The 415,664-nt window shown below is 39.7% G+C and overlaps 1 protein-coding gene across 1 annotated transcript; it reads right to left on the bottom strand.

Moving 5' to 3' along the window:
• Positions 1-64,228: 64,228 nt before the first annotated feature.
• On the bottom strand, positions 64,229-349,903 carry LOC124594109 (cilia- and flagella-associated protein 52-like). Its single transcript, XM_047132461.1, has 13 exons — positions 349,754-349,903; positions 349,480-349,645; positions 296,321-296,520; positions 296,064-296,241; positions 248,720-248,907; positions 218,363-218,543; positions 215,758-215,912; positions 203,023-203,192; positions 202,741-202,889; positions 126,450-126,595; positions 109,613-109,764; positions 88,015-88,252; positions 64,229-64,745 (listed from the first exon to the last, which is right to left on the bottom strand). Exons 1-13 carry the CDS (start codon positions 349,901-349,903, stop codon positions 64,254-64,256), a joined length of 2,565 nt encoding a protein of 854 aa, XP_046988417.1. The 3' UTR covers positions 64,229-64,253.
• Positions 349,904-415,664: the final 65,761 nt, after the last annotated feature.

The following is a 415,664-nucleotide window of genomic DNA, read 5'->3' as shown; positions in this document are numbered from 1 at the left end:
CTTGAACTTTTTCCATAAACACTCAACATTGTCAGTGTCGGAGCAGAAATTTTCATTTTGATCTGTTAGGTAGTCTGAAATCTGCCTTCTATTACTCTTGCTAAACAGATAAACCTTCCTCCCTTTTTTTATATTCCTATTAACTTCCATATTCAGGGATGCTGCAACGGCCTTATGATCACTGATTCCCTGTTCTGCACGTACAGAGTCGAAAAGTTCGGGTCTGTTTGTCATCAGTAGGTCCAACATGTTATCTCCACGAGTCAGTTCTCTGTTTAATTGCTCGAGGTAATTTTCGGATAGTGCACTCAGTATAATGTCACTCGATGCTCTGTCCCTACCACCCATCCTAAACATCTGAGTGTCCCAGTCTATATCTGGTAAATTGAAATTTCCACCTAAGACTATAACATGCTGAGAAAATTTATGTGAAATGTATTCCAAATTTTGTCTCAGTTGTTCTGCCACTAATGCTGCTGAGTCGGGAGGTCAGTAAAAGGAGCCAATTATTAACCTAGCTCGGTTGTTGAGTGTAACCTCCACCCATAATAATTCACAGGAACTATCCACTTCTACTTCACTACAGGATAAACTACTACTAACAGCGACGAACACTCCACCACCGGTTGCATGCAGTCTATCCTTTCTAAACACCGTCTGTACCTTTGTAAAAATTTTGGCAGAAATTATCTCTGGCTTCAGCCAGCTTTCTGTACCTATAACGATTTCAGCTTCGGTGCTTTCTATCAGCGCTTGAAGTTCCGGTACTTTACCAACGCAGCTTCGACAGTTTACAATTACAATACCGATTGCTGCTTGGTCGATGCATGTCCTGACTTTGCCCCGCACCCGTTGAGGCTGTTGCCCTTTCTGTACTTGCCCAAGGCCATCTAACCTAAAAAACCGCCCATACCACGCCACACAACCCCTGCTACCCGTGTAGCCACTTGTTGCGAGTAGTGGACTCCTAACCTATCCAGCAGAACCCGAAACCCCACCACCCTATGGCGCAAGTCGAGGAATCTGCAGCCCACACGGTCGCAGAACCGTCTCAGCCTCTGATTCAGACCTTCCACTCAGCTCTGTACCAAAGGTCCGCAGTCAGTCCTGTCGACGATGCTGCAGATGGTGAGCTCTGCTTTCATCCCGCTAGCGAGACTGGCAGTCTTCACCAAATCAGATAGCCTCCGGAAGCCAGAGAGGATTTTCTCCGATCCATAGCGACACACATCATTGGTGCCGACATGAGCGACCACCTGCAGATGGGTGCACCCTGTACCCTTCATGGCATCCGAAGGACACTTTCCACATCTGGAATGACCCTTTCCACATCTGGAATGACTGCCCCCGGTATGCACACGGAGTGCACATTGGTTTTCTTCCCCTCTCTTGCTGCCATATCCCTAAGGGGCCCCATTATGCGCCTGATGTTGGAGCTCCCAACTACCAGTAAGCCCACCCTCTGCGACCACCCGGATCTTGCATACTGAGGGGCAACCTCTGGAACAGGAAAAGCAGCCATGTCAGGCTGAAGATCAGTATCAGCCTGAGACAGAGCCTGAAACTGGTTCGTCAGACAAACTGGAGAGGCCTTCCGTTCAGCCCTCCGGAATGTCTTTCGCCCCCTGCCACACCTTGAGACGATCTCCCACTCTACCACAGGTGAGGGATCAGCCTCAATGCGGGCAGTATCCCGGGCAGCCACAGTCGTAGTTCATGTTTGACTCAACTGAGTATTGATGAAAGTGGGCAAAGTGGTACATAGAATCATATGAGCTTCAACTAACACTGTAAAGTGTGCACTCTTAAACCTAATTTGCTCTGTTGTTATCATTTTGTTGCTGCCTTTTAGGTGTTTTCCAGAGCTTCAGTGTGAATGAGGATGTGTTGGTGATTGAACTGGTTGCCTTATAAATTTACAAAAATTTAATAAGTCGTGTGTGGCTGGCATGAAATAAAATGCTTTTTGATAATTGATGTAGGTGGTATGTTGTATATTTTCATCTGTTGTATGGTGTAGAAAGACAGCATTTGTGACACACTGCTCTTCATTACCCTGAAATTTCTTCATGCAATCTTTCTTCTTTTGCTGCCTATATATCATATTGCTTGTACACGATGGGGACACTTTATACATTGAGCATAAGCATGTGGTGGGGCAGTATTTGGAGGTTTGTTACCAATTATGTTATTTTGCTTGTTAGGTATTTTGTTACAATATTGGCTTGTTGAATAACACTATTGAAATGCTAGGTGAAGGAGACAAGAGCTGAGCTGAAGCTTTTAAACCAGAAATTTTGGGTTTGGTCTGTGTGTGGCCCTTTTACTGATGATGGGGTTTTCAATTTATTGAGTGTGTTTCTTTTTTTGATCCTTATTTTTCATTTAGGGTTTATTCATGTTATTGTTTGACTCTTGTGTCCTCATGTGAGACCAGACACATTAAATATTTTATACGTTGAACTGCCCATGGATGTACATCTGCTCCATACTTGTAGTGTCTAATGGGCACATTATTTTAATGATCAGATATATCACCCTCATCAGGTCCAGTGATGAACTGAGCTATGAGGGCCATGTGGCTGACTTATAGCTCCTTCCCCTGCGAGCCAGTCCCTCCACGGTCAGAGAGAAGCATATTGGTAACCATGGAGGTGACATGTGTTGATGTCTGTGGTAGCTCTGTCCACCTTGGCTACCAGATTATTATGTGTGCTGAGTGTTTTCTTAATTAGACCCATTGCTTGTTCCAGGGTGTATATGACCTGGGACAACCAGGAGATCCAGGAAAAACATGGGAATTTTTTCATCCAGGAGAAAACTGGGAAAAGCTTAGTAAATTCAGCTGGGTATGTGGATAAATTAACAGAAACCTAAAAAACAAAACCAGGAAAGACATTCAAAGCAAATTTTACAAAACTGTTGCAGTTCCCACAGTGCTCTATGGAAGTGAGACATTGGTGATTACCAAGAAGCAAGAAAGCCAGATTCAGGCACAAGAAATGAAATTCCTTAGAGGTATTAAAGGTTGCACAAGAGAAGACAGGCTAAGAAATCAAGATATTAGAGAAGAACTGGAAATCCTTAGACTCAATGCTAAAATTCGAGATTACAGGAGAAAATGGAATGAACATCTACAAAGAATGTGGAGAGTGAGAGACTTCCCTTAAAGGCAAGAAATTATAAGAGCCATTGGAGAAGAGACAGAGGAAGACCCTGACAGAGATGGGGTACCGGAACAGGCAATTCGTGCCTAATACCTGAAGAGAAGATGAAGACCTGGGAATGTTTTAGAATTCTGGGATATTTTTTTAGTTTTAATTTTCAGTTAAATTTTTGTAATTTTGACTAGTAAGAAATAATAATCTAACAAAGGATATTACTGCATCCCACTACTACAGAATGATACTGCAGCAATAAAGCATGAATGAGAGAAAAAAACTAAAATAAAACTTAAGTTGCAAAGGAAATGCACCATGTACAAATGGTTCAAATGGCTCTGGGCACTTAACTTCTGAGTTCATCAGTCCCCTGCACCATGTACACAACAAAACGCAGTGCTCATAAAAGTGTCTGCCAGTAGCAAAATGTGTCAAAGGCTTTAGGAAGACTATGCAATGCTTCATAATAACAAATTGCCTCCGATGATCATGACGTCATAACTGTTTACATTAGGTTCATGTGAGTAGTTGCGAGCAGGGCCCATACGCATGCGCAGTTGAGCCACGCATGTACCTTCTCCTGCTTCTGGCTACAAAAGTGTGGCTGTTAGCTGTATAAGCAAGCAGCAAGATGCTACCTGGAAAAATTTTACTAGCATGCTCAAGCTGCCATATTCACTGAGAGCAAACCAGGTTATCTGCCCCGGGTAGCAGTTTCAGTCAAGCATTAATTGCCTTGCAGAATAATGAAGTATTTTTGTCGGTTTGCTTTATTAATTTTTCCCACTGAGGCAATCAATTTATTTGAAATGAAGTGTTTAATTCCACACTATTGGCTAGTTTAAACTGTTCGCTGCATTTTAAAAGAGCATGTTTTCATCTTCTAGCACGTATGGCATTATGCCATAATAAAGAACCAAAAATGAGATAATACAGTACTGATACTGCAAGAAAATTTGCAACCGAATCTGGATGTACAAATGTGAACTTTAAGCCGAATTATGTATTTTAGTAAGGTTCACAAAATTCCTCTGATGTCTTGTTTCTTTTATGACATAATGTAAGATCTTTTAATGTTTTACACGTATGAACATACGGGCTTCCTGTGTCATTGTAGCTGTGCAAGCGCAGTGACGCCTGTTATCTGGCGCTCTCTGGCAACTGCTGAAACGAACCTCTTTCTAACAGCTCGTGGGAAAATATTGCAAATGATTGATTGAAAAGTCTCACTTTCAAAGTAAATTTCCTTTTACGGAAGATGAACTAAGTGGGAGAATGTGCAATGAATTTCTGAAACAACAGAGCATTTGACTCTCATTTAAAAAATCAACTATTTGAGGATGACCATTTAGAAAAAATTTTGAACCCAGAAGATCAGACATTTATGTACTGGCACATCTGTGTGATGAATCTTAAAGTGTAACATGCACAAAAAAGATCAACATTATACGTGAAAGTTAACTTCTCTTGCAGCTTATTAATTGTCAAGACCAATATGATACGTGAAACCTTTGCTTTTCTTGTAGCAACACTATGTATATTAATTTATACCATTAACTTTTCCTATTTATGATAATGCTGTTGGCTGATTACATCACATGTCCTAATCTCTGAACATCTGCTGTGTCGGCTGGTGAGATCACGTGACATGAGTTATGAGTGGCTTACAAAAGCGCATCGCAATGTCTGGAAAGTAACATGCGGTGTTTGGTGAAATTCGAATTTATACTTTCATAATATGAAAGTATGCAGCGTACATGGTCTTTTTTCTGAGTTTCGTTTTCTAAAGGGCTGAGAAATTCTACGCCGGTGTATAAAACCATAACCATTCAAAGGATAGATAAGTTTTACAGTTCCGAGGAAAAGTATAATGTCACTTAACATGGAAAAACTGGATTTTCACCCAGGAGAAAGTGTGTTTTTAACTGGGAAATCCGGGAAAAAACTGGGAATTTCACAAGTGTTGCTGATTATAGCCACAGTCCCAGTTGATAAGATTGTGCCTGGTGTGAATTTCAATGGCTTTTAGAAACAACATTGTCTACGTTAAATTTCGATGTTTGATATCCTGTGTATTCCTATAGGTTGAATCGACTGCCACCCAGGTAACACCATCAATCCAGTCACAAGTTGAGAAGTTTAAATGATTTGCCAGTTGCAAATGTAGTTTAAAAATTTCCTTGTACTCAAGATTCCAGCAGGTAAAGTGAGCAATCATACGCTATGTGATCAAAAGTATCTGAATACCTGGCTGAAAATGTCTTACAAGTTCGTGGCGCCCTCCATCAGTAATGCTGGAATTCAGTATGGTGTTGGCCCACCCTTTGCCTTCCACTCTCATAGACGTATGTCCAATCAGGTGCTGAATGGCAGCCCATTCTTCACAGAGTGCTCCACTGAGCAGAAGTATTGGTGTCGGTCGGTGAGGCCTGGCATGAAGTCGGCATTCCAAAACATCCCAGATGTGTTCTATAGGATTCAGGTCAGCACTCTGTGCAGGCCAGTCCATTGCAGGGATGTTGTTGTTGTGTAACCACTCCACCACAGGCTGTGCATTATGAACAGATGCTTGATCATGCTGAAAGATGCAGGCACAATTCCAGAATTGCTCTTCAACAGTGTGAAGAAAGAAGGTGCTTAAAACATCAATGTAGGCCAGTGCTGTGATAGTGCCACGCAAGACAACTGGGGGTGCAGGCCCCCTCCATGAAAAATACAACCACACCATAACACCACCGTCTCTGAATTTTACTGTTGGCACTACACACATTGGCAGCTGACATTCACCAGGCATTCACCATACTCACACCCTGTGATTGGATTGCCACACAGTGTGCTGTGATTCATCACGCCACACAATGTTTTTCCACTGTTCAGTCATCCAATATTTATGCTCCTTACACCAAGCAAGGCATCGTTTTGCATTTACCGGCATGATGTGTGGCTTATGAGCAGCTGCTCGATCATGAAATCCAAGTTTTCTCACCTCCCACATAACTGTTACAGTACTTGCAGTGGATCCTGATGCAGTTTGGAATTCCTGTGTGATGATCTGGATAGATGCCTGCCTATTACACATTACAACCCTCTTCAACTGTCAGCGGTCTCTGTCAATCAACAGATGAGGTCAGTCTATATGCTTTTGTGCTGTACGTGTCCCTTTATGTTTCCATTTCACTATCACGTCAGAAACAGTGGACCTAAAGATGTTTAGGAGTGTGTAAATCTCGCATACAGATGTATAGACAAGTGACACCAAATCATCTGACCATGTTTGAAGTCCGTGAGTTCTGCGGAGCGCCCCATTGTGCTCTCTCATGATTTCTAATGACTTCTGAGGTTGCTGATATGGAATGCTTGGCAGTAGGTGACAGCAGAATGCACCTAATATGAAAAACAGAATGTATGTTTTTGGGGTGTTCGGATACTTTTGACCACACAGTGTATGTAGCAAGTCAGGACTGGTCCATTTCTAAATTCTTCTGTTTGTCACAGAGTTGATGTGATGCATGGCCTTAGTACAGTTTATCACAAAATGCTCTGCATGCACTCTGTTCAGAAATGCAAGAATGCTCTGCAAAAGGCATCTTCGGTGGCTTAGCTTGATGAATTTCTTCATGCTGTGCACTCCTCTTCCCTGTAAATTTATGTGATGTGATTCTTCAGTTTCTCCAACTGTATTTGTTGATCAAACAGTCTATGAGTGTACTGCTGGTTCACAGGATCCAGTGACTTGCTGCCATCATCAGATGAACTGACAAAGTGAACTGCTAGGATCGCATGGCCCACTTATATCCCCTCCTGCTATGAGGCATTTCCTCCATTTTCTGCACCTGAGGGCATGCATGGATGGATGCAGAGGGCTATTGTGTCAGAATTTATGGAAGTGTCATTGTAGTTGCTGTGTTGGCCCTGGCCACCAGATTGTTGTGTTTGCTGAGTGTCTTTTTGATTAGTCCTGGTATTGATTTCCAAACCTTGCTGAGAATACAGCTGCAGTCCCTTTTGATAAGGTTGTCCCTGGTGAGAATTTTGATGATTCTCTAACATCACTGTCCCAGAATTTCAGAGTCTGTGCTAAAATCCTGGCATGTTCATATTCCATTGCATGATTCTCTGATAAATAGTGCTTTGTGACTGCTGACTTGTTGGAATATATTAGTTAAATGTGCAAATAATAACTACCTTTTGCCCACCATATAAAACATGGGTGTTTTTGGGAGTGTGAAAGATGACCTTGATTTGATGAGGGCCAGCATGTATCAGATTCTGGGCCAATGTAGCAAGAGATATACTGATCAAACAGTGAACACCATCAAAGATTGATGCCTAGAACACCACTGGCACACTCAATTAATGTATCCTAATAAGTCGACAGGCTCAGAGCCCTTTTATTCAGAGAAATATGATTGAATACAAACATACCAGGATTTTAGTATATACTTCAAAATACTGGAACAGTGTCATTAGGGAAGACATCAAAATTCGAATCAGTGACAATGTCATCAAGCACGACTGTAACTGTAATATCAGCAATGCATGGGAACCAGCACTGGATCTAATTAAGAAGACAGTCAGCAAATACAATGATCTGGTGGTCAGAGCAACTATGATGACACTACCATGGATGTCAATGCATTTGCTGCATGGTTGCCATACACACTTCCCTGGATGTGGACTGTGGAGGGAATGGCTTATGGGGGGAGGGCTACAAGTCAGCCATGTGCCCCTAGCAGCTAGTTAAGTCAATGCTCCTGATGATGGTGACATATCTGATCATCGAAATCCTATGCTTGTTGGACGCCTTGAACAGGCAGTACACCCATGGACTGTTCAATCAATCTGGAGAAATTGAAGAATCACATCACATACCTGTACAGGTTGGAAAGGTATTGTAGCATATAGAAATTCATCAATCTGCACCACAAAAGATGCTGTTTGCTGAGTACTCCTGCATTTCTGAAGAGATGATGTGCTGAGCATATTGTGCTGAGCTATGCTGAGGGCACACATCACGCCTATTCTGTGGTAGCCAGGAGGATCAGGAAGTGGGTCAGCCTTGCCTTGGTATATGAGAGGGTGCATTTTATCTGCAAGAGTGTTGGGCACAATTCCCAGGAACTCCTCGACCTGGTGGTGTTACCTGTGTGGTAACTGGTTCTACCCATATGAAAGCTGCAGGATGTCAAACATAAAAAATTATGTCTCATTGGCATTTGCAACAGGCAAATCATTTAACTCCTTGACCTGTGACTTGAATGATGGTGTTACCTGGGTAGTAACTGGTTCCACCCATATGAAGGCTTCAGGACATCAAACAAGAAAATTTTTATGTCTCATTTACAAACCATCATTGGAGACCCCATGCAAGACTGTTATCAACCTGGCAAACATACTGATGAGCTGTGATGTGGTTTCAGTATCTGACAGTGGATTTGGCTTTGCTCCCACTCTTAAGTTTTGGTGGACGTCATCAGCACAGTTGAACAGGTTGCAGTGCAACCACCACTTGAAGCATATGAAGACATATGTCATGAAACTTGTCATGCTTTGACAATAACTAAGACTATAAAATCAAACATAACCAGCAGAGAGAGAGTGGCCATTCAGGATCTGACAGAATGACCTGAGATTATTATCTTACCTGCTGACAAAGGCAACACTGTTATTGCCCTTTTGCACAAAGACTATACTGAGAAGATGCAGAGCCTGCTAGATGCTGACTCCTACAGGAAGATCAATGCTGACCCCACCAAGAAGGTGGCGAACAAGATTAGGGCACTTCTCAAGGACTCAGAGCTACCAGAGGGGGACTTCAAGAAATTTTACTACAAAAATGTGTACCACCAAGAGCTTATGGACTCCCCAAGGTCCACAAAGATGGGGTGCTGTCACATTCTATTGTCAGCAACATCAGGGCTCCCAAATACCTACTGGCAAAATACTTAATAGAAATACTAAGCCCTTATGTGACTAAATGCCTGCATCATTCCACAAGGCTGAAAGACAGAGGTATCATTGTGAGCTTTGATGTCATTTCATTATTCAGAAATGGACCTCTGTAACAATTACTAGAACTCATTGGTCAGATGGGAAGACTGCCAACCTTCCAGGCATGTCCTAACCTCCACTTATTTCCTATTTATAGGAGAACATTATGAACAATTGGACAGCAATGGACATCCAATTGCTTTTTCTGTTATTTGGATGACACATTCACCATCTGGGCCCATGGATGGGATAAACTCCTTGACTTCCTTGCACATCTGAACTCCTTACATTACAACATGAAATCCTTTGTGGAGTCTGAAGAAGGAGAGAGACTACCATTCCTGTGTAACATTACGAGTCAAGATAGATGTAATGGAACTTGAATAGCGTATTTGCCTCTATTGGTTACGGTAGAGAGATCGATCTTTCGGTCCTGTCTGTATATTTATATATAATATTGCCTGAATAAAGGCTGGGCGAGTGTAAAGCTATCGTTAAAAACGCACGCCGCGTGATTTGTTGCGATTTGGTCAGTCATAATAATAATAATAACATGCTTTTAAATACAATTAAAATATAACGGTGATACCTGTTTAGTGTTATTGGAAATAATATGTGCTAAATTAATGAGTAAGGTAGCCGATCCTATAAGAAGAGGTAAAATTGGGCATATTAAGGTGTTTTGCTTTATATCGGTGAAGCCGATGATACGGCGTCTTTTCTTTTCTGTTTACTCTTAGAAATAAACAAGTAAAGAAGTGCTAATTGTGCATTGTGAAAAAATATAGGGGCGAGTTTTAAATAGCTACGGTATGCAATCAGACTAACAAATGGACATTTAGTTACACGAAATCGCGGATAGTGAAGGGTGGTCATTAAATTGAGTACACCTACAGGGCGGTCAATTCCAGGATAAATCTATTCGCATCTCAGGAGGGACGCGGTATTGAGACCAGTTTTTTTTTAAAATTATATCACGGAGAGCGGGCTTCAATTTATGGAAAGGAGAAAAACTGTATCATTATCGTTGACTGTTGGTGTCAAGCAACCAAAACTGTTCATCAAAGGGTTTCCGTGAATGAGTGGTGAATGTGAAATAAAACTGTGAACGAAGTTATGTTAAATAAAACAGAAGAGACAAGACACTTTGGTCATATCTGTTATTATTCCATAAACTGTAACATTTCTTGTCGTTGTACAAAGCCTTTATAGACGATCGTTATGACAATTTGCTTTGAAGGGATCTCGTTACGAGTTAAGTTTTGGGGACCTGGTCAAGAGGGGATAGTTCGTGATCCTAACTACTTCAGCTGTTCTGGAATCAGGTGCTACCGTGACCGTTGTGTGTTGTCAATGGCTTAAGGTCATCATATCTCATGCTCTAAGATCGACGCGCCTTTCCTCTTGGTATAACGGTGCCTCACGGTAACAACAACAACGCCAACGACGAAGGAAAATACGGTAGACGTGGATCTCATGAACATGAGAAGAGCTGATGGTACCGTAGGGCATGGTGTTTATTGGAAGAAAATGCACAGGGGCTGACCTGTATTTGCAGACTGACAGCTACCACCATCCTGCACCAAAGAATAGGGTACTAAAACAATAACACACAGGGTGTGTACCATCTCAGACCCAGTGTGACCCAGGTATGGAAACACCTCACAAAAAAAAAAAAAAAAAAAAAAAAAAAAAAAAAAAAAAAAAAAAAAAAAAAAAAAAAAAAAAAAAAAGAAGAAGAAGAAGAAGAAGAAGAAGAAGAAGAAGAAGAAGAAGTCTTGAAGGAAGAGGTAGCCATTGCCTTCATTTTGTACACCAGCACACTATCAGGAAAAGAAGGGCATGTACCAAAATATCACTGAGTAAGAACTTTCTTTTGCCCATCCAGTAAAACATGGGCATTATTGGAAAGCATGAAATATGACCTTGATTTGTGGAAGGCCAGGCACCTGCAGCAAGACGTACAGTGCCGGAAAAAATAAAAATTACTATACCTTTATGAGCTTTCCAATACACTCAAGATTTATTGATGCAACAGTGCATATGGAGTACATGAAATGATTGTGTTAACAGATAAACAGTGGAAGGGCTTCTGAGCTACTAAGTATCAACAAATGCTGAAACACCCATATTAGTACACAGTGCAGCCACCAGGGGTGGCAATGCAGGCACTGACTACAGCATCCAGTTGATCGTAAAGTGTTCTGGGATATGTCATGGCACATCTGCTTGATCTGTTCATGTAGTTCTGTAAGAATTGTTGATTGATGAGACATGCAAGTCAGTTTTCATCCCATCATATTCCATACATGCTCAATTGGAGACAAGTCTGGAGATCATGCTGGCTTGGGAAGTTGCTGTACATCTTGCAGAGCACATTGAGTTTCAGCGGAAGTAGGAAAAACACATCACATTCTTGTTGCTAAAATGGTAAAAGAATGGGACTAACAACATTTTGCATGTACTGAGCACTGGTTAGCATCCTCTCCAGAAACACCAAAGGTGAATGAGTTGTAGACGGTTTGTGTTTACACATCTGGGCTCACAAGCTCTCTTATCTTAGCTGTGGTAGCTGTACAATCTGTCACTTCTGTCCTTACAGTACAATGATTGTAGCACGAGTTTGAGCTGTGTGCACATGCAGAGCCTTGTCTACAGGTGTGAGATGTTCACAAGACCACTGATACCAGCATCATTGCACAACTGATGCAGCACATCTAACTTGTGGGGCAAACTTCTGAAAGGACCACAACTTGACCCTGTTCAAACTCACTCAGTTGTCTGTAGAAAACAAGAGGGCATCTTTGTGGCATGATTGCCTGTTTGCTTCACATGCTTGGACCACACTGAGCCTTCTGGCTCTGAGTATTCCCTTTTAAAGGTTAGACACAGATGGTGCTCTGGCAACTATGCCACTATGCTATCTGTTGGTGGATAACAATGAAACCATTATCAGTCCATCTACTATCATCCATATGGCATATGTCATCATCAGATCAAAATTGATGTTGTCTTTTCAGGTGTGCTACTAACTTTTTTCAGTGCATAATATTGTACAAACAGTGCACACCATAAAAAATTGATGCCAAGAACACAAGCAGCACACGCAGTTAATGTACTGAAATGTATTTTGTAAAAGATGTATTATTTTCTGTTTTTTAATTCTTATAATGAAATAATTAAACTGCAAGAGATCCATGTCATAAAATATGTATATAACATCAAAGAGTGGGAAATGAATGTTTACTCCAATTCAAAGACTGTGTACGTAAGAAATGATAAAGAAAATCTTTAAAACTCACACAATATTTTTATAAAATAAAAGATTTGGAAGCAAGGCCTTACCCTTCTTGTAACTTCTTCACATGTTGCCTAAGAAGCTGTGGAAGATGTGTCTGATTGGGCTCTGTAATTTATTTCATTTATTGTGTGATAATTGTCATATTGACAGTAAGTGTATCTGCATTGATTGTATAAAACTTTTAGTAAAGACACATTCATTTTATTGTATGAGTTTCATGTTGCAGAAGAATCTGTCAGGAATTATGCACACATTGTTTGAAGGCAGAATTGCATCATGTAATTTAAATACTACTTTCTTAAAAAGCTGAACCTGTGTATTATTTTCCGTGAAGTCCAGACTAATACTTACTACCACTTTTTATGGGGAAAACAGTTATCATTTTCATGACCAAATGCTTTCAAACTATGCTGATGTACAGTATCCACTGGGGCCTGATTTTTTAATAAAAAAAATAATAAAAAAATAAAAAAAATAAAAAAAAATGATGGTCTGCGAAATACAATGAAGATGATACGACATAACTGTTATAATAGCTACCACATCGGGCTGTCACATTTGCTTCTTTCCCAAGGAAAACCTTTATTCATGCAGTGCATAATTTTTCCTCAATTTAATTATTTTTATCACTTTATTATCTGCCAGGAAGGAAGATTATGTTACAGTATTCCAACAAGTCCATGGTTGCAGAGCTCTGTTTGTCAAAGAATTGTGCAATGGAATATGAATGTACCAGGATTTTGGCACTGACTTCAAAATACTGGGACAGTGTCATTAGAGAAGTCATTGAAATTTGCACCAGTGTCACTATCATCAACCAGGACTGCAGCTATAAGCTCAGCAATGCTTGGGAATGAGCATTGATGCTCATTAAGAAGTCACTCAGTAAACACAACACTCTGACAGCCCGGGCAGCAGAGTAACTATGACCAAATCAGTCACTTCTGTGGCTGCAGACACGAGTCCTCACACAAACTGGTGATGGCTCACGTGGTATGACCCTCAGCATCTCAGTTCGTCAGCATGCCTGATGATGTTGACATGTCTGACAGAACACTGTTGAACATAAGGAGAACACCTATGGACTATCTAATCAGCAAATTTGCTGGGAGAAAGTGAAGAATCAAATATTTTATTACTTGTCAATTATTTGCCTCGTCACTTGTAATATAGATTCGTGTTGATGTCAAAAAACTTGTTCTGTTATTGTTTTTGTTTGGATCCATTATGTCTTGTCAATCTGTTGGATTGAATGCTACAATATTGTTTGATTTAACTTAGAATATGAGATATATGTTGATTGTCTGGGCTGTGTCTTTGGATGTTTTCTTGCATTGCCCTTTATTCTCACAATATGTTTTGTAGTAACATGCACAAATAAATACAAATGGAGTAACTCAGTCACTTTAATGAGAACAAACTAAGTTCCATACAGAGTCCATGTGTATCGTAAGGCTGAGTCAAAACAAGTAACAAACAACCTGAGAGCGAAATCAAGTGAACACACAAATGAACCATTACACAATGAGGGAAAAAGTCCTCCACTCCAGTATTACAATTGGTAGGTTGCTAGTCCAACTTGCAAGGTGGCTATGTCTTTGGGCTGCATGCGCTGCCCCTGCTGCATTGTTGTTCAATCTTGTTATTGCCTGGCAATCAGACCTGAGCCACCAGGGATGGGAAAGTTGAATTGTGACAAGATGAGCCAGCAACAAACATCTTATTATGGTCATGGCCAGTGTGGTACTGATGTGATAACATAGGACTACAACAGTCTTCTCCTCTTGGTGGAGTGACTGTGAGACATTGCACCTCTGATATCCCTTCCCTGCTGCATAAGACGGCACACGGCACCCAGAAAAGTGATGTCCTTGTTGCCTGGGGTATCATTGGTGGACGCCATTGTTGGAGCCAAAAGTTACATGTCAGTTACCACTAGAGAGAGGAGCCAGGCAGAGATGGCTCCCTTACAGGTGGACATCTATTGGTGTGATGACAAATGTGGATGGTGCCAACTTCGGAGCTGGATACATGGGGCATCAATGGCACATCAATGGCAGGTGCAAGAATTAACTGGTATGGCACCTACTGACCATTGGTAGTTGCTGTTATCCCTGATGCTCATGTGAAGGGCTAGAAGAAACATCAGAGGAGGGTGAGGTAGCGAAAATTACATTTGGCAGACTAAGAGGAGGCAAAAACTGAGAAAAGTGCTCGAAGGATGGTGGAGAGGAGAGGACCCTGACCCTTGGAAGGAGTTGTGTATAGGGATGGTGGAGGCCAGTATCCCACTCATGGGTGGAGCTGGTTTCCATGGCTGGTCACCAGCCTGTTATCCATCTGCAGATTGAAGATTCAGTGACAGTGAATACAAAAGCTGTGAAAGCATCCAAGCCGAACAAATTTTCCTTAAAGGCTCTGTCCACCACTAGGAATGTCAGTGAGCACACCACAGCCTTGTATGTTATCTCTACCACAAACTATCCAAGAATAGGAATTTGTTCACGGCCAGTGTGGCACCAGTCAGTAGACGTAGTAACATAGTGTTAACACATATTTTATGAAGATTTGTTCTTTTTCAGCAGTCTCAACACTATCTTACACACATTGATATCTTCATAATAAATTATTCATCTGAAAAGTACTCTACAAATCATTCTCATTATTACCACTGGTAGAATAACACTAATCATAATTTGTTGTTAGTATACTTGACAGTAGTTGCCTGAAGTGGCTATGTGTGCCAGTGTATAGGGTGGCTCACTCACATACCTGATGGCTCTACTTCTTTGGTGTGGTTTACAAAACATGATGTGTATTTGATTGTGAATGGGTACTTTTTCTGTTATTTTCATTGATAAACTGTTGTACCTGCTGTGTATTCTGCCTCAGTTCTATATTATTAATATTGCATCTTGCCCATGGTGATGAGCTGCATAAATAGATTTGTTGTTCATATACTGACAATGTTTTCCAGCATTCTGCTTAAATATTTGAAGCTCATCAAAATTATGTGATTTTAATGACATGTTAGAATGATTTTGTTAAGATAAAAAAAAAAAAACTCTTCTTTGAGCAATGTCACTTAAAGAGGCAAAAATGAGATAGATACAGGAAATAGAGCTTTATGTAAATGGAACAGTATAGGCCTATTTTGAATTTTGAATACCTCATCCAGGATGATTTTGGGCATTTGAGGTTAGCGTACATATTCATTCATTCACTGTTTTCCTTAGATTCCCTCAATAAGGAGAATCTTCAGGGATGTGAAACAAGTAAAGGTTTACATTAACATGAACAAAGACATCGTAATAACTTAATCTGTATACTGTATTAACAATAAGTTATCATTACACTGCTTACTGCAATTCATGCCTATCCCATCTAAATTTAAATGAATAAATTTGTAAGAAAGCAGCTACCTAAAAAAAGGTTCTGCCTCTTCAATTTTATTATGTAGCTGTATTTTATCTTTATTAGCAGCTTAATATTTACTACTCGATTACAATCGTATTTTCTACAGCAAATATTTTAACATCAACAAGTACTGAGTCCAGTTTATAGTATGTAAATTATTACTTATAACAAACACTGCTACATTCACTGTAGCTAACAGAAATTTTCAGCTCCCCAATTGGGGCTACCAGGTTTTCAAACTGAAAAGGGGGGAGATTATGAAAATTGCTAACATGTTATACGATGTAGGATGTAACACTACACTACCAACATTTTCTACAGTATTTCAAGTTAGCACTGATGAGTCAAATGGAATCTTTATTCTCACACAGAGAAACACATAAAACACTTGAATGCACAAACGTGGTTACAAATATTTATGATTTGAGTTGCATTCAGAAAGAAATTTACCACCATCTTCCACATATTTGAAAAATTATTTACAGCTTAAATAGATAATTGTTCCACATTTCAGTTCAGGTGTAACAAGTTCAACAAAGCTTCTGTTTCTCACATCAGTTCACTTATTATTCATAGTTGAAAATACTTTTCCTATTTGGGCACTAAATCTTGGGATACACAAAACAAAATGCAGGATTTTTTCATATTCAGTGCACTAATTTCTTTACATTGTAAACACAGATTGGTATTTCTTACAAGCATTATGTTCTATGATGTAGGATGTAACACTATGATGATAGGTGCTTATCAATGTTTTCTATAGCATTCCAATTTAGCTTTGATTAGTACAATGGAGTTTTTAGTCAGACATACTAAAAATACATAAAACATTTGAATGCATAAACATGGTTACAAATGTTTACAATTGACTTTATCATTTAAAATTTCCCTGACACTACAGACGCCATCATACAGTTCATCTTCATCCAATTCAAAATATTTTAATATGTCTTGTACCTTACTGAAATGAATGTCTTCGGTTAGACAAAGACAAAGAAGATAATTAATCAGAATATTCTGTGAAATACTGAATTTTTAAATAAGTATGAATGTAATGTGCAATAGAAACCTGTGAAATTTTTTCAGATTTTTTTTTAAAAACATTTGTTTCTATGAAGTTCAAAACTTCACTTGTCACACTTAAAAAAATTTTTTTGTTCTTTCTCTGGCATATTATCTCAAGAAGATCCTTTAAGGTAATTTAAGTTTTCATAATACTATTGTTCGCATATTCTATATAATTTGAACACTTGAGGAGAATATTGCTAATGTTGGAAGAAAGGCTAAAGTACTGCTGAAGAATCAAGTCCTTTGTAGATTCATCATTACTAAAAATGCTAGTTGAAGAAGTGAGTACACAGGGTAAATATTAATAAAACTGACAAACTGCAGGGATGGATTCCTGACTGGACATGAATGAAAAAAGGTCCTATGAACATATATTCGGAAATGCATCATTGCCACGGTAGATGGTGCTGACAGATGAAAGTTTCTCTGACCACATGCCTTGTGTTACTTGTGTGTTGCAAGCTGTGTAATTGATGCAACACACTATAAACAGCAGAATGGTCCTGTATTCATGTTGGAAACAAACAAAATGGCGTTTGTGCATGGCCAAGTACCCCCAAGAGAATAACCACATCACAGAAAATTTCAAGCCCTTTTTGGGCATTTGTGTGATCATAGGTGCTGTTGTACAGATGAATGTGCAGACAGGTGGCAGACTGTGCATACCAGAATTGGAGGATCGGGTTCTACAAGATATTGAGACAAAACCTAATACAAGCTCCGGGCAAGTGGCCCACCAACATGGTGTAAGCTTAAGTATGATTATGTTTCTCCTGCATGACAACCAATACTATCCCTATCACCTGCCATGAGCTCAAAGATTTTGCAGCAGAGCTTTCTCTCAATGGGAAAGATTTTTTTAATAATTTTTGCACCAAACCACTACAATTATGGGACTTCTTTCATCAGTCTTCCTTACCAATGAAGCAACAATCTGTACTGAACTGGCATCATCAATCTACATGTCATGGAGGCCGCTTTGAACATCTGTTGTGACATGGATGCGATGCAGCTCTTTACTGTTTTCCAGGTCAATTTGTTGTCATTCCACACACACCGACCGTTTCCAGACACTTGTTCATAGGACCCTTTTTGCTCCATTTCTAGTCAGGAACCTGTTCCTGCACTTTGTTGGTTTTATTACTGTTCACACTGTATAATTTTAAGAAAATTACTTTAACATCTAAAGCTAATGAATTATAAACATGTTTACAATCACTGTGTAAAATATGATTACAGAAATTGGCACTCATTATGCTACAGGGTGTATACGACTCGGGACAACTGGGAGATCCGGGAAAAACCTGGAAATTTTTTCATCCAGGAGAAAACTGGGAAAAACCCGGGAATTTTTTTAGAATTCCATGAATTTTTCATCGTTTTAGTTTTCAGGTAATTTTTTGTGATTTTGGCTGGTAAGAACCAATACCTTAACAAAGGATATTACTGTATCCTGGTTCTGCAGAATAATACTGCAGCAACAAATACAAGCATCTGACAACACCAAAGTGTGTCATAGGCTTTAGGAAGACTATGCAATTGCCTCCGATGAGCGTGACGTGACAGCTGTGTACATTAGATTCATTTGAGCAGGTGCAGGCAGGCTTTTGTGCATGCGCAGTTGAGTCGCGTATGAGTAGTACCTTCTCCCACTTCTGGCTACAGATGTGTGGCTGGGTGCCACTATCTAGTATTGCCTCAATTCTGAAATATTGTAGATCTGGGGCTGATGCACAGAGCAGTCTGAGTTGTAGTGGGGAGCTGGGGAGTCTCCACATGACCTGTGTTTACGTTTAGTAACTTTGCTGTTTCCTCTTCAATTATTGCTCTCACATTAAATGAAAACAAAATGGATTTCTGTGGCCGGGAGCTATCAAATGAGTTAAAATACTTTCACATAATTACGGAAGGCTAAAATATGTTATTAGTTTCAGGTTTTATTTCCACCTTTCTGACAGTCAAGCATTAATCGCCTTGCAGAACAATGAAGTTATTTTTGTCGGTTTGCTAAAGAGATTTGGCTTTTATTAATCTTAGCAGTCAATTTATTTGAAACAAAGTGTTTAATTTCACACTGTTGGCTAGTTTCAACTGTTTGCTGCATTTCAAGTGCATTTTTTCCATCTTCTAGCCCGTATGGCATTATGACATAATAAAGAACCAAACATGAGATAATACAGTACTGATACATCTGATCCTGGATATATGAATGTGCACTTTAAGCCGAATTATGCATTTTAGTATTTTTCCCGAAATTCCGATGCTCTTGAAGTATTCTCTGATGTCTTGTTTCTTTTATGACATAATGCAAGATCTTTTAATGTTTTACATGTACGAACATGCGGGCTTCCTGCATCATCCTAGCTGCACAAGCACAGTGTCGCCTGTTATCTGACGCTCTCTGGCATCTGCTGAAACGAACCAATTTCTAACAGGTCACAGGAAAATATAGCAAATGGTGGTTTTAAAAGCGTTACTTTCAAAGGAAATTTCCTGTTATGCAAGATGAACTAGGTGCGAGAATGTACGATGAATTTCTTAGAGCGTTTGACTCTCATTTAAAAATCACCTCTTTGAGGATGACCATCTAGAAGAATTTCGAGCCTAGAAGATCAGACATTTACGTCATTATTAAAAAATTTACTGCACATTTGTGTGATGTATCTTAAAGTGTAACAAGTGCAAAAAAGATCAACATTATATGTGGAAGCTTAGCTTCTCTAGCAACTTATTAATCTTAGAGATCAATATTATATGTGAAAGCTTTGTTTTTCTTGTAGCAACATTATGTATATTAATTTAAACCATTAACTTCTCTTATTTCTGTGTTTGCGCTACTTAAGAGTGGTGTTGCTGTTGGCTGACTACATCACATGTCCTACGCTGTCATCAACTGGCGAGATCACATGACTTGAGTCATGAGCTATGATGGGCTTACAAAAGCTTGTTGCAATCTCGATTTCTATGCTTTGGAAAGTAACGTGGTGTTTGGTGGAATTCGAATATACACCTTCATAACACAAAAATTTGCAGGGTACACGTTGCTGCACATCAAAGATCTTTCCAAAACATGTTTTTTCCCCCCCTGAGTTTCATTTTCTAAAGCGCACGGAAATTCTACGTCGCTGCATAAAACCATAAACATTCAAAGTATTGATCAGTTTTTGCCGAGGAAAAGTATACTGTCACTTAACATGGAAAAAGTGTATTTTCACCCAAGAGAAAGTGTATTTTCAACCGGGAGATCCAGGAAAAACCTGGGAATTTTTTTTCCTCATCCATGTATACACCCTGTGCTACCATTATCATCATTTAAGAGCTTCATTACAGAACGATGTTTTCCAAAATTTACGTTGGCACTGTTGTTGTTGTTGTTTGTTATGGTCTTCAGTCCTGAGACTGGTTTGATGCAGCTCTCCATGCTACTCTATCCTGTGCAAGCTTCTTCATCTCCCAGTACCTGCTGCAACCTACATCCTTCTGAATCTGTTTGGTGTATTCATCTCTTGGTCTCCCTCTATGATTTTTACCCTCCACGCTGCCCTCCAATACTAAATTAGTGATCCCTTGATGCCTCAGAATATGTTCTACCAACCGACCCCTTCTTCTAGTCAAGTTGTGCCACAAACTTCTCTTCTCCCCAATCCTATTCAATACCTCCTCATTAGTTATATGATCTACCCATCTAATCTTCAGCATTCTTCTGTAGCACCACATTCCGAAAGCTTCTATTCTCTTCTTGTCCAAACTATTTATCGTCCATGTTTCACTTCCATACATGGCTACACTCCATACAAATACTTTCAGAAATGACTTCCTGACACTTAAATTTATACTCGATGTTAACAAATTCCTCTTCTTCAGAAACGCTTTCCTTGCAATTGCCAGTCTACATTTTATATCTTCTCTACTTTGACTATCATCAGTTATTTTGCTCCCCAAATAGCAAAACTCATTTACTACTTTAAGTGTCTCATTTCCTAATCTAATTCCCTCAGCATCACCCGACTTAATTCGACTACATTCCATTATCCTCGTTTTGCTTTTGTTGATGTTCATCTTATACCCTCCTTTCATGACACTGTTCATTCTGTTCAACTGCTCTTCCAAGTCCTTTGCTGTCTCTGACAGAAATACAATGTCATCGGCGAACCTCAAAGTTTTTATTTCTTCTCCATGGATTTTAATACCTACTCCGAATTTTTCTTTTGTTTCCTTCACTGCTTACTCAATATACAGATTGAATAACATCAGAGATAGGCTACAACCCTGTCTCACTCCCTTCCCAACCACTGCTTCCCTTTCATGCCCCTCGATACTTATAACTGCCATCTGGTTTCTGTACAAATTGTAAATAGCCTTTCGCTCCCTGTATTTTACCCCTGCCACCTTTAGAATTTGAAAGAGAGTATTCCAGTCAACATTGTCAAAAGCTTTCTCTAACTCTACAAATGCAAGAATCGTAGGTTTGCCTTTCTTTAATCTAGCTTCTAAGATAAGTCGTAGGGTCGGTATTGCCTCACATGTTCCAATATTTCTACGGAATCTAAACTGATCTTCCCCGAGGTCGGCTTCTACCAGTTTTTCCATACGTCTGTAAAGAATTCGCATTAGTATTTTGCAGCTGTGACTTGTTAAACTGATAGTTCGGTAATTTTCACATCTGTCAGCACCTGCTTTCTTTGGAACTGGAATTATTATATTCTTCTTGAAGTCTGATGGTATTTCGCTTGTCTCATACATCTTGCTCACCAGATGGCAGAGTTTTGTCAGTACTGGCTCTCCCAAGGCCGTCAGTAGTTCCAATGGAATGTTGTCTACCCCCGGGGCCTTGTTTCAACTCAGGTCTTTCAGTGCTCTGTCAAACTCTTCACGCAGTATCGTATCTCCCATTTCATCTTCATCTACATCCTCTTCCATTTCCATAATATTGTCCTCAAGTACATTGCCCTTGTGTAGACCCTCTATATACTCCTTCCACCTTTCTGCTTTCCCTTCTTTGCTTAGAACTGGTTTTCCATCTGAGCTCTTGATATTCATACAAGTGGTTCTCTTTTCTCCAAAGGTCTCTTTACTTTTCCTGTAGGCAGTATCTATCTTACCCCTAGTGAGATAAGCCTCTACATCCTCACATTTGTCCTCTAGCCATCCCTGCTTAGCCATTTTGCACTTCCTGTCGATCTCATTTTTGAGACATTTGTATTCCTTTTTGCCCGCTTAATTTACTGCAGGGCCGGCCAAATGCTGCACAGTGTGCAGATATGCGGTAGTGCTGCACATGTGCGCACGTGTGCGACAGCGAGTGACAGTGACGTCTGTTATTAGACATGTGTCCTAAATGAACGACGGCGTCTCCACTTCCCTGTGATACAAGCAAGAGTGCAACATGTCCAGTCTCGTTTACCCCTGGTGACCGTAACCTTAACAGAGAAGTACTGAGAAATGGCAAGTACTGTGACAAAGCAAAGGACGGGAGATCTATGTTCTCAGTTGTTTAAAAATGACTGGGAACTGCAATTCTTTTTTGTAGCCATTAGCGAAAACTCAGTGTTTGCTGTGCTGCAGAATAATAGGCGGCCAGCATAAGTTTTCAATTGAAATACGCTGCAATACATATCACAAAGATGAGTGTAGTGTACTCAACAGTGAAGAACGGCAAGCAAAATTAAAAGTCCTTAAGAAAATGGATGAGACACATCAACTCGATTTTACTGTACATCAAAGTAACTGATACTTTTTGAACTCTTAGTTTTTTGTGTTACATTTATGTCTGTTTCACTGTACGCTGTACAATGTACTGTTTTCAATTTTCCAGAATGGTTCAAAATGGTTCAAATGGCTCTGAGCACTATGCGACTTAACTTCTGAGGTCATGAGTCGCCTAGAACTTAGAACTAATTAAACCTAACTAACCCCAAGGACATCACACACATCCATGCCCGAGGCAGGATTTGAACCTGCGACCGTAGCGGTCACTCGGCTCCAGACTGTAGCACCTAGAACCACACGACCACTCCGGCCGGCTTTCCAGAATGACAACCACACTAAATCTTCACTGCGAGCAAGTTTTAAAATCGCATTAAGAATTGCACAATCTGGGAAACTCTTTTCCGAAGGGGAGTTTGTGAAGGGGTGTCTGATTGATGCTACAGAACTTGTGTGTCCCATGAACGTTAGCAGGTTTCAAGAAATCAGTCTATCCAAACAAACAGTGACAAAACGTATCAGTGCTATGGCCGGCGATCTGTACAGGCAGCTAATAAATAAGGCTAAATACTTTGTTGCTTTCTCTGTTACGCTCGATGAAGCAACACATCTTACAGGTACAGCCCAGGTTGTGATATACATACGAGGTGTCGATAACGCACTTTGTGTAACAGAGGAGCGACATCTGTGCGTAGAAACATGCACTACATGAACGCTGACGGCTGCGGCGTGTACGCTGTGACCCAGAAGTTACACATGTGCAGGAGCGCCGCACGCGTGCAGAATTTCTGGCCGGCCCTGATTTACTGCATTTTTATATTTTCTTCTTTCATCAATAAAATTCAATATTTCTTCTGTTACCCAAGGATTTCTACCAGCTCTCAAAGCTACCCATTCTTCTTCTACTGTATTTCTTTCCCCCATTCCTGTCAATTGTTCCCTTATGTTCTCCTTGAAACTCTGTACAACCTCTGGTTTAGTCAGTTTATCCAGGTCCCATCTCCTTAAATTCCCACCTTTTTGCAGTTTCTTCAGTTTTAATCTACAGCTCATAACCAATAGATTGTGGTCAGAGTCCACATCTCCCCCTGGGAATGTCTTACAATTTAAAACCTGGTTCCAAAATCTCTGTCTTACCATTATATAATCTGTCTGAAACCTGTCCGTATCTCCAGGCTTCTTCCACGTATACAACCTTCTTTTATGATTCTTGAACCAAGTGTTAGCTATGATTAAGTTGTGCTATGTGCAAAATTCTATCAGGCAGCTTCCTCTTTCATTTCGTAGCCCCAATTCATATTCACCAACTACGTTTCCTTCTCTCCCTTTTCCTGCTACCAAATTACAGTCACCCATGACTATTAAATTTTCATCTCCCTTCACTATCTGAATAATTTCTTTTATTTCATCATACATTTCTTCAATTTCTTCGTCATCTGCAGAGCTAGTTGGAATATAAACTTGTACTACTGTAGTAGGCATGGGCTTCGTGTCTATCTTGGCCACAATAATGCGTTCACTATGCTGTTTGTAGTAGCTTACCCACACTCCCATTTTTTTATTCATTATTAAACCTATTCCTGCATTACCTCTATTAGATTTTGTATTTATAACCCTGTATTCGTCTGACCAAACGTCTTTTTCCTCCTGCCAGCAAACTTCACTAATTCCTACTATATCTAACTTTAACCTATCCATTTCTCTTTTTAAATTTTATAACCTACCTGCTCGATTAAGGGATCTGACATTCCACGCTCCGATCCGTAGAACACCAGTTTTCTTTCTCCTGTTAACGACATCCTCCTGAGTAGTCCCCACCCGGAGATCCGAATGGGGGACTATTTTACCTCCGGAATATTTTACCCAAGAGGACGCCATCATCATTTAACCATACAGTAAAGCCGCATGCCTTCGGGAAAAATTACGGCTGTAGTTTCCCCTTGCTTTCAGCTGTTCGCAGTATCAGCACAGCAAGGCTGATTTGGTTATTGTTACAAGGCCAGATCAGTCAATCATTCAGACTGTTGCCCCTGCAACTACTGAAAAGGCTGCTGCCCCTCCTCAGGGACCACATGTTTGTCTGGCCTCTCAACAGATACCCCTCCATTGTGGTTGTGGTTGGCGCTATCTGTGCAAAATAACATATTTGTCAAACTGAAACCATGTTTTCCAATTGTGAATTTAAGCAGACTATAAATCCCACATCCACTGTCGTCTGCATGTTCAAAAAGTTATTTTTAATATGCTAACCACTATGGGGAACATTTTTTTATTTTTGAAATTTGAAGTATCTGTGGCAACTGAAACCATTTGTGACTTACATGTCTTTGACACTTTTTGTAGCTAAAATATTTTTCTCTATTGTTTGTACCTTTGTGCACCCACAGGACACTTTTTCTACTACACCATTGTCACTGAATAGTTCTCTTAACAGTTTATTGCCATAATCGAAACTCTTATATCTTTCACTGTGCTTCACTATATGGAATATTGTAGCTACTTCAGCAGCCAAAGATTTGCCATCAGTTGTTGTTGCTTAACTTTTAGGCCTGTTGAAGAAGGTGGAGTTTTAGGAATTTTGTTTTGTTTCCTGCTCCTTACTTTTATGAACTATGAATTTAAACTACTGGCCATTAAAATTGCTACACCACGAAGATGACGTGCTACAGATGCAAAATTTAACAGACGGGAAGAAGATGCTGTGATATGCAAATGATAAGCTTTTCAGAGCATTCACACAAGGTTGGCGCCGGTGGCAACACCTACAACGTGCTGACATGAGGAAAGTTTCCAACCGATTTCTCATACACAAACAGCAGTTGACCGGCATTGCCTGGTGAAACATTGTTGTGATGTCTCATGTAAGGAGGAGAAATGCGTACCATCACGTTTCCGACTTTGATAAAGGTTGGACTGTAGCCTATCCCGATTGCGGTTTATCGTATTGCGACATTGCTGCTTGCGTTGGTCGAGATCCAATGACTGTTAGCAGAATATGGAATTTTCAGGAGGGTAATATGGAACACCGTGCTGGATCCCAACAGCCCCATATCACTAGCAGTTGAGGTGACAGGCATCTTATCTGCATGGCTGTAATGGATCGTCCAGCCACATCTCGATCTCTGAGTCAACAGATGGGGACGTTTGCAAGACAACAACCATCTGCACGAACAGTTTGACGACGTTTGCAGCAGCATGGACTATCAGCTCAGAGACCATGGTTGCGGTTACCCTTGATTCTGCATCACAGACAGGAGTGCCTGCGATGATGTACTCAACAACGAACCTGGGTGCATGAATGGCAAAACGCCATTTTTTCGGATTAATCCAGGTTCTGTTTACAGCATCATGATGGTCACTTCCGTGTTTGGCGACATTGCGGTGAACGCACATTGGAAACGTGTATTCATCATCGCCATACTGGCGTAACACCTGGAGTGATGGTATGGGGTGCCATTGATTACACGTCTCGGTCACCTCTTGTTCGCATTGATGGCACTTTGAACAGTGGACATTACATTTCAAATGTGTTACGACCTGTGGCTCTACCCTTCATTCGATCCCTGTGAAACCCAACATTTCAGCTGGATAATGCACGACTGCATGTTGCAGGTCCTGTACGGGCCTTTCTGGATACAGAAAATGTTCGACTACTGCCCTGGCCAGCACACTCTCCAGATGTCTCAACAATTGAAAACGTCTGGTCCATGGTGGCCGAGCAACTGGCTCATCACAATATGCCAGTCACTACTCTTGATGAACTGTGGTATCGTGTTGAAGCTGCATGGGCAGCTGTACCTGTACACGCCATCCAAGCTCTGTTTGACTCAATGCCCAGGCGTATCAAGGCCGTTATTACGGTCAGTGGTGGTTGTTCTGGGTACTGATTTCTCAGGATCTATGCACCCAAATTGTGTGAAAATGTAATCACATGTCAGTTCTAGTATAATATATTTGTCCAATGAATACCCGTTTATCATCTGCATTTCTTCTTGGTGTAGCAATTTTAATGGCCATTAGTGTATAAATGTATAATTACTACACTGTTTTAAAGTTTCATATCACATTTTATTTCAGTTTAACATAAAAACACACTGGATGGAATGACCCAACAAAACGTAATTACACTCTGCCAAACATATTAAATTATTAACTGCCTGCAGTAGATTCATGTTATAGGCAGCCATTGTTCCATCCAGGTGTGATAATATATTCTTTAATGGACAAGGAAGGATATGTTTTACATTTGTTTTCACTGGACCAATCCAAAAACAATTTTTTTGCCAGTTTGAAAGATAAGCACACACACAACAAGGTTCTTTGTTATTGATGTTTTATGGTACTCCTTATACTGTAGCAGATGTACTGTAGTTGCACAAAAGAGAAGAGACAAAGACTTAGTGACCCAACTGCCACAAAAACACAGCTTGTAGTTACTAGATCAACCATCCAGCCATCACAACAATGCAGCATCTCTTAACTTCTGGCATCTTAATGTTATAAAACATGAAGTAAAATCATTTTTATTCTTTGTACACCATACTATCTGTACCAGTTAACAGAAGAACATAAAAATAAAAGTGCTACATAAGGACATATCCATCTCTAATTAAATGCTTTCACTCTGTTCTTGTCAGCTCCTTTGATAACATTTCACCTTGTTGTCAGACTTAAAAAATCAACACTGAAAGGAGGGAGACAGCGTTACAGTGTCTAAAAAATGAGTTGACAAAAGTGCAAAATGGTTAAACAGAAATGGCTAGTGGACAAATACAAGGCTGTTAAATGAGGTTGGCAAAAGTGCAAAATGGCTAAACAGAAATGGCTAGAGGACAAATACAAGGCTGTTGAAGGATGTCTAACTAGGGGAAGGATGGATATGGACTTAAGAAAAATTAAAGAGTATACTGCAGAAATGAGAATCAGCTGTATGAATATCAAGAGCTCCAATGGAAATCCAGCAATAAGCAAGGAATGGAGAGCTGAAAGGTGGAGGAAGTATATAGAGGAGCTAAAAGGAAAATTAACTTGAAAGCAATATTATAGAAAGGATAGAGGAAGTTGATGAAGGTGAGATGGGAGATATGATGACACTGTGAAAAAAATTTAACAGGACACTGAAAGACCTAAGTCGATTTGACACTGTGAAAAAATTTAACAGAACACTGAAAGACATAAGTCAAAAGAGGTCTTCTGGAGAACACAACATTCCCTCCCAAAGAAAGCAGGTGTTGACAGATGTGAATATTACTGAATTATTAGTTTAATAAGTCATATTTGCAAATACTGACATGAATTATTTCCAGAAGAAAGGAGAATCCAATATTTGTTGACTTTGGGAAAGATCAGTTTCACTCCTGGAGAAATGTAACGACATTCAAGACAATATTGATCCTACACCTTGTAGTAGAAGATAGATTTAGGAAAGACAAACCTATGTTTACGACATTTTTAGACTTGAATACACCCTTTGAAATTTTGAAGGTAACAGGTGTGAAATATAGGGAACAAAAGATTATTTATAACTTGTACGGAATACAGACAGTAGTTACATGAGTGAAAGAAAAACAGTGAGTAAGAAGGCAATGAGACAGGGTTGTAGTTTATCCCTGATATTACTCAGTCTGTGCATTGAGCAAGCAGTAAAGTAAACCAAAGGTAAATTTGGAGATGGAACTGAAGTTCAAGGAGAACAAATTAAAACTTTGTGGTTTGCCAATGACATTGTAATTCCATCAGAGACAGCAAATGACTTGGAAGAGTAGTTGAATGGAATTGATGGTGTCTTCAATGGAGGATATAAGATGAAGATCAACAAAAGAAAAACAAGGGCAATGGAAAGTAATGGGTTTAAATCAGAAAATGCTGAGGGAATTAAAGTTGGAACTCTTGTTTTTCTTTTTTAGAACACATGCATAGTCATCTCGAACAGGATAGCATCACATTATTTCTACTAAACTACAAGACTCAGAGCAACTTCTTGTCCAGAACATATACCTCGTGGAGTACCACAACAATTCGCCTTCATTATCATAGTTTACATCCATACGGGATACACATTAAAGCTAAAATATCTCTCTGTTTTGCATCTCTAATAGCTAATATTTACATTTATACATTCAGTTAGTCTATATTTTTCAATGCGATTGGGTCTGAAGCTGTGATGAATTCTTTGAATGATTTCTTGAAGCCTTCAGCTGCCATTTTCTTCATTTCCTGTATGATTGTACAATTTCGGCCATAGGCCATTTTCAAGTATCTAAAACGGAAGTTTCATACATTGGATACATTAGTGACACTTGTGATTTTGATGTAGGAACAAGTCATATCTGTAGATATACTAGCTGCATTATAACTTACTTTTTGGATGATTTTTTGGTAACAGATTATATCATATCGAGGTGTTCACACTATTTTAGGAGCATGTTACTTTCGTGCAGTTGTTGCGAAGCTCTTATGTATAACATACGTAACACTAGGAAGATTATAATTATTTTACAGCATTCTGCTGCTTAACCTGCGTATGGTTTTGTTCTCAGTTATATTTAATTATCATTCATCATTGGTGTAAATATGACTGTATGTAATTTACTTGTAAATATTTGTTCTGTTATTGTAGGAGCATGTCATTTTTGATTAGTTGGTACAAAGATCTTATATATCACGCTTGTCACAGTAGTCTAATGAGATAGTACTGAGAACCATGAGAGTCTAGTAAAAACTGCTTTATATTTGCTTGATGTTTCACATTACAGTCATATTTATTAATGAGTGTAGCAATAATTTTACATTCTATGCTTCTGTAACGCTTCGCCCTAGAACAGGTAGAAAGTTGTCTAGGAATTTCCCATTTCGCAGGTCTTTGTCTGACAGATATTTCAGATCTTTTAAATTTCTACCAGTTCTAGGGTGAAGTGTAGAAATGTAAGACCAAATAAATTAATGTAAAGTAAGGTCAGATCGGTGGTGACATGTAACACCAGTTCTCACCTATGGATTTCTGAGAAAATGGTATCTTGGGAAAGAATCAAGATGGCACTTTTGGTGAAACAGGGACCAAGGACACAACTCTCATGTTGTAGAGCATTCTCTGCAACAGGATATTGTGTGTTGCCAGTATACACTCTCTACTTATGCCCATTCATCCTAAATGGTGACTTGATGGTAGTCATGCTGATGTAAAAGACCAAACAGTGTTAATGTTCAGGTGGTATGTGACATGTGTCATTTCATAGGCAGCTTTTTCCTTTTGGCAGTAAATGTATTGTTCCTTGCAGGGCTGGTATAGGTGGTGCTAGGAGGGTGCATAGGGCAAAATTTCAGTGAGGATGACTGCAGGGGTAGGAGTCACAGGGTAGAGAAATGGTTGTAAAAGGAAGATAGGGTCAGACAACGAAATTGAGGGGATTGGGAGGGCAACGAAAGGCTGTTCTAGGTCTGGTGAGAAAAATGTCGGACAGGATTGACTCGATTTCAGGGCATGATTTTAGGAAGTTGTAACCTTATTGAAGTAGCTGATTAATACAATGAAGACCAGAAAAATACTGAATGATGAAAGGTGTGCTCATAGGTTGTTTCTTGGAGGGATCAGCAGTACCAGGATTCAATATGATGGCCCAGGAAATCTGATTTTGTACTAAGCTGGGGGAGTAATTACATCCAATGGAGGCAGAGGGGAGAACTGTAGTGCACTGCTGTAAAGAGTCTGCTGTATAGAGTCCACTGCAAAGAATCTATTCGCAGATTATACTTCTGTCTTGCTTGAAAATCGGTAATCAGAAAAAATTCCCAAATCTTTGCTCAATACCCTTCAGTACCTTAAAAACTTGGTTTCAGCTAAATGGGTTGAGTCTACACATACCTGAGACTCACATGACGCAATTCATAACCAAACAGTCAAAATGTGAGCAGATTAAAATTGTTCACAACACCCAACATATAAAAAAAGTTTATTTAGTCAGATTCTTAGGTTTAAATGTGGATAAAAATTGAGCTGGCAGGCACACAACAGTACCCAGCAAACAAAATGAGCAGCTTTGCATGTGCAGTGCAAATATTATTAACTGCACCTGACATGGACTCACTAAAGTAGCATATACAAGCTACTTTGAATCCATTATTAGGTACTTATAGGGGTAACTTGAGGAACATAGTGAATATACATAAAAAAAATCATTTGAAATATGTGAACTCTACATCCTAAAGAACCATGTCATCCATTATTTAGAAAACTTAAAACTTTGCCATCCCCATATATGCACTTACACTGAAATATTATTACTCAGTGGATGAATTGTGCAGAATTAACTGGAAATTTGAGCTGGATACAATGTGTTACATATCAAAAGAAACATCATCATAATGTTATTATTTATTCCAGTCCTACAATTTACTAGTGTAAAAATCATTTTAACTGTATTATAAATTTTTGACCTGTCTCCTGTACACAAACCAAAGGGATTGCAAATGTACATCTTGAGATGAATAAATGACAATTCCATCTGAACAAATACATTTGCTTTGAACACCAAGGCTGTATGTGAGAGAACATTTGACAGAGAGGATGGCAACTGTCAAACTGGAAGTACTGTTATTTGTTGGTAAGCTTAATGTGAACAGACATGCATAGCTGAGTAAGGATAAGGTCAACATCAAGGAAAGTGGCGTGGGATCTGGAATAGGATCATGTGAAATTTAATTGGGAGAATATATCTAAATATTTCAAGAATTTTAACTGGTCAGCCTTATTGTAAGTCAATACAACAAAGATATCATCAATGTGTGTAAACCAAACCAGGGGCTGAAGGCTTATGGATCCCAGGGAAGCCCCCTCCAAGAAATGCATGAAAAGGTTGTCATAGGAAGGAACCATCATGGTTCTCATGGCTGTGCCCCTGATCTCTTTATATGTCTACTATTAAAATGTAAAGTACACACATCAAAAAAAGTTTTGCATCACCTTGGTTCCAAGAGTTCCGGAATGTGTACAGAAAATTGGAATAGAGATCAACATAAACATGATTTCCGCCATTTTTATTGCTCATGAAAACCACACTTTGCATGTTGTATCACCATACAGTAAGACCTTCAGAGGTGGTGGTCCACATTGCTGTACACACTGGTATCTCTAATACCCAGTAGGACATTCTCTTGCATTGATGCATGCCTGTATTCATCGTGGCATACTATCCACAAGTTCATCAAGGCACTGTTGGTCCAATTTGTCCCACTCCTCAATGGCAATTGGCATAGATCCCTCAGAGTGGTTGAAGGGTCACGTCGTCAATAAACAGCCCTTTAAAATCTATCCCAGGCATGTGCGATAGGGTTCATGTCTGGAGAACATGCTGGTTACTCTAGTCGAGTGATGTCGTTATCCTGAAGGAAGTCATTCACAAGATGTGTGAATTGTTGTCCACGAAGCTGAATGTCTCACCAATATGCTGCCAATATGGTTGCACTATCGGTCGAAGGATGGCATTCACGTAACGTACAGCCATTTTGGCGCCTTCCATTACCATTAGTGGCGTACATCGGCCCCACATAATGCCACCCCTAAACAGCAGGGAACCTCCACCTTGCTCGCTGGACAGTGTGTCTAAGGCGTCCAGTCTGACAAGATTGCCTCCAAACATGTCTCCGATGATTGTCTGGTTGAAGGCATATGCAACAGTCATCGGTGAAGACAAGATTTTGCCAATCCTGAGTGGTGCATTCGGCATGTTGTTGGGCCCATCTGTACCATGCTGTGTGGTGTCGTGGTTACAAATATGGACTTCACCATGGATGAAGGGACTGAAGTTGCACATCGTGTAGCCTATTGTGCATAGTTTGAATCATAACATGCATAACATGACATCCTGTGGCTGCATGAAAAGCATTATTCAACATGGTGGCATTGCTGTCAGGATTCTCCTGAGCCACAATCCATAGGTAGCAGTCATCCACTGCAGTAGTAGGCTTTGGGTGGCCTGAGCGAGGCATGTCATCAAAAGTTCCTGTTTCTCTGTTTCTCTCCATGTCCAAAAGCATTGCTTTGGTTCACTCTGAGATGCTTGGACACCTCCCTTGTAGAGAGCCCTTCCTTGCACAAAGTAACAATTTGGATGCGATCAAACCACAGTATTTACCGTCTAGGCATGGTTGAACTGCAGACAACATAAGCCGTGAAGCTCCTTCCTGGTGGAATGACTGGAACTGATCAGCTGTCAGACCCCCTCTGTCTAATAGGTGCTGCTCATGTATGGTTTTTTTACATCTTTGGGCAGGTTTAGTGACATCTCTGAACAGTCAAAGGGACTGTGTCTGTGATACAATATCCACAGTCAACATCTATCTGAGAACTGGGGTGGTGCAAAACTTTTTTTGATATGTGTAGTTGTTGGTAAGCATAAAATTTATTAAGGTGAGCAAGAAGGATGTCAGAGGTTGGGAATCAGGTGGACACTGACTGAGGAAATGTTCATCAGCAGACATACTATGTGTGTGGGGAATGTTGGTATAGACAGAGGAGGCATCAATGGTGACAAGCAAGTTGTGTGGAGGGGGTGGGACAGGCATTGATTTCAGACAATCCAGGAAATGGTTGGTGTCTTTAATACAGAAAGAAAGTCTTTGTACTGTAGGTTATAGGTGTTGATCAACTAAGACAGGTATGTTCAGTGGGTGGTTTGAAGCCAGCAAGCATGGGATGGCCAGGGTGATTGGATTTGTAGATCTCACCAAGAATGTAAAAGGTGGGGATGCATGGTTTGGGTGGGGGTAAGAAGTTCGATGGATTAAGGTTTTAGTTCTCGTGAGGGGCCTAGGATTTAAGGAGGGACTGAAGGTCATTTTGTCTCGCAAGGATGGTATCTGGATGGCAAGTGGAGTCAGACAGCTCGTGGAGACTTTTGCTTACTTGCTTCCATTGGGCAAGTACCACAGTGATAGATCACTTATCTGCTGGGAGGATAATGATGGGGACATCAATTTTGAGGGAACAAAGAGCCTGGAGTTATGCAGGAACAGATTATGGTCATGTTCTAGGGATCTGAGGGAGGGTTTTGAAGCAATGCCTGATGTGGGAATTTCTTGGAAGGATTATAAGGGATTATTTGGAGATAGTTGTGGTAGGTCAGGTTGGGATCATGGTCAGAAATGTTCAAAGCAGGGTTCACTGTCAGCTTGACTATTGGAAAGATTTTGGGATTGGGTTGCAAAGTGATATTTCCAGTTGACATTAAGTGTGAAGAAAAGTAGGTTCTTCACCAAAACAACATGATTAAATGCAGATTTAGGGCTGAAAATTAGACCCTTTGATAATACAGATAATTCAGGAAGGGAGAGAACGCTATACTGTTATGACTGGTTATTGTCATCATGTGTTATCATTGCTCTGGGAAGCAGTGGTAAATGCTGGAGAATGTTAAGAAGATTGGCCCAGCTTGGTTTGTGGGAGAGGAGTGGTGGTTGATGGTGTGGCCGTTTAGGGAGCTGCAGAGGGACAGGAAGGGAAACACTTCTGTTGGGGTAGTTAAGAAGATACTGGGATAACATTTTAAGGTGAAGTTTGGCATGTTATGGCTGTTTGAATTTGGCTTGGTGGATGGTACCATCCAAGGAAACATGAGGGGCAGATACCTAGGATTTTATAGAATGAGGGAAGTCTGGTGGACTGGAAATTAATTGGCAGATGAGGCATGTAGCCGGATAAGTGCAAGAGATTACTGTATTTGAAACTGTAAAAGGGGCTAGTGTAGAGTAGTATTGTATCCAGAAACAAGGACTTTCAATGTTAGGCCTCTGGGAGTAAACATGACAGTCATGACCTTGGCACCTGCTTCATCACACATGTCATCTGGATTCTTCCCCCAGACACCACTCTCTCAGAACTGTGCAGGTGGAATCTGGTGTTACATCATGTCCTTGGATCTTTCCAACCGCCCAATTTCTTCAGTGTCAGCATCTCTTTACAGTAACTATCCCTTCCTTCACTTCCTTTTAGTTCTTCTACAACTTTCATTTTCTGATCTGTCTATTTGTCTCCCCCACCCCCACTTTCAGCACTACTACATACAATGCACATAGCTGTCCACTCTTCCACTCTTATTAACTCATGCATGATATTTTTTCAGTAATCCCTGTGTCGCGTATTACTCTGCTTACACCTCTAAGCTCCCAGGTTTTCAAATCTCATCTGATACAGTCCTCAACAATTAGTCTTTCCTTCTCAGCCCAAACTCTAAGTCTCCCCTAATTCGGGGTCCAGGACAATTTTTCTGAACTCTCCCCATTTTCTAAACTTCACCAGTTGACTCCTGTTCCTTCCCCTTCAACCCTTCTGGCAGAAGAAGAAGGCACTGGCTCCAAAAGCTTGCAAATTTTAATACCATTTATATGTGTGTTCTCCTGCTGCTGCTTGCTGAGAGCATTTTTATCTATACAAATACATTATATTGTCAATAATGGATTATTTTCAATTTTAGATTCAATATTTTCTGTGATATCCAAGGATTTCTACTAGACCTTTTCTTTTACCTATTTCACGCTTTGCTGCCTTTAGTATTTCATCTTGCATCTGTTGGACTTTCACTGTTTCAGTCAGTCATTGCCTAATAATCCCACTGAAAATCTTAACAATTTCCACCTCTTTCAACTTAACCAGATCCCATTGCAATGTCTTCAGTTTGTAACAGGACATCCTCCTATAGCACTACTTTTTCTCAACAGTAGTTGTTGATACCAGTATTATTTTTCGACTTTTTGACAGGTCACTATTATCTCAGTTGCTTTTCTGAAAACTTTCATATAACTCCATACACAGTATGGTATATTTCAAGCTAAAATTTATGAAAATGAATTACTTTTTACAATATTTCAGTCTCAGTGTTATAATTCATAAGTGCTATTTCTGAATGTACCATTAAAATTATTTTTTTAGAAACATTTGAAATTACATATTACGGGTACACTTAAGATTTATATTATTAATTACCCAATCCTGTACTGTTTACTATGTTTATGTCTGGATTCATTTATGAAATAATAATCAAAATTAATAATGGAATGAGAATTAATAGAAATTCATTTGGTAAGAGAAATTGTAAGCCCTTTGAAATATTGTTATTTCCACAGAGTGTGGGAGTCATAAGCGTGCCTCTGATGTGACCGGACATATTTTCCTGCAAACAATGTAGTTTCAGCTTTGTTAATGTGAAAAATCAAAATGCTATATGATATAGTAAATTTGTGAGGAAATATATTTATGTAAAAAAATGCTGCAACAACAAATGTCAAATTTATTTAGTTCGAAGCAACCATGAGGACATGATGTGAGATTTTCAGCTTCAAGAATAAGACCCCTAGAAAAGAACAACTGGGCCATCTCAATACGACAAGCTAAGTAAACTAGAAAGTTTATTGTAATCTTCGCTCCTCTCAGATCTTCATAAAAGGAAGGAAGGGGGAGATTAAAAGTGTTGGCATCATTCCGTGATTAATTGACTAATAATGAAGTTTTGTCTGTTATAGAAATTGTTTTATGTAATTGATTTTTGAAATTTATGTACAAATACATTTTTGATCACATGGAGCAAAACTGAAGGTTGCCCAACAAATGACCTTTATACCAACAGTGATGATGCACTACCAATAATGATGGACTGGATCTGATGGAAGTGAGGAAGACTTTACAACTACAACCAGGGACATCAAAAAGGAAAGATAAGTACAAATTATTTGTGAAGTTAATTTGTTTGTGGAGTCACATGCTTGTTAACAAAATGAATAGGCATGAAAGTAAAATGAAGTAGAAATGAAAGCTGCAGGATCCAGTCAGAACATGTTTGAGCTGAGTGAAATGGTAGACAGTAAAGAAACAGTAAAGACTGATGTTTTGCAGTTAATTTTGGCAAGACTAGAGGAAGTGAAGGCAGATAACAATAGCAAATTTAGTCCAGTTAATGGTCAGTTAACTGAAATAAGAACAGATAATGATAGCAAATTTGTTTCACTACAAGGACAATTACATGACCTGAAATTGAAAACAATAGTAAAACGCACAAGGTACAAGATCAGATAGGTCAACTTAGTAATCAAGTTTCAGAGTTAAAAAATGTGAATGAATAAGTTGGTGTTTTAGAAAACAAATTTATTGTTTTAGAAAATGAGTTTGTAGCTGAGTCAGCCAAACAACAAAAAATTGTTGATGACGTCAGAGTTGAACAGAAGGCCATAGTGGAAAAACTGTGTGACTTGGGAGCTACCACCCAACAAAATGTTGCCAATAAAAACCAAAAAATTTTAAATGTAGAAAAACTTATGTAAACTAATGTAACTGTTTTAGATCAAAAACTTTCATTAGTTCAGGAAAGTTGTCTTATCAAAATGTCTGTGTGCAAACAATGATTTTGCATTGTCCAACACTCCTATCAAATGTTTTCCTTCAGATAATTGACATCCTGTGTGTTTTCTGCACCACTGCACAGAGATAGCTTTGTGTTAGGCATGAATTAAATCAAAAAATTAAATTTGTTAAAAGATTTCCTGAAGACAAAGCTCTGTCATGGGTAAATTAAAATTTAAGCAACTGGGAAACATATCAGAGTTGTGAGAAAAGTTTTTAAAATAAATTTTGGTTGCAAGCAGAACAGGGGAGATTCGAAAGTGAATTTTTGAATGGTCCTAATTATAGGAATAGGGACAGTACTTTGAAAAAGTTTTTTGTAAGAACTAACATGATAAATTAGGACATCTTGGCAAACCGTTCAACGAAATGACCTAAATTGATGCACTTAAAAGGAGGTTATCAGATAGATTGCAATGGAATTTGGTACATGTACCTGATGATTGTTTTGAATCGCTTTTACAATATGTTGATAGGCTGTGTAGGGCAGTAGAAAGAAGTATGTACCATAATAATAGGAATGATAAAAATCACAATGGGAGGAATCACAGAAACAAAGATAATGGTAACTTCCATCATGGAAACAGAGATAATGGTAACTTCCATCACGATCAAAGTGTCAATAGAGAGAGAAATTCTTAACAGCAGCAGGATAGGAATAATGGGAATAACCATGGGCATTGTAATAGAAGAAACAATCATAGAAGTAACTACTCATGATACAGCAGTTCAGCCCCAATGAAGGTCCACAGTTTTGGGATGAGGAAACATAACAAGCACGGGACCCCTAAGGTACACTTGGAATTAGTCAGTAGCAGCAGTGTTAATGATATGGCACATGTAGCTGAAATCTGACAGAAGGAATATCAGATTTCTCATTTATGTTTTGATCAAAAGTTTTGGGTTACTACAAGTATGTTTAATTATGGTGATGTAAGTGCTAATCACAAACCAGAATGTGAGAGTAGCGAGTTAATTATGGTGATGTAAGTGCTAATCACAAACCAGAATGTGAGAGTAGTGAGAATTCTGGTGTAGTAAGTACTAATAATTTCTTCTCTTGGGTGGAAAACAGTGTTGTTGATGTATGTAAATCAAGTGATGACTGTATTGGATCTGAACTAGGTGGTATTTTTTATGTAGATGTGAATGAGAGCTGTGAAGAAACTGAGTTTGATAAGTCTGAGACTGGTAGCTTATTGCAAATGAATGTAGGTGAAGTAAGTGACTTTTGTGGAGTGAGACTTGTATTGTCAGCGATGTTGTTAATGTAGTAATTTTGGAGGAATATGACAATGATGTGTATCAGGTATTTGTGGAGTTTAAGAATAATGAAGTTTCGGAGCTATTTGTAAATGATGTTGACAATACAAGTAAGGTAAGTGATGTACATGATATTGCAAGTGGGGTCATGCAATATCAGACCAGTCAAAAGAGTTTTTCATTAATGTCATACAGAGTAATGATCCAGTGAATGTGAGGTATCTGTGAGCCTGGAGAATGAAGGCAAAAACGTTTTGAAGTTTGTTTGGGACCAGATTGATGATAACTTAGATAAAGATGCATTCTGGAATACGTTAGGTGCGATTAGTCAGAATTTGTACCCCAATTGGTAGAATGAAGTGAAAGAGATAAGCAGGAAGTGTAATTTTGACAGTAATGTGTTTTTTTTTTCTTCTGTAACAAGCGGTGTTAGATGTGCCTTGGAATCTATTCATTGTGCTCAATTTTTACCTGACAACATGAATAATCAGAGTACTGTTATGATACCTGTAAAGTTGTGAAGACAGTGTGGATATGGCATTTGATTAAATTGAAAGTGATCTTCTGAATGAAGTGTCTTGAAAACAGGGAGGATGATTCAGATGTTGGGCATTCTAACATTAAAATTCAGATTGATCAGTGGAAAGGCAACTGTTTGATTGATACAGGTAGCCCAATTTGTGGTATATCTGAACAATTTAGAGACAAGATCAAGTATAGTAAGAATTTTGTGGAAATGCCCATTGTAAAGATAAGAGGAGCTACAGGTAAGCAAAGCAAATTGGTAAAATCCCAGGTACTTCTAACTTTTAGTATAGAAGACAAGACCTTTGAACACAGATGCTTATGATCCCTAGTCTGGAAGATAACGTAATTCTTGGTATGCACTGGACAGTGAAAGTTGAGGCTTCTTTTGGATGGAGTGCAAAAGAGTTGTTTATTTTGGAACCAAAAGTAATAATTATGTGAAAACTAATTTCTGTATTTTAAACTGTGAGAAAGGTTGTAACTACTTGCAAAAAATTGTGAACCAAGGTGAGTACCAGATGTTTTATCACAATAAAAATTTTGATGAGACTGAGAATTGGTATTTTGAAAGTCTACTATATTCTAAAGTTAGACAAGCTGAAACTCTTAATGACCAACAAAAAGAACAACTTAGGAATTTATTATTGGAGTTTAGGAATGTGTTCAATGAAAGACCAGGGAAAGTGAAAGGCTATCAGTGCATGCTTTACCTTAAAGATCATCAACGTTTCTTTCTCAAGCTATAAAACTTTTCAGAAAGGAAAGATGTAGAGAAGGAAATTCAGAAAATGCAAATGTGGGAAGTAATTGAGAGAAGTAGGAGTGCTTACAATAATTCTTTGATTGTGGTAAGAGAAATGATGGAGTGAGAATTGTTTTGGACTCTTAGACATCTTAATTAGCTTCTTATCGCAGAGAATGGCCATCCTGAGAATGTGGACAAGCTGTTACACAAATTGATTATGTAAAATTCATGATTTCACCAGATGGTTGAAATGGCTCTGAGCACTATGGGACTTAACATCTGAGGTTATCAGTCCTCTAGAACTTAGAACTAATTAAACCTAACTAAACTAAGGACAACGCACACATCCATGTCCAAAGGAGGATTCGAACCTGTGACCGTAGAGGTTGCACGGCTCCAGACTGAAGTGCCTAGACCCATTTGGCCACTGTGGCTGGCGATTCCACCAGATTCCACTGGAAATTAATTTTAGTAAGTATACTGCATTTTTTTATGGAGGTAAGTGTTTTCAGTACTTGCGCTAAATGCATCTGTAGCTGAATTCATAAGAGCTCTGGATTCTGTCTTGGGAAGTGAAGTGAGTTCAAAATTAACTGTGTATGTTGATGACATTTTGGTCACTGAAAGGACTTGGGAACATAATTTGGATCTGTAAAGATATGTTTTCAAAATTGGAAGCGGGAGGTATGACTTTGAAAATAGGTAAGTGTAAATTTGATGTGGAAGACGTTAAATTTTTAGGACATGTTATATCTTAGTAAGGAATTGCACCTTATAATGAGAAACTTGGTGCTATTGCTATATTTTCCAGCTTCTCACAACAAAAAACAGCTTAAATCATGTTTTTGGGTTAACAGGATTTTGTGGCAGCCATGCTTTGAATACTTCATTCCTGTGTGAACTTTTTAACAAGAATACTGTTTGGGATTGGAATCAGGAATGTGAGGATGCTTTTGATGAGATCAAAGGACATTTGTGTCAAAGTAGTGATGTTGGTTTCAGGAGGTTGAAGTTTATGGTGTTACTGAGTATAATCTCTTGCATTTGATAATAGAATATTGCATAAACATGAAAAGACATGCACTGTAACTGGAAAGAACTTTTCACTGTACATTGGGTGTTCAACAAGTTTAAAAATTATTTACTAGGTCACAAAGTCATCATCTATACTGGTCACAACGCATTATGTTATCTCCAGGTATGTAAGCTGTACCATAACAGAATTACTCATTGGGCCTTAATTTACAGCAGTACAATTATGAAATCAGATACATTAATGGCACAGACAGTGTAGTTGCTGATGCTTTGTCTCGGCTACCTTTAGAAAGTGACTCATCTAACAGCTTTGGAGAAGGAGAGAAAGAGCTTAAAATTATGTTTTTGGGAGGTGTGAAAGATGAAAAAGGGATCTTGAATATTTGCAAAGACATCTGCAGATATCAAAATCATGATCGAAATTGGAAATTGGTTAAGAGCATTCTGGGTAAGAAAGGAGGAGAAAAGACTGAACAGTATTATAAGGTACGCAAGGGTGTTTTTACAATGTATTTATACTTTAATTACTTGCACACATGAGAGTTTTGGTCATTGTGGATCAAACAAGTGTACATGAAAGATTAAGGAAAACATCTGTTTTTCTAACATAGGAAGGAGAGTCAAGAAGAAGCGCAGCTGTGACGGGTGTCAAAGAGTGAAGTAAGTAACCAAACAAGTAGATGTCAAATGCAGAACATAGTGCCTAAAGTTTGAAAACGCATATTTTCATTAGGTGGGCACACCTAAGACAATTTTATCTGACAATGGTTCTCAGTTTACATCACAAGCTTGGAAAGATTTTATTGGTCATGCAAAAATAAGGCATACTCTAACCTCTGTGTTCCATCTGTTGAGTAATCCTGCAAAAAAGATATACGAGAGAAAGTGGAAGAGTGTTTATAACATATTGTAGTAAGAGTCATACCAGTTGGATGGATTATGTCAGTAATTTTGAGGATATTATGAACAGCTTACAACATTCTTCAACAGGTTTTTAACCATCTGAAATCATGTTTAATCGCAGACCAGCTAACTTTATTTCTAAGAATGTTGAGTTTCCACCATGTAAAATTCTGTCACTGCAAGAGAAAGAAGAGTATGTTATGGAGGGAGATAGGAGAAAGCAGAGACTTGATGGTAAAGGCAGATATTCTAAGTTAGACATGCTCCATGAGTGTATAATTTTTTTCTTTCTCCTTTGTTAGGAATGTAGTATGTAAGATGATGTGATTTGTAAAGTTCTGTCTTATCTATTGACTGAATTAAAGTCTATGCCACACCATATTTGCAGGTGCATGCAACTGTATACTCTGATTTGTACCTTAGACTTTGATACATATATACCATGTGGCTAAATGGGCAGATCCTTTTACAAATTTGAAATGTGATAATGTCATTAAATATCCAGTGATATATTTCTAATTTTAGAATGTGATTAGTGTTAAATATTATTATTATTCTTGTGTACTCTGCATAAAATGATTTAATTCCATTGTCATGAACTCTTTTTGGTAAGGTCATGAGTGTTGTGGTAAACTGAGTGAAAATTTGTTTTATTCATGTGTACTGTAAGTATGAATAGCATCTTGAAATTTCATATGTGCAATATGTCAAACACAGAATTCTTATGTTAGTACCTCATGGACTTCATCTTGTAGGCATTCGTCAGATGCTGCATCACTGCAATCCAACTTGTCTTGCCTGTGTACATAATTTCTTTTAATCTGCTAGTTGCCAGCTGAGTGTTACTTAGAGATATCTTTAGCATATATGTTATATTACCTTACTAGTTCATTTTTCATTGCATTTACCTCTGTTTATTAATGTACCATATGTGTGAACACTTTTTAATCCATTCTGATGTAAACCCTAAATACTTATTTTTTTTAGTGTAGATAAGAAAAACATATGCCGTGTGATATGAGGGAGGTATTGAGCAGTGTGCTTAGTACATAAAACAATGTTTCAGTATTTGATGTGAAAGCTGGACAGGAAGTTACCTATCTGTTGGAGTGTGTGATGAGAAATCTAGGGAGGAAACTGAAAGATGTGGGTGGGGTCGACTCGCACATTCCTGTATGGCTTCACCCTTGTATTTCCAGTTGACTTTCAAGAGATCATAGATGCTGGGTAATGTACTCAAGCATCTGTCAATGATATCAGTCTTGTGACTGAAATTTTAAATTGTCAGCCAAGAAATTATCCTATATGCAAAATTCTTGTATTTATATAAATTTTAAGGAACCATTTGTTAAAAGAAGTCACTGGTCTGGACAGTGTTATTCCACAAAAATATACGTTCTTTCGAGTAGGGAAATTAACTTCCCAATACATTATGTAACTTTAAATCTTGTTTGACTTGGGTATAATGCTGTGGAAGGTTGATGTACTATGACTGATCATGTCATGTTCAACACAGATTGTGAAAACTTAAAAAGTTCAGCAGTATGTTCTTTGAACCATGTTGTCAATAATTATCAGAATCTGATAAAATTAGGCACTATTAGGTTAGTAGTCATACATTTCAATGATGAAGATGTATATATTTCTGATTTCACACACTGATTTTGGTCCTCATGCTACTCTATAATGTCATCATTGCAAGCTATTAAAGACTCTGATTACCTGTATTTATCCTGAGTACTGCATTATTATATCTCATTGGAACTTGATTTGTGTGCAAACTCATGCTTAACTCTGTTTGGGTTCCCCTAGTCATCAAGACTGTGTGTGTGTACTCAAGGAAAGTGTACAACTACTGATTGAGGCTAGATGGTTCTTACAATTACTCTTTGTATATTATTGAACTTATTAATATGATTATGAACTTTATTCATTTTGTTGTGGCGAAACATTTCTGCTGCTGTGTACCCATTGTGGTCTGGATTAATGGACTGGTCCTCACATTTTAAGCATAGGCCCTAATATTTTTTCATTATTTTCTCTTTTTGAGAGTTAACATATCCTTACATACTCTGGTTTATGTGGCTGACTGATGTGCTCTATTCCCACTTGTGATTGAATGTATTCTTCTGGACTGTAACCATCATTGTGAGTTTTTCGAGTTGGCTCACTCGTTGTACACTTAGGCTCTGAAAATATTTTTCTTCTCTCTTGATGAATTTGAAGGTATGACTTTATAGATGTAAACTTTCAATTTGTAATTCTGGTACTTTACATTGCCTCTGCACTTATTTCTACAGTTCAGTGTTGTAATGTTGTAACTTTGACTGTGAATCATTTGTCTTGGGACAGAATGTCCACAGATCTGAATGCATGTCCTCATATATGTACAGATTATGACTTCAATAGCAGATATTTTTCTTACATTTTCTGTAATATGTTATGAATCAGATACTTCTATACATCTGGATTCTACTTTATCATGTTTAATATGCTTATACTTGTGGTATTTACTATGTTTGTTGGCCCAGTATTTCACTTTTGTATTATGTTCATTTACATTAGGTTATTATGGTAACATTTTTCTATAATATTTTATTATTAATTTTTATGTAACATTAACAGACACTTAAACCTCATTCATTGAAATGCTGAAAGACTCTTAAAGATTACACTAGATTAGACCATTCTGTATGAAGCTAGATATGTTAGAGCATGTGAATTTTGCCCATAATTTTGGAAGTTGTCACCCTATGTTAATTTTGCCATTTCACTACTTAGGTTTTACACTTATTTGGAATATAAACAAATTATAAGCAAGGAGAACTCTGTTTCTTGTAATCAGAAATTTATCAGATGCTATGTATTTCTTTCTACATCTTTTGCAGTTTTTTGTGGGCTAACCCATACTTATGTTCACAGAGAAGTGATGATCATACAACCTAAAAGTTTCTTGTAATTGTGGAACTTAACTTCGACAGTCTGTATTCTGTCTTTTGACATCATTTTGTGCATCATATGTCAAACCTTATTGCAGGTCACAAAATATTGTAAACACATTGTTTCCATATTATGTGAGGGGAATGTCATAACAGGATATTCTCCTATAGCATTACTTTTCTTCAACAGTAGTTGCCAATATCAGCATTATTTTTGAATTTTGGACATGTCAGTATTATCACAGTTGCTTTTCTAAAAACTTTCATGTTATTTTATGCACAATATGCTATGTTTCAAGCTAAAATTTATGACAATGAATTATTTTATACAATATTTTAGTCTCCATGTTATAATTCGTAAGTGCTAGTTCCGAATGTACAGTTAAAATATTTTTTTTAGAGCATTTGATATTACTAATTACTGCCACACTTAAGATTACCCAATCCTGTACTGTTTACTATGTTTATTTCTGGATTCATTTATGAAATAATAATCGAAATTAATAATGGAATGAAAACTAATAGCAATTCATTTGATAAGAAAAATTGTGAAACATATGGAATATTGTTATTTCCACAGAGTCTGGGAAATGTAAGCATGCCTCTGAAGTGGTCAGACATATTTTTCTGCAAACAATGTAAATCCGGCATTGATATACTAAAATGTGAGAAAATATATTTATTTAAAAAAATGCTACAACAACAAACTTCAAATCTATTTTGTTCAAAGCGACCATGAGGACATGATGTGAGATTTTCAGCTTCAAGAATAAGACCCATATACAAGAACAACTGGAGCCACCTCAACATGACAAGCTAAGTAAACTAGAAAGTTTATTGTAATCCTTCCTTCTGTCAAATCTTCACATAAGACTTTGCTTTTTAATTACTTGGACTGGACATTGTTTAATATGGACAATAAATGGAAGGAGGAAGGAGGAGAGAGATTACCAGCTTTTATCTGCACATTATAACCAATAAATTGTAGTCATTTTTCACATCTACTTGTAGAAATATCTTACAATTAAAATGTGCTTCCAGAATCTCTTATCTTATTGTTATACAATCAATATGAAACCAAACAGTCTCTCCAGGTCTCTGCCATGAATACAACCTTGTTTCATTCTTTTAAACCAAGTATTTGTGGTGATTAAATCTGCTCTTTGATAAATTGTACCAGACAGCTTCCTTTTTCATTCCTTTCATCCATTCCATATTCTCCTACTATATTTCCTTCTCTTCCTTTCAAGACTATCAAATTCCAGTCCCACGTGCAATTAAATTTTGTTCTCAACTAATCATCTTAACAATTTCTTGTGTCTTATCATATACTTTACAACCTTTTCATCTACTGTGATGCTAGTTGGCATTTAAGGTTTTACTACTGTGGTGGATGTTGGCATAGTGTCTGTCTTGGCTGTAATAATGTATTCACTATGCTGTTCAAAGTAGCTTACCTGAAAACCTATTTTTATATTCATTGTTAGACCTACTCCTTCATTACTCATATTTCATTTTATATTTATAACCTTGTATTCATCTTATCAAGAATCCTGTTTCTAATGCCACTGAACTTCATTAATTCCCACTATAACTCCAAATTTTCTAACCTACCTGCCCAAAATCTGACTTACCATATTCCAACCTGTAGAGTGCAATTTTTGTTTTCCCAGATGATATCCTCCTGAGTAGTCTCTACCTTGAGATCCAAATGGGACCATTTTACCCTTGGAATAGCAACATACCCTCGGGAGGGGGGGGGGGGGGGGGGGGGGGTGAACCAGCCATAGTTTCCCATTGCTTTCAGCCATTCACAGTACCAGCACAGCAAGGCCATGTTGATTGACCACACCAAGTACAAACCAGCTAAAACTCTTTCGACACAACAAAATGAATAAAGTTTATAATCATATCAATAAGTTCAATCATATGTAAAGAGTAATTAAAAGAAGCGTTATTGTAATCAATATTTAAATAATGCTGTTGGAAAAACAGTAGTGTATTGCTCAAATAACTATACAAGTTTGACAAGATATTAGGTATACATGCTGCATTCAGTTACTGTGTTATTGTGTTGAATAAGATAGTCTGACAGACATTTTCATAGTTAAAAAGATATTAGAAATGTAATAAATCACTAAATGAAATACATACAAATATGTTGCTTTCAGGGATGACAGTCATAGTGCAAAGCTATCATCTGAGATATCATTTGGTGAAACTGCAAGAAACATTTAAAAGTTGTTAATACTGAGATTCATTGTAAAATGTTTAGTCACTGTAAAATACTAACTTGAGTTTTAAAGATATTGAAAGTATTATTGTTTCACTGGACGTGTCTCATTTTTCTGAGAGCTCTGATGTATTCAGATATGCTTTATTATGTAACTGAGATTTGTTGTACAGTTTCTAAGAATTGTAAGAAGCTATATTCCAGGCTGTCTCATACTCCACCATTTCTAGTGCATCTCCTACACACAGGCCATGCAAGCAATCACCATCCAAATGGCCAGCTTTGGGATTTAAACATTTTTGGCTATTCAGTGACTGCTTTTTTATGCAGGTTGACCAACAACATTCGCTCCAGCTGGCCCGGCAGCATTGCACTCAGGGCCCTGGGGACACCAGTTAACATTCAGCTGCACAAACAAACTCACCTTACCTCTTATCAATTTTAGGTGTGTGAATAATTTGCCTACATATGCTAAACATGTATCAGCCTTTGAATTTACATAATTGTATATACATATTTGACTTGGTTGAGATTCCCACTTTCCCATTTTATGTTAGATGGGAGCTTGTTAAATCCTTTCCCCCAGAGTAAATAACTGCACAGTGAATCCTGGTCAAGGAGGCAAAATCAAAACTGTAATGCTAAAAATCATAGGTTTTACGTGTAAAAGATCTGGAGTGGAACAGGCAGTTTGGTAGACCTGGAAATACCACTTTACATTAGGAATCAGTAAATGGGAGTGGTAGCATCTGGAACCTTTGCCATTGACCATGATATCAATATTCAGTCAAGATGGGTTGTGGTTTTGTGAACAATGCACTGTTGCTGTGAAGACAATTTACAAACGCTGTCAAAATCTGGGTACAGGACTTTCATCAAACTGGTGATACGGTGGAAAAGACTGGTGGAAGTGCAAAATGCTTGTGCACACCAGAGACTGTTCTGAGAGTTGAAGAAGCTTTCAGCTGAAGTCCCATGTGTTCTGCACGCAAGCATGAGCTGCAAATTGACATATCAAATTGCAGTGTATGCCAAATGTTGCACAAGGAACTTCAATACCATCCATACAAAATTTAGTTAGTGCAAAAACAATGTGGACAACCTTTCAAAGAGACTATGCTTTTTCTGGGAACTGTTGATGCTCATCATTGACAAGCCACACCTGTTTGACCACCCGATCATGAATGGTGATGCCAATTTTTATGTGTCAGGCTTTGTTAACAAGCAAAACTCTAGATACTGGTCATATGAAAATCCTTAAATCCTTCACAAAATGCCACTTAAAAGTTAGTAAGACAAGCACAGAAATGCTGTTACTGTGAATACAGGAAGTCTTGTTCAGATGCTGGTTGGACAACAACTCTGGAAAATGGCGACAGGAAGGATGTCTTGCCACCCCTTAAAATTAACATGCCAAGCCCGTTTAAGCGTAACAGCAGACCCCCCAAGTCAGGATTACTGCTTGGAAAGAGAGAGAGAGTTTCCAAGCTATTGATACAACTTCTGTGTACTGAACAACAACATTCTTTATTGTGCATGTATCAATCTCTGAACATCAAATTTATTTCCATTATCAAAAGCAAGATATTGTCGAACTTCCTGGCAGATAAAAATTGAGTGCCACACTGAGTCTCAAACTTGGAACCTTTGTCTTTCGTGGGCAGGTACTCTACTGACTGAGCTACCCAATTATGACTGACGACCTGTCCTCACAACTTTACTTCCACCAGTACCTCATCTCCTACCTCCCAGACTTCACAGAAGCTCTCCTTTGAAATTTGCTAGATGAGCACGCCTGGAAGAAATGATATTGAGGAAACATGGCTTGATATTGAGGAGACACGGCTTAGTCACAGCCTGGTTGATGTTTCCAGAATGAAATTTTCACTCTGCAGCAGAGTGTGTACTGATGTGAAACTTCCTGGCACATTAAAACTGATAGCCGGACCAAGACTCAAACTCAGGACCTTTGGCTTTACCATGCAAGTGCTCTACTAACTAAGCTATCAAAGCATGACTCCATGACCCTTTCTCACAGCTTTAGTTTCAGCAGCACCTGGTCTCCTAGCTTCCAGCAGGAGAACTTCTGTGAAGTCTGGAAGGTAGGAGATTAGGTGCTGATGGAAGTAAAGTGGCGAGGGTGGGTCAGATAATAGAGCTCTTGCCTGCATAAGGTAGAGGTCCCAAGTTTGAGTTTCGGTCCAACACACAGTTTTAATCTGCCAGCAAGTTTCATATCAGTTCACAATCCACTGCAGAGTGAAAGTTTCATTCTGGAAACATGTTATCAGTTTGGAAACAACATCAATTGTGAACTAATTGCAACATTTTACACAGAAACTTCCATCTATTCATTGACTGGAAGCCCCTTGGCAAAGAACTTCTCCAGAAAGGTTCCATGGCATGGCGCATAGCGTTGAAGACTCTAAGGAAGCACTTTATATCATGGAGGCACATCATAAGGATGCCCCATGCCACTGCACAATGCTCCAGGATACCTCAGACATACAAATTCCCACCAAATGAAAATATCATCATGCTAACGTCAAATATCATGAATACCTCTTTCAAGATAGAACATTTACAAACCAGCTGAAACTTGCTAAAATTATGCCTTTCTACAAGAAGGGAGAGAAAACTAAACTGCAAGCCTTTTGCTATACTATCTGCTTTCTCAAAAATATTGGAACACTGTATGTCAATAACACAGGAATTATTTTTAAATTGTAGCAACATAATCTCATTCTCCCAATATGGATTTTGGAAAATACGTCCACCACACATGCTTTGTACACACTTTTGGAAAAGTGCACAAGCTTTGTTGAGCGTAAACAACCTACTATAGGTATATTGCTTAATCAGTCGAAGGCATTTGACATGGTCGACCACTAGCTGCTCCTTAAGAAACTCCAAAAGTATGGGATTAGAGTTGTAGCCCACAATTGGTTCTGTAGACACCTCAGTGAAAGAAAGCTATTTGTAGAAATAAGGAATTCTAAGACATCCAGTTATTGCAGGTCAGATACACTACAATCATAAAATGATGTTCCTCAGGGGTCCATTCTTGGCCCTGTCCTTTTCATACTGTTTAACAATCCCAGCTCCTTTCTGTATGCCAATGACATAAATATTTCTATAACCAGGTGAGGTGACATATTGCAAGATGCAATCAATGAAACTACTTGTCAATTACAATCTCGGTTTGAAGCAAATATACAACTCATAAATACACAGAAAATCTTACCCCCTTCAATGCAGTTATAGTTATTGGTGAAAATAACATTCTAAATAGGCAGGATACCAAATTTCTTGGACTTGCCATCAGCAACACTCTAAAACTGGAAACCACATATTGAGGGTGTACTGCGCCCTGTTCGAGTCTCTCTTAAGGTACGGCCTGATCTTCTGGGGAAATAGCTCTGGATCTTTTATAATTTTCAATCTACAAAAACAAGTGATAAGAATAATAACATTAAAAAAAAGAACTGTACACTGTTAACTGCTGCCTATACAGTTAAAAATCCTGACACTGCCATGCCTCTGTATAATGGAATTGGCTTGTTTCACAGTACACCATTTGGAGTCCCTCTACAGAAATGTAGACTGCCACACATATGACACCAGAAATAAAACCAAATTACAAATTATAGCTCACAACACAAAATTATTTGTGAATGGCATTACATTTATGGGCATTGAAATATATAGCCACCTCCTATCAAACATCAAACAAGCAAAAATCAAAAAATAATGAGGATTAAATTAAAGGAATTACTCTTAAGTCAATGTTTCTAGTCTGTATATGATTTTTTTTCAAACATAATTTTAATTACTTATAATAATCTGGATTCTGTTTTAATTGTAATGTAAAGCCTGTAATTCTTATCTGTGTGTGCACTATGTGAACAAAATACAAATAGAATCTCCAATAAGGACCCATCTGTAAGGAATATTCTATGCAAAATATGTGGATTATTTCTTAGTAGTGTAATCACAGTTGTCTTACTCTGGAGGGATTGTTGACTTGGTGTGAGACATGCATGAAGTTGACTGTGGGATGCTGGGCGAAGCTGGCAGCACCCAAATGCTTTTTACTGCTCTATGGTGACTTTGGTCAGCTTTCACTGGAAGAGGATGTCCACTATGTGTATGTCTTGTTGTAGTGCTTGGTATGGGCCAGTGCAGTGTGGCTTCAGAAGAAGTCATACCAGATCTGTGCAAAGCATGACTTATGAACAATTATCGAGAGCATTGTGTATGAAAACCAGGTGTGTGCTACATTGTGACATCAGAGTCACACGAAGGGTCTCTGCTTGCTTTCTGGTTTGTTGCAAGATAGTACCTCATTAGATAGTGGTGCAGGCTTGAGAAATTTGGCTGGGACGTATACTGGTTCACTAACTCCGACAATGAACAGCCAGCCATGTCATCTTTTAAGAAAGTCCATAAACCCAACAAAATCAGTGACAACGCTTGAGTCCAAGAGTCTTCATGGCATATCAGGGTAGCCCTGTAGGTGTGGTGTTACATTTGTACCAAACCGTTGCTGGCTGCGTCATAGCTGGTTGCCTGGTTACGCTGGAAACCACAAATTTGTGACAATTGCTGGAACAGTGTGGATTCAAATTGACACCTGTAGTCAGTGGTAATGAAAAATAGACACCTGAAATGGGCCACCCAATTTTCCCTGAACGCTCCTGCAGTAGCCTCCATGGAAACATCTCTGACCAGAATGGTCTCTGGCCACCTTGTGCAATTATCCAGTGCCATATATAAATACCTATTGACTTTGGAAGAGGAGAGTCATCCAAACAAATCAATGTAGACATGCCTCAAATGAATGGTAGAAGTCGGGAATTGTCCTGTTTTCCCACCTCCTTAACATGCTTCTCATGTTCCTTATCATTTTCGGAGGATACCAAAATATTGTCTAGTTAGGCAAAACAATAAGATAACCCTCTCTATACACTGTCCAAACACCTCTGCCAAGTTAAGGCAACGTTTTTGAGATCAAATGGCTTTACCAAAAATTCCAAAAGCCCAGAATGGGGTCGCCACTGCTGTTTTAGATATTCCTGGTTTGGCCATGGGAATCTGGTTATAAGCCTTACAGCAATTCAACACACTGCATATGGTCAACCTGGCCAGTGAATGAGTAGTCTTGTGTGTACAGCATGGGGTCACTGTTTCATCATGGATGCCACAAACCATTTTTCTTACAGGGGCGAGGTGTACCAGGGAGGATCATGGATCATCAGATGGCCAGGTGATTCCTTCCTGTAATGTTTCATCAAAAACAGCCCTCACATCATGTATGCAATCAGGTCTGGGTCTACAAACATGAAATGAAACCACTGGGCTTGGTGTCATCTGAGTGTGGTGCACCATCTTGTGCCTAACCATGCACCATTTTGTTCTGTGTCACTATTGTTTGGGTGCTTCCACTGCAGGGGAACTGGTGATGGGCTGTTGCTGTGCCTTTAACTGTTTTACAGTTGTCTGAGCCATCTGCAGGTCAGACTCCTTCTTAAGCATGATTGTCTTCAGCTGGCCATTTTCTGAATGTAACTTGTCGGACACGTCTCTGTTTGCACTATCCTCCTCCTCCAAACTATGGATGGTCACTTGCAGATTGTGGTGACAATGTTACCCCCAGCTTCTGTCATCATCTAGTGCAGGTGTGCAGAGATTTTCCACCCTTAGGCTATCCCTGTATTTCATGGATAATGTGGCCATCAGCAGAATTTACAAAGTACGCACTGTGTAATTCCACAGCCAATGCATGTTTCATCAAGAAATCAGTGCCCAGTACAGGTTGGTCAACATCATTCAGCACAAAGGGCCAGTTGCATTTCTTTGCAAGTCCAGTGTCAACCACCAATGTTTCTCATCCACATGTTTGAATGGCCAAGTCATTGACTGATTTCAATTGATCCTTGTCTGTCTGTCTATGGGAAAGGAATTAACAGGTAGGGTGCTGACATGCAATACAGTGTCAACCAAAAACATCCATGTTGTAGAGCAATCGGGAATGAACAGCCTTTGTGAAGATACACATCTGACAGCTGTTAAAGTCAATCTGCATAATATAGACTTACACTGAAACAGGTATGCCTTGCTCTGTTGTGAGTTTAGGCACATGTGGTGCTCGTCAAGGTCAGCTGCACCTAAGGCAGGCCATGAGAGGCATTTGAGTGTGAACATGGCACCTCACATTTGATAGCTTGTGGGCCAAAACGCTTGAAGAACCAGCAACAACCAGTTTCATAGTTTATATGTTGTGGGGCTGCATCAAATGGCATGATCATGCTCATGTGCCCCCTATCACGAAATTATTTTTTGTGTAAGTGCTGCAGTTGGCTTGTCAGTTGATCAGTAGTGGCATGGAGGAAGAAGAGATCTTTGTTCACTTCCAGTGGTCATTGGCCAGCTGTGACAGTGCAGGCTGGGGCAACCATGTTGACTGGATTCATCCAAGCTCAGGGGGATTTGATACTCGTGGTGGTTGTGGGGGCACCTATCATGGCATATAAGTTGAGCAGGGCACGTGCACCATCAGCCAATTGCAGCAGCTCACTTAATGGCTGACGCTTGTGTGCTATCAAGGTTAACTCTGCCTGCAGAGATAACTGTTGTTGCCAAATGCACGAAAGTAAGGTGTCCGATAGCACACAAGGATTCACTACAGCACGTAAGTGCCTCCTAAAGTCTGAAGGCAACCTGATGCCATGCTTCTCGTGGTATAGTACTTGTGATAGTCACTGATTTATAGATTTTGTGCAGCAAGAGATTAATGCTGTCTTGAGCGTGATGTAAGCTTGCTGTGGAGGGGGGTGTAAAATGATGCCCAACACCACCGACAAAGCACGTTGGTCAAGGTTGCAGATCACCAAGATCTCCAGGTGTTTGGGCATGAATGGTGGGGTCCAAATTTGTAATTGTGACGTGGGTGTGTCACAAGAATTAGTGAGTTTGAAGCACCAGCCCAGGTGACAGAAAAGTGAACATGTTCACATTTGGCTTATTTCACTGTGTTCTGTAGGTTGACTATGCGAGGCCATATCTTGTGGAACTGTCATGGGAAATGACATGACCAGTGTGATTGGAAACATATTGGGGATGGATTCAGTTTGAGACATAGGGTCCCATGACATCATGAACTGGGGAGTTTATTGTATCATGTCTGTTTCCTTCTTAATGTTGTGGATGGCACCATCGAAGTCATGGAGGAGGTTTTGTGTGTAAGACGTGATGGTATGTGATGGCGCAGAATTCATGTAAAGAAAAACTGTCCACTGCAACACCAATGTAGTTTCAAGGTCATCACTAATATAGGGACACTCACACTACATAAAAGAACATGTATGGATATTTGTGCTAATGTACACTTAGTTTTATTACACAGCAAGACTGAGCAACAATTAACATCAAATGGGAAATGAAACACAAGACAAAAAAGTAATTGAAAGAAACTGGCCACCAAGATAATACACATGGAGTCCTGTTGTCTATCAATAGTCATTCCCACAGGGCCATTACCATTGTAGCAATTCACTGTGGTGTATAACATTTGCAGTGGGTCAACTTACACTATGTTTCTGCGTGTCTAATTAATCCCTTTCTTTATGGTACCTGACCATAACTAAATATTTACATGTGCATTCCCATATACTTTTACTTCAATTTTCAATACAGGAGAAAAGTTTCGTCCCTTAATAGGAGGGAGGACCTAAGAACTAACTTACATTAAAGTGATCATGAGTTTGCTAAGGCTCCCACTGCCTCTGACAGTAGTATTATTTTACTGGAAATCTTTCGATCCAACTGGTGCCATGTGTAGGTTCATAAATTATTCTATCTCATTGATCAAAATCTGTAATCAGAACCAACTAGTCTACTTATAACCACTTCACCCAAGAAAACTATACAAAACCACACACAAAAATCATTTCTCCAAAAAAGTAGAGTCTTCCTACCCAATAAAAAGGATTGTTTATATGGTCATAGATTATTAACCTACATGTCATAATTATAGTTTTGTTTCAAAGTTTTGTGAAATTTTGAAAGGTGACTGTTAATTAAAGACCAAGCATGCCATTTACTGTGGATATTCTTTACAGTGCAACAAAACTTAGGAACTCATAGAATCATAAGTATTAATAACGTCAATCATTCCAGTGCCCTACATTAACTAAGGAAGAGATAATTTTCATTTTAATGAACAACTTTGTACCTACTCTTCACATAAAGCAAAGAAATAATACTCTTATACAACAGCCATTGCACAAGTAATACTTTATATGTACCACTGCATATACTTCAACTACCCCACAGTTTCTATAGAGACTGCTGTCTGCATCAGCCTCTCATCTCTACTCTTTACCCTCATCACCTCCTTCCTTACAACAATTGATTTCAAATGCCACCAGTCAGCTTACACACCTGGATTGTCAGACCCTAAAATACATTGTATACTATCAACACCATCCAGTCACCAGCATTCACCTAAAAGCTATATGAAAATTAATGGAATTTTCAGTTCATTTGGTGTGTCTTTGTTTGTTTGCATATTTGTGTATGTATGTATGCGTGTATGCATGTGTTTACCAGTGAGAGTGTCTTACAGTCTCCATGACCACATGGCAGTGGGCCAGCGTGGTTCACCTTGAATACTGACATTATCTATAAGTACTCAATTATAATTTTTTTTGTAGGCGTGTTGGTCATTATTGTTGCTTTGTGGTGTTGGCAGTCTTTTAATTACAAAAAGTTGTTCATACAATGGCTAAAGCTCATTTATCGACTTCTCACACATAGAAGTGGATTTATGGTTTTTCACTAAAACCTGGTCCCCCATTTTACACATTTTTGGAGTTCCTGTTTCCCATCTTTTTTTCCTCTTTCCTCGTCCTTTAATTAATAATTCCTTAATATTATTTTTCATCACACTTTGTCAGATTCCATTTACTTTGTGCCATTCTGATGTTTCAACTTCTTCTACTGGCCTCCCACTACTTCTATTAGAGGTATTTCAGTGACTGAATGTGGCCTTTTATTCAATATCCCCCCCCCCCCCCCCCACACACACACAAAACCTACCTCCTCAGAATGTTGGGTTGCACAATATGTGCGACGTAAACTATTTAGTTCATGCACAGTTCTCTTGACCTTATTTCTGTGTGGGTGATAACTGGAAATGAATATGTGATTTACCATCTTCTCAGCCAGGAATTCATTAAATTGCTTAGCTGTAAATTGGGTACCATTGTCTGATAGCAAATTCATTGGTTTGCCCAAAAGTTTAAATTAAATATTCTTCAGCTTTGACATAGTGCAGTTGGTATCTTCTCAGAAGATACAACTTAACTAATTTTGCCACAATAAAGACGTATGTCATTCCTCCCCACTATCAACGCAGTGGACCATAGAAGTCCATGGCCACTGAATCCCATAAAGCTTGTGGTATGGGGTAGAGCAAGGTGTGCATCTTTGATGACTGTGTTTTGGCTTTCTGAAATATACTGTAACAACTTCACAGTCTTTCTAACTTGCCTAGACATGTTTCTGCAATAATAAAACTTTCTCATGTCTATTATGCCCTTCTCTGGTCTGAAATGAGCATACCCTAAATGAATATACCAGGTTGTTAGATCTGTTTTACTCTTAGTAAACAATGGAAATTCCAGGTAGGAATGTCAACAATGTAGGAAAAGGTGGATTGTTACTTACCATAAAGAAGGTGTGTCAACAGAATGCAACATCACGTGGGACGCAAGCAGCAATCTGGAGTGGTTAGGGAGGGGGAAGGGGAAGGGGATAATATCTTAAGTAATGAAATTAGTAATTTAGACACTGGCATAAGGGTGCCACCTCTTTATTAAAAAATATTTCAAAGATCAAAATTAAATTCAAATTTGGTTGTATTTCATCAGAATGTGCAGTTGTTACCAGATAATGGAGAGAATAGTTGTAATTTGTTTGTACAGAGCACCAACTGTTGATATTAATGACTTTTTAAAAAGCTTAGAATCACTGCTGAACAAACTAATGCACAGAATGAGATGAATAAGTCTAAAGAGTAATTCTATGTGGTGATTTTAAAATAGACTTTGCAATAGAATCAGAACAAAAACAGATTTACTGAGCCTATTTAACAGAAACACTAGACACATGCTTTGGGGACCACTTAGAACAAAAACTTACTCTTCACTTAGAAAATCAACCTAACTCAAGAAGCAGCTTAATAAACACCAGTAGCTGCCACAGTGATGATGATATAACAGGGTGTATACACGGACAAGGAAAAAAAATTCCTGGATTTTTCCTGGATCTCCCAGTTAAAAATACATTTTCTCCCGGGTGAAAATACACTTTTTCTGTGTTAAGTGATAGTATACTTTCCCACGGAACTGTAAAACGTATCCTTTGAATGGATATGGTTTTATACAGCAGTGTAGAATTTCCCAGCACTTTAGAAAACGAAACTCAGAGCGAAAAAACACATATTGGGAAAAGATCTTTGATGTACAGCAACATGCACGCTGCGTATTTTCATATCACGAAAGTATAAATATGAATTCTAACAACAGGGAAATTTAATGGTTTAAATTAATATACATACTGTTGCTACAAGAAAAGAAAAGCTTTCGCATATAATATTTGTCTCGAAGATTAATAAGCTACAAGAGAAGCTAAGTTTTCACATGTAATGTTGATTTGTTTAACGCATGTTACACTTTAAGATACATCACACAAATACGCCAGTAAAATTTTTAATAACATTGTAAATCTCTGATCTTCTGGGCTAGAAATTCTTCTAAATGGCTCGTCATCAAAAAGTTGATTTTTAAAAGAGACCAAACGCACTGTGATATAGGAAATTCATAGTACATTCTCGCACATAGTTCATCTTTCGTAAAAGGAAATTTACTTTGAAAATAACTCTTTTCGAATAACTGTTTGCAATTTTTTTCCATGACTTGTTAGAAATAGATTCATTTCAGCAGTTGCCAGACAGCGCCAGATAAGGGGTGTCACCGCACTTGCACAGCTATAGTGACGTAGGAAGCCCTTATGTTCGTACGTGTAAAACATTAAAAGATCTTATTTCTTGTCATAAAAGAAACAAAACGTGAGAGGATACTCCAAGAGTGTCGGAATTTCGTGAACCATACTAAAATGCATAGTTCACCTTACAGTGCACATTCATATGTCCAGATTCCCAATGATGTAGGCCTCGACCTGATATGAAGCTTTTCAGTGTGATTTTCGGGAGGCAAATTTTCTTCGAGTACCAGTACTGTATTATGTAATGTTTCGTTCTTTGTTATGGCATAATGCAATAAGTGCTAGAAGATGAAGACGTGCACTTGAAATGCAGCGAACAGTTGAAACTAGCCAATAGTGAGGAATTAAACACTTTGTTTCAATGCCTTCAATGCCTCAGCAGGAAACCCTAATAAAAGCTAAATTTCATCAGCAAACCAACAAAAATAACTTTATTGTTCTGCAAGGCAATTAATGCTTGACTGTCAGAAAGGTGGAAATAAAATAAAATCTGAAACTAGTAACATATTTTAGCCTTCTGTAATTACGTGAATATATTTTAATTCACTTAATAGTTCCCAGCCACAGGAATCCGTCTTGTTTTAATTTGAAGTGAGAGCAGTAAACGAAGAGCAAACAGAAAAATCACTAAATGTAAATACGAGTCACGTGGAGACTACCCCCCCCCCCCCCCCCCCTCACACACTATAACTCTGACTGCTCTGCGCATCAGAACGTCAAAAATTAAAAATTTAAAAAAAACCGACTTTTCAAAAATAAGTTCATTTTGTTACGCACAACTTTCTGAAGAGTCTGATACATAAAACTTACATCTTCGAGAAAATGTAAGACACGTTATTTGGTATTAAGTGTGCAGTGCAGTGCCATGTCTCTTCAGACAACATTCTTATAGCGCACGTCACTGTATTTCGCTCTGTGGAACTCAAACGTATATATTTTGTAATGGATGCCATCAAACTATTTCAGGACAGTGGAAATTTCCTGTAGTGCCTATCCTGCTCCCAGTCGGCGGGTTTGACATTCTGCACAACCCCTCACAATTAATACTGGATAGGATTATTTGTAATCAGGAGAACAAGAACTCTTCAGAAGATCTGGACTCTTTATTGCCTATTAGCTAATAACTTGCTCTTCTGTGTAACATAAAATTAAATATAGGATACCTAAAACCAGTAAAGACAAGAAACAGGCAAGACAGTGCACATTTCTTCAATCCTTAGGTCCTAGCGATTTTTCTCTCTAATCTTGGTACAACTTTACCTGGCGTTCTTCCCTTTCTGCGAAAGAACTGTTACCTTATCAAAGTTCGTCAAACTTTCTGCTACATGGAAAATGTAAATGTTGTTGTCTAATACTGAAAAAGCATTTAATACAATTAGTATCCAAGACTGGTGTGGTTTCTTGATCTGATTATGTCTATTTTGTCACTGTGTTCCAGATAAAACAAAATCGGCCTTTCTAATATTGCAGCAATTGTAACACACACCAAATAAGCGACACTGTTTTGGCAATAATGACCATTTTTATAATATGACAATAAATTCACGAAATACCAATACGAAATACCCATTTGGCCTACTACAAGCAAAAAGCTTTACGTTAGGAAATAGTTTCACATTTCATTCATGCGCTCCAGTTTCTCATACACGAGACCGAAAAGTAGTAGAACGAAATTTTTGTATAAATTTGGAATCATCATATTCTTCCATAATCTGTGTGATGTCCCCGTTTCTTCTCCTTCCTCGTTCTAACAAGCAGTCTTGTCATCACTAATTCTGTAACTATTCCTACCACTGTCAAAACTCATTCTCCGGTTAACTTTACTAACCCTGCCACAACCACCAGTTTAATTATTCGGCAATTATTCACTGCTTAGGTGTTATTATGAGTTCGTACAATGCGTTTCCCGCGCTACTTCCAGAATGGAACTTAAGCGGCTGCTATCCGGGGACTGCAACTGGCCCTGTCTAGTGTAACGATCTGGCCAAAAATTTTCTGTCAAAATTTCACTTTCTTGGATACCCCGAGAAGATGATACATAATCTTTCTTACTTGTTATTCCGGTTAGTCGTTTATTTCCACTCTGGTAGTCTGAATCTATGGATTTCGCTAGTGATTATAACAACGCTGAACATTCGCAAAGCCGGCCGGAGTGGCCCTGCGGTTCTAGGCATTACAGTCTGGAACCGAGCGACCGCTATGGTCGCAGGTTCAAATCCTGCCTCGGGTATGGATGTGTGTGATGTCCTTAGGTTAGTTAGGTTTAATTAGTTCTAAGTTCTAGGCGACTGATGACCTCAGAAGATAGGTCGCATAGTGCTCAGAGCCATTTTTGAACATTCGCAAACCGAATCAACCACATAAACAAGCAGCAGTTGGCATTCTCCGGTTCTGTTTTATTCCGCTCAGCTCGTAAAGCCCCATCCCGTTTTGTCTGCAGTTGGTAGAGACATCACGTACAATTTGCACGCATTCAAAAATCAACTAATTCATTCAGAAATCAATTAGAATGTGTTCAAATACCAGCAGGGGTGTGTTTCAAAATCATATGAATCATCGATAGACCAACGTGCACTCGATGCTGGGTGCTTTGTAAAACAAGGAGTTTTCCCTCAAGAATATGAATTTGCCCCATCCCCCCGAAATTGCCACACACGTGATCTGACAGCTTAGGCGCGCCAGTAAAATTTTTCCGGGTACCATGTGGCTGGTTGCTGCTACTGCTACTTAGACAGCCAACAGCCAAATTTCTGTAGCCAGAAGCAGGAGAAGGTACTAAAAAGCCTTTGACACATTCTGCTGTTGGCAGACGCTTGTAAGAGCACTGTTGTTTTATATGGCGCATTTCCTTTACAATTTAAGTTTTATTTTCGTTTTTTTTTCTCTCGTTCATGTTTTAATGCTGCAGTATTATTCTGCAGTAGCGGGATACAGTAATATCCTTTGTTAGGGTATCGGTTCTTACCAATCAGAATTACAAAAAATTAACTGAAAACTTAAACAACGAAAAATTCCCAAAATTCTAAAAAATTCCCGGGTTTTACGCGCTGCTGCATGTGTAATTTGCCAAAGCAGAATCCCTACTGTGATAAGGCATAATCATCTGTGGAAACTTGAGTGCCAGAAACAGTTGTTTCACAACCCAAAGAGAATCATACCTGCCATGGTACAGAAGTTTGTGCAAGTGTTTATTCAAAAAACTTCAAGTCCTTCCATTGTTTATGTATCTTGCAAATATTACTTTCTATAAGAAAACCTTAGACAATAATAAACAACTTGCAGGGTTAGAAACCAGCGTATTCACTTATATAAGTCAAGATGAATCCAGGATGTACATGCCCAACATTCAAATACAACACTGAAACAAAACAAACATTTCCAAGCAGGAAATAAGCTGTATAACAAACAGCTTTGTGATGTCAAAATGATCAAACATTTCTTGTGTGTGTGTGTGTGTGTGTGTGTGTGTGTGTGTGTGTGTGTTTTTGTGTGTCTTTCTTTACTGATGAAGGCTGTGGCCGAAAGATACATGTGAGTGTCTCTTAATCCTGCCTGTCCGCAGCTTGATGTGTATTCCTTAGGGTAAGTAGCCATCTATCATTTCCTGCATTGTTAATGTTGTATAGATATAGACTATATTGTTCTGAACAATATTTTACACAAATTGCATAAAAGGAAATGGAATTCTTATACCATTAGTAATGTTAGTCTTAGTATGGAGTTAAAACAGATACAACCATATTCATTGTACTGAGAGTAACACGATGTGATGATGGAGGGCTAATTTCTATATCAATAATTTCAGCAACAGTGTATGAAAAGTGTCCACCTGAGTTTATTACTTTTTAGTATTATGTAACAAATGCAACGCTTACATGTATGATGTTATTTTTTTTGAGAACTTCAAATGTGTGTATTTGTTTGTTCTTTATGTTTCATGAGGGACACAGCAGTTGAGCAGCAGCTGAAGGGGTCTTCAACCTTGTATGAAATGTTCATGTCACCAGAGGTACACTTCAAAGAGCCAACGGCCACACACAGGAAGAAGATTTTGGAAGCTTCCCTTAGATCCTATGGCCTTTATTAATAAAATAATATAAAAATTGTTTCAAACTGAAAAATGAAATGGTGTATTTGTATTTGATGATGAACTACAGTTTCAAATAATGAAATTTATTCTTGAAATTCTTCTTAACTGTAACAGGTATGCAAGTAGTAAAGTGACATATGAAAATTTGTACCAGATTGAGACTCGAACCCAGATTTTGTGCCTATTGATGTCACTTTACTGCTTAGGCTATCCAAGTACCCTCTTCGAACTGGCCCAAACTTCCATATGTCACACACTTATCTATTTCTTCCCACAGATTATTAATTCATTTACCTACACTCCCACATCTCACAATTTCCATGAAGGTTTTAGAATCAGGTCAATGAGATGTCATAGACTATCATCATTCTTGTTACACACCTATTTCTTCTCATAGATTATTACAAATATATATAAAATGAACACGTCTGTGACAAAAAATGAAAATAATAGTCTATTACTTCTCATTGTTTTAATTCTAAAACTTCTTGGGAATCATGAGGTGCACATGTGTGTATAAATGAATTAACTATCCATGATAAGAAATAGATAGGTGTGAGACATTTGGAAGTTAGGGTAGGTCCAAGGAATGTGCTTGGATAGCCATGTGGTAGCAATGGGAATTCAGTGACTTGTATGTACAGATATGGTGCCAACTCCCTCCAGGAACATATAAAGGCTTCATTTCTTCCATGCTACAATGCATCGCTGCTGTTATCTGAGCTAAAGGTAGACATACCAGCTATTAGTTAGGTGGTCATAAAGTTCTGGCTGGTCATTGTATGAGGTCTGATCAAAAAACTCTAGAACATTCTCAATTTTGTGCCAATAGTATATTGGAGTAAGATGCATCAGCATCCCTGCACACACTTGTGTTTAATGTGTATCTGCCAAAAGTTTCATTGCTGTATGCCCGTTAGTTGTTGTTCAGTGCTGTACTGAGTAGAATGTTGTTCCACACAGTTTGCAAATTTCAAGATGGTGGAGTTAGAGGAGCAATTCTGAATTAAATTTTGCATGAAACTCAAGCAAATCTTTACAGAGACACACTGGATGATGCAGGAAGCCTACAGTGATGAGAGTTTAAACCATGCTTGGTGTTATGAATTGTTCACATGGTTTAAAAATGGCTGGATGGAAGTTAAAGAATACCATCGTTCAGGACTCCCTTCAACGTCTACTGACAACGCTCATGTCAGGATCATCAACAAAATTGTGTGCGTCAATCAAAGACTGACTGTCTGAGAGACTGTAGAAGAATGCAACATTTCAGTTGGACCATGTCATGAAATGTCTCGGAATGCATCATGTTGCTGGCAAGTTCATCCCACGGCTCATGAGTCAAGACCAGAAAGACCTTCAGCTTAAAATCTCTTAAGAGCTTTTGGGTCATGCGAATGAGAATGAGATGTTTCTTAAGAGAATCATAACTGGTGATGACACATGGGTCTGTGGTTACGGTGTTAAGACCAACATTCAGTCTCCACAATGGGTCAGAAAAGGTTCTCCAAGACCAAAAAAGCTTGTCAGGTCAGATCAAATGTCAAAGCCATGTTGATAGTTTTCTTTGATGTTGATTGTTTAGTCCATCATGAATTCATGCCACAGAGAAAAACTATTTATCAATAGTAGTATTGGGATTTGTTGAGATGCTTGTGAGAAAATGGGAGAAGGAAACAGCCTGAAATATGATGAGACAATTCATGGCTCTTGCATCACGATAAAGCACCCACACGTTCATTCCTGTTGGTGCATGACTATTGCACAAAAAACGAAATCACTGTGCTGCCTCATCCTCCATACTTTCCAGACCTGAAGACGTTTTTCTATTTACAAAATTGAAAACCTTCTTGAAAGGACAAATATTTGCAATGATAGATAGAATAAAAGAAATTTACGTGATCCAGCAAGGGGCACACCAAGACTGCGCCTGGATGTGAAAATGACATTGGGAGTGGTGTATCAATTGTGGAGGAGAGTATTTCGGAGACTATGCATGATAAGTAAAAGGTAAGCACAGAAAAATTTTGTGGATGAAGTTCTGGAATTTTTTGAACAGACCTTGAATGTATTACACAGTAAGTATGGAAATTTTGGAAGAAATTATTTTGATTGCTTTAAGCTCTCATTCATTTAGGTAATTAGACATGTAAGCTTAATGCAATAAATGTTCTGTAACTGTTACCTTCTGCAGTCTAGTTTACTAAAAATGCCCTTTTCATAATCATTGTTTGAGGTGAACAATATGCAGGACACATTGCTAAATATCACTGAAAATATCACCTGTGTGTGTGTGTGTTTGGTTGCAGTTTCTGCAGCAACAAACATAGTGAAAACCTTCTACATTGTGTCTAAAATATAGAGACACAGTTTTCATTGAAATTATGACTGGAAATTTATAAGGTGGATCCATTATGATATTACCACCTACATCTTTGTACAACTGGTTTTTTACATGCACATCTTTCTTGTGAATCAGTCCTCAGGTTCTTTAAGCTGCCTGCTTTTTTGGGAGCAGCTTTATAACCAAGTGTTTCAAGACAAGCACAGTAATCATCACTTTTTGTATCTTCCCCAGCAGTCATGTTTCTGATTAATTTGTTGGCATCAGCAGAAAGTGTTTCCTGCTTCCTTGTGTTTTCCTCAGTTTGTTCCACCTTTTGCTGATTTTCGTTTTCCTGGTCGGCTCCTGCTGAAACATGGGACTTCTTTGACAATCTTGAGGCACTTTGGACGCTTTCTGGTTTAATTTCTTTGGCTGAACAATCATAAGGACACTTCCATTGAAATATGGCACCATCTGCACTCACACTCACAATATATGTACCATCAGGTGAAAATCGAACTGCGGTAATAACTGCTGCATGACCTGTCCCAATATGGGTCGTGTTGCCCTCTTTGTATCTCCAGACCTGAAACATAGTTGTAGTAACAGACTATTTGGAATTTACTTCTTAACAAGCATTGTACTATATGATGGGTAGGCACAAAGTTTTAACTATCATTTAGAAAACAAGAAATTATATCTTCAATTTTTTTATTTATTTACAGGCACCTGTCAACATTCCTAATACACTCCGAAAACTCAGCATCACCATACTGCAGCATGCATCTAGAGGAGCCAAATAACTAAAAATAAAAATAAATGGTGCAGTCTTTTTATAAAATGGTGTACTGTGTGGTAATTTGTTTCTACACTGATGCTGACATTTGACACTGCAGGCTGTTAATGAAGGACCAAGCCTATGGAATAGATTCACAGATATTTGAGTGGCACAGCTTTTAAGTAATAGAGCCCATAATGATGTCCTGGATGATGAATGTTCATCAGAGACAAGAGTACCACCAGGTGTCACCCAGCAATGTGTGATAAGACCACTCTCATTTCTCTATACATAAATGATCTGCTGGATAGGGTGAACAGCAGTCTGTGACCATTTGCTACTAACTCTGTGCTGTTTGGGAAAATGTCATCATTGAGCGAATGTAGGATGATACAAGGTGACTTAAACAGAAATTATATTTGCTGTGATGAATGCTCCATTTGTGAGTGAAAATTATCCATGAAGTTCACACTGACGTTATCATTTGACTTGTAATCTTTTGTAACAATATTATGAAAAGGATAGTTGCTACTCACCATATAGCAGAGATGCTGAGTCACAGATAGGCACAGATAGGAACAACTAAAAGATTATCACAAAATAAGCTTTCAGCCAACAAGGCCTTTGTCAAAAATAGACAAAACACACACACACACACACACACACACACACACACACACACACTACCAAGTGTGGCTTCAGTTGTCACAGATCGTGGTCATGTGTGGGAGAATTCCACTCGGCGCACATGTGAGTGTGTGTGTGTGTGTGTGTGTGTGTGTGTGATCTATTTCTGCCAAAGGCCTGTAGCTTATTTTGTGACAGTCTTTTAGTTGTGCCTATCTGCAACTCAGCATCTCTGCTATATGGTGAGTAGCAACTACCCTTTTCATAATATTATTACATTCCAGCCTAGTTTTTCCATTGTTTGATCTTGTTCTTTTTTGTTGTTGATGTGATTTTTTTGTGACAAAAGCCAAATAGCTTTTATTTTAATGAAAAATTTTGACACAGTATGAGTATGTAACAAGTAACTGCGTACTCTTGGCTTTTAGTGTATTATCTGCATCTGCTTTTCCTATTTTACTTGAAAACTTTTGTAACCAATGTGCAATTTCTAGGTATCACTACCTCCTTCTGAAGAAGATAATTTTATAACTATTGAAAACTAGGTCAAGGGTTCTAATTAACCTGTGTTACACAACTGGTTGGCCGGTTATTTCAATCCTTTCCAAAACCATTTCTCATTGATTTTAAGATTTTTGTTTTTAAATCCTTCCAGTTTTTTCATTTAAACTGATGTTTGTCATTGTTGCCTGCAGAGTCCACCAAAGAAAATCTAACAAATCTCTATATTTATTATTTAGTTTCACTCACTGTGATTGTAATGGACATTTGGTTCTCGCTCAGTGGTTAAATGCCAGATTACTAAGCCAAAGAAGTCTAGGGTTCCATTTATAGTTAGTCCTGGGACTTATGTGTCATTGTCACTTCTTTCACTGCTGACAGTGGTTGTTAATGTGAAAAATGTAGAGTTGCACTGGGATTTGGGTCTAGTTAAACTATAGGTTGTAAAGCGACACCATCTTCTAACATTACCTTTCTTTAATAGAAATAGTCGACACCAAAAATATTTTTGAATCTTGTATAGGTTAAAACTATCTCAGCTGTTTAACTAAATGAATTTCATATGATCTTGTGTACAATTTATTATATTTCGGGCTAAAAGGTATAAAAAGAAATTAATTTGTTGGTATCATTATGTACTAACTCCGTATGTACAGCTAAAATTATTCTACTTTTAGAAATATTTGAAATTACGAAATATCAGGCACACTTAAAATTCCTATTATTAAATACGCAATCTGATGCTAATTTTTAAATTTATTTCTTGATTCATTTACAAAATAATGATATAACTTGGTGAAGATTCTTCTTTAATCAAGAAAGTTTGTAAACTCTTTTTGTTTTGTAAAGTCTTTGGAATAGTGTTAGTACTGCCTCTGATGGAATCGGACGTGTTTTTATGTTGGCAGTAAGAACGTAAATTTATGTTTGAAAGTGGAGACTGTAAAGACAGTGTGACTTAGAAGAATGGGATAAAATAAAAAATTCGTGGTATTAGAAATAACACAGCAGATTTACTTAACTGTTATCAAGTTATCTGGAACCCAAAAATTTCAGCCTCAAGAATCTACCACTGGACATGACAAACTGCAGCCAACAATGAGAAAATGAAGATCAGTAAAAAAATTTTTTGTACAGCCTACTCTTCTCAGAGCTTATGAAATGAATCAATTATTTAGGAGATTAAAAATCTACTGGTGATGTGTGGGAGGGTAAGATTACCATTGTGGGTGTCATCCGGGATCAGTTGACTGGTAATGAAGTTCTGTCTGTTGCAGAAGAAGAAAGGACAGTGATTTTTGTTAATTGCAGGTTACATGAAATTCCAATCACTTGAAGAAAGAAGACCGAGAGCTGCCCAACAAAGTCATATCAACAGTGACAAGATACTATCAACAATGACGAACCGGATCAATTGAAAGAGGGCTTTACAGCTACTGTGAGGGACATCAAAAAGGAAAGATAAGTACAAGCTATTTGTGAAATTAAGTTTTTTTTTTTTTTTTTTTTTTTTTGGACTCATGTGATTGCTAGGAAAATGAATAGAGATGAGGGTGGTAGTGATGTAGAAGTGAAAGCTGTGTGACCCAGCCAGGACCTGTTTGAACTAAGTGAAAGCAAAGAAACAGTAAAAATAAATATTTTTTAGTTAATTTCGGCAAAACTAGAGGAAATTAAGACAGATAACAATAACAAATTTAGTGCAATTAATGAGCAATTAACTGAAATAAGGATGGACAATGGTAGCAAATTTACTTCACCACAAGGACAATTAAATGACCTAAAAACTGAAAACAATAGTAAAATGAACAGGGTAAATACAAAATAGACCAACTTAGTAATCATATTTCGGAGCTACAAAATGGGTTGTTACAGGGATTAATAATTGTGAATGAAAAAGTTGATGTCTTAGGAAATAAAGTCATTGTTTTGGAAAATGAGTTTATTGCCGAGTCTGCAAATCAGAAGAAGATTGTTAATGATGTCCATGTTGAACAGGAGTCTGTAGGGGGAAAAATGGAACAGAACTTTAGTAGATTAGATCAAAAAATTTTATATGTTGAAAACAGTATGCAAATTAATGTAAATGCTTTAGTTCAAAAATTTCAGATCAGGAAAATTGTATTCACAAAAATCTGTATTAAAACAATGCTACTGCATGATCCAACATTTCAATCAACAGCTTTCCATCAGACAATTTACATCCAGTGGATTTTTTGCACTACTGTAAAAATAGTTTTGTGTCAGGCATGAGTGACAATCAAAAAATTAAATTTGTTAAAAGATGTCTTGAAGACGAAGCTCTGTCTTGGGTAAATCTAAATTTAAGTCAGTGGGAAACATATCACAGTTTCAAAAAAAGTTTTTTAAATAAATTTTGGTCACAAGTTGAACAGGGGAGAATTAAAAATGAACCTCTGAATGGTCCTGATTACAGGAATAGGTACAGTACTCTGAAAGAGTTTTATAAAAATCAACTTACGAAATTAACATATCTAGACAAACCATTTGCCAAAATGACATTGATTGATACTGCCCGAAAGGTTGCAGCGGGATTTAGTACACTGACCTGACGATTGTCATGAACAATTTTAAAAAAATGTTGACAGGCTGGATAGAGCAGTAGAAAGAAGCATGTACCATAATAATTGAAAAGACACAGATCACAAAGGTAAGAAACAGGGATAGTGGTAACTTATGTCAGGGTTAAAGTAGTAATGGAGACAGAAATTTTTGATATCACCAGAATACAATAATGGGGGGGATAAGCACGGGCAATTTAAAAGGAGAAACAATCATAGAGGTAAATATTCAAGAAACGGCAGTCTGTCTCAATGAAGGTCCACAGTTTTGGGGTGAGGAAACACAACAAGTGCATGACCCCCAATTTACACTTGCAATTAAACAATAATAACAGTGTTAATAGTGTGTGCACAGGTATCTGAAGTTGAGCAGAATGAATATCAGATTTCTCATTTATGTTTTGATCAAAAGTTTTGGGGTACTAAGTTTAATTCTAGTGATGTAAGTACTAATCAGAAACCAGAATGTGAGGGTAATGAGAATTTTGATGCAGTGTGTACTAATGATTTCTTTTCTTGGTCAGAAAACAGTGTTACTGATGTATGTAAAACAGGTGATGACTGTATTGGCCAGTTGAAGGTCTGCAAACCAACCTTTCTATGTACTAGACACACTGTACTAGGTGGTATTTTTGATATAGATGTGAATGAGGGCTGTGAAATAACTGATGTTGGTAAGTCTGAGACTGGTAACTTATGCAAATGAAGGTAGGTGGGGTGTGTGACTTTGATACAGATGAGACTTGTGTTGTTAATGATGTTGTTGATGAAGTAATTTTGGAAGAGTCTGATGATGATAAAAGAAATAATAATAATAATAATTTTATTGTCTTTAAGCCATTATAGCAATAGACAAAGTCATACACATAATACAATACAGTACATGCTATAAAAGAACAGAATTGTTAATAATGTTACAGTTTAATATCACAGGTCATGAAATCCTTTATATTGTAAAATGGGTTTACAAGTAACCAGTCATAAAGTGTTTGTATTGTTGCTCTGGTAAATTTTGTATAGCTTGTGGAAGTTTGTTAAATAATTTGTGGCCCATAAGTTCATAAATGTTAACTGATTTTGACAGTCTGTGGTAGGGCGTATAGGTACAGCTGTTTGTCCTAGTGTTGTAAAAATTTATACTTGCCCTGCGTTTAACTTTAGGTAAGTTCTTTTTTGTGTAGATTAAAACATAATAAATATATAGGTTTATTACTGTCATGATTTTTTGTTGAGTAAACAAAGGTTTACAATGAGCCTTGTATGGTGAGCCTGTAATTATCCTAATAGCTTTCTTTTGCAGCAATAGTATATCACGCACACAAGTGGAGTTTCCCCATAAAATAATACCATAGGGTATGATGCTTTGGAAAAATGAGTAGTAAAATACTCTAACATAATTGTTAGGTACACAGTGTATTAATTGCCTTAACAAATAGATTACCCTAGACAATTTACCACTAATATACTTAATATGTGGATTCCAAGAAAGTTTATCATCCAAATATACCCCCAAAAAATTTAACATAACTGGAATCATCTGATGGAAACTTGTCTTTTAAACTGAATACCGTCTGTTGGTTTTTGCTTTCATTAAGCAAGAACCCTTTTGCTTTAAACCAGAGTGAAGCTCGCTCAATTGTCTCTGTAACACATGTTTTAAGGCTATTAAGATCATTACTGCTGTTCAGAAAGGGTGTATCATCAGCATAGAGTACTGTTCTGGATTTAATAAATGATGGCAGGTCATTTATCATTATTAGGAAAAGGAAAGGGCCCACCACAGATCCCTGCAGAACTCCTACCTTAACTTGTTCTATACTGGACATTTCTTTCCCAACACAGACGGCTTACTTACGGTTTTGTAAATATGATCTTAATAGCTTAAGGCTGTTACCTTTAACACCATAAAAGTCCATTTTTTCGAGTAATAGTGTATGTTCCACACAGTCAAAGGCTTTGCTTAGGTCACAAGTCACTTGAGCAAAGCATTTATCTTCAAATACTTGGTGGATGTATTTAACAACATTGTCTATGGCATCAATGGTTGACAGGTTTTTCCTAAAGCCATACTGTGATCCACTTATTAATCCTATGTTATCAAAGTAAACAGATAATTGTTGGTAAATTATGCATTCTAGAACTTTTGAAAAAACTGGGACTTGGATATTGGCCTGTAACTTGAGACAGAATTTTTATCTCCTTTTTCATGTACTGGAACTACCCTAGACAGTTTAAGCTCATCAGGGGAAAAACCCTCCAGTATACACTTGTTTATACAATATGTTAGGGGGTACACTATACAGTCTATTACTTTCTTCAGCATGTTACAAGACAGGTCATATATGTCTACACTGTCTGATGATTTTAACTGCTTCACTATTCTTAACACAAAACCAGGTGAGACCTCAGAAAAATTGAAGGTACTTGTGTTTGTTGATGACCTAGCAATATTTTTTGACACTAACTGTGATGAGCTGATTTCAGGTTTAATTATAGCACTTCCTACTTCCTCAACTGATTTAATAAAAAAGTCATTAAATTCCTGAGGAGAGATACTAATTTTGTCACTTCTTTTATCTTTGGTGACACTATTTATTAGTGTCCATGCTGCTTCGCACTTATTGGTGGATTTCTCAATACTTCTGAGATTGTGTGCATGTTTGGCTTCCACAATTGCTTTTTTGTACTCATTCCTATATCTAACATAGGTTAATTTAGCATGGTTGGTTTTCAGATTTCTATAAATATTGTACAACAACATAACTTGGTTTTTCATAGTAGGCAACTGTTTTGTATACCATGTATTTAGCCTATTTGGAACTTTTGCTTTTAGGACTCTGTCAGTTACTTTGCATTTCTTTATTGGAATGCAGTCATTAAAGTGTCCCCCAAAAATGCTTTAAGAAACCTATCAAATAGTACCTTTGCTATCAAATAATTGCTTAGAGTATAATGTGTGTCATCATAACACAGGCCAAACCAATCTCTGTTAGAAAGGGACGTATGAAACCTGTCAATTTTTTCATCTGTGACTGGTCTAGTGACCACAACTTCTGGGACAGGCTTATTTACATTATTCTTATCAATAGGGAACCTACTTGTATAATTTAAAGATACTGAATCATGATGAGTATATGGAAATACTGTCACAAAACATGATTCTTCTGTTGTCTTAAAATTTACAAAAATGTTGTCAAGACATGCATGTTCTCTTGTATGCTTGTTATTGACTGAATGTAAGTTGCACTGTCTTAGTGGGTTTTGGAGTTCAGTGACAGTACGTTTTTGTGTTGTAACATCGAATTCAGCATTCACGTCTCCACCTATCACAATATCATAATGTATCCATCTAGTATCTGTAAGTACATGTAACAGAAGGTCCAGTTTTCCTAAAAATACGTTGGTTATACCCTTAGGTGACATGTACAGGGAAATTACAACTAACTTAAAACTGTCAATTACTATACCAGCAGCTTCAAAGTTTTGTTCATCACACAGAAAATCTAGATCTAATCTATTGACTGTGCCGCTAAGTGACTTGTTAACATAGATTGCCACACCACCTCTTAAATGCAATTTTCTGCAGTAGCTACTGGCTAGATTATAATTATCAAATTTAATAAATGTAAGTTCACTCTCACTAGCCCAGTGTTCACTTAAACAAAAGATATCAAACTTATTTTCTAATCCAAAGTCATTGACAATAAATTCTTTATCCCTTACTCCTTCAAAGTTAAGATAACAGATTGATCTTTTGACTGAGCAGCGATTTGCCCCATTTATTTAAATGCATTCTATGTGTTGTGAAGTGCTGACGGTGATGAGTATCAAGTACTTGTGGAGTTTAAGAATAATGAAGTTTCAGAGTTATTTGTGAATACAGATAAGGTAAGTGATGTCTGTGATGATGTAATTGAGGGCCATGGGATACCAGTAGAGTCAAAGCAGTTTTTCATTAATGGCATGCAGAGTAATGATCCAAACAGTAAAGGTGAGTTACCTGTAAGCCTAGAGAATAAAGGTGAAAACTTTTTGAAATTTGTCTGGGACCAAATTGATGATAACATAGATAAATGTGCATTCTGGAATAAGTTAGCTGTGGTTAGTCAAAATTTGTATCCAAACTCGTGGAATGAAGTGAAAGAAGATCTAAGTAGAAATGTGATTTTGACAGTAATATATTTTATGTTCCTTCTGTAATAAGTGATGTTAGTTGTGCTATGGAATCCATTAAGTGAGTTCCTGTCTTTACCTTACAACATGAGTAATCAAAGTAATGCTATGATACCAGTAAAGTTGATAAAATTCTAGAGAAACAGTGTGGATGTAGCATTTGATGAAACTGAAAGTGATCTTATACACTAATTGTCTAATAACAGAGATGATGATTCAGACTTTGGGTGTCCTTGCATTAAGATTAAGAATTATCAGTGGGAAGGGAACTGTTTGATTGATACAGATAGCCTGATCTGTGGAATATTCTTCTTTTTTTCTGATGAAAGCTGTTTCTGCCTCGGTGCCAGTGATGGCCATGGGTTTGTTAGAAGGAGGCCAGTTGAAGGTCTGTCAACCAACCTGTCTATGTACTAGACACACTGGACCTTGGACCTACAACTGGAGTTATGGTGTGAGGAGCGATTTTGTTTGACACCAGGAGCATTCTTGTGGTTATGCCATGCACCCTGACTGCAAATTTGTACATCAGTTTCATTATTCAATCTGTTGTGCTGCCATTCATGAACAGTATTCTAGGGGTGTTTTCCAACGGGATAATACCTGCTCACATACCACTGTTGTAACCCAACATGCCTACAGAATGTCGACATGTTGCCTTGACCTGCTCAGTCACCATGTCTGTCTCCAATCAAGTACATATGAAACATCACTGTATGACAACTCCAGCATCATCCACAAACAGCATTAACCTTCCCTGTATTGACTGACCAGGTGTGAGTGCATCATGATTGGAATGCCATCACACAAACTGACATCTGGCACCATTACAACACAATTCATGCATGTTTGCATGCTTTCATTCAACATTCTGGTTGTTGCACTGGTTATTAATGTACCTGCGTTTCACATTTGCACTGGCTTGTCTCATGCTTACATTAATCTGTGACCTTGCAATATTAAATCACTTAAATATGTTACCTAGGCATATGCATTCCCAAAATTTTATTACTCTACATTAATTATTTTTTGGTGTTGGTGATTTTTTTCTGTCAGCATATTTTTCCCAGCATATCTTTAATTTTACTTTGAGATCAAACTTTATGAGTTCATTGTTAACATTTATCCTCCCTTACTAAATTTCATCTTAATAATTTTTTCTGCTGCTCTGTTTTCCCATTCTACAGCTAATTCTATAAATAATTTTATGTATATAGACAAAACTTTCTCTTTGGCTACTTCCAACTGATGGTATCCACTCTTCAGATCTAAGATAGAGAAGTACTTGCACTGCCAAAAATTGTCAATACTTTCAGAAATGTTTTGGATTGGTTATGCATTGGTTGTGGTTTAGCTATTAAGACCTCTGTAGTCACAACAAAATCTATATCTTCTGATTCTATTCAGTGACTTTTTCTGTACAACTATGATGGCTGCACTCCATGGACTACTGCTTTCCTCTATAGCCCCATCTGCCAACTGTTGCTCAATGAATTCCTCTAATATGATTGTATACAATCTGAGACATGATATGGGCTATGATATATCAGCAACTCAGCTCCTGTAGGGGTATGATGTTGCATTATAGGTGATAGGCCTCAGAGGAGGAGGGCGGGGGGAACACAGATCATCAAATTCATACAAAAATTTCCAATGCAGATTTATCAGTGGTTTGCACATCACTCTGGTGCACACTGACTGCTCTCTGTCCATATCATCCAGGGCTTGCAAACTAGGTACCAACATTCCCTCGGTGAACTGTACACCATTGGCACCAAAATTATCTAAATTCTTGGGCACTACTTTCCTATCCAATTCCTGCTGTGCATGTACTGTGCATCTCCTTACAAAGCAACATGATGTGTCTAATACATCATTTTCTGTCAACAGTTCTAACACACACAATGTGTTAACTGGCCATTCTGTTCACCCCTTAAGATTGGTGCACCTAGCATTCATATTAAACTGGTGCCTATAAGTTCTACTATATGCTACCTAAGGTCAATTTTGGCATGCTGTGTTGTCAGAAAGTCCATTCAAAAGATCATGCAGTAACCATCATTTACTCAGGACATGACTTCTACGCGTTGGCTAATACACTCTGTCCACACTTGAAAATACGTTGTTGCTGAACCCAAAGATTCCACACCACTACCTACAATCCCAAAAAAATTGCAATGGAGAGATTTTAATTGCTCTTGACCCTTTAGGTCCGAACTTGCCACTGACACATGCAACTCTGTATCTAATAAAAACTTGTGCTTCCTACTTCCCACTACTCCTACTATACTGCATATTGCCTCTGCTTTCATATAAGTTGCATCAAGATTTACAGGAGACTCCGTGTGGTGGGCCTGAGTTCCCTTTGGCATTTAACACCTGCATACTCAACACCTGTTTCCCCTTACTATTCTTACAACCACATTGGTGATGTCCAACTGCCTTTAAGGAATCATTTGCACTCAAGTACAGACAATATTTAATTTACTGAACTTAGATTATATTTATCAATTTTTTAAGACAAGAGAAAGCTTTCTTGTCGCAGTCAGCAAGCATCAGCACTCTTATGTCATTCGTTGTCCTAGAACGACATAATATTTTGTGTGGCTCCACAGTTAGCCATATTAATACTTATTTGCAGAAAAGAGGTGCAGAATTAATAAGTCACTCTCATTTGTGAATTATCTGCTATTATTTACCTAGAATTTTACGGAAGTGTCATTCATATCGTAACGTATATGTTGAAATGAATATATCTTTTATTTAATCATATGCTTTTCTCTGTTTTAGCAGTTTTAGTCGCCCCATTGTCATGATTGAAGCTGAGGTCAGATATCAGACTTTGTCTACAAAAAAATATATAATCAGTCCTGGCTACGTTCCGTACATCTTCGGACGTGCGAAGCTCGGTAAATTCACGGCGTAAATTGCGTTTACTTTATTGTGTGACCTCAATGAACAATGCTACATAAGATTTTATGAAACATTAAGAAATTCAGTTCCAATCTTAAAGCCGAAACAAACTTTAATCCCTCAATTACTTATCCAAACAGTTATTATTATTCCAATTTATTATTATTGTTATATTATTATTTTTTATGTTTGTTAAATGCCCCACATCTATTACAATGAGGTTGGTGATATTTCTTCTGCACATACCCCATTCTTCTACATCTGTAACACCTCACAGTAGTAAAGAATACTCCTGTCTTATCCTGTACTCCTCTTAGATGAATTTCTTCAAATTCCATGGCCAATCTGACCACAGAATATAAATCACTCAGGGTATATGTTCTCACTCTTCTAAACATATCAAGTGGCAAACCTCTGAAAAATGTATCCAGCAGTCTCTGTTCCACTTAATGAAGTATGACTCTATTCGCTTCATCATTATCCCCTAATTCATATTTGCTTGTAATAAATCTAGCACTCCCAGAACTTCTGCTCAATTAATGAACTGTACTATACCAGCTAAAGTTTGGCCAAACTTAAGATGCTTTTCTTACATAAATTATTTATTATCTGTGGATGTTCGTAGAGTTTTACATTTGCTAGATACAACTTTTCCATAAATATATTTTCATTTTATTATTTATATATCAAACTGTTATTATGTATCTATTATACACCATAAAAATTAGTGCATACATTATTACCATCAAATACTATGAAAACAAATCTACATCATTTACAATATTTTTATTATTCCACTTTAAATACAAATAAAATATCTGTTGAAACTTCCTGGCAGATTAAAACTGTGTGCCCGACCGAGACTCGAACTCGGGACCTTTGCCTTTCGCGGGCAAGTGCTCTACCATCTGAGCTACCGAAGCACGACTCACACCCGGTCCTCACAGTTTTACTTCTGCCAGTATCTCGTCTCCTACCTTCCAAACTTTACAGAAGCTTTCCTGCGAACCTTGCAGAACTAACACTCCTGAAAGAAAGGATACTGCGGAGACATGGCTTAGCCACAGCCTAGGGGATGTTTCCAGAATGAGATTTTCACTCTGAAGCGGAGGAAACGGACAGAAAAGAGAAAGACTCCTACATTCCTCAAGGCATTTTTGGTCAGAACTGCAATGAGGGGTCTTGCATTAGTCTCCTGGATTATTTTGTTTGGTACCCAGGTCATGAAGAGTATGACTATAGGGTTCACCATTCTTGACAAATGCTGGTGAAAATTTAAATTCTCTGTAACAATTACCTAATCACTGCTGCTAAATCATAGTCAACAGATCCCCACACCATGATTCCAAGAGTTGAAGAGATATTGGTCTTGAGAATTGCTGCTTCCTGTGACTTTTCTACAGACTGTTGGCATCACTCTGACCATTACAAACAGAAGTGAGACTCATCATTCATCATAGAAATGCCACTCAAATGTCCCAACTGATTCTGGATCTACATCATGCAAATCTCTATTGTCTGTGATATGGTTCCAGCTGTAAACATAACATGGAAACAGGTGTGTCCATTGATGAGAGGTTAAACTGGAATCAACACATTGATGGTCTGCTGAAACGTCTGAGTTCAGCTACGTATGCTATTACGGTTATTGCAAATTTTGGTGATAAGAATCTCAGTAAATTAGCTTACTATGCCTACTTTCATTCACTGCTTTCGTATGGCATCATATTCTGGGGTAATTCATCGTTGAGTAGAAAAGTATTCATTGCTCAAAAACGTGTAATCAGAATAATTGCTGGAGCCCACCCATGGTCATCCTGCAGACATCTATTTAAGGATCTAGGGATCCTCACAGTAACCTCACAGCATGTATACTCACTTATGAAATGTGTTGTTAATAATCCAATGCAGTTCAAAAGTAATAGCAGTGTGCATAGCTATAACACCAGGAGAAAGGATGATCTTCACTATGCAGGGTTAAATCTGACTTTGGCACAGAAAGGGGTAAATTATGCTGCCACAAAAGTCTTTGGTCACCTACCAAACAGCGTCAAAAGCCTGACAAATAGCCAACCAACATTTAAAAATAAATTAAAAGAATTTCTAGATGACAACTCCTTCTACTCATTGGCTGAGTTTTTAGATATAAATTACGGGGGGAAAAAACCACACACCCAACTTAAACATTAGTGTCATGCAATATTTTGTGTAATGTAATATCTTGTACAGACATCTTTTATTAACCTGCCACGTTCCACATCATTACGAAGTGTCGTATTCTTGACCTATGGAACAAGTATTAATCTAATCTAATCTAATCTAATTATTTCAGCCTAGCTTTCTGTAATCGTCTCCTGGCAGTTAATGGTGACACACTGTCTGTAGCTTTTGATCAAATTTTAGCTGTTGTCATTTCTCTATTCATCAGAGCCAGTTAAACAATCCCCAGTCTTTTTATGGTATAGCCCTGCTGGAAGGACTTGTGCTTACTCTTCTTGTCCCACTGTTGTCCAGGGTCTACCTCACCCCACTCCTTCTGCAGTCATTGCACTATATGTACCTATTGACATGATATTTCCACATGCCAATGACTCAACTTCTTTAAATTCAAAAGCTGGCAAAAAGCTTGATGTGCAAGTCTTCTGGGTACACTATGTTGCAAGCTCCACCTGAAAAGTTCTATAAAAGTTAGACAGATCCTATAGTCACCATGTACTCACATCTTTCTTCATCTGGAGAACAGAGTCTTTCTGTGCTGAAAATAAGGTCTCAAATGGATGAAATTTTAATCAATTTATTCCATAAACATGGAAATAGTGAAGTATCAATTTCATGATGTGAGATCTAGGTGTTCATGGTGCAACACTTTCCATTTCCATCAGTGTGCTACTCCTAGACATTTAAATACCATAACAGTACCAACAAGTTTATCATTGACCTTGTAATCAGATACTATCGGGTTTTCTTTCTATAGTTTATGGGAACTATCTTGCATCCATGCACATTTTTTGTGAACTGCTAATGAGCACTCCAAGTGGAAATATTGTCTTAAGTTATTCTGGATTTCTTACAATCTTCCAATAACAATAATTACTCACTGAAAAGACTGTCATCAGCAAACAGTATGAGTATTTGGTGCTCCCTTGAGTTCTGGTTGCAGTTCTCTATTTTACCTCTCAAGATGTCTTCTGCAGTCAGAGAGGAAACACTAGGAGAAAGTTGTTTACATTGACCATGGCGTAATAGCCCAGAAGTTTTAAGTGATGTCAGTACCAGCTTACATTGTATGATCAATGTGAGCAGGTTGCTTACTATTTGATAAACCCATTTATGCACTTGTAAACATTAACAATCGTTGTCTTGTGTCAAAACTGAAGTAATTTTTTTACGTTGAAATTTATTTCTGTTGAACATACACCATACGATCAAAAGTATCCAAACATCCCCAAAAACATACCTTTTTCGTATTAGGTGCATTGTGCTGCCACCTATTGCCAGGCACTCAATATCAGCAACCTAAGTAGTCATTAGACATTGTGAGAGAGCAGAATGGGGCACTCTGTGGAACCCACGGACATCAAACGTGGCCAAGTGATTTGGTGTCACTTGTGTAATATATTTTTTCCACACTCCTAAACATCCCTAGGTCCACTGTTCACGATGTGATAGTGAACTGAAAACATGAAGGGACACATACAGCACAAAAGCATACAGGCCGACCTCATCTGTTGACTGACAGAGACTGCTGACAGTTGAAGAGGGTTGTAATGTGTAATAGGCAGACATCTATCCAGACCGTCACACAGGAATTCCAAATTGCATCAGAATCCACTGTAAGTACTATAACAGTTAGGTGGGAGGGGAGAAAACTTGGATTTCATGATTGAGCAGCTGCTCATGAGCCACACATCACGCCGGTAAATGCAAAACGGTGCCTCGCTTGGTGTAAGGAGCACAAACATTGGATGACTGAACAGTGGAAAAACATTGTGTGGAATGATGAATCACAGTGCACAATGTGGCAATCCAACGGCAGGGTGTGGGTATGGTGAATGCCTGGTGAAGGTCATCTGCCAACGTGTGTAATGCCAACAGTAAAATTCAGAGATGGTGGTGTTATGGTGTGGTTGTATTTTTCATGGAGGGGGTTTGTACCCCTTGTTGTCTTGCTTAGCACTATCACAGCATAGACCTACATTGATGTTTTAAGTGCCTTCTTCCTTCCCACTGTTGAAGAGCGATTCGGGGATGGCAATTGCATCTTTCAACATGATCGAGCACCTGTTTATAATGTACAGCATGTGGTGGAGTGCTTACACAACAACAACATCCCTGCAATGGACTGGCCTGCACAGAGTCCTGACCTGAATCCTTTAGAACACATCTGGGATGTTTTGGAATGCCGACTTCATGCCAGGCCTCACCGACTGACACCAATACCTCTCCCCAGTGCAGCACTCCATGAAGAATGGGCTGCCATTCCTCAAGAAACCTTCCGTCACCTGAATGAATGTATGCCTGCGAGAGTGAAAGCTGTCATCAAGGCAATGGGTGGGCGAACACCATATTGAATTCCAGCATTACCGATGGTGGGTTCCATGAACTTGTAAGACATTTTCAGCCAGGTGTCCAGATACTTCTGATCACATAGTGTATGAGTGCACACTTTACCTGCCGGAATCTCTATGCTTCTGAAACAGTTTGGTCTTAGGGATCTTGGACTACAGTTCTGTGCATTTGTTCTTTACCGTTTTTAAAAATAGGAATGGTCTCCTCTCTTCTACAATCACATGGGACTTTTCACTGTGCTAATTTGCGGTCTATTCGACAGACACTGTAAAAGAAATTCCATTACTATCTGGAACTTTCTTCACTTTCATTAGTTTCATTTCCTTTTAGTGCAGGAAGTGTTTATTTCAATACCATCCACTGGTGAGTTAGTGCGTAGCCAAGCAGTGAATGCACATTTAAGTGCAGAATTTAATACTGTCTTCAGTTTGAATGTCAGACTAATCTGATTGGATAGATTCTTTAGATCCATTATTTGACATTATATTTGATGGGAATTTTCTTGGATATTTCTGTAAGATATTTTTCCAAGATCTGCCTGTAGAAATTGTTGTAGGCTGCATGCATTACCTTTCCTATGGTTACAATGAGTTGTTATTAAGTTTTTTCTGTTTTCTCTTTTGAATGGATAATGTGACAGTTATTTGCATGTTCCATGGATCATAACTGTGACATCTCACTATGATGAGAAGTGAATCAGTTACAGATTCTAAGGGAATAATCAGTGGTGGTTGTTGTGTAAGTGCACAAGAGTCATGATCACCCTAACTCTTGATACCTTGCGGATTTATTGGTTATTTTTCTTTGAAATCTCTTAAACATAATACAGATGCAGTAATTTGAAATAAATGGCATTAAATCTACCATCCAATGCTTCATTGCTGCTCCTCTAGACTCTATGAAACTTGGCATCAGGGTCACAAGCATATCTTCAGTTGTGCACATTTTAAGGAGTTTTTGCACATGCACAGCTGCCATGATGTAATTGCCTTATGGGCCAAATGCATAGACTCGATAAACAATGTGCACAGTTCACATCGTGCAAACCTAGTCCTTCCTCTTACCACTTAACTACAAGCTTACATCAATGCCATCAGGTGGTATCACACTGCAGCAGACCTATCGCCATTCACTACTCAAATACTCCAATTCACTCACTATACAGCAAAATTAGATGGGACATCAGTATATGTTACAGTTGTACTGATAGGAAAAGCTACTTTGTGAGATTCTGAATGAGTTATGTATATTAAGTTTTGGATTTTACCATACAATAATCCACTTGAGGCACTGAGAACCATAAAGAACATAATCAGCTATTGTGAGACTGTAGCATTTATTCATGCTTCTGGCATCTGTTGGTCTTATGGTGGCTCAAGTTTACCTGTGCTGTATGCCCACACTGTATACATGAACATTCACAGAAAGCTGTCTCAATGGTTTCTTTGATATTCACTTAAATGTGGGATCGAAGACAGTGTGCTTTTGGCTGTTAGCACCTCATTTGTATTCTAGTCAAGTGACAATGATGGTAGACTGTACTATTTGAATTTAATCACTTTCAAAAATGGCAGTATGTGTTTGGAGTTGGTTGTTTACTGTGCTGTAATTGGTTACATGAACTCTGTTGAACATGTTGTATGTGCTAACAGAAACGAACATTAGCAGAAAAAGTCAGCTGCAAAGGAATTAGCTCTCCCAAACCAGATGCACTGACTGGAAAGTGACAAAATCAAATAAGCCTGACTACAAGCAAACATTTAACAAAGAAAAGTTCTAATATGTGTAAGTTGTTGTATGGGTGCAACATAAGAATGTCTGATTTTCAGCCTGGAAATTGACCGTTAACTAATATATGGATTATGGATCTCATACATTTGTTCAAAAAAGTGAAAAAGCTTGAAAAGTCCCACTTACACAAAAATTCAAAACAGAATAATGGAAGCTTAAATGTTATTTTGTTCTTGCCCTAAACTGTACTTAATTATGTACAAAACAACAAAATTCCACAAAAACAATTTTTTTTGAGACAAGTTATGCACATTATTATTATTACTGTTGTTTATTATTTCTGATAGTGGCTGTGGTTGTATAAATATTTGATAAGCATAACTACTATACAGCAGATGCTATTAATTTCACACTCTTTTATCTGAATCTAAAAATATGTGTACAGCCAGAATCTGTACTCACAAGCTGCCACTGGGAATAATTAATACCAGGTGAATCTTTGGTGTGTTTTACTACATTTACATCTATAGTCATTTATTAGAATCAATGGGTTACAATGGGTAATGACTTTGGGCTCATTCCATATTTCTCATGTTTGAGCAAAAGCTTTCAGTTTATATTTTAGGTAGGATGTTAGGGGCTGTCTACTCATTCATCCAACACAAGTCATTTCCTTGGTAGTATCCTTAATTTTTCCCCTTTGGTGACCACTCGCACTATAACACTATCATGATCTCCTCTTTCCTGATGAAATTGATAGGTTTTGGTTTTTTGTGGCTAGAAGATCTTAAATATTTCTTTCATATGTGGGCTACCAGACTTTTTACTCAAAGCAGGTGTCTGATAATGATTTTAGAAGTCCATATATACACTCCTGGAAATGGAAAAAAGAACACATTGACACCGGTGTGTCTGACCCACCATACTTGCTCCGGACACTGCGAGAGGGCTGTACAAGCAATGATCACACGCACGGCACAGCGGACACACCAGGAACCGCGGCGTTGGCCGTCGAATGGCGCTAGCTGCGCAGCATTTGTGCACCGCCGCCGTCAGTGTCAGCCAGTTTGCCGTGGCATACGGAGCTCCATCACAGTCTTTAACACTGGTAGCATGCCGCGACAGCGTGGACGTGAACCGTATGTGCAGTTGACGGACTTTGAGCGAGGGCGTATAGTGGGCATGCGGGAGGCCGGGTGGACGTACCGCCGAATTGCTCAACACGTGGGGCGTGAGGTCTCCACAGTACATCGATGTTGTCGCCAGTGGTCGGCGGAAGGTGCACGTGCCCGTCGACCTGTGACCGGACCGCAGCGACGCACGGATGCACGCCAAGACCGTAGGATCCTACGCAGTGCCGTAGGGGACCGCACCGCCACTTCCCAGCAAATTAGGGACACTGTTGCTCCTGGGGTATCGGCGAGGACCATTCGCAACCGTCTCCATGGAGCTGGGCTACGGTCCCGCACACCGTTAGGCCGTCTTCCGCTCACGCCCCAACATCGTGCAGCCCGCCTCCAGTGGTGTCGTGACAGGCGTGAATGGAGGGACGAATGGAGACGTGTCGTCTTCAGCGATGAGAGTCGCTTCTGCCTTGGTGCCAATGATGGTCGTATGCGTGTTTGGCGCCGTGCAGGTGAGCGCCACAATCAGGACTGCATACGACCGAGGCACACAGGGCCAACACCCGGCATCATGGTGTGGGGAGCGATCTCCTACACTGGCCGTACACCACTGGTGATCGTCGAGGGGACACTGAATAGTGCACGGTACATCCAAACCGTCATCGAACCCATCGTTCTACCGTTCCTAGACTGGCAAGGGAACTTGCTGTTCCAACAGGACAATGCACGTCCGCATGTATCCCGTGCCACCCAACGTGCTCTAGAAGGTGTAAGTCAACTACCCTGGCCAGCAAGATCTCCGGATCTGTCCCCCATTGAGCATGTTTGGGACTGGATGAAGCGTCGTCTCACGCGGTCTGCACGTCCAGCACGAACGCTGGTCCAACTGAGGCGCCATGTGGAAATGGCATGGCAAGCCGTTCCACGGGACTACATCCAGCATCTCTACGATCGTCTCCATGGGAGAATAGCAGCCTGCATTGCTGCGAAAGGTGGATATACACTGTACTAGTGCCGACATTGTGCATGCTCTGTTGCCTGTGTCTATGTGCCTGTGGTTCTGTCAGTGTGATTGTGTGATGTATCTGACCCCAGGAATGTGTCAATAAAGTTTCCCCTTTCTGGGACAATGAATTCACGGTGTTCTTATTTCAATTTCCAGGAGTGTACATTTCCCATTTGATGGGTTTAGTAATTTTTTTCAGAGATAGTGGGATTTGATCTGATGATCCTACATTTTTGTTGAACTTAAGATAAAGTGTATCTAAAAACAAAGATGATGTGACTTACCGAACGAAAGCGCTGGCAGGTCGATAGACACACTAACAAACACAAACATACAAACAAAATTCTAATTTTCGCAACAAACGGTTGCTTCGTCAGGAAAGAGTGAAGGAGAGGGAAAGACGAAAGGAAGTGGGTTTTAAGGGAGAGGGTAAGGAGTCATTCCAATCCCGGGAGCGGAAAGACTTACCTTAGGGGGAGAAAAGGACGGGTATACACTCGCACACACACACACACACATATACATCCACACATATACAGACACAAGCAGACATATTTAAAGACAAAGAGTTTGGTGTATCTATCAGTCTGTGGAAAGAACTGTGAACAGTATCAGATCCCAGTTGACAGACCTCACTGTTGCCACAGAAAGTGACTCACATTTTCAATTATTCCCAAGATAGCATCTTACACCTGGCTTATAATTCCTTCCATGATACAGAACTAATGTACATTTATTCTCTTCCTTCCACAATACTGTTTTCTTAAGAGAGGCAACCATGCAATTAACATTCAAAGTGTCTATAACAAACAGGTCAGTTTTTCATGTCTGCAACTAACCAGACGTTGACAAAGGAGTGTCCCCTTTATGAAAAGGGAATTCTTGTCCCACTGACATTCTTTCATTGTCAGAGGCATCAGGAGGCAATGCTTCAAACCCATTCATCTGAAGTGTGTGATTAGTCTTTTAGCCTTTGTCCTCAAGGAAACTGTTCCTGCAAAATGTGCATATCTAGGTACAATGCATGGCCCAGCATCAGATGACAGTTTGTCAACAGACTGGAATCCTCTGCAGATGACATTGGCAACAAAAGAAACTGGCAAGCTCAATAATGCATTTTTAGCAACAGGAGACAGTGGCCACTCCTCCACAGCACAATTCACAGCAGCCATATATTGTAATTCTAGTCAAAAGTTTCCAAGACAGTGTCTAGATGTTTTCAGGCAGCAGGTAACAACTCATCCATCAAGTTCCTGCACCAGCCACATTCATAACCATATCCAGTGGTGAAATAATAACGATCTACTTTGGCTAGATTTATGGGATAAAAATGTAAGAAACTAATCTTGAAAACTTACAATACACAAACTATTGCACTAGGTATAATAATCATGAAGGGCATGTGTAAGGCTACAAAAGTAATATCGGAAATATGTAACTCTAACACTAAAAAAACAATAGTCACTAAGTAATTCACTCTAAGGATTAGAAAGTTATTCTCTACTGCATGACAGCTGACACTCTACTGAATGATGTTTCAATAGTCACATGATCATGTTGAAACAGGTGACAGTGTTACTTCTCAATCATGAAACTTCATTGTAAAGTCAGTATTGTTATTCTTGTCTTCATACATTTACAGAGTACAAAATTACTGAAACCTGCTGAATACAGAGTAAATAATAAGGCAAACAACCTAAGTGCTCTGGTAACACCAACAAGTGGACTGCATCTACTTGTCATTGTTGGTTTCATCCAAATGTATGGTACATGCAGGGCTTGGCCCGAAATAAAAGAGACAGAAGTGGGAACTCTAAATTGCTAACCATTTAGAAAAAATGGCATTTTTCGTGTGGGTTGGTCAAGACATGTTAGTGTAGTTGCCAGACAGCAGTTCGCACAGTGGTCAGAGTACCGAATGGTAATGTGAGAGTCTTGGGTTAGAATCCCTACTCAGAAACTTTTTTCATTTTGAATTTTTACATTGCTTGTACTGCAAATAAACTAAAATAAACCTCAGTATATTGTATTTTCTAATACATTCATGGAAGGCATGAAAAGGTAGAGCAAAAGAAAACATGGTGTTGCAAATAACTTTCCAAGAAATGACTGTAATTAAAGCATACAGGACTTCTATCAGTTTCATTTTGAGCTTTGAGCAACCCCGTGTCAACTGTAGGTAAACAATAAGTTCCCCTGCTTTTATGATGAACATCACCCCAGTATATGTAAATCACCAACTGTAAAATAATGAAAGAGACTAATTTTATTTGTGAAGTTCTCATGTGTGCCTTACAGTAAATCTCTTCCTGGAGATTTATGTTCAATCCCAAATTTTTATCTGCTTTTCCTTTACATGTCTTTTATGAAAATAAATACAATATGTTGAGCATTGTTTCAATTTATATGCAGTGTAAGTAATCTAAAAGTTTAAAATAAAAAAAGGAACTCCCACTACTGTCCCTTTTGTTTCTATCCGGCCCTCCACATACCACAAATCTGCATGAAATTGACAATGAGGAGCAAGTGCTTTCCCCTTGGAAGTTCTCTTATTATTGTAAGTGATGCTACTGATAATTAACAGCATACTGTTCAAAATTTCACAATCTGAGAAATGATACGTCCAGGAGATACTGAAGGTCTACAAAAAAAACCATGTAAAAACCTGTGTCTGAATATGGAGATTGTGGTGTTTTGACAAGAAACTGATCTTTACTAATGTAAATATGTCTGTCAATAAATAGTTCATTATAAATGAGTTTGCCTGAACAGTGCACCCGGTGACAATTGCTTTATTAACCACCCTAATTCCAGTACTGTACTGAATTAATCTGCATGCGATGTTACTCTTATTTTGTACAATAATAATTTTTATGATTATGAAAACCAGTCCTCTGTTGCATAATTTATAGAAGTCTTCCTGCAAATTTGCAGACAAGTTAGAATCTGAGCCTCCCTAATTTTGTGAAAGCTTTCACTATTAATAAGAATTTCTTAATATTTGTCTGAGAACAATGCGGAACATAAAAAGGTTAAAATATAAGCCCTATTATAATACACATTGAATGGCAATCTTCTCTGTGTTTGTTCCTTAATTCTGATATCTGATTATTGATTCCAACAGAGGTGTTTCAAAATACAAAAAATGGTTCAAATGGCTCTGAGCACTATGGGACTCAACATCTGTGGTCATCAGTCCCCTAGAACGTAGAACTATTTAAACCTAACTAACCTAAGGACATCACACACATCCATTCCCGAGGCAGGACTCGAACCCGCGACCACAGCGGTCACGCGGTTCCGGACTGAAGCGCCCAGAACCGCACGGCCACACCGGACAGCTGTTTGAAAATACACATGTTTGTAAGTAATACATATTTTTCATTATGTTTATATATTTTGAGTGTTGAATCTAGTTGACATTTTTCACACGGCCAATAAACCAACAAAGATGTTGCAATTCACACCATGGCATAGTTGAAATGAAACCTGGAGACAAAAAATAATTGCTTTCATACTGAAAGTATTTCTACATCCAGATTGAATATGAGATGTTGTTTGACACGATGACTGTGCACTATTATAGAAATTACTTTTAAAAGATTCTGTGAGAAGTCATTGGTTTAGGTTTTTGGTTGTATAGAATTCAAATGTCTTAGCAAATTGAGAAATATATGAGAAAGATTATATATGAGTGCACAGTGTGAGTAAAAGAGTGGTAAATATGTATACAAGTAGGGATAATTACTTCAATATTTCTTAACAAAAATAAAATTTGAATGCCGAATTCCATATGAATGCCTAAATTTAAAAATCTGTAAGTATACATATATGTATATATACATATATACCTTGACATACATGTCACAGCTACCTGTGACAATGTAGTTGCCATCAGGAGAAACATCAACAGATGTCATCCCAGCAGCTGAAGATCCTTCAAGTTCGCGTATATACGAGCCATCAAAAACTTCCAGATAGCGAATCTTATGGTCAGCACCAGCTGTGATGATCTGAACATCACTTGGAATATAACGTGCACATAAGAATGGAGCATTTGCTGAAAAAAATTGTTTGTGGTGAAGATGCCTACAAGGAAAAGAAAATTAATTTCACTTAATGTTAGCAAAAAATATAGCTAGTAAGTATAGGTGAATATAATGTTCAATAAGATAATAAAAAAATCGTTTACTATTTCATCAGAAATGATGTAATTAGAAAGAGTTCACCTCAGATTATCAGAAGCACAGGAATAGAAAATGTCCTTATCAAAATTCATCTGATTTTGTTTAGAAAAATCATGAAAACTTTATCTCTGAACTTGTGTTAAACACTTTGTCAACTCACACTAGTTGCTCACATTATGCAGCTGTTATTTTAATCAGTTGCATGACAATGTATTTTGAGCTACCACTTAGTATATTAATTTTCCCAAGATGTGGCTTGTACCATTGATAACACACTTGTGTCTATATTCCTATACACCATCATATTATTTTCGATAGGTCCACTATGTTATCTATATCTCTTAAGTTATTGGAGCTTGCCTTTATTGTGTGTCATATTATTGGAGCAGGCAAAATCTCATATTTCAAATTTGCTTTCTTGTTGTTCCACTTACATCAGTGTGAAGTATGGTTTGTCCCTCAAAGGTCACTTTGGACAGAAGCAGTGTACATGGTGAATGTGATTGTAGCTTGTTTCACACAGACGTGTATTGCAGTCATTACTCCTATTCTATTTGTTTCTGTTACATCTGTCCTTGTAACATATGTAAATAGCCATTGGATGCAATGTACATTTTGCTAAACTGTTATGGTTGTCATATTTACTCACTGCAGTATATGACACACAACATATATATTTGAAAAATACTAGTCACAAGAACTGTACTGGAACTATTGACATTGCGAACATATAGATCACCTTCAGTTCAGCTGGTTAATAGTAATAAGTGCTGCAGTCAGAAGTATGTAGAATGCCTCCATTCATAGTACTGATGCTGACTGTCGCTGAAGCATAAAGAAATGCACTATTCAGTACATTTCATGATTGACACAGTAATTTATATTACTATGTGAAAACATTTAACTCTTTATAAATGCAACGTATCTATGTTTTTTTGATATGCTTTGTTCATAGTTGGTTAAGTTATTCTGTATGTTGTACTTTTATTTTCAGAGACAAATTCATGATTTTTATTATATGAACTGGTTGATTTTATATTGCCTAGTATGATGATGTAAATGCTTTTCTGTATGTGACATTTTATTACTTTTTTTTAAGCAGGACTGTGACAGATTAATCCTGTAATGCTTTTTAAATTTTCTTTCAGTTGGTGTAAAGGAGCTTGATGATGGTGCATGGACCAAAGTTGACTATTCAATGACGAAATTTTATCATCAGCTCTGGGCAGTATAGCATGATGTTCTCCAAATAAAAATCACACCCACACAAAAGTCCTATTACAGAAGGCAAATGAAACTCTCAAGGAAGTTTATGATTGGGCAATATTAATTAATTAACACTAAACATAGTCAAACTTCAGCATAAAGAGGAAACACAATTCGGTCATATTAAGCATAGGTGACACATTTATCGTTTGTGTAACTAACAGAAAGTTTTTAGTGATGAACATTGATTGCTAGCTAACATTGAGTGAAAATACAACATACTGGCAAAAATAATGTCATCATTGTTCTACGGCCTTATGGTGTTAGCATCAGTTTCCAACAGCCAATGTCTTGTGGTGACATACAATTCCTATGTGCATCCTGTTCTTAGCTATGGGATTCTTTTCTGGGAATCGAAGGCACAAAACATGGAGAGAAGTTTTAAACTACAGAAAAAGGTCATAAGATTAATAACCACAAATAATAATTGAGCTCATTGTAAAGAACTGATTAAAAAGCAGTGTATCCTTACTACACCAACTCAACACATCTACTAATCTGTTTCGTATTATACTGTGGAAAATATTACACAAGATTTCAATAATAGTTCATCAATATTATGAAAAGGGTAGTTGCTATTATGAAAAGGATAGTTGCTACATATAGTGGAGATGCTGAGTCACATATAGGCACAACAAAAAGACTGTCACAAACTAAGCTTTCAGCCAACAAGGCCTTTGTCAGCAATAGACGACACAGCATCTCCGATATATGGTGAGTAGTAGATTTTCATAATAATGTTTCATTCCATTCCAGATTTTCCATTGTTCAATAATAGTTCCATATCTAATCATGGAGAGCCAGTTTGGACTTACTTTTACCAAGGGGGGAGGGGGGGGGGATAAAGTTGTATAATAAATTGTCCAAAGAAATGAAAAATCTTTCTAAGATACATGTGTTTAAAAAGAAGCTAAAAGTTCTTAAGTATTGGCTACTACACAATCAAAATACTAACTAGATTCAGAATAGCAATTAATAATGAAAGGGGAGAACTACAATGCCTTGTCACATTATTTTACTGTAATGTGTTTGCAGGAAAATAAGAGCAAAGCTCTACAGTGAATGATAGTGATCTTATTCTCCTGAATTCAACATGTCACTCATAATAGGGTGGGGGTGATGCAACTCAGTTTTTCTGTGGACTGAGGAGAAGACATGACAACTTCAGGGGGAATAGTGACATGTCTATGAACCAGGAAGAAGCTTTCTGCATGGACTGGAACCAGTGCAAGTGACATAGCAGGAAATCCTTTGTTCTGGAGGCACCAACTGTTGTCTTTAATGTGTGCAACAATGAAAACTGAAGCTGTGTCTATACCAAAGAACATGGTATGACAGGGACAATGAATGAGAAAGTGCAGTTGTTACGATGCTGGTCTCATATTCAAGAAGATGGAGTTTGTTCTGTCCAGCCATCCTGAGTAAGGTAGTAAGGTTTTCCACCATTTCAGGTAAATACTAGGATGGTCCTTCATCAAGGCCACAGTCTGTCCTATCATCATAAATCACACTTATATAATCTATGCATATGAATAGTTTTGAGCTATTTATTTTCATTATATTATGATAAATCCACTATCATTATAAGATGACCCATGGATGAATAAATGAAGAATAATAGTAATATAATAATTATAATAATAGTGTGATGTAGGGTAGCAAGTATGGCTTTCCCTGTCTTATTCTCCAGTGTTTATATGGCACTGTGTATTTGGCTCATGCTGATGAAGGGCTTTGATTACAAGATCAGATGTTCATGCCCAGCTTAACTGCAAGGCATCACCATACTTGTGCAGTCATTTGACAATAATAATAACAATTTTCTCTCATTATTTTTGATAGCTGCAGAGAAATAATGTTTGACTGAATTTCGTGGAGGTGAAGTAAGGAGTTTAGAAGTTATCAAGGTTTTTTCAATGGTAGTTGTGATCAGCAAGAAACTGAGACAGAAAGTGCAAAGTTGGTGAGAACATGAAATCCAATGTAAAAAAAAAAAAAAAAAAAAAAAAACACTTTCAGTAGGATTACCCTTCTTTCTATACAATTTGTAATGAGTGAAGTCAATAAAAACTAATCACACATGGATTTTGGTAAAATCTGTGTAGATTGGTTACCTTTTTTTGAACTGACAAGTTTGAAATTTTAGTATGTTCTAGAGCCACAACTTAACAATAAGGTGTGATATTAACCATTGAAATGTAAATATTTCAGCCACAAGACCTCTCTGAAGGGATGTTTCAGAGCACTTAGGTGTTCATGCCTTTTCTAAAAAACCTTAAGATAGGGTGAGACTTTTTAGTGAGCTTTGCTAAAGAAAAATCCCCTTTCTCTCAAAAACTATATGATTAATAAAAAGTCCCGAATGGCAAAACAAGGATAAGTTGTAGTGATCAGAAGGGGTATGATCAACAGAGGCAGCTGCAAACACCATCTGTTCAGAACAGGGTGATCTAAATGCTGTCCAAGTTGCTGCATGACATCTGCCACTTTAGACCACCAGGGAAGGAGTTGTGAGGGTCACATAATACTGTCTCCATATCTCTCTGCATTTGCTGGATATGAGTTACACTTTGATAAATTTTGCACTAGTTTGCCATTAGAGTGATACCGCAGTCAGTGTGTACTTCTTATTGGCTGTCTTCTGCAATGCCACCCATCTTAAATACTGCACATATTATGTGACGAACTAATTCGACTGTGATAGCTGACTGATGATCTCCATGCAGGGAGAGCAATTTTCATGACATAACTTTACTGACAGCAACTGCCAAGCTATTTTTATGATAAAAAATTAACATTTGCAAGCTCTACAAGACCAATTTTAGGAAGGAACATTTCTGTTACTCCATTTTTAAATCAAACAGAGTGTAGACTACATGGTTGTAGTGAATGTCTAATTACTAATTCAAGAATATAATCTCAGTGTTACAAAAATGTGTGTTGAGACTGTTTGTATGCAACAGTATTTCCCTTCCTTGTATGAAATAGAATTACTAGTGCCGCTGCTGCAGCAACAGAGAAATTGCACCTTTCAGGCAAGACACCTGTAAGATGCATACAGTCTGAAATTGTGTAGATGTACTGTTTTCCAGTACTGTTTCAAATGTCACTTACAACAGAAGCACTGTTTTCCAGTACTGTTTCAAGTGTCACTTACAACCCCATGTGCTGCTACTGTAAAATGGGAATCAAAGGTGATGTAGTAAGTGGACAATTAGAAATCTACGTACATCACTGTGCAAGAGAACTGAACTAAAAACAATTCCATAATGGAAAATTCATTTATAAATCCCTTGCTGTATCTGTAGAAAAGTTACTATCTGGGAAATAATTTTTTAAAATTTATATTATGTATTGTTTGGTACTTCACACACACACACACACACACACACACACACACACACACACACACATAGAGGGAAACATTCCACGTGGGAAAAATATACACTCCTGGAAATGGAAAAAAGAACACATTGACACCGGTGTGTCAGACCCACCATACTTGCTCCCGACACTGCGAGAGGGCTGTACAAGCAATGATCACACGCACGGCACAGCGGACACACCAGGAACCGCGGTGTTGGCCGTCGAATGGCGCTAGCTGCGCAGCATTTGTGCACCGCCGCCGTCAGTGTCAGCCAGTTTGCCGTGGCATACGGAGCTCCATCGCAGTCTTTAACACTGGTAGCATGCCGCGACAGCGTGGACGTGAACCGTATGTGCAGTTGACGGACTTTGAGCGAGGGCGTATAGTGGGCATGCGGGAGGCCGGGTGGACGTACCGCCGAATTGCTCAACACGTGGGGCGTGAGGTCTCCACAGTACATCGATGTTGTCGCCAGTGGTCGGCGGAAGGTGCACGTGCCCGTCGACCTGGGGCCGGACCGCAGCGACGCACGGATGCATGCCAAGACCGTAGGATCCTATGCAGTGCCGTAGGGGACCGCACCGCCACTTCCCAGCAAATTAGGGACACTGTTGCTCCTGGGGTATCGGCGAGGACCATTCGCAACCGTCTCCATGAAGCTGGGCTACGGTCCCGCACACCGTTAGGCCGTCTTCCGCTCACGCCCCAACATCGTGCAGCCCGCCTCCAGTGGTGTCGCGACAGGCGTGAATGGAGGGACGAATGGAGACGTGTCGTCTTCAGCGATGAGAGTCGCTTCTGCCTTGGTGCCAATGATGGTCGTATGCGTGTTTGGCGCCGTGCAGGTGAGCGCCACAATCAGGACTGCATACGACCAAGGCACACAGAGCCAACACCCGGTATCATGGTGTGGGGAGTGATCTCCTACACTGGCCGTACACCACTGGTGATCGTCGAGGAGACACTGAATAGTGCACGGTACATCCAAACCGTCATCGAACCCATCGTTCTACCATTCCTAGACCGGCAAGGGAACTTGCTGTTCCAACAGGACAATGCACGTCCGCATGTATCCCGTGCCACCCAACGTGCTCTAGAAGGTGTAAGTCAACTACCCTGGCCAGCAAGATCTCCGGATCTGTCCCCCATTGAGCATGTTTGGGACTGGATGAAGCGTCGTCTCACGCGGTCTGCACGTCCAGCACGAACGCTGGTCCAACTGAGGCGCCAGGTGGAAATGGCATGGCAAGCCGTTCCACAGGACTACATCCAGCATCTCTACGATCGTCTCCATGGGAGAATAGCAGCCTGCATTGCTGCGAAAGGTGGATATACACTGTACTAGTGCCGACATTGTGCATGCTCTGTTGCCTGTGTCTATGTGCCTGTGGTTCTGTCAGTGTGATCATGTGATGTATCTGACCCCAGGAATGTGTCAATAAAGTTTCCCCTTCCTGGGACAATGAATTCACGGTGTTCTTATTTCAATTTCCAGGAGTGTATATAAAAAACAAAGATGCTGTGACTTACCAAACGAGAAAGCACTTGTAGATAGACATAATAAAAAACACACAAACACACACACAAATTTCAAGCTTTCGCAACCCAAGGTTGCCTCACTAGAAAAGAGGGAAGGAGAGGGAAAGACGAAAGGATGTGGGTTTTAAGGGAGAGGGTAAGGAGCCATTCCAATCCCGAGAGCGGAAAAACTTGCCTTAGGGGGAAAAAAGGGCAGGTATACACTCACACACACACACACACACACACACACACACACACACACACACACACACACACATATCCATCCGCACATATACAGACACAGGCAGACATATCAACTGTTTGTATCTTAATTTATGTAACAAAAATAAAACTCTTGACAGTTTGCTGACTAAGTAATTTTAGTCTTTCATCAATCATAAGTTCAAGTAATTTCACTTTCTTCTTCTCGGATTTCATTGCTCTGGGACTGAAATAAAGTTTTTCTGTTTCTGTTTTGTTAATGGAGAGCTGGTTGGCAGGACAACAGCGATCAGTCATCTCGTTATTGTCATTTTGAACAGTTTCTAAGTTTCCACCTGTTATCAGCATACAGCACATTCTCACCTGATATGTGACTTAGATATTATTTGTATACACAATGAAGAGGAAAGGTCCAAGAATTTGAGCCTGTGGTGTTTTATTTTCAGTAATAATAATAATAATACTTTATTCAACATTAAATAATTCATTGCATGCGTGTAAAAACAGGTTACAGTTCTTGATACATAGCACTATACTACATTCTTCTGAATACATAATTGATTAACAAAATGATTTAACTACAAATAAATTTTCCATAGTTGTGATACCTGATTATTTGCATATACTATCTGTAGCCTGTCAGTTAGATAGGTTCTAAATCTAGTAAATATTTATCTCTAATGCCATAGTGAGATAATTTTATTTATATAGTCTCCTATGATGCTGAGTCAAAAGCTTTGCTCAAGTCTATAAGTGTAGTACATGTAGCATATCTCTTTTCAACACCATCATACATAGTATCTAGCAGATTGATGACTGCTTTTGCTGTTGACACACTTGAGCTTAAACCAAACTGATTTGCATTTAGTAATCCATATTTTCAAAACAGTCATATATTTATTTACATTAACAACTTTCTATTATTTTGATACAACTGGAACAATTGAGATCAGTCTGTAATTACTAGGCAATTGTCTTTCTCCTTTCTTAAACACCAACAGGGTAAAGGTAATTTTAAGATCCCATCTGCCACAATTCTGTTGTCTAGGTAAAACAGTGGCATTTTAATTTCATTTGATATGCTTTTTATGACAAAATTACTCATTCCATAGTAGTCCTCTGTTTTAGAATTTCCAACTTTGTTAATTGCTTTGCTAATATTGTGGAGAGTAATTATAGGCTATGAGAAGGTAGTTATATTTTTTTTGTTCGGGTAGAAGTATCTCAGTGACTAAGTTGTTGTTGCAGCTTAAATGATTACAGCCTGTACAGTTTACAAAGTATTAATTTAATAACATTAGAAACTATATGAATTATATCATATTTTTTGGGCTGATTTATGTCACTTTTAATGTAAAGCAACTTTACTACAAAAATTGCACCATTCTTCCTCCATTCTACATGATATCTGTCACAACATATCCTTGAGGAGCAAAATTGTTGACTTGCTCCTCTTTCAGTCACTCGTAGTTCCTAGGCAGTAGTTGCTCTCTCCACATTGCTCCTCTGTTGTGCACTACTGCTGTTCCTGGTGTTTGCTTGATATTTCTCAGTTTTTCTCACTGAACTGCCAATATGTGGGATTATTTTCAGCCTTTGCACTGAAGGTTCCTTTCCTTTAAATGCTCATGCTTCCATTTGCACTCATATTCTAGATATCAGTATGATAGTTCCTCTGGTTATTTTTGTAGTAACTGCTGCAATTGTTGTGATTCTGCTGTAGCTGTTCTCCCTGGAGTTGCAGTGGAAGAAGTACATTTAAGTTACTAGTCTATTATGTGCATGTGCCTTCTGCAACACAGATGTAAAAAAGTTTTGGCTACTCTCACCTTTATTGACAGAGCCTTAACAATTTTCTCCACTGTCAGATCCTTGCCTGCTATATTTAGGGTAACCCACGTGTTGTATACAGTTCTTCATACTTACGGATTTTAATTAAACTGATATTATGATAACCTTTAAAAATTTGTTTAGCATCCTGTTTGCAATTTTCCTGATTCATACACAAACAGTTTTAGAGGTCATCGCAAGTCCTACTACCAGGTCAAGAAGTTTTTTTGCTGTGAACAAATAGCAAATTTGGGTACATATTTAGCTGCATCATTTGCACTTGCTGAAACTTCCTGGCAGATTAAAACTGTGTACCAGACCAAGACTCAAACTTGGGCCCTTTGCCTTTTGCGGGCTAGTGCTCTACCAACTGAGCTACCCAAGCACAACTTACACCCCATCCTCACAGCTTTACATCTGCCAGTACCTTGTCTCCTACCTTCCAAACTTCACAGAAGCTTGCAGTACTGTGAAACTTGTAGAACTGGCACTCTCGGACATATTTAAGAAGTTTACTGTGCAGTTTCAGTCATGACTAAGTCAACAGTAAATATTTTTTCATGTCTCTGTCTGTTTTTTGAAATATCTAGATTGCTTTTTAATAAAAACCCATCCTGGTAACTTTTCTCTTTTGACTATATTCTGTCTATGCATGATAACTGCTTGTATTTAGTGTTCTGTGATGTGCATCCCATAGGAAAAATCATGCTTTATTTGATCTATTATAAAATTTTTATTTACTTTTTTCATCTGTTTTTTTAAATCAAACAGTGGCTTATGTGTTTCTTAAGCATGTCTTGTTTGTGTAGTTCTTTAATCAGTGCACTTATTAATGTTTTTCCATTCTAGAATTCATTTTTGTCATATTGAGTTATTTTGTCAATTTCTCACAGGCACACACTTTTGAAAGACTGTTAAGATCATTTTTATTTCCAACATAAAACAATCTCTGCATTTCCTGCATTTTACACTGGCTATTGTTCAAATACATGAGTAATGAATTTTTTGTCAAAATTTTGAACACGTTATATGTTTTTCTTGTTGTGTTGTGGTAAAAGGATTTGCTGATGCTGTTTCCCTTATTTCATGCTGTTAAGAACTGGAAGTGGTTCATACACACATGTTTGAGATAAAAAGTGGTATTAACCATATGTTATTCAAGATCACTGAAACTTCCTTTACTCAGTAAGTATGCAGCAGAAAAATGAGATAATTCACTTGTATATGCAAAAATCTGCTGTAATTTAACACTTATGTACATTGGGCTTCTGGGTGATACAAAAGGGGTGCATGTATTAATCCTTTTCTTGTCCTTTCATTTTTGGGTCAACTGATTTTTGCATTGTGAGCCTCTGTATCAAGAGTAAACTGAATGTTTGCTCTGGTAGAAATGTTCAACAGAATTCCTAGGATGGTTTCAAGTTGTTTTCAAGTCTCAGGTGCAGCACTTTCTAGATGTCACTGACACTAACATCTACATCACTAATTTTTGCAGTGACACAAGAAGTAAACTAGAGCAGTACTTCTACATGTCCCATAGCAAAGGTGCATTTGGATTTATGCTTTTACTTTGCTACCCTCAGCTTCAGTTTCTATCATACATGTGTGTTTACATGCTCTCTTTAATTCCAGAATTTTTTGAGTTTTGTGAGAGACCTTTCATAACATACTGCTATGGCAGTCAATCCTTTTCATTTAGGGTCTTTCTACAAGGTGTACATAAAGTCTGGGAAAACTTTCAATTATTTATTGCACAAGAACCAAACATTGTACAGTTATCATACATATGTCATTTTGAAAAGAAACCCTGAAAGTTTTTTTTCGTGTATACTGCCACAGCGTAGTTTGGTAATTTGCTGATAGTCTGCGCTAGTTGCAAACATAGTGAGTTCAGGTGCAGAGCGAGCTTTCTGTGTGTTGAAGTTCAACAAAAACAAATGTGCTACAGCTGTTTAATGGATGTTTAGAACCAAGTATGGTAAGAAGCCACCAACAAGGAAGGCCATTTACCACTGGTACAACAAATTCATTATGACGAGTTGCTTGTGCTTGGCAAAGAGAAGCGGATATCCCAGTGTGAGTGAAGTGAATGTGGAGCGCATAGAGAGAAATTCATAAGAGGTCCAAAGAAATTGATGCGTTTTGCATCCCGTGAACTTGAAATGGCTCCAATGACAGTGTGGAAAGTCCTGCGACAGAAGCTGTCTATGAAACCATTCAATTTGGAGCTAGTGCAGAAGCTCAATGATAATGACAAAGACAAGCATTTTGAGTTTTGTTCGCAGTTGCAACAACAGAATGAGGATGGGGATGGCATTGTTGATCTTTTAATTTTTAGTGATGAAGCCACTTTTCACACTAATGGGAAAGTGAACAGGTATAACTGTCGAATCTGGGGTACAAAGCATCCACACGAATGCATTGAATTTGAGCATGATTCCCCAAAGGTAAATGTTTTTTGTGCCTTGTCACATCAAAAACTGTATGGGCCATTCTTCTTTGCCGAGAGCACTGTCACTGGATATTCCTACTTGGACACGTTGCAGCAATGGCTGATACCTCAAATGCAATCAGACTCTCCGTTCATCTTTCAGCAGGATGGGGCTCCTCCATATTTTCATCATGAAGTTCGTGGGTACCTGAACACAGAGCTGCCGATTGAAAGTGTTACCGGACTTTATGTACACCCTGTATGTGCACTCATGTAATTTGTTTTACATCTACAGTTAAATATTTGTGGAATATGGAGAATTCCTACCATCTTGGCCTTTTCTACTAAGTTCTAATCCATCCAGTACTTGAGCAATTATTCTCCTAAATTTATACTTCTACAATGTCTTACTCAGAGCTAAATTTTTCAGTTTCCTCATTGACATACTACAGTACAGCTTCTTTATCTAGTCTACTGAAGATTTAAATATTTTGTCTTGTTTTAGTTGCCTTTTTTACTTTGATAATCATTATTGTTATAACTATCTCATGGTCACTGATATAACTCTGTGTGAAAATAGTCAAAGACATTAGATCTACTTGTCGCCATTAGATCTAATATATTTCCATCATGAATGGGCTTCAAACTATTGTTTAATGTAGTTTTCAAAGAAGGCATTTAATATTGTATCATAATACATTTGCCACTTATAGAAGCATCCCTAGTGATTGCTGAGTGTTTAAAGGACTCCTACAATAATGACAGTATGATTGTGAACAAAATGTATTAACAGATTGAGGTTACCTCAAAAACTAAAGTTTTTGTTTATATTTATGGTTGGGTTGGGTGGTTGTTAAAATGACCCAGTTTTAAGATGTGCCCAAATGTTCTCACAAGCAGCTTCAATTTTTGTCTCTGAATATTTTAATTTTATGTCTACTGTGACAAACACACCACCCTTGTTTCCTAATTAGCCAGTCCTTTTACCATATGCTTAGATCTACCCCGTAAATCTCACATTTTAGGTTTTAGTCTGCTTGTACTGTCACCTCCACTGACTTTTTTGAAGTGCTTAAAACTCTGGCATTCTGTTTTAATAATTTAATCTGTGGGTGTATTTCTTTGGATTTCACAATAATACTTCAGGGCCATGTACACCTATCATTCTCTACGATGTACAGGAAAATGCCTACTTTTTTTAAAAGAGAACTATTTGTACACCCCACACATGGTCAGGAAACTGATAGGGAGTCTTTGATGTGTAGTGCACCACAGACTTGTTTATCCTATGGTACAATTCTAGGAAATTAGAGATTGTTAAAAAACCTTTTAAGTCATTGGTTTACACCTTTTTCTCAACTGAAAACCATAGGCCAAAAACAATTCTGAGGACTGCACTATAGACTGTGCGCTCCACTGAAATTCCAAGGCTGGTCTCCTCAATATTCTCTGTATCACTGGAATAATCCAAGTATAACCTCAGAGCCCAAATGACTGGCATTGTTCCACACTCAGCAGCTGGTAGCATACCAGTTCACTCAATGAGTTTGAAAAACAGCCTCTTCATTATGTAGAATGAGGCCCCAAGGCATATTCAATGAGTGCACTATTACACCCTGTACATTCAAACTTCCAGTGATTAACAGACAATAGCTCATTTCTACATGCTTGTCCCTGACACAATAGGCTTCCAGTAGTCTTTGCACCCTGTTTGGTATTGGGATTTTAGATTTGTCTTGAAATCTGATGGTATCTCTGCCTATCTCAAACATCCTGCATACAAGACGGAATAGTTCTGTCATGGCTGGTTTTCCCAGTGCTCTTAATAATTCTGAGGAAATGTCATCTAGTCCATGTGCCATGTTTCAATTACAGTCTTTCAATCATTTGTGGTTCAATGTCCCCATGTTTTTCCATGCCCTACACCCAAACTTTACGTTCTGCATGACATTGTACGCCACCCAGTTGATGCCACACTTCTCAAAGTATCACATCACCCATCTCATCTTTACTGACTTCCTTTTCCCTTTCATTGTCTTCCAGTTTCTCTTGTGAGGACACTGAACCACCAGCTCTACCCTCCTAACAATATTGCTGGCCTACTGCAGCAAGACCATCTGCATCTTTGCCAGATCAGTTCTCTACAGAGAACTACGAGCTCTAAGCTATACGCATTGCGTATAACCTGGGAGAATAAAATTATTCATAGTAAGTGAAGGGAGTGTAAGTGATTATTTATTGTCATAATTACCACACCTGCTACCCACTACCTACAATAATGACCCCATTATTTTCTTTTCAAACGCGCCATGAAATACTGAGTTACACTTGTGCTGGCATGCTGTCATTCCCTGTGGAATGCAAATTTCATGCTGCGAAGAATATGCCCCATGATGGTGCTTCATTGCCTGGCATCACTACAGACAATTTATTTGTGCGTCTATATGGTGTTCTCGACAATACCCAGGCGAAATAACAAGTGGAACTATGGTTTTCCAATGATCAACAATGTTTCCATTGTTCAACACTAAACCGGGGCATTGTCACCTCTCGCCAAACAGAAGAACACACTAAATTGTAAATCAAGTATGATGTTATTAGTGAAGGTGGTGAGACAAAGGCTGCTGTTCCCTTAATTAACTGTGCTCCATCAACAGTGACCATACAGGGTGAACAATGGTTGCCCTCCGCCATCCCCACCTCACACCTAATCAGTGCTACTACTGCACCAATCAGTGACAGTGTTAATGAACTACACCCCATGCATTTTCATTCTAATGACTCAGCATGTATCAACATTTCATGTGAATATACCAATTTATGGACACCTTCCAGAATACTGCAATTGTTGACAAACAATCGCCACCATATACGATCGCATTCCCCTGTGGGGAACTGATATTTGTGGGTTATTGCCGATAAATGCATCCTACAAATGACCTTCCTGTGCAAGAGCATGTTTTTCCATGCCTACACCCAAACTTTACGTTCTGCATGACATTGTATGCCACCCAGTTGATGCCACACTTGTTATGACAGCGCCACGAGCCGCATCACGTCATCATGATGACATCACACCGACAACAGCCACGCCACACTCTGGGCCATGCCTGCCATGTGACATCACTCAACAAGCAGACACACTATATCTAACTGCAACCGTGCAGAGTTTTCACATCTGTGACCACCGCATATCAAAACGGCGAGCCTGATTGCAACTGCGAACCACACACTGTGGGAACACAAGGAGTACCTACAACAGCTGCCATGTTGGGTGACCTAGACTGATGCACCATCGGCCATGATTGCCACCAACCTGGACCCGTCCACTGCGCCACATTCCTTGGCACCCCAGTTAGACAACGTCCCCCATGTTGCTGATGCAACAGCTGCAACACCCGTGCCAAGTCCCATGAGAATCAGACACGACACCCCCATTGCCGACAGACCTCTCACAACTACTGTGCCATGATGCCAGCTGCCATCTCTACCAGTGCCACCAGACGGTGTTCGTGAACCTGTGCCATATACTTTGCATGATTATAACAACCTCATACTGGACCTAGTCCCTCGCGAACAGGCAGATTACCACCAGCTACACACTATGTTACATCTGCTGCCGCTACAGGTTGATTCTCCACAAGTATGGTGCGCACTCTGCGAGTGCATGAAGCAGTTGCCTGAGATCGCAAATGACCATGACAAGTTTTTGGTACTTTTGAACCAACTACACACCAAAACTAATCTTATCAGTGTCCTCCTATTGCACACACCAACCACTGACCGATACGAGACAGCAAAGATGCTCATACTACAGCACCTGTCACATTCACCTGAACAACCACTCCACCTAGCCATCACTGGGCAACAATACCCCGTCAGCGCTCTGGCACAGCTTATGCCTCCGAATCGCCACAAACCTCTTACCAGAATGTGCTCTATGGTCACTACGGCTCCTCAATCTGCTTGAAAACATACAGAAGGCCATCCAAATGCATGAAGATTATGCTTGCCCTGGTGCAGCATCACATCTTGAACAACACTCACATCAATTGCAGCAGCTACATCAGCAGTGGTTGCATCTACAGGCAACCCAGACCAGCCTGCACACCAGCAGTGCCCATGGAGACCACTGCACAGTGCTCAATGCACAGCGCCTGACCAACCGACAGTCACCGAGCTGCTCTGACCTCAGCCGAGCCCTTCCACACCATGCTCACAGCAGCCTCGCAAGACTTCGGTGCAGCAAGGTACCAACAATCAGATACCATGATGGACCCAGGTGCCGCATATGTAGCGGAATGTAAACAACCACCTGCCACATTCACACCTGGCCATCGACCCATGCCTAACCATCACAAAAACTCACCCGGCCAGGATGCTGTGCCTACTCGGCTACATCACCCTTCTGGTTTCACACAAGCTTCGGTACTGGTGCACGCTGCTGTCGTCCACACTGCAGCTACCCAAACTAGTAGAGCAGCCTGATGCATGCCCATCAGGTCACTCCCCTACTTCAAGACATGACAACACTCATCAAATCTCGCATCTACATTATAGTGGCGCATGGCTCTGCATCTACGACAACTATCTTGGAGCGTACTTCCTAGTCGACACGGGTGCTGGTGTTAGCACACTGCCACCTCAGTTGGCACCTGGAAAACATACACCATCTGCTATATAGCTATGTGCTGCAAATGATTCAGTGATTCCCATGATAGGCACAGCCTCTATCACAGTTTAACTGGACAACCACACCCCTCACCCATGGACATTTTTTGTGGCTGACACCATAGACCCAGTGGGGGGCTTGGATTTTTTGAAGCATTATAATCTTCTGATGGACCTGGGTAGGGCCTTACTACTTTAACATGACTGCCGTATGCTGATCAGTGGAGTAAACAGTGACCATTTACCGACAGACAAGACTCCGCTCCTTGCTCCTCCTACCTCTGAAACAGTACTGGATCTCAGGCTAAAGTGCCAGGCATTGATCGAAGAGCTTAAAACCATGACTACTGCATACACTGACCTCCGCCACGTCAATGCTGGCTCACGAGCAGCTAACGAAAACCTCTGCAACCGCTGCTCCAAGCTCACAGCACAACTACTCATCACACAGCAACAGCTGTCATCACACCAGCAACAATGGGAGCCACCCACCCGAGATGCCACCAGGTCTCCAGAAACATAGGTCAGTCCAGTGTCTCATACTTCTGGTGTCAACACTCCCATGAGTGGGTCAAGCGAAAACAATAATATTGCTCTCATGAGCATGTCGAATGCAAACAGTGATATTGATTGTGCGAGCAGATTGTGTGCCTCACATGCTATTCCACATCATCCCCATAAAAAGATTAACATCATACCACAATGGTACTGTACACAGAATTAATACTACCTCTGGTCCACCAGTCCCATGCTAGCCCCACTGCCTCGCCCCTCACAAACTAAACACAGCCAAGGCTGCGATCAAGGAACTGTTGTGCAAGGGCACCATCCAGCCATCAGACAGTGCATAGGCCTCACCGATTACTATGAGAATGAAAAAGATAAATCATGGCACCTGTGCTGGGACTACAGACATTTGAATGTGTGCACCATTATTGTTAGTTACCCCATGTTCAATATTCAGGGCTTCTCTCAGGAACTGGCTGGTGCAACCATTTTTAGCAGGATCGACTGCCCCAAAGACGGCAATAATTAAACTGTTTGTCCTATCTGAATTCCTCTTTATGCCTTTCGGGCTAAAGAATACAGCACAGACTTGGCAACGGTTCATTGATGGCTTTTTTTTTTTTACTATGCTCTTTTGCTATTGTTACTAGGATGATGTAATTATCTTCTCACAAACAGCTCATGATCATGAGAAACACCCCCAAGCAGTATTTGACAAACTAGCAGAGCATGGTGTTGTTATAATGAGCACAAATGCCAACTCGAGCAAAGATGTGTTACATTCATAGGCCATCTCATTAATGCTTCAGGCATCTGCCCCACCCCAGAAAAGATAGACCAAATTAATAACCTATTAACCATGGACAATTAAGAGTTGCACCATTTTTTTGGGGTAATTGATTTTTACTGACAACACCTCCCCCATGTCTCAGAAACACTTTTGCCACTCACAGATTCACTCTGCAGCAAGAACACATCAGGCAAATATAAGCTCACTTGGACTCCTGATATGGAAGCAGCTTTTGAGAACATCAAAACCAAGCTTACTCAGTAGCACCCAGGGGAGGACCTCAGTCCACTCCTGGTTGTGGCATATGAGCACTGTCTTGAGGGTATAGAGCCACCGTTCTATGAGTCCGTCGGATTGAGGATAGTAGACCATCATGTGAAACTGGTGGAATTCACAGAGGCAGCAGAGCTTTGAGAACAGGGCCTACTCAAACTGCTGGCCTTGGTCAGTTGTCAGACTTTGGGCAGCCGAAGTGTGCAATTCATAGTGGGATGAAAGCTCGGGCAACGGTGTCAGCTGAAATATAAGTCAGAGGTGTGACCTTTATGCATCAAGTTATCCTGTCTATAGCTGACAAGATGTACTTGTAGCCATTTGAATCTGGTAGTGGTCTATGTGGACACGTTGGAAATGGCCCTTCATGATGGGGAATTTCCCAAAGGACAGTTGGGCGTGATGTCCTGTCTTGGCCCATTGGCATTGGATGCAGGCTCTCGTCCATGCAACACAGTCCCATTTAATGTTATTCCAAACAAAACGAAACATTCTGTTATGAGTTTCAATGTTGGGCATACTCCAGGGTGAGACAAGTTGTGGAGGCGGTCGAAAACTGTCTTTCTTTAGTTCTGTGGGACGACTGGTCTTTGCCTACCATATGATATGTTGAACAAAACTAGTTTGGTTGTGCCTGTGATGGTGCACTGCTTGAGCTGGAGGTCTGTTGCATATCCAGATAGCATGTTTCGGAGGTAGGTGTCAGTTGCTTGTGCCTCCGCTAGTTGGTCGAGGTCAAGGTGTACCAATGTGGCAGTGAATCGTGAGAGGTAGTCAGCCACCGTGTTTTCTGCTCCTCTTACATAGCGGACATCTGTGAAAGCAAGTCCAGGTGATGGAATTGTCAAGGGGAGGTGTTGGTTGGTGGGTTTTTAATAGCATCAGCCAGAGTGTGGTAGTCTGTGTAGATAGTAAGCGGCTGGCCCTCAATGTCATCTCAGAAGTACCGAATGGCCTCGTATATCACCAAAATCTCATGGTCAAGGTTGACCACATTTTCTGGGAGTTGGTAAGTTTCCATGAGAAAAACTGATGGTGTCAGCCATTATAACCATATGGGTATATGGCAATGGAAGTGCCAGGGTGGTGGTCTGAGTAAGCCTGGTTTTGATGTTCCAAAAGCTGCTTCCATATCAGGAGTCCAAGTGAGCTTATATTTGCCTGATGTGTTCTTGCTGCAGAGTGAATCTGTGAGTGGCAAAAGTGTTTTTGAGGCATGGGGGAGGTGTTGTCAGTAAAAATCAATTACCCCAAAAAAACGGTGCAACTCTTAATTGTCCATGGTTAATAGGTTATGGATTTGGTCCATCTTTTCTGGGGTGGGGCGGATGCCTGAAGCGTCGATGAGATGGCCTATGACTGTAACACATTTTTGCTCGAGTTGGCATTTGTGCTCATTTATAACAACACCATGCTCTGCTAGTTTGTCGAATACTGCTTGGAGGTGTTTCTCATGATCATGAGCTGTTTGTGAGAAGATAATTACATCATCCTAGTAACAATAGCAAAAGAGCATAGTAAAAAAAAAAAGCCATCAATGAACCGTTGCCAAGTCTGTGCTGTATTCTTTAGCTGCCTACAGAGAAGGTCTGGATGCCTCACTGGGAGAGGTGCTCTACAGGGAACTGATCACCCTACCAGCAGAGTTCATATCACAAACCACTGACCCGATGGACATCAACCTGCCAGATCTAGTAAAATTTGTCACGGACTGCATCCGCCATGTCCACATTCTACCACCATCCCACCACGCCAAACCAACCATCTTTGTGCACAAGGAACTCCAGTCATGTACACATGTCATGCTCAGCACTGACGCCATTAAACCCGCCCTCCACCCTGCTTACAGTAGCCCGCAGAAGGTGTTGACACGAGGGCCAAACACTTTTGAAATCTTGCAAGCTGTAAAAATTACAACAGTGTCATTGTACCGCCTAAAACTGACGTGGTCTTTAGCAGACACACCTGGTATTTACCCTCCACTGGCCCCAGATTCATGCCCCTCAAGCCAATTTACAGTCAGCCTAGATCTGCGAGACTACCTCCCAGAAGACATTTCTGCAACGCTGCAGGACTCATTATTCATGGTTACGGCCAAATTTGACAATAGACAGTTGGACTACAGCACAGTCTCGAACTCGTTAGAGCATTCCATACCCCTTCCACCTACAATCAACACAGCAGGTCTGAAATCCAATCTTTCTTTCACTTCATAACGATGACTGACACCCCGGACCGACAGCCACACCAACACCAATGCACCACCAGTCACCAACACCTCAACAGACACTGCCACCGCCCCAATGGCACCGCTGTCAACATCACAGGCCAGCCGCTCTTTACGGCCATCCAGGCACCTGGTGGATGATGATATGTCAGCCCTTGCAATTTCCAATGAACAACACATCACAACATACACCAGTCACCATGCTCCGCACTTGAGAGATCACAATCTTTGCCAGATCAGTTCCATGTAGAATGTAGTCTAAGCTACATGCATTGTGTATATGCTGCAAGAATAAAAGGAGTGCAAGTATTTATTCATTGCTGTAATTAAGGTACCATGCCCACTCCCCACTACCCACTGCTTACACTCTCTTTTATACATTCCTTCCACATTTCAGCCTTTTCTTCATTCCTTAATATTGGTTTGTCATCAGAACTTTAGATGTTCTCTTTTCTCCAAAGGTTCATTTAATTTTTTTGTAAGTACCATCTATCTTTCCTATATTTCAATTAAAATAACTTTGTGACTGATGCTTCAGTGCATTCAGTGGTAGGGGCTGTTTTTTGCTGTTGCTCACTGTGCTACCTGTTTTGCAGCCACAAGCAGCAATAATTTCTCATGCAACACTGGCACTAAGGTGTGGGATGGGGACAGGTGAGGCAGGTCGTATGGATACTTTTTTTCTGTGTGTGCAAGTGTAAGTCACATAGGCATATACAAAGATGCAAACAAGCTGGCAACTCTGCTCCTCATCAAAGACATCTGTCAGTCACAAAGTTATATTAACTGAAGTGTGTGGGCTTTAGACAATAACTGTTTACAACCTACCACAGTGGTGTAGGGGAAGCTGAGTGAGCAATTTGACATAGGAACGCTTGTAGCCTATCAAGCTGAGAAATTATTTCAAAATGGCCTACAAAAACCATCTAAGCTATGGAGCATGCATGCCAAATGAGATTTTCAATATCCCCTCTCTCTCATATGCCACTGTTTTAGTCAGCTATTTCACCAAAAATAGTAATTTAAACATTCCCACAATGGTAATGAAATAAAAAATACTTTTGTATACATTGCACAAAGTGTAAGTAAGTTTACAATTCAGTATAAACTTAAGCCTTATAAGCACAGTAGATTTTTAGTAAGATGGCAAACAAAATGATTTAACTGTTAATTTGTGCTGTTAAAATTCACAATATTTTGAGGTAAAATTTACACACGTTGATTTTAAATTTTTTAAGTCAATAACAAGGGGTTTTTAATATTAAAAGATGATTTAGCCAAAATATCACATGGTGCATACACTCTGTAGCTTGTGTGACTTTTGGAGACCGATTTGAGAATGTCAATTTGTTCTTGACATCACCCACAATGAGGTCATATGTTGTAAACAGTATTGTTTATATCCTGTATAATTATGCATGCTTTTAGACTTTGCATTTCTTCTCTAGCTATTTTGCACTGTCAGTCTCATTTTTGTCTCAATGATTCAATTTTACCTGCTTCATTTTTTATATTTTCCCCTTTGGTCACTGTATTCAATATCTTGTGTATTACCCAAGGAACTCTAGTGGATTTTGTCTTTTTTACTAGCTTTTCCTCTGCTGTTACTATTTGATTTCTTAAAGATACCCATTCATATTTCATTGTATTTTTTCCCATGTTTCCGTTAGTCATTGTCTAATGCTGTCTCTGAAGCTCTCGACATTCTCTGGTTGTTTCAACTAATTTAGGTCAAAATTACTCAATTCCTACCTTTTTATGGTAGCTTCAACTTCAGTCTTTATTTTATAACTGGTAAATTGTGTTATGCTCCTGGATATGGTTTTCAGTTAAAGGCCTACTTTCTAAATCTGTGTCTTACCTTTATGTAACCTACCTAAAGCCTTTTGATGTCTATTCTCTTCTACATATACATCTTTATTTCACGTTCTTTAAAGCAAATGTTTGCAATGTTTAAAATGTGCTCTGTGTAAAACTGTAATATGCTTGCCAGCTCTTTCAGCAGTCATCCAAATCCATCTTCTCCAACTAATTTTTCTTCTCTTTTTTTCTATCAGATTTCCAGTCTCTCATCAAAATTAAAATTTACTCTCCTTTAATAAGCTTAATAATTTCTTTCACCTCAACAAATCAATTATACAAAAACGAATTACGTACACAATGTCCCATATAATGCATGTTCCATCAGTGCAGGCACTTACAGCCTCTGTCCCAGAGTTTGATATACATATGGAGGAAACGGCATCACTGTGTCCAGTCAAACTAGCAAGACTTTTCTGGTAATTTGGTTTCATTTCCCATATACGTATCTAGAAACAAAATCACAATGTTAAATTTTCATCAGAAAGTTTTTAAAGTGCAGTAACATATACAAAAATAGCTTACTGCTTCATTTTTAATTTTTGTTTTGCATGACACTGGGTCATGTGCTTAAGAACTGAAATTACAGAAAAGTTATTAATTAATAATTAATAATTAAAGGGCTCCAGAAAGGTTCAAAATCATGAAATGTTCGATTTTTACTGTTTTGCATTTTAAAAATCTAAAGAATTCTTTCAATTGATATATATTTTTTTCAGTTCAGAAGACTACAACTATTTTTAAAATATTTTTGAAATATGTTCTGCATGGGTGTGACCCACTGTGCACTGTTAAACTGCTGTCAGTTGTTGTTCTCATGAATCTATTTTAGTGATGTGAGAGAAAATGTTACAAAACATTCAATATATATACTGTTCGATCGATTGTCACGTGTTTCATGTTTATTTACTCTTTTGTAATCCTGAAAATATTAATACTGAATTCTGCTCATTGAAATCTCTTGTTTTATTGTAGGACAATCATGGGTAAACATAAAGTGATCAGAAATTCCCTGAAGGCTTTTAAAGAAAGGAGAAATATTGGAAAACCAAAGGCAGGCATTATTGCCATAAATAATAAAGATGATAACCAAGTGTATGGACCTAACCTTGCTGGTACACCTGCCCAGTGCAATGACACTGAGAAAGAAAGTACTTTGCAGAGGAAGCTTGGTTTGGTTAGCAAAAAGCATCAATGTATTATGGGCGGATTGGATGTGAATGAAATATTTGATGTGTCGGTTCTCAACTGCATTTTTGGAAACTGCGTAAAATGTATTCCATGTAGTGAAGTTGGCCTGGAACTCTCTATCAAAAATCACAAAGGACATGTCGGTGAAATGGAACTGAAGTGTGGTAAGTGTTTATACATGACCACCTTTTGGAACAGTGTTGCAGTAACTCTAAATAAAGAAAATGGTAGAAAAATCTATGAACACAACATTAGATTTGTTTATGCCTTGAGTACAGTTGGTAAGGGTGTTACTGCAGGTGTAGTTTTCAGTGGCATGATGAATCTTCCAAATCCTCCAGCCAAGCTTATGAATTATAATAGGTTTATATAGTCTAAAGTAGATGTCTGTATAGAATCTATGAAAATTGCTGTAGAAGAGGCAGTAATAGAAAACAGTGATAATAAGAGACTTGACTGTAGCATCTGATGGTACCTGGCACAAACAGGGACACACATCTCTTCATTGTGTAGCATCTGCCACCAGCATGTATACAGGGAAAGTCTTAGATGTAGCAGTAATATCTAAATATTGTAGGTGTCCACAAAACAATAAAGGTACACATGAAAATAATTGCACAGCTAACTATAGAGGCAATAGTGGAGGAATGGAAGTGACTGTTGTTGCTATGGCATTCCAATGTTCTGTTGTGCATCGTGAATTACGTTCGTGATGATGATTCTTGAAGTTTCAAACATATTCAAGAACTGAAGCCCTATGGTGATGATGTTGTAGTGCAGAAATTTGAGTGTGTTGTACACTTACAGAAACAAATGTGATCAAGACTTTGATGACTGAAAACTTTATACAAACAACAAAAACTCAAGTGATCGTAAAGGGTTGGATGGGAAGGTAAGGTTAATTGGTAGTGTAATTTACAAAATACATAACTATTATGGAATGGCTATTAGGCAAAACACACAAAGACTTGATGAAATGAAGAGGGCTGTTTGAGCTATCTTTTTATTCACACTTTTTCACTGATGAAGATCCCCATCATTAGTAGTGTCCCAAAGGAGGAAAACGTTGGTGTCAGTACAACAAGAGATTGCTAACTGCTGAAGTGTACACTCATAGACATAGTCTGACTGATTCAGTAACGGAGGTGATAAAACATATTTTCAGAGACTTAGCAGCATCTGATCTGTTGAAAAAGTTTGTTCATGGAAAAACTCAAAACCCCAATGAAAGTATAAATAGTCTTATATGGTCAAGAATCCCCAATACTGTGTTTGTTAGAATACAAACATTTCACTTTGGTGTGTATGATGCTGTTGCTAACTTAAGTGATGGCAACATTGGAAGGTGCAAAGCGTTTCGGAATATAGGAATGAAGATAGGTTTTAGGCCAAGAATGTCTTTGGACTGCTGACAGGGCTGTAAGTAGCCTAGAAATACAAGACAGAGTAAACAGGAAAAGGACAAAGAGGAAGCTGGAGGAGGAGTTTGCAGAAGATGAAGATAATCCATCATATGGACCTGAAATGCAGTAAAAACGTAATCCAAACTTTGTCACTCAATTCCCAAAAGTTTTATTTTTTCATACAAATTAGATGTTTCCTCAGGATCTACATAAACAATTTGCTTCAGATTTTCTGGAAATGTTACACAGTGACTTCTGTGTAACTCAACACAGCCTTGTTCCAAAAACCTGTGTATTGTTGAATTTATTAACAAAAAAATGGCACAAAAAGTATTGAATTTCATTTCAATAGAAAATATTGATCTCTAACAATGAATTTAAATTTTTAAAAATCCCTGTGGTAAGTTGTAGCCAATACTCCAATAAATAACCTGTAAAAATTTCAACTTCCTACCTCAAATACTTCCTGAGAAAACAAGTAATTTATAAGCACTATTTTAACATTGGAAAGTTAGGGCTTTCCAGAAGCTGTGAAGTATTGTGTTAAACTTTTAAGATATTTGAGAATCAGAACCATTATTGGCTTCATTACATTTCTTCTCTTAGCCTTTGAAATATAGCTGTATGTTATATATACAATCTGATGCAATAAGTTCGCTAATGGACAGAATACAGTGCCATTGAAAATAATAAAAGGAACCAATTGTGGTGTCAAGAGCATATTTGCCCTTCAAAACAGTACTACCTTGCTTGTCAATATATAGTAGAGTACCCCCATATTTCACTGCAAAGTTACTGTTTGAATACATAAGGACATAAACAGTGTGTATTTATTCCACTTTTTTTGAACTGTTGGCTATCAAACCAAATAACATCATCAGAGGAATATTACTAATCAATCACAGATTAATAAGAGGCAGCAACCTGGACCTACGCTGTCGTACAGGAATTGTTTTAAACAAAGATACGCACAAGAGACAGGCTTAAGAACTAGACATATGCAACACAAAACAGAGGAACAGCTCAGAGGAGAAATTGAGGTATGGGTCTTATTTTAAGAAAGAAGAGCAAACATTTAAGGAATCTCAGACAAAACAGTATGGCTCATTCCAAAAATAAACAAAATGCACCCCATGGAAATCATGCAAGTGTATGAGCTAATGTGCATGCATTCTGATGAGTGCGTAGAAGGCCTTCATAAAGAGTTACACTAATTTATGTATATGAGCTAATCCCACTACAATTTGCAGACTGAAGATTTTAACGCAAAATTAGGACCAATAATTTTTGGCTGGGAAACTTTGAATATTATACCAGAAATGAAAGTAGCGGCACTTTAGCAGAATTTCAGCACAATATGCTTGTCCTTAAAGCATCTTTCAGGATAAAACAAATAGAAGATGGACATCTAAAGGAAAACTGGAAATAAAAATTAAATGCTTGCAAAAACTGTAAAATTATAGAGACAGAATTGCTTGCCATACTTTACCTTATCCTACTGTTAATGGATACATATAAAAGTATAAATAAATATAATACATTCTAGAACTGCTAGTTCCTTCTTCAGGGAGAAAATTGTGATACTTTGAAGGAGGATGGAAAGGAGGGGCAAAGCACTAAGACTCTATGTTGAGAGAGACACATTTGTTGTAACAATGAGGGGAGAGCAAGTAGTTGATGCATATCAGATATCAGTTTTCACAAAGAAGTTGTAGAAGACGTTACACTCTTAAAAGTCTTAAATTGCTGTTTCTTCTGTTTTTGTTTTTTTATGTGTAGATCTCTTTTTACAAGGATATAGGACATGTCAAAATAAAGTTTAGATCAATTTAAAACAAGCCAATTCGTATACACATATATTTAGAGAATTCTAGTTAGAGACAATCATTAGAATTACTCCTGGTATACAATACTTTTCTTACAAATAACTTATTAAATAATGTGATGCCATGCTGTTCACTCATATCTCACTATCAGTCACTGCATACACTATACACACATTGCTTCATAATGCTTCACTCACTTCACACACACACACACACACACACACACACACACATACTGGTGATCTCTGGGCCATTTTCTGTACTGCTACTTCCCATTTTGAAAAACTGAGTCAGCATCCCTCTGTAATGAGTGAGATGTTGAGCTCAGAAAGAGGAAGAGGTGTTAGTATTGTGCTATGCATAGCTTGATGGTAAGTATTTCTAGAAAGGAAAGAAGAAGGGAAAAAAAAACAAAGTGAAGGTGTTATGTGGAATGTTGGATGTTATATAATCATTATTATTATTATTATTATTATTTATTTGTATAACATTTTTTTATCAAACTCCTACTCTGTTTTATCTAAGGAATCCTTCAATGTATAAAATGTATTGCATAACAGGTACTTTTTAGCTGCCTTTTTAAATAAGTGTATTTTTGAAATGTCTTTAATTTCTTTTGGTAATTTATCGTACAGTTTTAGTCCCTAGTAGAAAATGCTGTTTTGAGTTTTATGTTTATTTTTTTCTTGGTAAATGTAGGGTGAGTCTATCTCTTGTTGCATGGTCACGGACAAAGCTGTTTTTGTGCAGTAATTACCAATGTTACTTTTGATGTGTACAACTGACTGGTAAATGTATTCACATGGAGCAGTTAAAATCTCCAGTGTTCTGAACAGATCTTTACAATGAGCTCAAATAGTATTTTTGGTTATTATTCATATGCCTCTTTCATGGAGTTTGAAAATTGTGTTCATATTTTGTGCATTTGTTCCCCAAAAAAGAATGCCATACCTAAGAATTGAGTGTATATATGAATAATATGTAACTAAAAGACACTGCATGTTACACACTGATGATAGGATTCTAAGGGCAAAACATGCAGATGACATTCTGTTTGCAAGTACCTTTGTGTGTTCACACCACTTCAACTGAGAATCAATATTCATTCTTAGAAATTTTGCATCTGTTACACAGTCTATAGAGGTGCCATCTACATTTAATTTAACATGGTCATTTTTCCTCTTCAACCTGAAATTCGTGGTATTAGTTTTCTTTATGTTCAATGTCACTTTATTGCTTATTGACCAATCATAAACTTCCTTGAAAGTTTCATTTGCTTTCTTAGCAAGGAGTTGTCTTGTTTTCTCAGTGACTATAATACTGCTGTCATCAGCAAAGAGAATTTTTTCACTGTGGGTAACACTACTGGGAAAGTCTTTGATGAATATCAGGAACAGTATTGGTCCTAATATGCTACCTTGTGGAACCCTTATATTAATGTATTTTGATTCTGATTAAGTGTTTTACTAAATGTTTAAAACTATTTGAAGTATGGTATGTGTTATCTCTACTCTTTGTTCTCTATCTGTTACGTATGATCGAAACCAGTCATTAGCTGCTGCTCTTATTCCTAATCCCACTAATTTATTTAATAGAATCTTGTGGTCAGCTATATCAAACGCCTTAGAAAAATCCAAAAATATGCCTGTGACATACTCATCTTTATCAAGAGCATCAAGTACAACTTTTGTGAATTCTACTATGGCTGACTCAATATTTTTGCCACTTCGGGAACCAAACTGTGATTCGCTTAAAAGACTGTATTTATTCAGGTAATTCATTAATCTGTATTTCATAATTGCTTCTATTATTTTTGAGAATACTGACAGCAGAGAAATGGGCCGGTAATTTTCTATATCTTCTGCATTACCTTTCTACAAGGTACAACTCTTGCCTGTTTTAACTGCTCTGGAAATGTACCTGATGTGAAGGATTCATTTATTATACTTGTTAAGGGGCCTTGTATAATCCCTATGCATTGTTTCAGTACAAACATTGGTACTTCATCTAAGCATACTGACTTTTTATGTTTTAGTTTTTGAACAGTTTTATTGACTTCATTCCCTGTGGTTGGAAGTAACATCATTGTATTTAGTGCAACATTATTTACAGGTGTTATATTTGTTTTAGGGAATTTTTGCTGTATCTTCTCTGCAATCCTTGAAAAATGCTCATTTACATAGATTGCTAAGTGTTGTGTATCATTTATTACCTTATCCCCTCCCTTAGCAGTATGTTAGTCTGCATTTGTTTACCTCTCCCCATTTCCTTTTTTATTACATCCCAGAGTGCTTTGCTTTTATTTTCTGCATTATATATTATTTTGTCATTAAATGACTTTTTTTGCAGCAGTCAGCACCTTATTATAGATCTTTTTGTTTCTATCATAGAAATTTAAGAATTCTGGATCATTGTGAATCTTTTTCATGGAACTGAGGTGTTTAAGTGTTTGGGAGGACTTCTTAATACCTGCTGTTGTCCATCTGTCTTTGTGAGATGTTGATACAGACATGCATACTTTTGGAAATGCCTTTTCGATGTTCAATTTAAACAATGTGTAGAATTTAGAGAATTTCATATTCACATTGGTTTCTTTGTACACTTCATCCCAGCTTTGTTTTTCTAGCTCTTTTGAAAAATCTTTTATTTTTATTTCTGATAGATGTCGTTTGTAGGCTTGTAGTTTAGGTAATGATTCAATGCCTGATTTTACTGTTTTTATTTGACAGAGATGGTCTGATAGTCTGAGATCTTTCACAGCTATGTCACATTTTTCCCTGTCCATATTTGTGGCCAGATGGTCAGTTACTGAGACTTTATCTAGAACTTCTGTTAATTTATTGAAAAAAGTGTCCACATTACCACTGGGAGATCTATACACACACAAAATGATTAATTTCTTGGTGATATCAAGCCCTGTTAATTCAATAGCTGATATTTCAAAGTGCTTGTCTTCACTTACTGTACTCAGGTCATGTCTTGATTTGAACTGTGTTCCTTTTCTGATATAAATGCATGATCCTCCACCCCTTGAAGTAGTTCTGCAGTAAGAATTTGCCTTTTCATACAATGATAATACTACATGTTGGATTTCTGTGTCTCTACACCAATGCTCAATAATACAAACTACTGTGCAGTTCAAAGATTGGAACTCAACTTCCAATAGTTGTATTTTATTTTTTATTGATTGCATGTTTTGATGGAGGATTGGTAAGTCTGTGAAATGCCCCATGTTACTCTTTCCAATGCTTTGTTTTTCTTTGTGACATCTGGTATATGTGATATCTGAAGAATTAAAACTGTCTTGTAAGTGACTGTTTGAGTATTTTTTAAACTGCTGGAAATACTCTTTAGGCAGGGGAACCTGTTGTCTGGATTTATCCTAAAAAAGACCTACTTTTCCTACCTATGACAACAGGTATTTGACCATGTGTGGCCCGAGATCCACCCCCTATACTTTCATGAATCAGCTGTACCGATCTTCCCTTCCCAGCCCTGTTTAGGTGTAGGCCATGCCTAGTGAAACCCCATCTGTTGATAGTCCCAACAGGCACCAGAGAAACATGAGCAAAGTTGGCTGTCCTCAGAGCCATCACTACCCCAACATTGATTCGACTCACAGCTCCATCAAGGTGTAGCCGAACATGACGCCAGAACAGCTCAACAAAGTGTACGTTGGTGCCATGAGTCAGAGAACCTATCTTGTCCAGGTCACGACTGATCTCATATGCCTCATCCCTGTTCAAACTGTTTCCTACCCCACCCACTATCACTGCATGGTTCTCTTTTGTAAAGTCCTTACATTATGACCCTACATCCTCTATCACATGACTTAGTCCTGCATTTGGCTTGAAGATACTGGTGGCCTGGTACACTGCCCCTAAACTTTCCTGTAACTGAGGGCCTACACCTCGTCCATGGCTACTACCTGGCAGCAGCAGTTTCTTCTTCCTAAGACTTTATACATTCCTAGGCTTCTTGACCTCGGTTGAAGTGTTATGCACATTTCCTGTTCCTCGTTCTACCTGAGGCTCTTCTCCACTTAACTCTGGCAATGGTAGATACCTGTTTTTGATTTTGATGATAAAACTGTCAGATCACATTCTCTTTCTTCCTATCCTCCTACCAGCTGCCAGTTCCCAACCACCCTCCTCCCCCCTATCTCCCCTGATCCTTACGAGTTCCTTCCTTGCTTCCTCCAACTGTGCCTGAAGGGCACAGATTTTCCTTTCCTGTTCCACAATCAAAATGTTCCTACTGCATACTCTGCAGTTCCAGGAGAGAGCTTCTTCTGTTCTCCCAACATTCTCCCCATAGCATCCCCCCCTGGGAAAATATTTGCTACAAGATTGGCAACAAATCCCTCTACTCGCTACCTTATAACAGCTCCCACATTTCTCACTCATGATCATTTTCGAAAGAGTAATTAAGTTTAAAGAATGTTTTAAATTTGTCAATGACGCAAAATTGGCAGTGTGTAAACAAGAAACGACAGAAATGTCTTATGTGTGGTTATTGTTGTTTTTGTACTGAATTTGAGATACAATGACAGAGGAATGAATTTGTAATTACTTTGCTTTTAGAGAATTTACGATATCAGGTGTGTTTGGTTGGGTTTTTAAACTTATAACTCGGATGATTTAGGCCTAGATCTCGTCTATCTAGCTAGAAAACAATACAAAATGTGTTAGTTAAATATGATTTAGAAACGTTTGATTACACTTTTATTGCAACAATAGACACTGATGAAACTTGTAGCTGTCTTTTTAAACGAATTTTATCAAAAACACTTGAATATAATTTTTTGTGTTTATGTTAAGCAAAATTTCGGGTTATGTCGTGATTATCGGAACTTCAGCTAAAGAACAAGTTTTTTCAAGAAAAAGCTCTGCTGGAACGCTGATATTCAGTTGTGTGACACGAACAAACACTACAGCAAGTATAGAAAACAAAGAAAATTTAAATTTGAATTGCATGTGACTGTAAACTTATAAAATGCACAGTACAAACAAATAAAAAGACAGAAGGAAACAAGCTCTTCACACAAGAAATTGGAATTATAAATTATGAGGATTTATTTAACAATATAAAACTATAATAGACCAAATGAGTGACATCTTATAAACTGAAGAGACAATTTTTTAACAAGGTATGTATGCAAATGCCAAAAGATGTTGCAGGTCCAATTAAAGCAAAAGAACAGAAAATTTCAAATGTAACTTTCAAATATCAGGTAGTATTTTAAGAAAACTATAAGGACATGAAAGAAATAAAGCAATTACAAAATATTTTCGGTAGGATGTGAGAGGATGCTACGAAAACTTTACAAAAAAATTAACTAAATCAGTATGAATGTAAGGAAATTATCCTGATTTAGGATTTTTATGTTTTCACTAAATTACTTTTGGCAAACAGATTGAGATTCTTTTATTTCATATTGTTGTAAATCATGATATGATCAATATCATTATAAAACTGCTCCGTGAAAAAGTAAAACTACTACTGCCACTATGACAAAACTTATGACATTTGACTTCACCACTTAAAACAGCAGTTGGCAAATCAGCTATTTTAATGGATGTTAAAACTGAAACACCATGACACCTGAATTAAGGAAATATCAAACTGACATGAAGTGTATTGCATACTTGTACATACAAGCACGGAAGGGAGATAAAAGTAATACCACATACTTTCTGTACATAAGGAAAGACTACACAGTCAGTTGCTAACTCAGAAATCACCTCTGAATGTTTGTTGTCTGTGAGAAGATCATTTTGTGGTATGTCATGTGTACAACACAGAAATGTATACTAGCATGAGTCAGAATTTGACAGCGACAGGGTCATAGTCTATCAAGACAGCAGTTTTTTGTTCCATGTTAATGCTGCTTGTGTTGTTCGTGATCACACAACTCTTGTATCTCAAAAGCCCCATGTGACCAGCACCCAACAGGACAGACATATTGTACACTTGGCCACACAATACCACACAACCTTGCCATTTACCTAGAGGCAGGAAATGAGCTTGATTGCAACAAGGCAATGCAATGAGATCTAGTGCATCATAGAGTGACAGTATGGTGACCATTGTTGCACTTCCCTTAATGTAGCTGCACAGAGGCTTGCCAACAGTGGTGCACTCAACAATCATATGGGGCACAGTACTGCCAACATGCCTTCTTTTTAGAAGAGTTCTATTTCTGCAAATTGTGTCACGATGGATGTATCTATGTGTAGAGGCTCTGAGAACAACAACCATTGCCAGACTGCAATTGCCATGTGGGCACAGCATATGGTGTTATGGAGAGCCACTGAGTACACAAAAGATCACCTCTGGATTTCATAGCTAGTAATTTGATTTCTGGTATGTTATGGCTGGTGGCTGTGCCCTTTCTCTGAATTCTCAGTGTTATCTTTCAACAAGGTAAAACTTGATTACAAGTTGCTCTTGCTGTCCTGGTCTATTTCAATACAGAAGATGTTCAACTACTCCTCTGGTCAACATATTCTCCAGATTTCCCACCCACAGAATACATCTGTTGATGACTTGACCTGTTACAAGGCCATCACCACTCACAAGCGACTACAATTGATGAACACTGTTACAGACTTGAAGCAGCATGGTATGACATACCTGTATCTATTATCCAAGTTCAGTTTATCTTGATGCCCAGCCCACTTAGTGCTGCTGTTGCTGTCATAGGCTGCCGTCTATGTGTATTAAACTTCACACTCTGTACACTCACAAATCACCAACAAATTTAATCATGTTTTCTTCCTGCTATATTTTATGTGCACAATAAGTAAAATTTCATTATTTGCTTTTCCTACTGGTAATGCCATTTTAATGGGAAGCTGTGTAATAGTAGGTACAACTCAGAAATGTAAGAAATTTATAATGTAACTGGTGTTATTCTAAAAACAAAACCATACAATATGTAAGAGTGTATTTAAGGTATGAAGAAATAATAGTCACCAGGAGAATATATTATTTCAATACAAATAATAAAAGTTTGATGAAGAGCGATACAAAAATAAAACTGTTTAGAGCTTTTGACACAATTTTAACAAAATCTGTATTGACCTCTTGAGAAATAAGGCATTCATTGAATCTATGGTAATGTAAATTGTATATATTACAGCTTCAATTGACATGCAGTGGACGTAAACTTCACCCAAAAATAGAAGAAATTATAGAGCAAGTCTGGAGCTGGATTGAAAATAATGTATAATAAACACACTAAAATGAAAATTGAACAAATTAACAATGAAGCCCCAGAGTATGTGTGTGTGTGTGTGTGTGTGTGTGTGTGTGTGTGTGTGTGTGTGTGCATGCGTTAGTTGGTCAGAGTGCTCAACAATGAGGTTATCAGCGCCCACAAGAAATTAATAGAAACAAATGTGTTAAAAATGTAGAAAATGCAAGAAAATAGATAAAAAGTTATCCCACATAAAATTACACTCACTCTCCCCAAACTTTAGCCATGATCACCCACACAATCACACTGGCTTACATCATGGATGACAGCATTAAAATTGTTCAGATGTTCTTAAACTATTAAGTAAAGCTAAGAAAGACAAGAGGAGAACTATAATATATTTGCAGGAATTCGTGGATTGCTGATCAATTACAAAAAAACATGGATGAGCCAGTCACCCTGATAACACACTGAAAATATCACCCTAAAATTTTTGGGAACAAGTTAGACAATTTATAAAACTTAAAAATGGGTAGCTCTGTGATCTATACACCACAATGGCGGGTCCCCTTGCTGGAGTAGGAAGCCATGCATCATAGGACTGTGGTCTAGGTGAAGATGAGTAAAGAGGACCTAAAACCACCTGCACGGCTGGAAGGAAGTACGCCACAGCCGCATTGTGGACTTTGCTAGATGCAGCTTATTGCCTGTCACTTCCAGCCACTCTTCTTCCCATCAATGGCATGACTGTAGCTCAACAGTGAGGCAACAGCATGTAGAGGGGTGGCACACTGATGTATCTGAGGATCACAACACACCTCCTTGGCTGCTACATCCATCTTTTGATTCCCAAAAAGACACCTCCCCCAGCATTTGTAGTTGGAGGGGGACATCCTGGATACTCTAGACTACATTATCTGCTGGGTACAAGCATTGTAGAGAGTGAGGGGACCAGGACAGACAAATAATTTAGGAATCAATATGTATCTTATCTGCCACAGTAGCTGCAAAGATCACATGCAATTCTGCAGTGAAGTCAGTAAGTCCTGAGGCAGAGTCCAGAGGACGCAAACAAGGAAAAATAACTGAGCAATCAATGGAATCTCCCTGTTTAGACCCATCCATAAAAACAACTATGAAGTTGTGGAACTCAGTTAAAATAATGTATTAGAAACATATGCAGGAGTGCAGCCTCTCCTATACTGCAGTAAATCTAAAATTACTCTGGACCTTGGCAATATCCAGGGTGTCAGGCATTTTAAACTCTAGATTTGGGTTTGTACCACGTGACTCCAGCACAAGCTACACATCGATCACAAACAGCTTTGTTGCTTGTGAAAAATTGGAAAAAAGGCATTCCAGAGACAGATGAGCAACAGTAAAGTGCACTGGTGAATTTAGAGCAGCAGAAAACTTACATGCCTGCTCCACCATAAGGAGCTGCCACTGGATTGTGAGTAGCAGTTCCTCAGCCTCAGCACAGAGATTGGGTATGCAGCTTATGCTACAAGTACTCATGGTCACCCTAATCCCCTCACAGTGGATAGCATCAATAGTCTTCAGATAAGGAGGCCTTGCTGATCCATACACTTTGCATCTGTAGTGTAGCTGCGGTCACATTATGAAACTAGAGCAAACCTGCCTTGCCCACTCTCAAAGATCTGTGGCTAAGGCACTTTAAGATGTCCAGTTCCTTCCAGGTCCTGGCTTTCAGATCTCTTATGTGTGAGAGTAAGAATGAGGCCCAGGAACCTCAATGAGTCTTTAAAATGCAGAATCGTGTTCCTCATATACAAGTCAGGTAAATTAAAAATATTACACAAATGGTTAAAGTGAACACACACACACTTATCTGTAGAAAACTGAAAACCCTTATAGTCCACTCCTCTAATGGCTGGACTGTAAGTTGCAACTGAGGAGTTGCTGCTGCATTAGTGGAGTAAGAACAGAAAACTGCAAAATCATTCATGTACAGGACTTCACACCATACATGTAATACTATTTATGGCTGTGGTAAAGAGTGTGTAGCACTTAAAACACTACCTGAGGAGTGTCGCTCTCCTGCACAAAAAGATTCAATGGAACATCACCAACTTGGTGTCTAAAAAAGCACTTAGATAGCAAGGACAGTATGAAGATAGCTAGGTGGCCACAAAAGGTTGTTGCTTGTTGCTGGAGCTGCCTTAGAATGCTGTGTCTCCAAGTAGTCATATATCCTACTGATGTAAAAGAATATACCAATACAGTGATGTTTATGTAGTAAAGCCTGTTGGATAGCCATCTCTAACAGTCAGATTGTCTACAGTGGATCAAAAATACGAGAATCCACATGGAGGATGACCAAGGAGTTGCATCGTCCCTAACAATCAGACTAGCTGACGGTTAACCACTCACTCATGGGTCTTCCTTACACAGCTTTTTAAGGCAATGCTCCAATAACTACTGGGACACATTAAGTCCTTTCCTGGTCTCAGGAGAAGTATCAAAACTGTCTTTCTCCATGAGTTGGCAAAGTGGCCTGTCTGCATATCAAATTAAAATGTTGTAAGAGGATTTCCTTTGATACTGGTTTCAAGTTCTGTAGTCTGCTGTATCGGATTTGATATTGCTTGTAGTAAGTAACCAAGGAGAGAACAGAGGAGTGGTGTGCATTATTGACAAACACAGCAACTCCTCCCCTGGCCCTTTCTCCAGTCATGTCATCCTACACGTAGAGCATATAGCTCCATAGCACAAGAGCATCATTAACTTTAAAATGTGTTTCTTGTCGACACAAGCACAGGAGGCATGCCTGTGCTAGGAGTTTCAGTTCCTCCACATGAATCTTGAGCCCATTCACACTCCACTGTACTATGGGACCAGCTATCATGGGGTTGAACTTTTACTCTGTCTCTCAGATGGGGTGGGGAGCCTACAATGCAGTGAGATTCAGTCTTGGGGTGAGATGGTTGCCACAGGAACATTTCAAATTCCATTTGCTCTGAGGAGATGTAATAGAACCATCAGGTTGAATGTTGTAGACAGAGTCTGATGATTTTCTACCTGTTTCCATCTGCAGTGGAAGCTTCCTATTTGCTTTTTTTGCCTGGGAAGGCTCTGGAGGAACTACCACAGCAGTGGTAGTGGCAGGGCTGGACTGTTTACCAGACTCTGCTTTGAAAGTGTTGGTAGCACTGCAGTGTTGGCGACTGGTTTTTTCTGATGTTCTCAGGGGTCTATGGGCTCTGAATTAGCTGCAGCTTTACAAGTGCACTGACAAACACAATTAGTAGTGCTGACACTAGCAACCTCGGTTTTTGTAGAGGCATCAGCTGTCAGAAAAGGCTTTTCAAAAGCAGAAGCAAAAGATGTAATGATTTTGTGAGCCTTCTTGGCCTTCTAGACCTTTTTGGCCTCATTGTTTGGGACACACTTTGTTGTTTTAAGCTCATGTATCTTTATTTCTTCAAAGTAAATGCTGTAATCTCTACTCCAGCCATTGTAGTCCCCAGAGCAATTAACATTTTTTGGACGACATGAACAAATGTCATATTCATGGGCAGCCTTAGGTAATTTGCCATAAGTGGAATCTCCTAACATCCCAGATTGGTATTTTAAACACCACATTGGGTTGGGGACATAGAGCTGCATGCTTAAGCAAAGGAAACCTGACAAGATATGCTCTGGGAGTTTCATGCTATTGAAGGTAAGGGTAAAAATTTTTCCAGATCCCCATCCAACCTTTTCATGATATTTTGCATGTCAATGATAACTTCTTGAGCCCTCTGATCTATCAATTCTTCTTTGGAAATGTCTACAAGATCTCTACATGACACAATACCCTCACTGTAATTGAAGGTGCTGTGGAGCTCTGTTTGGATGTCGTATCCCCTGAGGTGTTTAACTTTCCTGAGGTCTGCTACTTGTTGGGAACCAGAGGTTCCAAACGACAGTGTTCCATTTCATTATTGCTTCACTGATTTTAAAGTGCCAGTAATGCTCTCAAACCTTTTTGGATAAAAATACAAAAATTTCTCAAAGCTGTCCTCTTCCCTCTTTAACTATTAAAAACACATTCTGACCAGCAGCATGTGTTCTCTTGAGATACACTTAAAAACTCTGAATAACCCTCTTGTTAGACTCAGTGTTGATTCCCACTAGTGGTACACCGATTCCACTGGAAGTTGATAAGGTTAAATTCAAGTGTTCCAGCTTGACACTGAAAGAAGCTAGGGATATATGGGTCCATCTAGACAGAGCCCTGCCTGAATATGCCTTATACAGATGGAATGCAGCAAATTTCTCAGAGGTTGCCTGCTAATGACTGTTCTGCCTCAACAGCCATGCATCTTGTGGGTGTACAGCACACACTGAGACTGAAAGTTTTCCTGTATATATTTTTGCCATCCTCATGATCTGGGCAACTAAGCCAAAATCCCTAGTCCCTGTGACACACACTGAACGGTTTTCAGTGAAGCATACCCAGAGAAGCAGTTACGTTTTTGTATTTAGTGTTACTGAGGACAACATGAGGATGATCTCTGGAAGAAATAAGAGAAAAGTATGTTTTAAATTGCTTCCAGTAAGAAAAACAGGGATTTCAATAGTCAGCTACTAAAGAGTCTGAAAAAAAAAGGCAGTCAGTATGTATTATCAATTTTGAGTAATAGCAATGAAACCAAGATTGTCAATGCTGGTACTATTCAAAAAGTGGAGTGGCCCTCTGATCAATACAGAAACGAATTACTAGAAGGGATAAGAAAACTGTGTCTGTCAGGAAATGTTGCCAGGTAAATGAGTGGCAGGTGTAATAAGGAAGTTCTTCCCTGGACTCCAAGAAACATGAAAAGACTAAACATGCTAACAAAACATTTATCAATGACATTACAAAACTTGCAGAACCAACATAGATGTAGGCAACTGAAGATTGTACTGCATGAAAGAAGTTCAGAGCACGCCTTTATCTTGCAGCAAATATTAAATGACTGATGATGATACAGGTACAATACTAGGTCTAATCTATAGTTAAGATAATACATGAAACTTCCTGGCACATTGGTACTTAAACCCGGGACATCTGCCGTTTTGTGGTAAATTGTTCCATTGACTGAGCTAACCATGTATGACATGTAATCCAACCTCACAGCTCCACTTCTGGTAGTACCTCTTCTGCTACCTTCCAGACTTCACAGACATTCACCTCCCACAAGAACTGGTAAGGTATGCAAAAGAACATCTGTGAAGTTGGGAAGGTAGAACAGAAACTGGTGAAAATGGAGCTGTGAGAACAGGTTGTGAGTCATGCTTGGATAGCCCAGTTGTCAGAGAACTTCCACATGAAAGGCAAAGGTCCCAGGTTCAATTCCTGGTCCAGCACACAGTTTTAATCTGCCAGGATTTGCAAACAGTGCACACACCATTGGAGAATGAAAATTCATTCTGGAATACATACACATACTTGCAGTCTTGATGAATTTATTGATGAAATTTAGGTGTTGTTCAGTTATATATTAATTCTGATTTAAGTTACTTACTAATCCTTCCCCATCTCCGCTGATAAGTCTAGAGCCACACACAGTGATTGCCAGAGCTGTCACACCCAAATTGTGGGCATATGGTATGTCGAACTGCAGTTTTCCTGTCCTTCGAGTGAATCCTCTTATGACACCATCATTCCAACCTGTGAATAAAATAAAATCATGTTTAATGGGAGGCTTTTTATGCCTATTAGTATGAAAGCTTTTCCTACCAGAGTGGAATGTGATAAAACACAAATACTGTAGAATGAAAGGAGGAGGCCTGGGCGAGGAGGGGGAGGGATTTTAGGGTAGGCATGGTGGACAGTGACATGCCGTTGGGGAGCACAGAGGGATGAGGTGGATAGAAGGTAGAGCAGCTATGTGCAGTTGGGATACTAGACAGAGGGAGCAGAGAGGTGGGAGGGGAGGGAGAGGGGGGGGGAGGAGTGGCAGATAAGGAGAGAAATAAAAAGACTGCATGCAGTGTTGGAAAGACGGCTGTGTAGTGCTGGAATGGGAACAGGGAATGGGCTGGATGGGTGAGGACAGTGATTAATCAAGGTTGACACCAGGAGGGTTATGGGAACGTAGGATATATTTCAGGGAAAGTTCCCACCTGCGCAATTCAGAAAAGCTGGTGTTGGTGGGAAGAATCCATATGTCTCAGGCTGTGAAGCAGTCATTGTTACATTACATCCTGGATTTTCCATTGTTTGAAATACTGTAGAATGATATTGTCAGTATTGCTGATTCCATTCATTAATATTAATAAATTATCATAAAACACACCCCCCACCCCCATGAACCATGGACCTTACCATTGGTGGGGAGGCTTGCGTGCCTCAACAATACAGATAGCCGTACTGTAGGTGCAACCACAATGGATGGGTATCTGTTGAGAGGCCAGACAAATGTGTGGTTCCTGAAGAGGGGCAGCAGCCTTTTCAGTAGTTGCAAGGGCAACAGTCTGGATGATTGACTGATCTGGCCTTGTAACACCAACAAAAACAGCTTTGCTGTGCTGGTACTGCGAATGGTTGAAAGCAAGGGGAAACTACAGCCGCAATTTTTCCCAAGGGCATGCAGCTTTACTGTATGATTAAATAATGATGGTGTCCGCTTGGGTAAAATATTCCAGAGGTAAAATAGGCCCCCATTTGGATCTCCGGGCGGGGACTACTCAAGAGGACGTCGTTATCAGGAAAAAGAAAACTGGTGTTCTAAGGATCAGAACGTGGAATGTCAAATCCCTTAATCTGGCAGGTAGGTTAGAAAATTTAAAAAGGGAAATGGATAGGTTAAAGTTAGATATAGTGGGAATTAGTGAAGTACGGTGGCAGGAGGAACAAGACTTTTGGTCAGGTGAATACAGGGTTATAAATACAAAAGCAAATAGGAATAATGCAGGAGTTGGTTTAATAATGAATAAAAAAAAGTAGGAGTGCAGGTAAGCTACTACAAACAGCATAGTGAACGCATTATTGTGGCCAAGATAGACACAAAGCCCACGCCTACTACAGTAGTACAAGTTTATATGGCAACTAGCTCTGCAGATGATGAAGAAATTGATGAAATGTATGATGAGATAAAAGGAATTATTCAGGTAGTGAAGGGACACGAAAATTTAATAGTCATGGGTGACTGGAATTCTACAGTAGGAAAAGGAAGAGAAGGAAACGTAGTAGGTGAATATGGATTGGGGCTAAGAAATGAAAGAGAAAGCCTCCTGGTAGAATTTTGCACAGAGCATAACTTCATCATAGCTAACACTTGGTTCAAGAATCATGAAAGAAGGTTGTATACATGGAAGAACCCTGGAGATACTAGAAGGTTTCAGATAGATTATATAATGGTAAGACAGAGATTTAGGAACAAGATTTTTAATTGTAAGACATTTCCAGGGGCAGATGTGGACTCTGACCACAATCTATTGGTTATGAACTGTAGATTAAAACTGGAGAAACTGCAAAAAGGTGGGGATTTAAGGAGATGGGATCTGGATAAACTGACTAAACCAGAGGTTGTACAGAGTTTCAGAGAGAGAATAAGGGAACAATTGACAGGAATGGGGGAAAGAAATACAGTAGAAGAAGGATGGGTAGCTTTGAGGAATGAAATACTGAAGGCAGCAGAGGATCAAGTAAGTAAAAAGACGAGGGCTAGTATAAATCCTCCGGTAACAGAAGAGATATTGAATTTAATTGATGAAAGGAGAAAATACAAAAATGCAGTAAGTGAAGTGGGCAACAAGGAATACAAACGTCTCAAAAATGAGATAGACAGGAAGTGCAAAATGGCTAAGCAGGGATGGCTAGAGGACAAATGTAAGGATGTAGAGGCTTATCTCACGAGGGGTAAGATAGATACTGCCTACACGTAAATTAAAGAGACCTTTGGAGAAAAGAGGACCACTTGCATGAATACCAAGAGCTCAGACGGAAACCCAGTTCCAAGCAAAGAAGGGAAAGCAGAAAGGTGGAAGGAGTATATAGAGGGTCTATACAAGGCCAACGTTCTTGAGGACAATGTTATGGAAACGGAAGAGGAGGTAGATGAAGATGAAATGGGAGATATGATACTACATGACAGAGCACTGAAAGACCCAAGTCAAAACAAGGCCCCGGGAGTAGACAACATTCCATTAGAACTACTGACAGCCTTGGGAGAGCCAGTCCTGACAAAACTCTACCATCTGGTGAGCAAGATGTATAAGACAGGCAAAATTCCCTCAGACTTCAAGAAGAATATAATAATTCCAATCCCAAAGAATGCAGGTGTTGACAGATGTGAAAATTACCGAACTATCAGTTTAATAAGTCACAGCTGCAAAATACTAACGCGAATTATTTACAGATGAATGGAAAAACTGGTAGAAACCGACCTCGGGGAAGATCAGTTCAGATTCCATAGAAATGTTGGAACACGTGAGGCAATACTGACCCTACGACTTATCTTAGAAGAAAGATTAAGGAAAGGCAAACCTACATTTCTAGCATTTGTAGACTTAGAGAAAGCTTTTGACAATGTTGACTGGAATACTCTCTTTCAAATTCTGAAGGTGGCAGGGGTAAAATACAGGGAGCGAAAGGCTATTTACAATTTGTACAGAAATCAGATGGCAGTTATAAGAGTCGAGGGACATGAAAGCGGAGCAGTGGTTGGGAAGGGAGTGAGACAGGGTTGTAGCCTCTCCCCGATGCTATTCAATCTGTATATTGAGCAAGCAGTAAAGGAAAAAAACAGAAAAGTTTGGAGTAGGTATTAAAATCCATTGAGAAGAAATAAAAACTTTGAGGTTTGCCGATGACATTGTAATTCTGTCAGACACAGCAAAGGACTTGGAAGAGCAGTTGAATGGAATGGACAATGTCTTGAAAGGAGGATATAAGATGGACATCAACAAAAGCAGAATGAGGATAATGGAATGTAGTCAAATTAAGTCGGGTGATGCTGAGGGAATAAGATTAGGAAAAGAGACACTTAAAGTAGTAAAGGAGTTTTGCTATTTGGGGAGTAAAATAACTGATGATGGTCGAAGTAGACAGGATATAAAACGTAGACTGGCAATGGCAAGGAAAGCGTTTCTGAAGAAGAGAAATTTGTTAACATTGAGTATTGATATAAGTGTCAAAAGGTTGTTTCTGAAAGTATTTGTATGGAGTGTAGCCATGTATGGAAGTGAAACATGGACGATAAATAGTTTAGACAAGGAAAGAATAGAAGCTTTCGAAATGTGCTGCTACAGAAGAATGCTGAAGATTAGATGGGTAGATCACATAACTAATGAGTTGGTATTGAATAGAACTGGGGAGGAGAGGAGTTTGTGGGACAGCTTGACTAGAAGAAGGGATGGGTTGGTGGGACATATTCTGAGGCATCAAGGGATCACCAATTTCGTGCTGGAGGGCAGCGTGGAGGGTAAGAATCGTAGAGGGAGACCAAGAGATGAATACGCTAAGCAGATTCAGAAGGACGTAGGCTGCAGTAGGTACTGGGAGATGAAGAAGCTTGCACAGGATAGAACAGCATTGAGAGCTGCATCAAACCAGTCTCAGGCCTGAAGACCACAACAACAACATCATTTAATACAACTTGTTTCCAGCAAAGATACCACATGTCTACTGTAAAAATATCTCTATGCATTGTATGATAGGTTACATAGTTATTTCTTGGTTATTTTCTCTATCCTTATGAGATCTTTTTCACAAATTATTTATTTTCTTTTTCTATATCATCTTACTGAGATTTGGGAATGTAAGTGGAATGATAAACAGGTAAATATAAAACCACTGGTTCAAAAAAGTGTGAATCAAATGTGTGACATAAAATAATAATTTTTTCAGTGCAATTACACAAGACTGACTTATGCATCACAAAAACCTTGACTTGTGATACAAAATGAGAATTGTTTTAACATTAGGATATGGGAGTTGAAATGCACATGTATATATTTGTTAGGATAAGTATGACATGAACTGTAGACCTCTGTGGTCCAGCTGCCACATTTATGGATTCACTTTGTAACATTCTTATTTTATTTATCTGGTCATTTTAAAACTCAATTTATTATAGTTATTCATATTTTGTCATTAATTTCATTTCAATTTAATTGAGAGTGCAAACATCTCCATTCTGGTTTTACTGTCACCAATCAATATTTAAAAATAAATCATAACCAATTCTAGTTTTTTAATTCTAGAATATTTTTCACAAGAAGTGAAACTACCTTTTTGTCTGCATTTATGAAAAGAACTTATGTAAATGTTAGGAAAATTTTCCAGCCAATTACTCACATGATGTTAATGATTTTGTAAAATGTCTTGTTTGTGAATGTATTTTTTGCATTTGGTACTAAAAAACTAGGAACCAAGAAATAATCATTATTCAGACATAAAAACAAGAAATCACTGTTTAATACTCTGCTATCAGTTTGTGAATGCCAACAAGATTTTGACTGTATTCCTCAAATTTTCTGCTTGTAATAACATCTGATGTCATCTTTAATTATTGAAATGATATATAAGCAGTGGAAAATCAGCCATAGGAGATCCAGTTTTGTAACAGTTTTTGTGCATGATACCTGTACCAGTTGAAACAATAAATACGTAATTGTAGAAGTGAAACTTCATATCAACTTGACTACTTAAAATATCTCTTGGCATACCCAATCCTTAGCTATGCTGTGAAGAGCTCAGGAAGTTGCAGCAAATTTGGTGGAGCAGATACTCTCAGTTATTTCTCAGCCACTGCAGCATCAGAGTACACCAAAAAACAAAGATGAATAACTTCTTCTAATTGTTACACCCTCAAAAACAGTGTATTAACTTGAGAAAAATCTGGATTGCATCACCTTGGCCCAGTTTATTTCAGAGTGAATGGGAGATTAAATATAAATGAAAATACAGTTACAGTCAAGCATCAGAACTGAGATACCATAAAACCAGGGCAGCTGCTAAGTGTTCTGGCACCCTAGGTGAAACTGACAAAAGATGCTCCCTCTTTTCTACTACCATTGGTCTCTGTGATATCACTGGTCCCTCCAGCACCAACAACAACACAATGCATATCTTCTATTATGGTTTTAGTAATTAAACTAAGGTGACCAGACGGCCTTATTTTCTGGGACAAGTCCTTAGTTCCCCTAAAACTGACTGAGGACAACAAATATCCTCAGTTTCGTATTTTTTCTCTTCTGTTTTTGAAATTTCCCAAAATAATTGAAATACGAAGAATGTTCTGAACATTTTCAACTAGAATTCAACTGAATATACCACCAAACCAAATAGGGTATCAGTTATTTATTTCTTTTAATTGCAAGACTGTTTGTTTCTGTTTCGTCCTCAGTAGTGGCTGCTTTAGTTTTGAGGTAGGTGGAGGCAATGTTTTTATCTTCATCAAAGTAAGTAAAGACTTAAGTAATTGTTTCATAGGTTTTTGAAAACAATTTGGTGTTTTAGTTTTTCCTCTTTTTCACTTTTCTCTCCTAATTTGCTCAATTTTTTCACTGTTTGATTTGACATTAATTTTTTCCTCCCTTTACTGTCCCTAAAGTCTGCTGCCCTAGGTGGTAGCTTAGTCTTGCCTAATGGTAGAAAAGGCCCAGCTTAAAACATGAAACAAAGCAATTGGTGATGACTAAATTACAGCAGTATTAACGGAATAATCAGAGCCAACGATTATGAGATATCTATAATTGCTTTTTAGGACATCTGGAAAACAGAAAAGATTCCAGAATACTACAACACAGCCAGCTACTGTGGTCGCGTGGTTCTAGGTGCTTCAGTCCGGAACCAAGCGGCTGCTACAGTCGCAGGTTCAAATCCTGCCTCAGGCATGGATGTGTGTGATGTCCTTATGTTAGTTAGGTTTAAGTAGGTCTAGGGGACTGATGACCTCAGAGTTTAAGTCTCATAGTGCTTAAGTAATAGAACCCAGTATGCTGTCCTCGATGGCGAGTGTTCATCGGAGGTGAGGGTATCATCTGGAGTGCCCCAGGGAAGTGTGGTAGGTCCTCTCTTCGCAGGAGAGCTTCTGTAAAGTTTGGAAGGTAGGAGACAAGATACTGGCAGAAGTAAAGCTGTGAGGACGGGGTGTGAGTTGTGCGTGGGTAGCTCAGTTGGTAGAGCACTTGCCTGCGAAAGGCAAAGTTCCCGAGTTTGAGTCTCGGTCCGGCACACAGTTTTAATCTGCCAGGAAGTTTCATATCAGCGCAAACTCCGCTGCAGAGTGAAAATCTCATTCTAGTCTAACAGATATTTAACATCATCATAAAGGGTGTGTGGCTATTATGTGAAATTAAGTTAATGAGTATTTAGTGTCTGATATCTAAATTTCCTAGTGGGGAATCTGAAGAACAAATAAATAATAAAACATTGAACTGATGTAGTTATAGTTATGTCATTGTGCTATATTGGTGAGGCCCTGATCTACCACATTTTGAGGAATAAAGAAATATTACAAAACATTCAAGCATATTCTTCTGCTTAGGGAGACTAATATAGGAGTCAATGTTACCTACATCTACATCTACATCTATATGGATACTCTGCAAATCACATGTAAGTGCCTGGCAGAGGGTTCATCAAACCACCTTCACAATTCTCTATTATTCCAATCTCGTATAGCTCGCGGAAAGAACTAACACTTATATATTTCCATATGAGCTCTGATTTCCCTTATTTTATCATGGTGATCATTTCCCCATAAGTAGGTCAGTCTCAAGAATACATTTTTGCATTCGGAGGAGAAAGTTGGTGATTGCAATTTCATGAGAAGATTCTGTCACAACGAAAAACGCTTTTCCAAATTCTGTATCATTTCTGTGACACCATCTCCCATATTTTGCAATAATAAAAAACATTCTGCCCTTCTTTGAACTTTTTCGATGTACTCCATCAGTCCTATCTGGTAAGGATCCCACACTGTGCAGCAGTATTCTAAGAGGATGGACAAGCGTAGTGTAGGCAGTTTCCGTAGTAGATCTAAGTGTCCTGCCAATAAAATGCAGTCTTTGGTTAGCCTTCCCCACAAAATTTCCTATTTGTTCCTTCCAATTTAAGTTGTTTGTAATTGTAATACCTAGGTATTTAGTTGAATTTATGGCTTTAGATTATACTGATTTATCGTGTAACCAAAGTTTAATGAATTCCTTTTAGCATTCATGTGGAAGACCTCACACTTTTCCTTATTTAGGGTCAACTACCAGTTTTCGCACCATTCAGATATCTTTTCTATATCATTTTGCAATTTGTTTTGATCTTCTGATGACTTCATTAGTCAATAAATGACAGTGTCATCTGCAAACAACCTAAGACAGCTGTTCAGATTGTCTCCCAAATCATTTATATAGCTAAGGAAAAGCAAAGGGCCTATAACACTACCTTCAGGAATGCCAGAAATCACTTGTGTTTTACTTGATGACTTTCCATCAGTTACTACACTCCTGGAAATTGAAATAAGAACACCGTGAATTCATTGTCCCAGGAAGGGGAAACTTTATTGACACATTCCTGGGGTCAGATACATCACATGATCACACTGACAGAACCACAGGCACATAGACACAGCAACAGAGCATGCACAATGTCGGCACTAGTACAGTGTATATCCACCTTTCGCAGCAATGCAGGCTGCTATTCTCCCATGGAGACGATCGTAGAGATGCTGGATGTAGTCCTGTGGAACGGCTTGCCATGCCATTTCCACCTGGCGCCTCAGTTGGACCAGCGTTCGTGCTGGACGTGCAGACCGCGTGAGACGACGCTTCATCCAGTCCCAAACATGCTCAATGGGGGACAGATCCGGAGATCTTGCTGGCCAGGGTAGTTGACTTACACCTTCTAGAGCACGTTGGGTGGTACGGGATACATGCGGACGTGCATTGTCCTGTTGGAACAGCAAGTTCCCTTGCCGGTCTAGGAATGGTAGAACGATGGGTTCGATGACGGTTTGGATGTACAGTGCACTATTCAGTGTCCCCTCGACGATCACCAGTGGTGTACGGCCAGTGTAGGAGATCGCTCCCCACACCATGATGCCGGGTGTTGGCCCTGTGTGCCTCGGTCGTATGCAGTCCTGATTGTGGCGCTCACCTGCACGGCGCCAAACACGCATACGACCATCATTGGCACCAAGGCAGAAGCGACTCTCATCACTGAAGACGACACGTCTCCATTCGTCCCTCCATTCACCCCTGTCGCGATACCACTGGAGGCGGGCTGCACGATGTTGGGGCGTGAGCGGAAGACGGCCTAACGGTGTGCGGGACCGTAGCCCAGCTTCATGGAGACGGTTGCGAATGGTCCTCGCCGATACCCCAGGAGCAACAGTGTCCCTAATTTGCTGGGAAGTGGCGGTGCGGTCCCCTACGGCACTGCGTAGGATCCTACGGTCTTGGCGTGCATCCGTGCGTCGCTGCGGTCCGGTCCCAGGTCGACGGGCACGTGCACCTTCCGCCGACCACTGGCGACAACATCGATGTACTGTGGAGACCTCACGCCCCACGTGTTGAGCAATTCGGCTCTACGTCCACCCGGCCTCCCGCATGCCCACTATACGCCCTCGCTCAAAGTCCGTCAACTGCACATACGGTTCACGTCCACGCTGTCGCGGCATGCTACCAGTGTTAAAGACTGCGATGGAGCTCCGTATGCCACGGCAAACTAGCTGACACTGACGGCGGCGGTGCACAAATGCTGCGCAGCTAGCGCCATTCGACGGCCAACACCGCGGTTCCTGGTGTGTCCGCTGTGCCGTGCGTGTGATCATTGCTTGTACAGCCCTCTCGCAGTGTCCGGAGCAAGTATGGTGGGTCTGACACACCGGTGTCAATGTGTTCTTTTTTCCATTTCCAGGAGTGTATTAACTGTGACCTCTCTGACAGGAAATCACTTATCCAGTCACATAACTAAGATGATATTCCATAAGCACGACAAGCCTCTTGTGTGATACAGTGTCAAAAGCCTTCAAGAAATACAGAATCAATCTGAAATCCCTTCTCAGTAGCACTCAACACTTCATGTGAATAAAGAGCTAATTGTGTTATTGTCTTTCCAAGGAATGACGTTTTCTAAATCCGTGTTGACTGTATGTCAATAGACAGTTTTCTTCGAGGTAATTCATAATATTTGAACACAATATATGTTCCAAAATCCTACTGCATATTGATGTTAACAATATGAGCCTGTAATTTATACGTTTCTTGAATACTGGTGTGACCTGTGCAACTTTCCAGTCTTGGGTACGGGTCTTTTGTCGAGCGAACAGTTGTATACGATTGTTAAGTATGGAGCTAATGCATCAGCATACTCCAAAAGGAACCTAATTGGTATACAGTCTGGACCAGAAGACATGCTTTTATTAAGTGATTTAAGTTGCTTCACTACTCCGAGTATATTTACTTTTACGTTACTCATGTTGGCAGCTGTTTTCGCTTCAAATTCTGGAATATTTACTTTGTTTTCTTTTGTGAAGGCATTTCAGAAGGCTGTGTTTAGTAACCCCGCTTTGGCAGCACTGTCTTTGATAGTATCTCCATTGCTATCAAGCAGAGAAGACATTGATTGTTTCTTGCTGCTAGCATACTTCACACACGACCAGAATCTCTTTGGATTTTCTGCCAGGTTTCGAGACAAAGTTTCATTATGGAAACTTATAAGCATCTCTCATTGAAGTCCACGCTAAATTTTGAACTTCTGTAAAAGATCACCAATCTTGGGGATTTTGCGTCTGTTTAAATTTGGTATGTTTGTTTCGTTGTTTCTACAACAGTGTTCTAACCCATTCTGTGTACCACTGAGGAGCAGCTCCATCATTTGTTAATTTATTTGGTATAAATCTCTCAATTGTTGCTGATACTATTTCTTTGAATTCAAGCCACATCTGGTCTACACTTATATTATTAATTTGGAATTAGTGGAGATTGTCTCTCAGGAAGGTGCCAAGTGAATTTTTATCTGCTTTTTTGAATAGGTATATTTTTCGCTTATTTCTGGTTGATTAGGGGATTACAATATTCAGTCTCGCTACGAGAACCCTGTGTTCACTAGTCCCAGTATTAGTTTTGATGCTCGTTATTAATTCAGGATTATTTGTTGTTAAGAGGTCAAGTGTGTTTTCACAACTATTTACTATTCGCCTGGGATTATGAACTAATTGTTCGAAATAATTTTCAGAGAATCCATTTAGCACAATTTTGGATAATATTTTATGCGTACCTCCGGAATTAAACATGTATTTTTGCCAACATTTTGAGGGTAAATTAAAGTCACTACCAACTATTATCGTATGAGTCGGGTACGTGTTTGAAATCAAACAGAAGTTTTCTTTGAACCTTTCAGCAACTGTATCAACTGAATTGGGAGGTCAGTAAAAGGATCCTATTATTATTTTGTTCCGATTGCCAGCAGTGACCTTGCCCATACTAACTCACAGGAACTATCTACTTCAATTTCGTGACAAGTTAAATTACTTCTAACAGCAACAAACACACCACTGCCAACCGTGTTTAGCCAATCCTTTTGGAACTATGTTAGGTTCTTCGCAAAAATTTCAGCTGAGCTAAGATTCAGCTTTAGCCAGCTTTCATTGCCTATAATGATTTGAGGATCAGTGCTTACTATTAGCGCTTGGAGCTCTGGTACTTACACAAAACAGCTAAGACAATTTACAACTGTTATACCAGTTGTTCCTGACTCGGACGTGCTGGATGTCTGTTGGATACCCACAGCCGGTCCACAACAGTGGTGCCCATCCACTGCAGCCTCAAGCTGTGTAACCGAAACCATTACAGCCTGAAGCTGAGAGCGAAGTGTCACTAACTTGGCTCGCATCCGCACACAACAATCGCAATCCCTGTCAATACTAAAGACCATGTAAAACTAAACTATGCAGATAAACGGATTATCAGCAGGTGCTGCACAACTCTTACTGTAGAACCTGTCAAAAATGCAGGAACTGTGTCTAATAATACACTGATATTCTGAAACCTAACTAACGAAGCTCTCAGGTGAAACTAAACAATTTGTCCCTGATTAGGAACTTGTAATATGTCACAAAATGAGTTTACTTTTTGATGACGCAAACAAAAATGTGAGAAGTGTGAATATTAGATATTAAATTTGCATGCAAAAGCTCAAGAAACTAAACTATTAAGGCACACAGATGATATAATAAAATTCACTCCTGGTTAGGAACTCGTAAATGTCACAAAAGCGGTTACTTCCCTGTTCCTGCATCTGTCTCGGTCGGCTACATGTTGCTTGGAATTATTTGAGGCATTCCACCCCGAGATGCTGGAGTTGGTGGTTGTGTGTGCATGAGGTATGCTTGCTTGTGTGTATCTATGAATGGTGTGTGCATGTGTCTCTTTTACTGATGAAGGCTGTGGCTGAAAGCTGTATGTTAGTGTCTTTTAATTGTGCCTGTCTGCAACTTGATGTGTCTTCTTTATGGTAAGTAGCAATCTGTCTTTTTCCTACATTGTAGACATTTATGTGAGACACACAGCATAACAGATGATTACATATGCTCCCTATACTTCATAGGGAAAAACAATTCTGGTGAGACTCAAGAAGAGAACTTGACCAACTCTACCTTATTAACCAATGTATGTAATAAGGGTTAAGTGTGATATGTCTGTGTGTGCCACCAAAACTTCATAGCGGGTTATATGGTATGCTAATCCTTAATCCACCATCCAACTGCATGTGTTAGTTATGAAAATATGAGTGTCTAAAGAGGGTATGATGAGATAGTTAATGTAAGCGTGGTTTGTCTGTACATGCTGCTATAACTCCACCACACCCTCCCACAGTGCCATGGAGGTTATATAGTACAGTAGCCCTCCACCTCTGATCCACAAAGAAGGTTTAGTTTGGAACTGCAGAGTTTGGGTACAAAGATACAGGAGTAAAAAGAGCACATAACACCAATAGACTTCTTATTGGAGGACTGTGACACAGCTTGGAATCCAGTGTCATAGTGGCTGAGACTGGCCACAATCTCCTTCTAGAATGTTCAAGACTATTGGAGAACATTGTAGAATGTCCCAATATGTTATAGAATCTTCCAGAATGTTCAAGAATGTTCTTGGTCTCTGAGGTAATCCAGAATTAATGGGAAGTGCATTACTTGCACAGACTGGGCATTTTTGCAACTGCTTCCAGCTATTCCAAAATCATCCCCAGCAGATAAAATGAATTCATATTTGAAGAAATCATTTATTTATTTGACCTTGAGTGAGGAAAGTATAATTAAGAACAAATATGAGAGTTCAGCTTCCCATTGATGAAGAAGCAAAAAATTTTTGTCAAAAAGCTCTTACAAATTAGTGAAGGCACTCACCCAATTGATTGTGTAACTGATTAAATTGAACTTAGAGAGGCTTTACATAACATTGTAAACAATGCAAATGAATTAATAGTTTTTCTCAACATTGTTCAAAATAACTCAAGTTGGTTATTTAAAAGTGCCCTTTTAGCAGTAAGAAATAAAGTATTTGAATTTAGAACAATAAATGGTCATGGCCAGTTGTCAAACAATATAACTGAAGAAAAAATAATATCAGGAAAAGATAAAAGGAAAAACAGCACTTATTCCAAGGATTCCATAAATATTTAATGAACTGCTGTTCCAGTTCAAAAGACTGCAATTTCTAGTAAAATTAGTATTTATATATAAAAACAAAGATGAGGTGACTTACCGAACGAAAGCGCTGCCAGCTCATCCCAGTGATCACACTGTCCAGGAAATTGAGATCATCTTCATAGAGTTGCCTCTCAGTTCTTCATACACTTTCACTCAGTGTTGCTTTTGCACATAGACCAAAAGTATGGGCACAAGTTTTGCGCAAATTTTCTGCGTGGCCAACAAGGCCTTACTGAGGTGGTAATATGAATGACTGATAGTAAGGGGAAACAAGAGCTGTTACTTATCCTGGAGTGCATGCAGCTCCACTGTATGGTTAAATGATGATGGGGTCCTCTTGGTTAAAATATTCCAGAGGTAATACAGTCCCGCATTCAGACCTCCAGGTAGGGATTACTCAGGAAGATGACACCATCAGAAAAAACAAAATAGCATTCTGAGTTGGAGTGTGGAACGTTAGATCCATTACTAGGTAGGTCACAGGATTTAAAAAAAGGGAAATCGATAGGTTGAAATGAGACATAAAGGGAGTTAGTAAAGTATTGTGGTGGAAAGAACAGGACTTCTAGTCAGGTGAGGACAGGTATATCAACATAAAATTCAAATACGTGTAATGCAGGGAATGCCTAATAATTAATAAGAACATAGGAATGTGGGTAAGCTGCTATGAATAGCATAGTGAACACAGTAGTGTAGCCAAGATAGACATGAAGCCAACACTCAGGACAGTAGTACAGTGTGTGTACACTTATGAGCCAAAACATTATGACCACCAGCATAGCAGCTTGTTTGCCCATCTTTGGAATGAAATACATCGCTGATTCTGATATTATGGATCTGACAGTTTGTTGGTACCTTTGTGGAACTATGAGCATTAAATGTCAGTGCACAGGTCATGTAATTTTCATAAATAATGGGCTGCTGATCAGTGTACGTGGTGGCTGGATAACGACCCAGACTCATTCCATAGGATTTACGTCAAGCAAATTTGGTCATCATGACATCAACGTGAGCTCACTAGAATCCTCCTCAAGTACATAGCACACACAATTATACTACTGAAAGATGATATCACTGTTGGGGAAGCCATCAAGCATGAAGGGATGCAGGTGGTTTGCAGCTGTCAGTGTGTCTTCGATTACTACCATGGATCCCATGCAAGTACAGGAGAATGTCTCCCATAGCATAATACTGCTCCCACCAGCCTGCGTCTATAGCGCACTGCAAGTTTCGAGCCACCATTTACCTTAATTATGGCATTTGTAGAGATGGTCATTGACCTAGTGTAGCAAAAACGTGATTCACCTGTCTCACTCACTCTCATCTAATACTTTCCCCTCTTTGGGGAAGTGCGTAGGGGAGTTTGTAGCCTTTCAGCTTTTACTCCTCTGTGTACTTGTCTGTGTGATTATTTCTGTGATTTTTGTGTCTTCATAATGTGATGAATGTTCTGCATGTGTCTGGAACTTGCCTGAGGTTGGTGAGCTGATTGGTATTATGGAGGAGGGAGCAGGATTAGGGATTGGCTGTAGGAATTTTCCCTTTGACTTAGTCATCAAAGATCGTCAATAGGCATTTGTGCTTGTTGTGGGACATGTCATACCGACCTAAAGAATGAATAGGACGTTTCCTGATCTGGAAGAGCCTTCATAGAAGGCCCATGCCAGGTCTCAGAAATGCTCTTTCAGAAGTGGGATTTCAGCTGGGGCATGCACATTGTAATGGTACTTGAATTACGTAACCATAACAGCACCTCATCTGAACCTCTCGATACCAGTAATATTCTACTGTGTTTCTGTTAACTACTTAACATATTTCTGAGGCAACATTCAGATTTGATTTCATTTGTGATACATCGATATGTTTATATTGCAATGATATTATTCTTATGTGTATTCTTTCTTTTGTCACTATGATCTTTGACGTACTTGTAACTCTGATTTTTGGGCGCATAAGCGATAGTTAGTTAGTTGTTGAGTTGTTAGAGAGTCGGTCGTTGAAAAGGTCAAGTCTTGGACTCATGTTGGAAAGATGCATTTTGTAGTTGGCTTATAAAATGTGAGGAAGATGTTTTCAAGTATGTTTTGTATTGTGAAGTGATGTTTTGTGTGTTATGTGATATTGCAATTAAAAGGAAGTGTAACTTAAATTCGGAGTGCTGCTTATTTTTTTTACATCACCATTGTCCAGTAAAAGTGTAAGCTTCAAGAATGGTTTGTGAAGCGCATCTACAAAACTTTTGAATATAGCAGAATAAAACCTAGGCCTCTTTGCATCCAAGTTTGGAATCATAAACACCTAGATTTTCAATGATTGAGCCATGATTTTACGACGAGACCAGCGTGGAAAACACAAAAAGATGAGTGCCTAGTTTTTTTATTCTTACATGAAATGACTTTATTAACTGCGCTCTAATGACACCTGCCACATAATATGACTGTTGTTGCCCAAAAATGCAGTATTTAACAGCATGAGCAACACCACAATCGTTATTAAATGCTGACCTTTGTTGAGGTAGGGTTGTTAGAAGATCATCTGTGGGAATCACAGGAGTAGATGCAGTGCTCTCCTGAAGGCATGGTTCTGCAACCTCTGGAGCTTGTCCAGGTGCTGCTTCGCCATGTATCCCCAGATAGGGCATGTATACTCCATTATTGGCCATATTAAGGCCTGATAAACATTCACTTCAACCGATCAGGGAAGAGAGTTGGTTGTGTTGAGGACTGGGTATAGGATTGACATTCTGGCAGAGACCTTCCTGTGGACCTCATCTATGTGGGGTTTCCACGTAAGACAAGAGTCCAAGGTTATGCGAAGGTACTTGGTTCTGCACCAGGGGAGTTGGGTTCCGTTTAGGTGAAAGGGGGGGGGGGGGGGGGGGCGTGTAGGGTGTACTGAGGAGGTCCGAGCCTCTGGGTTATCAGCACAGTCTGCATCTTGTCAGAGTTGTTGATGATGCGCCAGCAAAGGGGCCCAAGTTTCTGTGCCATCTAAAACCCTTTGTAGACTATGGATTGCCAGATACTTGTTTGCATTCCATGTGTAGAAGGCTGTGTCATCTGCGTACTGCGTGGTGTGCACTAGGAGGGCCATTGGTGTGTCCGCGGTGTGTAGACTGTACAAAACGGGCCCCCAGGACTGATCCCTGTGGCACCCCAGCACGAATACACCTTTTGGTGGAGGATGCAATTTCTACTTTAACAGAGAAAGTTCTATCCATGAGATAGCTTTTGATCTGCTTAACTATGCTCCTGGGGAACCCTTGTGTGTGCAACATGCAGAGTAGTCCTCTATGCCATACCGAGTCAAAGGCTCTAACTACGTCTAGTAGCACCATCCCATAGTAGCCTCTGTGGTTGAAGTCCTCTGTGGCTGCTTCAACCACTCTCATGATCTACTGTGGGTAGAGTGGTTCTGCCGGAATCCGAATTGGAAATCCGGCAGAAGTTGCTCTCTGGTAATATGTTCCTGTATGGATATTAGCAGGAGGCACTCATAGATCTCGCTGAGAGTTGGCAAGAGCCTAATCAGCCTGTAGTGCTGTGGGAATAGAGGGTCTTTCCCTGGATTGTGTATTGCGACCACTTCCACATGTTTCCAGCAAGTTGGGAACTCACAGGAACGAGTAATCTCATTGAAGACGTTCGCGAGGTGTATGATCGCCAAGGGTGGGAGGTTTTTAACTAGTTGATTGGTGACACTGTCATGTCCTGGCGCCTTTTTTGTGCGAAGAGACCTAATTACTTTTGTCATGTCTTCAGGGGCAAAAAGTGTGGATTCATCCTGTGGTTCCTCCACAGCATTGAGGAAGACAGTCAGTGGATGGCGGACTACCTCTTCATGTTCTCCATCCTGGGGTTCTGCTGCTTGAAACTGCTTTTCGATGGAGTCTGCAAGGGTGTTGGCCTTTTCAGCATGACTGTAGGCCAGACCCCACTTGCGCATTGGCAACATCCTAGCGCGTCTTTTTGTGAATTGGTTGGTTGCTTGGCATAGTGTGTGATCGTCTACTTTGAGAACTGTGAGGCAGTTTTTCCATTGCTGGTTTCTGTGCTCATTGAGCGCTACTTTCAGCTCTCTCTGTAGACGATTGAGCAGCCTCTTGGTGGCCTGATTTCTGGTGATTTTCCACTCTTTTGACACTCGGTTCTTGTGCCGAATTTGAGCTATCAAATGTTCAGTGAGCTGTATTTGCAAGGGCGGCCCATTCCTTTGTGTGTGTGTGTGTGGGGGGGGGGGGGGGGGAGACCTCTTCTGCTCCCTGCAGAATGGTGCCTGTTAGGTCTTGTAGCGCTTGTTCTACTGTTTCTGCAGTAGGTGGCAGAGCGTGAGGTGACAGTTTCTCGGTATCAATCCCACCCAAAGAGCCGACACATTTCCAATGATTGATGGTTGAATTCCAGTCATCCTGTGACCAGTGCAATCATAACTGCTGATGTCTTTGGTTCAACATGTGAACACGTAGGGGTGGTGTGCTGTAGAGCACTATGTTCAACAATGGTGTGCTCTGATACACTTGTGAATGCACCAGCACTGTGCTCTTTCAGGAGATATGCCACAGATCACCATCTATTCTACTTTATAGAGTAGACAAACCTCCAAACCCCACATTCTGTGAAAAGTCATGGATGTCCAACTATTTAGCACCTAGTGGTAGTTTCACTGCCCTTCTACCTCTTTCCACAGATGCTCATGACAGCAGCACATGAACATTTGAGCAGCTTTGCCATTTTTGAGGTACTCATTCACAGACTTTGCATAATAATAATCTGCCCTTTGACAAAGTCGCTCATCTCAGTGGATTTCCCAATTTGCAGCCCATATACTCATGAGGGTAATTCCCGCCCATCTCTGCTGTGCTTACATAATTTTCATAGCATGTCACATGCTCGTAGCATTACTAAGCAGCATCTAATCTCACGGTGGGCAGTGGTTATAATGTGTTGGCTTATCAGTGTATATGCCAACAAGGTATGCATATGATAAAGAGACTGAAAGAATTTATGATGAGATAAAATAATTATTTAGACAGTTAAGGGAGATTTAACTTTAGCTGTGATTGGTGACTGGGACTGATTGAAGTTTGCACAGAAAGTAATTTAACCACTGCTGACACTTGGCTTGAGATACATTAATGAATGCTGTATACATAGAAGATATCTGAAGACATTGGAAGGTTTAAAATCGATTATACAGGGTGTTCCAGGAGGAATGGTCAATATTCAGGTATATGACAGAAACTATCATTCAAAGCAAAGAAGAGTAGTAAATATGGGCTCTAAAATGCATTCCTTAAGAACTATGAGCATTTCTTCATCTTCAATACTGCAAAACAAATCTCTCCAACAGCAGGTTCTTAGCTTTCACAATTTGAGGGTGGTAGTATGGAAAAAAAAAGTCCAGTAAACATGGACTCTAAAGTACACATCTGTGAAAATGAGCACTTGATGATCTTTGCTGCTGTGAAACACATCTCTTATACTGAACAAGTGCTTGTAGCTCATAAGGTGTGCATTTCAGAGCCCATGTTTACTAGACTTCCCTTGCTTCAAATGATTGTTCCTGTCATATCCCTGAATATTTGCCTATCCTCCAGGGACACCCAGTATAATGGGATGACAGAGAATTCCTAATTATATTTTGAACTGTAAGACATCTCCAAAATCAGATGTGGACTCTGACCATAGTTTGTTGGTTATGAATTGCAGACGCAAACTGAAGAAACTGCTAAGAGGTAGAAAAATATGGAGATTGGACTGGATAAACTGAAGTAGGCAGAGGCTGTTGAGAGTTTCAGAGGGAGTACTAGGCAATAGGGGACTAAAACAGTGGAAATAAACACTACAGAAGACAGATGGGTACCTCTGAAAGATGGAATAAGGAAAGCAGGAGAAGATCACATACAGGCAGTGGGGGGTACGGGGGAAGGAGGTAGGAGAAAATGAAGACCTAGTAGAAATCTCTGCATAACTGAGGAAATATTTAATTTAATTGCAAAAGGAGAAAATAAAAAAGAGAGCAAATGATTCAGCTGAAAGAGAATACAGTTGTCTAAAAATAAGGTTGACTTACAGTACACACTAGCTAGTAGGAATTGCTAGGGAAAAAGGGAAGGCAGTAGAAGCATGCATAACTAGAGGAAAGACAGATGGGACTTATAGGAGACCTTTGGAGAAAAGAGAAGCGACTGTATGAATATTAAGAGCTCAGATGACAAGCCAGTACTAAGCAAAGAAGGGCAAGCTGAAAGCTGGAAGAAATATATAGTGATTCTGTATAAGAGGAACACACATGACATCAATGTTATAATTGGAAAAGCAGTGAAGAAGAATTTGATTGAGCATTGAAAGACCTAACTCAAAGAAAGTCCCCTGGAGTAGACAACTTTCCCTCAGAACTACTGATATCCTTGGGAGACCCAACCACCTGGTGTACAAGGTATATGAGATAGGCAAAATATCCTTAGACTTCAGCAAGAATGTGATAACTCCAGTTCCAATAAATTCAGGTGTCAACAGAGACGAATACTACCAGCCATCAGTTTAAAAAGAGCATACTTGCAAAATATTGACACAATTTATTTACATAATTATGGAAAAGCTGGTACAGTCTGGCTTTGGGGAAGGTCAATTTAGGTTCTGGAGAAATATAGGGACACACAAGTCATTCTGGACCTTATGACCTATTCAAGAATATTGTCTGCAGATAGGCAAATGTGTGTTTATACCATTTGTATATTCAGAGAAAGCTTTTGACAATGTTGACTGGACTATGCTCCTGGAAATTTTAGAGGTAGGAGGGATAAAATATAGGTAGTGAAAGTTATTGAAAACTTGTACAGAAATCAGACTGCAGTTATTACAGTCAAAGAACATGTAAGGAAAGTAATAGTTGAGAAGAGAATGACACAAGTTGTAGCTTATCCCCCTGTTATTCAATATGTACATTGAGAAAGCAGTAAAGAAAACCAAGAAAAATTTGGAAAGGGAAATAAAGTTTGAGGAGAAGAAATAAAAACATTAAAGTTTGCCATTGGCATAGTAATTCTCTCAAAGATACCAAAATGACCTGGATACTGTCTTGAAAAGATGTTATAAGATGAACATCAATAAATGTAAAATAATGGTAATGAAATGTAGTCGAATTGAATCAGACAATGCAGAGGAAATTAGATTGTGAAATGAGACACAAAAAACAGTAGATGAGTTTTGCTATTTTGGCAGTAAAATAACTGATGGTGGGTGCAATAGGGACGATACAAAAAGCAGACTGGCAAAAGCAATGAAAAGATGTCTGCAAATTAGGAAGTTATTAACATTTAATATACATTTACATGTTAGGAAGTCTTTTTTGAACATATGGGAGTGTATACTTTTATGGAAGTGAAACATGGATGACAGGCAATTCTGGCAAGAACAGTTCACAAGTTTTTGAAATTTGAAGCTATAAGATAATACTGAAGATTAGATGGGTAGATCAAACAATAAATACGGAGGTAATGAACTGAACAGAAGAAAAAACGAAAATTACGTCACAACTTGATTAAAAGAAGTAACACATCCAAAGTCATCAAGAAACTATGAACTTAGAAATAGAAGGAAGTGTGGAGGATAAAAATTGTATAGGGTGACCAAAGTGTAGATACAGTAAGCAGGTTCAAATTGATGTAGGTTGTGGTAAATATGTGGAGATGAAAAGACTTGCTCAGGATATACTAGAATGGAGAACTGAATCAAATCAGTCTTGGACTGAAGACAGCAACAAGAACAACAACAACTGTTTGTGTAAAGTATAAGTACTTCCACGTGTAATATGTCTGTTTGCATGACCATCTTCTGCAGCACCTATCATAGTCAATTATTGTTGATTTTTCCATCTTAAGCTTGCTGAAATTAAAAAAGTATTTTTCACGATAAATGTTTTGCTTTTATTTATGAAATATTGTCTGGGGTAATTCTGGAAGTATGTTGCCATATACATGTGTATGGTCTCATATTTCTGGAATCACAACAGGACTTATTTCATAAATAAAAACAAAATATGTCTGGTGCAAAATGCAGTTTAATTAAAGTGAACTTAATATTGAGAAATCAGAAATAACTGATTATAACAGCTGATTCAGAAAATGGCTCTGCAGACAAATGTAATATATGTGCAAGTTTTTATACTTTACACTCTTAGCAAGCCATCACAAAATTAAAATAAAATAATATTTCTAGGACCACAAAGTTGAAAGCGCACCCAAGTGGACAGTTGCTACTCACCTTTCAAACACTGTCCATTCCATTCTCTGCTCTTCCTACTCATTTTCTGTCTCTGACAGAATTTAAATGTCATCAGCAAATCTCAACGTATTTATGTCTTCTCCCTGAACTTCAGTTCCATCTCCAGATTTTTCTTCATTCTCCTTTAATGCTTGCTCAATGCACGGGTTGAATAACTTTGGGCATAGGCTGCAACACTGTCTCACTTCTTTGTGAACCACTGCTTTCCTTTCATGTTCCTCAACATTTATTAGCTGCTGTCTAGGTTCTGTAAAAGTTGTATATAACCTTTTGCTCCCTGTATCTATCCCTGCTTCCTCCCTAATTTCAACAAGTGTATTCCAGTTGACACTGTTGAAAGCTTTCTCTAAATCTACTAAAGTTATAAATGTTAGTTTGCTTTTCCTTTGCCTAGCTTCTAAGACAAGTCACAAGGTCAGTATTGCCTTGCATGTTCCTACATTTACCCAGAATAAAAACTGATTTTCATTGGAATCAGCTTCTACCAGTTTTTCTATTGTTCTGTAAATAATTTATACCATTATTTTGCAACTATTATTATTAAACTAATGGTTTGGTAATACTTGTTAGCTGTAGATATTCTTTCTACTGCATTCCTCTGCTAGCCGAAGGGAAACCACTTAAAAACCACGGACAGGGGAGCATTATCTCAATGTAGTTGAGGCATGATGTGGCTCAAATACGACTTCAGGTAATATGTTCCAAACCTCTCATTCCAGAGTTATGGCATCATCTACATGAACAAAATCATTCAAAATAACATTAGTACCAAACTGTTGTTTAGTTACTGGAATAAATTTGATGTAGGAGCAGCGCATACATCGATGAGCAGGCGACACTAATCAGGTTACTTATAAAGTATCTTATGTGGTCATTCTAGATATAGTGGTGTAACACATCACACCAGTAAAGTGATGTGTATCTCCACTTCTACATCTTCCTTCTGAGGAAATGAGGGGACTGGTACACAGCTGTTCACAGCTGAGTGAATAAATGTTGGTTGGTTGTGCTTGAAGCGTGCAACAAGTAGTTTTTACCAATTTCAAAACTGTCATGCTTTGAGCAGGCTTCCTTCCATGTCCACACACTAAGTCCAAGCGGTAGGCACAGGTGACAGTAACTGAATACACATGGTATCACAACAATTCATTTATTAACAGCAATATATAGTCTGTCCCTGGTAGCTGAGTGCTCAGTGCGACAGAACGTCAATCCTAAGGGCCTGGGTTCAATTCCCAGCTGGGTTTGAGATTTTCTCCCCTCAGGGACTGTGTGTTGTGTTGTCCTAATCATCATCATTTCATCCTCCTCAGTGCGCAAGTCACTGAAATGGCATCAAATCGAAAGACTTGCACCCAGCAAATGGTCTACCCGACGGGAGGCCCTAGTCACAAGACATTTACACTTAGCAGTTTATATATATACACCAAAAAACTCATAATGTTCACGCTCAAGATGTCAGCAATGGTGATCCTATGACTGCTGTGGGCAGCTCAACCACAGATACTGGGGGAAGAGTTTACACACTCCTCAGTGATTAAGCTTGTGGTGGAGTCTCATGGTCACAGTAGGACAATGGACATATGAATGGCTGAGCAAGAGAATTGTCTCCTGTCTTGTGGATACCATTTAGTTCTCAGGTGTGGCAAATATAGTGAATGAGTGGCAGCTGTCTGGTTTGCATACATGCAGCGGGGAGCATGCATTGTGCTGGACTCAGGTGGACCACAGCTCATGAGATCGAAGAATGGCTTAGATGTCTGTACAGTACTGGCTGCTAGCTCACACTGCTGTCTCTCTCTGTGGCCACCATATTTTTGCCAAGCTTTGGCGTAATGGTACTTCCATGGGGGTGGTGGTAGGACCATATTTTTGCCAAGCTTTGGCGTAATGGTACTTCCATGGGGGTGGTGGTAGGGGTGAGGGGGGGGGGGGGGGAGGACATGCACATTTGAATGTCAGTCCAATGGCTGTGTCTTCTGCAATTACCATGCTGCTCTCCATGCCTGTGGTATGGCTGTCACACAGATCCCCCATTGGGGACTGGAGCTTGATAGTCATGAGAAGTGAAAATGTTCCTTCTGCAGGTAGCACGTGTTTGCATGTTGCGTGATTGTGGTGAAGTCAGTGTGAGTGCCATAGTGGTGATGTGTGACATCATGCACAGCTAATGTGGCAAAGGGGGACTGTGTATTATCTGCTGCTGCATGTGATGTGACATAATTAAGATGCAGCACAGGTGTTTGAAGTGACACAGCTGCCGGCGCACTTGATGTAGTCCACTGGTCTCTGTGGTGGGGCTGGCCAGTGCACCTGTGTGGGCGCAGTACGGACAGCTGTCTGGGTGGGGTGAGGGTAGACTGAGTACACATGGCAGGTTGTTGATAGCTGGTGGCGGGAGTGAGTCACTGGCAGCTGATGGGATGGGCTCTGCCTGGCCAGTTGCATCGTCCATTGGCAAGTCCTCCGTCAGGTTGAAGAAATGTGCAGTGGCCAGCTCTGTCAAGACATAAGCCAGATTGACTCTGTCGATCAAAACTTTAGTCACCTTCCCATTTTATTTCATCTCCTACATCTTCCCACCATGGGTCATCATGCACTGCAGTCTTGAGTAGGGTGGCCAAAGTGGTGGCTGTACCATGTCTTTGCGCATTATGACATGCTGGCAGTTCCGTAGGTCTGTGTCGATGAAGGCTTTGCTGGTACCACACTGTGTCAGTGGGTGTGGTTGGACTGCACAGGCATTCTGCTAGTGGCAGGGCTGCAGTGTCATGTGGTGGTGGTACTTCCTCCCTGAATTATCCAGGATGGAGAGTGACTGTCTGTAGACAAACTCTGCTGTTGAGATGCCAATTTCTTCCTTTGGGTCACTCACAGGCCAAGGAGTGTGAGCAGGAGCACCTCTATCCACGGCAAATCAGGGACACCTTTGGCGTCTGATGGAGCTGCATGCTGTCTGATGCTGGGTGGTAGCTTGTCATGCAGTGCAGCTGTGCACTACGCAGTCGGGTGACAAGTTTGAACAGTGTAAAACCGACCTGGTATCTGTGGTCTGTAGTTATGTGGCTGGGGCAGCTGAAGCATGCCACCCAGGTGTCAACAAAGGCAGTAGCAACCACCTCAGCGGTGATGCCCACCGTAGGCGTCATCTCCGGCCAGTGGGTGAAACGACCCACCATTTTAAGGAGGTAGCGCTTGCCTTGGGATGGAGAAAATGGGTATACAGTATCTGCATGGACATGTGTGAAGCAGTGTATCACATCAGAGAAGGTGCTGATGGGTGCATGGGTGTCTCCTGACTTTGGTTCACTGGCATGCTGTGCAGGTGTGTGTCCACTGACAGCAGTCTTTTCAGAGTCCATGCCAGATGAAACGTGCAGCCATGAGCAATACCTTGGTGCTTGCACTGGTATGAGATAGCCCATGACCACAGTCAAATGTGCTGTGCCGGCATTCACCTAGTATGAACGAGCGATGTGCACCTGTCATAAGGTCACACCAACACTTTTGAGAGGAGCCAGGGATGGGCAGCAGTTATAGAGGTAGGTCACTGGAGGTGTTGTGTCAGAAGCCATCCAGTTCTCTTTCACCCACCTGTTCTTGTGAGACATCTTCAAAATTCACCTGCATGGAGATGACTCCACAGTTGTGGGACAAGGAGTCAGTGATGACATTCTCCATACCAGAAATGTGGCGGATGTCTGTTGTGAACTGGGACACAAACTCACAACTGCTGCAGTTGGCACAGTGAACAGTTGGTGTTGTTGTTTTAGAAAATGGGTGTTATTGGTTTATCATTGGTGAAGATACTTAAGTGGAGGGCTTCTACTGATGGATAGAAGTGTTTCAACTCCTGATACACAGCCTTCTGCTCACAGACGTACGTACTCCAAGAGTATTGTGATGTTGATAACTGCCACAAGCTGCCATCAATGCATTGCTGAGGCACCGCACCAACACCAGCCTGGCTGGCATCCACAATGATGGCCAACTCTGCATCGTGTATTAGGTGGGTGAGCAGCACCACTTAGGTGAGGCATCATTTAGACTCAGTAAAGCTGTGCTCCATTTTGTCAATCCAGGTAATGGGAGCTCTTCCTTTTGCATTGCGGCCATGTTATGCCACAGTCAGGGATTCAAGCACTGTGGCAGCATTACGCAGATTCCATTGGTACAAGTCAACCATTCTGAGTTAATGACGTAGGCCTTTGTGAATTTGTGGGTTTTGCATGTTCATGAGCACCTTTACTTTGTCCAGCAGATACTGTGTGGATTCAGTAGGGGTGATTAGGTGTCTGAGAAATTCAATCTCACTGACCTTGAATATGCATTTCAATGGATTGATCATAATGCCGACCTCACTGAGGTGCCGGAAAATGGTCGTTAGATGGCTGCGGTGGAACTTAGGTGTCTTCAAGAACACAAGGAAGTCATCAAAGAATACAAAGCAGCATGGTAAACCTCACAAGATGCCATCCAGGAAATGCTGCTGAGTCTGGGCAGCATTCCTAAGGCTGAGCATCATAAAACCACTCTATAAGAGCCTGAAAGGTGTGGTGCACGCGGTTTTCTCTATGTCCTCAGGTGCCGCAGGGATATGTGTGTATGGCTTTGTGTAGTCAATCTTGCTAAATATAGTTGCACCTGCCAAGGTGTGGCCAAAGTCCAGCAGATGTGACACTGGATATCTGTCTGGCACTGTCCTTGACTTTAGCACACACTAGTTCACTTGTGGGCACCACAAATTGTCCTTTTTGGACATCAAATGCAAGGCAGAAAATCATTGGCTGCTTGATGATCATGCAACACTTTGTTGCAACCCTGCCTTGAACTCGGACTTTGCTATTGTGACTCTGTCATGTGTGAGACGAGATGGTTGGAATGAGGTGGGAATACCAAGAGAAGCAATAATATGGTGCAGCATTGAATGCTTGATGTTACTTGGTGCCCCAGACAGGTGAGTTAATTTCAGGACTTTGTTTATAAAATCTGTGAATAGTCTAAAGCATGCCACAGGTTTAATGGTTGAGAAGGCAGCCTGCCATTGTTGCCCAGCTATCTTCAGACTTGCCATACAGTCGATCAATTGGACATTTGCGATATCTCATAGTGTACAAGGAAATCTGCATCCAGGATCAGCTCACTGGCATCAGCCATGGTGAACCTCAATGTCAATGTGTGGCGCAACCAAGATCCACATTCCAGTGTTGGGTGTTGTACATTTTTGTCGTAGAACTGTTGGGCACTGTGAGACACAGTGTTTTGGCATTCCTGCGATCTCTTGGAACGGTTCTAGGAAAAACTGATAAATCCAACCCCTTGTCTACGATGTACCTCACACACACACCCCATTCTGCCACAAACACAGGCTTCAATATAGTGCTCTAGCTGGATGATTTAGGTCCGGTTACATCTGGTGTTTGGGTGCAAGAAAGGGAGTGGCACTTGGTCACTTCATTTCCAAAATGGGCATGATACCAGCAGATACAACTTGTATCCTGCTCTGACATCACTGAGGTACTGTGAGAGTGGCTGCTGTCGCCCAGATAGTGTGAAACAGCAAATCTGGAACCATGCCCATGCTCCACAGGTGACGCAGGACCTGCAACGGCCTCTAGTCACTGCATTTTTCTTGGTGTAGCATTTGCTGTACTCTTTGCTCCATGGACAAAAGAATCTGGCATATCAACTCTGCCTTAAGGCACTAGTAGGAGGACTGCATCGGTGGAGCCATTATTATGTACTCTGTTTTGGCCACAAAATTTCCATCCAGCTGGATCACAAGATGTCCAAATTTTGCCAGGTCATACCACCTCCACTTGGCTGAACCACATGAACAGGTCATGGGGTCAAAAGGGGGACAGCCTATCCAACACACATCTGGCACTGGTTGCTGTCCCAGTAGCAGTTGAAGGCAGTGGTGTGGAACTGTTTTGTGTGTATGAATTTTCATGGATTGTCTCCGAGTGGGCACAGTCCACATGTGTGGGCCATGCCTGCAGCTCACTTTCCAGGAACTGATTACATGCCAACAGCTCCTCTAGTTGCCTTTGGAGACGCTTCATAGTCTTCATTGTCCTATTCCACTACATTCTCAAACAAAAGGGAACACACTAAAAATACCGAGACACGCAAAAGGAAAATACACACAAAAGGAATAAACGTTCAAGGCCCAAATAGTGTCTGCGCATGACTACAGGTGAGCACAAAAACATTCAAAACAGAATCCACTCACTATTCCTGGTGACACACACTGACTGAAAACATGTGTTATTGCCTCCTAATGATCACAACATGGTCACCACTGAAGCGTGCAAAGAGTGGTTTTTACTGCTTTTGAAACTGTTCATACAGTGAGCTGGCTTACTGATGTGCCCAAACAGTAATTCCAAGCTGTAGACACAGGTGAGGGTAATTGAATACACTTGAATACACTGGTATTGCAACATCTCATTTATTAACACACATACAGCCAAACTCATAATGGTCACACTTGCAGAGGGTACATGCTCTTCAATGATCAAGCATGTAGTGCAGTCTCATGGTCATGGAAGGGCAATGGATGTGTGACTGGCCGAGGGTGTGAATTGTCTTCCATCTCACACATACCATTTAATTTGCAGGCTTGAGAAACGTAGCAAATGAGTGTTGGCTGTCCCATTTGCATATGTGATGGTGGAGAGCATGTCTCGTGCTCTACACATGTGGACTGTGGCTCACAAGATTGAAAAAGGGTGGTGTAGATGTCTGTGCAGTATCGACTGCTTGCTTGCATTGCTGTCTCTCTTTGTGGCCTGTGTGCCTGAGGGCACTGCATTGTTGCCGAGCTTTGGACTGACTGTACTTCTGTGTAGGGACATGTGTGGATGAATGTCAGCCTTTTGGCTGTGTCGTCTGCAATTATTGTGCTGCTGTACATGGGTGTGGTAATGACTGCCACATACTCACAATCTGCTGTGAGGAAGCACTGACACCAATAGCAGAGGTGAATACCATCTCCAATATTTACTCAAGAGTAACCTTGAGAGACTGAATAGACATAGGAGTCCTACCTCAAGGAACATAAGAAGAGAAGAAGTAATGGCATAAATTTTGGGCTCATCTTTATGGATGGTTATTTCAAACAATGGCATGTGTTGTTAGTGCCATTCTTATCTGACCATACATATATCAAGTTTGAGATTGAAATGGGTACTAAACAAACAGTAATTTGTAGGAATTCCAGAAAAACAGACTAGGACTCATACGGGAAAGTCCTAAACTTATGCCTATCAGAAGCCAGAACTTTAAGAAGGAATCCAGTAAATCTTGAGTGATGTCTGCCATTATGACTTCATACTTAGAAAAATGTCCTATCACCAAGAGGTGCACAAACAGGAAGGTATCTGAGTGGATAAAAACCCTGAAATTTTCAGAGGAAGCAAAAAAGAATGCTGCATGAATGTGGACACAATGGGCAAAATATATGAGAGTTCTGCCCAAATATAACCTTGCAATTAAGCAAGCGAAACTATCATCCTGTAAGTTGTTCTGTGAGGAGGAGGAAGGTAAAGCTACATGCAACAGACATCATAAAATCCTCGCTAGAATATCAACAAATCCATGATGTAATCATGCAGTTCTTTGCAATAATATGCATTATCTCATAAGTTAATGAGTTTGCAAAATTATAATGAATATGGAAAGAAATAAGTTAACAGGCAAAACCAGGTTTTAACTATTATTCTGAATGTTATTATTGAAAAGAAATCAAAACAGCATTGCAGTATGGCAGTTTACAATTACATAAAATTAACCACAATGAAAAGTTACTCTTGCTTATGCACATCGAGCTTTTATGTCACTGACTAGAACAATATAGTTCACAGTGTCTCTTAATCAATGTTTCTTCAAAAGAGTTTCCACTTAGCTTATGTCTGCCTTGTCGGTTTCTGCCTTGTTAGCCCATTATCCTTGAGTGTGTAATTCAATAACTGGCATTTTCTGGATGAGTTCCTTGATTGGGGACACCTATTAAGAATCTAACAGGAATGCTCAATGTTTGCAAGATTAATTCCAGTTTGCTTCCTTCCATTAATGCATTACAAAACCTGACATCATAATGTTTGTTGCACACATTAGCCTCAATTTTCAGATTTACAATATACAATCATGACATTGCACTTTTCACAGCGTATCCGTCCGCAGTAAAAAAATAAATCAAGTGAATCGTATTGTAAATCACTAGTCCATTATTTAAACAGAACAGTCACTTCAGTTATGTGGTGATCAGCAAATCACACATTTGCAGTTAAAGTTCTTCGCATCAACATATGACATGAAAACCTGTAACCATATTTTCTGTTTCATTCAATAGTCTGTAGTATGCACTGAATGGTTTGTGCTGTCTACAATCAAAAACAACACCTTTATGGTATGCACATAGCTTATTAGTCTGCATATCAAAGTTCTATGTTTAATGAGTCAAAACACAGTTCCAGCAATTAAGGTATGTGACATGTAAAATCACTGGGTCTTTAATCATGATATACACTGAGGTCATAAATATAGCATTGTCCAAATACTGATATTTCCCACCAGCCACAAACACCATGTGTAGCAGTACATACATGGTACATTAATCACCACCATTCTCTTCTTCTCACTCCTGACTCTTTGTTGGTTCTTTATCTTTTGGCCTATGATATGATTCTACATTGGTCATATATCCTGCTTCACATAACACTTTTCTTCAAAATCACAATTTTACATTATTCTGTTGATAGCAAATGAATTCAAATATATTGTTAACAAATAAGAAAGTATAAAACATCAGAATAATTTAAAATGGCAACCATATTCATAACAATTACATTATGTAAACAGAAACATAATTAGACCAAGCATTAAATTCACAAAACTCATTCTGAAATAACCTTTTCAATGTATTATGCAAATAAACTAGGAATGAAGTAAAGGAAAATGCCAATTATGGGGTTACATGCTCAAGGACCATGGACTAACAAGGCAGACATCAACAACTAGGCAATATCAGGGGAAAAAATATTAGCCTATAGTGTTATCTTCACACTTGGGGGACTGTGAAGATTGTTTTATTCTGACGCCATGAAAAACTGATCATACCATGGCTAACGATAGAGAGTCTGTCATCCTTTCTCCTAAATACATTACAAAAATTGGTTAATGTGGATGTTAAAGAAGGGAGGTTAAATGAGGTTTCTTTGCATATTAGCAACCAAGCAGATCAACCAGGCAAATCATGTGAAACATTATTTCACTAATTTGTTGGGAAGGTGGCACAAGCACTGCACTTCCATGAAACTGGTCTCTCCATTCTCCTGGACTTTGAAGCAAGTTTAGCAATCTGATCATCAAATCCATTGTTAGAGCTGCAGAAATACATGGCATTACCACATGTAGGTAGATTAAAACTATTCTGGGTAAATAAATGGTAGAATCTACCATATTGAATGAGAAAATGATGATCAATACAACCAGAGGGTGTCCACAAGAAGAGACCCTGTCCCCCCGACTGTGGTACCTGGTGGTGAAGAAACTCATCAAGGAATTAAATACTAGAGGTTATATTTGTCTTGGATATACAGATTATTTAGCCATAGTAATACTCCACAAATTTGCTATGGTATCATCAGAAAATGGCACATTGTCCATACTGTGCTAACCTGGTGCAGGAAACAGGATTAAGGGTCAGTCCCGAGAAAACTGTTGTTGTACCATTTACGAGGAAATATATCCAGAACACTTACTGGAATCACAAGCTCTTCAACAAAACTCTACCAGTAGATAGGGCAGCGAAGCATCTATTGGTAATTCTGAATGAGTAACCACATCGCCCCCCACATGAAGAATGTATGTTCCAAAGCAAAAGGTGCACTTTCGGGGGTTTAAACCCCCAGAAAATGAGCTGCAATATGACCTTTGATAAGTTATGGGGCTGCAATATGATGGGTTAAAATATAGTAGAAGGCAGCTGCTAAGGAGCTTGGCAAGGTGTACAATTTGCCTGCTTAGCCATAACAGGCAGAATTAGCTGTACATCCACTACTGGGATGGAGACCCTCTTGTACATGTCCCCATTAGACCCCTGGGTAAAAGTGAAGGCAACAGCAGGATCATACAGGTTAAAAACTGGAAGCCTTTACGAAATCCAGAATCCCGTACGAAAACAGTGAATGTGGTAAATAAGCAAATGGTCAAAAAAGTGCCAGCTGACTATACAAAAACTTCCAGTTGCTTGAATAAAAATTTCAAGGTAATAACTGGAAGCAGGGAGCAGTGGAAGAATGAACATTGATACTGCTCAGGAGGTATAATCTGATTTACTGATGGATTACAAGTGCTGGAGCCAGGGTATGTGAGGTACACTGTAGACTAGAGAGAGCACTCTCTGTAGGGAATCTGGCCACTGTATTCTAACCAGAAATAGCTGCTATCAGAATGTTGCTGAGAAGAATCTATGTAGGTTTTACAAGCATCATGGCATCTACATTCATTCAGACAGCCACACAGCTCTGAACTCTTTATCAGCCCCTGAAATGAGATCAAAGATTGTCGCAGAATGCTACGAAACACTTGTGAGGCTAGGAGAAAGCAACAGGGTAAACCTGCTGTGGTACCATGATCACTCAGGAATCAGTGTCAATGAGTAAGCTCATAGGCTGGCCAGTAGAGGTGTGATGACCTCGATTGTTGGACTGAAACCTTTCCTAATCATCATGAAGGCAATCATAAGAACAAAAGTAAATAGTTGGACCAGGAGGCATTGGTCTCGGACCCAAAAATAGTGACCTGGCAAGATAATGTTTGAAGAGAAGTTCTGAATCCTGGTCTTGAACAGAAGACAGATTAAACTTGTGGTAGGACTGATGACTGGCCATTTGAATTTTAAGAAATACTTAATATAGGTATAGAGAAATGAGTCGCTAAGAGCAGACTATGTAGTGAAGATATGTTATTACACCACATTTAATTTTCCAATCTGAAGTGTTGGAGGCCAAAAATCCCAGAATATTCGTATCATTAATTCTTGAAGAGATTGTGGCAAACAGAAAAGTAGTAAAGGTCTCCTGCTACTCCTGAAAGGTACGAGCTTGTGTGGGCAACAGTGGAGTAAGGACACTGCTGTTTTGTTTCCCTGCATAAATCAGTCAAGAGACTTTTTCCACACACATGAAGGTCTTTATAAAGTGATGGGTGTTCCATACTGAAAGTAGTGTTTCTAACAGACAAAACTAATGATAAAGAAAAAGGTTTGTATAACACAGACATGGCCAAAAGATATGCATCTTTAACTAAATACGTCAGGTGGTTCACACTCTGTGTGAAATTTATAGAATGAAGCCTACAAGGCCTCAGTTGGTAATTATATTACTTCTTATTTCAGTTTCTGTATAATAATTCATCTTTTACTATCCTGAGTAGTTTGATTTATATTTTATTTCACCATCCTTCTCTATCTTACTAGAATAATGGGATGTTAGCGGATGATTTGACAACAACAGAGCAGTTACCTCTTGTCTCACAGATGTTTTTAGCAGACTAACTCATAACAAACCCCAGTTATAACCGAGGTTTTCGGGAAGTTTCCTTTGGCTGTAAGACCAATGCGAGAAATTTTAAGCCCCCCCTCCCCCATCCCATCTATTCACAACTGGGCAACGGGAATCACCCAACTATCTGCTCATCCGATAATTGATAATTGGTTAAATAGGACCATGGCTCTTTAATGGGACAGATCTCAAACAGCCACCTCCACTCCTTGGTGTGGAGACTGGAAAGATTTTTTTTAAGGAAGAAAGAAAGAAAAAAAAGTTATAGAGCCACAAAAAATCTACTCATCAAGCAGTGGCAGAACACACACATAAAAGTCTTGAGATTGGCAAGCTTTTGGAGCCAGTGGCTCATTCTTCAGGCAGAAGGGTTGAACGGGAAGGAAGAAGGGTTAAGGAAAAGGACTGGAGAGATCTAGGAAAAGGGGTAGATTTCAGGAAAGTCACCCAGAACAATAGGTCAGGGGAGACTTACCATACAGCATGAGAAGGAAAGCTTTACTTCTCATCCCACATGGCAAGTCTCCCGTGACCTGCAGTACAAATAAGGAACTCTTGAAACAATATTAACTATAGAGTGACCTTAATTCAGTTTCACTGAGAGGTAGAACTTACCTGAACACCACATAGTCAATTAGCATGCATCATCTTAACTTTACTATGAAATTGGTTACATCATAGTCGTCGATCTTAATTTTTTGCACAATATCTCATTCAATATAGTCATCAAAGACATGCAGATGGAAACATGTACTTGTTGTTGTTGTTGTGGTCTTCATTCCTGAGACTGGTTTGATGCAGCTCTCCACGCTACTATATCCTGTGCAAGCTTCTTCATCTCCCAGTACCTACTGCAACCTACATCCTTCTGAATCTGTTTAGTGTATTCATCTCTTGGTCTCCCTCTACAATTTTTACCCTCCACACTACCTTCCAATACCAAATTGGTTATCCCTTGATGCCTCAACACATGTCCTACCAACCGATCCCTTCTTCTAGTCAAGTTGTGCACAAACTTCTCTTCTCCCCAATCCTATTCAATACTTCCTCATTAGTTATGTGATCGACCCATCTAATCTTCAGCATTCTTCTGTAGCAACACACTTCAAAAGCTTCTATTCTTTTCTTGTCCAAACTATTTATCATCCATGTTTCACTTCCATACATGGCTACACTCCTTACAAATACTTTCGGAAATGGCTTCCTGACACTTAAATCTATACTCGATGTTAACAAATTTCTCTTCTCCAGAAATGCTTTCCTTGCCATTGCCAGTCTACATTTGATATCCTCTCTACTTCGACCATCATCAGTTATTTTGCTCCCTAAATAGCAAAACTCCTTTACTAATTTAAGTGTCTTATTTCCTAATCTAATTCCCTCAGCATCACCCAACTTAATTCAACTACATTCCATTATCCTTGTTTTGCTTTTGTTGATGTTCATCTTATACCCTCCTTTCATGACACTGTCCATTCCATTCAACTGCTCTTCCAAGTCCTTTACTGTCTCTGACAGAATTACAATGTCATTGGCAAACCTCAAAGTTTTTATTTCTTCTCCATGGATTTTAATACCTACTCCGAATTTTTCTTTTGTTCCCTTCACTGCTTGCTCAATATACAGATTGAATAACATCGGGGATAGGCTACAACCCTGTCTCATTCCCTTCCCAACCACTGGTTCCCTTTCATGCCGCTTGACTATTATAAGTGCCATCTGGTTTCTGTACAAATTGTAAATAGCCTTTCGCTCCCTGTATTTTACCCCTGCCACCTTCAGAATTTGAAAGAGAGTATTCCAGTCAACATTGTCAAAAGCTTTCTCTAAGTCTACAAATCCTAGAAACATAGGTTTGCCTTTCCTTAATCTAGCTTCTAAGATAAGTCGTAGGGTCAGTATTGCCTCACGTGTTCCAATATTTCTACGGAATCCAAACTGTTCTTCCCCGAGGTCGGCTCCTTCCAGTTTTTCCATTCGTCTGTAAAGAATTTGCATTAGTATTTTGCAGCTGTGGCTTATTAAACTGATAGTTCAGTAATTTTAACATCTGTTAACACCTGCTTTCTTTGGGATTGGAATTCTTCTTGAAGTCTGAGGGTATTTTGCGTGTCTCATACATCTTGCTCACCAGATGGTAGAGTTTTGTCAGGACTGGTTCTCCCAAGGCTGTCAGTAGTTTTAATGGAATGTTGTCTACCCCCAGGGTCTTGTTTCGACTTAGGTCTTTCAGTGCTCTGTCAAACTGTGAACAGTATCATATCTCCCATTTCATCTCCATCTACATTATCTTCCATTTCCAAAATATTGTCCTCAAGTACACCGCCCTTGTATACACACTCTATATGCTCGTTCCACATTTCTACTTTCCCTTCTTTGCTTAGAACTGGTTATCCATCTGTGCACTTGATATTCATCCAAGTAGCTCTCTTGTCTCCAAAGGTCTCTTTAATTTTCCTGTAGGCAGTATATATCTTACCCCTTGCGAGATAAGCCTCTACATCCTTACATTTGTCCTCTAGCCATCCCTGCTTAGCCATTTTGCACTTCCTGTCAATCTCATTTTTGATGCCTGCTTCATTTACTGCATTTTTATATTTTCTCCTTTCATCAGTTAAATTCAATATTCCTTCTGTTACCCAAGGATTCCTACTAGCCCTCATCTTTTTACCTACTAGATCCTCTGCTGCCTTCACTACTTCATCTCTCAAAGCTACCCATTCTCCTTCTACTGTATTTCTTTCCCCCATTCCTGTCAATTGTTCCCTCATGCTCTCCCTGAAACTCTGTACAACCTCTGGTTTAGTCAGTTTATCCAGGTCCCATCTTCTTAAATTCCCACCTTTTTGCAGTTTCTTCAGTTTTAATCTACAGCTCATAACCAATAGATTGTGGTCAGTGTCCACATCTGCCCCTGGAAATGTCTTACAATTTAAAACCTGGTTCCTTAATCTCTGTCTTACCATTATATAATCTATCTGAAACCTGTCAGTATCTCTAGGCTTCTTCCATGTATACAACCTTCTTTTATGATTCTTGGACCAAGTGTTAGCTATGATTAAGTTGTGCTCTATGCAAAATTCTACCAGACGGCTTCCTCTTTCATTTCTTAGCCCCAATCCATATTCACGTACTACGTTTCCTTCTCTCCCTTTTCCTACTACCGAATTCCAGTCACCCATGACTATTAAATTTTTGTCTAACTTCACTATCTGAATAATTTCTTTTATTTCATCATACATCTCTTCAATTTCTTCATCATCTGCAGAGCTAGTTTGCATATAAACTTGTACTACTGTAGTAGGCGTGGGCTTCATGTCTATCTTGGCCACAATAATGCGTTCACTATGCTGTTTGTAGTAGCTTACCTGCACTCCTATTTTTTTATTCAATATCAAACCAACTCCTGCATTTCCCTTATTTGATTTTGTATTTATAACCCTGTATTCGCCTGACCAAAAGTCTTGTTCCTCCTGCCACCGAACTTCACTAATTCCTACTATATCGAACTTTAACCTATCCATTTCCCTTTGTAAATTTTCTAACCTACCTGCTCGATTAACGGATCTGACATTCCACGCTCCAATCCGTAGAACGCCAGTTTTCTTTCTCCTGATAATGACGTCCTCCTGAGTAGTCCCCACCTGGAGATCCAAATGGAGGACTATTTTACCTCCGCTATATTTTACCCATCATTTAATCGTACAGTAAAGCTGCATGCCCTCGGGAAAAATTACAGCTGTAGTTTCCCCTTGCTTTCAGCCGTTCACAGTACCAGCACAACAAGGCTGTTTTGGTTAGTGTTACAAGGCCAGATCAGTCAATCATCCAGACTCTTGCCCCTGCAACTACTGAAAAGGCTGCTGCCCCTCTTCAGGAACCACACGTTTGTCTGGCCTCTCAACAGATACCCCTCCGTTGTGGTTGCACCTAAGGTACGGCTGTCTGTATCGCTGAGGCACGCAAGCCTCCCCACCAACTGCAAGGTCCATGGTTCTTGGGGGAGGGGAGGGGACATATTATTGCTATATGATAGAAGTACAGAGCTCACCTACAACATAGCGACTGTTCTATTGCAAGTATTCTGATGATTTTTTTAAAGTGAGTACAGTTCTAGTCTGCAATTTTTATCAGTAAAAAACTTACATCAGAGATTTGTATCAGGATAAGATGATTAGATATTACACTTGCACAAAATTAGTACCACTAAAAAGACAGGCAGAATATATTTTCTCCACAAAAATCTACCATTATAAGATGCTGATGTTTGGGATGTCACATCAACGAGGGGAAGAAACAAAAAGTGGAAAGTACCTATTCTAAATTAGGTCAGATGACATGCTAACATCCAGATTAGATATCATTAAGATCCACAGTATTAGAATTGGTGTCATTTTTTGTAAATAACTGGAGTTCCATAAATAAACACTATGTATAGGTCATTCTAAGTCGGAGGCTGAGAGGTACTTAGGAGACAGAAATGGAGGAAAGTAGGCAATCAGTTGTTAATTCACAATCATTAATGAATTTTAACTCAAACTACACACAGGAAGCAGCTACATAGGTAGCACGGTACTTGTGGCATGCACATGGGGGCGTTTTAGATTAGGTTCTTCCCCACAGAAAACAATGTTGGCCTGAAAAATTACCAGTTCATGACAGTGATGTGGGTGTGCCACCTGTAAAATTGTTAGTTTGCCTAAACAGGTCATTCCAAAGGTTTTAAATATGCTAAATCTCATGTTTGTAAACTGTCAAAGCATCTGTAGCAAGATTCCTGAGTTACTCACCGAAATAAACAGTAATAATGCCAATACTGTATTAAGTACCGAAAGCTGGTTGAAACCACGCATAAATAGCAGTGAAATTTGGAATTCGGATTGAACAATGTTTACGAAGGATAGGACTGATGCTATGGGAGGTGGTTTGTTCTGAAACATAACAGCCCGTTAGACTCACTTAAAACCTGCACTCTTCAGATGAATTCGGAATTACACATGCATAAAAAAATACGTAACTCATCTAGAAAAAATTATAACTGGAAAAATAACTTTTTGATTTCATTTACTTCAATGTGTAGAAGCTCTGTAAATGAAGGGAGCAATTTCCGTGAAGGGAGCCTCAAGTAATTAACGAGATATGTAAATGCATTATTGTAATTATGTATTCGAGAAATTATACTCAAATAGTATCACAAATATGACCCAACACAGAATTGTACTTGCTGTTCTGGAGTAAACATACGTTTATATATGTATTTTCAGTGTTTATATGTTGATTTTAATTGTTTGTTAACCAAAAAATGATCCTAGCAATGCCAAGGGTTGTTCAGAATTGTTTGGAATATATATATACAGGGTGTTACAAAAAGGTACGGCCAAACTTTCAGGAAACATTCCTCACGCACAAATAAGTTGGCAGATGCCCATTTGATGTATGGATTAGCACTGGGCAATAGCCATGGTGCGGTACGTTTGTATCGAGACAGATTTCCAGAACGAAGGTGTCCCGACAGGAAGACGTTCGAAGCAATTGATCAGCGTCTTAGGGAGCAGGGAACATTCCAGCCTATGACTCGCGACTGGGGAAGACCTAGAACGATGAGGACACCTGCAATGGACGAGGCAATTCTTCGTGCAGTTGACGTTAACCCTAATGTCAGTGTCAGAGAAGTTGCTGCTGTACAAGATAATGTTGACAACGTCACTGTATGGAGAGTGCTACGGGAGAACCGGTTGTTTCCATACCATGTACAGCGTGTGCAGTCACTGTCAACAGATGATTGCCTCCACGGGTACACTTCTGCGAATGGTTCATCCAACAATGTGTCAATCCTCATTTCAGTGCAAATGTTCTCTTTACGGATGAGGCTTCATTCCAACGTGATCAAATTGTAAATTTTCACAATCAACATGTGTGGGCTGACGAGAATCCGCACGCAATTGTGCAATCACGTCATCAACACAGATTTCCTGTGAACGATTGGCCAGGCATTGTTAGTGATGTCTTGATTGGGCCCCATGTTCTTCCACCTACACTCAATGGAGCACGTTATCATGATTTCATACGGGATACTCTACCTGTGCTGCTAGAACATGTGCCTTTACAAGTACGACACAACATGTGGTTCATGCACGATGGAGCTCCTGCACATTTCAGTTGAAGTGTTCATACGCTTCTCAACAACAGATTCGATGACTGATGGATTGGTAGAGGTGGACCAATTCCATGGCCTCCACGCTCTCCTGACCTCAACCCTCTTGACTTTCATTTATGGGGGCATTTGAAAGCTCTTGTCTACGCAACCCCGGTACCAAATGTAGAGACTCTTCGTGCTCGTATTGTGGACGGCTGTGATTCAATACGCCATTCTCCAGGGCTGCATCAGCGCATCAGGGATTCCATGCGACGGAGGGTGGATGCATGTATCCTCGCTAATGGAGGACATTTTGAACATTTCCTGTAACAAAGTGTTTGAAGTCACGCTGGTGCGTTCTGTTGCTGTGCGTTTCCATTCCATGATTAATGTGATTTGAAGAGAAGTAATTAAATGAGCTCTAACGTGGAAAGTAAGCGTCTCCAGACACATGTCCACATAACATATTTTCTTTCTTTGTGTGTGAGGAATGTTTCCTGAAAGTTTGGCCATACCTTTTTGTAACACCCTGTATAGTGGTAGCCATATTGGCGTAGGGAGTCAATACTTTGTGTGTATTTAGATAGAAAAGCAGGTAGCTTGTTAAGCATGATTCATTTAATTATTGTAAGTATGTTAACTTATTTCAGATTTGTCAAAATGCTTTTATTTACTTTGAGATCGTAATAAATATTCAGCTGAAATATTATACTGGATTAAATATTCATTTATTTTTATACTTAAATTCTACAGTCGCCATTTTCCAGGACTTCCGCTGCGACAGATTGCCAGCAATGATGCGTACTTTAACTTAAATCAAAATTAATTCATAGTCACGTTTTATGTGCTGGAGGAGTTGGATGCAGTGTAATTCTGTAAACTAATCTTGTATTGGTTTCAGAGTTAATTTTTTTGTCAAAGTATTGTGGATATACCCTTAATCGGGACAATGAAATCAGAGAGGATAGTGACCACAGTAGTGTATGTTCACCCCTTTGTGGATTTGAATCAAATGTACCAGCCTTGGATAGGTTAGTTCAGTTAATGAAGAACAAAAAAGATCAATGGAAGAACAGAAAAAGCAACTGAAAAATCGTTTGATGTATATAAAACTTTTTTTGATCAAAAGCTTGATTCTATCAATAAAAAATTAGACAAACATGGAAACCAAATTTGCGAGACAAAAGAGAGTTTAGAGAGGTGTTGGGAAAAAGTAGATGAGAATACCAGAAATGTGTCAACTATAGAAGGGGAAATTGTTACCTTGAAACGGGAACACCAATATTTTGAAGAGAGGCTAGATTCCGTGCAAAACTTCAAAAAAGTTGCTACTGTAGAAGTGTTACAATAGAAAAATTTCAACAAAGATTTTGTAAAGAAATTCACAGAGACAGGCCAAAGTATACAATATTTCCCTAAAACTGCAAATGAGAATTTTGCAGAATTAAAAGAAGATGTAGGCACTTGTTTAGACAAAATTCGAACTTTGAATCAAAATTCCAAGAAATTGAAGATTCCGTTGCTGTGAAATCTTTGTAGTTACAGTCAACTGTGGAACAATGTCAATATAAAACATTTTCAGAGGAGGGCATTATACATCCAGTTGATTTCATGTGCCAGATAAAATATAACTTCAATGATAAAATAAACAATAAATTGAATATTTAAAAAAAAAAAAATAAATAAAAATAAAAAAAAAATTTGATGGGGAAGCTTCGTCATGGGCAAATCAAGCAATTAGACCTGAAATGTTATTCAGTGATGTAGAATGATCTTTCATGACTAAATTCTGGTCAGAAACTAAACAGGCCAGAATTAAGTCAGAATTTTTGAATGGCCCAAATTTCAAGCAGAGTAATAGTCGCATGAAAACCTTTTGTGAACAACAGTTAAGAATTTTTGTACATCTTGATAAACCACTTGATGAAATGGTCCAAATATATGCTTTAAAATGTAGATTGCCACACATGGTACAGTGGAGTCTGGCCTTTGAGCCTGACGACACCATTGAGGAATTTTTATGATTTGTAGACAAATTAGACTTAGCCTGGGAAAGAAATGAAATTTATAAGGGCAGGCAAGATGACAGTAGAAATAGAAACAGAACCTTCAATTTCAGAAAGGGAAGGGGTAGTACAAATAGGACATATCAAAATTTTGTACCCAGAACACAATCTAAAGTGAATAGAATGAAGTTTGATAGAGCATTTTGGGAAATTTTTTTATCTGAGAACAAAGATGAACAAAAAAGTTGAAGAAAATCTGAATTAAAATTAGAAGAAAACATTTTGACAAACTTCTTTGACAGTAGTAATACAGTAGTAGCTACTGATCGTGTTGAAAACAGATTTGATGAGTATGGATTAGTGAAAATGTTGAGTGAATATGGAATGAGTAAAAAAGCTGATACTGTTGATGTATGTTAGTGATAGAGTACTAAGTGTAGATAGTGACTATAGTAACAGATGTAACCACAGTGACCAAAAGTTTGAAGTCCAAAAAATATATTTAGGAGAGGAAAGATGTTTTGGAAATTTGGAACTGGTACCTAAAAGAAGTTCAACCAGTAAATGTGTACAAGTAGTGGAGGAAGGGAGTGTGCGTGTTGAAATCAGTAGCTTGCAGACAGGTTTGAGGAAGCTTTACAAAAACAATTACCTAGTTAATGAAAGTACCACAAAACTGAACAAACAACCAGCAACTAGTAACCTTGTGTTGAAGAATGTATACTCTATGCCACACATACAAATCCATGTTGTACACATTCTCATGCCACGCTATGAATATTCTGACCAAGTAGTAACAAAAACACTAATTGAAAGAAAAATTATAAATCATAAAAGGCTCAATTAATGTCCACTGCTTTTTGCAAATTCAAACACAGAGAAGTGAGAAATCGGATAACTTCACACATTTGAAGCTAATACTGTAAAATATTTTTTGTAGTTTATATTCATATTTCTTTTATGTGTGAATATTTGCATATTTTTACCTATATTTTGTCTAATCATAAAGTGGGGGTGAAAAGTGTATATTTGAACATTTGTGTATGCTTTGCCTGGCATAGATTGGGGGTCATTTGATATTTATGTAGGACCATTTGAATTTGTTGGACTCAGGAATGTTCCACAGCTGAAATTATACAGACAACATTGATCACTCATATAACATCACAAGAATTGTTTTTCCTTGGGAGGCTGCAAACTCTTTTTGCAATTTGGGGGTGGCGAACCCAAGGCTCCGAGCTGGTGTGACCCTTTCCTTTTCAGGTCACATACTCTCTTACTTTACTGTCCAAACTGACCCACCTTCCACTATCCATGTCCTCCAGTAATTAGTAAGTCAATGATTATGATGATTAAATAAATGCAGGTGGTCAGAAAATTTGATAATGCAACATATGTATGAATTTTGAGGAGAGTTGGTCTGATATTTACTTACGATGTCTGTGCAGTTATAATGTAGTTGTGTTAATTTACATTTTGGATATGATACTCTCACTGTGCTGATAATATTATATTCTCATTGTGCTGATGATTTTGAGAAAAGTTGAGAAAATGTTTAGAGTTGGTGTGAAGTTTACTTAAGATATCTGTGCAGTTATAGTGAAATTCTATCACTTTACATCTGGGATGTGATTACCATTAGGTTAGACTGTTTGTAGTCTTATATATGAGTTTTCATTTGGCTTGTCCTGTTACTGTACCTATTATGTGAAAGTCACTGGATAGATGTTGGTTTACTATAAAGTATGAAAATACTCTATGTCATGATCTTGTCCTTAACTTTTATTGGATCTACTGTGTAATCGGCAAAGGAACATTTCTCAGAAAGAAGTTTATTAAGTTTGTATTATTTGAATGTTTCCATCTGTGGAGCACAAAGAAAATGGAATTTTATGTTGGAGGTATTTATAGGGACAGAAGTGTTTCTGATTCCCAGGATTTGAGATTCACACAGTTTTATTCTCAAGTTATTTCTACCGCTTCAGTGGCCATTATGATCATTGGTAGTCTTATTTAATTATTCTTTTGCCATCTTAGTATTATAAGATAGGGATGATGTTTGCTACATGTCTGGTATCTGTATATGTCATGCTATCTCCTTGGTATAGATACGAGGTCTTCTTTGTCATAATGTCTACACAAAACTGAAAAAAAAAGCTCAGCTATCAACTTCATGTGATACAAATGTTTGAGTTAGGTACTGTTCAATACTGCTGTATGTTACAGCAAATCAATGCTGTAAATCGATTAGGTTTCAAAGCATCGTAACTTGAGATCTCCATAGACAAGTGTTAGCTTACAATCTGATTTCTAATGAAAAACTGGTTAAATTTCTTCATTATCTTATTGAAAATATTCTGATGATCACTAATGATTCTGATGTAATGAGTAGTAAAGCAAAAACTAAAAATTGAAGATTTGCATTGATGGCATAGTTACTGTTCTTGCAAACATCTACTTTCAATTGAAGTCTAGTTGATTCATTATTATGTAACTGATGAGAAAATATATACATACAGATCAAACCTTTAGGATGGCTGAACTAACCATTTTGCTCCTATTTTTATTTTTTTATTTTTTATTTTTATTTTCTTTTGACCCATTCATATGTGACTAGTGGTACCTTGCCCTTTACCTTAACCTATGTTGGAATTTACCTTTATCTGCGCCCAATTTTATTTATTGTCTGATCTGATGAGCTACATCATGTCTAATGTGGTGACGATCAATGAGAAGTCTGTCAACTGGTTATTGAGCAGTATATATTCTGAAAGTACCCTGCGGGTACTTAATTTACCAATAAAAATCTGATTCTATGGTGGCATGTGGCCATGGTGGCTCTTAGTCTCTACAAGAAGATGCAAAAAAATTTGGGATGACGACTTTCAAGCTACGAGAACAAGGTGCCTTTTGACAGTTATTGTGGGCAGATTCCTCAATCCGTCCTTGTGGTTTGCTGATCTGAAATGTTCATGTCAGTTCAGTTGCTCTAAAGTCTGAGTTTGACTTGTAAAGAAATAAGGACGTTTGGTCCTACAAGTGGTACAGTCATTATGTCTAGGCACATTTCAACAGTTGAAAACTAACATAATTTTTCTATGAAAATAGATGTCTGAAAGGCAAACAATTACTGTTTCTTGTAAATTGCTTAACAACTACCTTTACATGATACGATGTACACTATAATCATCTGTTTAATCTGGTCTATCTAGACTTAATACAAAAATATATTGTAACATGCAATATAATTCTTTATAATCACCCATTGTCAATGTATTCTCAAACTTCAGAGTTTTTATTCATACACGCTGCTGCTTGAAGTATCTTCTATCTCTACTTAACACAATGACATACTGTCAAGGGCAACATGATTATCAGTAATCACTCATTATCAATGCTCTTTTCCTTTCAAAACAAATATATTTACTTTAATTAGATATACAACTTATGTGAACAAAATTAGAACTAGCAATGTACTGTCATATATTATATCATGATGTGCTGTCACATGCAATCTAATTCTCTGTAATCATTCATTGTCCAAGTGATAAACTGCTTTCTTGTGGCTTACAGCACATCCCAGCAATTATTAACAACAATATCTTGACTATAATTAATTCCATCACTCTGCTAACAACCATTTATTTGTATGTACCAGAGCTTGAAAAAATATTATCTTTTACCTTTGCTTTATATATAATTTTTAAACATTATAAACACATGAAATATGTCCTTGAACTTGAAATAGCGCTTCATATGTGCTTTATCTATTGGAAGGAGAACATGACACTTAGCTAAGATTTTAGGAACCTAAAATTTTGTATCTCAGACTCACCCTCTATTTAATTTTGAAAATGTGACATAAATTTTTTTGTCGTTTTCATATTTGACTTTATGGTGTTTAGCAAACATATTGATGCATGAGAAAGTACTTCTCATAATTTGAACATTGTAACATTCGAATGATCTGCCCAATGAGGCAGTTGACTTTGTTTATTTATTGATATGGGATATGCTGTAATTCGATGCATTTGGCTACCTTATTGCTATATTTTCATACCCAGATATTAGAGGGACTGCTTGTAAGTCAATTGGTAGTATCTAGCATTTGTTACTTGAATTAACCAATACAGCATTAAATATGTCATTTACTCTGTCCTGCAGAATGCTAATTGTTCACCCTTAGTTGATCAGCCAATAGGGAGTGTTGGAGTTAATTTTCAGGGTCTGGGAAGGTGAAGCTGTGGCAAGTCTGCTCTGCAGGGAATGCCAATCACTCTTCTCCCTCCGGCACCACAGTGAAGTCCTGGTACAGTGGGGGTCCTGGGTAGGAGGGTACGGGAGTTTCCTGTCTTTGGGGTCTGTCGTCTTTTCTTCTTCAACTCCAACACTCTGAATCTTCTATTTCATTTCTTACTTCTCATCATAGTACCAAGTTATCCTTCCCACTGTCCACATGCATATGTCTCTGTTGTCGAGAACCTTCTAATTTACCATGTCAGCGTTATTAAGTGACTAAAGCCTATTTTATAGGAGGATCCGGGGAACAAGCTAGCATTTCTGTGTTATTAAATGTAACTACACTTTATCATACTACATTATTTATTTATGTCTGAATTTGTTGTATGTTGTCACCAAAATGGTAAACATTTACTTATATATTTATTTTGCTATATACCAGCACTTGAAGTTGTGAACACTTACTTATATGCAAGTATGCTCTGTTAATATATTTTCGTGACGAATGGGACACTTATACTAGTCTCTTCCACATAATTATGTTTCATGAGTTATGCTGTTCTAATCTGTGGGGTCTGTCATCTTTTCTTCTTCTACTCCAACACTCCGAATCTTCAGTTTCATATCTTACTTCTCATCAGAGTATCAAGCTATCCTTCCCTCTGTCCACATGCATATGCCTCTGTTGCTGAGATCCTTCTAGCTTACTGTGTCAACACTTGTTGTTGTTGACAAAAGCCTATTTTACAGGAGGATACGGGAAACAAGCTAGTATTTCTGCACTATTGAAGATACTGAATTTACTTAACTTACCAATGCATAAAACCTATTCATATTTTTCTCATGATGTAGCAGTCATTTATGATTCATTTATTGTGTATTCACACCTAAGTGGTGAACACTTACCAATGTATAATGCCTAACCATGTTTTGTCATGATGTACCAGTCATTTGTGATTCAATTATTGTGTATTCACACCTAAGTGGTGAACATTTACCAATGTATAATGCCTAACCATGTTTTGTCGTGATGTACCATTCATTTATGATTCATTTATTGTGTATTCACACCCCAATGGTGAACACGTACCTGGGTATAATGCCCAACCACATAATTGTAGGTGACATTTCAATTACTTATAAAACACAACCAATATGATGTATTAGTCACTTATTCAAGTTTTTGCATATTGTCACTCAGAGTAATATGTAACCGGATGCCAACGTATCATTCCGTTATATACTAGCACTTACTGTGAAGGGAAAAGCAACAACTATGTTGCGCATATATTCTTGAAAAAAAAAAAATACATTAATAAATGTTTGAATGATTGTAAAGGTGGGAATGAGGCATTGGAAGTGTCTGGACAAATGAAAATAGTAAGATTGCTCATTGATGAGACATTTCACCTAATAAAGCAGTCTGCTTACTGCACACTTCAAGATACTCTATGAAGCAGTCTGCATACTGCAAACATTAAGACTATTTACATTTATGTAAAGTACAGAGATTAGTGCATTTACACTTGCGATTTTTGTACTAGTTTTGAAACTCTAAGTTACATATTAGCTCATATAGTTGAGAAATAACTTGTTCTTTCCTTGTGCTATTGAGTAATAATTATATATTATGCTACATATTAATTTACATATTTAATCAAATACTGGATTTATTTCATACCATAAGTAAAATGCTTGTTCCTCCATGTGTCATGAAAGGTTTTTTTCAACTTTCAGTTTCACAAATACTTTTGGGGGTGTTGAAACATAACAGCCTACTTAGACTCACTTAAAACATGCACTCTTCAGATGAATTCAGGATTACACACGCATACAAAAATATGTAACTCGACTAGGAAAAATTATAACCGCAAAAATAACTTTTTGATTTCATTTACTTCAAAGTGCAGTAGCTCTGTAAATGAAGGGAACAATTTCCATGAAGGGAGCCTCAAGTAATTAACAAGATATGTAAATGCATTATTGTAATTATATCTAAAAACAAAGATGATGTGACTTACCAAACGAAAGCGCTGGCAGGTCGATAGACACACAAACAAACACAAACATACAAACAAAATTCCAGCTTTCGCAACAAGCTGTTGCCTCATCAGGAAAGAGGGAAGGAGAGGGAATGACGAAAGGATGTGGGTTATAAGGGAGAGGGTAAGGAGTCATCCCAATCCCGGGAGCGGAAAGACTTACCTTGGGGGAAAAAAGGACGGGTATACACTCGCACACACACACATATCCATTCACACATATACAGACACAAGCAGACATATTTAAAGACAAATTTAAAGACAAATTTGTATTTAAATATGTCTGCTTGTGTCTGTATATGTGTGGATGGACATGCGTGTGTGTGCGAGTGTATACCCGTCCTTTTTTCCCCCAAGGTAAGTCTTTCCGCTCCCAGGATTGGAGTGACTCCTTACCCTCTCCCTTAAAACCCACATCCTTTCGTCTTTCCCTCTCCTTCCCTCTTTCCTGATGAGGCAACAGTTTGTTGCGAAAGCTTGAATTTTGTGTGTATGTTTGTGTTTGTTTGTGTGTCTATCAACCTGCCAGCGCTTTTGTTTGGTAAGTCACATCATCTTTGTTTTTAGATATATTTTTCCCACATGGAATGTTTCCCTCTATTACATTATTGTAATTATGTATTTGAGAAATTATACTCAAATGGTATTACAAATATGACCCAAGATAGAACTGTACTTGCTGTTCTGGAGTAAACATATGTTTATATATGTATTTTCAGTGTTTATATGTTAATTATAATTGTCAGTTAATCAAAAACTGATCCCAACCAACGCTGAGGATTGTTCGGGATTGTCTGGAATATATACACTCCTGGAAATTGAAATAAGAAAACCATGAATTCATTGTCCCAGGAAGGGGAAACTTTATTGACACATTCCTGGGGTCAGATACATCACATGATCACACTGACAGAACCACAGGCACATAGACACAGGCAACAGAGCATGCACAATGTCGGCACTAGTACAGTGTATATCCACCTTTCGCAGCAATGCAAGCTGCTATTCTCCCATGGAGACGATCGTAGAGATGCTGGATGTAGTCCTGTGGAACGGCTTGCCATGCCATTTCCACCTGGCGCCTCAGTTGGACCAGCGTTCGTGCTGGACGTGCAGACCGCGTGAGACGACGCTTCATCCAGTCCCAAACATGCTCAATGGGGGACAGATCCGGAGATCTTGCTGGCCAGGGTAGTTGACTTACACCTTCTAGAGCACGTTGGGTGGCACGGGATACATGCGGACGAGCATTGTCCTGTTGGAACAGCAAGTTCCCTTGCCGGTCTAGGAATGGTAGAACGATGGGTTCGATGACAGTTTGGATGTACCGTGCACTATTCAGTGTCCCCTCGACGATCACCAGTGGTGTACGGCCAGTGTAGGAGATCGCTCCCCACACCATGATGCACGGTGTTGGCCCTGTGTGCCTCGGTCGTATGCACTCCTGATTGTGGCGCTCACCTGCACGGCGCCAAACACGCATACGACCATCATTGGCACCAAGGCAGAAGCGACTCTCATCGCTGAAGACGACACGTCTCCATTCGTCCCTCCATTCACGCCTGTCGCGACACCACTGGAGGCGGGCTGCACGATGTTGGGGCGTGAGCGGAAGACGGCCTAACGGTGTGCGGGACCGTAGCCCAGCTTCATGGAGACGGTTGCGAATGGTCCTCGCCGATACCCCAGGAGCAACAGTGTCCCTAATTTGCTGGGAAGTGGCGGTGCGGTCCCCTACGGCACTGCGTAGGATCCTACGGTCTTGGCGTGCATCCGTGCGTCGCTGCGGTCTGGTCCCAGGTCGACGGGCACGTGCACCTTCCGCCGACCACTGGCGACAACATCGATGTACTGTGGAGACCTCACGCCCCACGTGTTGAGCAATTCGGCGGTACGTCCACCCGGCCTCCCGTATGCCCACTATACACCCTCGCTCAAAGTCCGTCAACTGCACATACGGTTCACGTCCATGCTGTCGCGGCATGCTACCAGTGTTAAAGACTGTGATGGAGCTCCGTATGCCACGGCAAACTGGCTGACACTGACGGCGGCGGTGCACAAATGCTGCGCAGCTAGCGCCATTCGACGGCCAACACCGCGGTTCCTGGTGTGTCCGCTGTGCCGTGCGTGTGATCATTGCTTGTACAGCCCTCTCGCAGTGTCCGGAGCAAGTATGGTGGGTCTGACACACCGGTGTCAATGTGTTCTTTTTTCCATTTCCAGGAGTGTACATAGGGGTAGCCATATTGGCATAGGGAGTCAGTACTATGTGTGTATTTGGACAGAAAGCATGTAGCTTGTTGAGCATGATTCATTTAATTATTGTAAGTATGTTACAACTTATTTCAGATTTGTCAAGATGCTTTTATTTACTTTGAGATCGTAATAAATATTCAGCTGAAACATTATACTGGATTCAATATTCATCTAACTTTATAGTTAAATCCTACAATTATTGTTTTCCAGGACTTCCATTATGGCAGATTGCCAGCAATGATTAGTACTTTTAGTTCAATGCAGTTAAAAGCTGTTTAAATGCAGTTGAGATCGATACTGGGTCAGACTGTGAAATAGTGTGGATAAAGCTGTCAATCAGACAAGAAGTGACCATTGTATTAGGATGTTTTTATAGACCACCAGTATCCACAGCAAATGTTGCAGAACGTTTCAGGGAAAGTCTTGAGTACATAGGAAATAAATATCCAAATTATCCATTAGTTATAGGTGGAGACTTTAATTTGGTGTCCATTAACTGAGAAAATTAGATCTTCATCACAGGAGACAGAAGCAAAGACTTGGGTGAAGTTATTCTAGGAGCAATTGGTTAGAAAACCAACTCGAGATGGAAACATTTTAGATATCTTGGTGACAACACATCTGATCTTTTTAAGGAAGTTAATCTAGAAGAAGGTATTAGCGACCATAACGTCATTGTGGTTTGTATGTCAATGGAAGCTGCAACAAACCAAAGAAACAGCTAAGAGTTTTCTTGTTTGGGAAAGCAAATAAAAGTGTCATTAACGAATATCTTCACAGTCAGCTCCAAGCATTCACCACAGGACACAAAGATATTGAGCATTTTTGGTCGGAATTTAAAGATACTGTCCACCACATGCTAGACAAATATGTGCCTAGCAAAAATATAGGGGAGGGAAAGGATCCACCTTGGTTCAACAAACATATGAAGTTGCTGAGAAAGCAGAGAATTTTGCACAGTCCTTTTAAATGTAGTCACTGCCCCGCCGACAAACGGAAATTATGCGAAATGAAAGCAGCTGACAAAATATCAATGAGAGATTCTATTAACGAATTTGAAAGCAATATTTTTTCTGAAGATCCTAAAAATAACCCCAAAAAATTTTGGTCATACCTAAAATCCATGAACGCTACAAATAATTCAATATCTTCTCTTGCTGACAGTATGGGTACTGTAACGGATGATGATAAACAAAAGGCCAAAATTCTAAACCTAGCTTTCAAAAATTCATTAACAGTAGAGGACTGCAGCACCATTCCCCCTTCCAACTATTGAACAAATGCAAGGATGGCTGACATAGTGTTTAGTGTATCTGGGATTGTAAAACAGTTAAGATCCTTAGACACCAGGAAGGCATCTGGCCCAGACAGTATCCCCATAAGATTTTATGTTTACTATGCTACAAATATAGCACTATCCTTATCCATAATCTATCAGAGATTATTAGAACAGCAGAAAGTTACACGGGGCTGGAAGAAGGCCCAGGTCATAGCAATCTATAAAAAGGGTTAGAAAATTCGATGCACATAATTACTGGACAATTTCACTGACATCGATTTTTTGTAGAATCGTGGAACATATTTTGTGTTCAGACATAATGACCTTTCTAGACTCTGAGAAGCTCATGTGCAGAAACCAGCACAGTTTTAGGAAACAGCAGTCATGAGAGACACACCTGGCCCTCTTTGTGCATGACATACAACAGGCTCTAGATAACAGTTCCCAGGAATACGCCATATTCCTCAACTTTTGAAAGGCATTCAACTGAGTTCCGCACTGTTTGCTCCAAAAAGTGAATGCTTACAGTCTATCCGATGGTAAATGCAGTTAGATAGAAAGTTTTCTAATAGATGGAGAGCAGTATGTCGTCCTAAATGGGGAGACTTAAACAGAAACAAGCATAACATCAGGTGTGCCGCAGGGTAGTGCAATAGGTCTGCTGCTTTTTACAATTTACGTAAATGATCTGGTTGATAGTATTGACAGCGGCATTAGACTGTTTGCCGATGATGCTGTAGTCTACAGGAAACAAGTATCACATGAAAGTTGTGAACAAACCAGTGAAGATTTGCAGAAAATAAATGCATGGTGTAATGACTGGCAGTTATCTCTCAATATTAGTAAGTGTAACATACCGCATACAACAAAGCAAAAATCCCCATTAATGTACAAGTACAAAATAAATGCCTAGTCTTTGGGAGTGGTAACATCTGTCAAGTATCTGGGTGTGACTAGCCTATTCAAAATGATCTCAAATGGAATGATCACATTATACATGTAATGGGCAAGGCAAACTCTAGATTGCGGTTTATTGGTAGAATCCTGAAGTGACGCAGTCCTTCAACAAAGAAAATTGCTTACAATACGTTCGTTTGTCCAGCCTTAGAATGTTGTTCATCTGTATGGGACCCTTACCAGTTGGGTCTGATTCAAGAGATCGAGAAGGTCCAAAGAAGAGCCACAAGATTCATGACAGGTACATTTAGCCATTGCGAGAGGATTACAAATCTCGTAGAAAGTTTGAAGTGGGACACACTTGCAGATAGACGACATGCTAAATGGAGGGGCTGCTCAGTAAATTCCATAATCTGATCTTTGATGAGGATGTAGAGCATATATTATCACCACCAACTTTCAAATTGTGCAACGATCACCATTCAAAGATAAGGGAAATTAGAACTCATAATGAGGCATTCAGACAGTCATTTTTCCCTCACGTGGAGTGATTCACGATCGGAACGTAGGGGAGGAACTATGACTTTGGCAGTGTATAATGAATGAGTAGTTGTATGCTACACTCTTATAAGTAAACTGCATAACAAATGCAGTAGGTGTACCGAGAAAAGAGAACCTACACCTAAAATTTACAGAATGCAGATGTATATGTAGGGACACTAATACTGTGAAAATGGGACAATTCTTAGCAGATGGATGAGGAAGGGTGTGCAATTGATAGTTTCTAGAAACGGAGAATACTACAGATTCATGATGCTTACTCAAAGTCCTTCCTGAAAGTATTTATATGGAGTGTACCATGTGTGGAAATGAAACATGGGTGATAAACTGTTTAGACAAAAAGAGAATAGAAGCTTTCAAAATGTGGTGCTACAGAAGAATGCTGAAGATTAGATGGGTATATCATGTAACTAATGAGGAGGTATTGAATAGAATTGGGGAGAAGAGGAATTTGTGGCACAACTTGACAAGAAGAAAAGATCGGTTGGTAGGACATGTTCTGAGGCATCAAGGGATCACAAATTTAGTACTGGAGGGAAGTATGGAGAGTAAAAATCGTAGAGGGAGACCAAGAGATGAATACACTAAGCAGATTCAGAAGGATGTAGGTTGCAGTAGTTACTCAGGGGCAAAGAAGCTTGCACAGCATAGCGAAGCAAGGAGAGCTGCATCCAATAAGTCTCTGGACTGAAGACCACAACATCAACTTCAACTTACAAATTAGAGGAAACTAACTGAATGATAGTGATTAAACAAAGATATTGAATTCAAAAATACTAAATAATGAGCTACTAGTAGAAGCCGACCTTGGGGAAGATCAGTTTGGATTCCGTAGAAATGTTGGGACACGTGAGGCAATACTGACCCTACGACTTATCTTAGAAGCTAGATTAAGGAAAGGCAAACCTACGTTTCTAGCATTTGTAGACTTAGAGAAAGCTTTTGAAAATGTTGACTGGAATACTCTCTTTAAAATTCTGAAGGTAGCAGGGGTAAAATACAGGGAGCGAAAGGCTATTTACAAGTTGTACAGAAACCAGATGGCTGTTATAAGAGTAGAGGGACATGAAAGGGAAGCAGTGGTTGGGAAGAGAGTGAGACAGGGTTGTAGTCTCTCCCCGATGTTATTAAATCTGTATATTGAGCAAGCAGTGAAGGAAGCAAAAGAAAAATTTGGAGTAGGTATTAAAATTCATGGAGAAGAAATAAAAACTTTGAGGTTCGCCGATGACATTGTAATTCTGTCAGAGACAGCAAAGGACTTGGAAGAGCAGTTGAATGGAATGGACAGTGTCTTGAAAGGAGGGTATAAGATGAACATAAAAAAAAGCAAAACAAGGATAATGGAATGTAGTTGAATTAAATTGGGTGATGCTGAGGGAATTAGATTAGGAAATGAGACACTTAAAGTAGTAAAGGAATTTTGCTATTTGGGGAGCAAAATAACTGATGATGGTCGAAGTCGAGAGGCTATAAAATGTAGACTGGCAATGGCAAAGAAAGCGTTTCTGAATAAGAGAAATTTGTTAACATCGAGTATAGATTTAAGTGTCAGGAAGCCATTTCTGAAAGTATTTGTATGGAGTGTAGCCATGTATGGAAGTGAAACATGGACGATAAATAGTTTGGACAATAAGAGAATAGAAGCTTTTGAAATGTGGTGCTACAGAAGAATGCTGAAGATTAGATGGGTAGATCACATAACTAATGAGGAAGTATTGAATGGGATTGGGGAGAAGAGAAGTTTGTGGCACAACTTGACTAAAAGAAGGGATCGGTTGGTAGGACATGTGTTGAGGTATCAAGGGATCACCAATTTGGTATTGGAGGGCAGCGTGGAGGGTAAAAATCGTAGAGGGAGACCAAGAGATGAATACACTAAGCAGATTCGAAAGGATGAGGTTGCAGTAGGTACTGGGAGATGAAGAAGGTTGTACAGGACAGAGTAGCGTGGAGAGCTGCACCACATCAACACAAGGGGTCTGTTCTGTAGGACTGGTGAAGATCTTCATTCTCTGGTCCACCAGTATAGTACAGTGCAGGGAGGGATCCTTGTGTGGTTGGTGGGATGTTTGTCTTTCTTTGGGGTCTGTCTTCTCTTTTATTCTTCAGTTCTTACATTACCAGTCTTACATTTCCTTCCTTTGCTCTCCAACAGGGGTACCATTCTATCTTCTTTCTTTCCACATTCAGTTGTTCCACTGCACAAACCCTTCCCTTTTCTGTATACTTTAAAGTGTTTTCTTAGGATTGCCTGACATGTGACTTCTTACATTACAGTCATAAAAGTAACTGAGTTCCATTTGGAATACAGAAATGCTACAATAGTTTAAAAAAAGAAAATTATGAAAGTTATATTGTCAATAGAGTAATTTAAAACTGATGAATTAAAAAATACAGATATTAATTCATCGTTATTTACCAAGTGAGGTGGCACAGTGGTTAGCATACTGGAATCACATCTGGGAGGATGATAATTCAAACCCATCTCTGGCCACCCCCAACCAACCATAGTTACTTACTCATGATTTATATAGCTATAATGACATCATTAGTCTAAGATGGGTGGGGGGAGGGGGAGATATGTGGTATAATATATCACTCCACAAGGGTGAGGTGTAACTCCACCTCTACCTTGTGATGAATGATGATAATGACAGTTCAAACCATGTATTAGTTAAAGAATTAGGAATCAAAAACTATTTGTAAGTTTTTGTCATTGTTTTTGGATGTGAAGTGGTACAGATGGCTGCTGTGTCTTCAAGGTGGGACAGCAAAAGCAGTTTTGCAAGTTGTGGTACATGTAAGGATTTTCATTCGTTCCATGGTTTGGCATCCTGGTTTGGACGAGCGAGGTGTGCCACGAAATATGGAGGTCTTGTGACAACAAGGATGCTGTCACAGACAACAAGGTAAGTCTCATGAACTATCAAATTGTTATTTTCACTCAAATGTGAGATATTGTTCATGTAACATCATAGTTGCCACTACAAATGCAAACTCTACATGCAATGTTCTTTTACATTAACTAACTGCATCAGAAGACATAATATACATGTTATCAGAAGAAGAAGTACTATCTATTCATTTGTATAAAGTTGGAAGCAGTTAAAGATATACAGACAATCAGAAACAGACCCATCTGCAGAGAAAACAAAGACCAGCTATGGTGCCCGCATGGTCTCTCAAGAAATTGATAATTGAAGTGTCACAGTTCAGAATTTGAAGATAAATATATACATATCTAATGACATAGCATCACATTTTGGTGCCCTTGTGCATGCATGTTCCAGAATAAATCGCTGCTGAAAATATAAACAAAAGTTGAGAAATAAGATTCACCTTGGGTATAAATTAAGAAGAAACTGATGTTTGAGGAAGAATATTTGACAATTATTGCTCTTGTCATTAGCAATGAAAACAACAGCTGAAGTTCTATGATGATATGACTAAATAATTACACCCAAGAAATAATTTGCCAACAAATGATGTAGAAATTAGTCAGAAAAAAGTATGCTGTAGAAGAAGTAGCATCTATGAGTCATAACATTTGGTGGCCAAGACTACGAGGGACTAAAACATTTCCAACCCATCCAAGAAACAACAAAGCATGTCACAGTAGCTTCAGTATCTACGTTAGTGGTGTATGTAACAACAGAAGCCCAGTTCACTGATCACAGTGATCTAGTGTTGCTACAGTGTCACAATGCACCATGGTACAATATTAACTTCCAGAGGCTGTATTAAATGCAATCTAATTTTTTCCATGAGTGGTGGTGTGTTTTTTGGATAGTTAAAGCGTTTTTATGTTCAAAAGATTGTTAAACAGAATTACCAACATCAGTGTGACAGACATTAGTAGGAGAAGATTAGTTCCAAATATATTATTGTTTTCACTGTAAGCCTATATGGAAAAGAAGAATGAAGGTGCACTTATAGATACCTTTAAAAGTCTGGATGAACAGTTAAGAACAGATTTAAAAGCTGACTTGAAGTTTCAAAGAGATGAACTGGGTACTATGATCAATTCATGAGAGACTGAATCAGCAGAAGACTTGAAACCTCAAGGTGATGAGCTGAACAGAAGTATCCCCACTCAAGATGTTTGATTAGACACTGATAATGCCATGTATAAAAGCTCAAGATGTGAGGTTCAAAAGGCTCTGAAAGAAACGAAGGAACAAACAATTACTGAACTTAATGATAGAGACCACTAATTCTGACTTAAAGAAGAAAATAGATTGGCAAGTTTGGAAGCTAGATGAACACATCACAGAATCATGGAAGGAAAAGTTAAAAATAAATAATGAAATGCCTAAACCACAATTAGTCATTTCAACTTTAAAAGGGGAGTTATATTCTGAGATTAACAAACAATGTGACCTAGTGAGAAATAAGTTTAATGGACAATTAAGAAATGTAAACACGGATTTAAAACAAATTAAAGATTTTACTGAAGAAGAATTTACAAAAGTACATAAACAGATGACAGTTATGATGGTCCAATTAAATGTGTTAGAGCAAAACCAAGATTGAGATGTATGTGCAGTATCAGGTTATACTCTTGCGACCCTGAATAAGTATGTTAGTGTTCTAATTGACCATACAGAATAGGAAAATATTGAAACATTCATCAGTACTTTTCACTCAAGAACTGAGACAGTTAGAAGAAACACAATCTCCAAAAGATCTGGGATAAATGAAAGTAGAGATTAATAAAAAGAGACTGAGTGATAATTTGATTGAAATTTCTCATCATTAGAGATGAGGAGGAGTGATTCATAATTGCTTTGAATGTGATCTTGGCTATTAAATTTTCCTCTGAGTGAGAACTGTGGGATTCCCTTTGAGTTAATAGAGGAATTGCGTCTAGAAAGTGAAACAAATCTGAACAGTTTCCTTAATTTAAACCAGGAGATGTTCATTCTACTTACTTTTCAAGTGCATTTTCTGAGTCCTTGTCTAAGCGGTGGGGTGATTCCAAAAAACTTGACTTCATCCTTGGTATTTAGAAAGGGAAGCTGCTGAATGGGGAACTGCTCATTCAGAAGAGGTCTCTTCTTGGAGTGGCTTCCAAAACAATTTTAAAAAGAAGTACAGGTTACCAAGCATTGAGGAAAAGCTAGTATTTGAGACACTAGATCTGGGGTATTACAGTTGCAGTAACTATAAAACATTTATTGAGTGGCATCTAACAAGATCCCAATACTCTGATAGTGTTATAGGAGAGAATCATTTAATTAACGTGTTGGTTGCTAAACTACCTTACCACATGAGGAAAGAACTTAGTACTGTGGATACTTTAGTGTAAATTACCTACTGACTTTCATAGAAGGATTAGACGTTGAATAAAGAACAAAAAGTTTATAGTCACAAAGAAAATTCATTATCTGAAAACAGCAAATGGAATAGGCATCTGCCTCATTTCAGGTATAAAAATGAATCAAAATATGATAAAGTGCAAAAGCATAATAACAAAAATAGAACAACTAATCAGGGAAGAGACAGGAACCCAGTATTTATTCTTGTTATGAATGTGTATAAATACACTTGCTGATAGGTACTTTATATGTTCAAACTCTGAAAATCATATACATCCTGAGGGGCAGAAGCCATGCCCCAGGACATAACAGTAGAGCAATAGGCCAATTAGTGGAAATGTGTAGGCTTCACATGACAGATTTCTATGCATGAGAAGACAGCAGTAAGAACAAGAAGGAACAAATAAAACTGATAGTAGCTGATAACGTTTTTGGAGTGGAAGCTGACATTCCCTTAGATTCTGGTAGCCAGACATATTTAATATTGCAGGTACTTATGTTAAGAAATAAATAAGTGTGTCCAATGCTCTCTGTCACTAGAGATTGTGTTATAACAAGCAGTAAAAAGAAACCTACAAAGGAAGAAACAAGATTATGAAAAATAACATCTGTATGCTTTATCAAATGTTATTACTTGTACCAAATCTTAATGTAAATGGACTTCTATGTTCACTGATTACTTAGCCCTAAAGTTTCCCTAGACTTTAATGAGAGCAGAGTACTACAGAAAAGAGAAGAAGATTACCATTTGAAAGTAATTAAGTAATCTCTAAGCAGGAGCATCGACTGCTAACACATGCTCATTTAATGGCAACAGCTGATATAGTCATACATGAGGAACAAAACTAAGCAACAAAAGAACTATTGGAAGGTATAAAACTAAAATCCCAGTTTAGTATACTGAGGTGACGTAAGTCGTATAATAGTGATATGCACATATACGGATGGCAACAGTATCATGTACACAAGGTATAAAAGGGCAGTGCATTGGAGGAGCTATCATTTGCACTCAGGTAATTCATGTGGAAAGGTTTCTGATGTAATTACACCTACACGATGGGAATTAACAGACTTTGAACACAGAATGGTAGTTGGAGCTAAGCACAGGGGACATGCAATTGCAGAAATCATTAGGGAATTCAACATTCTGAGATCCACAGTGCCAAGAGTGTGCCAAGAATACTAAATTTCAGGCATTACCTCTCACCAGGGACAACAGAGTGGCCAATGGCCTTCACTTAATAATGGAAACCAGTAGCATTTACATAGAGTTGTCAGTGTTAACAGACATGCACCAATGGGAGGAATAACCACAGAAATAAATTTGGGATGTAAGACAAACATATCCTTTAGGATAGTGCAGCAAAATTTGGCGTCAGTAGATTATGGCAGCAGACAACCGAACCAAGTGTCTTTGCTAACAACATGACATCGCCTGTAGCACCTCTCCTGGGCTCAAGACCTTATCAGTTGGACCATAGGATGACTAGAAACAATTGCCTGGTCAGATGAGTCACAATTTCAGCTGTTAAGGGCAGGTGGTATGGTCTGAGCGTGGTGCAGGCACCACGAAGCCATGGACCTAAGTTGTAAGCAAAGCACTGTGCAAACTGATAGTGGCTCCATAATGGTCTCAGCTGTGTTTAAATGTAATGGACTGAGTCCTCTGGTCTTATGGAACTGATCATTCACTGGAAATGATTATGTCCAGCTACTTGGAGACCATTTGCAGCTGCTCAGGAATTCATGTTCCCAAAGAGCAAGAGAATTTTTATGGATGACAATGCACCATGTCACTGGGCAACAAGTCTTCACAAATGGCTTGAAGAACTTTCTGGACAATTTTAGTGAATAATATGGCCACAAAAATTGTCCAATATTAATCCCACTGAAGACTTACGGGACATAATCAAGAGTTCAGTTCATGCACAAAATCCTGGAATGGCAACATTTTCACAATTATGGACAGCCATAGAGGCAGCATGGCTCAATGTATTTCTGCAGGGGTCATCCAATGACTTACTGAGTCCATGCCATATCAAGGTGCTGCACTTCACTGGGCCAAGACCAGTCACCTCAGTGTGTACTGACCAGTGAACAGAAGATTCAAGTATGAAACATCTTATTAACATATAGAGAAGATGCTGAGTCGCTGAGTCACAATAGGCACAATAAAAAGATTCACATAATTAAAGCTTTCGGCCATTAAGGCCTCTGTCAGCAGTAGACATACATACACACACGCACACGCACACACTCAGATAAACTCAACTTGCCCACACATCAGCAGTCCAGAGAGATGAGACCACACTGCGAACAGCAGCACCAGTGCCTGATGGGAGTGGCGACTGGGTTTTCCATTGTTTGATTAACATTCAGAGAAGTATTATATGATAATAAACTGGATGGTATTAATGAATATGTGTAAGTTTAAAATAAAAGAGGAAAAATCTTTCTTTTTTAAACCATAGCCTATGACAATACATCTTCAGTCTGTGGTACAGGAAAAGATACAACGGAAGATCAGTAGTGGTTTATTGAACATAGCTTCAGTGTATACAATAACCCTTCATTAGCAGTAAAAAACCTGCAGGAGGTGGTTTGTTAATTCTAACTGTGTTGATAATCAAATACAGTTGACCCTAATCCTTGAAAATCGGACTCCATTTGTTTCATTTTTATGTTGCTTTTGTTTATATATCAGCTGTGGTTGTTGAATGTTGTTCTGTATTAGTGCCGTGAGCATGTTGAACTTAAAAGTCAAGCAGTGTATTAATCTCAAATTCATCATGTAATTAAAAAATTTACCAAACAAATGTTAACATACACAAAATGAGATGTTTGATGATAGTGCTGTGTCATGGGCACTAGTTTTTGAATGGCGCACATGGTTTTCAGAGAATTGGAAAGAGGCTGAAGTGATGAATGACTCAGTTTATATGTGAGCTCAAGAACTTAAAAAAAAACATTCAGAAAGTTTATGAAATTGTGTGGCATCTGAGCATTCAGATTTTTGCACATATACTGAACATGAAAAAAGAGACAGTAATGCATTAAACATGATGAAAAATTGTGCAAAATTGATTTTGTGTCTGCAAAACATTTCTTAGTGGACTAGTGATTTCCAGTACTCAAATATCCTCTTTATTCACCACATCTGGCTACCTGCAACTTTTTATCTGTTCCTGAAAGTGATGTGTTGTTGAGGTAAAAGAAAAAAAACAATAGAGATGTTGAAAAGGGTGACAATGGATGACCTACAGTATTGCTTTGGACACTGGAAGACATGTATGGAGCATTGTATCAACATGGGAGGGTAGTATGTTGAAGAAGATAAAAATTAGCTCGCAACTTTGTTTGCAGTAGCTCATATTCCTGACACTAATCTCCTTATATACACTCCTGGAAATTGAAATAAGAACACCGTGAATTCATTGTCCCAGGAAGGGGAAACTTTATTGACACATTCCTGGGGTCAGATACATCACATGATCACACTGACAGAACCACAGGCACATAGACACAGGCAACAGAGCATGCACAATGTCGGCACTAGTACAGTGTATATCCACCTTTCGCAGCAACGCAGGCTGCTATTCTCCCATGGAGACGATCGTAGAGATGCTGGATGTAGTCCTGTGGAACGGCTTGCCATGCCATTTCCACCTGGCACCTCAGTTGGACCAGCGTTCGTGCTGGACGTGCAGACCGCGTGAGACGACGCTTCATCCAGTCCCAAACATGCTCAATGGGGGACAGATCCGGAGATCTTGCTGGCCAGGGTAGTTGACTTACACCTACTAGAGCACGTTGGGTGGCACGGGATACATGCGGACGTGCAACAGCAAGTTCCCTTGCCGGTCTAGGAATGGTAGAACGATGGGTTCGATGACGGTTTGGATGTACCGTGCACTATTCAGTGTCCCCTCGACGATCACCAGTGGTGTACGGCCAGTGTAGGAGATCGCTCCCCACACCATGATGCCGGGTGTTGGCCCTGTGTGCCTCGGTCGTATGCAGTCCTGATTGTGGCGCTCACCTGCACGGCGCCAAACACGCATACGACCATCATTGGCACCAAGGCAGAAGCGACTCTCATCGCTGAAGACGACACGTCTCCATTCGTCCCTCCATTCACGCCTGTCGCGACACCACTGGAGGCGGGCTGCACGATGTTGGGGCGTGAGCGGAAGACGGCCTAACGGTGTGCGGGACCGTAGCCCAGCTTCATGGAGACGGTTGCGAATGGTCCTCGCCGATACCCCAGGAGCAACAGTGTCCCTAATTTGCTGGGAAGTGGCGGTGCGGTCCCCTACGGCACTGCATAGGATCCTACGGTCTTGGCGTGCATCCGTGCGTCGCTGCGGTCCGGTCCCAGGTCGACGGGCACGTGCACCTTCCACCGACCACTGGCGACAACATCGATGTAATGTGGAGACCTCACACCCCACGTGTTGAGCAATTCGGCGGTACGTCCACCCGGGCTCCCGCATGCCCACTATACGCACTCGCTCAAAGTCCGTCAACTGCACATACGGTTCACGTCCATGCTGTCACGGCATGCTACCAGTGTTAAAGACTGCGATGGAGCTCTGTATGCCACGGCAAACTGGCTGACACTGACTGCGGCGGTGCACAAATGCTGCGCAGCTAGCGCCATTCGACGGCCAACACCGCGGTTCCTGGTGTGTCCGCTGTGCCGTGCGTGTGATCATTGCTTGTACAGCCCTCTCGCAGTGTCCGGAGCAAGTATGGTGGGTCTGACACACCAGTGTCAATGTGTTCTTTTTTCCATTTCCAGGAGTGTATTTGCCACACCTCATATTTCTAAATACCATTCCCAATCTAATCTGTATGTAAGAATGATGAAAGAGATAGGAAGGACTTGTCATACATATTATTGAAGTAGACATACCACTGGGCGCAGATGACACCAGAATTTCAGGTTATTATAAATGAATTACCTGATTTATTTATAGGTCTTTCAGAAGCCAAGGTACAGAATAAGGAATTTATTGGAAAATCATTACTAAGACTATTCAAATGGCCACATAGTATAACTTCACATAAAGACAGTTTTCATGAGCATGTGAAGAAAGAATTGAAGAAGCAGGCCCAAGTTGGAGTACAGAAACACATTCATAATCCTGTAATGTGTACTTTAAAGGTGGATGTTATGGAGCTAGTCATGACATATCCTAGATCCAGTACAAAAACAAGAGAATATTAAGTTTTCCAAAGATGTGAAGGTCCTTGTAAATGAATTGTGGTTGCAACACAGAGAATCAGTGTGAGTCAGTAAGAAAGGCAGAGAGTCGGTCTTCAGGAGTGCCATTGAATTCTGTTTTGTTTGTGTGAATAAATGATTTTCAAAAAAGAAATGAGTTATTTCAAGACTTTTCATTAAGCAAAATCTTTCCAACCAGAGAATAATATTTTTAAAAAATCCACAGTTTCATCTTCGTACTTCTGCACCAAACATTCAATCAGAGTACGAAGTACCTACATAACATTTCCTTGTTCCAGAACTCTGTTTCTCATTTTGCAAGAACCATGATACTATGACTGAATACTGCAAATAATTAACATTTTTTGAACTGAAATTTTTACTTCATACTCATCTATACAGTTTATAAACTATATGCAAGTGCCAGAGTTGAGCTAACACATAAATTTCATATTATTGTATGGAATTTTCAAGTTTTCAGAAAGTAATGCAAAAGAAAGAGATGAATTAACTGTAGACATATTTTGGAATAATGGACTGGAAATGCAGTCAAAAATATGAATCTCATAATAATTGGACTCATTGTTGTGGACCACATTCTTTGCTGCCTTGCAGAACATTAAAAAAGAAAAGTGCTAAAAGCTATTATTCTTTTACTCCATATTCTGTAAAGTACAGACTGTGAGAGAAATATTGTTGTTAAAAAAATTTTTGTATATAGAAATTAAAGTTGTGTCTATATGGTGAATGTAGGATGAGGATGGGGGAAGTGGTTAATTTAAGTTTGGATCAAAGTATTGGTAGATTGTTTTAGGCTGGAAATTCAGTTCTTGAATATTTGCTGATGAAGTTAAAACTGACAAGGCAGACACAAGACAAACTTTTCAGGTTGACTATTGAACTGTGTAGAAACATAATGTCAATTTCACAAATGAAAAACTACGCAACAAAACTGATGACAGAATTTTGTAAGTAACCAGTGGTTTAAAAAATGAACTTCAGAATAGACATGTTCAACTCACAAAAAGTTAATCACAAATCTGTGAATTAAAAGATCCTGTCTACTTAGAGCAGAACCATTCAAATCCTTGGTTGCACTGTTATTACTGAAAATGTTAATGTACTCAGTGTAGTCAGGACTGATGATGGTGTGAATATTTCACATAATGACTACGGAGAAATCAATGATTTGAATGAAGCAGATGACACTGATGATAAAATGTTTTGAAACACAAGTATTTCTCAGAGGAAGGTGGAAGTGTCGTATTTGAACTGTGAAAAGCAGATAGGATTTCAACATTAAGTATTGAGAACTTTGCAATAATGTAGTAAATTATATTGATTTGTGTGGAATATTCTGATGAGAAAAATTGTAATTTTGACCTGTCAGTTAAGGGAAAAAATAAGTATCTTTTCACTGTGCCTCCTGGTACTCACAACCCCTCCTCTAAGTAATTTATCTCTTGCATATTGTTTTTATTTCATCCTGGACATTCCACTGTTTAAAAAAGTAATTAAATTATGTGAAAGTTGAGGGATGTTTGTCTCTATTGAAGAGTTACAATCTTTTGTTATGATAGTTGAGTCAAGGGAAGGACTATCTGTAAAATGTAAAAACTAGAATTGTTTATAGATATGGGGCTCCAATGTAAAAGCTACCAAAGACTTTATTAAGTAAGGTAGCCAAAAAACTATGTCAGACATTCATGAGTGATAGAGAGACAACAGAGACGTACACAAATTTGACTCCAAGGGAGGACTAAATGACTTTTTCTATCCTACGGTATGTTGCTAATTATTATTTGGAGAATCCTTAATCACAAATGAATAAAACACAATTCTTATGCATTAGAGCTGTCTTTTATTCACTTGTGATTAGACGTTCCCAAACCAGTAATTACCATCATATTGTAATTTTGCATGCAACTCAGGATGTGCCTTGTGAAACTGTAATTAATAAATTCCTAATAAATAGGAAGATAAGGGGGTCACATTTATTTTTCTGCACTCATGATATAGTTATGATATCAGTATGTAATGGCCCCAGCATAGCAGATGAATATTTCGTGGATCACGATCCACAACTCCTCACATAATTTGTGCATTCAGATAATGATTACATGGTTGCAAATAAGGAACCAAGCATGGTATGAGTTAGAGATCAGAAAGAGTATTAAGCTATTCATGGAATGCCTTAGAAATGCAAAATGCAATTTTGTTTATGAATATGATGTACATTAATCAACTGCTGAATTTCTCTTCAATAATTTCTTTAAGATATATGTTGACTTATGGTTCTCTTCCTTACCACTGAAAATAAACAGTATTAAACCAAAAAAGAAAATGTAAAAAGCTTAAATGGTACACTGATGACATTGCCGGTATCTGTACAAATGTATAAAAATAATTGCAAATGTGGTACAGAGCAGCTAGAGATATTATAACAAAACACAACACATTTTTCTTGACCCAGAAGAGCTCAATAAATGCTTTAGTACTACAGTAAATAAAATAAGAGCAAAATTTAACTGGTCAAACACATCAACAACTGATATACTTGCTGATCAGTTTCCCAGAGGACATCAATTCCATTGGGATCTTGTCACACCCACAGATATAATAAATGCTGCTTCAAAATTTTAAAAGTTGAAAAGTATGGGTAGCTGATCGATATCAGGCTACACAACAGAAAAACTATACACTTTATTTTCAAACCACTTGTTTTTATAATGAATAAATGCCTAGAATTTGAATTTTCCCTGGTCATCTCAAAATTTCCAAAGTTATATCTACATACAAAATGGGAGAAAAGCATCTCTCTGAGAACCACAGGCCAGTTTCTAACAATTTGAAGCAATTTTTCACAAACATCTTAGTAACTACTTTTAAAAACATAACCTTCTTTGTAATAGGCAGCACGATTTCCAAACAGGAAAAAATACTACTTCTGTAGTCCTTGAAATTGTTAGTCAGACATTGAGTGCATATAAAAATAAGAATACAATCTCTCTTGAGCTATGCAGTTTGAGTAACACTGATTGTATACCCTTTGACATCCTACTAGTGAAACTACAGTACTATGAAATAAATAATGCAGGATTAGAAGTAATTATTATCTAAATAAAAGGAGACAGTTTATATCAATTCAAAATAGGCATCCTTGCTTGAAGAAAGTCACATCTGTTATGCCTCAGAGCTCTGTCCTTAGCCTATTCTTCTTCTACATCTACATCTACATGATTACTCTGCAGTTCACACTTAAATGCCTGGCAGAGGGTTCATTAAACCATCTGCATACTACTTCTCTACCATACCACTTTTCAATGGCGTGTAGGAATAAGGAACACCTAAATCTTTCCATTTTAGCTCTGATTTCTCTTATTTTATTATAATGATCATTTCTCCCTACACAGGTGGGTGTCAACAAAATATTTTCGCATTTGGAAGAGAAAGTTGGTGATTGAAATTTCATAAATAGACCTCACCACAAAGAAAACCGCCTTTGTTTCAGTGACTGCCACCCCAACTTGCGTATCATATCAGTGACACTATCACCGCTACTGCTCGATAACACAAAACGAATTGCCCTTCTTTGCACTTTTCCGATGTCCTCCATCAATCCTACCTGGTAAGGATCCCATACCATGCAGCAATATTCATTGTTGCAACAATTAACTATGTGCCACATTATGTTGGTCTTTTATCACTTAACTGCTGTGTGGATGACACAACTGCAATCATTAACACAACTGCAATCACCACTAATCAAGATATACCAAGGTTACACCAGAAACCACAGTACACTCTCTCTTTAACTCTAACAAATTAGTGTGTAATCTAGAGAAAACTCAACATTTGCAGCTGGGATTAGTTAAAGATGTAGAATCAAAATCCATAAAACTGCTTGGAATACATATTGATTTCAAACTAAAATGTCAGCCCCACATTAACCACAGCTGCGAAAATGTATCATGGATGTCCTATCTCACTTGGAAATTAGCTGATCTAGTGAGTAATAAATATCTTGGAACAGCTTAAACTGGATTTTTTCAGTTTCATATATTTTGTGCATTGTTGATGTGGGGTCTCTTGTGTCACATCAGTATGTACTACTGATTCTAAAGAAGTTGCTATGAATAAAGTGTAAGGCTGGTCCAAAGCAACATTGCCATCCTTTACTCACTAATATCAAAATACTGACACTGATAAAACTTTATTTCTATGCAACACTGATATACACTGTATAAAGGGACACCATCCTCTAGCATTACCTTTCTTTAACAGAAATAATCGATACCAAAAAGTATTTTTGAATCATGTAAAGATTAACATTATTTCATCTATTTAACTAAATGAATTTCATATGATTTTGTATACAATGTATAATATTTTGGGCTAAAAAGTATAAAAAGAAATTAATTTGTTACACTCGATATGTACTAACTCTGTATGTACAGCTAAAATTATTCTTCTTTTAGAAATATTTGAAATTATGAAATGTCTGGCACATTTAAAATTCCTATTATTAATTATGCAATCTGATGTTAATTATTAAATTTATTTCTGGATTCACTTACAAAATAATGATATAACTTGGTGAAGATTCTTCTTTTGTCAAGAAAGTTTGTAAACTCTTTTGTTTGATAAACTCTGGAATATTGTTAGTACCACAGAATGTAGTAGTAGTGGGCATTTCTCTGATGGAATCGGATGTGTTTTTATGTTTGGAAATAACAATGTAAATTTCTGTTTCAAAGTGGAGATTGTAAAGATAGGTTGACATAGAAAAATGGGATTAAATAAAAAAGTCATAAAAACCTAAATAACACAGCAGACTTACTTAGCTGTTATCAACTTATCTGGAACCTACAAAGTCAAAAATTTCAGCCTCAAGTTTCAACTCTCAGATGTGGCAAACTGCAGCCAACAATGAGAAAATGAAGGTAACTAAAAAAAGTTATTTGTACATCTTACTCCTCTCGAAGTTTATGAAACTAATCAGTTATTTAGGAGACTGAAAATCTACTGGTGATGTGTGGGAGGGTAAGATTACAACTGAAAACAACAGACTGTTAAAATATTGCTAAAGTGGCTCCTATTCACAAGAAAGGAAACGAATCAAATGTAGAAAGCTGCAGACCAAATACTTTATTATCAAGCTTTAATAAAATCACAGAAAAAGTAATGTGTAATAAGGTAATGAAAGTTTTAGAGAAAAACAAAATCCTCACTGATGCTCAGCATGGATTTAGGAAAAATAAATCATCAACCAGTGCAATCTATGATTTTATACACAATGCCCTGCAAATGACTGACAAAAAACAAAGTGCCACTGTCATTTTTTTATACTTATGTAAAGGCTTTGACAAACAGACCACAACATACCAGCACAAGCTCAAAGTATATGGCATTAGAAGCACTGCATTAAAATGATTGACATTGTACTTGACAAAGAGGAAGCAGAAAATACAAATAAGGCGTGAACTAGAGGAAAATACTAGGATATGTTTCTCAGATACACGGAACAAAAGAAGGAGTTCCTCGGGGATCCATTCTTGGTCCAGTTCTCTTTCTCCTCTATATAAACGATTTAGACCTAAACATTGTGTCACAAACAAATACTTTTTTTTGCAGATGATACAATCACCCTTATTATAGGAAGCATCCCCAAGTCAGCTACAAGCAGCTGTAAATAAAACTACAGCACAGCTAAATGGATTGTTTGAAGGGAATAAACTACTGATAAACACCAAAAATAGCAACATTCCTAACTTTCTGTTTAAAAGGTGATGTGTGACTAGAAACTAGTGTGACAATAAACTCCATTAAAATTTTATCTTCTTTGGAAACAAAGCTTTTAGGCAAATGGCTTCAAAATAACTTCAAATGACATACACATATAAACAAAATAAATGGAACACTAGATAAAATCTGCTGTAATCTATGGTTACTCTCTGTTAAAGCAAGTTTTAGCACTGTTTGTATTGCCTACTTTGCTCAATTCCATAGCATCCTGCTGCTTGGAATTATATTCTGGGGTAATACATCATCTACTTCACTCATTTTCCTAACGCAGAAAAGAAGTGCGAGAGCAATGCAACATGCTTGGCTAACAGATTCTTGCAAGTCACACAGCAGGAGAAAAGAACTGTTGCTCAACCTAACAGATACTTTCAATTTAAAACAAACAGTTACAGGTCCAACAAAAATTACAAAAACTTCTGCCACTACTGTGGATCAAATATTTGTTAAAACACCCTATACTGTAAAATGTGTAAATAAAAATTTTAGTAATCATGAAGCTTAAGTGGTAACCCTCTCAGACTGTTTACTATCCAGATAAAACCATGAAAGGACTGTGACTGCAAAAAGTTTCAGCACACAAACCATAGAAACATTAAATCGTTTGTTATCAAGAGGAACATGAGAAGATGTGTCTCAGTTGCATGACACCAACAAAAAGTTTGAAAAGTTCTATGACATCTTCAACCATTATTTTCAAACAGTATTTCCTCTCAAAACACAGGTAGTAAGGAACACAAATCTAAACGCAAAGTCATGGATCACAAGAGGCATAAAAGTCTCAAGCTACATAAAAAGAAAATTGCTCAGTTACAGAAAAAACCACGACAAATCCCCTCCCTTCAACAGTTACATCACAATATATATTCAGGTGTACAGAAAAGTCATATGTCAGGCAAAAACAATGGCCAATGATAAGTTTATATCAGGGTCAGAAAATAAAAGCAAAACAATCTGGAAAGTATAGTAAACAGGAAAATATCACACTGAACTATGACAACAAGAGAATTACTGATCTGCAGCAGATTGCAAATCTCTTCAGGCACTAGTATGAAGACAATACAAAAACCTAACAATTAATAATAAGAAAGATAGCCCAATTAACCAACAGGATAAAGTAAATTCTTGCCTCCACTCAATCTATCTCTATGACACATCCCCGAAAGAAATCATTCACACAGCAAAAATGTTCAGGAAAATGTCCTCAGGAATTGATAGTATTTCAGACTTCAGCATAAAGGAATGTATTATAAACATTGCAACACCCTTTGCAGAGATAATCAACCTGTCTTTCTCAACTGGAATCTTTCTTGCCTGTCTTAAAGTGGCAGAAGTAATTCCTACTCATAAGAACGGTGACAAAGCAAATTTGGGAAGCTATAGACCAGTCTCATTATTGTCAGTTTTTGCCAATTTCCTGAAAGACTCATATATAACAGATTAATGGAATTTCTGGATAAGAACAAAATCCTCACTGATGCCCAACATGGTTTTTGGAAAAATAAATCTACTACCAGTGCCATATATAATTTTGTACAAAATGCTTCAGAAGCACTGGATAATAAACAAAATGCTGCTGGTATTTCCTTAGACCTGAGCAAAGCTTTTGACATTTTGAACCACAGAATCTTATTGTAAAAACTCCAAAAATATGGCAGTAGAGGCACCGCATTAAAATGGTTCTCCCTATACCTGACAAATTGGAAACAAAAAGTAGTAATAACATATGAATTAAATGATTGCACCCTAGACAATATTTTTAAGATGCAGGAATAACTAAAACTGGAGTCTCTTGGGCTTATTCTTTTCCTTCCGTATATAAATGATGTAGATGTAAGCATAGAATTGCAACTAAATTTTGTATGCAGATGACACAAGCATACTTCTTATCAGGGAAACACAAATACAACTGGAAGAAAACATAAATAATGCTACAGACCAGATAAAGGACTGGTTTGGAGCAAATAAACTAATAATAAACACTTCCAAAACAACTGTGTTTTCTGTTTGAAGCGGGAGGCCTGCAACACTTCTCTGACAATAAATACCAGTGGAATTACAAAATGATTTTAAATGGAAGACACATATGACAATAATGAATACGACACTGAAAAAAGTATGGTACAGCCTACACTTACTTGCACACAAAGCAACCTTCCACACTGTTAGAACTGCATACTTTGCCCAGTTCCACTGCATTCTACAACATGAAATTATATTCTGGGATAGCACAGCTGCTAGCTCAGTAATCTTCCGGACCCAAAACAGAGTTGTATGAGGGTGAGTCAATTACTATCTGCAATTCAGTTATATTTTTGTTTATTTTGGTGGTACTGTTGTTTTATGTTGATGACACATGCTTTGTTTATTTGTTGTTATAGTGTTGCAATTTTCAAGTTGCTAGGTTAGTTTTGTTACCGCTGCCATGCTGTTAATCATAGCTCTTCCACTGTCTATTTGCAGCAAAGAAGAGCAACGTTCAGTGATCTGTTTTTTGTGGTCAGAAGGTGTATCAGGAGCCAAAATTCATCAAAGACTTTTGATACAGTATGGGAACTGTGTTTTGCCACAATGGAGTGTCTACAAATGGTTTGAAAAATTCCAAAACGGTCGCACAAGTGTTACGCATGATGAAGGAGCCAGACGACCATTTACTGCCACAAATTAAGAAACCATTGAGCATTCACATGAAATCATTCTCTTAGACAGATGGATAACTATTGACGAAGTGGCACATCATGTGCAACAAAAAGAGGTCCATTTTTGAAACACCATCACTTTCTCACATTGCAACACAGAACTCCAAAATTTGGCCAAAAGGTGCCTACACCCTTCCTCTGTAATGTTTCAAAAGTGTGGTGCTCTGCAACATTATGAGTTTGGCAATGTTTCACGTAGCTAGGTCTCAATACATGCCCAAAAAATGCCAGAGCTCAGAAGTTCATGTGAGGTGTAAGGTGTGTTACAGAGGTCACACAGCTATCAAATTTCACCACAATTCTGCTGTAAACTATTGTGTACATGTCACATTATATGAATATAATAGAGGGAAACATTCCATGTGGGAAAAATTATATATAAAAACAAAGATGAGGTGACTTACCGAACGAAAGCGCTGGCAGGTCGATAGACACACAAACAAACACAAACATACACACAAAATTCAAGCTTTCGCAACAAACTGTTGCCTCATCAGGAGATATATAAGCAGATATATAAGCAGCTCATCTTTCCTGATGAGGCAACAGTTTGTTGCGAAAGCTTGAATTTTGTGTGTATGTTTGTGTTTGTTTGTGTGTCTATCGACCTGCCAGCGCTTTCGTTCGGTAAGTCACCTCATCTTTGTTTTTATATATCACATTATATGAAGGTTGTCTCACCTCCCTGTAACTACATATTGCCCCTTCACTTGACTCCTCTGCATTGGATGTCTTAACCATGATGTAAAGCATGGAAATGACACAGTTTTCTTGTGGGTGCAAACATACTGGACAAACTGCTGCTCAGAAGCAACACAAAAAGACATCAGGAAATAACATAAAGGACATGAATGAAACCACTCCTACCCTTGGAGTGCTCATTTTCACACATTTTCATTTTCAAGATGACAGTTTGCAGTTTAATGTGCATTAGAATACTCTTCTTCACACGTTTTGAAACTGCTGACACCCTCAAATGATTCAATCCTTATCTATGGACATTGCAGGGCTGCAATCATATTGAACATGATCTCACCTCTTTGGGGTGTAGCACAACTACAATTTTTGCTCTGGTAGACAGGGTGGAGTGTCTAGGGATCATTCCAAACCATTTGTTGAAATCTGAATGTGGATCTGAAGCAGAAAAGAGTGGTTATATTTTATATATCTCCTTTCCCACTCATTCCCATGGTGTGTGCACAGAGGGCTGCAACATTGACTTTTACATGAATAAAATAGTAAAATATGCCTGTAAGATCCCCCCTCCAACTTCTGCAAGACCATCGGTTCCACCTAAGCATCTTTAAGGCACTTTAAAAATGTCTCTGTACAATGATACACATCCATGGATCCCTACCCACAGGTGGGAAAAGATCACCTTCAGATATTGTTGAATGGTTTTGAACAGTCCTTTGTGGTTCCACCCTGTATACCAGTCCAAAACTTGTAGTCATGCTACACTCCAAAGGGGTGAGTTATGTTCCATGGTGTTGCAGTCCTGTGATGTCCTTAGAGATGAGTTGAATCATCGATGTCAAAGATTGTCAAGAACATTGTCTTGTTGCACACTGTACTGCAAACTGTCATTTCTGAATGTGTGTGAAAAAAAGAATATCCCTATTTTTCTTTGCTGGTTTCTCCAAAATGTCATTCTTGGCCACTCATGAGAAAACCATGTGATTTCAATGCTGGCCATCTCAGTTATGCTGTTCAGTGTAGATGTATCAGGTGATGGGGTGAGATGTGGATAAGGGGAGCTATGATAACATTCCCATGATATGACATATCCCCTGTCACCTAGAACAGAATTGTGATGAATTTCAGTGCTAGTGTGGCATCATTAATCACCTTAAACCTAATATGAACTTTTGAGCATGGGCCTTTTTTTGGCATGTGTAGACACCTTGCTGTTTGAAGCATCGACGAGCCTGAAGGTAATGTTGCAGAGCACCATTCTTTCACACCCCCCATGAACCATGGACCTTGCCGTTGGTGGGGAGGCTTGCATGCCTCAGTGATACAGATGGCCATACCGTAGGTGCAACCACAACGGAGAGGTATCTGTTGAGAGGCCAGACAAATGTGTGGTTTCTGAAGAGGGGCAGCAGCCTTTTCAGTAGTTGCAGGGGCAAAAGTCTGGATGATTGACTGATCTGGCCTTGTAACACCAACAAAAACAGCTTTGCTGTGCTGGTACTGCGAATGGTTGAAAGCAAGGGGAAACTACAGCCGTAATTTTTCCCAAGGGCATGCAGCTTTACTGTATGATTAAATGAAGATGGTGTCCTCTTGGGTAGAACATTCCAGAGGTAAAATAGTCCCCCATTTGGATCTCTGGGCGGGGACTACTCAGGAGGACGTCAGTATCAGGAGAAAGAAAACTGGCATTCTACAGATCGGAGTGCGGAATGTCAGATCCCTTAATCGTGCAGGTAGGTTAGAAAATTTAAAAAGGGAAATGGATAGGTTAAAGTTAGATATAGTGGGAATTAGTGAAGTTCGGTGGCAGGAGGAACAAGACTTATGGTCAGGTGAATACAGGGTTATAAATACAAAATCAAATAGGGGTAATGCAGGAGTAGGTTTAATAATGAATAAAAAATAGGAGTGGAGTAAGCTACTACAGACAGCATAGTGAACGCATTATTGTGGCCAAGATAGACACGAAGCCCACGTGTAATACAGTAGTACAAGTTTATATGCCAACTAGCTCTGCAGATGATGAAGAAATTGATGAAATATATGATGAGATAAAATAAATTATTCAGGTAGTGAAAGGAGACGAAAATTTCATATTCATGGGTGACTGGAATTTGATAGTAGGAAAAGGGAGAGAAAGAAACATAGTAGGTGAATATGGATTGGGGCTGAGAAATGAATGAGGAAGCTGTCTGGTAGAATTTTGCACAGAGCACAACTTAATCATAGCTAACACTTGCTTCAAGAATCATAAAAGAAGGTTGTATACCCAGTAGCGGAGCATGCCCTCCAGCATAATTCTAGGGACCTAGGAACCTGCTACACCGTATGTGCCATTTGGCTTCTCCCACCCAACACCAGTCCCTCTGAACTGCGGAGATGGGAACTTGCACTCCAACACATCCTTTCATCCCGCAATCCCCCTGGACTGAACCTACGTTAAACAACCTCACTCCCATTTACTCTTTAGTCTTCTCCTCTTTCCCTTTCCTCTTTAGCCATTCATGCCTCTTTTCATCCTACATAGTTGTGTTTATCTTATACTATATACCTCTTTACTTCTGTATGCATCCTCTTTGGTTTGAAGCTGGCACAGTACTTACAGCAGAATATCTTTGGCTTCCCTCTGACAACGATGCCTCCATCCTTGCTACGTTCCCTGTTGCTTCATAACCTGGGTTGTGAGTAACTGAATCCACTTTCTTTTCTTCCCTTTCTTTTCCCTCTCTCCACCCTGATGAAGGAACATTTGTTCCGAAAGCTAGGAACGTAAATTTTCGGTTCTGTTTTTTGTGTATCTGTCGGCTGTACTGAGCTGAGGTAAGTACTGGCCAGCCCCTCTATCTCCTTGTTAGTATTTGTTTCACATCCTTATATGAGATTTTCCATTAATCATTTGGAATACTCTCTTTCAAATTCTAAAGTTGGCAGGGGTAAAACACAGTGAGCGAAAGACTATTTACAATTTGTACAGAAACCAGATGGCAGTTATAAGAGTCGAGGGGCATGAAAGGGAAGCAGTGGTTGGGAAGGGAGTGAGACAGGGTTGCAGCCTCTCCCCAACGTTATTCAATCTGTGTATTGAGTGAGCAGTAAAGGAAGCAAAAGAAAAATTCGGAGTAGGTATTAAAATCCATGGAGAAGAAATAAAAACTTTGAGGTTCACCGATGACATTGTAATTCTGTCAGAGACAGCAAAGGACCTGGAAGAGCAGTTGAACGGAATGGACAGCCTTGAAAGGAGGATATAAGATGAACATCAAAAAAAGCAAAACAAGGATAATGGAATGTAGTCGAGTTAACTCAGGTGATGCTGAGGGAATCTAGATTAGGGAATGAGACACTTAAAGTAATAAAGGAGTTTTGCTATTTGGGGAGCAACATAACTGATGATGGTCAGAGTAGAGAGGATACAAAATGTAGACTGGCAATGGCAAGGAAAGAGTTTCTGCAGAAGAGAAATTTGTTAACATCGAGTATAGATTTAAGTGTCAGGAAGTCATATTCTGAAAATATTTGTATGGAGTGTAGCCATGTATGGAAGTGAAACATGGATGATAAATAGTTTGGAGAAGAAGAGAATAGAAGCTTTCAAAATGTTGTGCTACAGAAGAATGCTGAACATTAGATGGGTAGATCACATAACTAATGAGGCGGTATTGAATAGAATTGGGGAGAAGGGCAGTTTGTGGCACAACTTGACAAGAAGAAGGGATCGGTTGGTAGGACATGTTCTGAGGCATCAAGGGATGACCAATTTAGTATTGGAGGACAGCGTGGAGGGTAAAAATCATAGAAGGAGACCAAGAGATGAATACACTAAGCAGATTCAGAAGGATGTAGATTGCTGTAGTTACTCAGAGATGAAGAAGCTTGCACAGGATAGAGTAGCATAGAGAGCTGCATCAAACCAGTCTCAGGACTGAAGACCACAACAACAACAACAACAACAACATCAACATGGAGAAAGCTGCAGGCACCTTCAGGTCAAATTTTGAAGTTCTGACCGGTGATGGGGGAAAATGACAGGATTTTAAAAAAGCGGTCCTTTAATATTGTTGCACAGTGTAGTTAAAAAATCTAATGAAATCATTGAAATGAAATTGTCTGCTAATAAACAAACACAGTTATAAGTACATACCACTAATAATGCTCTTTCCATCACATGTAAAAACAATGCTGGCACATGTCAGATTAAGTACTGTTATCCTGAGCAGCTCCTTTAATGCTTTGGCATCCCATACCCTGATGTCATTTTTACTACTTGTTGCATAATACTCTGAGCACTTGCTGTAAACCAACATAAGTTTTATTATATTTTTACATGATGTTAATTATAGTCAGTGTGAATAAGGGTGACTGAGATGACATATAATCTATGTAAAGTTAGAAGTGAAAGCTTTTCTATATGTTGTGTACTTACTATGGAAATGTAAGGTCGTATATGGCGTCTGTGTGGCATGTGATGTGAAGTGAAACATTAAATGTTGCAATATTTATAGTGTATATTTCACACTGGTCTGTCCCAGCTATGATTTCATCCCTCATAATCTTGACAGATGTAGCACCAGAATCCAGTTTTGCACTTTTTAGCTGTATGTGAGAAAAACACCTTCTATAGTACATCAAAATGTTAGTAAAGTGTCATTAAAACAATAGAATATTCTACAACTATGGATTTCATGCTAAAAATAATGATGCTTATAGAATTTCAGTTGTCATGAAAGCTTAAGATTAGTAATTACTTGTTTAATTACTGGAAAGAGTAAAGGTAACAACACACCATATAGTTGAGGTACTGAGAAAACAATAGGTACAGAAACAAGATTGAAAACATCACTAACTTTATGTATGATGTTGTGTTTCACATCTAACTAGTACAGCATATATATACTCACACATACATTTTCAAGGTTACATCATCCTGACCAACTACACTGTACCAGTACTGAAGCTCAACTGAGATGAGGGCTGTGTTTGGTGGAGTGGGTAAGCAGAAAACAGGCAGGGAGGGGATGAGATGTTTGGAGTGAAGGGTAGCTGACAACATTCAGCAGACAGGACAGGAATGTGTCTTGGTGATCTCACTCTGAACAGGCAGAGGAGTTGCATGTGGCACACAATGAGATGGGAGTTTATTGATAGGGGGAGACAAAATAGAGGAAGAGGAAGACAGAAGAAAAGAGCATTTGAGTGTAGAATGAGTGAAGTGGACAGAATGGAAACAGAGTTTAAGGTGAATGTGAGACATGAATAATTGAAGATTGAGACAAGGAGAGCTGCAAGGTCAACGAATTAGATGAAACGACAAATCTCATCTGTGTAATTCAGAGTAGTTCGTATTTCCCAATAGGAAACATAATTTATCTTATTCATTTCCCTGAAAATGTAAAAGAGTGGTTGGCAAATACTATGCAAGTCATATGGATGAGGTGAATGCAGGTTATGTAAGGAGTGGTATGTACTGCATACTTATGACACTGAGCAGTCAACAGCCACATAAACAAGATTAAATGATTGCCAAGCTTTCAGATATGTCCTTCTGAGCTGGCTGTCACGCACACAAAAAAAAGTGGTTTTGTTGTTGGGTAAGTGAAACCTAACTTGCACTTTTCTCACATGACATACTGAAAGCTTTGGATCATGATAATCAGGTAGATGCTGTATTTCTTGGTTTCCAAAAAGCACTTGACTCAGTACCAAACCAACACTTACTGCCAAAAGTATGATCATATGGGGTATCAAGTGAAAGTTGTGACTAGACTGAGAACTTTTTGGTAGGGAGCACACAACATGTCATCTTGGATGGGGAGCCATCATGAGTTGTAGAAGTAACTTCAGGTGCACCTCAGGGAAGTGTGTTGGGACCCCCGCTGTTCATGTTGTACATTAATCATCCTGGAGACAATATTAATAGTAACATCAGGCTTTCTGCAGATAATACAATTATCTTTAATGAAGTACTGTCTGAAAGAAGTTGTATAAATATTCAGCCAGATTTCGATCAGATTTCAAGGTGGCGCAAGTATTAGTAACTTGCTTTAAATGTTCAGAAATGTAAAATTTTTCACTTCACAAAATGAAAAAATGTGGTACCCCATGACTATAATATCAATGATTCACTGTTGGAATTGAACAACTCATACAAATACCTGGGTGTAACACTTTGTAGGGATCAGAAATGGAGTGACACACAGCCTCAGTCATGGGTAAAGCAGATGGTAGATTTCAGTTTATTGGTAGAATACTGGCGAAGTGCAATCAATCTACAAAGGAGATTACTTACAAATCACTTGTGTCACTGGTTCTAAAATATTGCTCAAGTGTGTGGGAGCAGTATCACATAGACCTACCAGGGAATATTTAAAGTATACAGAGAAGGGCAGTATGAATGGTCACAGGTTTCTTTAATCCATGGGAGAGTATCCAAGAGGTACTGAAGAAACTGAACTGGAACTCTCTTGAAGAAAGATGTAAACTGTTCTGAGAAAGTCTATTAACAAAGTCTCAAGAACTGGTTTTAAATGATTGCTGCAGGAATATACTACAAACTCCTAGCTATTGCTCACATAGGGATCATGAAGATAAGATTAGAGAACTACTGCACTAACAGAGGCAGTCAAGCAATCATTCTCCTGCACTTCATACATGAATGGAACAGGAAGAAACGGGTACAATGAGATGTATGCTCTGCCATGCACCTCATGGTGATTTGCAGAGTATGGATGTAGATGTAGAATTGGGTGAGAGAAAAAAGGAGTATGTGAGGTAAAAGAAGGGGAGAAGGAGGCTGATGGCTGATGAGCCTGTTATGAAACAGGAATACACAATGAACTGGAGGAGTGGATTGGGAAATCATGAAATATGGAGGCTGCAGAGAGAATATTATGGGTATAGATTAATCAAATGAAAAAAAACTTGATTCATATGTATATTTCTTATCCACTTGACACATTCCACTTCATAATGGTTACCATGAGACTGACCAATGGAACGTGTAACTATCTCACTAACTAACAGACTGAGAAAGAGGACATGGATTGGTGTAGGACAGGGAAAAGCAGGTACTGAAGCTACGATGTCAGTAGGATCAAGTGATACATAGTCTGGACAATTGCAATTTACATTATTCAGAGAAGCTAGTATTTGAAGGAAGGATACAGATGGTATGGTTTGTGAAGTAGCAACTGTAGTCATTTGTGGTATGGTCAATGGGATGTTTTCTAGCCTTGAGCACAGTTTGGTTTTCCCTTTTGATTCAGGTGGACAAATAAAGGTGGTAATGATCATCTAACTGACTGTAGAGAAGTTACAGTGGAGCAGTAATGTGGAACGATTGGTTTCATAGGTGGCCCTGCACCTGATGGAGTATAATACGCTTGTGATTGGGCTGGAATAGAATGTACTGAGTGAGAAAGGTCTTGCATCCAAGTTTTCCACAAGAATATGACCTATTTGGCAAGGATCTGGAAATACACATAGCACAAAGATGTGAAATGAGATGTGAACTTTGTGAATAGAGAAATACATGTTCACCATGACTGTGCAGTTGTTCACTAATGTTCTTTGGCTCTAGGGACATTGAGAGCTAGGATGTACAAATGCTGGAACATGCACACTGTTCACGAGATTTAACAGCCCTTCACTTCTACCTAATTCCACATCTAAGGAAATTATTGGCTAGAACGCTTTTCTCAACTCATGAACAGGATAAGGCAGCTGTAGATATTTATACTAAAGATTCAAAATCACTTTTCAGGTATGGAATGTACTAATTGAAAAATGCTAGATGAAGTGATTTGACTAAAATAGCTCTATGTTAAAAAGTGAGAGCATTTTTGACTGAGAATACCAGTATCCTCCACTGCAAATCCAAGGCATATTTACTTTGCCCTTAGATTAATGCACCATCTAGAAAGTTAATACTCTTACAGCAGGATCTAGGTAGATCTAACTCATTAATAAAAAATAAAAGCAGTATTTTGTCTAAAAGTAGGAGCTTTGTATTATGACAGATTTAATATTCTATTCTAGAAGTTTGTACTGGTACTCTCGCAATATGTTAGTTCAGTTAACTGGTTTCTGTTCAGCTAAGAGAAATGTTGAAGAAAATTCCATTTAAATCCATAAATGAACTTTCTGATTACTGAAATGTAACTCCAAAAGTATGATGAATGCAAAAGCAAGAAAACTTAAGTAACTGTCATTCATTTTTGATAAACAGTATACAACTGTGTAAATTTAAATATAAAATTTAAACATAAGAATCATAAACTATACAGAAGAACTTAATACACTGTAAAGAAGTCATCTGTTTATTATCCTGAAACCTGTTCTACAGTATATATAGACTAAATTGTAGAGTATACTATGTGCATGTCATTGTACAATCAAATACAAGGTCTTTATGTAATAATACAAAATGTATCAGTTGTAATTCATTAAATAGGTGAAATAAATAAATATATATGAGACAATACACCTAATACATTAACCTTCTTTTTTATGTAACTTCATGCTGAGATATACAGCAAAAAGCTGCTTTATTCTAAAAATATTGCAGATACAAAATGTTTGTTCAGTTTGGTCATGATAGCTTCATTCACAAATGCAGAAATGGCAGTGTGGATGGTTTAAATTCTATGAAACTTATTCAGCTCAGATGATACTTGAACAGAACTGGTTCACGGGAAACAGCTAGAATGTTGATCTCATGCAGGTTCTTATTACACAATTTCAAACCAACAAAAATGACCAGCTGACATCAGAAGTCATAATGGTCATACATTGAACTAAACACATGAGTAAAATTCCTTGAGATCACAAGGAGTAACATGTAGTTGCTGGCAGGGGAGATGCTGTGGTGGGTGGAGGTTTGAGGTAGGGTCAAGATCACAAGGTCAATGGAGCACCATGCAGTAACATGGGTAACGATGGCTCAGAGGGATCCTCCCTTCTACCACCAGCATTTCTGAACTGCACAAAGAGAGTTATCCTTACAACACATCCTCTAATCCCAAAATTATCCTGACCTCAACCTACAGTAACCTACTCTCACCACACCATTCACACAACAGTTCCTACTCCTTGTCCTATCATCTCCCCCCATTCACATTCCTTCAACCTTTTAGGTGTTGTCCTGTGCCAATGTACCCACCCATCCTTTCCCCTTCCCTGCTTCTCTCCTTTTCTCCTCCTCTTAATTTCCAACACCATTTCCCCCAGATGCCACCTCCTGAAGCTGCATCTGGCAGCATCTATCCCTGTACACCCCGCCAGACAGCACTCTTCTCTCCCCATACCCATACACTGCTATTGTTCCCCTTTCCTGCTCCATTCCAGGTTGCTATTCACATGACAGTTGCTTTCTGGTAAGAGATGCTGGTGGTAGCAGTCATGTCTGCATAAAATGTGCTTGCTTGTATGAAGGTGTGTCTGATTTCTTTACTGAAGAAGGCTTTCACCAAAAGCTACAATGTATAACAGTCTTTTCATTGTGTCTTTCGGCAACTCAGTGGGTCAACTTTACAGTAAGTAGCAGTCTATCCTTTTCCTAATGTTGTTGGTTTTCCAATCTAGAGTTTCAACTGTTTGATTATTTTCTTCTAGACACATATAACAGACATTTTCCTCATAATAAGCATCTCATTCCTTCTCTATCTTCTCCATCTCCTCTGTAGTTATAAAAATAAAATACCAATCTCATTTCTTAAAGATCCTTTTCTTCTACTCTAAATCTGCCTGGTCTGTTTCTATAGCTCATACTTGTTTAAACATATTCACATTGCTTGCCTGTAAATTTGCCTTTCTTGCTTGTAGATGAGCTACTGCAGGTGATATAATTCACTATGTTTCCTCTAGGGTAGCCCCTTGTGGAACTGACAACAATGTGTTCAACACACTAATAATTACATAAAACCCAACAAATAACAAGAGAACAAAATAAAATGATGGCATGGACACCTAAATATACTACCAGTATCATAATTACTACAACATAACTTTCACCCAGACGGCTACTCATAACTATCATTATCATATATTTAAACAAATAAATCATACTGCAGCCTACAATGAAGTCCATTGCCCATTCAAAATGGCACAAATTAGCACACATAATCAGAACATCATCTGCATTCACCTTCTTCAGGTTATACATACAAATGGCCATGCGTTAAAGGCGCTGCAGTCTGGAACCGCAAGACCGCTACGGTCGCAGGTTCGAATCCTGCCTCGGGCATGGATGTTTGTGATGTCCTTAGGTTAGTTAGGTTTAACTAGTTCTAAGTTCTAGGGGACTAATGACCTCAGCAGTTGAGTCCCATAGTGCTCAGAGCCATTTGAACCATTTTTTATACATACAAATAGAACTAGACACCTGGCAAAACACAACCCACAGCAAGCGTAGTTCCTCGGTCAGAAAAATATAGAGGTTAACACACTGTTCTGCAACCAAATGTAGCAGCCGGCTGGGTAGATGGTACAGTGGGTGGTGGTTGAAGGTCTGATCAAAGTCAAGACGTCAAGAGAGCACTAGAAAGGAATATGTGTAATGCTGACACAGAGTGGATGCTTACCTGATGTTGGAAGGCATTATTGAAACAATATTAAAACAAACTATTTTCCACAGAAAAAATTACATTTAATGTATCAATGTTCAGGCTGTCAGTACTGAAGGGGCAGGAATAAGCGAGCCACTGCAGTATGCCTGATAAGCATGGGCTCACTGCCAGCATGGTGCCAAATCAGCTCCATGATATTATAAGGCCAATGGCCCATTGTAATTGTGTGAGGCTGCACCTGCACTGCATGCAGCCGCACACTGCTCCTAAGAGAAAATGACCAGGGCACCCGAGACCCTGTCATGTACTGCGCACAAGTAGGGCAGCCACCAGCAATAGTGTTTGTCATCAGGAGCAGACGATGGGCAGCCATGTCGGCTCTCCCCTCGTGATGACAAAAGAACCGCTGCATGTACCAGATGGGAACTAGAGGCCCTTGGGGCAGAAGGTGACAATAGTTAAGCTGAGCCCTCCACACGGTCCACAGTTCAAAGTTACCTAAGTTCTCCCCATTAGTCTCAGCATGGATGTAATTCTGCTGTGCTGCTGGCTTGGGCACCAGGCCCATACAGTGTGTAACAATCACTTCCATATTCCCTGCAGTATCAGTGGTAATTCCTCACTGGCATTCTCTATGGTCATTGACCAGTTATGTCCTACCTTTTACATTGTCAGAGAAGATGTCTAAAGTTTACCAAGCTCAGGAGGTATACTGTTCCAAGGCACTTTAAACAAGTGAAAATTAAATCACCACATTGACTCATTAATCAGGAAGTGGTGTTCAGCTGAATATCTCTCATTATTTTGACTTATACACAAAGGTGTTCAGCTATTTTGTACTTTCTCATTCCCTGTTGCTGTACAGAATTACCATTTGGCAATGCACATATGGCAAACAAAGCAGTTTTTCAGTAAAATCAGGCAGAAAGAATATTGTGTAAAGTAGAAGTCCATACATCTTTCCAAGTCCTTTCTAAAGAATTTAGATTGCCTACATTTATTTGTCAGTGCACTTATTCCCTAATGACTTTTGTTGCTGATGACAAAAAACATTTTTATCTCTATTGTCATTTTTACTATAACAATGTTACACAAAAATAATTTTAATGTTGGCTTTTCCTCCTTGTTTAGGATTCAGATGGCAGTTATGTACTTTGATTCATAGATGTTCTACAAGTGCCAGCCTAAGAAAAGCAAGAAACTGAGAATCCCAAATAATTTGGAAAAAAATTAAAAAATCTTCCTCATCAGCCACTTCTTTTACATCACATTATCTAAATTCAAGGACTGAAAACGTTTGCTAACTGCATGGCAAGCAACAGTGTTTATCAGTGTAATCAAATAAACATTAATGAGTAATATGAAAGTGTGCTGAAAAGTAAAGCCTCTGAATTTTTCATTCTGTTCTTAATATTGGTTGAGATATTGCATGTTATGCATATTACTCTGCCAACTTTCCCACTTCACTGATGCAAGCTTCAACTGTCTGTCACTAGAGGGCTCTGAATTGTAACGTGTAACATGGAGATTTGTAACATAACTATGTCAGTGCTGTGCGAAACAGTGTACTGTAATCAAGTTTCTAAACACAGAAAAGTACCTCCAATTGAAATCCATATGAGAATGACGCTGTTACAGTGACGGGTTCCTTAATGACACTGCGACAGGTGATGAAGTTCACCATTCTGACTCTGAAAAGAAGACAGCATTGATGGAGTTCCACCACAAAGAATCACTGACACTGAAAAGTTCAAGAGTATGCCATCACCAGTCAGTCATGCTCACAGTGTTTTGGGATGTTTGATGTGTGTTATATTTGGAATTCATGACTAAATGCACCACCATAAACTCTGTAAGGTACTGTTAGACCCTTAGAAAACTGAAAGCATCAATTCCTAAGAGTTCATTCATACATTGAGCAATCTCCCCTTCAGCATGGCAATGTCAGACCATACTCAAATGCTGTGACATCTGCAACAATATGGCACCTTGGGTCCACTCACTGTCATTGATCATCTTCCACACAGTCCTGACTTGGCCTCATCCAATTTTCATCTGCTCCCAAAACTTAAAGAATCTCTTTGATAGTGATGAAGTGCTGCAAGCAGAGCTGAGGCTGTGGCTCCATCAACAAAGTCAAACATTCTACAGCGGTGGTATCAACAAATTGGTTTCTCCTTGGGAGAAAAAAATGTGTAGAAATGAATGTTAATGTAGTTTGTTTTATTAAAATGCTTTAAGAATTTTCAAATTAAAAATTTGGAGACATTACTTTTAAGTGTGCCCTCATAGTAGATAAACAGCAGCTATTTCACATAACTGACAAAACATCAACACTTTTGAAAGTAGGTTACATTAAGTGACTGTGACTGTTGTTAATACAGGATACAGTTTAAGTTTCTACAAGTGATTCATCTTCTGGTAAAGGATAGCTTGACTCATACCACATTCCAAACTTTCTCTTCCAGACAGGATCTATGGAACATGATGAATTCATTAATGAGTGACTATGGCTCATTCAATTGAAATTGTTATCTACTACAGAAATTGAACGCTCAGTTATATAAAAAAACCAATGACTCTGGAAAAATTAGGAGTCATTTTATTGGTCAATAGTTTCACACATCTGTTCTACTCCTTCTTATGGTTTTTGTAATAAGCAATAAATATGACAATCAAAGCAATATGTTACACAAATACATGGAAAGTATCATTTCTTATCAAAAATTAGTGTCAAAAGTTATATAAAGTTACTTCTGAAACAATTTACATAAGTAAGAAGAAGAAGGAATAGGAAGAAAGAAAAACAAGGCCACATTTATTCATATACTATATTTAGATATTTAAACTAAGGAATTTCACATCAATACAGTTTTTAAAAGCTGTTTTTAATGTATCACATTCTTGTAATACACATTTGCTTAACTTTGCAGAGAGGCTGTTAACTGTATTAAAAGGAAGATTCACATGAGAAAACTATTATTACAAGGAGACTGGATGTCTGGCCAGAACCTACCTCCAGAAGATAAAATTCTTAGTACTGCCAAGACACATATATAATTAGGAGAGAAAACTATCCTACGTTTTGGAACTTTTCATTCAAGGAAGGAAAGGGAAATGTATTGAAAAGATTAGAAGGGAGGGCACGTAACTCAGGCATGAGGTTGAGAACAACCCACCTATTGTAATGAAGGGAACACCTCTTTTCCTAAAGTCTCCCCCTTTCCCTTTGTCTCCTCTCATCCGCATGAAAACTGGGTGTTTAGGTGATCTCCTCTCACTTTCCAACCTTATCTGATCATACACGTTCCAAAAGCTACTACAAAAATGTTCCACTTTTAAGTGTTTCTGCCAGTAGCACATGTAAGCTTTCCTTATGGAAGTAACTTTACAAATTTATAGACAGAGTGTAGAGCATAGGATTCAGCACAACATAATCCTGATTTGCACTGCAGAGGTAAATATCCATATACACATAAATCCTGTTTTGCACTGCAGAGGTAAGTATCTATATACACATATAAATATGAAATAGATAGCTACTGAATAATTAAATGGGAGGAGAGCAATTTTTTTAAAAAAATGGGTCTACCTATGTATGTTTGTATTTTTTATAGATATTATAATAAAGTAATTCCAAATTCTGTGATTAATAAGATGAAGATTAGCATAATTGATAATACTTCATGTAGCAAAAGAACCAATTTAGAACAGCCGTTTTTCCTTTGATTTTTTTTCAGTTCAGTGGCAGTTCTCTTTTTCAGTGTGATCTGCAGATTGCAAAGTGAATATGCCTAAATTTAAAGGACAACAAAATTGTAAGGCTTTTGGATTATTAAGCACTTTAAGCACAATATTGAACCCAGCATTTCAAAATACACCTAATACGTTACGTGAAGAAATCAAAAATATTCTGCAGTAAAACATTTATGTTTCAAGTGCAAAAACTTCATTTTAATCACTTAAAAACAAATATGAGATGTGCAGAAAATAAGTACTGTTTCATTCTACTGCCATCACAACACTGTAGTTGCATTTCCACACACTCACACTCATCTTTCTGGTTCATTTTCCTTCCACTTACTCCACTATAGCTGAAATGTGTTGCGTTTACATTTAAAAGTGATTGTTCAAAATGTTTAAGATAATCTCTGAACCCATTTAGTGTGTTCTGTGACATAGTTTTTGAGCCTCAAGAACGTTAAGCCAGCTACAATTCATATTTAACTTATAGCGATTTATGGTGAAAATGTAATTACTCATGGAATGGTGAGAAAATGGGTGAGACAATTCAATGATTGACCAACCAATGTTGATGATGGAGCATGGAGGGGGCAGCCTACTGTTGTCAATGATGGTTTGGATGAGAAAGTGAATGAGAAAATTCGTGAAAACAGACAGTTCACACTAAGATTGTTTTGTAATGAGTTCCCACAAATTTCAAAAACTTTTGCTTGAAATTGTCAAAAATCACATTTTTGCAAATTATGTTGCCAGTAGGTTCTCAAAATGCTCACAGGTGTCCACAAAATGAAGATATTTGGCGGTGCTTTGGCATTCTTACCTGATACAGAGATGTTGTTGTTGTTGTGGTCTTCAGTCCTGAGACTGGTTTGATGCAGCTCTCCATGCTGCTCTATCCTGCGCAAGCTTCTTCATCTCCCAGTACCTACTGCAACCTACATCCTTCTGAATCTGCTTAGTGTATTGATCTCATGGTCTCCCTCTACGATTTTTACCCTCCACGCTGCCCTCCAATACTAAATTTGTGATCCTCTGATGCCTCAAAACATGTCCTACCAACCGATCCCTTCTTCTAGTCAAGTTGTGCCACAAACTTCTCTTCTCCCCAATCCTATTCAATACCTCCGCATTAGTTACGTGATCTACCCACCTTATCTTCAGCATTCTTCTGTAGCACCACATTTCGAAAGCTTCTATTCTCTTCTTGTCCAAACTGGTTATCGTCCATGTTTCACTTCCATACATGGCTACACTCCATACAAATACTTTCAGAAACGACTTCCTGACACTTAAATCTATACTCGATGTCAACAAATTTCTCTTCTTCAGAAACGATTTCCTTGCCATCTGGTGAGCAAGATGTATGAGACAGGCAAAATACCCACAGACTTCAAGAAGAATATAATGATTCCAATCCCAAAGAAAGCAGGTGTTGACAGATGTGAAAATTACCGAACTATCAGTTTAATAAGTCACAGATGCAAAATACTAACGTGAATTCTTTACAGACGAATGAAAAAACTGGTAGAAGCGGACCTCGGGGAAGATCAGTTTGGATTCCGTAGAAATGTTGGAACATGTGAGGCAATACTAACCTTACGACTTATCTTAGAAGAAAGATTAAGAAAAGGCAAATCTACGTTTCTAGGATTTGTAGACTTAGAGAAAGCTTTTGACAACATTAACTGGAATACTCTCTTTCAAATTCTGAAGGTGGCAGGGGTAAAATACAAGGAGCGAAAGGCTATTTACAATTTGTACAGAAACCAGATGGCAGTTATAAGAGTCGAGGGCCATGAAAGGGAAGCAGTGGTTGGGAAAGGAGTGAGACAGGGTTGTAGCCTCTCCCCGATGTTATTCAATCTGTATATTGAGCAAGCAGTAAAGGAAACAAAAGAAAAATTCGGAGTAGGTATTAAAATTCATGGAGAAGAAGTAAAAACTTTGAGGTTCGCCGATGACATTGTAATTCTGTCAGAGACAGCAAATGACTTGGAAGAGCAGTTGAGCGGAATGGACAGTGTCTTGAAAGGAGGATATAAGATGAACATCAACAAAAGCAAAACGAGGATAATGGAATGTAGTCAAATTAAATCGGGTGATGCTGAGGGGATTAGATTAGGAAATGAGACACTTAAAGTAGTAAAGGAGTTTTGCTATTTAGGGAGTAAAATAACTGATGATGGTCGAAGTAGAGAGGATATAAAATGTAGACTGGCAATGGCAGAGATGATGGAGATGAATTCTTAAATAATATTGTGCCTAGTGATGAAACTTAGGTTTGTCATGTCACTCCAGAATCAAAACAACATTCAATGAAACTGAGGCACACATAACCCCAAAAGACAAAAATTCAAAACAAAATTGTCAGCACAAATAATCATGTGCCCTGTGTTCTGGAACAGATAGGGTGCCCTGCTTGTTGAGTTCCTTCCCAGAGGCAAAGCTGTAAATGTAATATGATAACTGCAAAACACTGAGAAAACTTCTGTATGCAATCCAAAACAAAAGGCATGGAGTGCCAAGCAAGTCATTGTGTTATTTCGTGACAAAGCATATCCCCATTCTGTTAGTGTCACTCAAAACCTTATTCAGCAGGTTGATTGGGAGCATTTCAATCACCCGCCGTACAGCCCTGATCTCACACCTTGTCTACCACTTGTTCTTGAAGCATGATTTTGGAGGAATGCGCTTTGACAGTGATGATGAGCAAAGAATGGTGTTCAGCAGTAGTTGTCTTGAGTAGCAGTATCTTTCTATGAAGACAGCATAGGAAGGTTGGTTTCCCGTTATGTAGAAAAATAGTCTAGTGACTCAATCTTAGTAAGAAATACACATACACACATACTTACTGCAACAAGCTTCGGTGTTGTAGGCAGCCGTAATGCACTTTTCTTTAGACTCACAGGACTGCTTCTTTCCTTCACTAATTCTACAGTTCCATCCCCTGCAGCAACAACAACCTTTGTGGTGCATTTTTCAGTGAGTAATGTCAAGGCTGTAACACCTGTAAATCAATATACAGTTTATAAGAAAACATCAACACTACATTATTTCAGGAAAACTATTTTCTTCAATTTCAGGCATTATTTTCAGTTATCATCATTCTCATTAAAAATAGTAAGTTTACAGGCATTATTTAATTTTCATTTTCTCATCACCAAGGCAGTCATCTGCTTAAGTGTTTGTTTATACATGCATACTGCCATACCACGTTCAATATGAATCAGACCTGACTGATTGAAATCTTTGGAAACCAAATTTATGAACTTCCCTGGTACGAGTGTAAGTGAACGATACAAAGGAAATTTATGTCCTATCATATGACTAACTGATGGGAACTTAAGTGATGATTAGAAGTGCCAACCTTCTGGAATCATCGTTATTACTGTTGATGCCACATCGCTGAACACCAACATCCCTCAGCGCATGGCTTTGCCACTACTGAACACTATCTATCTCAACAACTTACAGACTCGAAATGCTCCATCTCATTCCTTATACACCTTACCAACTATATCCTGAATTTTACTTAGTAATTTATCATGATTTTGTGGAATTTTTGAAAATGCACACAGTAGAGAAACAGACCTATAGTCTGACATTTTCTCTTAGATTTCTTTTTTGTGAAGCATTTATATCAGTTTTTAAGCTGGTGGAAAGTTTCCTGTTGAAGACAGGTTTACAAGGTATGTCACTGGTTCAGAGATTATGTTTGTACAGTTTTTACAGCTAACTATGGTATATTATGTATTCCTGATGAGTGTTTTGGTTTTGGAAACTTGATTTTTTGCTGTACATACTGTATATTTGTTGCCATGAGAAATAGTGTGTTATGAGATATAGTGTGTTATCTACCTGTTCAATGTTTTATGTCAAGTGTGTGTGATTTTTATGGGTGACTATTGCTCAGTTTTTCCTGCTACATTTACAAAATAGCTGTTAAACACACTAGCAACATCCTTCAGCTTGCTGATAATTTGCAAATTTTCATTCAATTGTATGTTATTAATTTTAGTTTTGTTACTTTCTGTTCCTTTCTTTACAACATTCCAATCAGTCTTCATTTTGTTGAAAGTGTTCTCTATGTATCTGTCATCTTCCAGCATTTTGCAATTTTTATTACCTTCCAGCCTATTATAACACAGTTTTTAAAATATCTTTCTAATTCAGGTGGTGTGTGATATATTTTAGTAATTCTGAACAGGAATCATATCTGTGCACATAATTTGCTAATACCTGGGGTGATCCATTTGTTTGAGCAGCTGGCTTTTGTTCTTCTTGTATTAAGTGAAAATGCTACACAAAAATGATATTTATTGTATCAATAAAGATATTAAATTACTCTGATATATTTCCAGCAGTGTAATTTGCTCCCATTACTCTTTTTTAAAGTAATTTCTAAACAGCTTAGTTTTGTGATCACTGTAAGTGTACCTGTCCGAGTTTGTTAGCCTTATCACTTTGAATATTCAGCATTTCCAAGTTTTACTGTTTCTGCTTCCTAATGTTGTTGATTAGAGTTAATTGTTATGCGATATAGTGTGGATATTGTATAACAAGTCTCTCATGTACCAAGTGTATTCTGATTTCTAAGTTATAAGAGATTCATTAACTCTGGTGTTTGCTAAAGTTGTATTGAAATCACCATGCAAATAGTTTGCTTATTTTTTGGTGTTTGAATTAATGTATTTTCTATATGCTGAAGGAAGTTAAGTATGTCTCCTTCAGGAGATCTGTTGGCTCACTGCAGTGCTATTGAGTGGCATGTACAAGGCTTTGATCTTACACCACACAATTTCTTTTTGTAGATAAGGACAATGGAGGAAGTTATTGCACTGAACCATGTATGCTAAATAATTTGAAAGCTCACATCTGACATGTTCTCACCAATGCAACACAAGAGTTCCTGTTGAATTTGATTGAGAACATTCACAAATTATTGGAAAAATTGGTGGGATATGCCAGTTCCTATGTGAAATTTCAAGGTTAAAGTTAATTTTTTATAATTCTGCTGATTATAATACATTTCGATTCAATAAACTAGACAGACTATTTTGGCAAATATTACTGATTTCCTATTGGCACTTACTTTTCATCTGCACATCAAGAAAAAATTCCCCACAGTAATAGAGATTATGTTTTAAAATTATATATGTATTTCAGAATTATGTTTTTAGAATTGTCTCACTGTCTTTTGGAGTATATAGTAATAACATAAAATCATCAGCAGCATTCTTTGCAATATATCAACAAGAACAGTTCATCACTTCATTAATGACACCCGTGTTGTGCAAACACACGCACACACACACACACACACACACACACACACACACACACACACACACACACACACTTGCATATGCACGTGCAGAAAGGCAGAAAGAGATAGATCTATACTTCTGCCTGTTGAATGTTTTATACTTTACCATATTTAGTAATATTGTTACTTGCCTTTGCTGTACCGTTCTGATGGCTCAGCTCCTTCTGCTAATTTTTTCTTTGGAATTTTTGCGTAACAGCCTTCAAGTACAGGATTAACTCCAGCAGCTGAACCTGACCCATAATTTAATCGAATTTTCAGTATATCTCCTGATGTTGTTCCGCAATATGCATATTCATCCTCAGCATCCACCTTATAAAGAAAATAATCTTAGAAAATAATGAACATTCTACTCTTGTAACATAAAGTCAACTGTCATGGGACATGTTATAGTAATAGTGTGTTAAGTCAAGTAAAAAATAAACAATAAGAAAGACAGTTAATTTTTAAACATAGTCTCATTAGGTGATTATATGTCATCCAGTCAGTGTCAGATTTTCAGTTTTTCAGCCAACAGAAAAGTAGGTTTTGCTGAACTTTTCAAAATGTGAAATTATGGAGGCAGTCGTCTTCTTGTCCAATAAAAATTTCTTTCATGCAAAGTAAATTTTCAGTTTAGTAAATAAAAAGAAAAAAATCTTTGGGCTGGAAATAATACAGCTAATAAGGAAAAACATAGAATTTCAAATCACATTCTTTTTCTCATCCAAGGCTGTGAACTGTGACAACAGCCTTGGCTGCATTATGAACATTGTCCAGGTTAAGCTTGGTGATGGTGCTCCCAGAACAGATTCCAAGCCTGCTGAGTAATATTTCAGATTACCATTTCTAGGTAGACTGCCATTCCCAAGTTCCAAGCTCCAGCTGCCCTGAAAAGATGTGTTCCTCCTCTTGTACCACTGGGATGTAATATAACATACTCTTCCACTATCTCTGCCATTGACATCACCACCAACACAAAATGAAAATGAAAGACACCCTCAGGCCTCACAACCAGATGCTGACGGGATCAGAAAAAGCAAGAGCTGACCAGCAAAAAAAATAGGAGATGTCTGACACAAGTAAGTGGAAGTAGTTTTAGATATAGCTAAGGGCCTAAGGGGTTGCTGCCTACATCCCCCTATGAAGGGAGCCCTCTAGAAGGCAGAAACTGAAGAGGAGTATAAGCAAACACAGAACTGTACCAAACAAGTAACTAGGCTAGCACGTCAAGAGTCATGGCATCATTTTATAATTAAATCAGAACAAGATATACATGGGAGGCACACTTTTGCCCATAAACTAACAAATCTCCCAGTAGAATGGAACAGATCTAAATATAATGTACGAAGATCTGTGGAAAGAATTTTATAAAAAAAGTGTGGCATAAAAAAAGATCCAGAATTGAAGGAGGAGAAGGAAATTACATCACACAATAGTGCAAAGGAGTCAATAACAACACAAGAAGTAGTTCCAAAAAGTATAAAAAACAGGAAAGGATATGGACCAGATGGTACTAACAATGAACTCTGAAAATATGTCGGTCCTTTTTGTGATGTTAGAGTATTACCTTTATTTAATAGATGTTGGCATTGGTTCTGAACTCTTGAAAAATATCTGAAGTGCTATCAATTTTTGAAAAAGGTCAAAGAAACAACAGTGAAAATTATAGAGGGATTAGCCTCCAAAACTCAGCCTATGAAGTATTTACAATTGCTTAAGAACCATAAAAGAGAGTCTCCTATTAGATGAACATAGTGAATTCCAGAAAGGCCGTTCATGCAGTGATAATGTATTTCCCATAAAAAGGGTTTTAGAGAAATGATGAGAATACAATTTAGAGACACATAAAGCTTTTATTGACTTTGGAAAAAGCTTTTTACAGTATGGACAGAAAGAAACTGTGGGACATAATGATTAAAATGGATATTCTAGATATCTTATTGAAGCTATAAAAAAATTATCAAAGTTGGTTGTAATAAAACTGAAGAAATCACTACTCATAAGGGGCTCAAACAAGGCTGGAGCTTGTCACTGATCTTATTTAATGTATATATAAATGATCTGATTAAGATCTGGAGACAGGAAGTAAATCCAGGTATAGAATAAATAGAAAAAATATGTTAATATCCTCATTTGTGTAGATGATGTTAATATTTTGGAAGAAAGTGAAGATGTGTTACCAAAAGCAGTCTATAAATTATGTCAATTACACAAAAGAGAATATAACCTTTGAATATCAACAATGAAAACTAATCATGGCTCATCATGGGAAATATCCCACACGTTCAAAAACAATAATAGCTAATACAGCAATTGAGCAGGTCACCAGCTGCTCAAAAATAATAATAGGTAATACACCACTTGAGCAGGTTACTAACTTTAACTTTCAGGGTGCAACATAAGCTATGACATGGACAAGGACATAGAAAATAAAATTAATAAATATAAGTCAATATTCAGAATGATAAACAGAACATTTCAGAGTGAAGTATCGAAGGAACCAAAATAAAAATTTTATGAAACCATGGTTACTGCCTGCATTGTTATATGGAAGTAAGTCATGAATCCCTAAAAGGTATGATGAAATTAAATTACAAGTTAGTAAATATAAGATTCCTTAGCAAAGCAAGAGGTATTACCAGGGATGACTATATAAGAAATGAAGATACTAGAAATTAATTACATATTTACAATATAATGAAAAGATTGAAGAAACTAAAACATTATGGAATGATCACCTACAAAGCATAAGTGCAGAGAAAATCCAACATCTGGCCATGCTGTACCAGCCAAGAGGATGAGAGGATGTAGGAAGACCCAGAATGAGGTGGCAGTGAAAAAGTGGAGATGGAACAGGCACAATCGCCTAAGCATTGAAGCACAAAAGAAGAAGGTGCTTCTTCTACTACAGCAACTTTTCTCTGAATTGGAGTGTAAATGTTGTGATAGAGTATTTTATTATGAGTGAATGAATCTTGTTTACAAATCTTGATCATTTTTCAGTAAATCGTTGTTTCAAACAGTTCAGTAATGTTGGTTAATAGAATCCAGCAATGCTTCTGCCCTGTCCCCATGTTATTTTATCTCTGATATACTCTCAGAATTGTGGTAAAATGCATTTTTGCAAATATTAAAGTTATTTTACGCCAGTATTTCATACAGTGAGTGTAAGTAGTCAGCAATTTCTCAACAAAAGCTATAATTTAATCATCATCCTCATCATCATTTAAGACTTATTATGCCTTTCAGCGTTCAGTCTGGAGCATAGTCACCCTTATAAAATTCCTCCATGATCCCCTATTCAGTGCTAACATTGGTGCCTCTTCTGATGTTAAGCCTATTACTTCAAAATCGTTCTTAAACGAATCCAGGTACCTTCTCCTTGGTCTACCCTGACTCCTCCAACCCTCTACTGCTGAACCCATGAGTCTCTTGGGTAACCTTGCTTCTCCCATGCATGTCACATGACTCCACCATCTAAGTCTGTTCGCCCTGACTGCTACATCTATAGAGTTCATTCCCAGTTTTTCTTTGATTTCCTCATTGTGGACACCCTCCTGCCATTGTTCCCATCTACTAGTATCTGCAATCATCCTAGCTACTTTCATATCTGTAACCTCAACCTTATTGATAAGATAACCTGAATCCACCCAGCTTTCGGATCCATACCACAAAGTTGGTCGAAAGATTGAACGGTGCACAGATAACTTAGTCTTGGTATTGACTAGCTTCTTGCAGAAGAGAGTAGATCATAGCTGAGCATTCACTGCATTAGTTTTGCTACACCTCACTTCCAGTTCTTTCACCATGTTGCCATCCTGTGAGAATATGCATCCTAAGTACTTGAAACCGTCCACCTGTTCTAAATTTGTTCCTCCTATTTGGCACTCGGTCTGTTTATATCTCTTTCCCACTGACATTACTTTCGTTTTGGAGATGCTAATCTTCATACCATAGTCCTTACATTTCTGATCTAGTTCTGAAATATTACTTTGCAAACTTTCAATCGAATCTGCCATCACAACTAAGTCATCTGCACATGTGAGACTGCTTATTTTGTGTTCACATATCTTAATCTCACCCAGCCAGTCTATTGTTTTCAACATATGATCCATAAAAAATATGAACAACAGTGGAGACAGGTCGCAGCCTTGTCTTACCCCTGAAACTACTCTGAACCATTAACTCAATTTACCGTCAACTCTAACTGCTGCCTGATTATCTATGTAAAGACCTTTAATTGCTTGCAAAAGTTTGCCTCCTATTCCATAATCTTGTAGAACAGACAATAACTTCCTCCTAGTAACCCGGTCATATGCCTTTTCTAGATCTATAAAGCATAGATACAATTCCCTGTTCCACTCGTAACACTTCTCCATTATTTGCCGTAAGCTAAAGATCTGGTCCTGACAACCTCTAAGAGGCCTAAATCCACACTGATTTTCATCCAGTTTGTCCTCAACTAATACTCGCACTTTCCTTTCAACAATACCTGAGAAGATTTTACACACAACACTGATTAAAGAGATACTTCTGTAGTTGTTACAATCTTTTCTGTTTCCATGTTTAATGATTGGTGTGATTACTGCTTTCATCCAGTCTGATGGAACCTGTCCCGACTCCCACGCCATTTCAATTATCCTGTGTAGCCATTTAAGACCTGACATTCCACTGTATTTGATGAGTTCCGACTTAATTTCATCCGCCACAGCCACTTTATTGCACTGCAATCTATTGACCATTTTCTCCACTTCCTCAACTGTGATCCTATTTCCATCATCATTCCTATCCCATTGTAGATCGAAATCTGAAACATTACTGATCATATTTTCACCTACATTGAGCAAATCTTCAAAATATTTCCTCCATCTACCCAAGGCATCAACAGGATTCACCAGCAGTTTACCTGACCTGTCCAAAATAAATGTGAATGTATGCTTTCCCGGTGTATACAGCTAGCGAAGAGTTCTCGGCCTTCCAGCCGGGTGGCGGTGTCTTCAAACTGCGACGTTTCGACGAGTGACATACTCATCATCTTCTGGCGAAGTGCCGAGACGTTGCGGATGCCGGTCCCTTTATACCTGCAGTGTGCCCCCCACTACCTGGCCGCAGGAGGCTGGGTCCAGAGGAGCCGGCGGGCGGGGTGGAGGGGGAAGCGAGTGCGCCGCTCGTGTCTCCGTCAGAGCATTCTGATCGCGTCTCATGAGCTGGACGGTTCTTGTTGCGTTCCTGGCGTATTGCGGCTAATGCTGGATTCCAGGCCACGCTCAGTTGATAGCCTTCGTCCCTGTTCACAAGATTCTCGTGGACCCGTATTTCTATTGATTCTTTAATGACGCTATCCCAATAGCTCCCGGCTCGGCATAGCACCCTGGTGTTTTCGAAATCAAAGGTGTGGTTTTCTTTGATGCTGTGTTCAGCTATAGCAGATTTCTCCATCTGTCCAAGTCGAACATGCCTGATGTGTTCCTCGCACATTTTAGAGATGCAGCGCTGCGTTTGACCAATGTACTGCACACCACATTCGCATGCAATGCTGTATATACCAGATGTGTTTAGTTTGAGTGGGTCTTTAGCTGAGCCCAGCAGCTCTTTCGTCTTCGTCGGTGGTCGGAAGACAGTATTTATGTTTGATTTTCTTAATAGCCTCCCGATTTTGGCTGATGTGGGCCCCAAATATGGAAGAAAGGCGAGTCTCTTGTTAACTTCCTCTTCGTCTTCCTGAAATTTGTCAACCTGTTTCCTCTTGAAGGCCCTGCTAATCTGTGTTTCACTGTACCCGTTTTTCCAAAATACCTCTCTTAGGTGGTGTAATTCATCTGAGAGGCTTTCTTTGTCACAAATGACTTGCGCCCTATGTACCAAGGTGGTCAGTACTGACTGGCGTTGCGCTGGATGGTGGCAGCTGGTTATTATGAACAAGTGGATGGAGTGGCCATGGGATCTCCCCTTGCTCCAGGGATCGCGAATCTCTATATGGAACACTTTGAGGAGGTGGCACTACAAACTGCTCACCGTAAACCCAGGCACTTCTTCAGCTATGTGGACGACACTATCGTGATTTGGCAGCATGGCAGGCAGGCACTGGAGGAGTTTATGGACCACCTAAATGGCATACATGAGAATATCACCTTCACGAAGGAAGTAGAAGAGAATGGCTGTATTCCATTCCTGGACATACTGATCAGGAAGAAAGTGGATGGCACGCTAAGCCATTCAGTATATAGAAAAAAGACGCACACAGACCTGTACCTACATGCAACCAGCTGCCACCATCCGGCGCAACGCCAGTCAGTACTGACCACCTTGGTACATAGGGCACACGTCATTTGTGACAAAGAAAGCCTCTCAGACGAATTACACCACCTAAGAGAGGTATTTCGGAAAAACGGGTACAGTGAAACACAGATTAGCAGGGCCTTCAAGAGGAGACAGGCTGACAAATTTCAGGAAGACGAAGAGGAAGTTAACAAGAGACTCGCCTTTCTTCCATATTTGGGGCCCACATCAGCCAAAATCGGGAGGCTATTAAGAAAATCAAACATAAATACCGTCTTCCGACCACCTCCGAAGACGAAAGAGCTGCTGGGCTCAGCTAAAGACCCACTCAAACTAAACACACCTGGTATATACAGCATTGCATGCAAATGTGGTGTGCAGTACATTGGTCAAACGCAGCGCTACATCTCTAAAAGGTGCGAGGAACACATCAGGCATGTTCGACTTGGACAGATGGAGAAATCTGCTATAGCTGAACACAGCATCAAAGAAAACCACACCTTTGATTTCGAAAACACCAGGGTGCTGTGCCGAGCCGGGAGCTATTGGGATAGCGTCATTAAAGAATCAATAGAAATACGGGTCCATGAGAATCTTGTGAACAGGGATGAAGGCTATCAACTGAGCGTGGCCTGGAACCCAGCATTGGCCACAATACGCCAGGAACACAACAAGAACCGTCCAGCTCACGAGACGCGATCAGAATGCTCTGACGGAGACACAAGCGGCGCAACCGCTTCCCCCTCCACCCCGCCCGCCAGCTCCTCTGGACCCAGCCTCCCGTGGCTAGGTGGTGGGGGGCACACCGCAGGTATAAAGGGACCGGCATCCGCAACGTCTCGGCACTTCGCCAGAAGATGATGAGTATGTCATTCGTCGAAACGTCGCAGTTTCAAGACACCGCCACCCGGCTGGAAGCCCGAGAACTCTTCGCCAGCTGTCCAAAATACTTGTCATTTCCTTCTTACCTCCATTTCAAAGACTGCTAATTACACTCCAGAATGGTTTTCCAGCAGCTTGACCCCAAGTCTCCGAACCTGTTTCCAAAGTCTTCCCAATATTTCTTCTTGGATGCTACAATTATCTGTTTCTTTCTTCAACATAACTTTTTCTGTCTACCTGAGTTCTAGTATGTCGCCATTTTAGATATGCCTTCTTTTTCCTTTTACAGGCTGCCTTGGCTGTGTCATTCCACCAAGCTGTTTGCTTCATCCTACCTTTACACACTACTGTTCCAAGACATTCTTTAGCCACTTCTAGTACTGTGTCCCTGTACCTTGTCCATTCCTTTTTCCAATGACTGTAATTGGCTACATTCAACTAACTGGTACCTTTCTGAGATCACTGTTATGTACTTGTGCCTGATTTCCTTATCCTGAAGTTTCTCCACTCTTATCCTCCTGCATATGGACCTGACCCCCTGCACTTTCGGCCTCACAATACCAATTTCACTGCATATTAAATAGTGATCAGAGTCATCAAAGAATCCCCTGAATACACGTGTGTCCCTCACAGCCTTCCTGAGTTCCTGATCTGTTATTATATAGTCAATGACAGAACTGGTTCCCCTGCCATCCCAAGTATGCCGTTGAATGTTCTTATGTTTAAAAAAGGAGTTTGTGATTACTAATCCCATACTGGCACAGATATCCAAGAGTTGTTTCCTGTTCCTGTTGGCCTCCATGTCCTCTCCAAACTTACCCATAACCTTTTCATACCCTTCTGTTCGATTTCTAATCCTGGCGTTAAAATCACCCATGAGCAGAACACTGCCCTTGTCCTTTACTCTAACAACTACATCACTGAGTGCATCATAAAAACTATCCATGTATCTTGATCTGTCCCTTCACAATGCGAATATACTGACACAATCCTAATTTTCTTGCTAGACACTGTCAAATCTATCTAAATCAGTCATTCATTTACATATCTTATTGCAACTACGCTGGGTTCCATTTCTTTCCTGATGTAAAGCCCTACACACCATTGTGCTATTGCTGCTTTGACTCCTGACAGGTAGATCTTGTATTCTCCCACTTCCTCTTCTTTCTCACCCCTTACCCAAATGTCACTAACAGCTAAAATGTCCAACCCCATCTTACTTGCAGCCACTGCCAGCTCTACCTTCTTCACAGAGTAGCCCCCATTGATATTAATTGCTCCCCATCTCGTTACCATTCATTTGCTGAGTTGTATCTTAGGAGTCCCTTGTTTGTCAATTAGAGGTGGGACTCCGTCACCTCCAAAGGTCCGAGGCATTTTGCTCTGATTGTTGCCAGCATCATATTAAAGTACCAGGGAAGCAGGTTGCTAGCCTTACGTGACCCGGGTCCCATTGAGTTTTACCCCTAACGGTTGAGGGACTAACCAGTGGATTTGGTAGTCTTTGCCATCTGAGCACAAAGGTGACCATGACTCAGAATATGTTTGAGATGCCCAGCCTTATTCCAAAGTAACTGGTATCCTGACTGTCAGGACCACTTACTTGGCCACTCATATGTTGCCTGTAGTTCATGAACTAGGACATGACAACAGGAATAATTTAATTCCACAAAATGCATGTGAACTTCACTCAGTTTTTTATATAACTGCTACCTACAGCCATTAGCCAACATTTAGAGGTTGGTATGGTGAAGATAATACATTTGGTAATAGGAGAATCTATGGCTAAATCATCAGTGTAATGGACTTGGAAGAATTTTTGTACTACAGCCATTTTTATTGAGCGGTCAACTTAACGGATATCAATTGTGTGCTTACATTTAAATGGCTTGTTAACACACTCATTTTGAAGTACAACTATACATTATTTATTGTATAATGAGCTGTTAACTTCAAATAGGTTAGAATTTTATGGTGCATTAAGTATTAATAAATAGTACTATGCTTCTACATCTGTATATGTAAATGTAAACACCACTTAGGCATTAGGCCTTAAGCCTGTACTGACTGGCTAACTGCTGCTTCCAAAGCAGTATGAGGACAAGACTATGATTGTGGGACATGTGATGTGCCTGTTACCTATCCCTCCAGCTTCACCCCAGTAGATGAATCCTGATGACACCACTGCTTCTTTATTCAAGCTGGTCCTCATTTGGCCTCATGCACCTGAGTGGACCCTGTTCCAGACCTCCTTACCTCAGAAAAAATGTGAAGAGGGAATCAAACATGGGTCCTTCCACACCAAAGCTGATGACATTAATCACCTGGCTACAGAGGAGGTCTGGATCCGTGATTAAACTTCAGAAACAGTCATAAGCAGCTACTGTATCGAAGCAGGATGATTTTAGTACAAATAACAGTGTTCAAAGTAAAGGCTTGAAATATTTGTTATAAAGTGATTACAGTAACTCACTGGCAAAAATAAATCTTACAATAGGGAATTGAGAAGAATGAGGTAATCGGCTTGAAAACAGAATATAACAAACTTTAATTATACAGCAGTTCATGCATTTCAAAGAATTCATGCATTTTAAAATATCACACTCCAAGTTCCTACATACTTCAAGATTCATAAATGTTTACTCAGTCATAATCAACTCTGTGTCAGTTTTGTGGAAACAAAAAAGCATCTTGAAGGATGGTCAGTGACCGAAGACATTGTCATTGTGTCATCGTCAGGGTGCAGAAGCGGCTCCTTGCTGAAGGTACAGTGTTGACATAGGTCACTGTCCGTAGATGGCTACTGCTGGGCTACTGTTCCCACCTGCAGCCATTAGCGATTTGTAGTTGAAAGTTGGCAGCAATGTTGTGAGCTGTGTCCAGAACATGGTGCTGTGGCTACAGCCACTATTTGATTTGTTATATTTTTCCCTCCTTAGCTGAATTCAGCCCTCAAAAATCTTGCTTGAAAGTTGACTGTAACACAATCACTAAAATATTATCATTTATATACATTTCGTGTCCTCCCACTTGAATTCCGGGTGCACTCCTGAGGGGTAAACTTCACTTTTGGTGTCACTGCTCCTTTTCTGTAATTACACTTATAACATTGTTTTACTCTTGTACTAGACACAAACACCAACTTTTTAGTTTGTGGTTTTCACTGTCCTATGTCATATAATTCTTTACTGGGAAGTAGCTTCTTGTCCCCATCACATGGGAGGGAGCACATATCACTCCCAAGTAATGACGTCTTATTGATGTTTATTTACTCCTTCCTGTATCATTTTCTATAGTTGAGATGATCTAAGAAGGTCCCTGACAGCTCACAACATTGTTGCCAAATTTCAACTACAAATTGCTAACGGCTGCAGTTGGGAACAGTAGCCATCTACAGAGCTCTGACAACACTGAGGCAGTGCCATAGAGACGTTTACAAAATTGTATTATGTTAGTGGTTGAGGTAGTCCCATAAAGCTGCCACACCCAACCCACTGCAACTGTCTGGGATCAACTTATGGCAATTCAACTACAGATGTTCACCTAAATAATTTACTAAATACCTTTAACAATTATCAGTTAGAATACATGTACTGTGGGTTACACCCTTCATTAACCAATAGGGAACAAAAATGATATATACAAACTGAGCTGTATACATGTTGCCCTATTGTTTGGTGATACTTGCTTGCATGAACTTTGCAGTTTGTTCTCTGTCCTATCGTACCATATTTTCCATCTTAGAAGTTACGAAAAAATTCTTTTCAACAGTAAGAAATCCATGGTGACCTTGCTTTAGTGATGTTTTCAAGACATCATGAGTGGGTACTCAATCAAAACTTCCATAACCTACTGCTCTTATTACTCTTTATTAATTTCTTTTGCTCTGTGAAATTTATCCAGGATACTGCACTTCAAAAGATCTGTGATACCACTGACCTACCTAGAGATGGTTCACCAGCTTCACTTGTGCTATACCATGCTCATATAATTCCCTTTATTTTTCCCCAGCTATAGGCACTATATCAGCTCCTAGATGGGGCATCAACAGCATGGAGCAGTCGCCCAATGCAGCAAGTACCTCAACACACTGTAGTATAACCATCCGTGATTCTATTTTGCAGATACACTGTGTCCATCCCAGCTCACAGCACATGCATAAAGAATGCCAAAAATTCCACACGCAGAATGAGGGTCACAAAAAAATCTACTAAAGTAAAATGAATATTCCTTTTAAAAATTATGGACACAATCACTCATTACATTGTAAGAATGAAGTAGAACACATTACTTAAGTCAATACAGTCTGCTACATCCTGTGGTCCTCTGCGTAGATGGATGATGTCATGACAATCTTCTTCTGCAAATACTGTAAATCAAACCAATGTTAACTACTTTTCAACTCATACTGTCAATGAGACACAGTAATGACATTTTTTTATGTCTTCCATCACAAACAAAAATTGTATATCACAATCCCTTATTTTATAATGAATTAGTCTCTAAGTCTTAAATGATCTTTAACTATCGTAGCTTTGTTTCAAACCTTTACATGTACATGGACTTACATCAGTCCATGAATTTAACTTGTGATCTGGCATGGAAAATTCTGTTTTCACACATATTCTCTTCATACCATCTGATCCTCTTTTAAGTGTATTATCTCGAATGTGTGCACTACACACATATAAGGTTGACCATTGAGTACATTCCTTGTTCATCTACTAATTGTTCTTTCTGGTTACTCATGAAGTAGATAAGTGATTCTTTCGTAAAGAAAACTAATCATGGTTTCCTGGTCGTTTAAAGCCACTAAACCTACAGAAAATGCTAAAATGATTAATTACATTACAACAAGATTTCTCCTACATGAGCATTTAAAAACCCATGGCATAATTCAGTACTTTTATCAAAACTGTATAATATCTCCAATGACTTACACTTAACCTAGCTTATGACAAGCTGTTACTCCAGGATACACATGTTTCATCACATGGAGGTACATTCATAAATTTGTGCCTTTGTTCAACACTTAATAGGATCTAATAAATGCTCTTGTTTATGCTAAGGTCATAAGTGACCATGTCTTACATGCGTTACATTACTCACATAACCACGAATCATTCTATTGAGGAATTACAGGCCAAGAGGAATTAGCAACTCTTTGTTGCTCCTTTTGATACTCATGCTCCCTATGCTTCATGTAGACAATATAACTCAGCCATGTACATTCTCATTCACCCATTTACACAAATACCCAACTCCAAGAAGCTGCACTATCCAGGTCAGTTCTTCTGTCTTTCTGTCTTTGAGTAGGATTTCAAGTAACAGCATGCTATCTTTGTGAGACTGCCGGACACACTGCTTAATGCAACATCCAACACAGTCCTAAATTGCTACATTGATACTATCATCCTATCTCCTTTTACTCCCATTATGGTACAGGTGTTCTCTTAATGGGTCAACCTAACCTGTAACATTGGCTGGACAGATATTTTAACACACTATTTATTATAATGTTTCACGAAAGGTTTTGGCTATTATATAGGTCTCCATCTGTTTTTAGTGATGGGTTGCATTCAAAAGTTTTCACAGTATATTTAAATGTTCTGAATACTCACTAGTTTTCTACGTTCCTTTCCTTTCCTTAATGAAGTTATGAAAGGTCATGTTCTTATTGTACAGTGAGAAATGTGTGCAGTTATCTCTGAGTAGATGTTATCCATTCTCCTCCATTTATATATATTGTCATTAAAATTTATTTGTGATAAGGAAACAGCAAGACACAAAAAAGTCACTATGTCATTGTATGATATCTACCCCTGTGTTAGACAAACATTTTTCTTGGCTTGTGGAGGAATTGACAAAAAGTACAGCTTTTGCATGGAGAATACCTACTATCTTATAAGTCAAACAATCTAAAATCCAAGATGAAATTTAACAATATGAGAAGGAAAGGTGCTAATCACCATATAGCAAAGATGCTGAGTTGCAGATAGGCACAACAAAAAGACTCTCACAATTAAAGCTTTCGGCCACTGGCGTGAAGACCTGTAGAGAGAGAGTCTTTTTGTTGTGCCTATCTGCGACTCAGCATCTCCGCTATATGGTGAGTAGCAACTTTCCTCCTCATAATATTGTTACTATCTTATAAGGGCCTTTGTGTTGCTACAGGAACTTACTAGTTTCTTTTTTTAAATTAGAACTTCAGTGACAAATTCTTTCTAATACAATTTCATCAAAATGAAACTTAGGTACAGTTGTCTTCAGATTTTGTTCCCTTACCCTGTGTGCTGCCTGCTTCTTTAAGTGCCCTTCTACCTGCTTACAAATCTCAATGTGCTTAATTCATTGACTTTTGACCAAGAGAAATATTTTAACAGCAATTCCCCTACAAAGTTTTTAAGCACAACCTCTATCAGGGAGATTCCAGTCAACAAATATGGTAATTCATTCAGCTTCTCTTGGAATTTGGGAATCATTTGTACCTAGGTAGTGTGCTCTTTGGTACAGTGTGTACAACACAGGCCACCAATCCCCTTCATTATCTTCACCGAAGAGTTAACCTGTGGATGGTAACCGGAAATGGCTAACTTTCCAAGTCAGAAATTTCTTGAACTTGTTACTTGTGAATTGTGAGCTGCTGACCATCTGCAACTATGGCTTTCCTATATCTGCAAAATATTCCCTTAAAGAATTTATTATTGTTATCATGTTGGCTAACTTTATTGGATATAATTTTACATATTTTTACCAACATTCTACTAATACTAAAATACAAAAAATTCCTCCTCTAACTTTTGACAGAGGTCTATGTAAGTTGGCAGCTGTCAAGTCATGTAAACCTTTTGGAATTACTGGCCATATTTTACATACTTTGTGGCTGTTGTCATCTTTTACTTTTTGATGCAATTCACAGGTATTTACAGTATCTTTGACTTTCCTATTCAGGCCTTTGAAATAATAAAATTTAGTCGAATGTGTAGTACATTTCTTTACACTGAAATGGCTGTAACCTTTGTGCAAAAACCAAACCAAATCTTCTACACTGGCCAGTGGAACAGGAACACATAACTTCCAACACATGAATCCCTCAGTTGATCTCCAAAATTAGAATCCATAAAGGTTTCTCAGGTTTTGTTAGGGATTCCTGTTTATACCCCAATCTTTTTTTTACAAAGGATTCATCAGATTCTGATCCTTCCCTAATATTCCTGGCTAAGCATCTTACCTCATTATTCATGTAGATATCAGACAAAAAGTTAATTTTAAAAATGACACCTGGTCCTTCCCCTCCTGTCATTGTGCTCATCCTTAAAGGTAATCAAGATAATGTGTATGGGACCTTATTTAATGATCCTTTAATGTATATTATTTATATCCAAAATTCTTGTACAAATAACTCCAAATGCATTAGTCTGCTGTGTAGCAATCTATTTCCCACTAGAAATGCAAATGTCTAACGGTCAGTGTAAATAATTGTCTTTGACCTCAATATTAGCATCTGTAATTTCTGTACACTCCACATGATTGCTAACTATTCCTACTTGGTGGCATTTAATTTAATTTATGCTTATTTGAGCATTTGATGGAGAAAAACATTTTGCGTGATTGCCTTCTACCAGCTTCCATTCTCCTTGGAACAGCTCACAGGCCACCTACTATTCCAATGCATTTGCAGCAAGTTTAAAAGGCTGCTGCTATGTTGGATGTTTTTAAATTTTTCACATTTACTAAATCCTGTTTTATGTTATTAAACACTTCTGCAGCAGTTTCATCCCACATACACTTAGCTCGCTATTTGGATAGGAACAAAAGACGTGGGTCATTAATTAGTTGTCCTCTTACCAAATGCCTATTAAAAGGAGCATAATTATTTTACACTTTGAGAATCTGGACAATCTTTTATTGTTCAAATATGATCAGGGTTGACCTACACACTCTTTATACCCATTATGTGTCCCAAGAATCTTAGCTCATCTCTCCCTAAATGGGATTTTTTTAGTTTTATTGTAATACCTTTTTCTATTAATCTTTGTAAAGTTTTAGATAACAGCAAACAATGTCTCACCTTGATCTTAGATACAATTAATATATTATTTATATAAATAATCAGTTCTTAGACTAGATCATCCCCTAATGCTTTATATTATACGTGTATGAAAACTGCAACAGATATATTTAGCTCAAATAGTTGAATATAAAACGGATAGGATTTTCCTCCAAATAAGAATGCAGTACGTGGTCTCGAATCTTTATACACAGATAGTTATCTGTAACCTGCCAACAGTTCTACAGCACTGAAAAATTGAGTTTCTTCTAATTTAGACAACAATTCTTCAATGCTTAGTGGTCTCTCCCTTGCTGTTTCTACACGTTTATTGGATGTCTCAGCATCTGCCACTACTCATACAACCCTGTCAGGTTTCCTAATAATTAAGGGTGGATTGCGGTATGCATTCAGGCTGCACTCAGTAATCCCATTACTTACTGTCTTTTGTGCTGGCTCCTCTACTGCTGCATGTAGATTCATTGGACTCCTGCTTCACAGCATTTTATTTTTATACAGTCATGAGTTCATTTCTCTCCAAAACTATATTTTTGGTAGGTACTATCTTAGCAGTTCACCTGCTAAATTCTGTTTTCAATGTATCTGACTTGTTTTTAAATTATATTTTATATGTGATATATTTGTTGTTCCACCTTATTATATTGCTACTGAAATCTAAAAATGCTTTAAAGGGCAGAAGCCAATCCAACTCATGCAATATCTCTCCATTTAAATAGGGCACTATTAACAAGGTCTGATAAATGTACAATTATTTGTTACAAGATGTAACCCAATCTCTTCTTTTATTAACTTTCTTTAGTTCCTGTCATGCACACAAAACATACATGTGTCGCTGGTAGTATAGGATGCACATTTCTGTTGACTTACCTTCTTCAATTCTTGGGGTATTACTGATATATCACTTCACGAATCTAGGCAAATACTATGTCCACTTCAAATAACTTACCATTGATCGTCATTTTAATTTGATCATTCTTACCTATCTTTTTCTCCTCCAGTAACAGCTCCCTGGTTGAAACTGAACGTGTATATGCTATGTTCTTTCTGTACATGAATCTGTAGTTTCATTCTTCTCAACCCATGGAGTCTGCCCCTGGTTCAGAACATTCTATGTATCACAGTTAGTTTCTCCTGAGTACTCAGAGGCCAGTACCTTCTTTTAAATTTTTCCGGGAAGTCATCTCAAGAAGTAAGCTCCTCAGAATATGTTGTCCCCAGTCAGCTATGCCATCTTCTAAGTAACTGAGTACAATGTCTATCTCCCATAATTTAGGGATCAACCTAGAGAACACTCCTTGGACGTAAATAGGATGCACCTCCCCATCTAGTTTGCTCTTTGGGAATCATTTGGATGAATTTGTAGCCTGAAGCAAGCCCCTGACAGGCCATTACCAATGCTAAATTTCTTTCTGTTTAATTCATTTTTCATCTTACTGGGTTCCTCCCAAATTTTCTGAAATTCCCATTTAAGCTTGCATAATAGGGTGTACTGACAGTTGACTCTAGCTTTTCTTGTTCTTTTTGATCAATCAGCTCACTAACTCAAATGTTAGCACAAGCAGATCCTGTGATAGTCATCACCCCTAAATCCTTTATTTGTTCTAACTTATTCAGTTTTCCACACATCTCTGAGATTTTTTTCATTAATTGTTCTAAATTCACATTCACTAACCTCTCCCAATTGTTTTAAATCATTATCAGTCTTCCAAAATAGCTATTTTATCTTGTTTTCTCAAACGATCACATTGTTTTCATTACGTCCTGCTGCAACTACTCAGTTAACACATTTATTGTTGTTTGCAAGTTAGAAATATTATTACACATTCTCTGCTTCTCTCATCTAGATTCCTTTATATGTTTCTCTAAATTTGCATCTGTTGCAGACAATTTTTTCTAAGATATACCATGGTTGTATCGAGTTTAGCAGAGAATTCTGTTCTAAGCTCTACCATGTTTGTATTTAACTCAAATTTCACCTGTCCTCTGCTCCATAAACACTCTTAATATCTCTTCTACAGGTTGTGACATACTTCAAGTGACTTCAGGAATATACCAAGCAATAACAAGTCTGCTACCAAACCTTTACTACAGCCAGTCACCTTTGCATCAACTTAATACTGCACCAAACCACAAACTTCACCTCATATTTGCACTCAAGATTACCTCACCCACACACCACAATACTCCAATCATGCATAAAAATCAGTAGAACACAGCTCACCATGTGGTGTGTCCGATGAGACTCTGTTTGCGATACAGTAGGTGAACTGCAATGCTGCTGTTCCTGCTGCTGGCATCACTGCCAGCAGTTAGTAAATGTGCAAAGAGACACCAGCTGCCTTATGTCGACATGGAACTACTGATCTGCAATTGCCCATCTTCACAGCCACAGACTCAATTTGCTCTTCTGGTTTTCAGGTACTGTTGCAGGATTAATACTTGCTCGCCAACCATTTGAACCCTTGTGAATTTTCTATCTCAACAGTAATGCTAGTGACAACTCATGCACCAAGTAATTGTAGTTGTTGACTAGTTGTTATGGGCAACAACAGCAAATTCTGAGAAAATTTTCTTCACAAGGCAATAATTTACTTTTAATTTTGACTTCTCCCCTCTTCCCAGACAAATGTTATTACTTGCTGGCGCAGCCTCATTTGGTCCTCCCTGTTCAGATAACAGAAATATGAAGTGACATACATTTTTAACTTCTATTTGCACGTGTAGTTTACAGTCGCTCCAAATTATCAATTTTACCTTATTACACTTGAAACATTTTGCAGAAGTAACTGTTGCCAGGATCTCTTGGCTTCAGACTCCTTTCGTTTCACTGAAATGCTTGTATCAGCCTGAAAAGTTACTTAGAAAACCAGCTATTGCTCAATGATCTGAAACTCTTCTTGTTTACAACACATTAAACTCCCTTTACAACCTGTATACTGAATTTTAACAGTTGATTATAGCTTCAGGCTGTAGAGGAGTAATAATTAACTATTCTACATCAGACCTATCAAACAATGGCTGATTTCATCTCAGATAGATGCAACTTCAATATCTCCAACTCCTGGGGGTTGTTTGGACTGGAGCATATCTCCTAGGTCTCCTAGGCAGGACATCAGAGGTGTGGACCAATCGTCCATTGCAGCAATTGCCTGAGTGTAACACCACTGTCTGCTGCTCTGATTCGCAGAGACACTACGTCCAACCCAGTTGATAGTACAAACACAAAGAATACAAAAAAATTGTATGTACAAAAGGACTGTCACAAATGACTACAAAATTAACAAGAAAATTCCTTTTAAAAATCATTCACATCATTTGTCTGACTGAAAAATAAAGGTATAACACATCACTTTAAGCCAATGTCACCTGTTACACATCATCAGGACACTATGGCATGTGACCTGGTGTACACAGCAGAGTGCTCTGGACACGTTATAGGTGTTAACAAATCTTTCCTTGTTCACTTACTAAATACTACAATAATATCTAATCCTGACATTACATAAAAAATTGGGAGAGGTCAAGCTCAATGATGTACGGTATCCGAAGAGTGGTTTTAAATTAAAGTGCACCCTACTAGTCATGGATGTTGCTGTTGTGTATGGCAGTTCTTCAGCACTCTGTCTTCATTTGCATCACCTTGCAGCTTTCCCCTCTTGTGGCCTGAAACCATATGTAACAGGGTGTCAGGATGGCTCAGAGTAGGCAAAAGATGGATGTGTGTGAAGCATAAGAAGGCAGCCCAAATACAAAAATGCTCCTTATTGTTTATTATTAATAATCATCTGTCTTCTTGGCTATGTGGCATATCTGCAGCACATATGCTAGCACAGTGGCTCCCAGTGCATTCCTTCAGGAGCAGTGAATACCAAGTACCTGCTGAGTATACATCATACCCCATGGATATCTTGTGTCACCAAGTCTGTAGCAGACCCAGCCACTGTGTCTGATGTTGTCTTGGAGAAGATGGCCAGATGATGGCAAGATGATACAGTGCTTCAACTCCACACTGAAAGATGGACAGTTATAGCTGTCTCTGTCAGCCCTCAGTGACTCAGAACTCAGGGGACCTAGATTAAGCCCCAGAAAATGAGAGGATCCCTGGATTCAGGTGAGTAGACCCTTGGTGGTGCTAGAACACCAGGTTTCAAAGAGCCCAGGTGGTCAGGCAGTATTTGAGGGTTTGAGGCCTGCTGAAGCTGTTGGTAACAGCATAATGGGTATGTTGTCATCTTTATGATAGCATCCAACTCAGACTGGGTGTCATAGTATACCCCAGCTGCTTAATGACGACTGGCTGGCCCAAAGAGTGTAAATATTGCTGTCAGGAGGATGATTATGTGGCAGAGGTAGCACTGCTGCATTCTTCCAACATGTGATACCCTCTTGAAGGGTGGTCAGTCATTGAGGACTTGGCCATTGACTCATGGAAGTAGGACAGAGCACAGAAGCAGCTCCAGGCTGATGGTGCTGAGCTAATTTGGGTTACTGACTGTGGTAGTCCGTGTGCAGAACACAGCACAAAGGCTAGAGACACTGTTTCATTCATTACAGTGCCTTTCATTATGCAGATACCAAATATCTCACTAAGCCTATTTACAATGTTTCAAGAAAGGTACTAAGTGAGGGATATAAGAATATACTATAGCCACTTACATATTGCTTTAGTAGAAAATATGAAGACGAGATTAGACTGATTGCAGTGTGCACAGAGGCATTCAAGCAATTCTCCTGCCTGAAACCCATGTGATAATGGAATGGGAAGAAACATCTAATATAAGCCATGCACATCACAGTGGTTTCCAGAGAATGGTTATAGACATAGGTCTCTAACCAAAATAAGGAAAACATTGTGTCCCTCTAAAGTAAAAGTTTGTAAGGAGTTGATGATGCCTCCAACAATAAATTAAAAAGTTGTAAAATTTTAAAGTTCTTTTTCATAAATGTAATATATAGTTAAGTCAGGGTATTTTCCTAAACAGATTCATGCAAGCCATTGTTATGTGACTCCACAGATGTAAAATTACTACCGGCCAGTCTAATTCCATTTTCCAAATGTTTTGTGAAGATAATATATGCTTATGGAAGGGCTATTACACATCCATGTAGTAATGGGACACTCACTCTGTGACATTTGAAAAGAACATCACAAGTGAGGCAGCTATTTATTCTTTTATTGAGCCCATAATAAAATTTTTAAATGAAAAAATATAGTCAGTTGGAATCTTCTGAGACTCCTCAAAAGCTTTTGATTGCTCCAATCATAAATTTCTCAACAGAAATTAATTTTTATGGTATACATGGTTTGGTATATATGTGGTTTAGTTCCTATTTATGACATATAATTCAGAAAGGCATACTGATACATTTGAGTACTGCAATTTGGGACTCAAACCATCTCCATTAGGAGAAATCACAATGGCCACTCTACAGGGTTCGGTCATGGTCCCAATACTCTTTTTGTTCTATGCTAATGATTTACCATTTATTTGAATAAAGTGGTAGAATTGGGTATGTTACAAGAATTATTGTCAATCTGAGTAATGAAACACCAATAGAGAAAATGGTTAATGATGCTTCTGTTACAATTATAAAATGATTTTGCATAAATGAAGTATCTTCAGTCTTTGGATATCCTACTTTCTATTTAAGCAGTGTACCATAATAATAATAATAATAACAATAAATATGGTAGAAAGTTCTACATCCTTGGGTGGGCATACTGATGAAAACTTATACTAGAACACCAAATAACACATACTTTAGCCATAAAACTGACTGTTGACTTTGGTGGCAAAGATATCATTATGTTAACATATTTTGCATATTTTCAGTTACTGACACACTGTGATATAATATTTATAAAACCTCCTCACTTAGATGAGGGATCCTTATTACACAAAAGACAGTAGTTGGAATTACTTGCACTATGAGAGCTTTATTACAGGATACTTTTATTGCTTCTACTATAAAAGTATTCTCCATTTGGTGTGAGTTGTGCTACTGTACTATGAAATAGAGGAATAAGGCATGTTTCAATATATTAAATGCATTTACAAAATATCTTTCTGGGAGTTACTCTGACTTCTAACTTAATCCCACAACCATCATTCTGTTCTGTGTATTTGTGTTGCCCTTGAACATCTTGTGAGGAAGCATACTGACACAGACAATTATGGCTACCTTTGACTTGATTCAGTCCTGAAAATATTATGTCTTTTTTACTGTTCCTGGTATCTCACTCTATGTCTTTTTTACTGTTCTTGGTATCTCACTCTATGACCCACTTCATACAGTAACAATGGTAAGAAATTGTACATGATTTGTGGATGCTATGGTTACCTTACAGATGTAGATTGCTTCAGCTTGATGACTACATTGATCCTGAATTTGTTTCAAAGGACAATGCTCTCATTAGGTTTAGTAGTTTTCAACCAGTGTTTCTTGCTGTTTTTGTTATAATAACAGTAGGGAAAACTTTGCAAACTTTCATTTTCTGCATTTGATAACTTTTTGTGAATTTAGTTAGTTATTAAATTTAGTATTTATCAGATGGTGTTGTTTGCTGTTTCTAGTGAAATAGATATAGTGAAAAACTTTTGCTTACTACATTCAGTTTCATTGGTGTATCAGTGGACTCCTGAATTTTTTATTTTAGACAAGCAATCAGGTGATGTTTATGTGTATTGTTATTTGTTGTAGATTAATACTGTTAATAATACTAACTACTTTATTTGTAGAAAGTGAAATTTGAGATCACTGTAGTTAGTTCTTAAAATCATCCTATTGTAGTAACGTAACTTAGAAAATGTAGAAGTTTAGTTTTTTTCAGTAACTGTAAAAAAATTTACCGAGTGAGAAGTGTGGACTTGGCATAGGTTTATGAGTAGTGCACTATGGGGTGAAATTTTTTCAAAGTATTTTCATTGGAATGAATGCAGTGACAAAGCCAGTGTATATTCTAGTGTGATCCTCCCCTGGAATTGCAGGATATGTATCAACAGTAAGTTAATAGAGGAACCAGGAGGTAAGATCTGTGCCCTTTAGGTGCAGTTACAAAACACAAAGGAGGAGCTAGATAGGGGAGGGAGAAGGGGACTGGGGAATGGGAACTGCCAGATGGAAAGCAGTCTGCTGGGAGCAGGAGATATTCATACAGTTGTTCTTTGTGTGTTACCAATAAATTTGACCAATTGTCTTGTAGCTGTAGGTGTAGGAAGCATCCAGCAGACCTCAGCAATTAGGGAACCTTAGTCAGTGGTAGATTCCAACAGAAAGATAAACATTCTGCTGTTAGGTAGTTCTCACGGCAGAGGTGTAGGCCAGGAGTAAGCACCAGGACACCAGCATTGTGAAGCCCAGTGCAGGGTTGGCTCAGGTGACTGTTAACGTAGGGGAGTTATGTAGGAGGAATTTTACAAAAGAGGATCAGGTTGTGATTGTGGGTGGAGACTGGAATAGTCTTGCTAAGGACAAGAAGTATGACATACATGGTGACCTGGAAAAGACAGCTACTCAAACCGGTAGCACAAATGTGCATCTTATACAGCTGTTTCACTATCATGATTAGCCTCAGCTTAAAACAGCTGTCAGGTGTATTAACATGAGGCTTGAGAAGCCACTGATGGTGGAAGGCATGGCTCATATTGCAGTGGCGTCAGTTGAGGTTGTCAACAGTGCAGATTTAACTAAGGAATGGCCTTTATCTCAAAAGGTATAGGAAGGAGCAACTGGCAAAGCTTACAGGTGACAGCAAAGAGGGGTTGGTGGGATAACTCATGGGGAAATTCCTGTAGTAGTTGGCATCAGAGCTGCACCTTTTTTATAATTAAGTTATCTAATAGGTATTCCTGTTTAAAGGGCGTCTCTCTAAGAAAGGCACCACTTCTGACAAATATTAGGTATCCAAGTAATGAGGGAATTAGCATATTTCATCAAAATATACAAGGTATTGGTGAATCAAACAATGAAAGCTCCATATATGGGTGAGAAGAGAAACGAACGGTGTCTGGTAGAGTGTGCAGGGACGAGACTGCCAACAGGTGCAGTGTCATTAGGTTGCGGGGCAGGGAGATGGGGAAAAAAGGAACAAAACAGGAAAGGAGCAGGGAAAGATGGGCGGAAGCATTGGCAGAGGGCTACAAATACGCAGGGTGGGAGGTGATAATGGGAAGGACATGATAAGACATAGGGGGTGGAAACTGTTGGGTGGAGGATGTGGGAACAGTATGTTATGATAGGAAATCGAGAGAGTTATGTTCAGCTGCATGTTATGCCACAGGATGGTCTACTTTGCTCTTGGCCACAGTTTAATGGTGGCCTTTCATCCTGGTGGACAGTTGGTTGGTGGTCATATCAACATAAAAAGCTGTGCAATGATTGCAGCAGAGGTAGTAAATGACATGGCTGCTTTCACAGGTGTCCCAGACCCTGATGGGGTAGGATAAACCTGTGACAGGACTGAAACAGGAAGTGCTGGGTGTGTGGATTGTGTAGATTCTGCACCTGGGTCTTCCATGAGGATATGATCCTTGTGGCAAGGGGTTGGGATTGGAAGTGGCGTTGAGGGTGGACTAAGATGTTGTGCTGGTTAGGTAGGTGGCAGAACACCACTTCAGGAGGGGTGGGAAGTTTATTTATTTAGATTTTTTTCATGGAGTCATCAATATGATGGCTTCTGCAATCATCAAGTACAGTTACAAACACAAAATACATTTAGATCTTAGCCTCACAGGTAGTAATTAAACAGTAAATTGATGCTTGTCAAAATCATTATATCTTACACATATTGATATAGACAATTACTCTTTTATACACTGTTTTACAGCTCTTAAACTTAAGCCTTTAAAATTCGTCGAGTTAAAAGAGACTCTTTTCAATTAAGAATTCTTTTAGTTTTGATTTGAATTTCTTTTTGTTACTGTTTTTCATCGACTCTGGCAGTTTATTATACCATATCAGTCCATTAGTATATGGGCTCTGGTCCGTCATTTTTAATCTTGTTCGTTGTCGGTAGTAATTCTCTTTGGACCTGGTGTTGTGGTCACGTATATTCACTACATTTAGTTATTTTAGTTCTCTGTGAGACAAAAATATTAATTAATTTATAAAGATACAAAGAGTATATGGTGAAGTACTTGTGTTGTCTGAAAACATCATGGCAAGAGTCTTTATAGCCTATCCATGTATAAATCTTAACCCTCTCTTTTGTAGCAATAGTACTCTGTTAAGGTGAATGTCTGCAGCACAATCCCACATTTCTAAACAGTAGCTAAGACGGGGATAGATTGTCCCATAATACACAGATTTAATCATGTGGGTGAACACCATTTTGGACAGTTGGCTAAGGACATACAGCCCATTGCTGACTTTTTACATACAGTGTTAATATGGGTAATCCATTGGAGGTTTGAGTCCAAATAAACCCCTAGAAATTTACACTCGTTTGCTTCTTCTGCCACTATGCCACATACCTCATTTACGCGTGAGTGGTGTGAGCTGCCAGTTGTAAATATTAGCATCTGGGATTTATTTACATTGACCTTTAATCCTTGTGCATGAAAATATGAACTTAATTTTAATATCCCATTACTTGCTGAAAATTTCAGTTCCTCACAAACTTTGCTATGAAATAAAACTGAGGTGTCATCAGCATAATTTACAATGTGCAAGTTAGTGGGGTGTACAAAACCATTAATACATGCTAAAAAGAGGAAAGGTCCAAGAATTGAGACTTGAGGGACTCCTTGCGTCACTGTTTCACTTGTGGATTTAGAAGTTAAGATCTTATTGTCAATCTGATGTGTGAGTTTGGTACACTGTTTCCGTTTCACCATATAGGTGGACAGAAGTTTCATTGATGCATCGCTGATATTGTACACCTGCAGTTCTTTTTAACAGAAGCTCATGGTTTACTGAGTCAAAAGCTTTGCTCAAGTCAAGGAATATTCCGGCTGTGTGCATACCCGTTCTATATTGCTATATACATCATGGAAGAAACTGGTAACAGTAATGGCTGTGCTTAGGTCTTACCTAAACCCATGCTACGATACGATAACCATTTTGTGTCTTGAGAAAAACGTTGTGAGTTGTGGTAGGCTAACTGTTTCAATATTTTACTGAAGGTAGGGATTAGCGATATCAATCTACAATTTGAAACTTCTTCTTTACTTTCCTTTTTATGGACTGGCTGGATTACACTTATTTTTAAGACATTTGTGTATATGTTTTCGTTAATACATAATCTGCCTTACTGGAGCATGATTCTGTTACTCTAGTGTATTTGTGAGATTATTGTTGTTGTGGTCTTCAGTCCAGAGGCTGGTTTGATGCAGCTCTCCATGCTACTCTATCCTTTGCAAGCATCTTCATCTCCAAGTAACTACTGCAACCTACATCCGTCTGAATCTGCTTAGTGTATTCATCTCTTGGTCTCCCTCTAGGATTTTTACATTCCACGTTGCCCTCCAATACTAAACTGATGATCCCTTGATGCCTCAGAACATGTCCTACCAACTGATCCCTTCTTCTAGTCAAGTTGTGCCACAAATTTCTCTTCTCCCCAATTCCATTCAATACTTCCTCATTAGTTATGTGATCTACCAATCTAATCTTCAACATTCTTCTGTAGCACCACATTTTGAAAGTGTCTATTCTCTTCTTGTCCAAACTATTTATTGTCCATGTTTCAGTTCCATACATGGCTACACACCACATAAATACTTCCAGAAATGACTTCCTCACAATTAAATCTATACTCGATGTTAACAAATTTCTCTTCTTCAGAAATGCTTTCCTTGCCATTACCAGTCTACATTTTATATCATCTCTACTTTGACCATCATCAGTTATTTTGCTCCCCAAATAGCAAAACTCATTTACAACTTTAAGTGTCTCATTTACTAATCTAACTACCTCAGCATCACCTGACTTAATTCGACTACATTCCATTATCCTCGTTTTGCTTTCATTGATGTTCATCTTATATCCTCCTTTCAAGACACTGTCCATTCCATTCAACTACTCTTCCAGGTCCTTTGCTGTCTCTGACAGAATTATAATGTCATTGGCAAACCTCAAAGTTTTTATTTCTGCTCCATGGATTTTAATTCCTACTCTGAATTTTTCTTTTGTTTCCTTTACTGCTTGCTCAACATACAGATTGAATAACATTGGGGATAGGCTGCAACCCTCTCTCACACCCTTCCTAACCAATGCTTCCCCTTCCCTTTCATGCCCCTCGACTCTTATAACTGCCATCTGGTTTCTGTACAAATTGTAAATAGCCTTTCACTCCCTGTATTTTACCCCTGCCACCTTCAGAATTTGAAAGAGAGTCAACATTGTCAAAATCTTTCTCTAAGTCTACAAATGCACGAAACACTGGTTTGCCTTGCCTTAATCTACCTTCTGAGATACATTGTAGGGTCAGTATTGCCTCACGTGTTCAACATTTCTACAGAATCCAAACTGATCTCACCCGAGGTCAGCTTCTACCAGTTTTTCCATTCATCTGTAAAGAACTGCAGCCATGACTTATTAAACTGATAGTTCAGTAATTTTTACATCTGTCAACACCTGCTTTCCTTGGGATTGGAATTATTATATTCTTCTTGAAATCTGAGGGTATTTCGCCTGTCTCATACATGTTGCTTACCAGACGGTAGAGAGTTTTGTCAGGACTGGCTCTCCCAAGTCTGTCAGTAGTTCTAATGGAATGTTGTCTACTCAATTAAATTCAATATTTCTTCTGTTACCCAAGGATTTCTACTAGCCCTTGTCTTTTTACCTACTTGATCCTCTGCTACCTTCACTACTTCATCCCTCAAAGCTACCCATTCTTCTTCTTCTGTATTTCTTTCCCCCATTCCTGTCAATTGTTCCCTTATGCTCTCCCTGAAATTCTGTACAACCTCTGGTTTAGTCAGTCTATCCAGGTCCCATCTCCTTAAATTCCCACCCTTTTGCAGTTTCTTCAGTTTTAATCTACAGTTCATATCCAATAGATTTTGGTCAGAGTCCACATCAGTCCCTGGAAATGTCTTTCAATTTAAAACCTGGTTCCTAAATCTCTGTCTTACCATTATATAATATATCTGATACCTTCCAGTAACTCCAGGATTCTTCCATGTATACAACCTTCTTTTATGATTCTTGAACCAAGTGTTACCTATGATTAAGTTATGCTCTGTGCAAAATTCTACCAGACGGCTTCCTCTTTCATTTCTCTCCCTCAATCCATATTCACCCACTACCATAATTACTCGACTCTAAGCCGCACTCGAATCTAAGCCGCATCTGAAAAATGAGACTGGAAATCAAGGAAAAAATATTTTCCCGAATCTAAGCCGCACCTGAAATTTTAGACTCGAAATTCAAGGGGAGAGAAAAATTATAGGCCGCATCTCCAAATCAAAACAAAGTTGGTCCATTGTAATATGAGACACAATTTAGGTCGAATGAGTGACGATACAGCGACAGTAGTTTGGTTCGAGCCGTAAGCTCAGCAGTTAAGCTTTACCAGGTAGCCATTGCTATGCGTCAGGCGCTCCGTCTGTATTTATACGGGTACCCTTCCTTTTCCACATGCTTCTTCTGGTTTGAATTGATAGCATATTTTTCTTTGATCTGATAAGCGCAGTTTTCTTTGTTAAAGGTGTTTACGTCACTCTAAGCTGAAAATGCGTTACTGTACTGTGTCATGCATTGTTTGCTGCATTCTGATAGTGCGTGTTTACGGCCTGTCGCCGCTTGCGGCATGGCTTGCTTTTGTGCGCGGGACCTCATTAGCGAAACAATGGCAAGAAACTGCTATTTGTTGTTACTTACACTGCTGCTTTCTTTGATAATGATCAACAAGAACCAAATAATAGACTGCGTATGATAGAAGATGTTCTGAACGAGAGTTTAGCAAAACTTTTTCTCCGTTTGAATATCTTTGCAGGCGCCTCTTTAGTACACAGAAATTAGAGTCATCTTAGATTTAAAAATCTAGTCAATTGCCGTGATTCATTTCTGACTGTATCACTATTAAGCATAAGAATAATACGAATATAAACATGACATGATATTTATATTCTTCCGCGTTTGCTGTTGTCTCACTCTAGTTTCGTAGTTTATTAGGCAGACCGGATTTAAATGAGATAGCAGCAAACATGAAACAATACATGGCAAAATGTTTATGTGCGTATTATTCTTATGGTGACGAGGATACTGCATGTGATGCACAATTTATAAAAGTTCCTATAATAGCAACCATCTCTTCTCACAGATAGGAAAAAAATTCAGAACGTAGAGTTGGCCATATTGACAAACATCCCAAACAGTCTTGCCAGTCGGATTTTCGTAGTACATTGAAAATAGCTCGTCTTCCACCTTTTTTTTTTTTTTAATTTATTTACTGACACAGAGGTTTTGGCGCCAGTATTTATCTTTGTGCCTACAAGGCATGCCTGTGTAGCGCTACATATATTCGACGGCAGAAGTAAGTTGTGGTGGCACCCACCAACTTTTTTCAGAATTTCCGCTGGCTTTGCACTCGATTCTAAACCGCAGGTGGTTTTTTGGATTACAAAAGCCGGAAAAAAAGTGCGGCTTCGATTCGAGTAAATACGGTATGTTTCCTTCTCTCCCTTTTCCTACTATTGAATTCCAGTCACCCATGACTATTAAATTTTCATCTCCCTTCACTACCTGAATAATTTATTTTATTTCATCATACATTTCATCGATTTCTTCATCATCTGCAGAGCTAGTTGGCATATAAACTTGTACCACTGTAGTACTCGAGGGCTTCATGTCTATCTTGGCCACAATAATGCATTCACTATGCTGTTTGTAGTAGCTTACCCGCACTCCTATTTTTTTTTATTCATTATTAAACCTACTCCTGCATTACCACTATTTGATTTTGTATTTATAACCCTGTATTCACCTGACCAGATGTCTTTTTGCGCTGGCCACCGAAGTTCGCTAATTCCCACTATATCCAACTTTAACCTATCCATTTCCCTTTTTAAATTTTTTAACCTACCTGCCCGATTAAGGGATCTGACATTCCACGCTCCGATCCATAGAACGCCAGTTTTCTTTCTCCTTATAATGACGTCCTCTTGAGTAGTACCCGACCAGAGATCCGAATGGGGGACTATTTTACCTCCGAAATATTTTACCCAGGAGGATGCCATCATCATTTAATCATACAGTAAAGCTGCATGCCCTCGGGAAAAATTACGGCTGTAGTTTCCCCTTGCTTTCAGCTGTTTGCACAAAAATAATAGCATTAATCTTTGCCTCAGACAGTCTGGAAAAGATGCCTAGAAGGTATTAGAAGGTTGCCAAATCCTGTTTCAGATGTCTTAATGAACTGCTTAATTAGCTCCAACTTTGTTGGGTGTATCAGTGGTTTCCACTTGATATAATTCTTCCCCATGCAGTATTCATTCCTCTTTGGCAAGTATGACCCCTTATAGTGAGCTCCAGAGCCCCTACTACCTCAAAGGCAAAAAAAGTAGGGAAACTTAGTAAAACCACTTTGGAGATCCATTCGAAATCTAACCATTTTAAAGTGTCCTATTACCTCCCATCCATAAGCATCAAATTGGCTCGGTAAAATGAATACACAGTAAAATGTAACCCCTGGATACTTGTACACAAATACATCTTTGAAGAATGTAATTAATCCATCTGAAGCTGCGGATAAACTGAACTAGTCAGCTTAAGATCACATTACATCACTGATGTAGCAGAAATACGCTGAAAAGAAGAAAAAAAGTACAAAATGTTAAATGTCAGCACCCTGGCAACAAAAGCAAAGTTTATGGGAAATAGTGGGTATGTTACACACACTTGAGGGTTAGGCAATTAGAAAACAACATTTAAAACACTAAGACAAACAAAAAGTTATAGTTTAGTATATCCTATTACATTCCCCTCAGCAATGGCTGACGTTATATTTTCTTCTGGTGCTGTAAAGCATTCTATCTGTTAAAAACTACTGAATCCAGTCATATACTGCTCAAACAGGATTAATATTATATCCAAACAATGGTACAGAATATACAAACCTTCTGAAATTAGATAATCAATAACTTTTGTGGTTGAAGAGACAATTACATATTTCAATTCCATGAAGGCACAAAGAGTTATGTCCATACCATCCTACAGTTTTGAATATAGAAAATTTAACAGTCCTACTAATCTTTATAAATTTAGTAAGTAAATATTTTTTAAAAGGAAATTATGATGAAAGTTACAGTCATATTATTTAGCTTACCACACTGCAGATCACATGCCTCTTTAGTGTACCAATCTTGATGTCAACATAGCTAACATGCCTCTTCTCAGGTTCCATTTTCCATAGTTTTAATGTTACATCCCCACCACTTATAAAGTTGAGCGGATGCCTACTGGTTGGACAAAGAAGAACTGCATCACCAGCTACTCCGTGGCTTGCTGGACAGCCTATTCCCGCAAGAAAGAAAAAAAAGTAATTGTAAGTAGGTCTCTAGTAGTAGATCATGTTGAATACTAACCATGAGAGTTATTTAGAATGTAAATTCTAACAAAATGCAAATAAAACAAACAAACTGTTATTTCTGTGTTTCTTGCAGTTACACTTGTAGTACAAGCAAATCCATATGTATGTAATTTGTTTACATTGCTGAATCACTTATAGTAACATGGAATGATTATTTATATACTCCACAGCAGAAATGTGTCAACTGTAGTGACAATTACTTCAATACAGAATTTCTTGCAATATTCCTGGAAACTGAAATGTGAAAGACTTAATCCCCATCCACCCACCCCATTTCTGCAAGAACCAATCTTTGTATTCACAGTTCTTGTCATTTACTTCGTTAACCTGGATGGCTACTGCCAAGGCTCTACATCTACATCTATACTCTGCAGACTACTATGAAATGCACGGTAGAAGGCACATCCCATTGTACCAAATGTAAAGGTTTTTCCCATTCAATTAATGTATGAAGTACAGGAAGAATGATTGTTTAAATGTCTCTGTCCATGCTGTAATTAATGGCTGTAATTGATGGCATTTCCAGCAAAATACTAAAAGCTTGTTCTCAACAGATAAGTAAGATTCTCAGCCACCTGTGTAATAGCTCTCTGGAACAGGGCATTTTCCCTGATAGACTGAAATATGCTATTGTTATACCTTTGCATAAAAAGGGGGATAGATATGATGTCAACAATTACCGTCCAATCTCCCTTCTAACAGCTTTATCCAAAATTTTTGAGAAAGTAATGTATTCAAGAGTAGCTTCACATATCTGTAAAAATTAAGTACTAACAAAATGTCAGTTTGGTTTCCAGAAAGGTTTTTCAACAGAAAATCCCATATATGCTTTCACCAGTCAAATTTTGAATGATCTGAATAACCAAACACCTCCCATTGGGATTTTTTGTGATCTCTCAAAGGCTTTTGATTGTGTAAATCATGAAATTCTGCTAGACAAGCTCAAGTATTGTGGCATGAGTGCGACAGTGCACAAATGGTTTAATTCGTACCTAACTGGAAGAGTGCAGAAAGTTGAAATAAGTAGTTCTCGTAACATGCAAAGATCAGCACATTCCTCAAACTGGGGAACTATCAAGAATGGGGTTCCACAAGGGTCAGTCTTGGGTCCTTTGTTGTTCTTATTATATATTAATGACTTGCCATTCTATATTCATGAAGAGGCAAAGTTAGTTCTCTTTGCTGATGATACAAGTATAGTAATCACACCTGAGAAACAAGAATTAACTGATGAAATTGTCAATGCTGTCTTTCAGAAAATTACTAAGTGGTTCCTTGTAAACGGACTCTCACTGAATTTTGATAAGACACAGTACGTACAGTTCCGTACAGTGAATGGTATGACGCCATTAATAAATATAGACCTTAATCAGAAGCATATAGCTAAGGTAGAATATTCCAAATTTTTAGGTATGTCCATTGATGAGAGATTAAATTGGAAGAAACACATTGATGATCTGCTGAAACGTTTGAGTTCAGCTACTTATGCAATAAGGGTCATTGCAAATTTTGGTGATAAACATCTTAGTAAATTAGCTTACTATGCCTATTTTCACTCATTGCTTTCATATGGCATCATATTTTGGGGTAATTCATCAATGAGGAATAAAGTATTTATTGCACAGAAGCGTGTAATCAGAATAATAGCTGGAGTCCACCCAAGATCATCCTGCAGACATTTATTTAAGGATCTAGGGATATTCACAGTAGCTTCTCAGTATATATACTCTCTTATGAAATTTGTTATTAACAACCAAACCCAATTCAAAAGTAATAGCAGTGTGCATAACTACAATACTAGGAGGAAGGACGATCTTCACTATTCAAGATTAAATCTAACTTTGGCACAGAAAGGGGTGAATTATACTGGCACTAAAGTCTTTGGTCACTTACCAAATAGTATCAAAAGTCTGACAGATAACCAACAAGTATTTAAGAAGAAATTAAAAGAATTTCTGAATGACAACTCCTTCTACTCCATAGAGGAATTTTTAGATATAAATTAAGAAAAAAAAATTAAAAAAATAAAAAAAATATATAAAAAAATAAAAATAAAAAAACACAAAAAAATAAAATTGTTATATTAACTTAAGTATGTTGTTAAATTAACCTAATTATGTCATGTATTGGAAAATTCGACTCGTTCCACATCATTACGAAATATCGTATTCATGATCCATGGAACTAGTATTAATCTAATCTAATCTAATCTAATGAGAACATGTGAAAATCCTCACATCCTGACTTATCCACCTAGGGCTCATTAAATCATACATAAAATAAAGGAAAGGCAATCACTCATCAACAGCTGACTGATATATGGTGCATACAAATGTTCAACAGAGCATGTCATGTCTTTCTATGTACCACGCATCACTCATCCATAGATCAGTGGTTGCCATTCCCTTATTTCACTTATTGCTCCATCCAGTAATTTCCATTATTGTTAGTCATTAAATTATTGTTTGTTTACTGTCTCAGTGCCATAGCTCCAGCACTGTAGTCTTGCTATGAACATTTCCTCAACACTGATTAAGATAAAATAAATATTTTATCCATATGTAAATAGAAAACTATGGAAGAATGCTCCTGTTCATGACCTACAACTTCCTATATAATTTTCAACTCTTCTTCCTTAAGGGAGACATATTATCCAGGAGACAAATTAATTAATTAAAGAATAGAAAGTCAGCCCCAGTGGTTTGATATTTATTCACACTTTCAAATCACCATCTCAGTGAAAAACAAAGGTGGGAAAAGAACTACTGTAGCTCAAACAAATTTATACATAAGTTTAAATAGCATGAATTTGAAATTTAACATCTTGGCAAACTTCTCACACGAGGACTCAGACCAAATAATACTCTGCCAGACAAAGGTTTATATCCTTACATATTGCTTGAAGAAGGAATCTAATGTCTCGGTTTAGTCAAAGAGAAACAAAACCCACAGACTGAGTGACTATCAGCTCTTTATCAACTTACACAATGTTACAGACTGAGTAACTATTGGCTTTTTATCAACTTACACAATGTTTAACAAATACAGAATAATTTTATGTCCTCTAGGTGTATGAAATGAGAGTCCATACAAATCACTGAGATGTCAGCAATGTGACACTTCTGGCGCACAGTCAGGAAGTGTGAATTTTCTTTGGTACTTTATATATAAATTAGCACTAATATTTTACTGACTGCATTGCCGTCATCAATCTTTTCACTCGTTTGGCTTATATGGACATTTTCAGTAGGCCAGCACTACCAAATATATCTACATCTACATCAATACTCCGCAAACCACTATGAGATGCATGGCAGAGGGTATGTCCCATTGTACTAGTTATTATTGTTTCTTCCTGTTCCGTTCACATACGAAGCACAGGAAGAATGATTGTTTGAATGCCCCTGTGTGTGCAATAATTATTCTAATCTTATTCTCATAACCTCTGTGTGAGCAATACATAGAGGACTGTAGAATAATCCTAAAGTCACCATTTAAGCTAGTTCTTGAAACTTGATTAATAAACTTTCTCAGGATAGTTTACATCTGTCTTCAAGAGTCTTCCAGTTCTGTTCCTTCAGTATCTCTGTGACACTCTCCCATGGATTAAATGTATCTGTGACTATGCATACCGCCCTTCTCTGTTTATGTTCAACATCCCCTGTTAGTCCTATTTGGTATGGGTCCCACACACTTGAAGAATTTTCTAGAACCAGTTGCACCAGTGATTTGTAAGCAATTTCCTTTGTAGACCGACTGCATTTATCCAGTGCACTGAAGTCTACCATCTGTTTTCCCCACTACTGAGCCTATGTGATCATTCCATTTCATATCCCTACAGAGTGTTACACCCAGACATTTGTATGAGTTGGCCAATTCCAAAAAGTGACTCCTTGATATTATAATCATAAGATACTATGTTTTTTTCATTTTGTGAAGAGCAAAATTTTACATTTCTGAACACTTAAAGTACATTGCCAATTTTTGCACCACTTTGAACTGTTATCAAGATCAGATTGAATATTTATGCAGCTTCTTTCAGTTAGTACTTGATTATAGATAATTGCATCATCTGCAAAAAGCGTGATTTTGCTATTAATATTGTCTGCAAGATCATTAATATACAACATGAACAGGAAGGGTCCCAACACACATCCCTGGGGTGCACCTGAAGTTACTCTCCATCCAAAATAACATGCTGGGTCCTCCATACCAAAAAGTCCTCAGTCCAGTCATAAATTTCACTTGATATCCAATATGATTGAACTTTTGACAATAAGTGTAGATGTGGTACTGACTCACATGCTTTTCAGTAAACAAGAAATGCTGCATCTATCTGACTGCCTTCTCAAACTAGTGATGCCAATTGAGGAGCTACTTGACCGAATAGTAGCGGCTCTGGTCACAGAAAACCATCATAGCGACCGGGAGAGTGGTGTGCTGACCACACACCCCTCCTATCTTCATCCTCAGCTGAGGGTGACATGGTGGTTGGATGGTCCTGATGGGCCACTTGTGACCTGAAGACGGAGTGCTGCTTTATCCGACTGCCTTAATCCAGGGATCCTCATCACTAGTTCCAGTCTTCGTCACATTCTAATAATGTACACACAATGGGACCAATTTTATATGAACATGTCTGATTTAAATAGGTAAAAATTTCAAGGACACCAGATGCAAAAGACAAACACCAATTCAGCATAGCATGTTATATGTGTCTGTATATGCTTCATAAACTTCAAGATGTCAGATAGGACAATCCTCTTGTAAGTTAGTTTTTGTAAAAAGATAATTAAATGTAATATTCGAAAGCCATTAACGAAACCCTGAATGACTACAGGTATCAAAATCTCTTCACAGTGAAGAGAAAAGGAAAAAAACTTGTTACAAATATCCAGGAAAAGTAATGATCCAGAAATACCTTCTTAAACAGTACTGTAATATGTTAAGAAAAACCAGGAGTATGCACATCATGTCTGAAATTGACTGATCAGATAGTAAAATAAAATCAGTAAGTATTACTGTTACAAGAGAGAAGCAGCGAAGAAAGTCATCGGAGATGTCATTATTTCTGTTAAAGAGAATGGGAGCATTGTAAAACCCCGTTCATGTGTAGGAGATATTAACAGAACACTGAAAAAGCAATACAGAGGTGATTTAGTGAATTAAAAACTAATTTCATATCCCCAACAGGTACAAGGGTTGCCATCATGACTTTAAAAAATAAAAGATCATAAGGGATTGGATAATATTTCCAATGACATATTAAAAATTTATGGCCTTATAATATGTTTAGTCACTTATGTAATGCATAATCATTGGAGGTTTTGCCAGAAAGATTGAAATATGACATTGTGACGTCTCTTTGTAAAATGGCTGACTCCACAGATGTCAATAACTACTAACAAGTGTCACTCTTTGCAGGATGTTCTAAGCTTTTTGAGAAGACAATATCACTCACCTGTGTAGTAATGGGATACTCAGCCATTCATAGTTTTTTTTGAAAAGGGCCATTCTTCTGCGTCAGCTATTTATAGATTTACTGAGCACATAAAAACATTTTTAAATGATGACATATCACCAATCAGGACCTTCTGTGAGTTACTGAAGGGATTTGAATGTGTCAGTCAGAATATACTATTAGAGAAGTTGAGCTTTTATGGACTACATAGCTCAGCGAATGGCACCAAGATATAATTTTTATTTAAGAAAAAAATACAAAAAGTTATCCTAGGCTGTTTGAGCAATACAAAAAGGGACACTACATCATCTGCATGGGGTGAAATTAGCATACGAGTCCCTCAAGGTTTGATCATTCCCCCACTACTCTTCTTGCTTTATATTAAAACACTGCCATTTTATTTGAATGGAAGGTACAATGAACCCTATGTGCAGCCTGGCCTGTTAGCCATGTGGTCTAATGCACTGCTTTCTGGGCAGGAAGATGCACCGTTCCCCGGCACGAATCTGCCCGGCAGATTAGTGTCGAGGTCCGGTGTGACAGCCAGTCTGTGTATGGTTTTTAGGTGGTTTTCCATCTGCCTTGGTGAATGCAGGCTGGTTCCCCTTATTCTGCCTCAGTTACACTAGGTCAGCAATTGCTGCGCAAACACTTTCTCCACGTACGTGTACACCATCATTACTCTACCACTCAAACATTGGGGTTACACTCGTCTGGTGTGAGATGTTCCTGGGCCAAACTGTGCACTAACCCTAGGTTTGGGTGGGGCAGTGAAGGGGTGAGTGGACTGCTGTAGCCTGTTGTGGGATTGTGTGAATTAAGCCTCTCCATCGTTTCTAGGTCCCCAGTTCCATACAATACAATCCTATGTGCAGATGACACAAACATTGTTGTGAAGATGAGCAAAGACACATCAACAGAGAAAATAGGAAATTACATTTTTGTGAAAGTTATTGAATACTTTTGAATAACGAGCTAGTATTAAACTTTGAAAAAATATAACTCGTCCAGTTTTGTACTGTCAAAAACATCCTACCTCCTGTTAACCTAGAACACCAACAAAAAATTATATGCAAGGCAGAAGATAATATTAGCATACTGATGAAACTTTAAGCCCAAAAAACCATATAGCAGAGCTGCTAAAACATTTAAGTTCTGCTCCTTTTGCCACACGAATAAATGCCAATTTCACAGATATGTAGATCAGTAAGTTAACATATTATGCATATTTGCTTTCATTTTTGTCTTATGGAATACTATTGAGAGGTAACTCCTCACTTAGGCAAAAAGTATTCAATGCACAAAACAAAGAAATTAGAGTTATCTGCAGAGTTCACACACATATGGCTTCCCTGTCTCTCTTTAAGCAGCCTTGCAGTAAATTTATTCAATTATGAAATCTGTGGAGTTCACACACATACAGCTTGCAGCTATCTCTGTATGTAGCCTCACAGTACATTTATTCGATTATGAAATTTGCTATCAAAAATCCATCAAAGCTGGAGAGTAACAGAGATGTTCATAAGTACAGCAGCAGAAGGAAAAATGATCTTCATTATCCTTTAATGAGTCTAATTTTAGCACAGAAAGGGGTGAAATGCAGAAATGTCCCACAGATAGCAAAAGAGTTTTCAAATGTAGATTAAAGTTGTTTCTCCTTAACAACTCCTTCTATACCATAGAAAAATTCTTGAGTAGAGGTAATTAGCCACTTTTAAAGAAAAAAACCTGTAAATAGGCAGCCCATAGCCACATAGGCCTAAATAATATTTTGATAGTTTTTATTTTCCTTAATTGTAAAAAAGTATTCTAAGTTCTCTTCTGGTTACATGTTCCTCATCATAACATTTTACATGAATTTGGTCTAGGGAAAAAGTAATAAACTAACTAACTAACCAACAAGAAAATACAATACAAAAATAATTGTTACAAACAGCACAGGATCAGCAATAAAACTAAATCTTCCCATTAGGATATACAAATATGATGGGGATATGACAAACTGTAACATCACTCATTCACTATGGTTTGTAGATACCATCAATGGAAGAGAAGTTTGTGGTATGTGGAAAATGTGAATGTATATATTAACAAAGAAAACTGGTCCTCTTTATTAATGTCAAGTTTGGCTCTTTGCAGTATGTTTCAGACAAATTTCAAACGCCCACATAACAGTTGTTGTGGAAACAATCCAGATTCATGTTCAAACTAAGATTAGTTGTGCATTTTTATTTATTTAACCCTTTTATGATCAAATTTTGAGTGTCACTTTGTGATGGTGCAGAATTTTTGTGTAATTAAGTTCATGACTTTTCCCTTAAGAGTCAGAGGTGCAAAGTTTTTTTTTCCCCCTCATCATCTATAAATGAGTAAATGTGTTGGGAGTTAACTTTAAGATAAGAGTCAGGTCTCTTAAAGAATATTCAGGCACACATAAGTAGCACTCAAATGAAAACAAGACAGAGGGAAGAAAATTAAATAAACTGTTTATAATTTCAAAGCTAATTGCCTTAACTGTTAATACCTTTGCCCCACTATGACACAAGACAGTCAATGTCTCCATGGAAACATGTTTATAGTTGCCTATGGAACCAAGATTGTACCCAGGCATGCACCTCTTCATATGAAGCAAATCAACAGCCATGAACGTCTTTCTTCAGTGCTCCAAAAATATGGAAATCGCATAGGGAGAGATCAGGACTGTATGGATTATGTGTAAGGGTGTCCCAGCAAAACTTCTGCAATGTACTCAAAACAACCTTGTCAACATCTTACTCAGAGTAAGCGATTTCAAGCATCAATGAAGACGATACTCAATTATGAACATATAAAAATGTTTTGTAAAATGTCAGCAGATCATTTTAATGTGAATTATAGCTCCACTCAGAAAGCATATCTGTACATGGACACGTAATTAATATTCATGATTGACTACAAGTACTCTAATTTAAAGTCACTTCAAGAGTACGAAAGAATAATTAATAAGTAGTATACTGAAATTAAAACTGCACCATTTATTTATTTCATGTTCCGTAGATCCAAGCAGGAAGTGAATAACAAAGATATGGAACATATCAAATTGTACATAGTTCAAATATAACTTACATAAATACAATAAAGATACAATAGGACACCAGACAAAGAACATGTGGGTTTTATGTGGCATTAAACTGTAATAACACACTTTTAGGATCGAAACGGCATTTATTTCATCACTTGATAGAGCAAATACAGAAATATGGCTGTCAAACATAGCACTAGAACACAAAGCACAAAGACAAGAAAACAAAGCGAAAGAGCATAGTCAAAGAACTGTCACTTCACATCAGAGATGCCACAGAGCGCCCCCCCCCCCCCCCTCGCCCCTGGCAGCGCAGCGCACGGTGGAGTGGGGCTTGCACATGACCACAAAAAAATCTTCGTGTCAACACGGCGGGTCGAGGCAGCATCTGGCGCGCGAAATGTGCATCTTGGGCATGTCATCGTCAGCATCCCATGCAACAGACAGCTGCGCAGGCAGTAGCAAGTCAAAGGGGATCGCGGCAACGGTGGGTGAGGTGTCGGCAAACGCAGGCCGGCAGGGAGTGATGGGAAGTGGCTCCAGGAGAGCCCATGCAGGCTTTACTCACTGAACAGAAACTGTACTTGCTAGTAGGAATTTCGAAGCATTAAGATGGAGAGCTTCATGACATATGGGTGGGCCGTCCGTGGTGAGGATTTGGTGACCAGTGCCATTGCTGAATGCTGAGACCCGCGAAGGGAGGCACGTGTGGAGGGGCGAGAGGGGGAGCACGAGCAGCGGCGATTGAATGACCTTGGCACGCTAGGATGGCACGTGCGGAGCATCGGCAGCAGGCAACGACTGAGGACATGGCGTGGTAGCCACAAAATGCGAGGGATCCCATGAAATGAGAACATGAGCGTCTGTGCCAAACCAGAGTGAAGTGGGCAGAGCATCAGCGGCAGATGATGTTGGAGGGTGTGTGGCAGCGCCCACGCGATGCGAAGGTCTCTGGGAAGCGAGAACAGGAGTGTCCTGCTGGTCCAATTGCAGCAGCAGGGAAAATGCAGCTCAACACATGAGCGAAGCAGAGTTCACGTTATGTGTGCGGAGCCCATTGATCGGTTTACGGACATCCGGTGAATCAGAGAGACGTGCCATAATATCGTCGAGCAGAGATACACATGTAGAAAGCGCAGCCAAGGAGGTGGAGGGTAGTGACATGCCAAGTTCGTTTAAGCACGGAATGGTAGAACCAGATGTTTGGCAGAGCGTAGCAACCTGCAGGTCTGGTGAAAGTCTGTAATGGTGTAGAAAGTCTAACCCAATTACAGGTTTGTCCATGTCAGTGACATGGAAGGTCCTTGCTCATGTGCTTGGCCGGGATAACGCTGATGCCGGCACCAGTGTCAATGAGAAAGTTAGTGCTCGATGGCAAGTCGGTGATGTAGAGGCGTGGTGCTGCTGGAGCAAGTGGTGCGGCATTGGATGGTAGGCGCCGTGAAAAATCGTGTCAGGAGATAGTGCCTAAGCAGGGCCACCAGTCTCGGTTGGGAAAGGCCCAAGGTGCACAACAGTTGCAGGCGGCATCCCTGTAAGTAGTGTGGAATCGGCACAGAGCAGCTGACTGCGTTGGTTCAGGAAGCTGGTCAGGTTACTTCTCGGCCAAGGATGGCAGCTGTCGGGGGGCCACAGGCACTACCTCCTGCAGGGCGCTAGGTGGCAGCTCTTGACAGGCAGCTAAGGCGCTGAGACGAGGCGCTGTAGGGCACATGGGGGATGCAGCTGGCTGCGTCGTAGCTCGAGAACACTCGGGCTGCTACTTGGGCGAGGTTGGCTGCTGTTGGGAGAGTCTAAGTAGTACCCTCTACAGGCCGCCAGGAGGCAGCCTCTGGCAGGTTGCTGAGCTGCTGAGTTGCGCGTACTGGCCTCTACCGGTGGCATATGGAACTGGTGAAGTAGGGGTGCCAACTGAAGGCAAAGGCGATGTCGTCCATGACAAATGATTGCATCAATGACGTGAGATAGCAGGTGCAGTTGTAGGTCTGACAGTAGTTTGACCATCCACAGAGTCAACAGTGCAGTGTGAGATAGTGCTTGGTCATCAATCAATGGATGAAGGTGGAGCCAGAGCTGTGAATGCGTGCGGTCATTGAGGTGCTCATCATGGATGATGTGGTGGATGGTCTCAGCCAGAGGGTGAGAGAGGCGTTCGATAAGTAAAGTTTTCGCCATCACGTACATGGGCAAAGCAGGTGGTGAGAGTAGCAGATCACTTATTAGATCAGGATGGTCATGAAGGTGGCTCACCAGGCGGGCAAAACATGCGTTGTCATCTGAGATCATTTGGATATCCAGTAGATGGTCCACCAGGGCGAACCAAGTCTTAGGGTTGTCCTTTTGAAATTTTAGGAAATCTGCCAGGTAACTCATGATGATGTAGCACAGGCAGGAAAAGATCATTTTTGGTGGTTGAGGGAGCCCCCAATGCCGGGAGTGCAGTAGCGGTGGACGATGCGTCGCCCGCGGTCTGTGTAGGGTGGCGGCTGCAAGTAGCACATGATGTGGACTGAGGCAGTGCAACCGACAGCACAATGTGTCCCAACTGCAGGCCAGAGGCAGGCGCAGCGCGGGCAAAGCAGCCGCTGCCGTTGCAACAGTGGGTGGATGGCGGTTACAGTGCAGCCAAGGGGGGGGGGGGGGGGGGCTGATCCAGAAACTGGTGCTGAATGCTGAAGAAATGGCCGATGCCATTACAAGAGGGGGCAGAAGGTGATCGTGGTGTGACCATGGAGTGACGGTCGCAGAAATCAGCGTGGCTGAGTGACTGGTGTCGCCGAGATGGCGTGCAGGGGGGGGGGGGGGGGATGCAATGACGTCAGGCATGTAAGATGTGCAACCCCATGGGCATGAACGTTTGAAGCACAGTCTCGAAATGCATCAGCACATCAAACCAACCCGAAGGTGACTGCTTAACCGAGGAGTGAAACACAACGTCCTTCACATGATTATTGTTCACAATGTTGCTAAGTGGTGTGCACTGCTCAGGTGGCAGGGATTGCTGTGTAGTAGCATTTGACAGTGGCCATGTTGGGCCGGTGACAGTTAAGTGGCCACTGGCATGGCAGGGGCCAGGTAATTGTTCACCTTTAACCAATTGTACATTAGGAACACAGTTAAAAGGGTGCATGGCACCAGCATAAAATGACACTGGTAGATCCATTGTTCCGAAGACAATGTGGGCCGGCACACAGAGTGCATTACTGATGAAAATAAGCACAAAATAATTCCCGAATGATCAATGTTGAAGTCGGGGTCACCACTGTAGTTTTTACATGGCGTTGAATCATAATAACACACTTTTAAGATCAAAACAACATTTATTTAATAACTTAATAGAGTGAATACAGAAAGATGGCTGTCGAAATAGTGCTAGAACACAAAGAAAATAAGGCAAAAACCAAAGAGCATAGTCAGAAATGCCACACACATATCTCCAATTAACAAAAAATGTGTGTTACACTGAGGGAGTGTCAATAATAAATATAGGAAGGAAGGTTAAGTTAAATATTACAATAAATATATGAATATGAAAAACTATATCTTTTTTGAGTGTGATAGTGATCAAAATAAAATTAACTGAAAACATTTCTAAAAAAATTGTAAGTTTAGTATTCATTTAGTACTCATTTTCTCTCATAAATTTATCAACCATATAAAGATTTCTTTATTAGGTTTTATTTCAGAATTAGTTTGAATTTTGGCAACTGTTTACGAAGATATTTGGCACGTGGTGGAATTGTATTAAAACACTGAATGCCTGAGTAAAGAACTCCATTTTGAACCAGATACTTTTCAGTCTAATATGTAGACCCATTTTGGTTCTTCTGTTATAGTCATGATATTCACAGTTGTCTTCGTATAGGAAAAAGTTATTACAGTAAAGGTTAATAACGAAGAAATATACTATGAGTAGGTGGTAAGGATCCTCATCTTTTAAAACAATTACCTGCAAGAGTTTCTGTGATGGATACCACTTTATGATTATCCTGATGGCATTTTTTGTGCAGTGAAAATTCTTTTTGCAAGAGTTTGGTTCCCTGAGAATTTAACAGCATATGACATTAATGAATGAAAGCAGCTAAATTAGGAAGCCTTAATGGTATCTACTTTAACCACTGAAGCAATAAATCATAGTGCAAATGTTGCTGAACCAAGTTTTTTTTTTAACATGTCTGAAAGAACAAGTACTACACATTCATACAATCTTCTAAAAGACTAAGAATATGGGTTGACCAATTACATTCACTGCCTATATATGCATACAGGAAGTATCCTCAGCTTTTTGTGTTTGGTGATCTCTACACTTTATGCTAATTTCTTCATGATTTCTTTCTGGTGTATCAAACCTAACATAATGGGTTTTATCTGGATTGATTCAGAGGCCATTTGAAGAAAACCAATTAAATATTTCAGCAAAACATTTTTTTTTTTCTTTTAGTTTGTTCACTACTGCTATCTGACAAGTCATCAGTCAGAATTGTAATATCATCTCTAAAAAAGGAAATTTACTCTTTGTATCAGAACAAAGAGGGAAGTCATTAATGAATATAAGAAATAGCATTAGACCTAAAACATAACCTTGTGCCGGCCGCGGTGGTCTCGTGGTTAAGGCACTTAGTCCGGAACCGTGCGACTGCTACGGTCGCAGGTTCGAATCCTGCCTCGGGCATGGATGTGTGTGATGTCCTTAGGTTAGTTAGGTTTAAGTAGTTCTAAGTTCTAGGGGACTGATGACCACAGAAGTTAAGTCCCATAGTGCTCAGAGCCATTTGAACAATTTTTTTAACCTTGTGGCACACCACAATTTAAGACACCCCACTCAGACAAGACAGATTCTCCAGATGAGCAATTGTGCATTACAGTTTGATTTCGGTCCTTTAGGTTTGGCAGAAGCCATGAACCAATTGTATCACACAAACCATACCATTCTTCCCCCTTTTGTAAGAATTTAATGATTTACCCAACTGAAGGCTTTCGAGCGATCACAAAAAATACCTACTGAAGACACTTTTTTGTTAATGGCTCCCAAAACTTGATTATTAAAAGACAATATTGCTTGTTCAGTACAAAAATCAGCACAAAACCCAAATTTACTTTTGCTGAGAATACTGTGGAAGTTGAGATAGTCAACAGCCATTCTGTGCATGAGTTACTCAAGATTTTTTGAAAATATAGTTAAAGTGGAGATTGGGCAATAGTTTATAAAATTACTTTTTTAAAAGATGCATCCCTACAGCCAGTTTTAGTTTGTCAGGGCAATTTCTTCTCAAAGAGATGTATTGAATATGTTGCATACAGCAGGATTTATATACTTATAATATTCTTTCAATATTTTATTCGAAATATTGTCCACACCAACAGGTGTTTTGTTTTTTAATGGCTTAATTATTCTTTCATTCTCATTTAGTGTAGCAGGAAGTATGGATAACAGTGGGGTTCTGTCGCTAATAACATTCTATAGAAGAGCTATTGCTTCATCCACAGATCCTTTACAGCCTGCTTTCTCTACTGCTGTCAAAAAATGTTTAAGATTTCTGCAACCGTTTCAGATTTCTTTACAATAATGTTCCCTTGTTTAATTTCTGTCTCTGTCATGTTACCTGTTTTTCTGCCAGTTTCCTTCTTTATTACATTCCAAATTGTTTTTGTTTTGTTTTCTGACTTCTCAATTTCAGATTTTATGCACATACTGGTACTCTTAGATTTATTTATTACCTGGATCAAGACCGTTTAACCCCCTCATGTGGTGAGCATGTGTATAAAATGAGTCTGCAAGGACAAGTAAGGAATGAAAACTAAAGTAAAAAAGAATTTGTAACATTTTTGTCAACATATACCCTCTGTATGGTGACCATATGTGAAATACAAATCTGCATTGCCGAAATTGAATTTGGAATTAACAAAAAAGATTAAGCTTATCAAGAAGAATTCTGTTACATCTCAAATAAGAAAAGTTGACTTATTGAAAAATACTTTAATTATAATTTGATTGACCAAGATCCAAGAATAGTGTGTTATTCCAATGGGACAGTTTGGAAGAGAAATCATGGGGGCAGACAATAGCATTAGGTATGTGAGCATTATCATAAGTGAGCCATGTTTGCCAGCTTTGTGAAAAAAATAACTAAAGACTTTGCAATAACTCCAAGAGAAAAATACAACCAAACTATAGAGTTTATATTCCTATGTAAAGTAAATTAAGAGATTAATTTACATTCATGTTGAAAAGCTTTGATTACATGGTATGACTTACTTGCATATAGTATTTGTACCACAGAAAAATCAGTGTTATAACCTTTAATCACTACTAACGTGCGTGGAGATACAAAAGTAGAAACACTAGCGGGTTACATGTTACTAACTCCGTATCTGTCATTTGACTGCCGGGCCGTGACATTCGGCCGGCGCCGTTCATAACCAGGTGGCGCTCCCGCGCTCGGCCGAGCTGCGGAGCGCCTCTATCGCCGTGTTCGCGTACTAACGTAGCGGCACTTTTGAATGTCGTGGCACTGTCACAACACTTTTCCCCCCTTGAAAAAAAAACGCTCACTTTCGTGGAGACACGGACAGTGCGGAGACATCCATGGCCTCTTGGGAGGTCCCGAGAAGATCCCGCGGAGAAACACGAGAGTATGGTCGAAAATGTCCAGGACGGAAGCTGGCGCGTGGAACGTGCCTCCTGGACGAGATGATGGGTGAAAACTCCGGAGCAGCATCCATAGGTGTCGTGGACCTGGGGGTGTGCTCCAGCGAGATGGGTCCCGGAGAAGGCGGCATCGCGACTGGGGCCGGTTCCGGCGTACTCGGAAGCGGTAGCAACGGCGGCGGCAGCAACACGCCCGGAAGATCGGCAGCACCGACAGGACTGGCTTCTCGGGCTGGTGGAGACGAAAAAAGGGGCGGTGGTACCGGCGTGGCCACCACTCGTGGGCGCATCTGGTCGTAATGGCAAACAACCATGCCGTCGTCCGTACGTATTTCACAAAGCCGGCGGCCGCGAAGAGCCTGGACCACCCCTGGAATCCATTTAGGGCGAGATCCATACCCCCGTGCCCACACGTCGGCGCCCACCTGGTATTTTCCCGCACTAGGGGACACAGTAAAAGGCCTGACAGGGTGAAGCAGATGCAGTAGGGTGCGCGGTTGGCGGCCATGCAAGAGTTCAGCAGGGCTGCGATCACCCAGAGGCGTGAAGCGATAAGAACTCAGAAATTGCAACAGAGCGTCATCTGTGGAAAAATCACTAAGGAATTTTTTCATTTGGCTTTTGAAAGTGCGGACAAGGCGCTCGACCTCCCCATTCGATTGCGGATGGAAGGGCGGTGCTGTAACATGATGAATCCCTTGTCCAGTACAAAAATCACGGAAGGCCTGCGAAGAGAACTGAGGGCCATTGTCCGTGACAATCGTGGATGGAAGACCTTCTAGTGCAAAGATTTTTGACAAAGCCAGCGTCGTCGCCGCAGTGGTGGGCGACGGACAGCGAACAACAAACGGAAACTTCGAGAAGGCGTCAATCAACAGTAGCCAATAAGTGCCGAGGAAGGGGCCGGCAAAATCAGCGTGCACCCGTTCCCACGGCTGCGCCGGATCAGGCCACGGAGAGGGCAGAGTACGAGGCGCAGCCAGTTGTTGAACACACTGATCACACGCAGCGACCATGTGGGCGATGTCCGAATCGATACCGGGCCAATAAACGTGCCTGCGGGCCAGGGACTTAGTCCGAGAAATCCCCCAATGGCCCCCATGCAATAGTTTGAGAACAGCTTTGCGAAGAGAGGCGGGCACCACAACCCGTGGAGATGCGCCATCCGTGGCCAGAAGAACAACACCCTCACGAACAGACAGACGAAGGCGCAAGGCATGGTAGTTGCGAAGGGGATCCGACGCCCGGCCCTTGGTCCTGTCCGGCCAACCACGCTGAACAAAACTGATCACCTGACGCAGGACCGGATCCCGCGCAGTAGCCGACGCGACCTGCGAACCTGTAAGTGGAAAACCCTTGACCGCACGACGTTCTTCCTCATCAATGTGGAAACAGAGGAGTTCATCGCGATCGAAAACCGGGTCGGGGCCCATCGGCAAACGCGACAACGCGTCAGCGTTGGCGTGCTGGGCCGTGGGGCGATAGTGAATCTCATAGTGAAAACGAGACAAGTATAAGGCCCAACGTTGCAGGCGGTGAGCTGCCTTATCCGGAAGCGACGCCGAGGGGCTGAACAGAGAGACCAGCGGCTTGTGGTCGGTGATGAGGTGAAACTTAGAACCATACAAAAAAAACGCTGAACTTTTTCAGAGCATAAATGATAGCGAGCGCCTCCTTTTCTATTTGAGAGTAACGCCGTTGGGCATCGTTGAGGGTCTTGGAAGCGTAGGCGATGGGTCGTTCCAACCCATCCTCATACCGATGGGCGAGAACAGCCCCTAGGCCATACTGTGACGCGTCAGTCGCCAGAACCAAGTGCTGACCCGGACGGAATGTGGCAAGACAAGGCGCCGACTGCAAATGAGCCTTCAGGCGGACAAAAGCCTGCTCACACTCGGCGGTCCAACAGAAAGGAACGTTTTTGCGTAACAGCTGATGCAGAGGATGAGCCACCGCCGCCGCGGAGGGAATGAATTTGTGATAATAAGCAACCTTGCCTAGAAACGCCTGAAGTTCTTTGACCGTAGACGGCCGGGGTAGAGCGGTAATGGCCGCAACGTGCTGTCGTAGAGGGCGTATACCCTCACTGGACAAGTGGAAACCAAGATACACAATGGAGGGTTGGAAGAACTGAGACTTGTCCAGATTGCACTTCAACCCTGCTGAATGCAGAACCCGAAACAGTGAACGCAAATTGCGAAGGTGCTCCTCAGTGGAGGCCCCCGTGACAACAATGTCATCCAGGTAGTTGATGCAGCCGGGAACGGAAGCCGTGAGCTGTTCCAAAAACCGCTGAAAAATGGCCGGCACGCTAGCGACGCCAAATGGTAACCGCTGGTACTGATACAACCCACAAGGAGTGTTGATGACGAGAAATTCCTTGGAAGATGCATCCAACGGTAACTGATGGTACGCCTCCAATAAGTCAAGTTTGGAAAAGAACTGGCCCCCAGCGAGCTTGGTAAATAACTCCTCAGGACGGGGAAGAGGATAAGTGTCAATGAGGCTTTGAGCGTTGACAGTGGCTTTAAAATCACCACACAATCGCAGACTCCCGTTTGGTTTAGAAACCACCACGATGGGCGATGCCCATTCGCTGGAGGTAACAGGAAGGAGAATCCCCGAAGCTGTTAACCTGTCTATCTCAGCTTTGACAGGCGCACGCAACGCCATTGGAATAGGGTGTGCCCGGAAAAACTTAGGGCGAGCCGTAGGTTTAAGAGTAATGTGGGCTTCAAACTCCTTGGCACGACCCAGACCAGCAGAGAACACGGACGAGAATTCAGAACACAAGCCATCCAGCTGGGGATACGGAATGTCCTCAGATATGAGGTGCACATCATCATCAATGGAAAACCCGAACAACTGGAAAGCATCATAACCGAACAGGTTTTCAGTGCCCGCATGATCCACCACATAAAACGTGAGGGGCCTAACAACAGACTTGTAGGCAGTGGAAGCATCAAACTGGCCAACAATAGGAATTTTCTGCTTATTATAAGTTCGTAGATTTCGCGTAACGGGAGACAAGGGAGGGGAGCCCAACTCCAAATACGTGCGAGAATTAATGAGAGTTACTGCAGAGCCAGTGTCCACTTGCATGCAAATGTCTTTATCCAGAACACGAACAGTAACAAACAACTTATTCGTTTGAGAAAGCACACAGTTAACATCCATGTCCGATGCCTCGTCCTCGTCGACAGGAACTTTAGGGGACTGACACACAGAAGCAATGTGGCCTCTTTTCCTACATGAATTACACGTGGCCCAACGTTTTGGACACGCGGCTCTGTCATGCTGTACGAAACAACGTGGACAAGAAGGAAGGGCGGAACGAACCTGCTTCTGTGGTTGCTGTTTCCGCTGCGAGCGTGGCGGCCCAAAGCGACGTTGTTGACGCGAGTGCACCGCCGCCACATCGTCGTTTCCCTGTGAAACAGGCACATTGTCTGCGTCGAAAGTGGTCTGGACAGCGCCTACATCACACCATGCGTCTATTTGCGCACCAGCAGCGTGAGACACTTCAAAGGATTGAGCGATGCTGAGAACTTCCGACAACGACGGGTTTGGCAATTGTAAGGCACGTTGCCGAACTTCCTTATCAGGAGCAAGCCGTAAAATAGCATCCCGAACCATTGAATCAGCGTAAGACTCATGATGAGTGTCCGTGACAAACTGACATTTCCGACTCAGACCGTGTAGTTCCGCCGCCCAAGCCCGGTAAGATTGATGGGGCTGTTTACGACACCGGTAAAAAGCCACGCGGGCGGCAACGACATGGGTGTTTTTTTGGTAATAGTTAGACAATAAGTCACACATTTCTTGGAAGGACACAGAGGCAGGTTCCCGCAGAGGGGCTAACTGAGATAGCAGCTGATAGATCCGTGGGGAAATCCAAGATAGAAATAACGACTTACACATAGGAGCGTCGACAACGCCGAAAGCCAAGAAGTGTTGCCGCAAACGCTTCTCATAATCCTCCCAGTCTTCAGCGGCCTCGTCATAAGGAGGGAACGGAGGCGGAGAAGAGGAAGACAGACGATGAGTAAGCGACGTCGACAACGCCTGAATAGCAGCCGTCAGCTGTGTTTGTTGTTCAATAAGCGCTTGCATAAGCTGTTCCATGTCTGCCCCGACACGAACACACAAGTCCACAACGCAGGAAAAAAAATATCCGACCTCGTCACCAAAAAGTGTTATAACCTTTAATCACTACTAACGTGCGTGGAGATACAAAAGTAGAAACACTAGTGGGTTACATGTTACTAACTCCGTATCTGTCATTCGACTGCCGGGCCGGCGCCGTTCATAACCAGGTGGCGCTCCCGCGCTCAGCCGAGCTGCGGAGCGCCTCTATCGCCGTGTTCGCGTACTAACGTAGCGGCACTTTTGAATGTCGTGGCACTGTCACAACAATCAGCATAATTGTAAATGGAATAAATGTTTGTTTATTACATCAAAGAGTTGTTAAGTGCTGCATATGTGTACTGATAAACTATTTAAAATGGTTTTTATAATTTGCAAAGGAGAAATGGAAGTAAATTTTTCTTGGCAACCTAAATCAAGCTGTTGTCATGAAACTCAACAAACATTACCTAAAAACATTTGGCAGATAATATAAATAATAATATAAAGAGATTTGCCATTAGTTGAAGAACATTTAAATCGACCTCAAGCAAAAGTTAACCAAAAGTTCCTAGTCAAAAACAAAATGTGGAATGTTTGCTTGCATTAGAAGATGATTGGGTGTAATCTCAATCTGCAAGGAGAAGATTAGGACAAGAAAGTAATGTCAGAGTATGCAGTAGGCATGTTCTACCAGTTTAGCTGCTACTTGTAGGCTGCATTTAACCATCAGCAGATTCTACATAATGTGGCCAGGTGGCAAAGACAAAAAGCAGCAATGGCAGCCTGGCATGCATGACAACAGCAAGCAATGAGGTGCAATCAATTTTCAGCATGGTCCACTACATCAAAACTCAGTGAGTTCTGCTTCTTTAACATACCATTTATTAGATAGTGTCTTCCCAGTAAAAATTAAAACATTGACTTTATCACTAGATGAATACCAAGCTACAAAATCTATTTATCAAACAATATTCAGTTTCAAAACAGAACTTGTTCAGTAAAATTAGTTCATTATTCAAATATACAAAGAATGTGCCAATGACACAAATATATACAGAAGAGAACAATAATTTATTATTTATAACTAGCATTCTCTTAGTTAGTTTACAATACCAATTTTGAGGCTATTTACATTAATATTTGGTAGCAGATTGACACAATGGCTTGCATAAAGGGGAATGTGATTTTGGAAACAATTATGCAAGTGGTTTTATAGCCATAAACAGAAATAAAGGCAGAAATGAACAACAAACTTCTCAAACGGACGAAAATTAACAGATTTAAGTTCTCAATTAAATGGAAGAATAGATATGTAATGAAGGAGAATGTAATTAGAATTTAAACAGGTGAAAGAATTAGATGATCTGGAATTGGTGGAAGAAAGACTGGAAAGCAAAACAAAACATTTGCTCGCTATCAGATCTTTACAGGGTAATTTGGTGTGTATAGTGGAAAAAAATTACTAGACACAAATGTGAATTTAGGAAGAGTCACAATCAAAAATGTTGAAACATTTTCTACAATTAAAAATGAAACAGAATAATGTGTAGGAAAATTAGAAACCTCTATGGGGATCTCAAATAATGGGGGGATTACCAGAACTACTGTGCAGGTAGATTTAGGCTCCACATTAAGTAATAATGAAGATAAGTGTTACAACATATAAGATTTAATTAATAAAAATTATCTTAAGTTTGAATGAGGAAGAAGGAAGGTATGAAAAGAATTAGAGGATCTATTGGTTAAATGTACATTACAATATAATAGTTGGGATGATTTCTCTGCTGTACGTACCAAATGCTTAGACCACCAATTCTACCTTTGACATGAATACCCAGTACTGTTTTTAAGGTATTTATGGGCATATTACTGAAGGGCATATTACCTGAGCAGTGGTGTGACCGAAAGAATATTCATTGTGTTGTAAGCCATCTAGAAGGGGAACCAACACACTGAAGTATGTTACAATCAGAAGAATTTACAGTTTACCATGAATGTGAGGCAGTTTTTAAATCCAAGTATTGGTGTGAAGGTGCACAAAAGAAATTACTTTAAAATTGTTGAGTTCAAAGCCTTACAATAATAGCTGGAAAGGACATAAGGACTTTGTAGAATGACATTTATAATGCAAAATCTTTAGATGATACTATTAGAGCAGACCATTTATTAGAACTGTTTACTACTATGATACCATGGATGGTTAGAAAGAATATGCTCCTTGGCAAGGGCTGGGGAAAGGTATCAGTTTTATTAGAGTCTCTTGAACAGATTGATACACTGAAGAACTACCTGAAAAATGGCAAAACAGCAACAGTTCAAAGAATAAAAGGTTGAATGAAAGAATCCAGGACAAACATCATGATACAGGAGCAAAACATGATCAAGAGTATAACAGGATGGGGTACAAATGGAAAAATAATAAACAAAATAAAGGACATTCGGAGATGTTGAGTCGCAGGAAGGGGCAACAAAAAGACTGTCGAAAAGTTAGCTTTCGGCCAACAAGGCCTTTGAAAAAATAGACAACACACACACACACACACACACACACACACACACACACACACACATACACTTGACCACAGTCTCAGGCAGCTGTAGCAAGACTGCAAGCAACAGCGCATTATGGAAGGTGCAACCGGATGGGGGTAGGAATGAGGCTGGGGCATGGAGGGGGAGGGATAGAAGGGTAGGGGTTGGGTATGTTAAAGTGCTACTGGGAGTATGCAGGAATGAGGTAGAGAGTAGGGCAGCTACACTCCTGGAAACTGAAATAAGAACACCGTGAATTCATTGTCCCAGGAAGGGGAAACTTTATTGACACATTCCTGGGGTCAGATACATCACATGATCACACTGACAGAACCACAGGCACATAGACACAGGCAACAGAGCATGCACAATGTCGGCACTAGTACAGTGTATATCCACCTTTCGCAGCAATGCAGGCTGCTATTCTCCCATGGAGACGATCGAAGAGATGCTGGATGTAGTCCTGTGGAACGGCTTGCCATGCCATTTCCACCTGGCGCCTCAGTTGGACCAGCGTTTGTGCTGGACGTGCAGACCGCGTGAGACGCCGCTTCATCCAGTCCCAAACATGCTCAATGGGGGACAGATCCGGAGATCTTGCTGGCCAGGGTAGTTGACTTACACCTTCTAGAGAACGTTGGGTGGCATGGGATACATGCGGACGTGCATTGTCCTGTTGGAACAGCAAGTTCCCTTGCCGGTCTAGGAATGGTAGAACGATGGGTTCGATGGCGGTTTGGATGTACCGTGCACTATTCAGTGTCCCCTCAACGATCACCAGTGGTGTCCGCCCAGTGTAGGAGATCGCTCCCCACACTATGATGCCGGGTGTTGGCCCTGTGTGCCTCGGTCGTATGCAGTGGCGCTCACCTGCACGGCGCCAAACACGCATACTACCATCATTGGCACCACGTCAGAAGCGACTCTCATTGCTGAAGACGACACGTCTCCATTCGTCCCTCCATTCACGCCTGTCGCGACAACACTGGAGGCGGGCTGCACGATGTTGGGGCGTGAGCGGAAGACGGCCTAACGGTGTGCGGGACCGTAGCCCAGCTTCATGGAGACGGTTGCGAATGGTCCTCGCCGATACCGCAGGAGCAACAGTGTCCCTAATTTGCTGGGAAGTGGCGGTGCGGTCCCCTACAGCACTGCGTAGGATCCTACGGTCTTGGCGTGCATCCGTGCGTCGCTGCGGTCCGGTCCCAGGTCGACGGGCACGTGCACCTTCCGCCAACCACTGGCGACAACATCGATGTACTGTGGACACCTCACGCCCCACATGTTGAGCTATTCGGCGATACGTCCACCCGGCCTCCCGCATGCCCTTCTATACGCCCTCGCTCAAAGTCCGTCAACTGCACATACGGTTCACGTCCACGCTGTCGCGGCATGCTACCAGTGTTAAAGACTGCGATGGAGCTCCGTATGCCATGGCAAACTGGCTGACACTGACGGCGGCGGTGCACAAATGCTGCGCAGCTAGCGCCATTCGACGGCCAACACCGCGGTTCCTGGTGTGTCCGCTGTGCCGTGCGTGTGATCATTGCTTGTACAGCCCTCTCGCAGTGTCCGGAGCAAGTATGGTGGGTCTGACACACCGGTGTCAATGTGTTCTTTTTTCCATATCCAGGAGTGTAGATGCTGTCGGGAGGATAGACAGAGGGCAGGGGAGAGCGCGTGGGAGTAGCTGAAATGGAGAGAAGTAAAAAGACTGGATGTGTTAGTGGAATAGAGGGCTGTGTAATGCTCGAATGTAAATAGGGAAGGGGCTAGATGGATAAGGACAATGACCAATGAAGGTTGAGGCCAGGAGGGTTATGGGATTGTAGAATACGTTTCAGGGAGAGGTTGCACCTGAACAATTCAGAAAAGTGGTGTTGGTGGGAAGGATCTAGGTGGCAGTCATTGAAATGAAGAACATCACGTCGGGAGGTGTGCTCAGCAACAGGGTGGTTCAGTTGTTTCTTGGCCACAGTTTGTCAGTGGTAATTCATGTGGACAGACAGCTTGTTGGTTGTCATGCCGACATGGAGAGCAGCACAGTGGTTGCAGCTTAGGCTGTAGATTACATGACTGTTTTCACAGATAGCTCAGCCTCTGATGGGACAGGTGATGTTTGTGACCAGACTGGAGTAAGTGGTGGTGGGAGGATGTATGGGACAGCTCTTATGCCTAGGTCTATTGCAGGGACATGACCCATGAGGCAAGGGATTGGGAGCTGAGGTTGTGTAGGGATGGACGAGGATTTTGTGTAGGTTTGGTGGGTGGTGGAGTACCATTGCGGGTGGCGTGGGAAGGATAGTGGGTAGAACATTTCTCATTTCAGGGCATGACTAGAGACAGTCGAAACCCTGACGGAGAATGTATTTCAACCACTCTATTTCTAAGTGGCACTGAAACACAAGGGGAGTGCTCTTCTGTGGCTGGGCAGTGGGACTTTTGGAGGTGGTGGGTGACTGGAAAGATAAGGCATGGGAGATCTGCAAACGCCTCAGTGAGACCCTCAGTATATTTTGAGAGGGATCGCTCATCATCACTGCAGATGCAACAGCCATGGGTGGCTAAGCTGTATGGACGGATTTCTTGGTATTGAGTGGGGTCCAGTGTAAGTGAAGGTATTGCTGGTGACTGGAAGGTTTGATGTGAACAGAGGTACTGATATAGCCATCTTTGAAGTGGAGGTCAACATTGAGGAAGCTGGCTTGTTGGGTTGAGTAGGCCCAGGTAAAGCAATTGGAGGAGAAGGTGTTGAAGTTCAGGAGGAATGTGGATAGTGTGTCCTCGCCCTGATCCAGATCACGAAGATGTCATCAACGAATCTGAGCCAGGTGATGGGTTTGGAATTCTGGGTGTTTAGGGAGGATTCCTCTAGATGGCCCATGAACAGGCTGGCATAAGATAGTGCCATTTAGGTGCCCATAACCAACCCCAGATTTGTTTGTAGGTAATGCCTCAAAGGAGAAGTAATTGTGGTTGAGGATACAGTTGGTGATGGTGACTAGGAAGGAGGTGGTTGGTTTGGAATCCATTGGACATTGGAAAAGGTAGTGTTGAATAGTGGTAAGGCCATGGGCATTGGGATGTTAGTGTAAAGGGAGGTGACATCAATAGTGATGAGTAAGGCACCGTGTGGTAAGGGAACAGGAACTGTGAAGAGCCAGTGGAGGAAACACTTGGTATCTTTTATATAGAAAGATAGGTCATGGGTAATAGGCTAAAGGTGTTGGTCTCTCAGTGGGGGCACTGTTGTCTGTCCTCATGAATGGCCACTGAAGAACTATGGCCAAGAAACAACTGGACCACCCTGTTGCTGAGCATGCCACCCAACACAACATCCTTCATTTCAAAGACTACTTCACAAATTGTGCCATCTGGATCCTTCCTACCAACACTAGCTTTTCTGAATTGCACAGGTGGGAATTCTTCCTGCAATATATCCTACATTTCTGTAATCCTCCTGCCCTCAACCTTTGTTAGTCACAGTCCTTACCCATCTAGCCCCTTCCCTGTTTCCATTCGCGCACTACACAGCCCTCTATTCCACTGAGACATCCAGTCTTTTTACTTCTCTCCATTCCAGTTATTCCCACCCTCTCTCCCCTGCCTCCATCTACCCTCCTGATGACACCTAGCTGCCCAACTCTCCACCTCATCCCTGCACACTCCCAGCAGCAGTTCACAATTCCCCATCCCTGCCCTCCTATTCCTCCCCCTCCCTGTCTCAGCCTCGTCCTTACCCCAAACATTTGCCCCTCCCATTATGATTTGCTGCTCACAGTCTGGCTCCAGCTGCCAGAGACTGTGGTCATGTGTGTGTTTTAGTTACATTTGTGTGTGTGTGTGTGTGTGTGTGTGTGTGTTTTACATTTTTGACAAAGGCTTTGTTGGCCAAAATCAAACTTTGCAACAGTCTTTTTGTTTTGTCTTTTTGTGACTCAACATCTCCACTATGTAGTGAGCAGCAGTGTTTGAACATACATAAAAAGGTCTTCCACAACAACATTAATGGCAAAGGGGAAACCTACAAGGCTTTGGTGTATGGCCTGATCCCCTGAAGCACATATGGATGAGGCACAAAACAGTTAATCTATGTAAAAACAACAGAAAATCCAGGCTGGAATGTAACAGTTTTATGAAAAGGACACACACACACACACATATGCAAATGCAACTCACACACATGACCACAGTCTTTGATGTATAAAGCCAGACTCAAGTCAGACACATCACTCAGTCACAGTTGGCTGAGTGGTGATTGATGCTGTACTTCACATACAGGAGACAGCATGCACAGAAAAGGACAGTGCTTGTGCTTGAAGTACCTTTGCTATCTCTGGTACATGTCTCTCAGCAGCTCTCCTATCACAACTATTTGTAGCAGCTCCCAATTGTGTGACAGCATCAGAGAGATTTCTAATTGCTTGAAAACAGTAACTAACCCATCAAGAGCCCAAAAACAACACGCACAATGGTGCTACATTGTGGCTAGTGAAATAATTTATGGAATGGTAAACAAAGAACTTTAAACAGTTGATTGAGAGTACTACTAATTTTAAGTTGCTGGTTACAATGACATGCAAATCTGACTCAAAATAAGTTTTAGTATAGTTTTTATTTCATTAAAAAATCTACAAAAAAATGTACGAGAGAGTATACACAAGATTTACCAGTGAATCTCAATAAAACTAGCATACAGTAACACTTTCAGTTGAAACAAGTGTAAGTGTGAGTTGAATAATGTACCTAGACATACAGTTTGATCAGTAATGTGAATAAAAAAACGTTGTGATTTATGGAATACAGACAGACATATATATAAGGTACACAAACATACTTGCCTTGGGAAGTCTTCTGGATGTGTTAAGAGAGGTAGGACCCTTAGATAACCAGTGAAACTCTGTGGCTGTGTAACATGTCAGTCACTTCTAAACAGATTTGAAAATTTTCATGTAGTGAGTCTAAGAACCTACCAAATACCTTTGTGTGCTAATGGACTAGAACAATTTTCTACAGTACTTTTTGCAGTTTCTAACTTTAAACTGCAACTTAGTATTCACAATTTAGTAAATTCTTACGTGAGTTTCTGAACTGGCAATATGTTCTGCACTGAGTTTTACAGACTTGTGCTTATTCTATGGAACCCCAGGAGTGAACGTAACTTTACACTAGTGTGCACAGGAATGCACTTATAATTGCTGAACTGTGGATGAAAGGGAAAGCATATCAGTCTGTCATTACACTCACAGTCTATAAAAATGTATGAACAAATAATTTTTTTCTAGACATTGCTTGCCTGCAGTTTAAGCAACTTCCTTGAAATATCAGGTAATATACTATTTTAAAGTCATTTACAGTATTCTGGTCACTATTTAACTTGGGCTGTATCTGTTTCTCTTTATATTTTCAAAATGTCTATGAAAATATAAATTGAACATAATTATGAGTTCAAATGAACTGTAAATGTTATATGATTATGGAAGCAAAAGGCTGGGTTATTCCACATACTTGTGAGTCCCATTCAATTGGAGGTCTAGAACATGAAATAAAATCATCTAATCAAATCAGTATCAGATGATATGATGGGCTCTAAGGACGATGTTCTCATAGCTTGCCCAACTACTGATATGTGTATATTAAGACTCTACCTTAGATCTCTGGCTGGAATTAGCATCTATTGCCACACCTGGCATAAGATCAGCTATGTTTAATTGAAAATAAGCAGTCACAGATTATTTATCTGGTTTTCAAAGATCTTGAAGATATTGAAACTGCGTAGTCATCATTTACAAATTTCCAATCTCCCAGTTGCAGTTTCTGTAATAATGAAGTCAGTTCCAAGAAATAAACAGATGACTGTCAGTTTAAATTGTTTTTATCTGTTTATTCAAGCTTCAGATTCCACATTTCACCATGCAGTTGTTGTAATTTTCAGTTCGAAACCTGATTTGACACAACTCTCCATGTTATTCTATCCTGTGCAAGCCTCTTCACCTTGGAGTAACAACTGCAACTCATATCCATCTCAATCTGCTTGCTGTATTCATCTGTTGGTCTCCATCAACAAGTGTTACGCCCCACATGTTCCTCCAATACTAAACTGATGATCCCTTGATGTCACAGAATGTGTCCAATTAACTGATCCCTTCCTTTAGTCAAGTTGCAACACAAATTTCTTCTCTCCACAATTTTATTCTGTAGCTACCTATTTGCTGCATGATCAACTGGTCTAATCTTCAGCATTCTTCTGTAGCACCTACTTGTGGTGTGCGTACTGTAAGACCTTCGGTACACAAACCATCAGATTATTTGACTTGTCGCTCTAACGAAGTAGGCGAGTGTCAGCAATATGTCTCGTGGTCTTATCATGGCGTGTTTATCTTCTGCCGTTAGGTCAGACGATTGAAATGCCACTTGCACACTTAGAATAGCAGATGGACGGTGACTAACTTTAAACATAACTTGATTAATTTTCACACACATTTATTAAAATAATAAAAAGGATAGACATTACGTACATCTACATCTACATCTACATCTATACTCCGCGAGCCACCTTACGGTGTGTGGCGGAGGGTACTTATTGTACCACTATCTGATCCCCCCTTCCCTGTTCCATTCATTCACGAATTGTGCGTGGGAAGAACGACTGCTTGTAAGTCTCCGTATTTGCTCTAATTTCTCGGATCTTTTTGTTGTGATCATTACGCGAGATACATGTGGGCGGTAGTAATATGTTGCCCATCTCTTCCCGGAATGTGCTCTCTCGTAATTTCGATAATAAACCTCTCCGTATTGCGTAACGCCTTTCTTGAAGTGTCCGCCACTGGAGCTTGTTCAGCATCTCCGTAACGCTCTCGCGCTGACTAAATGTCCCCATGACGAATCGCGCTGCTTTTCGCTGGATCATGTCTATCTCTTCTATTAATCCAACCTGGTAAGGGTCCCATACTGATGAGCAATACTCAAGAATCGGACGAACAAGCGTTTTGTAAGCTACTTCTTTCGTCGATGAGTCACATTTTCTTAGAATTCTTCCTATGAATCTCAACCTGGCGCCTGCTTTTCCCACTATTTGTTTTATGTGATCATTCCACTTCAGATCGCTCCGGATAGTAACTCCTAAGTATTTTACGGTCGTTACCGCTTCCAATGATTTACCACCTATGGCATAATCGTACTGGAATGGATTTCTGCCCCTATGTATGCGCATTATATTACATTTATCTACGTTTAGGGAAAGCTGCCAGCTGTCGCACCATGCATTAATCCTCTGCAGGTCCTCCTGGAGTACGTACGAGTCTTCTGATGTTGCTACTTTCTTGTAGACAACCGTGTCATCTGCAAATAGCCTCACGGAGCTACTGATGTTGTCAACTAAGTCATTTATGTATATTGTAAACAATAAAGGTCCTATCACGCTTCCCTGCGGTACTCCCGAAATTACCTCTACATCTGCAGATTTTGAACCGTTAAGAATGACATGTTGTGTTCTTTCTTCTAGGAAATCCTGAATCCAATCACAAACCTGGTCCGATATTCTGTAAGCTCGTATTTTTTTCACTAAACGTAAGTGCGGAACCGTATCAAATGCCTTCCTGAAGTCCAGGAATACGGCATCAATCTGCTCGCCAGTGTCTACGGCACTGTGAATTTCTTGGGCAAATAGGGCGAGCTGAGTTTCACATGATCTCTGTTTGCGGAATCCATGTTGGTTATGATGAAGGAGATTTGTATTATCTAAGAACGTCATAATACGAGAACACAAAACATGTTCCATTATTCTACAACAGATTGACGTAAGCGAAATAGGCCTATAATTATTCGCATCTGATTTATGACCCTTCTTGAAAATGGGAACGACTTGCGCTTTCTTCCAGTCGCTAGGTACTTTACGTTCTTCCAGCGATCTACGATAAATTGCTGATAGAAAGGGGGCAAGTTCTTTAGCAAAATCACTGTAGAATCTTAAGGGTATCTCGTCTGGTCCGGATGCTTTTCCGCTACTAAGTGATAGCAGTTGTTTTTCAATTCCGATATCGTTTATTTCAATATTTTCCATTTTGGCGTCCGTGCGACGGCTGAAGTCAGGGACCGTGTTACGATTTTCCGCAGTGAAACAGTTTCGGAACACTGAATTCAGTATTTCTGCCTTTCTTCGGTCGTCCTCTGTTTCGGTGCCATCGTGGTCAACGAGTGACTGAATAGGGGATTTAGATCCGCTTACCGATTTTACATATGACCAAAACTTTTTAGGGTTCGTGTTTAGATTGTTTGCCAATGTTTTATGTTCGAATTCGTTGAATGCTTCTCTCATTGCTCTCTTTACGCTCTTTTTTGCTTCGTTCAGCTTTTCCTTATCAGCTATGATTCGACTACTCTTAAACCTATGATGAAGCTTTCTTTGTTTCCGTAGTACCTTTCGTACATGATTGTTATACCACGGTGGATCTTTCCCCTCGCTTTGGACCTTAGTCGGTACGAACTTATCTAAGGCGTACTGGACGATGTTTCTGAATTTTTTCCATTTTTGTTCCACATCCTCTTCCTCAGAAATGAACGTTTGATGGTGGTCACTCAGATATTTTGCGATTTGTGCCCTATCACTCTTGTTAATCAAATATATTTTCCTTCCTTTCTTGGCATTTCTTATTACACTTGTAGTCATTGATGCAACCACTGACTTATGATCACTGATACCCTCTTCTACATTCACGGAGTCGAAAAGTTCCGGTCTATTTGTTGCTATGAGGTCTAAAACGTTAGCTTCACGAGTTGGTTCTCTAACTATCTGCTCGAAGTAATTCTCGGACAAGGCAGTCAGGATAATGTCACAAGAGTCTCTGTCCCTGGCTCCAGTTCTGATTGTGTGACTATCCCATTCTATACCTGGTAGATTGAAGTCTCCCCCTATTACAATAGTATGATCACGAAACTTCTTCACGACGTTCTGCAGGTTCTCTCTGAGGCGCTCAACTACTACGGTTGCTGATGCAGGTGGTCTATAGAAGCATCCGACTATCATATCTGACCCACCTTTGATACTTAACTTAACCCAGATTATTTCACATTCGCATTCGCTAATAACTTCACTGGATATTATTGAATTCTTTACTGCTATAAATACTCCTCCACCATTGGCGTTTATCCTATCCTTGCGGTATATATTCCATTCTGTGTCTAGGATTTCGTTACTGTTCACTTCCGGTTTTAACCAACTTTCCGTTCCTAATACTATATGCGCACTATTTCCTTCAATAAGAGATACTAATTCAGGAACCTTGCCCTGGATACTCCTGCAGTTTACCAATATTACGTTAACTTTTCCTGTTTTTGGTCTCTGAGGACGGACGTTCTTTATCAACGATGATAATGTCCTCTCTGGTAAGCCGTCAGGTATTTTATCATTTCGCCCAAGGGGGGGTCCCTCTAACCTAAAAAACCCCCGTGTGCACGCCACACGTACTCTGCTACCCTAGTAGCTGCTTCCGGTGTGTAGTGCACGCCTGACCTGTCTAGGGGGGCCCTACAGTTCTCCACCCAATAACGGAGGTCGATGAATTTGCAACCATTATAGTCGCAGAGTCGTCTGAGCCTCTGGTTTAGACCCTCCACACGGCTCCAAACCAGAGGACCGCGATCGACTCTGGGCACTATGCTGCAGATATTAAGCTCAGCTTGCACTCCGCGTGCGATGCTGGTTGTCTTCACCTAATCAGCCAGCCGCCGGAAGGAACCAAGGATGGCCTCAGAACCCAAGCGGCAGGCGTCATTCGTTCCGACATGTGCTACTATCTGCAGCCGGTCACACCCAGTGCGTTCAATAGCTGCTGGAAGGGCCTCCTCCACATTACGGACGAGACCCCCCGGCAAGCACACCGAGTGCACACTGGCATTCTTCCCCGACCTACCCGCTATTTTCCTGAGGGGCTCCATAACCCGCCTAACGTTGGAGCTCCCTATAACTAATAGGCCCGCCCTCTGTGACTGTTGGGACCTTGCCGGAGAATCGGCCACTGGCCCAACAGGCGAGGCATCCTGTGGTGGCTCGGAAACGATGTCATCACCACTAGGAAGCACCCCGTACCTGTTGGAAAGGGGTAAGGCAGCTGCCACGCGGCCAGATCCCACCTTCGCCTTTCGGCCAGGCACGCGCGAGCCCACCACTGTCCGCCATTCACCCTGGAGTGATGGCTGACCGGTAAGATGCTCACTGCCGGAAGACGCAGCGACATCAGGGGTTCCATGTGATTCCAAAGCCACTGAAGTAGACATAGGTCTCACCACAGTTGCCCCAACGCCACTACGAGCCGACGCCTGCGCCTCGAGCTCGATGAGCCTAACAGACAAAGCCTCCACCTGCCCCCGAAGAGTGGCCAATTCTCCTTGCGTCCGCTCACAACAACCACAGCCCCTACACATGACTATGTTTACCCTACTCTATACGGTGACAAATTCCCAAGATAATCTTCTGATGAGCTACTCTGATAATCAAGAAACACTCACTGAAATACAAGACGCGAAAACTATGCTAGGTTTTCCCAGAAAAACTATTTAAAAGCTAAGCGCAGCAAATAAGTACAAAAACGCTTTATACAAACAGTACTCGCTGCTGCTGGTGCTCTCGCTCTGGCTGTCACAAGACAACTGCTGATTCAAGTGACTAGTGGCTAACGGCCGCGAAACAAACAAAAGATGGTTTTAGGGCGCTTTCTGTTCTAAACGATCAAGAAAACACTAAGAAATCTAACTTGATTCTGGATGCTGTTGACAATTGACACTCTGAAGTTCCTTTGGTCTTGGTACGTTAATCTTATTCTCACAGATCTCTAATACTTGACAAAGTGTCTATTCATTTATCTTCATGGCTATGTACAGGAATATGGTAATCTTATTAGGTGCAGACTGAAACTTGACTATAGACTGGTACAGACAAATGCAGACTAATGCAGACATGCAGACTGACTGATCAGAGGTCTGTACACTCGTTATAATACCTCGCGCCTTCAGGTATCACTGCATGAGTGTGATCCGCGAGGAGAAAAGGTCCTACGTTAGCAGCAATCTCATTGTCTGTGTAACATATTAATAAGCGGATCTGCGGAAGCAGAATTTGGTCCGTCTTTAAGACAGCGCCATCTCGTAGTGCGGAGACAGACGAGCGCTGCGCCTGTGCTGTTGTGCTTAGCGGGGCGCCCTCTATTGGGAAAGTTGTGTACGCGCTGACTGCGCAGAACTATGTACACAACACTACTGATCTAATCTTCAGTATTCTTCTGTAGCACCACATTTCAAAAGTTTCTATTCTCTTCCTGGCTGAACTGTTCATCAACCATGTTTCACTTCCATACAAGACTACACTCCAGACAAATACCTTCAGAAAAGACTTGCTAACACATATCTATGTTTGATGTTAAGCATTTTCCCTTCTTCAGAAATACTTTTCTTCCCACTTCCAGTCTACATTTTACATCCTCTTTACTTCAGCTATCATTAGTTATTTTACTGCCCAGATAGCAAAACTCATCTACTACTTTTAGTAGCTCATTTCTTATTCTAATTCACTCAGCATTGACTATTTAATTTGACTAAATTCCATTACGCTTGTTTTGCTTTTGTTGACATTCCTCTTATATTCTACTTTCAAGACACTTATCATTGATTAGCCTAAAAGTTTTTATTTCTTCTCCCTAAACTTAACTTTAATTCCTTCCTCAATTTTTTCTTTGTTTTTCTTTACTGCTTGCTTAATGGACAGAGTGAATAAAATCAGGGATAGGCTAAAGCCCTGAATCATTCCCCCCTCAACCAGCACTTCCCTTTCGTGATACTTTGATCTTATAACTGCCATCTGGTTTCTCTACAATTTGTAAATGACCTTTCACTCCCTGTATATTACACCTACTACCTTCAGATTTTCGAAGAGTTTATTCCAGTCAGTATTGTCAAAAGCTTTCTCTAAATCTACAAATGCTGTAAATGTATAACCTACCTTCTAAGATAAGTCATAATTACATTTCTCCAGCTTGCTGCACTGACTTCTTTAAAGAATTGATCATTCTTTCTGTACCATGTGAAAATAGAATATATTTGTTAAACATTGATCTGCTTAAAAAGCAGCGTCAGCCAGTGCACAACAAACAAGTCAACTTTGGACGAAATACAGATATGACTTATATCTCAATTATTTATGAGAAAGAAAACTAAATCTCAAAATACTTTCCTATGATGGACCAAAATTGTCCAATAGACTTCCACAAAACATCACAGGCAAAAAAGAATTTTCTGCCTTCAGGAAACCAACACAAAAATATTTATTAAATAACAGGTTTTATACTGCTGAGATTTTTTTTTTTCCTTCGCATTAAGCAGTGTAGTTACAGTTATACAGTGTACACACAGCATACACAGAGCGTGCCACATATTCACTTACAAATGATGTCTTGGAGTCTATTAATAGTAAGAAGTCACCAGTTTGTGTCTTCTGTGATATTTCCAAGGCCTTTGATTGTGTAAACCACAAGGTACTCTTGGAGAAGGCCTATCATTACGGGATCAAAGGGCCTATAGGTAAATGGCTAAAATCATAACTTGAAAACAGGAAACAAAAGGTGGTTCTAAATGGCTGCAACAAAGGATCTTCTAATCTAATGGATTCTGAATGGGGCAAAATTCAGCATGGAGTTCCCCAGGGATCTGTCCTTGGACCCTTGCTGTTTTTAATATATGTTAATGATTTACCCCTGTCCATTAGTAAAAATTGTGAATTCACAATGTTTGCTGATGATACAAGCATTGTCGTAGATGGTAAATCTACTCTTGATCTGGAGACTGATGTTAATGATATACTCAGAGAAGTTACAGCTTGGTTTTCAATTAATTCTCTTTCAGTTGATATTAAAAAAACTAATTTTATACAGTTCCACACAAAAAATAAAACTCTAGAAAATATAGTAATTGCTCATGACAATCAGGAACTAGAACAGGAGCACTCCACTAAATTCCTGGGGGTTCACATTGACAGTAGGCTCAACTGGGAACAGCATGTGTACATTACTCTAAAAAGGCTTTCATCAGCAACTTTTGCTCTAAGAATCATTACTCATTTTGGGGACATCAACATTTTAAAATCAGCTTACTATGGCTACTTTCACTCATTAATGAGTTACGGCATAATATTCTCGGGTAATTCACCAGCCTCAAAAAAAATCTTAATTGCTCAGAAGAGAGCAGTCAGAATCATGTGTAGGGTTCTTCCACGAACCTCATGCAGAAAACTTTTTACACAGTTAGGAATTCTGAGCACAACATGTCAGTACATATACTCTCTGATGAATGTAGTTAATAAAGACTATGCTCAGTATGAAACAAATTGTTCATACCATAACAACAATACTAGAGGTAAAGATGATCTACATGTTGAACTAAAAAATTTAACACTTGTACAGAAGGGTGTAAAGTATGCTGCTATAAAGACTTTTAATGCATTGCCTAATTATATTAAATGTACAAGAGAAAATGAAACGCTGTTCAAAGGTATGTTAAAAAAAATGCCTGCTTGACCATCCACTGAACTCGTTAGATGAATTCTTTTCCAGAAGTAATGCCCTCCCTTAATAATAGATGTATTTAGTCTCTTAGTTATGGATGATACAATATTATGTTAATGTTATAGTTATAATGTTATATTGAGAATTGCTATACTAGTTAAACGACAGCTCGTAAATGAGAAAAAGTGATACTTATTAATATCTATATCATTGTATTATATTACTATTCTGTAGCATTAATTGTATTTGTACAATTGTATTGACACGTTCCACATCCAGGCGTATCACTCGCATGTACAGATCTATAGAATATGCATACCAAATAAAAATAAAAATAAAATAAAACAGATTAATTTTCTATGAGATGGTTCTCTTTAGTCAACGTACATATCCCCAAAATTTCTTCTTTTTGATGAGATTTATGGAATACAGTTAATGAATTAGTGAATGAGAATTATTTATAATTATAAGCAAATTAATTTGGTAGTAATTAATAGTTAACTGTTATGGTCAAGTATTACTGTGCAGTAAAATAGTGACATAAAGTACACAAACAACTAACACACATCGCCAAACATTCCATCTCTTTAATCTGTGTCTATTTCACATTATTAAATTATGTCTGCTTTAAAAGACATTCATACATTGCAATCTGTTCATGCGTGAATGAATAAATATCTTTTGTTGAAGAATTCTTGCAGCAAGGGCTATTGACTGCTTCTTGACTTCATCTTGGGTAATTTATAGGCTCCATGTATAAACATCACTGAAAGGAGGTCAATTTTGACATTAGTTCAGAAACTGAACTCTGGTAAGGAATCCACACTATGGTATAACACTAAACTTGGATCCACCAAAGAAGTTTCAGTGTTGAGCACAGTTAGCATGAAACACGTTTGGCAACACTGCTAAAACTGGCTACTGACACAATTATTGAGCTTCGAATGCATATTTTAATCACGCACCATAGGTACACAGTATTTACTATTGTGTCATCTTATAAAGATGGAGGAAATAAACAGTAAACAGGAGCAGTCTACAAACTTCTCTCCATATGAAATACATTTGTTGCTGGAAATCGTTTTGGGCAGTGACTCCTGTTAGCTTCATTTTCTCTTGGTACTGGAAATCTTTTATAGACAGATTTTCATCTCAAAGTTATATGCAGAATTTTGCATACATTTTAATATGCTTACATTAAGCTTAGTATCAGATTACTTGTATGTTTAACCAAAACCACCCATGACCACTTATAAATATCTCTCCACTTTTGCCACTAGGAGGTTTGACGAAAATATAGGTACAGTCAATTGTGGTGTCACACAGTTTCGATACCACACCAGACACAATGCTTCCCAAGGTTGGCAGTAAACCACGTTAAGGCCTTGCCAAGCCTCGGCTGGCTTGATACCACATGTCTGCTGCATGCACACAAAGTGTCACCACCAAGTCTGAATAAGAAAATGCTGCAACAAGGTCATCCCAGTCTACTAGCAGTCTACAAGTGGAGACAGCCTAAGTACCAGCAGTGTTTATCATAGCATTTCTGTACTGTGATCATTTATGATGCTGAGGCTCTGATTAACAGACTCTCTCTCAGATTTGCTGTGCAAGATTACGTGTGCTGCTAATCATTTCTGCTTTCTGTCTAAGTTCCTACCCATTCCTTGGCACTCATCTCTGAAGGCACCAATATCAACAGCTTATGGAACACTAGTAAAATATGCTATTTGACAAAAATCATGCTGGGTTTCCTTCACATCATTTTCATCCATAGGAATTTTGTTTGATTCTTTCTTCAATGAGGCAATGTAGTCTGCTAACTTGTGGACAGGTATGCAGGCTATTGCTACATAACATTTTAAACAACTCGCCGACCACTGTATGAAAGCTTACTGTGGCATAAAATCTTAATTTAAAATGTAACATGCAAATTGGAATCAGCACCTTGATCCTTTTGCTCTCTCAACCTTAGTTCTAAATACTGCATTCCATCCCCCCCTCCCACACACACACACACACACACACACACACACACACACACACATTTTTCCCCAGCTTAAATGATTTTATCATTTACTTTGGAAAATGGGTTCACCATATGTCATCCTCAGTAGACACATCAGAATACTCAGATATCTGTAATCTAAAGAAAAGCAAAGAAAGGAAGGAACAGCAGAGTTCAACATCTCATCAAAACTCTGAGGTCATTAGAGACAGATAAACATAAGCAAACAGCGTAAGTACACAGAATTCTAACTACCATGGTGGCCCAGAAAGCTAAGGAAAGAACAAGCTTGGGTTGGTTTCAGAATGTAGTGCTGTTTACTGATCTTTGTGACCAATAGAGCAAAGAAAGTAGTATCAAATGGAAAAAAGTTCCAGGAACAGAGTTGGGTTTATACCTGATACCATCTGCACTTTCTGCCAGACCGTAACTTCTGAGCTACCACACTGAAACAATTTTAGAAGCAACTACTGATAAATAACACCTTGGTAAATAACTTATCTACAGTTGCCTATGTTTTATTCATCAACATAAGTACACAAAATGCTGCCAACAACAGTGGCCAAGAACACATAAGAAAGGATAAACATGGAACAGTTTCAAAATGTAGTGTTGTTGTATGATAAAGCAGAGGAAGTAGTAGCAAATGGAAAAAAAATCCAGGAACACCGATGGGTTTGACCTGATAACCTCTGCACTTTCCACCAGAATGAAACCTCAAAGGTACTGTACCAAAATAATTTTGTAATCAATACCGGTTACACAGCTTGGTTGATGAATAACTTATATTTACCCATGTTTTGTTCTTCAACACATGTGCAGTTAATACAGTAATTCAAGTACATGTTCAGTAGTTAAAAAATTAACAGACTTTTTATAGCTACTTCCATTATAGATGGGAACCCACGTTTATTAGAGATGTTCAGTCATAATTGGCTGCTGCCAAAATCAACATACCTAACTGCTCATGGCATATACTTCAAAATTTCCTTTCTTTCTCTATTCCTGAGTTCATATAAAATGTCTTACACTAATCAAATCAAATTTGTAATGTCTTCAAGAATTGTTATGAGACCAATTATTACCTGCACACACTAAGTACACAACTGGTAACTTCCTTAACCTAACCTTACAGATTGATAAAAATTTGCTGACAGAAAAAAACTGCAATACACAGAAGAAGTTGTGTGACACAAAAAAAAGTTGGTAGGTGGTTTCTACATCTGAAAGACGATCTCTGTTCAACTTTCACACCAAACAATGGAAACTCCAGGTAGGAATATCAACAATGTAGTAAAAGCCAGATTGCTACTTACCATAAACAAGACACATCAAGTTGCAGGCAGACACAATTAAAAGACACTTACATATAGCTCTTGGCCACAGCCTTCATCAGTGAAACAGAGACACACACCATACACAAACACAAGCAAGCACGCCTTGCACACACGACCGCCCACTCCAGCATTTCGGCCCAGAATACGACATCACTTGGGATGCAAGCAGCAATCTGGAGCGGGTGGAGAAGGGGAAGGGATAGTGTACGGATGGGGAGAGAAATGAACACTGTCTGGTGTAGTGTACAGGGACTAGAATGTCAACAGGCATAGTGCCAGAGGTTCTGGGGCAGGAAGGTGGGAAAAAAGCAACAAAAAAAGAAGAGGAGTGGGGAAAGATGGGCAGATGCATTGGCAGACAGCTGCAAGTAAAGTGGGTGGGAGATGAGAATAGGGGTAGACGGGGAGGAAACTGTTGGGTGGAGGATGTGGAAACAGTTTGTTATCGTATGTTGAGGCCGGGATAATTATAGGTGTGGAGAATGTATTGTAAGGATGACTCCCATCTGCACAGTTCAGAAAAGCTGGTAGTGGAGGGAAGAATCCAGGTAGCTTGCGTAGTGAAGTTGCCATTGTAATCAATTGTGTTGTGTTCAGCTGCATGTTGTGCCATTGGGTGATCTACTTAGTCTTTAGACACAGTTTGGCAGTGGTCATTCATCCTGGTGGACAGCTGGTTAGTAGTCATACCAATATAAAAAAACCTGTGCAATGATTGCAGCAGAGGTGGTAAATGACATGGCTGCTTTCACAGGTGGCCTGGCTCCTGATGGAGTAAGATAAACCTGTGACAGGACTGGAATAGGAGGTGCTAGGTGTGTGGATTGAGCAGGTTTTGCACCAGGGTCTTTCACAGGCATACGATCCTTGTGGCAAGAATTTGTGATTGGGAGTGGCATAGGGATGGACTAGGATGTTGTGGAGGTAGGCTGGGCAATAGAACACCACTTTAGGAGGGGTATCTCTTGTAGGATGTCCCTCATTTCAGGACATGATGATAGGTAATCCAAGCCCTGGCAAAGGATGGGTTCAGGTGTTCCAGTACGGGGTGGTATAGGGTGACAAAGGGGACACACCCTTGTGGCTGGCCCCAGGGGATGATAGGAGCCATCAGAGAGGAAGAGGTCAACATCTAGAAACTGGGTTGACGAGGACCATGTAAAGTGGCTGGGAGAGAAGGTGTTCAGGTTGCGAAGGAACAAAGATAATATGTCTTGGCCCTGAATCCAGACCATGAAGATATCAATTAACTTGAACCAGAATAGAGGTTTAGGGTTTTGGGAGGCTAGGAAGGTCTCCACTAGATGGCCCACGTTGGTTGTCATGCCGACATGGAGTGCAGCACAGTGGTTGCAGCTTAGGCTGTAGATTACATGACTGTTTTCACAGATATCTCAGCCTCTGATGGTACAGGTGATGTTTGTGACCAGACTGGAGTAAGTGGTGGTGGGAGGATGTATGGGACAGCTCTTGTGCCTAGGTCTATTGCAGGGACATGACCCATGAGGCAAGGGACTGGGAGCTGGGGTTGTGTAAGGATGGACGAGGATTTTGTGCAGGTTTGGTGGGTGGTGGAGAACCATTGCGGGTGGGATGGGAAGAACAGTGGGTAGAACATTTCTCATTTCAGGGCATGACTAGAGACAGTCGAAACCCTGACGCAGAATGTATTTCAGCCACTCTACTCCAAAGTGGTACTGAAACACAAGAGGAGTGCTCCTCTGTGGCTGGGCAGTGGGACTTTTGGAGGTGGTGGGCGACTGGAAAGATAGGGCATGGGAGATCTGCAAACGCCTCAGAGAGACCTTCAGTATATTATGAGAGGGATCGCTCATCATCACTGCAGATGCAACAGCCATGGGTGGCTAAGCTGTATGGAAGGATTTCTTGTTATTGAATGGGGTCCGGTGTAAGTGAAGGTATTGCTGGTGATTGGAAGGTTTGATGTGAACAGTGGTACTGATATAGCCATCTTTGAGGTGGAGGTCAACATTGAGGAAGGTGGCATGTTGGGTTGAGTAGGCCCAGGTAAAGCATCCTATCTGCAGACAAAGCTTCCACGACTGTTGTTATGAATCACAATGACTACCTGAAATAAGGTCTCTGCCAATTATCTGATCCTCCACATGTAAACTCTGCCAGAGTGATCCCATCTCAGAAGTCCAACACAAACTCCAATCCCTGGTTAAAGCCTTAGGCCCTTCCCAGAACATTTCCCATGAATCCATTTTCCTCCTCAGCCCTATGACACACCACACCCCACCTCTTACATGCTCCCCAAAATCCAGAAACCCAACAATCATGCAAGCCACATTGTGGTTGGTTATTGTGCCCCCATTCAAAGAATTTTGGCTCTCATTGGCCAACATCTCCAACAAATTGCCCGTAATCTAGCCCCCCACATCAAAGACACCAATCACTGCCTTCACTGACTTTCCATCATACCCATCCCTTTTTCCTAGTGGATCCCTACTCATTATTATTGATGCCCCCTCCTTACACACCAACATCCCACATGCCCCTGGTCTTACCACTACTGAACACTACCTTTCCCAATGTCCTTCAGGCTCCAAACCCACTACCTCATTCCTCATACACCTTACTACCTTTATCCTAACCCACACCTACTTCTCATTTGGAATGAAAGTATATAAACAAATCAACAGCACAGACAGGGGCACCCACATGACACCATCCTAGGCCAACCTTTTTATGGGCCATCTAGGGGAGACCTTCCTTGCCTCCCAAAACACCAAAGCCCTAGTCTGGTCCGTTCATTATCTGGACTCAGGGGCAATACATCCTATCTTTGTTCCTTCACAACTTCAACATCTTCTCTCCCACCTGCTTCATGTAGTACTCCTCAATGCAGCGTGCCACCATTCTAGGTGTTGACCTCTTCCTGTCTGATGGCTCCATCCTCAATTCTGGGCACATTAAACCCACAAACCACCAACAGTACCTACATTTTCACAGCTGTCATCCCTTTCACACCAAAAACTCCCTCCCATTCAGCCTGGCCACCCAAGTACAGCGTATATGAAGTGACAAAAACTACCATATTCACTATGTTGAGGATCTCACCAAGGCCTTCACAAACAGGCACCATTCCCCAGACCTAGTCTGCAAACAGATCTCTCATGCCATTTCCATTCACCCTCCCAACCCTTCTACACCCCCAGGAGCCAGCCACAAGAGTATGTCCCCTTTGTCGCCCTGTACCACCCTGGACTGGAACACCTGAACATGTCCTTCACAGAGCTTTGATTACCTATCATCATGTCCTGAAATGAGGGACATCCTACACGAGATACTTCCCACCCCTCCTAAAGTGGTGTCCCATCACCCAGCTAACCTCCACAACATCCTAGTCCATCCCTATGCCACTTCCAATCACAAACTCTTGCCACAAGGATCGTATCCCTATGAAAGACCCTGGTGCAAAACCTGCCCAATCCACCCACCTAGCACCTTCTATTCCAGTAATGTCACAAATTTATCCCACTCCATCAGGAGCTGGGCTACCTGTGAAAGCAGTCATGTCATTTACCACCTCTTCTGCAATCATTGCACATTTTTTTATATTGGTGTGACTACTAACCAGCTGTCCACCAGGATGAATAGCCACTGCCAAACTGTGACTTTGAACTAAGTAGATCACCCTGTGGCACAAACATGCAGCTGGACACAACACAACTGATTTCAATGGAAGCTTCACTACCCAAGCCATCTGGATTCTTCCCTCCACCACCAGCTTTTCTGAACAATGCAGATGGGAGTTATCCTCACAACAGATTCTCCACTCCCATAACCATCCCAACCTCAACCTATGACAGCATAGTGTTCCCACACTCTCCATCCAACAGTTTCCATTCCTCTACCCATATTCTCACCTCCCAACCTGTATTTTTGGGGCCCTCTGCCAATGCATCCGCCCATCTTTCCCTGTTCCTCTCCTTTTTTTATCCTTTTTCCCACCTCACTGCCCCACACCCACCTGACGCAGTGCCTGCGATATTCTAGTCCCTGCACATTACACCAGACAGCGTTCATCTCTCTCTCCACCTGTACACTATTTCTTCCTCTTCCCCAACCCCTTCAGATTGCTGCTTGCATGATGTTGTATTCTGGCCTGAGATGCAGGAGCTGGTGGTCATGTGTGCGAGGTGTGCTTGCTTGTGGCTGTGAATGGTGGGTGTCTCTCTTTTACTGATGAAGGCAGTGGCCGAAAGCTGTATGGAAGTGTCTTTTAGTTGTGCCTGTCTGCAACTTGATGTATCTTCTTTACAGTAAGTAGCAATGTGTCTTCCTACATTGTTCAAATTTCACACTAGTTGCATAAGAGTGGCACTAGTAGCACCACTATAAGGATGCAAATCAGGTTTGCTTTAAATACACAGTGAGGAGTGTAGACATGATAAGCTGATGTTAGTCAAGAATGCCTTTAAGGTCACAAAGGTGCCGTTATCAACACGACAGTGGGTTTCAACGAGGTCATGTAACAGGGCTACGTGAAGTTGTACGCTCCTGTGACACTGCAGAAAGACATGGGAGGAATGTAGCCACTGTATATGAGTACTGGCAGCAATTGTCATGAGAATGGACAGTCACAAGAAGGCTGTGGATGGTCACAAGGCACTATTGTGAGAGAAGACCATCATGTTTGGCGTTTGGCTCCGTCACATCGTATTTCATCTTCAGCAGCAATTTGAGTGGCAGCTGGCACCACAGTGACACAATAACTGTTACCAACTGGTTGCTTCAAGGACAGCTCCATGTCAGATGCCCTGCAGTGTGCATTCCACTGACCCCAGACCACCACCATTTGTGATTTCAGTGGTGTCAAGCAAGAGCTCATTGGAGGGCAGGGTGGAGGTCTGTATGTTTTCTGATGACAGTTGGTCTGCCTTGGCGCCAGTGATGGCTGTGTGTTGGTTAGGAGGAGGCCATATGAGGGCCTGCAATCAACCTGTCTGCGTGCTAGATACACTGGACCTACACCTGGAGCTATGGTTTGTAGTGCAATTTTGTTTGAGTGCAGGAACAGTCTTGTGGTTATCCCATACATCCTGACTGCAAATTTATATATCAGTCTTGTGATTCAACCTGTTGTGCTGCCATTCATGAATAGCATTTCAGGGGATGTTTTCCAACAGGATAACACTCACATACCACTGTTTTAACCCAACACACTCTACAGAGTGTCAACATCTTGCCTTTGTCTGCTCGATCACCAGAACTGTCTCCAGCCAAGCACATACGAGACATCATCAGACGACAACTCCAGTGACATCCACAAACAACATTATCTGTCCATGTACTGACCAATCAAATGCAACAGGCATGGAACTCCATCCCACAAACTGACATCCAGCACCTGTACAACACAATGCTTGCACATTTGCATGCTTATGCTCAACATTCTTGTGGTTACACCAGCTATTAATGTATCAGCATTTCACATTTGCAATGGCTTATCTCACGCTTACATTAACCTGTGATCTTGCAATGTTAATCACTTAAATGTGTTACCTAGACAAATTTATTCCAAAAATTTCATTACTCTACATTAATTATTTTTTTGTGCTGCATTTTGATTTTCCATCAGTGTCTTTGGAGCTTTGGCTGTGTGGGGGTGGTGTAGTCATGTATTTATGTCTTAATAACACCTTCTTTATTCCACAAGATTTCGGGATTGCAGCTGGATCCCATCGACTTCTTTCCACGATATTTCGGCTTACAACCTTACAGCCATCTTCAGGTGAGTGTTTGACACTGGAGATTGCTAGTGCAAGTCGCTCTATTTATACGTAAAAGTGTCGCAGTTACGCATGCGCAAGTTACTGTAGCATGGGCGCCACCTGTCGATTCCACGGCCCTCTACAATATTACTGCATCTATGGAGCAGTAATATTGTAGAGGGCCTTGGAATCAACAGGTGGCGCGCATGCTACGGTAACTTGCTCATGCGCGCCTGCGGCACTTTTACGTATAAAAAAAAAGCGACTTGCACTAGCAATCTCCAGTGTCAAACACTCGCCTGAAGATGGCTGTAAGGTTGTCAGCCGAAATATTGTGGAAAGAAGTCGATGGGATCCGGCTGCAATTCTGAAATCTTGTGGAATATTAGATACACCGGGAAAATTTCAAGAGTCACACCTTCTTTATTATTTCCGCTTGTATTTGTACAAAACAAAAGCATTGTTTTGCTATGTCACTACATTGTAAAATGAGAATTATATTTGAATCTGACTTTGATCCATGAATTATGCCAGTCAAAGTTGCTTCTACCTGGTGGCAATATAATCTGGGTTTAATGTATATACAACACAGATTTCTGAGTTAAGCTTGATCTGCGGTCATATTCTCTGTTAATCTAAGGACAAATGCTTTATACAATGGGCTCTATGTGTGTAATGTTACAATTATCTCATCACTACACCTTTCTCTGACTCCCCTCTTTACCTCTTTAGCAAATTTAACCTGTAGAAGTTTACACTCATCATCTGATATTGCAGACTCCTGACACCAAACCAGAGTAGGTACATGATGATTATAATTAAAGTTCTATTTTAAAAATGCTGTAAAAAAGAACCACTACTGAGAATGACATCCAATTTGAACAGAATATTATCAAAGAAGGGGTAAACACTACGGAAACAAAAAAAAATTTAACAGAAGTTCTATCACAAGATGGTGCTGTAAGATGTGGGGTACACAGCTGTTCCTCAGTTTGTGTCTAAGATACTCAGCATGGCTGTCTCGATGCAGAATCATGCACTGTTGGTACAACTCTTTTGCAATAACAGTGAAGGCATGCCAGTAGCTCTCCTGAAGTTCCAGATGCTCAAGTGTATTGTTCTGATGTCCACCATGGCCTGGATAAAATGGTTATGAAATTTGAAAGTACAGGTTCTTTTGAACTGCAGTGTGGTAGAGGGAGGAAAATAATTGATTCAACATCAGCAGAAGATATGGCCACAACACCAGGAGATGTCAAGCAGTGGTGTGCAGACATGTAGTGCACATGTTATTGCCCTAATTTTGGTCATGCCTGTGAGCATGGTACATAAAATTCTACAAAATATCCTGTATTGCTGTCAATATACAATCACACATGTTCAGGAGTTGCTTCATGCTGCCCTGCCAGTAAAACGAATGTTTGCTCTATAATTTCTTGCTCACATGGAAGTGGACAACAAATGGCCATGGAACATTCTATGGTCAGACAAAGCCTATTTCCATTTTCAAGGACATGTCAATACACAGAACTGCAGAATACAGGAATGGGAAATCTGCTTCCAGTACCATTTCATTCTGCAAAGGTAACTGTGGGCTGCAGGTTGACTCCATTGCGTAGTGTAGAGCTATATTGTTTTGAAGAGATGGTGCTGCATGTCCTGTTACATGTATCATCACTGGTATGTGCTATGGGAGTCTTGCGCACAATATCATTCCAACCCTTCAACAGCATGTGGCTAGGATTAATTTTATCCATGATGGCACTCCTCCTCACACTGCACAGCTAGTGAAGAGGCAACTACAGAGTCACCTTGGAAGTGCTAGAACTATCAGCCATCATTTCCCTACAGCCCAGACTGCCTACTCTTAATCTGTCTGACTTCTAGCTATGGGTTATCAAAAAGATGCTGTGTCCAGTGCTCTGATTATAAGCACAGCTGAATTGAAGGAAAGTATCATACAATATATTCTGACATGACCCCTGTGACACTCTGCTCTGCTGCAGAACATGCTTTTTCTCAATTTCAACTTGTGGCAGAAAACAGTGGGCAGCACTGAACATGACAGTATTACGACAATTAAAAACTGATTTCATTATTACTTTTTATGAAACTTTTAGCCTCAGATGATTAAAAACTGATTTCATTATTGATTTTATATGGTTTTTGGCTTCAGGACAGTTAAAAACATATTTCCCATCCAATGTGGTGTGACCTTGTCATGGCTCAGGGCTCACCTAACAAACAGCATCACAACTGTTGAATTCCATTATGCAGTATGGTTACTTTAATATGCATTTTCACCATAACCACCGTATTGTGATTCATCTGTCATTTATAGCCAAACCCGTTTATGCTATACTTACAGCACAATCTAGTGGAAAAAATTTTGGTGACTTTCTTTCCTGTTTCCATGACATTTCCTCCTTCTTCAACAATATTCAGTTCAAATTTGATATCATTCTGAGCAGTGGTTCTTTTTTTACAGTGTTTTTGAAACTGGTACTTTAAAATCACCCTATATATCTCTTGGTCTCTTTGTTAAAGTTTATAATTTCAGTTTTTTCTTCTTTTCATCTTTGTACAGATGATATTCACTGTTTTGGATCTTACCACATAGTGCCTCACTTTCCTTGATGTCCCACACCACAACATTACCATCATCACGTCCTCCCAAGGACACAAGGTAATGGCTGTCACATGAAAATATAACAGATTCTACACGAACTTTATGGATTTCATGTTTGGTAACAAGTTTCAGGGTGTCAAATTCCCACAACATAACAGTTGCCTGCAAGTAAAGGAAAAATATTTTTCCTGTATGCTAAATTCACATCTACACTGTACTTGACATAGTTTCTTGTCTTTACCTTGTGCCCCATGTGATTTACTTGTGCTGAGGCAACATATTTCCCTTCTTTAGAAATTGATACAGCACATATAACATTAGTATGGCCTGTCAGAAATGTTTGAACTTTTGTCTTCCAGTTCTGTATCACAACTTTGCATCCAAGGGGATACACTATGTGTTCACCATCTGGATGAACTTGCAGCCCACCAGGAACAACACCTGAGGGAAAAAAACATGATCTTCAGACCTATAAGAACTTGGTAGCACACATAATATTTTTATTCTATGTAAAATTGTTATTGGTTTTCACATCAACAGCAAACAAAATTAAAGAAAGGCAATTAGTGATCTGCAGTTGACTTGTGTGTGTCAGACACACACACACACACACACAGAGAGAGAGAGAGAGAGAGTGAGAGAGAGAGAGAGAGAGAGAGAGAGAGAGAGAGGAAGGGAGAGAGGGAGGGAGGGAGAGAGAGAGAGAGAGAGATAGGAAGGGAGAGAGGGAGGGAGGGAAAGAGAGAGAGAGAGAGAGAGAGAGAGAGGGAGGGAGGGAGGAAGGGAGGGAGGGGGAGGGAGAGATAGTCAGAATTCAACTCAATGCTCAATGCTTAATTGTATATTTTTCTCTGAATGTTTTGTTATTTTGCTATTGGTTTTGAACTTTCAATACTTTTATTATATCTGCACAAAATATACAAATATTTTCCACTCTTCTTTAAAATAAAGGTTTGTTGTTGTTGTTGTTGTGGTCTTCAGTCCTGAGACTGGTTTGATGCAGCTCTCCATGCTACTCTGTCCTGTGCAAGCTTCTTCATTCCCCAGTACCTACTGCTGCCTACATCCTTCTGAATCTGCTTAGTGTATTCATCTCTTGGTCTCCCTCTACAATTTTTACCCTCCATGCTGCCCTCCAGTACTAAATTGGTGATCCCTTGATGCGTCAGAACATGTCCTACCAACCGATCCCTTCTTCTAGTCAAGTTGTGCCACAAACTCCTCTTCTCCCCAATTCTATTCAATACCTCCTCATTAGTTACGTGATCTACCCATCTAATCTTCAGCATTCTTCTGTAGCACCACATTTCGAAAGCTTCTATTCTCTTCTTGTCTAAACTATTTATCGTCCATGTTTCACTTCCATACATGGCTGCAATCCAAACAAATACTTTCAGAAACGACTTCCTGACACTCAAATCTATACTCAATGTTAACAAATTTCTCTTCTTCAGAAACTCTTTCCTTGCCATTGCCAGTCTACATTTTATATCCTCTCTACTCCGACCATCATCAGTTATGTTGCTCCCCAAATAGCAAAACTCCTTTATTACTTTAAGTGTCTCATTCCCTAATCTAGATTCCCTCAGCATCACATGAGTTAACTCGACTACATTCCATTATCCTCGTTTTGCTTTTTTTTATGTTCATCTTATACCCTCCTTTCAAGACACTGTCCATTCCGTTCAACTGCTCTTCCAAGTCCTGTGCTGTATCTGACAGAATTACAATCTCATTGGCGAACCTCAAAGTTTTTATTTCTCCTCCATGGATTTTAATACCTACTCCGAACTTTTCTTTTGTTTCCTTTACTGCTTGCTCAATACACAGATTGAATAGCATCGGGGAGAGGCTACAACCCTGTCTCACTCCCTTACCAACCACTGCTTCCCTTTCACGTCCCACGACTCTTACAACTGCCATCTGCTTTCTGTACAAATTGTAAATAGTCTTTCGCTCCCTGTATTTTACCCCTGCCACCTTCAGAATTTGAAAGAGAGTATTCCAGTCAACATTGTCAAAAGCTTTCCCTAAGTCTACAAATGCTAGAAACGTAGGTTTGCCTTTCCTTAATCTATTTTCTAAGATAAGTCGTAGGGTCAGTATTGCCTCACGTGTTCCAATATTTCTACGGAATCCAAACTGACCTTCCCCGAGATCAGCTTCTACCAGTTTTTCCATTCGTCTGTAAAGAATTCGCGTTAGTATTTTGCAGCTGTGACTTATTAAACTGATAGTTCGGTAATTTTCACATCTGTCAACATCTGCTTTCTTTGGGATTGGAATTATTATATTTTTCTCGAAGTCTGAGGGAATTTCGCCTGTCTCATACATCTTGCTCACCAGATGGTAGAGTTTTTTCATGGCTGGCTCTCCCAAGGCTGTCAGTAGTTCTAATGGAATGTTGTCTATTCCTGGGCCTTGTTTCGACTTAGGTCTTTCAGTGCTCTGTCAAACTCTTCACGCAATATCATATCTCCCATTTCATCTTCATCTACATCCTCTACCATTTCCATAATATTGTCCTCAACAATATCGCCCCTATATAGACCCTCTATATACTCCTTCCACCTTTCTGCTTTCCCTTCTTTGCTTAGAACTGCGTTTCCATCTGAGCTCTTGATATTCATGCAAGTGATTCTCTTTTCTCCAAAGATCTCTTTAATTTTCCTGTAGGCAGTATCTATCTTACCCCTCGTGAGATAAGCCTCTACATCCTTACATTTGTCCTCTAGCCACCCCTGCTTAGCCATTTTGCACTTCCTGTCGATCTCATTTTTCAGACGTTTGTAATCCTTTTTGCCTCCTTCATTTACTGCATTTTTGTATTTTCTCCTTTCATCAATTAAATTCAGTATCTCTTCTGTTACCCAAGGATTTCTACCAGCCCTCGTCTTTTTGCCTACTTGATCCTCTGCTGCCTTCACTATTTCATCCCTCAAAGCTACCAATCCTTCTTCTGCTGTATTTCTTTCCCCCATTCCTGTCAATTGTTCCATTATGCTCTCGCTGAAACTCTGTACAACCTCTGGTTCTTTCAGTTTATCCAGGACCCATCGCCTTAAATTCCCACCTTTTTGCAGTTTCTTCAGTTTTAGTCTACAGCTCATAACCAATAGATTCTGGTCAGAGTCCACATCTGCCCCTGGAAATGTCTTACAATTTAAAACCTGGTTCCTAAATCTCTGTCTTTCCATTATATAATCTATCTGAAACCTTCTAGTACCTCCAGGGTTCTTCCATGTATACAACCTTCTTTCAGGATTCTTGAACCAAGTATTAGCTATGATTAAGTTATGCTCTGTGCAAAATTCTACCAGGTGGCTTCCTCTTTCATTTCTTAGCCCCAATCCATATTCACCTACTACGTTTCCTTCTCTTCCTTTTCCTACTGTCGAATTCCAGTCACCCATGACTCTTAAATTTTCCTCTCCCTTCACTACCTGAATAATTTCTTTTACCTCAACATACATTTCATCAATTTCTTCATCATCTGCAGAGCTAGTTGAGCTAGTTGACATATAAACTTGTACTACCGTAGTAGGTGTGGACTTCGTGTCTATCTTGGCCACAATAATGTGTTCACTATGCTGTTTGTAGTAGCTTACCCGCATTCCTGTTTTCCTGTTCATTATTAAACCTACTCCTGCATTAACCCTATTTGATTTTGTATTTATAAGCCTGTATTCACCAGACCAAAAGTCTTGTTCCTCCTGCCACCAAACTTCACTAATTCCCACTATATCTAACTTTAACCTATCCATTTCCCTTTTTAAATTTTCTAACCTACCTGCCCGATTAAGGGATCTGACATTCCACGCTCCGATCCGTAGAACGCCAGTTTTCTTTCTCCTGATAAAAGGTAGGCCCTACATAACCAGAAAAGTAGACTGAGCAGCAGAGAAACTGAACTTTTTTTGCAGAATTAAATTCCCAGCTTTGTAGATGTTTTTACCATTTTGGACTCCAAATAACATAGATTTTCTGTTATCCAGTGTTGTTTACAAAAGGAAAAAAGCATTAAAACTACTGTAAGTTCTACCGATAATACAGAGACAGATGCAGCATTAAAATTTAAAAGAGAATACACCACTGAAAATGACACAATAAAATCGCAGCAGAGAACTATTGTGTATGGTGTTCCCCAAGGCTTGATACTTGGATCACTGATCTTCTTAGTGTACAATCTACCAGCATAAGTAGAAGTCAAGCAAATATAGTAATGTTTGCTGATGATATTAGTATCTTTATAAATGGTGTGAAATCCTCAATGTACATTACAGCTGAAATGGTAATACACCAAGTATACAAATGGTTCACAGCAAACAGGCTACCATTAAACCTTTCAAAAGTCTAATGGAGTTTCAGATAGCAGAAACAGGCTAAAAGCCCTTGAAATATATGTCAATGGTCAAAAGATCACTTAAAATGAAATGAATGTACCAATTACCTGCTCAAGAAGCTAAGCTTGGCAAGTTTTGCATTACGATTTTATTCGTCCCATGTTGAAAGGGGAATATTTTGCATATTTCCAGTATCTGGTCTTGTATGGTATAATATTCTGGGGAAATACTGCAAAAGTGGAAAAAGTTTTTAAACTACAAAACTGAGCTGTGAAGTTGATCTGCAGTGTTACAAATCTATTTAAGACCCTTGAGTTATTTACACTCACAAGTCAGTATATTTATTCACTGATGATATTTATCATTGAAATTAATCAGTCTTTGAAAATATAAAATGGACAGACAAATAATCTACTCACCACATGGCTGCCGGAAGAATCATGTAAAACATGTGGAACTGTGGGAGCTAGCAGAGCCAGAGGCTCGTTCTTTTGCCAAAAGAGTTGACTCGAAATGAAGAAGCATGAAGAAAAAGGACTGGTGAGGTTTAAAAAATAGGAAAGTTCCAGAAAATTCGCCCAGAACCACAGGACATGAGAGACTTACCAGATGGGGTGAGACAGAAAGACTGATTATTGGTGCCTGTCTCGGATGAGGTTTTCCAAACCTTTTGGTGCAAGCACCAACAATAAGTCTTTGCTTCTCATCCCATTCAGTAAGTCTCCTGCGATCTGGGGTTCTGGGTAATTTTTCCAGAACTCTCCCATCTGATAAATCTCACCAGTCCTTTTCCTTCATCACTCTTCCTTTCTCTTCAACATTTCTGCCAGAAGAAGGAGCCACTGATTCCAAAAGCCCTTGCATTTTCACATCATTTACATGTCTTCTCCTGATGCTGATTGATGAGTAGATTTTTTTATCTATCCATATTATATTGATGACATTTGTTAAGACCAACAAAAACTTTTCCAAACTAACTGTGACATTCACTATCCTGCCACAAAGATTCAGTAGCTTTCAGTGAAGTTCAAAAAGGAGTTATCCAGTCTGGGATAAGGGCTTACAATAGTATTCCACTGAACATAAGAAAAGACACTGACAAGCATCATGTATTCAAGAGGCACGGAAACAATTTGTCATTAAGTATACTGTATATAATTTAAATCATTTATAAAGCTGCAGATTACATAAAAGATGTGTCATATTACAAATGATACTTAAGTATTTTGCGCATTTGTGTCTTTAATACCATATGCTTTGTATATGTCTTCTTTGCAGGATTTTCGCTTTTCTTCTCGTTCTCTCCATGTAATATTCTACTCTTTGGCTTGGTCCATGTTACAGTACAACCAGAGTCCAAGACAATGAGTCACAAAACTCCCACAATTTTTCTGCATCTTAGCTGCTGCAGTGCTGCCAAGCAACCAGCTTGTATAAACACACTACAAAATTATTGTGTATTGCAGTGTAGAAGCACATTGCATATGCAGATGAGGAGGTATTTCATAGTTTATTGTTGCACTATGAACTGCAGTAGCTTAATTGAATTTGGCATATGTAGGGACAGTTATTGTTTATCAAGGACAGAAAATTAGCACAATACAATTTATTGGTGATACAGCAGCGGTAGCCAAAAGTGAATAGGAACTGAGTTTTGCACTAAATGTAATGGAACATGTACTAATTGCAGCTTAAGATGTTAAAGGTGGGAGAAAGACAAAATTGTTAAGGCTTTCGTGGCCAGTTGTTGACAAACTGCCTATTTGCTTCTGACTCGGGTTCTTCGGCCGACGTTCGTCTGATGATTTTACTGACATTTCGCCAGCACGAGTGGCTGGCATTGTCAAAGCTTCACCCTCCATTGCCGGTGGTGAACTGGAGCCGAGCTCGTGGCCATAGACTATATGTATCTGGTGTGCCAACTTCTAATATAGACGAGAAATGCAACACCTGGAAAGTGTTATGAGGAGCAATCGGTACTCCACAAATTATATTAGAAGTGTAACAGAGCCAAACACTCAGCAAAGTAAGGAATCAGGAAAATAAATATCGGGTACGGCCTTTCTGCCATACATTCCCAGAGTGACACACAGAATCGGCCGCATATTGCACAAACATGGCGTAAAGACAATTTTCAAACTGACAAGGAAGATCAAAGAATGTCTTAGATCAGCAAAGGATAAAAGACACCCACTTGCAATGTCGGGAATATACCGCTTACCATGCACATGTGGAAAAGTTTACGTCACAATGACTGGACGATCAATCAACACCAGGATCAAAGAACATAAGCTACGTTGCAAGTTGGAGCAGGTGGAGAAATCGGCTGTGGCAGAGCACACACTGAGTGAGACTGACCATGTAATAAAATTCTCCGACATGGAAGTTCTGGCTGTAGAGAAGCACTATCACACCCACTTGTTTAGAGAAGCTGTATAAATACACAAACACGGGAACAGCTTCAACAAGAAAGAGGAAAGCCTTAAGGTAAACAGATCCTTGCTTCCCGTAATATAGCAAACGACTGTCGCAGGTAGCAAGAGGAGAACCGCATCAGAAATGACCATGGAGAAGTCCTCGGCCATTGGTGCGTCAGGTACATATAGTCTGCAGCCACGAGCTTGGCTCCAGTTCACCACCAGCAATGGAGGGTGAAGCTTTGACAATGCCAGCCACTCATGCTGGTGAAACGTCAGTAAAATCATCAGACGAATGTCAACCAAAGAACCCGAGACAGAAGCAAATAGGCAGTGGGGTAAAGAATTTTGAAGATATTTTGACACCAGAGAAGCAGAGTAGATAAACATGACAGGTACAGATAAGACCCAGAAGCAAGGCAAGGCCAAAAGAACATTTATAGGAAGTAGCACCTAAAATAAAGTTAATGTTGGACACAAAAGCATGAACGCAAGCAACTGCAAAGCATTTCCTCCCTAATATTTGCTCAAACCTTGACTTATTCATTTTCATTACAGAGAAAAATCTTTCACAGAGATAAGTGGCTCCAGACATGTACATAACACTCTCAGTTTCATGATGCAGGTGTGGAAATTCTTGCTGTGGAAAATTTTGATATAATTCTTTTGTGCTTCATACTGCAGAGAACTTGTCCTTCACCTGTGCACTGCTCTGCAGGTTGATCAGTTCCATCTGTAGATGATTCAGAGCATCTTCAACTGAAGCTGGAAATGGCAATGCAAAGCAATGATTGCTAGGAGACACAAATCGTGTTCCTTAATTTTACAATTATTGATACATATTTCGAAATCTAGCATTTTCATGAAACAAAGCAAGGATAGGGAAATGTGCTGTGTTTTCAGACAATAGTAGGTTCTCACAAAGATCAAGCTTCCTTTCAAATGCATTTACTTTTTCCAACACATCAGAAATTTAATTATTTCCACCTTCAGGCTGTTCATGTGAGATGTAATGTCCACAAGAAACACAAGGTCTGATGCTCATCAAGGGTCTTCTAATTTCAGTACACTCTTTTCAGGCCAAACATAAATCAAAAAATCTTTTCAGCATTTTACCTTGACTGGGCCAACGTATTTTGGTATAGTTAAGTATGTTGCTGTACTCCTCTCCCAGTTTCCCCAAGAACTGCCAAAACTGGCAATGCATAACCCCATATGTCTTCAGGTACTTATAGTATGCACAACAATTTGTATGGCATTTTCTAACATTACTGATTTTGCGCAAAGCTCCTCTCAATGTAGAATGCAGTGAATCCCATACATTGTCTCTTATGTGCATCTCAGATTTTTGTGCATCAGTGTTATGGGTCTTCTCTGATGGTCTCACATTACCATTGCTCCATCCGTGATCACTGAGGTTAACAAATTCCAATCCATACCGACACCATCAATCTCTTGCTCGACAGCTTGCAGTAAGTCCACACCTATAATAGTTCCTTTCAAAGGCACTAAGTCCAAAATAGCCTCTGTTACATGGAGACCTTTATCAACACGTTGTATATATATCAGTACCTGAGCTGTGTCTGTAAGATCTGTTGCTTCATCCAATGCAACTGAGAAAGCAACAAAGACCTTAGCCATAACACACATCATGTCACTGTTTCTTTGGATAGGCTGATTTCTTGAAACCTGTTAATGTTCATGAGACACAAAAGTTCTGTAGCATCAATGAGACAGACATTTACATACTCCCCTTTGGAAAAACAGTTTGCCAGATTTTGCTATTCTTAATTCAGTTTTGAAACTCATTTGCAGTGCAGATGTACTGCAATTGTCATTCTGGAAAATTGAAAACAGTACGTTGTACAGGAAAATAGAAACAGACATAAGAAATTTTTTTTTTCCTGATGCAATAATTTACCAACAGCCGTATGTACTGTAGAAATTTATTTTATGAACTTCTTATGTGCTACATAAGAAATGGGGAGTTAGAGAGGTATAAATTATTATGACTTTAATTAAAATCCTGTCCATATGCCCCATCCATTTTCTCAAGCGCATTTAGTTTTGGCTTGCCGTTCTTCACTGTTCAGTACACTACATTCATCTTTATGAAATGAGTTTTAGTGTCTTTCACTACCTATTACTTGGTGGCATAGCAAACACTGTGGGTTTTCACCTACTGCTGTAAAGAAGACTAGTAGTTTCCAGTCATGTTTAAACATCTGAGAACACAGATCTCCCGTTCTTTGCTTCTCTGTGATACTCCCCATTTCTCAGCATGTCTCACATAGGGCTACAGTCATCAGACAGCAGCAAGACTGGGTTTGCTTTGGTCCTCCTGGTGCTACATAAATGAGGAAATGGAACTGTCACCACTCATTTGGTATGCCTAGTTACAGACGTCACCATTCTGCTTTTCCCTCTGGCTGAGACGGGCACACCTTGCTGGATTTCTGCACTTATGTGCAGTTTGCAGCAACTGGCCAGTCCTGATGTACAGCATTTGTAGACTTAGAGAAAGATTTTGACAATGTTCACTGGAATACACTCTTTGAAATTCTGTAAGTAGCATGGGAGCAAAATGTTATTTACAACTTGTACAGAAACCAGATGGTAGTTATGAGTCAAAGGGATGAAAGTTACACAATGGTTGAGAAAGCATAGAGACAGGGTTTTAGGCTCTCCTCAATGTTATTCAATCTGTACAGTGAGCAAACAGTAGGAAACCAAAGAAAAATTTGGAAAAGGAATTAAATTTCACAGAGAAAAAATAAAAACTTTGAGGATTGCTGATGACATTGTAATTCTGTCAGAGACAGTAGAGGACTTGCAAGAGCAGTTGAACAGCATGGACAGTCTCTTGAAAGAAGACTGTAAGATGAACATAAACAAAACCAAAACAAGGGATATGGAATGTATTTGATTTAATCAGGCAATGCTGAGGGCATTAGATTATGAAATGAGACATTAAAAGTAGTAGACTAGTTTTGCTATTTGGTCAGTAAAATACCTGATGGTGGTCAAAACAGAGAGGATATAAAATGTACGCTGGAAGTTCCAAAAACGCATTTCTGGATAAATTTGTTAATGTGAAATATAAATTAAAGTGTTACGAAGTCCTTTCTGAAGGTATTTGTATAGAATGTAGCCTTGTATGGGAGTATAGCATGGACAATAAGTAGTTTAGACAAGAAGAGAATAGAAGAGCTTCTTAAACATGGTGCTACAGAAGAATTTGAACATTAAATGCATAGGTCGAGTACTGGTAACTAATGGAGAGGTACTAAACAGAAGTGAGGAAAAAAGAAATTTTTGGCACAATTTGACTAAAAGCATGAAATGGTTGGTAGGACACATTCTGAGACTTCAAGGAATCACAAATTCAGTACTGGATAGAAGTGTGGGCGATCAAAATTGTAGAGGGAGACCAAGAAATTAATACAGTAAACAGTTCAACTAGATATACATTGCAGTAGTTATTATGAGATTAAGAGGCTTGCATGGATAGAGTGGTATGGAGAGCTGCATCAACAAGTCTTTGGACTGAAGATGACAACAACAACAACAACACCTATTAATAAAATTTGAGATAAGATTGTGACCTCTAATTTGTATAATTTGTAGAGCCATCTCCCTCCTTTTTTTGTTCTCATTTTTGTTTTAAGGAAATAGCTTATAATATTCAACCATGTTTCAGATAGTAATTTCTTAATGACTGCCCAGTTTAGGATCCATGGAGAATTTTCTACTGAGAAAGTAACAATCACATTATCTCAGAAACACAGTTCTGTTAAAACCAAACAAAAAATTACTATTGTCATTTTTATGATTTTTCAAGCCCTTCTATTGTGTCTTAACACATTTATACTAAAAGCAGGCAGGAGAATCGTTGAATCAGGCTTGCGGGCAGCAAGTACTAAGAAGTGGATGTCAATGTACACATAATAAATGAAAGTCCATGCCTGAAATTCCTAGTCAGTCAGAAGAAAAATGAACTGGTGTAGCAGCACCACATGGGTAACTTAAAAATAGTTTACCCACACTGTGTTGATCTACAGGCTGGATTTCTAGTGTATTTTGTATACTTTCATTCATCTTCTAGAGTACTGCAACTAAGATCACACAAGTATTTATCCTACAGAAATAATAATGTTACAGAAGTAATTATATAATTGAACAGATAAAAAAATCACTCACAATGTGGCAGCAGAAGAAAATACATCGGTTAAAGAAACGTGCAAGCTTTCAGAGCAAGTGGGTCCTTCTGGCAGAAGGGTTGAAAGGGAAGGAAGAGGGATGAAGGAAAAGGACTAGAAAGGTTTATGTACTGGGAAGAGTTCAGAAAAGTGACACAGAGCTCCATTTCACGAAAGACTTACTGGACAGTATTGGAAGAAAAAACTTATATTATGTACAGGGCATAAAGACACACCTTGCAGAAGACTCAAGGGAGGATGCAAATCATGGTTAACACTAATGCTTATAATAAACAAGCTTTTACACTTCCAGTATATTGGCTGCAGACCACAGTCTCTGAAATCAGTGAATTTACATAAACGCTAATGTAAAGTAGCAAATGAGAATGGCGGCTGAGTAGTGTAAGGGGAAGAGAAATGGCTCCTATCTAGACATTGTTCAACATATACTAAGTAGCAACTGACCAGCCATCTGCAAGAAAAATATTGATGACGCTAAATGTAGACCACAAAATGCTAAAATACACTCCTGGAAATGGAAAAAAGAACACATTGACACCGGTGTGTCAGACCCACCATACTTGCTCCGGACACTGCGAGAGGGCTGTACAAGCAATGATCACACGCACGGCACAGCGGACACACCAGGAACCGCGGTGTTGGCCATCGAATGGCGCTAGCTGCGCAGCATTTGTGCACCGCCGCCGTCAGTGTCAGCCAATTTGCCGTGGCATACGGAACTCCATCGCAGTCTTTAACACTGGCAGCATGCCGCGACAGCGTGGACGTGAACCGTATGTGCAGTTGACGGACTTTGAGCGAGGGCGTATAGTGGGCATGCGGGAGGCCGGGTGGACGTACCGCCGAATTGCTCAACACGTGGGGCGTGAGGTCTCCACAGTACATCGATGTTGTCGCCAGTGGTCGGCGGAAGGTGCACGTGCCCGTCGACCTGGGACCGGACCGCAGCGACGCACGGATGCACGCCAAGACTGTAGGATCCTACGCAGTGCCGTAGGGGACCGCACTGCCACTTCCCAGCAAATTAGGGACACTGTTGCTCCTGGGGTATCGGCGAGGACCATTCGCAACCGTCTCCATGAAGCTGGGCTACGGTTCCGCACACCGTTAGGCCGTCTTCCGCTCACGCCCCAACATCGTGCAGCCCGCCTCCAGTGGTGTCGCGACAGGTGTGAATGGAGGGACGAATGGAGACGTGTCGTCTTCAGCGATGAGAGTCGCTTCTGCCTTGGTGCCAATGATGGTCGTATGCGTGTTTGGCGCCGTGCAGGTGAGCGCCACAATCAGGACTGCATATGAGCGAGGCACACAGGGCCAACACCCGGCATCATGGTGTGGGGAGCGATCTCCTACACTGGCCGTACACCACTGGTGATCGTCGAGGGGACACTGAATAGTGCACGGTACATCCAAACCGTCATCGAACCCATCGTTCTACCATTCCTAGACCGGCAAGGGAACTTGCTGTTCCAACAGGACAATGCACGTCCGCATGTATCCCGTGCCACCCAACGTGCTCTAGAAGGTGTAAGTCAACTACCCTGGCCAGCAAGATCTCCGGATCTGTCCCCCCATTGAGCATGTTTGGGACTGGATGAAGCGTCGTCTCACGCGGTCTGCACGTCCAGCACGAACGCTGGTCCAACTGAGGCGCCAGGTGGAAATGGCATGGCAAGCCGTTCCACAGGACTACATCCAGCATCTCTACGATCGTCTCTATGGGAGAATAGCAACCTGCATTGCTGCGAAAGGTGGATATACACTGTACTAGTGCCGACATTGTGCATGCTCTGTTGCCTGTGTCTATGTGCCTGTGGTTCTGTCAGTGTGATCATGTGATGTATCTGACCCCAGGAATGTGTCAATAAAGTTTCCCCTTCCTGGGACAATGAATTCACGGTGTTCTTATTTCAATTTCCAGGAGTGTATGATATGCTTCAAAACTAAATAAAATAAGAATACTGTCTGTTATAGCTGAAGACAGAGCTATTAAAAAGGCAAAGTTTTGAAAATATACCCAAAATTCAAATAAAAATGAAATTAAAGTACCAAAGTGTATGTGGTGTGACATTAAAAGTGAAATAAACCATTGCAAAAAAGGCATTCTCATAGACTCTAATGTATTAAATGTACACTTTATAAACTGTACAGGCTGTCATCATTCAAGCTGCAAAAGCTCAGTCGCTGAGACACTTCCACCCCAAGAATAAAATATACAAGGGGCATTCAATAAGTAATACAATACTTTTTTTCTGAAAGTAGGTTGACATTATTCAGGATTCCATTGCAACATATTATTCTGCACTTTTTTGGCTACAAAACCATATTTTCCAATACAATCTCTTTTCAATGCAATGGTCTTGTACCACCTTACTGAAAGGGTCTGTACTCCACTCTACTGGTCGATGTCAGAGACATCTTTCTGCATCAATAACCTTTGCATCATCTGTGTATTACTTCCCGTGTTGTGGCTGCTAGGAGGACTAAGAAGAACAGTCCAATGAAGTTGTGCGATCTCCTCTTGGGTGCGTAGAATTGTTTGAGCCTTGCATTTTCATGGAGAATGAGAGGTTCATTTGCTTTTTTGTGGTGATGAACATGCTGAAGTTGCTTCTTCTCATGGTAGCAAAATACACATCAGAGATGACTGTAGCACCATGAGGGGGAACATCAAACAGAATAACCCATTCAGAGTCCCAGAAGAGTATTCTAATGACTTGACTGGCTGAGGGTGTGGTTTTGAACATTTTCTTTGTAGGAGAGGTGGTGTGACACCATTCCATGAATTACTATTCCATTCCCAGTTCAAAATGATGAGTCCATGTTTTATTGCTTGTCATGATGTTGACAAAAAAATTGTCGCAATCAGCCTCTAATGCACAAGAAATTCTGCACAGGTGGTCCTTCGTTGCTCTCTGTGGTCTTCTGTTAGTCAGTGAGGCTCGTACCTTTGAGTATCCCAACTGGTGGATGAGTGCGTCACCACTACCAACAGAGACGTCCAGTTGAACAGCTGGGTGTTTAATTGTGATGCATCGATCACCCCCCAATGAGAGTGTTCGCACGGTCCAACATAGCAGAAGTCACAGCTGGAGTGTGGCCAGCCAGCACGTGGGAGATCAGGCAGGTTGTGATGCTGACAAATGGCTTGCCAATGACTCACCATGCTTTTGTTTACTGCCACGTCTCCACAGACATTCTGTAACTGCCTATGAATATCTGCAATGCTCTGGTTTTCTGTCAAAAGAAACTCAGTGACAGCACTCTGCTTGGAACTCATCTCTATTACAGATGCCATTTTGAAGACTGCATACAGCACTTCCACTAATTGGAGCTTCATGAAACTTTAAGATGCTAATGCAGGAATATTCCACAATGGCACTCCTTTTTTAAACTGAAATTGGCCAAGAAAAAAAAATGTGTTTCATTAGTTATCGAACACCCCTTGTAGCAACATTCTCGTGGTCTAAAATAACTCCCCACAATATTAGCATGACAATTAACAAGCTTGGAAATTCTAAAACAGAAGACTATTATGGTATGAAGAACTGTATCATGACGAGCAACGCAAATAAAATTAAAATGCCATTGCCTTATCTATCCAATACAATTGTGGCAGATGATATTTTCCCTGAAGCTCTTAAAATCTATTTTACTCTCCAGGTGTTTAAGAAAGAAGAAAGGCTTCTCTAGTAACTATAGGCCAATCTCAATTCTACTTGCATGAAAAATAAAACAGATAGCTGCATACACAAACAAATATATGACTACTTTGAAAATAACATTTTCTAACTTATGTACCCAATTAAAGACTAAAATTCCACACTCCAACCTTTAGAATGTTAGCGTTTCCCCCCCCCCCCCCCCTCCCCCTTTGATGACAGCATCCTACTGTGTAGTCCTTGCTTGGAGATCTGAATGGGAAACAATTTTACCTCTGGATTATTTTACCCAAGAGAACATCATCAATTTTCGAGTACTAGTAATAGTGTTTCATAGATTTCGTGTCAGTTTTGAATACAGTCAGAGAGAGTCCCTTTAGTCAGCTGTAGTGCCAGTAGAGCTAGTGTCATCATAACTGCCATCTGCTTCACATCTGCTGTGCAGAAAGCTACTTAAATTTAAGTATTAACTGTGTTTTTCTTACTTGTCACTTCTTTTTCCATGTGTTTTTGCTTTTCGGAAGCTTTAATTTTCGAGTACTAGTAATAGTGTTCCATAGATTTCATGTTTGTTTTGAATACAGTCCAGAGACACGTACTGCTTATTTTCACTGTTTCCAACAAGAAGTGTCTAGTAAACACAGTTTAGTCATCTATCGGCCGTCTTTAGTGAATTAGAGGTCCAGTTAAAAGTTGATTAACTCTCTACAGTAAATTGTTGATTTCTTAGGATGGATGGGATGTGTGACTCCTGTGTACAGACGCAGGAGGAGCTGGCCACTGTTCGTGAACAGCTGAACGTGCTGATGGCCACAGTCAGCTGTCTTCAGGCCGCTGCCTCAGAGTGTAGCGGCAGTGGGGAGTCCGGTGTGTCACATGGTACACTCCAGGTGTTAGATGCTTCACCAATGGTCCCTGCTGTTGAGACATCTTCGCGGGTGCCGGGCGCGGTTGGGCCACCCTCTTCCCAAGGGGAGTGGCAGGTTCAGTGGCATTCGCGTCGCACGAGGCGGAGGGTCAATGTGGAGGCTGGTCATGTGGCATCGCCCGCTCTGCCTGTGAGTGGACATGTGGCCGCTACTTCAGCAAGGTCCAAGCAGACACACGGGGGGAGGGGTTTATTAGTGATTGGGAACTCCAATGTTAGGCGGGTGATGGAGTCCCTTAGGGAAATAGCGGAAAGGTTGGGGAAGAAGGCCAGTGTTCACTCTGTTTGCTTGCCGGAGGGTCTCATCCGAGATGTGGAGGAGGCCCTGGCAGCGGCAATAGAGAGCACTGGGTGCACCCGACTGCAAATTGTTGCTCATGTTGGCACCAATGACTCCTGCTGTCTGGGTTCAGAGGTCATCCTCAGTTCATACAGGCGGCTGGCGGAGTTGGTGAAGGCGAAAAGCCTCGCTTGCAGGGTGCAATCTGAGCTAACTATTTGTAGTATTGTTTCCAGAACCGATCGCGGTCCTCTGCTTTGGTGCCGAGTGGAAGGCTTAAACCAGAGGCTCAGATGATTCCGCGGAGGTCTGGGGTGCAAATATCTCAACATCCACAATTGGGTGGAGAAATGTAGGGTCCCCCTGAATAGGTCAGGCATGCACTACAAGGGTAGCAGAATACGTGTGGAGTGCACATGTGGGTTTTTTAGGTTAGAGAATTCCCTCCCTAGGCCCGACAAGATGCCTCCTGAGACGCAACAAGGTAGTAGTAGGCAAAACACAACAGGGAATAACAATATTAATGTGGTAATAGTAAACTGCAGGAGCGTCTATAGAAAGGTCCCAGAACTGGGCACAATGTCCACATAGTACTAGGAATGGAAAGTTGGCTGAAACCAGATGTAACAGTAATGAAATTCTAAACTCATATTGGAATGTATACCGCAGAGACAGGCTGGACAGTGAAGGGGGAGGCGTGTTTATAGCAATAAAAAGTGCAATAGTATCTAAGGAAATTGACAGAGATCCGAAATGTGAAACACTTTGGGTGAAGGTCACGGTTAAAGCAGGCTTAAACATGGTAATTGGATGTCCCTATAGGCCCCTGGCTCAGCAGCTGTTGTGGCAGAGCACATGAAGGAAAATTTGGAAAATATTTCGAGTAGATTTCCCAACCATGTTATAGTTCTGGGTGGAGATTTTAATTTACCAAATATAGACTGGGAGACTCAAACGTTTATAACGGGTGGCAGGGACAAAGAATCCAGTGAAATTTTTTTAAGTGCATTATCTGAAAACTACCTTGAGCAGTTAAACAGAGAACCAACTTGTGGCAATAACATATTAGACCTTCTGGTGACAAACAGACCTGAACTATTTGAAACAGTTTACGCAAAACAGGGAATCACTGATCATAAAGTGGTTACTGCAGCCATGATTTCAGCTGTAAATAGAAATATTAAAAAAGGTAGGAAGATTTTTCTGTTTAGCAAAAGTGACAAAAAGCAGATTTCAGAGTACTTGATGGCTCAACACAAAAATTTTGCCCCAAGTACAGATAGTGTTGAGGATCAGTGGAAAAAGTTCAAATCCATCGTACAATATGCATTAGATGAGTATGTGCCAAGCAAGATCGTAAGAGATGGAAAAGAGCCACCGTAGTACAACAACCAAGTTAGAAAACTGCTACGGAAACAAAGGGAACTTCACAGCAAACATAAACATAGCCAAAGCCTTGCAGACAAACAAAAATTACATGAAGTGAAATGTAGTGCGAGGAAGGCTGTGTGAGAGGCATTCAATGAATTCGAAAGTAAAGTTCTATGTACTGACTTGACAGAAAATCCCAAGAAATTTTGGTCTTACGTCAAAGTGGTAGGTGGATCAAAACAAAATGTCCAGACACTCTGTGACCAAAATGGTACTGAAACAGAGGATGACAGACTAAAGACCGAAGTACCAAATGTCTTTTTCCAAAGATGTTTCACAGCGGAAGACTGCACAGTAGTTCCTTCTCTAGATTGTCACACAGATGACAAAATCTCCAACGTCAATCAGTTGTAGAATTTTGGAACACATATTATGTTCGAGTATAATACTTTTCTGGAGACTAGAAATCTACTCTGTAGTCATCAGCATGGGTTTCGAAAAAGACGATCATGTGCAACCCAGCTCGCGCTATTCGTCCACGAGACTCAGAGGGCCGTAGACACGGGTTCCCAGGTAGATGCCATGTTTCTTGACTTCCGCAAGGCATTTGATACAGTTCCCCACAGTCGTTTAACGAACAAAGTAAGAGCATATGGACTATCAGACCAATTGTGTGATTGGATTGAAGAGTTCCTAGATAACAGAACGCAGCATGTCATTCTCAATCGAGAGAAGTCTTCCAAAGTAAGAGTGATTTCAGGTGTGCCGCAGGGGAGTGTCATAGAACCATTGCTATTCACAATATATATAAATGACCTTGTGAATAACGTTGGAAGTTCACTGAGGCTCTTTGCAGATGATGCTGTAGTATATCGAGAGGATGTAACAATGGAAAATTGTACTGAAATGCTGGAGGATCTGCAATGAATTGATGCATGGTGCAGGGAATGGCAACTGAATCTCAGTGTAGACAAGTGTAATGTGCTGCGAATACATAGAAAGAAGGATCCTTTATAATTTAGCTACAATATAGCAGGTCAGCAATTGCAAGCAGTTAATTCCATAAATTATCTGGGAGTACTCATTAGGAGTGATTTAAAATGGAATGACCATATAAAATTAATCATCAGTAAAGCAGATGCCAGACTGAGATTCATTGGAAGAATCCTAAGGAAATGCAATCCGAAAACAAAGGAAGTAGGTTACAGTACACTTGTTCACCCACTGCTTGAATACTGCTCACCAGTCTGGGATCCGTACCAGATAGGGTTGATAGAAGTGATAGAGAAGATCCAATGGAGAGCAGTGTGCTTCATCACAGGATCATTTAGTAATCACGAAAGCATTACGGAGATGATAGATAAACTCCAGTGGAAGACTCTGCAAGAGAGACGCTCAGTAGCTCGGTACGGACTTTTGTTGAAGTTTTGAGAACATACCTTCACCAAGGAGTAAAGCAGTATATTGCTCCCTCCTACGTATATCTCACAAAGAGACCATGAGGATCAAATCAGAGAGATTAGAGCTCACACATAGGCATACCGACAATCTTTCTTTCCATGAACAATACGAGTCTGGAATACCTAGAAGGGAGAACTGATAGAGGTACTCAAAGTACCCTCTGCCACACACCATCAGGTGGCTTGCGGAGTATGGATGTAGATGTAGATGTATGGTAGAGCTGCATGCCCTTGGGAAAAATAACAGTTGTAGTCTCCCCTTGCTTTTAGCCATTTGCAGTACCAACACAACAAGGTCATGTTAGCTGATATTATGAGGCCAGATCAGCCACTCATACGGACAGTTATCTCTATAACAACTGCCCCTCTTCAGGAACCACATGTTTGTCTGGCCTCTGCACAAATGCCCCTGCATTGTGGTTGTACCCATGATAATGTTATCTGCATCACTGAGGCACACAAGCCACCCCACCTCAGCGAGCATGTGAGGATTGTGGTAGGGAAGGTGAATGGTCAACTTCAGTTTATTGGGAGAATTTTAGGACAGTGTGGTTCATCTGTAAAGGAGACCACTTGTAGGACACTAGTGGAACCAGTTCTTGAAGACTGCTCAAATGCTTGGGAACCACAGTAGGTAGGATTGAAAGAAGACATTGAAGCAAATTGGAGGTGAGCTGCAAGTTGATCAGCATGCAAGTGTTACGACCATGCTTCAGGAGCTCAAGTGGGAATCACTGGAGGCAAGAAGACATTCATTTTCAAGAACACTATTGAGAAAGTTTAGAGAACTAGTGTTCGAAGCTGACTGCAGAGCAATCCTACTGCTGCCAACATACATTTTGCATAGGCTCATATGGAAGCATATAGGGAGTCATTTCACCCTCGCTCTGTCTGCAAGTAGAACAGGGAGGGAAACGACTAGTTGTGGTACACGGTACCTTCCGCCATGTACCATACGGTGGCTTGCAGAGTATGTATGTAGATGTAGATACATAAACAGCTGTAGGATATGTATGTATAAGATGGTACATGTACCAGAATCATTTTTCTCCTTTCCCTTTCCATTTATGGACAGTGTATGGAATGTGAGTTCTAGAAATGTTGATAGAAAAATTCTGTGTCAGGCATGACATGTTTCTTATCATGTTCCACTAGACTTAGTAGAGTATTTCAGAGATACTTGCCTGCTGACTAAAGAAAATAGAAATGAAGTGCATAACTGTTCTTTGTATCTTCTCTATTTCTTATCTTAATCCCAGATAGAAAAAATATATGCATGATCTTCTCGAGTGATGCTTCTGTGTGACCTCCTTTAGGAATGAATCCATTTCTATATGTTTCTACCAGAAAAATTCAGTTTGGTATCTGCCCTCTACACACAATGGACTCATAATGAACTTGTATTATGTAAAGACTCTTTCTTGTACCATAAGAGAGTGGATTTACCACATCAGTAGTAAACATGAGGTAGCTGGAACAAACAAGGTCATCTAAGGACCATCCTTTCATTCATTCACACAACTCAATTATATAATTCAAAAGAAGTAGGTGAGAAATTTAAAACTTCCCTTAAAAATATTCTTTCAATGTTATGAATCAAGTTTTCGTTTGCAGTACATAACAGACATTTGCAGTGTAAGCCAAGAAAAAGGGTGGCTATCACCTATGATCAAAATATCATATGCCAGAAAGAGAGAGCTTAATTTAACTCAGAGGACTATTTCTAATCAAAACTTGCAAGTGCACTACAAGCAAAATCTTATAATTCTTCACCATGTCGTCAAAACAATAAAAAATCATGTAATGTGCATAAAAATTCAAAATTCCAAGAACAAGGCAACGACATATAAGCTCATAGTCAGGGGAATAACAGAACAGGCTTACAACTGATTCACACACCCCTTGAACTTTAGTCTTGTAAAAACTCATGTTATGCAATTCCAAACAAATAAAACAACTTACAGGTACAAGAAGTAGAGAGCAAAGGACATATGCTGAGTGTGGCTTTATTTTTGTGGAACTCTTGTGCATCCAGAAGAATAATAAACCGAGGTGACACCAGAATGTGGATAAACTAACAAGGAAGCTCACTTCTACCTGTGGATAAACTAACAAGGAAGCTCATTTCTACCTGTTTTGCACTAAGAAATCTGTGTTGACCTACAAACAAAATTGCTAGCATAATTGCACACTTTCCATACTTTCACTCAATTCTGGCCTATGGCGTAATCTTCTGGAGCACAGCAGCTAAGGTGAGAAAAGTTTTTATTTTATAGAAGCACACTAAAGAATATTGTGTAACATTCATAATTGAATATCTTACTGGAGTCTCTTCAAGACCCTAGGAATTCTTTCACTTGCATGCCATTGCATATAGTCCTTAATGGTACCCGTGGCTAATAAAAGAGTGAATTTGGTATGAACTCAGCAATTAATGACCACAATAATAGAAGTATAAATACTTTCCATACAGACTATGCATTCCTCTCTAGTGTTCAGAATGGAGTTTTACATACTGGTGCAAATGTCTATAAGGTTGCCATGGGATATCAGGCAGGGAATTGAAAACCCTGAAATACTTAAAATTACAGTAAAAGAATGCCTCATTGGTCACTTGCATGACCTGCTTGCCTATTGTTTTGTTACACTCAGTTTTGAAGGATCTCGAAGTCCCATATCTTGGGAGGAGTGATTGAAATTATGTAAACTGGACACAATATGAATTTCAAAGTTGGTTTGTCCCAGTACATTTGCACTGTAGTATAGATGGTAACCGGTTCTGGTTTCAAAATCCAAAGTATATACATGTTAACAAAAGTGCACCTCCTTCTCTGTAATTCAATAAGGAAGAAGAATCACGCAACAGCTGAGCAGTATCACAGATGAGGTTAATGTTCACAGTGGCATAATTTAATTATGCCAGAATTAAGTTTGTATCAGTGGACATGAAAAGTGACTTACACTATTGTTACCAGAATATGTAAAGCTGTCCAATAAACATAGTTTGCAGATCACTAACACTTGCAGATTGGATGTCAATTAGTTCACTCATGGTTCATTAGATACAACCATTAATTATACAAATTTCAAAGGTACTTTGTCCCAGTACATTTGCACTGTAGTATGGGTGGTAACCAGTTCCAGTTTAAAAATCCAAAGTATATACAGGTTAAAGAAAGTGCACCTCCTCTGTAATTCAATAAGGAAGAAGAATCACCCAACAGCTGAGCAGTATCACAGATGAGGTTAATGTTCACAGCGTCATAATAAATTATGACAGAATTACATTTGCATCAGGGACCCTACAACTCTCAACCTTATGTGGTAAATCTAAGAAGGCACAGCCTAGCTTGTCACAGAACCTTCAGAGTCTGCGGTTCATTCCTTCCACTCAACTCAAAAGCCAGGGAGCCATGATCATTTCTGGGGACAATGTTGCAAATTGTGAGCTTCATTGAAACTCCATACAAAAGGCAGGTCTTCTCAACCTTCGCTGCCAGTCACTGGAATGATCTAAATATGACCTTCGTTCCCAAATGACAGGCACCACTTGTTCCAACATGTACCAAAATTTGCAGTTGGTTGCCCTTGTTCCCTCAATGGCTGCCAGAATCGCCTCTTGACATGCTGAAAGACACCCTCTGGCATACACACAGAGTGCACCTGGCGGCTGTCCCTTGCTGCCATTTCACTAGCTGCCATTTCACTAAGTGGTATCCCTATTCACCATAAGTTTGAATTGCCAATAGTTAATAGACCCCTATCCCTCTGTGTTTGCCTCCTCTTGATACAGGACAAAGCAGGTTTCCCCAAAGCAGCTGAAGTGATTCCCACTGGCTCAGTTTCAGTTTCAGTTAAAGACAGTACACTGAACTTGTTTTTTAGGGGGATCAATGTAGCAACCTGAGTCCTTCATGGTTCCTGTCTATTCTCTATAGGACACCTAGATCCAGCACTGAGATGATAACTGATTGAGTACTTCCTGCAGAGGAGACAGAATTCACTGGTGTTGCAGCAAGAACAAACATGATTTATTGGACACAGTACTTTTAAAGCAACACTTAAGATACAATGAAGTACAGGTTGTGTGTAGCCCTGAACACACTGACTGGACAACAGTAATAAATGTTATAGAATAGGCTGTGCACTCATTTGTGATCACTTAAATAATGCTGTTTCTTTGGTGGCTTACCAGGGTGCACCAGGAGGCTGACCCAGTTGGCCTCCATTAGTGGGTCTGTGAACTGTATGGATGTGCGATCTCTGAAACTGCGCCCATCATAAGTGAAGACACATCACTCCTCCCTTCTAGGGGTGGGAAAACCACACACATACATAAAAGCATTAGTTACAGACAAATAAATGTTACAGAAAAAAATGTATGGTACGGAAGAAAAGCACTGGTACCAAAAAAGCACTAGTACTGACACAGCATTGGTACCATGAAAAATGGACTGATCTCACAATGCACCAAGATTGCAAGTTACAGAAAACACCAATGATGGTGCTGATATCCATTTCATTGCCTGATGATGGCAGCTGCTGCAGCATTTGGCAGGCAGTCACCAGCAAGTAGGGTTGGAATTGATCAGAGGGGCAGATTGGCACACCATCCTTCCTCCCATGAGAAGCCATAGGGCAGGACCGGGGATGGCATCTCCGTAGCAATATCCTTGTCATGGTCAATATGTAACATAGCAAGTTATTCTGATGCAGTAAGGCATGCAGACGTGTAGCATGATGGCTATGTTTTTTCTTCACTCTGACTCACAGCGCAGTTGACGTTACCAGCCGTGAGAACGGTCTCAAGTAACATTCAGTCGGTACGCAAATTCATACCCCTACAAATCTAAAAAACCATAGTAATTATCGTCCGATTTTGTTCAAACTTGGTACACAATCTTTTTTTATTAGGAAGGGATTCTGTCAAAATTGCAGATTTTTATCTATTATAGTTGCAGAGATTGAGAAAATTACTTAAATGTCCTAAAACTGACACTTATGTTCCAAAACTCAGTTAGGAACAATAACCAAATGTCTTTTATTATCATCTGAAGTCATGACAAAGCTCACAGTATGTAAACTCACTTAATTGGAATTTTCTTTTCAAAACTTTAGTTACTCTACATTATGTAGTATAAAAAAATCATTCAAAATTATTATTTGCTTATTATTTTATGTGTGAATACATGGGAATGAATGAGAGAGTGTATGCGGGACATACATGAAAACTTATGTCATTTTATGTAAAACCTTATAAAATTGAACCGTGGGAAAATCATGTTGCAACCACGATGCTGATGACGTATGTCAATGTGTGCTTGCTTTTGTAAGAGAGCAGCCAGAATAAAAATCTGAAGTGGAATAAGTTTCTAAATTAATTTAAAGAATATTTTGCATTTCATTCTATTTTATTAAACAACATATTAGAAATTGAAATTGTAATGAAGTAAATGACTATCTGATTAGTGGTTGTCAGAATTAAGCTGTTCCTGTGTGCAGATAGTTAGATAGGCAGAGAGGAGAGGAGCATGGAGAGAGTCGCTCGCTAACCTGCTTCTGAGTAACACCATGTTAGATGTCTCCATGAAAATAATATGTAAAATGAAGAACTAATGAGTTCATTGTGTTTAAAACGTGTTGTGGCTAAGATGGCTTAAGTAAAGAACATTTTGAGGAAAGTTTGATATTCTGGAATTAATTAGTTGAAGTTTTATAAGTGTGCGAACTTTTGGTCGTAGAGACAATTCTGCGGGACATATTCTGTGTTCTTGATGGAATACTTTGGCGAGCACTTCTGACATAGAAGAGCATTGAAACGACCAAATGTTCAACTAGCTAATAGTGGTGGGTCAGTGACTGTTAGATCGTAAATTTAATCGGGTCGGACTTGCAGAAATTCTGGCTGCTTTTTCGTGTGAAAATATGTTGTATAGACTGTGAACTTGGAATGATTGAGCCTTTGCCTTATTAAAAACGGCCTTGATAGCCATTTCATGCACTTTATTAAGAATAAAAAGCCATTTCAATAGAATTATCAAATGGTTACTGAAATTAAACTGCATCCTCTGAATGCCCGAAATTTTTGAATATGAACTTACAGGAACTGATTTGCAACTTGAGTTATGTGGCTTCTGTATGCTAGGTATTAGGTAGTGGTTTTATCAATGCTGCTTTACACTGCCTATCGTGTATCTACTACTGCAGAGTGAAGGGACATCAGAAAGAAGAAATATAGAGGTAGGTGAACTGATCGAAGAAAGTTACTGAGAGAGAGTACAAAGATGAAAGGACAAATGACAGAACCAAACCCGCCGTGCCGCAAACGGATGGTGCTGGAGGTTTCAGCAGGGATGTCTCAGACAACAGCACCACAGGATCCAGCAACGGAGAAGACAGAGGCTACGACGTCAGGTGTAGTGGGAGCTGCACCGACAATGACAGTTGAGGAGTGGGGATGGAGGCAGGAGCCCCAGACAGTGATCTGCTCAGCAGAAACCCCCACTGCAGCATGAACTGGAACATCTGCAACACAGGAACAGGCATCAGAGGCAGTGGGGACAGGGGGAGTGACAGGATGTCCATCTGACAGGAGTACACCAGCCCACACAATGTTTGATGATGGCAGGAACACTCTTCAGCTGGCAGCTGAAACTACAAGCCCAGATAGGCACACCTGGCTTGAACCATCACGGAGCCAGAGGACATGATGTTATGCAGCAGGTGAAAGAGAGTCTGTGACTGGTGTCCATATAGCAGATCCGCCAGTTTCTTGTCCTCCACAGCACAAACTCAAAAAATGGTCTATAGTAGTGCCAGGGGACCTGCCAGGTACATACTTCTCCATCTGAGTTTTAAACAACTGAACTATGCGTTCGGCCTCGCCATTACATTGAGGACGAAAGAGGGAAGCTGTGAGATGTGAACACCACCAGCTTGACAAAAAGATGTAACTTCTCAAGAAACAAACTGGGAGTCATTATCGGTAACCATGATATATGTAAGTCCCTCTATTGCAAGAGTCTTTTACAGGGCTGAAATAGCGGCTGCCACAGATGTGGACAGACAACGTGCCACATAGGGAAACTTGAAATAGGCGTCCAGTACAATGATCCAATTCTGATTTCAGAAGAAGTCAACATATAGACGCTCCCATGGGTGCTGCAGTGTCGGCCAGGGCAAAAAGATGCCCGCAAGCCTGCCCGTTTCTGTACACAGTGAGTGTAAGCGGCAATAAGCCACATAATGACCCCATCTAGCCCAGCCAGTACACATGCCAGCGGGTCAAGGCATTGTTGTGAGAGGTCCCCCAATGGCCAACATGCTGAAGCCACAGTACATTACAGTGTAAGGAAGAGGGAATCACAATCTGGGGAGCAGCATCCTCTGTAGCTAACAAAAGAACCCCATTAAACACAGGAAGGCAGTGCTGGAGGAAGAAGTAATTATGCAAGAGATCCAAGGCATGGTCCAGGGATTTTTCTAGCCAACCATGTTGCACAAAAGAGAGGATCCAACTAAGTACAGGATCTGCAGTGATGGCCAATGATATCAAGACACTAGTGATGGACCACAAACTGGTTCTGATCTAAATAGAAACTCGTCCTGATTGAATGCCAGGTCCAGCTTGACCAGATGGTGAGATAAGGCATTGGCATTGGTGTGTTATGCTGTCAGCTGGTAATGAATGTGATACCGACAACAGGAGAGGAAGAGAGCCCACCACTGCAAATGATGTGCTACCTTGTCTGGCACGGAAGCCAAAGCATTAAAAAGAGCAACCAAGAGCTTGTGATCCATGATTAAATGGAATTTAGAACCACACAAGAAGATGTGAAATTTCTTGAGGGCAAATACAATCACTAACGCCTCCTTTCAATTTGAGAATACCGCAGTTGAGCGGGAGTTAAAGTCTGAGAAGTGTAAATAATGAGTCGTTCACAACCATGCACATATTTGTGTACCAACACCACGCCAAGATTGTGCAACGAGGCATCTGTAGCCAACACAAGATGCTGACCCGGCTCAAAAGTGGCTACACATGGTGCAGATTAAAGCTTAGATTGAAGCAAAGCAAACTCTCGGTCACAAGCTGGAGACAAAAGAAAAGGGCACATTTTTATGCAAAAGCATGTGCAATGTCTGAGCAACAGTGGATGTGTCCCGTAAAAACTTATGGCAGTACACAACTTTACCCAGAAATGCCTGTAGTTACTTAACGGACATCAGCCATGGCAAAGCTACAAATGTATCATCTTTGTGACACAACAGCTTGACCCCTGTGTGAGAAACCTCAAAACCTAGGTACCCAACTGACAGCTGAAAGAAGTGACATTTGGCAAGATTGCGATTGAGACTCATAGATTGCAAAATAGAAAACAATGATCAGAGATTTCCAAGATGGTCTTTGATGGAAAAACCCAAAACAATGATATCATCAAGATAACTGATGCAGCTAGTCACAGCAGATGTCAGCTGTTCTAAGAATGCTGAAAAATTGTGGGTGGACTAGCAATACTAAAAGGCAAGCTTTGATAGCGGTACAGGCCAAAAGGTGTACTGACAATGAGAAGGTGCCTCATCCAAGGGGAGCTGGAGGTATGCTTCCAACAAATCATTCTTGTAAAAATAGTGGCCACCTGATAATTTTGCAGCCAACTCACCAGGGCTGAGCAAAAAGTATGTATCTATTGCAGACTGTGCATTAATTTTGACACTGTAGTTCTCACAGAGGTGAAGTTTACTCATTGGCGTCTTAACAATGACCTGTGGTGTAGTCCATACACTGGAAGAAATAGGCTGAATGACTCTGAGCAATAGATTAGCTACATATGCTATTAGGGTTATTGCAAATTTTAGTGATAAGAATGTCAGTAAATTAGCTTACTATGCCTACTTTCATTCACTGCTTTCGTATGGCATCATATTCTGGGGTAATTCATCATTGAGTAGAAAAGTATTCATTGCTCAAAAATGTGTAATCAGAATAATTGCTGGTGGCCACCCACGGTCATCCTACAGACATCTATTTAAGGCTCTAGGGTTCCTCACAGTAACCTCACAGTAGGTATACTCACTTATGAAATGTGTTGTTAATAATCCAACCCAGTTCAAAAGTAATAGCAGTGTGCATAGCTATAACACCAGGAGAAAGGATGATCTTCACTACGCAGGGTTAAATCTGACTTTGGCACAGAAAGGGGTAAATTATGCTGCCACGAAAGTCTTGGGTCACCTATCAAACAGCATCAAAAGCCTGACAGATAGCCAACCAACATTTAAAAATAAATTAAAAGAATTTCTAGATGACAACTCCTTCTACTCATTGGCTGAATTTTTAGATATAAATTAAGGGAGGGGAAAAAAACCAACTTAAACATTAGTGTCATGCAGTATTTTGTGTAATGTAATATCTTGTACAGCCATCTTTTATTAACCTGACACATTCCACATCATTACGAAGTGTCGTATTCATGATCTATGGAACAAGTATTAATCTAATCTCATCTAATCTAATCTGTCAAATAGTTTAATTCGGCCTTGACAGAGTAGCAAAATGCAATTGGCATCTGCCACTCCCAAAACAAACTGGGGGCAGATGAAATCTATTGTACATTGACATTGATATGACAATGACATGGTATGACATACAAACGTGTAATACAGAAAATTTTGTGCTATACTGTAGATAAACTGACAGTACAGCTTGCCTAGTCATTTCATCAATTTAAAAATCAGTAAAAACCAACAGAATCGCCCTTATATTATGGTAGTCTTCATATCCAAAATATCTTCTAAGGCTTCTCTGCCAGAAGTTCAGTACCTGCCAGCACACATAGCGATCAAAGATTTTGAGAAAGGGATTCATATGAGAAAGACTCACTGTCAATGATTTTCTGGAGGTGCAATGCCAGGGTTACCACAAACCATTGAAGAATAGCTTCTCTAATCACAATAAAAGATTGCTGATGCAAAAGTCATCAAACTGTTCAATCACATTTAAGTCTGATACAAAAATGATTAAAATAAATTGCTGTCAGTCTGATAAGAGGCCATGTAACCTAAATATAGCCTCAGCACTGCCCTTGTAGGCCAAAAAGGGGGCAGTGTTATGTTAGAATTCTGTGGGAGTTGTTGAAGCTGAAGGTGACACGAACAGTAGCTGGCAGGGAAACAATGCTGCATGCTGTAGACACCATCATATCTTCAGTCTTCACACTAGTGTTTGAGGGGGATTCCACTGTGTTTCTGAAGGTAGACACCATCATATCTTCAGTCTTCACACTAGTGTTTGAGGGGGATTTCACTGTGTTTCTGAAGGTGCTGAAAAATTACACGCTGTTCAGAATCAGGGTTGCCACTTTGGAGTATTTAGCATATCCACAATAAAATGAAATTAGCTGATAATGCTGCACTTTATTTACTATTTTAATATAATTCTTCAGAGCACAAAACCATAGAACATCACATGAAAAAAGCAGTGAGGAACCTAAATATTACCATTACAAAGTTATATTATTTTGCTCTTCATCCTTTCTAGTTGGTTATTAACTCAATCCACCACAACTGCTTCATGACAATAAATAATCCATCACTATCAATGCGCTGCCAAACTTTCTAGCATATATTGTGTTCAGAATTTATGATTTTGTCACTAGTCTCAATTCCTCCTAATTTCTGTTTCAGGTATTGTGTGTACGTTACTACCGTTAATAAATGGAAGTAAACTGACATCATTAACCTGAATACTTTTGCATTTGACTGATATTATTCTTACAGTTTCTTTTTCTGACTATACATCACTTTGCTCTTTTATGCACCACAGTTAATTGCTTATCAGACCCACACCTAACTTCAACCAAATCCCTTGTCTACAAATCATACATACTCTGCTACATAAGCAGCTCCTTCCTGAGTGTAGTGCACACCTGAATTATTTGGTTAGGTCCTTTTAGTTAACCACTCAATAACATGGCTAGAAAAATCTGCTTTGATATCGTCTTTCCACTCAGCTCCAAAGCAGAGACCTACAGTCTGTCCTGCTGCAAATAATCAGTTGTGCTTCCATTTGGTGAGGGTGGGTAGCTAATTTCAGCCTTTGATTTAACTGCTGAAAGGAACTGACGATGACCTCACACCCCAACTGTCAGGGTTCATTTTTATAACATAAATCAAAACTTATAGCTGGCTAAGTGCATTCAGCAACTGTCGTCAATGCCTCCTCTCCATCATGGATGCAGGTGAAACCCTATTAGTAGACATACTGAGGCCATACTGATTTTCTTCCCTGATATAACTGCTATTTCGCTGAGGAGCTCCATCATCAGCTGTATAACACTGGAGCTCGCAATGATGAGCGACCCCTCCCTCTGGATACATTCAGACATTGCTTGAAAATTGGCCACAGTCCAACAAACGAAGTGGCACAGCCATCTTGTCAGCAACAATTAACATCTCTTATCTGATGTCAAGGTGTACAGTAACAGCTGTACAGCCAGTGCAATATACAATACCTTTGTATATATATACTTGGTGATGGCTTCAGTCAAATAAAGGAATATTCCATTTTTATTCCAAATGAAAATTTAGAAAATGATAATACTAGTAACATTAGTGAGAGGGTGTGAATCTATTGTCACTTCCTAATCATTTTCAGCCTTATCTCTCACTCACTCCAGAGGTAGGAGTGCCATTTCCATTCCTTCAGCACCAGTAAATAAATTTTTTAGTTTTCATGTTTCTATATTGATGGACTCTCAGAACCCTGAAGAAGTTCAGGTTTGTCACTGTCACTTTTTTTAGCCAAGGCAAGTATATTTACTGGAGAACTTTCAAGCAAGCACAGATCATGACCATAGAGTCCAGGTCCAAATGAAAGCACAGCAGTCATTGTTGGTACTGTACATAAATATTTTGAAGAGAAGGATGCTTAAAAACCAGCAACACAGAAGAGTCCACAAAAATGTAACTCCTAGCAAAGTCCAAAATCCAAATCCAAAGGAACGTTCAACTCTCAGTAATGTCAATTAAAGAGTAAAATACTTGTAGCCGACACAAAGCACAATTACAATCATATGTCAAATGCCATGTCATCCAGCATTGTGGACATGTACAACACTTGAAGTATACAGGTTACAGTGATAGTCAGATGTTAAGGGTCCATAACTGTGAGACAAATGGAACCGGTAGTGCACGTGTCATACGGTCCTGTGGCATGGTTTGCAGACCCTGTGAAATTCTGTTGCATGTGCTTTGTACTCTTCAGCTGATGCAAGCACCAGAATTTGAATGGAGTGCCATTTTTGTTGTGCCAATATAATTCCAAAACCATATCCATCCTTCTGATCAGATATATATACTTCTGCAGTGCCTTCACTTTTCTCATAGTCTCCATCTGTATCTAGCTCCATGTTGACATATTAAATCTTGAGATTAGATAAAAAGGTCACCAGAAGCACATTTTGACACGGTCATACAGAATTTACCAGATTTAAATAACACTACAGCACCCACATCTTTCTTATCTTTTCGAATTCTTGTTATCCTCTTTTCAAGATTTTTATTTTCTGCACCTTCACATCTGTTATGTTGTCACGAGATTCAGTTGTGCACCTAAAATTACTGTAACCATCTGAAAGACAGTACATCAGCATTACTGACAATTAGCATTACCTTCGATAAAGTCCAAACTGTTAAGAATTCTGTGTGATTTTGCACCATGTCACCAAACTGCATCTTGTGTTTCTTTGTAAACAAGTCCTTTGGATGCGATTAGTTTAAATCACACTTTGTGTGACGTAATATACATTGATGGAAAAATAATTGCAACACTTACAAGTAGTTTTGTGGCACAAATGAAAGTTGGTAGGCATGTTTATACATGAAGGAAGATGTGCATTCAAATTTCACACCACTTGCATGAATGGCACTAGTAGTGCCACTATAAGGATGCATTTCATGTTTCCGTTAAAGAGTTGTGAGCATTTGTTACCTTTGATATTGTAAGTGGTGAGTTGATGTTAATCAAGAATGCCTTTATGGTGACAAAGACACCATTATCAACACCTCACCGAGTTTGAACGGGGTCATGTAATAGGGCACAAGAAGTTGGATGTTCCTTCTGTGACACTGTGTAAAGACTTGGCAGGAATGTAGCCACTGTACACGATACCTGACAGCAGAGGTCATAAGAATGTAAGGTCACAAGAAGACCAGGCTCTGGATAGCCATGTGGCATTACCGAGAGGGAAGGCCATCGTGTCTGGCATATGGCTCTGCCACATTGTACTGCACTTGCAGCAGCAATTTGAGCAGCAGTTGGCACCACAGTGACCAACTCTTACAAATCAGTTACTTCAAGGACGACTATAAGCCAAATGCCTTGTAGTGTGCATTCCACTGAACCCAAACCACCATCATTTTCTACTTCATTGATGTTAAGCGAGAGCTCATTGGAGGGCAGGGTGGAGGTCGTTGTATTTTCTGATGAAAGCTAGTTCTGCATCAGTAACAGTGATAGCCTTGTGTTGGTTAGAAGGCCAGTTAAAGGCCTGCAACCAAACTGTCTGCACACTTAGACACATTGGACCTGCACCTGGAGTTATGGTCCTGAAGGCGATTTCATATGACAGCAGGACTCTCTTGTTGTTATCCCATGCACACTGCTTGCAAATCTGTACACCCATCTCATGATTCAACATGCTGTGCTGCCATTCATGAACAGCATTCCAGGGGATGTTTTCCAACAGGATAACGCTCGTTGACTTGTCCTGCTCAATCACCAGATCTGTCTCCAGTTGAGCTCATATGAAACATCATTGAACGACAACTCTAGTGACATCCACAAACAGCATTAATCAACCCTAAACTGACCAACCAAGTGCATCAGGCTTGGAACTCCATCCCACAAACTGACATCCAGCACTTACACAACATAATGCCTACATGTTTGCAATCAACACTCTGGTGGTTACATCAGTTATTAATATCCCATCATTTCTGACTTACCTCGCACATACATTAACCTGTGATCTTGCAATGTTAATCACTTAAACATGTTACCTAGACAAATGTATTCCCAAAATTTAATTACTCTACAGTAACAATTTTTCAGTGTTATATGTCTGCTTGTCTCTGTATATGTGTGGATGGATATGTGTGTGTGTGCGAGTGTATACCCGTCCTTTTTTCCCCCTAAAGAGAGTCTTTCCGCTCCCGGGACTGGAATGACTCCTTACCCTCTCCCTTAAAACCCACATCCTTTCGTCTTTCCCTCTCCTTCCCTCTTTCCTGACGAAGCAACCGTTGGTTGCGAAAGCTTGAATTTTGTGTGTATGTTTGTGCGTCTATCGACCTGCCAGCGCTTTTGTTTGGTAAGTCTCATCATCTGTGTTTTTAGATATATTTTTCCCACGTGGAATATATATATATATATATACAGGGAAACATTCCACATATATATATATATATATATATATATATATATATATATATATATATATATATATATATATATATATATATATATATATATATATATATATACAGGGAAACATTCCACGTGGGAAAAATATATCTAAAAACAAAGATGATGAGATTTACCAAACAATATATATATATATATATATATATTTCTGGTATACTGTGTTGATAGATAATACCAACTCCGTTTTTGCTTTTCTGCTTATTGACAGCTGTATTCCATAACAGAAAATGGGTGCCCTTCATCAAGCACTATACAGGGAGAGTCACTAACTATTGCCACCAAGAATAACTCTGAAAGTATGATAGCAGGTGAAAAGTTTGTGCGACAAGTTGCATGGGACAACAGGGCCATAATACGACATTCGTTTTTTGTTGCTAGGTGGGGTTGCTTCAGTGATATGAAGGTCAACTTTGTTTTTCTAAATGGGAATACATCATTCACATTTGCTTGATTCCACGATACTAGTCTTACCATTCCTATAAGTGTTGTACTGCGAAACAGTCGAATAATGTTTACATGTCAATGGCACATTAGATGGATACGCCATATTTGGCGAATATTTATTATTTGCATGATAAATGTGGGAGAGTTGTCAGTGCATGTACTTCAATAAGTGCTTTTATTTTATTATTTATTTATTTATTTATTTATCCATCTTTAAGCATTTACATGCAATTGATGTCCTCATGAGTAATGTACAATTTAGATATTAAGAAATATAACTATTGTGAGGTATCACACAAAGCTAAAGTATACATTTTAAAAGAACATACATAATAAAGGAATACATTTGATACATAAAGATATCCCACACAGCTAAAGTGTGAATTTTAAAGAATGTGCATAATAAAAGAATACATTTCATACATAAGGATTTCTCCACATGTTTAAAAGTTAAATGTGGAACTACAGAGACAAAAAAAGCTTAAGAAGAGGTACAAACAGAGTTGCAAGTTGTTTCATAAGTCATGTCTATTTTTGAAGAGTTTTCAAATTCTTTAACACTGTAAAAAGCTTTGTCTTTCAGCCAGTTTTTAGTCTTACTTTTAAACATATTAAGAGAGACACAATGTGCCTGCACAGGTAATGTGTTGAAAAGCCTTATTCCCATGTATTCATAACTGTCTTGTGTTTTCTTGAGTCAAGTTCTTGGTATGTCTATCTTAAATGTTTGACGAGTGTTATGATCATGAATGGACTGCCTAAGCTTGTAACTGTTCAAGTTTTCTTTTATGTACGAAAGGCAGCTGTATATAAAAAGAGAAGGGACTGTCATTACCTGTAATTCTTTGAAGTATGACCTACATGATATGTTATTTTTGGTAATCCCGGAGATGCTCCTGATGGCTTTCTTCTGCCAAATAAAAATTTTCCTGGACCATGGAGAATTACCCCATAGAAGAATACCATAGCTAATATGGCAATGAAAGAATCCATAATAGGAATTAATCAGCAGGCTTTCAGAAACACATGTGCGTAATTTTTTCAGTAGATAGATAACTCGCGAAAGCTTTCGAGATATGTTGTCTATGTGACTCTGCCAGGTTAATTTCGTATCTAAGTATATACCAAGAAGTTTGGTAGAAGTGTACTCAGTATTAGCATTGGATAAGCTTAAGGATATATTTACAGACTTTTCACAGTTAATAGCTAACTCATTGGCTTCGAACCACATATTGAATAATCTGAGAAAATCTTTACTTTGCTCCTTCAGTTTATTTATGTCCTTCTCTGAATTGATGAAAGTTGTATCATCTGCATAAAGCACAGATTTGCATGGCATATTGCTGGGCAGGTCATTTATAAATACTATAAACAGTAATGGCCCAAGCACTGATCCTTGGGGTACACCTCTAGTGACATTCAGTAACTGTGACTTTTGACTGTTGTAGCTTACAGTTTGCTTCCTGTTACTGAGATATGATTTAATGAGGGAGAGTTCCAGATCCCTAATGCCATAAGGCCATAGTTTTTTCAGCAGTATTGTGTGGTTTACAGAATCAAATGCATTGCTTAAGTCCACTAGTGTGGCTTCAGCAGATAATTTGAATTCAAAAGAAGATTGCACAATAGAAACAACATTTTCAACAGCATTAATTGTTGATAACTGGGCCCTAAAACCATATTGAGACTTAGTCAGTACATTGTTTTTTGACAAATGCATGTTAATTTGCTTTTGTATACAATATTCGACTATTTTTGAAAAAATAGGTATTAGAGAAATTGGATGATAATTATTAGTGCAGTTTTTATCACCCTTTTTGTGTAATGGAATTACTACTGTCTTCTTTAGACCTTGTGAAGAATACCACTGTCAAACATCCAGTTTATGAGTGTGCAGAGACGGAATGATATCTAGTCGATTATTTTTTTAATCACAAAATTTGAGAGGCCATAAATATCTTCTGATCTGGAGTCACTTAACTTTGCCACTGATTTAATTACATCACTTATTTCCACATGTCCCCAATTACAGCTTGGCACAGTATCAGCAAAGTTTTGTAAAAACTGGTTTATATAAGTAGATTGTGAATTTGATTTTGAACTCTTCTTATGAGGAGATGAGGGATTAGGGTTTGCTGCATTGATAAAAAAAAAGAGGTTAAATTCATCTGGGGTGACATTAACATCAGTTGTAACTTTTACACTATGACTACCTGTACCTAATTCTGCCTTAATGACCCTCCATGCAGCCTTACACTTATTATTGGAGTTTTTAATGAAGATATCATTTGCTCTACATTTTGCTAATCTGATTTGTGATCTATAGTGTCTCTTGAGCCTAACATACGTTGCATTGTCAACACTACCATTTTTTACCTTCTCATAGTATATGAAAACCATTAATCTTAGCTTCTGTAAATATGGTTTGAACCACCTATGTGGGGTAGTTCTACCATGCTTTCTTGCCATAGTTTTGTTTCGTTTGGTAACCATTGGACAAGAGGTATTGAAAATTTCAGATAGAGTACTAACATACTTGCTACAAGCCTCCTCAACATTGTTGGAAGCATATATTATATTATTCCAGTTTAATACCTTCAGCTTATCCCTGAAGCTATTTATGCTTTTATCATTTAATAACCTGACATACCGGGTTGGTTCACAATCCCTCATTGTTTCATTAATTGTTAGTTTTACCATATACCTTTGTGATCTGTCAGATGGTTGACATTAAGGAGTCCCAATTCAAAATCATCTTTATGTATATTTGTGATAAAATTGTCGAGACAAGAAAGTTGACTTGTGGGACTATAATTTGCACAGAAGAGATTATGCGATCTTAGCATGTTAAGCAAGTTAGTACTATGATAAGGAAAACCACTCAGTTCACGACAAGGAGATTGCAGCACTGCAATGATACCAAAGGTCATCTCTTCAAACACCTTCTGTAAATGGACGTTCATGCCACCTTTTTGACCTTTGTTGATCTTCAAAGATCTTACTGTTACACATCATTGTATTCATCTCAATAGCCACTATCAGAAAATAAGTACTGAACTATAGATCCCATTTAAAAATACAAAGTTGACCTTTATATCTCTAAGGTGACCCCACCTAGCAACAAAAAACCAACATCATATAACTGGCCCCCGTTGCCCCATGCAACATTTGTTCCACAAACTTTTCAGCTACTATCATACTTTCGGAGTTATTCTTGGTGGCAACAGTTAGTGACTCACCCTGTATATCACAGTGTAACCCCTTGTAACATTTTTATGAGCAATGCTTCAACTTTTACTCCCTGTACATCATAATTGTTTCAAGCTGTTTCCTTCATCACACACTATACTTTGTGGTGTATCCAAACACATCATTTTTATGGGCAGTGCTTCAACTTTTATTTCTTCTGCATGCTAATGGTTTTCAGCAGTACTCCATGTGTGCAGCAGTCATATATGCACCATATATATTGGCTTTGCAAACTTGTTGATTTCCATAAAATTTTACAGAATTCTTGTCAAATAAAAAGGCTGCTTTTATGGTTGCAAGGCCTGACTAGGAAGGGTGTGAGTTTTTAATACACTGCATAATCATTTAGCAGTTACTCAAGGTTTACTACTTCGAAGATTATGCGGAGCTGTGGATGATAGTGGTAACAAAAACTAAACTAAGATGCCCATAACACTGCTAGGTGGCTCAGTTTTGAGCATCCATCTTCACCAACTGCTATCTGCCAGTGAGATGCAGGCTGTGTTATGCTCATACTTCAGTGGCAAGTAGTTTGAGTCATTGTTGTGCGCAGCCACACTTTGTAATGCTTGATCACATGTAAGATGTCTGTTTCCTATCTATTGCCACAGTTAGCAAACCCAGCCTTATCCACTCTTTCCTACTGCTCACTTGCTCACCACTCTTTCTCTCTCTCTCTCTCTCTCTCTCTCCACAAGGGCTTCTTATGACATGACACACACAACAGTGGAGTGTGTCAGTAATGGTAATGATCAATGACATATGTGGTAGTAATAATTTAAATTTGAGGCATACTTTCTGATTAAGATTCCCTATGGTTTCCATGAATTAATTAGGCTAATATGAATGTCAATATCATAATGCCACAGTTTGTTCCTTCTGGCAAATCCACTGTACATAGAGTGTATGTACATACCACAGTGACTTCATTGTGAGCCATATGAGAAAAAAAAAAAAAAAAGAATCACCGCCTAATTACCAAGATACTGTAGGTGTGACAATGTATGCTTATTGTTCTTTGTTGCCTTATTTGGTTTATTGATATTTCCGGTTCAATTTATATCATACAAGCCTCTTCACATCCACATAACTATTGTAACATACATCCAATTGAACCTGTTTGCTATAGACATGCGTTGATACTCCTCTACAATTTTTATTCCCCACTATTATCAAATCAGCTCTTCTTTGGTGCAGCACATCAAAATGAGCCTTATAATACAGGCTTTCTTCTTGTAATGTTGTCCTATAAGGTTTTTTTTTATTATTTTTTTTTTAATGCAATACTTCTTCATGAGTTACCTGACTCTTCCATCCAACCTTCAGAATACGTCTGTTAACACTGCATTTAGGAAGCTTGTATCTCCTCTTGTCTATAATGGTTTTTGTCCATATTTCACTTTGATGTAAGACTAAACTACAAATAAATACTTTCAGAAAATACTTTGAACACATTTATATTTCTGATAAGCTTTCCTTCGCATTGCTCACGCATTTTACATACCAGTATTACTCTTTACTTATACCACTGTCAGTTATTTTGCAGTCCAAATAAACTAACCCGCTGGGCACAAATAACAAAATCTTCTACAAATCAGAAAAATTCAAAAGTTCTGCATCGATACTATGCATGCACCGTTTGCGGTTCCCATTTCGCCACTCTCCATCCCATTGGTACGGTCTTGCCAAGGTGCACGTGGAAAATACAGCGATTGTGGGATACTTAGTAATACTACATTTTTCAAAGTACTTGTCATTGGTAAACCAGCAGAACTGCTAAAATCTGGAATTGTTGCATAATTTGTAGTTTTTGAGAACCAACCATTTTCCTTTGGTACTTCCTAGTCCTATCTTATCACGGCTGTAAACAATCACAAGAGAATTTAGCTAAAATATTATCATCCCATAAATTATCTGAGTCAAAAGTCACAGTGGAACGTAGCTTAGGAATTTAAGTACTAGTACTCAACTGTAGGATTCTGTAAGGAAATATTTGTAAGAGATTCTACTACCCCAAATAAGTACTTTTAGATACAGGTTAAGGATGTTTAATAGAGTTCTTCAACGTTCCCGCAATTCACTGAGACAGTTTTTATAGTTCTCGTCTATCTAATGTCTTATGGCTAGAGGTTGGTTTGCTTCTCGAACCAAGTGCTCTTCTAAAATGCGTGTAATGAAATCTTGGTCATTCACCGTGGATGCACAGCGACAGCGAGATTAAAAAACAAGCAATTTCCGTCAGTACGATACACTTTACGCCGGTATGATCTGTGGAGAATGAAGCTAGTTCGTACCGCATATAGGGATTACATGCTGTAACTATTGGTGAGAGTGTGGTGACCCGATGAAACAACAGACACAAACGCTTCGCCGCATTGCATACACTACTACATTCTCCAGATAAGACACTTTATATTGATTGGTTGTGCAAGAGAAAGACAATAGTTAGTTGCCAAATCTCATGATGGCTGTCAGTCAGACGTAGCCTTACCGTCAATACACTCATCAGAAAGAAATCGAAGATAGTATCGCACAGTACTATTTAGCTAGCCTATATGATATAGTTACGAAAGAATGTATGTTATCAGGGGTATGCTGAAACAGTTATCACAAGAACTACTTCAACTATTTATGAGAAAAAGAACGAATCAAGTATCGTAAAAAAAACCTTTCGCGTTCAATACATTACGAATTATTAATAACAAAAATATTTATCATAGAGATAGAAGACCGATAAACATTGCAAATAGTGTAATTTCTTTGTCCAAAAAGAAGAGAGAATCTCGCTCCTCATACGCAACAGAGATGAAAAATACACATTCGCCCGAAACCCACAAAACTATTACAAGGAATATAAATACAATTTAAAATGCCCACCGAGAAGCGATGTCACATCAGCTACTACTCTTCAAAGCCGACGGCTAGTATTGCAAATTGTTGTCGACGCCCCAGTGGCTTGTTCCACAATACTGATACTCCCTGGTATAACAACCAAACAGTAAAATTAAATAAATCATGCTGAAACAGTTGTCTACAGTCTTACTTCTCTACCACAATGCTTCAGTAGCGTAGGATGGGAGAAAAATTATACTGATAGCACATATATCCTCTGCCATACACAGTAATGTGGCTTGCAGAATTTATGTATAGATGTAAATAAAGAACCTTTTATGAAACGACAGTTCGAATTTGGATGTGAAGAGAACGACATTAATTTCCAAAATCAAAACTGCCCAATACTGTTAAACGCTAAGGGAAAAAAATCCATATACGGTTAACAAATCCGAGGCTTGCCATAGCACTAGCGGTAATACGATCTGTTTTGACAATAACGATGCATAATTTGAAATACCTTTCAGTGTCTTGTAATTTACCTACCGTCAAAACCATTTATTGACTCAACAATTAAATCGTTAATTTCTGTTTCCATTTCTAATCTTTTCCTGCAGTTCCACTTTGCCCCTGTTCATCTGTTGCAGCCGTTCGGGAATGCAGCAAATGGTTTGCGCTCGTGTCATACAACTTGAAATGGTGCTACTGGGTATTGAACAGTTGCTAGGGAAACAATAAAGTGCAGTTTCCTTGCCCATTTCACAATAATGAATCAAAATATATTCGTCTAAATAAATATTGTGACGCAGATATTTTAAAGCACGCTAGAAAATACACGAAAAGAAATGTGAAACGACTATTGACATATTAGATTTTGTAGACTGTAAGACTACTGGCGATAAAATTAAAAAAACGACAACTTAATTAAATTGATTTGAAACGTTTGCAAATATAAATAGCTTCGCTAAGCATCTCTTGGGATACTAATCAAATCAGTATCTCGATTAATTAATATAATTTAAAATACAATCAAGTCTACTAATCTGCATGTACAAGAAAAATTGTTTTCAGCTGTAAATAGTGAATGGTTGTATACGCTGACTGTCACCCATACAATAAATTTTCTACAGATGAATGAATGAATAAATAATAAAACAAAAGGTCGCGGACCATTTAAATTTATTCGTCGAGATAAAACAAAACCAAGAAACAAGAGTATGTGTACACGGAAATTATTTTAAAACTTTCATTCGTTAAGTGACGAAATATTCTCAACTAAACAGTTTAATTCACTGGCGTGTCTTGTGGATGAGAAAATGATTGCGAACCATGGAGGTAGAATAATACCTCCATGTTGCGAACATAAAAATTAGACGATGCAGCAGTGTTGCCAATGTTGCAAATGTCGAACGCTCTCAAATGACACACACACACACACACACACACACACACACACACACACCTCAAAAAGCGAGGATAACAGCGACCTTCGTCAAGTCTGAGAGTGTTGTCCCGGATACGGCCACACATGCTTTTTTTCAAGCGTGATTGAAGCGAGAGAAAGGGGAGCAGGAATTTCAGCAAGTGTGACGGTCACACAGAGCAGGAGAGCTTGCTAAACGCTGGAAGACGGCGAGGTACAAGCGCTGGAGAAGCTACTATTTCACCGAAATCAACAATGGGTAGTATTTTCTCACAGTCTGTATTACTCGTTCGTTGTCGAAGTCAAAGTTAACAGAGAAAATGGTGGACCCATCCTACACTAAGAGACAGATCATAAAAGGGAAACCTCGCTCTGCTACATTAGGAACTGAAGGAATATCCCAAAAATATTTTTCAGTGTTATAGAATGTCAGTTAATTAATTAGAAAAACAGTTATCTAGGGTGAAAACTGATATATCTAAAACATGTACCCTACAGTCATAAGGGACTGTGTCAGAGTAGAAGTGAGGCTAGAAGTTAACTTAGATGAGTTATTATCCCAGTGTCTACACCTAAGTGCTCATTGGGATTGCCAGCTCTACAACCTTAGCAACAACAGTACTGGCACATGTGTTCCACTGTCAGAGGTACCAGAACAGTTTTCGCTAATATCTTTCGACTGAGTCGTTTCTGGACCAGGTTCCCTTGCCCCAAATTGATACATCTACTGTTTTCATCATCCCTGAAAGTTTGCAACATCATCATGGTATTGGCTTGCATAAAGAAAATATTTGTCATAATTCTTATTTGAACGCCATTAGAGAAAATAATAATAATAATAATAATAATACTCTATTCAACATCAGATGATTCATTGCATATGTATAAAAACAGGTTACAATTCTTGATACGTGACACAATAATACATTCTTCTGAATATGTCACTGATTAAAAAACTGATTAAATTACGAATAAAATGGTTTGCTTAACACTATTTACATATTTTTTCTGAGCACTTCTTATCTTGCTTGTGGGTATGGTGGTCTTCTAAGGTGTAAGAGAGATTTTGTTACAGGAATTTCTTTTGCCGAAATTTAAACTTCATTGTGGGCAGAGTTATAATTTTACTGGGCAGTGCATTGGCTAACTTTAAAGTTGCATATTGTTGACTCTTTCAAAGAGTGCAGTTCTGTGAAAGTGATGTAAAATTTTGCTTTATCTCTGGTATTGTACTGATACAAATCAGAACAAATGTTGGACTGCAGTCTTTTAACAAGTAATATAGCTTTCAGAATGCTCATGTTTACTATGGTTATTACACTAGTTTATGGAAACAAGCCACGGGATTGAGTCCTTCTATTTTACTCCACCGATGATTCTTACAGTTTTTTAAGTAGAAGTAGCTTATTTATATTTACTTTGGTTGTTGCTCCTCATTTTTTAATCTTTAATTCAGGTGAGAGGAAAATAGAACGTGGTATCCAGTCTTTAGGACAACAGCGTCTTTGAGAACTTGCTAATCATATTAACTGCAAATATATTCTTTGACAACTTACATGCTACAGTGTCAATATGTGTGTCCCATTTTAGATTACTTTAAATTGTAAGGAATTGTAAGGAATTTTATGCTAAGCTCTTTTTTACTAATTCATTGCTTATGCATAGTTCATTTCATCATTAAAACTACTGTTGTCAAACTCCATGAGACATGTTTATTAGTGTTTACATTTAAGTGGCTTTCATTGAAGCATTGAACAATGTCATTTGTCACATTATTACAGTGGGTCCCTAGTTCGTTAGATGATACCTTTTTACACATGATGAATACATCATCTGCATACAGAACTACTTTATAACTTCTAGTGCAATATTTTATGTCATTTACATAAATCAAAAACAGAAGAGGACTCGATACTGAACCCTGGGGCACTCCATATTTTAGATTAGTGATTTTAGATTTGTGAACACCACTTTCAGTTTTAAGCAGTGCAAACTGTTTTCGGTTACTCATGTAAGACTTTATTAGGTCATGAGCAGTGCCTCTGATACTAACATTCCATAACTTATCTAACAGGATAGTAGCGCTCACACATTCGATACCTTTCTCAAGGTAGAGGTATACATGTGCCACATGTTGCTGGTTCTTGATGGCATTTATTATCTCTTCAATTAACTGAGCTGTTGCTGTATTAGTTCATTTGGATTTTAAGGATCCATTTTGATTTTGAAACCTTAGGCTGTGTGTGTGTCTGGAGGAAGTTTATAGTTCTGTTACATAAGACTTTTCCAGTATTTTGGTAAAGACAGTAAGTACTGAGAATGGTCTGTAGTTTTTAATTTTATGTTTACCACCTATTTTAAAGACTGGTTTTACCTGGGCTATTTTTAGTCTGTTTGGGAATGTGCCTGATTATATTATATTATTTATTGCTACAGACAGAGGTACAGAGACATTTTGTCTACTCATTTTTAATACATTAATACTGAGGCCATCACGCCCAGTAGTACTGTAAAACTTTAGAGAGCTAATGTGTTAATTATTTCTTTGTAACTTGGTGGGCTAGATACATGCTATGCTCAGATGGATTGCCTTTAAAATTACACTGCAGGTTATTTTGTGTGCCATTGATAGCTTCCACTACCGAAAAAAAATATTCATCCAAAATATTAGTAATTTCATTTTGTTCCATTACAACCATCCCACTGTGGTTAATAATAAACTCCATACAGGGTATGTCTCTGCCTGTTCTAAAACAGTGTATCACTCCCCCTACAACAGTAATAACGTTGTCTGTAACTTGAAGCTTGCCTGCAACATAGTTGGTCCTGGTCTGTATTAATAAAACTTTATAGCATTCTTGAAATGTTTTGAAAGCTTCCTTTAGCTTGATATTTTGTCAATTATTCATCATTGCACTGTGAAATAATTTTAATTTATCCCTTGCTTCAATGATATCATTATTTATCCACATACTTTTGTTTATATTTTATGTTTGTTTAACTTTTGTGGCTGCAATTGGGCATGTGGCATCAAAACAGTTGTAGAAGTCACCAGCAAAGCTATTGCAGGAAAAGTTATCATTCTCAAACCATGGTATGTGTACTCACATGCAGTTTATTCTGTTGACACCATCATTATATTCTTTTGTTTAATTATGGTTTCTTTTTAGCGACAAACAGCATCTCATTTGGCTGCAGCTGAAGCTATGCTGCATGGTGATCAGAGATGACTTATATATTATAACCTAGGTCTCTGTGAATACTTAGCAGTGTTGCATGTAAAAAATCTGATGTCAATCGGTCTAGAAATTTTCCATAATTTTTGCTAACAATATTCCCTATTATATATCATACACATATTTATACGTTTTATGTATTAAAAATATAGTCTGTATCTCTCTAAACACTTATTAAACTGATATGTAAAAGATAAAAGAAAATTGATCAAGAAGTTTTCAAAATTTTTTATTTCAAAATTCCCCTTCTATACATTACATATGAATTTATATATTAAAATATACACCAGATGTTCGTTTCAATCTTCATTGCAATATTATGTAAAAAAATGAAGTAAAGCAGTGAAGAATGTTTAGAGATTTTTGGTAACAACCTTTTCCTTTACTATATTAAATATATATTCTTATATATGATACATTAAAAATATGAAGCCTATGCTCATGCGAATGTTCAGTATAGCATTGTGTAAATATTCGAATTAAATTCGTCGATATTGTAACAACGTTCATTAAAATATCAGGTAAAAATTCGATGTAAATTTCTCAAGAACTTTTTGAGATTTCCTGTTACAAAGTATCCCTTTTATACATTGTGTATGTATCAGTATATTATATATATGTTAAAAAATTTATATTAAAAATATACATATAATGATGTGTATCCAAATGTCTGTCTCTATATTCATTAGAGCATTATGTAAAACTCTGAAGCAATATATATAATCTATGTTTGTCAAAATGTTCATTAGAGTGCTGTTAAAAATTCATTGCAAAATAAATGTTCATTCCAATGCTCGTTAGCTTATCTGAAGTAAAATCATTCAAGACTTTTCGAGATTTGTGCTAATAATATTTCATCTTTGTTTATTACCAACATATGTATGGTATATATACTAAAATATATAGCCTATGTCAGTCAAAAGTTTCATTAGAGTGTAATGTAAAAATTTAAAGTACATTTTTACAGAATGCCCTAATAAATATTCAGGCTGACATGGGTAACTCACATTTCCCGTACATGAATATATTTGTACTACATAAATCAGAAGTGTTATTGGCAAAAATCTCGATAATTTCTGGACCAATTTACTTCAAATTTTTGCATAATGCTCAATAGACATTGAGATGGACACAGCTCATATACACTGTCAACACACACACACACACACACACAGACACACACACATACACACACACACACACAGATGTATATAAATATAAATGTTGTTTGTAAGAATCTCTAAAAGTTGTTGTCCAATTTACTTCAAGGTTTTGCATGATACTGTAACAAACATTGAGATGGATGTATGTTACATATTTTTAATATATATTGTATGTAAACATATAAAGGGGAAATGTTGTTTGCAAAAGTCTCATAAATTACCTGAGTGATATACTTCAAATATTTACACAATATTCTAATGAAGACTCCAACAGACATAAGCTATATATCCTTTAAACAATGTTGTAGATGTCTTCTGTTGAAACCAGCTGCAAAAAAGAAAATGTTATGCTATGCTGTGGCCATGTGTTTATTCTCGTCTTATTTCTCACAGTCAGTTGTAACTATGATAGCAGGGCTTTGCTTTTAAGCCTTTAGACAAGTTGCCTTTTCCGTATACATTCCAAACAAAAATTGTGTATTCAACATTGTGTAGTTTTTCCTCACTCATAGTTGTTCATAACAAAAAACAAGAATTTTGTGTTAATGGCTTATTAGCTTATGATTATAAACCTACTATGGAATTTTAATCATCTCAAAATTTGAAATCCCACCTGTTCACAGATTGAAACTATGTAAAATACTGTTGTTGAAGTTATTGCCCTCACAGTTACTGTAGTTGGAGAGGTCTCTCTCATAACCCTTATACCAGTGATCCCAATCGATTTACTCACTCATTTTAAGCTACATCAATTCACAGTCAGTGTTCTGTTTGCAATAACAATAGACAAGGCTAAGGGCAAGACAGTGTGAGGAAGAGGAAGTGAATAGGAAAAGGGAGGAAATGCACATAGAAAGGGGAAAGGGAAGAAGATTGTCAGAGAGAAGAAGGAGGAGTAAATCGAGAGAGAGGGGTGCAGGAGGAAATGAAAAGAGAGAGGCAGGAGGTGAAGGACAGAGAGAGATGGAAGGAGGAGAAAATGAACAAAGAGTGGGGTGAGGAGAAGTGGACAGGAGAGAGTGGAGAAGGAGTTAAGGACATCTACCCCATTCTAGTAGATATTTAGCAACTGCAAAGAAATTCCTAGTTCGCTTGTAGATACACAAAATTACAAATGTCAGTATTTGATATGTCAGAGCCTCATCTCTGTTTCTTGCAGATAATGTGCTATTAAACATTGATATTATTATAATTCATTAGCGTTTTCGTATCTGTTAGCATGGGAATCTACGTTTTTACTGGGTTTTCTCTCAGTTTCTTTTGGTGTGGAACATATTTAGAATGTCCCAAAATGTTATGGTTAAGATCCCTAACACTCCAATCCTATAGAGGTGGGCAGGGAAACATGGGTGTCCCAGCTTCATTCATATAACTGTTGCCACATGTCTCCTCAGAATATTTCTGTTGCTGCACTATAATTTTATCCACCTTAGTAGGTGAGTGGTTAACGTGACAGATCCTCATGCTGGAGATACAGGCTTAATTCTCGCTACTGCCAGGGATTTTTGCTCAGTGGGAGCAATGAGCCACGATGCACTCAGCCCGTGATGTCAGTTGAGGATCCATTTGACTAACAGGTGGCATCGTGGCAGATCCAGTGTCTGAAGGTCGACAGTGGCCTGGAGTGTAGTGTGGTGACCCCATGCCCCTCCATACAGTATCCGATGATGAACAGCTGAGGATAATATGGCAGCCAGACGACTAATGCATGGTCTTCAGAGTCTGAGTGTGGAGTTTCGTATTTCATTTTTATACCATGATTTTGCTGGAATAATATGCTGGACTGAAGTGAAAGAAAGTATCTTTTCTCGTGAGAGATTTGCCACCACAGTTTCTATTGCTCTTATACCTCTTTTCTGGAAATATGAAGAAAGTGGCATTAAGGAAGGTGATTAAATGGTGCATCCCCTTCTTTGATATTATCTTTCGTGAGGTCGACTACTACTTCATTGTGCCAAATATCTGAGTACCCTTTGAAACACATTAGATGAACTGTTTTGTACAGTCCAATCACATTAATATGATCTCCAATTATGTTCGACATCAACATGCAATAAACACATACCACCGGTAGATGGCAGCACTAGCAGTACAGTGTGTCAAGGGAGATGCAGAAAATGGTATAATCATTGTCATAATGCACAAGTGGAGCAATTTATCTGATGTCCAAAAGGGTCTGATCATCAGCTTTCAGGGCAAGTGTTGGAAGAATTTCCAAAATGGCGAAGTTTGTAAATTGTTCACAGGGCTGACATGTTTAAAGTATACTGGTCCAAGCACAGGGCTCACAACCCGAACCACACGCCACTGTTAAGCACTATTGAAGGACTGGGTCCCTTACTTCGATTGCACATAATTCATTAAGGTCAATCCAACACACTTATTTCAAATAACATAAATGAAGTTACATTTGAATCTGTCTGACATTAAACAGGAATAAAAAAAAACAATTTCAATATCAGCTGATTTAGTGCGTGAAGTGCGAGTTAAGCAAATAACCAGATAAACTAAACAATTCTCCGTGATTCAAAAGAAAGAGAAAAACAAAATTGGATCAATAGACCCCACTGACAAACATCCAAAAAACCTTACAAAACTACTCAAAAGAATACACTGAAGCGGAGAGCAGTCATTCTCCTGACAGAACTCTTCACAATGAGTTCAATAACACAGCTGTGTGCCCCAGAAAACTGCAAGAGATTAAGTACACTTTATTTGATGAATAACAAATACTAATTAACATTACGCCACTCCTGTTTGAACTGCAGTGTCCCAAAGAAACAGGCGCTTATTCTGAAAGAACAATTTGTTTTTATATGTTTAAATTACAGCATTAAGGAATTCCAAAAGATGTCTAATTGAACCCCCGCATTTCAGTTGAGGCAAAAATTTTTCCCCTATCGAAGCGGAGGCTGATTGGTTGGTTGGTTGTTTTGGGGAAGCAGACCAGACAGCGAGGTCACCGGTCTCATCGGATTAGGGAAGGATGGGGAAGGAAGTCGGCCGTGCCCTTTCAGAGGAACCATCCCGGCATTTACCTGGAGTGATTTAGGGAAATCACGGAAAACCTAAATCAAGATGGCCGGACACGGGATTGAACGGTCGTCCTCCCGAATGCGGAGGCTGAGCCAGAAACACAGAAAGCCACAAAAACACAGTTTTGCTGTGATATCTTACGGAAGCAGTTAGACAATGGTTCGGCACCCATAATTAACACAGGCTGAGTCAGGCTGGGAGCACATCCTACGAGAACTTGTTCACACTATGCTCACCACAAACAGTGACATTTCGGCCGAACATCCGCTTGCGATGGCTGCCAGGAGGACAAAGCAACCAACAGGCCCACACCGTGTTTCTCACACAGGCACCTCAATTTGTACAAACATGTCGGCCAACACCAACTCTGGACTCCCCTCTCACTGCAAGGCTTGGCACAGTTTATATGAAATGCCTTCCAGGCAACCAGTAACCGCCGCAGGAGTTTCACGATTAGCAAACAGCCCCAATGTAACAGACATCACACATGTGCTTACACTCAAGCCGCAACTCCACCAGTCTCACTGGCCGCCCCAAACCGACTGCCTCTCGCCGTCCCGAGCGCCGAAAACGCAAAGATGCTCATGCCCGGGGACGCGCCAAAGATAACAAGCCGATCACTGATGATCGACCAGCGATCTGGCTCAGCCTGCCCCCCTTTACGTAAAACCCCCGGGATGAGGTTACACATGCAGGAACTTAGGCAACTACCCAACATTGCTAACCTTGATTTGCGATATGTGCACTCTTTTTTCCTGGCCAGATTGTTGATGCCGTACACGGTAGGTCACTGGGGTGAGGACCTGAAGAACCTGATAGGGGCCCTCAAAGCGAGGCTCAAATTTAGATGACGCTTTATGTCCTTTCCCCCATCCCGGCACACGCCTAACAAAAACCAGGATGCCCCCTCTGGTGTTAGCAGGATGATGCCCCTTGTTGTATCGTGCCGCCTCCCTCTTGTGGGCGAGATCTATATTGGCCCTTGCTCTCTGCCAATTCTCGTGGATAATTTCTGCTGATATCTCCTCTGGCAACAGGTCCAACCACAAGTTAGCAGGTGGAGAAATTACAGAATAGGCCTACAGTTACGCGGTCAGGGTGGTTTGATGCGACTCATGGCGCGCGGTATTGAAAGTCAAATTGAGCTACAGGAGGGATCTATCCCATTTGACCCAGCTCTTCTCGTGATAAATTATCAAGGCTGATTTAAGATTCGGTTAAAACGCTCTGCGAATGAAGGCTGCGGATAATAGGGTGTCGTCGTGACATGAGCCACGGCATGATGAAAACAAAATCTTCGAAACTCTTTTGAAAGAAAGTCAGGCGCATTATCGCTAACCAAAACCTTGGGTGGACCAAACAAGGAGAAAATCCTCTCGAGATGAGCAATAGTACTCTTGCCTGCGACTCCGGTGCTCGGAAACATCAAGACAAATATCAAGTGAAAGCATCAACTGCCACCAAAATATATATGTACCCAGCCTGGGTACAGGGCAGTTGGCCCACATAATCAATAAAGAGGCGCTCCATAGGACGCTCAGCATGTGAAGACTGAAGCAACCCCCAACGCGCGTTAGAACTGGGTTTAGCTATACTGCATTCCTTTCAGGCTCTCACCATTTTCCTAACATCCTTATATAGGGTTGACCACATCAAGGATTCTCTAATATTACTAATAGTTTTAAAGACCCCAGATGTCCTACAAGTACCAAACAGTGATAATGCCTATAGACGGCCGGGATCAAGGATTTGGGCAAGCAAATCTATCGCCTCTGATCATAGCGAGTACAAAACACAAAATTCCTCTCCTAAGCTCGTAACCCGAGGTAATACCTCCGGCTTCCAGCCGCTCCCTGATCCTGGCCAACTCCGTGTCCTGATGCTGCTGCTCTTCCAGGTTCTTAAACAACTCCAACACTTCTCCTAATACAGCAGCTACCAGAGCTTCTTCTCGCGTGCCCAGTTGGAAACGTAGTTGATCCTCGCTAGCCTCTTCATCAGATTCCTCAAACATGCGGCTCAGGGTGTCGGCTAGCACATTTTCGGTCCCCTTGACATGCCGAACTACGAACTTAAAGGCCGACAAACGCACAGCCCAAAGGGCAATCGGACCCGTTTTCCGCGGTCGCGCCAAAACCCAAATGAGAGACTGAGTATTGGACTCTAAAAGAAACTCGCGATACTCAAGATAGAACTTGAATCGCTCGGTGGCGAAGAGCACTGCTAACGCCTCCAACTAATAGGTGGAATACTTCTTCTCAGAGGCAGTAAGGCCACGTGAGGCGTAACCGATCGGTCGGCGCTCTCTGTCCTGTTCCTGAAGCAACACGGCCATAATAACGGAGCCCAAAGCAACCGTTTGAAAAATGAAGGGCAAATCAAAATTCGGAACGGCCAGAATCAGGGCATTACCCAATGCAGTTTTAAGAGCATCGAAGGCGCTTTGCTGGCTTTCAGTCCAATTAAAGGGCACCCCTTTCTTTCTCAAATAGTTCAACGAAGCCAGTTCCGCAAAACAGTGAATGAATTTCCTAAACAAATTTACCATACCCACGAACCTAGCCACCCCCTTTTTACTCTAAGGTGGTCGAAAATCACGGATGGCATGGGTCCTCGAGTGATCAACCTTGATGCCACTGCAGGACACCACATGACCCAGAAAGCAGATTTCCTGACGGGCGAACTCAACCTTAGAAGGTTTAACAGTTAACCCTGCCTGTTCCAAAAGAGCCAGCAATTCATCAATATGTCCTAAATGCTCTTAGAAGGTCTTACCATAGATGACCAAGTCATCCAAGTAATTAAAAACCAACTGAAACTTTATGTCAGCCAAAACAGAGTCGAGAAGCCTAGAGAGAACCGCAGCTATGGTCGCTAAACCAAAGGGCATGCGGTTAAATTCGTATAGATTCCAATCAGTCGTGAATGCAGTAAGGGGCTTAGACTCCTTGGCCAGCGGAATCTGGTGGTAGGCTTGATTGAGATCCAATACAGTGAAGTAACGCACTCACGAAACCATGTAAAGCAGTTGTGCAAATCAGGAAGTGGGACCGATTCCAAGACCACGTTTTTATTTATGGCCCGATAGTCAACCACGGGCCTGTAGCCACCTCCATTACTTTTAGGAACCAAGAATATTGGGGAAGCATAAGGCGAAGTAGACGGACGAATAACCCCCTTTTCAAGCATGTCGTCAACTATCTGCCTCAACACCTTCATCTTAGGAGGCGACAATCTATACGGTGCTTGCTTGACCGGTTGATTATTGGTGACACGGAGACAGTACTGAATGTTATTGGTGACCCCAACTCGTCTGTTAACGCACGAGAAAACTTCTCCAAGACTTGCAACAACTGCGAGGCTTGCTGCTTGGTAAGAAGACTCAAGTTACAACCAGAGGCATTACTACTAGCACTACACACCCGAAAATCTCTCGAATAATTGGTACAAAACTGAAACTTGGTAACTGGAGAAAATCGCCTCCCACATAATCCAATACCAGCCCAGTAAGCTCTATAAAGTTACAAAAAAATGGTTCAAATTGCTCTTAGCACTATGGGACTTAACTTCTGAGGTCATCAGCCCCCTAGAACTTACAACTACTTAAACCTAACTAACCTAAGGACATCACAGACATCCATGCCCGAGGCAGGATTCGAACCTGCGACTGCAGCGGTCACACGGTTCCAGACTGTAGCGTCTAGAACCGCTCGGCAACCCTGGCCGGCTATAAAGTTGCACCCCAAAAGGATATCCATTCACAAATTCCTCACTACACATACCTTAACAGGCCAATAAAAATCGCCAACTCTGCACCCCACCTTCATTTCGCCAACCACATCAAAACGGTGGCCATTCACACCCCGACAGATTACCGAAACACTCCGCAGCACCAGGAACTTACAAATGGACTTATATCTTTGATACCACCGATAGTCGAGAAGAGATATATTACTGCCAGAATCAATCAGAGCACACACCGGCTCATTGTTCACACTTACGCAAGTGAAAGGTAATCTAGCGATCGACACCGTCCGGACTCTATTGCAGGCCCCAGGCATGGGACTGCGGCGACCTCGCCTGCATGCCAGCTGGCGTCAGTTGTTCGACATTACTCCCCCCTTGACTTTGCACTCACGCGCGAAATGTCCCAGTTGGCTACAATGGTAGCAACCGACGTTAGTGGGAACGCTACTTGAGGCTGGTAATTCCTTCCCTTTTCCTTATACACACTGCTACCGGAAATTCCTCCGCACTCTCGCATGTCATCTGCTCGCGAAACCCCTTCAATTTCATGAACTAGCTGTTCCAAGTCTGCGTAAGAAGTCGACCTCTCACCAAACAATACACGACTCCGATCATCCGGTTTCAACCCCCACACTATACTTAAAACGACTTCATGCGCCGGGAGGCACCGCTGTTCATACATCGGTTATGTAGTCACTCAGGGATTCCTGCTTCCTCTGTAATCTGAATACATATTTATTCACTAGGTGGCTTTTGTCCCAAGTGGTTAACATTTCCTGCACGATCTTTATTCGCAACCCACTCAAGCTACCATCACTCTCAAGAACAGATGCTACTAGTTGAGTCAAGGAACCACTGGACAAAGGATAGAGCAACTGACACACCAACCTTGCCAGCGCATTTAACACATTAGCAATCCTCTCCAACTTAACTAAAAACCACAAAAACTGAACTAAATGCTCCATGGATTCAATCGACAAGGACTCACTCCCTGAAATATGGACACCATAGGGTTTGGAAGTTTAGCAAAATAATTAGCCCCACCAGTCTGATCTCGGGATCCGGTGCCAGAGGACTTCATTGGCAAATTCAACGAAGCCTCACCTCCCTGTCCATCCTCCACCGCAGCGCTTTCCCATTCCAAAGCACTCAACTGAACTTGCAATTTCAAAACCCGCTCCCGTAACTCGTTTGCCTTATCCTTGAAACCCGGGCCGACAGCCACCTGAGCAAGATCACTAAGTCGGTTAATGAACTGAGTGATTTGTACCTGCAGACAATATACTTGCAAGCGAGAGGGAGAACTACCTGTTAATAAATCTAAGTTTGAGTGAATCTGATCCAGGCAGGCGGCACAAGGCAACAAATCGTCACCAACCTTACCGACACGCTCCTTGGATACCTGGACTGGGAGCGCCACCGCGTCTCGCAGCCGCGCAGACAGCTCACTCACGCCACCGTCGTCAGGCCGCCCTCGAATCTGTAACTCGTATTGCAATTGGTCCTTCTTTGGGCACCGAATCCCCATGACTGCACATGCTGATGTGACAATTCTGTAAAATACGCACACAAACAACAAACAGCAGAACAACAAATTTACAATTAAAACATGAACCATGTGCTATAGCAGTACCGAAGAGCAACCACGCTCTGATACCAGAACTGGTCTGAGCACGGGGCTCACAACCCGAACCACACGCCACTGTTAAGCACTATTGAAGGACTGGGTCCCTCCTTACTTCGATTGCAGATAACTCAGTAAGGTCAATCCAACACAATTATTTCAAATAACATAAATGAAGTTACATTTGAATCTGTCTGACACTAAACAGGAATAAAAAAAAAACAATTTCAATATCAGCTGATTTAGTGCGTGAAGTGTGAGTTAAGCCAATAACCAGATAAACTAAACAATTCTCCGTAATTCAAAAGGAAGAGAAAAACAAAATTGAATCAATACACCCCACTGACAAATATCCAAAAAAACCTTACAATACTACTCAAAAGTATACGCTGAAGACGGGAGCAGTCATTCACCTGACAGAACACTTCAAAATGAGTTCAATAACACAGCTGCGTGCCCCAGAAAACTGCAAGACAATGAATAGACTTCATATGACGAATAACAAATAGGCCTACTCATTAACATTACGCCACTCCTGTTTGAACTGCAGTGTCCCAAAGAAACAGGCGCTTATTCTGAAAGAACAATTTGTTTTTATATGTTTAAATTACAGCATTAAGGAATTCCAAAAGCTGTCCAGTCGAACCCCCTCTTTCAGTTGAGGCACAAATCTTTCCCCTTTCTAGGCGGAGGCTGAGCCAGAAACACAGAATGCCACAAAAACACAATTTTGCTGTGAAATCGTACAGGACACCCGGAAGCAGTTACAGACAAGGGGTCGGCACCCACAAATAACACAGGCTAAGAGTCAGGCTGGGAACACATCCTACGAGAACTTGTTCACACTATGCTCACCACAAACTGTAGACATTTCAGCCAAACATCCGTTTGCGGTGGCTGCCAGCAGGACGAAGCAACCAACAGGCCCACGCCGTGTTTCTCACACAGGCACCTCAATTTGTACAAACATGTAGGCCAATACCAACTCCGGACTCCCCTCTCACTGCAAGGCTTGGCACAGTTTATATGAAATGCCTTCCAGGCAACCAGTAACCACCGCAGGAGTTTCACGATTAGCAAACAGCCCCAGCGTAACAGACATCACACATGTGCTTACGCCCAAGCCGCAACTCCGCCAGTCTCATTGGCCACGCCAACCCGACTGCCTCTCGCAGTCCCGCGCGCCCCAGCCGAAAACGCAAAGATGCTCATGCCCAGGGACGCGCCATAGATAACAAGCCGATCGCTGATGATCGACCAGCGATCTGGCTCATATACCATGCATGGTAAAACAACGCTATCCCAAACTGGCGCTGAGGCAACTGTGGGGCACCATAGACCATAGATGACAGGGGTGAACGACTGCTGCAGAGATGTGTACAGTCGAATAGACATGCAACAGTTGAGCAACTGATTATCCAGATGAACCAAGAGTCTACCAAATTCTTGGGGACTTTGTACATCCCTACATGTAGTTGTTTTCCCTCGACACAATGGCATCAACCAGCAGGAAAGTCCAACCGTTTCGTGTAGCTCACTGTGTATGTAACTGTTTCGAAGAGGACCAAGATGAGTTTACTGTAATCTCCTGGCCACCAACTCCTTGAATTTAAACCCAATTCAGTGATCATTGCTGCATATGGTCCTCTACAGCAGGTCTCCTCTGTTCATCAGCGATGAAACTTGAAATTGCCACAGCAGTACTGCAACTGGATACATTTCATGCTCCATTGGACACATGGCAGTTTGCCTGTACAGCATGAAACGTTTGAAAGCAAACACCTTGCAACCATCGTCAGAGGGATCCAGTCTGGAGGAAAGAGCATTATGAGCTGGGGAATGTTCTCATGGCACTGCCTGGGTGAGCTCATCATTCTGGAAGGCACAGTGGATCAACACAAGCTAGCATCTGTTGCTGGAGACAATGTTCACCCTACATGCAGTTATTTTTCCTCAGGATGGGGTTGGGTTGGGTTGTTTGGGAGAGGAGATCAGACAACGAGGTCATCGGATTAACGAAGGACGGGGAAGGAAGTCAGCCGTGCCCTTTCAGAGGAACCATCCCAGCATTTGCCTGGAGCGATTTAGGGAAATCATGGAAAACCTAAATCAAGATGGCTGGATGCGGGATTGAACCATCATCCTCCCGAATGCGAGTCCAGTGTGCTAGCCACTGCGCCACCTCACTTGGTTTTTCCTTGGCATAAGTGAACCTACTAGCAGTAAAATGCGTGTCATACAGCTTGCAGTGTATGTGGCTGGTTCGCAGTGCACCTAGAGTTTAGTGTGATCCTCTGGCCATCAAACTCCCTGGATTTCAACCCAATCGAGAATCCGTGGGACCATCTCAACCAAGCTGTTCACGCCATTGATCCTCAACTGAGAAACGTAGCGCTGCTCGCCACTGCAGTGCAATCTGCGTGGCTCTACATGCCTGTCGGTACCTTCCAGAACCTCACTGAATCTCTTTCTGCAAGTCTTGCTGCAGTCTGTGCTGCAAAAGCTGGTTATTCAGGCTTTTAGTAGGTGGTCACGTTAATGAGACTGGACAGTGAATTTTCTCTGTTACCTTTCATCATCAATTCCTGTTTGTCATACATATAGCTGTTATCAGATATCCAATTCTGATCATATAATTACTGCAAAGCACTCCATGCACAATTATGTCTGCAATTGCGGCTACTAAACTATGACAGTAATTTTTTTTTTAAACTCAGGACAACAATATTCACAACCAACTCTCTCACGGGTTTTGGATTTGTCAGTATACATATGCAGAAAATCTGGGCATTCGTTTCTCAGGCAGTTTATTATATTATTGTTGATGCTCCCCACATTTCCAAGAACAGAGCTGTAAAATAATCTTACTCATTAAAGATGGTTTCGCTGTCCATCAACATGATAGTTAAATAGTAAATGGTACTTCTCCCTTTCTTAAAGCTGCGCGGTGACACTGGCAAAATTTTATTATGTCGCATCCATTGAAAAATAGCTTGAGAAGGCGTTCAAAAGTCTCTGTTGATGCGTGTGCTACATTGCAAAACAGCAAAATTATTAAGTGTTTCGTAACCGCTTATTGGCATATATATTGTTGGCTTTAGTCTCAGGTTCTTTGGCCAACATTTGTTTGTCGATTTTTCTGACGTTTCGCCAGCAAGAGTGGCCGCCACTGTCCAAGCTGCGTCTTCCATTGCTGGTGTTGGAGCACAGTTGAGGTCACGGCCAGAATCTTTATATGTCTGTTGTTAGAAAGTCTGAGAGCTTTGGCCTACTCATTACTGTTAGGATTTGTACTGGATTGTTCAATAATATACATATATAGAAACACACTTTATTTCACTAATTACGTTCTTGAAAACACGCGAAGGACTATGACACAGATCATCAGATGACAATACCCCAGCAAAGAACATAGAAAGGCAACTTACTCTGAGGTACAATTGCCAACTTAAATAGCAGATATAGCAAGTTCCCCATCTCAGACAGGAACAACTTAAGATTAAGTCACTCTGGTTTTTTAATCATCCAGGAGCTGTAGTGCAACATTGGAACATCCTGGACATCTTACTGAGCAACTGGTGTCACAGCAGGTTCATTATTCTACTTGGCTACAGATGGCTCAACTACAACAGAGGTTGGTAATAGTTCACTCTTAGGAATGTTGCTGATTTCAGAATCAGACTTTAAAATGAGATACATCATCATCAATTATTGGCATTACATTCGTTTCAGAACTGGCACTCGTCACTGGAAACAGATGACAAGACTTGGTCCATATGTTTCCTATGAATATTACCAGTTAGATCTTTTATTGTGTACATAACATTTCCTTCTCATTTCAAAACTACGTCCTTTTCCCATGCATCAGAGTGAACACCGTTTCTCATGCTTACAAAATCTCCGAAACTGATTGTACAGCTCTTTTCAAGTATTACCTTGGGTTTGATCTTTAGCTGGATGTCAAATGATTTGGTTAGGCTTAATCGAGTCCTTAGATACCTCCCAAACATAAGCATGGCTGGGCTTTGCCCTACACATGCATGTTCTGCGTTCTGCTATGCAAATAACCGTCTATAAAATTTATCAGGATTTGATGTTTCATCAAACATACTGGCTTTCAATGCATGCTTAAAACTTTGGCCATCTCGCTGAGATTGGCCATTTGAACTGGGATGGTAAGGTGCAATGGTTAAACGCCTAATTCCACTTTTTACACAAAATGAAGCAAAGTGGACACCAACTGATTGGGGCCCATTGTCTAACACAATCATTTTAGGCAGGCTAAACTGATCAAACAAAGGGATTAATGCATCCACTAGTGCAATGTGTTGGTAGAGCCCTCTACTCGATTACTTCTGGCCACTTATTGTGGGCATCCACTACAATTAGATACATGTTCTTACAAAACTTTGCAAAATCGATATTAAGCCTCTCCCACGGCTCTGTATGCCATTCCCATAGGTGGTGTGGGGCTATGGCTGGAGCCCTACTGACTCTAGAATATCCACTGAAAACAACTGTGATTTGTTCTATTTATTTATTCAGTCCAGGCCACCACATGAAGCTTTGAGTTACAGACTTCATTTTTATGATTCCCAAATGACCTGAGCGTATTTCTTTTAAAATCCGAAATCTTAGACTGCTTGGGATTACAGCTGTCTCCCCTTAACAAAACAGTTTTGATCAATATATTACTCACTGCAATGCACTGAATACTCTTTAAGAATGTATGACAACTTTTTGGCCATTTGTTATTTTTGACACAGCTCAACACAACAGATAGGATTTTATCTTTTATTGTCTCTTTGGGAATTTCCTTCTGTAACAGGGACCTGCCAAGCATGAGGAAATTTACATACACACAATCATCTGGTTCAATCTACCCCGGTAAATGGAATCTTCATAAACAGTCAGAGTTACAATTTCCATCAGTTTTGCGATATTTAATGACATAATCATGCTGAGATAAAAATTCGGCCTGTCTTTGCTATCTCCTATCACAAATGGAAGTCAGTGAAACTTTGGGACTGAACTTATAGATGAGTGGTTTATGATTTGTTATCACAGTAAAGTGACACTCTCTTAGGTACAGATCACATCTTTCTACACTCCCTACAATGGCTCTAGTTTCTTTATTCAAGATACAATAATTTTATGGGTATGCACCCATGCCTGACTCAGCAGCGTCACAAGCTAAAACTAGTGGCAATGATGGTTCATAATGACAAAAAATTTCGTGTGACAGCAACATACGCTTAGCTTCTTTGAATGCTTTGTCACATTTTGCATTCCTTTCAAAATTTGTTGTGTTGGTGCATGAATACAGAGGACCTAGAATTCTAGACAAGTTTGGCAAAAATTATCCGTGATAGTTCATCACACCACAAAGTGACAAGATCTGAGTTTGGGTCGTTGGCTTTGTGGTTCTCTGCACAGGTTCTACTTTTCTATCACTATTATTCAATCCATTTTTATCAATAATATGACCATAATATTCCACCTCACTTTTAAAAATCTTCCTTTTCATAATATTCACAGTTAGTCAAGCATTCTAATAACCCACAAGGTTAACTGAGCGCGCTAATACGCTGCTTCCTGAACTCGGGTAGGGGCGCCGGCGCCAGATCAAATCTGCCCGGCTGATTAATGACGAGAGCCAGTATGCCAGCCAGCCTGGATGTGGTTTTTAGGTAGTTTTCCGCATCTCACTAGGTGAATACCGTGCTGGTCCCCACGTTCTGACTCAGACATTTGCAGAGATTTGCACTAATTCATGGCTTACACTAGATGCAGACAGATGGGTTACACTACTTACATCCCAGTGGGTTTGCAGTGACTGCAGGAAGGCATCCGGCCACCATTTGTCACTACCACTGCCAAATCCGTAATAACATGGCCGACCTTCGCAGGATAGCTTCTGTAAAGTTTGGAAGGTATGAGATGAGGTACTGGCAGAAGTAAAGCTGTGAGGACGGGGCGTGAGTCGTGCTTGGGTAGCTCAGTTGGTAGAGCACTTGCCCGTGAAAGGCAAAGGTCCCGAGTTAGAGTCTTGGTCTGGCACACAGTTTAAATCTGCCATGAAGTTTCATATCAGCGCACACTCTGCTGCAGAGTGAAAATCTCATTCTGGAAATTATCCACTTGTTTAATAACGCTAATTTTGTACACTGGCACATGTTCTTCCACAGTGGAACACATGTCGACACTGTAACACTCCTTGCACATACTGACATATTCTTCATTTAGATCACTTTATCGGTATATATTTGTTTCGATGCACAGTTTTCTGAACATGATATTTTTTAACACTACTTGCTCCTCTTCTGACCACCGTTTTAATTTGATTCCTCTGAATCAGTGTCAGAATCCCCAAACACCAGCTTGTGAACCTTCCTGGCTTTCTTCTTGTTCCCTGCCTTGTCCTCTTTCTTCCTCCTGCACTGGTTTCCTTTGGTCCCTGACTTATTGAATGCTGAGTGCTTGCCTTTTCCGCAACACATTTTTGGAACACACCCTTGGATATCGCCAATTTTACAACCGAAACGTTTTAAAGAGCACTGTGGCTTCAAGAGTCATTGTTTGCCACAACAGTAACATTGTACGTTTTCATACTACAAGTTCACTTGGTGCACTCTGCATGAAAATGCCTGATTGTATCCATGACCAACCATTGCAGTCTCAGTTGTAGCAGCCTCCATAGTCACTGAAATTTCTTGAATGTCAGTTTGCGTTCTCCAAACAGTTTTCTTCGAACAATTTCACTTCTTAAACCACACACTAATCTTTCTGATAGCACTTCTTGTAAATTATCTTGAAATTTGCAGTGTTGTGCCAAAGATTTCAACTGTGATATGTACTGTGGAATAGATGCTTCTAGAAGTTAGATTCTCATATTAATGCTATGAAAATCACATACCCTGCACTTTAAATTTCACTTTTTTGATATATTTTTATAATTCATTGAACATGTAACGATAAAAATGTAAAAAACGCCACATATAAAACATTCAAAAAATGAAAATTAGGCTAGTACTTTGCAGGTTTTCAGCTTTCTTCTCAGAGGTTTTCTTGGCACTCGCTGGAAATTTTTGTAGAGAAATCATCTGAGATTGGCTTCTTGCAACAATGAAAAGTACAAGGCGTCTTTCTCTTCTTTTAAGGGTCACAGGTGGAGCATGTCTTCTATTTTTCCAGTCTTTCGACAACGACTTTTACTCTTGGTTCTTTCACACCCAAATCACAGTGAATACTTGCGCGAAGTTCACAGGGTATATGATAGCTACGGACTCGCTTTTTATCTGTGGTGTCAGTAATAAGTTCGCAAATTTCTTCAAAAAATTAAAGTGGTTTTCCTGAGTATCGTCTTTGTAGGAATTGTGAAGGATAAACGCATTCACCCCACTTAAATCCAACATGCAGAAAAATAATGCCTTTAACAATTATTGGAGGACTTTGCGACGACCAGCGATATTTGTTTCAACTAAATATGTGTAACAGAACCTTTAGCTAAAGATTCAGTCTCTACACTTCTGTCCTCATCACTTTGATCACCTGTTTCTTTCTAGGAATTCATGGGTGATAAAATAATTTCGTCTTCACTTCCGCACTCTTTCTATTCTGAATTATGTTCAGTTTCAATTTCGTTGTCACTATCTAATCAAACATCACTTCTTAGACTGTTCTCAAACCTTTTTAAAACAGTACCCTCGAAGTCAAGAGACAAAGTCCTGGCTACTGAATCCATAATGCAAAGTCCCAGATGTGGTCTCAGAGACCACTAGCTCGAAAGAAACAACGATAGTGTAGGTCCACATCACATTCACGTGTCTACTTACAAAGGAAACTACCGAAGGTTCGAGGAAAAACAATTAGACAAGGCTGTAAACTCCTGCTCCGCCCCTATGCATTAGCAATGGAGCAAAAATAAACGCTAACGATCTGTGAGACGTTAAGAGATGTTAAGGGTTAATTGTGCTAACCTTGGCACACTACGGACTCTAGAGAGGTTAGGGTTTGATCCAGGACCTATCACGCTGTCAATATTGAAGGAAATCTATAACAGTAGAATTGATGCAGTTGACTTTATTGTTACTCAATTTGAAAATCAGATTCGCTGAATGTCGTTCTATTACAAGAGGTCCTCCACCAACGACCAGATGCACTGTCTAGTAGTTGCCAGCTGCACTGATGGAGTAGTGGAATGCCCTATCACAAAGAACTGTTTGCCGATCTTGTGACCAGCATGGGAGTACGTTGCAGAACAGGCATTTCCTTCTGTGGTGATCATACACCCTATTAAGAACAGTGCCCCACCTTTTTCAACGTCCAAGCCCAAGCGACCACCAGGAATTGAAATGACTTCATCGTAATTATTGTGTTCGAATAAAAGTCTCATTTCTGTTTATCTCATTGTGTACTCCTTTCAGTTTCCTTCTGTGCTATACTTTAGCTGTTTTTCTATGAATGGTCGAAGTTTCATTGAGCTACGTTACTTGGGAGTAAGACATCATGTGAAAATTTGTGTAAATTGCTTTTGCCCTTAAGTTTTGCACACCAGTATAACTTAATAAATCCGTGTGTCTCATCATGAATGCTATTTTCAAACTGTAATGTTTTTTTCTGCTGATACAGTTGCAATAATGTTTATTCCATTGTCCAGTCATGGCTTTAGCCTTTAGTCTATTCAAGTACAACACTGAGTATAAAACACACACACACACACACACACACACACACACACACACATATATATATATATATATATATATATATATATATATATATATATATATATATGCACCAGAAATTAAGTAACATTATGCCAATATAATATAGGATCAAAAAGATTTTTAAATTTTTCTAGAAATTAAAAAAGTATTGTAACTGTGTTATATAAATGCTGAGCATGATCAGACATCCGTAAATGCAGTCTCCATGGACATAAATTTAATTTGGTTACCTAATGCTTGTGTCACAATACATAAATGAGAGCACATGCTCAAAGTGTGTGGCAAAAGTAGAACATGTCTGACTTACACTGCATAACTATGATATAAAAAGCCACACTGTCGAATTTACTAATTTTATGGATGCCAGATACGAATATGATAGGCAGTCAGCTTATGTGGTGTATTCCATGGCTAAATCCAGAGGTGTGTTGTAGGCAATTTCAATAAGGAAAACGAAAGAAAGGAAGGAGTATGAGACTATAATTAGTATGCTTATACACTCCTGGAAATTGAAATAAGAACACCGTGAATTCATTGTCCCAGGAAGGGGAAACTTTATTGACACATTCCTGGGGTCAGATACATCACATGATCACACTGACAGAACCACAGGCACATAGACACAGGCAACAGAGCATGCACAATGTCGGCACTAGTACAGTGTATATCCACCTTTCGCAGCAATGCAGGCTGCTATTCTCCCATGGAGACGATCGTAGAGATGCTGGATGTAGTCCTGTGGAACGGCTTGCCATGCCATTTCCACCTGGCGCCTCAGTTGGACCAGCGTTCGTGCTGGACGTGCAGACCGCGTGAGACGACGCTTCATCCAGTCCCAAACATGCTCAATGGGGGACAGATCCGGAGATCTTGCTGGCCAGGGTAGTTGACTTACACCTTCTAGAGCACGTTGGGTGGCACGGGATACATGCGGACGTGCATTGTCCTGTTGGAACAGCAAGTTCCCTTGCCGGTCTAGGAATGGTAGAACGATGGGTTCGATGACGGTTTGGATGTACCGTGCACGATTCAGTGTCTCCTCGACGATCACCAGTGGTGTACGGCCAGTGTAGGAGATCGCTCCCCACACCATGATGCCGGGTGTTGGCCCTGTGTGCCTCGGTCGTATGCAGTCCTGATTGCGGCGCTCACCTGCACGGCGCCAAACACGCATACGACCATCATTGGCACCAAGGCAGAAGCGACTCTCATCGCTGAAGACGACACGTCTCCATTCGTCCCTCCATTCACGCCTATCGCGACACCACTGGAGGCGGGCTGCACGATGTTGGGGCGTGAGCGGAAGACGGCCTAACGGTGTGCGGGACCGTAGCCCAGCTTCATGGAGACGGTTGCGAATGGTCCTCGCCGATACCCCAGGAGCAACAGTGTCCCTAATTTGCTGGGAAGTGGCGGTGCGGTCCCCTACGGCACTGCGTAGGAACCTACGGTCTTGGCGTGCATCCGTGCGTCGCTGCGGTCCGGTCCCAGGTCGACGGGCACGTGCACCTTCCGCCGACCACTGGCGACAACATCGATGTACTGTGGAGACCTCACGCCCCACGTGTTGAGCAATTCGGCGGTACGTCCACCCGGCCTCCCGCATGCCCACTATACGCCCTCGCTCAAAGTCCGTCAACTGCACATACGGTTCACGTCCACGCTGTCGCGGCATGCTACCAGTGTTAAAGACTGCGATGGAGCTCCGTATGCCACGGCAAACTGGCTGACACTGACGGTGGCGGTGCACAAATGCTGCGCAGCTAGCGCCATTCGACGGCCAACACCGCGGTTCCTGGTGTGTCCGCTGTGCCGTGCGCGTGATCATTGCTTGTACAGCCCTCTCGCAGTGTGCGGAGCAAGTATGGTGGGTATGACACACCGGTGTCAATGTGTTCTTTTTTCCATTTCCAGGAGTGTATATTGCTTGAACATTGTAATACACTAGCATTCATATAAGCATACTAGTTATTGCCCTATGTTCCTTCCTTTTCCCCTATTTGTTATTTTGTCTGCTTCCCCCCCCCCCCCCCCCTTAAAGGGCTCTCCTACCTTTTACATCTCAGTTACACATTGTGTATTCCTATTCAATGTTCTTATACTGCCGATTATTTCTCTATTTCTTGTTCCCTTGCCTTTCCCTCTCCATCCTTCACCCTTCCCCCTCTTCCCACAACTTCCAATACCTTCCTTTACAATCTCCACTCACCCTACTATCCTCATATCTGGATATTCATTTACATTATTTTACTCTGCCACATCTCATTTCTCTTTTCCTCCTCCCTTTCTCCTTCATCCCAATACCCCACACCCCACCTGCTTAAGTACCTAATAGTTACTGCTAAATGGTTGCTCTGCCTAGTAGCATCCCATAAGAGCAAACCAGTTGCTACTTTGTCTGATATTGTTTCTGCCTTAGGTATTTGGGCTATGCACGGCTCTTTTTAAAAAGAATAGCTAGATGTAGTCAAAGGGTCAAACAATGGACATCTGCTTTCATGCCCCACAGTTAATTAGCTGCATATATTAACCTGTAGCTGTTATCCTGCAGCCGGCCGCTGTGGTCTCGCGGTTCTAGGCGCGAAGTCCGGAACCGCGCGACTGCTACGGTCGCAGGTTCGAATCCTGCCTTGGGCATGGATGTGTGTGATGTCCTTAGGTTAGTTAGGTTTGAGTAGTTCTAAGTTCTAGGGGACTGATGACCACAGCTGTTAAGTCCCATAGTGCTCAGAGCCATTTGAACCATTTTGTTATCCTGCAGTCAAATAGGCTCTGCATTGATTGGAATTGTGAGTTAATAAAATACACAGAAATACAAAATAAAAGTTAAATTAATCATTTATTAACACGGATTCTATTCTAATGTGTGTAATTGGTGTAGACTACAGAGGGGTATGTTGAATAATGTATATTCAAGAAAGGACATCTCAAATAATTGGGAAGTGGTCCTACAATATTCAGTTAAAATGTAGACAGATATTACCTTTCTGCAGTGAAGGTATGCTGAGAGCATTACCAGAATGGTAGCAATTTTTACCAGACTAAATCATCATCAAAGATATGTGAAAACTAAGTCCATTTCATAATCACAACATACGTAATATTCACCAGCTCAAAACATTCAGCCTTCAACATAATGGTTCACAAATCAATACATGCGATACAAAGTACAGTAACTCATTCTCTGTCTATTCTCAGTCCACAAATCAAGCGGGAAAAGTTACGCATCCTACTTTGGAGCACATTCAGACTTCTCGAAATACAAAATTCCTTTGGAAGCTAAGATATGGTAGAGGCCGTTAAGCCGTTCACTGCCCACAATGAAAGACCTACATGAGCAAATACACATGATACCTCAGGCAGGTCTGTCTTCTTCAAGAAGTTGACATAAAGTGTCCAGGATCGCTACCTTGAGTTCTTTACGGCAAAAGTTCCAGTCTCCATATGCCTCCCATAGTGTTCCGCTACTGCCTGCTTTTGTTCTGTCTGAAGGTCATCACCACTAAAAATATATCATTCTTGTGCATTACAAAAATGACTTGACTTATTTTGACCACTTTCCAGACTAAACTGAAAAATTACAACAATATTTAAATAAATAAACGTTATAAACACTTTGTCACACTCAGTTAATTTGCACTAATTATAAATAAAGGTTTATTCAGAAATAAATATGCCAGAATTTTTGCGCAAGTGCACTCACGTTAAATGACAATGAATTGTCGTTAATGCCTTCTTGACAGAAGCGTCTTTTGGTTCTCTTGTGAACTTTTGTGTCTGCCAACATATTAGAGTGACCAGTCTGAAGGCCAATTCACACTGGCCATCATGTCACGTCACATCATGTCCCATGCTGTCAAAACATTCTGCAATGCATTTCGAATGAAGTCATCCACACTCGCAGTCCCATCACGTCATGTCACATCATGGCACGGACAAAGTTTGTCAGCAAGAAAGTTCTGACAGCTGACATCATCCATCTGCTGTTGATCATGTTAGCCCCAAGCTCATTTCCTCCCAATATATGCCCAAGTGCCGATCTCCAAGCTTCGTTTACTTGTGGTTTTAGTGGTGAATATCAGTTGTTTTTTGTTCGTTACTTGGTATATAATTGTTTTGATTCGTTATTTCTTATGTTAAAACTTATAATAAATGACGAAAGATAAAAAGGAGCAGTGAAGCAGATCTGAATTTTATGACATGGGTGTGCTTAATTACTTGCGCTCTACTGCATTTATAAAGTGGGTTCCAGTACAGTGTTTAATATTTTACAATCAAATGCATGCAATATGGTTTCAACTTGAAGTGAAAAATATTACTCTGGATAGAATCACTTTAATTAGTAGGTGGAATTTATTTGTACATTGTCAGACATTTGGTGCATTTCTCCAGATCGAATGAAATATGCTATTGCTAAACCATTGCATAAAAAAGGGGATAGATCTGATGCTAACAACTACCACCCAATCTCACTTCCGACAGCTTCATCCAAAATTCTTGAAAAAGTAATGTATTCAAGAGTAGCATCACATATTTGTAAAAATGAAGTACTAACAAAAAGGCAATATGGTTTTCAGAAAGGCTTTTCAACAGAAAATGCTATACAGGGTGTTACAAAAAGGTACGGCCAGACTTTCAGGAAACATTCCTCACACACAAAGAAAGAAAATATGTTATGTGGACATGTGTCCGGAAACGCTTACTTTCCATGTCAGAGCTCATTTTATTACGTCTCTTCAAATCACATTAATTATGGAATGGAAACACACAGCAACAGAACGTACCAGCGTGACTTCAAACACTTTGTTACAGAAAATGTTCAAAATGTCCTCCGTTAGCGACGATACATGCATCCACCCTCCGTCGCATGGAATCGCTGATGCGCTGATGCAGCCCTGGAGAATAGCGTATTGTATCACAGCCGTCCACAATACAATCACGAAGAGTCTCTACATTTGGTACCGGGGTTGCGTAGACAAGAGCTTTCAAATGCCCCCATAAATGAAAGTCAAGAGGGTTGAGGTCAGTAGAGCGTGGAGGCCATGGAATTGGTCCGCCTCTACCAATCTATCGACCACCGAATCTGTTGTTGAGAAGCATACGAACACTTTGACTGAAATATGCAGGAGCTCCATCGTGCATGAACCACATGTTGTGTTGTACTTGTAAAGGCACATGTTCTAGCAGCACAGGTAGAGTATCCCGTATGAAATCATGATAACGTGCTCCATTGAGCGTTGGTGGAAGAACATGAGGCCCAATCAAGACATCACCAACAATGCCTGCCCAAACGTTCACAGAAAATCTGTGTTGATGACGTGATTGCACAATTGCGTGCGGATTCTTGTCAGCCCACACATGTTGATTGTGAAAATTTACAATTTGATCACATTGGAATGAAGCCTCATCCATAAAGAGAAAATTTGCACTGAAATGAGGATTGACTCATTGTTGGATTAACCATTCGCAGAAGTGTACCCGTGGAGGCCAATCAGCTGCTGATAGTGCCTGCACACGCTGTACATGGTACGGAAACAACTGGTTCTCCCGTAGCACTCTGCATACAGTGACGTGGTCAACGTTACCTTGTACAGCAGCAACTTCTCTGGCGCTGACATCAGGGTTATCGTCAACTGTACGAAGAATTGCCTCGTCCATTGCAGGTGTCCTCGTCGTTCTAGGTCTTCCCCAGTCGCGAGTCATAGTCTGGAATGTTCCGTGCTCACTAAGACGCCGATCAATTGCTTCGAACGTCTTCCTGTCGGGACACCTTCGTTCTGGAAATCTGTCTTGATACAAACGTACCACGCCACGGCTATTGCCCCGTGCTAATCCATACATCAAATGGGCATCTGCCAACTCCGCATTTGTAAACATTGCACTGACTGCAAAACCACGTTCGTGATGAACACTAACCTGTTGATGCTATGTACTGATGTGCCTGATGCTAGTACTGTAGAGCAATGAGTCACATGTCAACACAAGCACCAAAGTCAACACTACCCTCCTTCAATTGGGCCAACTGGCGGTGAATCGAGGAAGTACAGTACATACTGATGAAACTAACATGGGCTCTAACATGGAAATTAAGCTTTTCCGGACACATGTCCACATAACATCTTTTCTTTATTTGTGTGTGAGGAATGTTTCCTGAAAGTTTGGCCATACCTTTTTGTAACAACCTGTATATGCTTTCACTGATCAAATATTAAATGCAATGAATAACTGAACATCACCCTTTAGGATATTTTGTGATCTCTCAAAGACTCTTGCTTGTGTGAATCATGAAATTCTTCTAGATAAGCTTAAGTATTGTGGTATGAGTGGGACAGTGCAAAAATGGTAGGATTCATACTTAACTGGAAGAATGCAGAAGTTTGAAATTAACAGTACAGATAGTCTACAAAAACCATCAGAGTGCTCTTACTGGGGAGGTATAGAGAATGGTGTCTCACAATGTTCAGTCTTGGGTCCCTTATTGTTCTTAATACATATTAATGCCTTGCCACTCTGTATTCATGAAGATGCACAGTTAATTTTTTTTGCTGATGATACACATACAGTAATCACACCCAAGAAGCAAGTATCAGCTGAGGAAAATGCAAATAATGTCTTTCAGAAAATTATTAAGTGGTTCTCTGCAAATGTACTCTCATTAAATTTTGAGAAAACACAGTTTATACAATTCTGTACAGTAAATGGCATAACACCATTGATAAATCTAGACTATGAACGGAAGTCTGTTGCTAAGGTAGAATACTCAAAATTTCTGGGTGTGTGCATTGATGAGAATTTTAATTGGAAGAAACACATCGATGATCTGCTGAAATGGTTAGGTTCAGCTACTTATGCTATTAGGGTTATTGCAAATTTTGGTCATAAACATATCAGTAAATTAGCCTACTATGCCTATTTTCATTCACTGCTTTCATATGGCATCATATTTGGGGGTAATTCGTCATTAATAGAGAAAGTATTCATTGCACAAAAGCGTGTAATCAGAATAATAGATGGAGCCCACCCAAGATCACGTTGCAGACATTTATTTAAGGAACTCGGGATATTCACAATACCTTCACAATACATATTTATTCACTTATGAAATTTAAAGAAATGACTGAAACTTTCAGACACTGCAAGTTGTTTGTTTAAACATGTCTTTGTGGCTGGCTTATTTATTGTTAAGTAACTGTGTGAAACAGTTTTGCAGACATCAGTAGTCAATATTTATGTGGTTTCACTAGTTAACCCCTGTGCAAATAAGGGACTTGAACTATTAAAAGTCAAATACGAGACGTAAAGAAATCCTACAAATCTTTAATGGAAAGGTATTGAGGAAGATATGACTATTGTGCAAAAATTTGCTCTCGACTAACAACGAAACTTAACCTCAGGCAAACCAATTTTTTATGGGCTGTGATGGCAGTTCGTAACAATGAGTTTCTTTCAGTAATTCTGTGTGTAATGCGACGTAACAAATAAAAAGAACTGATGTTTCTGCTTTCTGAAATATAAAACGAAGTTCCCCCTTCCTTGAGATCCTTGTATTGGATGTGGAATTCCCATTCTGAACCATATAGTGAAATTTTTCGTAAGCACACTCTTTTTTGTTGTTGTTGTTGTTGTTGTTTTGCATTTCTATCTTCCTTCTCTAATATAGAAGCCATCCCTGCAAGTTACAAACCATTTGAGTCCAATACATGTCATTTTCGTATACATGTGGCCTCAGATATCCACTTATATAAGCTACCACACTGTGTATGTGTACTTTGCGCATAGAGACAGTTGAAAATAATCTTCCGAAGATCCCAATTCCCGTGAAAAAAACAAAAAAACAAACAGTTGGGGACAGCCATTCGAGTTAAGATCATGTGACTCGAACTGACTTGACGTGCCATTACCCAACGGACAATGTGAACACACCTTGACATGATGGTGCCGTGACAGCCAGTGTGAACTGGCCTTAAATCAGCGAAGTGTTTGAATAGCTCTTGGGATCAACATTTTAACAAAGCTACTGACAAAATAGCAAACTGTTCATTGAATAAATACGCAAGTATGACAAAATATGAGGTATTGAAGGTTTGTTCATTTGCTATGTGGAGAATACAATATTCTGACACATACTCGTGTAATAAAAAAGATATAAAAGACTTCGTGAATCTATAAATAAAAGAGATACAGATACATATCTTTCAGGGATGATAGCTTTAGTGCACTGCTGTCATCTGAGATATCCTTTGTTGAAATCACATGAATAGTTTAAACGTTGTTAATTCAGAGATTCGTTGTAAAAATGATTATTTGCTGTGGAATATTAAAGATATCGAAATATTGCTGTGTCTGTAGGGGTCACAGGCTTGGCGTTATCGTGGAATACTGACGAACAGCGGTGGCAGCATAGGCCGGCTGCAGAACGCCTCTCTCTCTCTCTCTCTCTCTCTCTCTCTCACACACACACACACACACACACACACACGGTAGCAGCGTCGCGTCGCTGGCCACCCGCACAGGCAGAACAGTTTCCAACGCGCGTGGTTCTGACGCGGAATTATGTCTTTTTCGACTCGAATTGGAGTATTGACAAATCCGTAATTGTTCGTGGTAGGCCGTCAGACGCAGCTGTGACGGGTCGGCGTAGCGAGCACGTTATTATAAATCCTTCATGAAAATAAAGTGGTGATGGGTAACAATTCGTAGTTCGCATATTTCTGCACCTCATGGACCCAATGCCCGCAATAATCCAGACAGATACCAAGGGAGACCCTCGGCCGAGGATACAAACCTCATAAATGCCTTATATGTCATTGGATGCACCTCATTTACCTGAGATCACTGATGTATTCAGATTTGCTTTAATAATTGATGTGAGTTACTGTCGATCAAAAGAGTTGTGACTTAGCCATCTTTAAGACTGTCTGACATTCCACCATTTCTTGGAGCATCTCCTGCACAAAAGCCATGCACGTAACAGCCTTCCAAATTCCCAGCTTAGGGATTTTCCCCATTTCAGGCTATGCGCTCTCGTCTCTGTACCTGTGCTCCTCTGGAGCAGTCATGCGACGTCCTCGTCCCATCACCTGTACCCAAGCAAGCAAGCAAATTCAGCTCTCCACGATACCAGGTCTAGGTGTACGAATTGTTCACCTGCATACTCGTAATATTGCACACTTCCACTTAATGTGGCACATCACCTTGCCAGTTTGGCACATTAAGTAGCAACAAATTTGACATACATATCATAATTAATACATACACAACATAATAATAGAATATCCTACTTGTATGTCACAACGATAGAGTAAGTATCATTGTGGTGGTGTATGAAACAGCATGTACCTCCTAGAGAATTTCCTAAATGTGACACAAAATACAATGGCATATTAATTAAATGCGAAAATAACTAATGAAAACCCAACGGTACCGACCGGCCGCCGTGCCATCAACAGGCCAGAGGCGTCACTGGATGCAGATATGGAGGGGCATGTGATCAGCACATCGCTCTCCCGGTCGTATGTCAGTTTACGAGACCGGAGCCGCTAATTCTCAATCAAGTATCTCCGCAGTGGTCCTCACAAGGGCTGAGTGTGCCCAAATGCGAAAATACAGATATAAATTTAAATAACTCTTGAGTAAGGTCTTTCTTTTCTAAAGTTCTTAGTGCATTTGCGCTCAGTTGATGTCGCCTTTGCTTTGATCACTATATCGTAACTCTTCACTTTCACAGACAAAGCACACGATCGGTGATATGGCGTTGAAGCTTAGGTGGTTCGCAGTCCAGCCTCCTCTGCCGATATTCACGACGCCCTTGGCCACATATTGTGCCGACACATGCGTCAATCTGCAGTGCTGAAGGACTACAGCTGTCGAAAAACGACTGTGGTTTAGTTACCAAAAAACATTTAACGTCATATATCTCCATGGATCAGGCAGTGAAGGCTCTCCCCAGTGTAACCGATACATTCACAAACAAGATAGCAAGAAGAAACCGATTTATAGCATAGGCAAAAATTTGATTCAGTTTGACATTTCAAACGTTCTGTCCATGTTACCACTAGAAATCGTGCCTTCCGTGTTATAAAATTTGTTCGACGCCATAAATCAACTAACATGCTATCATGTCTCCTCGATTTTATCGCATCTAGTGAGAAAAATTAAAAGTGAAATTACCCTGTGCAGAAATTGTCCACTTCACTTTCCTTTCAACTCAGCAGATAACTGCATCATGTATTCAGCAAATGTTCACTCATATTTGCACTAATACAATATTTATCCCCAGAATTTTAGATACATAAATTTATTCAAAAGTTATTCCAAAGTAATTTATGTTATAGTGTTACTCAACGAAATATACTCTCAAAAACTTAGCTCATACTTTGCACATAACTACATTTTTACCCCCACAAGCAAAATTTTAATGAGATCTGATGATCACACACCAAATTTTGCGCGACCAGTAATTACAGATAAACTACACTCCTGGAAATGGAAAAAAGAACACATTGACACCGGTGTGTCAGACCCACCATACTTGCTCCGGACACTGCGAGAGGGCTGTACAAGCAATGATCACACGCACGGCACAGCGGACACACCAGGAACCGCGGTGTTGGCCGTCGAATGGCGCTAGCTGCGCAGCATTTGTGCACCGCGGCCGTCAGTGTCAGCCAGTTTGCCGTGGCATACGGAGCTCCATCGCAGTCTTTAACACTGGTAGCATGCCGCGGGTGGACGTACCGCCGAATTGCTCAACACGTGGGGCGTGAGGTCTCCACAGTACATCGATGTTGTCGCCAGTGGTCGGCGGAAGGTGCACGTGCCCGTCGACCTGGGACCGGACCGCAGCGACGCACGGATGCACGCCAAGACCGTAGGATCCTACGCAGTGCCGTAGGGGACCGCACCGCCACTTCCCAGCAAATTAGGGACATTGTTGCTCCTGGGGTATCGGCGAGGACCATTCGCAACCGACTCCATGAAGCTGGGCTACGGTCCCGCACACCATTAGGCCGTCTTCCGCTCACGCCCCAACATCGTGCAGCCCGCCTCCAGTGGTGTCGCGACAGGCGTGAATGGAGGGACGAATGGAGACGTGTCGTCTTCAGCGATGAGAGTCGCTTCTGCCTTGGTGCCAATGATGGTCGTATGCGTGTTTGGCGCCGTGCAGGTGAGCGCCACAATCAGGACTGCATACGACCGAGGCACACAGGGCCAACACCCGGCGTCATGGTATGGGGAGCGATCTCCTACACTGGCCGTACACCACTGGTGATCGTCGAGGGGACACTGAATAGTGCACAGTACATCCAAACCGTCATCGAACCCATCGTTCTACCATTCCTAGACCGGCAAGGGAACTTGCTGTTTCAACAGGACAATGCACGTCCGCATGTATCCCGTGCCACCCAACGTGCTCTAGAAGGTGTAAGTCAACTACCCTGGCCAGCAAGATCTCCGGATCTGTCCCCCATTGAGCATGTTTGGGACTGGATGAAGCGTCGTCTCACGCGGTCTGCACGTCCAGCACGAACGCTGGTCCAACTGAGGCGCCAGGTGGAAATGGCATGGCAAGCCGTTCCACAGGACTACATCCAGCATCTCTACGATCGTCTCCATGGGAGAATAGCAGCCTGCATTGCTGCGAAAGGTGGATATACACTGTACTAGTGCCGACATTGTGCATGCTCTGTTGCCTGTGTCTATGTGCCTGTGGTTCCGTCAGTGTGATCATGTGATGTATCTGACCCCAGGAATGTGTCAATAAAGTTTCCCCTTCCTGGGACAATGAATTCACGGTGTTCTTATTTCAATTTCCAGGAGTATATACATGTTATACGATAAATGCATCCAAAATATTGCAAGTAACACATTTAAATAATCTCTTGAAATTCCCCCCAAATCTTACGTACAGTATAATTTATTCCTCTCTCCCGCAAACAACAAAATAATTATGTTCGGCCGACCTCCGCGCACCAAGAGTCGTGCTGCCAAACGTTGACACTCCCATTGTCCTGACTTGTGCTTCCGCACATCTTACATACATTTTAAATTCACCAAGTCACGTCTTGCGCAAAACAGAAATAGCCTCCCAAATTTCTTACATACTACACATGAAATTATATATGTACTTATATTTATTCATCCCATTCTGCATTCACAAGTTGCAACTCTCCACCGTTGCCTGTTATAGCATTTCTCTCGTCACTGTCTGCCTGCAGAGTGGTAATGTGTTTGCCTAGCACGCAGCAGGCCCGGGTTCGATTAATAGTAGCGTTGGGGATTTTCTCCGCCCATAGACTAGGTGACTCATCATTCTTTCATTATCACCGTCACGCAAGTCGCCCAATGTGGCGTCGCCTGAAATAAGACCTGCACCCAGCGACCGAACTTCCCCGTTGGCGCCTCCCTGCCAACAATGGCATACGACCATTTCATTTCATTTCTCGCCACTGTGGGTACCTTTCGAATCTCATTTTTTCCGCTTTTCCACCAGCTCAAATTCGAGCGGTCTTTCCTCAATCACCAAATTGTTTTACTACTGCTGGTACACCATTCTTAGTTTCGAGAAATACACACTTACTTCCTTCATCAACATCGTTTATTTCACTTACAGGCTGCACGATTTTAATTTCACCCCTCTCTTAATGAACATCACATGCTCAGATTATCAATTTCAACGTCCATTCCTTGCCCCGTATATTTGTGGTACAGATTATAATTTCAGAACAACACTCAATCACATTATCCATTCTTAGATTCTCCTGCTGTAACTGCAACTCATTCGTAGGATTTAAATCACCTTCGAAACCTCTCATTTCATCATCCTCGTAAGCATCCTCCGAAGTAACTAGGCCTATATTATTAGGTGCAATATTCTCCCAATTAACTATATAATGAAACTTAAACAAGTCCTCACTTATTTCCGCCGAACCACTAAAAACTTTATTACAGTTAACTCCATTAACATCTGCCAAAATCTCGTAAGTTTCATTACTTAAAACATCTATTACATCCATCGATACATTATAGAAATCACCAATAACTCCATCAACTTTCACCGATAGACCAAATTAATTGCCAATATTGCGTCGCTCCACAGTAAAACTCACAGTACAGCTGAATTTCGCCAAACTCGGATCTAACGCTTTCTTCTTCACATATTCTCTCCTATCGGACGCCTCTGTCATTTTGTTCTTTAACATACCATTTAACACATTTTCACGTTCATCCTTCAACATCCACTCAGAATTAACGTTTTCATCAAGAGCTATTGGTTCACTTCCACCTACAGAAATAAATGCACAGACCCCTTCTTCCGAGTTCTCTAAATTAATAGCTCCAACCTCTGCAACATGAGCACCTAAAAGATCACTTTCATTCTCCTTTAAAAATAAATCGCCCATATTCGCCGATACATAATAAAATTCATCACCATCTAATGAAAATACTGCTACGCTACTGCTACGCCCTCACAAATATTTTCAAATACTTCCGTCGATACACCACAAAATTCGTATCCAACTGACGAGATTGCAGCTTCATTGCCGCCACAGATAGCTTCATCTGCTTCCTCCAATACAAAATCATCTAAATGGCTTTCACTTATCGTACTATAATTGCTGCTACTGACTAGCACCTCATTAGAGTTCGTCAAACATTCTACCCCCACCAAATTCAGATTCATCTCTGTCTCTCTTTTGATCACAGAATCCCTCAACAAACATGCATTCAATCCATCATTCGCTTTCTTTTCACCAAATAAATTCTCCAGCCCCAAATCATCGTTATAGAATCTCTCAACACATTTTACAATGTTTCTTGTCCCCTCTTTACGGTTGCGGTACTTAAAATTATTCACCACTTTATTTTTATTTCTAGTAACCCCTGTCTCCAACATTTGAGGCTTCTTTGCCGAATTTTTGACACCCACAGAATTTCAAAAATAACCTGTCCTTTTCGACGACGGTTTACTTTGGCACCTCTGGATCTGAGGTGCAGCGATCTCTGATTTCCTGATCTCGTATTCTGGCGTTGCATTTCGTGTAGCTCCTGCCCTTCAAATCTTCGTTACCGGTTTCGATTTTCGTTATGAAAGTTCCCTTTTCCATGTTTCCATTTCCCCTGTGAAAATTACTATTACGGTGATAACTATTTTGGTGATTATCATAATTCCCATTCTGTTACCCATTTCCCTGTCCGCTGTTCCAGTTATGTGACTTGAATTTCGAGTCCTGTTCAAGTATCTCAATAAAATCTAAAAACCCGTCAATGTAATTTGTCGGACTGTGAACAAGATCCCTTTGTAAAAATTCCGGTAATTGTCTCTTGAGCGTCGTACTGTCTACTAACACTCAAAGCAGACGATTTACATGTGTCAATTTAGCTAGTTCACACATACGAAATTTCCGCATCGACACACTTTCGTATCTGAAACATGGTCCGTTTAGGAACTCATTCTGAAGTCGCGTTTGTTGCGCTTCGCTCCAGAATTTGTTCAGGAAACAAATCTCTGAAACTTCATAGGTAGAAAACGAAGCAGTCATTAAATTTGTTCATGACTGTTCACTGCCCTCAAGATATCTTTTAAGTAATTTAATTTTTGCTTCTTTGGACATTCTTCTCACGAAATCATCTCTACATGCAGTAACAAAATCAGTTGGGTGATCTATCACATCATCTGCTAAACACTTTGTTGTTTCTGAATTATCTTCTGGAACACCTATCACAGGAGTACCTGATTCGCTGTGGAAGAGTTTAATTCTGCCTGTAAATCTTTAAGTCTGCTTTCCCCACTGCAAAACTTCGTTATTAATTTCCGCTTCCAACTGTTGTCTATTTTTCGCCACCTCTTTTTCACACTCTAAATTGTCAATAGAGTTATTTCTCACGTTCCTAACGGCATTTTGCCTCTGCACACAAATTTTCACTTCGCGGCCAAATTTGTACCGCATCGTTTCCAACTTGATCCCGAAATCTTTTTCCACTTGTCGACTCTGGTGTTAATCAGGCCATCCTCTTCAGAAATTTTGCCTACATCTGCCCTGATAGCTTCTAATTTTGAATCACTCATTTCTTTTATATCATATTTAACTTTCTTCACCCCAGCTTTTACAGTTTTTGATAAACTTGTCGGTTTTTATTGATCCTATCTCTCTACCTAATGTCTCCATTTTAGAGTTCAAGTTTTTCAGACTTTCTGCCTCACTAATATCGTCCCTATCAACATCATCACGTTCGTATTTTGAACTACTGACCCACAAATTTTTTTCTGAAGCACTCATTCTGGATGACTGCTTAATTGTCGGAAGGTCCATCATTGACGATGATGCTGCAGGTTCACACATTGTAACGCTGTCGGCCATGCTGGCTGTTTCTGTCATACTGCTGCTGTCCAAAGTGCCGCTGCTGCTGAACTTGTCGCAGCCAGTAGGCCGCGTTGTCGTGGCCGCCTCCGCCGCTGCAGAGTTGAACTCAGCACGCTCCTGCGTACCTTTGATTCTTTTTTCTTCAAGTTCCGTGGCGGAACCCCCCCCCCCCCTCCCCCCCGCACCAAGCTTTCACTAACGATTCTCATGCACGCAACTGCTGTGAAGTCTTATGCTCCGAATCCCATGCAAACTGTCCACGATGCAATAGGTTTGGGATCGGGATCACAGAATACTGTTACGTGATAGAAATACATTTGCAATTTTAAAGGGTTTAGGCTCATACCCGGAAGAGAAAATCCCAATTGCGACACTACCTAACGGTTACTGCTGAGTAGTTCCTCTGCCTAACGCATCTCGTACGAGCAAACCAGTTGCTACTTTGCCTTATTTGCTCGTACATAATTGCTTGGGCTATGCTCGGCTCTGTTTAAAAGAATAGCTTGGTGTAGTCATGGGGTCGAGCCACAGACATGTGCTTTCATGCCCTGCAGCTAATTCGCTGCAAATATTAACCTGTAACTGTGATCCTGCATTGATTAGAATTGCGAGTTAATAAAATACACAGAAATACAAAATAAAAGTTATATGAATAATTCATTAACAAGGATTCTCTGTAATTAATGTAGATGACAGAGAGGTATGTTGAATAACGTTTATTCAAGAAAAGACATTGTAACCTCCCAACGGAAAAACCAATTATATAATTCACATTCAGGGTAACCTCCTAACAGTTTATTATTCCGTAACCTCGCAATAACAACGTGACTAACCTCTCAATAAAAAACATTTCAATAATTAACTGACTGTGATTCTAAACTGGTAAATTTGGACGTCAGCAGTGCTGCGTCATGGCCCTGAAAGATCATTCTGAATAAATTGAAAATTCTTACCTCAATGAAGTCCCTGGATCACGCGTATATATCTGCTCCTATAAGAAATTTTCTGACACAGCCCAGTGCAATGCTGGCCGCTAGATTTGTCATGTATAAAAAGAAACAACTGATTTTCCTTACGTTAATCGGGATGACCATGAATTGCAGAAATTAGTCAAGTCTTTAAATTCAGATGAATGATTGTCAAAAAGTTAATTTTATAAAAAAGATTGTTATTAAAAGATTCTTTTAAACATTTACATGGGACATGATATAACAATAGTACAAATTTAGTTGTAACAAACTACATGTGTGCGCGGCCGCTTTTACCTTCTACTACATCGCTCAGGCACCTCCATCGCTCCCCACGACCGGCCCCGCCAACTCCATACACCCTCCTGCTAGCTACTTCTTACTCCTACTGCTGAAGCTACAACTACTACTGTTGCCGGCACTGCTCTCTGGTCTGCGATTTTCTTATAGCTTACATATCACAGGCAGTGTGTGAGCAATCCATCGAAATTACATTTGCTCGAGTGCGCTATACACCCGACTACTAGCTACTACTCACTCCTACTGCCGGAGCTACAACCACTACTGCTGCCAGCACTGCTCTCTGGTCTGCGATTCTCTTATAGCTTACATATCGCAGGCAGCGCATGAGCCATCGATCGAAATTACATCTGCTCGAGTGAGCTAGCAATAAATTCCTTAGTCATGGACATCTTACAACATCTCAAATAAACAGAAAATGGTCCTATGATATTCAGTTAAAATACAGACAGATGTTACCCTTATCAAATGCAGTGATATTACATTGAGAGCGTTACGAGAATGGTAACAATTTCTTGAGATTAAATCATCATCGAAGATACACGAAAATTAAGTCCACTTCGTAATCACAATACACGTAATATTCACCAGCTAAAAACAGTTCAGGCTTCAATATTATGGGTCACAAACTAATGCATGCGATACAGAGTATAGTAACTGATTCTCTATCTATTCTCAGTCCATAAATCAAGCGGAAAAAGTTAAGGGTCCTACTTTGGAACACATTCAGACCTCTCGAATTATAAAGTCCGCCTAGAAGTTAAGCTGTGATAGCAGCTGTTCACCGCCCGGAATCCAACTGTTCACCGCCGGAACCAAGCACCTATGAGACCAAATCACACACATCACCTCAGGCAGATCTGCCTTCTTCAAGAAATTGGCATAAAGTGTCCAGAATTTCTCCCTTGACTTCTTCACTCTAAAAGTTCCAGTCTCCACATGACTCCCTTAGTGTTCTGCTACTGTCTGCTTTTACACTGGCTGTAGGTCATCCGCACCGAAACTACATCGTTCTTACACACTATAATAATGAGATGACTTCCTGGACTAAACTAAAATATTACAACAATATTTAAATAAAGAAATGTTAAAAATATTCTGTCATACTCAGATAATTTATAATAATTATAAATAAAGGTTTGTCCATAAATAAATAGGCCAGTGTTCTTCCGAAAGTGCACCCACGTTAAATAACAACGAATTGTAGTTAAAAATTATTCAAACAATTATTTTGCCTTATTAACAGAAACGTCTTTTGGTTCTTTTTTGAATTTTGGTGACCACTTATAAATGTAATTGACCACTTTAAATTACCAAAGTTTTTAATAGCCTTAGCAATCAACATTTGAATGAAGTTACTGGCAAAATAGTAAACTGTTCGTAGAATAAGCACACAAGTATGACAAAATACGAAGTACTGATGCTGTGTTCGTTTGCTGTATAAATATGGCAAATACAATGTTCTGACACACATTCTGCAAATAAAAAAGATGTAAAAGATGTCTTGACTCTACGAATAAAATAGATACAGATACGTAGTTTTCAGGTATGACAGCTTTAGTGCACTGCGACCATCTGAGATATTTTTTGTTGAAATCATATGAAGCCCTTAAAAGGTGTTAATTAGAGGTTCATTATGAAAATGGTTATTTGCTTAATTTCTTTAGTTTTAAAGATATTAAAATATTTTGTGTCGTTGGATACATCTCATTTATCTGAGTTCTGTGATGTATTCAAATTTGCATTAATAAGAGGATTTGATGTGAGCTATTGTCGATCTCAAAGTGCTGTAACTTAGCCATCTTTAAGACTGTCTGGTACGCTGCTGTTTCTTGGAGCATCTCCTGCACAAAAGCCATACGAGTGACAGCCATCCAAATTCCCAGCTTAGGGATTTTCCCCATTTATAACCACATGCTCCTTGTCCCTGCACCTGCACTCACATGGGGCGGTCGTGCGACGACCTTGTCCCATCAACACATACCCAACCAAGCAAGCAAATTCGACACCAGCCCTAGATGGAAGAATAACTTACCTACATACTTGTAACATTACACACCCTTCTATTTGTATATTCATGTATATCTTTATTGTTCTACATATACTTACCGCCCTCTTATTATTCTCTTTTCTTACCCCCATCCTTCACCTTCCTTATATTTGCGCCTGTATCTTATCACTCTCCCTTCCACCACCTTTTCCATATTATCTACCTCCCTTATTTCCTTCCACTGCTGGCCCTCCTTTCCCCTTTGCTTCCACATCTAGTATCTTTACTTTCTTAGGTACATACACTATTCCTTTACAATATACTGTTACAATATATCACACAAAGTATTTATGGCAAACATTCTTAGGGTCTTTCATAATACGATGGCATACGATACACAGATCAACGATACACTTCGACAAATGGTTACAATATGTTGCTCTTACAACTGATCTGCCTTGCACTTGTGTATGATTATATGTTATCTTTAATATGGTATATCCTAGCATTGTTAAATACGTTGATGCGAGCGCATTTCATTAATTTATGTATTCAAGAGGAAGAGCTTCACAAATTGAGCATGTCAATGACGCATCGGTCCACCTCTGGCCCTTACACAAGCAGTTATTCAGCTTCGTATTGATTGATAAGAGTTGTGGGATGTCCCCCTGAGGGATATTGTGTCAGATTCTGTTCAATCGGCGCATTAGATCGTCAAACTTCTGGTATGGCTTGATTATGCTGCCCATAATGCTCCAAAAGTTCCCAACTGGGGACAGACCTAGCGACCTTGTTGGCCAAGGTATGGTTTGGCAAGCACACATGTCCGAGGGAATTATCTTGCTGAAGTGTAAGTCCTGGATGGCTTGCAGTAAAGGGCAACAAAATGGTACTTAGAATATCGTCGACGTACCACTGTGTTGTAAAGGTGCCATGGATGACAACCAACTGGGTATTGCAACTTAAGGAAGACCATCACTTCTGGTTTAAGTTGGCATTCCACTACTGTCCAGAGCATCTCCAAACACGTCTTAGCTGATCATGGAGGCTCAATTCGAAGCGGCCCCATCACTGGAGACAATTCTACTTGAGTCAATGAGATTCTAGGGCGAAGACGTATCCGGAGATGGCATGGGCAGTGGTGTGATACCAACCTGATTGTCGTCTGCCTAAATGCCCAACAACCAGATGTAATCGCCTCAGGTACCATTTCTATTCATAGCCGGGCGTCTTAGGTTGTTATGTGTGGCACCCTTATAGGACAGCTGTACGTCGACGACGTTATACGTCCAGTTTTGTAACATTTTATAGCAAGCAGTCCTGGGCTTAGATCTCAGCAAGATAATGCTCGTCCGCTTCAGACTAGAATTTCTACCACTTGTCTTCATGCTTACCAAACTTTACCTTGGCCAGTAAGATTGCCAGATCTCTCCACAATTAAGAATGGTTGGAGCATTATGGGCAACACCCTCCAGCCATCTCAGGAGTTTGATGATCTAACGTGCGAAATGAATGGAAATTGGTACAATATCACTCTGGAGTACAGTCAACATTTCTTATCAGTCGATATCAAGCCAAATAACTATTTTCACAAGGAACAGATATGGACCAATGCGTTACTGACTTGCTCAATGTGTGATGCTCTTTCCCCTACAAAAATGTATCCAATTTTTCTGAAAATTTAATCATTTGTTCATCTGTTAATGCACATCACATTTACCAATTTCGGTCCCATTCAGACAATTCCTTCATGGTGTTTCTTTTTTTGTCTTAGGGTGTATATACTGTGACACTTGCATATTATAAACAAGTGTAATACGTTTTGAACCTGACCTCGTTTACAAAAGTCTGATCATACCTGACATGAAAATAACATAATTTCAATAACTTTTAAATTTAAAAAACTTTTCGATCTTACACTATATTAGCATAATGTTGCCTAATTTTTGACCCATTTACACTTTACATGTGTTCTGTGGGCATATATATATTCAGTATAGGACTCGAAAAATGATGAAGGACAAAATCACGACTATACAACAGAATAAAGTATATAAAGTGAAATGGCTGAACTTTCATTTAAACAAAATCCTATGACTGTGGCCACAAGCTATGGAACATTTATGATGTCCAATAATGTCAGTGATGTCTTAATTCTAATTGTTTATAGATTTTGCGGTAGAGGCTTATTGTTCACCGTTCTTATCACTGAGCATACTTCTGAGCGATGTGTATTTCTTACACCGCAGGGATAGTGTTTTTCCAGGAAGATTTCAGTTAGACTACAAGAAATCATTTTTCTTATAGTTATAAAGATTTTCACATATGTTGTTACGCTTATACAATGTAAATTATACTTTAAATTGAGTCACTGCATGTGAACACTCAATCTTATGCCATGGCTTGGTTTCACATTTTGGATTACTTGTAGCTTTCTTGTGAGGGATGGAAGCCATTGTGGTTTTACAAATTTACTGTAATTAATACAACATCAGTCCAACATGTCAGATGTGCCACATTCTATCTCTAAAAGTCTTTGGCAAGTAGTCTTCTTTACATTCCATCTTGATTTTGGTTCTCATGTAACTTCAACAGGTATTGTACACAGTGATATTTCACCTAGAAGATGATTTGAGCCCACTGGATACGTATGAGATTGCCAGTCAAATGTATATGCTGGCTATGCTGAATACCGAATAGTTGCAAGGGGACTGGAAATGTGGTATTTATATATTGGAAATCCGAAAAAAAAATTGCTGCTTGAATATTAAAAAGAAAATTTTGAAAGAATAATTGAAAAAAATTGGAAATTACTCATATTCTGGTGAATTTAACTGGCAAAAATATAAACAGACCTTCAGTATTCAATATATATATTCAGCTTTTAACATTCGTAAATTTATCTACAACTTTTTTTTACCGATATTGTGCATGGAGATTGGTATGACAATACTGGTTCTGGATCCCCCTCCTCTGCCCACGTGGATTCTTCTTGTTAGCTTTGAACCTCTTGATGAAAGATTCTTGGTCAATCGAGGATAATGAACAGAAAATGACTGTACAAATAAATTTTGCTATCTTGATAACAACTTTGCATGTAAAAATGGAATACACATTTTTTTAACAATATTGACTCGGTGGAACTCATAATACAGGATGTCTCACTCGAACCTCCCTGATTTAAAAGACCCAGGAAAAAATACCACAGTAGATATGACAATGAAAAATGCACCACATTGTAGAACACTTCAAAGAATTTATTTATTTATCATAAATACACCTCTCCATGTGAACCTTTTGTAACTTGAAGAATATTGAGTCTATATTCAGTTTCTTGTCAAGTTATTTGTAACATTTCCTCTGTTATTGTTGCAGTTGCATTAGTGGCATGATGTCGCAATGTAGGAATATCGTCTGCTTTGGTCCTATACAAGCGGTCCTTCACGAATCCCCACATGAAGAAATCAAGCGGCGCAATGTCAGGTGAACATGGTGGCCAGGCAATGGGTCCTCTGCATCCAATCTAACGATTGGGAAATTTCCTATTCAGGAAGTTGCGAACAGTCGTTGACCAATACGGCGGAGCTCCATCTTGTTGAAAAATGATGTTGGATTGCAAGTCTTGTATCTGAGGATGCACAAACTGCTCCAACATGTCCAGATACACTGACCCATTCAACGATTGTTCCGTAAAGAAGAACAGTCGAACAATCCTGTCATGCATTAGCCAGTACCAGACGTTTAGTTTAGGGCTATCACAAGCATGTTCAGTGACAATGTGAGGATTTTTGCGAACCCAAAATCCTAACATTATGTCTGTTAACCTTTCCTGATAGATGAAAGGTTGCCTCATATGAGAAAAAACATCTTTCCAGGAAGCTGGCATTCATATGAAAGCGCTGCAGCATATCCACAACAAATTTTTGTCGGCGTGGTTGTCATTCAGCCTCAGATGTTGCAGAATTCGCCATTTGTGAGCACACATACGAAGACGCTGTTCAAATACACGATGCAATGTTTATCGAGGTACATGAAGTTGCCTAGATGCTTGACATACCGACTTACGTGGGCTTCTGAGAAACGTTTGTCTGATGTCCTCCACTGTCTCTACTAAAACTACGTAATGTGCACCGCCAGAATGTTCCAGAACACTTCTTGTTGCCAGACACTTCCAGTACCATTCCTTAATTATTTTCAAGTCAGGTGGATCATGTACATACACACTACGACAATTTCTTTGCACAGTAATCGGCGATTTTGTTTCTGCAAACCACACTACTGCTTGCACATGCTGCTGTAGAGTCGCCATTTTCACTTCATGCGACCATGCTGCACTCTGGCGACGATACTTGGCATTTCTTCCGCGGGAATGTAACTTCTTTGAGATGCTCTACAATGTGGTTCTTTTTTCGTTGTCGTATCTACTGTGGTTTTTCTCTACTAGGTCCTTGAAATCAGGTAGGTCTGAGTGGAACACCCTGTATGTCCGTCTGCTATCGCATATAGAGACAAACAGATTTTTTAACTATATTAACGCGGCAGTATTCGTAATACGTCCGCCCACTATCACATACAGAGATGAATCTAAAGGAATTAAAAAATTGAAGAGCATCTCTCTCCTTGTTTTGTTTGTGACCCCATAGTATCGCCGGTACAAGATAACTTATTATTTGATATACACACACATCAAAAAATGTTTTGCATCACCTTGGGTCCGAGAGTTCCGGAACCTTTACAGAAAATTGAAATAGAGATCGACATAAACATCATTTCCGCCCTTTTTTATTTCTCGTGAAAACCACACATTACATGTTGTACCACCTCCAGAGGTGGTGGCCCATATTACTGTACACACTGGTACCTCTAATACCCAGTAGCACGTCCTCTTGTATTGATGCATGCCTGTATTCATCGTGGCATACTATCCACAAGTTCATCAAGGCACTGTTGTCCAGATTGTCCCATTCATCAACGGCGATTGGGTGTAGATCCCTCATAGTGATTGGTGGGTCACGTCGTCCATAAGCAGCCCTTTCCAATCTATCCCAAGCATGTTAGATAGGTTTCATGTCTGGAGAACACGCTAGCCGCTCTAGTCGAGCCATGTCGTTAGCCTGAAGGAAGTCATTCATTAGATGTGCACTCTGAGTGCGTGAATTGTCGTCCATGGAGACGAATGCCGCGCCAATATGCTGCCGATATGGTTGCACTGTCAGTCGGAGGATGGCATTCACTATCGTACAGCCATTAAGGCGCCTTCCATGACCACCAGCGGCGTACTTCGGCCCCACATAATGCCACCCCAAAACAGCAGGGAACCTCCACTTTGCTGCACTCGCTGGACAGTGTGTCTAAGGCGTTCAGCCTGACCGGGTTGTCTCCAAACACATCTCTGATGGTTGTCTGGTTGAAGGCATATGTGACACCCATCGGTGAAGAGAATGTGATGTCAATCCTGAGTGGTCCAACCGGCATGTTGTTGGGCACATCTCTACCGCTCTGTGTGGTGTCGTGGTTGCAAAGATGGACCTCACCATGGACGTCGGGAGTGAAGTTGCGAATCATGCAGCCTATTGCGCACAGTTTGAGTCGTAACATGACGTTCTGTGGCTGCGCGAGAAGCATTATTCAACATGGTGGCGTTGCTTTCAGGGCTCATCCGAGCCATAATCCGTAGGTAGTGGTCATCCACTGTAGTAGTAGCTGTTGGGCGGCCTGAGCGAGACATGTCATCGACAGTTGTGTGTGTCTGCATCTCCTCCATGTCCAAACAATATTGCTTTGGTTCATTCCGAGACGCCCGGACACTTGAGAGCCCTTCCTGGCACTAAGTAACAATGCGAACGTGATCGAACTGCGGTATTGACCATCCAGGCATGGTTGAATTAGAGGCAACACAAGCCGTGTACCTCCTTCCTGGTGAAATGACTGAAAGTGATCGGCTGTAAGACGCCCTGTCTTGTAGGCGCTTCTCAAGCATGGTTGTTTACATCTTTGGGCGGGTTTAGTAACATCCGCGAACAGTCAAAGGGACTCTGTCTGTGATGTGTGTATATATCTTATATGTATAAAAAGAACAGAACTACAGGAAGAAAAGATATAATAATAACAATAATAATTTGGTTCTTCACCATTGCCCCCCACTATGCACTGTCGTCATACGGAGGTGCACAGTGTCTGGGCTTATTTCCCTATTTATGGCTTGACAACTCTGGCCGGTATGGGCATAGCTTCTATTTTTCGGCCATTGGAGGTATCCTCTACGATTACCAATTTATATAGGCATGTCTGCCCCGTTAATACATACATACATAAGATCTCATTCCTAATAAAGTGCTTGCTGTAAGCGCTTTGTCCCATTATTGTCAGTCAGTATCTGCGTGTTTGGCTTGCAAAGTGTGCGCGCGCAGCTCGACGTCAGTTACCGACCCTGCCAGCTTTCACATGTTTAACACAAAGTCAGAGTGCCCGTGTCGCGCGTCCACATAGTCTTCAGTGGACAAACTCGTGACGCTCGTGTTTAGCGGCATGATCAGTTGTGAAACCCTCAATGCGGTTACAACTGCTTTCCATATCAGCGGCCCGAGGAAAGTATTTCACCCCATCGCTCGCACTTATTCAGTGGGGACACCTGTCGTACATCTGACATTCGCCAACAAGGTAAGTTTCTTGCCGCATCTAAGACGTTGTCGAACACGGAATATTCCTGTTTTTACGACGTTGTCGAGCACAGAAAATTCATGTTACACGAAGTATTTTTATTTTTTAGTTCATCATGCGCACACCAACATATCTCACACGCACACAACACTTTGCAGGCAGGTTTCACATGCTTTTGCGCCTTGTGTTTGAGCGTCTTTTATGACGTTGCATTACACGGAATTTCTGTAGTGTTCTCTCTACCTACTATACACATGACAAAAAAAGTTACAAGAATAAACTTATCCTATTCATTTGCTTACATGCCATTATCGTTGCTTATATACATTACAGTCTGATTGTCATTTTGTTTAGTATATTTTGTTAAATTATGATTTCGTTGCATTGTTCAGTTCTAGTTATATGAGTTCAATTTTTAATCTCGATTGGTTTTACATTCTTTACATAACATTCATACAATAATAGATTCTTTATTTCTTTTATGGTATAAATTGACATACTTTTCATTTCAATTTACTGTGGCTTCTTGTCAGGGCATATTTATCAAGTTCAAAGAATTAAAAAAGTAAACAATAGTCGCTACAACAGATTCTATGTGCTGCTTAAATAACTATGCATGGCCACACCTCTCTAGCATTCTCCAGGAAGGATCTACACACTACAGGGTTGAGCAAAGTTCACAGAAAGGCATTTGGTGCTCAGTTACGTTTCGCTGCTGATCTCATCTGTGCCCCCAAGAACAAAATAGTTTGTTGTTTATAAACACAACGCAAATCTGACGACACCAATCGTATCGAATACTTATTTAGTTTTTAAAGTGCACCTCGATATTTCCTGATTATGTTCATCGTATAAAGGATAAACATATCATAAGCTGAGGTATACAGAGTTGTATCGCCAGTATTATATGTCATGTACAATGAGCGTAAAATAGTTTTTATATAAGTAGCAAACGTGCAAAAAAAGTTCAATGTGAATCAGGTGTTTGACGCTTTCATGAGTAGTCGACGCTCACAGTGGGTAGGTTTGACACTTTGATTATTTTTCCACCTTAGTTCAGCATCGTGATATGCAACGTACTGCAAATGTATTTTTCTACACATACTTTTACACTATCGCATTCATACATATCATAAACTTACAATTATAGTTACTTGTGGTGCGGACCTTTCTTATGTTAGTATGGTACCTAACTTTCGACAAACATTTATCTTTCTTCACTTTAGGACGTGTTGATGCATCATTCCCTGGAAGAAACAACTCAATACCAACTTAAAACTAAATCTTCATAGATAAGTGTACAGTGGCTCGATGGTAACTAATAATTCTTTCATATATTTAACGTAATATTGGTAAACTGCAGGAGTATCCAGGGCAAGGTTCCTGAATTAGTATCTCTTATTGAAGGAAATAGTGCGCATATAGTATTAGGAACGGAAAGTTGGTTAAAACCGGAAGTGAACAGTAACGAAATCCTAGACACAGAATGGAATATATACCGCAAGGATAGGATAAACGCCAATGGTGGAGGAGTATTTATAGCAGTAAAGAATTCAATAATATCCAGTGAAGTTATTAGCGAATGCGAATGTGAAATAATCTGGGTTAAGTTAAGTATCAAAGGTGGGTCAGATATGATAGTCGGATGCTTCTATAGACCACCTGCATCAGCAACCGTAGTAGTTGAGCGCCTCAGAGAGAACCTGCAGAACGTCGTGAAGAAGTTTCGTGATCATACTATTGTAATAGGGGGAGACTTCAATCTACCAGGTATAGAATGGGATAGTCACACAATCAGAACTGGAGCCAGGGACAGAGACTCTTGTGACATTATCCTGACTGCCTTGTCCGAGAATTGCTTCGAGCAGATAGTTAGAGAACCAACTCGTGAAGCTAACGTTTTAGACCTCATAGCAACAAATAGACCGGAACTTTTCGACTCCGTGAATGTAGAAGAGGGTATCAGTGATCATAAGTCAGTGGTTGCATCAATGACTACAAGTGTAATAAGAAATGCCAAGAAAGGAAGGAAAATATATTTGCTTAACAAGAGTGATAGGGCACAAATCGCAGAATATCTGAGTAACCACCATCAAACGTTCATTTCTGAGGAAGAGGATGTGGAACAAAAATGGAAAAAATTCAGAAACATCGTCCAGTACGCCTTAGATAAGTTCGTACCGACTAAGGTCCAAAGCGAGGGGAAAGATCCACCGTGGTATAACAATCATGTACGAAAGGTACTACGGAAACAAAGAAAGCTTCATCATAGGTTTAAGAGTAGTCGAATCATAGCTGATAAGGAAAAGCTGAACGAAGCGAAAAAGAGCGTAAAGAGAGCAATGAGAGAAGCATTCAACGAATTCGAACATAAAACATTGGCAAACAATCTAAACAAGAACCCAAAAAAGTTTTGGTCATATGTAAAATCGGTAAGCGGATCTAAATCCCCTATTCAGTCACTCGTTGACCACGATGGCACCGAAACAGAGGACGACCGAAGAAAGGCAGAAATACTGAATTCAGTGTTCCGAAACTGTTTCACTGCGGAAAATCGTAACACGGTCCCTGACTTCAGCCGTCGCACGGACGCCAAAATGGAAAATATTGAAATAAACGATATCGGAATTGAAAAACAACTGCTATCACTTAGTAGCGGAAAAGCATCCGGACCAGACGAGATACCCTTAAGATTCTACAGTGATTATGCTAAAGAACTTGCCCCCTTTCTATCAGCAATTTATCGTAGATCGCTGGAAGAACGTAAAGTACCTAGCGACTGGAAGAAAGCGCAGGTCGTTCCCATTTTCAAGAAGGGTCATAAATCAGATGCGAATAATTATAGACCTATTTCGCTTACGTCAATCTGTTGTAGAATAATGGAACATGTTTTGTGTTCTCGTATTATGACGTTCTTAGATAATACAAATCTCCTTCATCATAACCAACATGGATTCCGCAAACAGAGATCATGTGAAACTCAGCTCGCCCTATTTGCCCAAGAAATTCACAGTGCCGTAGACACTGGCGAGCAGATTGATGCCGTATTCCTGGACTTCAGGAAGGCATTTGATACGGTTCCGCACTTACGTTTAGTGAAAAAAATACGAGTTTACGGAATATCGGACCAGGTTTGTGATTGGATTCAGGATTTCCTAGAAGAAAGAACACAACATGTCATTCTTAACGGTTCAAAATCTGCAGATGTAGAGGTAATTTCGGGAGTACCGCAGGGAAGCGTGATAGGACCTTTATTGTTTACGATATACATAAATGACTTAGTTGACAACATCGGTAGCTCCGTGAGGCTATTTGTAGATGACACGGTTGTCTACAAGAAAGTAGCAACATCAGAAGACTCGTACGTACTCCAGGAGGACCTGCAGAGGATTAATGCATGGTGCGACAGCTGGCAGCTTTCCCTAAACGTAGATAAATGTAATATAATGCGCATACATAGGGGCAGAAATCCATTCCAGTACGATTATGCCATAGGTGGTAAATCATTGGAAGCGGTAACGACCGTAAAATACTTAGGAGTTACTATCCGGAGCGATCTGAAGTGGAATGATCACATAAAACAAATAGTGGGAAAAGCAGGCGCCAGGTTGAGATTCATAGGAAGAATTCTAAGAAAATGTGACTCATCGACGAAAGAAGTAGCTTACAAAACGCTTGTTCGTCCGATTCTTGAGTATTGCTCATCAGTATGGGACCCTTACCAGGTTGGATTAATAGAAGAGATAGACATGATCCAGCGAAAAGCAGCGCGATTCGTCATGGGGACATTTAGTCAGCGCGAGAGCGTTACGGAGATGCTGAACAAGCTCCAGTGGCGGACACTTCAAGAAAGGCGTTACGCAATACGGAGAGGTTTATTATCGAAATTACGAGAGAGCACATTCCGGGAAGAGATGGGCAACATATTACTACCGCCCACATATATCTCGCGTAATGATCACAACGAAAAGATCCGAGAAATTAGAGCAAATACGGAGACTTACAAGCAGTCGTTCTTCCCACGCACAATTCGTGAATGGAACAGGGAAGGGGGGATCAGATAGTGGTACAATAAGTACCCTCCGCCACACACCGTAAGGTGGCTCGTGGAGTATAGATGTAGATATTCGACCATGGATTTCATTTACTTCACTGTGCAGTCGTGCTATTACAAACTCATTTAATGTCATGTTTGCGCCTCTGCTTACCTTGTAAATCTAAAAAATAAAGTGTGTTATCAGCATGGTGCTACCTCTTATTCAGTTCACCACTAATATTGTACTTGCTTGTTTACCTGCAGCAAGGGTTTTCTGGCTCCTTCGTTATAATTAGTGCATGTACTTTCAATACTTAAATCTGTAAATATATAGATATAATGTACATATTAGCGTAACTTCAGTAAATATCTCGTAGTTCAGGATCCCTTTCCGTGTATCTAATCCCTTAGCTTATCTCTGTTTGTCTGTATTGTGTAGAGAGTCGTAGTTGTGGTGCAGACTCCCACTTAATTTTCTGTGTCCCAGCTTATGCAGTAGGCGCTAGGAATGCTAGCTCATAGGGTTTATTTGTTTTGGGTGCTCCAAGACTTTCACCTGTGTCTGTCTGGCGCGCCTGCGCTTGCGGTTTGTTGACTAGCTTTGCGTCGCTCTGTTACTACGAACGTCGTGGTGAGTTGTTTATTGCAGTGTGCGCTACCGAGTGTTTCACAGGTTTCTTTATTCATTTACAACAGGTCTGCGCGCAAGGCGAAGGGTTATCTTTAAAGTATCGTCGTCTCTAGACACACAAAAGTAAAATTCTTCCTTGTTACATCCACTTACCTTATCATTTATACATTTGATATATAGGAAAAGACCTAATCAAAGATTTTCCTTATCAACTAACAACATAAACTCTGGAATGTGATTTTCCAGCATCCTAAATTTAATATTACTATACATATGTACAACTTAGCGCTGTACAAATGGCTGCATACCCTCTTATTTGATATGTTAATAACACTTCCACTTTGTGCACGAAATCCTTAAGAACACCTGGTCTTGTTTCAAATACATGTATATAAGCAAGTATCAGTTCCCTAAGTTTCGCTTGCTGTTCTTTAGACAAGCACTTTGATTCACTTGCCTTAGTGCTTATTATATCGACGTTTATTTCTTCTGCTGATGATTGTTCGCTACTGTATGGGTTGACAAACATAACCAAGGGATTTACCAATTGAACTTCAAGGTCGCGACTAACTTCAGATTTATTCTATTGGTACTTCCCCTGATCAGGTCTATTACAAATAATTGGTTATTTACAGTGAAATGACATTGACCTTTTCCTAAATCAATTTGTACTTGGTATGTTCTAAATGTATTCATATTGATTAAACAATCCATACCGATTAAACAGTATTTACTATCAAAAAATTGCATCCTACAGAAAACTGTCCTAATTGTATGGGAATTAAGGCTTTTATCTCGAATACTTTCAATATCTGACCAGTGACAGTTTGTACCTTGCAATTTTGCACTGGTAGTGTGGGTATACGTCCACGTTTCTTCAATTCTTGAAAGAATCCCTTTGATATCAAATTAATCGTAACACCTGTGTCAAGCACAATGGGTACATCAAGGTCAAATACTTTGGCTTTAATAGTAGCTTGTACCTTGTCCTCTGCCAAATTTTTCTGTGTACCCTTATTACCTTGATATAGATCATCTCTCTCATCATTACCATGATCTTATCTGATAAATCATGTCTCGATCAAGCTCATGCTCCACTCCCCTCCAAGGTCACAGAAGGGGGGCCTAGAAGTTTTCCAGCGTCGCGGTGGCATCGACCTCTAGGTTATGCATAATTTCCACAATGAAACTTCCTGGCAGGTTAAAATTGTGTGCCGGATCGAGACTCGAACTCGGGACCTTTGCCTTTCGCGGGCAAGTGCTCTATCACATTGTTACATGTAATTGTTACATTTCAGACGAATCGTAAATATAATCGGTTTACTTGACTCTTTATTGTTCTGCCACGGTAATCTACAGAATATATACTTGAAAAATGGAAGAAACGAAACTTTCTCACAGGAAATGTGGAATATTAATCCACTAAATAATTTTCTTGAAGCACTACTCAGATCAGACACTGACTTAACTCCATATAATTTCATAATGATCCATCATATCTATGTGATTAACATGACTCATAGGAAGAATACTGTAACTTCACAGAAAACGACTATGAAACTTTGTGCAACTTTTAAAGAAAAAATTCCTACAGATACTTTAAGCGAATGTAACAAGGTATGGTATGAAAAATTTAAATTACAATGCACAGTACGGAATATGTACTGAAACTTTTTAACTGTAAATGAATAAAAAATTAGAAAACGTTAAAGAAATCTTAATATCATGTTTGCATTTTATATTGAAGTATTTTCAGAAGGATAGAGAAAATAAAAATTGAAAAATTTAGCATGTAAATTAGAAAATCTTATCCATTTCTCGTTTTTCTGAATAACTCTTTTCATGTATATTATGTTAGCATTTTTAATTTTCTAAATGGGTTAATATTTGCGTGAGATCAATGAGAGTTTACAACTCGTAATTTTATCTGGTACAATGTGACCTCTAGGTATAGATAATGATGACCTAGTGTAACACTTCCATCAGTGCAAGCAAGGTCATGAGCTGAGTAAAGTTATGTAAACATTTTCTCACTCTGTTCATGGTATGCATTCTCTCGCACCAAACTAAGCCATTTGTAATGTCATTTGAAGATGGCGCTGATGAATGATCCTTGAAAATAATAGGTTAACATGTTTCATTTTAAACGCAAATAAATTATTTTTCAAAGTTGTTTTCAGTATTCATACTAATTTTTACATGTTATTTACATTTCATCATTTTAAATAAAATACGAAAATACAAAAAAATAATTTATTCACATAAACTGACGAAAGTAGTGCTTTTAGAATATACTTTGTCACTGGAGTAACAACTATATATACGATCTTAGAGGTGCTTTACTCTTTCAAACTTCTCATCTGAGTACATAAACTGAAGGATTTTGACCATTGTCTCAAGATGTCATCAAAATATCAGTGGTTGGAGGAGAGCAAGTCATCTGACAAAACAATCAACACCCTTGCCTATGTACTTAATGACAGCCCAAATAAATGAAGTGGTTGTGTTAATTCAGAACTTTGTCTCTGTGTAGTGCTTTGTACATATGGTTGGAGGAGTCCAAAAATGGACAATGTAGTTGTTGTCTTGCAGTTTTTTTATAATTAATTTTACTTTTTCCTTTTATACTTTATAATCTTGAAATGGACAATACCAAACAGTTAAAGCAGTGTGGCCACTGTCTAAAGAAATAGAATAATAATAAATTTTATTAATATAAATATAGAAAAGTTTGATTTTGTTGGATTTGTAAGGAATTTCTATTGAGATATCAGAAAATTAAAGTCACATGTGAATGTGCTAAAACTGTAAAGAAATCTTATCTCAAAACTCCAGTGTACTCCCTGCCGTCATTGGATAAGCAGCTGCAGCAGCAAGTCGTATACTCACTCTTAGCTCACTTATTTGTTACATAGTTTAATTCTTAATTTCTTTGCGTGTGTTTGGTATTTGCATTGTTTAATTCATAAATTTCGGGCGTATTGTAGTAGTTGAGAGTTGTAGCATCGCGATTTAGTACCTGAATAGTGTAAAATCGCGTAGACTCCTTCCGCCGCCGAGCAGTGTGTCAGCAGTGCGCAAGTAGCAGCATTACTGCATTTACTAGGAAATCTTGTATTTTAATAACCGTTTAAATTTTGTGTCGAATTGTTTGTGCTCTCTGTAGATTAATTCAGACGTTCTTTCCACAACAGTTTTTAGCATGGATAGGGACTGCAAGTGCTGTGTTCGGATGCAAGCTGAGTTGGCATCCCTTCTCTCCCAGCTTCAGGCAATGTTGGCTTCGGTCACACAACTTGAGGCTGTTGCCAATGGGCATCACTGTGGGGGTCCGGATGGGGGTTTGTCAGGGACGGCCAGCACGTCCCACGCATCCCCCGGTCGGACTACGACTGTGGCAGCCCGGGATACTGCCCACATTGAGGCTGATCCCTCACCTGTGGTAGAGTGGGAGGTCGTCTCGAGGTGTGTCAGGGGGCGAAAGACATTCCGGAGGGCTGAACGGAAGGCCTCTCCAGTTTGTCTGATGAACCGGTTTCAGGCTCTGTCTCAGGCTGATACTGATCTTCGGCCGGACATGGCTGCTTGTCCTGTTCCAGAGGTTGCCCCTCAGTCTGCAAGAACTGGGCGGTCGCAGAGGGTGGACTTACTGGTAGTTGGGAGCTCCAACGTCAGTCGCGTAATAGGGCCCCTTAGGGTTATGGCAGCAATAGAGGGGAAGAAAACCAATGTGCACTCCGTGTGCATACTGGGGGAAGTCATTCCAGATGTGGAAAGGGTCCTTCCGGATGCGATGAAGGGTACAGGGTGCACCCATCTGCAGGTGGTCGCTCATGTTGGCACCAATGATGTGTGTCGCTATGGATCGGAGGAAATCCTCTCTGGCTTCCGGCGGCTATCTGATTTGCTGAAGACTGCCAGTCTCACTAGAGGGATGAAAGCAGAGCTCACCATCTGCAACATCGTCGACAGGACTGACTGCGGACCTTTGGTACAGAGCCGAGTGGAGGGTCTGAATCAGAGGCTGAGACGGTTCTGCAACCGTGTGGGCTGCAGATTCCTCGACTTGCGCCATAGGGTGGTGGGGTTTCGGGCTCCGCTGGATAGGTCAGGAGTCCACTACACGCAGCAAGCGGCTGCATGGGTAGCAGGGGTTGTGTGGCGTGGACTGGGCGGTTTTTTAGGTTAGATGGCCTTGGGCAAGTACAGAAAGGGCAACAGCCTCAAAGGGTTCGGGGCAAAGTCAGGACATGCGGGGGCCAAGCAGCAATCGGTATTGTAATTGTAAACTGTCGAAGCTGCATTGGTAAAGTACCGGAACTCCAAGCGCTGAGAAAAGCACCGAAGCTGAAATCGTTATAGGTACAGAAAGTTGGCTGAAGCCAGAGATAAATTCTGCCGAAATTTTTACAAAGGCACAGATGGTGTTTAGAAAGGATAGATTGCATGCAACTGGTGGTGGCGTATTTGTCGGTGTTAGTAGTAGTTTATCCTGTAGTGAAGTAGAAGTGGATAGTTCCTGTGAATTATTATAGGTGGAGGTTACACTCAACAACCGAGCTGGGTTAATAGTTGGCTCCTTTTACCGACCTCCCGACTCAGCAGCATTAGTGGTAGAACAACTGAGAGAAAATTTGGAATACATTTCACATAAATTTTCTCAGCATGTTATAGTCTTAGGTGGAGATTTCAATTTACCGGATATAGACTGGGACACTCAGATGTTTAGGATGGGTGGTAGGGACAGAGCACCGAGTGACATTATACTGAGTGCACTATCCGAAAATTACCTCGAACAATTAAACAGAGAACAGACTCGTGGAGATAACATCTTGGACCTACTGATAACAAACAGACCCGAACTTTTCGACTCTGTAAGTGCAGAACAGGGAATCTTTGATCATAAGGCCGTTGCAGCATCCCTGAATGAATATGGAAGTTAATAGGAATATAAAAAAGGGAGGAAGGTTTATCTGTTTAGCAAGAGTAATAGAAGGCAGATTTCAGACTACCTAACAGATCAAAACGAAAATTTCTGTTCCGACACTGACAATGTTGAGTGTTTATGGAAAAAGTTCAAGACAATCGTAAAATGCGTTTTAGACAGGTACATGCCGAGTAAAACTGTGAGGGACAGGAAAGACCCACCGTAGTTCAACAACAAAGTTAGGAAACTACTGCAAAAGCGAAGAGAACTTCACTCTAAGTGTAAACGCAGCCAAAACCTCTCAGACAAACAGAAGCTAAACGATGTCAAAGTTAGCGTAAGGAGGGCTATGCGTGAAGCGTTCAGTGAATTCGAAAGTAAAATTCTATGTACCGACTTGACAGAAAATCCTAGGAAGTTCTGGTCTTACGTTAAATCAGTAAGTGGATCGAAACAGCATATCCAGACACTCCAGGCTGATGATGGCATTGAAACAGAGGATGACACGCGTAAAGCTGAAATACTAAACACCTTTTTCCAAAGCTGCTTCACAGAGGAAGACCGCACTGCAGTTCCTTCTCTAAATCCTCGCACAAACTAAGAAATGGCTGACATCGAAATAAGTGTCCAAGGAATAGAAAAGCAACTGGAATCACTCAACAGAGGAAAGTCCACTGGACCTGACGGATACCAATTCGATTCTACACAGAGTACGCGAAAGAACTTACCCCCCTTCTAACAGCCATGTACCGCAAGTCTCTAGAGGAACGGAAGGTTCCAAATGATTGGAAAAGAGTACAGGTAGTCCCAGTCTTCAAGAAGGGTCGTCGAGCAGATGCGCAAAACTATAGACCTATATCTCTGACGTCGATCTGTTGTAGAATTTTAGAACGACGTATCATGTCGTTTTTGGAAATCCAGAATCTACTCTGTAGGAATCAACATGGATTCCGGAAACAGCGATCGTGTGAGAGACAACTCGCTTTATTTGTTCATGAGACCCAGAAAATATTAGATACAGGCTCCCAGGTCGATGCTATTTTCCTTGACTTCCGGAAGGCGTTCAATACAATACCATACTGTCGCCTAATAAATAAAGTAAGAGCCTACGGAATATCAGACCAGCTGTGTGGCTGGATTGAAGAGTTTATAGCAAACAGAACATAGCATGTTGTTATCAATGGAGAGACGTTAAAGTAACCTCTGGCGTGCCACAGGGGAGTGTTATGGGACCATTGCTTTTCACAATATATATAAATGACTTAGTAGATAGTGTCGGAAGTTCCATGCGGCTTTTCGCGGATGATGCTGTAGTATACAGAGAAGTTGCAGCATTAGAAAATTGTAGCGAAATGCAGGAAGATCTGCAGCGGACAGGCACTTGGTGCAGGGAGTGGCAACTGACCCTTAACATAGACAAATGTAATGTATTGCGAATACATAGAAAGAAGGATCCTTTATTGTATGATTATATGATAGCGGAACAAACACTGGTAGCAGTTACGTCTGTAAAATATCTGGGAGTATGCGTGCGGAACGATTTGAAGTGGAATAATCATATAAAATTAATTGTTGGTAAGGCGGGTACCAGGTTGAGATTCATTGGGAGAGTCCTTAGAAAACGTAGTCCATCAACAAAGGAGGTGGCTTACAAAACACTCGTTCGACCTATACTTGAGTATTGCTCATCAGTGTGGGATCCGTACCAGATCGGTCTGACGGAGGAGATAGAGAAGATCCAAAGAAGAGCGGCGCGTTTCGTCACCGGGTTATTTGGTAACCGTGATAGCGTTACGGAGATGTTTAATAAACTCAAGTGGCAGACTCTGCAAGAGAGGCGCTCTGCATCGCGGTGTAGCTTGCTCGCCAGGTTTCGTGAGGGTGCGTTTCTGGATGAGGTATCGAATATATTGCTTCCCCCTACTTATACCTCCCGAGGAGATCACGAATGTAAAATTAGAGAGATTAGAGCGCGCACGGAGGCTTTCAGACAGTCGTTCTTCCCGCGAACCATACGCGACTGGAACAGGAAAGGGAGGTAATGACAGTGGCACGTAAAGTGCCCTCCGCCACACACCGTTGGGTGGCTTGCGGAGTATCAATGTAGATGTAGATGTAGAACTGTGGATAGTTAACTGTCGCCGAGAACCGCAGTTCCTTCCAAGACCGATGTGCGTTGTAAATGCTGTGCTGTTAATTGGAGAACAGCTTAGCATCATAGAAACCTCCCATGCCAAGTCTGTGGGCGAAATTAGCGCTACCACTGCGAGACAAGATCTTCTAGCTCGACTATCACTTGATCTCACTAAGGAACAACAGAATAAGCTACTTGCCATTCTTCAAGAGTTCTCTGGATGCTTCAATCCACAGGTGTAGAGCACATTAGACAAATCGATGGTGAAGCACCGGATTAGCACTGGAGACCATCAACAAATAAGCCAGAGAGCATACCATGTGTCAGCAATGGAACGTCGAATAATTCGCGACGAGGTAGAGAAAATGATGAAGAATGACATCATTCAGCCTTCACAGAGCCTATGGTCGTCACCAGTGACTCTCGTCAGAAGAAGGATGGCATTTTGTGTTGATTACAGGAATCTTAATAACTAAAAAGGACGTTTACCCTCTTCCACGAATTAGCGATACACTAGATGGTATGAAGGGGGCTAAGCTTTTCTCAACCATGGACATGTACTTAGGATACTGGCAAATCGAAGTAGATGAGGCTGATTGTGAGAAAACTGCATTCATCGCCCCTGTGTGAGTAAGGTAATGGAGTTTGGTTTGTGTAATGCACCAGCAACTTTTGAACAGATGATGGATAATCTTCCGAGGCACCTGACGTGGACGATGTGTCTTTGTTATTTAGATGACATTATAGTGTTCGCAGAGACATATGATGAACATATAAGAAGACTGAAGGCCGTTCTTAAGTGTCTCCACCAAGGCGGACTGAAACTTAATCCAAGAAAGTGTCTCTTTGGGGCAAAAGAAATCAAAATACTTGGACCCCTTGTGTCACACGAAGGTGTGCGGCCAGACCCAGAAAAGGTTAGATCTATAACGGAATTTCCTATTTCTAAAAGTATTAGAGATGTGAGAAGCTTCCTCGGAGTATGTTCGTTTTATCAAAGCCAGGCTACTCCAAGAGTTGTTAAAAGCCGATGCTAAATTTATCTGTGGTGGTGCTCAACAAGATTCTTTCGATGTGCTGCGAAAAGCTCTAACGATTAACCCTGTACTTGGTCTGTATGATGAGAGAGCACCTACGTAACTACACACAGATGCCAGTGGGTATGGGATCGGTGCTGTTCTGGTGCAAATTTCGAATGGAAAAGCCTATGGTTCTGAGACACTTATAAAAGCCGCGAGAAATTACTCAACTACAGAAAGAGAATGTCTTGCTGTGATCTAGGCCATGTGCAATGCCGCCCGCTATGGTCGAGCGGTTCTAGGCGCTTCAGTCCGGAACCGCACTGCTGCTATGGTTGCACGTTCAAATCCTTCCTCGGACATTTATGCGTGTGATGTCCATAGGTTAGTTAGGTTTAAGTAGTTCTAAGTCTAGGGGACAGATGACCTCAGATGTTAAGTCCCATACTGCTTAGAGCCATTTGAACCACTTGTAAATTTCGACAATATCTCTATGGAAGGCCATTCACAATTGTTACAGACCATCATTAACATTGTTGGTTGACAGGTCTTAAAGATCCAACAGGGCGACTTGCCAGGTGGGCACTACGTCTTCAAGAGTGTGACGTTACCATAGTGTACAAAAGTGTAAGAAAACACCAAGATGCCGACTATCTCTCAAGAAACCCTGTGCAAGACCATCAATACTTTGATGAAGATAGTGACTGTCTCGCTGCACTCCAGGATCTCTCTGCTGAGCCGAATAAGGACGCCAAGACATCTCAAATTATGCTTGCCTTAAATCGGTCAGAATCTGTGAAAGGACAATTTAAGGTAGTTAATGGATTACTTTGCAAGAAAAACTTCGATCCGTTTGGAAAGAGGTGGCTACCAGTGATTCCTAAACACTTGCGCTTAAGATATCCTACAGAAATTCCATCACACACCCGAGGCCGAACATTTAGGATTTATTAAGACATACGATAGAATCCGCAAAAGATTTTTCTGGCCAAGTTTATTTAGGAGCGTCCGTCACTATGTGTCGCACTGTCGAGAGTGCCAGAGGAGAAAGGCAGTTCCTCAGAAACCACCTGGCCGACTCATAGCAATTACACCAGCCGAAACGCCATTCCATTGTGTTGGAATTGACCTCCTCGGACGATTTCCAACGTCTGCTAGTGGCAATAGGTGGATTATTGTTTGCACTGATTATCTGACGCGCTATGCCATTACAAAAGCCGTGGAAACATCCGAAGCATCCGAGGTAGCCAAATTCATCGTGGAAGACATTGCATTAAAACAGGGTGCCTCAAGGTCGTTAATTACGGATCGAGGGAAAGTTTCTCAATCGAATCTTGTGAAAGAGATAACCTGTCAGTGCAACATTACTCATCACATGACGACTGCCAACGATCCGCAAACTAACAGGCTTACTGAACGCTTTAATAAGACCTTGGCCGACATGCTATCAATATTGAGCAGAGCAACTGGGATGAGGTGCTACCTTTCGTGACGTTTGCCTACAACACCGCCAAACAAGACTCCACAGGATTTACGCCATTTTTTCCTGGTGCATGGGCGTGAAGCGACTACGACGATGGACAGCGTGTTTTCGTTACATCCTGATGACGTGGACGACGACTATATCGGCCAGGTGTTAACCCGAGCTGACTCCGCACGCTGCAGGCTCGAGAAAACGATCACCGAAAGTATGACGCGAGCCACCGCCCTGCTGTCTACTAGCCTCGTGACCTCGTCTAGATCTTCACTCTTGTTCGGAAGTCTGGTTTCTCTGAGATGCTCCTCAGGCGCTACTTTGGACCTTATAAGGTTGTAAGACAGTTGTCTGATGTTACTTTTGAAATTGAAGATTTCGACCCCGACACAAGATCAGAGATACGGTCCACATCCTTCGAATGAAGCCCTATAAGGATCCTGCAACCCAGGGTAAATTCGAAGCTCCAGCGACAGGCAACAAGCGGAAAGGTGACGAAGAGCGTAGCGGCAAAGGAAGTTCTAAGAAGATCACCACCAGGGCGAACATCAGCCATCGGGAGTTGGAGTATGCAGGACCGATTACTCGTTCCCGGACAAGGAGGACATAACACCGAGACGCTGTTCTCTTAAGGAGGGAGCAATGTCGCAGAAGAAATTTACTAGCATCATCACTGTGGTGTAGCGGCTATGATACTAGACTGTTGCCTGGAGGTTTGTGAGTTCAGAACTCGCCTGAAGTGTGAAATTTTAATTTCTATATTCCAGAAATATCCACAAATATAAAGAATCATTATACTGGAATGTTCTGTAACTGTATATGTACCGTATGTGTTCTGGCCAGAGGCAGTTCGCTTCACGCTCTTGTATGTGCAAGTGCTGAATAAACCTTCGTTAACTGAAGTTAGTGTTCGTTATTCATCTAATTACACCTTCTTCTATGTGACAATATTATGCTTTGTATCATTACAAAATTATGTTGGAATTTTTTATTTTCCTTGTTTGACAATAGTTAGCTTTTAAAACACATTCAGTAATGAGTTAAAACAAATAATTATTACATTAGTAAGCAGGTTAACTGTAAACGAGTGGTGCGAATCATGATAATGTTACGGTGCTGTGGGGGACACACAGAATTAGTCCCGGTGCGCCAACCTTCACGTAAAGTCTGGTGCTGGCGGGCCAGCGCTGCGGCCGCAGCGACATCAAAAGGACTGGAGCAGAAGCGCCTGGAACCCTCTGCCTCGCATCGCCTTGACGCTTCGAGGCATAACGACGCCGCGGCTACATAAAGCCCACCCTGCTGTCGCAGGCATTCAGTGTGGATAGTTTCGTTCTGTGCATGCTGCAGACGTGTTTAGTGTTCCGATTTTAGTGTCTAGTGGACTATTTTATATGACTATATTTTATTCGTTTACTTTAGTCTCTTAGTGTCTTGTGAATTAAGTTTGCAATGGATAAATTTGTTACCAAAAACGCGCACTTGGAAGTTGATGATACAGCAAGTCAACCTCCAACAATTACTGTGTCGTCAATTGCTTCGTTGTCTTCAGGCGAGAACCATTCATAGCCAAAACCTGGACAATCGAGTAAGGGAAGATCATTTCAGAAGTCTTGGTTGATCAAATATACGTAGGTACAATATGAAGCATCTACTGAAAAAGTTTTTTTGCAAAAACTGCAAAGAGGCACATGCTAAAAATCTATTACAATTTTCTTCAAAAAAAGAAGATGCATTTACTTCCGTATGGTTTTCTAACTGGAAAAAGGCTTAGGAAAAATTTTGTCTTCATGAAAATACATTTATGCATAAAGAAGATGTTCTGAAACTAAATTCTACCACTAACAGAAATGTGGCCTTCAAATTGACTGAACAGTTAGAGAGTCATATGAAGAAAGGCCGTTTAGCTCTTGAGACAACTTTTACTACTGTGCAATTTCTATGCTGACAAGGACTAACAATTAGAGGGCACGAAGATGTAAGCTCATTTTTTTTAAATTCTTGGAACTCCAAAAGAATTACATATTTGAGTTTAAATACTAGGGTGTTCGGGGTATAAGTGGACGTCCCACGATACTTAAAATGAGATCATTGATCTACTAGGAAAGTCTGTTGTTGAGAAAGCTATTGGCGTCAATCAAGAAGACTGAACATTTTTCTATAATGGTTGACGAAACAAGTGATTCTTCGATTCACAAACAAGTGTAATTTTGTATTCGTACTGTCGATGATTCTTTAATCATCAGTGAAGACTTTATTGGCTTATACAAGACCCCCAACACTGAATCACAAGCTCTGTTCAGTATTTTAAAAGACTTTTTGCTCGTCTTGATATTTCAATGGATAACTTAAGAGGACAGTGCTATGACAGTGCCTCGAATATGAGAGGTAAGCTAATAGGACTCAAAAAGTTAGCTTTGGATATACAACCAAAAGCACATTATCTGCACTGCACTGCTCACAGTTTAGACTTGGTAGTTGTAGACAGTCTCCACCATCTCACGCCTATGAGGGATATTATGGCTTTAGCCAAGGACTTAATAAACACCATAAGGGAATCCAACAAAAGAATGGAACTTTTCAGAAGCATACTCTGTGAGAGGACGAACGACCAAGCCAGTCTATGACCCCTTTCCCCGACTCGATGGACTAAGCAAGCTTTTAGTTTCTTGAGAATATTGACAAACTTTGAAGAACTTGTAGAGTTTTTTGAAACATTTTCTGCAGAGGACAAAACAGAGGCAGGTTTCAAATATGCAGGCTACCTTGAGTCAATGTTACAATTCAAGACTTATTTCTTTTTGTCTTTATTGCCATGCAATGAACCCAGTACAGGATGCCAATGAAAAAATTCAAAGCCCTCATCTAAGTGTTGCTGATCTGGAAAAAATATATGAGGGCTTGATTTGTATATTGAATGGAAGGCGTGATAGTTTTGAGCACTTTTGGGAAATGTGTTTAAAAGAAAAACCTTCACAAGTTGATAATCCTTCGCTTCCTTGGAATCGAAGTATACCAAAGTAGTATGAAAACAACGAAGTCAGTTCACTGCACACTTTCAAAACCTCAAAGGAATACTACAAAGCTGTTCACATTGAAGTTTGTGAAACGGCGCAGTCTTGCACTACTGAGCAGTTTGCTTCAACTGGACTCACACAGGTAATTGCAGTTGAGCAAGAGTGCTTGCTTGTAGTAAACAGAGGTGAAACAAATTTGGAAAAATCAACAGAGTTTTTCAAAAATGACCTAGACATTGAGAGATTGCGCTTTCACTTGGATATGTTAGCCAATAACAGTAATAAAAAACCGGTCTTAAAAAACATGTGAGATATAAGAAAGTACATTACACAAGAGCCTGCAGTTGGAGAAATGTTATGTGAAGTAGTGAAGTGCATTAAGCTTCCCCAAGCAGTTACAATCACAACAGCGACAGCAGAATGGTCATTTAACGCCCTTAGATGTCTGAAGTCGTATCTCCGATCAACAATGGGACAGAAGCGATTGAACAACTTGGCTGTTCTTCATGCCCACCGAGATGTTTTGGATTAACTGGATATCCGACCAGTCATCAACGACTTCATATTCAGTAATCCAGTCAGACAGTCTACATCTGCACCTTTCTGAAGACACTCTAGCCCTAATAATGACATTTAGATCAATATTAAATGGTTCAAATGGCTCTGAGCACTATGGGCCTCAACATCTATGGTCATAAGTCTCCTAGAACTTAGAACTACTTAAACCTAACTAACCTAATGACATCACACAAAACCCAGTCATCACGAGGCAGAGAAAGCAATATTAAAAATCTTTATAAAATAGAGAATTAAATACATACATAATGTTAAATTTTCAGTTTCGAAATAGTAGTACTAGTTTAGTACTGTATTACTACAGTACTGTATCGGTTATTTTCAAATATTTATGTTCTTAGGCTGTGCTGATACTGTGAACGGCTGAAAGCGAGGGGAAGCTACAGCCATAATTTTTCCCGAGGGCATGCAGCTTAACTGTATGGTTTAATGATGATGGCATCCTCTTGGGTAAAATATTCCAAAGGTAAAATAGTCCCCCATTCGGATCTCTGGGCGGGAACTACTCAGGAGGACATTGTTATCAGGAGAAAGAAAACTGACGTTCTACGGATCGGAGAGTGGAATGTCAGATCCCTTAAACGGGCAGGTAGGTTAGAAAATTTAAAAATGGAAATGGATAGGTTAAAGTTAGATATAGTGGGAATTAGTGAAGTTCGGTGGGCAAGACTTCTGGTCAGGTGACTACAGGGTAATAAATACAAAATCAAATAGGGGTAATGCAGGAGTAGGTTTAATAATGAATAGGAAAACAGGACTGCGGGTAAGCTACTACAAACAGCATAGTGAACGCATCATTGTGGCCAAGATAGATACGAAGTCCACGCCTACCACAGTAGTACAAGTTTATATGCCAACTAGCTCCGCAGATGACGAAGAAATTGATGAAATATATGATGAGATAAAAGAAATTATTCAGATAGTGAAGGGAGACGAAAATTTAATAGTCATGGGTGACTCCATAGTAGGAAAAGAAAGAGAAGGAAACGTAGTAGGTGAATATGGAGTGGGATTAAGGAATGAAAGAGGAAGCCACCCGGTAGAATTTTGCACAGACCATAACTTAATCATAACTAACACTTGATTCAAGAATCATAAATGGAAGGTTGTATACATGGAAGAAGCCTGGAGATACTGGAAGATCTCAGATAGATTACATAATGGTGACACAGAGAATCAGGAACCAGGTTTTAAACTGTAAGACATTTACAGGAGCAGATGTGGACTCTGACCACAATCTATTGTTTATGAAGTGTAGATTAAAACTGAAGAAACTGTAAAAAGGTGGGAATTTAAGGAGATGGGACCTAGATAAACCGAAAGAACCAGAGGTTGTACAGAGTTTCAGGGAGAGGATAAGGGAACAATTGACAGGAATGGGGAAAAGAAATTCAGCAGAAGAAGAATGGGTAGCTCTGAGGGATGAAGTAGTGAAGTCAGCAGAGGATCAAGTAGATAAAAAGACAAGGGCTAGTAGAAATCCTCGGGTAACAGAAGAAATATTGAATTTAATGGATGAAAGGAGAAAATATAAAAATGCAGTAAATGAAGCAGGCAAAAAGGAATACAAACGTCTCAAAAATGAGATCGACAGGAAGCAGGGATGGCTAGAGGACAAATATAAGGATGTAGAGGCTTATCTCACTAGGGGTAAGGTAGATACTGCCTACAGGAAAATTAAAGGGACTTTTGGAGCAAAGAGAACCACTTGCATGAATATCAAGAGCTTAGATGGAAACCCAGTTCTAAGCATAGAAGGGAAAGCAGAAAGGTGGAAGGAGTGTATAAAGAGTCTATACAAGGGCGATGCTCTTGAGGACAATATTATAGAAATGGAAGAGAATGCAGATGAAGATGGAATAGGAGATATGATACTGCGTGAAGAGTGCGACAGAGCACTGAAAGGCCTAAGTCAAAGCAAGGCCCCAGGAGTAGACAACATTCCATTAGAGCTACTGACAGCCTTGGGAGAGACAGGCCTAACAAAACTATACCATCTAGTAGGCAAGATGTATGAGACAGGTGAAATACCCTCAGACTTCAAGAAGAATTACAATCCCAAAGAAAGCAGGTGTTGGCAGATGTGAAAATTACCGAACTGTCAGTTTAATAAGCCATGGCTGCAAAATACTAACATGAATTCTTTACAACTGAATGGAAAAACTGCTAGAAGCCGACATCAGGGAAGATCAGTTTGGATTACATGGAAATATTGGAACACATGAGGCAATACTGACCTTACGACTTATCTTAGAAGAAAGATTAAGGAAGGATAAACCTACGTTCCTAGCTAGCATTTGTAGACTTAGAGAAAGCTTTTGACAATGTTGCCTGGAATACTGTCTTTCAAATTCTAAAGGTGGCAGGGGTAAAATACAGGGAGCAAAAGGCTATTTACAATTTGTACAGAAACCAGTGGGCAGTTATAAGAGTGGAGGGACATGAAAGGGAAGCAGTGGTTGGGAAGGGAGTGAAACAGGGTTGTAGCCTATCCCCAATGTTATTCAATCTGTATATTGAGCAAGCACTAAAAGGAACAAAAGAAAAAATCGAAGTAGGAATTAAAATCCATGGAGGGTAAATAAAAACAGGTTCGCCGATGACATTGTAATTCTGTCAGAGACTGCAAAGGACTTGGAAGAGCAGCTGAACGGAATGGACAGTCTCTTGAAAGGAGGATGTAAGATGAACATCAACAGAAGCAAAACGAGTACAATGGAATGTAGTCGAATTAAATCGGGTGACGCTGCGGGAATTAGATTAGGAAATGAGAGGCTTAAAGTAGTAAATGAGTTTTGATATTTGGGGAGCAAAATAACTAAAGATGGATGAAGAAGAGAGGATATAAAATGTAGACTGTCAATGGCCAGGAAAGCGTTTCTGAAGAAGAGAAATTTGTTAACATCGAGTATAGATTTAAGTGTCAGCAAGTCGTTTCTAAAAGTATTTGTATGGAGTGTAGGCATGCATGGAAGTGAAACATGGACGATAAATAGTTTGGACAAGAAGAGAATAGAAGCTTTCGAAATGTGGTGCTACAGAAGAATGCTGAAGATTAGATGGGTAGATCACATAACTAATGAGGAGGTATTGAATATAATTGGACAGAAGAGAAATTTGTGGCACAACTTAACTAGGAGAAGGGATCGGTTGGTGGGGCATATTCTGAGGCATCAAGGGATCACCAATTTAGTATTGGAGGGCAGCGTGGAGGGTAAAAATCGTAGAGGGAGGCCAAGAGATGAATACACTAAACAGATTCAGAAGGATGTAGGTTGCAGTAGGTACTGGGAGATGAATAAGCTTGCACAGGATAGAGTAGCATGGAGAGCTGCATCAAACCACTCTCAGGACTGAAGACCACAACAACAAAAGGCTGTTAGACCCAATTAAAACCTGCTGTTTGCATACTTTTTACTGAAAGTATTAGGCATTCTGTATTAACTTTATTAACTGTATTAAAACATTAACATTGAGATTTTGTTTTTATTTAATGAACCCTGAGCCTTATTCAAAGGAAGCTTAAATTAGCTGTTTCACTTATTAATCAAAATGTTATTACTGTGTGACAGCAATATTTTATGTTTTATTCTTGTAATGATAGTTTAGGATTTATTTAAATATAATTTCAGTCTTTTCATTGCTATGTATTCACTGCTCTGTAATAGTCCATAAGCATGATTGTTACTGTAAATTAAATTAGCTTTTTACGAAAATACCATGCGTGTTTATATTCTGTTTCAATTTTAAAAGCCAAAAAATGTGTCACGTTTGTCGATTTTTTGAGACTGTTGAGTTATCGAGAGTCCAGTTTTCAGGGTTCTAACGTTGATCATATGACTCTAAAATGCTTAAAAAAAACTTTAAAACTCACTATTTTTCATCTAAAGTTTAGAAAATTTCCCTGTGTAAGACCCTCAGTATTGGCCCCCCAATATTTTTGTAAGTCGGCACCCCTGCGTACATCACATAGTCTTCATTTTATTTAGCGTCTGTTGTCTATCTCTGTAGCAAGAAGCAATATATTTTCAGGATTCGCCATCATCTATAAGGGCAGATTGAATGTTCAGCATAACATGGCTTGTGGAGTATACAGGGTATCACAAAAAGGTACGGCCAAACTTTCAGAAAACATTCCTCACACACAAATAAAGAAAAGATGTTATGTGGACATGTGTCCGGAAATGCTTAATTTCCATGTTAGAGCTCATTTCAGTTTCGTCCACCTACGCTCAATGGAGCACGTTATCATGATTTCATACGAGATACTCTACCTGTGCTGCTAGAACATGTGCCTTTACAAGTACGACACAACATGTAGTTCATGCGCGATGGAGCTCCTGCACATTTCAGTCAAAGTGTTCGTACGCTTCTCAACAACAGATTCGATGACTGATGGATTGGTAGACGTGGACCAATTCCATGGCCTCCACGCTCTCCTGACCTCAACCCACTTGACTTTCATTTATGGGGGCATTTGAAACCTCTTGTCTACGCAACCCCGGTACCAAATGTAAAGACTCTTCGTGATTGTATTGTGGACGGCTGTGATACAATACGCCATTCTCCAGGGCTGCATCAGCGCATCAGGGTTTCCATGCGACAGAGGGTGGATGCATGTATCCTCGCTAACGGAGGACATTTTGAACATTTTCTGTAACAAAGTGTTTGAAGTCACGCTGGTACGTTCTGTTGCTGTTTGTTTCCATTCCATGATTAATGTGATTTGAAGAGAAGTAATAAAATGAGCTCTAACATGGAAAGTAAGCGTTTCCGGACACATGTCCACATAACATATTTTCTTTCTTTGTGTGTGAGGAATGTTTCCTGAAAGTCTGGCCGTACCTTTTTGTAACACCCTGTAGATGTAAATGCATAGAATATCTTTCACAACTCGAACTAGCGTCAGGACATTATGTTTCGAAATAAGTACCAGAAATTAAAAGGCTGTGCACCCCAAAGAAACGAATATTAGTTTCCCTTTTTCACCAAAACTTTGCAGCAATATTTCTCTTTAGTGAACGCTGCAATAAAACAGCCGCACTTCCCTACTATGTGCGCTATGCTTACCATACCAACAGCTCGCATTTCCATGGATGACCAGCCTTCACTGCAATCGCCAAACAAGAAAAACAGCAATTTTCATGATTTTGTTCAGGCGACTTCCAGTTCCTTTTTCACTACTAACTAAGACAAGGAAAAAATCAATACATGTTTCGGCATGCCAAGTCTAAGCACTCGCTTGTGAGTGTCATGACCGTTAACGTTAGGGCTAGTGCACATGAGTAACTCTTGTCAACGCGTGAACCTTGTAGCATGATTGTTTTATCACTCTGTCCGCTCTGTGGATGTATATGTAGATTTGCACATGTTATGACATGACAGTGGGGTGACACTTTTGGCCGCCGACCCACGAACAAGCCTGTGACAGTGACAAAAGAGTTATGGCGTCAGTAAGTTCTCACTGCTGCACGCACACAGGTGACATAATTGTCACTCTGCATGCATTCTCCGCTCATTTATTTTGCGACATGCAATCATGGCATCGACTTCTTCAACCAATGTGGCTGTGCATGAAGACAATATAGATAATTACATTCTTATAGAAGAATCGGAAAAAAGACCAGCACTTTCCAACAGAAATGTGAAGGATTATTCAGACATAAATTTGAAAATTAAAGGATGGGTAGAAATCAGTAGAATAATATTTGTAAGTGCTTGGGACAACTTGTGTTCATTCGTGAAGAAACACTTGTGAGGCTCGATAGAACTGCAGCTTACCATGCTGATATCAAAGGAATCCAAACACACAGATTCACACGTAAGAAGCACATACATCTTTATGTGCAAAAGGGATCGATGCCTCATTTGTCATTCCTTATGTCTACTGTGTGTTGCCACAAGTACGATCTTCATCTTTATATGATGGTGGCGTGTGTAGATATCCGCGATTTTACTCCAAAAATAAGTTAAAGTAAGCCGTTAAAAATTCGTGTGTAAAGTGCAAAAGTGAATTCTTAAAGTATAGTGAACGTATTACTAGTTTACAATGTGTAATCAGCAGTCTAAGAGTAGAAATCGACAGCCTGAAGTCCGAAAATATGGAGCTGAAGTCGAAGCAAAACATGGATCCATTGCTTCAAGACAGACAGAAGAACAAAAACTTTCGCCAGAACATGGGTACATTGCCTCAAAACGACGCTGATAAATCATCAAAATGGAACGTAGTACACAACAAGCGTCAAACATTCGGCGCCAAAACGTCGTCTACAGAAAATGTTTCGATGTTCGAGAATGTAAACAATTTTGATGTACTTTGTTCTAGTAAGAGTCTCATAGAAAGTGAAAACAATCGTAAGAAGAAAAGGAGTTTACTACTCCAGCATTAAGCTGTTCAATGCTCTCCCACTACATATCAAATGTGTTCAAGCAGAACTGCCAAAATTTAAACAACCTTTTTATACTGTGGATGAATATTTGCAAGAAAATGTATACCATCACTAAACTTATTGTGTCTAGAACTAGTTCAATTGATTGTATTAAGCATTTGAGCATTATCACACTTTTTGTAACAACAGATTGGCTGTACCTGTATTTACTCTTGTAGGCCTAATATCTGTTTCATCTTTGTGCTCTTATTTATAACCTTTATTTGAAACTCCTATTTCTGTTAAATAGTTGTTATGTTATCTAGCTGACATTGTATCTATTACTGTATTTATAGTATGTCTTACTTAAACTATGTACAATTTGGCATTGAATTGCCCTTGTATTTATTGTAACTTTAAATTGAAACCTGTACAATTTGATACGTTCCATATCCTTGTGATTGACTCACTAACTGGATCTATGGAACATGAAATAAATAAATAAATAAATAATTTTAAGTGGGACGAGCAAGTGCCAGATAGTGGGAGAAATATGCTGTGTGTGTAAACCCAAACTCCTCAAAGCCAACACCTCTGTAGTGTACTCACTGAAGGAAACATCAGTGAGTACATTGACAAAATCTGTATGCCTGAGTGCTGTAATATAACGAATTAGGAGCAGATATCTGATTTTCGTCTTTCCATTTTGCAGCACATTTCTCCTTCAATAGCATGCTAATCTGGCTTAACAACAGGTCAAGAGCATCTTTTGTTTTTAAACATCATTATCCTATACTATTCGAAATTTGTTTGTCATTCTTCACTTGATCCTTCTTATACAGTTTCTGTTGCTGTCTGTACTTAAAATGATATGTACTTTTCGTGTCTCATAATAGTTTTGCACGAAGTCTAGCGATCTGCACATTCTGACATTTCACCTGCTTTTCCAAGATATGAATAACTGCACTTCATCATAAAAGCATGTCTCTGTTAGCGATTCAGATAAACCTGGCACTGATACATGAAGAATTGTAGTGGTTGCTTCTGTGCCACATGAGTGTTTTACAGCTTTAGATGAAGTGCCGAACCCTTGTGGCTGTTTCCTCTTCATCGTCAGTTGAGGTGGCTTATTAGGGATGTCAAACAGTGTGGGTACTGCATTCCACATGAGTTTATTACTGTCTGCATTCATGAACTGGTTTTGTTAGAAGTGTAGCGAACTAAACTTAACAAGGTCTTTTTTATAAGATCTTTTCGAATGCTATTCACTAGTCATTTTCTGTTCCTAAAACGAAAATTAATCAATAATGCACTTGTAGTTTGCAAGCGAATCCTGACGATACATTTTAGTAACATGATGGTATAGAGCTCTCATGGTCCTCAGAAAACCTAAAAAAAATGACAGACTTGCTCTCTTCTTCTTGTTGTTGCTGCAATTTTTTGTGCTACAGACGCTCCTGTGTGTAAAAAACCATTGTACAAACCAAAATAATCAACTACTATTCGCTGTCGCTTTCACGATCGCGCCGAATTCCGTAGATTTACTTATTGGCCGCTTGGCGCGCTGATTGCGCAGTAGGCAACAAAATCGAGACGAAGTGTAGCGACTGTTTTGTTTGACTGTGATGATACTAAGGCCCTCCACACATGCAGCGACTCAAATGCAACCCGTTGCCGACGCCAGTTGGCAGCCGAGCTATTTTCTATATCGTTAAACGGGGCTCCGCTGACGGCACGACTCGACTCACCAGTACATCTCTCGCAGCGCATTGTCAACCAATTGTATGCAACTCGGCGCCTGCCTTGCAAGCGATCCAAGATGCGTCGTGTCCTCGACATTAGCTTTGTTTTAGGTGATTTTAAAGATGAACGAGCAAGTTTTAAATAAAATGAAATTTGTGGTAAGGTCTTATGATACCAAACTGCTGAGGTCATCAGTCCCTAAGCTTATACTCTACCCTGTCTAACTTAAGCTAAGGACAACATACACACCCATGTCCGAGAGAGGACTCGAACCTCCAATGGGGGAGCCGCGCGGACCCTGACAAGACGCCTCGGACCCCGCAGCGCAGGTTTGAAACATTACTTTAGTCCAGGAAGTACAAAAACATCCCATTGTATATAATTACAAGCTCCCAAGGTTACTGCAGGAGAGACTTGACACACAAGGCGTGGAATGAAGTTGGAAAAGGAGTTCATATGACAGGTATGTAATGTTCTGTATATCTATTGTTTAAAATTAAATTACCAATATATCAGTGGGAACACATGTACAAAAACTATATAAATCATACCTGGAGTGTTCTTTGTGTGACAATGCTATTCTGTAAAATTACCCTGTTGCACGTCAACAAACCTGAAAACGGCGGGAAAAGACAGAGATGCTATAAATCTAGGATGTGTGTTAAGTACAGTGGGGCTCAAATACAAATGGTTTAAAGAGCATAAAGCACTGTCACCATGTTTCCATGTGTATGCATGTAATCACATCCAGGTTTTCAAAATGAAAGTAATCGACAACACTTTAAAATGAAGAATGTAGGTTTTATTCATTCACAGAACTTAACTACAGTCAACATGGAATGAACATTCAAATACAGCAATTCCATTGCCATGGAAGATAGGCACATGGGGTTAAAAAGTAATTTGTTACATAATTTCTTAATGCAATTGTTGATGAATTAGCACAATTTGAAATGTTATGGTTTGCTTGAAATATTGCAGCATCATTAGTGGATTCATGATTTTCTTGCAAATGTGTAGATGCATATTCTACACTTTCACATTTTCGTATTTAATTGTGGAGAATGCAAACAGCTTTGATAACATCATTCACTCTGACAGGATTCTTGCAACGTATTGGGCTATTTAAAAAGTGAAATTTTTCTGAAGCCATTTGTGTTCGCTGTATATCTTTATTTGTTCTTGAATGTGCAAATATAGTTGTTAGTAAAATGTCCTTTTTTCTCCTTAATACTTATTCAGCTGCGCAAATTCCAATAGGTTATGGGCCCAGGCTGCATTTGGAATAAGTATATCAATAACATAGTAGGGAGAAAGTATTGGAAAAGTTCCAATTTACGTGAAGTGCGAGTTATCCTTACAAGACGATCACAATTTTTTTCCGCATTATTTTTCGGTGTTCTTTACGGCAATAAAAAGCAAGTTACCGTTAAGAATGTGTGCGGCACAAATTCCACAGATTGAAAGACTTATAGGTCGCGAAAACTATGCAACCTGGAAGTTTGCAGTAGAAGCGTATTTACGTTTAGACGACCTATGGGACGTGGTAGTTGGGACAATGAAATCCACAGATCAGAATTATTCAAATAAGGATAGGGAAGCAAAATCAAAATTGATATTACTGATTGATTCGGCGAATTATATTCACGTTGAAAAAGCTGCTATAGCGAAGGAAGTCTGGGACAATTAGCGAAGTGCATTCGAGGATGGTGGTCTTACAAGAAAAGTAGGATTATTACGTGAGTTAATTACCACTCGTCTGGACAAATGTAAGAGTGTAGACGAATACGTTAACAAAATAATAACCACGTCGAACCGACTGAGAAACATCAGATTCGAGATCGCTGACGAATGGATAGGAACATTGCTGTTGCCCGAAAGGTATGCACCTATGATTATGGGACTTGAAAGCTCGGGTATACCAATCATAGGCGACAGTGTTAAGGTGAAAATCCTGCAGGACGTAAAGAGTGCTCCAAGCTGTTGTACACTGGAGAAGGAAGGTGCGTCTGCTCTCTACTCAAAAAACAAAAAGAAGAAATCGGTGAGGTGCTATAAATGTCAGAAGATGGGACATATTGCGTCTAAGTGCAAAGAAAAAGTAAGCCCAAGATCAGACACTCAGCAAAAGAGGTATGTTACTGATATCCCAGAGAGAAGGACCGATAACAAAGGTAAGGCACTCTCATGTTTTTATTCTTTTGGTGGGATGAGTAATCGTGATATGGAATGGATTTTAGACTCAGGTGCATCTGTGTATATTGTTAAAGATAAATCACTTCTTTATGACATCAAAGATAAGACTCATATGGGAATATCTACTGTTGATGGCAACAAGCTCCAGTGTCACCTGGCTGGGAAACTAGATCTACATGTAAGTGTAAATGGTGAATCAGATATGGTTACAGCACACAATGTTCATTATGTGAAAAATGTGGCAACTAACCTGCTGTCTGTAGGGGAAATTGTCAAGAAAGGAAATACAGTCACTTTTGACATGCAAGGTGCAAGAGTAATCAGTGAAAGTGGTGAAGTAATAGCTACAGCAAGTAACGAAAGGGGTATTTTTAAGCTGGATACCATTGACAGTAAACATAAAAATGTAAGTGATTCAGTTTATTCAGCAGAAGGTTTTTTATGGCACCAGAGGCTTGGACATCTAAATAGATAGAGTATGTCTATGATAAAGGATATGGCAAAGGGAATACAGAATTTTAGTGTGTCCAAGGATCCTTGTGAGACATGTATAAAGGGAAAACAAGCAAGGTTATCCTTCAAGACTAGTAAGAGTAAATCCACAGAAGTCTTACAGTTAATCCACACAGATGTACGTGGCCCGATGGAGTGTGAATCCATAGGTGGGAGTAATTATTTTCTTACGTTTATTGATTACTCACGATATACTCATGTTCATTTTCTTAGTTCTCAAGACCAAGTGAGAGATATCTTTGAGGAATATTGCAATATGGTTGAAAGGTGGACGGGAAAGAAGATCAAGATCATCAGGTCTGACAATGGGAGAGAATATATTAACCAGAAATTGAAGAAACTTCTGGCAGAAAAGGGAATCAGGCATCAAACTACCATAAGGTACAGCCCATCTCAAAATGGGGTTGCTGAGAGGGTTAATAGGACCATTGTTGAGAAAGCAAGGAGCATGATGACTGACGCTGAATTATCCAAAGATTTTTGGGCAGAGGCAGCGTCAACAGCTGTATATTTGAACAATAAATCACCTACAAAAGCCTTAAAGAATAGAATCCCTTATGAGATATGGATGGGAAAGAAACCTGATCTAAGCAATATAAGGGTTTTTGGGTGTGATGCAATGGCACATATTCCAAAACAGCTTAGAGGAAAATGGGATCCGAATTCTAAAAAGTATATTTTTGTAGGCTATTGTGAAAATTCAAAGGGCTACCGATTAATGGATCCATTGACTAAAAAGATTGTCACAAGTAGAGGTGTAATATTCTTTGAAAATAGAAAGGACTCAAAAGAGAGCAAAACCACTAAGTCAACTGCACCTAGTTCAGAAGGTGAAACCTTGTGTGAGGAAATAGAAAGTGAAGAAGAGGAAGACGACAGCCAAGGACAAATGGATACAATTTATGATGACAATGAGTTAGAGGATGAAAAAAATGAAGAAAACAATGTAAGGCGTTCTTCTCGTGTACCAAAACCGAAGGAATATCCGGATTTTGGGATGTATACAGCACAATCTTTTAATGATGAGCCAAAAACAGCAGAAGAAGCAATGAGTGGCCCAAACTCTCAAGAATGGAAAGAAGCGATGAAGAGAGAATTAGAATCTTGATATCAGACCGAAACCTTTGAATGGGTAGATATGCCAGGAGATAAGAAACCACTGCAGGCAAGATGGGTATTGAATTTGAAGAACCCTGAAAGCTCATCACCAAAATACAAAGCAAGACTTGTGGTAAAAGGATATTCACAAAAACAAGGGGTAGATTACGAAGAAACTTTTCCACCTGTAGTCAAGTATGCATAATTGAGATATCGTTTAGCCTTGGCAGTAAAACGAAATTTGATAATTCATCATATGGATGTTAAAACGGCATATTTAAATGGGAAATTGGAGGAGGAGATATATGTCATTCCACCATAAAAACCAGATCAGAAAGTAAAAAGATTTGGCGTTTGAGAAAAAGTATTTATGGACTTAAACAAAGTGGACGTTGCTGGAATCGATGTCTAAATGAAACTCTAATAAATATGAATATGAAGCAATCCAAGGCAGATCCCAGCATTTACTATAAAGGGAGAAAAGAAGAAATAATTATAATGGCGATATGGGTGGACGATTTCTTTATCCTGAGAGAAAGTGAAGGCCAAACGAGAATTTTCAAGAAACAGCTGCAAACCAAGTTTGAGGTGCATGATTTGGGCGAAGTCAAACGTTATTTAGGTATGCAGATTACTAAGGATGAAGAAAGACAAGAATTGAGCATAAGTCGATCATCATACACGGAAAAAATATTAAAGAAATTTGGCATGAGTGATTGCAAACCCATAAGTACTCCAATGGAAGTAGGAGTTAAGTGTAAATGAGACTGATGTGGAATGTGACAAGAATGTTCCTTATTTAGAAGCAGTAGGGAGTCTGTTATATTTGTCTCAAACGTCACGACCTGACATTGCTTTTGCCACCAATGTAATGAGCAGATATTGCAGAGACCCAAAGGAAAAGCACTGGAAAGCTGTAAAGAGGATATTCCGATACCTAAGAGGAACCTCAAGCTATGAGTTAAAATACCATAGAGATGGTAACGCAAAACTAGAGGGATATAGCGATGCGGACTGGGGGAGTGAATTGAGAGACAGATACTCCACCACTGGCTGCTGTTTTAAATTAATGGGGGCCTCACATCATGGTCCTGTCAAAAGCAAAAAACTGTTGCATTGAGCACCGTAGAGGCCGAGTATATGGCACTATCTTACACCACACAGGAAGTATTATGGCTACGAACATTAATAAGTGAAATAGAACCCAATTTAATTGAGGAACCTACAACCATCTTCTGTGACCATAAACCTAGCTAAAAATGATGTTACTAGTGCTAGGACAAAGCATATTGATATATGGCACCATTTCATTCGGGACCACGTAGAGCTACAGAACATTGCCGTGGACTATCTGCGCACAGAAGACATGTTAGCTGACCTTCTGACCAAACCCTTGGAAAGGGAGAAGTTTGAGAAGATTGTGGGACTATTTGGTTTATCTTGTGGAAGCAACACACAAAATATAAGTTCAAGGAGGGGTGTTGGAATTGTGTGAACAATATATTTCGTGTGTGATGGCGCAAAGTGCACTGTTTAAAATAGACCTCTTTGGCATTGTCTAACACTCTTTGTGTGCGCTAATTTTTTCTGTTGTGCTCGCTGTAAATCTTTATTTGTTCTTGAATGTGCAAATATAGTTATTAGTAAAATGTCCATTTTTCTCCTTAATACTTATTCAGCTGCGCAAATTCCAATAAATCGTTTTCCTTCCTCTGCTTAAGCGGTAGTTGGAAGTTCTTTTCACATTACCGAGACACTTTTTAGAGAATGGTCTCATTAAGTAGCGTGATAAGCGGAACACATCATCTGCTATAAAATAATGGGGAAATGGGTTATAATTCTCATACCTGTAAATGAAAAACCATGTATAAGTTTAGTTTATTAATTCATTTCGCGATTCTCTACATTTTATTACCTATTT

Source organism: Schistocerca americana, chromosome 2 (assembly GCF_021461395.2).
Source record: "Schistocerca americana isolate TAMUIC-IGC-003095 chromosome 2, iqSchAmer2.1, whole genome shotgun sequence".
Classification (NCBI taxonomy): domain Eukaryota; kingdom Metazoa; phylum Arthropoda; class Insecta; order Orthoptera; family Acrididae; genus Schistocerca; species Schistocerca americana.
Note: the sequence above shows the minus strand (reverse complement) of the source record. Positions and strands in the feature narration are given on the sequence as shown.

Excerpts from the sequence above, each read along its gene's own strand:
- LOC124594109 (XM_047132461.1), bottom strand. The coding sequence starts at position 349,903 with ATGGGGATTCGGTGCCCAAAGAAGGACCAATTGCAATACGAGTTACAG. Across the intron at positions 215,913-218,362 it reads ATCAGAACGGTACAGCAAAG|GTGTTACAGCCTTGACATTA; the intron begins GCAAGTAACAAT and ends ATTGATTTACAG. Across the intron at positions 202,890-203,022 it reads TACGACCTTACATTTCCATA|CAAGTGCTCAGAGTATTATG; the intron begins GTAAGTACACAA and ends GTTGGTTTACAG.